Source organism: Mobula birostris, chromosome 7 (genome assembly GCF_030028105.1).
Source record: "Mobula birostris isolate sMobBir1 chromosome 7, sMobBir1.hap1, whole genome shotgun sequence".
NCBI lineage: Eukaryota > Metazoa > Chordata > Chondrichthyes > Myliobatiformes > Myliobatidae > Mobula > Mobula birostris.
Window position 1 is genome coordinate 189,189,020 of NC_092376.1, and position 576,716 is coordinate 189,765,735.

Consider the following 576,716-nt stretch of genomic DNA (forward strand, 5'->3'; position numbering starts at 1 on the left):
CATTCACGCACAAGATTCATATCACGGAGTTCTGTCTCCATTTACACACCAGCTTCTCGTCAGAGAGTTCTGCCTCCATTTACACACCAGCATCTCGTCAGAGAGTACTGCCTCCATTTACGCACCAGCGTCTCATCAGGGAGTTCTACCTCCGTTTGCACACCAGCTACTCATCAGAGAGTTCTGCCTCTATTCACACACCAGCTTCTCATCAGAGACTTCTATCTCCATTTACACACGCTTCTCATCAGAGAGTTCTACCTGCATTTACACACAAGCTTCTCCTCCGGAAGTTCTGCCTACGTTTACACACAGGATTCTTGTCATGGAGTTTTACCTCCATTTACACACCAGCTATTCATCAGAGAGTTCTGCCTCCATTCACACACCAGCTTCTCAGCAGAGAATTCTGCCTCGATTTACACATCAGGCGCTCATCAGGAATTTCTGCCTACATTTACACAACAGCTGTTCATCAGAGAGTTCTGCCTCCATTTCCACACCAGCGTCTCATCAGAGAGTTCTGCCACCGTTTACACACCAGGTTCTCATCAGAGTTATCTGCCGCCATTCAAACACCAGCTTCTGAGCAGCGTTCTCTAACTCCATTTACACACAAGCTTCTCGTCAGAGAGTTCTGCCTGCGATTACACACCAGCTTCTAGTCAGAGAGTTCTGCGTCAATTTATACACAAGCTTCACCTCCGGAAGTTCTGCCTCCGTTTACATACAAGCTTCTCATCAGAGAGTTCTATCTCCATTTACACACCAGCTTCTCATCAGGGAGTTCTACCTCCGTTTGCACCCCGGCTTCTCATCAGAAAGTTCTGTCTCCATTCACACTCCAGCTTCTCGTCAGTGAGTTCTGCTTCCGTTTACGTACTAGCTTCTTGTCAGAGAGTTCTGCGTCCATTTACACACCAGCTTCTCATCAGAGATTTCTGCCTCCATTTACACACCAGCTTCTAATCGCGGAGTTCTGCTTACATATGCACACCAGCTATATAAGTTAGTTCTGCCTCCGTTTACACCCCAGCTTCTTATCAGGGAGTTCTTCCTCCGTTTACACATCAGCTCTCGTCAGGGAGTACTACATCCATTTGCACTCCAACTTCTCATTAGAAAGTTCTGCCTGCATTAAGACACCAGCTTCTCATCAGGGTGTTCTTCTTCCTTTTACACACACTCTTCTCATCAGGGCGTTGTGCCTCCATTTCAACACAAGCTACTCATCAAGGAGTTCCTCCTCCATTTACACACCAGCTTCTAGTCAGAGAGTTCTGCGTCCATTTATACACAAGCTTCTCTTCAGAGAGATCTACCTCCATTTGCACACAAGCTGCTCATCAGAGACTTCAAACTCCATTTACACACCAGCGCATCAGAGAGTTCTACCTCCATTTACACACCAGCTTCTCATCGCGGAGTTCTACTTACATGTGCACACCAGCTATATAAGGGAGTTCTGCCTCCATTTGTGCAGCAGTTTCTCATCAGGGAGTTCTACCTCCATTCACGAACAAGATTCTCATCACGCAGTTCTGTCTCCATTTACACACCAGCTTCTCGTCAGAGAGTTCTGCCTCCGTTTACACACGCTTCTCATCGGAGAGTTCTACCTGCATTTACACACAAGCTTCTCCTCCGGAAGTTCTGCCTCCGTTTACACACAGGATTCTTGTCTTGGAGTTTTACCTCCATTTACACACCAGCTTCTCATCAGGGAGTTCTACCTCCGTTTGCACACCAGCATCTCATCAGAGATTTCTGACTCCATTCACACACCAGCTTCTAGGCAGCGTTTCCTACCTCCTTTTACACACCAGCGTCTCATCTGGGAGTTCTGCCTCCGTTTATACACAAGATTCTCATTAAGAGAGTTCTATCTCCATTTACACAGCAGCAGCTTCTCATCAGGGATCTCTTCCTCCATTTACACACCAGCTTCTCATCAGAGAGTTCTGCCTACATTTACACACTAGCTGCTCATCAGGGAGTTCTACCTCCGTTTACACACCAGCTTCTCATCAGAGTTCTGCCTACATTTACACACCAGCTGCTCATCAGGGAGTTCTACCTCCGTTTACACACCAGCTTCTTATCACGGAGTTCTGCCTCCATTCACACACCAGCTTCTCAGCAGAGAGTTCTGCCTCGATTTATACATCAGACTCTCATCAGTGATTTCTGCCTACATTTACAGATCAGTTTCTCATCAAAGAGTTCTGCCTCCATTTACATACCAGCGTCTCATCAGAGAGTTCTGCCTCCGTTTACAGACGAGCTTCTCATCAGAGAGTTCCATCGCCATTCAAACACCAGCTTCTCAGCAGCGTTTCCTATCTGCTTTTACACACAAGCTTCTCCTCAGGAAGTTTTGCCTCCGTTTACATAAAAGCTTCTCATCAGAGAGTTCTATCTCCATTTACACAGCAGCTTCCATCAGAGAGATCTGCCTCCGTTCACACACAAGCTTCTTGTCATGGATTTTTACCTCCGTTTGCACACCAGCTTCTCATCAGAGAGTTCTGCCTCCGTTTACATACTAGCTTCTTGTCAGAGAGTTCTGCGTCCATTTACACACCAGCTTCTCATCAGAGAGTTCTGCCTCCGTTAACACACCAGCTTCTCATTGGAGACTTCCAACTCCATTTGCGCACAAGCTTCTCATCAGAGAGTTCTGCCTCCGTTTACATACAAGCTTCTCATCAGAGAGTTCTATCTCCATTTACACAGCAGCTTCCATCAGAGAGTTCTGGCTCCGTTCACACACCAGCTACTTGTCATGGATTTTTACCGTCGTTTACAGACCAGTTTCTCATCAGAGAGTTCTGCATCCATTTACACACCAGCTACTCATCAGAGAGTTCTGCCTCTATTCACACACCAGCTTCTCATCAGAGACTTCTATCTCCATTTACACACGCTTCTCATCAGAGAGTTCTACCTGCATTTACACACAAGCTTCTCCTCCGGAAGTTCTGCCTACGTTTACACACAGGATTCTTGTCATGGAGTTTTATCTCCATTTACACACCAGCTATTCATCAGAGAGTTCTGCCTCCATTCACACACCAGCTTCTCATCAGAGAGTACTGCCTACATTTACACACTAGCTGCTCATCAGGGAGTTCTACCTCCGTTTACACACCAGCTTCTCATCAGAGTTCTGCCTACATTTACACACCAGCTGCTCATCAGGGAGTTCTACCTCGATTTATACATCAGACTCTCATCAGTGATTTCTGCCTACATTTACAGATCAGTTTCTCATCAAAGAGTTCTGCCTCCATTTACATACCAGCGTCTCATCAGAGAGTTCTACTTCCGTTTGCACTCCGGCTTCTCATCAGAGACTTCTATCTCCATTTACACACGCTTCTCATCAGAGAGTTCTACCTGCATTAAGACACCAGCTTCTCATCAGGGTGTTCTTCTTCCTTTTGCACACAAGCTTCTCATCAGGGCGTTGTGCCTCCATTCGCACACAAGCTTCTCATCAAGGAGTTCCTCCTCTATTTACACACCCGCTTCTCATCACAGAGTTCTGCCTCCATTTACACACCAGATTCTCATCGCGGAGTTCTACTTCCATATGCATACCAGCTATATAAGGGAGTTCTGCCTCCATTTACGCTCAATATTCTCATTAGGGAGTTCTGCCTCCATTTACACTCCAGCTTCTCATTAGTGAGTTCTGCCTCCATTTGCGCCGCAGCTCCTCATCAGGGAGTTCTACCTCCATTCACGCACAAGATTCATATCACGGAGTTCTGTCTCCATTTACACACCAGCTTCTCGCAGAGAGTTCTGCCTCCATTTACACAACAGACTCTCGTCATAGAGTTCTGCCTCCATTTACACACCAGCGTCTCATCAGAGAGTTGTGCCTCCGTTTACCCACAAGCATCTCCTCAGAGAGAACTACCTCCATTTGTACACATGCTTCTCATCAGAGACTTCTATCTCCATTTAAACACGCTTCTCATCAGAGAGTTCTACCTGCATTTACACACAAGCTTCTCCTCCCGAAGTTCTGCCTCCGGTTACACACAGGATTCTTGTCATGGAGTTTTATCTCCATTTACACACCAGCTTCTTATCAGGGAGTTCTACCTCCGTTTGCGCTCCAGCTACTCATCAGAGAGTTCTCCCTCTATTCACACACCAGCTCTCAGCAGAGAGTTCTGCCTCCATTCACACACAAGCTTCTCATCAGAGACTTCCAACACCATTTACACACAAGCTTCTCATCAGAGAGTTCTGCCTCCGTTTACATACTAGCTTCTTGTCAAAGAGTTTAGCGTCCATTTACACACCAGCGTCTCATCAGAGAATTCTGCTTCCGTTTACACACCAGGTTCTCATCAGTGAGTTCGGCCGCCATTCAAACACCAGCTTCTCAGCAGCGTTTCCTACCGCCTTTTACACACAAGCTTCTCGTCAGAGAGTTCTGCCTTTGTTTACATACTAGCTTCTTGTCAGAGAGTTCTGCGTCCATCTACACAGAAGCTTCACCTCCGGAAGTTCTGCCTCCGTTTACATACAAGCTTCTCGTCACAGAGTTCTATCTCCATTTACACACCAGCTTCTCATCAGGGAGTTCTACCTCCGTTTGCACCCCGGCTTCTCATCAGAAAGTTCTGTCTCCATTCACACTCCAGCTTCTCGTCAGTGAGTTCTGCCTCCGTTTACGTACTAGCTTCTTGTCAGAGAGTCCTGCGTCTATTTACACACCAGCTTCTCATCAGAGAGTTCTGCCTGCATTTACACACCAGCTTCTCATCGCGGAGTTCTACTTACAGATGCACACCAGCTATATAAGGGAGTTCTGCCTCCAATTGCGCCGCCGCTTCTCATCAGGGAGTTCTACCACCATTTACGCACAAGATTCATATCACGGAGTTCTGTCTCCATTTACACACCAGCTTCTCGTCAGAGAGTTCTGCCTCCATTTACACACCAGCATCTCGTCAGAGAGTACTGCCTCCATTTACGCACCAGCGTCTCATCAGGGAGTTCTACCTCCGTTTGCACACCAGCTACTCATCAGAGAGTTCTGCCTCTATTCACACACCAGCTTCTCATCAGAGACTTCTATCTCCATTTACACACGCTTCTCATCAGAGAGTTCTATCTCCATTTACACAGCAGCTTCCATCAGAGAGTTCTGGCTCCGTTCACACACCAGCTACTTGTCATGGATTTTTACCGTCGTTTACAGACCAGTTTCTCATCAGAGAGTTCTGCATCCATTTACACACCAGCGTCTCATCAGGGAGCTCTACCTCCGTTTGCACACCAGCTTCGCATCAGAGAGTTCTGCCTCCATTCACACACAAGCTTCTCATCAGAGACTTCCAACTCCATTTACACACAAGCTTCTCATCAGAGAGTTCTGCCTCCGTTTACATACTAGCTTCTTGTCAGAGAGTTCTGCGTCCATTTACACACCAGCTTCTCATCAGAGAGTTCTGCCTCCGTTTACACACCAGCTTCTCATCAGAGACTTCCAACTCCATTTTCACACAAACTTCTCATCAGAGAGTTCTGCCTCCGTTTACATTCTAGCTTCTTGTCAGAGAGTTTAGCGTCCATTTGCACACCAGCGTATCATCAGAGAGTTCTACCTCCGTTTACACACCAGGTTCTCATCAGAGAGTTCTGCCGATATTCAAACACCAGCTTCTCAGCAGCGTTTCCTACCGCCTTTTACACACAAGCTTCTCGTCAGAGAGTTCTGCCTCTGTTTACACACCAGCTTCTCGTCAGAGAGTTCTGCCTCCATTTACACACCAGCATCTCGTCAGAGAGTACTTCCTCCATTAACGCACCAGCGTCTCATCAGGGAGTTCTACCTCCGTTTGCACACCAGCTACTCATCAGAGAGTTCTGCCTCTATTCACACACCAGCTTCTCATCAGAGACTTCTATCTCCATTTACACACGCTTCTCATCAGAGAGTTCTACCTGCATTTACACACAAGCTTCACCTCCGGAAGTTCTCCCTACGTTTACACACAGGATTCTTGTCATGGAGTTTTATCTCCATTTACACACCAGCTATTCATCAGAGAGTTCTGCCTCCATTCACACACCATCTTCTCAGCAGAGAATTCTGCCTCGATTTACACATCAGGCGCTCATCAGGAATTTCTGCCTACATTTACACAACAGCTGTTCATCAGAGAGTTCTGCCTCCATTTCCACACCAGCGTCTCATCAGTGAGTTCTGCCACCGTTTACACACCAGGTTCTCATCAGAGTTATCTGCCGCCATTCAAACACCAGCTTCTGAGCAGCGTTCTCTAACTCCATTTACACACAAGCTTCTCGTCAGAGAGTTCTGCCTGCGATTACACACCAGCTTCTAGTCAGAGAGTTCTGCGTCAATTTATACACAAGCTTCACCTCCGGAAGTTCTGCCTCCGTTTACATACAAGCTTCTCATCAGAGAGTTCTATCTCCATTTACACACCAGCTTCTCATCAGGGAGTTCTACCTCCGTTTACGTACTAGCTTCTTGTCAGAGAGTTCTGCGTCCATTTACACACCAGCTTCTCATCAGAGATTTCTGCCTCCATTTACACACCAGCTTCTAATCGCGGAGTTCTGCTTACATGTGCACACCAGCTATATAAGTTAGTTCTGCCTCCGTTTACACCCCAGCTTCTTATCAGGGAGTTCTTCCTCCGTTTACACATCAGCTCTCGTCAGGGAGTACTACATCCATTTACACTCCAACTTCTCATTAGAATGTTCTGCCTGCATTAAGACACCAGCTTCTCATCAGGGTGTTCTTCTTCCTTTTACACACACGCTTCTCATCAGGGCGTTGTGCCTCCATTTCAACACAAGCTACTCATCAAGGAGTTCCTCCTCCATTTACACACCAGCTTCTGGTCAGAGAGTTCTGCGTCCATTTATACACCAGCTTCTCTTCAGAGAGATCTACCTCCATTTGCACACAAGCTGCTCATCAGAGACTTCAAACTCCATTTACACACCAGCGCATCAGAGAGTTCTGCCTCCATTTGCACACCAGCTTCTCATCGCGGAGTTCTACTTACATGTGCACACCAGCTATATAAGGGAGTTCTGCCTCCATTTGTGCAGCAGTTTCTCATCAGGGAGTTCTACCTCCATTCACGAACAAGATTCTCATCACGCAGTTCTGTCTCCATTTACACACCAGCTTCTCGTCAGAGAGTTCTGCCTCCGTTTACACACGCTTCTCATCGGAGAGTTCTACCTGCATTTACACACAAGCTTCTCCTCCGGAAGTTCTGCCTCCGTTTACACACAGGATTCTTGTCTTGGAGTTTTACCTCCATTTACACACCAGCTTCTCATCAGGGAGTTCTACCTCCGTTTGCACACCAGCATCTCATCAGAGATTTCTGACTCCATTCACACACCAGCTTCTAGGCAGCGTTTCCTACCTCCTTTTACACACCAGCGTCTCATCTGGGAGTTCTGCCTCCGTTTATACACAAGATTCTCATTAAGAGAGTTCTATCTCCATTTACACAGCAGCAGCTTCTCATCAGGGATCTCTTCCTCCATTTACACACCAGCTTCTCATCAAAGAGTACTGCCTACATTTACACACTAGCTGCTCATCAGGGAGTTCTACCTCCGTTTACACACCAGCTTCTCATCAGAGTTCTGCCTACATTTACACACCAGCTGCTCATCAGGGAGTTCTACCTCGATTTATACATCAGACTCTCATCAGTGATTTCTGCCTACATTTACAGATCAGTTTCTCATCAAAGAGTTCTGCCTCCATTTACATACCAGCGTCTCATCAGAGAGTTCTACTTCCGTTTGCACTCCGGCTTCTCATCAGAGACTTCTATCTCCATTTACACACGCTTCTCATCAGAGAGTTCTACCTGCATTAAGACACCAGCTTCTCATCAGGGTGTTCTTCTTCCTTTTGCACACAAGCTTCTCATCAGGGCGTTGTGCCTCCATTCGCACACAAGCTTCTCATCAAGGAGTTCCTCCTCTATTTACACACCCGCTTCTCATCACAGAGTTCTGCCTCCATTTACACACCAGATTCTCATCGCGGAGTTCTACTTCCATATGCATACCAGCTATATAAGGGAGTTCTGCCTCCATTTACGCTCAATATTCTCATTAGGGAGTTCTGCCTCCATTTACACTCCAGCTTCTCATTAGTGAGTTCTGCCTCCATTTGCGCCGCAGCTCCTCATCAGGGAGTTCTACCTCCATTCACGCACAAGATTCATATCACGGAGTTCTGTCTCCATTTACACACCAGCTTCTCGCAGAGAGTTCTGCCTCCATTTACACAACAGACTCTCGTCATAGAGTTCTGCCTCCATTTACACACCAGCGTCTCATCAGAGAGTTGTGCCTCCGTTTACCCACAAGCATCTCCTCAGAGAGAACTACCTCCATTTGTACACATGCTTCTCATCAGAGACTTCTATCTCCATTTAAACACGCTTCTCATCAGAGAGTTCTACCTGCATTTACACACAAGCTTCTCCTCCCGAAGTTCTGCCTCCGGTTACACACAGGATTCTTGTCATGGAGTTTTATCTCCATTTACACACCAGCTTCTTATCAGGGAGTTCTACCTCCGTTTGCGCTCCAGCTACTCATCAGAGAGTTCTCCCTCTATTCACACACCAGCTCTCAGCAGAGAGTTCTGCCTCCATTCACACACAAGCTTCTCATCAGAGACTTCCAACACCATTTACACACAAGCTTCTCATCAGAGAGTTCTGCCTCCGTTTACATACTAGCTTCTTGTCAAAGAGTTTAGCGTCCATTTACACACCAGCGTCTCATCAGAGAATTCTGCTTCCGTTTACACACCAGGTTCTCATCAGTGAGTTCGGCCGCCATTCAAACACCAGCTTCTCAGCAGCGTTTCCTACCGCCTTTTACACACAAGCTTCTCGTCAGAGAGTTCTGCCTTTGTTTACATACTAGCTTCTTGTCAGAGAGTTCTGCGTCCATCTACACAGAAGCTTCACCTCCGGAAGTTCTGCCTCCGTTTACATACAAGCTTCTCGTCACAGAGTTCTATCTCCATTTACACACCAGCTTCTCATCAGGGAGTTCTACCTCCGTTTACACACCGGCTTCTCATTAGAGAGTTCTGCCTCCATTCACACGCCAGCTTCTCGTCAATGAGTTCTTCCTTCGTTCATATACTAGCTTCTTGTCAGAGAGTCCTGCGTCTATTTACACACCAGCTTCTCATCAGAGTGTTCTGCCTGCCTTTACACACCAGCTTCTCATCGCGGAGTTCTACTTACAGATGCACACCAGCTATATAAGGGAGTTCTGCCTCCAATTGCGCCGCCGCTTCTCATCAGGGAGTTCTACCACCATTCACGCACAGGATTCATATCACGGAGTTCTGTCTCCATTTACACACCAGCTTCTCGTCAGAGAGTTCTACCTCCATTTACACACCAGCATCTCGTCAGAGAGTACTGCCTCCATTTACGCACCAGCGTCTCATCAGGGAGTTCTACCTCCGTTTGCACACCAGCTACTCATCAGAGAGTTCTGCCTCTATTCACACACCAGCTTCTCATCAGAGACTTCTATCTCCATTTACACACGCTTCTCATCAGAGAGTTCTACCTGCATTTACACACAAGCTTCTCCTCCGGAAGTTCTGCCTACGTTTACACACAGGATTCTTGTCATGGAGTTTTATCTCCATTTACACACCAGCTATTCATCAGAGAGTTCTGCCTCCATTCACACACCAGCTTCTCATCAGAGAGTACTGCCTACATTTACACACTAGCTGCTCATCAGGGAGTTCTACCTCCGTTTACACACCAGCTTCTCATCAGAGTTCTGCCTACATTTACACACCAGCTGCTCATCAGGGAGTTCTACCTCGATTTATACATCAGACTCTCATCAGTGATTTCTGCCTACATTTACAGATCAGTTTCTCATCAAAGAGTTCTGCCTCCATTTACATACCAGCGTCTCATCAGAGAGTTCTACTTCCGTTTGCACTCCGGCTTCTCATCAGAGACTTCTATCTCCATTTACACACGCTTCTCATCAGAGAGTTCTACCTGCATTAAGACACCAGCTTCTCATCAGGGTGTTCTTCTTCCTTTTGCACACAAGCTTCTCATCAGGGCGTTGTGCCTCCATTCGCACACAAGCTTCTCATCAAGGAGTTCCTCCTCTATTTACACACCCGCTTCTCATCACAGAGTTCTGCCTCCATTTACACACCAGATTCTCATCGCGGAGTTCTACTTCCATATGCATACCAGCTATATAAGGGAGTTCTGCCTCCATTTACGCTCAATATTCTCATTAGGGAGTTCTGCCTCCATTTGCACTCCAGCTTCTCATTAGTGAGTTCTGCCTCCATTTGCGCCGCAGCTCCTCATCAGGGAGTTCTACCTCCATTCACGCACAAGATTCATATCACGGAGTTCTGTCTCCATTTACACACCAGCTTCTCGCAGAGAGTTCTGCCTCCATTTACACAACAGACTCTCGTCATAGAGTTCTGCCTCCATTTACACACCAGCGTCTCATCAGAGAGTTGTGCCTCCGTTTACCCACAAGCATCTCCTCAGAGAGAACTACCTCCATTTGTACACATGCTTCTCATCAGAGACTTCTATCTCCATTTAAACACGCTTCTCATCAGAGAGTTCTACCTGCATTTACACACAAGCTTCTCCTCCCGAAGTTCTGCCTCCGGTTACACACAGGATTCTTGTCATGGAGTTTTATCTCCATTTACACACCAGCTTCTTATCAGGGAGTTCTACCTCCGTTTGCGCTCCAGCTACTCATCAGAGAGTTCTCCCTCTATTCACACACCAGCTCTCAGCAGAGAGTTCTGCCTCCATTCACACACAAGCTTCTCATCAGAGACTTCCAACACCATTTACACACAAGCTTCTCATCAGAGAGTTCTGCCTCCGTTTACATACTAGCTTCTTGTCAAAGAGTTTAGCGTCCATTTACACACCAGCGTCTCATCAGAGAATTCTGCTTCCGTTTACACACCAGGTTCTCATCAGTGAGTTCGGCCGCCATTCAAACACCAGCTTCTCAGCAGCGTTTCCTACCGCCTTTTACACACAAGCTTCTCGTCAGAGAGTTCTGCCTTTGTTTACATACTAGCTTCTTGTCAGAGAGTTCTGCGTCCATCTACACAGAAGCTTCACCTCCGGAAGTTCTGCCTCCGTTTACATACAAGCTTCTCGTCACAGAGTTCTATCTCCATTTACACACCAGCTTCTCATCAGGGAGTTCTACCTCCGTTTACACACCGGCTTCTCATTAGAGAGTTCTGCCTCCATTCACACGCCAGCTTCTCGTCAATGAGTTCTTCCTTCGTTCATATACTAGCTTCTTGTCAGAGAGTCCTGCGTCTATTTACACACCAGCTTCTCATCAGAGTGTTCTGCCTGCCTTTACACACCAGCTTCTCATCGCGGAGTTCTACTTACAGATGCACACCAGCTATATAAGGGAGTTCTGCCTCCAATTGCGCCGCCGCTTCTCATCAGGGAGTTCTACCACCATTCACGCACAGGATTCATATCACGGAGTTCTGTCTCCATTTACACACCAGCTTCTCGTCAGAGAGTTCTGCCTCCATTTACACACCAGCATCTCGTCAGAGAGTACTGCCTCCATTTACGCACCAGCGTCTCATCAGGGAGTTCTACCTCCGTTTGCACACCAGCTACTCATCAGAGAGTTCTGCCTCTATTCACACACCAGCTTCTCATCAGAGACTTCTATCTCCATTTACACACGCTTCTCATCAGAGAGTTCTACCTGCATTTACACAGAAGCTTCTCCTCCGGAAGTTCTGCCTACGTTTACACACAGGATTCTTGTCATGGAGTTTTATCTCCATTTACACACCAGCTATTCATCAGAGAGTTCTGCCTCCATTCACACACCAGCTTCTCATCAGAGAGTACTGCCTACATTTACACACTAGCTGCTCATCAGGGAGTTCTACCTCCGTTTACACACCAGCTTCTCATCAGAGTTCTGCCTACATTTACACACCAGCTGCTCATCAGGGAGTTCTACCTCGATTTATACATCAGACTCTCATCAGTGATTTCTGCCTACATTTACAGATCAGTTTCTCATCAAAGAGTTCTGCCTCCTTTTACATACCAGCGTCTCATCAGAGAGTTCTACTTCCGTTTGCACTCCGGCTTCTCATCAGAGACTTCTATCTCCATTTACACACGCTTCTCATCAGAGAGTTCTACCTGCATTAAGACACCAGCTTCTCATCAGGGTGTTCTTCTTCCTTTTGCACACAAGCTTCTCATCAGGGCGTTGTGCCTCCATTCGCACACAAGCTTCTCATCAAGGAGTTCCTCCTCTATTTACACACCCGCTTCTCATCACAGAGTTCTGCCTCCATTTACACACCAGATTCTCATCGCGGAGTTCTACTTCCATATGCATACCAGCTATATAAGGGAGTTCTGCCTCCATTTACGCTCAATATTCTCATTAGGGAGTTCTGCCTCCATTTACACTCCAGCTTCTCATTAGTGAGTTCTGCCTCCATTTGCGCCGCAGCTCCTCATCAGGGAGTTCTACCTCCATTCACGCACAAGATTCATATCACGGAGTTCTGTCTCCATTTACACACCAGCTTCTCGCAGAGAGTTCTGCCTCCATTTACACAACAGACTCTCGTCATAGAGTTCTGCCTCCATTTACACACCAGCGTCTCATCAGAGAGTTGTGCCTCCGTTTACCCACAAGCATCTCCTCAGAGAGAACTACCTCCATTTGTACACATGCTTCTCATCAGAGACTTCTATCTCCATTTAAACACGCTTCTCATCAGAGAGTTCTACCTGCATTTACACACAAGCTTCTCCTCCCGAAGTTCTGCCTCCGGTTACACACAGGATTCTTGTCATGGAGTTTTATCTCCATTTACACACCAGCTTCTTATCAGGGAGTTCTACCTCCGTTTGCGCTCCAGCTACTCATCAGAGAGTTCTCCCTCTATTCACACACCAGCTCTCAGCAGAGAGTTCTGCCTCCATTCACACACAAGCTTCTCATCAGAGACTTCCAACACCATTTACACACAAGCTTCTCATCAGAGAGTTCTGCCTCCGTTTACATACTAGCTTCTTGTCAAAGAGTTTAGCGTCCATTTACACACCAGCGTCTCATCAGAGAATTCTGCTTCCGTTTACACACCAGGTTCTCATCAGTGAGTTCGGCCGCCATTCAAACACCAGCTTCTCAGCAGCGTTTCCTACCGCCTTTTACACACAAGCTTCTCGTCAGAGAGTTCTGCCTTTGTTTACATACTAGCTTCTTGTCAGAGAGTTCTGCGTCCATCTACACAGAAGCTTCACCTCCGGAAGTTCTGCCTCCGTTTACATACAAGCTTCTCGTCACAGAGTTCTATCTCCATTTACACACCAGCTTCTCATCAGGGAGTTCTACCTCCGTTTACACACCGGCTTCTCATTAGAGAGTTCTGCCTCCATTCACACGCCAGCTTCTCGTCAATGAGTTCTTCCTTCGTTCATATACTAGCTTCTTGTCAGAGAGTCCTGCGTCTATTTACACACCAGCTTCTCATCAGAGTGTTCTGCCTGCCTTTACACACCAGCTTCTCATCGCGGAGTTCTACTTACAGATGCACACCAGCTATATAAGGGAGTTCTGCCTCCAATTGCGCCGCCGCTTCTCATCAGGGAGTTCTACCACCATTCACGCACAGGATTCATATCACGGAGTTCTGTCTCCATTTACACACCAGCTTCTCGTCAGAGAGTTCTGCCTCCATTTACACACCAGCATCTCGTCAGAGACTACTGCCTCCATTTACGCACCAGCGTCTCATCAGGGAGTTCTACCTCCGTTTGCACACCAGCTACTCATCAGAGAGTTCTGCCTCTATTCACACACCAGCTTCTCATCAGAGACTTCTATCTCCATTTACACACGCTTCTCATCAGAGAGTTCTACCTGCATTTACACACAAGCTTCTCCTCCGGAAGTTCTGCCTACGTTTACACACAGGATTCTTGTCATGGAGTTTTATCTCCATTTACACACCAGCTATTCATCAGAGAGTTCTGCCTCCATTCACACACCAGCTTCTCATCAGAGAGTACTGCCTACATTTACACACTAGCTGCTCATCAGGGAGTTCTACCTCCGTTTACACACCAGCTTCTCATCAGAGTTCTGCCTACATTTACACACCAGCTGCTCATCAGGGAGTTCTACCTCGATTTATACATCAGACTCTCATCAGTGATTTCTGCCTACATTTACAGATCAGTTTCTCATCAAAGAGTTCTGCCTCCATTTACATACCAGCGTCTCATCAGAGAGTTCTACTTCCGTTTGCACTCCGGCTTCTCATCAGAGACTTCTATCTCCATTTACACACGCTTCTCATCAGAGAGTTCTACCTGCATTAAGACACCAGCTTCTCATCAGGGTGTTCTTCTTCCTTTTGCACACAAGCTTCTCATCAGGGCGTTGTGCCTCCATTCGCACACAAGCTTCTCATCAAGGAGTTCCTCCTCTATTTACACACCCGCTTCTCATCACAGAGTTCTGCCTCCATTTACACACCAGATTCTCATCGCGGAGTTCTACTTCCATATGCATACCAGCTATATAAGGGAGTTCTGCCTCCATTTACGCTCAATATTCTCATTAGGGAGTTCTGCCTCCATTTACACTCCAGCTTCTCATTAGTGAGTTCTGCCTCCATTTGCGCCGCAGCTCCTCATCAGGGAGTTCTACCTCCATTCACGCACAAGATTCATATCACGGAGTTCTGTCTCCATTTACACACCAGCTTCTCGCAGAGAGTTCTGCCTCCATTTACACAACAGACTCTCGTCATAGAGTTCTGCCTCCATTTACACACCAGCGTCTCATCAGAGAGTTGTGCCTCCGTTTACCCACAAGCATCTCCTCAGAGAGAACTACCTCCATTTGTACACATGCTTCTCATCAGAGACTTCTATCTCCATTTAAACACGCTTCTCATCAGAGAGTTCTACCTGCATTTACACACAAGCTTCTCCTCCCGAAGTTCTGCCTCCGGTTACACACAGGATTCTTGTCATGGAGTTTTATCTCCATTTACACACCAGCTTCTTATCAGGGAGTTCTACCTCCGTTTGCGCTCCAGCTACTCATCAGAGAGTTCTCCCTCTATTCACACACCAGCTCTCAGCAGAGAGTTCTGCCTCCATTCACACACAAGCTTCTCATCAGAGACTTCCAACACCATTTACACACAAGCTTCTCATCAGAGAGTTCTGCCTCCGTTTACATACTAGCTTCTTGTCAAAGAGTTTAGCGTCCATTTACACACCAGCGTCTCATCAGAGAATTCTGCTTCCGTTTACACACCAGGTTCTCATCAGTGAGTTCGGCCGCCATTCAAACACCAGCTTCTCAGCAGCGTTTCCTACCGCCTTTTACACACAAGCTTCTCGTCAGAGAGTTCTGCCTTTGTTTACATACTAGCTTCTTGTCAGAGAGTTCTGCGTCCATCTACACAGAAGCTTCACCTCCGGAAGTTCTGCCTCCGTTTACATACAAGCTTCTCGTCACAGAGTTCTATCTCCATTTACACACCAGCTTCTCATCAGGGAGTTCTACCTCCGTTTGCACCCCGGCTTCTCATCAGAAAGTTCTGTCTCCATTCACACTCCAGCTTCTCGTCAGTGAGTTCTGCCTCCGTTTACGTACTAGCTTCTTGTCAGAGAGTCCTGCGTCTATTTACACACCAGCTTCTCATCAGAGAGTTCTGCCTGCATTTACACACCAGCTTCTCATCGCGGAGTTCTACTTACAGATGCACACCAGCTATATAAGGGAGTTCTGCCTCCAATTGCGCCGCCGCTTCTCATCAGGGAGTTCTACCACCATTTACGCACAAGATTCATATCACGGAGTTCTGTCTCCATTTACACACCAGCTTCTCATCAGAGATTTCTGCCTCCATTTACACACCAGCTTCTAATCGCGGAGTTCTGCTTACATGTGCACACCAGCTATATAAGTTAGTTCTGCCTCCGTTTACACCCCAGCTTCTTATCAGGGAGTTCTTCCTCCGTTTACACATCAGCTCTCGTCAGGGAGTACTACATCCATTTACACTCCAACTTCTCATTAGAATGTTCTGCCTGCATTAAGACACCAGCTTCTCATCAGGGTGTTCTTCTTCCTTTTACACACACTCTTCTCATCAGGGCGTTGTGCCTCCATTTCAACACAAGCTACTCATCAAGGAGTTCCTCCTCCATTTACACACCAGCTTCTAGTCAGAGAGTTCTGCGTCCATTTATACACAAGCTTCTCTTCAGAGAGATCTACCTCCATTTGCACACAAGCTGCTCATCAGAGACTTCAAACTCCATTTACACACCAGTGCATCAGAGAGTTCTGCCTCCATTTACACACCAGCTTCTCATCGCGGAGTTCTACTTACATGTGCACACCAGCTATATAAGGGAGTCTTGCCTCCATTTGTGCAGCAGTTTCTCATCAGGGAGTTCTACCTCCATTCACGAACAAGATTCTCATCACGCAGTTCTGTCTCCATTTACACACCAGCTTCTCGTCAGAGAGTTCTGCCTCCGTTTACACACGCTTCTCATCGGAGAGTTCTACCTGCATTTACACACAAGCTTCTCCTCCGGAAGTTCTGCCTCCGTTTACACACAGGATTCTTGTCTTGGAGTTTTACCTCCATTTACACACCAGCTTCTCATCAGGGAGTTCTACCTCCGTTTGCACACCAGCATCTCATCAGAGATTTCTGACTCCATTCACACACCAGCTTCTAGGCAGCGTTTCCTACCTCCTTTTACACACCAGCGTCTCATCTGGGAGTTCTGCCTCCGTTTATACACAAGATTCTCATTAAGAGAGTTCTATCTCCATTTACACAGCAGCAGCTTCTCATCAGGGATCTCTTCCTCCATTTACACACCAGCCTCTCATCAGAGAGTTCTGCCTACATTTACACACTAGCTGCTCATCAGGGAGTTCTACCTCCGTTTACACACCAGCTTCTCATCAGAGTTCTGCCTACATTTACACACCAGCTGCTCATCAGGGAGTTCTACCTCCGTTTACACACCAGCTTCTTATCACGGAGTTCTGCCTCCATTCACACACCAGCTTCTCAGCAGAGAGTTCTGCCTCGATTTATACATCAGACTCTCATCAGTGATTTCTGCCTACATTTACAGATCAGTTTCTCATCAAAGAGTTCTGCCTCCATTTACATACCAGCGTCTCATCAGAGAGTTCTGCCTCCGTTTACAGACGAGCTTCTCATCAGAGAGTTCCATCGCCATTCAAACACCAGCTTCTCAGCAGCGTTTCCTATCTGCTTTTACACACAAGCTTCTCCTCAGGAAGTTTTGCCTCCGTTTACATACAAGCTTCTCATCAGAGAGTTCTATCTCCATTTACACAGCAGCTTCCATCAGAGAGATCTGCCTCCGTTCACACACAAGCTTCTTGTCATGGATTTTTACCTCCGTTTGCACACCAGCTTCTCATCAGAGAGTTCTGCCTCCGTTTACATACTAGCTTCTTGTCAGAGAGTTCTGCGTCCATTTACACACCAGCTTCTCATCAGAGAGTTCTGCCTCCGTTAACACACCAGCTTCTCATTGGAGACTTCCAACTCCATTTGCGCACAAGCTTCTCATCAGAGAGTTCTGCCTCCGTTTACATACAAGCTTCTCATCAGAGAGTTCTATCTCCATTTACACAGCAGCTTCCATCAGAGAGTTCTGCCTCCGTTCACACACCAGCTACTTGTCATGGATTTTTACCTCCGTTTACAGACCAGTTTCTCATCAGAGAGTTCTATCTCCATTTACACACCAGCTTCTGATCAGGGAGTTCTACCTCCGTTTGCACACCGGCTTCTCATCAGAAAGTTCTGTCTCCATTCACACTCCAGCTTCTCGTCAGTGAGTTCCGCCTCCGTTTACGTACTAGCTTCTTGTCAGAGAGTTCTGCGTCCATTTACACACCAGCTTCTCATCAGAGATTTCTGCCTCCATTTACACACCAGCTTCTAATCGCGGAGTTCTGCTTACATGTGCACACCAGCTATATAAGTTAGTTCTGCCTCCGTTTACACCCCAGCTTCTTATCAGGGAGTTCTTCCTCCGTTTACACATCAGCTCTCGTCAGGGAGTACTACATCCATTTACACTCCAACTTCTCATTAGAATGTTCTGCCTGCATTAAGACACCAGCTTCTCATCAGGGTGTTCTTCTTCCTTTTACACACACTCTTCTCATCAGGGCGTTGTGCCTCCATTTCAACACAAGCTACTCATCAAGGAGTTCCTCCTCCATTTACACACCAGCTTCTAGTCAGAGAGTTCTGCGTCCATTTATACACAAGCTTCTCTTCAGAGAGATCTACCTCCATTTGCACACAAGCTGCTCATCAGAGACTTCAAACTCCATTTACACACCAGCGCATCAGAGAGTTCTGCCTCCATTTACACACCAGCTTCTCATCGCGGAGTTCTACTTACATGTGCAGACCAGCTATATAAGGGAGTTCTGCCTCCATTTGTGCAGCAGTTTCTCATCAGGGAGTTCTACTTCCATTCACGAACAAGATTCTCATCACGCAGTTCTGTCTCCATTTACACACCAGCTTCTCGTCAGAGAGTTCTGCCTCCGTTTACACACGCTTCTCATCGGAGAGTTCGACCTGCATTTACACACAAGCTTCTCCTCCGGAAGTTCTGCCTCCGTTTACACACAGGATTCTTGTCTTGGAGTTTTACCTCCATTTACACACCAGCTTCTCATCAGGGAGTTCTACCTCCGTTTGCACACCAGCATCTCATCAGAGATTTCTGACTCCATTCACACACCAGCTTCGAGGCAGCGTTTCCTACCTCCTTTTACACACCAGCGTCTCATCTGGGAGTTCTGCCTCCGTTTATACACAAGATTCTCATTAAGAGAGTTCTATCTCCATTTACACAGCAGCAGCTTCTCATCAGGGATCTCTTCCTCCATTTACACACCAGCCTCTCATCAGAGAGTTCTGCCTACATTTACACACCAGCTTCTCATCGCGGAGTTCTACTTACATGTGCACACCAGCTATATAAGGGAGTTCTGCCTCCATTTGTGCAGCAGTTTCTCATCAGGGAGTTCTACCTCCATTCACGAACAAGATTCTCATCAAGCAGTTCTGTCTCCATTTACACACCAGCTTCTCGTCAGAGAGTTCTGCCTCCGTTTACACACGCTTCTCATCGGAGAGTTCTACCTGCATTTACACACAAGCTTCTCCTCCGGAAGTTCTGCCTCCGTTTACACACAGGATTCTTGTCTTGGAGTTTTACCTCCATTTACACACCAGCTTCTCATCAGGGAGTTCTACCTCCGTTTATACACAAGATTCTCATTAAGAGAGTTCTATCTCCATTTACACAGCAGCAGCTTCTCATCAGGGATCTCTTCCTCCATTTACACACCAGCCTCTCATCAGAGAGTTCTGCCTACATTTACACACTAGCTGCTCATCAGGGAGTTCTACCTCCGTTTACACACCAGCTTCTCATCAGAGTTCTGCCTACATTTACACACCAGCTGCTCATCAGGGAGTTCTACCTCCGTTTACACACCAGCTTCTTATCACGGAGTTCTGCCTCCATTCACACACCAGCTTCTCAGCAGAGAGTTCTGCCTCGATTTATACATCAGACTCTCATCAGTGATTTCTGCCTACATTTACAGATCAGTTTCTCATCAAAGAGTTCTGCCTCCATTTACATACCAGCGTCTCATCAGAGAGTTCTGCCTCCGTTTACAGACGAGCTTCTCATCAGAGAGTTCCATCGCCATTCAAACACCAGCTTCTCAGCAGCGTTTCCTATCTGCTTTTACACACAAGCTTCTCCTCAGGAAGTTTTGCCTCCGTTTACATACAAGCTTCTCATCAGAGAGTTCTATCTCCATTTACACAGCAGCTTCCATCAGAGAGATCTGCCTCCGTTCACACACAAGCTTCTTGTCATGGATTTTTACCTCCGTTTGCACACCAGCTTCTCATCAGAGAGTTCTGCCTCCGTTTACATACTAGCTTCTTGTCAGAGAGTTCTGCGTCCATTTACACACCAGCTTCTCATCAGAGAGTTCTGCCTCCGTTAACACACCAGCTTCTCATTGGAGACTTCCAACTCCATTTGCGCACAAGCTTCTCATCAGAGAGTTCTGCCTCCGTTTACATACAAGCTTCTCATCAGAGAGTTCTATCTCCATTTACACAGCAGCTTCCATCAGAGAGTTCTGCCTCCGTTCACACACCAGCTACTTGTCATGGATTTTTACCTCCGTTTACAGACCAGTTTCTCATCAGAGAGTTCTGCATCCATTTACACACCAGCGTCTCATCAGGGAGCTCTACCTCCGTTTGCACACCAGCTTCGCATCAGAGAGTTCTGCCTCCATTCACACACAAGCTTCTCATCAGAGACTTCCAACTCCATTTACACACAAGCTTCTCATCAGAGAGTTCTGCCTCCGTTTACATACTAGCTTCTTGTCAGAGAGTTCTGCGTCCATTTACACACCAGCTTCTCATCAGAGAGTTCTGCCTCCGTTTACACACCAGCTTCTCATCAGAGACTTCCAACTCCATTTTCACACAAGCTTCTCATCAGAGAGTTCTGCCTCCGTTTACATTCTAGCTTCTTGTCAGAGAGTTTAGCGTCCATTTACACACCAGCGTATCATCAGAGAGTTCTACCTCCGTTTACACACCAGGTTCTCATCAGAGAGTTCTGCCGATATTCAAACACCAGCTTCTCAGCAGCGTTTCCTACCGCCTTTTACACACAAGCTTCTCGTCAGAGAGTTCTGCCTCTGTTTACATACTAGCTTCTTGTCAGGGAGTTCTGCGTCCATTTACACAGAAGCTTCACCTCCGGAAGTTCTGCCTCCGTTTACATACAAGCTTCTCATCAGAGAGTTCTATCTCCATTTACACACCAGCTTCTCATCAGGGAGTTCTACTTCCGTTTGCACTCCGGCTTCTCATCAAAGACTTCTATCTCCATTTACACACGCTTCTCATCAGAGAGTTCTACCTGCATTAAGACACCAGCTTCTCATCAGGGTGTTCTTCATCCTTTTGCACACAAGCTTCTCATCAGGGCGTTGTGCCTCCATTTGCACACAAGCTTCTCATCAAGGAGTTCCTCCTCCATTTACACACCCGCTTCTCATCACGGAGTTCTGCCTCCATTCACACACCAGCTTCTCAGCAGAGAGTTCTGCCTCGATTTATACATCAGACTCTCATCAGTGATTTCTGCCTACATTTACAGATCAGTTTCTCATCAAAGAGTTCTGCCTCCATTTACATACCAGCGTCTCATCAGAGAGTTCTACTTCCGTTTGCACTCCGGCTTCTCATCAGAGACTTCTATCTCCATTTACACACGCTTCTCATCAGAGAGTTCTACCTGCATTAAGACACCAGCTTCTCATCAGGGTGTTCTTCTTCCTTTTGCACACAAGCTTCTCATCAGGGCGTTGTGCCTCCATTTGCACACAAGCTTCTCATCAAGGAGTTCCTCCTCCATTTACACACCCGCTTCTCATCACAGAGTTCTGCCTCCATTTACACACCAGATTCTCATCGCGGAGTTCTACTTCCATATGCATACCAGCTATATAAGGGAGTTCTGCCTCCATTTACGCTCAATATTCTCATTAGGGAGTTCTGCCTCCATTTACACTCCAGCTTCTCATTAGTGAGTTCTGCCTCCATTTGCGCCGCAGCTCCTCATCAGGGAGTTCTACCTCCATTCACGCACAAGATTCATATCACGGAGTTCTGTCTCCATTTACACACCAGCTTCTCGCAGAGAGTTCTGCCTCCATTTACACAACAGACTCTCGTCATAGAGTTCTGCTTCCATTTACACACCAGCGTCTCATCAGAGAGTTGTGCCTCCGTTTACCCACAAGCATCTCCTCAGAGAGAACTACCTCCATTTGTACACATGCTTCTCATCAGAGACTTCTATCTCCATTTAAACACGCTTCTCATCAGAGAGTTCTACCTGCATTTACACACAAGCTTCTCCTCCCGAAGTTCTGCCTCCGGTTACACACAGGATTCTTGTCATGGAGTTTTATCTCCATTTACACACCAGCTTCTTATCAGGGAGTTCTACCTCCGTTTGCGCTCCAGCTACTCATCAGAGAGTTCTCCCTCTATTCACACACCAGCTCTCAGCAGAGAGTTCTGCCTCCATTCACACACAAGCTTCTCATCAGAGACTTCCAACACCATTTACACACAAGCTTCTCATCAGAGAGTTCTGCCTCCGTTTACATACTAGCTTCTTGTCAAAGAGTTTAGCGTCCATTTACACACCAGCGTCTCATCAGAGAATTCTGCTTCCGTTTACACACCAGGTTCTCATCAGTGAGTTCGGCCGCCATTCAAACACCAGCTTCTCAGCAGCGTTTCCTACCGCCTTTTACACACAATCTTCTCGTCAGAGAGTTCTGCCTTTGTTTACATACTAGCTTCTTGTCAGAGAGTTCTGCGTCCATCTATACAGAAGCTTCACCTCCGGAAGTTCTGCCTCCGTTTACATACAAGCTTCTCGTCACAGAGTTCTATCTCCATTTACACACCAGCTTCTCATCAGGGAGTTCTACCTCCGTTTACACACCGGCTTCTCATTAGAGAGTTCTGCCTCCATTCACACGCCAGCTTCTCGTCAATGAGTTCTTCCTTCGTTCATATACTAGCTTCTTGTCAGAGAGTCCTGCGTCTATTTACACACCAGCTTCTCATCAGAGTGTTCTGCCTGCCTTTACACACCAGCTTCTCATCGCGGAGTTCTACTTACAGATGCACACCAGCTATATAAGGGAGTTCTGCCTCCAATTGCGCCGCCGCTTCTCATCAGGGAGTTCTACCACCATTCACGCACAGGATTCATATCACGGAGTTCTGTCTCCATTTACACACCAGCTTCTCGTCAGAGAGTTCTGCCTCCATTTACACACCAGCATCTCGTCAGAGAGTACTGCCTCCATTTACGCACCAGCGTCTCATCAGGGAGTTCTACCTCCGTTTGCACACCAGCTACTCATCAGAGAGTTCTGCCTCTATTCACACACCAGCTTCTCATCAGAGACTTCTATCTCCATTTACACACGCTTCTCATCAGAGAGTTCTACCTGCATTTACACACAAGCTTCTCCTCCGGAAGTTCTGCCTACGTTTACACACAGGATTCTTGTCATGGAGTTTTATCTCCATTTACACACCAGCTATTCATCAGAGAGTTCTGCCTCCGTTTACACACCAGGTTCTCATCAGAGAGTTCTGCCGATATTCAAACACCAGCTTCTCAGCAGCGTTTCCTACCGCCTTTTACACACAAGCTTCTCGTCAGAGAGTTCTGCCTCTGTTTACATACTAGCTTCTTGTCAGGGAGTTCTGCGTCCATTTACACAGAAGCTTCACCTCCGGAAGTTCTGCCTCCGTTTACATACAAGCTTCTCATCAGAGAGTTCTATCTCCATTTACACACCAGCTTCTCATCAGGGAGTTCTACTTCCGTTTGCACTCCGGCTTCTCATCAAAGACTTCTATCTCCATTTACACACGCTTCTCATCAGAGAGTTCTACCTGCATTAAGACACCAGCTTCTCATCAGGGTGTTCTTCATCCTTTTGCACACAAGCTTCTCATCAGGGCGTTGTGCCTCCATTTGCACACAAGCTTCTCATCAAGGAGTTCCTCCTCCATTTACACACCCGCTTCTCATCACGGAGTTCTGCCTCCATTCACACACCAGCTTCTCAGCAGAGAGTTCTGCCTCGATTTATACATCAGACTCTCATCAGTGATTTCTGCCTACATTTACAGATCAGTTTCTCATCAAAGAGTTCTGCCTCCATTTACATACCAGCGTCTCATCAGAGAGTTCTACTTCCGTTTGCACTCCGGCTTCTCATCAGAGACTTCTATCTCCATTTACACACGCTTCTCATCAGATAGTTCTACCTGCATTAAGACACCAGCTTCTCATCAGGGTGTTCTTCTTCCTTTTGCACACAAGCTTCTCATCAGGGCGTTGTGCCTCCATTTGCACACAAGCTTCTCATCAAGGAGTTCCTCCTCCATTTACACACCCGCTTCTCATCACAGAGTTCTGCCTCCATTTACACACCAGATTCTCATCGCGGAGTTCTACTTCCATATGCATACCAGCTATATAAGGGAGTTCTGCCTCCATTTACGCTCAATATTCTCATTAGGGAGTTCTGCCTCCATTTACACTCCAGCTTCTCATTAGTGAGTTCTGCCTCCATTTGCGCCGCAGCTCCTCATCAGGGAGTTCTACCTCCATTCACGCACAAGATTCATATCACGGAGTTCTGTCTCCATTTACACACCAGCTTCTCGCAGAGAGTTCTGCCTCCATTTACACAACAGACTCTCGTCATAGAGTTCTGCCTCCATTTACACACCAGCGTCTCATCAGAGAGATGTGCCTCCGTTTACCCACAAGCATCTCCTCAGAGAGAACTACCTTCATTTGTACACATGCTTCTCATCAGAGACTTCTATCTCCATTTAAACACGCTTCTCATCAGAGAGTTCTACCTGCATTTACACACAAGCTTCTCCTCCCGAAGTTCTGCCTCCGGTTACACACAGGATTCTTGTCATGGAGTTTTATCTCCATTTACACACCAGCTTCTTATCAGGGAGTTCTACCTCCGTTTGCGCTCCAGCTACTCATCAGAGAGTACTCCCTCTATTCACACACCAGCTCTCAGCAGAGAGTTCTGCCTCCATTCACACACAAGCTTCTCATCAGAGACTTCCAACACCATTTACACACAAGCTTCTCATCAGAGAGTTCTGCCTCCGTTTACATACTAGCTTCTTGTCAAAGAGTTTAGCGTCCATTTACACACCAGCGTCTCATCAGAGAATTCTGCTTCCGTTTACACACCAGGTTCTCATCAGTGAGTTCGGCCGCCATTCAAACACCAGCTTCTCAGCAGCGTTTCCTACCGCCTTTTACACACAAGCTTCTCGTCAGAGAGTTCTGCCTTTGTTTACATACTAGCTTCTTGTCAGAGAGTTCTGCGTCCATCTACACAGAAGCTTCACCTCCGGAAGTTCTGCCTCCGTTTACATACAAGCTTCTCGTCACAGAGTTCTATCTCCATTTACACACCAGCTTCTCATCAGGGAGTTCTACCTCCGTTTACACACCGGCTTCTCATTAGAGAGTTCTGCCTCCATTCACACGCCAGAGTCTCGTCAATGAGTTCTTCCTTCGTTCATATACTAGCTTCTTGTCAGAGAGTCCTGCGTCTATTTACACACCAGCTTCTCATCAGAGTGTTCTGCCTGCCTTTACACACCAGCTTCTCATCGCGGAGTTCTACTTACAGATGCACACCAGCTATATAAGGGAGTTCTGCCTCCAATTGCGCCGCCGCTTCTCATCAGGGAGTTCTACCACCATTCACGCACAGGATTCATATCACGGAGTTCTGTCTCCATTTACACACCAGCTTCTCGTCAGAGAGTTCTGCCTCCATTTACACACCAGCATCTCGTCAGAGAGTACTGCCTCCATTTACGCACCAGCGTCTCATCAGGGAGTTCTACCTCCGTTTGCACACCAGCTACTCATCAGAGAGTTCTGCCTCTATTCACACACCAGCTTCTCATCAGAGACTTCTATCTCCATTTACACACGCTTCTCATCAGAGAGTTCTACCTGCATTTACACACAAGCTTCTCCTCCGGAAGTTCTGCCTACGTTTACACACAGGATTCTTGTCATGGAGTTTTATCTCCATTTACACACCAGCTATTCATCAGAGAGTTCTGCCTCCATTCACACACCAGCTTCTCAGCAGAGAATTCTGCCTCGATTTACACATCAGGCGCTCATCAGGAATTTCTGCCTACATTTACACAACAGCTGTTCATCAGAGACTTCTGCCTCCATTTCCACACCAGCGTCTCATCAGAGAGTTCTGCCACCGTTTACACACCAGGTTCTCATCAGAGTTATCTGCCGCCATTCAAACACCAGCTTCTGAGCAGCGTTCTCTAACTCCATTTACACACAAGCTTCTCGTCAGAGAGTTCTGCCTGCGATTACACACCAGCTTCTAGTCAGAGAGTTCTGCGTCAATTTATACACAAGCTTCACCTCCGGAAGTTCTGCCTCCGTTTACATACAAGCTTCTCATCAGAGAGTTCTATCTCCATTTACACACCAGCTTCTCATCAGGGAGTTCTACCTCCGTTTGCACACCGGCTTCTCATCAGAAAGTTCTGTCTCCATTCACACTCCAGCTTCTCGTCAGTGAGTTCTGCCTCCGTTTACGTACTAGCTTCTTGTCAGAGAGTTCTGCGTCCATTTACACACCAGCTTCTCATCAGAGATTTCTGCCTCCATTTACACACCAGCTTCTAATCGCGGAGTTCTGCTTACATGTGCACACCAGCTATATAAGGGAGTTCTGCCTCCATTTGTGCAGCAGTTTCTCATCAGGGAGTTCTACCTCCATTCACGAACAAGATTCTCATCACGCAGTTCTGTCTCCATTTACACACCAGCTTCTCGTCAGAGAGTTCTGCCTCCGTTTACACACGCTTCACATCGGAGAGTTCTACCTGCATTTACACACAAGCTTCTCCTCCGGAAGTTCTGCCTCCGTTTACACACAGGATTCTTGTCTTGGAGCTTTACCTCCATTTACACACCAGCTTCTCATCAGGGAGTTCTACCTCCGTTTGCACACCAGCATCTCATCAGAGATTTCTGACTCCATTCACACACCAGCTTCTAGGCAGCGTTTCCTACCTCCTTTTACACACCAGCGTCTCATCTGGGAGTTCTGCCTCCGTTTATACACAAGATTCTCATTAAGAGAGTTCTATCTCCATTTACACAGCAGCAGCTTCTCATCAGGGATCTCTTCCTCCATTTACACACCAGCCTCTCATCAGAGAGTTCTGCCTACATTTACACACTAGCTGCTCATCAGGGAGTTCTACCTCCGTTTACACACCAGCTTCTCATCAGAGTTCTGCCTACATTTACACACCAGCTGCTCATCAGGGAGTTCTACCTCCGTTTACACACCAGCTTCTTATCACGGAGTTCTGCCTCCATTCACACACCAGCTTCTCAGCAGAGAGTTCTGCCTCGATTTATACATCAGACTCTCATCAGTGATTTCTGCCTACATTTACAGATCAGTTTCTCATCAAAGAGTTCTGCCTCCATTTACATACCAGCGTCTCATCAGAGAGTTCTGCCTCCGTTTACAGACGAGCTTCTCATCAGAGAGTTCCATCGCCATTCAAACACCAGCTTCTCAGCAGCGTTTCCTATCTGCTTTTACACACAAGCTTCTCCTCAGGAAGTTTTGCCTCCGTTTACATACAAGCTTCTCATCAGAGAGTTCTATCTCCATTTACACAGCAGCTTCCATCAGAGAGATCTGCCTCCGTTCACACACAAGCTTCTTGTCATGGATTTTTACCTCCGTTTGCACACCAGCTTCTCATCAGAGAGTTCTGCCTCCGTTTACATACTAGCTTCTTGTCAGAGAGTTCTGCGTCCATTTACACACCAGCTTCTCATCAGAGAGTTCTGCCTCCGTTAACACACCAGCTTCTCATTGGAGACTTCCAACTCCATTTGCGCACAAGCTTCTCATCAGAGAGTTCTGCCTCCGTTTACATACAAGCTTCTCATCAGAGAGTTCTATCTCCATTTACACAGCAGCTTCCATCAGAGAGTTCTGCCTCCGTTCACACACCAGCTACTTGTCATGGATTTTTACCTCCGTTTACAGACCAGTTTCTCATCAGAGAGTTCTGCATCCATTTACACACCAGCGTCTCATCAGGGAGCTCTACCTCCGTTTGCACACCAGCTTCGCATCAGAGAGTTCTGCCTCCATTCACACACAAGCTTCTCATCAGAGACTTCCAACTCCATTTACACACAAGCTTCTCATCAGAGAGTTCTGCCTCCGTTTACATACTAGCTTCTTGTCAGAGAGTTCTGCGTCCATTTACACACCAGCTTCTCATCAGAGAGTTCTGCCTCCGTTTACACACCAGCTTCTCATCAGAGACTTCCAACTCCATTTTCACACAAGCTTCTCATCAGAGAGTTCTGCCTCCGTTTACATTCTAGCTTCTTGTCAGAGAGTTTAGCGTCCATTTACACACCAGCGTATCATCAGAGAGTTCTAACTCCGTTTACACACCAGGTTCTCATCAGAGAGTTCTGCCGATATTCAAACATCAGCTTCTCGGCAGCGTTTCCTACCGCCTTTTACACACAAGCTTCTCGTCAGAGAGTTCTGCCTCTGTTTACATACTAGCTTCTTGTCAGGGAGTTCTGCGTCCATTTACACAGAAGCTTCACCTCCGGAAGTTCTGCCTCCGTTTACATACAAGCTTCTCATCAGAGAGTTCTATCTCCATTTACACACCAGCTTCTCATCAGGGAGTTCTACTTCCGTTTGCACTCCGGCTTCTCATCAAAGACTTCTATCTCCATTTACACACGCTTCTCATCAGAGAGTTCTACCTGCATTAAGACACCAGCTTCTCATCAGGGTGTTCTTCTTCCTTTTGCACACAAGCTTCTCATCAGGGCGTTGTGCCTCCATTTGCACACAAGCTTCTCATCAAGGAGTTCCTCCTCCATTTACACACCCGCTTCTCATCACGGAGTTCTGCCTCCATTCACACACCAGCTTCTCAGCAGAGAGTTCTGCCTCGATTTATACATCAGACTCTCATCAGTGATTTCTGCCTACATTTACAGATCAGTTTCTCATCAAAGAGTTCTGCCTCCATTTACATACCAGCGTCTCATCAGAGAGTTCTACTTCCGTTTGCACTCCGGCTTCTCATCAGAGACTTCTATCTCCATTTACACACGCTTCTCATCAGAGAGTTCTACCTGCATTAAGACACCAGCTTCTCATCAGGGTGTTCTTCTTCCTTTTGCACACAAGCTTCTCATCAGGGCGTTGTGCCTCCATTTGCACACAAGCTTCTCATCAAGGAGTTCCTCCTCCATTTACACACCCGCTTCTCATCACAGAGTTCTGCCTCCATTTACACACCAGATTCTCATCGCGGAGTTCTACTTCCATATGCATACCAGCTATATAAGGGAGTTCTGCCTCCATTTACGCTCAATATTCACATTAGGGAGTTCTGCCTCCATTTACACTCCAGCTTCTCATTAGTGAGTTCTGCCTCCATTTGAGCCGCAGCTCCTCATCAGGGAGTTCTACCTCCATTCACGCACAAGATTCATATCACGGAGTTCTGTCTCCATTTACACACCAGCTTCTCGCAGAGAGTTCTGCCTCCATTTACACAACAGACTCTCGTCATAGAGTTCTGCCTCCATTTACACACCAGCGTCTCATCCAGAGAGTTGTGCCTCCGTTTACCCACAAGCATCTCCTCAGAGAGAACTACCTCCATTTGTACACATGCTTCTCATCAGAGACTTCTATCTCCATTTAAACACGCTTCTCATCAGAGAGTTCTACCTGCATTTACACACAAGCTTCTCCTCCGGAAGTTCTGCCTCCGGTTACACACAGGATTCTTGTCATATGTTTTATCTCGATTTACACACCAGCTTCTTATCAGGGAGTTCTACCTCCGTTTGCGCTCCAGCTACTCATCAGAGAGTTCTCCCTCTATTCACACACCAGCTCTCAGCAGAGAGTTCTGCCTCCATTCACACACAAGCTTCTCATCAGAGACTTCCAACACCATTTACACACAAGCTTCTCATCAGAGAGTTCTGCCTCCGTTTACATACTTGCTTCTTGTCAAAGAGTTTAGCGTCCATTTACACACCAGCGTCTCATCAGAGAATTCTGCTTCCGTTTACACACCAGGTTCTCATCAGTGAGTTCGGCCGCCATTCAAACACCAGCTTCTCAGCAGCGTTTCCTACCGCCTTTAACACACAAGCTTCTCGTCAGAGAGTTCTGCCTCTGTTTACATACTAGCTTCTTGTCAGAGAGTTCTGCGTCCATCTACACAGAAGCTTCACCTCCGGAAGTTCTGCCTCCGTTTACATACAAGCTTCTCATCAGAGAGTTCTATCTCCATTTACACAGCAGCTTCCATCAGAGAGATCTGCCTCCGTTCACACACAAGCTTCTTGTCATGGATTTTTACCTCCGTTTGCACACCAGCTTCTCATCAGAGAGTTCTGCCTCCGTTTACATACTAGCTTCTTGTCAGAGAGTTCTGCGTCCATTTACACACCAGCTTCTCATCAGAGAGTTCTGCCTCCGTTAACACACCAGCTTCTCATTGGAGACTTCCAACTCCATTTGCGCACAAGCTTCTCATCAGAGAGTTCTGCCTCCGTTTACATGCAAGCTTCTCATCAGAGAGTTCTATCTCCATTTACACAGCAGCTTCCATCAGAGAGTTCTGCCTCCGTTCACACACCAGCTACTTGTCATGGATTTTTACCTCCGTTTACAGACCAGTTTCTCATCAGAGAGTTCTACTTCCGTTTGCTCTCCGGCTTCTCATCAGAGACTTCTATCTCCATATACACTCCAGCTTCGCATCAGAGAGTTCTGCATCCATTCACACACAAGCTTCTCATCAGAGACTTCCAACTCCATTTACACACAAGCTTCTCATCAGAGAGTTCTGCCTCCGTTTACATACTAGCTTCTTGTCAGAGAGTTCTGCGTCCATTTACACACCAGCTTCTCATCAGAGAGTTCTGCCTCCGTTTACACACCAGCTTCTCATCAGAGACTTCCAACTCCATTTACACACAAGCTTCTCATCAGAGAGTTCTGCCTCCGTTTACATTCTAGCTTCTTGTCAGAGAGTTTAGCGTCCATTTACACACCAGGTTCTCATCAGAGAGTTCTGCCGATATTCAAACACCAGCTTCTCAGCAGCGTTTCCTACCGCCTTTTACACACAAGCTTCTCGTCAGAGAGTTCTGCCTCTGTTTACATACTAGCTTCTTGTCAGGGAGTTCTGCGTCCATTTACACAGAAGCTTCACCTCCGGAAGTTCTGCCTCCGTTTACATACAAGCTTCTCATCAGAGAGTTTGTATCTCCATTTACACACCAGCTTCTCATCAGGGAGTTCTACTTCCGTTTGCACTCCGGCTTCTCATCAGAGACTTCTATCTCCATTTACACACGCTTCTCATCAGAGAGTTCTACCTGCATTAAGACACCAGCTTCTCATCAGGGTGTTCTTCTTCCTTTTGCACACAAGCTTCTCATCAATGTGTTGCGCCTCCATTTGCACACAAGCTTCTCATCAAGGAGTTCCTCCTCCATTTACACACCCGCTTCTCATCACAGAGTTCTGCCTCCATTTACACACCAGATTCTCATCGCGGAGTTCTACTTCAATATGCATACCAGCTATATAAGGGAGTTCTGCCTCCATTTACGCTCAATATTCTCATTAGGGAGTTCTGCCTCCATTTACACTCCAGCTTCTCATTAGTGAGTTCTGCCTCCATTTGCGCCGCAGCTCCTCATCAGGGAGTTCTACCTCCATTCACGCACAAGATTCATATCACGGAGTTCTGTCTCCATTTACACACCAGCTTCTCGCAGAGAGTTCTGCCTCCTTTTACACAACAGAATCTCGTCATAGAGTTCTGCCTCCATTTACACACCAGCGTCTCATCAGAGAGTTGTGCCTCCGTTTACCCACAAGCATCTCCTCAGAGAGAACTACCTCCATTTGTACACAAGCTTCTCATCAGAGACTTCTATCTCCATTTAAACACGCTTCTCATCAGAGAGTTCTACCTGCATTTACACACAAGCTTCTCCTCCGGAAGTTCTGCCTCCGGTTACACACAGGATTCTTGTCATGGAGTTTTATCTCCATTTACACACCAGCTTCTTATCAGGGAGTTCTACCTCCGTTTGCGCTCCAGCTACTCATCAGAGAGTTCTCCCTCTATTCACACACCAGCTCTCAGCAGAGAGTTCTGCCTCCATTCACACACAAGCTTCTCATCAGAGACTTCCAACACCATTTACACACAAGCTTCTCATCAGAGAGTTCTGCCTCCGTTTACATACTTGCTTCTTGTCAAAGAGTTTAGCGTCCATTTACACACCAGCGTATCATCAGAGAGTTCTACTTCCGTTTACACACCAGGTTCTCATCAGAGAGTTCTGCCGATATTCAAACACCAGCTTCTCAGCAGCGTTTCCTACCGCCTTTTACACACAAGCTTCTCGTCAGAGAGTTCTGCCTCTGTTTACATACTAGCTTCTTGTCAGGGAGTTCTGCGTCCATTTACACAGAAGCTTCACCTCCGGAAGTTCTGCCTCCGTTTACATACAAGCTTCTCATCAGAGAGTTTGTATCTCCATTTACACACCAGCTTCTCATCAGGGAGTTCTACTTCCGTTTGCACTCCGGCTTCTCATCAGAGACTTCTATCTCCATTTACGCACGCTTCTCATCAGAGAGTTCTACCTGCATTAAGACACCAGCTTCTCATCAGGGTGTTCTTCTTCCTTTTGCACACAAGCTTCTCATCAGGGCGTTGTGCCTCCATTTGCACACAAGCTTCTCATCAAGGAGTTCCTCCTCCATTTACACACCCGCTTCTCATCACAGAGTTCTGCCTCCATTTACACACCAGATTCTCATCGCGGAGTTCTACTTCAATATGCATACCAGCTGTATAAGGGAGTTCTGCCTCCATTTACGCTCAATATTCTCATTAGGGAGTTCTGCCTCCATTTACACTCCAGCTTCTCATTAGTGAGTTCTGCCTCCATTTGCGCCGCAGCTCCTCATCAGGGAGTTCTACCTCCATTCACGCACAAGATGCATATCACGGAGTTCTGTCTCCATTTACACACCAGCTTTTAGCAGAGAGTTCTGCCTCCTTTTACACAACAGAATCTCGTCATAGAGTTCTGCCTCCATTTACACACCAGCGTATCAGAGAGTTGTGCCTCCGTTTACCCACAAGCATCTCCTCAGAGAGAACTACCTCCATTTGTACAGAAGCTTCTCATCAGAGACTTCTATCTCCATTTAAACACGCTTCTCATCAGAGAGTTCTGCCTGCATTTACACACAAGCTTCTCCTCCGGAAGTTCTGCCTCCGGTTACACACAGGATTCTTGTCATGGAGTTTTATCTCCATTTACACACCAGCTTCTTATCAGGGAGTTCTACCTCCGTTTGCGCTCCAGCTACTCATCAGAGAGTTCTCCCTCTATTCACACACCAGCTCTCAGCAGAGACTTCTGCCTCCATTCACACACAAGCTTCTCATCAGAGACTTCCAACACCATTTACACACAAGCTTCTCATCAGAGATTTCTGCCTCCGTTTACATACTTGCTTCTTGTCAAAGAGTTTAGCGTCCATTTACACACCAGCGTCTCATCAGAGAATTCTGCTTCCGTTTACACACCAGGTTCTCATCAGTGAGTTCGGCCGCCATTCAAACACCAGCTTCTCAGCAGCGTTTCCTACCGCCTTTAACACACAAGCTTCTCGTCAGAGAGTTCTGCCTCTGTTTACATACTAGCTTCTTGTCAGAGAGTTCTGCGTCCATCTACACAGAAGCTTCACCTCCGGAAGTTCTGCCTCCGTTTACATACAAGCTTCTCATCAGAGAGTTCTATCTCCATTTACACAGCAGCTTCCATCAGAGAGATCTGCCTCCGTTCACACACAAGCTTCTTGTCATGGATTTTTACCTCCGTTTGCACACCAGCTTCTCATCAGAGAGTTCTGCCTCCGTTTACATACTAGCTTCTTGTCAGAGAGTTCTGCGTCCATTTACACACCAGCTTCTCATCAGAGAGTTCTGCCTCCGTTAACACACCAGCTTCTCATTGGAGACTTCCAACTCCATTTGCGCACAAGCTTCTCATCAGAGAGTTCTGCCTCCGTTTACATGCAAGCTTCTCATCAGAGAGTTCTATCTCCATTTACACAGCAGCTTCCATCAGAGAGTTCTGCCTCCGTTCACACACCAGCTACTTGTCATGGATTTTTACCTCCGTTTACAGACCAGTTTCTCATCAGAGAGTTCTACTTCCGTTTGCTCTCCGGCTTCTCATCAGAGACTTCTATCTCCATATACACTCCAGCTTCGCATCAGAGAGTTCTGCATCCATTCACACACAAGCTTCTCATCAGAGACTTCCAACTCCATTTACACACAAGCTTCTCATCAGAGAGTTCTGCCTCCGTTTACATACTAGCTTCTTGTCAGAGAGTTCTGCGTCCATTTACACACCAGCTTCTCATCAGAGAGTTCTGCCTCCGTTTACACACCAGCTTCTCATCAGAGACTTCCAACTCCATTTACACACAAGCTTCTCATCAGAGAGTTCTGCCTCCGTTTACATTCTAGCTTCTTGTCAGAGAGTTTAGCGTCCATTTACACACCAGGTTCTCATCAGAGAGTTCTGCCGATATTCAAACACCAGCTTCTCAGCAGCGTTTCCTACCGCCTTTTACACACAAGCTTCTCGTCAGAGAGTTCTGCCTCTGTTTACATACTAGCTTCTTGTCAGGGAGTTCTGCGTCCATTTACACAGAAGCTTCACCTCCGGAAGTTCTGCCTCCGTTTACATACAAGCTTCTCATCAGAGAGTTTGTATCTCCATTTACACACCAGCTTCTCATCAGGGAGTTCTACTTCCGTTTGCACTCCGGCTTCTCATCAGAGACTTCTATCTCCATTTACACACGCTTCTCATCAGAGAGTTCTACCTGCATTAAGACACCAGCTTCTCATCAGGGTGTTCTTCTTCCTTTTGCACACAAGCTTCTCATCAATGTGTTGCGCCTCCATTTGCACACAAGCTTCTCATCAAGGAGTTCCTCCTCCATTTACACACCCGCTTCTCATCACAGAGTTCTGCCTCCATTTACACACCAGATTCTCATCGCGGAGTTCTACTTCAATATGCATACCAGCTATATAAGGGAGTTCTGCCTCCATTTACGCTCAATATTCTCATTAGGGAGTTCTGCCTCCATTTACACTCCAGCTTCTCATTAGTGAGTTCTGCCTCCATTTGCGCCGCAGCTCCTCATCAGGGAGTTCTACCTCCATTCACGCACAAGATTCATATCACGGAGTTCTGTCTCCATTTACACACCAGCTTCTCGCAGAGAGTTCTGCCTCCTTTTACACAACAGAATCTCGTCATAGAGTTCTGCCTCCATTTACACACCAGCGTCTCATCAGAGAGTTGTGCCTCCGTTTACCCACAAGCATCTCCTCAGAGAGAACTACCTCCATTTGTACACAAGCTTCTCATCAGAGACTTCTATCTCCATTTAAACACGCTTCTCATCAGAGAGTTCTACCTGCATTTACACACAAGCTTCTCCTCCGGAAGTTCTGCCTCCGGTTACACACAGGATTCTTGTCATGGAGTTTTATCTCCATTTACACACCAGCTTCTTATCAGGGAGTTCTACCTCCGTTTGCGCTCCAGCTACTCATCAGAGAGTTCTCCCTCTATTCACACACCAGCTCTCAGCAGAGAGTTCTGCCTCCATTCACACACAAGCTTCTCATCAGAGACTTCCAACACCATTTACACACAAGCTTCTCATCAGAGAGTTCTGCCTCCGTTTACATACTTGCTTCTTGTCAAAGAGTTTAGCGTCCATTTACACACCAGCGTATCATCAGAGAGTTCTACTTCCGTTTACACACCAGGTTCTCATCAGAGAGTTCTGCCGATATTCAAACACCAGCTTCTCAGCAGCGTTTCCTACCGCCTTTTACACACAAGCTTCTCGTCAGAGAGTTCTGCCTCTGTTTACATACTAGCTTCTTGTCAGGGAGTTCTGCGTCCATTTACACAGAAGCTTCACCTCCGGAAGTTCTGCCTCCGTTTACATACAAGCTTCTCATCAGAGAGTTTGTATCTCCATTTACACACCAGCTTCTCATCAGGGAGTTCTACTTCCGTTTGCACTCCGGCTTCTCATCAGAGACTTCTATCTCCATTTACGCACGCTTCTCATCAGAGAGTTCTACCTGCATTAAGACACCAGCTTCTCATCAGGGTGTTCTTCTTCCTTTTGCACACAAGCTTCTCATCAGGGCGTTGTGCCTCCATTTGCACACAAGCTTCTCATCAAGGAGTTCCTCCTCCATTTACACACCCGCTTCTCATCACAGAGTTCTGCCTCCATTTACACACCAGATTCTCATCGCGGAGTTCTACTTCAATATGCATACCAGCTGTATAAGGGAGTTCTGCCTCCATTTACGCTCAATATTCTCATTAGGGAGTTCTGCCTCCATTTACACTCCAGCTTCTCATTAGTGAGTTCTGCCTCCATTTGCGCCGCAGCTCCTCATCAGGGAGTTCTACCTCCATTCACGCACAAGATGCATATCACGGAGTTCTGTCTCCATTTACACACCAGCTTTTAGCAGAGAGTTCTGCCTCCTTTTACACAACAGAATCTCGTCATAGAGTTCTGCCTCCATTTACACACCAGCGTATCAGAGAGTTGTGCCTCCGTTTACCCACAAGCATCTCCTCAGAGAGAACTACCTCCATTTGTACAGAAGCTTCTCATCAGAGACTTCTATCTCCATTTAAACACGCTTCTCATCAGAGAGTTCTGCCTGCATTTACACACAAGCTTCTCCTCCGGAAGTTCTGCCTCCGGTTACACACAGGATTCTTGTCATGGAGTTTTATCTCCATTTACACACCAGCTTCTTATCAGGGAGTTCTACCTCCGTTTGCGCTCCAGCTACTCATCAGAGAGTTCTCCCTCTATTCACACACCAGCTCTCAGCAGAGACTTCTGCCTCCATTCACACACAAGCTTCTCATCAGAGACTTCCAACACCATTTACACACAAGCTTCTCATCAGAGATTTCTGCCTCCGTTTACATACTTGCTTCTTGTCAAAGAGTTTAGCGTCCATTTACACACCAGCGTCTCATCAGAGAATTCTGCTTCCGTTTACACACCAGGTTCTCATCAGTGAGTTCGGCCGCCATTCAAACACCAGCTTCTCAGCAGCGTTTCCTACCGCCTTTCACACACAAGCTTCTCGTCAGAGAGTTCTGCCTCTGTTTACATACTAGCTTCTTGTCAGAGAGTTCTGCGTCCATCTACACAGAAGCTTCACCTCCGGAAGTTCTGCCTCCGTTTACATACAAGCTTCTCATCAGAGAGTTCTATCTCCATTTACACAGCAGCTTCCATCAGAGAGATCTGCCTCCGTTCACACACAAGCTTCTTGTCATGGATTTTTACCTCCGTTTGCACACCAGCTTCTCATCAGAGAGTTCTGCCTCCGTTTACATACTAGCTTCTTGTCAGGGAGTTCTGCGTCCATTTACACACCAGCTTCTCATCAGGGAGTTCTGCCTCCGTTAACACACCAGCTTCTCATTGGAGACTTCCAACTCCATTTGCGCACAAGCTTCTCATCAGAGAGTTCTGCCTCCGTTTACATACTAGCTTCTTGTCAGAGAGTTCTGCGTCCATTTACACACCAGCTTCTCATCAGAGAGTTCTGCCTCCGTTAACACACCAGCTTCTCATTGGAGACTTCCAACTCCATTTGCGCACAAGCTTCTCATCAGAGAGTTCTGCCTCCGTTTACATGCAAGCTTCTCATCAGAGAGTTCTATCTCCATTTACACAGCAGCTTCCATCAGAGAGTTCTGCCTCCGTTCACACACCAGCTACTTGTCATGGATTTTTACCTCCGTTTACAGACCAGTTTCTCATCAGAGAGTTCTACTTCCGTTTGCTCTCCGGCTTCTCATCAGAGACTTCTATCTCCATTTACACACAAGCTTCTCATCAGAGACTTCCAACTCCATTTACACACAAGCTTCTCATCAGAGAGTTCTGCCTCCGTTTACATACTAGCTTCTTGTCAGAGAGTTCTGCGTCCATTTACACACCAGCTTCTCATCAGAGAGTTCTGCCTCCGTTTACACACCAGCTTCTCATCAGAGACTTCCAACTCCATTTACACACAAGCTTCTCATCAGAGAGTTCTGCCTCCGTTTACATTCAAGCTTCTTGTCAGAGAGTTTAGCGTCCATTTACACACCAGGTTCTCATCAGAGAGTTCTGCCGATATTCAAACACCAGCTTCTCAGCAGCGTTTCCTACCGCATTTTACACACAAGCTTCTCGTCAGAGAGTTCTGCCTCTGTTTACATACTAGCTTCTTGTCAGGGAGTTCTGCGTCCATTTACACAGAAGCTTCACCTCCGGAAGTTCTGCCTCCGTTTACATACAAGCTTCTCATCAGAGAGTTTGTATCTCCATTTACACACCAGCTTCTCATCAGGGAGTTCTACTTCCGTTTGCACTCCGGCTTCTCATCAGAGACTTCTATCTCCATTTACACACGCTTCTCATCAGAGAGTTCTACCTGCATTAAGACACCAGCTTCTCATCAGGGTGTTCTTCTTCCTTTTGCACACAAGCTTCTCATCAATGTGTTGCGCCTCCATTTGCACACAAGCTTCTCATCAAGGAGTTCCTCCTCCATTTACACACCCGCTTCTCATCACAGAGTTCTGCCTCCATTTACACACCAGATTCTCATCGCGGAGTTCTACTTCAATATGCATACCAGCTATATAAGGGAGTTCTGCCTCCATTTACGCTCAATATTCTCATTAGGGAGTTCTGCCTCCATTTACACTCCAGCTTCTCATTAGTGAGTTCTGCCTCCATTTGCGCCGCAGCTCCTCATCAGGGAGTTCTACCTCCATTCACGCACAAGATTCATATCACGGAGTTCTGTCTCCATTTACACACCAGCTTCTCGCAGAGAGTTCTGCCTCCTTTTACACAACAGAATCTCGTCATAGAGTTCTGCCTCCATTTACACACCAGCGTCTCATCAGAGAGTTGTGCCTCCGTTTACCCACAAGCATCTCCTCAGAGAGAACTACCTCCATTTGTACACAAGCTTCTCATCAGAGACTTCTATCTCCATTTAAACACGCTTCTCATCAGAGAGTTCTACCTGCATTTACACACAAGCTTCTCCTCCGGAAGTTCTGCCTCCGGTTACACACAGGATTCTTGTCATAGAGTTTTATCTCCATTTACACACCAGCTTCTTATCAGGGAGTTCTACCTCCGTTTGCGCTCCAGCTACTCATCAGAGAGTTCTCCCTCTATTCACACACCAGCTCTCAGCAGAGAGTTCTGCCTCCATTCACACACAAGCTTCTCATCAGAGACTTCCAACACCATTTACACACAAGCTTCTCATCAGAGAGTTCTGCCTCCGTTTACATACTAGCTTCCTGTCAAAGAGTTTAGCGTCCATTTACACACCAGCGTCTCATCAGAGAATTCTGCTTCCGTTTACACACCAGGTTCTCATCAGTGAGTTCGGCCGCCATTCAAACACCAGCTTCTCAGCAGCGTCTCCTACCGCCTTTTACACACAAGCTTCTCGTCAGAGAGTTCTGCCTCTGTTTACATACTAGCTTCTTGTCAGAGAGTTCTGCGTCCATCTACACAGAAGCTTCACCTCCGGAAGTTCTGCCTCCGTTTACATACAAGCTTCTCGTCACAGAGTTCTATCTCCATTTACACACCAGCTTCTCATCAGGGAGTTCTACCTCCGTTTGCACACCGGCTTCTCATTAGAGAGTTCTGCCTCCATTCACCACCAGCTTCTCGTCAATGAGTTCTTCCTTCGTTTATATACTAGCTTCTTGTCAGAGAGTCCTGCGTCTATTTACACACCAGCTTCTCATCAGAGAGTTCTGCCTGCATTTACACACCAGCTTCTCATCGCGGAGTTCTACTTACAGATGCACACCAGCTATATAAGGGAGTTCTGCCTCCAATTGCGCCGCCGCTTCTCATCAGGGAGTTCTACCACCATTCACGCACAAGATTCATATCACGGAGTTCTGTCTCCATTTACGCACCAGCTTCTCGTCAGAGAGTTCTGCCTCCATTTACACACCAGCATCTCGTCAGAGAGTACTGCCTCCATTTACGCACCAGCGTCTCATCAGGGAGTTCTACCTCCGTTTGCACACCAGCTACTCATCAGAGAGTTCTGCATCTTTTCACACACCAGCTTCTCATCAGAGACTTCTATCTCCATTTACACACGCTTCTCATCAGAGAGTTCTACCTGCATTTACACACAAGCTTCTCCTCCGGAAGTTCTGCCTACGTTTACACACAGGATTCTTGTCATGGAGTTTTATCTCCATTTACACACCAGCTATTCATCAGAGAGTTCTGCCTCCGTTTGCGCTCCAGCTACTCATCAGAGAGTTCTCCCTCTATTCACACACCAGCTCTCAGCAGAGAGTTCTGCCTCCATTCACACACAAGCTTCTCATCAGAGACTTCCAACACCATTTACACACAAGCTTCTCATCAGAGAGTTCTGCCTCCGTTTACATACTTGCTTCTTGTCAAAGAGTTTAGCGTCCATTTACACACCAGCGTCTCATCAGAGAATTCTGCTTCCGTTTACACACCAGGTTCTCATCAGTGAGTTCGGCCGCCATTCAAACACCAGCTTCTCAGCAGCGTTTCCTACCGCCTTTCACACACAAGCTTCTCGTCAGAGAGTTCTGCCTCTGTTTACATACTAGCTTCTTGTCAGAGAGTTCTGCGTCCATCTACACAGAAGCTTCACCTCCGGAAGTTCTGCCTCCGTTTACATACAAGCTTCTCATCAGAGAGTTCTATCTCCATTTACACAGCAGCTTCCATCAGAGAGATCTGCCTCCGTTCACACACAAGCTTCTTGTCATGGATTTTTACCTCCGTTTGCACACCAGCTTCTCATCAGAGAGTTCTGCCTCCGTTTACATACTAGCTTCTTGTCAGGGAGTTCTGCGTCCATTTACACACCAGCTTCTCATCAGAGAGTTCTGCCTCCGTTAACACACCAGCTTCTCATTGGAGACTTCCAACTCCATTTGCGCACAAGCTTCTCATCAGAGAGTTCTGCCTCCGTTTACATACTAGCTTCTTGTCAGAGAGTTCTGCGTCCATTTACACACCAGCTTCTCATCAGAGAGTTCTGCCTCCGTTAACACACCAGCTTCTCATTGGAGACTTCCAACTCCATTTGCGCACAAGCTTCTCATCAGAGAGTTCTGCCTCCGTTTACATGCAAGCTTCTCATCAGAGAGTTCTATCTCCATTTACACAGCAGCTTCCATCAGAGAGTTCTGCCTCCGTTCACACACCAGCTACTTGTCATGGATTTTTACCTCCGTTTACAGACCAGTTTCTCATCAGAGAGTTCTACTTCCGTTTGCTCTCCGGCTTCTCATCAGAGACTTCTATCTCCATTTACACACAAGCTTCTCATCAGAGACTTCCAACTCCATTTACACACAAGCTTCTCATCAGAGAGTTCTGCCTCCGTTTACATACTAGCTTCTTGTCAGAGAGTTCTGCGTCCATTTACACACCAGCTTCTCATCAGAGAGTTCTGCCTCCGTTTACACACCAGCTTCTCATCAGAGACTTCCAACTCCATTTACACACAAGCTTCTCATCAGAGAGTTCTGCCTCCGTTTACATTCAAGCTTCTTGTCAGAGAGTTTAGCGTCCATTTACACACCAGGTTCTCATCAGAGAGTTCTGCCGATATTCAAACACCAGCTTCTCAGCAGCGTTTCCTACCGCATTTTACACACAAGCTTCTCGTCAGAGAGTTCTGCCTCTGTTTACATACTAGCTTCTTGTCAGGGAGTTCTGCGTCCATTTACACAGAAGCTTCACCTCCGGAAGTTCTGCCTCCGTTTACATACAAGCTTCTCATCAGAGAGTTTGTATCTCCATTTACACACCAGCTTCTCATCAGGGAGTTCTACTTCCGTTTGCACTCCGGCTTCTCATCAGAGACTTCTATCTCCATTTACACACGCTTCTCATCAGAGAGTTCTACCTGCATTAAGACACCAGCTTCTCATCAGGGTGTTCTTCTTCCTTTTGCACACAAGCTTCTCATCAATGTGTTGCGCCTCCATTTGCACACAAGCTTCTCATCAAGGAGTTCCTCCTCCATTTACACACCCGCTTCTCATCACAGAGTTCTGCCTCCATTTACACACCAGATTCTCATCGCGGAGTTCTACTTCAATATGCATACCAGCTATATAAGGGAGTTCTGCCTCCATTTACGCTCAATATTCTCATTAGGGAGTTCTGCCTCCATTTACACTCCAGCTTCTCATTAGTGAGTTCTGCCTCCATTTGCGCCGCAGCTCCTCATCAGGGAGTTCTACCTCCATTCACGCACAAGATTCATATCACGGAGTTCTGTCTCCATTTACACACCAGCTTCTCGCAGAGAGTTCTGCCTCCTTTTACACAACAGAATCTCGTCATAGAGTTCTGCCTCCATTTACACACCAGCGTCTCATCAGAGAGTTGTGCCTCCGTTTACCCACAAGCATCTCCTCAGAGAGAACTACCTCCATTTGTACACAAGCTTCTCATCAGAGACTTCTATCTCCATTTAAACACGCTTCTCATCAGAGAGTTCTACCTGCATTTACACACAAGCTTCTCCTCCGGAAGTTCTGCCTCCGGTTACACACAGGATTCTTGTCATAGAGTTTTATCTCCATTTACACACCAGCTTCTTATCAGGGAGTTCTACCTCCGTTTGCGCTCCAGCTACTCATCAGAGAGTTCTCCCTCTATTCACACACCAGCTCTCAGCAGAGAGTTCTGCCTCCATTCACACACAAGCTTCTCATCAGAGACTTCCAACACCATTTACACACAAGCTTCTCATCAGAGAGTTCTGCCTCCGTTTACATACTAGCTTCCTGTCAAAGAGTTTAGCGTCCATTTACACACCAGCGTCTCATCAGAGAATTCTGCTTCCGTTTACACACCAGGTTCTCATCAGTGAGTTCGGCCGCCATTCAAACACCAGCTTCTCAGCAGCGTCTCCTACCGCCTTTTACACACAAGCTTCTCGTCAGAGAGTTCTGCCTCTGTTTACATACTAGCTTCTTGTCAGAGAGTTCTGCGTCCATCTACACAGAAGCTTCACCTCCGGAAGTTCTGCCTCCGTTTACATACAAGCTTCTCGTCACAGAGTTCTATCTCCATTTACACACCAGCTTCTCATCAGGGAGTTCTACCTCCGTTTGCACACCGGCTTCTCATTAGAGAGTTCTGCCTCCATTCACCACCAGCTTCTCGTCAATGAGTTCTTCCTTCGTTTATATACTAGCTTCTTGTCAGAGAGTCCTGCGTCTATTTACACACCAGCTTCTCATCAGAGAGTTCTGCCTGCATTTACACACCAGCTTCTCATCGCGGAGTTCTACTTACAGATGCACACCAGCTATATAAGGGAGTTCTGCCTCCAATTGCGCCGCCGCTTCTCATCAGGGAGTTCTACCACCATTCACGCACAAGATTCATATCACGGAGTTCTGTCTCCATTTACGCACCAGCTTCTCGTCAGAGAGTTCTGCCTCCATTTACACACCAGCATCTCGTCAGAGAGTACTGCCTCCATTTACGCACCAGCGTCTCATCAGGGAGTTCTACCTCCGTTTGCACACCAGCTACTCATCAGAGAGTTCTGCATCTTTTCACACACCAGCTTCTCATCAGAGACTTCTATCTCCATTTACACACGCTTCTCATCAGAGAGTTCTACCTGCATTTACACACAAGCTTCTCCTCCGGAAGTTCTGCCTACGTTTACACACAGGATTCTTGTCATGGAGTTTTATCTCCATTTACACACCAGCTATTCATCAGAGAGTTCTGCCTCCGTTTGCGCTCCAGCTACTCATCAGAGAGTTCTCCCTCTATTCACACACCAGCTCTCAGCAGAGAGTTCTGCCTCCATTCACACACAAGCTTCTCATCAGAGACTTCCAACACCATTTACACACAAGCTTCTCATCAGAGAGTTCTGCCTCCGTTTACATACTTGCTTCTTGTCAAAGAGTTTAGCGTCCATTTACACACCAGCGTATCATCAGAGAGTTCTACTTCCGTTTACACACCAGGTTCTCATCAGAGAGTTCTGCCGATATTCAAACACCAGCTTCTCAGCAGCGTTTCCTACCGCCTTTTACACACAAGCTTCTCGTCAGAGAGTTCTGCCTCTGTTTACGTACTAGCTTCTTGTCAGGGAGTTCTGCGTCCATTTACACAGAAGCTTCACCTCCGGAAGTTCTGCCTCCGTTTACATACAAGCTTCTCATCAGAGAGTTTGTATCTCCATTTACACACCAGCTTCTCATCAGGGAGTTCTACTTCCGTTTGCACTCCGGCTTCTCATCAGAGACTTCTATCTCCATTTACACACGCTTCTCATCAGAGAGTTCTACCTGCATTAAGACACCAGCTTCTCATCAGGGTGTTCTTCTTCCTTTTGCACACAAGCTTCTCATCAATGTGTTGCGCCTCCATTTGCACACAAGCTTCTCATCAAGGAGTTCCTCCTCCATTTACACACCCGCTTCTCATCACAGAGTTCTGCCTCCATTTACACACCAGATTCTCATCGCGGAGTTCTACTTCAATATGCATACCAGCTATATAAGGGAGTTCTGCCTCCATTTACGCTCAATATTCTCATTAGGGAGTTCTGCCTCCATTTACACTCCAGCTTCTCATTAGTGAGTTCTGCCTCCATTTGCGCCGCAGCTCCTCATCAGGGAGTTCTACCTCCATTCACGCACAAGATTCATATCACGGAGTTCTGTCTCCATTTACACACCAGCTTCTCGCAGAGAGTTCTGCCTCCTTTTACACAACAGAATCTCGTCATAGAGTTCTGCCTCCATTTACACACCAGCGTCTCATCAGAGAGTTGTGCCTCCGTTTACCCACAAGCATCTCCTCAGAGAGAACTACCTCCATTTGTACACAAGCTTCTCATCAGAGACTTCTATCTCCATTTAAACACGCTTCTCATCAGAGAGTTCTACCTGCATTTACACACAAGCTTCTCCTCCGGAAGTTCTGCCTCCGGTTACACACAGGATTCTTGTCATAGAGTTTTATCTCCATTTACACACCAGCTTCTTATCAGGGAGTTCTACCTCCGTTTGCGCTCCAGCTACTCATCAGAGAGTTCTCCCTCTATTCACACACCAGCTCTCAGCAGAGAGTTCTGCCTCCATTCACACACAAGCTTCTCATCAGAGACTTCCAACACCATTTACACACAAGCTTCTCATCAGAGAGTTCTGCCTCCGTTTACATACTAGCTTCCTGTCAAAGAGTTTAGCGTCCATTTACACACCAGCGTCTCATCAGAGAATTCTGCTTCCGTTTACACACCAGGTTCTCATCAGTGAGTTCGGCCGCCATTCAAACACCAGCTTCTCAGCAGCGTCTCCTACCGCCTTTTACACACAAGCTTCTCGTCAGAGAGTTCTGCCTCTGTTTACATACTAGCTTCTTGTCAGAGAGTTCTGCGTCCATCTACACAGAAGCTTCACCTCCGGAAGTTCTGCCTCCGTTTACATACAAGCTTCTCGTCACAGAGTTCTATCTCCATTTACACACCAGCTTCTCATCAGGGAGTTCTACCTCCGTTTGCACACCGGCTTCTCATTAGAGAGTTCTGCCTCCATTCACCACCAGCTTCTCGTCAATGAGTTCTTCCTTCGTTTATATACTAGCTTCTTGTCAGAGAGTCCTGCGTCTATTTACACACCAGCTTCTCATCAGAGAGTTCTGCCTGCATTTACACACCAGCTTCTCATCGCGGAGTTCTACTTACAGATGCACACCAGCTATATAAGGGAGTTCTGCCTCCAATTGCGCCGCCGCTTCTCATCAGGGAGTTCTACCACCATTCACGCACAAGATTCATATCACGGAGTTCTGTCTCCATTTACGCACCAGCTTCTCGTCAGAGAGTTCTGCCTCCATTTACACACCAGCATCTCGTCAGAGAGTACTGCCTCCATTTACGCACCAGCGTCTCATCAGGGAGTTCTACCTCCGTTTGCACACCAGCTACTCATCAGAGAGTTCTGCATCTTTTCACACACCAGCTTCTCATCAGAGACTTCTATCTCCATTTACACACGCTTCTCATCAGAGAGTTCTACCTGCATTTACACACAAGCTTCTCCTCCGGAAGTTCTGCCTACGTTTACACACAGGATTCTTGTCATGGAGTTTTATCTCCATTTACACACCAGCTATTCATCAGAGAGTTCTGCCTCCGTTTGCGCTCCAGCTACTCATCAGAGAGTTCTCCCTCTATTCACACACCAGCTCTCAGCAGAGAGTTCTGCCTCCATTCACACACAAGCTTCTCATCAGAGACTTCCAACACCATTTACACACAAGCTTCTCATCAGAGAGTTCTGCCTCCGTTTACATACTTGCTTCTTGTCAAAGAGTTTAGCGTCCATTTACACACCAGCGTATCATCAGAGAGTTCTACTTCCGTTTACACACCAGGTTCTCATCAGAGAGTTCTGCCGATATTCAAACACCAGCTTCTCAGCAGCGTTTCCTACCGCCTTTTACACACAAGCTTCTCGTCAGAGAGTTCTGCCTCTGTTTACGTACTAGCTTCTTGTCAGGGAGTTCTGCGTCCATTTACACAGAAGCTTCACCTCCGGAAGTTCTGCCTCCGTTTACATACAAGCTTCTCATCAGAGAGTTTGTATCTCCATTTACACACCAGCTTCTCATCAGGGAGTTCTACTTCCGTTTGCACTCCGGCTTCTCATCAGAGACTTCTATCTCCATTTACACACGCTTCTCATCAGAGAGTTCTACCTGCATTAAGACACCAGCTTCTCATCAGGGTGTTCTTCTTCCTTTTGCACACAAGCTTCTCATCAGGGCGTTGTGCCTCCATTTGCACACAAGCTTCTCATCAAGGAGTTCCTCCTCCATTTACACACCCGCTTCTCATCACAGAGTTCTGCCTCCATTTACACACCAGATTCTCATCGCGGAGTTCTACTTCAATATGCATACCAGCTGTATAAGGGAGTTCTGCCTCCATTTACGCTCAATATTCTCATTAGGGAGTTCTGCCTCCATTTACACTCCAGCTTCTCATTAGTGAGTTCTGCCTCCATTTGCGCCGCAGCTCCTCATCAGGGAGTTCTACCTCCATTTACGCACAAGATTCATATCACGGAGTTCTGTCTCCATTTACACACCAGCTTCTCGCAGAGAGTTCTGCCTCCTTTTACACAACAGAATCTCGTCATAGAGTTCTGCCTCCATTTACACACCAGCGTCTCATCAGAGAGTTGTGCCTCCGTTTACCCACAAGCATCTCCTCAGAGAGAACTACCTCCATTTGTACACAAGCTTCTCATCAGAGACTTCTATCTCCATTTAAACACGCTTCTCATCAGAGAGTTCTACCTGCATTTACACACAAGCTTCTCCTCCGGAAGTTCTGCCTCCGGTTACACACAGGATTCTTGTCATAGAGTTTTATCTCCATTTACACACCAGCTTCTTATCAGGGAGTTCTACCTCCGTTTGCGCTCCAGCTACTCATCAGAGAGTTCTCCCTCTATTCACACACCAGCTCTCAGCAGAGAGTTCTGCCTCCATTCACACACAAGCTTCTCATCAGAGACTTCCAACACCATTTACACACAAGCTTCTCATCAGAGAGTTCTGCCTCCGTTTACATACTAGCTTCCTGTCAAAGAGTTTAGCGTCCATTTACACACCAGCGTCTCATCAGAGAATTCTGCTTCCGTTTACACACCAGGTTCTCATCAGTGAGTTCGGCCGCCATTCAAACACCAGCTTCTCAGCAGCGTCTCCTACCGCCTTTTACACACAAGCTTCTCGTCAGAGAGTTCTGCCTCTGTTTACATACTAGCTTCTTGTCAGAGAGTTCTGCGTCCATCTACACAGAAGCTTCACCTCCGGAAGTTCTGCCTCCGTTTACATACAAGCTTCTCGTCACAGAGTTCTATCTCCATTTACACACCAGCTTCTCATCAGGGAGTTCTACCTCCGTTTGCACACCGGCTTCTCATTAGAGAGTTCTGCCTCCATTCACCACCAGCTTCTCGTCAATGAGTTCTTCCTTCGTTTATATACTAGCTTCTTGTCAGAGAGTCCTGCGTCTATTTACACACCAGCTTCTCATCAGAGAGTTCTGCCTGCATTTACACACCAGCTTCTCATCGCGGAGTTCTACTTACAGATGCACACCAGCTATATAAGGGAGTTCTGCCTCCAATTGCGCCGCCGCTTCTCATCAGGGAGTTCTACCACCATTCACGCACAAGATTCATATCACGGAGTTCTGTCTCCATTTACGCACCAGCTTCTCGTCAGAGAGTTCTGCCTCCATTTACACACCAGCATCTCGTCAGAGAGTACTGCCTCCATTTACGCACCAGCGTCTCATCAGGGAGTTCTACCTCCGTTTGCACACCAGCTACTCATCAGAGAGTTCTGCATCTTTTCACACACCAGCTTCTCATCAGAGACTTCTATCTCCATTTACACACGCTTCTCATCAGAGAGTTCTACCTGCATTTACACACAAGCTTCTCCTCCGGAAGTTCTGCCTACGTTTACACACAGGATTCTTGTCATGGAGTTTTATCTCCATTTACACACCAGCTATTCATCAGAGAGTTCTGCCTCCGTTTGCGCTCCAGCTACTCATCAGAGAGTTCTCCCTCTATTCACACACCAGCTCTCAGCAGAGAGTTCTGCCTCCATTCACACACAAGCTTCTCATCAGAGACTTCCAACACCATTTACACACAAGCTTCTCATCAGAGAGTTCTGCCTCCGTTTACATACTTGCTTCTTGTCAAAGAGTTTAGCGTCCATTTACACACCAGCGTATCATCAGAGAGTTCTACTTCCGTTTACACACCAGGTTCTCATCAGAGAGTTCTGCCGATGTTCAAACACCAGCTTCTCAGCAGCGTTTCCTACCGCCTTTTACACACAAGCTTCTCGTCAGAGAGTTCTGCCTCTGTTTACGTACTAGCTTCTTGTCAGGGAGTTCTGCGTCCATTTACACAGAAGCTTCACCTCCGGAAGTTCTGCCTCCGTTTACATACAAGCTTCTCATCAGAGAGTTTGTATCTCCATTTACACACCAGCTTCTCATCAGGGAGTTCTACTTCCGTTTGCACTCCGGCTTCTCATCAGAGACTTCTATCTCCATTTACACACGCTTCTCATCAGAGAGTTCTACCTGCATTAAGACACCAGCTTCTCATCAGGGTGTTCTTCTTCCTTTTGCACACAAGCTTCTCATCAGGGCGTTGTGCCTCCATTTGCACACAAGCTTCTCATCAAGGAGTTCCTCCTCCATTTACACACCCGCTTCTCATCACAGAGTTCTGCCTCCATTTACACACCAGATTCTCATCGCGGAGTTCTACTTCAATATGCATACCAGCTGTATAAGGGAGTTCTGCCTCCATTTACGCTCAATATTCTCATTAGGGAGTTCTGCCTCCATTTACACTCCAGCTTCTCATTAGTGAGTTCTGCCTCCATTTGCGCCGCAGCTCCTCATCAGGGAGTTCTACCTCCATTCACGCACAAGATTCATATCACGGAGTTCTGTCTCCATTTACACACCAGCTTCTCGCAGAGAGTTCTGCCTCCTTTTACACAACAGAATCTCGTCATAGAGTTCTGCCTCCATTTACACACCAGCGTCTCATCAGAGAGTTGTGCCTCCGTTTACCCACAAGCATCTCCTCAGAGAGAACTACCTCCATTTGTACACAAGCTTCTCATCAGAGACTTCTATCTCCATTTAAACACGCTTCTCATCAGAGAGTTCTACCTGCATTTACACACAAGCTTCTCCTCCGGAAGTTCTGCCTCCGGTTACACACAGGATTCTTGTCATAGAGTTTTATCTCCATTTACACACCAGCTTCTTATCAGGGAGTTCTACCTCCGTTTGCGCTCCAGCTACTCATCAGAGAGTTCTCCCTCTATTCACACACCAGCTCTCAGCAGAGAGTTCTGCCTCCATTCACACACAAGCTTCTCATCAGAGACTTCCAACACCATTTACACACAAGCTTCTCATCAGAGAGTTCTGCCTCCGTTTACATACTAGCTTCCTGTCAAAGAGTTTAGCGTCCATTTACACACCAGCGTCTCATCAGAGAATTCTGCTTCCGTTTACACACCAGGTTCTCATCAGTGAGTTCGGCCGCCATTCAAACACCAGCTTCTCAGCAGCGTCTCCTACCGCCTTTTACACACAAGCTTCTCGTCAGAGAGTTCTGCCTCTGTTTACATACTAGCTTCTTGTCAGAGAGTTCTGCGTCCATCTACACAGAAGCTTCACCTCCGGAAGTTCTGCCTCCGTTTACATACAAGCTTCTCGTCACAGAGTTCTATCTCCATTTACACACCAGCTTCTCATCAGGGAGTTCTACCTCCGTTTGCACACCGGCTTCTCATTAGAGAGTTCTGCCTCCATTCACCACCAGCTTCTCGTCAATGAGTTCTTCCTTCGTTTATATACTAGCTTCTTGTCAGAGAGTCCTGCGTCTATTTACACACCAGCTTCTCATCAGAGAGTTCTGCCTGCATTTACACACCAGCTTCTCATCGCGGAGTTCTACTTACAGATGCACACCAGCTATATAAGGGAGTTCTGCCTCCAATTGCGCCGCCGCTTCTCATCAGGGAGTTCTACCACCATTCACGCACAAGATTCATATCACGGAGTTCTGTCTCCATTTACGCACCAGCTTCTCGTCAGAGAGTTCTGCCTCCATTTACACACCAGCATCTCGTCAGAGAGTACTGCCTCCATTTACGCACCAGCGTCTCATCAGGGAGTTCTACCTCCGTTTGCACACCAGCTACTCATCAGAGAGTTCTGCATCTTTTCACACACCAGCTTCTCATCAGAGACTTCTATCTCCATTTACACACGCTTCTCATCAGAGAGTTCTACCTGCATTTACACACAAGCTTCTCCTCCGGAAGTTCTGCCTACGTTTACACACAGGATTCTTGTCATGGAGTTTTATCTCCATTTACACACCAGCTATTCATCAGAGAGTTCTGCCTCCGTTTGCGCTCCAGCTACTCATCAGAGAGTTCTCCCTCTATTCACACACCAGCTCTCAGCAGAGAGTTCTGCCTCCATTCACACACAAGCTTCTCATCAGAGACTTCCAACACCATTTACACACAAGCTTCTCATCAGAGAGTTCTGCCTCCGTTTACATACTTGCTTCTTGTCAAAGAGTTTAGCGTCCATTTACACACCAGCGTATCATCAGAGAGTTCTACTTCCGTTTACACACCAGGTTCTCATCAGAGAGTTCTGCCGATATTCAAACACCAGCTTCTCAGCAGCGTTTCCTACCGCCTTTTACACACAAGCTTCTCGTCAGAGAGTTCTGCCTCTGTTTACGTACTAGCTTCTTGTCAGGGAGTTCTGCGTCCATTTACACAGAAGCTTCACCTCCGGAAGTTCTGCCTCCGTTTACATACAAGCTTCTCATCAGAGAGTTTGTATCTCCATTTACACACCAGCTTCTCATCAGGGAGTTCTACTTCCGTTTGCACTCCGGCTTCTCATCAGAGACTTCTATCTCCATTTACACACGCTTCTCATCAGAGAGTTCTACCTGCATTAAGACACCAGCTTCTCATCAGGGTGTTCTTCTTCCTTTTGCACACAAGCTTCTCATCAGGGCGTTGTGCCTCCATTTGCACACAAGCTTCTCATCAAGGAGTTCCTCCTCCATTTACACACCCGCTTCTCATCACAGAGTTCTGCCTCCATTTACACACCAGATTCTCATCGCGGAGTTCTACTTCAATATGCATACCAGCTGTATAAGGGAGTTCTGCCTCCATTTACGCTCAATATTCTCATTAGGGAGTTCTGCCTCCATTTACACTCCAGCTTCTCATTAGTGAGTTCTGCCTCCATTTGCGCCGCAGCTCCTCATCAGGGAGTTCTACCTCCATTCACGCACAAGATTCATATCACGGAGTTCTGTCTCCATTTACACACCAGCTTCTCGCAGAGAGTTCTGCCTCCTTTTACACAACAGAATCTCGTCATAGAGTTCTGCCTCCATTTACACACCAGCGTCTCATCAGAGAGTTGTGCCTCCGTTTACCCACAAGCATCTCCTCAGAGAGAACTACCTCCATTTGTACACAAGCTTCTCATCAGAGACTTCTATCTCCATTTAAACACGCTTCTCATCAGAGAGTTCTACCTGCATTTACACACAAGCTTCTCCTCCGGAAGTTCTGCCTCCGGTTACACACAGGATTCTTGTCATAGAGTTTTATCTCCATTTACACACCAGCTTCTTATCAGGGAGTTCTACCTCCGTTTGCGCTCCAGCTACTCATCAGAGAGTTCTCCCTCTATTCACACACCAGCTCTCAGCAGAGAGTTCTGCCTCCATTCACACACAAGCTTCTCATCAGAGACTTCCAACACCATTTACACACAAGCTTCTCATCAGAGAGTTCTGCCTCCGTTTACATACTAGCTTCCTGTCAAAGAGTTTAGCGTCCATTTACACACCAGCGTCTCATCAGAGAATTCTGCTTCCGTTTACACACCAGGTTCTCATCAGTGAGTTCGGCCGCCATTCAAACACCAGCTTCTCAGCAGCGTCTCCTACCGCCTTTTACACACAAGCTTCTCGTCAGAGAGTTCTGCCTCTGTTTACATACTAGCTTCTTGTCAGAGAGTTCTGCGTCCATCTACACAGAAGCTTCACCTCCGGAAGTTCTGCCTCCGTTTACATACAAGCTTCTCGTCACAGAGTTCTATCTCCATTTACACACCAGCTTCTCATCAGGGAGTTCTACCTCCGTTTGCACACCGGCTTCTCATTAGAGAGTTCTGCCTCCATTCACCACCAGCTTCTCGTCAATGAGTTCTTCCTTCGTTTATATACTAGCTTCTTGTCAGAGAGTCCTGCGTCTATTTACACACCAGCTTCTCATCAGAGAGTTCTGCCTGCATTTACACACCAGCTTCTCATCGCGGAGTTCTACTTACAGATGCACACCAGCTATATAAGGGAGTTCTGCCTCCAATTGCGCCGCCGCTTCTCATCAGGGAGTTCTACCACCATTCACGCACAAGATTCATATCACGGAGTTCTGTCTCCATTTACGCACCAGCTTCTCGTCAGAGAGTTCTGCCTCCATTTACACACCAGCATCTCGTCAGAGAGTACTGCCTCCATTTACGCACCAGCGTCTCATCAGGGAGTTCTACCTCCGTTTGCACACCAGCTACTCATCAGAGAGTTCTGCATCTATTCACACACCAGCTTCTCATCAGAGACTTCTATCTCCATTTACACACGCTTCTCATCAGAGAGTTCTACCTGCATTTACACACAAGCTTCTCCTCCGGAAGTTCTGCCTACGTTTACACACAGGATTCTTGTCATGGAGTTTTATCTCCATTTACACACCAGCTATTCATCAGAGAGTTCTGCCTCCGTTTGCGCTCCAGCTACTCATCAGAGAGTTCTCCCTCTATTCACACACCAGCTCTCAGCAGAGAGTTCTGCCTCCATTCACACACAAGCTTCTCATCAGAGACTTCCAACACCATTTACACACAAGCTTCTCATCAGAGAGTTCTGCCTCCGTTTACATACTTGCTTCTTGTCAAAGAGTTTAGCGTCCATTTACACACCAGCGTATCATCAGAGAGTTCTACTTCCGTTTACACACCAGGTTCTCATCAGAGAGTTCTGCCGATATTCAAACACCAGCTTCTCAGCAGCGTTTCCTACCGCCTTTTACACACAAGCTTCTCGTCAGAGAGTTCTGCCTCTGTTTACGTACTAGCTTCTTGTCAGGGAGTTCTGCGTCCATTTACACAGAAGCTTCACCTCCGGAAGTTCTGCCTCCGTTTACATACAAGCTTCTCATCAGAGAGTTTGTATCTCCATTTACACACCAGCTTCTCATCAGGGAGTTCTACTTCCGTTTGCACTCCGGCTTCTCATCAGAGACTTCTATCTCCATTTACACACGCTTCTCATCAGAGAGTTCTACCTGCATTAAGACACCAGCTTCTCATCAGGGTGTTCTTCTTCCTTTTGCACACAAGCTTCTCATCAATGTGTTGCGCCTCCATTTGCACACAAGCTTCTCATCAAGGAGTTCCTCCTCCATTTACACACCCGCTTCTCATCACAGAGTTCTGCCTCCATTTACACACCAGATTCTCATCGCGGAGTTCTACTTCAATATGCATACCAGCTATATAAGGGAGTTCTGCCTCCATTTACGCTCAATATTCTCATTAGGGAGTTCTGCCTCCATTTACACTCCAGCTTCTCATTAGTGAGTTCTGCCTCCATTTGCGCCGCAGCTCCTCATCAGGGAGTTCTACCTCCATTCACGCACAAGATTCATATCACGGAGTTCTGTCTCCATTTACACACCAGCTTCTCGCAGAGAGTTCTGCCTCCTTTTACACAACAGAATCTCGTCATAGAGTTCTGCCTCCATTTACACACCAGCGTCTCATCAGAGAGTTGTGCCTCCGTTTACCCACAAGCATCTCCTCAGAGAGAACTACCTCCATTTGTACACAAGCTTCTCATCAGAGACTTCTATCTCCATTTAAACACGCTTCTCATCAGAGAGTTCTACCTGCATTTACACACAAGCTACTCCTCCGGAAGTTCTGCCTCCGGTTACACACAGGATTCTTGTCATAGAGTTTTATCTCCATTTACACACCAGCTTCTTATCAGGGAGTTCTACCTCCGTTTCCGCTCCAGCTACTCATCAGAGAGTTCTCCCTCTATTCACACACCAGCTCTCAGCAGAGAGTTCTGCCTCCATTCACACACAAGCTTCTCATCAGAGACTTCCAACACCATTTACACACAAGCTTCTCAACAGAGAGTTCTGCCTCCGTTTACATACTAGCTTCCTGTCAAAGAGTTTAGCGTCCATTTACACACCAGCGTCTCATCAGAGAATTCTGCTTCCGTTTACACACCAGGTTCTCATCAGTGAGTTCGGCCGCCATTCAAACACCAGCTTCTCAGCAGCGTCTCCTACCGCCTTTTACACACAAGCTTCTCGTCAGAGAGTTCTGCCTCTGTTTACATACTAGCTTCTTGTCAGAGAGTTCTGCGTCCATCTACACAGAAGCTTCACCTCCGGAAGTTCTGCCTCCGTTTACATACAAGCTTCTCGTCACAGAGTTCTATCTCCATTTACACACCAGCTTCTCATCAGGGAGTTCTACCTCCGTTTGCACACCGGCTTCTCATTAGAGAGTTCTGCCTCCATTCACCACCAGCTTCTCGTCAATGAGTTCTTCCTTCGTTTATATACTAGCTTCTTGTCAGAGAGTCCTGCGTCTATTTACACACCAGCTTCTCATCAGAGAGTTCTGCCTGCATTTACACACCAGCTTCTCATCGCGGAGTTCTACTTACAGATGCACACCAGCTATATAAGGGAGTTCTGCCTCCAATTGCGCCGCCGCTTCTCATCAGGGAGTTCTACCACCATTCACGCACAAGATTCATATCACGGAGTTCTGTCTCCATTTACGCACCAGCTTCTCGTCAGAGAGTTCTGCCTCCATTTACACACCAGCATCTCGTCAGAGAGTACTGCCTCCATTTACGCACCAGCGTCTCATCAGGGAGTTCTACCTCCGTTTGCACACCAGCTACTCATCAGAGAGTTCTGCATCTATTCACACACCAGCTTCTCATCAGAGACTTCTATCTCCATTTACACACGCTTCTCATCAGAGAGTTCTACCTGCATTTACACACAAGCTTCTCCTCCGGAAGTTCTGCCTACGTTTACACACAGGATTCTTGTCATGGAGTTTTATCTCCATTTACACACCAGCTATTCATCAGAGAGTTCTGCCTCCGTTTGCGCTCCAGCTACTCATCAGAGAGTTCTCCCTCTATTCACACACCAGCTCTCAGCAGAGAGTTCTGCCTCCATTCACACACAAGCTTCTCATCAGAGACTTCCAACACCATTTACACACAAGCTTCTCATCAGAGAGTTCTGCCTCCGTTTACATACTTGCTTCTTGTCAAAGAGTTTAGCGTCCATTTACACACCAGCGTCTCATCAGAGAATTCTGCTTCCGTTTACACACCAGGTTCTCATCAGTGAGTTCGGCCGCCATTCAAACACCAGCTTCTCAGCAGCGTCTCCTACCGCCTTTTACACACAAGCTTCTCGTCAGAGAGTTCTGCCTCTGTTTACATACTAGCTTCTTGTCAGAGAGTTCTGCGTCCATCTACACAGAAGCTTCACCTCCGGAAGTTCTGCCTCCGTTTACATACAAGCTTCTCGTCACAGAGTTCTATCTCCATTTACACACCAGCTTCTCATCAGGGAGTTCTACCTCCGTTTGCACTCCGGCTTCTCATCAAAGACTTCTATCTCCATTTACACACGCTTCTCATCAGAGAGTTCTACCTGCATTAAGACACCAGCTTCTCATCAGGGTGTTCTTCATCCTTTTGCACACAAGCTTCTCATCAGGGCGTTGTGCCTCCATTTGCACACAAGCTTCTCATCAAGGAGTTCCTCCTCCATTTACACACCCGCTTCTCATCACGGAGTTCTGCCTCCATTCACACACCAGCTTCTCAGCAGAGAGTTCTGCCTCGATTTATACATCAGACTCTCATCAGTGATTTCTGCCTACATTTACAGATCAGTTTCTCATCAAAGAGTTCTGCCTCCATTTACATACCAGCGTCTCATCAGAGAGTTCTACTTCCGTTTGCACTCCGGCTTCTCATCAGAGACTTCTATCTCCATTTACACACGCTTCTCATCAGAGAGTTCTACCTGCATTAAGACACCAGCTTCTCATCAGGGTGTTCTTCTTCCTTTTGCACACAAGCTTCTCATCAGGGCGTTGTGCCTCCATTTGCACACAAGCTTCTCATCAAGGAGTTCCTCCTCCATTTACACACCCGCTTCTCATCACAGAGTTCTGCCTCCATTTACACACCAGATTCTCATCGCGGAGTTCTACTTCCATATGCATACCAGCTATATAAGGGAGTTCTGCCTCCATTTACGCTCAATATTCTCATTAGGGAGTTCTGCCTCCATTTACACTCCAGCTTCTCATTAGTGAGTTCTGCCTCCATTTGCGCCGCAGCTCCTCATCAGGGAGTTCTACCTCCATTCACGCACAAGATTCATATCACGGAGTTCTGTCTCCATTTACACACCAGCTTCTCGCAGAGAGTTCTGCCTCCATTTACACAACAGACTCTCGTCATAGAGTTCTGCTTCCATTTACACACCAGCGTCTCATCAGAGAGTTGTGCCTCCGTTTACCCACAAGCATCTCCTCAGAGAGAACTACCTCCATTTGTACACATGCTTCTCATCAGAGACTTCTATCTCCATTTAAACACGCTTCTCATCAGAGAGTTCTACCTGCATTTACACACAAGCTTCTCCTCCCGAAGTTCTGCCTCCGGTTACACACAGGATTCTTGTCATGGAGTTTTATCTCCATTTACACACCAGCTTCTTATCAGGGAGTTCTACCTCCGTTTGCGCTCCAGCTACTCATCAGAGAGTTCTCCCTCTATTCACACACCAGCTCTCAGCAGAGAGTTCTGCCTCCATTCACACACAAGCTTCTCATCAGAGACTTCCAACACCATTTACACACAAGCTTCTCATCAGAGAGTTCTGCCTCCGTTTACATACTAGCTTCTTGTCGAAGAGTTTAGCGTCCATTTACACACCAGCGTCTCATCAGAGAATTCTGCTTCCGTTTACACACCAGGTTCTCATCAGTGAGTTCGGCCGCCATTCAAACACCAGCTTCTCAGCAGCGTTTCCTACCGCCTTTTACACACAATCTTCTCGTCAGAGAGTTCTGCCTTTGTTTACATACTAGCTTCTTGTCAGAGAGTTCTGCGTCCATCTATACAGAAGCTTCACCTCCGGAAGTTCTGCCTCCGTTTACATACAAGCTTCTCGTCACAGAGTTCTATCTCCATTTACACACCAGCTTCTCATCAGGGAGTTCTACCTCCGTTTACACACCGGCTTCTCATTAGAGAGTTCTGCCTCCATTCACACGCCAGCTTCTCGTCAATGAGTTCTTCCTTCGTTCATATACTAGCTTCTTGTCAGAGAGTCCTGCGTCTATTTACACACCAGCTTCTCATCAGAGTGTTCTGCCTGCCTTTACACACCAGCTTCTCATCGCGGAGTTCTACTTACAGATGCACACCAGCTATATAAGGGAGTTCTGCCTCCAATTGCGCCGCCGCTTCTCATCAGGGAGTTCTACCACCATTCACGCACAGGATTCATATCACGGAGTTCTGTCTCCATTTACACACCAGCTTCTCGTCAGAGAGTTCTGCCTCCATTTACACACCAGCATCTCGTCAGAGAGTACTGCCTCCATTTACGCACCAGCGTCTCATCAGGGAGTTCTACCTCCGTTTGCACACCAGCTACTCATCAGAGAGTTCTGCCTCTATTCACACACCAGCTTCTCATCAGAGACTTCTATCTCCATTTACACACGCTTCTCATCAGAGAGTTCTACCTGCATTTACACACAAGCTTCTCCTCCGGAAGTTCTGCCTACGTTTACACACAGGATTCTTGTCATGGAGTTTTATCTCCATTTACACACCAGCTATTCATCAGAGAGTTCTGCCTCCGTTTACACACCAGGTTCTCATCAGAGAGTTCTGCCGATATTCAAACACCAGCTTCTCAGCAGCGTTTCCTACCGCCTTTTACACACAAGCTTCTCGTCAGAGAGTTCTGCCTCTGTTTACATACAAGCTTCTCATCAGAGAGTTCTATCTCCATTTACACACCAGCTTCTCATCAGGGAGTTCTACTTCCGTTTGCACTCCGGCTTCTCATCAAAGACTTCTATCTCCATTTACACACGCTTCTCATCAGAGAGTTCTACCTGCATTAAGACACCAGCTTCTCATCAGGGTGTTCTTCATCCTTTTGCACACAAGCTTCTCATCAGGGCGTTGTGCCTCCATTTGCACACAAGCTTCTCATCAAGGAGTTCCTCCTCCATTTACACACCCGCTTCTCATCACGGAGTTCTGCCTCCATTCACACACCAGCTTCTCAGCAGAGAGTTCTGCCTCGATTTATACATCAGACTCTCATCAGTGATTTCTGCCTACATTTACAGATCAGTTTCTCATCAAAGAGTTCTGCCTCCATTTACATACCAGCGTCTCATCAGAGAGTTCTACTTCCGTTTGCACTCCGGCTTCTCATCAGAGACTTCTATCTCCATTTACACACGCTTCTCATCAGATAGTTCTACCTGCATTAAGACACCAGCTTCTCATCAGGGTGTTCTTCTTCCTTTTGCACACAAGCTTCTCATCAGGGCGTTGTGCCTCCATTTGCACACAAGCTTCTCATCAAGGAGTTCCTCCTCCATTTACACACCCGCTTCTCATCACAGAGTTCTGCCTCCATTTACACACCAGATTCTCATCGCGGAGTTCTACTTCCATATGCATACCAGCTATATAAGGGAGTTCTGCCTCCATTTACGCTCAATATTCTCATTAGGGAGTTCTGCCTCCATTTACACTCCAGCTTCTCATTAGTGAGTTCTGCCTCCATTTGCGCCGCAGCTCCTCATCAGGGAGTTCTACCTCCATTCACGCACAAGATTCATATCACGGAGTTCTGTCTCCATTTACACACCAGCTTCTCGCAGAGAGTTCTGCCTCCATTTACACAACAGACTCTCGTCATAGAGTTCTGCCTCCATTTACACACCAGCGTCTCATCAGAGAGATGTGCCTCCGTTTACCCACAAGCATCTCCTCAGAGAGAACTACCTTCATTTGTACACATGCTTCTCATCAGAGACTTCTATCTCCATTTAAACACGCTTCTCATCAGAGAGTTCTACCTGCATTTACACACAAGCTTCTCCTCCCGAAGTTCTGCCTCCGGTTACACACAGGATTCTTGTCATGGAGTTTTATCTCCATTTACACACCAGCTTCTTATCAGGGAGTTCTACCTCCGTTTGCGCTCCAGCTACTCATCAGAGAGTACTCCCTCTATTCACACACCAGCTCTCAGCAGAGAGTTCTGCCTCCATTCACACACAAGCTTCTCATCAGAGACTTCCAACACCATTTACACACAAGCTTCTCATCAGAGAGTTCTGCCTCCGTTTACATACTAGCTTCTTGTCAAAGAGTTTAGCGTCCATTTACACACCAGCGTCTCATCAGAGAATTCTGCTTCCGTTTACACACCAGGTTCTCATCAGTGAGTTCGGCCGCCATTCAAACACCAGCTTCTCAGCAGCGTTTCCTACCGCCTTTTACACACAAGCTTCTCGTCAGAGAGTTCTGCCTTTGTTTACATACTAGCTTCTTGTCAGAGAGTTCTGCGTCCATCTACACAGAAGCTTCACCTCCGGAAGTTCTGCCTCCGTTTACATACAAGCTTCTCGTCACAGAGTTCTATCTCCATTTACACACCAGCTTCTCATCAGGGAGTTCTACCTCCGTTTACACACCGGCTTCTCATTAGAGAGTTCTGCCTCCATTCACACGCCAGAGTCTCGTCAATGAGTTCTTCCTTCGTTCATATACTAGCTTCTTGTCAGAGAGTCCTGCGTCTATTTACACACCAGCTTCTCATCAGAGTGTTCTGCCTGCCTTTACACACCAGCTTCTCATCGCGGAGTTCTACTTACAGATGCACACCAGCTATATAAGGGAGTTCTGCCTCCAATTGCGCCGCCGCTTCTCATCAGGGAGTTCTACCACCATTCACGCACAGGATTCATATCACGGAGTTCTGTCTCCATTTACACACCAGCTTCTCGTCAGAGAGTTCTGCCTCCATTTACACACCAGCATCTCGTCAGAGAGTACTGCCTCCATTTACGCACCAGCGTCTCATCAGGGAGTTCTACCTCCGTTTGCACACCAGCTACTCATCAGAGAGTTCTGCCTCTATTCACACACCAGCTTCTCATCAGAGACTTCTATCTCCATTTACACACGCTTCTCATCAGAGAGTTCTACCTGCATTTACACACAAGCTTCTCCTCCGGAAGTTCTGCCTACGTTTACACACAGGATTCTTGTCATGGAGTTTTATCTCCATTTACACACCAGCTATTCATCAGAGAGTTCTGCCTCCATTCACACACCAGCTTCTCAGCAGAGAATTCTGCCTCGATTTACACATCAGGCGCTCATCAGGAATTTCTGCCTACATTTACACAACAGCTGTTCATCAGAGACTTCTGCCTCCATTTCCACACCAGCGTCTCATCAGAGAGTTCTGCCACCGTTTACACACCAGGTTCTCATCAGAGTTATCTGCCGCCATTCAAACACCAGCTTCTGAGCAGCGTTCTCTAACTCCATTTACACACAAGCTTCTCGTCAGAGAGTTCTGCCTGCGATTACACACCAGCTTCTAGTCAGAGAGTTCTGCGTCAATTTATACACAAGCTTCACCTCCGGAAGTTCTGCCTCCGTTTACATACAAGCTTCTCATCAGAGAGTTCTATCTCCATTTACACACCAGCTTCTCATCAGGGAGTTCTACCTCCGTTTGCACACCGGCTTCTCATCAGAAAGTTCTGTCTCCATTCACACTCCAGCTTCTCGTCAGTGAGTTCTGCCTCCGTTTACGTACTAGCTTCTTGTCAGAGAGTTCTGCGTCCATTTACACACCAGCTTCTCATCAGAGATTTCTGCCTCCATTTACACACCAGCTTCTAATCGCGGAGTTCTGCTTACATGTGCACACCAGCTATATAAGGGAGTTCTGCCTCCATTTGTGCAGCAGTTTCTCATCAGGGAGTTCTACCTCCATTCACGAACAAGATTCTCATCACGCAGTTCTGTCTCCATTTACACACCAGCTTCTCGTCAGAGAGTTCTGCCTCCGTTTACACACGCTTCACATCGGAGAGTTCTACCTGCATTTACACACAAGCTTCTCCTCCGGAAGTTCTGCCTCCGTTTACACACAGGATTCTTGTCTTGGAGCTTTACCTCCATTTACACACCAGCTTCTCATCAGGGAGTTCTACCTCCGTTTGCACACCAGCATCTCATCAGAGATTTCTGACTCCATTCACACACCAGCTTCTAGGCAGCGTTTCCTACCTCCTTTTACACACCAGCGTCTCATCTGGGAGTTCTGCCTCCGTTTATACACAAGATTCTCATTAAGAGAGTTCTATCTCCATTTACACAGCAGCAGCTTCTCATCAGGGATCTCTTCCTCCATTTACACACCAGCCTCTCATCAGAGAGTTCTGCCTACATTTACACACTAGCTGCTCATCAGGGAGTTCTACCTCCGTTTACACACCAGCTTCTCATCAGAGTTCTGCCTACATTTACACACCAGCTGCTCATCAGGGAGTTCTACCTCCGTTTACACACCAGCTTCTTATCACGGAGTTCTGCCTCCATTCACACACCAGCTTCTCAGCAGAGAGTTCTGCCTCGATTTATACATCAGACTCTCATCAGTGATTTCTGCCTACATTTACAGATCAGTTTCTCATCAAAGAGTTCTGCCTCCATTTACATACCAGCGTCTCATCAGAGAGTTCTGCCTCCGTTTACAGACGAGCTTCTCATCAGAGAGTTCCATCGCCATTCAAACACCAGCTTCTCAGCAGCGTTTCCTATCTGCTTTTACACACAAGCTTCTCCTCAGGAAGTTTTGCCTCCGTTTACATACAAGCTTCTCATCAGAGAGTTCTATCTCCATTTACACAGCAGCTTCCATCAGAGAGATCTGCCTCCGTTTACATACTAGCTTCTTGTCAGAGAGTTCTGCGTCCATTTACACACCAGCTTCTCATCAGAGAGTTCTGCCTCCGTTTACATACTAGCTTCTTGTCAGAGAGTTCTGCGTCCATTTACACACCAGCTTCTCATCAGAGAGTTCTGCCTCCGTTAACACACCAGCTTCTCATTGGAGACTTCCAACTCCATTTGCGCACAAGCTTCTCATCAGAGAGTTCTGCCTCCGTTTACATACAAGCTTCTCATCAGAGAGTTCTATCTCCATTTACACAGCAGCTTCCATCAGAGAGTTCTGCCTCCGTTCACACACCAGCTACTTGTCATGGATTTTTACCTCCGTTTACAGACCAGTTTCTCATCAGAGAGTTCTGCATCCATTTACACACCAGCGTCTCATCAGGGAGCTCTACCTCCGTTTGCACACCAGCTTCGCATCAGAGAGTTCTGCCTCCATTCACACACAAGCTTCTCATCAGAGACTTCCAACTCCATTTTCACACAAGCTTCTCATCAGAGAGTTCTGCCTCCGTTTACATTCTAGCTTCTTGTCAGAGAGTTTAGCGTCCATTTACACACCAGCGTATCATCAGAGAGTTCTAACTCCGTTTACACACCAGGTTCTCATCAGAGAGTTCTGCCGATATTCAAACATCAGCTTCTCGGCAGCGTTTCCTACCGCCTTTTACACACAAGCTTCTCGTCAGAGAGTTCTGCCTCTGTTTACATACTAGCTTCTTGTCAGGGAGTTCTGCGTCCATTTACACAGAAGCTTCACCTCCGGAAGTTCTGCCTCCGTTTACATACAAGCTTCTCATCAGAGAGTTCTATCTCCATTTACACACCAGCTTCTCATCAGGGAGTTCTACTTCCGTTTGCACTCCGGCTTCTCATCAAAGACTTCTATCTCCATTTACACACGCTTCTCATCAGAGAGTTCTACCTGCATTAAGACACCAGCTTCTCATCAGGGTGTTCTTCTTCCTTTTGCACACAAGCTTCTCATCAGGGCGTTGTGCCTCCATTTGCACACAAGCTTCTCATCAAGGAGTTCCTCCTCCATTTACACACCCGCTTCTCATCACGGAGTTCTGCCTCCATTCACACACCAGCTTCTCAGCAGAGAGTTCTGCCTCGATTTATACATCAGACTCTCATCAGTGATTTCTGCCTACATTTACAGATCAGTTTCTCATCAAAGAGTTCTGCCTCCATTTACATACCAGCGTCTCATCAGAGAGTTCTACTTCCGTTTGCACTCCGGCTTCTCATCAGAGACTTCTATCTCCATTTACACACGCTTCTCATCAGAGAGTTCTACCTGCATTAAGACACCAGCTTCTCATCAGGGTGTTCTTCTTCCTTTTGCACACAAGCTTCTCATCAGGGCGTTGTGCCTCCATTTGCACACAAGCTTCTCATCAAGGAGTTCCTCCTCCATTTACACACCCGCTTCTCATCACAGAGTTCTGCCTCCATTTACACACCAGATTCTCATCGCGGAGTTCTACTTCCATATGCATACCAGCTATATAAGGGAGTTCTGCCTCCATTTACGCTCAATATTCTCATTAGGGAGTTCTGCCTCCATTTACACTCCAGCTTCTCATTAGTGAGTTCTGCCTCCATTTGCGCCGCAGCTCCTCATCAGGGAGTTCTACCTCCATTCACGCACAAGATTCATATCACGGAGTTCTGTCTCCATTTACACACCAGCTTCTCGCAGAGAGTTCTGCCTCCATTTACACAACAGACTCTCGTCATAGAGTTCTGCCTCCATTTACACACCAGCGTCTCATCCAGAGAGTTGTGCCTCCGTTTACCCACAAGCATCTCCTCAGAGAGAACTACCTCCATTTGTACACATGCTTCTCATCAGAGACTTCTATCTCCATTTAAACACGCTTCTCATCAGAGAGTTCTACCTGCATTTACACACAAGCTTCTCCTCCGGAAGTTCTGCCTCCGGTTACACACAGGATTCTTGTCATATGTTTTATCTCGATTTACACACCAGCTTCTTATCAGGGAGTTCTACCTCCGTTTGCGCTCCAGCTACTCATCAGAGAGTTCTGCCTCTATTCACACACCAGCTTCTCATCAGAGACTTCTATCTCCATTTACACACGCTTCTCATCAGAGAGTTCTACCTGCATTTACACACAAGCTTCTCCTCCGGAAGTTCTGCCTACGTTTACACACAGGATTCTTGTCATGGAGTTTTATCTCCATTTACACACCAGCTATTCATCAGAGAGTTCTGCCTCCGTTTACACACCAGGTTCTCATCAGAGAGTTCTGCCGATATTCAAACACCAGCTTCTCAGCAGCGTTTCCTACCGCCTTTTACACACAAGCTTCTCGTCAGAGAGTTCTGCCTCTGTTTACATACAAGCTTCTCATCAGAGAGTTCTATCTCCATTTACACACCAGCTTCTCATCAGGGAGTTCTACTTCCGTTTGCACTCCGGCTTCTCATCAAAGACTTCTATCTCCATTTACACACGCTTCTCATCAGAGAGTTCTACCTGCATTAAGACACCAGCTTCTCATCAGGGTGTTCTTCATCCTTTTGCACACAAGCTTCTCATCAGGGCGTTGTGCCTCCATTTGCACACAAGCTTCTCATCAAGGAGTTCCTCCTCCATTTACACACCCGCTTCTCATCACGGAGTTCTGCCTCCATTCACACACCAGCTTCTCAGCAGAGAGTTCTGCCTCGATTTATACATCAGACTCTCATCAGTGATTTCTGCCTACATTTACAGATCAGTTTCTCATCAAAGAGTTCTGCCTCCATTTACATACCAGCGTCTCATCAGAGAGTTCTACTTCCGTTTGCACTCCGGCTTCTCATCAGAGACTTCTATCTCCATTTACACACGCTTCTCATCAGATAGTTCTACCTGCATTAAGACACCAGCTTCTCATCAGGGTGTTCTTCTTCCTTTTGCACACAAGCTTCTCATCAGGGCGTTGTGCCTCCATTTGCACACAAGCTTCTCATCAAGGAGTTCCTCCTCCATTTACACACCCGCTTCTCATCACAGAGTTCTGCCTCCATTTACACACCAGATTCTCATCGCGGAGTTCTACTTCCATATGCATACCAGCTATATAAGGGAGTTCTGCCTCCATTTACGCTCAATATTCTCATTAGGGAGTTCTGCCTCCATTTACACTCCAGCTTCTCATTAGTGAGTTCTGCCTCCATTTGCGCCGCAGCTCCTCATCAGGGAGTTCTACCTCCATTCACGCACAAGATTCATATCACGGAGTTCTGTCTCCATTTACACACCAGCTTCTCGCAGAGAGTTCTGCCTCCATTTACACAACAGACTCTCGTCATAGAGTTCTGCCTCCATTTACACACCAGCGTCTCATCAGAGAGATGTGCCTCCGTTTACCCACAAGCATCTCCTCAGAGAGAACTACCTTCATTTGTACACATGCTTCTCATCAGAGACTTCTATCTCCATTTAAACACGCTTCTCATCAGAGAGTTCTACCTGCATTTACACACAAGCTTCTCCTCCCGAAGTTCTGCCTCCGGTTACACACAGGATTCTTGTCATGGAGTTTTATCTCCATTTACACACCAGCTTCTTATCAGGGAGTTCTACCTCCGTTTGCGCTCCAGCTACTCATCAGAGAGTACTCCCTCTATTCACACACCAGCTCTCAGCAGAGAGTTCTGCCTCCATTCACACACAAGCTTCTCATCAGAGACTTCCAACACCATTTACACACAAGCTTCTCATCAGAGAGTTCTGCCTCCGTTTACATACTAGCTTCTTGTCAAAGAGTTTAGCGTCCATTTACACACCAGCGTCTCATCAGAGAATTCTGCTTCCGTTTACACACCAGGTTCTCATCAGTGAGTTCGGCCGCCATTCAAACACCAGCTTCTCAGCAGCGTTTCCTACCGCCTTTTACACACAAGCTTCTCGTCAGAGAGTTCTGCCTTTGTTTACATACTAGCTTCTTGTCAGAGAGTTCTGCGTCCATCTACACAGAAGCTTCACCTCCGGAAGTTCTGCCTCCGTTTACATACAAGCTTCTCGTCACAGAGTTCTATCTCCATTTACACACCAGCTTCTCATCAGGGAGTTCTACCTCCGTTTACACACCGGCTTCTCATTAGAGAGTTCTGCCTCCATTCACACGCCAGAGTCTCGTCAATGAGTTCTTCCTTCGTTCATATACTAGCTTCTTGTCAGAGAGTCCTGCGTCTATTTACACACCAGCTTCTCATCAGAGTGTTCTGCCTGCCTTTACACACCAGCTTCTCATCGCGGAGTTCTACTTACAGATGCACACCAGCTATATAAGGGAGTTCTGCCTCCAATTGCGCCGCCGCTTCTCATCAGGGAGTTCTACCACCATTCACGCACAGGATTCATATCACGGAGTTCTGTCTCCATTTACACACCAGCTTCTCGTCAGAGAGTTCTGCCTCCATTTACACACCAGCATCTCGTCAGAGAGTACTGCCTCCATTTACGCACCAGCGTCTCATCAGGGAGTTCTACCTCCGTTTGCACACCAGCTACTCATCAGAGAGTTCTGCCTCTATTCACACACCAGCTTCTCATCAGAGACTTCTATCTCCATTTACACACGCTTCTCATCAGAGAGTTCTACCTGCATTTACACACAAGCTTCTCCTCCGGAAGTTCTGCCTACGTTTACACACAGGATTCTTGTCATGGAGTTTTATCTCCATTTACACACCAGCTATTCATCAGAGAGTTCTGCCTCCATTCACACACCAGCTTCTCAGCAGAGAATTCTGCCTCGATTTACACATCAGGCGCTCATCAGGAATTTCTGCCTACATTTACACAACAGCTGTTCATCAGAGACTTCTGCCTCCATTTCCACACCAGCGTCTCATCAGAGAGTTCTGCCACCGTTTACACACCAGGTTCTCATCAGAGTTATCTGCCGCCATTCAAACACCAGCTTCTGAGCAGCGTTCTCTAACTCCATTTACACACAAGCTTCTCGTCAGAGAGTTCTGCCTGCGATTACACACCAGCTTCTAGTCAGAGAGTTCTGCGTCAATTTATACACAAGCTTCACCTCCGGAAGTTCTGCCTCCGTTTACATACAAGCTTCTCATCAGAGAGTTCTATCTCCATTTACACACCAGCTTCTCATCAGGGAGTTCTACCTCCGTTTGCACACCGGCTTCTCATCAGAAAGTTCTGTCTCCATTCACACTCCAGCTTCTCGTCAGTGAGTTCTGCCTCCGTTTACGTACTAGCTTCTTGTCAGAGAGTTCTGCGTCCATTTACACACCAGCTTCTCATCAGAGATTTCTGCCTCCATTTACACACCAGCTTCTAATCGCGGAGTTCTGCTTACATGTGCACACCAGCTATATAAGGGAGTTCTGCCTCCATTTGTGCAGCAGTTTCTCATCAGGGAGTTCTACCTCCATTCACGAACAAGATTCTCATCACGCAGTTCTGTCTCCATTTACACACCAGCTTCTCGTCAGAGAGTTCTGCCTCCGTTTACACACGCTTCACATCGGAGAGTTCTACCTGCATTTACACACAAGCTTCTCCTCCGGAAGTTCTGCCTCCGTTTACACACAGGATTCTTGTCTTGGAGCTTTACCTCCATTTACACACCAGCTTCTCATCAGGGAGTTCTACCTCCGTTTGCACACCAGCATCTCATCAGAGATTTCTGACTCCATTCACACACCAGCTTCTAGGCAGCGTTTCCTACCTCCTTTTACACACCAGCGTCTCATCTGGGAGTTCTGCCTCCGTTTATACACAAGATTCTCATTAAGAGAGTTCTATCTCCATTTACACAGCAGCAGCTTCTCATCAGGGATCTCTTCCTCCATTTACACACCAGCCTCTCATCAGAGAGTTCTGCCTACATTTACACACTAGCTGCTCATCAGGGAGTTCTACCTCCGTTTACACACCAGCTTCTCATCAGAGTTCTGCCTACATTTACACACCAGCTGCTCATCAGGGAGTTCTACCTCCGTTTACACACCAGCTTCTTATCACGGAGTTCTGCCTCCATTCACACACCAGCTTCTCAGCAGAGAGTTCTGCCTCGATTTATACATCAGACTCTCATCAGTGATTTCTGCCTACATTTACAGATCAGTTTCTCATCAAAGAGTTCTGCCTCCATTTACATACCAGCGTCTCATCAGAGAGTTCTGCCTCCGTTTACAGACGAGCTTCTCATCAGAGAGTTCCATCGCCATTCAAACACCAGCTTCTCAGCAGCGTTTCCTATCTGCTTTTACACACAAGCTTCTCCTCAGGAAGTTTTGCCTCCGTTTACATACAAGCTTCTCATCAGAGAGTTCTATCTCCATTTACACAGCAGCTTCCATCAGAGAGATCTGCCTCCGTTCACACACAAGCTTCTTGTCATGGATTTTTACCTCCGTTTGCACACCAGCTTCTCATCAGAGAGTTCTGCCTCCGTTTACATACTAGCTTCTTGTCAGAGAGTTCTGCGTCCATTTACACACCAGCTTCTCATCAGAGAGTTCTGCCTCCGTTAACACACCAGCTTCTCATTGGAGACTTCCAACTCCATTTGCGCACAAGCTTCTCATCAGAGAGTTCTGCCTCCGTTTACATACAAGCTTCTCATCAGAGAGTTCTATCTCCATTTACACAGCAGCTTCCATCAGAGAGTTCTGCCTCCGTTCACACACCAGCTACTTGTCATGGATTTTTACCTCCGTTTACAGACCAGTTTCTCATCAGAGAGTTCTGCATCCATTTACACACCAGCGTCTCATCAGGGAGCTCTACCTCCGTTTGCACACCAGCTTCGCATCAGAGAGTTCTGCCTCCATTCACACACAAGCTTCTCATCAGAGACTTCCAACTCCATTTTCACACAAGCTTCTCATCAGAGAGTTCTGCCTCCGTTTACATTCTAGCTTCTTGTCAGAGAGTTTAGCGTCCATTTACACACCAGCGTATCATCAGAGAGTTCTAACTCCGTTTACACACCAGGTTCTCATCAGAGAGTTCTGCCGATATTCAAACATCAGCTTCTCGGCAGCGTTTCCTACCGCCTTTTACACACAAGCTTCTCGTCAGAGAGTTCTGCCTCTGTTTACATACTAGCTTCTTGTCAGGGAGTTCTGCGTCCATTTACACAGAAGCTTCACCTCCGGAAGTTCTGCCTCCGTTTACATACAAGCTTCTCATCAGAGAGTTCTATCTCCATTTACACACCAGCTTCTCATCAGGGAGTTCTACTTCCGTTTGCACTCCGGCTTCTCATCAAAGACTTCTATCTCCATTTACACACGCTTCTCATCAGAGAGTTCTACCTGCATTAAGACACCAGCTTCTCATCAGGGTGTTCTTCTTCCTTTTGCACACAAGCTTCTCATCAGGGCGTTGTGCCTCCATTTGCACACAAGCTTCTCATCAAGGAGTTCCTCCTCCATTTACACACCCGCTTCTCATCACGGAGTTCTGCCTCCATTCACACACCAGCTTCTCAGCAGAGAGTTCTGCCTCGATTTATACATCAGACTCTCATCAGTGATTTCTGCCTACATTTACAGATCAGTTTCTCATCAAAGAGTTCTGCCTCCATTTACATACCAGCGTCTCATCAGAGAGTTCTACTTCCGTTTGCACTCCGGCTTCTCATCAGAGACTTCTATCTCCATTTACACACGCTTCTCATCAGAGAGTTCTACCTGCATTAAGACACCAGCTTCTCATCAGGGTGTTCTTCTTCCTTTTGCACACAAGCTTCTCATCAGGGCGTTGTGCCTCCATTTGCACACAAGCTTCTCATCAAGGAGTTCCTCCTCCATTTACACACCCGCTTCTCATCACAGAGTTCTGCCTCCATTTACACACCAGATTCTCATCGCGGAGTTCTACTTCCATATGCATACCAGCTATATAAGGGAGTTCTGCCTCCATTTACGCTCAATATTCACATTAGGGAGTTCTGCCTCCATTTACACTCCAGCTTCTCATTAGTGAGTTCTGCCTCCATTTGCGCCGCAGCTCCTCATCAGGGAGTTCTACCTCCATTCACGCACAAGATTCATATCACGGAGTTCTGTCTCCATTTACACACCAGCTTCTCGCAGAGAGTTCTGCCTCCATTTACACAACAGACTCTCGTCATAGAGTTCTGCCTCCATTTACACACCAGCGTCTCATCCAGAGAGTTGTGCCTCCGTTTACCCACAAGCATCTCCTCAGAGAGAACTACCTCCATTTGTACACATGCTTCTCATCAGAGACTTCTATCTCCATTTAAACACGCTTCTCATCAGAGAGTTCTACCTGCATTTACACACAAGCTTCTCCTCCGGAAGTTCTGCCTCCGGTTACACACAGGATTCTTGTCATATGTTTTATCTCGATTTACACACCAGCTTCTTATCAGGGAGTTCTACCTCCGTTTGCGCTCCAGCTACTCATCAGAGAGTTCTCCCTCTATTCACACACCAGCTCTCAGCAGAGAGTTCTGCCTCCATTCACACACAAGCTTCTCATCAGAGACTTCCAACACCATTTACACACAAGCTTCTCATCAGAGAGTTCTGCCTCCGTTTACATACTTGCTTCTTGTCAAAGAGTTTAGCGTCCATTTACACACCAGCGTCTCATCAGAGAATTCTGCTTCCGTTTACACACCAGGTTCTCATCAGTGAGTTCGGCCGCCATTCAAACACCAGCTTCTCAGCAGCGTTTCCTACCGCCTTTAACACACAAGCTTCTCGTCAGAGAGTTCTGCCTCTGTTTACATACTAGCTTCTTGTCAGAGAGTTCTGCGTCCATCTACACAGAAGCTTCACCTCCGGAAGTTCTGCCTCCGTTTACATACAAGCTTCTCATCAGAGAGTTCTATCTCCATTTACACAGCAGCTTCCATCAGAGAGATCTGCCTCCGTTCACACACAAGCTTCTTGTCATGGATTTTTACCTCCGTTTGCACACCAGCTTCTCATCAGAGAGTTCTGCCTCCGTTTACATACTAGCTTCTTGTCAGAGAGTTCTGCGTCCATTTACACACCAGCTTCTCATCAGAGAGTTCTGCCTCCGTTAACACACCAGCTTCTCATTGGAGACTTCCAACTCCATTTGCGCACAAGCTTCTCATCAGAGAGTTCTGCCTCCGTTTACATGCAAGCTTCTCATCAGAAAGTTCTATCTCCATTTACACAGCAGCTTCCATCAGAGAGTTCTGCCTCCGTTCACACACCAGCTACTTGTCATGGATTTTTACCTCCGTTTACAGACCAGTTTCTCATCAGAGAGTTCTACTTCCGTTTGCTCTCCGGCTTCTCATCAGAGACTTCTATCTCCATATACACTCCAGCTTCGCATCAGAGAGTTCTGCATCCATTCACACACAAGCTTCTCATCAGAGACTTCCAACTCCATTTACACACAAGCTTCTCATCAGAGAGTTCTGCCTCCGTTTACATACTAGCTTCTTGTCAGAGAGTTCTGCGTCCATTTACACACCAGCTTCTCATCAGAGAGTTCTGCCTCCGTTTACACACCAGCTTCTCATCAGAGACTTCCAACTCCATTTACACACAAGCTTCTCATCAGAGAGTTCTGCCTCCGTTTACATTCTAGCTTCTTGTCAGAGAGTTTAGCGTCCATTTACACACCAGGTTCTCATCAGAGAGTTCTGCCGATATTCAAACACCAGCTTCTCAGCAGCGTTTCCTACCGCCTTTTACACACAAGCTTCTCGTCAGAGAGTTCTGCCTTTGTTTACATACTAGCTTCTTGTCAGGGAGTTCTGCGTCCATTTACACAGAAGCTTCACCTCCGGAAGTTCTGCCTCCGTTTACATACAAGCTTCTCATCAGAGAGTTTGTATCTCCATTTACACACCAGCTTCTCATCAGGGAGTTCTACTTCCGTTTGCACTCCGGCTTCTCATCAGAGACTTCTATCTCCATTTACACACGCTTCTCATCAGAGAGTTCTACCTGCATTAAGACACCAGCTTCTCATCAGGGTGTTCTTCTTCCTTTTGCACACAAGCTTCTCATCAATGTGTTGCGCCTCCATTTGCACACAAGCTTCTCATCAAGGAGTTCCTCCTCCATTTACACACCCGCTTCTCATCACAGAGTTCTGCCTCCATTTACACACCAGATTCTCATCGCGGAGTTCTACTTCAATATGCATACCAGCTATATAAGGGAGTTCTGCCTCCATTTACGCTCAATATTCTCATTAGGGAGTTCTGCCTCCATTTACACTCCAGCTTCTCATTAGTGAGTTCTGCCTCCATTTGCGCCGCAGCTCCTCATCAGGGAGTTCTACCTCCATTCACGCACAAGATTCATATCACGGAGTTCTGTCTCCATTTACACACCAGCTTCTCGCAGAGAGTTCTGCCTCCTTTTACACAACAGAATCTCGTCATAGAGTTCTGCCTCCATTTACACACCAGCGTCTCATCAGAGAGTTGTGCCTCCGTTTACCCACAAGCATCTCCTCAGAGAGAACTACCTCCATTTGTACACAAGCTTCTCATCAGAGACTTCTATCTCCATTTAAACACGCTTCTCATCAGAGAGTTCTACCTGCATTTACACACAAGCTTCTCCTCCGGAAGTTCTGCCTCCGGTTACACACAGGATTCTTGTCATGGAGTTTTATCTCCATTTACACACCAGCTTCTTATCAGGGAGTTCTACCTCCGTTTGCGCTCCAGCTACTCATCAGAGAGTTCTCCCTCTATTCACACACCAGCTCTCAGCAGAGAGTTCTGCCTCCATTCACACACAAGCTTCTCATCAGAGACTTCCAACACCATTTACACACAAGCTTCTCATCAGAGAGTTCTGCCTCCGTTTACATACTTGCTTCTTGTCAAAGAGTTTAGCGTCCATTTACACACCAGCGTATCATCAGAGAGTTCTACTTCCGTTTACACACCAGGTTCTCATCAGAGAGTTCTGCCGATATTCAAACACCAGCTTCTCAGCAGTGTTTCCTACCGCCTTTTACACACAAGCTTCTCGTCAGAGAGTTCTGCCTCTGTTTACATACTAGCTTCTTGTCAGGGAGTTCTGCGTCCATTTACACAGAAGCTTCACCTCCGGAAGTTCTGCCTCCGTTTACATACAAGCTTCTCATCAGAGAGTTTGTATCTCCATTTACACACCAGCTTCTCATCAGGGAGTTCTACTTCCGTTTGCACTCCGGCTTCTCATCAGAGACTTCTATCTCCATTTACGCACGCTTCTCATCAGAGAGTTCTACCTGCATTAAGACACCAGCTTCTCATCAGGGTGTTCTTCTTCCTTTTGCACACAAGCTTCTCATCAGGGCGTTGTGCCTCCATTTGCACACAAGCTTCTCATCAAGGAGTTCCTCCTCCATTTACACACCCGCTTCTCATCACAGAGTTCTGCCTCCATTTACACACCAGATTCTCATCGCGGAGTTCTACTTCAATATGCATACCAGCTGTATAAGGGAGTTCTGCCTCCATTTACGCTCAATATTCTCATTAGGGAGTTCTGCCTCCATTTACACTCCAGCTTCTCATTAGTGAGTTCTGCCTCCATTTGCGCCGCAGCTCCTCATCAGGGAGTTCTACCTCCATTCACGCACAAGATGCATATCACGGAGTTCTGTCTCCATTTACACACCAGCTTTTAGCAGAGAGTTCTGCCTCCTTTTACACAACAGAATCTCGTCATAGAGTTCTGCCTCCATTTACACACCAGCGTATCAGAGAGTTGTGCCTCCGTTTACCCACAAGCATCTCCTCAGAGAGAACTACCTCCATTTGTACAGAAGCTTCTCATCAGAGACTTCTATCTCCATTTAAACACGCTTCTCATCAGAGAGTTCTGCCTGCATTTACACACAAGCTTCTCCTCCGGAAGTTCTGCCTCCGGTTACACACAGGATTCTTGTCATGGAGTTTTATCTCCATTTACACACCAGCTTCTTATCAGGGAGTTCTACCTCCGTTTGCGCTCCAGCTACTCATCAGAGAGTTCTCCCTCTATTCACACACCAGCTCTCAGCAGAGAGTTCTGCCTCCATTCACACACAAGCTTCTCATCAGAGACTTCCAACACCATTTACACACAAGCTTCTCATCAGAGATTTCTGCCTCCGTTTACATACTTGCTTCTTGTCAAAGAGTTTAGCGTCCATTTACACACCAGCGTCTCATCAGAGAATTCTGCTTCCGTTTACACACCAGGTTCTCATCAGTGAGTTCGGCCGCCATTCAAACACCAGCTTCTCAGCAGCGTTTCCTACCGCCTTTCACACACAAGCTTCTCGTCAGAGAGTTCTGCCTCTGTTTACATACTAGCTTCTTGTCAGAGAGTTCTGCGTCCATCTACACAGAAGCTTCACCTCCGGAAGTTCTGCCTCCGTTTACATACAAGCTTCTCATCAGAGAGTTCTATCTCCATTTACACAGCAGCTTCCATCAGAGAGATCTGCCTCCGTTCACACACAAGCTTCTTGTCATGGATTTTTACCTCCGTTTGCACACCAGCTTCTCATCAGAGAGTTCTGCCTCCGTTTACATACTAGCTTCTTGTCAGGGAGTTCTGCGTCCATTTACACACCAGCTTCTCATCAGAGAGTTCTGCCTCCGTTAACACACCAGCTTCTCATTGGAGACTTCCAACTCCATTTGCGCACAAGCTTCTCATCAGAGAGTTCTGCCTCCGTTTACATACTAGCTTCTTGTCAGAGAGTTCTGCGTCCATTTACACACCAGCTTCTCATCAGAGAGTTCTGCCTCCGTTAACACACCAGCTTCTCATTGGAGACTTCCAACTCCATTTGCGCACAAGCTTCTCATCAGAGAGTTCTGCCTCCGTTTACATGCAAGCTTCTCATCAGAGAGTTCTATCTCCATTTACACAGCAGCTTCCATCAGAGAGTTCTGCCTCCGTTCACACACCAGCTACTTGTCATGGATTTTTACCTCCGTTTACAGACCAGTTTCTCATCAGAGAGTTCTACTTCCGTTTGCTCTCCGGCTTCTCATCAGAGACTTCTATCTCCATTTACACACAAGCTTCTCATCAGAGACTTCCAACTCCATTTACACACAAGCTTCTCATCAGAGAGTTCTGCCTCCGTTTACATACTAGCTTCTTGTCAGAGAGTTCTGCGTCCATTTACACACCAGCTTCTCATCAGAGAGTTCTGCCTCCGTTTACACACCAGCTTCTCATCAGAGACTTCCAACTCCATTTACACACAAGCTTCTCATCAGAGAGTTCTGCCTCCGTTTACATTCAAGCTTCTTGTCAGAGAGTTTAGCGTCCATTTACACACCAGGTTCTCATCAGAGAGTTCTGCCGATATTCAAACACCAGCTTCTCAGCAGCGTTTCCTACCGCATTTTACACACAAGCTTCTCGTCAGAGAGTTCTGCCTCTGTTTACATACTAGCTTCTTGTCAGGGAGTTCTGCGTCCATTTACACAGAAGCTTCACCTCCGGAAGTTCTGCCTCCGTTTACATACAAGCTTCTCATCAGAGAGTTTGTATCTCCATTTACACACCAGCTTCTCATCAGGGAGTTCTACTTCCGTTTGCACTCCGGCTTCTCATCAGAGACTTCTATCTCCATTTACACACGCTTCTCATCAGAGAGTTCTACCTGCATTAAGACACCAGCTTCTCATCAGGGTGTTCTTCTTCCTTTTGCACACAAGCTTCTCATCAATGTGTTGCGCCTCCATTTGCACACAAGCTTCTCATCAAGGAGTTCCTCCTCCATTTACACACCCGCTTCTCATCACAGAGTTCTGCCTCCATTTACACACCAGATTCTCATCGCGGAGTTCTACTTCAATATGCATACCAGCTATATAAGGGAGTTCTGCCTCCATTTACGCTCAATATTCTCATTAGGGAGTTCTGCCTCCATTTACACTCCAGCTTCTCATTAGTGAGTTCTGCCTCCATTTGCGCCGCAGCTCCTCATCAGGGAGTTCTACCTCCATTCACGCACAAGATTCATATCACGGAGTTCTGTCTCCATTTACACACCAGCTTCTCGCAGAGAGTTCTGCCTCCTTTTACACAACAGAATCTCGTCATAGAGTTCTGCCTCCATTTACACACCAGCGTCTCATCAGAGAGTTGTGCCTCCGTTTACCCACAAGCATCTCCTCAGAGAGAACTACCTCCATTTGTACACAAGCTTCTCATCAGAGACTTCTATCTCCATTTAAACACGCTTCTCATCAGAGAGTTCTACCTGCATTTACACACAAGCTTCTCCTCCGGAAGTTCTGCCTCCGGTTACACACAGGATTCTTGTCATAGAGTTTTATCTCCATTTACACACCAGCTTCTTATCAGGGAGTTCTACCTCCGTTTGCGCTCCAGCTACTCATCAGAGAGTTCTCCCTCTATTCACACACCAGCTCTCAGCAGAGAGTTCTGCCTCCATTCACACACAAGCTTCTCATCAGAGACTTCCAACACCATTTACACACAAGCTTCTCATCAGAGAGTTCTGCCTCCGTTTACATACTAGCTTCCTGTCAAAGAGTTTAGCGTCCATTTACACACCAGCGTCTCATCAGAGAATTCTGCTTCCGTTTACACACCAGGTTCTCATCAGTGAGTTCGGCCGCCATTCAAACACCAGCTTCTCAGCAGCGTCTCCTACCGCCTTTTACACACAAGCTTCTCGTCAGAGAGTTCTGCCTCTGTTTACATACTAGCTTCTTGTCAGAGAGTTCTGCGTCCATCTACACAGAAGCTTCACCTCCGGAAGTTCTGCCTCCGTTTACATACAAGCTTCTCGTCACAGAGTTCTATCTCCATTTACACACCAGCTTCTCATCAGGGAGTTCTACCTCCGTTTGCACACCGGCTTCTCATTAGAGAGTTCTGCCTCCATTCACCACCAGCTTCTCGTCAATGAGTTCTTCCTTCGTTTATATACTAGCTTCTTGTCAGAGAGTCCTGCGTCTATTTACACACCAGCTTCTCATCAGAGAGTTCTGCCTGCATTTACACACCAGCTTCTCATCGCGGAGTTCTACTTACAGATGCACACCAGCTATATAAGGGAGTTCTGCCTCCAATTGCGCCGCCGCTTCTCATCAGGGAGTTCTACCACCATTCACGCACAAGATTCATATCACGGAGTTCTGTCTCCATTTACGCACCAGCTTCTCGTCAGAGAGTTCTGCCTCCATTTACACACCAGCATCTCGTCAGAGAGTACTGCCTCCATTTACGCACCAGCGTCTCATCAGGGAGTTCTACCTCCGTTTGCACACCAGCTACTCATCAGAGAGTTCTGCATCTTTTCACACACCAGCTTCTCATCAGAGACTTCTATCTCCATTTACACACGCTTCTCATCAGAGAGTTCTACCTGCATTTACACACAAGCTTCTCCTCCGGAAGTTCTGCCTACGTTTACACACAGGATTCTTGTCATGGAGTTTTATCTCCATTTACACACCAGCTATTCATCAGAGAGTTCTGCCTCCGTTTGCGCTCCAGCTACTCATCAGAGAGTTCTCCCTCTATTCACACACCAGCTCTCAGCAGAGAGTTCTGCCTCCATTCACACACAAGCTTCTCATCAGAGACTTCCAACACCATTTACACACAAGCTTCTCATCAGAGAGTTCTGCCTCCGTTTACATACTTGCTTCTTGTCAAAGAGTTTAGCGTCCATTTACACACCAGCGTCTCATCAGAGAATTCTGCTTCCGTTTACACACCAGGTTCTCATCAGTGAGTTCGGCCGCCATTCAAACACCAGCTTCTCAGCAGCGTTTCCTACCGCCTTTCACACACAAGCTTCTCGTCAGAGAGTTCTGCCTCTGTTTACATACTAGCTTCTTGTCAGAGAGTTCTGCGTCCATCTACACAGAAGCTTCACCTCCGGAAGTTCTGCCTCCGTTTACATACAAGCTTCTCATCAGAGAGTTCTATCTCCATTTACACAGCAGCTTCCATCAGAGAGATCTGCCTCCGTTCACACACAAGCTTCTTGTCATGGATTTTTACCTCCGTTTGCACACCAGCTTCTCATCAGAGAGTTCTGCCTCCGTTTACATACTAGCTTCTTGTCAGGGAGTTCTGCGTCCATTTACACACCAGCTTCTCATCAGAGAGTTCTGCCTCCGTTAACACACCAGCTTCTCATTGGAGACTTCCAACTCCATTTGCGCACAAGCTTCTCATCAGAGAGTTCTGCCTCCGTTTACATACTAGCTTCTTGTCAGAGAGTTCTGCGTCCATTTACACACCAGCTTCTCATCAGAGAGTTCTGCCTCCGTTAACACACCAGCTTCTCATTGGAGACTTCCAACTCCATTTGCGCACAAGCTTCTCATCAGAGAGTTCTGCCTCCGTTTACATGCAAGCTTCTCATCAGAGAGTTCTATCTCCATTTACACAGCAGCTTCCATCAGAGAGTTCTGCCTCCGTTCACACACCAGCTACTTGTCATGGATTTTTACCTCCGTTTACAGACCAGTTTCTCATCAGAGAGTTCTACTTCCGTTTGCTCTCCGGCTTCTCATCAGAGACTTCTATCTCCATTTACACACAAGCTTCTCATCAGAGACTTCCAACTCCATTTACACACAAGCTTCTCATCAGAGAGTTCTGCCTCCGTTTACATACTAGCTTCTTGTCAGAGAGTTCTGCGTCCATTTACACACCAGCTTCTCATCAGAGAGTTCTGCCTCCGTTTACACACCAGCTTCTCATCAGAGACTTCCAACTCCATTTACACACAAGCTTCTCATCAGAGAGTTCTGCCTCCGTTTACATTCAAGCTTCTTGTCAGAGAGTTTAGCGTCCATTTACACACCAGGTTCTCATCAGAGAGTTCTGCCGATATTCAAACACCAGCTTCTCAGCAGCGTTTCCTACCGCATTTTACACACAAGCTTCTCGTCAGAGAGTTCTGCCTCTGTTTACATACTAGCTTCTTGTCAGGGAGTTCTGCGTCCATTTACACAGAAGCTTCACCTCCGGAAGTTCTGCCTCCGTTTACATACAAGCTTCTCATCAGAGAGTTTGTATCTCCATTTACACACCAGCTTCTCATCAGGGAGTTCTACTTCCGTTTGCACTCCGGCTTCTCATCAGAGACTTCTATCTCCATTTACACACGCTTCTCATCAGAGAGTTCTACCTGCATTAAGACACCAGCTTCTCATCAGGGTGTTCTTCTTCCTTTTGCACACAAGCTTCTCATCAATGTGTTGCGCCTCCATTTGCACACAAGCTTCTCATCAAGGAGTTCCTCCTCCATTTACACACCCGCTTCTCATCACAGAGTTCTGCCTCCATTTACACACCAGATTCTCATCGCGGAGTTCTACTTCAATATGCATACCAGCTATATAAGGGAGTTCTGCCTCCATTTACGCTCAATATTCTCATTAGGGAGTTCTGCCTCCATTTACACTCCAGCTTCTCATTAGTGAGTTCTGCCTCCATTTGCGCCGCAGCTCCTCATCAGGGAGTTCTACCTCCATTCACGCACAAGATTCATATCACGGAGTTCTGTCTCCATTTACACACCAGCTTCTCGCAGAGAGTTCTGCCTCCTTTTACACAACAGAATCTCGTCATAGAGTTCTGCCTCCATTTACACACCAGCGTCTCATCAGAGAGTTGTGCCTCCGTTTACCCACAAGCATCTCCTCAGAGAGAACTACCTCCATTTGTACACAAGCTTCTCATCAGAGACTTCTATCTCCATTTAAACACGCTTCTCATCAGAGAGTTCTACCTGCATTTACACACAAGCTTCTCCTCCGGAAGTTCTGCCTCCGGTTACACACAGGATTCTTGTCATAGAGTTTTATCTCCATTTACACACCAGCTTCTTATCAGGGAGTTCTACCTCCGTTTGCGCTCCAGCTACTCATCAGAGAGTTCTCCCTCTATTCACACACCAGCTCTCAGCAGAGAGTTCTGCCTCCATTCACACACAAGCTTCTCATCAGAGACTTCCAACACCATTTACACACAAGCTTCTCATCAGAGAGTTCTGCCTCCGTTTACATACTAGCTTCCTGTCAAAGAGTTTAGCGTCCATTTACACACCAGCGTCTCATCAGAGAATTCTGCTTCCGTTTACACACCAGGTTCTCATCAGTGAGTTCGGCCGCCATTCAAACACCAGCTTCTCAGCAGCGTCTCCTACCGCCTTTTACACACAAGCTTCTCGTCAGAGAGTTCTGCCTCTGTTTACATACTAGCTTCTTGTCAGAGAGTTCTGCGTCCATCTACACAGAAGCTTCACCTCCGGAAGTTCTGCCTCCGTTTACATACAAGCTTCTCGTCACAGAGTTCTATCTCCATTTACACACCAGCTTCTCATCAGGGAGTTCTACCTCCGTTTGCACACCGGCTTCTCATTAGAGAGTTCTGCCTCCATTCACCACCAGCTTCTCGTCAATGAGTTCTTCCTTCGTTTATATACTAGCTTCTTGTCAGAGAGTCCTGCGTCTATTTACACACCAGCTTCTCATCAGAGAGTTCTGCCTGCATTTACACACCAGCTTCTCATCGCGGAGTTCTACTTACAGATGCACACCAGCTATATAAGGGAGTTCTGCCTCCAATTGCGCCGCCGCTTCTCATCAGGGAGTTCTACCACCATTCACGCACAAGATTCATATCACGGAGTTCTGTCTCCATTTACGCACCAGCTTCTCGTCAGAGAGTTCTGCCTCCATTTACACACCAGCATCTCGTCAGAGAGTACTGCCTCCATTTACGCACCAGCGTCTCATCAGGGAGTTCTACCTCCGTTTGCACACCAGCTACTCATCAGAGAGTTCTGCATCTTTTCACACACCAGCTTCTCATCAGAGACTTCTATCTCCATTTACACACGCTTCTCATCAGAGAGTTCTACCTGCATTTACACACAAGCTTCTCCTCCGGAAGTTCTGCCTACGTTTACACACAGGATTCTTGTCATGGAGTTTTATCTCCATTTACACACCAGCTATTCATCAGAGAGTTCTGCCTCCGTTTGCGCTCCAGCTACTCATCAGAGAGTTCTCCCTCTATTCACACACCAGCTCTCAGCAGAGAGTTCTGCCTCCATTCACACACAAGCTTCTCATCAGAGACTTCCAACACCATTTACACACAAGCTTCTCATCAGAGAGTTCTGCCTCCGTTTACATACTTGCTTCTTGTCAAAGAGTTTAGCGTCCATTTACACACCAGCGTATCATCAGAGAGTTCTACTTCCGTTTACACACCAGGTTCTCATCAGAGAGTTCTGCCGATATTCAAACACCAGCTTCTCAGCAGCGTTTCCTACCGCCTTTTACACACAAGCTTCTCGTCAGAGAGTTCTGCCTTTGTTTACGTACTAGCTTCTTGTCAGGGAGTTCTGCGTCCATTTACACAGAAGCTTCACCTCCGGAAGTTCTGCCTCCGTTTACATACAAGCTTCTCATCAGAGAGTTTGTATCTCCATTTACACACCAGCTTCTCATCAGGGAGTTCTACTTCCGTTTGCACTCCGGCTTCTCATCAGAGACTTCTATCTCCATTTACACACGCTTCTCATCAGAGAGTTCTACCTGCATTAAGACACCAGCTTCTCATCAGGGTGTTCTTCTTCCTTTTGCACACAAGCTTCTCATCAATGTGTTGCGCCTCCATTTGCACACAAGCTTCTCATCAAGGAGTTCCTCCTCCATTTACACACCCGCTTCTCATCACAGAGTTCTGCCTCCATTTACACACCAGATTCTCATCGCGGAGTTCTACTTCAATATGCATACCAGCTATATAAGGGAGTTCTGCCTCCATTTACGCTCAATATTCTCATTAGGGAGTTCTGCCTCCATTTACACTCCAGCTTCTCATTAGTGAGTTCTGCCTCCATTTGCGCCGCAGCTCCTCATCAGGGAGTTCTACCTCCATTCACGCACAAGATTCATATCACGGAGTTCTGTCTCCATTTACACACCAGCTTCTCGCAGAGAGTTCTGCCTCCTTTTACACAACAGAATCTCGTCATAGAGTTCTGCCTCCATTTACACACCAGCGTCTCATCAGAGAGTTGTGCCTCCGTTTACCCACAAGCATCTCCTCAGAGAGAACTACCTCCATTTGTACACAAGCTTCTCATCAGAGACTTCTATCTCCATTTAAACACGCTTCTCATCAGAGAGTTCTACCTGCATTTACACACAAGCTTCTCCTCCGGAAGTTCTGCCTCCGGTTACACACAGGATTCTTGTCATGGAGTTTTATCTCCATTTACACACCAGCTTCTTATCAGGGAGTTCTACCTCCGTTTGCGCTCCAGCTACTCATCAGAGAGTTCTCCCTCTATTCACACACCAGCTCTCAGCAGAGAGTTCTGCCTCCATTCACACACAAGCTTCTCATCAGAGACTTCCAACACCATTTACACACAAGCTTCTCATCAGAGAGTTCTGCCTCCGTTTACATACTTGCTTCTTGTCAAAGAGTTTAGCGTCCATTTACACACCAGCGTATCATCAGAGAGTTCTACTTCCGTTTACACACCAGGTTCTCATCAGAGAGTTCTGCCGATATTCAAACACCAGCTTCTCAGCAGTGTTTCCTACCGCCTTTTACACACAAGCTTCTCGTCAGAGAGTTCTGCCTCTGTTTACATACTAGCTTCTTGTCAGGGAGTTCTGCGTCCATTTACACAGAAGCTTCACCTCCGGAAGTTCTGCCTCCGTTTACATACAAGCTTCTCATCAGAGAGTTTGTATCTCCATTTACACACCAGCTTCTCATCAGGGAGTTCTACTTCCGTTTGCACTCCGGCTTCTCATCAGAGACTTCTATCTCCATTTACGCACGCTTCTCATCAGAGAGTTCTACCTGCATTAAGACACCAGCTTCTCATCAGGGTGTTCTTCTTCCTTTTGCACACAAGCTTCTCATCAGGGCGTTGTGCCTCCATTTGCACACAAGCTTCTCATCAAGGAGTTCCTCCTCCATTTACACACCCGCTTCTCATCACAGAGTTCTGCCTCCATTTACACACCAGATTCTCATCGCGGAGTTCTACTTCAATATGCATACCAGCTGTATAAGGGAGTTCTGCCTCCATTTACGCTCAATATTCTCATTAGGGAGTTCTGCCTCCATTTACACTCCAGCTTCTCATTAGTGAGTTCTGCCTCCATTTGCGCCGCAGCTCCTCATCAGGGAGTTCTACCTCCATTCACGCACAAGATGCATATCACGGAGTTCTGTCTCCATTTACACACCAGCTTTTAGCAGAGAGTTCTGCCTCCTTTTACACAACAGAATCTCGTCATAGAGTTCTGCCTCCATTTACACACCAGCGTATCAGAGAGTTGTGCCTCCGTTTACCCACAAGCATCTCCTCAGAGAGAACTACCTCCATTTGTACAGAAGCTTCTCATCAGAGACTTCTATCTCCATTTAAACACGCTTCTCATCAGAGAGTTCTGCCTGCATTTACACACAAGCTTCTCCTCCGGAAGTTCTGCCTCCGGTTACACACAGGATTCTTGTCATGGAGTTTTATCTCCATTTACACACCAGCTTCTTATCAGGGAGTTCTACCTCCGTTTGCGCTCCAGCTACTCATCAGAGAGTTCTCCCTCTATTCACACACCAGCTCTCAGCAGAGAGTTCTGCCTCCATTCACACACAAGCTTCTCATCAGAGACTTCCAACACCATTTACACACAAGCTTCTCATCAGAGATTTCTGCCTCCGTTTACATACTTGCTTCTTGTCAAAGAGTTTAGCGTCCATTTACACACCAGCGTCTCATCAGAGAATTCTGCTTCCGTTTACACACCAGGTTCTCATCAGTGAGTTCGGCCGCCATTCAAACACCAGCTTCTCAGCAGCGTTTCCTACCGCCTTTCACACACAAGCTTCTCGTCAGAGAGTTCTGCCTCTGTTTACATACTAGCTTCTTGTCAGAGAGTTCTGCGTCCATCTACACAGAAGCTTCACCTCCGGAAGTTCTGCCTCCGTTTACATACAAGCTTCTCATCAGAGAGTTCTATCTCCATTTACACAGCAGCTTCCATCAGAGAGATCTGCCTCCGTTCACACACAAGCTTCTTGTCATGGATTTTTACCTCCGTTTGCACACCAGCTTCTCATCAGAGAGTTCTGCCTCCGTTTACATACTAGCTTCTTGTCAGGGAGTTCTGCGTCCATTTACACACCAGCTTCTCATCAGAGAGTTCTGCCTCCGTTAACACACCAGCTTCTCATTGGAGACTTCCAACTCCATTTGCGCACAAGCTTCTCATCAGAGAGTTCTGCCTCCGTTTACATACTAGCTTCTTGTCAGAGAGTTCTGCGTCCATTTACACACCAGCTTCTCATCAGAGAGTTCTGCCTCCGTTAACACACCAGCTTCTCATTGGAGACTTCCAACTCCATTTGCGCACAAGCTTCTCATCAGAGAGTTCTGCCTCCGTTTACATGCAAGCTTCTCATCAGAGAGTTCTATCTCCATTTACACAGCAGCTTCCATCAGAGAGTTCTGCCTCCGTTCACACACCAGCTACTTGTCATGGATTTTTACCTCCGTTTACAGACCAGTTTCTCATCAGAGAGTTCTACTTCCGTTTGCTCTCCGGCTTCTCATCAGAGACTTCTATCTCCATTTACACACAAGCTTCTCATCAGAGACTTCCAACTCCATTTACACACAAGCTTCTCATCAGAGAGTTCTGCCTCCGTTTACATACTAGCTTCTTGTCAGAGAGTTCTGCGTCCATTTACACACCAGCTTCTCATCAGAGAGTTCTGCCTCCGTTTACACACCAGCTTCTCATCAGAGACTTCCAACTCCATTTACACACAAGCTTCTCATCAGAGAGTTCTGCCTCCGTTTACATTCAAGCTTCTTGTCAGAGAGTTTAGCGTCCATTTACACACCAGGTTCTCATCAGAGAGTTCTGCCGATATTCAAACACCAGCTTCTCAGCAGCGTTTCCTACCGCATTTTACACACAAGCTTCTCGTCAGAGAGTTCTGCCTCTGTTTACATACTAGCTTCTTGTCAGGGAGTTCTGCGTCCATTTACACAGAAGCTTCACCTCCGGAAGTTCTGCCTCCGTTTACATACAAGCTTCTCATCAGAGAGTTTGTATCTCCATTTACACACCAGCTTCTCATCAGGGAGTTCTACTTCCGTTTGCACTCCGGCTTCTCATCAGAGACTTCTATCTCCATTTACACACGCTTCTCATCAGAGAGTTCTACCTGCATTAAGACACCAGCTTCTCATCAGGGTGTTCTTCTTCCTTTTGCACACAAGCTTCTCATCAATGTGTTGCGCCTCCATTTGCACACAAGCTTCTCATCAAGGAGTTCCTCCTCCATTTACACACCCGCTTCTCATCACAGAGTTCTGCCTCCATTTACACACCAGATTCTCATCGCGGAGTTCTACTTCAATATGCATACCAGCTATATAAGGGAGTTCTGCCTCCATTTACGCTCAATATTCTCATTAGGGAGTTCTGCCTCCATTTACACTCCAGCTTCTCATTAGTGAGTTCTGCCTCCATTTGCGCCGCAGCTCCTCATCAGGGAGTTCTACCTCCATTCACGCACAAGATTCATATCACGGAGTTCTGTCTCCATTTACACACCAGCTTCTCGCAGAGAGTTCTGCCTCCTTTTACACAACAGAATCTCGTCATAGAGTTCTGCCTCCATTTACACACCAGCGTCTCATCAGAGAGTTGTGCCTCCGTTTACCCACAAGCATCTCCTCAGAGAGAACTACCTCCATTTGTACACAAGCTTCTCATCAGAGACTTCTATCTCCATTTAAACACGCTTCTCATCAGAGAGTTCTACCTGCATTTACACACAAGCTTCTCCTCCGGAAGTTCTGCCTCCGGTTACACACAGGATTCTTGTCATAGAGTTTTATCTCCATTTACACACCAGCTTCTTATCAGGGAGTTCTACCTCCGTTTGCGCTCCAGCTACTCATCAGAGAGTTCTCCCTCTATTCACACACCAGCTCTCAGCAGAGAGTTCTGCCTCCATTCACACACAAGCTTCTCATCAGAGACTTCCAACACCATTTACACACAAGCTTCTCATCAGAGAGTTCTGCCTCCGTTTACATACTAGCTTCCTGTCAAAGAGTTTAGCGTCCATTTACACACCAGCGTCTCATCAGAGAATTCTGCTTCCGTTTACACACCAGGTTCTCATCAGTGAGTTCGGCCGCCATTCAAACACCAGCTTCTCAGCAGCGTCTCCTACCGCCTTTTACACACAAGCTTCTCGTCAGAGAGTTCTGCCTCTGTTTACATACTAGCTTCTTGTCAGAGAGTTCTGCGTCCATCTACACAGAAGCTTCACCTCCGGAAGTTCTGCCTCCGTTTACATACAAGCTTCTCGTCACAGAGTTCTATCTCCATTTACACACCAGCTTCTCATCAGGGAGTTCTACCTCCGTTTGCACACCGGCTTCTCATTAGAGAGTTCTGCCTCCATTCACCACCAGCTTCTCGTCAATGAGTTCTTCCTTCGTTTATATACTAGCTTCTTGTCAGAGAGTCCTGCGTCTATTTACACACCAGCTTCTCATCAGAGAGTTCTGCCTGCATTTACACACCAGCTTCTCATCGCGGAGTTCTACTTACAGATGCACACCAGCTATATAAGGGAGTTCTGCCTCCAATTGCGCCGCCGCTTCTCATCAGGGAGTTCTACCACCATTCACGCACAAGATTCATATCACGGAGTTCTGTCTCCATTTACGCACCAGCTTCTCGTCAGAGAGTTCTGCCTCCATTTACACACCAGCATCTCGTCAGAGAGTACTGCCTCCATTTACGCACCAGCGTCTCATCAGGGAGTTCTACCTCCGTTTGCACACCAGCTACTCATCAGAGAGTTCTGCATCTTTTCACACACCAGCTTCTCATCAGAGACTTCTATCTCCATTTACACACGCTTCTCATCAGAGAGTTCTACCTGCATTTACACACAAGCTTCTCCTCCGGAAGTTCTGCCTACGTTTACACACAGGATTCTTGTCATGGAGTTTTATCTCCATTTACACACCAGCTATTCATCAGAGAGTTCTGCCTCCGTTTGCGCTCCAGCTACTCATCAGAGAGTTCTCCCTCTATTCACACACCAGCTCTCAGCAGAGAGTTCTGCCTCCATTCACACACAAGCTTCTCATCAGAGACTTCCAACACCATTTACACACAAGCTTCTCATCAGAGAGTTCTGCCTCCGTTTACATACTTGCTTCTTGTCAAAGAGTTTAGCGTCCATTTACACACCAGCGTCTCATCAGAGAATTCTGCTTCCGTTTACACACCAGGTTCTCATCAGTGAGTTCGGCCGCCATTCAAACACCAGCTTCTCAGCAGCGTTTCCTACCGCCTTTCACACACAAGCTTCTCGTCAGAGAGTTCTGCCTCTGTTTACATACTAGCTTCTTGTCAGAGAGTTCTGCGTCCATCTACACAGAAGCTTCACCTCCGGAAGTTCTGCCTCCGTTTACATACAAGCTTCTCATCAGAGAGTTCTATCTCCATTTACACAGCAGCTTCCATCAGAGAGATCTGCCTCCGTTCACACACAAGCTTCTTGTCATGGATTTTTACCTCCGTTTGCACACCAGCTTCTCATCAGAGAGTTCTGCCTCCGTTTACATACTAGCTTCTTGTCAGGGAGTTCTGCGTCCATTTACACACCAGCTTCTCATCAGAGAGTTCTGCCTCCGTTAACACACCAGCTTCTCATTGGAGACTTCCAACTCCATTTGCGCACAAGCTTCTCATCAGAGAGTTCTGCCTCCGTTTACATACTAGCTTCTTGTCAGAGAGTTCTGCGTCCATTTACACACCAGCTTCTCATCAGAGAGTTCTGCCTCCGTTAACACACCAGCTTCTCATTGGAGACTTCCAACTCCATTTGCGCACAAGCTTCTCATCAGAGAGTTCTGCCTCCGTTTACATGCAAGCTTCTCATCAGAGAGTTCTATCTCCATTTACACAGCAGCTTCCATCAGAGAGTTCTGCCTCCGTTCACACACCAGCTACTTGTCATGGATTTTTACCTCCGTTTACAGACCAGTTTCTCATCAGAGAGTTCTACTTCCGTTTGCTCTCCGGCTTCTCATCAGAGACTTCTATCTCCATTTACACACAAGCTTCTCATCAGAGACTTCCAACTCCATTTACACACAAGCTTCTCATCAGAGAGTTCTGCCTCCGTTTACATACTAGCTTCTTGTCAGAGAGTTCTGCGTCCATTTACACACCAGCTTCTCATCAGAGAGTTCTGCCTCCGTTTACACACCAGCTTCTCATCAGAGACTTCCAACTCCATTTACACACAAGCTTCTCATCAGAGAGTTCTGCCTCCGTTTACATTCAAGCTTCTTGTCAGAGAGTTTAGCGTCCATTTACACACCAGGTTCTCATCAGAGAGTTCTGCCGATATTCAAACACCAGCTTCTCAGCAGCGTTTCCTACCGCATTTTACACACAAGCTTCTCGTCAGAGAGTTCTGCCTCTGTTTACATACTAGCTTCTTGTCAGGGAGTTCTGCGTCCATTTACACAGAAGCTTCACCTCCGGAAGTTCTGCCTCCGTTTACATACAAGCTTCTCATCAGAGAGTTTGTATCTCCATTTACACACCAGCTTCTCATCAGGGAGTTCTACTTCCGTTTGCACTCCGGCTTCTCATCAGAGACTTCTATCTCCATTTACACACGCTTCTCATCAGAGAGTTCTACCTGCATTAAGACACCAGCTTCTCATCAGGGTGTTCTTCTTCCTTTTGCACACAAGCTTCTCATCAATGTGTTGCGCCTCCATTTGCACACAAGCTTCTCATCAAGGAGTTCCTCCTCCATTTACACACCCGCTTCTCATCACAGAGTTCTGCCTCCATTTACACACCAGATTCTCATCGCGGAGTTCTACTTCAATATGCATACCAGCTATATAAGGGAGTTCTGCCTCCATTTACGCTCAATATTCTCATTAGGGAGTTCTGCCTCCATTTACACTCTAGCTTCTCATTAGTGAGTTCTGCCTCCATTTGCGCCGCAGCTCCTCATCAGGGAGTTCTACCTCCATTCACGCACAAGATTCATATCACGGAGTTCTGTCTCCATTTACACACCAGCTTCTCGCAGAGAGTTCTGCCTCCTTTTACACAACAGAATCTCGTCATAGAGTTCTGCCTCCATTTACACACCAGCGTCTCATCAGAGAGTTGTGCCTCCGTTTACCCACAAGCATCTCCTCAGAGAGAACTACCTCCATTTGTACACAAGCTTCTCATCAGAGACTTCTATCTCCATTTAAACACGCTTCTCATCAGAGAGTTCTACCTGCATTTACACACAAGCTTCTCCTCCGGAAGTTCTGCCTCCGGTTACACACAGGATTCTTGTCATAGAGTTTTATCTCCATTTACACACCAGCTTCTTATCAGGGAGTTCTACCTCCGTTTGCGCTCCAGCTACTCATCAGAGAGTTCTCCCTCTATTCACACACCAGCTCTCAGCAGAGAGTTCTGCCTCCATTCACACACAAGCTTCTCATCAGAGACTTCCAACACCATTTACACACAAGCTTCTCATCAGAGAGTTCTGCCTCCGTTTACATACTAGCTTCCTGTCAAAGAGTTTAGCGTCCATTTACACACCAGCGTCTCATCAGAGAATTCTGCTTCCGTTTACACACCAGGTTCTCATCAGTGAGTTCGGCCGCCATTCAAACACCAGCTTCTCAGCAGCGTCTCCTACCGCCTTTTACACACAAGCTTCTCGTCAGAGAGTTCTGCCTCTGTTTACATACTAGCTTCTTGTCAGAGAGTTCTGCGTCCATCTACACAGAAGCTTCACCTCCGGAAGTTCTGCCTCCGTTTACATACAAGCTTCTCGTCACAGAGTTCTATCTCCATTTACACACCAGCTTCTCATCAGGGAGTTCTACCTCCGTTTGCACACCGGCTTCTCATTAGAGAGTTCTGCCTCCATTCACCACCAGCTTCTCGTCAATGAGTTCTTCCTTCGTTTATATACTAGCTTCTTGTCAGAGAGTCCTGCGTCTATTTACACACCAGCTTCTCATCAGAGAGTTCTGCCTGCATTTACACACCAGCTTCTCATCGCGGAGTTCTACTTACAGATGCACACCAGCTATATAAGGGAGTTCTGCCTCCAATTGCGCCGCCGCTTCTCATCAGGGAGTTCTACCACCATTCACGCACAAGATTCATATCACGGAGTTCTGTCTCCATTTACGCACCAGCTTCTCGTCAGAGAGTTCTGCCTCCATTTACACACCAGCATCTCGTCAGAGAGTACTGCCTCCATTTACGCACCAGCGTCTCATCAGGGAGTTCTACCTCCGTTTGCACACCAGCTACTCATCAGAGAGTTCTGCATCTTTTCACACACCAGCTTCTCATCAGAGACTTCTATCTCCATTTACACACGCTTCTCATCAGAGAGTTCTACCTGCATTTACACACAAGCTTCTCCTCCGGAAGTTCTGCCTACGTTTACACACAGGATTCTTGTCATGGAGTTTTATCTCCATTTACACACCAGCTATTCATCAGAGAGTTCTGCCTCCGTTTGCGCTCCAGCTACTCATCAGAGAGTTCTCCCTCTATTCACACACCAGCTCTCAGCAGAGAGTTCTGCCTCCATTCACACACAAGCTTCTCATCAGAGACTTCCAACACCATTTACACACAAGCTTCTCATCAGAGAGTTCTGCCTCCGTTTACATACTTGCTTCTTGTCAAAGAGTTTAGCGTCCATTTACACACCAGCGTATCATCAGAGAGTTCTACTTCCGTTTACACACCAGGTTCTCATCAGAGAGTTCTGCCGATATTCAAACACCAGCTTCTCAGCAGCGTTTCCTACCGCCTTTTACACACAAGCTTCTCGTCAGAGAGTTCTGCCTCTGTTTACGTACTAGCTTCTTGTCAGGGAGTTCTGCGTCCATTTACACAGAAGCTTCACCTCCGGAAGTTCTGCCTCCGTTTACATACAAGCTTCTCATCAGAGAGTTTGTATCTCCATTTACACACCAGCTTCTCATCAGGGAGTTCTACTTCCGTTTGCACTCCGGCTTCTCATCAGAGACTTCTATCTCCATTTACACACGCTTCTCATCAGAGAGTTCTACCTGCATTAAGACACCAGCTTCTCATCAGGGTGTTCTTCTTCCTTTTGCACACAAGCTTCTCATCAATGTGTTGCGCCTCCATTTGCACACAAGCTTCTCATCAAGGAGTTCCTCCTCCATTTACACACCCGCTTCTCATCACAGAGTTCTGCCTCCATTTACACACCAGATTCTCATCGCGGAGTTCTACTTCAATATGCATACCAGCTATATAAGGGAGTTCTGCCTCCATTTACGCTCAATATTCTCATTAGGGAGTTCTGCCTCCATTTACACTCCAGCTTCTCATTAGTGAGTTCTGCCTCCATTTGCGCCGCAGCTCCTCATCAGGGAGTTCTACCTCCATTCACGCACAAGATTCATATCACGGAGTTCTGTCTCCATTTACACACCAGCTTCTCGCAGAGAGTTCTGCCTCCTTTTACACAACAGAATCTCGTCATAGAGTTCTGCCTCCATTTACACACCAGCGTCTCATCAGAGAGTTGTGCCTCCGTTTACCCACAAGCATCTCCTCAGAGAGAACTACCTCCATTTGTACACAAGCTTCTCATCAGAGACTTCTATCTCCATTTAAACACGCTTCTCATCAGAGAGTTCTACCTGCATTTACACACAAGCTTCTCCTCCGGAAGTTCTGCCTCCGGTTACACACAGGATTCTTGTCATAGAGTTTTATCTCCATTTACACACCAGCTTCTTATCAGGGAGTTCTACCTCCGTTTGCGCTCCAGCTACTCATCAGAGAGTTCTCCCTCTATTCACACACCAGCTCTCAGCAGAGAGTTCTGCCTCCATTCACACACAAGCTTCTCATCAGAGACTTCCAACACCATTTACACACAAGCTTCTCATCAGAGAGTTCTGCCTCCGTTTACATACTAGCTTCCTGTCAAAGAGTTTAGCGTCCATTTACACACCAGCGTCTCATCAGAGAATTCTGCTTCCGTTTACACACCAGGTTCTCATCAGTGAGTTCGGCCGCCATTCAAACACCAGCTTCTCAGCAGCGTCTCCTACCGCCTTTTACACACAAGCTTCTCGTCAGAGAGTTCTGCCTCTGTTTACATACTAGCTTCTTGTCAGAGAGTTCTGCGTCCATCTACACAGAAGCTTCACCTCCGGAAGTTCTGCCTCCGTTTACATACAAGCTTCTCGTCACAGAGTTCTATCTCCATTTACACACCAGCTTCTCATCAGGGAGTTCTACCTCCGTTTGCACACCGGCTTCTCATTAGAGAGTTCTGCCTCCATTCACCACCAGCTTCTCGTCAATGAGTTCTTCCTTCGTTTATATACTAGCTTCTTGTCAGAGAGTCCTGCGTCTATTTACACACCAGCTTCTCATCAGAGAGTTCTGCCTGCATTTACACACCAGCTTCTCATCGCGGAGTTCTACTTACAGATGCACACCAGCTATATAAGGGAGTTCTGCCTCCAATTGCGCCGCCGCTTCTCATCAGGGAGTTCTACCACCATTCACGCACAAGATTCATATCACGGAGTTCTGTCTCCATTTACGCACCAGCTTCTCGTCAGAGAGTTCTGCCTCCATTTACACACCAGCATCTCGTCAGAGAGTACTGCCTCCATTTACGCACCAGCGTCTCATCAGGGAGTTCTACCTCCGTTTGCACACCAGCTACTCATCAGAGAGTTCTGCATCTTTTCACACACCAGCTTCTCATCAGAGACTTCTATCTCCATTTACACACGCTTCTCATCAGAGAGTTCTACCTGCATTTACACACAAGCTTCTCCTCCGGAAGTTCTGCCTACGTTTACACACAGGATTCTTGTCATGGAGTTTTATCTCCATTTACACACCAGCTATTCATCAGAGAGTTCTGCCTCCGTTTGCGCTCCAGCTACTCATCAGAGAGTTCTCCCTCTATTCACACACCAGCTCTCAGCAGAGAGTTCTGCCTCCATTCACACACAAGCTTCTCATCAGAGACTTCCAACACCATTTACACACAAGCTTCTCATCAGAGAGTTCTGCCTCCGTTTACATACTTGCTTCTTGTCAAAGAGTTTAGCGTCCATTTACACACCAGCGTATCATCAGAGAGTTCTACTTCCGTTTACACACCAGGTTCTCATCAGAGAGTTCTGCCGATATTCAAACACCAGCTTCTCAGCAGCGTTTCCTACCGCCTTTTACACACAAGCTTCTCGTCAGAGAGTTCTGCCTCTGTTTACGTACTAGCTTCTTGTCAGGGAGTTCTGCGTCCATTTACACAGAAGCTTCACCTCCGGAAGTTCTGCCTCCGTTTACATACAAGCTTCTCATCAGAGAGTTTGTATCTCCATTTACACACCAGCTTCTCATCAGGGAGTTCTACTTCCGTTTGCACTCCGGCTTCTCATCAGAGACTTCTATCTCCATTTACACACGCTTCTCATCAGAGAGTTCTACCTGCATTAAGACACCAGCTTCTCATCAGGGTGTTCTTCTTCCTTTTGCACACAAGCTTCTCATCAGGGCGTTGTGCCTCCATTTGCACACAAGCTTCTCATCAAGGAGTTCCTCCTCCATTTACACACCCGCTTCTCATCACAGAGTTCTGCCTCCATTTACACACCAGATTCTCATCGCGGAGTTCTACTTCAATATGCATACCAGCTGTATAAGGGAGTTCTGCCTCCATTTACGCTCAATATTCTCATTAGGGAGTTCTGCCTCCATTTACACTCCAGCTTCTCATTAGTGAGTTCTGCCTCCATTTGCGCCGCAGCTCCTCATCAGGGAGTTCTACCTCCATTCACGCACAAGATTCATATCACGGAGTTCTGTCTCCATTTACACACCAGCTTTTCGCAGAGAGTTCTGCCTCCTTTTACACAACAGAATCTCGTCATAGAGTTCTGCCTCCATTTACACACCAGCGTCTCATCAGAGAGTTGTGCCTCCGTTTACCCACAAGCATCTCCTCAGAGAGAACTACCTCCATTTGTACACAAGCTTCTCATCAGAGACTTCTATCTCCATTTAAACACGCTTCTCATCAGAGAGTTCTACCTGCATTTACACACAAGCTTCTCCTCCGGAAGTTCTGCCTCCGGTTACACACAGGATTCTTGTCATGGAGTTTTATCTCCATTTACACACCAGCTTCTTATCAGGGAGTTCTACCTCCGTTTGCGCTCCAGCTACTCATCAGAGAGTTCTCCCTCTATTCACACACCAGCTCTCAGCAGAGAGTTCTGCCTCCATTCACACACAAGCTTCTCATCAGAGACTTCCAACACCATTTACACACAAGCTTCTCATCAGAGAGTTCTGCCTCCGTTTACATACTAGCTTCCTGTCAAAGAGTTTAGCGTCCATTTACACACCAGCGTCTCATCAGAGAATTCTGCTTCCGTTTACACACCAGGTTCTCATCAGTGAGTTCGGCCGCCATTCAAACACCAGCTTCTCAGCAGCGTCTCCTACCGCCTTTTACACACAAGCTTCTCGTCAGAGAGTTCTGCCTCTGTTTACATACTAGCTTCTTGTCAGAGAGTTCTGCGTCCATCTACACAGAAGCTTCACCTCCGGAAGTTCTGCCTCCGTTTACATACAAGCTTCTCGTCACAGAGTTCTATCTCCATTTACACACCAGCTTCTCATCAGGGAGTTCTACCTCCGTTTGCACACCGGCTTCTCATTAGAGAGTTCTGCCTCCATTCACCACCAGCTTCTCGTCAATGAGTTCTTCCTTCGTTTATATACTAGCTTCTTGTCAGAGAGTCCTGCGTCTATTTACACACCAGCTTCTCATCAGAGAGTTCTGCCTGCATTTACACACCAGCTTCTCATCGCGGAGTTCTACTTACAGATGCACACCAGCTATATAAGGGAGTTCTGCCTCCAATTGCGCCGCCGCTTCTCATCAGGGAGTTCTACCACCATTTACGCACAAGATTCATATCACGGAGTTCTGTCTCCATTTACACACCAGCTTCTCGTCAGAGAGTTCTGCCTCCATTTACACACCAGCATCTCGTCAGAGAGTACTGCCTCCATTTACGCACCAGCGTCTCATCAGGGAGTTCTACCTCCGTTTGCGCTCCAGCTACTCATCAGAGAGTTCTCCCTCTATTCACACACCAGCTCTCAGCAGAGAGTTCTGCCTCCATTCACACACAAGCTTCTCATCAGAGACTTCCAACACCATTTACACACAAGCTTCTCATCAGAGAGTTCTGCCTCCGTTTACATACTTGCTTCTTGTCAAAGAGTTTAGCGTCCATTTACACACCAGCGTATCATCAGAGAGTTCTACTTCCGTTTACACACCAGGTTCTCATCAGAGAGTTCTGCCGATATACAAACACCAGCTTCTCAGCAGCGTTTCCTACCGCCTTTTACACACAAGCTTCTCGTCAGAGAGTTCTGCCTCTGTTTACGTACTAGCTTCTTGTCAGGGAGTTCTGCGTCCATTTACACAGAAGCTTCACCTCCGGAAGTTCTGCCTCCGTTTACATACAAGCTTCTCATCAGAGAGTTTGTATCTCCATTTACACACCAGCTTCTCATCAGGGAGTTCTACTTCCGTTTGCACTCCGGCTTCTCATCAGAGACTTCTATCTCCATTTACACACGCTTCTCATCAGAGAGTTCTACCTGCATTAAGACACCAGCTTCTCATCAGGGTGTTCTTCTTCCTTTTGCACACAAGCTTCTCATCAATGTGTTGCGCCTCCATTTGCACACAAGCTTCTCATCAAGGAGTTCCTCCTCCATTTACACACCCGCTTCTCATCACAGAGTTCTGCCTCCATTTACACACCAGATTCTCATCGCGGAGTTCTACTTCAATATGCATACCAGCTATGTAAGGGAGTTCTGCCTCCATTTACGCTCAATATTCTCATTAGGGAGTTCTGCCTCCATTTACACTCCAGTTTCTCATTAGTGAGTTCTGCCTCCATTTGCGCCGCAGCTCCTCATCAGGGAGTTCTACCTCCATTCACGCACAAGATTCATATCACGGAGTTCTGTCTCCATTTACACACCAGCTTCTCGCAGAGAGTTCTGCCTCCTTTTACACAACAGAATCTCGTCATAGAGTTCTGCCTCCATTTACACACCAGCGTCTCATCAGAGAGTTGTGCCTCCGTTTACCCACAAGCATCTCCTCAGAGAGAACTACCTCCATTTGTACACAAGCTTCTCATCAGAGACTTCTATCTCCATTTAAACACGCTTCTCATCAGAGAGTTCTACCTGCATTTACACACAAGCTACTCCTCCGGAAGTTCTGCCTCCGGTTACACACAGGATTCTTGTCATAGAGTTTTATCTCCATTTACACACCAGCTTCTTATCAGGGAGTTCTACCTCCGTTTGCGCTCCAGCTACTCATCAGAGAGTTCTCCCTCTATTCACACACCAGCTCTCAGCAGAGAGTTCTGCCTCCATTCACACACAAGCTTCTCATCAGAGACTTCCAACACCATTTACACACAAGCTTCTCAACAGAGAGTTCTGCCTCCGTTTACATACTAGCTTCCTGTCAAAGAGTTTAGCGTCCATTTACACACCAGCGTCTCATCAGAGAATTCTGCTTCCGTTTACACACCAGGTTCTCATCAGTGAGTTCGGCCGCCATTCAAACACCAGCTTCTCAGCAGCGTCTCCTACCGCCTTTTACACACAAGCTTCTCGTCAGAGAGTTCTGCCTCTGTTTACATACTAGCTTCTTGTCAGAGAGTTCTGCGTCCATCTACACAGAAGCTTCACCTCCGGAAGTTCTGCCTCCGTTTACATACAAGCTTCTCGTCACAGAGTTCTATCTCCATTTACACACCAGCTTCTCATCAGGGAGTTCTACCTCCGTTTGCACACCGGCTTCTCATTAGAGAGTTCTGCCTCCATTCACCACCAGCTTCTCGTCAATGAGTTCTTCCTTCGTTTATATACTAGCTTCTTGTCAGAGAGTCCTGCGTCTATTTACACACCAGCTTCTCATCAGAGAGTTCTGCCTGCATTTACACACCAGCTTCTCATCGCGGAGTTCTACTTACAGATGCACACCAGCTATATAAGGGAGTTCTGCCTCCAATTGCGCCGCCGCTTCTCATCAGGGAGTTCTACCACCATTCACGCACAAGATTCATATCACGGAGTTCTGTCTCCATTTACGCACCAGCTTCTCGTCAGAGAGTTCTGCCTCCATTTACACACCAGCATCTCGTCAGAGAGTACTGCCTCCATTTACGCACCAGCGTCTCATCAGGGAGTTCTACCTCCGTTTGCACACCAGCTACTCATCAGAGAGTTCTGCATCTATTCACACACCAGCTTCTCATCAGAGACTTCTATCTCCATTTACACACGCTTCTCATCAGAGAGTTCTACCTGCATTTACACACAAGCTTCTCCTCCGGAAGTTCTGCCTACGTTTACACACAGGATTCTTGTCATGGAGTTTTATCTCCATTTACACACCAGCTATTCATCAGAGAGTTCTGCCTCCGTTTGCGCTCCAGCTACTCATCAGAGAGTTCTCCCTCTATTCACACACCAGCTCTCAGCAGAGAGTTCTGCCTCCATTCACACACAAGCTTCTCATCAGAGACTTCCAACACCATTTACACACAAGCTTCTCATCAGAGAGTTCTGCCTCCGTTTACATACTTGCTTCTTGTCAAAGAGTTTAGCGTCCATTTACACACCAGCGTATCATCAGAGAGTTCTACTTCCGTTTACACACCAGGTTCTCATCAGAGAGTTCTGCCGATATTCAAACACCAGCTTCTCAGCAGCGTTTCCTACCGCCTTTTACACACAAGCTTCTCGTCAGAGAGTTCTGCCTCTGTTTACGTACTAGCTTCTTGTCAGGGAGTTCTGCGTCCATTTACACAGAAGCTTCACCTCCGGAAGTTCTGCCTCCGTTTACATACAAGCTTCTCATCAGAGAGTTTGTATCTCCATTTACACACCAGCTTCTCATCAGGGAGTTCTACTTCCGTTTGCACTCCGGCTTCTCATCAGAGACTTCTATCTCCATTTACACACGCTTCTCATCAGAGAGTTCTACCTGCATTAAGACACCAGCTTCTCATCAGGGTGTTCTTCTTCCTTTTGCACACAAGCTTCTCATCAGGGCGTTGTGCCTCCATTTGCACACAAGCTTCTCATCAAGGAGTTCCTCCTCCATTTACACACCCGCTTCTCATCACAGAGTTCTGCCTCCATTTACACACCAGATTCTCATCGCGGAGTTCTACTTCAATATGCATACCAGCTGTATAAGGGAGTTCTGCCTCCATTTACGCTCAATATTCTCATTAGGGAGTTCTGCCTCCATTTACACTCCAGCTTCTCATTAGTGAGTTCTGCCTCCATTTGCGCCGCAGCTCCTCATCAGGGAGTTCTACCTCCATTCACGCACAAGATTCATATCACGGAGTTCTGTCTCCATTTACACACCAGCTTTTCGCAGAGAGTTCTGCCTCCTTTTACACAACAGAATCTCGTCATAGAGTTCTGCCTCCATTTACACACCAGCGTCTCATCAGAGAGTTGTGCCTCCGTTTACCCACAAGCATCTCCTCAGAGAGAACTACCTCCATTTGTACACAAGCTTCTCATCAGAGACTTCTATCTCCATTTAAACACGCTTCTCATCAGAGAGTTCTACCTGCATTTACACACAAGCTTCTCCTCCGGAAGTTCTGCCTCCGGTTACACACAGGATTCTTGTCATGGAGTTTTATCTCCATTTACACACCAGCTTCTTATCAGGGAGTTCTACCTCCGTTTGCGCTCCAGCTACTCATCAGAGAGTTCTCCCTCTATTCACACACCAGCTCTCAGCAGAGAGTTCTGCCTCCATTCACACACAAGCTTCTCATCAGAGACTTCCAACACCATTTACACACAAGCTTCTCATCAGAGAATTCTGCTTCCGTTTACACACCAGGTTCTCATCAGTGAGTTCGGCCGCCATTCAAACACCAGCTTCTCAGCAGCGTCTCCTACCGCCTTTTACACACAAGCTTCTCGTCAGAGAGTTCTGCCTCTGTTTACATACTAGCTTCTTGTCAGAGAGTTCTGCGTCCATCTACACAGAAGCTTCACCTCCGGAAGTTCTGCCTCCGTTTACATACAAGCTTCTCGTCACAGAGTTCTATCTCCATTTACACACCAGCTTCTCATCAGGGAGTTCTACCTCCGTTTGCACACCGGCTTCTCATTAGAGAGTTCTGCCTCCATTCACCACCAGCTTCTCGTCAATGAGTTCTTCCTTCGTTTATATACTAGCTTCTTGTCAGAGAGTCCTGCGTCTATTTACACACCAGCTTCTCATCAGAGAGTTCTGCCTGCATTTACACACCAGCTTCTCATCGCGGAGTTCTACTTACAGATGCACACCAGCTATATAAGGGAGTTCTGCCTCCAATTGCGCCGCCGCTTCTCATCAGGGAGTTCTACCACCATTTACGCACAAGATTCATATCACGGAGTTCTGTCTCCATTTACACACCAGCTTCTCGTCAGAGAGTTCTGCCTCCATTTACACACCAGCATCTCGTCAGAGAGTACTGCCTCCATTTACGCACCAGCGTCTCATCAGGGAGTTCTACCTCCGTTTGCACACCAGCTACTCATCAGAGAGTTCTGCCTCTATTCACACACCAGCTTCTCATCAGAGACTTCTATCTCCATTTACACACGCTTCTCATCAGAGAGTTCTACCTGCATTTACACACAAGCTTCTCCTCCGGAAGTTCTGCCTACGTTTACACGCAGGATTCTTGTCATGGAGTTTTATCTCCATTTACACACCAGCTATTCATCAGAGAGTTCTGCCTCCATTCACACACCAGCTTCTCAGCAGAGAATTCTGCCTCGATTTACACATCAGGCGCTCATCAGAAAGTTCTGTCTCCATTCACACTCCAGCTTCTCGTCAGTGAGTTCTGCCTCCGTTTACGTACTAGCTTCTTGTCAGACAGTTCTGCGTCCATTTACACACCAGCTTCTCATCAGAGATTTCTGCCTCCATTTACACACCAGCTTCTAATCGCGGAGTTCTGCTTACATGTGCACACCAGCTATATAAGTTAGTTCTGCCTCCGTTTACACCCCAGCTTCTTATCAGGGAGTTCTTCCTCCGTTTACACATCAGCTCTCGTCAGGGAGTACTACATCCATTTACACTCCAACTTCTCATTAGAATGTTCTGCCTGCATTAAGACACCAGCTTCCCATCAGGGTGTTCTTCTTCCTTTTACACACACTCTTCTCATCAGGGCGTTGTGCCTCCATTTCAACACAAGCTACTCATCAAGGAGTTCCTCCTCCATTTACACACCAGCTTCTAGTCAGAGAGTTCTGCGTCCATTTATACACAAGCTTCTCTTCAGAGAGATCTACCTCCATTTGCACACAAGCTGCTCATCAGAGACTTCAAACTCCATTTACACACCAGCGCATCAGAGAGTTCTGCCTCCATTTACACACCAGCTTCTCATCGCGGAGTTCTACTTACATGTGCACACCAGCTATATAAGGGAGTTCTGCCTCCATTTGTGCAGCAGTTTCTCATCAGGGAGTTCAACCTCCATTCACGAACAAGATTCTCATCACGCAGTTCTGTCTCCATTTACACACCAGCTTCTCGTCAGTGAGATCTGCCTCCGTTTACACACGCTTCTCATCGGAGAGTTCTACCTGCATTTACACACAAGCTTCTCCTCCGGAAGTTCTGCCTCCGTTTACACACAGGATTCTTGTCTTGGAGATTTACCTCCATTTACACACCAGCTTCTCATCAGGGTGTTCTTCTTCCTTTTGCACACAAGCTTCTCATCAGGGCGTTGTGCCTCCATTTGCACACAAGCTTCTCATCAAGGAGTTCCTCCTCCATTTACACACCCGCTTCTCATCACAGAGTTCTGCCTCCATTTACACACCAGATTCTCATCGCGGAGTTCTACTTCAATATGCATACCAGCTGTATAAGGGAGTTCTGCCTCCATTTACGCTCAATATTCTCATTAGGGAGTTCTGCCTCCATTTACACTCCAGCTTCTCATTAGTGAGTTCTGCCTCCATTTGCGCCGCAGCTCCTCATCAGGGAGTTCTACCTCCATTCACGCACAAGATTCATATCACGGAGTTCTGTCTCCATTTACACACCAGCTTTTCGCAGAGAGTTCTGCCTCCTTTTACACAACAGAATCTCGTCATAGAGTTCTGCCTCCATTTACACACCAGCGTCTCATCAGAGAGTTGTGCCTCCGTTTACCCACAAGCATCTCCTCAGAGAGAACTACCTCCATTTGTACACAAGCTTCTCATCAGAGACTTCTATCTCCATTTAAACACGCTTCTCATCAGAGAGTTCTACCTGCATTTACACACAAGCTTCTCCTCCGGAAGTTCTGCCTCCGGTTACACACAGGATTCTTGTCATGGAGTTTTATCTCCATTTACACACCAGCTTCTTATCAGGGAGTTCTACCTCCGTTTGCGCTCCAGCTACTCATCAGAGAGTTCTCCCTCTATTCACACACCAGCTCTCAGCAGAGAGTTCTGCCTCCATTCACACACAAGCTTCTCATCAGAGACTTCCAACACCATTTACACACAAGCTTCTCATCAGAGAGTTCTGCCTCCGTTTACATACTAGCTTCCTGTCAAAGAGTTTAGCGTCCATTTACACACCAGCGTCTCATCAGAGAATTCTGCTTCCGTTTACACACCAGGTTCTCATCAGTGAGTTCGGCCGCCATTCAAACACCAGCTTCTCAGCAGCGTCTCCTACCGCCTTTTACACACAAGCTTCTCGTCAGAGAGTTCTGCCTCTGTTTACATACTAGCTTCTTGTCAGAGAGTTCTGCGTCCATCTACACAGAAGCTTCACCTCCGGAAGTTCTGCCTCCGTTTACATACAAGCTTCTCGTCACAGAGTTCTATCTCCATTTACACACCAGCTTCTCATCAGGGAGTTCTACCTCCGTTTGCACACCGGCTTCTCATTAGAGAGTTCTGCCTCCATTCACCACCAGCTTCTCGTCAATGAGTTCTTCCTTCGTTTATATACTAGCTTCTTGTCAGAGAGTCCTGCGTCTATTTACACACCAGCTTCTCATCAGAGAGTTCTGCCTGCATTTACACACCAGCTTCTCATCGCGGAGTTCTACTTACAGATGCACACCAGCTATATAAGGGAGTTCTGCCTCCAATTGCGCCGCCGCTTCTCATCAGGGAGTTCTACCACCATTTACGCACAAGATTCATATCACGGAGTTCTGTCTCCATTTACACACCAGCTTCTCGTCAGAGAGTTCTGCCTCCATTTACACACCAGCATCTCGTCAGAGAGTACTGCCTCCATTTACGCACCAGCGTCTCATCAGGGAGTTCTACCTCCGTTTGCACACCAGCTACTCATCAGAGAGTTCTGCCTCTATTCACACACCAGCTTCTCATCAGAGACTTCTATCTCCATTTACACACGCTTCTCATCAGAGAGTTCTACCTGCATTTACACACAAGCTTCTCCTCCGGAAGTTCTGCCTACGTTTACACGCAGGATTCTTGTCATGGAGTTTTATCTCCATTTACACACCAGCTATTCATCAGAGAGTTCTGCCTCCATTCACACACCAGCTTCTCAGCAGAGAATTCTGCCTCGATTTACACATCAGGCGCTCATCAGAAAGTTCTGTCTCCATTCACACTCCAGCTTCTCGTCAGTGAGTTCTGCCTCCGTTTACGTACTAGCTTCTTGTCAGACAGTTCTGCGTCCATTTACACACCAGCTTCTCATCAGAGATTTCTGCCTCCATTTACACACCAGCTTCTAATCGCGGAGTTCTGCTTACATGTGCACACCAGCTATATAAGTTAGTTCTGCCTCCGTTTACACCCCAGCTTCTTATCAGGGAGTTCTTCCTCCGTTTACACATCAGCTCTCGTCAGGGAGTACTACATCCATTTACACTCCAACTTCTCATTAGAATGTTCTGCCTGCATTAAGACACCAGCTTCTCATCAGGGTGTTCTTCTTCCTTTTACACACACTCTTCTCATCAGGGCGTTGTGCCTCCATTTCAACACAAGCTACTCATCAAGGAGTTCCTCCTCCATTTACACACCAGCTTCTAGTCAGAGAGTTCTGCGTCCATTTATACACAAGCTTCTCTTCAGAGAGATCTACCTCCATTTGCACACAAGCTGCTCATCAGAGACTTCAAACTCCATTTACACACCAGCGCATCAGAGAGTTCTGCCTCCATTTACACACCAGCTTCTCATCGCGGAGTTCTACTTACATGTGCACACCAGCTATATAAGGGAGTTCTGCCTCCATTTGTGCAGCAGTTTCTCATCAGGGAGTTCTACCTCCATTCACGAACAAGATTCTCATCACGCAGTTCTCTCTCCATTTGCACACCAGCTTCTCGTCAGTGAGATCTGCCTCCGTTTACACACGCTTCTCATCGGAGAGTTCTACCTGCATTTACACACAAGCTTCTCCTCCGGAAGTTCTGCCTCCGTTTACACACAGGATTCTTGTCTTGGAGTTTTACCTCCATTTACACACCAGCTTCTCATCAGGGAGTTCTACCTCCGTTTGCACACCAGCATCTCATCAGAGATTTCTGACTCCATTCACACACCAGCTTCTAGGCAGCGTTTCCTACCTCCTTTTACACAACAGCGTCTCATCTGGGAGTTCTGCCTCCGTTTATACACAAGATTCTCATTAAGAGAGTTCTATCTCCATTTACACAGCAGCAGCTTCTCATCAGGGATCTCTTCCTCCATTTACACACCAGCTTCTCATCAGAGAGTACTGCCCACATTTACACACTAGCTGCTCATCAGGGAGTTCTACCTCCGTTTACACACCAGCTTCTCATCAGAGTTCTGCCTACATTTACACACCAGCTGCTCATCAGGGAGTTCTACCTCCGTTTACACACCAGCTTCTCATCACGGAGTTCTGCCTCCATTCACACACCAGCTTCTCAGCAGAGAGTTCTGCCTCGATTTATACATCAGACTCTCATCAGTGATTTCTGCCTACATTTACAGATCAGTTTCTCATCAAAGAGTTCTGCCTCCATTTACATACCAGCGTCTCATCAGAGAGTTCTACTTCCGTTTGCACTCCGGCTTCTCATCAGAGACTTCTATCTCCATTTACACACGCTTCTCATCAGAGAGTTCTACCTGCATTAAGACACCAGCTTCTCATCAGGGTGTTCTTCTTCCTTTTGCACACAAGCTTCTCATCAGGGCGTTGTGCCTCCATTCGCACACAAGCTTCTCATCAAGGAGTTCCTCCTCTATTTACACACCCGCTTCTCATCACAGAGTTCTGCCTCCATTTACACACCAGATTCTCATCGCGGAGTTCTACTTCCATATGCATACCAGCTATATAAGGGAGTTCTGCCTCCATTTACGCTCAATATTCTCATTAGGGAGTTCTGCCTCCATTTACACTCCAGCTTCTCATTAGTGAGTTCTGCCTCCATTTGCGCCGCAGCTCCTCATCAGGGAGTTCTACCTCCATTCACGCACAAGATTCATATCACGGAGTTCTGTCTCCATTTACACACCAACTTCTAGCAGAGAGTTCTGCCTCCATTTACACAACAGACTCTCGTCATAGAGTTCTGCCTCCATTTACACACCAGCGTCTCATCAGAGAGTTGTGCCTCCGTTTACCCACAAGCATCTCCTCAGAGAGAACTACCTCCATTTGTACACAAGCTTCTCATCAGAGACTTCTATCTCCATTTAAACACGCTTCTCTTCAGAGAGTTCTACCTGCATTTACACACAAGCTTCTCCTCCCGAAGTTCTGCCTCCGGTTACACACAGGATTCTTGTCATGGAGTTTTATCTCCATTTACACACCAGCTTCTTATCAGGGAGCTCTACCTCCGTTTGCGCTCCAGCTACTCATCAGAGAGTTCTCCCTCTATTCACACACCAGCTCTCAGCAGAGAGTTCTGCCTCCATTCACACACAAGCTTCTCATCAGAGACTTCCAACACCATTTACACACAAGCTTCTCATCAGAGAGTTCTGCCTCCGTTTACATACTAGCTTCTTGTCAAAGAGTTTAGCGTCCATTTACACACCAGCGTCTCATCAGAGAATTCTGCTTCCGTTTACACACCAGGTTCTCATCAGTGAGTTCGGCCGCTATTCAAACACCAGCTTCTCAGCAGCGTTTCCTACCGCCTTTTACACACAAGCTTCTCGTCAGAGAGTTCTGCCTTTGTTTACATACTAGCTTCTTGTCAGAGAGTTCTGCGTCCATCTACACAGAAGCTTCACCTCCGGAAGTTCTGCCTCCGTTTACATACAAGCTTCTCGTCACAGAGTTCTATCTCCATTTACACACCAGCTTCTCATCAGGGAGTTCTACCTCCGTTTGCACACCGGCTTCTCATTAGAGAGTTCTGCCTCCATTCACACACCAGCTTCTCGTCAATGAGTTCTTCCTTCGTTCATATACTAGCTTCTTGTCAGAGAGTCCTGCGTCTATTTACACACCAGCTTCTCATCAGAGTGTTCTGCCTGCCTTTACACACCAGCTTCTCATCGCGGAGTTCTACTTACAGATGCACACCAGCTATATAAGGGAGTTCTGCCTCCAATTGCGCCGCCGCTTCTCATCAGGGAGTTCTACCTCCATTCACGCACAAGATTCATATCACGGAGTTCTGTCTCCATTTACACACCAGCTTCTCGTCAGAGAGTTCTGCCTCCATTTACACACCAACATCTCGTCAGAGAGTACTGCCTCCATTTACGCACCAGCGTCTCATCAGGGAGTTCTACCTCCGTTTGCACACCAGCTACTCATCAGAGAGTTCTGCCTCTATTCACACACCAGCTTCTCATCAGAGACTTCTATCTCCATTTACACACGATTCTCATCAGAGAGTTCTACCTGCATTTACACACAAGCTTCTCCTCCGGAAGTTCTGCCTACGTTTACACACAGGATTCTTGTCATGGAGTTTTACCTCCATTTACACACCAGCTATTCATCAGAGAGTTCTGCCTCCATTCACACACCAGCTTCTCAGCAGAGAATTCTGCCTCGATTTACACATCAGGCGCTCATCAGGAATTTCTGCCTACATTTACACAACAGCTGTTCATCAGAGAGTTCTGCCTCCATTTCCACACCAGCGTCTCATCAGAGAGTTCTGCCACCGTTTACACACCAGGTTCTCATCAGAGTTATCTGCCGCCATTCAAACACCAGCTTCTGAGCAGCGTTCTCTAACTCCATTTACACACAAGCTTCTCGTCAGAGAGTTCTGCCTGCGATTACACACCAGCTTCTAGTCAGAGAGTTCTGCGTCAATTTATACACAAGCTTCACCTCCGGAAGTTCTGCCTCCGTTTACATACAAGCTTCTCATCAGAGAGTTCTATCTCCATTTACACACCAGCTTCTCATCAGGGAGTTCTACCTCCGTTTGCACCCCGGCTTCTCATCAGAAAGTTCTGTCTCCATTCACACTCCAGCTTCTCGTCAGTGAGTTCTGCCTCCGTTTACGTACTAGCTTCTTGTCAGAGAGTCCTGCGTCTATTTACACACCAGCTTCTCATCAGAGAGTTCTGCCTGCATTTACACACCAGCTTCTCATCGCGGCGTTCTACTTACAGATGCACACCAGCTATATAAGGGAGTTCTGCCTCCAATTGCGCCGCCGCTTCTCATCAGGGAGTTCTACCACCATTTACGCACAAGATTCATATCACGGAGTTCTGTCTCCATTTACACACCAGCTTCTCGTCAGAGAGTTCTGCCTCCATTTACACACCAGCATCTCGTCAGAGAGTACTGCCTCCATTTACGCACCAGCGTCTCATCAGGGAGTTCTACCTCCGTTTGCACACCAGCTACTCATCAGAGAGTTCTGCCTCTATTCACACACCAGCTTCTCATCAGAGACTTCTATCTCCATTTACACACGCTTCTCATCAGAGAGTTCTACCTGCATTTACACACAAGCTTCTCCTCCGGAAGTTCTGCCTACGTTTACACGCAGGATTCTTGTCATGGAGTTTTATCTCCATTTACACACCAGCTATTCATCAGAGAGTTCTGCCTCCATTCACACACCAGCTTCTCAGCAGAGAATTCTGCCTCGATTTACACATCAGGCGCTCATCAGAAAGTTCTGTCTCCATTCACACTCCAGCTTCTCGTCAGTGAGTTCTGCCTCCGTTTACGTACTAGCTTCTTGTCAGACAGTTCTGCGTCCATTTACACACCAGCTTCTCATCAGAGATTTCTGCCTCCATTTACACACCAGCTTCTAATCGCGGAGTTCTGCTTACATGTGCACACCAGCTATATAAGTTAGTTCTGCCTCCGTTTACACCCCAGCTTCTTATCAGGGAGTTCTTCCTCCGTTTACACATCAGCTCTCGTCAGGGAGTACTACATCCATTTACACTCCAACTTCTCATTAGAATGTTCTGCCTGCATTAAGACACCAGCTTCTCATCAGGGTGTTCTTCTTCCTTTTACACACACTCTTCTCATCAGGGCGTTGTGCCTCCATTTCAACACAAGCTACTCATCAAGGAGTTCCTCCTCCATTTACACACCAGCTTCTAGTCAGAGAGTTCTGCGTCCATTTATACACAAGCTTCTCTTCAGAGAGATCTACCTCCATTTGCACACAAGCTGCTCATCAGAGACTTCAAACTCCATTTACACACCAGCGCATCAGAGAGTTCTGCCTCCATTTACACACCAGCTTCTCATCGCGGAGTTCTACTTACATGTGCACACCAGCTATATAAGGGAGTTCTGCCTCCATTTGTGCAGCAGTTTCTCATCAGGGAGTTCTACCTCCATTCACGAACAAGATTCTCATCACGCAGTTCTGTCTCCATTTACACACCAGCTTCTCGTCAGTGAGATCTGCCTCCGTTTACACACGCTTCTCATCGGAGAGTTCTACCTGCATTTACACACAAGCTTCTCCTCCGGAAGTTCTGCCTCCGTTCACACACAGGATTCTTGTCTTGGAGTTTTACCTCCATTTACACACCAGCTTCTCATCAGGGAGTTCTACCTCCGTTTGCACACCAGCATCTCATCAGAGATTTCTGACTCCATTCACACACCAGCTTCTAGGCAGCGTTTCCTACCTCCTTTTACACAACAGCGTCTCATCTGGGAGTTCTGCCTCCGTTTATACACAAGATTCTCATTAAGAGAGTTCTATCTCCATTTACACAGCAGCAGCTTCTCATCAGGGATCTCTTCCTCCATTTACACACCAGCTTCTCATCAGAGAGTACTGCCCACATTTACACACTAGCTGCTCATCAGGGAGTTCTACCTCCGTTTACACACCAGCTTCTCATCAGAGTTCTGCCTACATTTACACACCAGCTGCTCATCAGGGAGTTCTACCTCCGTTTACACACCAGCTTCTCATCACGGAGTTCTGCCTCCATTCACACACCAGCTTCTCAGCAGAGAGTTCTGCCTCGATTTATACATCAGACTCTCATCAGTGATTTCTGCCTACATTTACAGATCAGTTTCTCATCAAAGAGTTCTGCCTCCATTTACATACCAGCGTCTCATCAGAGAGTTCTACTTCCGTTTGCACTCCGGCTTCTCATCAGAGACTTCTATCTCCATTTACACACGCTTCTCATCAGAGAGTTCTACCTGCATTAAGACACCAGCTTCTCATCAGGGTGTTCTTCTTCCTTTTGCACACAAGCTTCTCATCAGGGCGTTGTGCCTCCATTCGCACACAAGCTTCTCATCAAGGAGTTCCTCCTCTATTTACACACCCGCTTCTCATCACAGAGTTCTGCCTCCATTTACACACCAGATTCTCATCGCGGAGTTCTACTTCCATATGCATACCAGCTATATAAGGGAGTTCTGCCTCCATTTACGCTCAATATTCTCATTAGGGAGTTCTGCCTCCATTTACACTCCAGCTTCTCATTAGTGAGTTCTGCCTCCATTTGCGCCGCAGCTCCTCATCAGGGAGTTCTACCTCCATTCACGCACAAGATTCATATCACGGAGTTCTGTCTCCATTTACACACCAGCTTCTCGCAGAGAGTTCTGCCTCCATTTACACAACACACTCTCGTCATAGAGTTCTGCCTCCATTTACACACCAGCGTCTCATCAGAGAGTTGTGCCTCCGTTTACCCACAAGCATCTCCTCAGAGAGAACTACCTCCATTTGTACACAAGCTTCTCATCAGAGACTTCTATCTCCATTTAAACACGCTTCTCTTCAGAGAGTTCTACCTGCATTTACACACAAGCTTCTCCTCCCGAAGTTCTGCCTCCGGTTACACACAGGATTCTTGTCATGGAGTTTTATCTCCATTTACACACCAGCTTCTTATCAGGGAGCTCTACCTCCGTTTGCGCTCCAGCTACTCATCAGAGAGTTCTCCCTCTATTCACACACCAGCTCTCAGCAGAGAGTTCTGCCTCCATTCACACACAAGCTTCTCATCAGAGACTTCCAACACCATTTACACACAAGCTTCTCATCAGAGAGTTCTGCCTCCGTTTACATACTAGCTTCTTGTCAAAGAGTTTAGCGTCCATTTACACACCAGCGTCTCATCAGAGAATTCTGCTTCCGTTTACACACCAGGTTCTCATCAGTGAGTTCGGCCGCCATTCAAACACCAGCTTCTCAGCAGCGTTTCCTACCGCCTTTTACACACAAGCTTCTCGTCAGAGAGTTCTGCCTTTGTTTACATACTAGCTTCTTGTCAGAGAGTTCTGCGTCCATCTACACAGAAGCTTCACCTCCGGAAGTTCTGCCTCCGTTTACATACAAGCTTCTCGTCACAGAGTTCTATCTCCATTTACACACCAGCTTCTCATCAGGGAGTTCTACCTCCGTTTGCACACCGGCTTCTCATTAGAGAGTTCTGCCTCCATTCACACACCAGCTTCTCGTCAATGAGTTCTTCCTTCGTTCATATACTAGCTTCTTGTCAGAGAGTCCTGCGTCTATTTACACACCAGCTTCTCATCAGAGTGTTCTGCCTGCCTTTACACACCAGCTTCTCATCGCGGAGTTCTACTTACAGATGCACACCAGCTATATAAGGGAGTTCTGCCTCCAATTGCGCCGCCGCTTCTCATCAGGGAGTTCTACCTCCATTCACGCACAAGATTCATATCACGGAGTTCTGTCTCCATTTACACACCAGCTTCTCGTCAGAGAGTTCTGCCTCCATTTACACACCAGCACTCGTCAGAGAGTACTGCCTCCATTTACGCACCAGCGTCTCATCAGGGAGTTCTACCTCCGTTTGCACACCAGCTACTCATCAGAGAGTTCTGCCTCTATTCACACACCAGCTTCTCATCAGAGACTTCTATCTCCATTTACACACGATTCTCATCAGAGAGTTCTACCTGCATTTACACACAAGCTTCTCCTCCGGAAGTTCTGCCTACGTTTACACACAGGATTCTTGTCATGGAGTTTTACCTCCATTTACACACCAGCTATTCATCAGAGAGTTCTGCCTCCATTCACACACCAGCTTCTCAGCAGAGAATTCTGCCTCGATTTACACATCAGGCGCTCATCAGGAATTTCTGCCTACATTTACACAACAGCTGTTCATCAGAGAGTTCTGCCTCCATTTCCACACCAGCGTCTCATCAGAGAGTTCTGCCACCGTTTACACACCAGGTTCTCATCAGAGTTATCTGCCGCCATTCAAACACCAGCTTCTGAGCAGCGTTCTCTAACTCCATTTACACACAAGCTTCTAGTCAGAGAGTTCTGCCTGCGATTACACACCAGCTTCTAGTCAGAGAGTTCTGCGTCAATTTATACACAAGCTTCACCTCCGGAAGTTCTGCCTCCGTTTACATACAAGCTTCTCATCAGAGAGTTCTATCTCCATTTACACACCAGCTTCTCATCAGGGAGTTCTACCTCCGTTTGCACCCCGGCTTCTCATCAGAAAGTTCTGTCTCCATTCACACTCCAGCTTCTCGTCAGTGAGTTCTGCCTCCGTTTACGTACTAGCTTCTTGTCAGAGAGTCCTGCGTCTATTTACACACCAGCTTCTCATCAGAGAGTTCTGCCTGCATTTACACACCAGCTTCTCATCGCGGAGTTCTACTTACAGATGCACACCAGCTATATAAGGGAGTTCTGCCTCCAATTGCGCCGCCGCTTCTCATCAGGGAGTTCTACCACCATTTACGCACAAGATTCATATCACGGAGTTCTGTCTCCATTTACACACCAGCTACTCGTCAGAGAGTTCTGCCTCCATTTACACACCAGCATCTCGTCAGAGAGTACTGCCTCCATTTACGCACCAGCGTCTCATCAGGGAGTTCTACCTCCGTTTGCACACCAGCTACTCATCAGAGAGTTCTGCCTCTATTCACACACCAGCTTCTCATCAGAGACTTCTATCTCCATTTACACACGCTTCTCATCAGAGAGTTCTACCTGCATTTACACACAAGCTTCTCCTCCGGAAGTTCTGCCTACGTTTACACGCAGGATTCTTGTCATGGAGTTTTATCTCCATTTACACACCAGCTATTCATCAGAGAGTTCTGCCTCCATTCACACACCAGCTTCTCAGCAGAGAATTCTGCCTCGATTTACACATCAGGCGCTCATCAGAAAGTTCTGTCTCCATTCACACTCCAGCTTCTCGTCAGTGAGTTCTGCCTCCGTTTACGTACTAGCTTCTTGTCAGACAGTTCTGCGTCCATTTACACACCAGCTTCTCATCAGAGATTTCTGCCTCCATTTACACACCAGCTTCTAATCGCGGAGTTCTGCTTACATGTGCACACCAGCTATATAAGTTAGTTCTGCCTCCGTTTACACCCCAGCTTCTTATCAGGGAGTTCTTCCTCCGTTTACACATCAGCTCTCGTCAGGGAGTACTACATCCATTTACACTCCAACTTCTCATTAGAATGTTCTGCCTGCATTAAGACACCAGCTTCTCATCAGGGTGTTCTTCTTCCTTTTACACACACTCTTCTCATCAGGGCGTTGTGCCTCCATTTCAACACAAGCTACTCATCAAGGAGTTCCTCCTCCATTTACACACCAGCTTCTAGTCAGAGAGTTCTGCGTCCATTTATACACAAGCTTCTCTTCAGAGAGATCTACCTCCATTTGCACACAAGCTGCTCATCAGAGACTTCAAACTCCATTTACACACCAGCGCATCAGAGAGTTCTGCCTCCATTTACACACCAGCTTCTCATCGCGGAGTTCTACTTACATGTGCACACCAGCTATATAAGGGAGTTCTGCCTCCATTTGTGCAGCAGTTTCTCATCAGGGAGTTCTACCTCCATTCACGAACAAGATTCTCATCACGCAGTTCTGTCTCCATTTACACACCAGCTTCTCGTCAGTGAGATCTGCCTCCGTTTACACACGCTTCTCATCGGAGAGTTCTACCTGCATTTACACACAAGCTTCTCCTCCGGAAGTTCTGCCTCCGTTTACACACAGGATTCTTGTCTTGGAGTTTTACCTCCATTTACACACCAGCTTCTCATCAGGGAGTTCTACCTCCGTTTGCACACCAGCATCTCATCAGGGTGTTCTTCTTCCTTTTGCACACAAGCTTCTCATCAGGGCGTTGTGCCTCCATTCGCACACAAGCTTCTCATCAAGGAGTTCTACCTCCGTTTGCACACCAGCATCTCATCAGAGATTTCTGACTCCATTCACACACCAGCTTCTAGGCAGCGTTTCCTACCTCCTTTTACACAACAGCGTCTCATCTGGGAGTTCTGCCTCCGTTTATACACAAGATTCTCATTAAGAGAGTTCTATCTCCATTTACACAGCAGCAGCTTCTCATCAGGGATCTCTTCCTCCATTTACACACCAGCTTCTCATCAGAGAGTACTGCCCACATTTACACACTAGCTGCTCATCAGGGAGTTCTACCTCCGTTTACACACCAGCTTCTCATCAGAGTTCTGCCTACATTTACACACCAGCTGCTCATCAGGGAGTTCTACCTCCGTTTACACACCAGCTTCTCATCACGGAGTTCTGCCTCCATTCACACACCAGCTTCTCAGCAGAGAGTTCTGCCTCGATTTATACATCAGACTCTCATCAGTGATTTCTGCCTACATTTACAGATCAGTTTCTCATCAAAGAGTTCTGCCTCCATTTACATACCAGCGTCTCATCAGAGAGTTCTACTTCCGTTTGCACTCCGGCTTCTCATCAGAGACTTCTATCTCCATTTACACACGCTTCTCATCAGAGAGTTCTACCTGCATTAAGACACCAGCTTCTCATCAGGGTGTTCTTCTTCCTTTTGCACACAAGCTTCTCATCAGGGCGTTGTGCCTCCATTCGCACACAAGCTTCTCATCAAGGAGTTCCTCCTCTATTTACACACCCGCTTCTCATCACAGAGTTCTGCCTCCATTTACACACCAGATTCTCATCGCGGAGTTCTACTTCCATATGCATACCAGCTATATAAGGGAGTTCTGCCTCCATTTACGCTCAATATTCTCATTAGGGAGTTCTGCCTCCATTTACACTCCAGCTTCTCATTAGTGAGTTCTGCCTCCATTTGCGCCGCAGCTCCTCATCAGGGAGTTCTACCTCCATTCACGCACAAGATTCATATCACGGAGTTCTGTCTCCATTTACACACCAGCTTCTCGCAGAGAGTTCTGCCTCCATTTACACAACAGACTCTCGTCATAGAGTTCTGCCTCCATTTACACACCAGCGTCTCATCAGAGAGTTGTGCCTCCGTTTACCCACAAGCATCTCCTCAGAGAGAACTACCTCCATTTGTACACAAGCTTCTCATCAGAGACTTCTATCTCCATTTAAACACGCTTCTCTTCAGAGAGTTCTACCTGCATTTACACACAAGCTTCTCCTCCCGAAGTTCTGCCTCCGGTTACACACAGGATTCTTGTCATGGAGTTTTATCTCCATTTACACACCAGCTTCTTATCAGGGAGCTCTACCTCCGTTTGCGCTCCAGCTACTCATCAGAGAGTTCTCCCTCTATTCACACACCAGCTCTCAGCAGAGAGTTCTGCCTCCATTCACACACAAGCTTCTCATCAGAGACTTCCAACACCATTTACACACAAGCTTCTCATCAGAGAGTTCTGCCTCCGTTTACATACTAGCTTCTTGTCAAAGAGTTTAGCGTCCATTTACACACCAGCGTCTCATCAGAGAATTCTGCTTCCGTTTACACACCAGGTTCTCATCAGTGAGTTCGGCCGCCATTCAAACACCAGCTTCTCAGCAGCGTTTCCTACCGCCTTTTACACACAAGCTTCTCGTCAGAGAGTTCTGCCTTTGTTTACATACTAGCTTCTTGTCAGAGAGTTCTGCGTCCATCTACACAGAAGCTTCACCTCCGGAAGTTCTGCCTCCGTTTACATACAAGCTTCTCGTCACAGAGTTCTATCTCCATTTACACACCAGCTTCTCATCAGGGAGTTCTACCTCCGTTTGCACACCGGCTTCTCATTAGAGAGTTCTGCCTCCATTCACACACCAGCTTCTCGTCAATGAGTTCTTCCTTCGTTCATATACTAGCTTCTTGTCAGAGAGTCCTGCGTCTATTTACACACCAGCTTCTCATCAGAGTGTTCTGCCTGCCTTTACACACCAGCTTCTCATCGCGGAGTTCTACTTACAGATGCACACCAGCTATATAAGGGAGTTCTGCCTCCAATTGCGCCGCCGCTTCTCATCAGGGAGTTCTACCTCCATTCACGCACAAGATTCATATCACGGAGTTCTGTCTCCATTTACACACCAGCGTCTCATCAGAGAGTTGTGCCTCCGTTTACCCACAAGCATCTCCTCAGAGAGAACTACCTCCATTTGTACACAAGCTTCTCATCAGAGACTTCTATCTCCATTTAAACACGCTTCTCTTCAGAGAGTTCTACCTGCATTTACACACAAGCTTCTCCTCCCGAAGTTCTGCCTCCGGTTACACACAGGATTCTTGTCATGGAGTTTTATCTCCATTTACACACCAGCTTCTTATCAGGGAGCTCTACCTCCGTTTGCGCTCCAGCTACTCATCAGAGAGTTCTCCCTCTATTCACACACCAGCTCTCAGCAGAGAGTTCTGCCTCCATTCACACTCAAGCTTCTCATCAGAGACTTCCAACACCATTTACACACAAGCTTCTCATCAGAGAGTTCTGCCTCCGTTTACATACTAGCTTCTTGTCAAAGAGTTTAGCGTCCATTTACACACCAGCGTCTCATCAGAGAATTCTGCTTCCGTTTACACACCAGGTTCTCATCAGTGAGTTCGGCCGCCATTCAAACACCAGCTTCTCAGCAGCGTTTCCTACCGCCTTTTACACACAAGCTTCTCGTCAGAGAGTTCTGCCTTTGTTTACATACTAGCTTCTTGTCAGAGAGTTCTGCGTCCATCTACACAGAAGCTTCACCTCCGGAAGTTCTGCCTCCGTTTACATACAAGCTTCTCGTCACAGAGTTCTATCTCCATTTACACACCAGCTTCTCATCAGGGAGTTCTACCTCCGTTTGCACACCGGCTTCTCATTAGAGAGTTCTGCCTCCATTCACACACCAGCTTCTCGTCAATGAGTTCTTCCTTCGTTCATATACTAGCTTCTTGTCAGAGAGTCCTGCGTCTATTTACACACCAGCTTCTCATCAGAGTGTTCTGCCTGCCTTTACACACCAGCTTCTCATCGCGGAGTTCTACTTACAGATGCACACCAGCTATATAAGGGAGTTCTGCCTCCAATTGCGCCGCCGCTTCTCATCAGGGAGTTCTACCTCCATTCACGCACAAGATTCATATCACGGAGTTCTGTCTCCATTTACACACCAGCTTCTCGTCAGAGAGTTCTGCCTCCATTTACACACCAGCATCTCGTCAGAGAGTACTGCCTCCATTTACGCACCAGCGTCTCATCAGGGAGTTCTACCTCCGTTTGCACACCAGCTACTCATCAGAGAGTTCTGCCTCTATTCACACACCAGCTTCTCATCAGAGACTTCTATCTCCATTTACACACGCTTCTCATCAGAGAGTTCTACCTGCATTTACACACAAGCTTCTCCTCCGGAAGTTCTGCCTACGTTTACACACAGGATTCTTGTCATGGAGTTTTATCTCCATTTACACACCAGCTATTCATCAGAGAGTTCTGCCTCCATTCACACACCAGCTTCTCAGCAGAGAATTCTGCCTAGATTTACACATCAGGCGCTCATCAGGAATTTCTGCCTACATTTACACAACAGCTGTTCATCAGAGAGTTCTGCCTCCATTTCCACACCAGCGTCTCATCAGAGAGTTCTGCCACCCTTTACACACCAGGTTCTCATCAGAGTTTTCTGCCGCCATTCAAACACCAGCTTCTGAGCAGCGTTCTCTAACTCCATTTACACACAAGCTTCTCGTCAGAGAGTTCTGCCTGCGATTACACACCAGCTTCTAGTCAGAGAGTTCTGCGTCAATTTATACACAAGCTTCACCTCCGGAAGTTCTGCCTCCGTTTACATACAAGCTTCTCATCAGAGAGTTCTATCTCCATTTACACACCAGCTTCTCATCAGGGAGTTCTACCTCCGTTTGCACCCCGGCTTCTCATCAGAAAGTTCTGTCTCCATTCACACTCCAGCTTCTCGTCAGTGAGTTCTGCCTCCGTTTACGTACTAGCTTCTTGTCAGAGAGTCCTGCGTCTATTTACACACCAGCTTCTCATCAGAGAGTTCTGCCTGCATTTACACACCAGCTTCTCATCGCGGAGTTCTACTTACAGATGCACACCAGCTATATAAGGGAGTTCTGCCTCCAATTGCGCCGCCGCTTCTCATCAGGGAGTTCTACCACCATTTACGCACAAGATTCATATCACGGAGTTCTGTCTCCATTTACACACCAGCTACTCGTCAGAGAGTTCTGCCTCCATTTACACACCAGCATCTCGTCAGAGATTACTGCCTCCATTTACGCACCAGCGTCTCATCAGGGAGTTCCACCTCCGTTTGCACACCAGCTACTCATCAGAGAGTTCTGCCTCTATTCACACACCAGCTTCTCATCAGAGACTTCTATCTCCATTTACACACGCTTCTCATCAGAGAGTTCTACCTGCATTTACACACAAGCTTCTCCTCCGGAAGTTCTGCCTACGTTTACACGCAGGATTCTTGTCATGGAGTTTTATCTCCATTTACACACCAGCTATTCATCAGAGAGTTCTGCCTCCATTCACACACCAGCTTCTCAGCAGAGAATTCTGCCTCGATTTACACATCAGGCGCTCATCAGAAAGTTCTATCTCCATTCACACTCCAGCTTCTCGTCAGTGAGTTCTGCCTCCGTTTACGTACTAGCTTCTTGTCAGACAGTTCTGCGTCCATTTACACACCAGCTTCTCATCAGAGATTTCTGCCTCCATTTACACACCAGCTTCTAATCGCGGAGTTCTGCTTGCATGTGCACATCAGCTATATAAGTTAGTTCTGCCTCCGTTTACACCCCAGCTTCTTATCAGGGAGTTCTTCCTCCGTTTACACATCAGCTCTCGTCAGGGAGTACTACATCCATTTACACTCCAACTTCTCATTAGAATGTTCTGCCTGCATTAAGACACCAGCTTCTCATCAGGGTGTTCTTCTTCCTTTTACACACACTCTTCTCATCAGGGCGTTGTGCCTCCATTTGCACACAAGCTACTCATCAAGGAGTTCCTCCTCCATTTACACACCAGCTTCTAGTCAGAGAGTTCTGCGTCCATTTATACACAAGCTTCTCTTCAGAGAGATCTACCTCCATTTGCACACAAGCTGCTCATCAGAGACTTCAAACTCCATTTACACACCAGCGCATCAGAGAGTTCTGCCTCCATTTACACACCAGCTTCTCATCGCGGAGTTCTACTTACATGTGCACACCAGCTATATAAGGGAGTTCTGCCTCCATTTGTGCAGCAGTTTCTCATCAGGGAGTTCTACCTCCATTCACGAACAAGATTCTCATCACGCAGTTCTGTCTCCATTTACACACCAGCTTCTCGTCAGTGAGATCTGCCTCCGTTTACACACGCTTCTCATCGGAGAGTTCTACCTGCATTTACACACAAGCTTCTCCTCCGGAAGTTCTGCCTCCGTTTACACACAGGATTCTTGTCTTGGAGTTTTACCTCCATTTACACACCAGCTTCTCATCAGGGAGTTCTACCTCCGTTTGCACACCAGCATCTCATCAGAGATTTCTGACTCCATTCACACACCAGCTTCTAGGCAGCGTTTCCTACCTCCTTTTACACAACAGCGTCTCATCTGGGAGTTCTGCCTCCGTTTATACACAAGATTTTCATTAAGAGAGTTCTATCTCCATTTACACAGCAGCAGCTTCTCATCAGGGATCTCTTCCTCCATTTACACACCAGCTTCTCATCAGAGAGTACTGCCCACATTTACACACTAGCTGCTCATCAGGGAGTTCTACCTCCGTTTACACACCAGCTTCTCATCAGAGTTCTGCCTACATTTACACACCAGCTGCTCATCAGGGAGTTCTACCTCCGTTTACACACCAGCTTCTCATCACGGAGTTCTGCCTCCATTCACACACCAGCTTCTCAGCAGAGAGTTCTGCCTCGATTTATACATCAGACTCTCATCAGTGATTTCTGCCTACATTTACAGATCAGTTTCTCATCAAAGAGTTCTGCCTCCATTTACATACCAGCGTCTCATCAGAGAGTTCTACTTCCGTTTGCACTCCGGCTTCTCATCAGAGACTTCTATCTCCATTTACACACGCTTCTCATCAGAGAGTTCTACCTGCATTAAGACACCAGCTTCTCATCAGGGTGTTCTTCTTCCTTTTGCACACAAGCTTCTCATCAGGGCGTTGTGCCTCCATTCGCACACAAGCTTCTCATCAAGCAGTTCCTCCTCTATTTACACACCCGCTTCTCATCACAGAGTTCTGCCTCCATTTACACACCAGATTCTCATCGCGGAGTTCTACTTCCATATGCATACCAGCTATATAAGGGAGTTCTGCCTCCATTTACGCTCAATATTCTCATTAGGGAGTTCTGCCTCCATTTGCGCCGCAGCTCCTCATCAGGGAGTTCTACCTCCATTCACGCACAAGATTCATATCACGGAGTTCTGTCTCCATTTACACACCAGCTTCTCGCAGAGAGTTCTGCCTCCATTTACACAACAGACTCTCGTCATAGAGTTCTGCCTCCATTTACACACCAGCGTCTCATCAGAGAGTTGTGCCTCCGTTTACCCACAAGCATCTCCTCAGAGAGAACTACCTCCATTTGTACACAAGCTTCTCATCAGAGACTTCTATCTCCATTTAAACACGCTTCTCTTCAGAGAGTTCTACCTGCATTTACACACAAGCTTCTCCTCCCGAAGTTCTGCCTCCGGTTACACACAGGATTCTTGTCATGGAGTTTTATCTCCATTTACACACCAGCTTCTTATCAGGGAGCTCTACCTCCGTTTGCGCTCCAGCTACTCATCAGAGAGTTCTCCCTCTATTCACACACCAGCTCTCAGCAGAGAGTTCTGCCTCCATTCACACACAAGCTTCTCATCAGAGACTTCCAACACCATTTACACACAAGCTTCTCATCAGAGAGTTCTGCCTCCGTTTACATACTAGCTTCTTGTCAAAGAGTTTAGCGTCCATTTACACACCAGCGTCTCATCAGAGAATTCTGCTTCCGTTTACACACCAGGTTCTCATCAGTGAGTTCGGCCGCCATTCAAACACCAGCTTCTCAGCAGCGTTTCCTACCGCCTTTTACACACAAGCTTCTCGTCAGAGAGTTCTGCCTTTGTTTACATACTAGCTTCTTGTCAGAGAGTTCTGCGTCCATCTACACAGAAGCTTCACCTCCGGAAGTTCTGCCTCCGTTTACATACAAGCTTCTCGTCACAGAGTTCTATCTCCATTTACACACCAGCTTCTCATCAGGGAGTTCTACCTCCGTTTGCACACCGGCTTCTCATTAGAGAGTTCTGCCTCCATTCACACACCAGCTTCTCGTCAATGAGTTCTTCCTTCGTTCATATACTAGCTTCTTGTCAGAGAGTCCTGCGTCTATTTACACACCAGCTTCTCATCAGAGTGTTCTGCCTGCCTTTACACACCAGCTTCTCATCGCGGAGTTCTACTTACAGATGCACACCAGCTATATAAGGGAGTTCTGCCTCCAATTGCGCCGCCGCTTCTCATCAGGGAGTTCTACCTCCATTCACGCACAAGATTCATATCACGGAGTTCTGTCTCCATTTACACACCAGCTTCTCGTCAGAGAGTTCTGCCTCCATTTACACACCAGCATCTCGTCAGAGAGTACTGCCTCCATTTACGCACCAGCGTCTCATCAGGGAGTTCTACCTCCGTTTGCACACCAGCTACTCATCAGAGAGTTCTGCCTCTATTCACACACCAGCTTCTCATCAGTGACTTCTATCTCCATTTACACACGCTTCTCATCAGAGAGTTCTACCTGCATTTACACACAAGCTTCTCCTCCGGAAGTTCTGCCTACGTTTACACACAGGATTCTTGTCATGGAGTTTTACCTCCATTTACACACCAGCTATTCATCAGAGAGTTCTGCCTCCATTCACACACCAGCTTCTCAGCAGAGAATTCTGCCTCGATTTACACATCAGGCGCTCATCAGGAATTTCTGCCTACATTTACACAACAGCTGTTCATCAGAGAGTTCTGCCTCCATTTCCACACCAGCGTCTCATCAGAGAGTTCTGCCACCGTTTACACACCAGGTTCTCATCAGAGTTATCTGCCGCCATTCAAACACCAGCTTCTGAGCAGCGTTCTCTAACTCCATTTACACACAAGCTTCTCGTCAGAGAGTTCTGCCTGCGATTACACACCAGCTTCTAGTCAGAGAGTTCTGCGTCAATTTATACACAAGCTTCACCTCCGGAAGTTCTGCCTCCGTTTACATACAAGCTTCTCATCAGAGAGTTCTATCTCCATTTACACACCAGCTTCTCATCAGGGAGTTCTACCTCCGTTTGCACCCCGGCTTCTCATCAGAAAGTTCTGTCTCCATTCACACTCCAGCTTCTCGTCAGTGAGTTCTGCCTCCGTTTACGTACTAGCTTCTTGTCAGAGAGTTCTGCGTCCATTTACACACCAGCTTCTCATCAGAGATTTCTGCCTCCATTTACACACCAGCTTCTAATCGCGGAGTTCTGCTTACATATGCACACCAGCTATATAAGTTAGTTCTGCCTCCGTTTACACCCCAGCTTCTTATCAGGGAGTTCTTCCTCCGTTTACACATCAGCTCTCGTCAGGGAGTACTACATCCATTTGCACTCCAACTTCTCATTAGAAAGTTCTGCCTGCATTAAGACACCAGCTTCTCATCAGGGTGTTCTTCTTCCTTTTACACACACTCTTCTCATCAGGGCGTTGTGCCTCCATTTCAACACAAGCTACTCATCAAGGAGTTCCTCCTCCATTTACACACCAGCTTCTAGTCAGAGAGTTCTGCGTCCATTTATACACAAGCTTCTCTTCAGAGAGATCTACCTCCATTTGCACACAAGCTGCTCATCAGAGACTTCAAACTCCATTTACACACCAGCGCATCAGAGAGTTCTGCCTCCATTTACACACCAGCTTCTCATCGCGGAGTTCTACTTACATGTGCACACCAGCTATATAAGGGAGTTCTGTCTCCATTTGTGCAGCAGTTTCTCATCAGGGAGTTCTACCTCCATTCACGAACAAGATTCTCATCACGCAGTTCTGTCTGCATTTACACACCAGCTTCTCGTCAGAGAGTTCTGCCTCCGTTTACACACGCTTCTCATCGGAGAGTTCTACCTGCATTTACACACAAGCTTCTCCTCCGGAAGTTCTGCCTCCGTTTACACACAGGATTCTTGTCTTGGAGTTTTACCTCCATTTACACACCAGCTTCTCATCAGGGAGTTCTACCTCCGTTTGCACACCAGCATCTCATCAGAGATTTCTGACTCCATTCACACACCAGCTTCTAGGCAGCGTTTCCTACCTCCTTTTACACAACAGCGTCTCATCTGGGAGTTCTGCCTCCGTTTATACACAAGATTCTCATTAAGAGAGTTCTATCTCCATTTACACAGCAGCAGCTTCTCATCAGGGATCTCTTCCTCCATTTACACACCAGCTTCTCATCAGAGAGTTCTGCCTACATTTACACACTAGCTGCTCATCAGGGAGTTCTACCTCCGTTTACACACCAGCTTCTCATCAGAGTTCTGCCTACATTTACATACCAGCTGCTCATCAGGGAGTTCTACCTCCGTTGACACACCAGCTTCTTATCACGGAGTTCTGCCTCCATTCACACACCAGCTTCTCAGCAGAGAGTTCTGCCTCGATTTATACATCAGACTCTCATCAGTGATTTCTGCCTACATTTACAGATCAGTTTCTCATCAAAGAGTTCTGCCTCCATTTACATACCAGCGTCTCATCAGAGAGTTCTGCCTCCGTTTACAGACGAGCTTCTCATCAGAGAGTTCCATCGCCATTCAAACACCAGCTTCTCAGCAGCGTTTCCTATCTGCTTTTACACACAAGCTTCTCCTCAGGAAGTTTTGCCTCCGTTTACATAAAAGCTTCTCATCAGAGAGTTCTATCTCCATTTACACAGCAGCTTCCATCAGAGAGATCTGCCTCCGTTCACACACAAGCTTCTTGTCATGGATTTCTACCTCCGTTTGCACACCAGCTTCTCATCAGAGAGTTCTGCCTCCGTTTACATACTAGCTTCTTGTCAGAGAGTTCTGCGTCCATTTACACACCAGCTTCTCATCAGAGAGTTCTGCCTCCGTTAACACACCAGCTTCTCATTGGAGACTTCCAACTCCATTTGCGCACAAGCTTCTCATCAGAGAGTTCTGCCTCCGTTTACATACAAGCTTCTCATCAGAGAGTTCTATCTCCATTTACACAGCAGCAGCTTCTCATCAGGGATCTCTTCCTCCATTTACACACCAGCTTCTCATCAGAGAGTTCTGCCTACATTTACACACCAGCTGCTCATCAGGGAGTTCTACCTCCGTTTACACACCAGCTTCTTATCACGGAGTTCTGCCTCCATTCACACACCAGCTTCTCAGCAGAGAGTTCTGCCTCGATTTATACATCAGACTCTCATCAGTGATTTCTGCCTACATTTACAGATCAGTTTCTCATCAAAGAGTTCTGCCTCCATTTACATACCAGCGTCTCATCAGAGAGTTCTGCCTACATTTACACACTAGCTGCTCATCAGGGAGTTCTACCTCCGTTTACACACCAGCTTCTCATCAGAGTTCTGCCTACATTTACACACCAGCTGCTCATCAGGGAGTTCTACCTCCGTTTACACACCAGCTTCTTATCACGGAGTTCTGCCTCCATTCACACACCAGCTTCTCAGCAGAGAGTTCTGCCTCGATTTATACATCAGACTCTCATCAGTGATTTCTGCCTACATTTACAGATCAGTTTCTCATCAAAGAGTTCTGCCTCCATTTACATACCAGCGTCTCATCAGAGAGTTCTGCCTCCGTTTACAGACGAGCTTCTCATCAGAGAGTTCCATCGCCATTCAAACACCAGCTTCTCAGCAGCGTTTCCTATCTGCTTTTACACACAAGCTTCTCCTCAGGAAGTTTTGCCTCCGTTTACATAAAAGCTTCTCATCAGAGAGTTCTATCTCCATTTACACAGCAGCTTCCATCAGAGAGATCTGCCTCCGTTCACACACAAGCTTCTTGTCATGGATTTTTACCTCCGTTTGCACACCAGCTTCTCATCAGAGAGTACTGCCTCCGTTTACATACTAGCTTCTTGTCAGAGAGTTCTGCGTCCATTTACACACCAGCTTCTCATCAGAGAGTTCTGCCTCCGTTAACACACCAGCTTCTCATTGGAGACTTCCAACTCCATTTGCGCACAAGCTTCTCATCAGAGAGTTCTGCCTCCGTTTACATACAAGCTTCTCATCAGAGAGTTCTATCTCCATTTACACAGCAGCTTCCATCAGAGAGTTCTGGCTCCGTTCACACACCAGCTACTTGTCATGGATTTTTACCGTCGTTTACAGACCAGTTTCTCATCAGAGAGTTCTGCATCCATTTACACACCAGCGTCTCATCAGGGAGCTCTACCTCCGTTTGCACACCAGCTTCGCATCAGAGAGTTCTGCCTCCATTCACACACAAGCTTCTCATCAGAGACTTCCAACTCCATTTACACACAAGCTTCTCATCAGAGAGTTCTGCCTCCGTTTACATACTAGCTTCTTGTCAGAGAGTTCTGCGTCCATTTACACACCAGCTTCTCATCAGAGAGTTCTGCCTCCGTTTACACACCAGCTTCTCATCAGAGACTTCCAACTCCATTTTCACACAAGCTTCTCATCAGAGAGTTCTGCCTCCGTTTACATTCTAGCTTCTTGTCAGAGAGTTTAGCGTCTATTTACACACCAGCGTATCATCAGAGAGTTCTACTTCCGTTTACACACCAGGTTCTCATCAGAGAGTTCTGCCGATATTCAAACACCAGCTTCTCAGCAGCGTTTCCTACCGCCTTTTACACACAAGCTTCTCGTCAGAGAGTTCTGCCTCTGTTTACATACTAGCTTATTGTCAGGGAGTTCTGCGTCCATTTACACAGAAGCTTCACCTCCGGAAGTTCTGCCTCCGTTTACATACAAGCTTCTCATCAGAGAGTTCTATCTCCATTTACACACCAGCTTCTCATCAGGGAGTTCTACTTCCGTTTGCACTCCGGCTTCTCATCAGAGACTTCTATCTCCATTTACACACGCTTCTCATCAGAGAGTTCTACCTGCATTAAGACACCAGCTTCTCATCAGGGTGGTCTTCTTCCTTTTGCACACAAGCTTCTCATCAGGGCGTTGTGCCTCCATTCGCACACAAGCTTCTCATCAAGGAGTTCCTCCTCTATTTACACACCCGCTTCTCATCACAGAGTTCTGCCTCCATTTACACACCAGATTCTCATCGCGGAGTTCTACTTCCATATGCATACCAGCTATATAAGGGAGTTCTGCCTCCATTTACGCTCAATATTCTCATTAGGGAGTTCTGCCTCCATTTACACTCCAGCTTCTCATTAGTGAGTTCTGCCTCCATTTGCGCCGCAGCTCCTCATCAGGGAGCTCTACCTCCATTCACGCACAAGATTCATATCACGGAGTTCTGTCTCCATTTACACACCAGCTTCTCGCAGAGAGTTCTGCCTCCATTTACACAACAGACTCTCGTCATAGAGTTCTGCCTCCATTTACACACCAGCGTCTCATCAGAGAGTTGTGCCTCCGTTTACCCACAAGCATCTCCTCAGAGAGAACTACCTCCATTTGTACACAAGCTTCTCATCAGAGACTTCTATCTCCATTTTCAACACGCTTCTCATCAGAGAGTTTTCCTGCATTTACACACAAGCTTCTCCTCCCGAAGTTCAGCCTCCGGTTACACACAGGATTCTTGTCATGGAGTTTTATCTCCATTTACACACCAGCTTCTTATCAGGGAGTTCTACCTCCGTTTGCGCTCCAGCTACTCATCAGAGAGTTCTCCCTCTATTCACACACCAGCTCTCAGCAGAGAGTTCTGCCTCCATTCACACACAAGCTTCTCATCAGAGACTTCCAACACCATTTACACACAAGCTTCTCATCAGAGAGTTCTGCCTCCGTTTACATACTAGCTTCTTGTCAAAGAGTTTAGCGTCCATTTACACACCAGCGTCTCATCAGAGAATTCTGCTTCCGTTTACACACCAGGTTCTCATCAGTGAGTTCGGCCGCCATTCAAACACCAGCTTCTCAGCAGCGTTTCCTACCGCCTTTTACACACAAGCTTCTCGTCAGAGAGTTCTGCCTTTGTTTACATACTAGCTTCTTGTCAGAGAGTTCTGCGTCCATCTACACAGAAGCTTCACCTCCGGAAGTTCTGCCTCCGTTTACATACAAGCTTCTCGTCACAGAGTTCTATCTCCATTTACACACCAGCTTCTCATCAGGGAGTTCTACCTCCGTTTGCACACCGGCTTCTCATTAGAGAGTTCTGCCTCCATTCACACACCAGCTTCTCGTCAATGAGTTCTTCCTTCGTTCAGATACTAGCTTCTTGTCAGAGAGTCCTGCGTCTATTTACACACCAGCTTCTCATCAGAGTGTTCTGCCTGCCTTTACACACCAGCTTCTGATCGCGGAGTTCTACTTACAGATGCACACCAGCTATATAAGGGAGTTCTGCCTCCAATTGCGCCGCCGCTTCTCATCAGGGAGTTCTACCTCCATTCACGCACAAGATTCATATCACGGAGTTCTGTCTCCATTTACACACCAGCTTCTCGTCAGAGAGTTCTGCCTCCATTTACACACCAGCATCTCGTCAGAGAGTACTGCCTCCATTTACACACCAGCGTCTCATCAGGGAGTTCTACCTCCGTTTGCACACCAGCTACTCATCAGAGAGTTCTGCCTCTATTCACACACCAGCTTCTCATCAGAGACTTCTATCTCCATTTACACACGCTTCTCATCAGAGAGTTCTACCTGCATTTACACACAAGCTTCTCCTCCGGAAGTTCTGCCTACGTTTACACACAGGATTCTTGTCATGGAGTTTTACCTCCATTTACACACCAGCTATTCATCAGAGAGTTCTGCCTCCATTCACACACCAGCTTCTCAGCAGAGAATTCTGCCTCGATTTACACATCAGGCGCTCATCAGGAATTTCTGCCTACATTTACACAACAGCTGTTCATCAGAGAGTTCTGCCACCATTTCCACACCAGCGTCTCATCAGAGAGTTCTGCCACCGTTTACACACCAGGTTCTCATCAGAGTTATCTGCCGCCATTCAAACACCAGCTTCTGAGCAGCGTTCTCTAACTCCATTTACACACAAGCTTCTCGTCAGAGAGTTCTGCCTGCGATTACACACCAGCTTCTAGTCAGAGAGTTCTGCGTCAATTTATACACAAGCTTCACCTCCGGAAGTTCTGCCTCCGTTTACATACAAGCTTCTCATCAGAGAGTTCTATCTCCATTTACACACCAGCTTCTCATCAGGGAGTTCTACCTCCGTTTGCACCCCGGCTTCTCATCAGAAAGTTCTGTCTCCATTCACACTCCAGCTTCTCGTCAGTGAGTTCTGCCTCCGTTTACGTACTAGCTTCTTGTCAGAGAGTTCTGCGTCCATTTACACACCAGCTTCTCATCAGAGATTTCTGCCTCCATTTACACACCAGCTTCTAATCGCGGAGTTCTGCTTACATATGCACACCAGCTATATAAGTTAGTTCTGCCTCCGTTTACACCCCAGCTTCTTATCAGGGAGTTCTTCCTCCGTTTACACATCAGCTCTCGTCAGGGAGTACTACATCCATTTGCACTCCAACTTCTCATTAGAAAGTTCTGCCTGCATTAAGACACCAGCTTCTCATCAGGGTGTTCTTCTTCCTTTTACACACACTCTTCTCATCAGGGCGTTGTGCCTCCATTTGCACACAAGCTACTCATCAAGGAGTTCCTCCTCCATTTACACACCAGCTTCTAGTCAGAGAGTTCTGCGTCCATTTATACACAAGCTTCTCTTCAGAGAGATCTACCTCCATTTGCACACAAGCTGCTCATCAGAGACTTCAAACTCCATTTACACACCAGCGCATCAGAGAGTTCTGCCTCCATTTACACACCAGCTTCTCATCGCGGAGTTCTACTTACATGTGCACACCAGCTATATAAGGGAGTTCTGCCTCCATTTGTGCAGCAGTTTCTCATCAGGGAGTTCTACCTCCATTCACGAACAAGATTCTCATCACGCAATTCTGTCTCCATTTACACACCAGCTTCTCGTCAGAGAGTTCTGCCTCCGTTTACACACGCTTCTCATCGGAGAGTTCTACCTGCATTTACACACAAGCTTCTCCTCCGGAAGTTCTGCCTCCGTTTGCACACCAGCATCTCATCAGAGATTTCTGACTCCATTCACACACCAGCTTCTAGGCAGCGTTTCCTACCTCCTTTTACACACCAGCGTCTCATCTGGGAGTTCTGCCTCCGTTTATACACAAGATTCTCATTAAGAGAGTTCTATCTCCATTTACACAGCAGCAGCTTCTCATCAGGGATCTCTTCCTCCATTTACACACCAGCCTCTCATCAGAGAGTTCTGCCTACATTTACACACTAGCTGCTCATCAGGGAGTTCTACCTCCGCTTACACACCAGCTTCTCATCAGAGTTCTGCCTACATTTACACACCAGCTGCTCATCAGGGAGTTCTACCTCCGTTTACACACCAGCTTCTTATCACGGAGTTCTGCCTCCATTCACACACCAGCTTCTCAGCAGAGAATTCTGCCTCGATTTATACATCAGACTCTCATCAGTGATTTCTGCCTACATTTACAGATCAGTTTCTCATCAAAGAGTTCTGCCTCCATTTACATACCAGCGTCTCATCAGAGAGTTCTGCCTCCGTTTACAGACGAGCTTCTCATCAGAGAGTTCCATCGCCATTCAAACACCAGCTTCTCAGCAGCGTTTCCTATCTGCTTTTACACACAAGCTTCTCCTCAGGAAGTTTTGCCTCCGTTTACATACAAGCTTCTCATCAGAGAGTTCTATCTCCATTTACACAGCAGCTTCCATCAGAGAGATCTGCCTCCGTTCACACACAAGCTTCTTGTCATGGATTTTTACCTCCGTTTGCACACCAGCTTCTCATCAGAGAGTTCTGCCTCCGTTTACATACTAGCTTCTTGTCAGAGAGTTCTGCGTCCATTTACACACCAGCTTCTCATCAGAGAGTTCTGCCTCCGTTAACACACCAGCTTCTCATTGGAGACTTCCAACTCCATTTGCGCACAAGCTTCTCATCAGAGAGTTCTGCCTCCGTTTACATACAAGCTTCTCATCAGAGAGTTCTATCTCCATTTACACAGCAGCTTCCATCAGAGAGTTCTGCCTCCGTTCACACACCAGCTACTTGTCATGGATTTTTACCTCCGTTTACAGACCAGTTTCTCATCAGAGAGTTCTGCATCCATTTACACACCAGCGTCTCATCAGGGAGCTCTACCTCCGTTTGCACACCAGCTTCGCATCAGAGAGTTCTGCCTCCATTCACACACAAGCTTCTCATCAGAGACTTCCAACTCCATTTACACACAAGCTTCTCATCAGAGAGTTCTGCCTCCGTTTACATACTAGCTTCTTGTCAGAGAGTTCTGCGTCCATTTACACACCAGCTTCTCATCAGAGAGTTCTGCCTCCGTTTACACACCAGCTTCTCATCAGAGACTTCCAACTCCATTTTCACACAAGCTTCTCATCAGAGAGTTCTGCCTCCGTTTACATTCTAGCTTCTTGTCAGAGAGTTTAGCGTCCATTTACACACCAGCGTATCATCAGAGAGTTCTAACTCCGTTTACACACCAGGTTCTCATCAGAGAGTTCTGCCGATATTCAAACACCAGCTTCTCGGCAGCGTTTCCTACCGCCTTTTACACACAAGCTTCTCGTCAGAGAGTTCTGCCTCTGTTTACATACTAGCTTCTTGTCAGGGAGTTCTGCGTCCATTTACACAGAAGCTTCACCTCCGGAAGTTCTGCCTCCGTTTACATACAAGCTTCTCATCAGAGAGTTCTATCTCCATTTACACACCAGCTTCTCATCAGGGAGTTCTACTTCCGTTTGCACTCCGGCTTCTCATCAAAGACTTCTATCTCCATTTACACACGCTTCTCATCAGAGAGTTCTACCTGCATTAAGACACCAGCTTCTCATCAGGGTGTTCTTCTTCCTTTTGCACACAAGCTTCTCATCAGGGCGTTGTGCCTCCATTTGCACACAAGCTTCTCATCAAGGAGTTCCTCCTCCATTTACACACCCGCTTCTCATCACAGAGTTCTGCCTCCATTTACACACCAGATTCTCATCGCGGAGTTCTACTTCCATATGCATACCAGCTATATAAGGGATTTCTGCCTCTATTTACGCTCAATATTCTCATTAGGGAGTTCTGCCTCCATTTACACTCCAGCTTCTCATTAGTGAGTTCTGCCTCCATTTGCGCCGCAGCTCCTCATCAGGGAGTTCTACCTCCATTCACGCACAAGATTCATATCACGGAGTTCTGTCTCCATTTACACACCAGCTTCTCGCAGAGAGTTCTGCCTCCATTTACACATCAGAATCTCGTCATGGAGTTCTGCCTCCATTTACACACCAGCGTCTCATCAGAGAGTTGTGCCTCCGTTTACCCACAAGCATCTCCTCAGAGAGAACTACCTCCATTTGTACACAAGCTTCTCATCAGAGACTTCTATCTCCATTTAAACACGCTTCTCATCAGAGAGTTCTACCTGCATTTACACACAAGCTTCTCCTCCCGAAGTTCTGCCTCCGGTTAAACACAGGATTCTTGTCATGGAGTTTTATCTCCATTTACACACCAGCGTCTCATCAGGGAGTTCAACCTCCGTTTGCACACCAGCTTCGCATCAGAGAGTTCTGCCTCCATTCACACACAGGCTTCTCATCAGAGACTTCCAACACCATTTACACACAAGCTTCTCATCAGAGAGTTCTCCCTCCGTTTACATACTAGCTTCTTGTCAGAGAGTTCTGCGTCCATTTACACACCAGCTTCTCATCAGAGAGTTCTGCCTCCATTTGCACACCAGCTTCTAATCGCGGAGTTCTGCTTACATATGCACACCAGCTATATAAGTTAGTTCTGCCTCCGTTTACACCCCAGCTTCTTATCAGGGAGTTCTTCCTCCGTTTACACATCAGCTCTCGTCAGGGAGTACTACATCCATTTGCACTCCAACTTCTCATTAGAAAGTTCTGCCTGCATTAAGACACCAGCTTCTCATCAGGGTGTTCTTCTTCCTTTTACACACACTCTTCTCATCAGGGCGTTGTGCCTCCATTTGCACACAAGCTACTCATCAAGGAGTTCCTCCTCCATTTACACACCAGCTTCTAGTCAGAGAGTTCTGCGTCCATTTATACACAAGCTTCTCGTCAGAGAGATCTACCTCCATTTGCACACAAACTGCTCATCAGAGACTTCTAACTCCATTTACACACCAGCGCATCAGAGAGTTCTGCCTCCATTTACACACCAGCTGCTCATCGCGGAGTTCTATTTACATATGCACACCGGCTATATAAAGGAGTTCTGCCTGCATTTGCGCCGCAGCTTCTCATCAGGTAGTTCTACCTCCATTCACGCACAAGATTCATATCACGGTGTTCTGTCTCCATTTACACACCAGCGTCTCGTCAGAGAGTTCTGCCTCCATTTACACACCAGCGTCTCATCAGAGAATTCTGCCTCCATTTAAACACCAGCGTCTAATCAGAGAGTTCTGTCGCCGTTTACGCACCAGCTTCTCATCAGAGAGTTTTGCCGCCATTTAAACACCAGCTTCTCAACAGCGTTTCCTACCTCCCTTTAGACACAAGCTTCTCGTCAGAGTTCTGCCTCCGATTACACACCAGCTACTAGTCAGAGAGTTCTGCGTCCATTTATGCACAAGCTTCTCGTCAGAGAGATCTACCTCCATTTGCACGCAAGCTGCTCATCAGAGACTTCTAACTCCATTTACACACCAGCGCATCAGAGAGTTCTGCCTCCGTTTACACACCAGCTTCTCACCGCGGAGTTCTACTTACATGTGCACACCAGCTATATAAGGGAGTTCTGCCTCCACTTGCACAGCAGCTTCTCATCAGGGAGTTCTACCTCCATTCACGAACAAGATTCTCATCACGGAGTTCTGTCTCCATTTGCACACCAGCTTCTCGTCATAGAGTTCTGCCTCCGTTTACACACGCTTCTCATCGGAGAGTTCTACCTGCATTTACACACAAGCTTCTCCTCCGGAAGTTCTGCCTCCGTTAACACACAGGATTTTTGTCTTGTAGTTTTACCTCCATTTACACACCAGCTTCTCATCAGGGAGTTCTACCTCCGTTTGCACACCAGCTTCTCATCAGAGATTTCTGACTCCATTCACACACCAGCTTCTAGGCAGCGTTTCCTACCACCTTTTACACACCAGCGTCTCATCTGGGAGTTCTCCCTCCGTTTATACACATGATTCTCATTGAGACAGTTCTATCTCCATTTACACAGCAGCTTCTCTTCAGGGATCTCTTCCTCCATTTGCACACAAGCTGCTCATCAGAGACTTCTAACACCATTTACACACAAGCATCTCATCAGAGAGTTCTACCTGCATTTACAAAGAAGCTTCTCCACCGGAAGTTCTGCCTCCATTTACACTCCAGCTTCTCATCAGAGAGTTCTACCTACATTTACACACTAGTTGCTCATCAGGGAGTTCTACCTCCGTTTGCACACCGGCGTCTCATCAGAGAGTTCTGCCTCCATTCACACAACAGTTTCTCAGCAGAGAGTTCTGCCTCGATTTATACATCAGGCTCTCATCAGGGATTTCTGCCTACATTTACAGATCAGCTTTTCATCAAAGAATTCTGCCTCCTTTTACACACCAGCGTCTCATCAGAGAATTCTGCCTCCGTTTACAGACCAGCTTCTCATCAGAGAGTTCCATCGCCATTCAAACACCAGCTTCTCAGCAGCGTTTCCTATCTGCTTTTACACACAAGCTTCTCCTCAGGAAGTTCTGCCTCCGTTTACATACAAGCTTCTCATCAGAGAGTTCTATCTCCATGTACACAGCAGCTTCCATCAGAGAGTTCTGCCTCCGTTCACACACCAGCTTCTTGTCATGGATTTTTACCTCCGTTTACACACCAGCGTCTCATCAGGGAGTTCTACCTCCGTTTGCACACCAGCTTCGCATCAGAGAGTTCTGCCTCCATTCACACACAAGTTTCTCATCAGAGACTTCCAACTCAATTTACACACAAGCTTCTCATCAGAGAGTTCTGCCTCCGTTTACATTCTAGCTTCTTGTCAGAGAGTTCTGCGTCCATTTACACACAAGCTTCTCATCAGAGAGTTCTGCCTCCGTTTACATACTAGCTTCTTGTCAGAGAGTTTAGCGTCCATTTACACACCAGCGTATCATCAGAGAGTTCTGCTTCCGTTTTCACACCAGGTTCTCATCAGAGAGTTCTGCCGCCTTTCAAACACCAGCTTCTCAGCAGCGTTTCCTACCGCCTTTTACACACAAGCTTCTCGTCAGAGAGTTCTGCCTCTGTTTACATCGTAGCTTCTTGTCAGAGAGTTCTGCGTCCATCTACACAGAAGCTTCACCTCCGGAAGTTCTGCCTCCGTTTACATACAAGCTTCTCATCAGAGAGTTCTTCCTCCGTTTACACACCAGCTTCTCATTAGAGACTTCTGCCTGCATTAACACACCAGCTTCTCATCATGGTGTTTTTCTTCCTTTTACACACCAGACTCTTATCAGGGCGTTCTGCCTCCATTTGCACACAAGCCTCTCATCAGGGAGTTCCTCTTCCTTTCACACACCAGCTTCTCATCAGAGAGTTCTGCCTCCATTTACGCAGCAGCTTCTCATCAGGGAGTTCTACCTCCATTCAGGCTCAAGATTCTCATCACGGAGTTCTGTCTCCATTTACACATCAGCTTCTCATCAGAGAGTTCTGACTCCGTTTACACTCCAGCTTCTCATCAGAGAGTTTTGTCGCCATTTAACACCAGCTTCTCAGCAGCGTTTCCTACCTCCCTTTACTCACAAGCTTCTCGTTAGAGAGTTCTGCCTCCGATTACACACCAGTTTCTAGTCAGAGAGTTCTGCGTCCATTTATACACAAGCTTCTCCTCAGAGAGATCAAGCTCCATTTGCACACAAGCTGCTCATCAGAGACTTCTAACTCCATTTACACACCAGCTTCTCATCAGAGAGTTCTGCATCCGTTTACACACCAGCTTCTCATCGCGTAGTTCTACTTACATATGCACACCTGCTATATAAGGGAGTTCTGCCTCCATTTGCGCCGCAGCTTCTCATCAGGGAGTTCTACCTCCATTCACGCACAAGATTCTCATCACGGAGTTCTGTCTCCATTTCCACACAAGATTCTCTTCAGGGAGATCTACTTTCATTTGCACGCAAGCTTCTCATCAGAGACTTCTAACTCCATTTACACACAAGCTTCTCATCAGAGAGTTCTGCCTCCATTTACACACCAGCTTGTCATTAGAGAGTTTTGCCTCCATTAAGTCACCAGATTCTCCTCAGGGCAATCTTTCTCCATTTGACCAGAAGCTTCTCATCAGGGAGTTCCTCCTCCATTTACACACCAGCTTCTCAACACGGAGATCTGCCTCCATTTACGCAGCAGCTTCTCATCAGGGATTTCTGCCTCCATTTACACACTAGTTTCTCGTCACGGAGCTCTACCTCCATTTACACACCAGCTTCTCATCAGGGCGTTCTGACTACATTTGCACAGAAGCTTCTCGTCAGAGAGTTCTGTCTCCGTTTACTCACCAGCTTCTCGACCAAGAGTTCTACATCAATTTACATATCCGTTTCTCAACAGGAAGCTCCGCCACCGTGTACACACCAGCTTCTGATCAGAGAGTTCTGCCGCCAATTACTATCAAGCTTCTCAGCAGAGTCCTACCTCCTTTTACACACAAGCTTCTCGTCAGAGAGTTCTGCGTCCATTTACACACAAGCTTCTCCTCAGAGAGATCTACCTCCACTTACACACGCTTCTCATCAGAGTGCTCTTCCTCCGTTTACACAGAAGCTACTTGTCCGGGAGTACTACCTCAATTTAGACTCCAGCTTCTCATTATAGAGTTCTGCCAGCATTTACACACCGGCTTCTCATCAGAGAGTTCTGCCTCCATTTACACACCAGCTTCTCATCAGGGAGATCTGCCTCCATTTACCCAGTAGATTTTCATCAGAGATTTCTGCCTGGATTTACACACCAGCGTCTCATCAGAGAGTTCTGCCTCCGTTTAAACACCAGCTTCTCATCTGAGAGTTCTGTCTCCATTTAAACGCCAGCGTCTCAACAGAGAGTTCTCCCTCCGTTTACACACAAGTTTCTCATCGGAGAGTTCTGCCGCCATTTAAACACCAGCTTCTCAGTAGCGTTCTCTACCTCCTTTTACACACAAGCTTCTCGTCAGAGAGTTCTCCCTCCGTTTACACACCAGCTTCTCATCAGAGAGTTCTGCCGCCATTTAAACACCAGCTTCTCAGTAGCGTTTCCTACCTCCTTTTACACACAAGCTTCTCGTCAGAGAGTTCTGCATCCGATTTCACACCAGCTACTAGTCAGAGAGTTCTGCGTCCATTTATACACAAGCTTCTCCTCAGAGAGATCTACCTTCATTTGCACACAAGCTGCTCATCAGAGACTTCTAACTCCATTTACACACCAGCTTCTCATCAGAGGGTTCTGCCTCCATTTACACACCAGCTTCTCATCGCGGAGTTCTGCTTACATATGCATACCAGCTGTACAAGGGAGTTATGCCTCCTTTGCTCAGCAGCTTCTCATCAGGGAGTTCTGCCTCCATTCACGAACAAGATACTCATCACGGAGTTCTGTCTCCATTTACACACCAGCTTCTCGTCAGAGCGTTCTGCCTCCATCTACACACCAGCGTCTCATCAGAGAGTTCTGCCTCCGTTTACGCACCGGTTTCTCATCAGAGAGTTCAGCGTCCATTTACACACCAGCTTCTCATCAGAGAGTTCTGCCTCCATTTACACACCAGCTTCTCATCGCGGAGTTCTGCTTACATATGCACACCAGCTATATAAGTGAGTTCTGCCTCCGTTTACACCCCAGCTTCTCATCAGGGAGTTCTTCCTCTGTTTACATATCAGCTCTCGTCAGGGAGTACTACATCCGTTTACACTCCAACTTCTCATTAGAGAGTTCTGCCGGCATTAGGACACCAGCTTCTCATCAGAGAGTTCTTCTTCCTTTTGCCCTCAAGCTTCTCATCAGGGCGTCATGCCTCCATTTGCACACAAGCTTCTCATCAAGGAGTTCCTCCTCCATTTACACACCAGCTTCTCATCAGGGAGTTCTACCTCCGTTTGCACACCAGCTTCTCATCAGAGATTTCTGACTCCATTCACACACCAGCTTCTAGGCAGCGTTTCCTATCACCTTTTATACACCAGCGTCTCATCTGGGAGTTCTGCCTCCGTTTATACACAAGATTTTCATTGAGACAGTTCTATCTCCATTTACACAGCAGCTTCTCTTCAGGGATCTCTTCCTCCATTTGCACACAAGCTGCTCATCAGAGACTTCTAACACCATTTACACACAAGCATCTCAACAGAGAGTTCTACCTGCATTTACAAAGAAGCTTCTCCACCGGAAGTTCTGCCTCCATTTACACTCCAGCTTCTCATCAGAGAGTTCTACCTATATTTACACACTAGTTGCTCATCAGGGAGTTCTACCTCGATTTATACATCAGGCTCTCATCAGGGATTTCTGCCTACATTTACAGATCAGCTTCTCATCAAAGAGTTCTGCCTCCATTTACATACCAGCGTCTCATCAGAGAATTCTGCCTCCGTTTACAGACCAGCTTCTCATCAGAGAGTTCCATCGCCATTCAAACACCAGCTTCTCAGCAGCGTTTCCTATCTGCTTTTACACACAAGCTTCTCCTCAGGAAGTTCTGCCTCCGTTTACATACAAGCTTCTCATCAGAGAGTTCTATCTCCATGTACACAGCAGCTTCCATCAGAGAGTACTGCCTCCGTTCACACACCAGCTTCTTGTCATGGATTTTTACCTCCGTTTACACACCAGCGTCTCATCAGGGAGTTCTACCTCCGTTTGCACACCAGCTTCGCATCAGAGAGTTCTGCCTCCATTCACACACAAGCTTCTCATCAGAGACTTCCAGCTCCATTTACACTCCAGCTTCTCCTCAGAGAATCCGACCTCTATTACCACACAAGCTTCTCATCAGAGAGTTTTGCCTCCGTTTACACACCAGCTTCTCATCAGAGAGTTCTTCCTCCGTTTACACACCAGCTTATTCTCAGGGAGTACTACCTCCATTTACACTCCAGCTTCTCATTAGAGAGTTCTGCCTGCATTAAGACACCAGCTTCTCATCAGGGTGTTCTTCTTCCTTTTACACACCAGCTTCTCATCAGGGCATTGGGCCTCCATTTGCACACAAGCTTCTCATCAGAGAGTTCCTCCTCCATTAACACACCAGCTTCTCATCAGAGAATTTTGCCTCCATTTACACACCAGCTTCTCATCGCGGACTTCTACTTACATATGAACACCAGCTATGTCAGGGAGTTCTGCCTCCATTTACGCACAAGATTCTCATTAGAGAGTTCTGCCTGCATTAAGACACCTGCTTCTCATCAGAGTGTTCTCCTTCCTTTTACACACCAGCTTCTCATCAGGGCGTTCTGCCTACATTTCCACACAAGCTTCTCATCAGCGAGTTCCTTTTCATTTCACACACCAGCTTCTCATCAGGGCGTTCTGCCTCCATTTGCACACAATCTTCTCATCAGTGAGTTTCTCCTCCATTTACACACCAGCTGCTCATCAGAGACTTCTAACTCCATTTACACACAAGCTTCTCATCAGAGAGTTCGTCCTCCGTTTACACATCAGCTTCACGTCAAGGAGTACTACCACCATTTACACTCTAGCTTCTCATTAGAGAGTTCTGCCTGCATTAAGACACCAACTTCTCATCAGGATATTCATTTTCCTTTTGCACACCAGCTTCTGATCAGAGAATTGTGCCTCCATTTGCACAGAAAATTCACATCAGGGAGTCCCACTTCCTTTTACACACCAGCTTCTCATCAGGGCGTTCTGCCTCCATTTGCACTCAAGCTTCTCATCAGGGTGTTCCTCCTCCATTTACACACCAGCATCTCATCAGAGAGTTCTGCCTCCATTTACACACCAGCTTCTCATCAGAGAGTTCTGCCTCCATTTACACACCAGCTTCTCATCGCGGAGTTCAACTTACATATGCACACCACTATATAAGGGAGTTCTGCCTCCATTTACGCAGCAGCTTCTCATAAGGGAGTTCTGCCTCCATTCACGCACAAGATTCTCGTCAGGGAGTTCTGTCTCCATTTACACACCAGCTTCTCGTCAGGGAGTACTACCTCCATGTGCACTGCAGCTTCTCATTAGAGAGTTCTGCCTGCATTTACACACCAGCTTCTCATCAGGGAGATCTGCCTCCATTTGCACACCGGCTTATCATCAGAATGTTCTGCCTCCGTTTACACATAGGCTTCTTGTCATGGAGTTTTACTTCCATTTACACTCCAGCTTCTCATCAGGGAGTTCTACCTCCGTTTGCACACAGGCCTCTCATGAGAGAGTTCTGCCTCCATTCACACACCAGCTTATCAGCAGAGAGTTCTGCCTCGATTTAGACATCAGGCTCTCATCAGGAATTTCTGCCTACACTTACAGACCAGCTTGTCATCAGAGAGTTCTGCTCACTTTTACATACCAGCTTCTCATCAGAGACTTCGACCTCCATTTACACAACAGATTCTCATCAGGGAGGTCTACCTCCATTTACACACCAACTTCTCATCAGGGGGTTCTTCCAGCATTTGCCCAGAAGCTTCTCATCGGGAAGCTCCTCCTCTATTTACACACCAGCTTCTCATCAGAGATTTCTACCTCCATATAAACACCAGCTTCTCGTCAGGGATCTCTTCCTCCTTTTACACAGAAGCTTCTCGTCAGAGAGTTCTGCCTCCGTTTACACACCAGCTTCTCGTCCGAGGGTTCTACATCAATTTAAATATCAGCTTCTCAACAGGAAGCTCTGCCACCGTATACACACTAGGTTCTTATCAGATAGGTCTGCCGCCAATTACAATCAAGCTTCTCAGCAGAGAGTCCTACCTCCTTTTACACACAAGCTTCTCGTCAGAGAGTTCTGCCTTCGTTTACACACCAGCTTCTTGTCAGAGAGCTGTGCGTCCATTTACACACAAGCTTCTCCTCAGAGAATCCGACCTCCATTACCACACAGGCTTCTCAGCAGAGAGTTTTGCCTCCGTTTACACACAAGCTTCTCATCAGAGAGTTCTTCCTCCGTTTACGCACCAGCTTCTCGTCAGGGAGTATTACCTCCATTTACACTCCAGCTTCTCATTAGAGAGTTCGGCCTGCATTAAGACACCAGCTTCTCATCAGAGTGTTCATCTTCCTTTTACACACCAGCTTCTCATCAGGGCGTTGTACATCCATTTGCACACAAGCTTCTCATCAGGGAGTTCCGCTTCCTTTTACACACCAGCTTCTCATCAGAGAATTCTGTCTCCATTTACACACCAGCTTCTCATCGCGGAGTTCTACTTACATATGCACACCAGCTATGTAAGGGTGTTCTTCCTCCATTTACGCAGCAGCTTCTCATCAGGGAGTTCTGCCTCCATTCACGCACAAGATTCTCCTTAGGGAGTTCTGTCTCCACCTACACATCAGCTTCTCGTCAGAGAGTTCTGCCTCCGTTTACACACCAGCTTCTCATCAGAGAGTTCTGCCGCCATTTAAACACCAGCTTCTCAGCAGCGTTTCCTACCTCCTTTTAGGCACAAGCTTCTAGTCAGAGAGTTCTGCCTCCGTTTACATACAAGCTTCTTGTCAGAGAGTTCCGCGTCCATTTACACTCAAGCTTCTCCTCCGAGAGATCTACCTCCATTTACACACAAGTTTTTCATCAGAGAGTTCTACCTGCATTTACATACAAGCTTCTCCTCCGGAAGTTCTGCCTCCGTTTACATTCAAGTTTCTCATCTGAGAGTTCTGCCTCCGTTTGTACAGAAGCTGTTCATCAGAGAGTTCTATCACCATTTACACTGCAGCTTCTCATCAGGGATCTCTTCCTCCTTTTACACACAAGCTTCTCATCAGAGAGTTCTGCCACCATTTACACACAAGCTTCTCAGCAGAGACCTACCTCCATTACACAGCAGCTTCTCAAAAGGGAGTTCTGCCTCCATTCACGCACAAGATTCTCATCAGTGAGTTCTGTCTCCATTTACACACCAGCTTCCCGTCAGGGAATTCTACCTCTATTCACACACAAGCATCTCATCAGAGTGATTTGCCTCCGTTTACACACCAGCTTCCTTTCAGAGAGTTCTACTTCAATTTACACACAGTCTTCTCATCAGGGAGTTCTGCCTCCATTTACACACTGGTTTCCCCTCAGGGAGCTCTATCTCCATTTACACAACAGGTTCTCATCAGGGATTTGTACCTCCATTAACGCACAATCTACTCAACAGGGAGGTCTACCTCCATTAACACACCAGCTTCTCATCATGGCGTTCTGCCTGCATTTGCACAGAAGCTTCTCATCGGGGAGCTCCTCCTCCATTTACACACCAGCTTCTCGTCACAGATTTCTACCTCCATTTACACACCAGCTTCTCGTCTGGGACCTCTTCCTCCTTTTACACAGAAGTTTCTTATCAGAGAGTTCTGACTCCGTTTACACACCAGCTTCTCGGCCGAGGGTTCTACATCAATTTACATACCAGCTTCTCAACAGGAAGTTCTGCCACCGTATATACACTAGCTTCTTATCAGAGAGGTCTGCCGCCAATTACAATCAAGCTTCTCAGCAGAGAGTCCTATATCCTTTTACACACAATCTTCTCGTTAGGGATTTCTGCATTCGTTTACACACCAGCTTCTTGTCAGAGAGCTCTGCGTCCATTTACACAAAAGCTTCTCCTCAGAGAATCCGAACTCTATTACCACACAAGCTTCTCATCAGAGAGTTTTGCCTCCGTTTACACACCAGCTTATCCTCAGGGAGTACTACCTCCATTTACACTCCAGCTTCTCATTAGAGAGTTCGGCCTGCATTAAGACACCAGCTTCTCATCAGAGTGTTCATCTTCCTTTTACACACCAGCTTCTCATCAGGGCGTTGTACATCCATTTGCACACAAGCTTCTCATCAGGGAGTTCCGCTTCCTTTTACACACCAGCTTCTCATCAGAGAATTCTGTCTCCATTTACACACCAGCTTCTCATCGCGGAGTTCTACTTACATATGCACACCAGCTATGTAAGGGAGTTCTTCCTCCATTTACGCAGCAGCTTCTCATCAGGGAGTTCTGCCTCCATTCACGCACAAGATTCTCCTTAGGGAGTTCTGTCTCCACCTACACATCAGCTTCTCGTCAGAGAGTTCTGCCTCCGTTTACACACCAGCTTCTCATCAGAGAGTTCTGCCGCCATTTAAACACCAGCTTCTCAGCAGCGTTTCCTACCTCCTTTTAGGCACAAGCTTCTAGTCAGAGAGTTCTGCCTCCGTTTACATACAAGCTTCTTGTCAGAGAGTTCCGCGTCCATTTACACTCAAGCTTCTCCTCCGAGAGATCTACCTCCATTTACACACAAGTTTTTCATCAGAGAGTTCTACCTGCATTTACATACAAGCTTCTCCTCCGGAAGTTCTGCCTCCGTTTACATTCAAGTTTCTCATCTGAGAGTTCTGCCTCCGTTTGTACAGAAGCTGTTCATCAGAGAGTTCTATCACCATTTACACAGCAGCTTCTCTTCAGGGATCTCTTCCTCCATTTGCACACAAGCTGCTCATCAGAGACTTCTAACACCATTTACACACAAGCATCTCAACAGAGAGTTCTACCTGCATTTACAAAGAAGCTTCTCCACCGGAAGTTCTGCCTCCATTTACACTCCAGCTTCTCATCAGAGAGTTCTACCTATATTTACACACTAGTTGCTAATCAGGGAGTTCTACCTCGATTTATACATCAGGCTCTCATCAGGGATTTCTGCCTACATTTACAGATCAGCTTCTCATCAAAGAGTTCTGCCTCCATTTACATACCAGCGTCTCATCAGAGAATTCTGCCTCCGTTTACAGACCAGCTTCTCATCAGAGAGTTCCATCGCCATTCAAACACCAGCTTCTCAGCAGCGTTTCCTATCTGCTTTTACACACAAGCTTCTCCTCAGGAAGTTCTGCCTCCGTTTACATACAAGCTTCTCATCAGAGAGTTCTATCTCCATGTACACAGCAGCTTCCATCAGAGAGTACTGCCTCCGTTCACACACCAGCTTCTTGTCATGGATTTTTACCTCCGTTTACACACCAGCGTCTCATCAGGGAGTTCTACCTCCGTTTGCACACCAGCTTCGCATCAGAGAGTTCTGCCTCCATTCACACACAAGCTTCTCATCAGAGACTTCCAGCTCCATTTACACTCCAGCTTCTCCTCAGAGAATCCGACCTCTATTACCACACAAGCTTCTCATCAGAGAGTTTTGCCTCCGTTTACACACCAGCTTCTCATCAGAGAGTTCTTCCTCCGTTTACACACCAGCTTATTCTCAGGGAGTACTACCTCCATTTACACTCCAGCTTCTCATTAGAGAGTTCTGCCTGCATTAAGACACCAGCTTCTCATCAGGGTGTTCTTCTTCCTTTTACACACCAGCTTCTCATCAGGGCATTGGGCCTCCATTTGCACACAAGCTTCTCATCAGTGAGTTCCTCTTCCTTTTACACACCAGCTTCTCATCAGGGCGTTGTGCATCCATTTGCACACAAGCTTCTCATCAGAGAGTTCCTCCTCCATTAACACACCAGCTTCTCATCAGAGAATTTTGCCTCCATTTACACACCAGCTTCTCATCGCGGACTTCTACTTACATATGAACACCAGCTATGTCAGGGAGTTCTGCCTCCATTTACGCACAAGATTCTCATTAGAGAGTTCTGCCTGCATTAAGACACCTGCTTCTCATCAGAGTGTTCTCCTTCCTTTTACACACCAGCTTCTCATCAGGGCGTTCTGCCTACATTTCCACACAAGCTTCTCATCAGCGAGTTCCTTTTCATTTCACACACCAGCTTCTCATCAGGGCGTTCTGCCTCCATTTGCACACAATCTTCTCATCAGTGAGTTTCTCCTCCATTTACACACCAGCTGCTCATCAGAGACTTCTAACTCCATTTACACACAAGCTTCTCATCAGAGAGTTCGTCCTCCGTTTACACATCAGCTTCACGTCAAGGAGTACTACCTCCATTTACACTCTAGCTTCTCATTAGAGAGTTCTGCCTGCATTAAGACACCAACTTCTCATCAGGATATTCATTTTCCTTTTGCACACCAGCTTCTGATCAGAGAATTGTGCCTCCATTTGCACAGAAAATTCACATCAGGGAGTCCCACTTCCTTTTACACACCAGCTTCTCATCAGGGCGTTCTGCCTCCATTTGCACTCAAGCTTCTCATCAGGGTGTTCCTCCTCCATTTACACACCAGCATCTCATCAGAGAGTTCTGCCTCCATTTACACACCAGCTTCTCATCAGAGAGTTCTGCCTCCATTTACACACCAGCTTCTCATCGCGGAGTTCAACTTACATATGCACACCACTATATAAGGGAGTTCTGCCTCCATTTACGCAGCAGCTTCTCATAAGGGAGTTCTGCCTCCATTCACGCACAAGATTCTCGTCAGGGAGTTCTGTCTCCATTTACACACCAGCTTCTCGTCAGGGAGTACTACCTCCATGTGCACTGCAGCTTCTCATTAGAGAGTTCTGCCTGCATTTACACACCAGCTTCTCATCAGGGAGATCTGCCTCCATTTGCACACCGGCTTATCATCAGAATGTTCTGCCTCCGTTTACACATAGGCTTCTTGTCATGGAGTTTTACCTCCATTTACACTCCAGCTTCTCATCAGGGAGTTCTACCTCCGTTTGCACACAGGCCTCTCATGAGAGAGTTCTGCCTCCATTCACACACCAGCTTATCAGCAGAGAGTTCTGCCTCGATTTAGACATCAGGCTCTCATCAGGAATTTCTGCCTACACTTACAGACCAGCTTGTCATCAGAGAGTTCTGCTCACTTTTACATACCAGCTTCTCATCAGAGACTTCGACCTCCATTTACACAACAGATTCTCATCAGGGAGGTCTACCTCCATTTACAAACCAACTTCTCATCAGGGGGTTCTTCCAGCATTTGCCCAGAAGCTTCTCATCGGGAAGCTCCTCCTCTATTTACACACCAGCTTCTCATCAGAGATTTCTACCTCCATATAAACACCAGCTTCTCGTCAGGGATCTCTTCCTCCTTTTACACAGAAGCTTCTCGTCAGACAGTTCTGCCTCCGTTTACACACCAGCTTCTCGTCCGAGGGTTCTACATCAATTTAAATATCAGCTTCTCAACAGGAAGCTCTGCCACCGTATACACACTAGGTTCTTATCAGATAGGTCTGCCGCCAATTACAATCAAGCTTCTCAGCAGAGAGTCCTACCTCCTTTTACACACAAGCTTCTCGTCAGAGAGTTCTGCCTTCGTTTACACACCAGCTTCTTGTCAGAGAGCTGTGCGTCCATTTACACACAAGCTTCTCCTCAGAGAATCCGACCTCCATTACCACACAGGCTTCTCAGCAGAGAGTTTTGCCTCCGTTTACACACAAGCTTCTCATCAGAGAGTTCTTCCTCCGTTTACGCACCAGCTTCTCGTCAGGGAGTATTACCTCCATTTACACTCCAGCTTCTCATTAGAGAGTTCGGCCTGCATTAAGACACCAGCTTCTCATCAGAGTGTTCATCTTCCTTTTACACACCAGCTTCTCATCAGGGCGTTGTACATCCATTTGCACACAAGCTTCTCATCAGGGAGTTCCGCTTCCTTTTACACACCAGCTTCTCATCAGAGAATTCTGTCTCCATTTACACACCAGCTTCTCATCGCGGAGTTCTACTTACATATGCACACCAGCTATGTAAGGGAGTTCTTCCTCCATTTACGCAGCAGCTTCTCATCAGGGAGTTCTGCCTCCATTCACGCACAAGATTCTCCTTAGGGAGTTCTGTCTCCACCTACACATCAGCTTCTCGTCAGAGAGTTCTGCCTCCGTTTACACACCAGCTTCTCATCAGAGAGTTCTGCCGCCATTTAAACACCAGCTTCTCAGCAGCGTTTCCTACCTCCTTTTAGGCACAAGCTTCTAGTCAGAGAGTTCTGCCTCCGTTTACATACAAGCTTCTTGTCAGAGAGTTCCGCGTCCATTTACACTCAAGCTTCTCCTCCGAGAGATCTACCTCCATTTACACACAAGTTTTTCATCAGAGAGTTCTACCTGCATTTACATACAAGCTTCTCCTCCGGAAGTTCTGCCTCCGTATACATTCAAGTTTCTCATCTGAGAGTTCTGCCTCCGTTTGTACAGAAGCTGTTCATCAGAGAGTTCTATCACCATTTACACTGCAGCTTCTCATCAGGGATCTCTTCCTCCTTTTACACACAAGCTTCTCATCAGAGAGTTCTGCCACCATTTACACACAAGCTTCTCAGCAGAGACCTACCTCCATTACACAGCAGCTTCTCAAAAGGGAGTTCTGCCTCCATTCACGCACAAGATTCTCATCAGTGAGTTCTGTCTCCATTTACACACCAGCTTCCCGTCAGGGAATTCTACCTCTATTCACACACAAGCATCTCATCAGAGTGATTTGCCTCCGTTTACACACCAGCTTCCTTTCAGAGAGTTCTACTTCAATTTACACACAGTCTTCTCATCAGGGAGTTCTGCCTCCATTTACACACTGGTTTCCCCTCAGGGAACTCTATCTCCATTTACACAACAGGTTCTCATCAGGGATTTGTACCTCCATTAACGCACAATCTACTCAACAGGGAGGTCTACCTCCATTAACACACCAGCTTCTCATCATGGCGTTCTGCCTGCATTTGCACAGAAGCTTCTCATCGGGGAGCTCCTCCTCCATTTACACACCAGCTTCTCGTCACAGATTTCTACCTCCATTTACACACCAGCTTCTCGTCTGGGACCTCTTCCTCCTTTTACACAGAAGTTTCTTATCAGAGAGTTCTGACTCCGTTTACACACCAGCTTCTCGGCCGAGGGTTCTACATCAATTTACATACCAGCTTCTCAACAGGAAGTTCTGCCACCGTATATACACTAGCTTCTTATCAGAGAGGTCTGCCGCCAATTACAATCAAGCTTCTCAGCAGAGAGTCCTATATCCTTTTACACACAATCTTCTCGTTAGGGATTTCTGCATTCGTTTACACACCAGCTTCTTGTCAGAGAGCTCTGCGTCCATTTACACAAAAGCTTCTCCTCAGAGAATCCGAACTCTATTACCACACAAGCTTCTCATCAGAGAGTTTTGCCTCCGTTTACACACCAGCTTATCCTCAGGGAGTACTACCTCCATTTACACTCCAGCTTCTCATTAGAGAGTTCGGCCTGCATTAAGACACCAGCTTCTCATCAGAGTGTTCATCTTCCTTTTACACACCAGCTTCTCATCAGGGCGTTGTACATCCATTTGCACACAAGCTTCTCATCAGGGAGTTCCGCTTCCTTTTACACACCAGCTTCTCATCAGAGAATTCTGTCTCCATTTACACACCAGCTTCTCATCGCGGAGTTCTACTTACATATGCACACCAGCTATGTAAGGGAGTTCTTCCTCCATTTACGCAGCAGCTTCTCATCAGGGAGTTCTGCCTCCATTCACGCACAAGATTCTCCTTAGGGAGTTCTGTCTCCACCTACACATCAGCTTCTCGTCAGAGAGTTCTGCCTCCGTTTACACACCAGCTTCTCATCAGAGAGTTCTGCCGCCATTTAAACACCAGCTTCTCAGCAGCGTTTCCTACCTCCTTTTAGGCACAAGCTTCTAGTCAGAGAGTTCTGCCTCCGTTTACATACAAGCTTCTTGTCAGAGAGTTCCGCGTCCATTTACACTCAAGCTTCTCCTCCGAGAGATCTACCTCCATTTACACACAAGTTTTTCATCAGAGAGTTCTACCTGCATTTACATACAAGCTTCTCCTCCGGAAGTTCTGCCTCCGTTTACATTCAAGTTTCTCATCTGAGAGTTCTGCCTCCGTTTGTACAGAAGCTGTTCATCAGAGAGTTCTATCACCATTTACACTGCAGCTTCTCATCAGGGATCTCTTCCTCCTTTTACACACAAGCTTCTCATCAGAGAGTTCTGCCACCATTTACACACAAGCTTCTCAGCAGAGACCTACCTCCATTACACAGCAGCTTCTCAAAAGGGAGTTCTGCCTCCATTCACGCACAAGATTCTCATCAGTGAGTTCTGTCTCCATTTACACACCAGCTTCCCGTCAGGGAATTCTACCTCTATTCACACACAAGCATCTCATCAGAGTGATTTGCCTCCGTTTACACACCAGCTTCCTTTCAGAGAGTTCTACTTCAATTTACACACAGTCTTCTCATCAGGGAGTTCTGCCTCCATTTACACACGGGTTTCCCCTCAGGGAGCTCTATCTCCATTTACACAACAGGTTCTCATCAGGGATTTGTACCTCCATTAACGCACAATCTACTCAACAGGGAGGTCTACCTCCATTAACACACCAGCTTCTCATCATGGCGTTCTGCCTGCATTTGCACAGAAGCTTCTCATCGGGGAGCTCCTCCTCCATTTACACACCAGCTTCTCGTCACAGATTTCTACCTCCATTTACACACCAGCTTCTCGTCTGGGACCTCTTCCTCCTTTTACACAGAAGTTTCTTATCAGAGAGTTCTGACTCCGTTTACACACCAGCTTCTCGGCCGAGGGTTCTACATCAATTTACATACCAGCTTCTCAACAGGAAGTTCTGCCACCGTATATACACTAGCTTCTTATCAGAGAGGTCTGCCGCCAATTACAATCAAGCTTCTCAGCAGAGAGTCCTATATCCTTTTACACACAATCTTCTCGTTAGGGATTTCTGCATTCGTTTACACACCAGCTTCTTGTCAGAGAGCTCTGCGTCCATTTACACAAAAGCTTCTCCTCAGAGAATCCGAACTCTATTACCACACAAGCTTCTCATCAGAGAGTTTTGCCTCCGTTTACACACCAGCTTATCCTCAGGGAGTACTACCTCCATTTACACTCCAGCTTCTCATTAGAGAGTTCTGCCTGCATTAAGACACCAGCTTCTCATCAGGGTGTTCTTGTTCCTTTTACACACCAGCTTCTCATCAGGGCGTTGGGCCTCCATTTGCACACAAGCTTCTCATCAGGGCGTTCCTCTTCCTTTTACACACCAGCTTCTCATCAGAGATTTCTACCTCCATATAAACACCAGCTTCTCGTCAGGGATCTCTTCCTCCTTTTACACAGAAGCTTCTCGTCAGAGAGTTCTGCCTCCGTTTACACACCAGCTTCTCGTCCGAGGGTTCTGCATCAATTTAAATATCAGCTTCTCAACAGGAAGCTCTGCCACCGTATACACACTAGGTTCTTATCAGATAGGTCTGCCGCCAATTACAATCAAGCTTCTCAGCAGAGAGTCCTACCTCCTTTTACACACAAGCTTCTCGTCAGAGAGTTCTGCCTTCGTTTACACACCAGCTTCTTGTCAGAGAGCTGTGTGTCCATTTAGCCACAAGCTTCTCCTCAGAGAATCCGACCTCCATTACCACACAGGCTTCTCAGCAGAGAGCTTTGCCTCCGTTTACACACAAGCTTCTCGTCAGAGAGTTCTGCCTTCGTTTACACACCAGCTTCTTGTCAGAGAGCTGTGCGTCCATTTACACACAAGCTTCTCCTCAGAGAATCCGACCTCTATTACCACACAGGCTTCTCAGCAGAGAGTTTTGCCTCCGTTTACACACAAGCTTCTCATCAGAGAGTTCCTCTTCCTTTTACACACCAGCTTCTCATCAGGGCGTTGTGCATCCTTTTGCACACAAGCTTCTCATCAGGGAGTTCCTCCTCCATTAACACACCAGCTTCTCATCAGAGAATTCTGCCTCCATTTACACACCAGCTTCTCATCGCGGACTTCTACTTACATATGAATACCAGCTATGTCAGGGAGTTCTGCCTCCATTTACGCACAAGATTCTCATTAGAGAGTTCTGCCTGCATTAAGACACCAGCTTCTCATCAGAGAGTTCTCCTTCCTTTTACAGACCAGCTTCTCATCAGGACGTTCTGCCTACATTTCCACACAAGCTTCTCATCAGCGAGTTTCTTTTCATTTTACACACCAGCTTCTCATCAGGGCGTTCTGCCTCCATTTGCACACAATCTTCTCATCAGTGAGTTTCTCCTCCATTTACACACCAGCTGCTCATCAGAGACTTGTAACTCCATTTACACACAAGCTTCTCATCAGAGAGTTCGTCCTCCGTTTACACATCAGCTTCACGTCAAGGAGTACTACCTCCATTTACACTCTAGCCTCTCATTAGAGAGTTCTGCGTGCATTAAGACACCAACCTCTCATCAGGATATTCATTTTCCTTTTGCACACCAGCTTCTGATCAGAGAATTGTGCCTCCATTTGCACAGAAAATTCACATCAGAGAGTCCCACTTCCTTTTACACACCAGCTTCTCATCAGGGCGTTCTGTCTCCATTTGCACTCAAGCTTCTCATCAGGGTGCGCCTCCTCCATTTACACACCAGCATCTCATCAGAGAGTCCTGCCTCCATTTACACACCAGCTTCTCATCAGAGAGTTCTGCCTCCATTTACACACCAGCTTCTCATCGCGGAGTTCAACTTACATATGCACACCACTATATAAGGGATTTCTGCCTCCATTTACGCAGCAGCTTCTCATCAGGGAGTTCTGCCTCCATTCACGCAGAAGATTCTCGTCAGGGAGTTCTGTCTCCATTTACACACCAGCTTCTCGTCAGGGAGTACTACCTCCATGTACACTGCAGCTTCTCATTAGAGAGTTCTGCCTGCATTTACACACCAGCTTCTCATCAGGGAGATCTGCCTCCATTTGCTACCGGCTTATCATCAGAATGGCCTGCCTCCGTTTACACATAGGCTTCTTGTCATGGAGTTTTACCTCCATTTACACTCCAGCTTCTCATCAGGGTGTTCTACCTCCGTTTGCACACCGGCCTCTCATCAGAGAGTTCTGCCTCCATTCACACACCAGCTTCTCAGCAGAGAGTTCTGCCTCGATTTACACATCAGGCTCTCATCAGGAATTTCTCCCTACACTTACAGACCAGCTTGTCATCAGAGAGTTCTGCTCACTTTTACATACCACCGTCTCATCAGAGAGTTCTACCTCTATTTACACACAGTCTTCTCATCAGGGAGTTCTGTCTCCATTTACACACTAGTTTCTCGTCAGGGAGCTCTACCTCCATTTACACAACAGATTCTCATCAGGGAGGTCTACCTCCATTTACACACCAGCTTCTCATCAGGGGGTTCTGCCAGCATTTGCCCAGAAGCTTCTCATCGGGAAGCTCCTCCTCTATTTACACACCAGCTTCTCATCCGAGATTTCTACCTCCATATAAACACCAGCTTCTCGTCAGGGATCTCTTCCTCCTTTTACACAGAAGCTTCTCGTCAGAGAGTTCTGCCTCCGTTTACACACCAGCTTCTCGTCCGAGGGTTCTACATCAATTTAAATATCAGCTTCTCAACAGGAAGCTCTGCCACCGTATACACACTAGGTTCTTATCAGATAGGTCTGCCGCCAATTACAATCAAGCTTCTCAGCAGAGAGTCCTACCTCCTTTTACACACAAGCTTCTCGTCAGAGAGTTCTGCCTTCGTTTACACACCAGCTTCTTGTCAGAGAGCTGTGCGTCCATATACACACAAGCTTCTCCTCAGAGAATCCGACCTCCATTACCACACAGGCTTCTCAGCAGAGAGTTTTGCCTCCGTTTACACACAAGCTTCTCATCAGAGAGTTCTTCCTCCGTTTACGCACCAGCTTCTCGTCAGGGAGTACTACCTCCATTTACACTCCAGCTTCTCATTAGAGAGTTCGGCCTGCATTAAGACACCAGCTTCTCATCAGCGTGTTCATCTTCCTTTTACACACCAGCTTCTCATCAGGGCGTTGTGCATCCATTTGCACACAAGCTTCTCATCAGGGAGTTCCTCTTCCTTTTACACACCAGCTTCTCATCAAAGAATTCTGCCTCCATTTACACACCAGCTTCTCATCGCGGACTTCTACTTACATATGCACACCAGCTATATAAGGGAGTTCTGCCTCCATTTACGCAGCAGCTTCTCATCAGGGAGTTCTGCCTCCATTCACGCACAAGATTCTCATCACGGAGTTCTGTCTCCATTTACACACCAGCGTCTCATCAAGTTCTCCCTCAGTTTACACACCAGCTTCTCATCAGAGAGATCTGCCACCATTTAAACACCAGCTTCTCAGCATCGTTTCCTACCTCCTTTTACACACAAGCTTTTCGTCAGAGAGTTCTGCCTCCGATTAAACACCATCTTCTAGTCAGAGAATTCTGCGTCCATTTATACACAAGCTTCTCCTCAGAGAGATCTACCTCCATTTGCACGCAAGCTTTTCGTCAGAGGTTTCTAACTCAATTTACACACAAGTTTCTCATCAGAGAGTTCTTCCTCCGTTTACACACCAGCTTATCCTCAGGGAGTACTACCTCCATTTATACTCCAGCTTCTCATTAGAGAGTTCTGCCTGCATTAAGACACCAGCTTCTCATCAGGGTGTTCTTCTTCCTTTTACACACCAGCTTCTCATCAGGGCGTTGGGCCTCCATTTGCACACAAGCTTCTCATCAGGGAGTTCCTCTTCCTTTTACACACCAGCTTCTCATCAGGGCGTTGTGCATCCATTTGCACACAAGCTTCTCATCAGGGAGTTCCTCCTCCGTTAACACACCAGCTTCTCATCAGAGAATTCTGCCTCCATTTACACACCAGCTTCTCATCGCGGACTTCTACTTACATATGCACACCAGCTATATAAGGGAGTTCTGCCTCCATTTACGCAGCAGCTTCTCATCAGGGAGTTCTGCCTCCATTCACGCACAAGATTCTCATTAGAGAGTTCGGCCTGCATTAAGACACCAGCTTCTCATCAGAGTGTTCTTCTTCCTTTTACACACCAGCTTCTCATCAGGGCGTTTTGCCTACATTTGCACACAAGCTTCTCATCAGCGAGTTCCTTTTCCTTTTACACACCAGCTTCTCATCAGGGCGTTCTGCCTCCATTTGCACACAAGCTTCTCATCAGGGAGTTTCTCCTCCATTTACACACCAGCTGCTCATCAGAGACACTGCCTCCATTTACACACCAGCTTCTCATCTGAGCGTTATGCCTGCATTTGCACAGAAGCTTCTCATCGGGGAGCTCCTCCTCCATTTACACACCAGCTTCTCGTCAGGGATCTCTTCCTCCGTTTACACAGAAGCTTCTCGTCAGAGAATTCTGCCTCCGTTTACGCACCAGCTTCTCGTCCGAGGGTTCTACATCAATTTACATGCCAGCTTCTCAACAGGAAGCTCTGCCAGCGTATACACACTAGCTTCTTATCAGAGAGTTCTGCCGCCAATTACAATCAAGCTTCTCAGCAGAGAGTCCTACCTCCTTTTGCACACAAGCTTCTCGTCAGAGAGTTCTTCCGCCGTTTACACACCAGCTTCTCGTCAGGGAGTACTACCTCCATATACACTCCAGCTTCTCATAAGAGTTCTGCCTGCATTAAGACACCATCTTCTCATCAGGTTGTTCTTCTGCCTTTTACACACCAGCTTCTGATCATGGAGTTGTGCCTCCATTTGCACACAAGCTTCTCATCAGGGAGTTCCACTTCCTTTTACACAGCAGCTTCTTATCAGGGCGTTCTGCCTCCATTTGCACACAAGCTCCTCGTCAGGGAGTTCCGCCTCCATTTACAAACCTTCTTCTCATCAGAGAGTTCTGCCTCCATTTACACACCAGCTTCTCCTCGCGGAGTTCTACTTTCATATGCACACCAGCTATATAAAGGAGTTCTGCCTCCATTCACGCACAAGATTCTCATCACGGAGTTCTGTCTCCATTTACACACCAGCGTCTCATCAAGTTCTGCCTCAGTTTACACACCAGCTTCTCATCAGAGAGTTCTGCTTCCGATTAAACACCATCTTCTAGTCAGAGAATTTTGCGTCCATTTATACACAAGCTTCTCCTCAGAGAGATCTACCTCCATTTGCACGCAAGCTTTTCGTCAGAGGTTTCTAACTCAATTTATACACAAGCTTCTCAACAGAGAATTCTGCCTTCATTTACACACCAGCTGCTGATCCGGGAGTTCTACCTTCGTTTACACACCAGCTTCTCATCAGCGAGTTCTGCGGACACTAACACACCAGCTTCTCATCAGGGAGATCTGCCTCCATTTGCACACCAACGGCTCATGAGAGAGTTCGGCCTCCGTTTACACACAGGCTTCTTGTCATGAAGTTTTATCTTCATTTACACAGCAGCTTCTCATCAGAGACTTCTTACTCCATTTACACACAAGCTTCTCATCAGAGAGTTCATCCTCCGTTTACACACCAGCTTCACGTCAGGGAGTACTACCACCATTTACACTCCACCTTCTCATTAGAGAGTTCTGCCTGCATTAAGACACCAGCTTCTTATCAGGATATTCTTCTTCCTTTTACACACCAGCTTCTGATCAGAGAATTGTGCCTCCATTTGCACACAAGCATCACATCAGGGAGTTCCACTTCCTTTTACACACCAGCTTCTCATCAGGGCGTTCTGCCTCTATTTGCACTCAAGCTTCTCATCAGGGTGTTCCTCCTCCATTTACACTCCAGCTTCTCATCAGGGAGTTCTACCTCCGTTTGCACACCGGCCTCTCATGAGAGAGTTCTGCCTCCATTCACACACCAGCTTATCAGCAGAGAGTTCTGCCTCGATTTAGACATCAGGCTCTCATCAGGAATTTCTGCCTACACTTACAGACCAGCTTGTCATCAGAGAGTTCTGCTCACTTTTACATACCAGCTTCTCATCAGAGACTTCTACCTCTATTTACACACAGTCTTCTCATCAGGGAGTTCTGTCTCCATTTACACACTAGTTTCTCATCAGGGAGCTCTACCTCCATTTACACAACAGATTCTCATCAGGGAGGTCTACCTCCATTTACACACCAGCTTCTCATCAGGGGGTTCTGCCAGCATTTGCCCAGAAGCTTCTCATCGGGAAGCTCCTCCTCTATTTACACACCAGCTTCTCATCCGAGATTTCTACCTCCATATAAACACCAGCTTCTCGTCAGGGATCTCTTCCTCCTTTTACACAGAAGCTTCTCGTCAGAGAGTTCTGCCTCCGTTTACACACCAGCTTCTCGTCCGAGGGTTCTACATCAATTTAAATATCAGCTTCTCAACAGGAAGCTCTGCCACCGTATACACACTAGGTTCTTATCAGATAGGTCTGCCGCCAATTACAATCAAGCTTCTCAGCAGAGAGTCCTACCTCCTTTTACACACAAGCTTCTCGTCAGAGAGTTCTGCCTTCGTTTACACACCAGCTTCTTGTCAGAGAGCTGTGCGTCCATTTACACACAAGCTTCTCCTCAGAGAATCCGACCTCCATTACCACACAGGCTTCTCAGCAGAGAGTTTTGCCTCCGTTTACACACAAGCTTCTCATCAGAGAGTTCTTCCTCCGTTTACGCACCAGCTTCTCGTCAGGGAGTATTACCTACATTTACACTCCAGCTTCTCATTAGAGAGTTCGGCCTGCATTAAGACACCAGCTTCTCATCAGAGTGTTCATCTTCCTTTTACACACCAGCTTCTCATCAGGGCGTTGGGCCTCCATTTGCACACAAGCTTCTCATCAGGGAGTTCCTCTTCCTTTTACACACCAGCTTCTCATCAGGGCGTTGTGCATCCATTTGCACACAAGCTTCTCATCAGGGAGTTCCCCCTCCATTAACACACCAGCTTCTCATCAGAGAATTCTGCCTCCATTTACACACCAGCTTCTCATCGCGGACTTCTACTTACATATGCACACCAGCTATATAAGGGAGTTCTGCCTCCATTTACGCAGCAGCTTCTCATCAGGGAGTTCTGCCTCCATTCACGCACAAGATTCTCATTAGAGAGTTCGGCCTGCATTAAGACACCAGCTTCTCATCAGAGTGTTCTTCTTCCTTTTACACACCAGCTTCTCATCAGGGCGTTCTGCCTACATTTGCACACAAGCTTCTCATCAGCGAGTTCCTTTTCCTTTTACACACCAGCTTCTCATCAGGGCGTTCTGCCTCCATTTGCACACAAGCTTCTCATCAGGGAGTTTCTCCTCCATTTACACACCAGCTGCTCATCAGAGACACTGCCTCCATTTACACACCAGCTTCTCATCTGAGCGTTATGCCTGCATTTGCACAGAAGCTTCTCATCGGGGAGCTCCTCCTCCATTTACACACCAGCTTCTCGTCAGGGATCTCTTCCTCCGTTTACACAGAAGCTTCTCGTCAGAGAATTCTGCCTCCGTTTACGCACCAGCTTCTCGTCCGAGGTTTCTACATCAATTTACATGCCAGCTTCTCAACAGGAAGCTCTGCCAGCGTATACACACTAGCTTCTTATCAGAGAGTTCTGCCGCCAATTACAATCAAGCTTCTCAGCAGAGAGTCCTACCTCCTTTTGCACACAAGCTTCTCGTCAGAGAGTTCTTCCGCCGTTTACACACCAGCTTCTCGTCAGGGAGTACTACCTCCATATACACTCCAGCTTCTCATAAGAGTTCTGCCTGCATTAAGACACCATCTTCTCATCAGGTTGTTCTTCTGCCTTTTACACACCAGCTTCTGATCATGGAGTTGTGCCTCCATTTGCACACAAGCTTCTCATCAGGGAGTTCCACTTCCTTTTACACAGCAGCTTCTTATCAGGGCGTTCTGCCTCCATTTGCACACAAGCTTCTCGTCAGGGAGTTCCGCCTCCATTTACAAACCTTCTTCTCATCAGAGAGTTCTGCCTCCATTTACACACCAGCTTCTCCTCGCGGAGTTCTACTTTCATATGCACACCAGCTATATAAAGGAGTTCTGCCTCCATTCACGCACAAGATTCTCATCACGGAGTTCCGTCTCCATTTACACACCAGCGTCTCATCAAGTTCTGCCTCAGTTTACACACCAGCTTCTCATCAAAGAGATCTGCCACCATTTAAACACCAGCTTCTCAGCAGCGTTTCCTACCTCCTTTTACACACAAGCTTCTCGTCAGAGAGTTCTGCTTCCGATTAAACACCATCTTCTAGTCAGAGAATTTTGCGTCCATTTATACACAAGCTTCTCCTCAGAGAGATCTACCTCCATTTGCACGCAAGCTTTTCGTCAGAGGTTTCTAACTCAATTTATACACAAGCTTCTCAACAGAGAATTCTGCCTTCATTTACACACCAGCTGCTGATCCGGGAGTTCTACCTTCGTTTACACACCAGCTTCTCATCAGCGAGTTCTGCGGACACTAACACACCAGCTTCTCATCAGGGAGATCTGCCTCCATTTGCACACCAACGGCTCATGAGAGAGTTCGGCCTCCGTTTACACACAGGCTTCTTGTCATGAAGTTTTATCTTCATTTACACAGCAGCTTCTCATCAGAGACTTCTAACTCCATTTACGCACAAGCTTCTCATCAGAGAGTTCATCCTCCGTTTACACACCAGCTTCACGTCAGGGAGTACTACCACCATTTACACTCCACCTTCTCATTAGAGAGTTCTGCCTGCATTAAGACACCAGCTTCTCATCAGGATATTCTTTTTCCTTTTACACACCAGTTTCTGATCAGAGAATTGTGCCTCCATTTGCACACAAGCATCACATCAGGGAGTTCCACTTCCTTTTACACACCAGCTTCTCATCAGGGCGTTCTGCCTCCATTTGCACTCAAGCTTCTCATCAGGGTGTTCCTCCTCCATTTACACACCAGCTTCTCATCAGAGAGTTCTGCCTCCATTTACACACCAGCTTCTCATCAGAGAGTTCTGCCTCCATTTGCACACCAGCTTCTCATCGCGGAGTTCAACTTACATATGCAGACCACTATATAAAGGAGTTCTGCCTCCATTTACGCAGCAGCTTCTCATCAGGGAGTTCTGCCTCCATTCACGCACAAGATTCTTATCAGGGAGTTCTGTCTCCATTTACACACCAGTTTCTCGTCAGAGAGTTCTGCCTCCATTTATACACTAGTGTTTCATCAGAGAGTTCTGTCTCCGTTTACACACCAGCATCTCGTCAGGGAGTACTATCTCCATGTACACTGCAGCTTCTCATTAGAGAGATCTGCCTCCATTTGCACACCGGCTTCTCATCAGAATGTTCTGCCTCCGTTTACACATAGGCTTCTTGTCATGGAGTTTTACCTCCATTTACACTCCAGCTACTCATCAGGGATCTCTTCCTCCTTTTACACACAAGCTTCTCATCAGAGAGTTCTTCCTCCGTTTACGCACCAGCTTCTCGTCAGGGAGTATTACCTCCATTTACACTCCAGCTTCTCATTAGAGAGTTCGGCCTGCATTAAGACACCAACTTCTCATCAGAGTGTTCATCTTCCTTTTACACACCAGCTTCTCTTCAGGGCGTTGTGCATCCATTTGCACACAAGCTTCTCATCAGGGAGTTCCGCTTCCTTTTACACACCAGCTTCTCATCAGAGAATTCTGTCTCCATTTACACACCAGCTTCTCATCGCGGAGTTCTACTTGCATATGCACACCAGCTATGTAAGGGAGTTCTTCCTCCATTTACGCAGCAGCTTCTCATCAGGGAGTTCTGCCTCCATTCACGCTCAAGATTCTCATTAGGGAGTTCTGTCTCCACCTACACATCAGCTTCTCGTCAGAGAGTTCTGCCTCCGTTTACACACCAGCTTCTCATCAGAGAGTTCTGCCGCCATTTAAACAATAGCTTCTCAGCAGCGTTTCCTACCTCCCTTAGACACAAGCTTCTCGTCAGAGAGTTCTGCCTCCGTTTACATACAAGCTTCTTGTCAGAGAGTTCCGCGTCCATTTACACTCAAGCTTCTCCTCCGAGAGATCTACCTCCATTTACACACAAGTTTTTCATCAGAGAGTTCTACCTGCATTTACATACAAGCTTCTCCTCCGGAAGTTCTGCCTCCGTTTACATTCAAGATTCTCATCTGAGAGTTCTGCCTCCGTTTGTACAGAAGCTATTCATCAGAGAGTTCTATCTGCATTTACACTGCAGCTTCTCATCAGGGATCTCTTCCTCCTTTTACACACAAGCTTCTCATCAGAGAGTTCTTCCTCCGTTTACGCACCAGCTTCTCGTCAGGGAGTATTACCTCCATTTACACTCCAGCTTTTCATTAGAGAGTTCGGCCTGCATTAAGACACCAGCTTCTCATCAGAGTGTTCATCTTCCTTTTACACACCAGCTTCTCATCAGGGCGTTGTGCATCCATTTGCACACAAGCTTCTCATCAGGGAGTTCCGCTTCCTTTTACACACCAGCTTCTCATCAGAGAATTCTGTCTCCATTTACACACCAGCTTCTCATCGCGGAGTTCTACTTGCATATGCACACCAGCTATGTAAGGGAGTTCTTCCTCCTTTTACGCAGCAGCTTCTCATCAGGGAGTTCTGCCTCCATTCACGCACAAGATTCTCATTAGGGAGTTCTGTCTCCACCTACACATCAGCTTCTCGTCAGAGAGTTCTGCCTCCGTTTACACACCAGCTTCTCATCAGAGAGTTCTGCCGCCATTTAAACACCAGCTTCTCAGCAGCGTTTCCTACCTCCCTTAGACACAAGCTTCTCGTCAGAGAGTTCTGCCTCCGTTTACATACAAGCTTCTTGTCAGAGAGTTCCGCGTCCATTTACACTCAAGCTTCTCCTCCGAGAGATCTACCTCCATTTACACACAAGTTTTTCATCAGAGAGTTCTACCTGCATTTACATACAAGCTTCTCCTCCGGAAGTTCTGCCTCCGTTTACATTCAAGATTCTCATCTGAGAGTTCTGCCTCCGTTTGTACAGAAGCTATTCATCAGAGAGTTCTATCTCCATTTACACTGCAGCTTCTCATCAGGGATCTCTTCCTCCTTTTACACACAAGCTTCTCATCAGAGAGTTCTGCCACCATTTACACACAAGCTTCTCAGCAGAGTCCTACCTCCATTACACCGCAGCTTCTCAAAAGGGAGTTCTGCCTCCATTCACGCACAAGATTCTCATCAGTGAGTTCTGTCTCCATTTACACACCAGCTTCCCGTCAGGGAATTCTACCTCTATTCACACACAAGCATCTCCTCAGAGTGATTTGCCTACGTTTACACACCAGCTTCCTTTCAGAGAGTTCTTCTTCAATTTACACACAGTCTTCTCATCAGGGAGTTCTGCCTCCATTTACACACTGGTTTCCCCTCAGGGAGCTCTATCTCCATTTACACAACAGGTTCTCATCAGGGGTTTGTACCTCCATTAACACACAATCTACTTAACAGGGAGGTCTACCTCCATTTACACACCAGATTCTCATCATGGCGTTCTGCCTGCATTTGCACAGAAGCTTCTCATCGGGGAGCTCCTCCTCCATTTACACACCAGCTTCTCGTCACAGATTTCTACCTCCATTTACACACCAGCTTCTCGTCTGGGACCTCTTCCTCCTTTTACACAGAAGTTTCTTATCAGAGAGTTCTGACTCCGTTTACACACCAGCTTCTCGTCCGAGGGTTCTACATCAATTTACATACCAGCTTCTCAACAGGAAGTTCTGCCACCGTATATACACTAGCTTCTTATCAGAGAGGTCTGCCGCCAATTACAATCAAGCTTCTCAGTATATATCCTTTTACACACAATCTTCTCGTTAGGGAGTTCTGCATTCGTTTACACACCAGCTTCTTGTCGGAGAGCTCTGCGTCCATTTACACACAAGCTTCTCCTCAGAGAATCCGAACTCTATTACCACACAAGCTTCTCATCAGAGAGTTTTGCCTCCGTTTACACACCAGCTTATCCTCAGGGAGTACTACCTCCATTTACACTCCAGCTTCTCATTAGAGAGTTCTGCCTGCATTAAGACACCAGCTTCTCATCAGAGTGTTCTTCTTCCTTTTACACACCAGCTTCTCATCAGGGCGTTCTGCCTACATTTGCACTCAATCTTCTCATCAGGGTGTTCCTCCTCCATTTACACACCAGCTTCTCATCAGAGAGTTCTGCCTCCATTTACACACCAGCTTCTCATCAGAGAGTTCAGCCTCCATTTAAACACCAGCTTTTCATCGCGAAGTTCAACTTACATATGCACACCACTATATAAGGGAGTTCTGCCTCCATTTACGCAGCAGCTTCTCATCAGGGAGCTCTGCCTCCATTCACGCACAAGATTCTCGTCAGGGAGTTCTGTCTCCATTTACACACCAGCTTCTCATCAGGGCGTTCTGCCTCCATTTGCACTCAAGCTTCTCATCAGGGTGTTCCTCCTCCATTTACACACCAGCTTCTCATCAGAGAGTTCTGCCTCCATTTACACACCAGCTTCTCATCAGAGAGTTCTGCCTCCATTTACACACCAGCTTCTCATCGCGGAGTTCAACTTACATATGCACACCACTATATAAGGGAGTTCTGCCTCCATTTACGCAGCAGCTTCTCATCAGGGAGTTCTGCCTCCATTCACGCACAAGATTCTCGTTAGGGAGTTCTGTCTCCGTTTACACACCAGCTTCTCGTCAGGGAGTACTACCTCCATGTACACTGCAGCTTCTCATTAGAGAGTTCTGCCTGCATTTACACACCAGCTTCTCATCAGGGAGATCTGCCTTCATTTGCACACCGGCTTCTCATCAGCATGTTCTGCCTCCGTTTACACATAGGCTTCTTGTCATGGAGTTTTACCTCCATTTACACTCCAGCTTCTCATCAGGGAGTTCTACCTCCATTTGCACACCGGCCTCTCATGAGAGAGTTCTGCCTCCATTCACACACCAGCTTCTCAGCAGAGAGTTCTGCCTCGATTTAGACATCAGGCTCTCATCAGGAATTTCTGCCTACATTTACAGACCAGCTTGTCATCAGAGAGTTCTGCTCACTTTTACATACCAGCGTCTCATCAGAGAGTTCTACCTCTATTTACACACAGTCTTCTCATCAGGGAGTTCTGTCTCCATTTACACACTAGTTTCTCGTCTGGGAGCTCTACCTCCATTTACACAACAGATTCTCATCAGGGAGGTCTACCTCCATTTACACACCAGCTTCTCATCAGGGGGTTCTGCCAGCATTTGCCCAGAAGCTTCTCATCGGGAAGCTCCTCCTCTATTTACACACCAGCTTCTCATCCGAGATTTCTACCTCCATATAAACACCAGCTTCTCGTCAGGGATCTCTTCCTCCTTTTACACAGAAGCTTCTCGTCAGAGAATTCTGCCTCCGTTTACACTCCAGCTTCTCGTCCGAGGGTTCTACATCAATTTAAATATCAGCTTCTCAACAGGAAGCTCTGCCACCGTATACACACTAGGTTCTTATCAGATAGGTCTGCCGCCAATTACAATCAAGCTTCTCAGCAGGGAGTCCTACCTCCTTTTACACACAAGCTTCTCGTCAGAGAGTTCTGCCTTCGTTTACACACCAGCTTCTTGTCAGAGAGCTGTGCGTCCATTTACACACAAGCTTCTCCTCAGAGAATCCGACCTCTATTACCACACAGGCTTCTCAGCAGAGAGTTTTGCCTCCGTTTACACACAAGCTTCTCGTCAGAGAGTTCTGCCTTCGTTTACACACCAGCTTCTTGTCAGACAGCTGTGCGTCCATTTACACACAAGCTTCTCCTCAGAGAATCCGACCTCTATTACCACACAGGCTTCTCAGCAGAGAGTTTTGCCTCCGTTTACACACAAGCTTCTCGTCAGAGAGTTCTGCCTTCGTTTACACACCAGCTTCTTGTCAGAGAGCTGTGCGTCCATTTACACACAAGCTTCTCCTCAGAGAATCCGACCTCTATTACCACACAGGCTTCTCAGCAGAGAGTTTTGCCTCCGTTTACACACCAGCTTCTCGCCAGGGAGTACTACCTCCATTTGCACTCCAGCTTCTCATTAGAGAGTTCGGCCTGCATTAAGACACCAGCTTCTCATCAGAGTGTTCATCTTACTTTCTCACACCAGCTTCTCATCAGGGCGTTGGGCCTCCATTTGCACGCAAGCTTCTCATCAGGGAGTTCCTCTTCCTTTTACACACCAGCTTCTCATCAGGGCGTTGTGCATCCATTTGCACACAAGCTTCTCATCAGCGAGTTCCTCCTCCATTAACACACCAGCTTCTCATCAGAGAATTCTCCCTCCATTTACACACCAGCTTCTCATCGCGGAGTTCTACTTCCATATGCACACCAGCTATGTTAGGGAGTTCTGCCTCCATTTACGCAGCAGCTTCTCATCAGGGAGTTCTGCCTCCATTCACGCACAAGATTCTCATTAGGGAGTTCTGTCTCCACTTTCGCATCAGCTTCTCGTCAGAGAGTTCTGCCTCCGTTTACACACCAGCTTCTCATCAGAGAGTTCTGCCGCCATTTAAACCCCAGCTTCTCAGCAGCGTTTCCTACCTCCTTTTAGACACAAGCTTCTCGTCAGAGAGTTCTGCCTCCGTTTACACACCAGCTTCTCATCAGAGAGTTCTGCCGCCATTTAAACCCCAGCTTCTCAGCAGCGTTTCCTACCTCCTTTTAGACACAAGCTTCTCGTCAGTGATTTCTGCCTCCGTTTACATACAAGCTTCTTGTCAGAGAGTGCCGCGTCCATTTACACTCAAGCTTCTCCTCCGAGAGATCTACCTCCATTTACACACAAGTTTTTCATCAGAGAGTTCTACCTGCATTTACATACAATCTTCTCCTCCGGAAGTTCTGCCTCCGTTTACATTCAAGATTCTCAGCTGAGAGTTCTGCCTCCGTTTGTACAGAAGCTATTCATCAGAGAGTTCTATCTCCATTTACACTGCAGCTTCTCATCAGGGATCTCTTCCTCCTTTTACACGGAAGTTTCTCATCAGAGAGTTCTGACTCCATTCACGCACAAGATTCTCATCAGTGAGTTCTGTCTCCATTTACACACCAGCTTCCCGTCAGGGAATTCTACCTCTATTCACACACAAGCATCTCATCAGAGTGATTTGCCTCCGTTTACACACCAGCTTCCTTTCAGAGAGTTCTTCTTCAATTTACACACAGTCTTCTCATCAGGGAGTTCTGCCTCCATTTACACACTGGTTTCCCCTCAGGGAGTTCTATCTCCATTTACACAACAGGTTCTCATCAGGGATTTGTACCTCCATTAACACACAATCTACTCAACAGGGAGGTCTACCTCCATTTACACACCAGCTTCTCATCATGGCGTTCTGCCTGCATTTGCACAGAAGCTTCTCATCGGGGAGCTCCTCCTCCATTTACACACAAGCTTCTCGTCACAGATTTCTACCTCCATTTACACACCAGCTTCTCGTCTGGGACCTCTTCCTCCTTTTACACAGAAGTTTCTCATCAGAGAGTTCTGACTCCGTTTACACACCAGCTTCTCGTCCGAGGGTTCTACATCAATTTACATACCAGCTTCTCAACAGGAAGTTCTGCCACCGTATATACACTAGCTTCTTATCAGAGAGGTCTGCCGCCAATTATAATCAAGCTTCTCAGCAGAGAGTCCTATATCCTTTTACACACAATCTTCTCGTTGGGGAGTTCTGCATTCGTTTACACACCAGCTTCTTGTCAGAGAGCTCTGCGTCCATTTACACACAAGCTTCTCCTCAGAGAATCCGAACTCTATTACCACACAAGCTTCTCATCAGAGAGTTTTGCCTCCGTTTACACACCAGCTTCTCATCAGAGAGTTCTTCCTCCGTTTGCACACCAGCTTATCCTCACGGAGTACTACCTCCATTTACACTCCAGCTTCTCATTAGAGAGTTCTGTCTGCATTAAGACACCAGCTTCTCATGAGGGTGTTCTTCTTCCTTTTACACACCAGCTTCTCATCAGGGCGTCGGGCCTCCATTTGCACACAAGCTTCTCATCAGGGCGTTGGGCCTCCATTTGCACACAAGCTTCTCATCAGGGAGTTCCTCCTCCATTAACACACCAGCTTCTCATCAGAGAATTCTGCCTCCATTTACACACCAGCTTCTCATCGCGGACTTCTACTTACATATGAAAACCAGCTATGTCAGGGAGTTCTGCCTCCATTTACGCACAAGATTCTCATTAGAGAGTTCTGCCTGCATTAAGACACCAGCTTCTCATCAGAGTGTTCTTCTTCCTTTTACACTCCAGCTTCTCATCAGGGCGTTCTGCCTGCATTTGCACAGAAGCTTCTCATCGGGGAGCTCCTCCTCCATTTACACACCAGCTTCTCGTCTGGGATCTCTTCCTCCTTTTACACAGAAGCTTCTCGTCAGAGAGTTCTGCCTCCGTTTACGCACCAGCTTCTCGTCCGAGGGTTCCACATCATTTTACATACCAGCTTCTCAACAGGAAGCTCTGCCAGCGTATACACACTAGCTTCTTATCAGAGAGTTCTGCCACCAATTACAATCAAGCTTCTCAGCAGAGAGTCCTACCTCCTTTTGCACACAAGCTTCTCATCAGGGCGTTGGGCCTACATTTGCACACAAGCTTCTCATCAGGGAGTTCCTCCTCCATTAACACACCAGCTTCTCATCAGAGAATTCTGCCTCCATTTACACACCAGCTTCTCATCAGGGAGTTCCTCCTCCATTAACACACCAGCTTCTCATCAGAGAATTCTGCCTCCATTTAAACACCAGCTTCTCATCGCGGAGTTCTACTTCCATATGCACACCAGCTATGTAAGGGAGTTCTGCCTCCATTTACGCAGCAGCTTCTCATCAGGGAGTTCTGCCTCCATTCACGCACAAGATTCTCATTAGGGAGTTCTGTCTCCACTTACACATCAGCTTCTCGTCAGAGAGTTCTGCCTCCGTTTACACACCAGTTTCTCATCAGAGAGTTCTGCCGCCATTTAAACACCAACTTCTCAGTAGCGTTTCCTACCTCCTTTTTGACACAAGCTTCTCGTCAGAGAGTTCTGCCTCCGTTTCCATACAAGCTTCTTGTCAGAGAGTTCTGCGTCCATTTACACTCAAGCTTCTCCTCCGAGAGATCTACCTCCATTTACACACAAGTTTTTCATCAGAGAGTTCTACCTGCATTTACATACAAGCTTCTCCTCCGGAAGTTCTGCCTACGTTTACACACAGGATTCTCATCAGAGAGTTCGTCCTCCGTTTACACACCAGCTTCACGTCAGGGAGTACTACCACCATTTACACTCCACCTTCTCATTAGAGAGTTCTGCCTGCATTAAGACACCAGCTTCTTATCAGGATATTCTTCTTCCTTTTACACACCAGCTTCTGATCAGAGAATTGTGCCTCCATTTGCACACAAGCATCACATCAGGGAGTTCCACTTCCTTTTACACACCAGCTTCTCATCAGGGCGTTCTGCCTCTATTTGCACTCAAGCTTCTCATCAGGGTGTTCCTCCTCCATTTACACTCCAGCTTCTCATCAGGGAGTTCTACCTCCGTTTGCACACCGGCCTCTCATGAGAGAGTTCTGCCTCCATTCACACACCAGCTTATCAGCAGAGAGTTCTGCCTCGATTTAGACATCAGGCTCTCATCAGGAATTTCTGCCTACACTTACAGACCAGCTTGTCATCAGAGAGTTCTGCTCACTTTTACATACCAGCTTCTCATCAGAGACTTCTACCTCTATTTACACACAGTCTTCTCATCAGGGAGTTCTGTCTCCATTTACACACTAGTTTCTCGTCAGGGAGCTCTACCTCCATTTACACAACAGATTCTCATCAGGGAGGTCTACCTCCATTTACACACCAGCTTCTCATCAGGGGGTTCTGCCAGCATTTGCCCAGAAGCTTCTCATTGGGAAGCTCCTCCTCTATTTACACACCAGCTTCTCATCCGAGATTTCTACCTCCATATAAACACCAGCTTCTCGTCAGGGATCTCTTCCTCCTTTTACACAGAAGCTTCTCGTCAGAGAGTTCTGCCTCCGTTTACACACCAGCTTCTCGTCCGAGGGTTCTACATCAATTTAAATATCAGCTTCTCAACAGGAAGCTCTGCCACCGTATACACACTAGGTTCTTATCAGATAGGTCTGCCGCCAATTACAATCAAGCTTCTCAGCAGAGAGTCCTACCTCCTTTTACACACAAGCTTCTCGTCAGAGAGTTCTGCCTTCGTTTACACACCAGCTTCTTGTCAGAGAGCTGTGCGTCCATTTACACACAAGCTTCTCCTCAGAGAATCCGACCTCCATTACCACACAGGCTTCTCAGCAGAGAGTTTTGCCTCCGTTTACACACAAGCTTCTCATCAGAGAGTTCTTCCTCCGTTTACGCACCAGCTTCTCGTCAGGGAGTATTACCTCCATTTACACTCCAGCTTCTCATTAGAGAGTTCGGCCTGCATTAAGACACCAGCTTCTCATCAGCGTGTTCATCTTCCTTTTACACACCAGCTTCTCATCAGGGCGTTGGGCCTCCATTTGCACACAAGCTTCTCATCAGGGAGTTCCTCTTCCTTTTAAACACCAGCTTCTCATCAGGGCGTTGTGCATCCATTTGCACACAAGCTTCTCATCAGGGAGTTCCTCCTCCATTAACACACCAGCTTCTCATCAGAGAATTCTGCCTCCATTTACACACCAGCTTCTCATCGCGGACTTCTACTTACATATGCACACCAGCTATATAAGGGAGTTCTGCCTCCATTTACGCAGCAGCTTCTCATCAGGGAGTTCTGCCTCCATTCACGCACAAGATTCTCATTAGAGAGTTCTGCCTGCATTTAGACACCAGCTTCTCATCAGAGTGTTCTTCTTCCTTTTACACACCAGCTTCTCATCGGGGCGTTCTGCCTACATTTGCACACAAGCTTCTCATCAGGGAGTTTCTCCTCCATTTACACACCAGCTGCTCATCAGAGACACTGCCTCCATTTACACACCAGCTTCTCATCTGAGCGTTATGCCTGCATTTGCACAGAAGCTTCTCATCGGGGAGCTCCTCCTCCATTTACACCCCAGCTTCTCGTCAGGGATCTCTTCCTCCGTTTACACAGAAGCTTCTCGTCAGAGAATTCTGCCTCCGTTTACGCACCAGCTTCTCGTCCGAGGTTTCTACATCAATTTACATGCCAGCTTCTCAACAGGAAGCTCTGCCAGCGTATACACACTAGCTTCTTATCAGAGAGTTCTGCCGCCAATTACAATCAAGCTTCTCAGCAGAGAGTCCTACCTCCTTTTGCACACAAGCTTCTCGTCAGAGAGTTCTTCCGCCGTTTACACACCAGCTTCTCGTCAGGGAGTACTACCTCCATATACACTCCAGCTTCTCATAAGAGTTCTGCCTGCATTAAGACACCATCTTCTCATCAGGTTGTTCTTCTGCCTTTTACACACCAGCTTCTGATCATGGAGTTGTGCCTCCATTTGCACACAAGCTTCTCATCAGGGAGTTCCACTTCCTTTTACACAGCAGCTTCTTATCAGGGCGTTCTGCCTCCATTTGCACACAAGCTTCTCGTCAGGGAGTTCCGCCTCCATTTACAAACCTTCTTCTCATCAGAGAGTTCTGCCTCCATTTACACACCAGCTTCTCCTCGCGGAGTTCTACTTTCATATGCACACCAGCTATATAAAGGAGTTCTGCCTCCATTCACGGACAAGATTCTCATCACGGAGTTCTGTCTCCATTTACACACCAGCGTCTCATCAAGTTCTGCCTCAGTTTACACACCAGCTTCTCATCAGAGAGATCTGCCACCATTTAAACACCAGCTTCTCAGCAGCGTTTCCTACCTCCTTTTACACACAAGCTTCTCGTCAGAGAGTTCTGCTTCCGATTAAACACCATCTTCTAGTCAGAGAATTTTGCGTCCATTTATACACAAGCTTCTCCTCAGAGAGATCTACCTCCATTTGCACGCAAGCTTTTCGTCAGAGGTTTCTAACTCAATTTATACACAAGCTTCTCAACAGAGAATTCTGCCTTCATTTACACACCAGCTGCTGATCCGGGAGTTCTACCTTCGTTTACACACCAGCTTCTCATCAGCGAGTTCTGCGGACACTAACACACCAGCTTCTCATCAGGGAGATCTGCCTCCATTTGCACACCAACGGCTCATGAGAGAGTTCGGCCTCCGTTTACACACAGGCTTCTTGTCATGAAGTTTTATCTTCATTTACACAGCAGCTTCTCATCAGAGACTTCTAACTCCATTTACACACAAGCTTCTCATCAGAGAGTTCGTCCTCCGTTTACACACCAGCTTCACGTCTGGGAGTACTACCACCATTTACACTCCACCTTCTCATTAGAGAGTTCTGCCTGCATTAAGACACCAGCTTCTCATCAGGATATTCTTCTTCCTTTTACACACCAGCTTCTGATCAGAGAATTGTGCCTCCATTTGCACACAAGCATCACATCAGGGAGTTCCACTTCCTTTTACACACCAGCTTCTCATCAGGGCGTTCTGCCTCCATTTACACACCAGCTTCTCATCAGAGAGTTCTGCCTCCATTTACACACCAGCTTCTCATCGCGGAGTTCAACTTACATATGCACACCACTATATAAAGGAGTTCTGCCTCCATTTACGCAGCAGCTTCTCATCAGGGAGTTCTGCCTCCATTCACGCACAAGATTCTTATCAGGGAGTTCTGTCTCCATTTACACACCACTTTCTCGTCAGAGAGTTCTGCCTCCATTTACACACTAGCGTTTCATCAGAGAGTTCTGCTTCCGTTTACACACCAGCATCTCGTCAGGGAGTACTATCTCCATGTACACTGCAGCTTCTCATTAGAGAGATCTGCCTCCATTTGCACACCGGCTTCTCATCAGAATGTTCTGCCTCCGTTTACACATAGGCTTCTTGTCATGGAGTTTTACCTCCATTTACACTCCAGCTACTCATCAGGGATCTCTTCCTCCTTTTACACACAAGCTTCTCATCAGAGAGTTCTTCCTCCGTTTACGCACCAGCTTCTCGTCAGGGAGTATTACCTCCATTTACACTCCAGCTTCTCATTAGAGAGTTCGGCCTGCATTAAGACACCAACTTCTCATCAGAGTGTTCATCTTCCTTTTACACACCAGCTTCTCATCAGGGCGTTGTGCATCCATTTGCACACAAGCTTCTCATCAGGGAGTTCCGCTTCCTTTTACACACCAGCTTCTCATCAGAGAATTCTGTCTCCATTTACACACCAGCTTCTCATCGCGGAGTTCTACTTGCATATGCACACCAGCTATGTAAGGGAGTTCTTCCTCCATTTACGCAGCAGCTTCTCATCAGGGAGTTCTGCCTCCATTCACGCACAAGATTCTCATTAGGGAGTTCTGTCTCCACCTACACATCAGCTTCTCGTCAGAGACTTCTGCCTCCGTTTACACACCAGCTTCTCATCAGAGAGTTCTGCCGCCATTTAAACAATAGCTTCTCAGCAGCGTTTCCTACCTCCCTTAGACACAAGCTTCTCGTCAGAGAGTTCTGCCTCCGTTTACATACAAGCTTCTTGTCAGAGAGTTCCGCGTCCATTTACACTCAAGCTTCTCCTCCGAGAGATCTACCTCCATTTACACACAAGTTTTTCATCAGAGAGTTCTACCTGCATTTACATACAAGCTTCTCCTCCGGAAGTTCTGCCTCCGTTTACATTCAAGATTCTCATCTGAGAGTTCTGCCTCCGTTTGTACAGAAGCTATTCATCAGAGAGTTCTATCTCCATTTACACTGCAGCTTCTCATCAGGGATCTCTTCCTCCTTTTACACACAAGCTTCTCATCAGAGAGTTCTTCCTCCGTTTACGCACCAGCTTCTCGTCAGGGAGTATTACCTCCATTTACACTCCAGCTTTTCATTAGAGAGTTCGGCCTGCATTAAGACACCAGCTTCTCATCAGAGTGTTCATCTTCCTTTTACACACCAGCTTCTCATCAGGGCGTTGTGCATCCATTTGCACACAAGCTTCTCATCAGGGAGTTCCGCTTCCTTTTACACACCAGCTTCTCATCAGAGAATTCTGTCTCCATTTACACACCAGCTTCTCATCGCGGAGTTCTACTTGCATATGCACACCAGCTATGTAAGGGAGTTCTTCCTCCATTTACGCAGCAGCTTCTCATCAGGGAGTTCTGCCTCCATTCACGCACAAGATTCTCATCAGTGAGTTCTGTCTCCATTTACACACCAGCTTCCAGTCAGGGAATTCTACCTCTATTCACACACAAGCATCTCATCAGAGTGATTTGCCTCCGTTTACACACCAGCTTCCTTTCAGAGAGTTCTTCTTCAATTTACACACAGTCTTCTCATCAGGGAGTTCTGCCTCCATTTACACACTGGTTTCCCCTCAGGGAGCTCTATCTCCATTTACACAACAGGTTCTCATCAGGGGTTTGTACCTCCATTAACACACAATCTACTCAACAGGGAGGTCTACCTCCATTTACACACCAGATTCTCATCATGGCGTTCTGCCTGCATTTGCACAGAAGCTTCTCATCGGGGAGCTCCTCCTCCATTTACACACAAGCTTCTCGTCACAGATTTCTACCTCCATTTACACACCAGCTTCTCGTCTGGGACCTCTTCCTCCTTTTACACAGAAGTTTCTTATCAGAGAGTTCTGACTCCGTTTACACACCAGCTTCTCGTCCGAGGGTTCTACATCAATTTACATACCAGCTTCTCAACAGGAAGTTCTGCCACCGTATATACACTAGCTTCTTATCAGAGAGGTCTGCCGCCAATTACAATCAAGCTTCTCAGCAGAGAGTCCTATATCCTTTTACACACAATCTTCTCGTTAGGGAGTTCTGCATTCGTTTACACACCAGCTTCTTGTCAGAGAGCTCTGCGTCCATTTACACACAAGCTTCTCCTCAGAGAATCCGAACTCTATTACCACACAAGCTTCTCATCAGAGAGTTTTGCCTCCGTTTACACACCAGCTTATCCTCAGGGAGTACTACCGCCATTTACACTCCAGCTTCTCATTAGAGAGTTCTGCCTGCATTAAGACACCAGCTTCTCATCAGAGTGTTCTTCTTCCTTTTACACACCAGCTTCTCATCAGGGCGTTCTGCCTACATTTGCACTCAATCTTCTCATCAGGGTGTTCCTCCTCCATTTACACACCAGCTTCTCATCAGAGAGTTCTGTCTCCATTTACACACCAGCTTCTCATCAGAGAGTTCAGCCTCCATTTAAACACCAGCTTTTCATCGCGAAGTTCAACTTACATATGCACACCACTATATAAGGGAGTTCTGCCTCCATTTACGCAGCAGCTTCTCATCAGGGAGCTCTGCCTCCATTCACGCACAAGATTCTCGTCAGGGAGTTCTGTCTCCATTTACACACCAGCTTCTCATCAGGGCGTTCTGCCTCCATTTGCACTCAAGCTTCTCATCAGGGTGTTCCTCCTCCATTTACACACCAGCTTCTCATCAGAGAGTTCTACCTCCATTTGCACACCGGCCTCTCATGAGAGAGTTCTGCCTCCATTCACACACCAGCTTCTCAGCAGAGAGTTCTGCCTCGATTTAGACATCAGGCTCTCATCAGGAATTTCTGCCTACACTTACAGACCAGCTTGTCATCAGAGAGTTCTGCTCACTTTTACATACCAGCGTCTCATCAGAGAGTTCTACCTCTATTTACACACAGTCTTCTCATCAGGGAGTTCTGTCTCCATTTACACACTAGTTTCTCGTCTGGGAGCTCTACCTCCATTTACACAACAGATTCTCATCAGGGAGGTCTACCTCCATTTACACACCAGCTTCTCATCAGGGGGTTCTGCCAGCATTTGCCCAGAAGCTTCTCATCGGGAAGCTCCTCCTCTATTTACACACCAGCTTCTCATCCGAGATTTCTACCTCCATATAAACACCAGCTTCTCGTCAGGGATCTCTTCCTCCTTTTACACAGAAGCTTCTCGTCAGAGAGTTCTGCCTCCGTTTACACACCAGCTTCTCGTCCGAGGGTTCTACATCAATTTAAATATCAGCTTCTCAACAGGAAGCTCTGCCACCGTATACACACTAGGTTCTTATCAGATAGGTCTGCCGCCAATTACAATCAAGCTTCTCAGCAGAGAGTCCTACCTCCTTTTACACACAAGCTTCTCGTCAGAGAGTTCTGCCTTCGTTTACACACCAGCTTCTTGTCAGAGAGCTGTGCGTCCATTTACACACAAGCTTCTCCTCAGAGAATCCGACCTCTATTACCACACAGGCTTCTCAGCAGAGAGTTTTGCCTCCGTTTACACACAAGCTTCTCGTCAGAGAGTTCTGCCTTCGTTTACACACCAGCTTCTTGTCAGACAGCTGTGCGTCCATTTACACACAAGCTTCTCCTCAGAGAATCCGACCTCTATTACCACACAGGCTTCTCAGCAGAGAGTTTTGCCTCCGTTTACACACAAGCTTCTCGTCAGAGAGTTCTGCCTTCGTTTACACACCAGCTTCTTGTCAGAGAGCTGTGCGTCCATTTACACACAAGCTTCTCCTCAGAGAATCCGACCTCTATTACCACACAGGCTTCTCAGCAGAGAGTTTTGCCTCCGTTTACACACCAGCTTCTCGCCAGGGAGTACTACCTCCATTTGCACTCCAGCTTCTCATTAGAGAGTTCGGCCTGCATTAAGACACCAGCTTCTCATCAGAGTGTTCATCTTACTTTCTCACACCAGCTTCTCATCAGGGCGTTGGGCCTCCATTTGCACGCAAGCTTCTCATCAGGGAGTTCCTCTTCCTTTTACACACCAGCTTCTCATCAGGGCGTTGTGCATCCATTTGCACACAAGCTTCTCATCAGCGAGTTCCTCCTCCATTAACACACCAGCTTCTCATCAGAGAATTCTCCCTCCATTTACACACCAGCTTCTCATCGCGGAGTTCTACTTCCATATGCACACCAGCTATGTTAGGGAGTTCTGCCTCCATTTACGCAGCAGCTTCTCATCAGGGAGTTCTGCCTCCATTCACGCACAAGATTCTCATTAGGGAGTTCTGTCTCCACTTTCGCATCAGCTTCTCGTCAGAGAGTTCTGCCTCCGTTTACACACCAGCTTCTCATCAGAGAGTTCTGCCGCCATTTAAACCCCAGCTTCTCAGCAGCGTTTCCTACCTCCTTTTAGACACAAGCTTCTCGTCAGAGAGTTCTGCCTCCGTTTACACACCAGCTTCTCATCAGAGAGTTCTGCCGCCATTTAAACCCCAGCTTCTCAGCAGCGTTTCCTACCTCCTTTTAGACACAAGCTTCTCGTCAGTGATTTCTGCCTCCGTTTACATACAAGCTTCTTGTCAGAGAGTGCCGCGTCCATTTACACTCAAGCTTCTCCTCCGAGAGATCTACCTCCATTTACACACAAGTTTTTCATCAGAGAGTTCTACCTGCATTTACATACAATCTTCTCCTCCGGAAGTTCTGCCTCCGTTTACATTCAAGATTCTCAGCTGAGAGTTCTGCCTCCGTTTGTACAGAAGCTATTCATCAGAGAGTTCTATCTCCATTTACACTGCAGCTTCTCATCAGGGATCTCTTCCTCCTTTTACACGGAAGTTTCTCATCAGAGAGTTCTGACTCCATTCACGCACAAGATTCTCATCAGTGAGTTCTGTCTCCATTTACACACCAGCTTCCCGTCAGGGAATTCTACCTCTATTCACACACAAGCATCTCATCAGAGTGATTTGCCTCCGTTTACACACCAGCTTCCTTTCAGAGAGTTCTTCTTCAATTTACACACAGTCTTCTCATCAGGGAGTTCTGCCTCCATTTACACACTGGTTTCCCCTCAGGGAGTTCTATCTCCATTTACACAACAGGTTCTCATCAGGGATTTGTACCTCCATTAACACACAATCTACTCAACAGGGAGGTCTACCTCCATTTACACACCAGCTTCTCATCATGGCGTTCTGCCTGCATTTGCACAGAAGCTTCTCATCGGGGAGCTCCTCCTCCATTTACACACAAGCTTCTCGTCACAGATTTCTACCTCCATTTACACACCAGCTTCTCGTCTGGGACCTCTTCCTCCTTTTACACAGAAGTTTCTCATCAGAGAGTTCTGACTCCGTTTACACACCAGCTTCTCGTCCGAGGGTTCTACATCAATTTACATACCAGCTTCTCAACAGGAAGTTCTGCCACCGTATATACACTAGCTTCTTATCAGAGAGGTCTGCCGCCAATTATAATCAAGCTTCTCAGCAGAGAGTCCTATATCCTTTTACACACAATCTTCTCGTTAGGGAGTTCTGCATTCGTTTACACACCAGCTTCTTGTCAGAGAGCTCTGCGTCCATTTACACACAAGCTTCTCCTCAGAGAATCCGAACTCTATTACCACACAAGCTTCTCATCAGAGAGTTTATCTCCGTTTACACACCAGCTTCTCATCAGAGAGTTCTTCCTCCGTTTGCACACCAGCTTATCCTCACGGAGTACTACCTCCATTTACACTCCAGCTTCTCATTAGAGAGTTCTGTCTGCATTAAGACACCAGCTTCTCATGAGGGTGTTCTTCTTCCTTTTACACACCAGCTTCTCATCAGGGCGTTGGGCCTCCATTTGCACACAAGCTTCTCATCAGGGCGTTGGGCCTCCATTTGCACACAAGCTTCTCATCAGGGAGTTCCTCCTCCATTAACACACCAGCTTCTCATCAGAGAATTCTGCCTCCATTTACACACCAGCTTCTCATCGCGGACTTCTACTTACATATGAAAACCAGCTATGTCAGGGAGTTCTGCCTCCATTTACGCACAAGATTCTCATTAGAGAGTTCTGCCTGCATTAAGACACCAGCTTCTCATCAGAGTGTTCTTCTTCCTTTTACACTCCAGCTTCTCATCAGGGCGTTCTGCCTGCATTTGCACAGAAGCTTCTCATCGGGGAGCTCCTCCTCCATTTACACACCAGCTTCTCGTCTGGGATCTCTTCCTCCTTTTACACAGAAGCTTCTCGTCAGAGAGTTCTGCCTCCGTTTACGCACCAGCTTCTCGTCCGAGGGTTCCACATCATTTTACATACCAGCTTCTCAACAGGAAGCTCTGCCAGCGTATACACACTAGCTTCTTATCAGAGAGTTCTGCCACCAATTACAATCAAGCTTCTCAGCAGAGAGTCCTACCTCCTTTTGCACACAAGCTTCTCATCAGGGCGTTGGGCCTACATTTGCACACAAGCTTCTCATCAGGGAGTTCCTCCTCCATTAACACACCAGCTTCTCTTCAGAGAATTCTGCCTCCATTTACACACCAGCTTCTCATCAGGGAGTTCCTCCTCCATTAACACACCAGCTTCTCATCAGAGAATTCTGCCTCCATTTAAACACCAGCTTCTCATCGCGGAGTTCTACTTCCATATGCACACCAGCTATGTAAGGGAGTTCTGCCTCCATTTACGCAGCAGCTTCTCATCAGGGAGTTCTGCCTCCATTCACGCACAAGATTCTCATTAGGGAGTTCTGTCTCCACTTACACATCAGCTTCTCGTCAGAGAGTTCTGCCTCCGTTTACACACCAGTTTCTCATCAGAGAGTTCTGCCGCCATTTAAACACCAACTTCTCAGTAGCGTTTCCTACCTCCTTTTTGACACAAGCTTCTCGTCAGAGAGTTCTGCCTCGTTTCCATACAAGCTTCTTGTCAGAGAGTTCTGCGTCCATTTACACTCAAGCTTCTCCTCCGAGAGATCTACCTCCATTTACACACAAGTTTTTCATCAGAGAGTTCTACCTGCATTTACATACAAGCTTCTCCTCCGGAAGTTCTGCCTACGTTTACACACAGGATTCTCATCAGAGAGTTCGTCCTCCGTTTACACACCAGCTTCACGTCAGGGAGTACTACCACCATTTACACTCCACCTTCTCATTAGAGAGTTCTGCCTGCATTAAGACACCAGCTTCTTATCAGGATATTCTTCTTCCTTTTACACACCAGCTTCTGATCAGAGAATTGTGCCTCCATTTGCACACAAGCATCACATCAGGGAGTTCCACTTCCTTTTACACACCAGCTTCTCATCAGGGCGTTCTGCCTCTATTTGCACTCAAGCTTCTCATCAGGGTGTTCCTCCTCCATTTACACTCCAGCTTCTCATCAGGGAGTTCTACCTCCGTTTGCACACCGGCCTCTCATGAGAGAGTTCTGCCTCCATTCACACACCAGCTTATCAGCAGAGAGTTCTGCCTCGATTTAGACATCAGGCTCTCATCAGGAATTTCTGCCTACACTTACAGACCAGCTTGTCATCAGAGAGTTCTGCTCACTTTTACATACCAGCTTCTCATCAGAGACTTCTACCTCTATTTACACACAGTCTTCTCATCAGGGAGTTCTGTCTCCATTTACACACTAGTTTCTCGTCAGGGAGCTCTACCTCCATTTACACAACAGATTCTCATCAGGGAGGTCTACCTCCATTTACACACCAGCTTCTCATCAGGGGGTTCTGCCAGCATTTGCCCAGAAGCTTCTCATCGGGAAGCTCCTCCTCTATTTACACACCAGCTTCTCATCCGAGATTTCTACCTCCATATAAACACCAGCTTCTCGTCAGGGATCTCTTCCTCCTTTTACACAGAAGCTTCTCGTCAGAGAGTTCTGCCTCCGTTTACACACCAGCTTCTCGTCCGAGGGTTCTACATCAATTTAAATATCAGCTTCTCAACAGGAAGCTCTGCCACCGTATACACACTAGGTTCTTATCAGATAGGTCTGCCGCCAATTACAATCAAGCTTCTCAGCAGAGAGTCCTACCTCCTTTTACACACAAGCTTCTCGTCAGAGAGTTCTGCCTTCGTTTACACACCAGCTTCTTGTCAGAGAGCTGTGCGTCCATTTACACACAAGCTTCTCCTCAGAGAATCCGACCTCCATTACCACACAGGCTTCTCAGCAGAGAGTTTTGCCTCCGTTTACACACAAGCTTCTCATCAGAGAGTTCTTCCTCCGTTTACGCACCAGCTTCTCGTCAGGGAGTATTACCTCCATTTACACTCCAGCTTCTCATTAGAGAGTTCGGCCTGCATTAAGACACCAGCTTCTCATCAGCGTGTTCATCTTCCTTTTACACACCAGCTTCTCATCAGGGCGTTGGGCCTCCATTTGCACACAAGCTTCTCATCAGGGAGTTCCTCTTCCTTTTAAACACCAGCTTCTCATCAGGGCGTTGTGCATCCATTTGCACACAAGCTTCTCATCAGGGAGTTCCTCCTCCATTAACACACCAGCTTCTCATCAGAGAATTCTGCCTCCATTTACACACCAGCTTCTCATCGCGGACTTCTACTTACATATGCACACCAGCTATATAAGGGAGTTCTGCCTCCATTTACGCAGCAGCTTCTCAACAGGGAGTTCTGCCTCCATTCACGCACAAGATTCTCATTAGAGAGTTCTGCCTGCATTTAGACACCAGCTTCTCATCAGAGTGTTCTTCTTCCTTTTACACACCAGCTTCTCATCGGGGCGTTCTGCCTACATTTGCACACAAGCTTCTCATCAGCGAGTTCCTTTTCCTTTTACACACCAGCTTCTCATCAGGGCGTTCTGCCTACATTTGCACTCAATCTTCTCATCAGGGTGTTCCTCCTCCATTTACACACCAGCTTCTCATCAGAGAGTTCTGCCTCCATTTACACACCAGCTTCTCATCAGAGAGTTCAGCCTCCATTTAAACACCAGCTTTTCATCGCGAAGTTCAACTTACATATGCACACCACTATATAAGGGAGTTCTGCCTCCATTTACGCAGCAGCTTCTCATCAGGGAGCTCTGCCTCCATTCACGCACAAGATTCTCGTCAGGGAGTTCTGTCTCCATTTACACACCAGCTTCTCATCAGGGCGTTCTGCCTCCATTTGCACTCAAGCTTCTCATCAGGGTGTTCCTCCTCCATTTACACACCAGCTTCTCATCAGAGAGTTCTGCCTCCATTTACACACCAGCTTCTCATCAGAGAGTTCTGCCTCCATTTACACACCAGCTTCTCATCGCGGAGTTCAACTTACATATGCACACCACTATATAAGGGAGTTCTGCCTCCATTTACGCAGCAGCTTCTCATCAGGGAGTTCTGCCTCCATTCACGCACAAGATTCTCGTTGGGAGTTCTGTCTCCATTTACACTCCAGCTTCTCATCAGGGAGTTCTACCTCCATTTGCACACCGGCCTCTCATGAGAGAGTTCTGCCTCCATTCACACACCAGCTTCTCAGCAGAGAGTTCTGCCTCGATTTAGAAATCAGGCTCTCATCAGGAATTTCTGCCTACATTTACAGACCAGCTTGTCATCAGAGAGTTCTGCTCACTTTTACATACCAGCGTCTCATCAGAGAGTTCTACCTCTATTTACACACAGTCTTCTCATCAGGGAGTTCTGTCTCCATTTACACACTAGTTTCTCGTCTGGGAGCTCTACCTCCATTTACACAACAGATTCTCATCAGGGAGGTCTACCTCCATTTACACACCAGCTTCTCATCCGAGATTTCTACCTCCATATAAACACCAGCTTCTCGTCAGGGATCTCTTCCTCCTTTTACACAGAAGCTTCTCGTCAGAGAATTCTGCCTCCGTTTACACACCAGCTTCTCGTCCGAGGGTTCTACATCAATTTAAATATCAGCTTCTCAACAGGAAGCTCTGCCACCGTATACACACTAGGTTCTTATCAGATAGGTCTGCCGCCAATTACAATCAAGCTTCTCAGCAGGGAGTCCTACCTCCTTTTACACACAAGCTTCTCGTCAGAGAGTTCTGCCTTCGTTTACACACCAGCTTCTTGTCAGAGAGCTGTGCGTCCATTTACACACAAGCTTCTCCTCAGAGAATCCGACCTCTATTACCACACAGGCTTCTCAGCAGAGAGTTTTGCCTCCGTTTACACACAAGCTTCTCGTCAGAGAGTTCTGCCTTCGTTTACACACCAGCTTCTTGTCAGAGAGCTGTGCGTCCATTTACACACAAGCTTCTCCTCAGAGAATCCGACCTCCATTACCACACAGGCTTCTCAGCAGAGAGTTTTGCCTCCGTTTACACACAAGCTTCTCATCAGAGAGTTCTTCCTCCGTTTACGCACCAGCTTCTCGTCAGGGAGTATTACCTCCATTTACACTCCAGCTTCTCATTAGAGAGTTCGGCCTGCATTAAGACACCAGCTTCTCATCAGCGTGTTCATCTTCCTTTTACACACCAGCTTCTCATCAGGGCGTTGGGCCTCCATTTGCACACAAGCTTCTCATCAGGGAGTTCCTCTTCCTTTTAAACACCAGCTTCTCATCAGGGCGTTGTGCATCCATTTGCACACAAGCTTCTCATCAGGGAGTTCCTCCTCCATTAACACACCAGCTTCTCATCAGAGAATTCTGCCTCCATTTACACACCAGCTTCTCATCGCGGACTTCTACTTACATATGCACACCAGCTATATAAGGGAGTTCTGCCTCCATTTACGCAGCAGCTTCTCATCAGGGAGTTCTGCCTCCATTCACGCACAAGATTCTCATTAGAGAGTTCTGCCTGCATTTAGACACCAGCTTCTCATCAGAGTGTTCTTCTTCCTTTTACACACCAGCTTCTCATCGGGGCGTTCTGCCTACATTTGCACACAAGCTTCTCATCAGCGAGTTCCTTTTCCTTTTACACACCAGCTTCTCATCAGGGCGTTCTGCCTCCATTTGCACACAAGCTTCTCATCAGGGAGTTTCTCCTCCATTTACACACCAGCTGCTCATCAGAGACACTGCCTCCATTTACACACCAGCTTCTCATCTGAGCGTTATGCCTGCATTTGCACAGAAGCTTCTCATCGGGGAGCTCCTCCTCCATTTACACCCCAGCTTCTCGTCAGGGATCTCTTCCTCCGTTTACACAGAAGCTTCTCGTCAGAGAATTCTGCCTCCGTTTACGCACCAGCTTCTCGTCCGAGGTTTCTACATCAATTTACATGCCAGCTTCTCAACAGGAAGCTCTGCCAGCGTATACACACTAGCTTCTTATCAGAGAGTTCTGCCGCCAATTACAATCAAGCTTCTCAGCAGAGAGTCCTACCTCCTTTTGCACACAAGCTTCTCGTCAGAGAGTTCTTCCGCCGTTTACACACCAGCTTCTCGTCAGGGAGTACTACCTCCATATACACTCCAGCTTCTCATAAGAGTTCTGCCTGCATTAAGACACCATCTTCTCATCAGGTTGTTCTTCTGCCTTTTACACACCAGCTTCTGATCATGGAGTTGTGCCTCCATTTGCACACAAGCTTCTCATCAGGGAGTTCCACTTCCTTTTACACAGCAGCTTCTTATCAGGGCGTTCTGCCTCCATTTGCACACAAGCTTCTCGTCAGGGAGTTCCGCCTCCATTTACAAACCTTCTTCTCATCAGAGAGTTCTGCCTCCATTTACACACCAGCTTCTCCTCGCGGAGTTCTACTTTCATATGCACACCAGCTATATAAAGGAGTTCTGCCTCCATTCACGGACAAGATTCTCATCACGGAGTTCTGTCTCCATTTACACACCAGCGTCTCATCAAGTTCTGCCTCAGTTTACACACCAGCTTCTCATCAGAGAGATCTGCCACCATTTAAACACCAGCTTCTCAGCAGCGTTTCCTACCTCCTTTTACACACAAGCTTCTCGTCAGAGAGTTCTGCTTCCGATTAAACACCATCTTCTAGTCAGAGAATTTTGCGTCCATTTATACACAAGCTTCTCCTCAGAGAGATCTACCTCCATTTGCACGCAAGCTTTTCGTCAGAGGTTTCTAACTCAATTTATACACAAGCTTCTCAACAGAGAATTCTGCCTTCATTTACACACCAGCTGCTGATCCGGGAGTTCTACCTTCGTTTACACACCAGCTTCTCATCAGCGAGTTCTGCGGACACTAACACACCAGCTTCTCATCAGGGAGATCTGCCTCCATTTGCACACCAACGGCTCATGAGAGAGTTCGGCCTCCGTTTACACACAGGCTTCTTGTCATGAAGTTTTATCTTCATTTACACAGCAGCTTCTCATCAGAGACTTCTAACTCCATTTACACACAAGCTTCTCATCAGAGAGTTCGTCCTCCGTTTACACACCAGCTTCACGTCTGGGAGTACTACCACCATTTACACTCCACCTTCTCATTAGAGAGTTCTGCCTGCATTAAGACACCAGCTTCTCATCAGGATATTCTTCTTCCTTTTACACACCAGCTTCTGATCAGAGAATTGTGCCTCCATTTGCACACAAGCATCACATCAGGGAGTTCCACTTCCTTTTACACACCAGCTTCTCATCAGGGCGTTCTGCCTCCATTTGCACTCAAGCTTCTCATCAGGGTGTTCCTCCTCCATTTACACACCAGCTTCTCATCAGAGAGTTCTGCCTCCATTTACACACCAGCTTCTCATCAGAGAGTTCTGCCTCCATTTACACACCAGCTTCTCATCGCGGAGTTCAACTTACATATGCACACCACTATATAAAGGAGTTCTGCCTCCATTTACGCAGCAGCTTCTCATCAGGGAGTTCTGCCTCCATTCACGCACAAGATTCTTATCAGGGAGTTCTGTCTCCATTTACACACCAGTTTCTCGTCAGAGAGTTCTGCCTCCATTTACACACTAGCGTTTCATCAGAGAGTTCTGCTTCCGTTTACACACCAGCATCTCGTCAGGGAGTACTATCTCCATGTACACTGCAGCTTCTCATTAGAGAGATCTGCCTCCATTTGCACACCGGCTTCTCATCAGAATGTTCTGCCTCCGTTTACACATAGGCTTCTTGTCATGGAGTTTTACCTCCATTTACACTCCAGCTACTCATCAGGGATCTCTTCCTCCTTTTACACACAAGCTTCTCATCAGAGAGTTCTTCCTCCGTTTACGCACCAGCTTCTCGTCAGGGAGTATTACCTCCATTTACACTCCAGCTTCTCATTAGAGAGTTCGGCCTGCATTAAGACACCAACTTCTCATCAGAGTGTTCATCTTCCTTTTACACACCAGCTTCTCATCAGGGCGTTGTGCATCCATTTGCACACAAGCTTCTCATCAGGGAGTTCCGCTTCCTTTTACACACCAGCTTCTCATCAGAGAATTCTGTCTCCATTTACACACCAGCTTCTCATCGCGGAGTTCTACTTGCATATGCACACCAGCTATGTAAGGGAGTTCTTCCTCCATTTACGCAGCAGCTTCTCATCAGGGAGTTCTGCCTCCATTCACGCACAAGATTCTCATTAGGGAGTTCTGTCTCCACCTACACATCAGCTTCTCGTCAGAGACTTCTGCCTCCGTTTACACACCAGCTTCTCATCAGAGAGTTCTGCCGCCATTTAAACAATAGCTTCTCAGCAGCGTTTCCTACCTCCCTTAGACACAAGCTTCTCGTCAGAGAGTTCTGCCTCCGTTTACATACAAGCTTCTTGTCAGAGAGTTCCGCGTCCATTTACACTCAAGCTTCTCCTCCGAGAGATCTACCTCCATTTACACACAAGTTTTTCATCAGAGAGTTCTACCTGCATTTACATACAAGCTTCTCCTCCGGAAGTTCTGCCTCCGTTTACATTCAAGATTCTCATCTGAGAGTTCTGCCTCCGTTTGTACAGAAGCTATTCATCAGAGAGTTCTATCTCCATTTACACTGCAGCTTCTCATCAGGGATCTCTTCCTCCTTTTACACACAAGCTTCTCATCAGAGAGTTCTTCCTCCGTTTACGCACCAGCTTCTCGTCAGGGAGTATTACCTCCATTTACACTCCAGCTTTTCATTAGAGAGTTCGGCCTGCATTAAGACACCAGCTTCTCATCAGAGTGTTCATCTTCCTTTTACACACCAGCTTCTCATCAGGGCGTTGTGCATCCATTTGCACACAAGCTTCTCATCAGGGAGTTCCGCTTCCTTTTACACACCAGCTTCACATCAGAGAATTCTGTCTCCATTTACACACCAGCTTCTCATCGCGGAGTTCTACTTGCATATGCACACCAGCTATGTAAGGGAGTTCTTCCTCCATTTACGCAGCAGCTTCTCATCAGGGAGTTCTGCCTCCATTCACGCACAAGATTCTCATTAGGGAGTTCTGTCTCCACCTGCACATCAACTTCTCGTCAGAGAGTTCTGCCTCCGTTTACACACCAGCTTCTCATCAGAGAGTTCTGCCGCCATTTAAACACCAGCTTCTGAGCAGCGTTTCCTACCTCCCTTAGACACAAGCTTCTCGTCAGACAGTTCTGCCTCCGTTTACATACAAGCTTCTTGTCAGAGAGTTCCGCGTCCATTTACACTCAAGCTTCTCCTCCGAGAGATCTACCTCCATTTACACACAAGTTTTTCATCAGAGAGTTCTACCTGCATTTACATACAAGCTTCTCCTCCGGAAGTTCTGCCTCCGTTTACATTCAAGATTCTCATCTGAGAGTTCTGCCTCCGTTTGTACAGAAGCTATTCATCAGAGAGTTCTATCTCCATTTACACTGCAGCTTCTCATCAGGGATCTCTTCCTCCTTTTACACACAAGCTTCTCCTCAGAGAATCCGACCTCTATTACCACACAGGCTTCTCAGCAGAGAGTTTTGCCTCCGTTTACACACAAGCTTCTCGTCAGAGAGTTCTGCCTTCGTTTACACACCAGCTTCTTGTCAGAGAGCTGTGCGTCCATTTACACACAAGCTTCTCCTCAGAGAATCCGACCTCTATTACCACACAGGCTTCTCAGCAGAGAGTTTTGCCTCCGTTTACACACCAGCTTCTCGCCAGGGAGTACTACCTCCATTTGCACTCCAGCTTCTCATTAGTGAGTTCGGCCTGCATTAAGACACCAGCTTCTCATCAGAGTGTTCATCTTCCTTTTTCACACCATCTTCTCATCAGGGCGTTGGGCCTCCATTTGCACGCAAGCTTCTCATCAGGGAGTTCCTCTTCCTTTTACACACCAGCTTCTCATCAGGGCGTTGTGCATCCATTTGCACACAAGCTTCTCATCAGCGAGTTCCTCCTCCATTAACACACCAGCTTCTCATCAGAGAATTCTCCCTCCATTTACACACCAGCTTCTCATCGCGGAGTTCTACTTCCATATGCACACCAGCTATGTTAGGGAGTTCTGCCTCCATTTACGCAGCAGCTTCTCATCAGGGAGTTCTGCCTCCATTCACGCACAAGATTCTCATTAGGGAGTTCTGTCTCCACTTTCGCATCAGCTTCTCGTCAGAGAGTTCTGCCTCCGTTTACACACCAGCTTCTCATCAGAGAGTTCTGCCGCCATTTAAACCCCAGCTTCTCAGCAGCGTTTCCTACCTCCTTTTAGACACAAGCTTCTCGTCAGAGAGTTCTGCCTCCGTTTACACACCAGCTTCTCATCAGAGAGTTCTGCCGCCATTTAAACCCCAGCTTCTCAGCAGCGTTTCCTACCTCCTTTTAGACACAAGCTTCTCGTCAGAGATTTCTGCCTCCGTTTACATACAAGCTTCTTGTCAGAGAGTTCCGCGTCCATTTACACTCAAGCTTCTCCTCCGAGAGATCTACCTCCATTTACACACAAGTTTTTCATCAGAGAGTTCTACCTGCATTTACATACAATCTTCTCCTCCGGAAGTTCTGCCTCCGTTTACATTCAAGATTCTCATCTGAGAGTTCTGCCTCCGTTTGTACAGAAGCTATTCATCAGAGAGTTCTATCTCCATTTACACTGCAGCTTCTCATCAGGGATCTCTTCCTCCTTTTACACACAAGCTTCTCATCAGAGAGTTCTTCCTCCTTTTACACACAAGCTTCTCATCAGAGAGTTCTGCCTCCATTCACGCACAAGATTCTCATCAGTGAGTTCTGTCTCCATTTACACACCAGCTTCCCGTCAGGGAATTCTACCTCTATTCACACACAAGCATCTCATCAGAGTGATTTGCCTCCGTTTACACACCAGCTTCCTTTCAGAGAGTTCTTCTTCAATTTACACACAGTCTTCTCATCAGGGAGTTCTGTCTCCATTTACACACTGGTTTCCCCTCAGGGAGTTCTATCTCCATTTACACAACAGGTTCTCATCAGGGATTTGTACCTCCATTAACACACAATCTACTCAACAGGGAGGTCTACCTCCATTTACACACCAGCTTCTCATCATGGCGTTCTGCCTGCATTTGCACAGAAGCTTCTCATCGGGGAGCTCCTCCTCCATTTACACACAAGCTTCTCGTCACAGATTTCTACCTCCATTTACACACCAGCTTCTCGTCTGGGACCTCTTCCTCCTTTTACACAGAAGTTTCTCATCAGAGAGTTCTGACTCCGTTTACACACCAGCTTCTCGTCCGAGGGTTCTACATCAATTTACATACCAGCTTCTCAACAGGAAGTTCTGCCACCGTATATACACTAGCTTCTTATCAGAGAGGTCTGCCGCCAATTACAATCAAGCTTCTCAGCAGAGAGTCCTATATCCTTTTACACACAATCTTCTCGTTAGGGAGTTCTGCATTCGTTTACACACCAGCTTCTTGTCAGAGAACTCTGCGTCCATTTACACACAAGCTTCTCCTCAGAGAATCCGAACTCTATTACCACACAAGCTTCTCATCAGAGAGTTTTGCCTCCGTTTACACACCAGCTTCTCATTAGAGAGTTCTGCCTGCATTAAGACACCAGCTTCTCATGAGGGTGTTCTTCTTCCTTTTACACACCAGCTTCTCATCAGGGCGTTGGGCCTCCATTTGCACACAAGCTTCTCATCAGGGAGTTCCTCCTCCATTAACACACCAGCTTCTCATCAGAGAATTCTGCCTCCATTTACACACCAGCTTCTCATCGCGGACTTCTACTTACATATGAAAACCAGCTATGTCAGGGAGTTCTGCCTCCATTTACGCACAAGATTCTCATTAGAGAGTTCTGCCTGCATTAAGACACCAGCTTCTCATCAGGGCGTTCTGCCTGCATTTGCACAGAAGCTTCTCATCGGGGAGCTCCTCCTCCATTTACACACCAGCTTCTCGTCTGGGATCTCTTCCTCCTTTTACACAGAAGCTTCTCGTCAGAGAGTTCTGCCTCCGTTTACGCACCAGCTTCTCGTCCGAGGGTTCCACATCATTTTACATACCAGCTTCTCAACAGGAAGCTCTGCCAGCGTATACACACTAGCTTCTTATCAGAGAGTTCTGCCACCAATTACAATCAAGCTTCTCAGCAGAGAGTCCTACCTCCTTTTGCACACAAGCTTCTCATCAGGGCGTTGGGCCTACATTTGCACACAAGCTTCTCATCAGGGAGTTCCTCCTCCATTAACACACCAGCTTCTCATCAGAGAATTCTGCCTCCATTTACACACCAGCTTCTCATCAGGGAGTTCCTCCTCCATTAACACACCAGCTTCTCATCAGAGAATTCTGTCTCCATTTACATACCAGCTTCTCATCGCGGAATTCTACTTCCATATGCACACCAGCTATGTAAGGGAGTTCTGCCTCCATTTACGCAGCAGCTTCTCATCAGGGAGTTCTGCCTCCATTCACGCACAAGATTCTCATTAGGGAGTTCTGTCTCCACTTACACATCAGCTTCTCGTCAGAGAGTTCTGCCTCCGTTTACACACCAGTTTCTCATCAGAGAGTTCTGCCGCCATTTAAACACCAACTTCTCAGTAGCGTTTCCTACCTCCTTTTTGACACAAGCTTCTCGTCAGAGAGTTCTGCCTCCGTTTCCATACAAGCTTCTTGTCAGAGAGTTCTGCGTCCATTTACACTCAAGCTTCTCCTCCGAGAGATCTACCTCCATTTACACACAAGTTTTTCATCAGAGAGTTCTACCTGCATTTACATACAAGCTTCTCCTCCGGAAGTTCTGCCTCCGTTTACATTCAAGATTCTCATCTGAGAGTTCTGCCTCCGTTTGTACAGAAGCTATTCATCAGAGAGTTCTATCTCCATTTACACTGCAGCTTCTCATCAGGGATCTCTTCCTCCTTTTACACACAAGCTTCTCATCAGAGAGTTCTGCCACCATTTACACACAAGCTTCTCAGCAGAGTCCTACCTCCATTACACAGCAGCTTCTCAAAAGGGAGTTCTGCCTCCATTCACGCACAAGATTCTCATCAGTGAGCTCTGTCTCCATTTACACACCAGCTTCCCGTCAGGGAATTCTACCTCCATTCACACACAAGCATCTCATCAGAGTGATTTGCCTCCGTTTACACACCAGCTTCCTTTCAGAGAGTTCTACTTCAATTTACACACAGTCTTCTCATCAGGGAGTTCTGCCTCCATTTACACACTGGTTTCCCCTCAGGGAGCTCTACCTCCATTTACACAACAGGTTCTCATCAGGGATTTGTACCTCCATTAACACACAATCTACTCAACAGGGAGGTCTACCTCCATTTACACACCAGCTTCTCATCATGGCGTTCTGCCTGCATTTGCACAGAAGCTTCTCATCGGGGAGCTCCTCGTCCATTTACACACCAGCTTCTCGTCACAGATTTCTACCTCCATTTACACACCAGCTTCTCGTCTGGGACCTCTTCCTCCTTTTACACAGCAGCTTCTCATCAGAGACTTCTAACTCCATTTACACACAAGCTTCTCATCAGACAGTTCGTCCTCCGTTTACACACCAGCTTCACGTCAAGGAGTACTACCTCCATTTACACTCTAGCTTCTCATTAGAGAGTTCTGCCTGCATTAAGACACCAGCTTCTCATCAGGATATTCTTCTTCCTTTTGCACACCATCTTCTGATCAGAGAATTGTGCCTCCATTTGCACACAAACTTCACATCAGGGAGTCCCACTTCCTTTTACACACCAGCTTCTCATCAGGAAGTTCTGCCTCCATTTGCACTCAAGCTTCTCATCAGTGTGTTCCTCCACCATTTACACACCAGCTTCTCGTCACAGATTTCTACCTCCATTTACACACCAGCTTCTCATCAGAGAGTTCTGCCTCCATTTACACACCAGCTTTTCATCGCGGAGTTCAACTTACATATGCACACCACCATATAAGGGAGTTCTGCCTCCATTTACACACAAGCTTCTCATCAGAGAGTTCGTCCTCCGTTTACACACCAGCTTCACGTCAAGGAGTACTACCTCCATTTACACTCTAGCTTCTCATTAGAGTGTTCTGCCTGCATTAAGACACCAGCTTCTCATCAGGATATTCTTCTTCCTTTTGCACACCAGCTTCTGATCAGAGAATTGTGCCTCCATTTGCACACAAACTAATCATCAGGGAGTCCCACTTCCTTTTACACACCAGCTTCTCATCAGGGCGTTCTGCCTCCATTTGCACTCAAGCTTCTCATCAGTGTGTTCCTCCTCCATTTAGACACCAGCTTCTCATCAGAGAGTTCTGCCTCCATTTTCACACCAGCTTTTCATCGCGGAGTTCAACTTACATATGCACACCACTATATAAGGGAGTTCTGCCTCCATTTACGCAGCAGCTTCTCATCAGGGAGCTCTGCCTCCATTCACGCACAAGATTCTCGTCAGGGAGTTCTGTCTCCATATACACACCAGCTTCTCATCAGAGAGTTCTGCCGCCATTTAAACACCAGCTTCTCAGCAGCGTTTCCTACCTCCTTTTAAACACAAGCTTCTCGTCACAGAGTTCTGCCTCCGTTAACATACCAGCTTCTTATCAGAGAGTTCCGCGTCCATTTACACACAAGCTTCTCCTCAGAGAGATCTACCTGCATTTACGCACAAGCTGCTCATCAGAGACTTCTAACTCCATTTACACACAGGCCTCTCATCAGAGAGTACTACATGCATTTAAACAGAAGCTCTTCCTCCGGAAGTTCTGCCTCCGTTTGCACACAAGCTTCTCATCAGAGAGTTCTAGCTGCATTTACACAGAAGCTCTTCCTCCGGAAGTTCTGCCTCCGTTTGCACACAAGCTTCTCATCAGAGAGTTCTTCTTCTGTTTACACACCAGCTACTCGTCAGGGATTACCTCCTTTATTTACACGCCAGCTTCTCATTAGAGAGTTCTGCCTGCATTAAGACACCAGCTTCTCATCAGAATGTTCTTCTTCCTTTTACACACCAGCTTCTCATCAGGGCGTTCTGCCTACATTTGCACACAAGCTTCTCATCAGCGATTTCTTTTTCCTTTTACACACCAGCTTCTCATCAGGGCGTTCTGCCTCCATTTGCACACAATCTTCTCATCAGGGAGTTCCTCCTCCATTTACACACCAGCTTCTCATCAGAGAGTTCTGCCTCCATTTACACACCAGCTTCTCATCGCGGAGTTCTACTTACATATGCACACCAGCTATATAAGGGAGTTCTGCCTCCATTTACATACCAGCTTCTCATCAGGGCGTTCTGCCTGCATTTGCACTGAAGCTTCTCATCGGTCAGCTCCTCCTCCATTTACACACCAGCTTCTCGGCAGGGATCTCTTCCTCCTTTTACACAGAAGCTTCTCGTCAGAGAGTTCTGCCTCCGTTTCCGCACCAGCTTCTCGTCCAAGGGTTTTACATCAATTTACATACCAGCTTCTCAACAGGAAGCTCTGCCACCGTATACACACTAGCTTCTTATCAGAGAATTCTGCCGCAAATTACAATCAAGCTTCTCAGGAGAGAGTCCTACCTCTTTTTACACACAAGCTTCTCGTCAGAGAGTTCTGCCTCCGTTTACATACTAGCTTCTTGTCAGAGAGTTCCGCGTCCATTTACACTCAAGCTTCTCCTCAGAGAGATCTACCTGCTTTTACGCACAAGCTGCTCATCTGAGACTTCTAACTCCATTTAAACACAAGCTTCTCATCAGAGAGTTCTACCTGCATTTACACAGAAGCTTCTCCTCCGGAAGTTTTGCCCCCGTTTGCACACAAGCTTCTCATCAGAGAGTTCTTCTTCCGTTTACACACCAGTTTCTCGTCAGGGTGTACTACCTCCATTTACACTCCAGCTTCTCATTAGAGAGTTCTGCCTGCATTAAGACACCAGCTTCTCATCAGAGTGCTCTTCTTCCTTTTACACACCAGTTTCTCATCAGTGCGTTGTGCCTCCATTTGCACACAAGCTTCTCATCAGGGAGTTCCTCCTCCATTAACACTCCAGCTTCTCATCGCGGAGTTCTACTTACATATGCACACCAGCTATGTAAGGGAGTTCTGCCTCCATTCACGAACAAGATTCTCATTAGGGAGTTCTGTCTCCATTTACACATCAGATTCTCGTCAGAGAGTTCTGCCTCCGTTTACACACCAGCTTCTCATCAGAGAGTTCTGCCGCCATTTAAACACCAGCTTCTCAGCAGCGTTTCCTACCTCCTTTTACACACAAGCTTCTCGTCAGAGAGTTCTGCCTCGGTTTACATAGAAGCTTCTTGTCAGAGAGTTCCGCGTCCATTTACACACAAGCTTCTCCTCAGAGAGATCTACCTGCATCTACACACAAGCTCTTCCTCCGGAAGTTCTGCCTCCGTTTGCACACAAGCTTCTCATCAGAGAGTTCTTCTTCCGTTTATACACCAGCTTCTCTTCAGGGAGTACTATCTCCATTTACACTCCAGTTTCTCATTAGAGAGTTCTGCCTGCATTAAGGCACCAGCTTCTCATCAGAGTGTTCTTCTTCCTTTTACACACCAGCTTCTCATCAGGGCATTCTGCATACATTTGCACACAAGCTTCTCATCAGCGAGTTCCTTTTCCTTTTATACACCAGCTTCTCAACAGGGCGATCTGCCTCCATTAGCACACCAGCTTCTCATCAGAGAGTTCCGCTTCCATTTACACACCAGCTTCTCATCTGGGATCTCTTCCTCCGTTTACACAGAAGCTTCTCGTCAGAGAGTTCTGCCTCCGTTTACGCACCAGCTTCTCGTCCGAGGGTTCTACATCAACTTACATACCAGCTTCTCAACAGGAAGCTCTGCCAGCGTATACGCACTAGTTTCTTATCAGGGAGTTCTGCCGCCAATTACAATCAACATTCTCAGCAGAGAGTCCTACCTCCTTTTACACACCAGCTTCTTGTCAGAGAGTTCCGCGTCCATTTACAGTCCAGCTTCTCCTTAGAGAGATCTACCTGCATTTACGCACAAGCTACTCATCAGAGACCTCTAACTCCATTTACACACAAGCTTCTCATCAGAGAGTTCTACCTGGATTTACACAGAAGCTTCTCCTCCGGAAGTTCTGCCTCCGTTTGCACACAAGCTTCTCATCAGAGAGTTCTTCTTCCGTTTACACACCAGCTACTCGTCAGGGAGTACCTCCTCCATGTACACGCCGGCTTCTCATTAGAGAGTTCTGCCTGCATTAAGACACCAGCTTCTCATCAGAGTGTTCTTCTTCCTTTTACACACCAGCTTCTCATTAGGGCGTTCTGCCTCCATTTGCACACAATCTTCTCATCAGGGAGTTCCTCCTCCATTTACACACCAGCTTCTCATCGCGGGGTTCTACTTACATATGCACACCAGCTATATAAGGGAGTTCTGATTCCATTTACATACCAGCTTCTCATCAGGGCGTTCTGCCTGCATTTGCACAGAAGCTTCTCATCGGTCAGCTCCTCCTCCATTTACACACCAGCTTCTCGGCAGGGACCTCTTCCTCCTTTTACACAGAAGTTTCTCATCAGAGAGTTCTGACTCCGTTTACACACCAGCTTCTCGCCCGAGGGTTCTACATCAATTTACATACCAGCTTCTCAACAGGAAGCTGTGCCACCGTACACACACTAGCTTCTTATCAGAGAGTTCTGCCGCCAATTACAATCAAGCTTCTCAGCAGAGAGTCCTACCTCTTTTTACACACAAGCTTCTCGTCAGAGAGTTCTGCCTCCGTTTACATACTAGCTTCTTGTCAGAGAGTTCCGCGTCCATTTACACTCAAGCTTCTCCTCAGAGAGTTCTACCTGCTTTTACGCACAAGCTGCTCATCAGAGACTTCTAACTCCATTTACACACAAGCTTCTCATCAGAGAGTTCTACCTGCATTTACACAGAAGCTTCTTCTCCGGAAGTTCTGCCTCCGTTTGCACGCAAGCTTCTCATCAGAGAGTTCTTCTTCCGTTTACACACCAGCTTCTCGTCAGGGAGTACTATCTCCATTTACACTCCAGCTTCTTATTAGAGAGTTCTGCCTGCATTAAGACAGCAGCTTCTCATCAGAGTGTTCTTCTTCCTTTTACACACCAGCTTCTCATCAGGGCGTTCTGCCTCCATTTGCACACAAACTTCTCATCAGGGAGTTCCTCCTCCATTTACACACCAGCTTCTCATCAGAGAGTTCTGCCTCCATTTACACACCAGTTTCTCATCGCGGAGTTCTGCTTACATATGCACACCAGTTATATAAGGGAGTTCTGCCTCCATTTACACACCAGCTTCTCATCTGGGCGTTCTGCCTCCATTTGCACACAAGCTTCTCATCAGGGAGTTCCTCCTCCATTTACACACCAGCTTCTCATCAGAGAGTTCTGCGTCCATTTACACACCAGTTTCTCATCGCGGAGTTCTACTTACATATGCACACCAGCTATATAAGGGAGTTCTGCCTCCATTTACACACCAGCTTCTCATCTGGGCGTTCTGCCTGCATTTGCACAGAAGCTTCTCATCGGGGAGCTCTTCCTCCATTTACACACCAGCTTCTCGTCAGGGATCTCTTCCTCCTTTTACACATGAACTTCTCATCAGAGAGTTTTGCCTCCGTTTACACACAAGCTTCTCATCAGAGAGATCTTCCTCCGTTTACAGACCAGCTTCTCGTCAGGGAGTACTACCTCCATTTACACTCCAGCTTCTCATCAGAGAGTTCTTCTTCCTTTTACACACCAGCTTCTCATCAGGGCGTTGTGCCTCCATTTGCACACAAGCTTCTCATCAGGGAGTTCCTCCTCCTTTAACACACCAGCTTCTCATCGCGGAGTTCTACTTACATATGCACACCAGCTATATAAGGGAGTTCTGCCTCCATTTACGCAGCAGCTTCTTATCAGGGAGTTCTGCCTCCATTCACGCTCAAGATTCTCATTGGGGAGTTCTGTTTCCATTTACACATCAGCTTCTCGTCAGAGAGTTCTGCCTCCGTTTACACACCAGCTTCTCATCAGAGAGTTCTGCCGCCATTTAAACACCAGCTTCTCAGCAGCGTTTCCTACCTCCTTTTACACACAAGCTTCTCGTCAGTGAGTTCTGCCTCCGTTTACATACAAGCTTCTTGTCAGAGAGTTCCGCGTCCATTTACACACAAGCTTCTCTTCAGAGAGATCTACCTGCATTTACGCACAAGCTGCTCATCAGAGACTTCTAACTCCGTTTGCACACAAGCTTCTCATCAGAGAGTTCTTCTTCCGTTTACACACCAGCTTCTCGTCAGGGAGTACTATCTCCATTTACACTCCAGCTTCTCATTAGAGAGTTCTGCCTGCATTAAGACACCAGCTTCTCATCAGAGTGTTCTTCTTCCTTTTACACACCAGCTTCACATCAGGGCGTTCTGCCTACATTTGCACACAAGCTTCTCATCAGCGAGTTCCTTTTCCTTTTACACACCAGCTTCTCATCAGGGTGTTCTGCCTCCGTTTGCACACCAGCTTCTCATCACAGAGTTCCGCCTCCATTTACACACCAGCTTCTCATCGCGGGGTTCTAATTACATATGCACACCAGCTATATAAGGGAGTTCTGCCTCCATTTACACACTAGCTTCTCATCTGGGCGTTCTGCCTGCATTTGCACAGAAGCTTCTCATCGGGGAGCTCCTCCTCCATTTACACACCAGCTTCTCGTCAGGGATCTCTTCCTCCTTTTACACAGAAGCTTCTCGTCAGAGAGTTCTGCCTCCGTTTACGCACCAGCTTCTCGTCCGAGGGTTCTACATCAATTTACATACCAGCTTCTCAACAGGAAGCTCTGCCAGCGTATACACACTAGTTTCTTATCAGAGTGTTCTGCCGCCAATTACAATCAAGCTTCTCAGCAGAGAGTCCTACCTCCTTTTACACACAAGCTTCTCGTCAGAGAGTTCTGCCTTCGTTTACACTCCAGCTTCTTGTCAGAGAATTCCGCGTCCATTTACAGTCAAGCTTCTCCTCAGAGAGATCCACCTGCATTTACGCACAAGCTGCTCATCAGAGAGTTCTACCTGCATTTACACAGAAGCTTCTCCTCCGGAAGTTCTGCCTCCGGTTGCACACAAGCTTCTCATCAGAGAGTTCTTCTTCCGTTTACACACCAGATTCTCGTCAGCGAGTACTACCTGCATTTACACTCCGGCTTCTCATTAGAGAGTTCTGCCTGCATTAAGACACCAGCTTCTCATCAGAGTGTTCTTCTTTCTTTTACACACCAGCTTCTCATCAGAGAGTTCTGCCTCCATTTACACTCCAGCTTCTCATCGCGGAGTTCTAATTACATATGCACACCAGTTATATAAGGGGGTTCTGTCTCCATTTACACACCAGCTTCTCATCAGGGCGTTCTGCCTGCATTTGCACAGAAGTTTCTCATCGGGGAGCTCCTCCTCCACTTACACACCAGCTTCTCGGCAGGGATCTCTTCCTCCTTTTACACAGAAGCTTCTCGTCAGAGAGTTCTGCCTCCGTTTCCGCACCAGCTTCCCGTCCGAGGGTTCTACATCAATTTACATACCAGCTTCTCAACAGGAAGCTCTGCCACCGTATACACACTAGCTTCTTATCAGAGAGTTCTGCCGCCAATTACAATCATCTTCTCAGCAGAGAGTCCTACCTCTTTTTACACACCAGCTTCTTGTCAGAGAGCTCTGCGTCCTTTACACACAAGCCTCTCCTCAGAGAATCAGACCTCCATTACCACACAAGCCTCTCATCAAACAGTTTTGCCTCCGTTTACACACAAGCTTCTCATGAGAGAGTTCTTCCTCCGTTTACACACCAGCTTCTCATCAGGGCGTTCTGCCTCCATTTGCACACAAGCGTACAATCAGGGAGTTCCTCCTCAATTTGCAAACCAGCTTCTCATCAGAGATTTCTGCTTCCATTGTCACACCAGCTTCTCAGCAGAGAGTTCTGCCTCGCTTTACACATCAGGCTCTCATCAGGGATTTCTGCCTACATTTACAAACCAGCTTCTCATCAGAGAGTTCTGCCTCCATTTACACACAAGCTGCTGATACGGGAGATCTATCTCCGTTTGCACACCAGCTTCTCATCAGAGAGTTCTGCCAACATTTACACACAAGCTTCTCATCAGGGAGATCTGCCTCCATTTGCACACTAACGTCTCATCAGAGAGTTCGGCCTCCGTTTACACACAGGCTTCTTGTCATGGAGTTTTACCTCCATTTACACACCAGCTTCTCATCAGGGAGTTCTACCTCCGTTTGCACACCGGCTTCTCATCAGAGAGTTCTGCCTCCATTTACATACCAGCGTCACATCAGAGACTCCTGCCTCCGTTTACACACCAGCGTCTCATCAGAGAGTTCTGCCGCCATTCAAACACCAGCTTCTCAGCAGCGTTTCCTATCTCCTTTTACACACAAGCTTCTGCTCAGGGAGTTCTGCCTCCGTTTACATACTAGCATCTTGTCAGAGAGTTCTGAGTCCACTTACACACAAGCTTCTCCTCAGAGATATCTACTTCCATTTGTACACAAACTTCTCATCAGAGTCTTCTAACTCCATTTACACACAAGCTTCTCATCAGAGATTTCTACCCACATTTACATACAAGCTTCTCCTCCGGAAGTTCTGCCTCCGTTTATACACTAGCTACTCATCAGAGAGTTCTATCTCCATTTACACAGCAGCTTCTCATCAGGGATCTCTTCCTCCTTTTACACACAAGCTTCTCATCAGAGAGATCTGCCTCCGTTTACGCACCAGCTTCTCGTCCGAGAGTTCTACATCAATTTACACACTAGCTTCTCATCAGGTAGTTCTGCCACCATTTACACACAAGCTTCTCAGCAGAGAGTCCTACCTCCTTTTACACACAAGCTTCTCGTCAGGAAGTTCTGCCTTCGTTTACACAAACGCTTCTAGTCAGAGATTTCTGCTTCCATTTATACTCAAGCTTCTCCTCAGAGAGTTATACCTCCATTTGCACACAATCATCTCATCAGGGAGTTCCTCCTCCATTTACACACCAGCTTCTCATCAGAGTTCTGCCTGCATTTACACACCAGCTTCTCATCAGAGAGTTCCGCCGCCATTCAAACACCAGCTTCTCAGCAGCGTTTCCTATCTCATTTTACACACAAGCTTCTCGTCAGGGAGCTCTGCCACCATTTAAACACCAGCTTCTCAGCAGCGTTTCCTACCTCCTTTTACACACAAGCTTTTCGTCGGAGAGTTCTGCCTCCGATTACACACCAGCTTCTAGTCAGGGAGTTCTGCGTCTATTTACACACAAGCTTTTCCTCAGAGAGATCTACCTGCATTTACACACAAGCTTCTCCTCCGGAAATTCTGCCTCCGTTTACATACAAGCTTCTCATCAGAGAGTTCTATCTCCATCTACACAGCAGCTTCTCATCAGAGAGTTCTGCCTCCGTTTACACACAGGCTTCTTGTCATGGATTTTTACCCCCATTTACACATCAGCTTCACATCAGGGAGTTCTACCTCCGCTTGCACACCAGCTTCTCATCAGAGAGTTCTGCCTCCATTAACACACCAGCTTCTCATCACGGAGTTCTGCTTCCATTCACACGCCAGCTTCTCAGCAGAGAGTTCTGCCTCGCTTTACACATCAGGCTCTCATCAGGGATTTCTGCCTACATTTACAGACCAGCTTCTCATCAGAGAGTTCTGACTCCATTTACACACCAGCTGCTGATCCGGGAGTTCTACCTCCGTTTACACACCAGCTTCTCATCAGAGAGTTCTGCCTACATTTACACACTAGCTTCTTGTCAGGGAGTTCTGCGTCCATTTACACACAAGCTTCTCCTCAGAGGGATCTACCTGCATTTACACACAAGCTTCTCCTCCGGGAGTTCTTCGTCCGTTTACATACAAATTTCTCATCAGAGAGTTCTATCTCCATTTACACAGCAGCTTCTCATCATGGATCTCTTCCTCCGTTTGCACGCCAGCTTCTCGTCAGAGAGTTCTCCCTCCGTTTACACACGAGCTTCTCAACAGGGAGTTCTTCCATTTATACACAAGCTTGTCATCAAAGAGCTCTCCTTCCGTTTGCACACAAACTTCAGATCAGGGTGTTCTTCCTCCTTTTCCACACAAACTTCTCGTCAGAGAGTTCTCGCTCTGTTTACACACCAGCTTCTCGACAAGATCTTTTACCTCCATTTACACGTACACTTTTCATCAGGGAGAACTTCCTACTTTTACACACCAGCTTGCCATCAGGGTTTTCTTCCTCCTTTTCCATACCAGATTCCCATCAACGAGTTCTGCAGCCATTTACACACCAGTTCCCCGACAGGGAGTTCTGCCTCAGTTTACACACCAGCTTCTCATCAGAGAGTTTTGCCTCCATTTACACACCAGCTACTCTCCAGAGAGTTCTGCCTCCATTAACACACCCGCTTCCCGACGGGGAGTTCTGTCTCCATTTACACAACAGATTCTCTTCAGATAGTTCTTCCTCCATTCACACACCAGCTACTCACCAGAGAGTTCTGCCTCCATTTTCACACCAGCTTAACATCAGCGAGTTCTTCCTCCGTTTGCGCACCAGCTTCTCATCAGAGAGTTTTGCCTCCATTTACAAACCAGCTTCTGATTAAGGAGATCTTCCTCCAGTTACTAACAGCTGCTCATCAGAGAGTTTTGTCCCCATTTACATTCCAGCTTCTCATCAGAGCGTTCTGCCTCCATTTACACACCAGCTTCTCATCAGAGAGCACTACCTCCCTTTACATACCAGCTTCTCATCAGGGAGTTATACCTCCATTTACACACCAGCTTCTCATCAGAGAGTTCTGTCTCCATTTACACATCAGATTCTCGTCAGAGAGTTCTGCCTCCGTTTACACACCAGCTTCTCATCAGAGAGTTCTGCCGCCATTTAAACACCAGCTTCTCAGCAGCGTTTCCTACCTCCTTTTACACACAAGCTTCTCGTCAGAGAGTTCTGCCTCGGTTTACATAGAAGCTTCTTGTCAGAGAGTTCCGCGTCCATTTACACACAAGCTTCTCCTCAGAGAGATCTACCTGCATCTACACACAAGCTCTTCCTCCGGAAGTTCTGCCTCCGTTTGCACACAAGCTTCTCATCAGAGAGTTCTTCTTCCGTTTATACACCAGCTTCTCTTCAGGGAGTACTATCTCCATTTACACTCCAGATTCTCATTAGAGAGTTCTGCCTGCATTAAGGCACCAGCTTCTCATCAGAGTGTTCTTCTTCCTTTTACACACCAGCTTCTCATCAGGGCATTCTGCATACATTTGCACACAAGCTTCTCATCAGCGAGTTCCTTTTCCTTTTACACACCAGCTTCTCAACAGGGCGATCTGCCTCCATTTGCACACCAGCTTCTCATCAGAGAGTTCCGCTTCCATTTACACACCAGCTTCTCATCTGGGATCTCTTCCTCCGTTTACACAGAAGCTTCTCGCCAGAGAGTTCTGCCTCCGTTTACGCACCAGCTTCTCGTCCGAGGGTTCTACATCAACTTACATACCAGCTTCTCAACAGGAAGCTCTGCCAGCGTATACACACTAGTTTCTTATCAGGGAGTTCTGCCGCCAATTACAATCAACATTCTCAGCAGAGAGTCCTACCTCCTTTTACACACCAGCTTCTTGTCAGAGAGTTCCGCGTCCATTTACAGTCAAGCTTCTCCTTAGAGAGATCTACCTGCATTTACGCACAAGCTACTCATCAGAGACTTCTAACTCCATTTACACACAAGCTTCTCATCAGAGAGTTCTACCTGCATTTACACAGAAGCTTCTCAGCAGAGAGTCCTACCTCCTTTTACACACAAGCTTCTCGTCAGGAAGTTCTGCCTTCGTTTACACAAACGCTTCTAGTCAGAGATTTCTGCTTCCATTTATACTCAAGCTTCTCCTCAGAGAGTTATACCTCCATTTGCACACAATCATCTCATCAGGGAGTTCCTCCTCCATTTACACACCAGCTTCTCATCAGAGTTCTGCCTGCATTTACACACCAGCTTCTCATCAGAGAGTTCTGCCTCCCTTTACATACCAGCTTCTCATCAGGAAGTTATACCTCCATTTACACACCAGCTTCTCATCAGAGAGTTCTGCCTCCATTTACACACGAACTTCTCATCAGAGAGTTCTGCCTCCCTTTACATACCAGCTTCTCATCAGGGAGTTATACCTCCATTTACACACCAGCTTCTCATCAGGGAGTTATCCCTCCATTTACACACCAGCTTCTCATCAGGGAGTTATCCCTCCATTTACACACCAGCGTCTCATCAGGGAGTTATACCTCCATTTACACACCAGCTTCTCTTCGCCGAGTTCTACCTACAAATGCACATCAACTGTGTAAGGTAGTTCTGCCTCCATTTATACACAGCTTCTCATCAGTGAGTACTTCCTCTGTTTAAACAGCAGCTTCTCATCAAGGAGTTCAACCTCCGTTTACACACAGCTTCTCATCAGAGAGCTCTTCCTACGATTACACACAAGCTTGTCATCAAGGATTTCTTCCTCCTTTTACAAACCAGATTTTCATCAACGAGTTCTACCTCCATTTACACAACAGCTTCCCGACAGGGAGTTCTACCAACATTTACACATGAGCTTCCCGACAGGGAGTTCTACCTCCATTTTCACAACAGCTTCACATCAGAGAGTTTTGCCTCCATTTACACACAGCTTCTCATCAGTGAGTCCTTCCTCTTCTGACACCGCAGCTTATTATCAGGGAGTTCTACCTCCATTAACACACAAGCTTCCCATCAGTTAGTTCTTCCTCCATTTACACACCAGAGAGGTCTCATCAGAGAGGTCTACCTCCGTTTACACGCCAGATTCTCAATGGGAACTTCTACCTCCATTTACACATGCTTCTTATCTGGTAGCTCTTTCCTTTTTACACATAAGCTTCTCATCAGAGAGTTCTCCCTCCATTTACACACCAGCTTCTCTTCAGGGCGTTGTGCCTCCATTTGCACACAAGCTTCTCATCAGGGAGTTCCTCTTCCTTTTACACACCAGCTTCTCATCAGGGCGTTCTGCCTCCATTTGCACACAAGCTTCTCATCAAGGAGTTCCTCCTCCATGTGCACACAAGCTTCTCATCAGGGAGTTCCTCTTCCTTTTACACACCAGCTTCTCATCAGGGCGTTCTGCCTCCATTTTCACACAAGCTTCTCATCAGGGAGTTATACCTCCATTTACACACCAGCTTCTCATCAGGGAGTTATACCTCCATTTACACACTAGCTTCTCTTCGCCGAGTTCTACCTACAAATGCACACCAACTGTTTAAGGGAGTTCTGCCTCCATTTATACACAGCTTCTCATCAGTGAGTACTTCCTCTGTTTAAACGGCAGCTTCTCATCAAGGAGTTCAACCTCCGTTTACACACAGCTTCTCATCAGAGAGCTCTTCCTACGCTTACACACAAGCTTGTCATCAAGGTTTCCTTCCTCCTTTTACAAACCAGATTTTCATCAACGAGTTCTACCTCCATTTACACAACAGCTTCCCGACAGGGAGTTCTACCACCATTTACACATGAGCTTCCCGACAGGGAGTTCTACCTCCATTTTCACAACAGCTTCACATCAGAGAGTTTTGCCTCCATTTACACACAGCTTCTCATCAGTGAGTCCTTCCTCTTCTGACACCGCAGCTTATCATCAGGGAGTTCTACCTCCATTAACACACAAGCTTCCCATCAGTTAGTTCTTCCTCCATTTACACACCAGAGAGGTCTCATCAGAGAGGTCTACCTCCGTTTACACGCCAGCTTCTCAATGGGAACTTCTACCTCCATTTACACACCGGCTTCTCATCTGGTAGCTATTTCCTTTTTACACATAAGCTTCTCATCAGAGAGTTCTCCCTCCATTTACACACCAGCTTCTCTTCAGGGCGTTGTGCCTCCATTTGCACACAAGCTTCTCATCAGGGAGTTCCTCTTCCTTTTACACACCAGCTTCTCATCAGGGCGTTCTGCCTCCATTTGCACACAAGCTTCTCATCAGGAAGTTCCTCCTCCATTTACACACCAGCTTCTCATCAGGGAGTTCTGCCTCCATTTACACACCAGCTTCTCATCGCGGAGTTCTACTTACATAAGCACACCAGCTATATAAGGGAGTTCTGCCTGCATGTGCGTAGCAGCTTCTCATCAGGGAGTTCTGCCTCCATTCACGAACAAGATTCTCATCAGGGAGTTCTGTCTCCATTTACACACCAGCTTCTCGTCAGAGAGTTTCGCCGACATTTAAACACCAGCTTCTCAGCAACGTTCCCTACCTCCTTTTACACATAAGCTTCTCGTCAGAGAGTTCTGCCTCCGTTTACATACTAGCTTCTTGTCAGGGAGTTCTGCGTCCATTTACACACAAGCTTCTCCTCTGGGAGTTCTTCGTCCGTTTACATACAAATTTCTCATCAGAGAGTTCTATCTCCATTTACACAGCAGCTTCTCATCAGGGATCTCTTCCTCTGTTTGCACGCCAGCTTCTCGTCAGAGAGTTCTCCCTCCGTTTACACACGAGCTTCTCAACAGGGAGTTCTTCCATTTATGCACAAGCTTGTCATCAAAGAGCTCTCCTTCCGTTTGCACACAAACTTCAGATCAGGGCATTCTTCCTCCTTTTCCACACAAACTTCTCGTCAGAGAGTTCTCGCTCTGTTTACACACCAGCTTCTCGACAGGATCTTTTACCTCCATTTACACACAAACCTTTCATCAGGGAGATCTTCCTACATTTACACACCAGCTTGCCATCAGGGTTTTCTTCCTCCTTTTACATACCAGATTCCCATCAACGAGTTCTGCCGCCATTTACACACCAGTTCCCCGACAGGGAGTTCTGCCTCAGTTTACACACCAGCTTCTCATCAGAGAGTTTTGCCTCCATTTACACACCAGCTACTCTCCAGAGAGTTCTGCCTGCATTAACATACCCGCTTCCCGACGGGGAGTTCTGTCTCCATTTACACAACAGATTCTCTTCAGATAGTTCTTCCTCCATTCACACACCAGCTACTCATCAGAGAGTTCTGCCTCCATTTTCACACCAGCTTAACATCAGCGAGTTCTTCCTCCGTTTGCACACCAGCTTCTCGTCAGAGAGTTTTATCTCCATTTACAAACCAGCTTCTGATTAGGGAGATCTCCCTCCAGTTACTAACAGCTGCTCATCAGAGAGTTTTTCCCCCATTTACACACCAGCTTCTCATCAGAGAATTCTGCCTCTATTTACATACCAGCTTCTCATCAGGGAGTTTTACCTCCATTTACACACTAGCTTCTCTTCGCCGAGTTCTACCTACAAATGCACACCAGCTGTGTAAGGGAGTTCTGCCTCCATTTATACACAGCTTCTCATCAGAGAGCTCTTCCTACGATTACACACAAGCTTACCATCAAGGTTTTCTTCCTCCTTTTACAAACCAGATTTTCATCAACGAGTTCTACCTCCATTTACACAACAGCTTCACATCAGAGAGTTTTGCCTCCATTTACACACAGCTTCTCATTAGTGAGTCCTTCCTCTTTTGACACCGCAGCTTATCATCAGGGAGTTCTACCTCCATTAACACACAAGCTTCCCATCAGTGAGTTCTTCCTCCATTTACACACCAGAGAGGTCTCATCAGAGAGGTCTACCTCCGTTTACACACCAGCTTCTCAATGGGAACTTCTACCTCCATTTACACACCAGCTTTTCTATAGGAACTTCTACCTCCATTTGCACACCAGCTTCTCATCTGGTAGCTCTTTCCTTTTTACACATAAGCTTCTCATCAGAGAGTTCTCCCTCCATTTACACACCAGCTTCTCATCAGGGAGCTATTCCTCCATTTACTCTCCAGCTTCTCATCGCGGTGTTCTACCTACATATGCACACCAGCTTTTTAAGGGAGTTCTGCCTCCATTTACACTCACGTTCTCATCAGTGAGTTCTTCCTCTGTTTACAAACCAGCTTCTCATCGCGGAGTTCTACCTACATATGCATACCAGCTATTTAAGGGAGTTCTGCCTCCGTTTACCTACAAGCTTCAAATCTGTGAGTTCTACCTCCATTTATACAATAGCTTCTCATCAGAGAGTTCTGCCTCCGTTTAAACGTCAGCTTCTCCTCAGATACCTCTGCCTCCATTTACACACCAGCTTCTCATTGGAAACTTCCACCTTCATTTGCACACCGGCTTCTCATCAGAGAGTTTTGCCTCCATTACCCACCAACTTCTCATCAGTGAGTTCTGCCTCCATTTGCACCCCAGCTTCTCATCAGGGAGTCTTGCCTCCGTTTACACAGCAGCTTCTCATCGCGGAGTTCTACCTACATTTACACACCAGCTTCGCATCGCGGAGTTCTACTTGCATTTACACACCAGCTTCTCATCGCGGAGTTCTACCTACATTTACACACCAGCTTCTCATCGCAGAGTTCTACCTACATATGAACACCAGTTTTTTAAGGGAGTTCTGCCTCCGTTTACACACCAGCTTGCCATCAAGGTTTTCTTCCGCATTTTGCATACCAGATTCTCATCAACGAGCTCTGCCTCTTTATACACACAAGCTTCCCGACAGTGAGTTCCTCCTCCATTTACACACCAGCTTCTCATCAGCGAGTTCCGCCGCCATTCAAACACCAGCTTCTCAGCAGCGTTTCCTATCTCATTTTACACAGATGCTTCTCGTCAAGGAGCTCTGCCACCATTTAAACACCAGCTTCTCAGCAGCGTTTTCTACCTCCTTTTACACACAAGCTTCTCTTCAGAGAGTTCTGCCTCCGATTACACACCAGCTTCTTGTCAGGGAGTTCTGCGCCCATTTCCACACAAGCTTCTCCTCAGAGAGATCTACCTGCATTTACACACAAGCTTCTCCTCCAGAAATTCTGCCTCCGTTTACATACAAGCTTCCTATCAGGGATTTCTGCCTACATTTACAGACCAGCTTCTCATCAGAGAGTTCTGCCTCCATTTACACACCAGCTGCTGATCCGGGAGTTCTACCTCCGTTTACACAGCAGCTTCTCATCAGGGAGATCTGCCTCCATTTGCACACCAACGTCTCATCAGAGAGTTCGGCCCCCGTTTACACACAGGCTTCTTGTCATGGAGTTTTACCTCCATTTACACACCAGCTTCTCATAGGGAGTTTTACCTCCATTTGCACACCGGCTTCTCATCAGAGCGTTCTGCCTCGATTTACACATCAGGCTCTCATCAGGGATTTCTGCCTTCATTTGCACACCAGCTTCTCATCAGAGAGCTCTGCCTCCATTTACATACCAGCGTATCATCAGAGACTTCTGCCTCCGTTTACACAACAGTTTCTCATCACAGAGTTCCGCCGCCATTCAAACATCAGCTTCTCAGCAGCATTTCCTATCTCCTTTTACACACAAGCTTCTCGTCAGGGAGTTCTGCCTCCGTTTACATACTAGCTTCTTGTCAGAGAGTTCTGCGTCCATTTATACACAAGCTTCTTCTCAGAGAGATCTACTTCCATTTGTACACAAGCTTCTCATCAGAGATTTCTACCTGCATTTACATACAAGCTTCTCCTCCGGAAGTTCTGGCTCCGTTTACACTCAAACTTTTCATCTGAGAGTTCTGCCTCCTTTTATACACAAGCTACTCATCAGAGAGTTCTATCTCCATTTGCACAGCAGCTTCTCATCAGGGATCTCTTCCTCCGTTTACACACAAGCTTCTCATCAGAGAGTTCTGCCTCCGTTTACGCACCAGCTTCTCGTCCGAGAGGTCTACATCAATTTCACACCAGCTTCTCATCAGGAAGTTCTGCCACCATATACACACCAGCTTCTCATCAGAGAATTCTGCCTCCATTTACACACAAGCGTCCCAGCGGAGAGTCCTACCTCCTTTTACACACAAGCTTCTCGTCAGAGAGTTCTGCCTTCGTTTACACAAACGCTTCTAGTCAGAGATTTCTGCACCCATTTATACACAAGCTTCTCCTCAGAGAGTTCTACCTCCATTTGCAGACAATCTTCTCATCAGAGAGTTCTGCCTGCATTTACACACCAGCTTCTCATCAGAGAGTTCTGCCTCCATTTACACACCAGCTTGTCATTAGAGAGTTCTGCCTCCATTAAGACACCAGCTTCTCCTCAGGGCATTCTTTCTCCATTTGCACAGAAGCTTCTCATCAGGGAGTTCCTCCTCCATTTACACAGCAGCTTCTCTACAGGGAGTTCTGCCTCCAGTCACGCACAAGATTCTTATCAGGGAGTTCTGTCTCCATTTACACACCAGCTTCTCGTCAGGGAACTCTACCTCCATTCACACACAAGCATCTCAACAGAGTGATCTGCCTCCGTTTACACACCAGCTTCTTATCAGAGAGTTCTACCTCCATTTACACATAAGCTTCTCATCAGGGAGTTGTACCTCCATTAACACGCAATCTACTCATCAGGGAGGTCTACCTCCATTTACACACCAGCTTTTCATCAGGGCGTTCTGCCTGAATTTGCACAGACGCTTCTCATCGGGGAGCTCCTCCTCCATTTACACACCAGCTTCTCGTCAGGGATCTCTTCCTCCTTTTACAAAGAAGCTTCTCGTCAGAGAGTTCTGCCTCCGTTTACGTACCAGTTTCTCGTCCGAGGGTTCTATATCAATTTACATACCAGCTTCTCACAGGAAGCTCTGCCACCATATACACACTAGCTTCTTATCAGAGAGTTCTACCGCCAATTACAATCAAGCTTATCAGCAGAGAGTCCTACCTCCTTTTACACACAAGCTTCTCGTCAGAGAGTTCTGCCTTCGTTTACACACCAGCTTCCTGTCAGAGAGCTCTGCGTCATTTACACACAAGCTTCTCCTCAGAGAATCCGACTTCCATTACCACACAAGCTTCTCATCAAAGAGTTTTGCCTCCGTTTACACACAAGCTTCTCATCAGGGAGTTCTCCCTCCATTTACACACCAGCTTCTCATCAGGGAGTTAAACCTCCATTTACACACTACCTTCTCATCGCGGAGTTCTACCTACATATGCACACCAGCTTTTTAAGGGAGTTCTGCCTCCATTTACAGACAGCTTCTCATCAGTGAGTTCTTCTTCTGTTTAAACAACAGCTTCTCATCGGGGACTCATCCTCATTTTACACACCAGCTTCTGGACAGAGTGTTCTGCCCTCGTTTACAGACCAGCTTCTCATCAGGGAGTTCTCCCTCCATAAACACAACAGCTCCTCATCAGGGAGTTATGACTCCGTTCACACACCAGCTTCTCATCGCAGTGACCTACCTAAATATGCACACCAGCTTTTTAAGGGAGATATGCATCCGTCTACACAAAGCTTATCTGAGAGTTCTTCCTCTGTTTACACACCAGCTTGCCATCAAGGTTTTTTTCCTCCATTTACATACCAGATTGTCATCAGCGAGTTCTGTCTCCATTGACACACGGGCATCCCTACAGGGAGTTCTACCTCCATTAACACACCAGCTTCTCATCAGGGAGTTCTACCACCATTTAGACACCAGTTCTCATCAGAGAGTTCTTCCTCCATTTACACACAAGATTCTCATAATTGAGTTCTCCCTCCATTTACGCACCAGCTTCTCATCGCGGAGTTCTACCTACATTTGCACATCAGCTTTTCAAGGGAGTTCTGCCTCCGTTTACACACAGCTTCTCATCAGAGTGTGTTGCCTCCATTTACCCACCAGCTTCTCATCAGAGAGTTCAGCCTCCATTTACACACCAGTTTCTCATTGGGAAATTCTACCTCCATTTACACACCAGCTTCTCATCTGGGAGCTCTTCCTCCTTTTACACACAAGCTGCTCGTCAGAAAGTTCTGCCTCAGTTTACACACCAGCTTCTCCTGAGAGACTTATCTGTCCATTTACACACCAGCTTCTCATTAGGAATTTCCACCTCCAGTTGCACTCAAACTTCTCAGCCGGGAGCTCATCCTCCATTTACACACTGGCTTTTTGTCAAAGTGTTTTGCCTCCATTTACAGCCCATTTACAGCTTCTCATCACGGCGTTCTGCCTCCATTTGCACACGAGCGTCTCATCAGGGAGTTCCTCCACCATTTGCACACCGGCTTCTCATCAGGGAGTTCTGCCTCCATTCACGCACAAGATTCTCATCAGGGAGTTCTGTCTCCATTTACACAACAGCTTCTCGTCAGAGAGTGCTGCCTCCATTTACACACCAGCGTCTCATCAGAGAGTTCTGTCTCCGTTTACACACCAGCTTCTCATCAGAGAGTTCAGCCGCCATTTAAACACCAGCTTCTCAGCAGCGTTTCCTACCTCCTTTCACACACAAGCTTCTCATCAGAGAGTTCGTCTTCCGTTTACACACCAGCTTCTCGTCAGGGAGTACTGCCTCCATTTACACTCCAGCTTCTCATTAGAGAGTTCTGCCTGCATTAAGACACCAGCTTCTCATCAGAGTGTTCTTCTTCCTTTTACACACCAGCTTCTCATCAGGGCGTTGTGCCTCCATTTGCACACAAGCTTCTCATCAGGGCGTTCTGCCTCCATTTACACACCAGCTTCTCATCGCGGAGTTCTAAATACATATGCACACCAGCTATATAAGGGAGTTCTGCCTGCATTTGCGTAGCAGCTTCTCATCAGGGAGTTCTGCCTCCATTCACGAACAAGATTCTCATCAGGGAGTTCTGTCTTCATTTACACACCAGCTTCTCGTCAGAGAGTTTCGCCGACATTTAAACACCAGCTTCTCAGCAACGTTTCCTACCTCCTTTTACATATAAGTTTCCAGTCAGAGAGTTCTGCCTCCGTTTACATACTAGCTTCTTGTTAGGGAGTTCTGCGTCCATTTACACACAAGCTTCTCCTCAGAGAGATCTACCTGCATTTACACACAAGCTTCTCCTCCGGGAGTTCGTCCGTTTACATACAAATTTCTCATCAGAGAGTTCGATCTCCGTTTACACAGCAGTTTCTCATCAGAGAGTTCTGCCTCCGTTTACACACAGGCTTCTTGTCGTGGATTTTTACCTCCATTTACACACCAGCTTCTCCTCAGGGCATTCTTTATCCATGTGCACAGAAGCTTCTCATCAGGGAGTTCCTCTTCCATTTACACAGCAGCTTCTGAACAGGGTGTTCTGTCTCCATTTACACACCAGCTTCTCGTCAGGGAGTTCTACCTCCGTTTGCACATTGGCTTCTCATCAGAGAGTTCTGCCTGCATTCACACACCAGCTTCTCAGCAGAGAGCTCTGCCTCGATTTACACATCAGGCTCTCACCAGGGATTTCTGCCTACATTTACAGACCAGCTTCCCATCAGAGAGTTCTGCCTCCATTTACATACCAGCGTCTCATCAGAGACTCCTGCCTCCGTTTACACACCAGCTTCTCATCAGAGAGTTCCGCCGCCATTCAAACACCAGCTTCTCAGCAGCGTTTCCTATCTCCTTTTACACACAAGCTTCTCGTCAGGGTGTTCTGCCTCCGTTTACATACTAGCTTCTTGTCAGAGAGTTCTGCGTCCATTTACACACAAGCTTCTCCTCCGGAAGTTCTGCATCCGTTTGCACTCAGGCTTCTCATCTGAGAGTTCTGCCCCCGTTTATACACAAGCTACTCATCAGAGAGTTCTATATCCATTTACACAGCAGCTTCTCATCAGGGATCTCTTCCTCCGTTTGCACGCCAGCTTCTCGTCAGAGAGTTCTCCCTCCGTTTACACACGAGCTTCTCAACAGGGAGTTCTTCCATTTATACACAAACTTTTCATCAAAGAGCTCTCCTTCCGTTTGCACACAAACTTCAGATCAGAGTGCTCTTCCTCCTTTTCCACACAAGCTTCTCGTCAGAGATTTCTCGCTCTGTTTACGCACCAGCTTCTCGACAGGATCTTTAACCTCCATTTACACACAAACTTTTCATCAGGGAGATCTTCCTATTATTTACACATCAGCTTGCCATCAGGGTTTTCTTCCTCCTTTTACATACCAGATTTTCATCAACGAGTTCTGCAGCCATTTACACACCAGTTCCCCGACAGGGAGTTCTGCCTCAGTTTACACACCAGCTTCTCATCAGAGAGTTTTGCCTCCATTAACACACCCGCTTCCCGACGGGGAGTTCTGTCTCCATTTACACAACAGTTTCTCTTCAGATAGTTCTTCCTCCATTCACACACCAGCTACTCACCAGAGAGTTCTGCCTCCATTTTCACACCAGCTTAACATCAACGAGTTCTTCCTCCGTTTGCACACCAGCTTCTCGTCAGAGAGTTTTGCCTCCATTTACAAACCAGCTTCTGATCAAGGAGATCTGTCTCCAGTTACTAACAGCTGCTCTTCAGAGAGTTTTGCCTCCATTTACACACCAGCTTCTCATCAGAGCTTTCTACCTCCCTTTACATACCAGCTTCTCATCGGGGAGTTATACCTCCATTTACACACCAGCTTCTCATCAGGGAGTTATACCTCCATTTACACACTAGCTTCTCTTCGCCGAGTTCTACCTACAAATGCACACCAGCTGTGTAAGGGAGTTCTGCCTCCATTTATACACAGCTTCTCATCAGTGAGTACTTCCTCTGTTTAAACAGCAGCTTCTCATCAAGGAGCTCAACATCCGTTTACACACAGCTTCTCATCAGAGAGTTCTTCCTACGATTACACACAAGCTTGCCATCAAGGTTTTCTACCTCTTTTTACAAACCAGATTTTCATCAACGAGTCCTACCTCCATTTACACAACAGCTTCCCGACAGGGAGATCTACCTCTATTTTCACAACAGTTTCACATCAGAGAGTTTTGCCTCCATTTACACACAGCTTCTCATCAGTGAGTCCTTCCTCTGTTTACACAGCAGCTTATCATCAGTGAGTTCTACCTCCATTAACACACAAGCTTACCATCAGTGAGTTCTTCCTCCATTTACACACCAGAGAGGTCTCATCAGAGAGGTCTACCTCCGTTTACACACCAGCTTCTCAATGGGAACTTCTACCTCCATTTATACACCAGCTTCTCTATGGGAACTACCTCCATTTACACATCAGCTTCTCATCTGGTAGCTCTTTCCTTTTTACACATAAGCTTCTCATCAGAGAGTTCTCCCTCCATTTACACACCAGCTTCTCATCAAGGAGCTATACCTCCATTTACTCTCCAGCTTCTCATCGCGGTGTTCTACCTACATATGCACACCAGCTATTTAAGGGAGTTCTGCCTCCGTTTACCTACAAGCTTCATATCAGTGAGTTCTACCTCCATTTATACAATAGCTTCTCATCAGAGAGTTCTGCCTCCGTTTAAACACCAGCTTCTCCTCAGATATTTCTGCCTCTATTTACACCCCAGCTTCTCATTGGAAACTTCCACCTCCATTTGCACACCAGCTTCTCATCAGAGAGTTTTGCCTCCATTACCCACCAGCTTCTCATCAGTGAGTTCTGCCTCCATTTACACCCCAGCTTGTCATCAGGGAGTCTTGCCTCCATTTCAACACAAGCTGCTCATCAGAGAGTTTTGCCTCCATTTACACACCAGCTTCTCATCAGAGAGTTCTACCTCCCTTTACATACCAGCTTCTCATCAGGGAGTTATACGTCCTTTTACACACCCGCTTCTAGTCAGAGAGTTTTGTCACCGGTTAGACACCAGCTTCTCATCAGGGAGTTCTCCATCCATTTAGACACCAGCTTCTCATCAGGGAGTTATGCCTCCGTTTACAAACAGCTTCTCATCTGGGAGCTCTTCCTCTCTTTACACAGCAGCTTTTAATATGGGAGTTCTTCCTCCATTTACACACCAGCTTCTCATCATTGAGATCTACCTCCATTTACACACTAGCTTCTCATCGCGGAGTTCTACCTAAATTTACACACCAGATTCTCATCGCGGAGTTCTACCTACATATGCACACCAGTTTTTTAAGGGAGTTCTGCCTCCGTTTACACACCAGTTTGCCATCAAGGTTTTCTTCCTCATTTTGCATACCAGATTCTCATCAACGAGTTCTGCCTCTTTAAACACACAAGCTTCCCGACAGTGAGTTCTGCCTCCATTTACACACCAGCTTCTCATCATTGAGTTCTACCACTATTTACACACCAGTTCTCATCAGGGAGTTCTTCCTCCATTAACATACCAGCTTCTCATCATTGCGTTCTACCTCCATTTACGAACCAGCCTCTCATGATTGAGTTGTTCCTCCTTTTACACAGCAACTTCTCATCACGGAGTTCGACCTCAATTTACGCCCCAGCTTCTCATCAGAGAGGTCTGCCTCCATTTACACACCAGCTTCTCATTGAGAACTTCTACCTCCAATTACACAGCAGCTTCTCATCTTGTAGTACTTTCCCTTTTACACATAAGCTTCTCGTCAGAGAGTTCTGTCTCCGTTTACACACCAGCTTCTCCTCAGAGAATTTTGCCTCCATTTACACACAAGCTTCTCATTGGGATGTTCCACATCCATTTGCACACAAGCTTCTCATCCGGGAGCCCATCCCCCTTTTACACACCGGCTTCTAGTCAGAGAGTTCTGCCCCCGTTTACACACCAGCTTCTCATCAGGGAGTTCTGTCTCCATTTACACACCAGCTTCTCATTGACAACGTCTACCTCCAATTACACACCAGTTTCTCATCTTGTAGCACTTTCCCTTTTACACATAAGCTTCTCGTCAGAGAGTTCTGTCTCCGTTTACACTCAAGCTTCTCATTGGGATGTTCCACCTCCATTTGCACACAAGCTTCTCATCCGGGAGCTCATCCTTCTTTTACACACCAGCTTCTAGTCAGAGAGTTCTGCCTCCGTTTACACACCAGCTTCTCATCAGGCAGTTCTTCCTGCATTTACACACCATCTACTCATCCGAGAGTTCTGCCTCCATTAACACACCAGCTTCCCGACGGGGAGTTCTGCCTCTATTTACACAGCAGCTTCTCATCAGGGTGTTGTTCCTCCTTTTCCAAACAAGCTTCTCGTCAGAGAGATCTCCCTCCGATAACATACCAGCTTCTCGACAGGGAGTTGAACCTACATTTACACACAAACATTTCATCAGTGATTCTTCCACTATTTACACACCAGCTTGCCATCAGGGTATTCTTCCTCCTTTTACATACCAGATTCACATCAACAAGTTTTGCCGCCATTTTACACAAGCTTCCCGACAGGGAGTTCTGCCTCGCTTCACACACCAGCTTCTCATCATTGAGTTCTATTAACATTTATACACCAGTTCTCATCAGAGAGTTCTACCACCATTTGCACACAAGCTTCTCATCAGGGATCTCTGCCTCCATATACACACCAGCTTCTCATCAGGGAGTTCTTCCTCCATTTACACACAAGCTTCTCATCATTGCGTTCTACCTCCATTTACACACCAGCTTCTCATCAGAGAATTTTGCTTCCATTTACCCACCAGCTTCTAATCAGAGAGTTCTGCCTGCATTTACACCCCCGCTTCTCATCAGGGAGTCTTGCCTCCATTTAAACACAAGCTGCTCATCAGAGAGTTTTGCCTCCATTTACACACCAGCTTCTCATCAGAGATTTCGACCTCCCTTTACATACCAGTTTCTCATCAAGGAGTTATACGTCCTTTTACACACCAGCTTCTAGTCAGAGAGTTTTGCCACCGTTTACACACAAGCTTCTCATCAGGGAGTTCTACCTCCATTTAGACACCAGCTTCTCATCAGGGAGTTCTGTCTCCGTTTACAAACAGCTTCTCATCTGGGAGCTCTTCCTCCCTTTACACTGCAGCTTTTAATATGGGAGTTCTTCCTCCATTTACACACCAGCTTCTCATCGCGGAGTTCTACCTAAATTTACACACCAGCTTCTCATCGCGGAGTTCTACCTACATTTACACACCAGCTTCTCATCGCGGAGTACTACCTACATATGCACACCAGTGTTTTAAGGGAGTTCTGCCTCCGTTTACACACCAGCTTGCCATCAAGATTTTCTTCCTCATTTTGCATACCAGATTCTCATCAAAGACTTCTGCCTCTTTATACACACAAGCTTCCCGACAGTGAGTTCTGCCTCCATGTACACACCAGCTTCTCATCATTGAGTTCTACCACTATTTACACACCAGTTCTCATCAGAGAGTTCTACCACCATTACCGCACCAGCTTCTCATCAGAGAGGTCTGCCACCGTTTACCTACCAGCTTCAAATCAGGGAGTTCTACCTCCATTTAAACACAAGCTCCTCATCAGGGAGTTCTTCCTCCATTAACACACCAGCTTCTCATCATTGAGTTCTACCTCCATTTACAAACCAGCTTCTCATCATTGAGTTCTACCTCCTTTTACACAGCAACTTCTCATCACGGAGTTCGACCTCAATTTACGCCCCAGCTTCTCATCAGAGAGGTCTGCCTCCATTTATACACCAGTTTCTCATTGAGAACTTCTACCTCCAATTACACACCAGCTTCTCATCAGAGAGTTCTTCCTCCATTTACACACAAGATTCTCATAATTGAGTTCTCCCTCCATTTACACATCAGCTTCTCATCGCGGAGTTCTACCTACATGTGCACATGAGCTTTTCAAGGTAGTTCTGCCTCCGTTTGCACACAGCTTCTCATCAATGTGTTCTACCTCCGTATACACACCAGCTTCCGGACAGGGAGTTCTGCCTCCATTTACACGCCAGCTTCTCATCATTGAGTTCTACCACCATTTACCCACCAGCTTCTCATCAGAGAGTTCTGCCTCCATGTACACACCAGCTTCTCATTGGGAATTTCTACCTCCATTTACACACCAGCTTCTCATCTGGGAGCTCTTCCTCCTTTTACACACAAGCTGCTCGTCAGAGAGATCTGCCTCATTTTACACACCAGCTTCTCCTGAGAGACTTATGTGTTCATTTACACACCAGCTTCCCATTGGGAAGTTGCACCTCCCGTTGCACACAAACTTCTCAGCCGGGAGCTCATCCTCCACTTACACACTAGCTTTTCATCAAAGTGTTTTGCCTCCATTTACACACCAATTTCTCATCAGAGACGTCTCTCTCCGGTTACCTACCAGCTTCACATCAGGGAGTTCTTCCTCCATTTACACACCAGCTTCTCATCAGGGAGTATTGCCTCCATTTACACACCAGCTTCTCATTGGGAACGACTACCTCCACCTCTACACCAGCTTCTCATCTGGTTTCTCTTTCCCCATTTACACATAAGCTTCTCGTCAGAGAGTTCTGTCTCACTTTACACACAAGCTTCCCCTCAGAGATTTCAGCCTCCATTTACACACCAGCTTCTCATTGGGAAGTCCCATCTCCATTTGCACAACAGCTTCTCATCCGGGAGCTCATCCTCCTTTTACACACCAGCTTCTCGACATAGAGTTCTGTCTCCATTTACACACCAGCTTCTCATTGCGGAGTTCTGCCTACATCAGCACATCAGCTACTTAAGGGAGTTTTGCCTCCGTTCACACACAGCTTCTCATCAGTGAGTTCTTCCTCCGCTTACACACCAGCTTGCCATCATGGTTTTCTTCCTCCTTTTACATACAAACTCTCATCCACGAGTTCTGCCTGACAGGGAGTTCTGCCTCCATTTACACACCAGCTTCTCATCATTGAGTGCTACCACCATTTACACACCAGTTCTCATCAGAGAGGTCTGCCTCCATTTACACTCAAGCTTCTCATTGGGAACTTCTACCTCCATTTACACACCAGCTTCTCATCTGGTAGCTCTTTCCCTTTTACACATAAGCTTCTCCTCAGAAATTTCTGCCTCCATTTACACCCCAGCTTCTCATTGGGATGTTCCACCTCCATTTGCACACAAGCTTCTCATCCGGGAACTCATCCTCCTTTTACTCACCAGCTTCTAGTCAGAGAGTTCTGCCTCCGTTTGCACACCATCTTCTCATCAGGGAGTTCTCCCGCCAGCTAAACACCAGATTCTCATCAGGGAGTTATACCTCCATTTGCACAGCAGCTTCTCATCGCGGAGTTCTACCTACATATGCACACCAGCTTTTTAAGAGAGTTCTGCCTCCATTTACAGACAGCTTCTCATCAGTGAGTCCTTCCTCTGTTTACACAACAGATTCTCATCGGGGAACTCATCCTCCTTTTACACACCAGCTTCTTGACAGAGTGTTCTGCCTCCGTTTACTCACCAGCTTCTCATCAGTGTGCTCTGTCTCCATTTACACACAAGCTTCTCATTGGGAAAATCTACCTCCATTTACACCCCATCTTCTCATCTGGGAGCTCTTCCTCCATTTCCACACTAGTTTTTCATCAAAGAGTTTTGCCTCCTTTTACACACCAACTTCTCATCAGAGACGTCTCTTCCGTTTACCTACCAGCTTCACATCAGGGAGTTCTGCCTCCATTTACACACCAGCTTCTCATCAGGGAGTTTTCCCTTCAGTTACACACCAGATTCTCATCAGGGAGTTATACATCCATTTACACACCAGCTTCTCATCAGAGAGTTCTCCGTCCATTTGCACACCATCTTCTCATTGGGATGTTCCACCTCCATTTGCACCACAGCTTCTCATCCGGGAGCTCATCCTGCTTTTAAACACCAGCTTCTAGTCAGAGAGTTCTGCGTCCGTTTGTACACCATCTTCTCATCAGGGAGTTCTCACGCCAGTTAAACACCAGATTCTCATCAGGGAGTTATACCTCCATTTGCACAGCAGCTTCTCATCGCGGAGTTCTACCTACATATGCACACCAGATTTTTAAGGGAGTTCTGCCTCCGTTTACACACCAGTTTGCCATCAAGGTTTTCTTCCTCATTTTGCATACCAGATTCTCATCAACGAGTTCTGCCTCTTTAAACACACAAGCTTCCCGACAGTGAGTTCTGCCTCCATTTACACACCAGCTTCTCATCATTGAGTTCTACCACTATTTACACACCAGTTCTCATCAGGGAGTTCTTCCTCCATTAACATACCAGCTTCTCATCATTGCGTTCTACCTCCATTTACGAACCAGCCTCTCATGATTGAGTTGTTCCTCCTTTTACACAGCAACTTCTCATCACGGAGTTCGACCTCAATTTACGCCCCAGCTTCTCATCAGAGAGGTCTGCCTCCATTTACACACCAGCTTCTCATTGAGAACTTCTACCTCCAATTACACAGCAGCTTCTCATCTTGTAGTACTTTCCCTTTTACACATAAGCTTCTCGTCAGAGAGTTCTGTCTCCGTTTACACACCAGCTTCTCCTCAGAGAATTTTGCCTCCATTTACACACAAGCTTCTCATTGGGATGTTCCACATCCATTTGCACACAAGCTTCTCATCCGGGAGCCCATCCCCCTTTTACACACCGGCTTCTAGTCAGAGAGTTCTGCCCCCGTTTACACACCAGCTTCTCATCAGGGAGTTCTGTCTCCATTTACACACCAGCTTCTCATTGACAACGTCTACCTCCAATTACACACCAGTTTCTCATCTTGTAGCACTTTCCCTTTTACACATAAGCTTCTCGTCAGAGAGTTCTGTCTCCGTTTACACTCAAGCTTCTCATTGGGATGTTCCACCTCCATTTGCACACAAGCTTCTCATCCGGGAGCTCATCCTTCTTTTACACACCAGCTTCTAGTCAGAGAGTTCTGCCTCCGTTTACACACCAGCTTCTCATCAGGCAGTTCTTCCTGCATTTACACACCATCTACTCATCCGAGAGTTCTGCCTCCATTAACACACCAGCTTCCCGACGGGGAGTTCTGCCTCTATTTACACAGCAGCTTCTCATCAGGGTGTTGTTCCTCCTTTTCCAAACAAGCTTCTCGTCAGAGAGATCTCCCTCCGATAACATACCAGCTTCTCGACAGGGAGTTGAACCTACATTTACACACAAACATTTCATCAGTGATTCTTCCACCATTTACACACCAGCTTGCCATCAGGGTATTCTTCCTCCTTTTACATACCAGATTCACATCAACAAGTTTTGCCGCCATTTTACACAAGCTTCCCGACAGGGAGTTCTGCCTCGCTTCACACACCAGCTTCTCATCATTGAGTTCTATTAACATTTATACACCAGTTCTCATCAGAGAGTTCTACCACCATTTGCACACAAGCTTCTCATCAGGGATCTCTGCCTCCATATACACACCAGCTTCTCATCAGGGAGTTCTTCCTCCATTTACACACAAGCTTCTCATCATTGCGTTCTACCTCCATTTACACACCAGCTTCTCATCAGAGAATTTTGCTTCCATTTACCCACCAGCTTCTAATCAGAGAGTTCTGCCTGCATTTACACCCCCGCTTCTCATCAGGGAGTCTTGCCTCCATTTAAACACAAGCTGCTCATCAGAGAGTTTTGCCTCCATTTACACACCAGCTTCTCATCAGAGATTTCGACCTCCCTTTACATACCAGTTTCTCATCAAGGAGTTATACGTCCTTTTACACACCAGCTTCTAGTCAGAGAGTTTTGCCACCGTTTACACACAAGCTTCTCATCAGGGAGTTCTACCTCCATTTAGACACCAGCTTCTCATCAGGGAGTTCTGTCTCCGTTTACAAACAGCTTCTCATCTGGGAGCTCTTCCTCCCTTTACACTGCAGCTTTTAATATGGGAGTTCTTCCTCCATTTACACACCAGCTTCTCATCGCGGAGTTCTACCTAAATTTACACACCAGCTTCTCATCGCGGAGTTCTACCTACATTTACACACCAGCTTCTCATCGCGGAGTACTACCTACATATGCACACCAGTGTTTTAAGGGAGTTCTGCCTCCGTTTACACACCAGCTTGCCATCAAGGTTTTCTTCCTCATTTTGCATACCAGATTCTCATCAAAGACTTCTGCCTCTTTATACACACAAGCTTCCCGACAGTGAGTTCTGCCTCCATGTACACACCAGCTTCTCATCATTGAGTTCTACCACTATTTACACACCAGTTCTCATCAGAGAGTTCTACCACCATTACCGCACCAGCTTCTCATCAGAGAGGTCTGCCACCGTTTACCTACCAGCTTCAAATCAGGGAGTTCTACCTCCATTTAAACACAAGCTCCTCATCAGGGAGTTCTTCCTCCATTAACACACCAGCTTCTCATCATTGAGTTCTACCTCCATTTACAAACCAGCTTCTCATCATTGAGTTCTACCTCCTTTTACACAGCAACTTCTCATCACGGAGTTCGACCTCAATTTACGCCCCAGCTTCTCATCAGAGAGGTCTGCCTCCATTTATACACCAGTTTCTCATTGAGAACTTCTACCTCCAATTACACACCAGCTTCTCATCTTGTAGTGAGAAACTGAACATCAGGGAGTTCTAACACCATTTACACACCAGTTCTCATCAGAGAGTTCTTCCTCCATTTACACACAAGATTCTCATAATTGAGTTCTCCCTCCATTTACACATCAGCTTCTCATCGCGGAGTTCTACCTACATGTGCACATGAGCTTTTCAAGGTAGTTCTGCCTCCGTTTGCACACAGCTTCTCATCAATGTGTTCTACCTCCGTATACACACCAGCTTCCGGACAGGGAGTTCTGCCTCCATTTACACGCCAGCTTCTCATCATTGAGTTCTACCACCATTTACCCACCAGCTTCTCATCAGAGAGTTCTGCCTCCATGTACACACCAGCTTCTCATTGGGAATTTCTACCTCCATTTACACACCAGCTTCTCATCTGGGAGCTCTTCCTCCTTTTACACACAAGCTGCTCGTCAGAGAGATCTGCCTCATTTTACACACCAGCTTCTCCTGAGAGACTTATGTGTTCATTTACACACCAGCTTCCCATTGGGAAGTTGCACCTCCCGTTGCACACAAACTTCTCAGCCGGGAGCTCATCCTCCACTTACACACTAGCTTTTCATCAAAGTGTTTTGCCTCCATTTACACACCAATTTCTCATCAGAGACGTCTCTCTCCGGTTACCTACCAGCTTCACATCAGGGAGTTCTTCCTCCATTTACACACCAGCTTCTCATCAGGGAGTATTGCCTCCATTTACACACCAGCTTCTCATTGGGAACGACTACCTCCACCTCTACACCAGCTTCTCATCTGGTTTCTCTTTCCCCATTTACACATAAGCTTCTCGTCAGAGAGTTCTGTCTCACTTTACACACAAGCTTCCCCTCAGAGATTTCAGCCTCCATTTACACACCAGCTTCTCATTGGGAAGTCCCATCTCCATTTGCACAACAGCTTCTCATCCGGGAGCTCATCCTCCTTTTACACACCAGCTTCTCGACATAGAGTTCTGTCTCCATTTACACACCAGCTTCTCATTGCGGAGTTCTGCCTACATCAGCACATCAGCTACTTAAGGGAGTTTTGCCTCCGTTCACACACAGCTTCTCATCAGTGAGTTCTTCCTCCGCTTACACACCAGCTTGCCATCATGGTTTTCTTCCTCCTTTTACATACAAACTCTCATCCACGAGTTCTGCCTGACAGGGAGTTCTGCCTCCATTTACACACCAGCTTCTCATCATTGAGTGCTACCACCATTTACACACCAGTTCTCATCAGAGAGGTCTGCCTCCATTTACACTCAAGCTTCTCATTGGGAACTTCTACCTCCATTTACACACCAGCTTCTCATCTGGTAGCTCTTTCCCTTTTACACATAAGCTTCTCCTCAGAAATTTCTGCCTCCATTTACACCCCAGCTTCTCATTGGGATGTTCCACCTCCATTTGCACACAAGCTTCTCATCCGGGAACTCATCCTCCTTTTACTCACCAGCTTCTAGTCAGAGAGTTCTGCCTCCGTTTGCACACCATCTTCTCATCAGGGAGTTCTCCCGCCAGCTAAACACCAGATTCTCATCAGGGAGTTATACCTCCATTTGCACAGCAGCTTCTCATCGCGGAGTTCTACCTACATATGCACACCAGCTTTTTAAGAGAGTTCTGCCTCCATTTACAGACAGCTTCTCATCAGTGAGTCCTTCCTCTGTTTACACAACAGATTCTCATCGGGGAACTCATCCTCCTTTTACACACCAGCTTCTTGACAGAGTGTTCTGCCTCCGTTTACTCACCAGCTTCTCATCAGTGTGCTCTGTCTCCATTTACACACAAGCTTCTCATTGGGAAAATCTACCTCCATTTACACCCCATCTTCTCATCTGGGAGCTCTTCCTCCATTTCCACACTAGTTTTTCATCAAAGAGTTTTGCCTCCTTTTACACACCAACTTCTCATCAGAGACGTCTCTTCCGTTTACCTACCAGCTTCACATCAGGGAGTTCTGCCTCCATTTACACACCAGCTTCTCATCAGGGAGTTTTCCCTTCAGTTACACACCAGATTCTCATCAGGGAGTTATACATCCATTTACACACCAGCTTCTCATCAGAGAGTTCTCCGTCCATTTGCACACCATCTTCTCATTGGGATGTTCCACCTCCATTTGCACCACAGCTTCTCATCCGGGAGCTCATCCTGCTTTTAAACACCAGCTTCTAGTCAGAGAGTTCTGCGTCCGTTTGTACACCATCTTCTCATCAGGGAGTTCTCACGCCAGTTAAACACCAGATTCTCATCAGGGAGTTATACCTCCATTTGCACAGCAGCTTCTCATCGCGGAGTTCTACCTACATATGCACACCAGATTTTTAAGGGAGTTCTGCCTCCGTTTACACACCAGTTTGCCATCAAGGTTTTCTTCCTCATTTTGCATACCAGATTCTCATCAACGAGTTCTGCCTCTTTAAACACACAAGCTTCCCGACAGTGAGTTCTGCCTCCATTTACACACCAGCTTCTCATCATTGAGTTCTACCACTATTTACACACCAGTTCTCATCAGGGAGTTCTTCCTCCATTAACATACCAGCTTCTCATCATTGCGTTCTACCTCCATTTACGAACCAGCCTCTCATGATTGAGTTGTTCCTCCTTTTACACAGCAACTTCTCATCACGGAGTTCGACCTCAATTTACGCCCCAGCTTCTCATCAGAGAGGTCTGCCTCCATTTACACACCAGCTTCTCATTGAGAACTTCTACCTCCAATTACACAGCAGCTTCTCATCTTGTAGTACTTTCCCTTTTACACATAAGCTTCTCGTCAGAGAGTTCTGTCTCCGTTTACACACCAGCTTCTCCTCAGAGAATTTTGCCTCCATTTACACACAAGCTTCTCATTGGGATGTTCCACATCCATTTGCACACAAGCTTCTCATCCGGGAGCCCATCCCCCTTTTACACACCGGCTTCTAGTCAGAGAGTTCTGCCCCCGTTTACACACCAGCTTCTCATCAGGGAGTTCTGTCTCCATTTACACACCAGCTTCTCATTGACAACGTCTACCTCCAATTACACACCAGTTTCTCATCTTGTAGCACTTTCCCTTTTACACATAAGCTTCTCGTCAGAGAGTTCTGTCTCCGTTTACACTCAAGCTTCTCATTGGGATGTTCCACCTCCATTTGCACACAAGCTTCTCATCCGGGAGCTCATCCTTCTTTTACACACCAGCTTCTAGTCAGAGAGTTCTGCCTCCGTTTACACACCAGCTTCTCATCAGGCAGTTCTTCCTGCATTTACACACCATCTACTCATCCGAGAGTTCTGCCTCCATTAACACACCAGCTTCCCGACGGGGAGTTCTGCCTCTATTTACACAGCAGCTTCTCATCAGGGTGTTGTTCCTCCTTTTCCAAACAAGCTTCTCGTCAGAGAGATCTCCCTCCGATAACATACCAGCTTCTCGACAGGGAGTTGAACCTACATTTACACACAAACATTTCATCAGTGATTCTTCCACCATTTACACACCAGCTTGCCATCAGGGTATTCTTCCTCCTTTTACATACCAGATTCACATCAACAAGTTTTGCCGCCATTTTACACAAGCTTCCCGACAGGGAGTTCTGCCTCGCTTCACACACCAGCTTCTCATCATTGAGTTCTATTAACATTTATACACCAGTTCTCATCAGAGAGTTCTACCACCATTTGCACACAAGCTTCTCATCAGGGATCTCTGCCTCCATATACACACCAGCTTCTCATCAGGGAGTTCTTCCTCCATTTACACACAAGCTTCTCATCATTGCGTTCTACCTCCATTTACACACCAGCTTCTCATCAGAGAATTTTGCTTCCATTTACCCACCAGCTTCTAATCAGAGAGTTCTGCCTGCATTTACACCCCCGCTTCTCATCAGGGAGTCTTGCCTCCATTTAAACACAAGCTGCTCATCAGAGAGTTTTGCCTCCATTTACACACCAGCTTCTCATCAGAGATTTCGACCTCCCTTTACATACCAGTTTCTCATCAAGGAGTTATACGTCCTTTTACACACCAGCTTCTAGTCAGAGAGTTTTGCCACCGTTTACACACAAGCTTCTCATCAGGGAGTTCTACCTCCATTTAGACACCAGCTTCTCATCAGGGAGTTCTGTCTCCGTTTACAAACAGCTTCTCATCTGGGAGCTCTTCCTCCCTTTACACTGCAGCTTTTAATATGGGAGTTCTTCCTCCATTTACACACCAGCTTCTCATCGCGGAGTTCTACCTAAATTTACACACCAGCTTCTCATCGCGGAGTTCTACCTACATTTACACACCAGCTTCTCATCGCGGAGTACTACCTACATATGCACACCAGTGTTTTAAGGGAGTTCTGCCTCCGTTTACACACCAGCTTGCCATCAAGGTTTTCTTCCTCATTTTGCATACCAGATTCTCATCAAAGACTTCTGCCTCTTTATACACACAAGCTTCCCGACAGTGAGTTCTGCCTCCATGTACACACCAGCTTCTCATCATTGAGTTCTACCACTATTTACACACCAGTTCTCATCAGAGAGTTCTACCACCATTACCGCACCAGCTTCTCATCAGAGAGGTCTGCCACCGTTTACCTACCAGCTTCAAATCAGGGAGTTCTACCTCCATTTAAACACAAGCTCCTCATCAGGGAGTTCTTCCTCCATTAACACACCAGCTTCTCATCATTGAGTTCTACCTCCATTTACAAACCAGCTTCTCATCATTGAGTTCTACCTCCTTTTACACAGCAACTTCTCATCACGGAGTTCGACCTCAATTTACGCCCCAGCTTCTCATCAGAGAGGTCTGCCTCCATTTATACACCAGTTTCTCATTGAGAACTTCTACCTCCAATTACACACCAGCTTCTCATCTTGTAGTGAGAAACTGAACATCAGGGAGTTCTAACACCATTTACACACCAGTTCTCATCAGAGAGTTCTTCCTCCATTTACACACAAGATTCTCATAATTGAGTTCTCCCTCCATTTACACATCAGCTTCTCATCGCGGAGTTCTACCTACATGTGCACATGAGCTTTTCAAGGTAGTTCTGCCTCCGTTTGCACACAGCTTCTCATCAATGTGTTCTACCTCCGTATACACACCAGCTTCCGGACAGGGAGTTCTGCCTCCATTTACACGCCAGCTTCTCATCATTGAGTTCTACCACCATTTACCCACCAGCTTCTCATCAGAGAGTTCTGCCTCCATGTACACACCAGCTTCTCATTGGGAATTTCTACCTCCATTTACACACCAGCTTCTCATCTGGGAGCTCTTCCTCCTTTTACACACAAGCTGCTCGTCAGAGAGATCTGCCTCATTTTACACACCAGCTTCTCCTGAGAGACTTATGTGTTCATTTACACACCAGCTTCCCATTGGGAAGTTGCACCTCCCGTTGCACACAAACTTCTCAGCCGGGAGCTCATCCTCCACTTACACACTAGCTTTTCATCAAAGTGTTTTGCCTCCATTTACACACCAATTTCTCATCAGAGACGTCTCTCTCCGGTTACCTACCAGCTTCACATCAGGGAGTTCTTCCTCCATTTACACACCAGCTTCTCATCAGGGAGTATTGCCTCCATTTACACACCAGCTTCTCATTGGGAACGACTACCTCCACCTCTACACCAGCTTCTCATCTGGTTTCTCTTTCCCCATTTACACATAAGCTTCTCGTCAGAGAGTTCTGTCTCACTTTACACACAAGCTTCCCCTCAGAGATTTCAGCCTCCATTTACACACCAGCTTCTCATTGGGAAGTCCCATCTCCATTTGCACAACAGCTTCTCATCCGGGAGCTCATCCTCCTTTTACACACCAGCTTCTCGACATAGAGTTCTGTCTCCATTTACACACCAGCTTCTCATTGCGGAGTTCTGCCTACATCAGCACATCAGCTACTTAAGGGAGTTTTGCCTCCGTTCACACACAGCTTCTCATCAGTGAGTTCTTCCTCCGCTTACACACCAGCTTGCCATCATGGTTTTCTTCCTCCTTTTACATACAAACTCTCATCCACGAGTTCTGCCTGACAGGGAGTTCTGCCTCCATTTACACACCAGCTTCTCATCATTGAGTGCTACCACCATTTACACACCAGTTCTCATCAGAGAGGTCTGCCTCCATTTACACTCAAGCTTCTCATTGGGAACTTCTACCTCCATTTACACACCAGCTTCTCATCTGGTAGCTCTTTCCCTTTTACACATAAGCTTCTCCTCAGAAATTTCTGCCTCCATTTACACCCCAGCTTCTCATTGGGATGTTCCACCTCCATTTGCACACAAGCTTCTCATCCGGGAACTCATCCTCCTTTTACTCACCAGCTTCTAGTCAGAGAGTTCTGCCTCCGTTTGCACACCATCTTCTCATCAGGGAGTTCTCCCGCCAGCTAAACACCAGATTCTCATCAGGGAGTTATACCTCCATTTGCACAGCAGCTTCTCATCGCGGAGTTCTACCTACATATGCACACCAGCTTTTTAAGAGAGTTCTGCCTCCATTTACAGACAGCTTCTCATCAGTGAGTCCTTCCTCTGTTTACACAACAGATTCTCATCGGGGAACTCATCCTCCTTTTACACACCAGCTTCTTGACAGAGTGTTCTGCCTCCGTTTACTCACCAGCTTCTCATCAGTGTGCTCTGTCTCCATTTACACACAAGCTTCTCATTGGGAAAATCTACCTCCATTTACACCCCATCTTCTCATCTGGGAGCTCTTCCTCCATTTCCACACTAGTTTTTCATCAAAGAGTTTTGCCTCCTTTTACACACCAACTTCTCATCAGAGACGTCTCTTCCGTTTACCTACCAGCTTCACATCAGGGAGTTCTGCCTCCATTTACACACCAGCTTCTCATCAGGGAGTTTTCCCTTCAGTTACACACCAGATTCTCATCAGGGAGTTATACATCCATTTACACACCAGCTTCTCATCAGAGAGTTCTCCGTCCATTTGCACACCATCTTCTCATTGGGATGTTCCACCTCCATTTGCACCACAGCTTCTCATCCGGGAGCTCATCCTGCTTTTAAACACCAGCTTCTAGTCAGAGAGTTCTGCGTCCGTTTGTACACCATCTTCTCATCAGGGAGTTCTCACGCCAGTTAAACACCAGATTCTCATCAGGGAGTTATACCTCCATTTGCACAGCAGCTTCTCATCGCGGAGTTCTACCTACATATGCACACCAGATTTTTAAGGGAGTTCAGTCTCCATTTACACACAGGTTCTCATCAGTGAGTTCTTCCTCTGTTTACACAGCAGCTTCTCATTGGGAATTTCCATCTCCATTTGCACAACAGCTTCTCATCCGAGAGCTCAACCTCCTTTTACACACCAGCTTCACGACAGAGAATTCTGCCTCCGTTTACACACCAGATTCTGATAATTGGGTTTTCCCTCCAGTTACACACCAGCTTCTCATCACGGAGTTCTACCTACATATGCACACGAGATTTTTAAGGGAGTTCTTCCTCCGTTTACACAAAAGCTTGCCAGCAAGGTTTTCTTCCTCCTTTTGCATACCAGATTCTCATCAACGAGTTCTGCCTCCGTTTACACACCAGCTTCCCGACAGTGAGTTCTGCCTCCATTTACACACCAGCTTCTCATCATTGAGTTCTGCCACCGTTTACACACCAATTCTCATCAGGGAGGTCTGCCACAATTACCGCACGAGCTTCTCATCAGAGAAGTCTGCCTCCGTTTACCTACCAGCTTCAAATCAGGGAGTTATACTTTCATTTACACACCAGCTTCTCATCAGGAGTTCTGCCTTCGTTTACAAACAGCATCTCATCAGAGAGTGCTACCTCCATTTACACACAAGATTCTCATCATTGAGTTCTACCTCCATATACACACCAGCTTCTCATCTGGTAGCTCTTCCTCCATTACCACACTAGCTTTTCATCAAAGAGATAAGCTTCTCGTTAGAGAGTTCTGTCTCCGTTTACACACCAGCTTCTCCTCAGAGTCTTCTGCCTCCATTTACACACCAGCTTCTCATTGGGATGTTCCACCTCCATTTGCACACAAGCTTCTCATCCGGGAGCTCATCCTCTTTTTACACACCAGCTTCTTGACAGAGTGTTCTGCCTCCATTTACACACCAGCTTCTCATCAGGGAGTTCACCCTCCATTTACACACCAGCTTCTCGTCAGGGAGTTATACGTCCGTTTACACGCCAGCTTCTCATCAGGGAGTTCTCCCTCCATTTACACACCAGCTTCTCATCAGGGAGTTAAACCTCCATTTACACACTACCTTCTCATCGCGGAGTTCTACCTACATATGCACACCAGCTTTTTAAGGGAGTTCTGCCTCCATTTACAGACAGCTTCTCATCAGTGAGTTCTTCTTCTGTTTAAACAACAGCTTCTCATCGGGGACTCATCCTCATTTTACACACCAGCTTCTCGACAGAGTGTTCTGCCCCCGTTTACAGCCCAGCTTCTCATCAGGGAGTTCTCCCTCCATAAACACAACAGCTCCTCATCAGGGAGTTATGACTCCGTTCACACACCAGCTTCTCATCGCAGTGACCTACCTAAATATGCACACCAGCTTTTTAAGGGAGATATGCCTCCGTCAACACAGAGCTTATCTGAGAGTTCTTCCTCTGTTTACACACCAGCTTGCCATCAAGGTTTTTTTCCTCCATTTACATACCAGATTGTCATCAGCGAGTTCTGTCTCCATTGACACACGGGCATCCCTACAGGGAGTTCTACCTCCATTAACACACCAGCTTCTCATCAGGGAGTTCTACCATCCTTTACACACCAGTTCTCATCAGAGAGTTCTTCCTCCATTTACACACAAGATTCTCATAATTGAGTTCTCCCTCCATTTACACACCAGCTTCTCATCAGAGAGTTCAGCCTCCATTTACACACCAGCTTCTCATCTGGGAGCTCTTCCTCCTTTTACACACAAGGTGCTCGTCAGAAAGTTCTGCCTCAGTTTACACACCAGCTTCTCCTGAGAGACGTATCTGTCCATTTACACACCAGCTTCTCATTAGGAATTTCCACCTCCAGTTGCACACAAACTTCTCAGCCGGGAGCTCATCCTCCATTTACACACTGGCTTTTCGTCAAAGTGTTTTGCCTCCATTTACACACCAATTTCTCATCAGAGACGTCTCTCTCCGTTTACCTACCAGTTCACATCAGGGAGTTCGTCTTCCATTTACGCACCAGCTTCTCATCAGGGAGTTCTGTCTCCATTTGCACACCAGCTTCTCATTGGAAACGTCTACCTCCATCTGTACACCAGCTTCTCATCTGGTTTCTCATTCCCAGTTAAACATAAGCTTCTCGTCAGAGAGTTCTGTCTCACTTTACACACAAGCTTCCCCTCAGAGATGTCAGCCTCCATTTACACACCAGCTTCTCATTGGGATGTTCCATCTCTATTTGCACAACAGCTTCTCATCCGGGAGCTCATCCTCCTTTTACACACCAGCTTCTCAACAGACAGTTCTGCCTCCATTTACACACCAGCTTCTCATTGCGGAGTTCTACCTACATCAGCACATCAGCTTCTTAAGGGAGTTTTGCCTCCGTTTACACACAGCTTCTCATCAGTGAGTTCTTCCTCCGCTTACACACCAGCTTGCCATCATGGTTTTCTTCCTCCTTTTACATACCAGACTCTCATCCACGAGTTCTGCCTGACAGGGAGTTCCGCCTCCATTTACACACCAGCTTCTGATCATTGAGTGCTACCAGCATTTACACACAGGTTTTCATCAGAGAGTTCTTCCTCTATTTACACTCCAGCTTCTCATCATTGAGTTCTACCTCCATTTACACACAAGTTCTCATCAGAGAGGTCTGCCTCCATTTACGCACAAGCTTCTCATTGGGAACTTCTACCTCCATTTACACACCAGCTTCTCATCTGGTAGCTCTTTCCCTTTTGCTCATAAGCTTCTCCTCAGGGACTTCTGCCTCGATTTACACACCAGCTTCGCATTGGGATGTTCCACCTCCATTTACACACAAGCTTCTCATCCGGGAGCTCATCCTCCTTTTAAACACCAGCTTCTAGTCAAAGAGTTCTGCTTCCGTTTACTCACCAGCTTCTCATCAGGGAGTTATAACTCCACTTACACACCAGCTTCTCATCGCGGAGTTCTACCACCATATGCACAGCAGCTTTTTAAGGGAGTTCGGTCTCCATTTGCACACAGCTTCTCATCAGTGAGTTCTTCATCTGTTTACACAGCAGCTTCTTATCATTGAGTTCTACCTCCGTTTACACACCAGCTTATCATCATTGAGTTCTACCTCCATTTGCACTCCAGCTTCTCATCAGTGAGTTCTGCCTCCATTTACATACCAGCTTCTTATTGGAAATTTCTACCTCCATTTACACACAAGATTCTCATCAGGGACTTCTACCACCATTTACACACCAGTTCTCATCAGAGAGTTCTTCCTTCATTTACACACCAGATTCTCATAATTGAGTTCTCCCTCCATTTGCACACAAGCTTCTCATCGCGAGTTCTACCTATATATGCATACCAGCTTTTCAAGGAAGTTCTGCCTCCGTTTACACACAGCTTCTCATCAGTGTGTTCTACCTCCGCTTACACACCAGTTTACCATCAAGGTTTTCTTCCTCCTTTTGCACACCAGATTCTCATCAACGAGTTCTGCCTCCATTTACACACCAGCTTCCCGACAGGGAATTCGGCCTCCATTTACACACCAGCTTCCCATCATTGAGTCCTACATCCATTTACACACTAGCTTCTCATCAGAGTGAGTTGCCTCCATTTACTCACTAGTCTCTCATCAGAGAGTTCTGCCTCCATTTACACGCAAGCTTCTCATTGGGAAATTCTACCTCCATTTACACACCATCTTCTCATCTGGGTGCTCTTCCTCTATTTCCACACTAGCTTTTGATCAAAGAGTTTTGTCTCCATTTACACACCAACTTCTCATCAACTTCACATCAGTGAGTTCTTTCTCCATTTACACACCAGCTTCTCATCAGGGAGTTCAGCCTCCATTTACACACCAGCTTCTCATTGGGATGTTCCATCTCTATTTGCACAACAGCTTCTCATCCGGGAGCTCATCCTCCTTTTACACACCAGCTTCTCGACAGACAGTTCTGCCTCCATTTACACACCAGCTTCTCATTGCGGAGTTCTACCTACATCAGCACATCAGCTTCTTAAGGGAGTTTTGCCTCCGTTTACACACAGCTTCTCATCAGTGAGTTCTTCCTCCGCTTACACACCAGCTTGCCATCATGGTTTTCTTCCTCCTTTTACATACCAGACTCTCATCCACGAGTTCTGCCTGACAGGGAGTTCCGCCTCCATTTACACACCAGCTTCTCATCATTGAGTTCTACCACCATTTGCACGCCAGTTATCATCAGAGAGTTTTTCCAACATTTATACACCAGCTTCTCATCATTGAGTTCTACCTCCATTTACACACTAGCTTCTCATCAGAGTGTGTTGCCTCCATTTACACACCAGCATCTCATCAGAGAGTTCTCCCTCCATTTACACACAAGCTTCTCATTGGGAAATTCTATCTCCATTTACACACCAGCTTCTCATTTCGGAGCTCTTCCTCCTTTTACACGCAAGCTTCTCATCAGTGAGTTCTTCCTCCGTTTATACACCAGCTTCTCCTCAGAGACTTCTGCTTCAATTTACACACCAGCTCCTCTTTGGGAAGTTCCACCTCCAGTTGCACACAAGCTTTTCATCCGGGAACTAATCCTCCATTTACATACTAGCTTTTCATCAAAGAGTTTTGCCTCCATTTACACACAAAATTCTCATCAGAGACGTCTCTCTCCGTTTACCTACCAGCCTCACATCAGGTAGTTCTTCCTCCATTTACACACCAGCTTCTCATCAGGGAGTTCTGTCTCCATTTGCACACCAGCTTCTCATTGGGAACTTCTACCTCCATTTATTCACCAGCTTCTCATCTGGTGGCACTTTCTCCATTTACACAAAAGCTTCCAGTCAGAGAGTTCTGCCTCCGTTTGCACACCATCTTCTCATCAGGGAGTTCTCCCGCCAGTTAAACACCAGATTCTCATCAGGGAGTTATACCTCCATTTGCACAGCAGCTTCTCATCGCGGAGTTCTACCTACATATGCACACCAGCTTTTTAAGGGAGTTCTGTCTCCATTTATACACAGCTTCTCATCAGTGAGTTCTTCCTCTCTTTACACACCAGCTTCTCATCAGGGAGTTCTCCCTCCATTTGCACACCATCTTCTCATCCGGGAGCTCATCCTCCATTTACACACCAGCTTCTCATCAGGGAGTTCTGCCTCCGTTTACAAACAGCTTCTCATCAGAGAGTTGTTCCTCTGTTTACACAGCAACTTCTCATCACGGAGTGCGACCCCAAGTTACACAGCAGCTTCTGATCAGAGAGGTCTGCCTCCATTCAAACGCCAGCTTCTCATTGGGAACTTCTACCTCCATTTACACACCAGCTTCTCATCTGGTAGCTCTTTCCCTTTTACACACAAGCTTCTCGTCAGAGAGTTCTGTCTCCGTTTACACACCAGCTTCTCCTCAGAGACTTCTGCCACAATTTACACACCAGTTTCTCATTGGGATGTTCCACCTCCATTTGCACACAAGCTTCTTATCCGGGAGCTCATCCTCCTTTTACACATAAGCTTCTAGTCTGAGAGTTCTGCCTCCGTTTACACACCAGCTTCTCATCGCGGAGTTCTACCTACATATGCACACCAGCTTTTTAAGGGAGTTCTGCCTCCATTTACAGACAGCTTCTCATCAGTGAGTTCTTCCTCTGTTTACACAACAGCTTCTCATCGGGGAACTCATCCTCTTTTTACACACCAGCTTCTTGACAGAGTGTTCTGCCTCCGTTTACACACCAGCTTCTCATCAGGGAGTTCACCCTCCATTTACACACCAGCTTCTCGTCAGGGAGTTATACCTCCGTTTACACGCCAGCTTCTCATCAGGGAGTTAAACCTCCATTTACACACTACCTTCTCATCGCGGAGTTCTACCTACATATGCACACCAGCTTTTTAAGGGAGTTCTGCCTCCATTTACAGACAGCTTCTCATCAGTGAGTTCCTCTGTTTAAACAACAGCTTCTCATCGGGGACTCATCCTCCTTTTACACACTAGCTTCTCGACAGAGTGCTCTGCCCCCGTTTACAGACCAGCTTCTCATCAGGGAGTTCTCCCTCCATAAACACAACAGCTTCTCATCAGGGAGTTCTTCCTCCATTTACACCCCATCTTCTCATCAGGGAGTTCTGCTTCCATTTGCACACCAGCTTCTCATTGGGAACGTCTACCTCCATCTGTACACCAGCTTCTCATCTGGTTTCTCTTTCCCCATTTAAATATAAGCTTCTCGTCAGAGAGTTCTGTCTCACTTTACACACAAGCTTCCCCTCAGAGATGTCAGCCTCCATTTACACACCAGCTTCTCATTGGGAAGTTCCATCTCTATTTGCACAACAGTTTCTCATCCGGGAGCTCATCCTCCTTTTACACACCAGTTGATCGACAGACAGTTCTGCCTCCATTTACACACCAGCTTCTCATTGCGGAGTTCTACCTGCATCAGCACATCAGATTTAAGGGAGTTCTGTCTCCGTTTACACAGAGCTTCTCATCTGAGTGTTATCCTCCGTTTACACACCAGCTTGCCATCAAGGTTTTCTTCCTCCTTTTGCACACCTGATTCTCATCAACGAGTTCTGCCTCCATTTACACACCAGCTTCCCGACAGGGAGTTCTGCCTCCATTTACACACCAGCTTCTCATCATTGAGTTCTACCTCCATTTACACACCAGCTTCTCATCATTGAGTTCTACCACCATTCACACGCCAGTTCTCATCAGAGTTTTTCTAACATTTACACACACCAGCTTCTCATCATTGAGTTCTACCTCCATTTACCCACCAGCATCTCATCAGAGAGTTCTGCCTCCATTTACACGCAAGCTTCTCATTGGGAAATTCTACCTCCATTTACACACCAGCTTCTCATCTCGGAGCTCTTCCTCCTTTTACACACAAACTGCTCGTCAGAGAGTTCTGCCTTCGTTTACACACCAGCTTCTCCTCAGAGACATCTGCGTCCATTTACACACCAGCTTCTCATTGGGAACTTCTACGTCCATTTACTCAGCAGCTTCTCATCTGGGAGCCCTTTCCCTTTTACACATAACCTTCTCGTCAGGGAGTTCTGTCTCCGTTTACACACCAGCTTCTCATTGGGAAGTTCCATTTCCATTTCCACACCAGCTTCTCATCCGGGAGCTCATCCTCATTTTACACACCAGCTTCTAGTCAGAGAGTTCATCCTCCGTTTACACACCAGCTTCTCATCAGGGAGTTCTCCCTCCATTTACACACCAGCTTTTCATCAGTGAGTTATACCTCCATTTACACACCAGCTTCTCATCGCGGAGTTGTACCTATATTTGCCCACCAGCTTTTTATTGGACTTTTGTCACCATTTACACAGCAGCTTCTCATCAGGGAGTTCTGCCTCCATTTGCACACCAGCTACTCAGTGGGAAGTTCCATTTCCATTTGCACACCAGGTTCTCATCAGGGAGATCATTCTCCATTTACACACCAGCTTTTCATCAGGGAGTTATACCTCCATTAACACACCAGCTTCTCATCGCGGTGTTCTACCTACATATGCACACCAGCTTTTTAAGGGAGTTCTGTCTCCATTTACACACTGCTTCTCATCAGTGAGTTCTTCCTCTGCTTACACACCAGCTTCTCATCAGGGAGTTTTCCCTCCATTTGCACACCATCTTCTCATCCGGGAGCTCATCCTCCATTTACACACCAGCTTCTCATCAGGGAGTTCTGCCTCCGTTTACAAACAGCTTCTCATCAGAGAGTTGTTCCTCTGTTTACACAGCAACTTCTCATCACGGAGTGCGACCCCAAGTTACACAGCAGCTTCTGATCAGAGAGGTCTGCCTCCATTCAAACGCCAGCTTCGCATTGGGAACTTCTACCTCCATTTACACACCAGCTTCTCATCTGGTAGCTCTTTCCCTTTTACACACAAGCTTCTCGTCAGAGAGTTCTGTCTCCGTTTACACACCAGCTTCTCATCCGGGAGCTCATCCTCCATTTACACACCAGCTTCTCATCGCGGAGTTCTACCTACATATGCACACCAGCTTTTTAAGGGAGTTCTGCCTCCGTTTACACAGAGCTTCTCATCTGAGAGTTCTTCACCCGTTTACACACCAGCTTGCCATCAAGGGTTTTTTCCTCCTTTTGCACACCTGATTCTCATCAACGAGTTCTGCCTCCATTTACACACCATCTTCCCGACAGGAAGTTCTGCATCCATTTACACACCAGCTTCTCATCATTGAGTTCTACCTCCATTTACGCACTAGCTTCTCATCAGAGTGTGTTTCTTCCATTTACCCACCAGCATCTCATCAGAGAGTTCTGCCTCCATTTACACACCAGCTTCTCATCTCGGAGCTCTTCCTCCTTTACACACAAGCTGCTCGTCATAGAGTTCTGCCTCCGTTTACACACCAGCTTCTCCTCAGAGACTTCTGCCGCAATTTACACACCAGCTTCTCATTGGGATGTTCCACCTCCATTTGCACACAAGCTTCTCATCCGGGAGCTCATCCTCCTTTTAAACACCAGCTTCTAGTCAGAGAGTTCTTCCTCTGTTTACACACCAGCTTCTCATCAGGGAGTTATACCTCCATATACACAACAGCTCCTGATCAGGGAGTTATAACTCCGTTTACACACCAGCTTCTCATCGCAGTGTTCCACTTCTCATCCGGGAGCTCGTCCTCCATTGACACACTAGCTTTTCATCAAAGATTTTGGCTCCATTTACACACCAATTTCTAATCAGAGACGTCTCTCTCCGTTTACCTACCAGTTTCACATCAGGGAGTTCTTCCTCCATTTACACACCAGATTCTCATCAGGGAGTTCTGCCTCCATTTGCACACCAGCTTTTCATTGGGAACGTCTACCTCCATCTATACACCAGCTTCTCATCTGGTAGTTCTTTCTCCATTTACACATAAGCTTCTAGTCAGAGAGCTCTGTCTCCGTTTACACACAAGCTTCCCCTCAGAGACGTGAGCCTCCATTTACACACCAGCTTCTCATTGGGAAGTTCCATCTCTATTTGCACAACAGCTTCTCATCCGGGAGCTCATTCTCGTTTTGCACACCAGCTTGCCATCATGGTTTTCTTCCTCCTTTTCCATACCAGACTCTCATCCACGAGTTCTGCCTGACAGGCAGTTCTGCCTCCATTTACACACCAGCTTCTCATCATTAAGTGCTACCACCATTTACACACCAGTTCTCATCAGAGAGTCCTTCCTCCATTTACACACAAGCTTCTCATCATTGAGTTCTACCTCCATTTACACACCAGTTCTCATCAGAGACTTCTGCCTCCATTTACACACCAGCTTCTCATTGGGATGTTGCACCTCCATTTGCACACAAGATTCTCATCCGGAAGCTCATCCTCCTTTTACACACCAGCTTCTAGTCAGAGAGTTCTGCCTCCGTTTGCACACCAGCTTCTCATCAGGGAGCTCTCCCTCCAGGTAAACAACAGATTCTCATAAGGGAGTTATACCTCTATTTGCACACCAGCTTCTCATCGCGGAGTTCTACCTACATATGCACACCAGCTTTTTACAAGAGTTCAGTGACTTCTTCCTCCGTTTACACAGCAGCTTCTCATCAGGGAGTTCTGCCTCCATTTACACACCAGCTTCTCATTGGGAAGTTCCATCTCCATTTGCACAACAGCTTCTCGTCCGGGAGCTCATCCTCCACTTACACCCCAGTTCTCATCAGAGTGTACTACCACCATTTCCGCACCAGCTTCTCATCAGAGAGGTCTGCCTCCGTTTACCTACCAGCGTCAAATCAAGGAGTACAACCTCCATTTACACACCCGCTTCTCATCAGGGAGCTCTGCCTCCGTTTACAAACAGCATCTAATCAGAGAATAGTTCCTCCCTTTACACAGCAGCTTCTAATCAGAGAGTTTCGCCTCTATTTACCCACCAGCTTCTCAGCAGAGAGCTCTGCCTCCATTTACACACAAGCTTCTCATTGGTAAATTCTGCCTCCATTTATACACCAGCTTCTCATCTGGTAGCTCTTTCCCTTTTAAACATAAACTTCTCGTCAGAGAGTTCTTTCTCCGTTTACACACCAGCTTCTCATCGGGATGTTCCACCCTCATTTGCACACAAGCTTCTCATCCGGGAACTCATCCTCCTTTTACACACCAGCTTCTAGTCAGAGAGTTCTGCCTCCGTTTGTACACCATCTTCTCATTAGTGAGTTCTCCCGCCAGTTAAACACCAGATTCTCATCAGGGAGTTATACCTCCATTTGCACAGCAGATTCTCATCGCGGAGTTCTACCTACATATGCACACCAGCTTTTTAAGGGAGTTCTGTCTCCATTTACACACAGGTTCTCATCAGTGAGTTCTTCCTCCGTTTACACAACAGCTTGCCATCAAGGTTTTCTTCCTCCATTTACATACCAGATTCTCATCAACGAGTTCTGCCTCCATTGACACACGAGCTTCCTGATAGGGAGTTCTGCCTCCATTGACACGCCAGCTTCTCATCATTGAGTGCTAGCACAATTTACACACCAGTTCTCATCAGAGAGTTCTTCCTCCATTTATACACCAGCTTCTCATCATTGAGTTCTAACTCCATTTACACACCAGCTTCTCATCGCGGAGTTCTACCTACATATGCACACCAGCTTTTTAAGGGAGCTCTGTCTCCATTTACACACAGGTTCTCATCAGCGTGTTCTACCTCCGTTTACACAACAGCTTGCCATCGAGGATTTCTCCCTCCTTTTGCATACCAGATTCTCATCAACGGGTTCTGCCTCCATTTACAGACCAGCTTCCTGACAGGGAGTTCTGCCTCCATTTACAGACCAGCTTCTCATCATTGAGTTCTACTTCCACTTACACTCAAGCCTCTCATCAGAGTGTGTTGTCTCCATTTACCCACCAGCTTCGCATCAGAGAGTTCTGCTTTCATTTACACACAAGCTTCACTTTGGGGAATTCTAACTCCATTTACACACCAGCTTCTCATCAGGGTGCTCTTCCTCCTTTTACACACAAGCTTCTCTTCAGAGAATTCTGCCTCCGTTTACACACCAGCTTCTCCTCAGAGACTTCTGCATCCATTGACACACCAGCTTCTCATTCGGAAGTTCCACCTAGAGTTGCATACAAGCTTCTCATCCGGGAGCTCATCCTCCATTTACACTCTAGTTTTTCATCAAAAAGATTTGCCTCTATTTACACACCAACTTCTCATCAGAGACGTTTGTCTCCGTTTACCTACCAGCTTCACATCAGGGACTTCTTCCTCCATTTACACACCAGCTTCTCATGAGGGAGTTCTGCATCCATTTGCACACCAGCTACTCATTGGGAATTTCTCTCTCCATTTCTACACCAGCTTCTCACCTGGTAGATCTTTCCCTTTTCACACATAAGCTTCTCGTCAGAGACTTCTGTCTCCCTTTACACACAAGCTTCTCCTCAAAGACTTCTGCATCCATTTACACACCAGCTTCTTATTGGGAAGTTCCATCTCCATTTGCACAACAGCTTCTCATCCGGGAGCTGATCCTCCTTTTACACACCAGCTTCTCGACAGAGAGTTCTGCCTCCGTTTACACACCAGCTTCTCATCAGGGATTTATACCTCCATTTACACACCAGCTTCTCATTGCGGAGTTCTACCTGCTTATGCACATCAGCTTCTTAAGGGAGTTCTGCCTCCGTTTACACACAGCTTCTCATCAGTGAGTTGTTTCTCCGTTTACACAACAGCTTGCCACCAAGGTTTTCTTCCTCCATTTACATACTAGATTCTCATCAACGAGTTCTGCCTCCATTGACACACGAGCTTCCCGACAGGGAGTTCTGCCTCCATTTACACACCAGCTTCTCATCATTGAGTTCTATCTCCATTTACAGACCAGCTTCTCATCATTGAGTTCTACCTCCATTTACACACAAGCTTATCATCAGAGTGTTTTGCCTCCATTTACCCACCAGCTTCTCATCAGAGAGTTCTGCCTTCATTTACACACAAGTTTCTCACCAGGGAGGTATACCTCCATTTACACACCAGCTTCTCATCGCGGGCTTCTACCTACATATGCACACCAGCTTTTTAAGGGAGTTCTGCCTCCGTTTACACAGAGCATCCTCCATTTACACCCCAGTTCTCATCAGAGAGTTCTACCACCATTTCCACATCAGCTTCTCATCAGAGAGGTCTGCCTCTGTTTACCTACCAGCTTAAAATCAGGCGTTCTACCTGCATTTACACACCCGCTTCTCATCAAGGAGTTCTGCCTCCGTTTACAAACAACATCTCATCAGAGATTTGGTCCTCCCTTTACATAGCAGCTTCTCATCAGGGAGTTCTTCCTCCATTTACACACCAGCTTCTCATCATTCAGTTCTACCTCCATTTACACACGAGCTTCTCATCAGAGAGTTCTGTCTCCATTTACACACAAGCTTCTCATTGGGAAATTCTACCTCCATTTACACACCAGCTTCTCATTTGGAAGTTCCACCTCCATTTGCATAGCATCTTCTCATCCAGGAGCTCATCCTCTATTTACACACCAGCTTCTCATCAGGGAGTTCTGCCTCCGTTTACAAACAGTTTCTCATCAGAGAGTTGTTCCTCCTTTTACACAGCAGCTTCTCATCACGGAGTTAGTCCTACTTTTATACACCAGCTTCTCGACAGAGTGTTCTGCCTCCGTTTGCACCCCAGCTACTCAGCAGGAAGTTCTCCCTCTATTTACACACCAGCTTCTCATCAGAGAGTTATAGCTCCAATTACACACCAGGTTCTCATCGCGGTGTTCGTCCTACATATTCACAGCAGCTTCTTAACGGAGTTCGGCCTCCGTTTACACACATCTTCTCATCAGTGAGTTCTTCTTCCGTTTACACACTAGCTTGCCATCGAGTTTTTCTTCCTCCTTTTGCATACGAGACTCTCATCAACGAGTTCTACCTCCATTTCCACACCAGCCTCCCTACAGGGAGTTCTGCCTCCATTTACACACCAGCTTCTCATCATTGTGTTCTCCCTCCATTTATACACCAGCTTCTCGTCGCGGAGTTCTACCTACATAAGCACACCAGCTTTTAAGGGAGTTCTGCCTCCGTTTACACACAGCTTCTCATCAGTAAGTTCTTCCTCCGTTTACACACCAGCTTTTCAACATTGAGTTCTACCTCCATTTACACACCAGCTTCTCATCATTGAGTTCTACATACATTTACACACCAGCTTCTCATCAGAGAGTTTTGCCTCCATTTACCCACCAGCTTCTAATCAGAGACTTCTGCCTCCATTTACACACCAGCTTCTCATTGGGAAGTTCCACCGCCATTTGCACACCATCTTCTCATCCGGCAGCTCATCCTCCATTTACACAACAGCTTCTCATCAAACAATTGTTCGTCCTTTTACGCAGCAGCTTCTCATCAAGGAGTTCGACCTTCATTTACACACCAGCTTCTTATCTGGTAGCTCTTTCTCTTTTACACATAAGCTTCTCATCAGGGAGTTCTGCCTCCGTTTACCCACCAGCTTCACATCAGTGAATTCTACCTCCATTTACACACAAGCTTCTCATCAGAGAGTTCTGCCTCCATTTACACACCAGCTTCTCATTGGGAACTTCTACCTCAATTTACTCACCAGCTTCTCATCTGGTAGCTCTTTCAATTTTACACATAAGCTGCACGTCAGAGAGTTCTGTCTCCGTTTACAAACAAGCTTTTCATTGGGATGTTCCACCCTCATTTGCACACAAGCTTCTCATCCGGGAGCTCAACCTCCTTTTACACACCAGCTTCTAGCCATAGAGTTCTGCCTCCGTTTACATACCAGCTTCTCATCAGGGAGTTTTCCCTCCATTTACACACCAGCTTCTCATCAGGGAGTTCTGCCTCCATTTGCACACCAGATTCTCATCGCGGAATTCTACCTACATATACATACCAGCTTTTTAAGGGAGTTCTGCCTCCATTTACAGACAGCTTCTCGTCAGTGAGTTCTTCCCCTGTTTACACAGCAGCTTCTCATCAGGGAGTTCTGCCTCCATTTACACACCAGCTTCTCATTGGGAATTACCATCTCCATTTGTACACAACTTCTCATCCGGAAGCTCATACTCCTTTTACACACCAGCTTCTCGACAGAGTCTTCTGTCTCCGTTTGCACACCAGCTTCTCATCAGGGAGTTCTTCCTCCATTTACACACCAGTTCTCATCAGAGAGTTATAGCTCCATTTACAAACCAGCTTCTCATTATTGAGTTCTTCTTCTTTTACATACCAGTTCTCATCAGAGAGTTCTTTCTCCATTTACACACCAGCTTCTCATCATTGTGTTCTCCCTCCATTTACACACCGCTTCTCATCGCGGAATTCTACCTACATATGCACACCAGCTTTTTAAGGGAGTTCTGCCTCCGTTTACACACAGCTTCTCATCAGTGAGTCCTTCCTCCGTTTACACACAAGCTTGCCATCAAGGTTTTCTTCCTCCATTTGCATACCAGATTCTCATCAACGAGTTCTGCCTCCATTTACACACAAGATTCCCGACAGTGAGTTCTGCCTCCATTCACACACCAGCTTCTTATCAGAGAGTTCTACCACCATTCCCGCACCAGCTTCTCATCAGAGAGGCTTGCCTCCGCTTACCTACCAGCTTCAAATCAGGGAGTCCTACCTCCGTTTACGCACCAGCTTCTCATCAGGGAGTTCTCCCTCCGTTTACAAACAGCATCTCATCAGAGAGTTGTTCTGCCCTTTACACAGCAGCTTCTCATCAGGGAGCTCTTCCTCCATTTACACACATGCTTCTCATCAGGGAGTTGTGTCTCCATTTACACACCAGCTACTCATTCGGAACTTTTACCTCCATTTACACACCAGCTTCGCATCTGGAAGCTCTTTCCCTTTTACACATAAGCTTCACGTCAGAGAGTTCTTTCTCCGTTTACACCCCAGCTTCTCATTGGGATGTTCCACCCTCATTTGCACACAAGCTTCTCATCCGAGAGCTCAACCTCCTTTTACAAACCAGCTTCTAGTCATAGAGTTCTGCCTCCGCTTACACACCAGCTTCTCATCAGGGAGATCTCCCTCCATTTACACACCAGCTTCTCATCAGGGATTCATACCTCTATTTACACACCAGATTCTCATCGCGGAGTTATACCTACATATGCACACCAGATGTTTAAGGGAGTTCTGCCTCGGTTTACACACAGCATCTCATCAGTGAGTTCTTCCTCTGTTTACACACAACCTTGCCATCAGGTTTTCTTCCTCCTTTTGCATAACAGATTCTTATCAACGAGTTCTGCCTCCATTTACACACTAGTTCTCAGCAGAGAGTCCTACCACCATTCCCGCACCAGCTTCTCATCAGAGAGGTCTTCCGCCGTTAACCTACAAGCTTCAAATCAGGGAGTTCTACCTCCATTTACACACCAGCTTCTCATCAGTGAGTGCTTCCTCTGTTTACACACAAGCTTGCCATCAAGGTTGTCTTCCTCCTTTTGCGTACCAGATTCTCCTCAACGAGTTCTGCCTCCATTTAAACACCAGTTCTCAGCAGAGAGTTCTACCACCATTCCCGCACCAGCTTCTCATCAGAGAGGTCTGCCTCCGTTTACCTACCACCTTCAAATCAGGGAGTTCTACCAACATTTACACACCAGCTTCTCATCAGGGAGTTCTGCATCCGTTTACAAATAGCATCTCATCAGAGAGTTGTTCTTCCCTTTACACAGTAGCTTCTCATCAGGGAGTTCTTCCTCCATTTACACACCAGCTTCTCATCATTGAGTTCTACCTCCATTTACACACCAGCTTCAAATCAGAGAGTTTTGCCTCCATTTACCCACCAGCTTCTAATCAGAGAGTTCTGCCTCCACTTAAACGGCAGCTTCTCATTATGAAATTCTACCTCCATTTGCACACCAGCTTCTCAACTAGGAGCTCTTCCTCCTTTTGCACACAAGCTTCTCATCAGAGAGTTCTGCCTGCGTTTACACACCGGTTTCTCCTCAGAGACTCCTGCCTCCATTTACACACCAGCTTCTCACTGGGATGTCCCACCTCCATTTGCACACCAGTTTCTCATTGGGAACTTCTACCTCCATTTGCATACCAGCTTCTCATCTGGTATCTCTTTCCCTTTAACACATAAGCTTCTCATCAGAGAGTTCTGCCTCCGTTTTCACACCAGCTTCTCATCAGGGAGTACTCCCCCCATTTACACACCAGTTCTCAGCAGAGAGTTCTACCACCATTCCCGCACCAGCTTCTCATCAGAGGTGTGCCTCCGTTTACCTGCCAGCTTCAAATCAGGGAGTTCTACCTCCATTTACACACCAGCTTCATATCAGGGAGTTCTGCCTCCGTTTACAAACAGCATCTCATCAGAGAGTGGGTCCGCCCTTTACACAGCAGCTTCTCATCAGGGAGTTCTTCCTCCATTTACACACCAGCTTCTCATCATTGAGTTCTACCTCCATTTACACACTAACTTCAAATCAGGGAGTTCTACCTCCATTTACACACCAGCTTCTCATCAAGGAGTTCTGCCTCCGTTTACAAACAGCATTACACACCAGCTTCTCATCATTGAGTTCTACCTCCACTTACACACCAGCTTCTCATCAGGGAGTTATACCTCCAGTTACACACCAGCTTCTCATCGCGGTGTTCTACCTACATATGCACACCAGCTTTTTAAGGGAGTTCTGCCTCCGTTTACACACAGACTCTCATCAGTGAGTGCTTCCTCCGTTTACACGGACGCTTGCCATCAAGGTTTTCTTCCTCCTTTTGCATACCAGATTCTCCTCAACGAGTTCTGCCTCCATTTACACACCGGTTCTCAGCAGAGAGTTCTACCACTATTCCCGCACCAGCTTCTCATCAGAGAGGTCTGCCTCCGTTAACCTACAAGCTTCAAATCAGGGAGTTCTACCTCAGTTTACACACAGCTTCTCATCAGTGAGTGCTTCCTCCGTTTACACACAAGCTTCTCATCATTGAGTTCTACCTCCATTTACACACCAGCTTCAAATCAGAGAGCTTTGCCTCCATTTACCCACCATCTTCTAATCAGAGAGTTCTGCCTCCATTTAACCGCCAGCTTCTCATTGGGATGTTCCACCTCCATTTGCACACCATCTTCTCATACGGGAGCTCATCCTCTATCTACACATCAGCTTCTCATCAGGGAGTTCTGCCTCCGTTTACAAACAGCTTTTCATCAGAGACGTTTTCCTCCTTTTACACAGCATCTTCTCATCAGAGAGGTCTGCATCCGTTTACACTCCAGCTTCTCCTCAGAGACTTCTGCCTCCATTTACACGCCAGCTTCTCATTGGGATGTTCCAGCTCCATTTACACACAAGCTTCTCATTGGGAACGTCTATATCCATTTACACACAAGCTTCTCATCTGGTAGCTCTTTCCTTTTTACACATAAGCTTCTCGTCAGAGAGTTCTTTCTCCGTTCTCACACCAGCTTCTCATTGGGATGTTCCACCCTCATTTGCACACAAGCTTCTCATCCGGGACCTTATTCTCTTTTTACACACCAGCTTTTAGTCAGAGAGCTCACCCTCCATTTACGCACCAGCTTCTCATCAGGGATTTATACCTCCATTTACACACCAGCTTCTCATTGGGAAGTTCCATCTCCATTTGCACACCAGCTTCACATCCGGAAGCTCATCCTCCTTTTACACACCAGCTTCTCGAAAGAGTGTTCTGCCTCCGTTTGCACACCAGCTTCTCATCAGGGAGTTCTACCTCCATCTACACACCAGCTTCTCATCTGGTAGCACCTTCCCTTTTACACATAAGCTTCTCGTCAGAGAGTTCTTTCTCCGTTTACAAACAAGCTTCTCATTGTGATGTTCCACCCTCATTTTCACACAAGCTTCTCATCCTGGAGCTCATCCTCCTTTTACACACCAGCTTCTAGTTAGAGAGTTCACCTTCCATTTACACACCAGCTTCTCATCAGGAATTTATACCTCCATTTACACACCAGCTTCTCATTGGGAAGTTCCACCTCCATTTGCACACCATCTTCTCATACGGGAGCTCATCCTCTATCTACACATCAGCTTCTCATCAGGGAGTTCTGCCTCCGTTTACAAACAGCTTCTCATCAGAGAGTTTTTCCTCCTTTTACACAGCATCTTCTCATCATGGATTTCGACCCCCATTTACACACCAGCTTCTCATCCGAGAGGTCTGCCTCCGTTTACACTCCAGCTGCTCCTCAGAGACTTCTGCCTCCATTTACACACCAGCTTCTCATTGGGAACGTCTACCTCCATTTACACACCAGCTTCTCATTTGGTAGCTCTTTCCCTTTTACACATAAGCTTCTCGTCAGAGAGTTCACCCTCCATTTACACACCTGCTTCTCATCAGGCTGTTCTGCCTCCATTTACACACCAGCTTCTCATTGGGAAGTTCCATCTCCATTTGCACACCAGCTTCTCATCCGGAAGCTCATCCCCCTTTTAAACACCAGCTTCTCGAAAGAGTGTTCTTCCTCCATTTGCACACCAGCTTCTCATCAGGGAATTCTCCCTCCATTTACACACCAGCTTCTCATCGCGGTGTTCTACCTACATATGCTTTCTAAGGGAGTTCTGCCTCGGTTTACACACAGCATCTCATCAGTGAGTTCTTCCTCCACTTACACACCAGTTCTCAGCAGAGAGTTTTACCACCATTCCCGCACCAGCTTCTCATCACAGAGGTCTGCCTCCGTTTACCTACCAGCTTCAAATCAGGGAGTTCTACCTCCATTTACACACCAGCTTCTCATCAGTGAGTGCTTCCTCCGTTTACGCACACGCTTGCCATCAAGGTTTTCTTTCTCCTTTGGCGTACCAGATTCTCTTCAAAGAGTTCTGCCTCCATTTACACGCCAGTTCTCAGCAGAGAGTTCTACCACCATTCCCACTCAGCTTCTCATCAGAGAGGTCTGCCTCCGCTTACCTACCAGCTTCAAATCAGGGAGTTCTACCTCCATTTACACACCAGCTTCTTATCAGAGAGTTCTGCCTCCGTTTACAAACAGCATCTCATCAGGGAGTTGTTCCTCCCTTTACACAGCAGCTTCTCATCAGGGAGTTCTTCCTCCATTTACACACAAGCTTCTCATCATTGAGCTCTACCTCCATTCACACACCAGCTTCAAATCAGAGAGTTTTGCCTCCGTTTACCCACCAGCTTCTCATCAGGGAGTTATACCTCCTTTTACACACCAGCTTCTCATCGCGGTTTTCTACCTACATATGTACACCAGCTTTTTAAGGGAGTTATGCCTCCGTTTACAAACAGCTTCTCATCAAACAGTTTTTCCCCCTTTTACACAGCATCTTCTCATCATGGATTCGACCTCCATTTACACACGGGCTTCTCATCAGAGAGGTCTGCCTCCGTTTACACTCCAGCTTCTTTTCAGGGACTTCTGCCTCCATTTACACACCAGCTTCTCAGTGGGATGTTCCACCTCCAACTACACAACAGCTTCTCATTGGGAACTTCTACCTCCATTTACACACCAGCCTCTCATCTGGTAGCTCTTTCCCTTTTACACATAAGATTCTCGTCAGAGAGTTCTTTCTCAGTTTACACACCAGCTTCTCATTGGGATGTTCCACCCTCATTTGCACACAAGCTTCTCATCCGGGAGCTCATCCTTCTTTTACACACCAGCTTCTAGTCAGAGAGTTCACCCTCCATTTACACACCAGCTTCACATCAGGCTGTTCTGTCTCCCTTTACACACCAGCTTCTCATTGGGAAGTTCCATCTCCATTTGCACACCAGCTTCTCATACGGAAGCTCATCCTCCTTTTACACACTAGCTTCTCGAAAGAGTGTTCTGCCTCCATTTGCACACCAGCTTCTCATCAGTGAGTTCTCCCTCCATTTACACACCAGCTTCTCATCAGGGAGTTATAGCTCCATTTGCAGACCAGCTTCTCATCGCGGAGTTCTGCCTACATGTGCACACCAGCTTTTCAAGGGAATTCTGCCTCCGTTTATACACAGCTTCTCATCTGGGAGCTCATCCTCCATTTAAACCCCAGTTCTCATGAGAGAGATCTACCAACATTTCCGCACCAGCTTCTCATCAGAGAGGTCTGCCTCCGTTTACACACCAACTTCTCATCAGAGTGATCTGCCTCCATTTTCACACAAGCATCTCATTGGGAAATTCTACCTCCATTTGTGCAACATCTTCTCATCCTGGAGCTCACACTCCATTTACACACCAGCTTCCCATCAGGGAGTCCTGCCTCCGTTTACAAACAGCTTCTCATCAGAGAGTTGTTCCTCCTTTTTCACGGAAGCTTCTCATCACGGCGTTCGACCTCCATTTACGCACCACCTTCTCATCAGAGTGGTCTGCTTCCGTTTACCTTCCAGCTTCGCATCAGGTAGTTCTGCCTCCATTTACACACAAGCTGATCATTTGGAACTTCTACCTCCATTTACACACCAGCTTCTCATCTTGTAGCTCTTTCCCTTTGCCACATAAGCTTCTCAACAGAGTGTTCTGCCTCCGTTTGCACACCAGCTTCTCGTCAGGTTCTCCCGCCATTTACACACCAGCTTCTCATCAGGGAGTTATAGGTCCATTTACACACCAGCTTCTCATCGCGGAGTTCGACCTATATATTCACAACAGCTTCTTAAGGGAGTTCTGCCTCCGTTAACACACAGCTTCTCATCAGTGAATCCTTCTTCCGTTCACACACTAGCTTGCCATCGAGGTTTTCTTCCTCCTTTTGCATACATAATTTTTCATCAATGAGTTCTGCCTCCATTTGCACACAAGCTTCTCATCCGGGAGCTCATCCTCCATTTACACACCAGCTTCTCATCAGAGAGTTCTGCCTCTGTTTACAAACAGCTTCTCATCAGAGAGTTGTTTCTCTTTTTACACAGCAGCTTCTCAACACGGATTTCGAACTCGATTTATTCACCGGCTTCTCATCAGAGAGGTCTGCCTCTGTTTACCTACAAGCTTCACATCAGGGAGTTCTACCTCCATTTACACACAAGCTTCTCATCAGGGAGTTCTGCCTCAATTTAAACACCAGCTTCTCATTGGGAACTTCTACCTCCATTTACACAGCAGCTTCTCATTGGGATGTTCCACCTCCAATTGCACACAAGCTTCTCATCCGGGAGCTCACCCTATTTTTACACACCAGCTTCTCATCAGGGACTTATAGCTCCATTTACACACCATCTTCTCATCGCGGAGTTCTACCTACATATGCACTCCAGCTTCTTAAGGGAGTTCTACCTCCGTTTGCACACAGCTTCTCATCATTGAGTTCTACCTCCGTTTATACACCAGCTTGCCATCAAGATTTTCTTCCTCCTTTTGCATACCAGATTCTCTTCAAAGAGTTCTGCCTCCATTTACACACCAGCTTCTCATCTGGTAGCTCCTTCACTTTTACACATAAGCTTCTCGTCAGAAAGTTCTGTCTCCGATTACACACAAGCTTCTCCTCAGAGACGTCTGCCTCCATTTACGCACAAGCTTCTCATTGGGATGTTCCACCTCCATTTGCACACCAGCTTCTCATCAAAGATGTCTGCCTCCATTTACACACCAGCTTCTCATTGGGAACTTCTTCCTCCATTTACACAGCAGCTTCTCATAAGGTAGCTCTTTCCCTTTTACACATAAGCTTCTCATCAGAGAGCTCTGTCTCCGTTTACACACCAGCTTCTCATTGGGATGTTCCACCTCCATTTGCACACAAGCTTCTCATCCGGGAGCTCATCCTCATTTTACACACCAGCTTCTAGTCAGAGAGTTCTGCCTCCGTTTGCACACCAGCTTCTCATCAGGGAGTTATACCTCCATTTACACACCAGTTCTCATCTGGTAGCTCTTTCCCTTTTACACATAAGCTTCTCATCAGAAAGTTCTGTCTCCGATTACACACAAGCTGTTCCTCAGAGACTTCTACCACCATTTACACACCAGCTTCTCATCAGAGAGTTCTCGCTCCATTTACACACCAGCTTCTCATCAGGGTGTTTTACCTCCATCTACACACCAGCTTCTCATAGCGGACTTCTACCTACATATGCACACCAGTTTTTTAAGGGAGTTCTGCATCAATTTACACACAGCTTCTCATCACTGAGTTTTTCCTCTGTTTACACAGCATCTTCTCATCAGGGAGTTCTGCCTCCATTTACATACCAGCTTCTCAGTGGGAAGTTCCATCTCCATTTGCACACAAGCTTCTCATCCGGGAGCTCATCCTCCTTTTACACACCAACATCTCGATAGAGAGATCTGCCTCCGTTTACACACCAGCTTCTCATCAGGGAATTCTACCTCCATTTACACACATGCTACTCATCAGAGAGTTCTGCCTCCTTTTAGCAGAAAGCTTCACATCAGGGAGCTCCACCTCCTTTTACACACCAGCTTCTCGTCAGGGAGTTCTGCCTCTGTTTACACAGCAGCTTCTCATCAGGGTGTTCTACCTCCATTTACACAGCAGCATCTTGTCAGAGATATCTCCCTCCATTTACACACAATCTTCTCGTCAGGGAGTTTACCTCCATTTACACACCAGCTTCTGATCAGGGAGCTCTTATTCCATTTACACACAAGCTTCCCATCAGGGAATTCTTCCTCCGTTTACATACCAGATTCTCATCAACGAGTTCTGCCTCCAGTTAAACACCAGCTTCCCGACAGGCAGTTCTCCCTCTATTTGCACACCATTTTCACGTTACGGAGTTCTTCCTCCATTTACACACCTGCTACTCATCAGAGAGTTCTGCGTCCTTTTAGCAGAAAGCTTCACATCAGGGAGCTCTACCTCCTTTTACACACCAGCTTCTAGTCAGAGAATTCTGCCTCTGTTTACACAGCAGCTTCTCATCATGGTGTTCTACCTCCATTTACACACATGCTACTCATCAGAGAGTTCTGCCTCCTTTAACAGAAAGCTTCACATCAGGGAGCTCTACCTCATTTTACACACCAGCTTCTCGTCAGAGAGTTCTGCCTCTGTTTACACAGCAGCTCCTCATCAGGGTGCTCTACCTCCATTAACACAACAGCTTCACCTCAGGGATTACATTTACACACAGACATCTTGTCAGAGAGTTCTCACTCCTTTTACACACCAGCTTCTCATCAGGGTGCTCTTCCGCCATTTGCACACCAGCCACCCATCAGGGAATTCTTCCTCCGTTAACACACCAGATTCTCATCAACGAGTTCCGCCAGCATTTACACACCAGCTTCTCATCGGAGAGTTCCTCAATCGTTTACACACCTACTACTCATCAGAGAGTTCTGCCTCCGTTTACACACCAGCTTCTGATCGGGGTTTTCTACCTCTATTTACACACTAGCTTCACATCAGGGAGTTCTACCTCCATTTAAACACTAGATTCTTGGCAGAGAGATCTGCCTCCATTTACACACCAGCTTCTCATCAGAGAGTTCTACCAACATTTACCCACCAGCTTCTCATCAGAGATTTCTTCCTCCGTTTACATACCAGATTCTCATCAACGAGTACTGCATCCGTTTACACACTAGCTTCTAATCAGGGAGTTGTTCCTCCATTATGGACACCAGCTTCTCACCAGAGAGATCTGCATCCATTTACACACCAGCTTCTCATCAGAGAGTTCTACCGCTACTTACACACTAGCTTCTCATCAGGGAGTTTTACCTCCACATACACACCAGCTTCCTGTCAGAGAGCTCTCCCTCTGTCTACACATCAGCTTCTCGACAGGGAGTTTTATCTCCATTTACACACCAGCTTCTCATCAGTGAGTTCTGCCTTCACTTTCACACCAGCTTCTCATCAGGGAGCTCTTCCTCCTTTTACAAACCAGCTTCTCGTCAGCGTGTTCTACCCATATTTACACACAAGCTTCTCAGCAGGGAGTTCTACCTCCTTTTACACACCGGCTTCTCATCAGGGTGGTCTGCCTCCATTTACTCATTAGCTTCTCAATTTGAAGTTCTTCATCCATTCACACCTACTACTCATCAGAGAGTTCTGCTTCCGTTTACACACCAGCTTCTGATCAGGGTTTTCTACCTCTATTAACACACTAGCTTCACATCAGGGAGTTCTACCTCTATCTACACACCAGCTTCTCATCAGAGATTTCTTCCTCCGTTTACATACCAGATTCGCATCAACGAGTACTGCCTCCGTTTACACACCAGCTTCTAATCAGGGAGTCGTTCCTCCATTATGGACACCAGCTTCTCACCAGAGAGTTCTACCTCCATCTACACACCAGCTTCTCATCGGGAAGTTCTTAATCCGTTTACATTCCATATTTTCATCAGCGATTTCTGCCTCCATTTACACACTAGACTCTTGGCAGAGAGTTCTGCCTCCATTTACACACCAGTTTCTCATCACGAAGTTCTTCCTCCATTTTCACACCAGCTACTCTTTGGAGAGTTCTGTCTCCATTTACACACCAGCTTCTCATCAGAGAGTTCTACCAACATTTACCCACCAGCTTCTCATCAGGAAGTTCTGCCTCCGTTTAAACTCCAGTTCTCATCAGAGATTTCTTCCTCCGTTTACATACCAGATTCTCATCAACGAGTACTGCCTCCGTTTACACACTAGCTTCTAATCAGGGAGTCGTTCCTCCATTATGGACACCAGCTTCTCACCAGAGAGATCTGCCTCCATTTACACACCAGCTTCTCATCTGGGAGTTCTACCTACACTTACAAACAAGCTTCTCATTAGAGAGTTCTACCGCCACTTACACACTAGCTTCTCATCAGGGAGCTTTTTTTCTCGATTCACACACCATCTTCTCGTAAGGGTGTTCTTCCTCTCTTTACACACAAGCTTCTCATCAGGGAGCTCTTCCTTCGTTTACACACCGGCTTCTCATAGGGGAGTTCTATCTCTATTACACACCAGCTTCTCATCAGGGAAGTCGGCCTCCAATTACATACAAGCTTCTCATCAGAGTGTTCTGCCTCCATTTACTCATCAGCTTCTGATTGTGAAGTTCTTCCTCCATTCACACAACAGCTTTTCATCCGAGAGCTCTTCCTCCTTTTACACACTAGATTATCGTCAGAGAGTTCTGCCTCCGTTTACACAGCAGCTTCTCATCAGGGAGTTTTACCTCCACTTACACACCAGCTTCCTGTCAGAGAGCTCTCCCTCTGTCTACACACCAGCTTCTCGACAGGGTGTTTTATCTCCATTTACACACCAGCTTCTCATCAGTGAGTTCTGCCTTCACTTTCACACCAGTTTCTCATCAGGGAGCTCTTCCTCCTTCTACACACCAGCTTCTCGTCAGCGTGTTCTACCCATATTTACACAACAGCTTCTCATCAGGGAGTTCTACCTCCATATATACACCAGTTTTTTAAGAGAGTTCTGCCTTTGTTTACACAGCAGCTTCTCATCAGGGACTTTTACCTCCACTTACACACCAGCTTCCTGTCAGAGAACCCTCCCTCCGTTTACACACCAGCTTCTCGACAGGGAAGTTTTATCTCCATTTACACACCAGCTTTTCATCAGGGAGTTCTTCCTTCACTTTCACACCAGCTTCTCATCTGAGAGTTCTTCCTCCGTTTACACAGCAGCATCTCATCAGGGGGTTCTACCTCCATTTACACACCAGCTTCTGATCAGGGAGTTCTACCTCCATATACACACCAGCTTTTTAAGGGATTTCTGCCTCTGTTTACACAGCAGCTTCTCAGCATGGTGTTCCACTTTAATTTACACACCAGCATCTTGTCAGAGAATACTCCCTCCATTTACACACAAGCTTCTCGTCAGGGAGTTTACCTCCATTTACACACCAGCTTTTCATCAGGGAGCTCTTACTCCAGTTACACACAAGCTTCCCATCAGGGAATTCTTCCTCCGTTTACATACCAGATTGTCATCAACGAGTTCCGCCTCCTTTCAAACACCAGCTTCCCGACAGGTTGTTCTGCCTCTATTTGCACACCAGCTTCACATTACGGAGTTCTTCCTCCATTTACACACCTGCTACTCACCAGAGTGTTCTGCCTTCTTTTAGCATAAAGCTTCACATCAGGGAGCTCTACCTTCTTTTAGACGCCAGCTTCTCATCAGAGAGATCGGCCTCCGTTTACACACCAGCTTCCCGACAGGCAGTTCTGCCTCTATTTGCACACCAGCTTCACATTACGGAGTTCTTCCTCCATTTACACACCTGCTACTCATCAGAGAGTTCTGCCTCCTTTTAGCAGAAAACTTCACATCAGGGAGCTCTACGTCCTTTTAGACGCCAGCTTCTCATCAGAGAGTTCTGCCTCCATTTACACATCAGCTTCTTATCAGGGAGTTCGACCTCCACTTACACACCAGCTTCTCATCAGGGAGCTCTTTCTCGATTTACAAACCATCTGCTCGTAAGGGGGTTCTACCTCCAGCTTCTCCTCAGAGACTTCTACCTCCATTTACAAACCAGCTTCTCATTACGAAGTTCCACCTACATTTGCACACCAGCTTATCATCCGGGAGCTCATCCGCCTTTTACACACCAACTTCTCGTATGAGAGTTCTGCCTCCGTTTACACACCAGCTTCTCATCAAGCAGTTCTTCCTCCATTTACACACCAGCTACTCATCAGAGAGTTCTGCCTCCATTAACACACTAGCTTCCCGACGGGGAGTTCTGCCTCCATTTACACAGCAGCTTCTCATCAGGGAGTTCTTCCTCCATTTACACACCAGCTACTCATCAGAGAGTTCTGCCTCCTTTAACACACTAGCTTCCCGACGGGGAGTTCTGCCTCCATTTACACAGCAGCTTCTCATCAGGGAGTTCTTCCTCCATTTACACACCAGCTACTCATCAGAGAGTTCTACCTCCATTTTCATACCAGCTTTTCATCAGGGAGCTCCAGCTCCATTTACACGCAAGCTTCTCATCAGAGAATTCTTCCTCCGTTTGCACACGAGCTTCTCCACAGGGTGTTCTTCCATTCACACACCAGTTTCTCATCAAAGAGTCCTTCCTCCGTTTGCACACAGGCTTCAGATCAGGGTGTTCAACCTCCATTTACAGTCCAGCTTCTCATCAAGTAGATCTTCCTCCATTTACAGACCAGCTTCTTGCCAGGGAGTTCTACTCAATTTACACACCAGCTTCTCATCAGAGAGTTCTGCCTTGATTTACACGACAGCTTCTCATTGGTATGCTCCACCACCATTTACACACCAGCTTCTCATCCGCGAGCTCTTCCGCCTTTTCCCAACCAGCTTCCCGTCAGGGAATTCTACCTCCGTTTACACACAACTTCTCATCTGAGAGTTCTTCCTCCGTTTACACAGCAGCATCTCATTAGGGAGTTCTACCTCCATTTGCACACCAGCTTCTCATCAGGGAGGTCTGCCTCCATTTACACACCAGCTTCTCATCGCGGAGTTATTACTCCATTTACATACCAGCTTCTCATCGCGGAGTTCTACCTACATATGCACACGAGCTTCTTAAGGGAGTTCTGCCTCCGTTTACACAGAGCTTCTCATCAGCGAGTTCTTCTACGGTTTACACATCAACTTGCCATCAAGGTTTTCTTCCTCCTTTTACATACCAGTTTCTCATCAACGAGTTCTGCCTCCATTCACACACAAGTTTCCCGGCAGGGAGTTCTGCCTCCAATTACACACCAGCTTCTCATCATTGAGTTCTATCATCATTTACACACCAGTTCTCATCAGAGAGTTCTGCCTCTAATTACACACCAGCTTCTCATCAGAGTGTTTTGCCTCCATTAACCCACCCGCTTCTCATCAGAGAGTTCTGCCTCCAATTACACACCAGCTTCTCATCAGGTAGTTATACCTCCATTTACACACCAGATTATCATCGTGGAGTTCTACCTACATATGCACACCAGCTTTATAAGGGAGTTCTGCCTCCATTTACACACCAGCGTCTCATCCGGAAGCTCATCCTCCTTTTACACACCAGCTTCTCGACAGAGTGTTCTGCCTCCGTTTGCACACCAGCTTCTCATCAGGGAGCTCTCTCTCCATTTACACACCAGCTTCTCATCAAGGAGTTATTACTCCATTTACACACCAGCTTCTCATCGCGCAGTTCTACCTACATATGGCACGCCAGCTCTATAAGGGAGTTCTGCCTCCATTTACACACCAGCTTCTCAGTGGGAAGTTCCATCTCCATTTGCACACCAGCGTCTCATCCGGAAGCACATCCTCCTTTTACACACCAGCTTCTCGACAGAGTGTTCTGCCTCCGTTTGCACACCAGCTTCTCATCAGGGAGCTCTCCCTCCATTTGCACACCAGCTTCTCATCAGGGAGCTCTCCCTCCATTTACACACCAACTTCACATCATGGAGTTATTACTCCATTTACACTCCAGCTTCTCATCGCGGAGTCCTACCTACATATGCACACCAGCTTTATAAGGGAGCTCTGCCTCCATTTACACACCAGCTTCTCAGTGGGAAGTTCCATCTCCATTTGCACACCAACTTCTCAGCCGGGAGCTCATCCTCCTTATACAGACCAGTTTCTCGACAGAGAGTTCTGCCTCCGATAACACACCAGCTTCTCATCGCGGAGTTCTACCTGCATATGCACACCAGCTTCTTAAGGGAGTTCTGCCTCCGTTTACACACAGCCTCTCATCAGTGAGTTCTTCCTCCGTTTACACAGAAGCTTGCCTTCAAGGTTTCCTTCCGTCATTTGCATACCATAATCTCATCAACGAGTTCTGACTCCATTGACACACCAGCTTCTCATCATTGAGTTAGACCTCCATTTACATACCAGCTTCTCATCAGGCTGTTCTGCCTTCATTTACACACCAGCTTCTCATTGGGAAATTATACCTCCATTTGCACACCATCTTCTCACCCGGGAGCTCATCCTCCATTTACACACCAGCCTCTCATCAGGGAGTTCTGCCTCTGTTTACAAACAGCTTCTCATCAGTGAGTTGTTCCTCCATTTACACACCAGCTACTCATCAGAGAGTTCTACCTCCATTTTCACACCAGCTTTTCATCAGGGAGCTCTATCTCCATTTACACGCAAGCTTCTCATCAGTGAGTTCTTCTTCCGTTTGCACACGAGCTTCTCCACAGGGTGTTCTTCCATTCACACACCAGTTTCTCATCAAAGTGTCCTTCCTCCGTTTGCACACAGGCTTCAGATCAGGGTGTTCAACCTCCATTTACACACCAGCTTCTCATCAAGTAGATATTCCTCCATTTACAGACCAGCTTCTTGCCAGGGAGTTCTACTCAATTTACATACCAGCTTCTCATCAGAGAGTTCTGCCTTGATTTACACGACAGCTTCTCATTGGTATGCTCCACCACCATTTACACACCAACTTCTCATCCGCGAGCTCTTCCGCCTTTTCCACACCAGCTTCCCGTCAGGGAATTCTACCTCCGTTTACACACAACTTCTCATGTGAGAGTTCTTCCTCCGTTTACACAACAGCATCTCATTAGGGAGTTCTACCTCCATTTGCACACCAGCTTCTCATCAGGGAGGTCTGTCTCCATTTACACACCAGCTTCTCATCGCGGAGTTATTACTCAATTTACATACCAGCTTCTCATCGCGGAGTTCTACCTACATATGCACACGAGCTTCTTAAGGGAGTTCTGCCTCCGTTTACACAGAGCTTCTCATCAGCGAGTTCTTCTACGGTTTACACATCAACTTGCCATCGAGGTTTTCTTCCTCCTTTTACATACCAGTTTCTCATCAACGAGTTCTGCCTCCATTCACACACAAGCTTCTCATCATTGAGATCTATCATCATTTACACACCAGTTCTCATCATAGAGTTCTGCCTCTAATTACACACCAGCTTCTCACCAGAGTGTTTTGCCTCCATTAACCCACCCGCTTCTCATCAGAGAGTTCTGCCTCCAATTACACACCAGCTTCTCATCAGGTAGTTATACCTCCATTTACATACCGGATTCTCATCGCGGAGTTCTACCTACATATGCACACCAGCTTTATAAGGGAGTTCTGCCTCCATTTACACACCAGCGTCTCATCCGGAAGCTCATCCTCCTTTTACACACCAGCTTCTCGACAGAGTGTTCTGCCTCCGTTTGCACACCAGTTTCTCATCAGGGAGCTCTCTCTCTCCATTTACACACCAGCTTCTCATCGCGGAGTTCTACCTACATATGCACGCCAGCTCTATAAGGGAGTTCTGCCTCCATTTACACACCAGCTTCTCAGTGGGAAGTTCCATCTCCATTTGCACACCAGCGTCTCATCCGGAAGTTCATCCTCCTTTTACACACCAGCTTCTCGACAGAGTGTTCTGCCTCCGTTTGCACACCAGCTTCTCATCAGGGAGCTCTCCCTGAATTTACACACCAGATTCACATCATGGAGTTATTACTCCATTTACACTCCAGCTTCTCATTGCGGAGTTCTACCTACATATGCACACCAGCTTTATAAGGGAGCTCTGCCTCCATTTACACACCAGCGTCTCATCCGGAAGCTCATCCTCCTTTTACACACCAGCTTCTCGACAGAGTGTTCTGCCTCCGTTTGCACACCAGTTTCTCATCAGGGAGCTCTCTCTCTCCATTTACACACCAGCTTCTCATCGCGGAGTTCTACCTACATATGCACGCCAGCTCTATAAGGGAGTTCTGCCTCCATTTACACACCAGCTTCTCAGTGGGAAGTTCCATCTCCATTTGCACACCAGCGTCTCATCCGGAAGTTCATCCTCCTTTTACACACCAGCTTCTCGACAGAGTGTTCTGCCTCCGTTTGCACACCAGCTTCTCATCAGGGAGCTCTCCCTGAATTTACACACCAGATTCACATCATGGAGTTATTACTCCATTTACACTCCAGCTTCTCATTGCGGAGTTCTACCTACATATGCACACCAGCTTTATAAGGGAGCTCTGCCTCCATTTACACACCAGCTTCTCAGTGGGAAGTTCCATCTCCATTTGCACAACAACTTCTCAGCCGGGAGCTCATCCTCCTTATACAGACCAATTTCTCGACAGAGAGTTCTGCCTCCGATAACACACCAGCTTTTCATCAGGGTGTTATAGCTCCTTTTACACACCAGCTTCTCATCGCGGAGTTCTACCTGCATATGCACACCAGCTTCTTAAGGGAGTTCTGCCTCCGTTTACACACAGCCTCTCATCAGTGAGTTCTTCCTCCGTTTACACAGAAGCTTGCCACCAAGGTTTCCTTCCGCCATTTGCATACCATAATCTCATCAACGAGTTCTGACTCCATTGACACACCAGCTTCTCATCATTGAGTTAGACCTCCATTTACATACCAGCTTCGCATCAGGCTGTTCTGCCTTCATTTACACACCAGCTTCTCATTGGGAAATTACACCTCCATTTGCACACCATCTTCTCACCCGGGAGCTCATCCTCCATTTACACACCAGCCTCTCATCAGGGAGTTCTGCCTCTGTTTACAAACAGATTCTCATCAGTGAGTTGTTCCTCCTTTTACACAGCAACTTCTCATCACCGCGTTCGACCTCCATTTACACACCAGCTTCTCATCAGAGATGCCGCCTCCATTTACACACCAGCTTCTCATTGGGAACTTCTTCCTCCATTTACACACCAGCTTCTCATCTGGTAGCTCCTTCCCTTTTACACATAAGCTTCTCGTCAGAAAGTTCTGTCTCCGATTACACACAAGCTTCTCCTCAGAGACGGCTGCCTCCATTTACACACAAGCTTCTCATTGGGATGTTCCACCTCCATTTGCACACCAGCTTCTCATCAGAGATGTCTGCCTCCATTTACACACAAGCTTCTCATTGGGAACTTCTTCGTCCATTTACACAGCAGCTTCTCATAAGGTAGCTCTTTCCCTTTTACACATAAGCTTCTCATCAGAGAGTTCTGTCTCCGTTTACACACCAGCTTCTCATTGGGATGTTCCACCTCCATTTGCACACAAGCTTCTCATCCGGGAGCTCAACCCTATTTTACACACCAGCTTCTAGTCAGAGAGTTCTGTCTCCGTTTGCACACCAGCTTCTCATCAGGGAGTTATACTTCCATTTACACACCAGTTCTCATCTGGTAGCTCTTTCCCTTTTACACATAAGCTTCTCATCAGAAAGTTCTGTCTCCGATTACACACAAGCTTCTCCTCAGAGACTTCTACCACCATTTCCACACCAGCTTCTCATCAGAGAGTTCTCGCTCCATTTACACACAAGCTTCTCATCAGGGAGTTTTACCTCCATCTACACACTAGCTTCTCATAGCGGACTTCTACCTACATATGCACACCAGCTTTTTAAGGGAGTTCTGCCTCCATTTACACACTGGCTTCTCCTCATTGATTTCTACCACCATTTACACACCAGTTCTCATCAGAGAGTTTTCCTCCATTTACACACTAGCTTCTCATCATTGAGTTCTACCTCCAATTACACACCAGATTCTCATCAGAGTGTTTTGCCTCCATTTACCAACAAACTTCTCGTCAGAGAGTTCTGCCTCCGTTTACACACCAGCTTCTCATCAGAGAGTTCTGCAGCCAGTTACACACCAGCTTCTCATCGGAGAGTTCTGCCTCCATTTACAGACCAGCTTCCCATCTGGGAGCTCTTCCCAATTTTAAACACAAGCTTCTCCTCAGAGAGATCTGCCTCCATTTACACACTAGATGCTCCTCAGAGACTTCTGTTTCCACTTACACACCAGCTTCTCATTGGGAAGTTCCACCTCCATTTACACACCAGCTTCTCATCGGAGAGTTCTACCTACATATGCACACCAGCTTTTTAAGGGAGTTCTGCCTCCATTTACACACTGGCTTCTCCTCATTGATTTCTACCACCATTTACACACCAGTTCTCATCAGAGAGTTTTCCTCCATTTACACACTAGCTTCTCATCATTGAGTTCTACCTCCAATTACACACCAGATTCTCATCAGAGTGTTTTGCCTCCATTTACCAACAAACTTCTCGTCAGAGAGTTCTGCCTCCGTTTACACACCAGCTTCTCATCAGAGAGTTCTGCAGCCAGTTACACACCAGCTTCTCATCAGAGAGTTCTGCAGCCAGTTACACACCAGCTTCTCATTGGGAAGTTAACATCCAGTTGCACGCAAGCATCTCATCCGGGAGCTCATCCACCATTTACACCCCAGTTCTCATCAGAGAGTTCTACCACCATTTCCGCACCAGCTTCTCATCAGAGAGTTCTCGCTCCATTTACACACCAGCTTTTCATCAGGGAGTTATAGCTCCTTTTACACACCAGATTCTCATCTCGGAGTTTTACCTGCATATGCACACCAGCTTCGTAAGGGGGTTCTGCCACCGTTTACACACAGCTTCTGATCAATGAGTTCTTCTTCCGTTTTCACACCAACTTGCAATCAAGGTTTTCTTTCTCCTTTTACATACCAGTTTCTCATCAACGCGTTCTGCCTCCATTTACACACCAGCTTCCCGACAGGGAGTTCTGCCTCCAATTACACACCAGCTTCTCATCATTCAGTTCTACCATCATTTACACACCAGTTCTCATCAGAGAGTTCTTCCTCCATTTACACATCCCCTAATCTGAGGAAAGACACCCTTGCCATAGAGGGAGTACAAAGAAGGTTCACCAGATTGATTCCTGGGATGGCAGGACTTTCATATGAAGAAAGACTGGATGAACTGGGCTTGTACTCATTGGAATTTAGATGATTGAGGGGGAATCTGATTGAAACGTATAAAATCCTAAAGGTATTGGACAGGCTAGATGCAGGAAGATTGTTCCCAATGTTCGGGAAGTCCAGAACGAGGGGTCACAGTTTGAGGATAAAGGGGAAGCCTTTTAGGACCGAGATTAGGAAAAACTTCTTCACAGAGAGAGTGGTGAATCTGTGGAATTCTCTGCCACAGGAAGCAGTTGAGGCCAGTACATTGGCTATATTTAAGAGGGAGTTAGATATGGCCCTTGTGGCTACGGGGATCAGGGGGTATGGAGGGAAGGCTGGAGCGGGGTTCTGAGTTGGATGATCAGCCATGATCATAATAAATGGCGGTGCAGGCTCGAAGGGCCGAATGGCCTACTCCTGCACCTATTTTCTATGTTTTCTATGTTGTTCCTCCGTTTACACAGCAGCTTCTCATCAGGGAGTTCTACCTCCACTTACACACCAGCTTCTCATCAGAGAGGTCTGCCTCCGTTTACCTACCAGCTTCACATCAGGGAGTTCTGCGTTCCTTTACAAACAGCTTCTCATCAGGGAGTTCTGCCTCCGTTTACACACAAGCTTCTCATCACGGATTTCGATCTCCATTTACACACCAGCTACTCATCAGAGAGGTCTGCCGCCGTTTACCTACAAGCTTCACATCATGGATTTCTGTCTCCATTTACACACCAGCTTCTCATTGGGAACTTCTACCTCCATTTACTCAGCAGCTTCTCATCTGGGAGCCCTTTCCCTTTTACACATAAGCTTCTCGTCAGGGAGTTCTGTCTCCATTTACACACCAGCTTCTCATCAGTGAGTTCTACCCACATTTGCACACCAGCTTTTTATTGGAGTTTTGTCTCCATTTACACAGCAGCTTCTCATCAGGGAGTTCTGCCTCCATTTACACACCAGCTTCTCAGTGGGAAGTTCCATTTCCATTTGCACACCAGCTTCTCATCCGGGAGCTCATCCTCATTTTACACACCAGCTTCTAGTCAGAGAGCTCTGCCTCCGTTTACACACCAGCTTCTCATCAGGGATTTCTCCCTCCATTTACACATCAGCTTCTCATCAGTGAGTTATACCTCCATTTACACTCCAGCTTCTCATCGCGGAGTTCTACCTACATTTCCACACCAGCTTTATATTGGAGTTTCGTCTCCATTTACACAGCAGCTTCTCATCAGGGAGTTCTGCCTCCATTTACACACCAGCTTCTCAGTGGGAAGTTCCATTTCCATTTGCACACCAGCTTCTCATCCGGGAGCTCATACTCCATTTACACACCAGCTTTTCATCAGGGAGTTATACCTCCATTTACACACCAGCTTCTCATCGCGGTGTTGTACCTACATATGCACACCAGCTTTTTAAGGGAGTTCTGTTTCCGTTTACACACCAGCTTGCCATTGACGTTTTCTTCCTCCTTTTGCATACAAGCTTCTCATCAATGAGTTCTGCCTCCATTTACACACCAGCTTCTCATCATTGAGTTCTACAATCATCTACACACCAGTTCTCACCTGAGAGTTCTTTCTCCATTTACACACCAGTTTCTCATCAGGGATTTACACCTCCATTTACACACCAGCTTTTCATCGCGGTGTTCTACCTACATATGCACACCAGCTTTTTAAGGGAGTTCTGTCTCCGTTTACACACAGATTCTCATCAGTGAGTTCTTCCCCCGTTTACACAGCAACTTGCCGTCGAGGTTTTCTTCCTCCTTTTGCATACAAGATTCTCATCAACGAGTTCTGCCTGCATTTACACACCAGCCTCCCTACAGGAAGTTCTGCCTCCATTTACACACCAGCTTCTCATCATTGAGTTCTACCACTATTTACACACCAGTTCTCATCAGAGAGTTCTTGCTCTATTTACACACCAGTTTCTCATTATTGAGTTCTACATTTACACACCAGCTTCTCATCGGAGTGTTTTGCCTCCATTTACCCACCCGCTACTCATCAGAGAGTTCTGCCTCCATTTACACACCAGCTTCTCATTCGGGAGCTCATCCTCCATTTACACCCCAGTTCTGATCAGAGAGTTCTACCACCATTTCCGCACCAGCTTCTCATCAGAGAGGTTTACCTCCGTTTACCTACCAGCTTCAAATCAGGGAGTTTGCACTCCATTTACACACGAGCTTCTCATCAGGGAGTACTTCCTCCGTTTACGAACAGCATCTCATCAGAGAGTTGACCTTTTCAGAATGGCAGGCGCTGACTATTTGGGTACCGCAAGGCTCAGTGCTGGGACCCCAGTTGTTTATAATATATATTAATGACTTGGATGAGGGAATTAAATGCAGCATCTCCAAGTTTGCAGATGACATGAAGCTGGGTGGCAGTGTTAGCTGTGAGGAGGATGCTAAGAGGATGCAGGGTGACTTGGATAGGTTGGGTGAGTGGGCAAATTCATGGCAGATGCAATTTAATGTGGATAAATGTGAAGTTATCCACTTTGGTAGCAAAAATAGGAAAACAGATTATTATCTTAATGGTGGCCGATTAGGAAAAGGGGAAGTGCAACGAGACCTGGGTGTCATTATACACCAGTCATTGAAAGTGGGCATGCAGGTACAGCAGATGGTGAAAAAGGCGAATGGTATGCTGGCATTTATAGCGAAAGGATTTGAGTACAGGAGCAGGGAGGTACTACTGCAGTTTTACAAGGCCTTGGTGAGACCACAGTTGGAGTATTATGTGCAGTTTTGGTCCCCTAATCTGAGGAAAGACACCCTTGCCATAGAGGGAGTACAAAGAAGGTTCACCAGATTGATTCCTGGGATGGCAGGACTTTCATATGAAGAAAGACTGGATGAACTGGGCTTGTATTCATTGGAATTTAGAAGATTGAGGGGGGATCTGATTGAAACGTATAAAATCCTAAAGGTATTGGACAGGCTAGATGCAGGAAGATTGTTCCCGATGTTGGGGAAGTCCAGAACGAGGGGTCACAGTTTGAGGATAAAGGGGAAGCCTTATAGGACCGAGATTAGGAAAAACTTCTTCACACAGAGAGTGGTGAATCTGTGGAATTCTCTGCCACAGGAAGCAGTTGAGGCCAGTACATTGGCTATATTTAAGAGGGAGTTAGATATGGCCCTTGTGGCTACGGGAATCAGGAGGTATGGAGGGAAGGCTGGGGCAGGGTTCTGAGTTGGATGATCAGCCATGATCATAATAAATGGCGGTGCAGGCTCGAAGGGCCGAATGGCCTACTCTGCACCTATTTTCTATGTTTTCCATGTTGTTCCTCCGTTTACACAGCGGCTTCTCATCAGGGAGTTCTACCTCCACTTACACACCAGCTTCTCATCAGAGAGTTTTGCCTCCATTTACACACCAGCTTCTCATCAGAGAGGTCTGCCTCCGTTTACCTACCAGCTTCACATCAGGAAGTTCTGCGTTCCTTTACGAACAGCTTCTCATCAGGGAGTTCTGCCTCCGTTTACACACAAGCTTCTCATCACGGATTTCAACCTCCATTTACACACCAACTACTCATCAGAGAGGTCTGCCTCCGTTTACCTACAAGCTTCACATCAGGGAGTTCTACTTCCTTTTACACACAAGCTTATCATTGGGAACTTCTACCTCCATTTACACACCAGCTTCTCATACGGGAGCTCATCCTCATTTTACACACCAGCTTCTAGTCAGAGAGTTCTGCCTCCGTTTACACACCAGCTTCTCATCAGGGAGTTCTCCCTCCATTTACACACCAGCTTCTCATCAGTGAGTTATACCCCCATTTACACTCCAGCTTCTCATCGCGGAGTTCTACCTACATTTCCACACCAGCTTTTTATTGGAGTTTTGTCTCCATTTACACACCAGCTTCTCAGTGGGAAGTTCCATTTCCAGTTGCCACCAGCTTCTCATCCGGGAGCTCATACTCCATTTACACACCAGCTTTTCATCAGGGAATTATACCTCCATTTACATATCCGCTTCTCATCGCGGTGTTCTACCTACATATGCACACCAGCTTTTTAAGGGAGTTCTGTTTCCATTTACACACAGTTTCTCATCAGTGAGTTCTTCCTCCGTTTACACACCAGCTTGCCATTGAGGTTTTCTTCCTCCTTTTTCTTACAAGCTTCTCATCAACGAGTTCTGCCTCCATTTACACACCAGCCTCCCTACAGTGACTTCTACCTCCATTTACACATCAGCTTCTCATCATTGAGTTCTACCTCCATTTACACATCAGCTTCACATCTGGGAGCTCTTCCTCCTTTTACACACAAGCTTCTCGTCAGAGAGTTCTGCCTCCATTTACACACCAGCTTCTCATTGGGAAGTTCCACCTCCATTTGCACACCATCTTCTCACCCGGGAGCTCATCTTCCATTTACACACCAGCTTCTCATCAGGGAGTTCTGTTTCCATTTACACACAGTTTCTCATCAGTGAGTTCTTCCTCCGTTTACGCACCAGCCTCCCTACAGTGACTTGCCATTGAGGTTTTCTTCCTCCTTTTGCTTACAAGCTTCTCATCAACGAGTTCTGCCTCCATTTACACATCAGCTTCTCATCTGGGAGCTCTTCCTCCTTTTACACACAAGCTTCTCGTCAGAGAGTTCTGCCTGCGTTTACACACCAGCTTCTCCTCAGAGACTTCTGCCTCCATTTACACACCAGCTTCTCATTGGGAAGTTCCACCTCCATTTGCACACCATCTTCTCACCCGGGAGCTCATCTTCCATTTACACACCAGCTTCTCATCAGGGAGTTCTGTTTCCGTTTACACACAGTTTCTCATCAGTGAGTTCTTCCTCCGTTTACACACCAGCCTCCCTACAGTGACTTGCCATTGAGGTTTTCTTCCTCCTTTTGCTTACAAGCTTCTCATCAACGAGTTCTGCCTCCATTTGCACACCATCTTCTCACCCGGGAGTTCATCTCCCATTTACCCACCAGCTTCTCATCAGGGAGTTCTGCCTCCGTTTCCAAACAGATTCTCATCAGTGAGTTGTTCCTCCTTTTACACAGCAACTTCTCATCACCGCGTTCGACCTCCATTTACACACCAGCTTCTCACCAGGGATGTCTGTCTCCATTTACACACCAGCTTCTCATCTAGTAGCTCTTTCCCTTTTACACATAAGCTTCTCGTCAGAAAGTTCTGTCTACGATTACAGACAAGTTTCTCCTCAGAGACTTCTACCACCATTTCTGCACCAGCTTCTCATCATAGAGTTCTTGCTCCATTTACACACCAGCTTCTCATCAGGGAGTTATACCTCCATTTACACACCAGCTTCTCATAGCGGAGTTCTACCTACATATGCACACCAGCTTTTTAAGGGAGATCTGCATCAATTTACACACAGCTTCTCATCACTGAGTTTTTACTATATTTACACAGCAGTTTCTCATCAGGGAGTTCTACCTCCATAACACAACAGCTTCTCAGTGGGAAATTCCATCTCCATTTGTACACCAGCTTCTCATCCAGGAGCTCATCCTCATTTTACACACCAGCTTCTCGACAGAGAGTTCTGCCTCCGTTTACACACCAGCTTCTCATCAGGGAGTTCTCCCTCCATGTACACACCAGCTTTTCATCAGGGAGTTATAGCTCCTTTTACACACCAGCTTCTCATCTCGGAGTTCTACCTGCATATGCACACCAGCTTCTTAAGGGAGTTCTGCCTCCGTTTACACACAGCTTCTCATCAATGAGTTCTTCTGCCGTTTACACACAAACTTGCAATCAAGGTTTTCTTTCTCCTTTTACATACCAGTTTCTGATCAACGAGTTCTGTCTCCATTTACACAACAGCTTCCCGACAGGGAGTTCTGCCTCCAATTACACAACAGCTTCTCATCATTCAGTTCTACTATCATATCAACACCAGTTCTCATCAGAGAGTTCTGCCTCCATTTACACATCAGTTTCTCATCAGGGAGTTATATCTCCATTAACACACCAGCTTCTCAGCGCGGTGTTCTACCTACATAAGCACACCAGCTTTTTAAGGGAGTTCTGTCTCCGTTTACACACAGTTTCTCATCAGTGAGCTCTTCCTCCGTTTACACACAGATTCTCATCAGTGAGCTCTTCCTCCGTTTACACACAGATTCTCATCAATGAGCTCTTCCTCCGTTTACACACAGATTCTCATCAGTGAGCTCTTCCTCCGTTTACACACAGATTCTCATCAGTGAGCTCTTCCACCGTTTACACACAGATTCTCATCAGTCAGCTCTTCCTCCGTTTACACACAGATTCTCATCAGTCAGCTCTTCCTCCGTTTACACACAGATTCTCATCAGTGAGCTCTTCCTCCGTTTACACACAGATTCTCATCAGTCAGCTCTTCCTCCGTTTACACACAGATTCTCATCAGTCAGCTCTTCCTCCGTTTACACACAGATTCTCATCAGTGAGCTCTTCCTCCGTTTACACACAGATTCTCATCAGTCAGCTCTTCCTCCGTTTACACACAGATTCTCATCAGTCAGCTCTTCCTCCGTTTACACACAGATTCTCATCAGTGAGCTCTTCCTCCGATTACACACAGATTCTCATCAGTGAGCTCTTCCTCCGTTTACACACAGATTCTCATCAGTCAGCTCTTCCTCCGTTTACACACAGATTCTCATCAGTGAGCTCTTCCTCCGTTTACACACAGATTCTCATCAGTGAGCTCTTCCTCCGTTTACACACAGATTCTCATCAGTCAGCTCTTCCTCCGTTTACACACAGATTCTCATCAGTCAGCTCTTCCTCCGTTTACAGACAGATTCTCATCAGTGAGCTCTTCCTCCATTTACGCACAGATTCTCATCAGTCAGCTCTTCCTCCGTTTACGCACAGATTCTCATCAGTGAGCTCTTCCTCCGTTTACGCACAGATTCTCATCAGTGAGCTCTTCCTCCGTTTACGCACAGATTCTCATCAGTGAGCTCTTCCTCCGTTTACGCACAGATTCTCATCAGTGAGCTCTTCCTCCATTTACGCACAGATTCTCATCAGTGAGCTCTTCCTCCGTTTACGCACAGATTCTCATCAGTCAGCTCTTCCTCCGTTTACGCACAGATTCTCATCAGTGAGCTCTTCCTCCGTTTACGCACAGATTCTCATCAGTCAGCTCTTCCTCCGTTTACGCACAGATTCTCATCAGTGAGCTCTTCCTCCGTTTACGCACAGATTCTCATCAGTCAGCTCTTCCTCCGTTTAAACACAGATTCTCATCAGTCAGCTCTTCCTCCGTTTACACACAGATTCTCATCAGTGAGCTCTTCCTCCGTTTACACACAGATTGTCATCAGTCAGCTCTTCCTCCGTTTACACACAGATTCTCATCAGTCAGCTCTTCCTCCGTTTACACACAGATTCTCATCAGTGAGCTCTTCCTCCGATTACACACAGATTCTCATCAGTGAGCTCTTCCTCCGTTTACACACAGATTCTCATCAGTGAGCTCTTCCTCCGTTTACACACAGATTCTCATCAGTGAGCTCTTCCTCCGTTTACACACAGATTCTCATCAGTGAGCTCTTCCTCCGTTTACACACAGATTCTCATCAGTGAGCTCTTCCTCCGTTTACACACAGATTCTCATCAGTGAGCTCTTCTCCGTTTACACACAGATTCTCATCAGTGAGCTCTTCCACCGTTTACACACAGATTCTCATCAGTCAGCTCTTCCTCCGTTTACACACAGATTCTCATCAGTCAGCTCTTCCTCCGTTTACACACAGATTCTCATCAGTGAGCTCTTCCTCCGTTTACACACAGATTCTCATCAGTCAGCTCTTCCTCCGTTTCACACAGATTCTCATCAGTCAGCTCTTCCTCCGTTTACACACAGATTCTCATCAGTGAGCTCTTCCTCCGATTACACACAGATTCTCATCAGTGAGCTCTTCCACCGTTTACACACAGATTCTCATCAGTGAGCTCTTCCTCCGTTTACACACAGATTCTCATCAGTCAGCTCTTCCTCCGTTTACACACAGATTCTCATCAGTGAGCTCTTCCTCCGTTTAAACACAGATTCTCATCAGTCAGCTCTTCCTCCGTTTCACACAGATTCTCATCAGTCAGCTCTTCCTCCGTTTACACACAGATTCTCATCAGTGAGCTCTTCCTCCGATTACACACAGATTCTCATCAGTGAGCTCTTCCTCCGTTTACACACAGATTCTCATCAGTCAGCTCTTCCTCCGTTTACACACAGATTCTCATCAGTGAGCTCTTCCTCCGTTTACACACAGATTCTCATCAGTGAGCTCTTCCTCCGTTTACACACAGATTCTCATCAGTGAGCTCTTCCTCCGTTTACACACAGATTCTCATCAGTGAGCTCTTCCTCCGTTTACAGACAGATTCTCATCAGTGAGCTCTTCCTCCGTTTACACACAGATTCTCATCAGTCAGCTCTTCCTCCGTTTACAGACAGATTCTCATCAGTGAGCTCTTCCTCCGTTTACGCACAGATTCTCATCAGTGAGCTCTTCCTCCGTTTACGCACAGATTCTCATCAGTGAGCTCTTCCTCCGTTTACGCACAGATTCTCATCAGTGAGCTCTTCCTCCGTTTACGCACAGATTCTCATCAGTGAGCTCTTCCTCCGTTTACGCACAGATTCTCATCAGTGAGCTCTTCCTCCGTTTACGCACAGATTCTCATCAGTGAGCTCTTCCTCCGTTTACGCACAGATTCTCATCAGTCAGCTCTTCCTCCGTTTACGCACAGATTCTCATCAGTGAGCTCTTCCTCCGTTTACGCACAGATTCTCATCAGTCAGCTCTTCCTCCGTTTACGCACAGATTCTCATCAGTGAGCTCTTCCTCCGTTTACGCACAGATTCTCATCAGTCAGCTCTTCCTCCGTTTACACACAGATGCTCATCAGTCAGCTCTTCCTCCGTTTACGCACAGATTCTCATCAGTCAGCTCTTCTTCCGATTACGCACAGATTCTCATCAGTGAGCTCTTCCTCCGTTTACGCACAGATTCTCATCAGTGAGCTCTTCCTCCGTTTACGCACAGATTCTCATCAGTGAGCTCTTCCTCCGTTTACGCACAGATTCTCATCAGTGAGCTCTTCCTCCGTTTACGCACAGATTCTCATCAGTGAGCTCTTCCTCCATTTACGCACAGATTCTCATCAGTGAGCTCTTCCTCCGTTTACGCACAGATTCTCATCAGTGAGCTCTTCCTCCGTTTACGCACAGATTCTCATCAGTGAGCTCTTCCTCCGTTTACACACAGATTCTCATCAGTGAGCTCTTCCTCCGTTTACACACAGATTCTCATCAGTCAGCTCTTCCTCCGTTTACACACAGATTCTCATCAGTGAGCTCTTCCTCCGTTTACACACAGATTCTCATCAGGCAGCTCTTCCTCCGTTTACACACAGATTCTCATCAGTGAGCTCTTCCTCCGTTTACACACAGATTCTCATCAGTGAGCTCTTCCTTCGTTTACACACAGATTCTCAACAGTCAGCTCTTCCTCCGTTTACACACAGATTCTCATCAGTGAGCTCTTCCTCCGTTTACACACAGATTCTCAACAGTCAGCTCTTCCTCCGTTTACACACAGATTCTCATCAGTGAGCTCTTCCTCCGTTTACACACAGATTCTCAACAGTCAGCTCTTCCTCCGTTTACACACAGATTCTCATCAGTCAGCTCTTCCTCCGTTTACACACAGATTCTCATCAGTCAGTTCTTCCTCCGTTTACACACAGATTCTCATCAGTCAGCTCTTCCTCCGTTTACACACAGATTCTCATCAGTCAGTTCTTCCTCCGTTTACACACAGATTCTCATCAGTCAGTTCTTCCTCCGTTTACACACAGATTCTCATCAGTCAGCTCTTCCTCCGTTTACACACAGATTCTCATCAGTCAGCTCTTCCTCCGTTTAGACACAGATTCTCATCAGTCAGCTCTTCCTCCGTTTACACACAGATTCTAATCAGTCAGCTCTTCCTCCGTTTACACACAGATTCTCATCAGTCAGCTCTTCCTCCGTTTACACACAGATTCTCATCAGTGAGCTCTTCCTCCGTTTACACACAGATTCTCATCAGTCAGCTCTTCCTCCGTTTACGCACAGATTCTCATCAGTGAGCTCTTCCTCCGTTTACACACAGATTCTCATCAGTCAGCTCTTCCTCCGATTACGCACAGATTCTCATCAGTGAGCTCTTCCTCCGTTTACGCACAGATTCTCATCAGTCAGCTCTTCCTCCGTTTACGCACAGATTCTCATCAGTGAGCTCTTCCTCCGTTTACGCACAGATTCTCATCAGTCAGCTCTTCGTCCGTTTACGCACAGATTCTCATCAGTGAGCTCTTCCTCCGTTTACGCACAGATTCTCATCAGTCAGCTCTTCCTCCGTTTACGCACAGATTCTCATCAGTGAGCTCTTCCTCCGTTTACGCACAGATTCTCATCAGTGAGCTCTTCCTCCGTTTACGCACAGATTCTCATCAGTGAGCTCTTCCTCCGTTTACGCACAGATTCTCATCAGTGAGCTCTTCCTCCGTTTACACACAGATTCTCATCAGTCAGCTCTTCCTCCGTTTACACACAGATTCTCATCAGTGAGCTCTTCCTCCGTTTACACACAGATTCTCATCAGTGAGCTCTTCCTCCGTTTACACACAGATTCTCATCAGTCAGCTCTTCCTCCGTTTACACACAGATTCTCATCAGTGAGCTCTTCCTCCGTTTACACACAGATTCTCATCAGTCAGCTCTTCCTCCGTTTCACACAGATTCTCATCAGTCAGCTCTTCCTCCGTTTACACACAGATTCTCATCAGTGAGCTCTTCCTCCGATTACACACAGATTCTCATCAGTGAGCTCTTCCTCCGTTTACACACAGATTCTCATCAGTCAGCTCTTCCTCCGTTTACACACAGATTCTCATCAGTGAGCTCTTCCTCCGTTTACACACAGATTCTCATCAGTGAGCTCTTCCTCCGTTTACACACAGATTCTCATCAGTCAGCTCTTCCTCCGTTTACACACAGATTCTCATCAGTGAGCTCTTCCTCCGTTTACACACAGATTCTCATCAGTGAGCTCTTCCTCCGTTTACAGACAGATTCTCATCAGTGAGCTCTTCCTCCGTTTACACACAGATTCTCATCAGTCAGCTCTTCCTCCGTTTACAGACAGATTCTCATCAGTGAGCTCTTCCTCCGTTTACGCACAGATTCTCATCAGTGAGCTCTTCCTCCGTTTACGCACAGATTCTCATCAGTGAGCTCTTCCTCCGTTTACGCACAGATTCTCATCAGTGAGCTCTTCCTCCGTTTACGCACAGATTCTCATCAGTCAGCTCTTCCTCCGTTTACACACAGATTCTCATCAGTGAGCTCTTCCTCCGTTTACACACAGATTCTCATCAGGCAGCTCTTCCTCCGTTTACACACAGATTCTCATCAGTGAGCTCTTCCTCCGTTTACACACAGATTCTCATCAGTGAGCTCTTCCTTCGTTTACACACAGATTCTCAACAGTCAGCTCTTCCTCCGTTTACACACAGATTCTCATCAGTGAGCTCTTCCTCCGTTTACACACAGATTCTCAACAGTCAGCTCTTCCTCCGTTTACACACAGATTCTCATCAGTGAGCTCTTCCTCCGTTTACACACAGATTCTCAACAGTCAGCTCTTCCTCCGTTTACACACAGATTCTCATCAGTCAGCTCTTCCTCCGTTTACACACAGATTCTCATCAGTCAGTTCTTCCTCCGTTTACACACAGATTCTCATCAGTCAGCTCTTCCTCCGTTTACACACAGATTCTCATCAGTCAGTTCTTCCTCCGTTTACACACAGATTCTCATCAGTCAGTTCTTCCTCCGTTTACACACAGATTCTCATCAGTCAGCTCTTCCTCCGTTTACACACAGATTCTCATCAGTCAGCTCTTCCTCCGTTTAGACACAGATTCTCATCAGTCAGCTCTTCCTCCGTTTACACACAGATTCTAATCAGTCAGCTCTTCCTCCGTTTACACACAGATTCTCATCAGTCAGCTCTTCCTCCGTTTACACACAGATTCTCATCAGTGAGCTCTTCCTCCGTTTACACACAGATTCTCATCAGTCAGCTCTTCCTCCGTTTACGCACAGATTCTCATCAGTGAGCTCTTCCTCCGTTTACGCACAGATTCTCATCAGTCAGCTCTTCCTCCGATTACGCACAGATTCTCATCAGTGAGCTCTTCCTCCGTTTACGCACAGATTCTCATCAGTCAGCTCTTCCTCCGTTTACGCACAGATTCTCATCAGTGAGCTCTTCCTCCGTTTACGCACAGATTCTCATCAGTCAGCTCTTCGTCCGTTTACGCACAGATTCTCATCAGTGAGCTCTTCCTCCGTTTACGCACAGATTCTCATCAGTCAGCTCTTCCTCCGTTTACGCACAGATTCTCATCAGTGAGCTCTTCCTCCGTTTACGCACAGATTCTCATCAGTGAGCTCTTCCTCCGTTTACGCACAGATTCTCATCAGTGAGCTCTTCCTCCGTTTACGCACAGATTCTCATCAGTGAGCTCTTCCTCCGTTTACACACAGATTCTCATCAGTGAGCTCTTCCTCCGTTTACACACAGATTCTCATCAGTCAGCTCTTCCTCCGTTTACACACAGATTCTCATCAGTCAGCTCTTCCTCCGTTTACACACAGATTCTCATCAGTGAGCTCTTCCTCCGTTTACACACAGATTCTCATCAGTGAGCTCTTCCTCCGTTTACACACAGATTCTCATCAGTCAGCTCTTCCTCCGTTTACACACAGATTCTCATCAGTGAGCTCTTCCTCCGTTTACACACAGATTCTCATCAGTCAGCTCTTCCTCCGTTTCACACAGATTCTCATCAGTCAGCTCTTCCTCCGTTTACACACAGATTCTCATCAGTGAGCTCTTCCTCCGATTACACACAGATTCTCATCAGTGAGCTCTTCCTCCGTTTACACACAGATTCTCATCAGTCAGCTCTTCCTCCGTTTACACACAGATTCTCATCAGTGAGCTCTTCCTCCGTTTACACACAGATTCTCATCAGTGAGCTCTTCCTCCGTTTACACACAGATTCTCATCAGTCAGCTCTTCCTCCGTTTACACACAGATTCTCATCAGTGAGCTCTTCCTCCGTTTACACACAGATTCTCATCAGTGAGCTCTTCCTCCGTTTACAGACAGATTCTCATCAGTGAGCTCTTCCTCCGTTTACACACAGATTCTCATCAGTGAGCTCTTCCTCCGTTTACAGACAGATTCTCATCAGTGAGCTCTTCCTCCGTTTACGCACAGATTCTCATCAGTGAGCTCTTCCTCCGTTTACGCACAGATTCTCATCAGTGAGCTCTTCCTCCGTTTACGCACAGATTCTCATCAGTGAGCTCTTCCTCCGTTTACGCACAGATTCTCATCAGTGAGCTCTTCCTCCATTTACGCACAGATTCTCATCAGTGAGCTCTTCCTCCGTTTACGCACAGATTCTCATCAGTGAGCTCTTCCTCCGTTTACGCACAGATTCTCATCAGTCAGCTCTTCCTCCGTTTACGCACAGATTCTCATCAGTCAGCTCTTCCTCCGTTTACGCACAGATTCTCATCAGTGAGCTCTTCCTCCGTTTACGCACAGATTCTCATCAGTCAGCTCTTCCTCCGTTTACACACAGATGCTCATCAGTCAGCTCTTCCTCCGTTTACGCACAGATTCTCATCAGTGAGCTCTTCCTCCGATTACGCACAGATTCTCATCAGTGAGCTCTTCCTCCGTTTACGCACAGATTCTCATCAGTGAGCTCTTCCTCCGTTTACGCACAGATTCTCATCAGTGAGCTCTTCCTCCGTTTACGCACAGATTCTCATCAGTGAGCTCTTCCTCCGTTTACGCACAGATTCTCATCAGTGAGCTCTTCCTCCATTTACGCACAGATTCTCATCAGTGAGCTCTTCCTCCGTTTACGCACAGATTCTCATCAGTCAGCTCTTCCTCCGTTTACGCACAGATTCTCATCAGTGAGCTCTTCCTCCGTTTACGCACAGATTCTCATCAGTCAGCTCTTCCTCCGTTTACACACAGATTCTCATCAGTGAGCTCTTCCTCCGTTTACACACAGATTCTCATCAGGCAGCTCTTCCTCCGTTTACACACAGATTCTCATCAGTGAGCTCTTCCTCCGTTTACACACAGATTCTCATCAGGCAGCTCTTCCTCCGTTTACACACAGATTCTCATCAGGCAGCTCTTCCTCCGTTTACACACAGATTCTCATCAGTGAGCTCTTCCTCCGTTTACACACAGATTCTCATCAGTGAGCTCTTCCTCCGTTTACACACAGATTCTCAACAGTCAGTTCTTCCTCCGTTTACACACAGATTCTCATCAGTGAGCTCTTCCTCCGTTTACACACAGATTCTCAACAGTCAGCTCTTCCTCCGTTTACACACAGATTCTCATCAGTGAGCTCTTCCTCCGTTTACACACAGATTCTCAACAGTCAGCTCTTCCTCCGTTTACACACAGATTCTCATCAGTCAGCTCTTCCTCCGTTTACACACAGATTCTCATCAGTCAGTTCTTCCTCCGTTTACACACAGATTCTCATCAGTCAGTTCTTCCTCCGTTTACACACAGATTCTCATCAGTCAGTTCTTCCTCCGTTTACACACAGATTCTCATCAGTCAGTTCTTCCTCCGTTTACACACAGATTCTCATCAGTCAGCTCTTCCTCCGTTTACACACAGATTCTCATCAGTCAGTTCTTCCTCCGTTTACACACAGATTCTCATCAGTCAGCTCTTCCTCCGTTTACACACAGATTCTCATCAGTCAGCTCTTCCTCCGTTTAGACACAGATTCTCATCAGTCAGCTCTTCCTCCGTTTACACACAGATTCTCATCAGTGAGCTCTTCCTCCGTTTACACACAGATTCTCATCAGTCAGCTCTTCCTCCGTTTACACACAGATTCTCATCAGTGAGCTCTTCCTCCGTTTACACACAGATTCTCATCAGTGAGCTCTTCCTCCGTTTACACACAGATTCTCATCAGTCAGCTCTTCCTCCGTTTACACACAGATTCTCATCAGTGAGCTCTTCCTCCGTTTACACACAGATTCTCATCAGTCAGCTCTTCCTCCGTTTACACACAGATTCTCATCAGTCAGCTCTTCCACCGTTTACACACAGATTCTCATCAGTCAGCTCTTCCTCCGTTTACACACAGATTCTCATCAGTCAGCTCTTCCTCCGTTTACACACAGATTCTAATCAGTGAGCTCTTCCTCCGTTTACACACAGATTCTCATCAGTCAGCTCTTCCTCCGTTTACACACAGATTCTCATCAGTGAGCTCTTCCTCCGTTTACACACAGATTCTCATCAGTCAGCTCTTCCTCCGTTTACGCACAGATTCTCATCAGTGAGCTCTTCCTCCGTTTACGCACAGATTCTCATCAGTCAGCTCTTCCTCCGATTACGCACAGATTCTCATCAGTGAGCTCTTCCTCCGTTTACGCACAGATTCTCATCAGTCAGCTCTTCCTCCGTTTACGCACAGATTCTCATCAGTGAGCTCTTCCTCCGTTTACGCACAGATTCTCATCAGTCAGCTCTTCGTCCGTTTACGCACAGATTCTCATCAGTGAGCTCTTCCTCCGTTTACGCACAGATTCTCATCAGTCAGCTCTTCGTCCGTTTACGCACAGATTCTCATCAGTGAGCTCTTCCTCCGTTTACGCACAGATTCTCATCAGTGAGCTCTTCCTCCGTTTACGCACAGATTCTCATCAGTGAGCTCTTCCTCCGTTTACACACAGATTCTCATCAGTGAGCTCTTCCTCCGTTTACACACAGATTCTCAACAGTGAGCTCTTCCTCCGTTTACACACAGATTCTCATCAGTGAGCTCTTCCTCCGTTTACACACAGATTCTCATCAGTGAGCTCTTCTTCCGTTTACACACAGATTCTCAACAGTCAGCTCTTCCTCCGTTTACACACAGATTCTCATCAGTCAGCTCTTCCTCCGTTTACACACAGATTCTCATCAGTCAGCTCTTCCTCCGTTTACACACAGATTCTCATCAGTCAGCTCTTCCTCCGTTTACACACAGATTCTCATCAGTGAGCTCTTCCTCCGTTTACACACAGATTCTCATCAGTCAGCTCTTCCTCCGTTTACACACAGATTCTCATCAGTGAGCTCTTCCTCCGTTTACACACAGATTCTCATCAGTGAGCTCTTCCTCCGTTTACACACAGATTCTCATCAGTCAGCTCTTCCTCCGTTTACACACAGATTCTCATCAGTGAGCTCTTCCTCCGTTTACACACAGATTCTCATCAGTGAGCTCTTCCTCCGTTTACACACAGATTCTCATCAGGGAGCTCTTCCTCCGTTTACACACAGATTCTCATCAGTGAGCTCTTCCTCCGTTTACACACAGATTCTCATCAGGGAGCTCTTCCTCCGTTTACACACAGATTCTCATCAGTGAGCTCTTCCTCCGTTTACACACAGATTCTCATCAGTGAGCTCTTCCTCCGTTTACACACAGATTCTCATCAGTGAGCTCTTCCTCCGTTTACACACAGATTCTCATCAGTGAGCTCTTCCTCCGTTTACACACAGATTCTCATCAGTGAGCTCTTCCTCCGTTTACACACAGATTCTCATCAGTGAGCTCTTCCTCCGTTTACACACAGATTCTCATCAGTGAGCTCTTCCTCCGTTTACACACAGATTCTCATCAGTGAGCTCCTCCTCCGTTTACACACAGATTCTCATCAGTGAGCTCTTCCTCCGTTTACACACAGATTCTCATCAGTGAGCTCCTCCTCCGTTTACACACAGATTCTCATCAGTGAGCTCTTCCTCCGTTTACACACAGATTCTCATCAGTGAGCTCCTCCTCCGTTTACACACAGATTCTCATCAGTGAGCTCTTCCTCCGTTTACACACAGATTCTCATCAGTGAGCTCCTCCTCCGTTTACACACAGATTCTCATCAGTGAGCTCTTCCTCCGTTTACACACAAGCTTGCATCGAGGTTTTCTTCCTCTATTTGCATAGAAGATTCTCATCAACGAGTGCTGCCTGCATTTATACTCAGGCCTCACTGCAGGAGGTTCTGCCTCCATTTACACACCAGCTTCTCATCAGAGTGTTTTGCCTCCATTTACCCACTCGCCTCTCATCAGAGAGTTCTGCCTCCATTTACACACCAGCCACCCTACAGGGAGTTCTGCCTCCATTTACACACCAGCTTCCCATCATTGAGTTCCACCACTATTTACACCCCAGTTCTCATCAGAGAGTTCTTCCTCCATTTCCGCACCAGCTTCTCTTCATTGAGTTCTACCTCCATCTACACACCAGTTTCTCATCAGGGAATTCTTCCTCCATTTACACACAAGCTTCACATCAGAGAATTTTGCCTCCATTTACCCACCAGCTTCTCATCAGAGAGTTCTGCCTCCATTTACACACAAGCTTCTCATTGGGAAATTCTACCTCCATTTACACACCAGCTTCTCATCTGGGAGCTCTTCCTCCTTTAACACACAATTTTCTCGCTTAGAGTTCTGCCTCCGTTTACACACTAGCTTCTCCTCAGAGACTTCTGCTTCCATTTACACACCAGCTTCTCATTGGGAATTTCCACCTCCATTTGCACACCACCTTCTCATCCGGGAGCTCATCCTCCATTTACCCACCAGCTTCTCATCAGAGAGTTCTACCTCCTTTTACACACCAGCTCATCATTGGGAACTTCTAACTCCATTTACACACCAGCTTCTCATCTGGTAGCTCTTTCCCTTTTACACATAAGCTTCTAGTCAGAGAGTTCTGTCTCCATTTACATGCTAGCTTCTCATTGGGATGTTCCTCCTCCATTTGCACACAAGCTTCTCATCCGGGAGCTCACCCGCCTTTTACATACCAGCTTCTCATCAGGGAGTTATAGCTCCATTTACACACCAGCTTCTCATCGCAGAGTTCTACCTACATATGCACACCAGCTTCTTAAGGGAGGTCTGCCTCCGTTTACACACAGCTTCTCATCAGGGAGTTCTTCTTCCGTTTACACACCAACTTGCCATCAAGGTTTTCTTCCTCCTTTTACATACCAGTTTCTCATCAACGAATTCTGCCTACATTTACACACCAGCTTCTCATCATTGAGCTCTACCATCATTTGCACACCAGTTCTTACCTGAGAGTTCTTCCTCCATTTACACTCCAGTTTCTCATCAGGGATTTACAACTCCATTTACCCACCCGCTTCTCATCAAAGAGTTCCACCTCTATTTACACACCAGTTCTCATCAGAAAGTTCTACCTCCATTTACATTCCAGCTTCTCATCATTGAGTTCTACCTCTATTTACACACCAACTTCTCATCAGAGTGTTTTGCCTCCATTTACCCACTCGCTTCTCATCAGAATGTTCTGCCTCCATTTACACAACAGCCTCCCTGCAGGGAGTTCTGCCTCCATGTACACACCAGCTTCTCATCATTGAGTTCTACCTCCATTTACACACCAGCTTCTCATCAGAGAGTTCTGCCTCCATTTACACACAAGCTTCTCATTGGGAAATTCTACCTTCATTTACACACCAGCTTCTCATTTGGGAGCTCTTCCTCCTTTAACACACAAGTTTCTCGCAGAGAGTTCTACCTCCGTTTACACACCAGCTTATCCTCAGAGACTTCTACTTCCATTTACACACCAGCTTCTCATCAGAGAGTTCTGCCTCCATTTACACACAAGCTTCTCATTGGGAAATTCTACCTTCATTTACACACCAGCTTCTCATTTGGGAGCTCTTCCTCCTTTAACACACAAGTTTCTCGCAGAGAGTTCTACCTCCGTTTACACACCAGCTTATCCTCAGAGACTTCTACTTCCATTTACACACCAGCTTCTCATCAGAGAGTTCTGCCTCCATTTACACACAAGCTTCTCATTGGGAAATTCTACCTTCATTTACACACCGGCTTCTCATTTGGGAGCTCTTCCTCCTTTAACACACAAGTTTCTCGCAGAGAGTTCTACCTCCGTTTACACAGCAGCTTATCCTCAGAGACTTCTACTTCCATTTACACACCAGCTTCTCATTGGGAAGTTCCACCTCCATTTGCACACCACCTCCTCATCCGGGAGCTCAACCTCCATTTACACACCAGCTTCTCATCAGAGAGGTCTCCCTCCGTTTACCTACAAGTTTCACATCGGGGAGTTCTACCTCCTTTTACACACCAGCTTCTCATTGGGAACTTCTGCCTCCATTTACACACCAGCTTCTCATCATTGAGTTCTACCATCATCTACACACCAGTTCTCACCTGAGAGTTCTTTCTCCATTTACACACCAGCTTCTCATCATTGGGTTCTACCACTATTTACACACCATTTCTCATCAGAGATTTCTTCCTCCATTTATACACCATCTTCTCATCATTGAGATCTACCTCCATTTACACACCAGCTTCTCATCAGAGTTTTTTGCCTCCATTTACCCACCCACTTCTCATCAGAGAGTTCTGCCTCCATTTACACACCAGCTTCTCATCTGGAACCCTTCCTCCTTTTACACACAAGCTTCTCGTCAGAGAGATCTGCCTCCGTTTACACACCAGATTCTCCTCAGAGACTTCTGCTTCCATTTACACACCAGCTTCTCATTGGGAAGTTCCACCTCCATTTGCACACAAGCTTCTCATCCGGGAGCTCATCCTCCATTTACACCCAAGTTCTCATCAGAGAGTTCTACCACCATTTCCGCACCAGCTTCTCATCAGAGCTGTCTACCTCTGTTTACCTACAAGCTTCAAATCAGGAAGTTCTACTTGAATTTACACGCCAGCTTCTCATCGGGGAGTACTGCCTCCGTTTACGAACAGCGTCTCATCAGAGAGTTGTTCCTCCGTTTACACAGCAGCTTCTCATTAGGGAGTTCTACCTCCATTTGCACACAAGCTTCTCATCCGGAAGCTCTGCCTCCTTTTACACACCAGCTTCTAGTCAGAGAGTTCTGCCTCCGTTTACACACCAGCTTCTCATCAGGGAGTTATACGTCCATTTACACACCAGCTTCTCATTGCGGAGTTCTATCAACATTTGCACACCAGCTTTTTAAGGGAGTCCTGCTTCCATTTACATACAGCTTCTCATCAGTGAGTTCTTCCTCTGTTTACACAGCAGCTTCTCATCAGGGAGTTCTGCCTCCATTTACACATCAGCTTCTCATCTGGGAGCTCTTCCTCCTTTCCTACACAAGCTTCTTGTCAGAGAGATCTGCCTCCTTTTACACACCAGATTCTCCTCAGAGACTTCTGCGTCCATTTACACATCAGCTTCTCATCTGGGAGCTCTTCCTCCTTTTCCACACAAGCTTCTCGTCAGAGAGATCTGCCTCCGTTTACACACCAGATTCTCCTCAGAGACTTCTGCGTCCATTTACACACCAGCTTCTCATCAGTGAGTTCTACCTCCGTTTACATATCAGATTCTCATCAACGTGTTCTGCCTCCATTTACACACGATCTTCTCATCAGGGAGATCTTCCTTCATTTTCACACCAGCTTCTGATCAGAGTGTTCTGCCTTCGTTTGCACACCAGCTTCTCATCAGGGAGTTCTACCTCCATTTACACACCAGCTTCTCATCGGGGAGCTCTACCTCCATATACACACCAGCTTTTAAGGGACTTCTGCCTCCATTTACACACAGCATCTCATCAGAGAGTTCTGCCTCCATTTATACACCAGCTTTTCATCAAATACGCCTACCTCCATTTACACACCAGCTTCACATCAGGGAATTCTGCCTCTGTTCACACAGCAGCTTCTTATCATGGTGTTCTACCTCCATTTACACACATGCTACTCATCAGAGATTTCTGCTTCCTTTTAGCAGAAGGCTTCACATCAGGGAGCTCTACCTCCTTTTACACACCAGCTTCTCGTCAGAGAGTTCTGCCTCTGTTTGCACAGCAGCTTCTCATCAGGGTGCTCTACCTCCATTTACACAGCAGCATCTTGTCAGAGAATTCCCCCTCCATTTACACACAAGCTTCTCATCAGGGAGTTTACCTCCATTTACACACCAGCTTCTCATCAGGGAGCTCTTACTCCATTTACACACAAGTTTCCCATCAGTGAATTCTTCCTTCGTTTACATACCAGATTTTCATCAACGAGTTCTGCCTCCAGTTAAACACCAGCTTCCCGACAGGCAGTTCTGCCTCTATTTGCACACCAGCTTCACGTTACAAAGTACTTCCTCCATTTTCACACCTGCTACTCATCAGAGAGTTCTGCCTCCTTGTAGCAGAAAGCTTCACATCAGGGAGCTCTACCGCCTTTTACACACCAGCTTCTCGTCAGAGAGTTCTGCCTCCTTGTAGCAGAAAGCTTCACATCAGGGAGCTCTGCCGCCTTTTACACAGCAGCTTCTCATCAGGGTGTTCTACCTCCATTAACACACCAGCTTCACATCAGGGATTACATTTACACACAGACATCTTGTCAGAGAGTTCTCACTCCGTTTACACACCAGCTTCTCATCAGGGTGCTCTTCCGCCATTTGCACACCAGCCACCCATCAGGGAATTCTTCCTCCGTTAACACACCAGATTCTCATCAACGAGTTCCGCCAGCATTTACACACCAGCTTCTCATCGGGGAGTTCCTCAATCGTTTACACACCTACTACTCATCAGAGCGTTCTGCCTCCGTTTACACACCAGCTTCTGATCAGGGTTTTCTACCTCTATTTACACACTAGCTTCACATCAGGGAGTTCTACCTCCATTTACACACCAGCTTCTCATCGGGATGTTCTTAATCCGTTTACATTCCATATTTTCATCACCGATTTCTGCCTCCATTTACACACTAGTTTCTTGGCAGAGAGTTCTGCCTCCATTTGCACACCAGTTTCTCATCATTGAGTTATTCCTCCATTTTCACACCAGCTACTCATTAGAGAGTTCTGTCTCCATTTACACACCAGCTTCTCATCAGGGAATTCTACCAACATTTACCCACCAGCTTCTCATCAGGAAGTTCTACCTCCGTTTAAACTCCAGCTTCTCATCAGAGATTTCTTCCTCCGTTTACATACCAGCTTCTCACTAGAGAGATCTGCCTCCATTTACACACCAGCTTCTCATCTGGGAGTTCTACCGCCACTTACACACCAGCTTCTCCTGAGGGAGCTCTTTCTCAATTTACACACCATCTTCTCGTAAGGGTGTTCTTCCTCCCTTTACACAGCAGCTTCTCATCAGGCAGTTCTACCTCCATTTACACACAATCTTCTCATCAGGGAGCTGTTCCTCCGTTTACACGCTGGCTTCTCATAGGTGAGTTCTATCTCCATTTACACCCCAGTTCTCATCAGAGAGTTCTACCACCATTTCCGCACCAGCTTCTCATCAGAGAAGTCTGCCTCTGTTTACCTACCAGCTTCAAATCAGGGAGTTTGCACTCCATTTACACACGAGCTTCTCATCAGGGAGTACTTCCTCCGTTTACGAGCAGCATCTCATCAGAGAGTTGACCTTTTCAGAATGGCAGGCGCTGACTATTTGGGTACCGCAAGGCACAGTGCTGGGACCCCAGTTGTTTACAATATATATTAATGACTTGGATGAGGGAATTAAATGCAGCATCTCCAAGTTTGCGGATGACACGAAGCTGGGTGGCAGTGTTAGCTGTGAGGAGGATGCTAAGAGGATGCAGAGTGACTTGGACAGGTTGGGTGAGTGGGCAAATTCATGGCAGATGCAATTTAATGTGGATAAATGTGAAGTTATCCGCTTTGGTAGCAAAAATAGGAAAACAGATTATTATCTGAATGGTGGCCGATTAGGAAAAGGGGCGGTGCAACGAGACCTGGGTGTCATTATACACCAGTCATTGAAAGTGGGCATGCAGGTACAGCAGGCGGTGAAAAAGGCGAATGGTATGCTGGCATTTATAGCGAGAGGATTCGAGTACAGGAGCTCTTTCCCTTTTACACATAAGCTTCTCGTCAGAGAGTTCTGTCTCCGTTTACACACCAGCTTCTCATTGGGATGTTCCACCTCCATTTGCACACAAGCTTCTCATCCGGGAGCTCATCCTCCTTTTACACACCAGCTTCTAGTCAGAGAGTTCTGCCTCCGTTTACACACCAGCTTCTCATCAGGGAGTTATACCTCCATTTACACACCAGCTTCTCATCAGGGAGTTATACGTCCATTTACACACCAGCTTCTCATTGCGGAGTTCTACCAACATTTGCACACCAGCTTTTTAAGGGAGTCCTGCCTCCATTTACATACAGCTTCTCATCAGTGAGTTCTTCCTCTGTTTACACAGCAGCTTCTCATCAGGGAGTTCTGCCTCCATTTACACACCAGCTTCTCATCTGGGAGCACTTCCTCCTTTTCTACACAAGCTTCTCGTCAGAGAGATCTACCTCCGTTTACACACCAGATTCTCCTCAGAGACTTCTGCGTCCATTTACACACCAGCTTCTCATCAATGAGTTCTACCTCCGTTTACATATCAGATTCTCATCAACGTGTTCTGTCTCCATTTACACACTATCTTCTCATCAGGGAGATCTTCCTTCATTTTCACACCAGCTTCTGATCAGAGTGTTCTGCCTTCGTTTACACACCAGCTTCTCATCAGGGAGTTCTACCTCCATTTACACACCAGCTTCTCATCGGGGAGCTCTACCTTCATATACGCACCAGCTTTTTAAGGGACTTCTGCCTCTGTTTACACACAGCATCTCATCAGAGAGTTCTCCCTCCATTTGTACACCAGCTTTTCATCAAATACGTCTACCTCCATTTAAACACCAGCTTCTCATCGGGAAGTTCTACCTCCGTTTAAACTCCAGCTTCTCATCAGAGATTTCTTCCTCCGTTTACATACCAGCTTCTCACCAGAGAGATCTGCCTCCATTTACACACCAGCTTCTCATCCGGGAGTTCTACCTCCACTTACACACAAGCTTCGCATCAGAGAGTTCTACCGCCACTTACACACCAGCTTCTCCTGAGGGAGCTCTTTCTCAATTTACACACCATCTTCTCGTAAGGGTGTTCTTCCTCCCTTTACACACCAGCTTCTCATCAGGCAGTTCTACCTCCATTTACACACAATCTTCTCATCAGGAAGCTGTTCCTCCGTTTACACGCCGGCTTCTCATAGGTGAGTTCTATCTCTATTTACACACCAGCTTCTCATCAGAGAGTTCTGCTTCCGTTTTCACTCCAGCTTCTCAACAGCGAATTCTTCCTCCATTTACATACAAGCTTCTCATCATTGTATTCTACCTCCATTTACACACAGGCTTCTCATCAAGAAGTTCTTCCTCGGTTTACACACCAGCTTCTCGTCAGCGAGTTCTACCCACATTTACATACAATCGTCTCATCAGGGAGTTCTACCTCCTTTTACACACAACTTCTCATCTGAGAGTTCTTCCTCCATTTACACATCAGCTTCTCATTAGGGAGTTCTACCTCCATTTACACACCAGCTTCTCATCAGGGAGGTCTGCCTCCATTTACATACAAGCTTCTCATCAAAGTGTTCTGCCTCCATTTACTGATCAGCTTCTCATTGTGAAGTTCTTCATCCATTCACACAACAGCTTTTCATCCGAGAGCTCTTCCTCCTTTTACACACTAGATTATCGTCAGAGAGTTCTGCCTCCGTTTACACAGCAGCTTCTCATCAGGGAGTTTTACCTTCACTTACACACCAGCTTCCAGTCAGAGAGCTCTCCCTCTGTTTACACACCAGCTTTTCGACAGGGAGTTTTATCTCCATTTACACACCAGTTTCTCATCAGGGAGTTCTGCCTTCACTTTCACACCAGCTTCTTATCAGAGAGATCTGCCTCTGTTTACACACGATCTTCTCATCAGGGAGATCTTCCTTCATTTTCACACCAGCTTCTCATCAGAGAGTTCTGCCTCCGTTTACACACAAGGTTCTCAGCAGGGAGTTCTACCTCCTTTTACACACCAGCTTCTCATCAGGGAGGTCTGCCTCCATTTACATACAAGCTTCTCATCAAAGTGTTCTGCCTCCATTTACTGATCAGCTTCTCATTGTGAAGTTCTTCATCCATTCACACAACAGCTTTTCATCCAAGAGCTCTTCCTCCTTTTACACACTATCTTCTCGTCAGAGAGTTCTGCCTCCGTTTACACAGCAGCTTCTCATCAGGGAGTTTTACCTCCACTTACACACCAGCTTCCTGTCAGAGAGCTCTCCCTCCATTTACACACCAGCTTCTCGACAGGGAGATCTTCCTTCACTTTCACACCAGCTTTTCATCAGAGAGATCTGCCTCGGTTTACACACCAGCTTCTCATCAGGGAGTTCTACCTCCGTTTACATATCAGATTCTCTTCAACGTGTTCTGCCTCCATTTACACACGATCTTCTCATCAGGGAGATCTTCCTTAATTTTCACACCAGCTTCTCATCAGAGAGTTCTGCCTCCGTTTACACACCAACTTCTCATCAGGGAGTTCTACCTCCATTTACACACCAGCCTCCCATCGGGGAGACCTACCTCCATATAGACACCAGCTTTTTAAGGGAGTTCTGCCTCTGTTTACACAGCAGCTTCTCATCATGGTGTTCTCCCTCAATTTACACACCAGCATCTTGTCAGAGAATTCTCCCTCCATTTACACACAAGCTTCTCGTCAGGGAGTTTACCTCCATTTACACGCTCTTCCTCCCTTAACACACCAGCTTCGCGTCAGAGAGTTCCGCCTCCGTTTACACTCCAGCTTCTCATCAGGGAATTCTTCCTCCGTTTACATACCAGATTGTCATCAACGAGTTCTGCCTCCTTTCAAACACCAGCTTCCTGACAGGCAGTTCTGCCTCTATTTGCACACCAGCTTCACATTAAGGAGTTCTTCCTCCATTTACACACCTGCTACTCATCAGAGTGTTCTGCCTCCTTTTAGCAGAAAGCTTCACATCAGGGAGCCCTACCTCCTTTTAGACGACAGCTTCTCGTCAGAGAGTTCTGCCTCCGTTTACACACCAGCTTCTCATCAGGGTGTTCTACCTCCATTTATACTCCAGCTTCTGATCAGAGAGTTCTTCCTCCGTTTATACCCCAGCTTCGCGTCAGGCAGCTCATCATTTACACACCAGCTTCCCATCGGGGAGTTCTTCATCCGTTTGCATAGCAGATTCTCATCATTGAGTTCTTCCTCCATTTGCACACCTGCTACTCATTAAAGAATTCTGTCTCCATTTACACACCAGTTTCTCATCAGGGAGTTCTACCTCCATTTACACACCAGCTTCTCAGCAGAGAGTTCTGACTCCACTTATACACTAGCTTCACCTCAGGGAGTTTTTCCTCCATTATGCACCACAGCTTCTCACCAGAGACTTCTGCCTCCATTTACACACCAGCTTCTTATCAGAGAGTTCTAGCTCCACTTACACACCAGCTTCTCATCAGGGAGCTCTTTCTCGATTTACAAACCATCTGCTCGTAAGGGGGTTCTACCTCCAGCTTCCCCTCAGAGACTTCTGCCACCATTTGCACACCAGCTTATCATCCGGGAGCTCATCCGCCTTTTACACACCAACTTCTCGTCAGAGAGTTCTGCCTCCGTTTACACACCAGCTTTTCATCAGGGAGCTCTGACTCCATTTACACACAAGCTTCCCATCAGGGAATTCTTCTTCCGTTTACATACCAGATTCTCATCAACGAGTTCTGCCTCCATTTAAACTCTAGCTTCCCGACAGGCAGTTCTGCCTCTATTTGCACACCAGCCTCACATTACAGAGTTCTTCCTCCATTTACACACCTGCTTCTCATCAGAGAATTCTGCCTCCTTTTAGCAGAAAGCTTCACATCAGGGAGCTCTACCTCCTTTTAGACGACAGCTTCTCAACAGAGTTCTGCCTCCGTTTACACACCAGCTTCTCATCAGGGAGTTCTTCCTCCATTTACACACCAGCTTCTCATCAGGGTGTTCCACCTCCATTTATACTCCAGCTTCTGATCAGAGAGTTCTTCCTCCGTTTATACCCCAGTTTCGCGTCAGGCAGCACATCATTTACACACCAGCTTCCCATCGGGGAGTTCTTCATCCGTTTGCATAGCAGATTCTCATCATTGAGTTCTTCCTCCATTTGCACACCTGCTACTCATTAAAGAATTCTGTCTCCATTTACACTCCAGCTTCTCATCAGGGATTTCTACCTCCATTTACACACCAGCCTCTCATCATTGAGTTCTACCTCCATTTAAACACTAGCTTGTCAGCAGAGAGTTCTTCCTCCATTTACACAGCAGCTTATCGTCAGAGAGTTCTACCTCCATTTACACACCAGCTTCTTATCAGAGAGTTCTAGCTCCACTTACACACCAGCTTCTCATCAGAGAGCTCTTTCTCGATTTACAAACCATCTGCTCGTAAGGGTGTTCTACCTCCAGATTCTCCTCAGAGAGTTCGGCCTCCATTTACACACCAGCTTCTCATCGGGGAGTTCTACCTACATATGCACACCAGCTTTTTAAGGGAGTTCTGCCTCCGTTTACACACAGCTTCTCATCAGAGTGTTCTTCCTCCGTTTTCACCGCAGCTTCTCATCAGCGATTCTGCCTCCACTAACACACCAGCTTCTCATCAGGGAGTTCTACCTCCATTTACACACCAGCTTCTCAGCAGAGAGTTCTGACTCCACTTATACACTAGCTTCACCTCAGGGAGTTTTTCCTCCATTATGCACCACAGCTTCTCACCAGAGACATCTGCCTCCATTTACACACCAGCTTCTTATCAGAGAGTTCCAGCTCCACTTACACACCAGCTTCTCATCAGGGAGCTCTTTCTCGATTTACAAACCATCTGCTCGTAAGGGTGTTCTACCTCCAGATTCTCCTCAGAGAGTTCGGCCTCCGTTTACACACCAGCTTCTCATCAGGGAGTTCTACCTCCATATACACACCAGCTTCTCATCGGGGAGTTCTACCTACATATGCACACCAGCTTTTTAAGGGAGTTCTGCCTCCGTTTACACACAGCTTCTCATCAGAGTGTTCTTCCTCCGTTTTCACCGCAGCTTCTCATCAGCGATTCTGCCTCCACTAACACACCAGCTTCTCATCAGGGAGTTCTACCTCCATTTACACACCAGCTTCTCAGCAGAGAGTTCTGACTCCACTTATACACTAGCTTCACCTCAGGGAGTTTTTCCTCCATTATGCACCACAGCTTCTCACCAGAGACTTCTGCCCCCATTTACACACCAGCTTCTTATCAGAGAGTTCTAGCTCCACTTACACACCAGCTTCTCATCAGGGAGCTCTTTCTCGATTTACAAACCTTCTGCTCGTAAGGGTGTTCTACCTCCAGATTCTCCTCAGAGAGTTCGGCCTCCGTTTACACACCAGCTTCTCATCAGGGAGTTCTACCTCCATATACACACCAGCTTCTCATCGGGGAGTTCTACCTACATATGCACACCAGCTTTTTAAGGGAGTTCTGCCTCCGTTTACACACAGCCTCTCATCAGAGTGTTCTTCCTCCGTTTTCACCGCAGCTTCTCATCAGCGATTCTGCCTCCACTAACACACCAGCTTCTCATCAGGGAGTTCTACCTCCATTTACACACCAGCTTCTCATCAGGCAGTTCTTCCTCCATTTACACACCAGCTACTCATCAGAGAGTTCTGCCTCCATTAACACACCAGCTTCCCGACGGGGAGTTCTGCCTCCATTTACACACCAGCTACTCATCAGAGAGTTCTGCCTCCATTTTCACACCAGCTTCTCATCAGGGAGCTCTACTGCCATTTACATGCAAGCTTCTCATCAGAGAGTTCTTCCTCCATTTGCACATGAGCTTCTCCGCAGGGTGTTCTTCCATTCAGACACCAGTTTCTCATCAAAGAGACTTCCTCCGTTTGCGCACAATCTTCAGATCAGGGTGTTCTACCTCCATTTATAAACCAGCTTCTCATCAGAGAGTTATTCCTCCGTTTGCACACGAGCTTCTCCACAGGGTGTTCTTCCATTCACACACCAGTTTCTCATCAAAGAGTCCTTCCTCCGTTTACACACCAGCTTCTCATCAGGGAGTTCTGCCTCCTCTTACACACCAGCTTCTCATCAGGGAGTTCTACCTCCATTTACACACCAGCTTCTTATCAGGCAGTTCTTCCTCCATTTACACACCAGCTACGCATGAGAGAGTTCTGCCTCCATTAACACACCAGCTTCCCGACGGGGCGTACTGCCTCCATTTACACACCAGTTTCTCATCAGGGAGTTCTTCCTCCATTTACACACCAGTTTCTCATCAGAGAGTTCTGCCTCCATTTTCACACCAGCTTCTCATCAGGGAGCTCTATCTCCATTTACACACCAGCTTCTCGTCAGCGAGTTCTACCCACATTTAAACACAAGCGTCTCATCAGGGAGTTCTCCTCCGTTTACACACAACTTCTCATCTGAGAGTTCTTCCTCTGTTTACACAGCAGCTTCTCATCAGGGAGTTTTACCTCCACTTACACACCAGCTTCCTGTCAGAGAGCTCTCCCTCTATATACACATCAGCTTCTTGACAGGGAGTTCATCCTCCATTTATACACCAGCTTCCCATCGGGGAGTTCTTCATTCGTTTAAATAGCAGATTCTCATCATTGAGTTCTTCCTCTATTTACACACCAGCTACTCATTAGAGAGTTCTGTCTCCATTTACACACCAGCTACTCATTAGAGAGTTCTGTCTCCATTTACACACCAGCTACTCATTAGAGAGTTCTGTCTCCATTTACACTCCAGCTTCTCTTCAGGAAGTTCTACATCGATTTACACAGCAGCTTCTCAGCAGAGAGTTCTGACTCCGTTTATACACTAGCTTCACCTCAGTGAATTTTACCTCCACTTACACACCATATACACAACGGCTTTTTAAGGGAGTTCTGCCTCTGTTTACACACCAGCTTCTCATCAGGGAGTTCTACCTCCATTTACACACCAGCTTCTCATCGGGGAGTTCTACCTCCATATACACACCAGCTTTTTAAGGGAGTTCTGCCTCCATTTTCACACCAGCTTCTCATCAGGGAGCTCTACCTCCATTTACACGCAAGCTTCTCATCAGAGAGTTCTTCCTCCTTTTGCACACGAGCTTCTCCGCAGGGTGCTCTTCCATTCAGACAACAGTTTCTCATCAAAGAGTCCTTCCTCCGTTTGCACACAAGCTTCAGATCAGGGTGTTCTACCTCCATTTACACACCAGCTTCTCATCAGAGAGTTATTCCTCCGTTTGCACACAAGCTTCTCCACAGGGTGTTCTTCCATTCACACACCAGTTTCTCATCAAAGAGTCCTTCCTCCGTTTACACACCAGCTTCACATCGGGGAGTTCTACCTCCGTTTACACCGCAGTTTCTCATCAGGGAGTTCTGCCTCCACTTACACACCAGCTTCTCATCAGAGAGGTCTGCTTCGTTTACATACCAGCTTCTCATCAGGGAGTTCTACCTCCATTTACACACCAGATTCTCATCAGGGAGCTCTACCTCCATTTGCACATGAGCTTCTCATCAAAGAGTCCTCCCTCCGTTTGCACACAGGCTTCAGATCAGGGTGTTCTACCTCCATTTACACACCAGATTCTCATCAAGGAGTTCTTCCTCCATTTACACACCAGCTTCTCATCAAGGAGTTCTTCCTCCGTTTGCACACGAGCTTCTCCGCAGGGTGTTCTTCCATTCACACACCAGTTTCTCATCAAAGAGTTCATCCTCCGTTTGCACACAAGCTTCAGATCAGTGTGTTCTGCCTCCACTTACACACCAGCTTCTCATCAGGCAGTTCTTCCTCCATTTACACACCAGCTACTCATGAGAGAGTTCTGCCTCCATTAACACACCAGCTTCCCGACGGGGCGTTCTGCCTCCATTTACACACCAGTTTCTCATCAGGGAGTTCTGCCTCCATTTACACACCAGTTTCTCATCAGGGAGTTCTTCCTCCATTTACACACCAGTTTCTCATCAGAGAGTTCTGCCTCCATTTTCACACCAGCTTCTCATCAGGGAGCCCTACCTCCATTTACACACCAGCTTCTCATCAGAGAGTTCTTCCTCTATTTGCACACGAGCTTCTCCACAGGGTGTCCTTCCATTCAGACACCAGTTTCTCATCAAAGAGTCCTTCCTCCGTTTACACACCAGCTTCGCATCGGGGAGTTCTACCTCCGTTTACACCGCAGTTTCTCATCAGGGAGTTCTGCCTCCACTTACACACCAGTTTCTCATCAAAGAGTCCTCCCTCCGTTTGCACACAGGCTTCAGATCAGGGTGTTCTACCTCCATTTACACACCAGCTTCTCATCAAGGAGTTCTTCCTCCATTTACACACCAGCTTCTCATCAAGGAGTTCTTCCTCCGTTTGCACACGAGCTTCTCCGCAGGGTGTTCTTCCATTCACACACCAGTTTCTCATCAAAGAGTTCATCCTCCGTTTGCACACAAGCTTCAGATCAGTGTGTTCTGCCTCCACTTACACACCAGCTTCTCATCAGGCAGTTCTTCCTCCATTTACACACCAGCTACTCATGAGAGAGTTCTGCCTCCATTAACACACCAGCTTCCCGACGGAGCGTTCTGCCTCCATTTACACACCAGTTTCTCATCAGGGAGTTCTGCCTCCATTTACACACCAGTTTCTCATCAGGGAGTTCTTCCTCCATTTACACACCAGTTTCTCATCAGAGAGTTCTGCCTCCATTTTCACACCAGCTTCTCATCAGGGAGCTCTACCTCCATTTACACACCAGCTTCTCATCAGAGAGTTCTTCCTCTATTTGCACACGAGCTTCTCCACAGGGCGTCCTTCCATTCAGACACCAGTTTCTCATCAAAGAGTCCTTCCTCCGTTTACACACCAGCTTCGCATCGGGGAGTTCTACCTCCGTTTACACCGCAGTTTCTCATCAGCGAGTTCTGCCTCCACTTACACACCAGCTTCTCATCAGAGAGGTCTGCTTTGTTTACATACCAGCTTCTCATCAGGGAGTTCTACCTCCATTTACACACCTGCTTCTCATCGGGCAGTTCTTCCTCCATTTACACACCAGCTACTCATCAGAGAGTTCTGCCTCCATTTTCACACCAGATTCTCATCAGGGAGCTCTACCTCCATTTACACACCAGCTTCTCATCAGAGAGTTCTTCCTCCATTTGCACATGAGCTTCTTCACTGGGTGTTCTTCCATTCACACACCTGTTTCTCATCAAAGAGTCATTCCTCCGTTTGCACACAAGCTTCAGATCAGGGTGTTCAACCTCCATTTACACACCAGCTTCTCATCAAGGAGTTCTTCCTCCATTTACAGACCAGCTTCTTGTCAGGGAGTTCTACTCAATTTACTTGGAAGCTTCTCATCAGAGATTTCTGCCTTGATTTACACGACAGCTTCTCATTGGGATGTTCTACCACCATTTACACACCAGCTTCTCATCCGCGAGCTCTTCCTCTTTTTCCACACCAGCTTCTCATCAGAGAGTTCTTCCTCCGTTTACACACCAGCTTATCGTCAGCGAGTTCTACCCACATTTAAACACAAGCGTCTCATCAGGGAGTTCTCCTCCGTTTACACACAACTTCTCATCTGAGAGTTCTTCCTCTGTTTACACAGCAGCATCTCATCAGGGAGTTTTACCTCCACTTACACACCAGCTTCCTGTCAGAGAGCTCTCCCTCTGTATACACATGAGCTTCTTGACAGGGAGTTCATCCTCCATTTATACACCAGCTTCCCATCGGGGAGTTCTTCATTCGTTTAAATAGCAGATTCTCATCATTGAGTTCTTCCTCTATTTACACACCAGCTACTCATTAGAGAGTTCTGTCTCCATTTACACACCAGCTACTCATTAGAGAGTTCTGTCTCCATTTACACTCCAGCTTCTCTTCAGGAAGTTCTACATCGATTTACACAGCAGCTTCTCAGCAGAGAGTTCTGACTCCGTTTATTCCCTAGCTTCACCTCAGGGAATTTTACCTCCACTTACACACCATATACACAACAGCTTTTTAAGGGAGTTCTGCCTCTGTTTACACACCAGCTTCTCATCAGGGAGTTCTACCTCCATTTACACACCAGCTTCTCATCGGGGAGTTCTACCTCCATATACACACCAGCTTTTTAAGGGAGTTCTGCCTCCATTTTCACACCAGCTTCTCATCAGGGAGCTCTACCTCCATTTACACGCAAGCTTCTCATCAGAGAGTTCTTCCTCCTTTTGCACACGAGCTTCTCCGCAGGGTGCTCTTCCATTCAGACAACAGTTTCTCATCAAAGAGTCCTTCCTCCGTTTGCACACAAGCTTCAGATCAGGGTGTTCTACCTCCATTTACACACCAGCTTCTCATCAGAGAGTTATTCCTCCGTTTGCACACAAGCTTCTCCACAGGGTGTTCTTCCATTCACACACCAGTTTCTCATCAAAGAGTCCTTCCTCCGTTTACACACCAGCTTCACATCGGGGAGTTCTACCTCCGTTTACACCGCAGTTTCTCATCAGGCAGTTCTGCCTCCACTTACACACCAGCTTCTCATCAGAGAGGTCTGCTTCGTTTACATACCAGCTTCTCATCAGGGAGTTCTACCTCCATTTACACACCAGCTTCTCATCAGAGAGTTCTGCCTCCATTTTCACACCAGATTCTCATCAGGGAGCTCTACCTCCATTTGCACATGAGCTTCTCATCAGAGAGTTCTTCCTCCGTTTGCACACAAGCTTCTCCGCAGGGTGTTCTTCCATTCAGACACCAGTTTCTCATCAAAGAGTCCTCCCTCCGTTTGCACACAGGCTTCAGATCAGGGTGTTCTACCTCCATTTACACACCAGCTTCTCATCAAGGAGTTCTTCCTCCATTTACACACCAGCTTCTCATCAAGGAGTTCTTCCTCCGTTTGCACACGAGCTTCTCCGCAGGGTGTTCTTCCATTCACACACCAGTTTCTCATCAAAGAGTTCATCCTCCGTTTGCACACAAGCTTCAGATCAGTGTGTTCTGCCTCCACTTACACACCAGCTTCTCATCAGGCAGTTCTTCCTCCATTTACACACCAGCTACTCATGAGAGAGTTCTGCCTCCATTAACACACCAGCTTCCCGACGGGGCGTTCTGCCTCCATTTACACACCAGTTTCTCATCAGGGAGTTCTGCCTCCATTTACACACCAGTTTCTCATCAGGGAGTTCTTCCTCCATTTACACACCAGTTTCTCATCAGAGAGTTCTGCCTCCATTTTCACACCAGCTTCTCATCAGGGAGCTCTACCTCCATTTACACACCAGCTTCTCATCAGAGAGTTCTTCCTCTATTTGCACACGAGCTTCTCCACAGGGTGTCCTTCCATTCAGACACCAGTTTCTCATCAAAGAGTCCTTCCTCCATTTACACACCAACTACTCATCAGAGAGTTCTGCCTCCATTTTCACACCAGATTCTCATCAGGGAGCTCTACCTCCATTTACACACCAGCTTCTCATCAGAGAGTTCTTCCTCCATTTGCACATGAGCTTCTTCACTGGGTGTTCTTCCATTCACACATCTGTTTCTCATCAAAGAGTCATTCCTCCGTTTGCACACAAGCTTCAGATCAGGGTGTTCAACCTCCATTGACACACCAGCTTCTCATCAAGGAGTTCTTCCTCCATTTACAGACCAGCTTCTTGTCAGGGAGTTCTACTCAATTTACTTGGAAGCTTCTCATCAGAGATTTCTGCCTTGATTTACACGACAGCTTCTCATTGGGATGTTCTACCACCATTTACACACCAGCTTCTCATCCGCGAGCTCTTCCTCTTTTTTCCACACCAGCTTCTCATCAGAGAGTTCTTCCTCCGTTTACACACCAGCTTATCGTCAGCGAGTTCTACCCACATTTAAACACAAGCGTCTCATCAGGGAGTTCTCCTCCGTTTACACACAACTTCTCATCTGAGAGTTCTTCCTCTGTTTACACAGCAGCATCTCATCAGGGAGTTTTACCTCCACTTACACACCAGCTTCCTGTCAGAGAGCTCTCCCTCTGTATACACATGAGCTTCTTGACAGGGAGTTCATCCTCCATTTATACACCAGCTTCCCATCGGGGAGTTCTTCATTCGTTTAAATAGCAGATTCTCATCATTGAGTTCTTCCTCTATTTACACACCAGCTACTCATTAGAGAGTTCTGTCTCCATTTACACACCAGCTACTCATAAGAGAGTTCTGTCTCCATTTACACTCCAGCTTCTCTTCAGGAAGTTCTACATCGATTTACACAGCAGCTTCTCAGCAGAGAGTTCTGACTCCGTTTATTCACTAGCTTCACCTCAGGGAATTTTACCTCCACTTACACACCATATACACAACAGCTTTTTAAGGGAGTTCTGCCTCTGTTTACACACCAGCTTCTCATCAGGGAGTTCTACCTCCATTTACACACCAGCTTCTCATCGGGGAGTTCTACCTCCATATACACACCAGCTTTTTAAGGGAGTTCTGCCTCCATTTTCACACCAGCTTCTCATCAGGGAGCTCTACCTCCATTTACACGCAAGCTTCTCATCAGAGAGTTCTTCCTCCTTTTGCACACGAGCTTCTCCGCAGGGTGCTCTTCCATTCAGACAACAGTTTCTCATCAAAGAGTCCTTCCTCCGTTTGCACACAAGCTTCAGATCAGGGTGTTCTACCTCCATTTACACACCAGCTTCTCATCAGAGAGTTATTCCTCCGTTTGCACACAAGCTTCTCCACAGGGTGTTCTTCCATTCACACACCAGTTTCTCATCAAAGAGTCCTTCCTCCGTTTACACACCAGCTTCACATCGGGGAGTTCTACCTCCGTTTACACCGCAGTTTCTCATCAGGCAGTTCTGCCTCCACTTACACACCAGCTTCTCATCAGAGAGGTCTGCTTCGTTTACATACCAGCTTCTCATCAGGGAGTTCTACCTCCATTTACACACCAGATTCTCATCAGGGAGCTCTACCTCCATTTGCACATGAGCTTCTCATCAAAGAGTCCTCCCTCCGTTTGCACACAGGCTTCAGATCAGGGTGTTCTACCTCCATTTACACACCAGCTTCTCATCAAGGAGTTCTTCCTCCATTTACACACCAGCTTCTCATCAAGGAGTTCTTCCTCCGTTTGCACACGAGCTTCTCCGCAGGGTGTTCTTCCATTCACACACCAGTTTCTCATCAAAGAGTTCATCCTCCGTTTGCACACAAGCTTCAGATCAGTGTGTTCTGCCTCCACTTACACACCAGCTTCTCATCAGGCAGTTCTTCCTCCATTTACACACCAGCTACTCATGAGAGAGTTCTGCCTCCATTAACACACCAGCTTCCCGACGGGGCGTTCTGCCTCCATTTACACACCAGTTTCTCATCAGGGAGTTCTGCCTCCATTTACACACCAGTTTCTCATCAGGGAGTTCTTCCTCCATTTACACACCAGTTTCTCATCAGAGAGTTCTGCCTCCATTTTCACACCAGCTTCTCATCAGGGAGCCCTACCTCCATTTACACACCAGCTTCTCATCAGAGAGTTCTTCCTCTATTTGCACACGAGCTTCTCCACAGGGTGTCCTTCCATTCAGACACCAGTTTCTCATCAAAGAGTCCTTCCTCCGTTTACACACCAGCTTCGCATCGGGGAGTTCTACCTCCGTTTACACCGCAGTTTCTCATCAGGGAGTTCTGCCTCCACTTACACACCAGTTTCTCATCAAAGAGTCCTCCCTCCGTTTGCACACAGGCTTCAGATCAGGGTGTTCTACCTCCATTTACACACCAGCTTCTCATCAAGGAGTTCTTCCTCCATTTACACACCAGCTTCTCATCAAGGAGTTCTTCCTCCGTTTGCACACGAGCTTCTCCGCAGGGTGTTCTTCCATTCACACACCAGTTTCTCATCAAAGAGTTCATCCTCCGTTTGCACACAAGCTTCAGATCAGTGTGTTCTGCCTCCACTTACACACCAGCTTCTCATCAGGCAGTTCTTCCTCCATTTACACACCAGCTACTCATGAGAGAGTTCTGCCTCCATTAACACACCAGCTTCCCGACGGAGCGTTCTGCCTCCATTTACACACCAGTTTCTCATCAGGGAGTTCTGCCTCCATTTACACACCAGTTTCTCATCAGGGAGTTCTTCCTCCATTTACACACCAGTTTCTCATCAGAGAGTTCTGCCTCCATTTTCACACCAGCTTCTCATCAGGGAGCTCTACCTCCATTTACACACCAGCTTCTCATCAGAGAGTTCTTCCTCTATTTGCACACGAGCTTCTCCACAGGGCGTCCTTCCATTCAGACACCAGTTTCTCATCAAAGAGTCCTTCCTCCGTTTTCACACCAGCTTCGCATCGGGGAGTTCTACCTCCGTTTACACCGCAGTTTCTCATCAGCGAGTTCTGCCTCCACTTACACACCAGCTTCTCATCAGAGAGGTCTGCTTTGTTTACATACCAGCTTCTCATCAGGGAGTTCTACCTCCATTTACACACCTGCTTCTCATCGGGCAGTTCTTCCTCCATTTACACACCAGCTACTCATCAGAGAGTTCTGCCTCCATTTTCACACCAGATTCTCATCAGGGAGCTCTACCTCCATTTACACACCAGCTTCTCATCAGAGAGTTCTTCCTCCATTTGCACATGAGCTTCTTCACTGGGTGTTCTTCCATTCACACACCTGTTTCTCATCAAAGAGTCATTCCTCCGTTTGCACACAAGCTTCAGATCAGGGTGTTCAACCTCCATTTACACACCAGCTTCTCATCAAGGAGTTCTTCCTCCATTTACAGACCAGCTTCTTGTCAGGGAGTTCTACTCAATTTACTTGGAAGCTTCTCATCAGAGATTTCTGCCTTGATTTACACGACAGCTTCTCATTGGGATGTTCTACCACCATTTACACACCAGCTTCTCATCCGCGAGCTCTTCCTCTTTTTCCACACCAGCTTCTCATCAGAGAGTTCTTCCTCCGTTTACACACCAGCTTATCGTCAGCGAGTTCTACCCACATTTAAACACAAGCGTCTCATCAGGGAGTTCTCCTCCGTTTACACACAACTTCTCATCTGAGAGTTCTTCCTCTGTTTACACAGCAGCATCTCATCAGGGAGTTTTACCTCCACTTACACACCAGCTTCCTGTCAGAGAGCTCTCCCTCTGTATACACATGAGCTTCTTGACAGGGAGTTCATCCTCCATTTATACACCAGCTTCCCATCGGGGAGTTCTTCATTCGTTTAAATAGCAGATTCTCATCATTGAGTTCTTCCTCTATTTACACACCAGCTACTCATTAGAGAGTTCTGTCTCCATTTACACACCAGCTACTCATTAGAGAGTTCTGTCTCCATTTACACTCCAGCTTCTCTTCAGGAAGTTCTACATCGATTTACACAGCAGCTTCTCAGCAGAGAGTTCTGACTCCGTTTATTCCCTAGCTTCACCTCAGGGAATTTTACCTCCACTTACACACCATATACACAACAGCTTTTTAAGGGAGTTCTGCCTCTGTTTACACACCAGCTTCTCATCAGGGAGTTCTACCTCCATTTACACACCAGCTTCTCATCGGGGAGTTCTACCTCCATATACACACCAGCTTTTTAAGGGAGTTCTGCCTCCATTTTCACACCAGCTTCTCATCAGGGAGCTCTACCTCCATTTACACGCAAGCTTCTCATCAGAGAGTTCTTCCTCCTTTTGCACACGAGCTTCTCCGCAGGGTGCTCTTCCATTCAGACAACAGTTTCTCATCAAAGAGTCCTTCCTCCGTTTGCACACAAGCTTCAGATCAGGGTGTTCTACCTCCATTTACACACCAGCTTCTCATCAGAGAGTTATTCCTCCGTTTGCACACAAGCTTCTCCACAGGGTGTTCTTCCATTCACACACCAGTTTCTCATCAAAGAGTCCTTCCTCCGTTTACACACCAGCTTCACATCGGGGAGTTCTACCTCCGTTTACACCGCAGTTTCTCATCAGGCAGTTCTGCCTCCACTTACACACCAGCTTCTCATCAGAGAGGTCTGCTTCGTTTACATACCAGCTTCTCATCAGGGAGTTCTACCTCCATTTACACACCAGCTTCTCATCAGAGAGTTCTGCCTCCATTTTCACACCAGATTCTCATCAGGGAGCTCTACCTCCATTTGCACATGAGCTTCTCATCAGAGAGTTCTTCCTCCGTTTGCACACAAGCTTCTCCGCAGGGTGTTCTTCCATTCAGACACCAGTTTCTCATCAAAGAGTCCTCCCTCCGTTTGCACACAGGCTTCAGATCAGGGTGTTCTACCTCCATTTACACACCAGCTTCTCATCAAGGAGTTCTTCCTCCATTTACACACCAGCTTCTCATCAAGGAGTTCTTCCTCCGTTTGCACACGAGCTTCTCCGCAGGGTGTTCTTCCATTCACACACCAGTTTCTCATCAAAGAGTTCATCCTCCGTTTGCGCACAAGCTTCAGATCAGTGTGTTCTGCCTCCACTTACACACCAGCTTCTCATCAGGCAGTTCTTCCTCCATTTACACACCAGCTACTCATGAGAGAGTTCTGCCTCCATTAACACACCAGCTTCCCGACGGGGCGTTCTGCCTCCATTTACACACCAGTTTCTCATCAGGGAGTTCTGCCTCCATTTACACACCAGTTTCTCATCAGGGAGTTCTTCCTCCATTTACACACCAGTTTCTCATCAGAGAGTTCTGCCTCCATTTTCACACCAGCTTCTCATCAGGGAGCTCTACCTCCATTTACACACCAGCTTCTCATCAGAGAGTTCTTCCTCTATTTGCACACGAGCTTCTCCACAGGGTGTCCTTCCATTCAGACACCAGTTTCTCATCAAAGAGTCCTTCCTCCATTTACACACCAACTACTCATCAGAGAGTTCTGCCTCCATTTTCACACCAGATTCTCATCAGGGAGCTCTACCTCCATTTACACACCAGCTTCTCATCAGAGAGTTCTTCCTCCATTTGCACATGAGCTTCTTCACTGGGTGTTCTTCCATTCACACATCTGTTTCTCATCAAAGAGTCATTCCTCCGTTTGCACACAAGCTTCAGATCAGGGTGTTCAACCTCCATTGACACACCAGCTTCTCATCAAGGAGTTCTTCCTCCATTTACAGACCAGCTTCTTGTCAGGGAGTTCTACTCAATTTACTTGGAAGCTTCTCATCAGAGATTTCTGCCTTGATTTACACGACAGCTTCTCATTGGGATGTTCTACCACCATTTACACACCAGCTTCTCATCCGCGAGCTCTTCCTCTTTTTTCCACACCAGCTTCTCATCAGAGAGTTCTTCCTCCGTTTACACACCAGCTTATCGTCAGCGAGTTCTACCCACATTTAAACACAAGCGTCTCATCAGGGAGTTCTCCTCCGTTTACACACAACTTCTCATCTGAGAGTTCTTCCTCTGTTTACACAGCAGCATCTCATCAGGGAGTTTTACCTCCACTTACACACCAGCTTCCTGTCAGAGAGCTCTCCCTCTGTATACACATGAGCTTCTTGACAGGGAGTTCATCCTCCATTTATACACCAGCTTCCCATCGGGGAGTTCTTCATTCGTTTAAATAGCAGATTCTCATCATTGAGTTCTTCCTCTATTTACACACCAGCTACTCATTAGAGAGTTCTGTCTCCATTTACACACCAGCTACTCATTAGAGAGTTCTGTCTCCATTTACACTCCAGCTTCTCTTCAGGAAGTTCTACATCGATTTACACAGCAGCTTCTCAGCAGAGAGTTCTGACTCCGTTTATTCACTAGCTTCACCTCAGGGAATTTTACCTCCACTTACACACCATATACACAACAGCTTTTTAAGGGAGTTCTGCCTCTGTTTACACACCAGCTTCTCATCAGGGAGTTCTACCTCCATTTACACACCAGCTTCTCATCGGGGAGTTCTACCTCCATATACACACCAGCTTTTTAAGGGAGTTCTGCCTCCATTTTCACACCAGCTTCTCATCAGGGAGCTCTACCTCCATTTACACGCAAGCTTCTCATCAGAGAGTTCTTCCTCCTTTTGCACACGAGCTTCTCCGCAGGGTGCTCTTCCATTCAGACAACAGTTTCTCATCAAAGAGTCCTTCCTCCGTTTGCACACAAGCTTCAGATCAGGGTGTTCTACCTCCATTTACACACCAGCTTCTCATCAGAGAGTTATTCCTCCGTTTGCACACAAGCTTCTCCACAGGGTGTTCTTCCATTCACACACCAGTTTCTCATCAAAGAGTCCTTCCTCCGTTTACACACCAGCTTCACATCGGGGAGTTCTACCTCCGTTTACACCGCAGTTTCTCATCAGGCAGTTCTGCCTCCACTTACACACCAGCTTCTCATCAGAGAGGTCTGCTTCGTTTACATACCAGCTTCTCATCAGGGAGTTCTACCTCCATTTACACACCAGCTTCTCATCAGAGAGTTCTGCCTCCATTTTCACACCAGATTCTCATCAGGGAGCTCTACCTCCATTTGCACATGAGCTTCTCATCAGAGAGTTCTAGCTCCGTTTGCACACAAGCTTCTCCGCAGGGTGTTCTTCCATTCAGACACCAGTTTCTCATCAAAGAGTCCTCCCTCCGTTTGCACACAGGCTTCAGATCAGGGTGTTCTACCTCCATTTACACACCAGCTTCTCATCAAGGAGTTCTTCCTCCATTTACACACCAGCTTCTCATCAAGGAGTTCTTCCTCCGTTTGCACACGAGCTTCTCCGCAGGGTGTTCTTCCATTCACACACCAGTTTCTCATCAAAGAGTTCATCCTCCGTTTGCACACAAGCTTCAGATCAGTGTGTTCTGCCTCCACTTACACACCAGCTTCTCATCAGGCAGTTCTTCCTCCATTTACACACCAGCTACTCATGAGAGAGTTCTGCCTCCATTAACACACCAGCTTCCCGACGGGGCGTTCTGCCTCCATTTACACACCAGTTTCTCATCAGGGAGTTCTGCCTCCATTTACACACCAGTTTCTCATCAGGGAGTTCTTCCTCCATTTACACACCAGTTTCTCATCAGAGAGTTCTGCCTCCATTTTCACACCAGCTTCTCATCAGGGAGCTCTACCTCCATTTACACACCAGCTTCTCATCAGAGAGTTCTTCCTCTATTTGCACACGAGCTTCTCCACAGGGTGTCCTTCCATTCAGACACCAGTTTCTCATCAAAGAGTCCTTCCTCCATTTACACACCAACTACTCATCAGAGAGTTCTGCCTCCATTTTCACACCAGATTCTCATCAGGGAGCTCTACCTCCATTTACACACCAGCTTCTCATCAGAGAGTTCTTCCTCCATTTGCACATGAGCTTCTTCACTGGGTGTTCTTCCATTCACACATCTGTTTCTCATCAAAGAGTCATTCCTCCGTTTGCACACAAGCTTCAGATCAGGGTGTTCAACCTCCATTGACACACCAGCTTCTCATCAAGGAGTTCTTCCTCCATTTACAGACCAGCTTCTTGTCAGGGAGCTCTACTCAATTTACTTGGAAGCTTCTCATCAGAGATTTCTGCCTTGATTTACACGACAGCTTCTCATTGGGATGTTCTACCACCATTTACACACCAGCTTCTCATCCGCGAGCTCTTCCTCTTTTTCCACACCAGCTTCTCATCAGAGAGTTCTTCCTCCGTTTACACACCAGCTTATCGTCAGCGAGTTCTACCCACATTTAAACACAAGCGTCTCATCAGGGAGTTCTCCTCCGTTTACACACAACTTCTCATCTGAGAGTTCTTCCTCTGTTTACACAGCAGCATCTCATCAGGGAGTTTTACCTCCACTTACACACCAGCTTCCTTTCAGAGAGCTCTCCCTCTGTATACACATGAGCTTCTTGACAGGGAGTTCATCCTCCATTTATACACCAGCTTCCCATCGGGGAGTTCTTCATTCGTTTAAATAGCAGATTCTCATCATTGAGTTCTTCCTCTATTTACACACCAGCTACTCATTAGAGAGTTCTGTCTCCATTTACACACCAGCTACTCATTAGAGAGTTCTGTCTCCATTTACACTCCAGCTTCTCTTCAGGAAGTTCTACATCGATTTACACAGCAGCTTCTCAGCAGAGAGTTCTGACTCCGTTTATTCACTAGCTTCACCTCAGGGAATTTTACCTCCACTTACACACCATATACACAACAGCTTTTTAAGGGAGTTCTGCCTCTGTTTACACACCAGCTTCTCATCAGGGAGTTCTACCTCCAATTACACACCAGCTTCTCATCGGGGAGTTCTACCTCCATATACACACCAGCTTTTTAAGGGAGTTCTGCCTCCATTTTCACACCAGCTTCTCATCAGGGAGCTCTACCTCCATTTACACGCAAGCTTCTCATCAGAGAGTTCTTCCTCCTTTTGCACACGAGCTTCTCCGCAGGGTGCTCTTCCATTCAGACAACAGTTTCTCATCAAAGAGTCCTTCCTCCGTTTGCACACAAGCTTCAGATCAGGGTGTTCTACCTCCATTTACACACCAGCTTCTCATCAGAGAGTTATTCCTCCGTTTGCACACAAGCTTCTCCACAGGGTGTTCTTCCATTCACACACCAGTTTCTCATCAAAGAGTCCTTCCTCCGTTTACACACCAGCTTCACATCGGGGAGTTCTACCTCCGTTTACACCGCAGTTTCTCATCAGGCAGTTCTGCCTCCACTTACACACCAGCTTCTCATCAGAGAGGTCTGCTTCGTTTACATACCAGCTTCTCATCAGGGAGTTCTACCTCCATTTACACACCAGCTTCTCATCAGAGAGTTCTGCCTCCATTTTCGCACCAGATTCTCATCAGGGAGCTCTACCTCCATTTGCACATGAGCTTCTCATCAGAGAGATCTTCCTCCGTTTGCACACAAGCTTCTCCGCAGGGTGTTCTTCCATTCAGACACCAGTTTCTCATCAAAGAGTCCTCCCTCCGTTTGCACACAGGCTTCAGATCAGGGTGGTCTACCTCCATTTACACACCAGCTTCTCATCAAGGAGTTCTTCCTCCATTTACAAACCAGCTTCTCATCAAGGAGTTCTTCCTCCGTTTGCACACGAGCTTCTCCGCAGGGTGTTCTTCCATTCACACACCAGTTTCTCATCAAAGAGTTCATCCTCCGTTTGCACACAAGCTTCAGATCAGTGTGTTCTGCCTCCACTTACACACCAGCTTCTCATCAGGCAGTTCTTCCTCCATTTACACACCAACTACTCATGAGAGAGTTCTGCCTCCATTAACACACCAGCTTCCCGACGGGGCGTTCTGCCTCCATTTACACACCAGTTTCTCATCAGGGAGTTCTGCCTCCATTTACACACCAGTTTCTCATCAGGGAGTTCTTCCTCCATTTACACACCAGTTTCTCATCAGAGAGTTCTGCCTCCATTTTCACACCAGCTTCTCATCAGGGAGCTCTACCTCCATTTACACACCAGCTTCTCATCAGAGAGTTCTTCCTCTATTTGCACACGAGCTTCTCCACAGGGTGTCCTTCCATTCAGACACCAGTTTCTCACCAAAGAGTCCTTCCTCCGTTTACACACCAGCTTCGCATCGGGGAGTTCTACCTCCGTTTACACCGCAGTTTCTCATCAGGGAGTTCTGCCTCCACTTACACACCAGCTTCTCATCAGAGAGGTCTGCTTTGTTTACATACCAGCTTCTCATCAGGGAGTTCTACCTCCATTTACACACCTGCTTCTCATCGGGCAGTTCTTCCTCCATTTACACACCAGCTACTCATCAGAGAGTTCTGCCTCCATTTTCACACCAGATTCTCATCAGGGAGCTCTACCTCCATTTACACACCAGCTTCTCATCAGAGAGTTCTTCCTCCGTTTACACACCAGCTTATCGTCAGCGAGTTCTACCCACTTTTAAACACAAGCGTCTCATCAGGGAGTTCTCCTCCGTTTGCACATGAGCTTCTTCACTGGGTGTTCTTCCATTCACACATCTGTTTCTCATCAAAGAGTCATTCCTCCGTTTGCACACAAGCTTCAGATCAGGGTGTTCAACCTCCATTTACACACCAGCTTCTCATCAAGGAGTTCTTCCTCCATTTACAGACCAGCTTCTTGTCAGGGAGTTCTACTCAATTTACTTGGAAGCTTCTCATCAGAGATTTCTGCCTTGATTTACACGACAGCTTCTCATTGGGATGTTCTACCACCATTTACACACCAGCTTCTCATCCGCGAGCTCTTCCTCTTTTTCCACACCAGCTTCTCATCAGAGAGTTCTGCCTCCGTTTACACACCAGCTTATCGTCAGCGAGTTCTACCCACATTTAAACACAAGCGTCTCATCAGGGAGTTCTCCTCCGTTTACACACAACTTCTCATCTGAGAGTTCTTCCTCTGTTTACACAGCAGCATCTCATCAGGGAGTTTTACCTCCACTTACACACCAGCTTCCTGTCAGAGAGCTCTCCCTCTGTATACACATGAGCTTCTTGACAGGGAGTTCATCCTCCATTTATACACCAGCTTCCCATCGGAGAGTTCTTCATTCGTTTAAATAGCAGATTCTCATCATTGAGTTCTTCCTCTATTTACACACCAGCTACTCATTAGAGAGTTCTGTCTCCATTTACACACCAGCTACTCATTAGAGAGTTCTGTCTCCATTTACACTCCAGCTTCTCTTCAGGAAGTTCTACATCGATTTACACAGCAGCTTCTCAGCAGAGAGTTCTGACTCCGTTTATTCACTAGCTTCACCTCAGGGAATTTTACCTCCACTTACACACCATATACACAACAGCTTTTTAAGGGAGTTCTGCCTCTGTTTACACACCAGCTTCTCATCAGGGAGTTCTACCTCCATTTACACACCAGCTTCTCATCGGGGAGTTCTACCTCCATATACACACCAGCTTTTTAAGGGAGTTCTGCCTCCATTTTCACACCAGCTTCTCATCAGGGAGCTCTACCTCCATTTACACGCAAGCTTCTCATCAGAGAGTTCTTCCTCCTTTTGCACACGAGCTTCTCCGCAGGGTGCTCTTCCATTCAGACAACAGTTTCTCATCAAAGAGTCCTTCCTCCGTTTGCACACAATCTTCAGATCAGGGTGTTCTACCTACATTTACACACCAGCTTCTCATCAGAGAGTTATTCCTCCGTTTGCACACGAGCTTCTCCACAGGGTGTTCTTCCATTCACACACCAGTTTCTCATCAAAGAGTCCTTCCTCCGTTTATACAGCAGCTTGGCATCGGGGAGTTCTACCTCCGTTTACACCGCAGTTTCTCATCAGGGAGTTCTGCCTCCACTTACACACCAGCTTCTCATCAGAGAGGTCTGCTTCGTTTACATACCAGCTTCTCATCAGGGAGTTCTACCTCCATTTACACACCAGCTTCTCATCGGGCAGTTCTTCCTCCATTTACACACCAGCTACTCATCAGAGAGTTCTGCCTCCATTTTCACACCAGATTCTCATCAGGGAGCTCTACCTCCATTTGCACACGAGCTTCTCATCAGAGAGTTCTTCCTCCGTTTGCACACGAGCTTCTCCGCAGGGTGTTCTTCCATTCAGACACCAGTTTCTCATCAAAGAGTCCTCCCTCCGTTTGCACACAAGCTTCAGATCAGGGTGTTCTACCTCCATTTACACACCAGCTTCTCATCAAGGAGTTCTTCCTCCGTTTGCACACGAGCTTCTCCGCAGGGTGTTCTTCTTCCATTCACACACCAGTTTCTCATCAAAGAGTTCATCCTCCGTTTGCACACAAGCTTCAGATCAGTGTGTTCTGCCTCCACTTACACACCAGCTTCTCATCAAGGAGTTCTTCCTCCGTTTACAGACCAGCTTCTTGTCAGGGAGTTCTACTCAATTTACACACCAGCTACTCATCAGAGAGTTCTGCCTTGATTTACATGACAGCTTCTCATTGGGATGTTCTACCACCATTTACACACCAGCTTCTCATCAGAGAGTTCTGCCTCCATTTTCACACCAGCTTCTCATCAGGGAGCTCTACCTCCATTTACACACCAGCTTCTCATCAGAGAGTTCTTCCTCTATTTGCACACGAGCTTCTCCACAGGGTGTCCTTCCATTCAGACACCAGTTTCTCATCAAAGAGTCCTTCCTCCATTTACACACCAACTACTCATCAGAGAGTTCTGCCTCCATTTTCACACCAGATTCTCATCAGGGAGCTCTACCTCCATTTACACACCAGCTTCTCATCAGAGAGTTCTTCCTCCATTTGCACATGAGCTTCTTCACTGGGTGTTCTTCCATTCACACATCTGTTTCTCATCAAAGAGTCATTCCTCCGTTTGCACACAAGCTTCAGATCAGGGTGTTCAACCTCCATTGACACACCAGCTTCTCATCAAGGAGTTCTTCCTCCATTTACAGACCAGCTTCTTGTCAGGGAGTTCTACTCAATTTACTTGGAAGCTTCTCATCAGAGATTTCTGCCTTGATTTACACGACAGCTTCTCATTGGGATGTTCTACCACCATTTACACACCAGCTTCTCATCCGCGAGCTCTTCCTCTTTTTCCACACCAGCTTCTCATCAGAGAGTTCTTCCTCCGTTTACACACCAGCTTATCGTCAGCGAGTTCTACCCACATTTAAACACAAGCGTCTCATCAGGGAGTTCTCCTCCGTTTACACACAACTTCTCATCTGAGAGTTCTTCCTCTGTTTACACAGCAGCATCTCATCAGGGAGTTTTACCTCCACTTACACACCAGCTTCCTGTCAGAGAGCTCTCCCTCTGTATACACATGAGCTTCTTGACAGGGAGTTCATCCTCCATTTATACACCAGCTTCCCATCGGGGAGTTCTTCATTCGTTTAAATAGCAGATTCTCATCATTGAGTTCTTCCTCTATTTACACACCAGCTACTCATTAGAGAGTTCTGTCTCCATTTACACACCAGCTACTCATTAGAGAGTTCTGTCTCCATTTACACTCCAGCTTCTCTTCAGGAAGTTCTACATCGATTTACACAGCAGCTTCTCAGCAGAGAGTTCTGACTCCGTTTATTCACTAGCTTCACCTCAGGGAATTTTACCTCCACTTACACACCATATACACAACAGCTTTTTAAGGGAGTTCTGCCTCTGTTTACACACCAGCTTCTCATCAGGGAGTTCTACCTCCAATTACACACCAGCTTCTCATCGGGGAGTTCTACCTCCATATACACACCAGCTTTTTAAGGGAGTTCTGCCTCCATTTTCACACCAGCTTCTCATCAGGGAGCTCTACCTCCATTTACACGCAAGCTTCTCATCAGAGAGTTCTTCCTCCTTTTGCACACGAGCTTCTCCGCAGGGTGCTCTTCCATTCAGACAACAGTTTCTCATCAAAGAGTCCTTCCTCCGTTTGCACACAAGCTTCAGATCAGGGTGTTCTACCTCCATTTACACACCAGCTTCTCATCAGAGAGTTATTCCTCCGTTTGCACACAAGCTTCTCCACAGGGTGTTCTTCCATTCACACACCAGTTTCTCATCAAAGAGTCCTTCCTCCGTTTACACACCAGCTTCACATCGGGGAGTTCTACCTCCGTTTACACCGCAGTTTCTCATCAGGCAGTTCTGCCTCCACTTACACACCAGCTTCTCATCAGAGAGGTCTGCTTCGTTTACATACCAGCTTCTCATCAGGGAGTTCTACCTCCATTTACACACCAGCTTCTCATCAGAGAGTTCTGCCTCCATTTTCACACCAGATTCTCATCAGGGAGCTCTACCTCCATTTGCACATGAGCTTCTCATCAGAGAGATCTTCCTCCGTTTGCACACAAGCTTCTCCGCAGGGTGTTCTTCCATTCAGACACCAGTTTCTCATCAAAGAGTCCTCCCTCCGTTTGCACACAGGCTTCAGATCAGGGTGGTCTACCTCCATTTACACACCAGCTTCTCATCAAGGAGTTCTTCCTCCATTTACAAACCAGCTTCTCATCAAGGAGTTCTTCCTCCGTTTGCACACGAGCTTCTCCGCAGGGTGTTCTTCCATTCACACACCAGTTTCTCATCAAAGAGTTCATCCTCCGTTTGCACACAAGCTTCAGATCAGTGTGTTCTGCCTCCACTTACACACCAGCTTCTCATCAGGCAGTTCTTCCTCCATTTACACACCAGCTACTCATGAGAGAGTTCTGCCTCCATTAACACACCAGCTTCCCGACGGGGCGTTCTGCCTCCATTTACACACCAGTTTCTCATCAGGGAGTTCTGCCTCCATTTACACACCAGTTTCTCATCAGGGAGTTCTTCCTCCATTTACACACCAGTTTCTCATCAGAGAGTTCTGCCTCCATTTTCACACCAGCTTCTCATCAGGGAGCTCTACCTCCATTTACACACCAGCTTCTCATCAGAGAGTTCTTCCTCTATTTGCACACGAGCTTCTCCACAGGGTGTCCTTCCATTCAGACACCAGTTTCTCACCAAAGAGTCCTTCCTCCGTTTACACACCAGCTTCGCATCGGGGAGTTCTACCTCCGTTTACACCGCAGTTTCTCATCAGGGAGTTCTGCCTCCACTTACACACCAGCTTCTCATCAGAGAGGTCTGCTTTGTTTACATACCAGCTTCTCATTAGGGAGTTCTACCTCCATTTACACACCTGCTTCTCATCGGGCAGTTCTTCCTCCATTTACACACCAGCTACTCATCAGAGAGTTCTGCCTCCATTTTCACACCAGATTCTCATCAGGTAGCTCTACCTCCATTTACACACCAGCTTCTCATCAGAGAGTTCTTCCTCCGTTTACACACCAGCTTATCGTCAGCGAGTTCTACCCACATTTAAACACAAGCGTCTCATCAGGGAGTTCTCCTCCGTTTGCACATGAGCTTCTTCACTGGGTGTTCTTCCATTCACACATCTGTTTCTCATCAAAGGGTCATTCCTCCGTTTGCACACAAGCTTCAGATCAGGGTGTTCAACCTCCATTTACACACCAGCTTCTCATCAAGGAGTTCTTCCTCCATTTACAGACCAGCTTCTTGTCAGGGAGTTCTACTCAATTTACTTGGAAGCTTCTCATCAGAGATTTCTGCCTTGATTTACACGACAGCTTCTCATTGGGATGTTCTACCACCATTTACACACCAGCTTCTCATCCGCGAGCTCTTCCTCTTTTTCCACACCAGCTTCTCATCAGAGAGTTCTGCCTCCGTTTACACACCAGCTTATCGTCAGCGAGTTCTACCCACATTTAAACACAAGCGTCTCATCAGGGAGTTCTCCTCCGTTTACACACAACTTCTCATCTGAGAGTTCTTCCTCTGTTTACACAGCAGCATCTCATCAGGGAGTTTTACCTCCACTTACACACCAGCTTCCTGTCAGAGAGCTCTCCCTCTGTATACACATGAGCTTCTTGACAGGGAGTTCATCCTCCATTTATACACCAGCTTCCCATCGGAGAGTTCTTCATTCGTTTAAATAGCAGATTCTCATCATTGAGTTCTTCCTCTATTTACACACCAGCTACTCATTAGAGAGTTCTGTCTCCATTTACACACCAGCTACTCATTAGAGAGTTCTGTCTCCATTTACACTCCAGCTTCTCTTCAGGAAGTTCTACATCGATTTACACAGCAGCTTCTCAGCAGAGAGTTCTGACTCCGTTTATTCACTAGCTTCACCTCAGGGAATTTTACCTCCACTTACACACCATATACACAACAGCTTTTTAAGGGAGTTCTGCCTCTGTTTACACACCAGCTTCTCATCAGGGAGTTCTACCTCCATTTACACACCAGCTTCTCATCGGGGAGTTCTACCTCCATATACACACCAGCTTTTTAAGGGAGTTCTGCCTCCATTTTCACACCAGCTTCTCATCAGGGAGCTCTACCTCCATTTACACGCAAGCTTCTCATCAGAGAGTTCTTCCTCCTTTTGCACACGAGCTTCTCCGCAGGGTGCTCTTCCATTCAGACAACAGTTTCTCATCAAAGAGTCCTTCCTCCGTTTGCACACAATCTTCAGATCAGGGTGTTCTACCTACATTTACACACCAGCTTCTCATCAGAGAGTTATTCCTCCGTTTGCACACGAGCTTCTCCACAGGGTGTTCTTCCATTCACACACCAGTTTCTCATCAAAGAGTCCTTCCTCCGTTTATACAGCAGCTTGGCATCGGGGAGTTCTACCTCCGTTTACACCGCAGTTTCTCATCAGGGAGTTCTGCCTCCACTTACACACCAGCTTCTCATCAGAGAGGTCTGCTTCGTTTACATACCAGCTTCTCATCAGGGAGTTCTTCCTCCATTTACAGACCAGCTTCTTGTCAGGGAGTTCTACTCAATTTACTTGGAAGCTTCTCATCAGAGATTTCTGCCTTGATTTACACGACAGCTTCTCATTGGGATGTTCTACCACCATTTACACACCAGCTTCTCATCCGCGAGCTCTTCCTCTTTTTCCACACCAGCTTCTCATCAGAGAGTTCTGCCTCCGTTTACACACCAGCTTATCGTCAGCGAGTTCTACCCACATTTAAACACAAGCGTCTCATCAGGGAGTTCTCCTCCGTTTACACACAACTTCTCATCTGAGAGTTCTTCCTCTGTTTACACAGCAGCATCTCATCAGGGAGTTTTACCTCCACTTACACACCAGCTTCCTGTCAGAGAGCTCTCCCTCTGTATACACATGAGCTTCTTGACAGGGAGTTCATCCTCCATTTATACACCAGCTTCCCATCGGGGAGTTCTTCATTCGTTTAAATAGCAGATTCTCATCATTGAGTTCTTCCTCTATTTAAACACCAGCTACTCATTAGAGAGTTCTGTCTCCATTTACACACCAGCTACTCATTAGAGAGTTCTGTCTCCATTTACACTCCAGCTTCTCTTCAGGAAGTTCTACATCGATTTACACAGCAGCTTCTCAGCAGAGATTTCTGACTCCGTTTATTCACTAGCTTCACCTCAGGGAATTTTACCTCCACTTGCACACCATATACACAACAGCTTTTTAAGGGAGTTCTGCCTCTGTTTACACACCAGCTTCTCATCAGGGAGTTCTACCTCCATTTACACACCAGCTTCTCATCGGGGAGTTATTCCTCCGTTTGCACACAAGCTTCTCCACAGGGTGTTCTTCCATTCACACACCAGTTTCTCATCAAAGAGTCCTTCCTCCGTTTACACACCAGCTTCACATCGGGGAGTTCTACCTCCGTTTACACCGCAGTTTCTCATCAGGCAGTTCTGCCTCCACTTACACACCAGCTTCTCATCAGAGAGGTCTGCTTCGTTTACATACCAGCTTCTCATCAGGGAGTTCTACCTCCATTTACACACCAGCTTCTCATCAGAGAGTTCTGCCTCCATTTTCACACCAGATTCTCATCAGGGAGCTCTACCTCCATTTGCACATGAGCTTCTCATCAGAGAGTTCTTCCTCCGTTTGCACACAAGCTTCTCCGCAGGGTGTTCTTCCATTCAGACACCAGTTTCTCATCAAAGAGTCCTCCCTCCGTTTGCACACAGGCTTCAGATCAGGGTGTTCTACCTCCATTTACACACCAGCTTCTCATCAAGGAGTTCTTCCTCCATTTACACACCAGCTTCTCATCACGGAGTTCTTCCTCCGTTTGCACACGAGCTTCTCCGCAGGGTGTTCTTCCATTCACACACCAGTTTCTCATCAAAGAGTTCATCCTCCGTTTGCACACAAGCTTCAGATCAGTGTGTTCTGCCTCCACTTACACACCAGCTTCTCATCAGGCAGTTCTTCCTCCATTTACACACCAGCTACTCATGAGAGAGTTCTGCCTCCATTAACACACCAGCTTCCCGACGGGGCGTTCTGCCTCCATTTACACACCAGTTTCTCATCAGGGAGTTCTTCCTCCATTTACACACCAGTTTCTCATCAGAGAGTTCTGCCTCCATTTTCACACCAGCTTCTCATCAGGGAGCTCTACCTCCATTTACACACCAGCTTCTCATCAGAGAGTTCTTCCTCTATTTGCACACGAGCTTCTCCACAGGGTGTCCTTCCATTCAGACACCAGTTTCTCACCAAAGAGTCCTTCCTCCGTTTACACACCAGCTTCGCATCGGGGAGTTCTACCTCCGTTTACACCGCAGTTTCTCATCAGGGAGTTCTGCCTCCACTTACACACCAGCTTCTCATCAGAGAGGTCTGCTTTGTTTACATACCAGCTTCTCATCAGGGAGTTCTACCTCCATTTACACACCAGCTTCACATCGGGGAGTTCTACCTCCGTTTACACCGCAGTTTCTCATCAGGCAGTTCTGCCTCCACTTACACACCAGCTTCTCATCAGGGAGTTCTACCTCCATTTACACACCAGCTTCTCATCAGAGAGTTCTGCCTCCATTTTCACACCAGATTCTCATCAGGGAGCTCTACCTCCATTTGCACATGAGCTTCTCATCAGAGAGTTCTTCCTCCGTTTGCACACAAGCTTCTCCGCAGGGTGTTCTTCCATTCAGACACCAGTTTCTCATCAAAGAGTCCTCCCTCCGTTTGCACACAGGCTTCAGATCAGGGTGTTCTACCTCCATTTACACACCAGCCTCTCATCAAGGAGTTCTTCCTCCATTTACACACCAGCTTCTCATCAAGGAGTTCTTCCTCCGTTTGCACACGAGCTTCTCCGCAGGGTGTTCTTCCATTCACACACCAGTTTCTCATCAAAGAGTTCATCCTCCGTTTGCACACAAGCTTCAGATCAGTGTGTTCTGCCTCCACTTACACACCAGCTTCTCATCAGGCAGTTCTTCCTCCATTTACACACCAGCTACTCATGAGAGAGTTCTGCCTCCATTAACACACCAGCTTCCCGACGGGGCGTTCTGCCTCCATTTACACACCAGTTTCTCATCAGGGAGTTCTGCCTCCATTTACACACCAGTTTCTCATCAGGGAGTTCTTCCTCCATTTACACACCAGTTTCTCATCAGAGAGTTCTGCCTCCATTTTCACACCAGCTTCTCATCAGGGAGCTCTACCTCCATTTACACACCAGCTTCTCATCAGAGAGTTCTTCCTCTATTTGCACACGAGCTTCTCCACAGGGTGTCCTTCCATTCAGACACCAGTTTCTCACCAAAGAGTCCTTCCTCCGTTTACACACCAGCTTCGCATCGGGGAGTTCTACCTCCGTTTACACCGCAGTTTCTCATCAGGGAGTTCTGCCTCCACTTACACACCAGCTTCTCATCAGAGAGGTCTGCTTTGTTTACATACCAGCTTCTCATCAGGGAGTTCTACCTCCATTTACACACCTGCTTCTCATCGGGCAGTTCTTCCTCCATTTACACACCAGCTACGCATCAGAGAGTTCTGCCTCCATTTTCACACCAGATTCTCATCAGGGAGCTCTACCTCTATTTACACACCAGCTTCTCATCAGAGAGTTCTTCCTCCGTTTGCACACCAGCTTATCGTCAGCGAGTTCTACCCACATTTAAACACAAGCGTCTCATCAGGGAGTTCTCCTCCGTTTGCACATGAGCTTCTTCACTGGGTGTTCTTCCATTCACACATCTGTTTCTCATCAAAGAGTCATTCCTCCGTTTGCACACAAGCTTCAGATCAGGGTGTTCAACCTCCATTTACACACCAGCTTCTCATCAAGGAGTTCTTCCTCCATTTACAGACCAGCTTCTTGTCAGGGAGTTCTACTCAATTTACTTGGAAGCTTCTCATCAGAGATTTCTGCCTTGATTTACACGACAGCTTCTCATTGGGATGTTCTACCACCATTTACACACCAGCTTCTCATCCGCGAGCTCTTCCTCTTTTTCCACACCAGCTTCTCATCAGAGAGTTCTGCCTCCGTTTACACACCAGCTTATCGTCAGCGAGTTCTACCCACATTTAAACACAAGCGTCTCATCAGGGAGTTCTCCTCCGTTTACACACAACTTCTCATCTGAGAGTTCTTCCTCTGTTTACACAGCAGCATCTCATCAGGGAGTTTTACCTCCACTTACACACCAGCTTCCTGTCAGAGAGCTCTCCCTCTGTATACACATGAGCTTCTTGACAGGGAGTTCATCCTCCATTTATACACCAGCTTCCCATCGGAGAGTTCTTCATTCGTTTAAATAGCAGATTCTCATCATTGAGTTCTTCCTCTATTTACACACCAGCTACTCATTAGAGAGTTCTGTCTCCATTTACACACCAGCTACTCATTAGAGAGTTCTGTCTCCATTTACACTCCAGCTTCTCTTCAGGAAGTTCTACATCGATTTACACAGCAGCTTCTCAGCAGAGAGTTCTGACTCCGTTTATTCACTAGCTTCACCTCAGGGAATTTTACCTCCACTTACACACCATATACACAACAGCTTTTTAAGGGAGTTCTGCCTCTGTTTACACACCAGCTTCTCATCAGGGAGTTCTACCTCCATTTACACACCAGCTTCTCATCGGGGAGTTCTACCTCCATATACACACCAGCTTTTTAAGGGAGTTCTGCCTCCATTTTCACACCAGCTTCTCATCAGGGAGCTCTACCTCCATTTACACGCAAGCTTCTCATCAGAGAGTTCTTCCTCCTTTTGCACACGAGCTTCTCCGCAGGGTGCTCTTCCATTCAGACAACAGTTTCTCATCAAAGAGTCCTTCCTCCGTTTGCACACAATCTTCAGATCAGGGTGTTCTACCTACATTTACACACCAGCTTCTCATCAGAGAGTTATTCCTCCGTTTGCACACGAGCTTCTCCACAGGGTGTTCTTCCATTCACACACCAGTTTCTCATCAAAGAGTCCTTCCTCCGTTTATACAGCAGCTTGGCATCGGGGAGTTCTACCTCCGTTTACACCGCAGTTTCTCATCAGGGAGTTCTGCCTCCACTTACACACCAGCTTCTCATCAGAGAGGTCTGCTTCGTTTACATACCAGCTTCTCATCAGGGAGTTCTACCTCCATTTACACACCAGCTTCTCATCGGGCAGTTCTTCCTCATTTACACACCAGCTACTCATCAGAGAGTTCTGCCTCCATTTTCACACCAGATTCTCATCAGGGAGCTCTACCTCCATTTGCACACGAGCTTCTCATCAGAGAGTTCTTCCTCCGTTTGCACACGAGCTTCTCCGCAGGGTGTTCTTCCATTCAGACACCAGTTTCTCATCAAAGAGTCCTCCCTCCGTTTGCACACAAGCTTCAGATCAGGGTGTTCTACCTCCATTTACACACCAGCTTCTCATCAAGGAGTTCTTCCTCCGTTTGCACACGAGCTTCTCCGCAGGGTGTTCTTCTTCCATTCACACACCAGTTTCTCATCAAAGAGTTCATCCTCCGTTTGCACACAAGCTTCAGATCAGTGTGTTCTGCCTCCACTTACACACCAGCTTCTCATCAAGGAGTTCTTCCTCCGTTTACAGACCAGCTTCTTGTCAGGGAGTTCTACTCAATTTACACACCAGCTACTCATCAGAGAGTTCTGCCTTGATTTACATGACAGCTTCTCATTGGGATGTTCTACCACCATTTACACACCAGCTTCTCATCAGAGAGTTCTGCCTCCATTTTCACACCAGCTTCTCATCAGGGAGCTCTACCTCCATTTACACACCAGCTTCTCATCAGAGAGTTCTTCCTCTATTTGCACACGAGCTTCTCCACAGGGTGTCCTTCCATTCAGACACCAGTTTCTCATCAAAGAGTCCTTCCTCCATTTACACACCAACTACTCATCAGAGAGTTCTGCCTCCATTTTCACACCAGATTCTCATCAGGGAGCTCTACCTCCATTTACACACCAGCTTCTCATCAGAGAGTTCTTCCTCCATTTGCACATGAGCTTCTTCACTGGGTGTTCTTCCATTCACACATCTGTTTCTCATCAAAGAGTCATTCCTCCGTTTGCACACAAGCTTCAGATCAGGGTGTTCAACCTCCATTGACACACCAGCTTCTCATCAAGGAGTTCTTCCTCCATTTACAGACCAGCTTCTTGTCAGGGAGTTCTACTCAATTTACTTGGAAGCTTCTCATCAGAGATTTCTGCCTTGATTTACACGACAGCTTCTCATTGGGATGTTCTACCACCATTTACACACCAGCTTCTCATCCGCGAGCTCTTCCTCTTTTTCCACACCAGCTTCTCATCAGAGAGTTCTGCCTCCGTTTACACACCAGCTTATCGTCAGCGAGTTCTACCCACATTTAAACACAAGCGTCTCATCAGGGAGTTCTCCTCCGTTTACACACAACTTCTCATCTGAGAGTTCTTCCTCTGTTTACACAGCAGCATTTCATCAGGGAGTTTTACCTCCACTTACACACCAGCTTCCTGTCAGAGAGCTCTCCCTCTGTATACACATGAGCTTCTTGACAGGGAGTTCATCCTCCATTTATACACCAGCTTCCCATCGGGGAGTTCTTCATTCGTTTAAATAGCAGATTCTCATCATTGAGTTCTTCCTCTATTTAAACACCAGCTACTCATTAGAGAGTTCTGTCTCCATTTACACACCAGCTACTCATTAGAGAGTTCTGTCTCCATTTACACTCCAGCTTCTCTTCAGGAAGTTCTACATCGATTTACACAGCAGCTTCTCAGCAGAGATTTCTGACTCCGTTTATTCACTAGCTTCACCTCAGGGAATTTTACCTCCACTTACACACCATATACACAACAGCTTTTTAAGGGAGTTCTGCCTCTGTTTACACACCAGCTTCTCATCAGGGAGTTCTACCTCCATTTACACACCAGCTTCTCATCGGGGAGTTATTCCTCCGTTTGCACACAAGCTTCTCCACAGGGTGTTCTTCCATTCACACACCAGTTTCTCATCAAAGAGTCCTTCCTCCGTTTACACACCAGCTTCACATCGGGGAGTTCTACCTCCGTTTACACCGCAGTTTCTCATCAGGCAGTTCTGCCTCCACTTACACACCAGCTTCTCATCAGAGAGGTCTGCTTCGTTTACATACCAGCTTCTCATCAGGGAGTTCTACCTCCATTTACACACCAGCTTCTCATCAGAGAGTTCTGCCTCCATTTTCGCACCAGATTCTCATCAGGGAGCTCTACCTCCATTTGCACATGAGCTTCTCATCAGAGAGTTCTTCCTCCGTTTGCACACAAGCTTCTCCGCAGGGTGTTCTTCCATTCAGACACCAGTTTCTCATCAAAGAGTCCTGCCTCCGTTTGCACACAGGCTTCAGATCAGGGTGTTCTACCTCCATTTACACACCAGCTTCTCATCAAGGAGTTCTTCCTCCATTTACACACCAGCTTCTCATCAAGGAGTTCTTCCTCCGTTTGCACACGAGCTTCTCCGCAGGGTGTTCTTCCATTCACACACCAGTTTCTCATCAAAGAGTTCATCCTCCGTTTGCACACAAGCTTCAGATCAGTGTGTTCTGCCTCCACTTACACACCAGCTTCTCATCAGGCAGTTCTTCCTCCATTTACACACCAGCTACTCATGAGAGAGTTCTGCCTCCATTAACACACCAGCTTCCCGACGGGGCGTTCTGCCTCCATTTACACACCAGTTTCTCATCAGGGAGTTCTTCCTCCATTTACACACCAGTTTCTCATCAGAGAGTTCTGCCTCCATTTTCACACCAGCTTCTCATCAGGGAGCTCTACCTCCATTTACACACCAGCTTCTCATCAGAGAGTTCTTCCTCTATTTGCACACGAGCTTCTCCACAGGGTGTCCTTCCTTTCAGACACCAGTTTCTCACCAAAGAGTCCTTCCTCCGTTTACACACCAGCTTCGCATCGGGGAGTTCTACCTCCGTTTACACCGCAGTTTCTCATCAGGGAGTTCTGCCTCCACTTACACACCAGCTTCTCATCAGAGAGGTCTGCTTTGTTTACATACCAGCTTCTCATCAGGGAGTTCTACCTCCATTTACACACCAGCTTCACATCGGGGAGTTCTACCTCCGTTTACACCGCAGTTTCTCATCAGGCAGTTCTGCCTCCACTTACACACCAGCTTCTCATCAGAGAGGTCTGCTTCGTTTACATACCAGCTTCTCATCAGGGAGTTCTACCTCCATTTACACACCAGCTTCTCATCAGAGAGTTCTGCCTCCATTTTCACACCAGATTCTCATCAGGGAGCTCTACCTCCATTTGCACATGAGCTTCTCATCAGAGAGTTCTTCCTCCGTTTGCACACAAGCTTCTCCGCAGGGTGTTCTTCCATTCAGACACCAGTTTCTCATCAAAGAGTCCTCCCTCCGTTTGCACACAGGCTTCAGATCAGGGTGTTCTACCTCCATTTACACACCAGCTTCTCATCAAGGAGTTCTTCCTCCATTTACACACCAGCTTCTCATCAAGGAGTTCTTCCTCCGTTTGCACACGAGCTTCTCCGCAGGGTGTTCTTCCATTCACACACCAGTTTCTCATCAAAGAGTTCATCCTCCGTTTGCACACAAGCTTCAGATCAGTGTGTTCTGCCTCCACTTACACACCAGCTTCTCATCAGGCAGTTCTTCCTCCATTTACACACCAGCTACTCATGAGAGAGTTCTGCCTCCATTAACACACCAGCTTCCCGACGGGGCGTTCTGCCTCCATTTACACACCAGTTTCTCATCAGGGAGTTCTGCCTCCATTTACACACCAGTTTCTCATCAGGGAGTTCTTCCTCCATTTACACACCAGTTTCTCATCAGAGAGTTCTGCCTCCATTTTCACACCAGCTTCTCATCAGGGAGCTCTACCTCCATTTACACACCAGCTTCTCATCAGAGAGTTCTTCCTCTATTTGCACACGAGCTTCTCCACAGGGTGTCCTTCCATTCAGACACCAGTTTCTCACCAAAGAGTCCTTCCTCCGTTTACACACCAGCTTCGCATCGGGGAGTTCTACCTCCGTTTACACCGCAGTTTCTCATCAGGGAGTTCTGCCTCCACTTACACACCAGCTTCTCATCAGAGAGGTCTGCTTTGTTTACATACCAGCTTCTCATCAGGGAGTTCTACCTCCATTTACACACCTGCTTCTCATCGGGCAGTTCTTCCTCCATTTACACACCAGCTACTCATCAGAGAGTTCTGCCTCCATTTTCACACCAGATTCTCATCAGGGAGCTCTACCTCCATTTACACACCAGCTTCTCATCAGAGAGTTCTTCCTCCGTTTGCACACCAGCTTATCGTCAGCGAGTTCTACCCACATTTAAACACAAGCGTCTCATCAGGGAGTTCTCCTCCGTTTGCACATGAGCTTCTTCACTGGGTGTTCTTCCATTCACACATCTGTTTCTCATCAAAGAGTCATTCCTCCGTTTGCACACAAGCTTCAGATCAGGGTGTTCAACCTCCATTTACACACCAGCTTCTCATCAAGGAGTTCTTCCTCCATTTACAGACCAGCTTCTTGTCAGGGAGTTCTACTCAATTTACTTGGAAGCTTCTCATCAGAGATTTCTGCCTTGATTTACACGACAGCTTCTCATTGGGATGTTCTACCACCATTTACACACCAGCTTCTCATCCGCGAGCTCTTCCTCTTTTTCCACACCAGCTTCTCATCAGAGAGTTCTGCCTCCGTTTACACACCAGCTTATCGTCAGCGAGTTCTACCCACATTTAAACACAAGCGTCTCATCAGGGAGTTCTCCTCCGTTTACACACAACTTCTCATCTGAGAGTTCTTCCTCTGTTTACACAGCAGCATCTCATCAGGGAGTTTTACCTCCACTTACACACCAGCTTCCTGTCAGAGAGCTCTCCCTCTGTATACACATGAGCTTCTTGACAGGGAGTTCATCCTCCATTTATACACCAGCTTCCCATCGGAGAGTTCTTCATTCGTTTAAATAGCAGATTCTCATCATTGAGTTCTTCCTCTATTTACACACCAGCTACTCATTAGAGAGTTCTGTCTCCATTTACACACCAGCTACTCATTAGAGAGTTCTGTCTCCATTTACACTCCAGCTTCTCTTCAGGAAGTTCTACATCGATTTACACAGCAGCTTCTCAGCAGAGAGTTCTGACTCCGTTTATTCACTAGCTTCACCTCAGGGAATTTTACCTCCACTTACACACCATATACACAACAGCTTTTTAAGGGAGTTCTGCCTCTGTTTACACACCAGCTTCTCATCAGGGAGTTCTACCTCCATTTACACACCAGCTTCTCATCGGGGAGTTCTACCTCCATATACACACCAGCTTTTTAAGGGAGTTCTGCCTCCATTTTCACACCAGCTTCTCATCAGGGAGCTCTACCTCCATTTACACGCAAGCTTCTCATCAGAGAGTTCTTCCTCCTTTTGCACACGAGCTTCTCCGCAGGGTGCTCTTCCATTCAGACAACAGTTTCTCATCAAAGAGTCCTTCCTCCGTTTGCACACAATCTTCAGATCAGGGTGTTCTACCTACATTTACACACCAGCTTCTCATCAGAGAGTTATTCCTCCGTTTGCACACGAGCTTCTCCACAGGGTGTTCTTCCATTCACACACCAGTTTCTCATCAAAGAGTCCTTCCTCCGTTTATACAGCAGCTTGGCATCGGGGAGTTCTACCTCCGTTTACACCGCAGTTTCTCATCAGGGAGTTCTGCCTCCACTTACACACCAGCTTCTCATCAGAGAGGTCTGCTTCGTTTACATACCAGCTTCTCATCAGGGAGTTCTACCTCCATTTACACACCAGCTTCTCATCGGGCAGTTCTTCCTCCATTTACACACCAGCTACTCATCAGAGAGTTCTGCCTCCATTTTCACACCAGATTCTCATCAGGGAGCTCTACCTCCATTTGCACACGAGCTTCTCATCAGAGAGTTCTTCCTCCGTTTGCACACGAGCTTCACCGCAGGGTGTTCTTCCATTCAGACACCAGTTTCTCATCAAAGAGTCCTCCCTCCGTTTGCACACAAGCTTCAGATCAGGGTGTTCTACCTCCATTTACACACCAGCTTCTCATCAAGGAGTTCTTCCTCCGTTTGCACACGAGCTTCTCCGCAGGGTGTTCTTCTTCCATTCACACACCAGTTTCTCATCAAAGAGTTCATCCTCCGTTTGCACACAAGCTTCAGATCAGTGTGTTCTGCCTCCACTTACACACCAGCTTCTCATCAAGGAGTTCTTCCTCCGTTTACAGACCAGCTTCTTGTCAGGGAGTTCTACTCAATTTACACACCAGCTACTCATCAGAGAGTTCTGCCTTGATTTACATGACAGCTTCTCATTGGGATGTTCTACCACCATTTACACACCAGCTTCTCATCAGGGAGCTCTACCTCCATTTACACACCAGCTTCTCATCAGAGAGTTCTTCCTCTATTTGCACACGAGCTTCTCCACAGGGTGTCCTTCCATTCAGACACCAGTTTCTCATCAAAGAGTCCTTCCTCCATTTACACACCAACTACTCATCAGAGAGTTCTTCCTCCATTTGCACATGAGCTTCTTCACTGGGTGTTCTTCCATTCACACATCTGTTTCTCATCAAAGAGTCATTCCTCCGTTTGCACACAAGCTTCAGATCAGGGTGTTCAACCTCCATTGACACACCAGCTTCTCATCAAGGAGTTCTTCCTCCATTTACAGACCAGCTTCTTGTCAGGGAGTTCTACTCAATTTACTTGGAAGCTTCTCATCAGAGATTTCTGCCTTGATTTACACGACAGCTTCTCATTGGGATGTTCTACCACCATTTACACACCAGCTTCTCATCCGCGAGCTCTTCCTCTTTTTCCACACCAGCTTCTCATCAGAGAGTTCTGCCTCCGTTTACACACCAGCTTATCGTCAGCGAGTTCTACCCACATTTAAACACAAGCGTCTCATCAGGGAGTTCTCCTCCGTTTACACACAACTTCTCATCTGAGAGTTCTTCCTCTGTTTACACAGCAGCATCTCATCAGGGAGTTTTACCTCCACTTACACACCAGCTTCCTGTCAGAGAGCTCTCCCTCTGTATACACATGAGCTTCTTGACAGGGAGTTCATCCTCCATTTATACACCAGCTTCCCATCGGAGAGTTCTTCATTCGTTTAAATAGCAGATTCTCATCATTGAGTTCTTCCTCTATTTAAACACCAGCTACTCATTAGAGAGTTCTGTCTCCATTTACACACCAGCTACTCATTAGAGAGTTCTGTCTCCATTTACACTCCAGCTTCTCTTCAGGAAGTTCTACATCGATTTACACAGCAGCTTCTCAGCAGAGAATTCTGACTCCGTTTATTCACTAGCTTCACCTCAGGGAATTTTACCTCCACTTACACACCATATACACAACAGCTTTTTAAGGGAGTTCTGCCTCTGTTTACACACCAGCTTCTCATCAGGGAGTTCTACCTCCATTTACACACCAGCTTCTCATCGGGGAGTTCTACCTCCATATACACACCAGCTTTTTACGGGAGTTCTGCCTCCATTTTCACACCAGCTTCTCATCAGGGAGCTCTACCTCCATTTACACGCAAGCTTCTCATCAGAGAGTTCTTCCTCCTTTTGCACACGAGCTTCTCCGCAGGGTGCTCTTCCATTCAGACAACAGTTTCTCATCAAAGAGTCCTTCCTCCGTTTGCACACAAGCTTCAGATCAGGGTGTTCTACCTCCATTTACACACCAGCTTCTCATCAGAGAGTTATTCCTCCGTTTGCACACAAGCTTCTCCACAGGGTGTTCTTCCATTCACACACCAGTTTCTTATCAAAGAGTCCTTCCTCCGTTTACACACCAGCTTCACATCGGGGAGTTCTACCTCCGTTTACACCGCAGTTTCTCATCAGGCAGTTCTGCCTCCACTTACACACCAGCTTCTCATCAGAGAGGTCTGCTTCGTTTACATACCAGCTTCTCATCAGGGAGTTCTACCTCCATTTACACACCAGCTTCTCATCAGAGAGTTCTGCCTCCATTTTCACACCAGATTCTCATCAGGGAGCTCTACCTCCATTTGCACATGAGCTTCTCATCAGAGAGTTCTTCCTCCGTTTGCACACAAGCTTCTCCGCAGGGTGTTCTTCCATTCAGACACCAGTTTCTCATCAAAGAGTCCTCCCTCCGTTTGCACACAGGCTTCAGATCAGGGAGTTCTACCTCCATTTACACACCAGCTTCTCATCAAGGAGTTCTTCCTCCATTTACACACCAGCTTCTCATCAAGGAGTTCTTCCTCCGTTTGCACACGAGCTTCTCCGCAGGGTGTTCTTCCATTCACACACCAGTTTCTCATCAAAGAGTTCATCCTCCGTTTGCACACAAGCTTCAGATCAGTGTGTTCTGCCTCCACTTACACACCAGCTTCTCATCAGGCAGTTCTTCCTCCATTTACACACCAGCTACTCATGAGAGAGTTCTGCCTCCATTAACACACCAGCTTCCCGACGGGGCGTTCTGCCTCCATTTACACACCAGTTTCTCATCAGGGAGTTCTGCCTCCATTTACACACCAGTTTCTCATCAGGGAGTTCTTCCTCCATTTACACACCAGTTTCTCATCAGAGAGTTCTGCCTCCATTTTCACACCAGCTTCTCATCAGGGAGCTCTACCTCCATTTACACACCAGCTTCTCATCAGAGAGTTCTTCCTCTATTTGCACACGAGCTTCTCCACAGGGTGTCCTTCCATTCAGACACCAGTTTCTCACCAAAGAGTCCTTCCTCCGTTTACACACCAGCTTCGCATCGGGGAGTTCTACCTCCGTTTACACCGCAGTTTCTCATCAGGGAGTTCTGCCTCCACTTACACACCAGCTTCTCATCAGAGAGGTCTGCTTTGTTTACATACCAGCTTCTCATCAGGGAGTTCTACCTCCATTTACACACCTGCTTCTCATCGGGCAGTTCTTCCTCCATTTACACACCAGCTACTCATCAGAGAGTTCTGCCTCCATTTTCACACCAGATTCTCATCAGGGAGCTCTACCTCCATTTACACACCAGCTTCTCATCAGAGAGTTCTTCCTCCGTTTACACACCAGCTTCTCATCAGAGAGTTATTCCTCCGTTTGCACACAAGCTTCTCCACAGGGTGTTCTTCCATTCAGACACCAGTTTCTCATCAAAGAGTCCTCCCTCCGTTTGCACACAAGCTTCAGATCAGGGTGTTCTACCTCCATTTACACACCAGCTTCTCATCAAGGAGTTCTTCCTCCGTTTGCACACGAGCTTCTCCGCAGGGTGTTCTTCTTCCATTCACACACCAGTTTCTCATCAAAGAGTTCATCCTCCGTTTGCACACAAGCTTCAGATCAGTGTGTTCTGCCTCCACTTACACACCAGCTTCTCATCAAGGAGTTCTTCCTCCGTTTACAGACCAGCTTCTTGTCAGGGAGTTCTACTCAATTTACACACCAGCTACTCATCAGAGAGTTCTGCCTTGATTTACATGACAGCTTCTCATTGGGATGTTCTACCACCATTTACACACCAGCTTCTCATCAGAGAGTTCTGCCTCCATTTTCACACCAGCTTCTCATCAGGGAGCTCTACCTCCATTTACACACCAGCTTCTCATCAGAGAGTTCTTCCTCTATTTGCACACGAGCTTCTCCACAGGGTGTCCTTCCATTCAGACACCAGTTTCTCATCAAAGAGTCCTTCCTCCATTTACACACCAACTACTCATCAGAGAGTTCTGCCTCCATTTTCACACCAGATTCTCATCAGGGAGCTCTACCTCCATTTACACACCAGCTTCTCATCAGAGAGTTCTTCCTCCATTTGCACATGAGCTTCTTCACTGGGTGTTCTTCCATTCACACATCTGTTTCTCATCAAAGAGTCATTCCTCCGTTTGCACACAAGCTTCAGATCAGGGTGTTCAACCTCCATTGACACACCAGCTTCTCATCAAGGAGTTCTTCCTCCATTTACAGACCAGCTTCTTGTCAGGGAGTTCTACTCAATTTACTTGGAAGCTTCTCATCAGAGATTTCTGCCTTGATTTACACGACAGCTTCTCATTGGGATGTTCTACCACCATTTACACACCAGCTTCTCATCCGCGAGCTCTTCCTCTTTTTCCACACCAGCTTCTCATCAGAGAGTTCTTCCTCCGTTTACACACCAGCTTATCGTCAGCGAGTTCTACCCACATTTAAACACAAGCGTCTCATCAGGGAGTTCTCCTCCGTTTACACACAACTTCTCATCTGAGAGTTCTTCCTCTGTTTACACAGCAGCATCTCATCAGGGAGTTTTACCACCACTTACACACCAGCTTCCTGTCAGAGAGCTCTCCCTCTGTATACACATGAGCTTCTTGACAGGGAGTTCATCCTCCATTTATACACCAGCTTCCCATCGGGGAGTTCTTCATTCGTTTAAATAGCAGATTCTCATCATTGAGTTCTTCCTCTATTTACACACCAGCTACTCATTAGAGAGTTCTGTCTCCATTTACACACCAGCTACTCATTAGAGAGTTCTGTCTCCATTTACACTCCAGCTTCTATTCAGGAAGTTCTACATCGATTTACACAGCAGCTTCTCAGCAGAGAGTTCTGACTCCGTTTATTCACTAGCTTCACCTCAGGGAATTTTACCTCCACTTACACACCATATACACAACAGCTTTTTAAGGGAGTTCTGCCTCTGTTTACACACCAGCTTCTCATCAGGGAGTTCTACCTCCATTTACACACCAGCTTCTCATCGGGGAGTTCTACCTCCATATACACACCAGCTTTTTAAGGGAGTTCTGCCTCCATTTTCACACCAGCTTCTCATCAGGGAGCTCTACCTCCATTTACACGCAAGCTTCTCATCAGAGAGTTCTTCCTCCTTTTGCACACGAGCTTCTCCGCAGGGTGCTCTTCCATTCAGACAACAGTTTCTCATCAAAGAGTCCTTCGTCCGTTTGCACACAAGCTTCAGATCAGGGTGTTCTACCTCCATTTACACACCAGCTTCTCATCAGAGAGTTATTCCTCCGTTTGCACACAAGCTTCTCCACAGGGTGTTCTTCCATTCACACACCAGTTTCTCATCAAAGAGTCCTTCCTCCGTTTACACACCAGCTTCACATCGGGGAGTTCTACCTCCGTTTACACCGCAGTTTCTCATCAGGCAGTTCTGCCTCCACTTACACACCAGCTTCTCATCAGAGAGGTCTGCTTCGTTTACATACCAGCTTCTCATCAGGGAGTTCTACCTCCATTTACACACCAGCTTCTCATCAGAGAGTTCTGCCTCCATTTTCACACCAGATTCTCATCAGGGAGCTCTACCTCCATTTGCACATGAGCTTCTCATCAGAGAGTTCTTCCTCCGTTTCCACACAAGCTTCTCCGCAGGGTGTTCTTCCATTCAGACACCAGTTTCTCATCAAAGAGTCCTCCCTCCGTTTGCACACAGGCTTCAGATCAGGGTGTTCTACCTCCATTTACACACCAGCTTCTCATCAAGGAGTTCTTCCTCCATTTACACACCAGTTTCTCATCAAAGAGTCCTCCCTCCGTTTGCACACAGGCTTCAGATCAGGGTGTTCTACCTCCATTTACACACCAGCTTCTCATCAAGGAGTTCTTCCTCCATTTACACACCAGCTTCTCATCAAGGAGTTCTTCCTCCGTTTGCACACGAGCTTCTCCGCAGGGTGTTCTTCCATTCACACACCAGTTTCTCATCAAAGAGTTCATCCTCCGTTTGCACACAAGCTTCAGATCAGTGTGTTCTGCCTCCACTTACACACCAGCTTCTCATCAGGCAGTTCTTCCTCCATTTACACACCAGCTACTCATGAGAGAGTTCTGCCTCCATTAACACACCAGCTTCCCGACGAGGCGTTCTGCCTCCATTTACACACCAGTTTCTCATCAGGGAGTTCTGCCTCCATTTACACACCAGTTTCTCATCAGGGAGTTCTTCCTCCATTTACACACCAGTTTCTCATCAGAGAGTTCTGCCTCCATTTTCACACCAGCTTCTCATCAGGGAGCTCTACCTCCATTTACACACCAGCTTCTCATCAGAGAGTTCTTCCTCTATTTGCACACGAGCTTCTCCACAGGGTGTCCTTCCATTCAGACACCAGTTTCTCACCAAAGAGTCCTTCCTCCGTTTACACACCAGCTTCGCATCGGGGAGTTCTACCTCCGTTTACACCGCAGTTTCTCATCAGGGAGTTCTGCCTCCACTTACACACCAGCTTCTCATCAGAGAGGTCTGCTTTGTTTACATACCAGCTTCTCATCAGGGAGTTCTACCTCCATTTACACACCTGCTTCTCATCGGGCAGTTCTTCCTCCATTTACACACCAGCTACTCATCAGAGAGTTCTGCCTCCATTTTCACACCAGATTCTCATCAGGGAGCTCTACCTCCATTTACACACCAGCTTCTCATCAGAGAGTTCTTCCTCCATTTGCACATGAGCTTCTTCACTGGGTGTTCTTCCATTCACACATCTGTTTCTCATCAAAGAGTCATTCCTCCGTTTGCACACAAGCTTCAGATCAGGGTGTTCAACCTCCATTGACACACCAGCTTCTCATCAAGGAGTTCTTCCTCCATTTACAGACCAGCTTCTTGTCAGGGAGTTCTACTCAATTTACTTGGAAGCTTCTCATCAGAGATTTCTGCCTTGATTTACACGACAGCTTCTCATTGGGATGTTCTACCACCATTTACACACCAGCTTCTCATCCGCGAGCTCTTCCTCTTTTTCCACACCAGCTTCTCATCAGAGAGTTCTGCCTCCGTTTACACACCAGCTTATCGTCAGCGAGTTCTACCCACATTTAAACACAAGCGTCTCATCAGGGAGTTCTCCTCCGTTTACACACAACTTCTCATCTGAGAGTTCTTCCTCTGTTTACACAGCAGCATCTCATCAGGGAGTTTTACCTCCACTTACACACCAGCTTCCTGTCAGAGAGCTCTCCCTCTGTATACACATGAGCTTCTTGACAGGGAGTTCATCCTCCATTTATACACCAGCTTCCCATCGGAGAGTTCTTCATTCGTTTAAATAGCAGATTCTCATCATTGAGTTCTTCCTCTATTTACACACCAGCTACTCATTAGAGAGTTCTGTCTCCATTTACACACCAGCTACTCATTAGAGAGTTCTGTCTCCATTTACACTCCAGCTTCTCTTCAGGAAGTTCTACATCGATTTACACAGCAGCTTCTCAGCAGAGAGTTCTGACTCCGTTTATTCACTAGCTTCACCTCAGGGAATTTTACCTCCACTTACACACCATATACACAACAGCTTTTTAAGGGAGTTCTGCCTCTGTTTACACACCAGCTTCTCATCAGGGAGTTCTACCTCCATTTACACACCAGCTTCTCATCGGGGAGTTCTACCTCCATATACACACCAGCTTTTTAAGGGAGTTCTGCCTCCATTTTCACACCAGCTTCTCATCAGGGAGCTCTACCTCCATTTACACGCAAGCTTCTCATCAGAGAGTTCTTCCTCCTTTTGCACACGAGCTTCTCCGCAGGGTGCTCTTCCATTCAGACAACAGTTTCTCATCAAAGAGTCCTTCCTCCGTTTGCACACAATCTTCAGATCAGGGTGTTCTACCTACATTTACACACCAGCTTCTCATCAGAGAGTTATTCCTCCGTTTGCACACGAGCTTCTCCACAGGGTGTTCTTCCATTCACACACCAGTTTCTCATCAAAGAGTCCTTCCTCCGTTTATACAGCAGCTTGGCATCGGGGAGTTCTACCTCCATTTACACACCAGCTTCTCATCAGAGAGTTCTGCCTCCATTTTCACACCAGATTCTCATCAGGGAGCTCTACCTCCATTTGCACATGAGCTTCTCATCAGAGAGTTCTTCCTCCGTTTGCACACAAGCTTCTCCGCAGGGTGTTCTTCCATTCAGACACCAGTTTCTCATCAAAGAGTCCTCCCTCCGTTTGCACACAGGCTTCAGATCAGGGTGTTCTACCTCCATTTACACACCAGCTTCTCATCAAGGAGTTCTTCCTCCATTTACACACCAGCTTCTCATCAAGGAGTTCTTCCTCCGTTTGCACACGAGCTTCTCCGCAGGGTGTTCTTCCATTCACACACCAGTTTCTCATCAAAGAGTTCATCCTCCGTTTGCACACAAGCTTCAGATCAGTGTGTTCTGCCTCCACTTACACACCAGCTTCTCATCAGGCAGTTCTTCCTCCATTTACACACCAGCTACTCATGAGAGAGTTCTGCCTCCATTAACACACCAGCTTCCCGACGGGGCGTTCTGCCTCCATTTACACACCAGTTTCTCATCAGGGAGTTCTGCCTCCATTTACACACCAGTTTCTCATCAGGGAGTTCTTCCTCCATTTACACACCAGTTTCTCATCAGAGAGTTCTGCCTCCATTTTCACACCAGCTTCTCATCAGGGAGCTCTACCTCCATTTACACACCAGCTTCTCATCAGAGAGTTCTTCCTCTATTTGCACACGAGCTTCTCCACAGGGTGTCCTTCCATTCAGACACCAGTTTCTCACCAAAGAGTCCTTCCTCCGTTTACACACCAGCTTCGCATCGGGGAGTTCTACCTCCGTTTACACCGCAGTTTCTCATCAGGGAGTTCTGCCTCCACTTACACACCAGCTTCTCATCAGAGAGGTCTGCTTTGTTTACATACCAGCTTCTCATCAGGGAGTTCTACCTCCATTTACACACCTGCTTCTCATCGGGCAGTTCTTCCTCCATTTACACACCAGCTACTCATCAGAGAGTTCTGCCTCCATTTTCACACCAGATTCTCATCAGGGAGCTCTACCTCCATTTACACACCAGCTTCTCATCAGAGAGTTCTTCCTCCGTTTACACACCAGCTTCTCATCAGAGAGTTATTCCTCCGTTTGCACACAAGCTTCTCCACAGGGTGTTCTTCCATTCAGACACCAGTTTCTCATCAAAGAGTCCTCCCTCCGTTTGCACACAAGCTTCAGATCAGGGTGTTCTACCTCCATTTACACACCAGCTTCTCATCAAGGAGTTCTTCCTCCGTTTGCACACGAGCTTCTCCGCAGGGTGTTCTTCTTCCATTCACACACCAGTTTCTCATCAAAGAGTTCATCCTCCGTTTGCACACAAGCTTCAGATCAGTGTGTTCTGCCTCCACTTACACACCAGCTTCTCATCAAGGAGTTCTTCCTCCGTTTACAGACCAGCTTCTTGTCAGGGAGTTCTACTCAATTTACACACCAGCTACTCATCAGAGAGTTCTGCCTTGATTTACATGACAGCTTCTCATTGGGATGTTCTACCACCATTTACACACCAGCTTCTCATCAGAGAGTTCTGCCTCCATTTTCACACCAGCTTCTCATCAGGGAGCTCTACCTCCATTTACACACCAGCTTCTCATCAGAGAGTTCTTCCTCTATTTGCACACGAGCTTCTCCACAGGGTGTCCTTCCATTCAGACACCAGTTTCTCATCAAAGAGTCCTTCCTCCATTTACACACCAACTACTCATCAGAGAGTTCTGCCTCCATTTTCACACCAGATTCTCATCAGGGAGCTCTACCTCCATTTACACACCAGCTTCTCATCAGAGAGTTCTTCCTCCATTTGCACATGAGCTTCTTCACTGGGTGTTCTTCCATTCACACATCTGTTTCTCATCAAAGAGTCATTCCTCCGTTTGCACACAAGCTTCAGATCAGGGTGTTCAACCTCCATTGACACACCAGCTTCTCATCAAGGAGTTCTTCCTCCATTTACAGACCAGCTTCTTGTCAGGGAGTTCTACTCAATTTACTTGGAAGCTTCTCATCAGAGATTTCTGCCTTGATTTACACGACAGCTTCTCATTGGGATGTTCTACCACCATTTACACACCAGCTTCTCATCCGCGAGCTCTTCCTCTTTTTCCACACCAGCTTCTCATCAGAGAGTTCTTCCTCCGTTTACACACCAGCTTATCGTCAGCGAGTTCTACCCACATTTAAACACAAGCGTCTCATCAGGGAGTTCTCCTCCGTTTACACACAACTTCTCATCTGAGAGTTCTTCCTCTGTTTACACAGCAGCATCTCATCAGGGAGTTTTACCACCACTTACACACCAGCTTCCTGTCAGAGAGCTCTCCCTCTGTATACACATGAGCTTCTTGACAGGGAGTTCATCCTCCATTTATACACCAGCTTCCCATCGGGGAGTTCTTCATTCGTTTAAATAGCAGATTCTCATCATTGAGTTCTTCCTCTATTTACACACCAGCTACTCATTAGAGAGTTCTGTCTCCATTTACACACCAGCTACTCATTAGAGAGTTCTGTCTCCATTTACACTCCAGCTTCTATTCAGGAAGTTCTACATCGATTTACACAGCAGCTTCTCAGCAGAGAGTTCTGACTCCGTTTATTCACTAGCTTCACCTCAGGGAATTTTACCTCCACTTACACACCATATACACAACAGCTTTTTAAGGGAGTTCTGCCTCTGTTTACACACCAGCTTCTCATCAGGGAGTTCTACCTCCATTTACACACCAGCTTCTCATCGGGGAGTTCTACCTCCATATACACACCAGCTTTTTAAGGGAGTTCTGCCTCCATTTTCACACCAGCTTCTCATCAGGGAGCTCTACCTCCATTTACACGCAAGCTTCTCATCAGAGAGTTCTTCCTCCTTTTGCACACGAGCTTCTCCGCAGGGTGCTCTTCCATTCAGACAACAGTTTCTCATCAAAGAGTCCTTCGTCCGTTTGCACACAAGCTTCAGATCAGGGTGTTCTACCTCCATTTACACACCAGCTTCTCATCAGAGAGTTATTCCTCCGTTTGCACACAAGCTTCTCCACAGGGTGTTCTTCCATTCACACACCAGTTTCTCATCAAAGAGTCCTTCCTCCGTTTACACACCAGCTTCACATCGGGGAGTTCTACCTCCGTTTACACCGCAGTTTCTCATCAGGCAGTTCTGCCTCCACTTACACACCAGCTTCTCATCAGAGAGGTCTGCTTCGTTTACATACCAGCTTCTCATCAGGGAGTTCTACCTCCATTTACACACCAGCTTCTCATCAGAGAGTTCTGCCTCCATTTTCACACCAGATTCTCATCAGGGAGCTCTACCTCCATTTGCACATGAGCTTCTCATCAGAGAGTTCTTCCTCCGTTTCCACACAAGCTTCTCCGCAGGGTGTTCTTCCATTCAGACACCAGTTTCTCATCAAAGAGTCCTCCCTCCGTTTGCACACAGGCTTCAGATCAGGGTGTTCTACCTCCATTTACACACCAGCTTCTCATCAAGGAGTTCTTCCTCCATTTACACACCAGTTTCTCATCAAAGAGTCCTCCCTCCGTTTGCACACAGGCTTCAGATCAGGGTGTTCTACCTCCATTTACACACCAGCTTCTCATCAAGGAGTTCTTCCTCCATTTACACACCAGCTTCTCATCAAGGAGTTCTTCCTCCGTTTGCACACGAGCTTCTCCGCAGGGTGTTCTTCCATTCACACACCAGTTTCTCATCAAAGAGTTCATCCTCCGTTTGCACACAAGCTTCAGATCAGTGTGTTCTGCCTCCACTTACACACCAGCTTCTCATCAGGCAGTTCTTCCTCCATTTACACACCAGCTACTCATGAGAGAGTTCTGCCTCCATTAACACACCAGCTTCCCGACGAGGCGTTCTGCCTCCATTTACACACCAGTTTCTCATCAGGGAGTTCTGCCTCCATTTACACACCAGTTTCTCATCAGGGAGTTCTTCCTCCATTTACACACCAGTTTCTCATCAGAGAGTTCTGCCTCCATTTTCACACCAGCTTCTCATCAGGGAGCTCTACCTCCATTTACACACCAGCTTCTCATCAGAGAGTTCTTCCTCTATTTGCACACGAGCTTCTCCACAGGGTGTCCTTCCATTCAGACACCAGTTTCTCACCAAAGAGTCCTTCCTCCGTTTACACACCAGCTTCGCATCGGGGAGTTCTACCTCCGTTTACACCGCAGTTTCTCATCAGGGAGTTCTGCCTCCACTTACACACCAGCTTCTCATCAGAGAGGTCTGCTTTGTTTACATACCAGCTTCTCATCAGGGAGTTCTACCTCCATTTACACACCTGCTTCTCATCGGGCAGTTCTTCCTCCATTTACACACCAGCTACTCATCAGAGAGTTCTGCCTCCATTTTCACACCAGATTCTCATCAGGGAGCTCTACCTCCATTTACACACCAGCTTCTCATCAGAGAGTTCTTCCTCCATTTGCACATGAGCTTCTTCACTGGGTGTTCTTCCATTCACACATCTGTTTCTCATCAAAGAGTCATTCCTCCGTTTGCACACAAGCTTCAGATCAGGGTGTTCAACCTCCATTGACACACCAGCTTCTCATCAAGGAGTTCTTCCTCCATTTACAGACCAGCTTCTTGTCAGGGAGTTCTACTCAATTTACTTGGAAGCTTCTCATCAGAGATTTCTGCCTTGATTTACACGACAGCTTCTCATTGGGATGTTCTACCACCATTTACACACCAGCTTCTCATCCGCGAGCTCTTCCTCTTTTTCCACACCAGCTTCTCATCAGAGAGTTCTGCCTCCGTTTACACACCAGCTTATCGTCAGCGAGTTCTACCCACATTTAAACACAAGCGTCTCATCAGGGAGTTCTCCTCCGTTTACACACAACTTCTCATCTGAGAGTTCTTCCTCTGTTTACACAGCAGCATCTCATCAGGGAGTTTTACCTCCACTTACACACCAGCTTCCTGTCAGAGAGCTCTCCCTCTGTATACACATGAGCTTCTTGACAGGGAGTTCATCCTCCATTTATACACCAGCTTCCCATCGGAGAGTTCTTCATTCGTTTAAATAGCAGATTCTCATCATTGAGTTCTTCCTCTATTTACACACCAGCTACTCATTAGAGAGTTCTGTCTCCATTTACACACCAGCTACTCATTAGAGAGTTCTGTCTCCATTTACACTCCAGCTTCTCTTCAGGAAGTTCTACATCGATTTACACAGCAGCTTCTCAGCAGAGAGTTCTGACTCCGTTTATTCACTAGCTTCACCTCAGGGAATTTTACCTCCACTTACACACCATATACACAACAGCTTTTTAAGGGAGTTCTGCCTCTGTTTACACACCAGCTTCTCATCAGGGAGTTCTACCTCCATTTACACACCAGCTTCTCATCGGGGAGTTCTACCTCCATATACACACCAGCTTTTTAAGGGAGTTCTGCCTCCATTTTCACACCAGCTTCTCATCAGGGAGCTCTACCTCCATTTACACGCAAGCTTCTCATCAGAGAGTTCTTCCTCCTTTTGCACACGAGCTTCTCCGCAGGGTGCTCTTCCATTCAGACAACAGTTTCTCATCAAAGAGTCCTTCCTCCGTTTGCACACAATCTTCAGATCAGGGTGTTCTACCTACATTTACACACCAGCTTCTCATCAGAGAGTTATTCCTCCGTTTGCACACGAGCTTCTCCACAGGGTGTTCTTCCATTCACACACCAGTTTCTCATCAAAGAGTCCTTCCTCCGTTTATACAGCAGCTTGGCATCGGGGAGTTCTACCTCCGTTTACACCGCAGTTTCTCATCAGGGAGTTCTGCCTCCACTTACACACCAGCTTCTCATCAGAGAGGTCTGCTTCGTTTACATACCAGCTTCTCATCAGGGAGTTCTACCTCCATTTACACACCAGCTTCTCATCGTGCAGTTCTTCCTCCATTTACACACCAGCTACTCATCAGAGAGTTCTGCCTCCATTTTCACACCAGATTCTCATCAGGGAGCTCTACCTCCATTTGCACACGAGCTTCTCCGCAGGGTGTTCTTCCATTCAGACACCAGTTTCTCATCAAAGAGTCCTCCCTCCGTTTGCACACAAGCTTCAGATCAGAGTGTTCTACCTCCATTTACACACCAGCTTCTCATCAAGGAGTTCTTCCTCCGTTTGCACACGAGCTTCTCCGCAGGGTGTTCTTCTTCCATTCACACACCAGTTTCTCATCAAAGAGTTCATCCTCCGTTTGCACACAAGCTTCAGATCAGTGTGTTCTGCCTCCACTTACACACCAGCTTCTCATCAAGGAGTTCTTCCTCCGTTTACAGACCAGCTTCTTGTCAGGGAGTTCTACTCAATTTACACACCAGCTACTCATCAGAGAGTTCTGCCTTGATTTACATGACAGCTTCTCATTGGGATGTTCTACCACCATTTACACACCAGCTTCTCATCCGCGAGCTCTTCCTCCTTTTCCACACCAGCTTCTCGTCAGAGAGTTCTACCCACATTTAAACACAAGCGTCTCATCAGGGAGTTCTTCCTCCGTTTATACAGCAGCTTCTCATCAGGGAGTTTTACCTCCACTTACACACCAGCTTCCTGTCAGAACGCTCTCCCTCCGTATACACACCAGCTTCTTGACAGGGAGTTTTATCTCCATTTACACACAAGCTTCTCAGCAGGAAGTTCTTCCTTCACTTTCACACCAGCTTCTCATCAGAGAGATCTGCCTCCATTTACACACCAGCTTCTCATCAGGGAGCTCTTCCTCCATTTACACATCAGCTTCTCGTCAGCGTGTTCTACCCACATTTACACACAAGCTTCTCAGCAGGGAGATCTACCTCCTTTTCAACACAACTTCTCATCTGAGAGTTCTTGCTCCGTTTACACAGCAGCTTTTCATCAGGGAGTTCTACCTCCATTTACACACCAGTTTCTCCATCAGGGAGGTCTGCCTCCATTTACATACAAGCTTCTCATCAGAGTGTTCTGCCTCCATTTACTAATCAGCTTCTGATTGTGAAGTTCTTCCTCCATTCACACAAAAGCTTTTCATCCAAGAGCTCTTCCTCCTTTTACACACTAGCTTCTCGTCAGAGAGTTCTGCCTCCGTTTACACAGCAGCTTCTCATCAGGGAGTTTTACCTCCACTTACACACCAGCTTCCTGCCCGAGAGCTCTCCCTCCGTTTACACACCAGCTTCTCGTCAGCGTGTTCTACCCACATATACACACAAGCTTCTCAGCAGGGAGTTCTACCTCATTTTACACACAACTTCTCATCTGACAGTTCTTCCTCCGTTTACACAGCAGCTTCTCATCATGGTGTTCTACCTCCATTTACACACCAGAATCTTGTCAGAGAATTATCACTCCATTCATACACAAGCTTCTCGTCAGGGAGTTTACCTCCATTTATACTCCAGCTTCTGATCAGAGAGTTCTTCCTCCGTTTACACCCCAGCTTCGCGTCAGGCAGCTCATCCTCCATTTACACACCAGCTTCCCATCGGGGTGGTCTGCCTCCATTTACATACAAGCTTCTCTTCAGAGTGTTCTGCCTCCATTTACCAATCAGCTCCTCATTGTGAAGTTCTTCCTCCATTCACACAACAGCTTTTCATTCGACAGCTCTTCCTCCTTTTACACACTAGCTTCTCATCAGGGATTTTACCTCCACTTACACACCAGCTTCCTGCCCGAGAGCTCTTCCTCCGTTTACACACCAGCTTCTCATCAGGGAGTTCTTCCTCCATTTACACACCAGCTTATCGTCAGAGAGTTCTACCTCCGTTTACACAGCAGCTTCTCATCAGGGAATTTTACCTCCACTTACGCACCAGTTTCCTGCCCGAGAGCTCTCTCTCCGTTTACACACCAGCTTCTCGACAGGGAGTTTTATTTCCATTTACACACCAGCTTCTCATCAGGGAGCTCTTCCTCTGTTTACACACCAGCTTCTCGTCAGCATGTTCTACCCACATTTACACACAAGCTTCTCATCAGGGAGTACTACCTCCTTTTACACATAACTTCTCATCTGACAGTTCTTCCTCCGTTTACACAGCAGCTTCCCATCAGCGAGTTCTACCTCCATTTCCACACCAGCTTCTCATCGGGGAGATCTACCTCCATATGCACACCAGCTATTTAAGGGAGTTCTGCCTCTGTTTACACAGCAGCTTATCATCATGGTGTTCTACCTCCATTTACACACCAGCATCTTGTCAGAGAATTCTCCCTCCATCTAAACACAAGCTTCTCGTCAGGGAGTTTACCTCCATTTAAACACCAGCTTCCCGACAGGTAGTTCTGCCTCTATTTTCATACCAGCTTCACATTACGGAGTTCTTCCTCCATTTACACACCTGCTACTCATCAGAGGGTTCTGCTTCCTTTTAGCAGAAAGCTTCACATCAGGGAGCTCTACCGCCTTTAACACACCAGCTTCTCGTCAGAGAGTTCTGCCCCTGTTTACACAGCAGCTTCTCATCAGGGTGTTCTACCTCCATTTACACACCAGCATCTTGTCAGAGAATTCTCCCTCCATTTACACACAAGCTTCTCGTCAGGGAGTTTACTTCCATTTACACGCCAGCTTTTCATCAGGGAGCTCTTACTCCATTTACACACAATCTTCCCATCAGGGAATTCTTCTTCCATTCACACACCAGTTTCTCATCAAAGAGTCCTTCCTCCATTTACACACCAGCTTCGCATCGGGGTGTTCTACCTCCGTTTACACCGGAGCTTCTCTTCAGGAAGTTCTGCCTCCACTTACACACCAGCTTCTCATCAGAGAGGTCTGCTTCATTTACATACCAGCTTCTCATCAGGGAGTTCTACCTCCATTTACACACCAGCTTCTCATCGGGCAGTTCTTCCTCCATTTACACACCAGCTACTCATCAAAGAGTTCTGCCTCCATTTTCACACTAGCTTCACCTCAGGGAGTGTTTCCTCCATTATGTACACCAGTTTCTCAACAGAGACTTCTGCCTCCATTTACAGACCAGCTTCTTATCAGGGAGTTCTACCTTCACTTACACACCAGCTTCTCATCAGGGAGCTCTTTCTCGATATACAAACCATCTGCTCGTAAGGGGGTTCTACCTCCAGCTTCTCCTCAGAGACTTCTGCCACCATTTGCACACCAGCTTATCATCTGGGAGCTCATCCGCCTTTTACACACCAACTTCTCGTCAGAGAGTTCTGCCTCCGTTTACACACCAGCTTTTCATCAGGGAGCTCTGACTCCATTTACACACAAGCTTCCCATCAGGGAATTCTTCTTCCGTTTACATACCAGATTCTCATCAATGAGTTCTGCCTCCATTTAAACTCTAGCTTCCCGACAGGCAGTTCTGCCTCTATTTGCACACCAGCTTCACATTACAGAGTTCTTCCTCCATTTACACACCTGCTTCTCATCAGAGAATTCTGCCTCCTTTTAGCAGAAAGCTTCACATCAGGGAGCTCTACCTCCTTTTAGACGACAGCTTCTCATCAGAGTTCTGCCTCCGTTTACACACCAGCTTCTCATCAGGGAGTTCTTCCTCCATTTACACACCAGCTTCTCATCAGGGTGTTCCACCTCCATTTATACTCCAGCTTCTGATCAGAGAGTTCTTCCTCCGTTTATACCCCAGCTTCGCGTCAGGCAGCTCATCACTTACACACCAGCTTCCCACCGGGGAGTTCTTCATCCGTTTGCATAGCAGATTCTCATCATTGAGTTCTTCCTCCATTTGCACACCTGCTACTCATTAAAGAATTCTGTCTCCATTTACACACCAGTTTCTCATCAGGGATTTCTACCTCCATTTACACACCAGCCTCTCATCATTGAGTTCTACCTCCATTTAAACACTAGCTTGTCAGCAGAGAGTTCTTCCTCCATTTACACAGCAGCTTATCGTCAGAGAGTTCTACCTCCATTTACAAACCAGCTTCTCATCAGGGAGGTCTGCCTCCATTTACATACAAGCTTCTCTTCAGAGTGTTCTGCCTCCATTTACTAATCAGCTTCTCATTCTCAAGTTCTTCCTCCATTCACACAACAGCTTTTCATCCGAGAGCTCTTCCTCCTTTTACACACTAGATTATCGTCAGAGAGTTCTGCCTTCGTTTACACAGCAGCTTCTCATCAGGGAATTTTACCTCCACTTACGCACCAGTTTCCTGCCCGAGAGCTCTCTCTCCGTTTACACACCAGCTTCTCGACAGGGAGTTTTATCTCCATTTACACACGAGCTTCTCATCAGGGAGCTCTTCCTCCGTTTACACACCAGCTTCTCGTCAGCGTGTTCTACCCACATTTACACACCAGCTTCTCATCAGGGAGCTCTTCCTCCGTTTACACACCAGTTCATCAGCGTGTTCTACCCACATTTACACACAAGCTTCTCAGCAGGGAGTTCTACCTCCTTTTACACACAACTTCTCATCTGTCAGTTCTTCCTCCGTTTACACAGCAGCTTCTCATCAGGGAGTTCTACCTCCATTTCCACACCAGCTTCTCATCGGGGAGCTCTACCTCCATATGCACACCAGCTTTTTAAGGGAGTTCTGCCTCTGTTAACACAGCAGCTTATCATCATGGTGTTCTACCTCCATTTACACACCAGCATCTTGTCAGAGAATTCTCTCTCCATTTACACACAAGCTTCTCGTCAGGGAGTTTACCTCCATTTACACAGCAGCTTTTCATCAGCAAGCTCTGACTCCATTTACACACGAGCTTCCCATCAGGGAACTCTTCTTCCGTTTACATACCGGATTCTCATCAACGAGTTCTGCCTCCTTTTAAACACCAGCTTCCTGACAGGCAGTTCTTCCTCTATTTGCACACCAGCTTCACGTTACGGAGTTCTTCCTCCATTTACACACCTGCTAGTCATCAGAGTGTTCTGCCTCCTTTTAGCAGAAAGCTTCACATCAGGGAGCTCTACCTCCTTTTAGACGCCAGCTTCTCGTCAGAGAGTTCTGCCTCCGTTTACACACCAGCTTCTTGTCAGGGAGTTCTTCCTCCGTTTGCACACAAGCTTCTCCGCAGGGTGTTCTTCTTCCATTCACACACCAGTTTCTCATCAAAGAGTTCATCCTCCGTTTGCACACAAACTTCAGATCAGGGTGTTCTACCTCCATTTACACACCAGCTTCTCATCAAGGAGTTCTTCCTCCATTTACAGACCAGCTTCCTGTCAGGGAGTTCTACTCAATTTACACACCAGCTTCTCATCAGAGAGTTCTGCCTTGAGTTACACGACAGCTTCTCATTGGGATGTTCTACCACCATTTACACACCAGCCTCTCATCCGCGAGCTCTTCCTCCTTTTCCACACCAGCTTCTCGTCAGAGAGTTCTTCCTCTGTTTACACAGCAGCTTCTCATCAGGTAGTTCTTCCACCATTTACACACCAGCTTCTTGTCAGAGAGTTCTCCCTCCATATACACACACGCTTCTCGAAAGGGAATTTTATCTCCATTTACACACAAACTTTTCATCAGTGAGCTCTTCCTCCATTTACACACCAGTTTGCCATCAGGGTTTTCCTCCTCCTTTTACATACCAGATTCTCATCAACGAGTTCTGCCTCCATTGACACACCAGCTTCTCATCAGGGAGTTCTACCTCCATTTACACACCAACTTCTCATCGGGGAGTTCTACCTACATATGCACACCAGCTTTTTAAGGGAGATCTGCCCCCATTTACACACCAGCTTCTCATCAGTGAGATCTTCCTCTGTTTACACAGCAGCTTCTCATCAGGGAGTTCTACCTCCATTTACACACCAGCTTCTCATCATGCAGCGCTTCCTCCATTTACACACAAGCTTCCCATCGGGGAGTTCTTAATCCGTTTACATACCATATTTTCATCATCTATTTATGCCTCCATTTACACACCAGCTTCTCATCATTGAGTTCTTCCTCCATTTTCACACCAGCTACTCATTACAGAGTTCTGCCTCCATTTACACACCAGCTTCTCATCAGGGACTTTTACCAACATTTACCCACCAGCTTCTCATCAGGAAGTTCTGCCTCCGTTTAAACTCCAGCTTCTCATCAGAGATTTCTTCCTCCGTTTACATACCAGATTCTCATCAGCAAGTACTGCCTCTCTTTACACATCAGTTTCTCATCCGGGAGGTCTACCTCCACTTACACACAAGCTTCTCATCAGAGAGTTCTACCGCCACTTACACACCAGCTTCTCATCAGGGAGCTCTTTCTCGATTTACACACCATCTTCTCGTAAGTGTATTCTTCCTCCCTTTACACACCAGCTTCTCATCAGGGAGTTCTACCTCCATTTACACACAAGATTCTCATCAGAGAGTTCTGCCTCCACTTACACATAAGTTTATCATTGGGAGGTTCTACCTCCATTTGCACACCAGCTTCCTATCAGGAAGTTTCACCTCCGTTTGCACACCAGCATCTCATCAGGGAGTTCTACGTCCATTTACGCTACAGCTTCTCATCAAGGAGCTCTTCCTCCTTTAACACACCAGCTTCGCGTCAGAGAGTTCCGCCTCCGTTTACATATCAGATTCTCATCAACGTGTTCTGCCTCCATTTACACACGATCTTCTCATCAGGGCCATCTTCCTTCATTTTCACACCAGCTTCTCATCAGAGAGTTCTGCCTCCGTTTACACACCAGCTTCTCATCAGGGAGTTCTACGTCCATTTACACACCAGCTTCTCTCGGGGAGATCTACCTCCATATACACACCAGCTTCATATCAGGGAATTCTGCCTCTGTTTACACAGCAGCTTCTCATCATGGTGTTCTACCTCCATTTACACACATGCTACTCATCAGAGAGTTCTGCCTCCTTTTAGCAGAAAGCTTCACATCAGGGAGCTCTACCTCCTTTTACACACCAGCTTCTCGTCAGGGAGTTCTGCCTCTGTTTACACAGCAGCTTCTCATCAGGGTGTTCTACCTCCATTTACACACCAGCATCTTGTCAGAGAATTCTCCCTCCATTTACACACAATCTTCTCATCAGGGAGTTTACCTCCATTTACACACCAGCTTCTCATCAGGGAGCTCTTATTCCATTTACACACAAGCTTCCCATCAGGGAATTCTTCCTCCATTTACATACCAGATTCTCATCAACGAGTTCTGCCTCCAGTTAAACACCAGCTTCCCGACAGGCAGTTCTGTCTCTATTTGCACACCATTTTCATGTTACGGAGTTCTTCCTCCATTTACACACCTGCTACTCATCAGAGAGTTCTGCTTCCTTTTAGCAGAAAGCTGCACATCAGGGAGCTCTACCTCCTTTTACACACCAGCTTCTAGTCAGAGAGTTCTGCCTCTGTTTGCACAGCAGCTTCTCATCGGGCTGTTCTACCTCCATTTACTTACCAGCTTCTCATCAGGGAGTTCTACCTCCATTTACACACAGACATCTTGTCAGAGAGTTCTTCCTCCACTTACACACCAGCTTCTCATCACAGAGGTCTGCCACCGTTTACATACCAGCTTCTCATCAGGGAGTTCTACCTCCATTTACACACCATCTTCTCATCAGGGAGTTCTTCCTTCATTTTCCCACCAACTTCTCATCAGAGAGTTCTGCCTCTGTTTACACACCAGCTTCTCATCAGGGTGTTCTACCTCCATTTACACACCAGCTTCTCATCGGGGAACTCTACCTCCATATACACACCACCTTTTTAAGGGAGTTCTGTCTCCATTTACACACCAGCTTCTCATCAGAGAGTTCTTCCTCTGTTTACACCCCAGCTTCTCGTCAGGCAGCTCTTCATCCATTTACACACCAGCTTCCCATTGGGGACTTCTTAATCCGTTTACATAGCAAATTCTCATCAACGAGTTCTGCCTCCATTTACACACTAGATTCTCGGCCGAGAGTTCTCCCTCCATTTGCACACCAGCTTCTCATCATTGAGTTCTTCCTCCATTTACACACCAGCTACTTATTAGAGAGTTCTGCCTCCATTTACAAACCAGCTTCTCATCAGGAAGTTCTGCTTCTGTTTAAACACCAGCTTCTCATCAGAGATTTGTTCCTCCGTTTACATACCAGAATCTCATCAACGAGTAATGCCTCCGTTTACACACCAGCTTCTCGACAGAGAGTTCTACCGCCGTTTACACACCATCTTCTCATCAGGGAGTTCTTCCTCCATTTACACACCAGCTTCTCGTCAGGGAGTTCTACTTTGGTTTACACACCAGGCTCTACTCAGGGAGTTCTTCCTCCACTTACATACTATGCTGCAGTTCAACCTTGAGCTTCAGATTATCTTGGCTCTGGAATATATTCCCCATAGGTTAAATTGTTTACCAATAATTCCAAAAAAAAGATCAGGACGTTTACTGTGTTGATGTCCGATGATGGTTTGAGAAAGATCAAGAAAAATGTTGAGACAAGTATGTAGCATTTTTGATGTCTATCTTCATTGAGGTAGGTTCTATAGGCCAAAATGAATAGTATTATATCTTGCATGCCATCTTGGTACAAATATGAATGGAGACAAATTTTTGTGCGTAGTCAAATTTATGGAAGGTTTTCCTGATTGTTGAAGTTAAAGGATTAAGTGAGATTGAAGACTATTTACACTGGCTGGTGCCATTTCATGCGTTCTTCTTGGAGTTATCACATGATGAAATCCTGTCCACTCTGCCCGTTGACGGACAGATATGTATTCGCGGGGCACCTCCTTGGCAATTGAAACAACAAAGTGAGGAGAACTCTGGAGTTGGCTTTTTATGAGTGGACAACAAGCAGGCAAGAAGTCCTTTTTGAAGTTAACACTGTCGATGTTTCCTGTCTTGACTGTGGTCACAATTATAGCATCTCTAATGTACGCTGATATATCCCCTTCTTCACAGATGTGGACAATGTGAATAGATTTGTTACTAAGTTTTTGGATTTCAGTGAAGATTTTTTCTGCTCCTGATGTCTTTGTATTTTTGAGATTCGGTATGGCCTTTGGGACTGACAGGACTAAATAGTTTGCTGTGGAATGTCATGGACAAAATCAAGTCAAGTCCTTCCAATGCTACCCACTTTGTGTTTAACCCTGATCCCTGTTCCTGGCTCTCAGTGAAATGATACCTTGGATGTTTTATCATAGCTAAGCTAACTTTTACTGCATTGAAGAAGACATACCAGTCAGATACTAAGCCTCTGATGCTTGGTGTGTTCTTTATGTCTTGGGTTTTCTGCAGGATTTTGGTCATTTAGAGCTTTTTTTCCCATTGAATAAAAGAGAAGCTTTCTAGGAAAGCCTTATATTTATAGTTAAAAATCTCCTTGATCTACCTGTCATTCTCATCAAACCAGTTCTGGCTCTTCTTGGGAAGAAACCAAGAGTCTCTCCACTTGCACCAATTATGGCAAACATATATGGTCAGTATATAAGCTGGGTGTTAACAAGTTAATTATAAGGTTGTCTGTGAAGAGCTGCCTTTGTGAGGACTGATACCTTTGACATATTTTTGAAGTACTTTGTTGACAGTAATATCTGCATGAGGCCATGGTCATCAGTATTTGTCATGGTACAGGGGATGGCAACATCTTTGCAGTCCATCACCCAGATGATGATGTAATGTAACAGATGCTAGCTTGGATCAGGCATGTGCACAACCCTGTTGGAGACAGAATTACCTATTACATCCTTCCTGATCACAGCTTGCTAAAAGGCTCATTCTTTGTCTGTCATGGTCTGATCCATGAAGTCCGCATTCCGGTTCACGGTCTGGTCCATGGACTCAGGGCTCCAGGTCTTCCAGATGTCCCTTGTTTTGATTGAGATAATCATAGGCACCCGATTCCCATCTTGAAGCTTGGAATATAAGAAGCCTTAGGGTTAAGTGTGGGCTACTGGTTCGTCTTGTCAAGACTCCCTGCTGGTGGAAGGCTAGAATGGCCACTTACCATCTTTAGGCCGTGTTGGCGTACCATCGTTTCATGGAGCCCGGCTGTCGGCTGTTGGAGCCATCTTTGCGGTATGGATTCAGCTGTTTCCTGGGCCAGCTGAGTGGCTGCCAGCCACTCTGAGCTAGGTAGCCAGCTGAGGTTGCTGGCCGAACTGAGACTCAGAGCTACCCTAATGTAGAGATGGAACTGTCTGTTGTTCTTTGGCGTTTGTCTTGTCTTGTCCTCACCTCTGTGGGGTAAGTCAGGCTGTTCTGCTGTTGCCCTGTCGGGGGCCTGACTTGTCTTGTCTTTGCCTCTGTTAGGTAAGTCTGGCCGTTCTGCCGTTACCTGACCAATGGACCTGTCCCTGCCTTCGAGCCCAGCCACATCCTGTCCTGAAGCCATGTCATGTCCTTGCCTAGTACTGGGGTCCGAGCCCAGAACAAGAACAAGGTTCTGGGTCCTTGTCCGGTCTCTGGCTTGGAGTCCAAGCGCAGGCTCCTAGTTCATAGTTCCTTGTCCGGGTTCCCTGTCTTGTCCATGTCCTAGCCCAAGTCTGTGTTCCTGTCCCTGTTCCTTGTCTTTATCCTGTCACGTCCCTACTCTAGTCAAGTCCTGTTCCTTGTACTTCAGTGTCTGTGTCTTGCATTTGGGTCCGTTCCCAACGCCCCCAGTTATGACATTGTCATTGAAATAGACCAGAAAAACTGGGTGTTTTGCACTTGGAAGATGTCCAAAATGGTTAAAGCAGTGATTTTAAGAAAGAGTTGGAAGGCAGCTACAGAAACAATTTACTTTTATTTGGGCAGCGCAGTGAATCACACCACCAAGGACAGCTCTGACCTCTGCACTGTGTGTGTGGAGTTTGACCATGTCTGTTTCCCCATGTTCTCCAACTTACTCCCACAAATATGTGAAGGTTTTAAAGTTTATTGTCTTAATTGTCTGCTGTAAATTGCCCCTAGTGTGTAAGTAAGGTGAGTGGCAGAATTTGTGGGGCTAGGGTAGGCTATGGAATTGGGAGTTGATAAGAATAAAATGGGGTTAATGAAGCACTAGTGTAAATGAGTCAACAGGCATGCTTCTATGCTCTATCAGTATGAATCTCTGTGACTTCAGTGTTCCAAGATGTACTGTCTGGGTGTTTCATAACATTATTAACAAACAATTTGATGCTGTAAGAGAATGTTGGGATAAGCTCCAGTCAAGATGACAGCAAGCTGCAATTACTGTTGAGATCACAGTAAACAGTACTGTTGGCCATTTTTTAGGTTTGTAGATGTGGGTTCGGGGAGTTGGGGATCAGGTTAGGGTTTAGGGACAGGAATGTGAGGAGTTAGAGATCAGACAGTTAGAGGTTAGAAACATAGAAACATAGAAAACCTACAGCACAATACAGGCCCTTCGGCCTACAAAGCTGTGCTGAACATGTCCCTATCTTAGAATTAACTAGGTTTTACCCATAGCCCTCTATTTTTCTAAGCTCCATGTAGCCATCCAGGAATCACTTAGAAGACCTTATTGTTTCTGCCATTAAAGACCAGCGATGTGGATGTGTGGTGAAGGACATCCATGGTCAGATGTCAGTGTGGTAGACCAGCGAGGATGATGGCAGATGACCACCCTCCCCACAATCAGGTCAGCAAGTCTTTGGCAGGTTCCAGGATCAGAGTTCCATGTGAGTGGAAAGCATGAAAGCCTGTGACCCCCTAGGTTCAGGAATTATCAAGACTGGCTTTTCATCAGTGAGTCTGGAGTTTGGGGTTCACATCCAAGATCTTCATTCATTATCGCTGGTGATTTCTGGGGTTGATACTGAATTTGAATTGGCTTTAGTTCTTATATCCTTCACTTACATGAGGAGTAAAAAATCTTTACAGTGAGAGTCTCTATCTAAGTGTGCAATGTGCAATAGATAGTAATTAATAATAAATAGTATTTACAACAGGACAGTCAATATAACAAAGAAATACAGTTGTATCAGTATGAATTAATCAGTCTGATGGCCTGGTGGAAGAAGCTATCCCAGAGCCTGTTGGCCCATTTCCCGGATGGTAGCAGCTGGAACAGTTTGTGGTTGGGGTGACTCAGGTCCCCAATGATCCTTTGGGCCCTTTTTACGCATCTGTCTCTGCAAATGTCCTGAACCGTGGAAAGTTCACATCTACTGATGCGCTGGGCTGTCCGCACCACTCTCTACAGGGTCCTGCAATTGAGGGAAGTACAGTTCCCATACCAGGCAGTGATTCAGCCAGTCAGCATGCTCTCAATTGTGCCCCTATAGAAAGCCCACACCAAACTTCTTCAACTCTCTGAGGTGAAAGTTGTGCTTTTTTCACCACACAGTTGGTATGCACAGACCACCTGAGATCCTCGGTGATGGGTATACCAAGGATCTTAAAACTGTTCAGCCTCTCAACCCAGATCCATTGATGTCAATATGGATGTCTTCATTCCTCCTGTAGTCCACAACCAGCTCCTTTGTTTTTGCAACATTGAGGGAAAGGTTGTTTTCTTGACACCACTGTGTCAGAGAGATGACCTCATCCCTGTAAGCTGCCTGGTTATTATTTGAGGTAAGGCCAAGCAGTGTAGTATCATCAGCAAATTTAATTAGCATATTGGAGCTGTGGGTGGCGACACAGTCATGGATAAACAGAGAGTAAAGGAGGGGGCTTAGGACACAGTCCTGAGGGGCTCCTGTATTGAAGGTCAGAGGGGCAGAGGTGAGGGAGCCCACTCTTACCATCTGCCGGTGATCTGACAGGAAGTGTAGGATCCAGATGCACAAGGCAGGGTGAAGGCTGAGGTCTCTGAGCTTCTTGTCAAGCCTGGAGGGAACTATAGTGTTGAATGCTGAACTGTAGTTTAAGAACAGCATTCTCACATCAGTATCCTTCTTCTCCAGATGTGTAGGGATGTGTAAGGCTGTGGCTATTACGTCAGCTGTCGATCGGTTGTGTCGGTAGGCGAATTGTAGGGGGTCCAGTGTGAGTGGTAGCAAGCTGCAGATGTAGTCCTTGACCAGCTTCTCAAAGCATTTGCTTATTATTGAGGTGAGTGCGACAGGACGCCATTTGTTCAGACGTGTTACCTTGATTGATAGATAGTCCAGAAGTTAAGGTCCAATAGATGGGGCCCTTAGTGTACAAGTGCACTGGAGAAGTTGAAGACCCAGTGTTCGCAAATCCATGAGTCATAAGGAAGCTGAAGGACAGAGACAGCTTGTTCTGGGGTTAGAGGATTGTGTGAGGGCATGGGTGGATTGGACGGAGGAACAGTATTTGTTGTTATGCACCATGTTGTCTTGCCAAGCACGATGCACCTGCTATTTTGGTGCCCAAATGTGTGGTGACATTTCCATTGTTAGGTTGTGTTGGTTAATGCAGCCAACTCATCTTTCTTTATGTTTCGATGTACGCGTGATAAATAAGTGAATCTGAATCTGACTGAAGAAGCAATTTAGGAATTTCGTAAGGGAGGAGACAGTGTCAATATTTAGGCAGACAATTCCAGAAAATCATGTCAGAGCTATGAATTCAATGGAAATGTTTAACCCAGGCAACCTGTTCATATTCTATACCTTCACTGTATGGTGCGGGTCAGTTTTGACCCGGCCCAAGAATCCCCTCATAACAAGTGTCTATACCAAACTTCGAACCACAGATCTATTTAGAATGTATAAATAGCCTATTTGACATTAATAAATGGGTGATTAATCCTTAACTAATGTTTCAGAGCTCTAAAATCCATTTCAATAGATACGGGTCAAATTTGACCCGGAACAACCTCAATGTACAAAAATTTGTAGCACCTGTACACAAGTATAAAATTGTTAAATATTTTCATTTTTGCACATTCTGGGTCACTTTAGGAAAGTAATCAAATTTCGGCTAAAAAATAGCATTTAGGGTGTTTTTACTGCTGTCAAATGTCAAAACAGGTCAAATTTGACCAGGACAGTATGTAAGGGTTAAGAGGGTGGAACTAATGAAGCTCAGACAACTTCAAGGTTTGTAATGTTGGATGAAAATACAGAGATCAGAGGGGACAATAACACAAATTGACCTGCCTGCATTTCCATGGTCTTGATGCAGATTTCATGTGCGCTGATGACACACCTTTGGGGGAACAGGATGGAAAGCATAATGAATTTCCAGTGGTAACTTAGCTTTACAATTGTGTTGACATCCCCAGAACTGCAATAGTAGCCTGTGGCAAGAAGAAAGCCTTTGAGGGTGGGGTGGAATTGGAGAGGATTGTCAGGTTTGAAAGACATATTGAAAAAGCTTTTAAATGTTTATGATATTCAGAGACATTTAAGAACTGTTAACAGGGCTATTTCTAATTTTAAAATGCACAGCAAATAAGATGTATTTTAAGTGTAATTAATTATAAACACAATGACAGGAAATGTAGAGGAGGTTTGACCCAAAAGGAGAACAACAGAGACAATTTAGCAGTGAGCAATAACTTCAATGAGAGACCACAAAATAACGAGCCACAAAACAAGAGAAAACAGAAACTAAACTCAACAAGATAAACTTCAGGCAGTGAGAGTGAAAGCTAGGGACAACTGATTGAAGTTGGCTGGTTTGATAAGTGAACAAGGTTAAATAGACTGCAGGTGATGAGTCTGGAATGAGGGCAGGTGAATCCTACCAGCTGGGTGAGGAGAAGGTGCAGGCCAGGAGGTGTCAGCAGAAGCAGGGGAGCAGGACTGACAAGGGCCACCCCTCCCCCACCCCACCAGCCTGTCTCCAATGGCCCAGGATGATCTGCATGTGTCCAGTGGAACTCACCCATGATGTAGCTATACTGCACATCCTTCCCAGTCAACCAAGTACTGCACGCCCCATCCACGGTGACATTAATCTAGCAACTGGTAAACTGTGAGCACTGCCTCACCTTCACTATCCTAGGTTCTAGAGGTGCAGTCTCAGGTGTGTTGTGTGGTCCATATACGATGGGCTTGAGGAAGGTAGTTGTGATCCTGTGGGATGGTGACAGCTGGAGATGGTAAGTGACTGTGTTGATGTGATGGATGATCTTGAAGGGACCAATGAACCGGGGAGAGAGCTTGTGGGAGTCCATGCACAGGAGCAGATCTCAGGCGGACAGCGAGACACAGTCCACTGGCTAGAGTAGTCTGGCTGGGTGCCAATGACAGTTGGCCTGGCAACAGTAGGCATGGTTGGTGGCTAGGATGGCACTCATCCAAGTATTCCAGCAGTGGCAAACCAGGGCCCTGGCGGACAGGACCTCCACTGTGCACTCCTCTCAGGAACAACAGCGGTTGGTGGCCATGAAGTATTTCAAAGGATAACATACCCGTGGCAGAAGAGGTGTGTAGATTGTGGGACAGCTCAGTCCAGAACAGATGGAAGGGTCAGAAGCAACAAAGCATTGCAGAAACTCCACTTGCTGACTAACTCTTTCTGACTGTTGGTATGTAGATGATAGCCAAAGGACAAACTCATTGAGTTTTAGAGGAGGAGGCAGTAGGCTCACCAGAAGCGGTAAACTAATTGTGGACTCTGGTCCGACAAGTTGTCCTGAGGGAAGCCATGGAGGTGAGCTACATGTTGGAGAACCAAGCCTGGTGTCTCAGTGGCTAGAGGGAGCATGGGGAGGACAATACAGTAGGTCACCTAGTAGAACTGGTCATGATCACAGTGGCCTCATGGAAGGTGGCAAACTCGTGATGCTGATGTGGGACCACAGACGTTGGGGGACAGGTAGATGCCACAGTAGCCCAGAGGCCTGATGGTTGGAGGAATTGGGCCAGGTTTTATTTTTCATTTTTTTTCTTGCATATTTTGAGGAATAGAGAGCATGTCTGTAGGGTTAGTACTTTGCTCTGGGTGTCGGATGTGGGAATCCTGGGAATATTCCAGTCTCCCAGATGACCACATCTGTGCCAGGTGTACGGAGATGCAGCTCCTGACAGACTATGTTAGGGATCTGGAGCTGCGGCTTGATGACCTACAGCTTATTAGGGAAAGTGAGCAGGAGATAGATATGGGCTACAGGGAGTTAATCACTCCAAGGCTGCAAATGGATGACTATCAGGAAAGAGATGTCTCGAATCGGGTGCAGAGTATTCTGAAGGGAGAGGGTGAACAGCCAGAAGTCTTGGTACACATTGGTACCAATGACATAGGTAGAAAAAGAGAGGAGGCCCTGAAGAGAGAATTCAGGGAATTGCACAGGAAGTCTAAAAGCAGGAACTCCAGGGTAGTAATCTCAGGATTGCTGCCTGTGCCACGTGCTAACGAGCACAAGAATAGCATGATCAGGTATATTAATTTATGGCTGAGAGACTGGTGTAGGGGCAGGGCTTCGGGTTTCTGGATCATTCGTCCCTCTTCTGGGGGAGGTACAACATGTACCAAAAGGATGGGTTACACCTGAACCCAAAGGAGTCCAGTATCCTAACATGTAGGTTTAATAGGGCTGTTAGGGAGAGCTTAAACTAATTTGGAAGGCTGATAGGAACTGGGGTGATAGGACTGAGGAAGGAGAAAACAGAAATAAATCAAAGATAGCGTGCAACAGAGATGATAGAAAGGACAGGCAGGAGATGAGGTATAATCACAGCCAGTGGGATGAGTTACCTGGCAATAGAGGCCTGATGCAGTTAAAACAGAAAGCAACAAATACTGGACTGAAAGTGTTATATTTGAATACATGTAGCATAAGAAATAAAATAGGCAATCTTGAAATTCAGCTACAGATTGGCAAGTATAACATTGTGGCCATCTATGAAACTTGGCTAAAGAATGGCTGCCATTGGGAGCTGAACGTCCAAGGATATACAGTGTATCAAAAAGATAGGTTAGTAGGCAGAGGGGGTGGTGTGGCCTCGTGTATAAGAAATAATATTAAATCATTAAAAAGGGTTGACGTGGGCTCAGAAGGTGTAGAGTCTCTATGGGTTGAGTTAAGAAATGGCAAGTGTTAAAGGGCCCTAATGCAGTTGTATACAGGCCTCCAATTAGCAGCCAGGATGTGGATTACAAATTACAGCAGGAGATAGAAAAGGTGTGTCAGAAGGGCAATGTCATGATAATCGTTGGGATTTTATCATGAAAGTGGATTGGGAAAACCAGGCCAGTACTGAATCTTGAGGGAGAATTTGTAGAATATCTAAGGGATGGCTTTTTAAAACAGCTTGTTGTTGAGCCCAGCAGGGGATCAGCTGTGCTGGATTGGGTGATGTGCAATGATCCGGAGATGATAAGTGAGCTTAAGGTTAAGGAACCCTTAGGGAACAGTGATCACAATATGATCGAGTTCACTTTGAAATTTGAGCAGTATTTCAGTGGAATAAAGTGAAACTATAATGACATGAAAGGAGAATTGGCCAAAGTTGACTGGAAAGGGACACTAACAGGAAGGAAAGCAGAGCAGCAATGACTGGAGTTTCTGTGAAAAATGAGGGAATTGCAAGACAGACATATTCTAAATAAGAAGAAATTTTCGAATGGAAGGTGGACACTACCGTGGCTGAGAAGTGAAGTCAGAGCCAAAGTAAAAGCAAAAGAGAGGGCATAAGGAAGCTAAAGCTAGTGGGAAGATAGAGGATTGGGAAGCTTTCAAAAACTTACAGAAGGAAACTAAGAAGCTCATTAGAAAGGAAAAGATGAATTATGAAATGAAGCTGGTGACTAATATCAAAGATACTAAAAGCTTTTTTAAGTATATCAAGGATAAAAGAGTTGAGAGTAGATATAGAATTAGATTATGATTAGATTATGAGGACACTTAGTCCTTGTTTATTGTCATTTAGAAATGCATGCATTAAAAATGATACAATATTCCTCCAGAATGATATCACAAGAAAACACAAGACAAACCAAGACTAAAACTGACAAAACCTCATAATTATAACATATAGTTACAACAGTGCAAAATAACACCATAATTTGATAAAGAGCAGACCATGGGCATGGTAAAAAAAAAAAAAGTCTCAAAGTCCTGATAGCCTCATCATCTCATGCAGGCAGCAGAAGGGAGAAATTCTCCCTGCCATGAACCTCCAAGCGCCGCAAACTTGCGATGCAGCACCATTGGAAGCACCCGACCGCAGCGGACTCTGAGTCCATCCAAAAACTTCGAGCCTCCGACCAGCCCCTCCAACACAGCCTCTCCAAGCTCCATCCTCTGCCGAGCGTTTTGACGCTGCCCCGGCCGCCGAGGACTCGGGTCCATCCCCTCTGGAGATTCTGGAACACACAGTAGCAGCAGCAGCGAAGTAGGCATTTCAGAAGTTTCACCAGATGTTCCTCTGTGCTCTCACATCTGTCTCCATCAAATCAGATTTATGCACGGTACCCTACTTGGCAAATAACAGACATCACCACCGGATTGGCCGCTGTGAGCTCCACTCGACCAATAGAAAATGACGCTAGAGATATTGTAATGAGAGGCACAGAGATGGCAGAGGAACTGAATGCGTAGTTTGCCTCTTCCTACACAGTGGAAGACATCTGCAGTAAACTGGACATTCAAGAGTGTCAGGGAAGTGAAGTAGGTGCAGTGAAAATTACAACTGAGAAAGGTGCTCAGGAAGCTTAATGGTCTGAGGGTAGACAAATCTCCTGGACCTGATGGAATGCACCCTTGAGTTCTGAACGAAGTAGTTGGAGAGATTGCGGAGGCATTAACAATGATTTTTCAAGAATCGATAGATTCTGGCTTTGTATCGGGCGACTGGAAAATTGCAAATGTTACTCCGCTATTTAGGAAGGGTGGGAGGCAGCAGAAAGGAAACTATAGACCAGTTAGCCTGACATCAGTGGTTGGGAAGTTGTTGGAATCAATTGTTAGAGATGAGATTACAGTGTACCTGGAGGCGTATGACACGATAGGACAAAACCAGCATGGTTTCCTGAAAGGAAAATCCTGCCTGACTAACCTACTGCAATTTTTGAGGAAATTACAAGCAGGGTAGACAAAGGAGATGCAGTAGATGTGGTATACTTGGATTTTCAGAAGACCATTGACAAGGTGCCGCACATGAGGCTGCGTAGCAAGATAAGAGCCCATGAAATTACAGGGAAGTTATGAGTATGGGTGGAGCATTGGGTGATCGGAAGAAAACAGAGTGGGAATAAAGGGATTCTATTCTGGCTGGCTGCCAGTTAGCAGTGGATTTCCACAGGGGACGGTGTTACGGCCACTGTTTTTTATGATGTATGTCAATGATTTGGACTATGGTATTAATGGATTTGTGGCTAAATTTGCCGATGATACAAAGATGGGTGGAGGAGCGGGTAGTGTTGAGGAAACAAAGAGCCTGCAGAGAGACTGAGATAGTTTAGGGGAATGGACAAAGAAGTGGCAAATGGAATACAATGTTGGAAATTATATGGTCATGCACTTTGATGGAAGAAATAAATGGACAGGCTATTATTTAGATGGGGAGAGAATTCAAAATGCAGGGATGCAAAGGGACATAGGAGTCCTTGTGCAGGATACCCTAAAATTTAAACTCCAGTTTGGATCAGTGGTGAAGAAGGCGAATGCAATATTGGCATTCATTTCTAGTGGTATAGAATATAAGAGCAGGGATGTGATGTTGAGGCTCTATAAGGCACTCATGAGACCATACTTAGAGTACTGAGTGCAGTTTTGGGCTCCTTAATTTAGAAAGGATATACTGACATTAGAGAGGATTCAGAGAACATTCACAAGGATGACTCCAGGAATGAAAGGGTTACCGTATGAGGGAATGTCTGGCAGCTCTTGAACTATATTCCCTGGAGTTCAGGAGAATGAGGGTGGATCTCATAGAAACATTCCGAATGTTAAAAGGCCTGAACAGAGTAGATATGGTAAAGTAATTTCCCATGGTAGGGGAGTCTAGGACAAGAGGGTACAACTTCAGGATTGGAGGACGAACATTTAAAACAGAAGTGGAGAAATTCTTTCAGTCAAAGGCTGGTAAATCTGTGGAATTTGTTGCCATGAGCGGCTGTGGAGGCCAAGTCATTGAGTGCATTTAAGGCAGAGATAGATAGGTTCTTGATTAACCAGGGCATCAAAGGATACGGAGAGAAGACAGGGGAGTGGACATGACTGGAAGAATTGGATCAGCCCATAATTGAATGGCAGAGCAGACTCGATGAGCCAAATGGCTTACTTCTGCTCCTATATCTTATACACCATCCACATGTTACATACCTCATGGATATCTTGTGACCGTCTTATGACCATGATGTAATTAAGTATCTTATGAGCATGAGGTAATGATCATGTGATGGTGGGGTGATGTAATTTTCCCGCCAGTGTGAGGTCACATGATGACATGTTCACCACGGGTATAAAAGGAAGACCCTGGGGTGACGCAGTTAGTTTTTCTAGTTAAGTTTTAAGTTTAGTTCATTATTTAATTTGTCCGATACTCTGTTATGCTGCATATTCATCTTATGATGCAGTTTTGTTTTAAAGTGGAGTTCTACTTTCTATTGTAAGTAGTATTGGAGAGTGAAGACCTTATCGAAATACAGAAACTCGCAGAGTAGAGTAAAGCTGATATCGTTCAGCGGTTTTGGAGAGGATCGACCTTTATTGAATCTTTGTTCAAGAAAAGTGACCTGAATCTGAGATATCCTCTGCTAAAGCAGGAAGGATCACGCAGTCTATTCTCCAGAGGAAAAGGTCAGTTCCTTTAAACTGTTTTACTTCCATCATTGTGAATCCTGCAGGCAAGGCAGTTTCCAGCTGGGATCAGCAGTAATGTCACGTCCTCGAGGAATTCTTTACTTCAGAAAAGTCTCTCCTAATTGACTGTATAAATCTCTTGGACTTTCAAATTTACCACTTTAAGAACTGTTTTAGCATTCACCCTTTTAAGAGCTGTTCCAGAGTGGCCGTGTAGCAGTTAACTTCCAGTTAAATTAGTTGTTTGAATGTTTTTCGCTATTGTTGAGCAGAATTTAATAAATGTTTGTTTGTCTTTTATAAAACCTGACTCAATTGATATTCATTGTTGCCGGTCACTTGACACCACAACACCATCAAACTTCACTTCATCTTCAAACTACTAACCCATCCTTCTACTTCTTATTCAAGTTATTTATAACCACCACAAAGAGGGTACCAGAATAGATCTCTGAAGGACGTCACAAATCATCAACCTTCAGATTGAGTATGTGCAATCTATTACCACCCTCTGCCATCTATGACCATGGCAATTCTGAATCCACCCAGCCAAGTTTTCCCTAGATCCCATGCCTCCTAACTTACCAAACGGAACTTATTAAAAGCCTTACTAATTTAGATTTTCAAAAATAAAACAACCTGAGGTGTTTTATGTTTAATGAAACTGGCAACACATTTTATTAAACTACAAAACTTAAACACAAAAGCACGATAAAGATCTTTACATAGCCATGTCATCACATCAGACCAGACTCTTAAAGCAAAACTTATGTTATCATACACAGCCCATACCCCTCCCCCTCAGAATTCACTAAATCCGACTGGAACTCGGACCTTGTGTCCCATGGGTCGAGGAACTCGAGCTCATCCAGAGGTGCATAGACATATGTTGTGCACCAGGGGTATGGCAGCAAAATACTGTAAACCTTGGAGGGCCAGTTTAAGGCAATCTACTGAAATACGTTCATGTACCCCTCTTATCTATGATAAATGTCTTTTCTTCCCATTCCGAAATGCAGAACAGCGCCTAAGGGGATATTGGTGTGCACCATGGCAGACAAAAACAAATGGGGCAGGACGTAGATGAACGGGAACCCAAGAGTGCTGTATGCCATGACAGGAGGTAGGAATAGATGAAATTAAATTGAATTTACTGAGGAGGGTAGAACACTGTTGAGGGGTAACCACATGGTCATGACATCAGGAATGAAATCACCTGGCACTCATAATGGCTGCCCACATACCAACTCTGCCACAGACAACTGCAGGTCCTCCTTTGGAGCTGCTCTGAGCCCCAGTAGGACCCATGGGAGATGATCATGCCAACACTCGTCAGTCAGGGGAGCCCTCAGATCAGCCTTTAAGGAGTAATGAAATCACTCGCATAGACCATTGGACTGTGGGTGATATGCTGTGATGTGATGTAGCCTAATGAAGAGATTCTGGGTCATCACAGCCCAGAGGTTTGAAATGAATTGGGGACCATGGTCAGAGGAAATATCAGATGGTGTGCCAAACCGAGCAACCCAGGAACTGATGACTGCCCGAGCTACCACTGTGACCGTCATTAAGGATAGAGGGCTGACATCTGCCACCTGGTGCTACGTGCTACGGCCCACCATGGTAAACTGCTGGAGGGGGAGGAGGACCAACAACATCGACACAAACTTTAGTGCAACTAGTTTCTGTGAAGCCTTCCAGCCCAGATGCAAGAGGCCATGTATGGAGTTGAAAACAGTCTGTCTCCAGTTTGTGGGCACAATGGGGTGACTGTGACCAGCTGAGACATCTCACAGGAGAGAAGCCTCAGCTTCCTTGAACTTACTGTCAGCCAACTGCAGGCTCATGACTGCTGTTTGGTAAGCCTGGACCTCTGGGTCAGTAACTTGGTCAGCTGCCACGCCAATATAGTCAACACCTCTGTGTATGGCCTTAATGGCTGGCTGTGAGAGGCAATCAGCCACAACATTATTTTTCCCCTTGCTATGTTGTATATCAGTTGTGATCTCTGAGATGAAGAAGGTGAGCAGCCACCACACATCTTCGACCAGTTGTTCATACACAGCACCCACAGTGCAGTCTGAGGCATCAGTAGTAATTGCTATGGTTGCATTCGAGAGTGGCTGCACCAGTAGGGTCTCGTTAGGAAGACCTCGTTTGATATCATCATATGCCCTGGTCATGTCTGCCCACCAGTCAAGCATTTGATCAGGGGTATTGTGATTAAGCACACTGCATAGAGGGAGCATCAGTTCAGCAGCTCGCGGAATGAAGCAATGATAGACATTCACTATCCCTAAAAACTCTTGTAGTGTTTTTATAGTATGGGGTAGTGGGACTATAGCCACTACTTTTTATGGGAGGAGTTTCACACCTTCTACAGAGATGTGATGGCTGAGAAAGTCAATGGTTGACAACCCAAACTGCCATATAGCAGGGTTAATATTCAACCCATGTTGGCTTAAGTGCTGTAAAAGTGTGCAGAGATGAGATACGTGCTCGGATTTAGATGCACTGATGATAGGTACGTCATCCAGGTAAGCAAAGAGAAAATCTAAATCTTCTAATACAGAGGGCCAGGCGGCATCTCTAGGAAGAGGTACAGTCGACGTTTCGGGCCGAGACCCTTCGTTAGTCCTGACGAAGGGTCTCGGCCTGAAACGTCGACTGTACCTCTTACCAGAGATGCTGCCTGGCCTGCTGCATTCACTAGCAACTTTTATGTGTGTTGCTTGAAATTCCAGCATCTGCAGATTTCCTCGTGTTTGCGTCTTCTAATACAGAGTTCATCAGCCATTGGAAAGTCTGTGTTGCATTTTATAGTCCAAGCAGCATGTGCAGAAACTCAAAAAAAGCAAATGAGGTTATCACAGCTGTTTTGGGAATGTCCTCTGAGCACACTGACACCTGATGGTAACCCCTGACTAGATCGACTTGGTAAATAATTAACTTTCCATTTAACATGCCCAAAAGTCTTGACTGTGTTGGACTGGGTGGTGATTGACGGGTGGTTGTGGTGATTGACGGGTGGTGGCGGTGATTGGCGGGTGATGGTGATTGACAGGTGGTGGCGGTGATTGGCGGGTGGTGACTTACTGGGGGAGCAGGGTAACGACCCAAAGACCTTGACATCCACAAGCCAGGTAGTAGTTAAGATCGACCAACAGTCCTTGGGCACACAGGCAATCTGCACTGAGCAGAGGTTCCGCCACTTTCGCTAGGATGAAATCTCATGTGTAACATAGCTCACTGAAGCAGAGCATTCCCTGTCATGTCCCGCAAGTGTGGATCTTGCTGTTGGCAGCCCCCAACAGGTTTCGTTGCTCTTTGCCTTCTCATCAATGTGCAATGCTGGCAGCACACTCACCTGAGCACCCGTGTGGCACAGAAAGTGTCACCCTGAAAGGGTGTCCATCATGAATTGTAGACAGCCTTGGCAGCTAGAACCACGGTGTTCACAGATCTCTGATGTCCTGATGTGCTGGCTTACTGAGGTAGAGAAAGGAGGAGGAATGATGCGCTGCTGCCTAGCTGAGTGCAGACTATCAGCCATTTTGCATGCTCCCTCTAATCCATCACAGGTGCATTACTGAGGGCGATGCAAACTTAATCAGGCACTTGCTGCATGAAGGGATCTTTAAAAATAAAATAAGGATGATGATTTCCCAGGAGAGACAGCATGTGGTCTGTTAGTTCCGACAGCTTAGCATCACCAAGGCCGGACAAGGAGAGCGACTGAGAAGCATGTTTAGACTCTGAGAGTCCAAAAGTCCGTTAAAGGTGAGTTTTCAGCGATCGGTATTTATCATGTTCAGGTGGGTGTTCAAGTAGACTCACCACTCTTGCAGCCATGGAATTGCTGAGCGTTGCTACCAATTGGAAGTTGGTATCATTGGTGGTGATTTCTCACAGACTGAACTGGGTTTCAGTTTGTACAAGCCAAGCAATGGCATTTTGCTTCCAAATCTCTGACAGTTTCAAAGTGTCTGCTTTGGCTGACATGTTCAATGACCCTGAAATTATCCTAGAGCATCAGGGTGACCAGTTTAGGGTTTTGTGAATAAAATGATGTGAGGCGTTTTAAGTTTAATGAAACCTGCAACACATTTTTTTGAACTCCAAAACTTAAACACAAATGTCTTGCACTAAAAATCTTTGCATGGTCACGTCATCATGTCAAACCTGTATCTTAAAGTGAAACCCCAACTCAATGTTGGTGATTGTGAATTATGTACATTTCTCCCAATTACGTTATCCTACACTAAAACTTGTATACACTACATCCACTACTCTACCTTCAGCAATGTGCTTTGAAACATCCTGAAAGTATTCCGTCAGGCTCCTGAGGCACGACCTACCCCTCACAAAGCCACGGTGACCTTCCGTGACAACTTTTGTTGCTATCCTTAACTGCATCAATATTTATGTCATCTGCAATTAGTAAATGTAAACCACTGACATTTTCATCCAAATTAGTAATATATTAGAAAAAACAGAGGTTCAATTACTGCTCCTCGAGAAGCACCAATGGTCGCACGTCTCCAGTCAGTGTAAGAGCCTTCCACAACTGTGATCTGTGTTCTGTTACAAAGGTTATGGGAGAAAGCAGAAATAATGGATGATCAACTATGGCCATCTTGTATGGTGTAGTAGGGCCTCTACTATTTTCTGTTCCAGTATAACTGGGTTGTTACTCTGCCTTTCAATCAACGTTAGATGACAAGCTACCTGTCATTACTCTTCACCTCTGGTTTAGTTATAACTTATATATCTACTGAGCAGACTTCTGTCGATGGACATGCAGACTACAACTCTGTATGTCAGCACCGGTTGACAATAAATTGTCAAGCCATGGCACTAGATAACAACAGGACATTTTCTTAGATTCTATTTAAAAGTCAGTGGGAGGAAACTATAATCTTCTTGTAATGGGTCCTTTTCTTACCTGTATGTGTCTGACACAAAGACTTTGGTGTTTAATATGAGGAAGTAATGAAATTTAATGAACACACACTTCACAGTGCCAAAATTAGACCTCATTGAAGTGGTGCATTCTATAATTTGGAATATGTTCTAAGGTATTACAGGGCCAATTTTGCCAATATTCCCATTACTAAGAATTTCATTAGTAACTTTGCCAAATATAAGTTATGTTGTATATGAATGACAGCTTTAAGGCATCATAACTTTAATGGAAGTTTTAGACAGATGGAGGAAAATGAGAGCTCAGTGTTGAAGTTGCTATAGGAAATAAACAAAAACTGTGATCTTCCAGAATCACAAATTAGCATATTTTGGATTGTGCTAAATAATTATCCTTTAATCATTGCTAATTAATATATTGCACTTAAAAATGATCTACTCATGTGCTCATCTTTGGTGTACTGCAAACATTTTAATTAAATTGACAAAAGAGCAAATAAAATGAAGTGCCTGTTTCTGTAAATTTGCCTCAGTAATAGGTTACCATAATTCACTAGTTGCTAAACAAAACAAAAAATGAGGTGCTTTCAGAAAGCTTGAACTCTGTTCAAATCTTTAAGATCTTCCTTTTTATGCAAGAATCAATATGCAATGTCTGCTGCGTTTTGAATTGCATTGTGTGCTTCCAATATCAAATCCTTGTGTAGTTAGCACTGAAAAGTTTAAGAAAGACAAATTAAACATTTGCCATAAAAAATAGTTATTGAATTCTGCCTGCTTTACAAAGTATGGTTACTGTCTGGCATTGGCTGCCAAAGGAGGTAGTGGTGTCAGATACAATTACTACATTTAAGAGGCATTTAGGAGATATTTAAATAGCAAGGCATAGCAAGATTTGGTCTTAATGCAGGCAAATGGGATGAGTGATTGGCAGAAAGGTCATTGGGGAGGTAATGGGCTGAAGTGTCTGTTTCCCTGTTGTACTACTCTAAGACTCTTTCTCAGGGATCCATTTGCTGATCAAAAAACAATAAAACAAAATTGTTTAAACGGGGAATCTTCTTCAATTTTCAAGATCTATCCTTATGCAAGGTGGAAGGTCCCGATGGAGTACCTGGTAAGGCTCTGAAAACCTGTGCCAACCAACTGGTGGGAATATTCATGGACATTTTCAACCTCTCACTGCTACAGGCAAAAGTTCCCACTTGCTTCAAAAAGGCAACAATTATACCACTGCCTAAGAAGAATAATGTGAACACGAGAAATTCTGCAGATGCTGGAAATTCAAGCAACACACATCAAAGTTTCTGGTGAATGCAGCAGGTCAGGCAGCATCTCTAGGAAGAGGTACAGTCGATGTTTTGGGCCGAGACCCTTCGTCAGGACTAACTGAAAGAAGAGCTAGTAAGAGATTTGAAAGTGGGAGGGAGAGGAGGAGATCCAAAATGATAGGAGAAGACAGGAGGGGGAGGGATGGAGCCAAGAGCTGGACAATTGATTGGCAAAAGGGATATGAGAGGATCATGGGACAGGAGGCCTAGGGAGAAAGAAAAGGGGGAGGGGGGGGAAAAACCCAGAGGATGGGCAAGGGGTATAGTGAGAGGGACAGAGGGAGAAAAAGGAGAGAGAGAAAAAGAATGTGTGTATATAAATAAATAACGGATGGGGTACAAGGGGGAGGTGGGGCATTAGCGAAAGTTTGAGAAGTCAATCTTCATGCCATCAGGTTGGAGGATACCCAGACGGAATATAAGGTGTTGTTCCTCCAGCCTGAGTGTGGCTTCATCTTTACAGTAGAGGAGGCCGTAGATAGACATGTCAGAATGGGAATGGGATGTGGAATTGAAATGTGTGGCCACTGGGAGATCCTGCTTTCTCTGGCGGACAGAGCATAGGTGTTCAGCGAAACTATCTCCCAGTCTGTGTCGGGTCTCGCCAATATATAGAAGGCCACATCGGGAGCACCGGCCACAGTATATCACCCCAACCGACTCTCAAGTGAAGTGTCGCCTCACCTGGAAGGACTGTCTGGGGCCCTGAATGGTGGTAAGGGAGGAAGTGTAAGTATAGTGGTGATACCTGGTCCCAATATATCAATGCAGTTATAAAGAAGGCAAGACAGCGACTATACTTCATTAGGAATTTGAAGAGATTTAGTATGTCAAAAATGCACTCAAAAACTTCTATAGATGTACTGTGGAGAGCATCCTGACAGGCTACATCACAGTCTGGTATAGGGGGGCTACTGCACAGGACCGAAAGAAGCTGCAGAGGGTTGGAAATTTAATCGGTTCCATCTTGGGTACCAGCCTACAAAGTACGCAGGATATCTTCAAGGAGCGTGTCTGAGAAAGGCAGCGTCCATTATTAAGGACCTCCAGCACCCAGGGCATGCCCTTTTCTCACTGTTACCATCAGGTAGGAGGTACAGAAGCCTGAAGGCACACACTCAGCGATTCAGGAACAGCTTCTTCCCCTCTGCCATCCAATTCCCAAATGGACATTGAACCTGTGAACACTTCCTCAAATTTTAAATATATATTATTTCTGTTTTTTGCACAACTTTTATCTATCCAGTATACATATACTGTAATTGATTGATTATTTATTATTATGATTTTTTTTTAAATTTTTTTTTTCTTCTTCTCTATTAGGTACTGCATTGAACTGCTGCTGTTAAGCTAACAGATTTCATGACATATGCCAGTGATCATAAACCTGATTCTGAATCTGAATCAAGATAGAGCAAAATGTGTAAGTGAATTGGAGTAATTTAGCCAATGTTTTAAGAAGTTATGATGATGCAAACAAAGCAAATCCTGAATAAACTGAAATAAGTTGTGTTTATTTGGTGGCTATGTAGAACTGACCTCAGACAAAATCTGAATGCATATTCTCTCATTTAGAGATTCTAAAGCTTCATTGCATGTGAAAGTAAAGGTCTACGAAGGATTGCCTTAGACTGGTGTCTTTTTCTGTGCTGTTTTAACAAATGGGTTTTCTTTGAGCAATAGTTTGGTCTATTCTACCACTGGGGGTGGCAGTTTGGGTGGTAAATATTAGAAAATGTTCAATAAATCAACAGATTATCCCAAGGACACAAAGAGAGCAATCTGTGGCTGGGAGCATTTGACAGATAGTTTGAAGAAAGCAGATGATTGCCCTATCCTCGTTTCAGGTCTCCATGCGGTGCCCTGAGGCATTTCACTGTTATTGGTGTATATTGATGTTACGGTTACCGCTGAGTGGCTAGCAGTGACAGATGTCTATAATTACAGCCAGAGCTGGCAGGATTTAGAAGCTTGGCAATGTAGAACAATTAGCTCTTGCCTGGTGCACCCCAGAGTATTGTTGAAATTGCTGGTGTAATGTAGCACAATTGGTGGATGCTGTGTCTGTTGCCCTGAGGACAATTAAAGAAATACAATACAACCACCATTGTCACAAGCCATAGTCTAATCATTTCCCAGATTTTTTAATAGAGATTGGTAAATGTTTCATCTTCTCTTCCATGCTTTAACTACTGATTTCTTCTCTTACCTGTTTTTTAATCAAGATTCCACATCGTACGGATGAACCGCCAAAGTCTCAGAAGTATTACTGTCACCTTTGTTAGCTAGGCTTACAGAAGTGGAACACAGGACAGATTTAGATAAAATGTACATTGTACCTGCACTGAGTTTACTCTCGAGAATAGTAATCTGAAATGGGAATGCACAGAGCATGTTTGTGTAGAGCTGCTGCATTGGCCACAGTACCACTGAAAACTATTATGGAATGATTTGATACTGGCAGTCACCAATTGCCCTACCATACTACATTCTATATGTGTTAAATTAAGATGTACAGACAGAAAAGTAAAAAAAAACATTTGAACCAAATGATTAACATTGGTCCTTAAACTCCACACTGGTCTCCTTCCAGAGTTGTCAAGGTTCACATTTCTACCTTTTTCCTCTATTGCCTCCTCACTCATTTATGTATCAAGCCTCTTTTTAAATGCAAGATATCTATCTCTTGGACTCATTGGTGTGGGAGCAAGTCTTTTTAAATTTTTCATTTAATTTGAAAGTGACTATGATATATTCTTGCTCTGAATTCAATCTCAGGGACAGTTAGTTTCATGAACTTTTATTCAATTGAAAAGAATAATAATTTTCAGCTCTCTTATTTGTCTTCCCTTTTCCGGAGTAAAGAACCCCAGCTTGTTATTTTTCCCATTGTTTGTTTCTATTCAGCTCTAATAATATCCTTTTAAATTATTTGTGTTGCTTGAGGTGATACAATATCCCTCTGGTATAGATACTAAATATATACAGTATAAAGAACTCTAAGTATGGTCCAGCCAGGATTTTTCAAACTCAAAAAAACTGTGGAAACTGAAAATTAGAAATAACAACAGAAACTGCTGGAAAAACTCAAGTCAAACAACGTCCATGGAAAGCGAAACAGCTAATGTTTCAGTTCTTGGAGCTTTCATCAGAAATGAGACCAAAAAGAAACAAGTCACTCCAGGAAGCAGAGAAGGTTGGCTTGGAACAAAGGGAAGCAATGAATTGGAACAAAGAGAGTTTCTCTCACAGGATAAAATAATGAGATTGTTGGAGTAAGGTTAAATACTAGTCAAGATTTTTTATTGCTTTAACACCACTTCCGGCTTTTGCTTTTGTTTTACTCCAATATTTTGAATTTTTTTATGATCTAATTTTTTTCATGTTACTGCTTTATGTTTCAAGTTCGAGTTTCATTGTTATTCAAACATGCACATATATACAGCTAAGCAAAACATGGTACACACAGAACATATAGCTACAATCTGGCACATACAGTCACAAAAAATATGAGCACAATTTCCTGAGTGGCACACCCTGAAGACCAATGGTGCAGAGGATGTTATCCTGGAGTCACATTTGTGCAAGAACCAGCACACAACAGCTCTTCACCTTGCACTGGGTCTCACAAAGGCAATGCAGCTTGTGTTTCAGGGCATGAAAGCCTGTCTACGGGGCCAGCCCCCAAACCGGCATATCCACCTCACCACTGTTCTCTCCCACACCACTTCCAGCACTTCCTCCCCTGACAGCCTGAGGCCTCTGCCAACGAACTAATGAATCAGACTTACAGTATTCCATATTACCATTGTCCAACCAACACACATCAAAGTTGCTGGTGAATGCAGCAGGCCAGGCAGCATCTCTAGGAAGAGGTGCAGTCGACGATTCAGGCCGAGACCCTTCGTCAGGACTAACTGAAGGAAGAGTGAGTAAGGGATTTGAAAGTTGGAGGGCGAGGGGGAGATCCAAAATGATAGGAGAAGACAGGAGGGGGAGGGATAGAGCCAAGAGCTGGACAGGTGATAGGCAAAAGGGGATACGAGAGGATCATGGGACAGGAGGCCCGGGGAGAAAGACAAGGGGGGTGGGACCCAGAGGATGGGCAAGAGGTATATTCAGAGGGACAGAGGGAGAAAAAGGAGAGTGAGAGAAAGAATGTGTGCATAAAAATGAGTAACAGATGGGATACGAGGGGGAGGTGGGGCCTTAGCGGAAGTTAGAGAAGTCGATGTTCATGCCATCAGGTTGGAGGCTACCCAGACGGAATATAAGGTGTTGTTCCTCCAACCTGAGTGTGGCTTCATCTTTACAGTAGAGGAGGCCATGGATGGACATGTCAGAATGGGAATGGGATGTGGAATTAAAATGTGTGGCCACTGGGAGATCCTGCTTTCTCTGGCGGACAGAGCGTAGATGTTCAGCAAAGCGGTCTCCCAGCCTGCGTCGGGTCTCGCCAATATATAAAAGGCCACATCGGGAGCACCGGACACAGTATATCACCCCAGTCGACTCACAGGTGAAGTGTTGCCTCACCTGGAAGGACTGTTTGGGGCCCTGAATGGTGGTAAGGGAGGAAGTGTAAGGGCATGTGTAGCACTTGTTCCGCTTACACGGATAAGTGCCAGGAGTGAGATCAGTGGGGAGGGATGGGGGGGACGAATGGACAAGGGAGTTGTGTAGGGGGCGATCCCTGCGGAATGCAGAGAGAGGGGAGGAGGGAAAGATGTGCTTAGTGGTGGGATCCCGTTGGAGGTGGCGGAAGTTACGGAGAATAATATGTTGGACCCGGAGGCTGGTGGGGTGGTAGGTGAGGACCAGGGGAACCCTATTCCTAGTGGGGTGGCGAGAGGATGGAGTGAGAGCAGATGTACGTGAAATGGGGGAGGTGCGTTTAAGAGCAGAGTTGATAGTGGAGGAAGGGAAGCCCCTTTCTTTAAAAAAGGAAGACATCTCCCTCGTCCTAGAATGAAAAGCCTCATCCTGAGAGCAGATGCGGCGGAGACGTAGGAATTGCGAGAAGGGGATGGCGTTTTTGCAAGAGACAGGGTGAGAAGAGGAATAGTCCAGATAGCTGTGAGAGTCAGTAGGCTTATAGTAGACAACAGTGGATAAGCTGTCTCCAGAGACAGAGACAGAAAGATCTGCATACCTCGACACTGTTTTATCACCCCTTGTTCAATCCCTTCCTACCTATGTTCGTGACACTTCTCACACTCTTAAACTTTTCGATGATTTTAAGTTCCCTGGCCCCCACCGCTTTATTTTCACCATGGATGTCAAATCTCTATATACTTCCATCCCCCATCAGGAAGGTCTCATAGCTCTACGCTTCTTTTTGGATTCCAGACCTAATCAGTTCCCCTCTACCACCACTCTGCTCCGTCTAGCGGAATTAGTCCTTACTCTTAATAATTTCTCCTTTGGCTCCTCCCACTTCCTCCAAACTAAAGGTGTAGCTATGGGCACCCGTATGGGTCCTAGCTATGCCTGCCTTTTTGTTGGGTTTGTGGAACAATTTATGTTCCGTGCCTATTCTGGTATCTGTCCCCCACTTTTCCTTTGCTACATCGATGACTGCATTGGCGCTGCTTCCTGCACGCATACAGAACTCGTTGACTTTATTAACTTTGCCTCCAACTTTCACCCTGCCCTCAAGTTTACCTGGTCCATTTCCGACACCTCCCTCCTCTTTCTAGATCTTTCTGTCTCTGTCTCTGGAGACAGCTTATCCACTGATGTCTACTATAAGCCTACTGACTCTCACAGCTATCTGGACTATTCCTCTTCTCACCCTGTCTCTTGCAAAAACGCCATCCCCTTCTCGCAATTCCTACGTCTCCGCCGCATCTGCTCTCAGGATGAGGCTTTTCATTCTAGGACGAGGGAGATGTCTTCCTTTTTTAAAGAAAGGGGCTTCCCTTCCTCCACTATCAATTCTGCTCTTAAACGCATCTCCCCCATTTCACATACATCTGCTCTCACTGCATCCTCTCGCCACCCCACTAGGAATAGGGTTCCCCTGGTCCTCACCTACCACCCCACCAGCCTCCGGGTCCAACATATTATTCTCCGTAACTTCCGCCACCTCCAACGGGATCCCACCACTAAGCACATCTTTCCCTCCCCGCCTCTCTCTGCATTCCGCTGGGATCGCTCCCTACACAACTCCCTTGTCCATTCGTCCCCCCCATCCCTCCCCACTGATCTCCCTCCTGGCACTTATCCGTGTAAGCAGAACAAGTGCTACACATGCCCTTACACTTCCTGCCTTACCACCATTCAGGGCCCCAAACAGTCCTTCCAGGTGAGGCAACACTTCACCTGTGAGTCGACTGGGGTGATATACTGCGTCCAGTGCTCCCGATGTGGCCTTTTATATATTGGCGAGACTCGACGCAGACTGGGAGACCGCTTTGCTGAACACCTACGCTCTGTTCGCCAGAGAAAGCAGGATCTCCCAGTGGCCACACATTTTAATTCCACATCCCATTCCCATTCTGACATGTCCATCCACGGCCTCCTCTACTGTAAAGATGAAGCCACACTCAGGTTGGAGGAACAACACCTTATATTCCGTCTGGGTAGCTTCCAACCTGATGGCATGAACATCGACTTCTCTAACTTCCGCTAAGGCCCCACCTCCCCCTCGTATCCCATCTGTTACTCATTTTTATGCACACATTCTTTCTCTCTCTCTCCTTTTTCTCCCTCTGTCCCTCTGAATATACCTCTTGCCCATCCTCTGGGTCCCACCCCCCTGTCTTTCTTCCCAGACCTCCTGTCCCATGATCCTCTCGTATCCCCTTTTGCCAATCACCTGTCCAGCTCTTGGCTCCATCCCTCCCCCTCCTGTCTTCTCCTATCATTTTGGATCTCCCCCTCGCCCTCCAACTTTCAAATCCCTTACTCACTCTTCCTTCAGTTAGTCCTGACGAAGGGTCTCGGCCTGAAACGTCGACTGCACCTCTTCCTACAGATGCTGCCTGGCCTGCTGCGTTCACCAGCAACTTTGATGTGTGTTGCTTGAATTTCCAGCATCTGCAGAATTCCTGTTGTTACCATTGTCCAACAGGGTCTTGTGATCACATTTAAGAAAAACCCTTGCACCATGTGTTGATCCTGGTGAGGCCGCTAAGACTAAGTGCTCTAGTATCTTACCAGAAATTTCTAAATTCTATGGTTATCCCTTACTTGGGGTGGCACACTTCCAGAGCAGTTACCATAACAGTGTTACACAAACAGTGATCTGGGTTCAGTCCTCCACTGTTTGTCAGGAGTTTGTGCATCACCTCATTTTTGTGATTTGAGTTTTATTTTCTGTTACATGTCTGTTGAATGGCCCTGGTTTGGTTTCTCAAGTCACCTTCCTCCACATCAATATCCACAGCCTTCACCTACAAATTTGATATCTGCATGTTAACCACTTTACCAACTATGAATGATATTTTCTGTGTGGACAAAATGGGCAGCAGTTGGGTTTTCTTTCTGAATTTTGACTGTAGATCAATTGTAATGGTAGAATGTCATCAGTCATGTTTCTGTTATTCCCCCTGTTGGTACAAGAACATGACAATGGGACTATTGGAGGTTGGCAAAGAGGATGAGCTGATTTCCATGTTGCATAAATTTCTGACTTCTGTAAATAAGCCTTTCACCCTCTTAATCCTACTCTGCCCTTCAGTAAGATAATAGCTAACGTGATCTTGGCCTTTGCTCTATGCTCTGACTGTTCCCCATAATCCTGATTCCCCAGGCTTCCACTGGAGTAGCAACTTCCAGATCTCTGAGAGGAGAAATTTCTCATCTTTGTCTTAAGCAGGAGACCCTCCGCACAATTGCCCATCTGTACCAATCCCATTTGCCTACATTAGGCCCATATCCTTCTATCTTTTCTGTTTTCCTCAAAGTACTTATGTATGGAATAATCTGTGTGCCAAATAGGCTTAGTAGAATCAATTATAGATTCCACTCCTGCATCCGTCCTTCTGAAATGAAGAACTCCAGTGAGTTTAGTCGGGCAAATACAAGGCAAAGTCCTTGAAAGTGTTGCTGAGCAGAGAGATCTTAGGATCCAAGTTCATACAAAGCAAGTGGCTACAACGGTCGATAAGGTGGTTGGGAAGGCTTGTAGAATACCTGCTTTTATCAGTTGAGGCACTGAGTTCAAAAGTCAGGAGGTTACTTTGCAACTTTATAAAACTCTGGTTTGGCCACATCTGGAGTATTGCATACAGTTCTGGTCACCCCACAATAGGAAAGATATTGAGGCCTTGGAGACGGTGCAGAAGAGGTTTACTAGGATGAGGGGAGATCTAATAGAGGTTTACAAGATTATGAGAAACGTACGTGGAGTAGACAGAAAGTATCTGTTTTCCAGGGTTAAAATGACTAATACCAGAGGGCATGCATTGAAGGTGAAAGGGGGTAGGCTCAAGGAGGATGTGAGGAGTAAGTCTGTTATTCAGGCAGTTGTGGTGCTACCTCCTATAGTGGTAGATGCAAGTACATTTGTACATTAAAGGCTTTTAAGAGATGTATGGATAGGCAAACGGTTGTGGGATAGATGGGTGGTGTAGGTAGGAAGGATCAGTGTTTGGGTGTTTTTATTTGCTTTTTAGCAGGATCATTGTGGGCCGAATGGCCTGTTCCTGAGCTGAACACTTCTATGTTCTATGGTCCAAGATAATTACTTCATTCCAGGAGTCAAACTAGTGAACAACACCCAGGTGTAATACAACAAATTTCTTCAGCTACTCTCCAGTTAAGCAGTACTTTACATGTCTATACTTCCTACCAAAGTCGATAATCATATTTTTCACTGCCTTATACTCCAGCCACCAAATGTTTACCTACTTACTTTACTACAAGATACTGGGGAACTCAGCAGGTCAGGCAGCATCTAAGGAGAGAAATAAACAGTCAATGTTCCAGGCCAAGAGCCTTCATCTGAATCTCAGTTGAAATGTCAACTGTTATTTCCCTCCATAGATTCTGCCTAACCTGCTAAGTTTCTTCAACATTTTGTGTGTGTTGTTGAAGTTTTCCAGCATCTACTGAATCTCAAATGTCTATTTAACAATCTATATCCCAGTAAAATTTCTTTCATGTCCAGCTCTCAATTAATTTGATATTATTGGCAAATTTGGCAATAAAACAGTTAGTCACTTTATTTAAACCATTAGTGTGGATCATGAATAGTTGAGACCCTGCAATGATCCAGGATGTTAGCTTCCCAAATATAAATGACCCTTTTATTTGGCTCGCAATCATGTTAGTTAGCCTAACCTTCATTCATACTTGTGTAATAACCTTTATATCAAGCCTTGTCCTATCCAATGTTCAGTAAATACTGGAATTATATTGAAGCATTAAAGAAAGGACGTTTTAATGAGTTGGAAAGGGAAATTGCATGAAGAACTCAAAAGTCAGCAGCATTGGAAGCAATTATCAATTATGCAAACGAATCCTGTATGGTTTTGCATTTGTCGCACCATTAGTAATTCAGCAAAGTTGAATAATGCTTTCAACAAGAAAGGATCTTGCAGATTTAAATGTTCACTTTACGTCAACTGCCAGGGAATTGTTGACTGAGTTTGAATGCTTAAGGACAGATTTCCTTATGCAAGTGTAAAAGATTATTATGGCTCTTTCAAGTTTCACTTTGCAGTTTCATATCAGTTTTACGCATTGAAGATCTGTTATTTAACTCTGAATTTTTGCATAATTACCCATTTAGCAATGACATGCATAGGAAGACATGGGGTTGACTTATGCAGCAACCTTAGAGGTATTCTTAGGCAGGTCTTAAATTACAAAGGAAGACCTTACGTTTAGCATCCTACTAGTGATAAAGGTAGTATAGAATTTCTCAGCTCAACCCCAGTAACCTGAGTTCAATTGTGATCTACTGAATTATATTTGCGCAGTTTGCATGGGTGCTCTGCTGTCCTCCCACATCCACGTTGTACTGGGAGCTTAACTAGCTACTGTAAAGCAGTTGATTGGAAAATCGGGGCATATGAGAGAGAATATGTTATATGGAAATAAGTGCAGGAATGAGATTAATAGATTTATTTTAAGACCTTGGGCTATCTTAAGGGCGCAGCCTTGATGTACCCATTGGTCTCCTTCTGTGTCATCAGTATACAGTGCCTGATTTATTAAGAAATCTCAAACTCTTCACATTTCAATCTCTTTTTTTTATTTGCATTAGTGGTTATAATGATGAACTGGCAGATTAGACTCGATGGGCTAAGTGGCCTAGTTCAACTCCTATGCCTTATGGTCTTATTACAGTTCTCTCTCTATACTGGATTGGTAGCTGAGAGAGCCGACTATGGAAGGACTGGAGGTGGATTTGAACGAACAAGATTCTGATTGCTAACAAATCAATCAGCACAAAACAGAAATAAAAGTCTGAGAATTCAAAATGTAGGAGCTGAAGGCGTAGAGCAGGTCTGCCAACATCCAGCAGTAAAGAGCTCAACTCAGATTCTATGCAGAATTGTCCGGAATCAATATTAGCATAATTTATTTCCCTTTAATAAGGCACCCTTGCACTGCATTTCCAGGATTTTCCATTTTTTTTTACAAACCTGAAATATCACATACACCATACATGTATTTTTACGCATGTCCTTCCAAACACTAAAGAATTAATACCACTCTGCCTGTTTGGTTAAAAATCATAACTGCTTCAAGAAGACCTAGAGCATTAGGTGAAAATAACCTGAAAGGGATAACTCATTCAGCACAGAGATGAGAAGAAACTCCCTTAATCTGGGTGCAAAAATTCATGGAGAGGCTACAGATAGAACATAGAACATATTGTACAACAGAGACCCTTCAGATGGAGTGACTTACTCCAAGATAAATCTACCCCTTTGATCCCACATAGCCTTCCTTCTTTCTTTAGTCCACATGCCTATTGAAGACTCTTTTACATCTTCCTAATGAATCAACCTCTAACACAATAGTGTGTTCCATGCACTTATTCACTCTGGGTAAAAACCTACCTCTGACTTCTCCCCTTTCTTCCAACCACATGAAAATATATACCCTGAGAAAAAAGCACTGGCTGTCCACTCATCATCTTGTACACTTTTATCAAGTCGCCAATCATCCTTTTCACTTCAAAAAGAAAAGCTCTTGTTCCCTCATAAAACATGCTCTCTAATCCAGGCGGCATCCTAATAAATCTCCTCTGTACTATCTCTGAATATTCCACATCCTTCTTATAATGAGGTGACTAGAACTGAACACAATACTCCAAATGTGGTCAAACTAGAGTTTTATAGAGCTGCAACATTATCTCGCAGCTCCTGAGCTTCATCCCCCGACTGCTGAAGGCCAACACACCTTACGCCTTCTTAGCCACTCTATCAACTTGCATGACAACTTTGAAGGACCTATCGACTTGGACTCCAAGAACTCTGATCCCAAGACCCCAAGGTCACACTGCTAAGAACCCTGCCATTAACCTTGTAGTCTGCCTTCAAATTCGACCTCAGAAATTTATCACTTCACATTTTTCTGGATTGAACTCCACCTGCCACTTCTCAGTCCAGCACTGCATTCTGTCAATGTTCCTTTGTAACCTACAACATCCTTAACATGTTCCATAACACCACCAATGTACGTTTCATTTGCAAACTTACTAACCCACGCTTCTACTTCCTCATCTAAGTCATTTAACAAAATCATGAAAAGCAGTGGTTCCAGAACAGATCCTTGCAGAGCACCACTGGTCACCGACTGCTGCAGTAAGTGTCAATCTTACCTGTTCATTGAAAGCCACTCTCATGTGCTAGCTCAAGGATGGCTCATTTAAGGAGCTCTGCACCCTTTCCACTAGCTGCCATGGCAACAGCTGATGACATCATAGAGCATAAATCTAGCATGCTGAAAGCAACACACATAAAAGTTGCTGGTGAATGCAGCAGGCCAGGCAGCATCTCTAGGAAGAGGTGCAGTCGACGTTTGCGTTCACCAGCAACTTTTATGTGTGTTGCTTGAATTTCCAGCATCTGCAGAATTCCTGTTGTATGCTGAAAGCACCCAGTCCTTTGTTTGGAGGACTCACTGATGGACTAGGTTGCAGAAACACTTCGTCTTCCTCTCAGAGTCCCTCACGGTTAGATCCACCGACATCACGCCGGTGTTCTTCTCTGACCACTGCTTTCTGCGAGCCACCTGCCTCTTAAGGGAGGACCAGAAGGCAGGCAGGGGGACGTGGAAGCTAAACATAAAGCTGCTGACCCCAGAGAACATCGAGGAACTAGAGAGCGAGTATACAGGTTGGAGAACCTTGAAAGCCTTCTTTGATTCCCCGGTTCACTGGTGGGAAACTACCAAGGAGAACATCAAGAGGTTCTTCATCCGCAAGGGTATCCAGAAAGCAAGGCAGGAGCAGAGGGAACTGCGTAAACTCCAGACAGAGTTGCAGCAACTCTTCCTTCTGCAGTCGAAGGGGGTGGATCTCAGGGAGGAGTTGTGAGAGGTGAAGGGGCGGCAGGCCCAGCACCTCACCGCCAAATCCTCCAAGATCATCTTCCGATCAAGGGTCCAAACCGTGGAGCAGGACGAGACGTGCTCACGCTTCTTCTTCCAAAAGGTACACAGGGAGAGCTCTGTGATCCACAACCTTAAGGAAGAGGATGGCTCAGTCGCGTCCTCGCAGACAGACATACTGAGGATCTGCAAGTCCTTCTACTCCGGTCTGTACGATGAAAAAGCTACAGAATCCACAGCCTCCCGCGGCTTCCTGTTGTCTATAATACAGGTCTTAGACGACGGCAAGCAGGAGAATCTGGATCAGCCTCTGACCCTGGACGAGCTGACAGGCTCCGTCCGTTCCTTTGGGTCGAATAGGACTCCCGGAGTTGACAGCCTACTGGCTGAGTTGTACTCGGCTCTGTGGAACTGGATGGGCCCAGACCTGCTGGAAGTGTACAACGTTATGCTTCTAGCCGGCAGCATATCAGAGTCCATGAGGAAGGGCATCATCACCTTCATCTACAAGCAGAAGGGGGAAAGGGAGGACATTAAGAATTGGAGACCCATCTCTCTCCTGAATGTGGATTACAAGATTCTGTCCAAAGCTATTGCCAACAGGGTCAGGTCGGCTCTGGGACAAGTGATCCACCCAAACCAAACCTGTGCTGTACCAGGCAGGAAGATCTCAGACAGCCTCGCGCTGCTGAGGGACACCATCGCCTATGTGCAGGACAGGGGGGTGGATGCCTGCCTGGTCAGCTTGGACCAGGAGAAAGCCTTCGACAGGATATCGCACACGTACATGGCAGACATGCTCTTCAAAATGGGATTTTGGGAGGGAATCTGGAATTAGATCAGACTGCTCTACACAGACATCTGTAGTGCAGTCCAGGTCAACAGGTGGGAAACAGACAGTTTCCCATCAGGTCTGGAGTCAGGCAGGGCTGCCCCTTGTCCCATGTCTTATTTGTGTGCTGCATTGAATCCTTTGCCGAAGCCATCAGGAGGAATGATGGCATAAGAGGGGTGACGCTACCAGGCAGTGGAGGGTCGCGAGTGAAAACCTCCCTGTACATGGACGACGTCACTGGCAGAAGCGGACTGCCATGGTGAAACAGAAACTGGGACTGTGGGGAGGGTGCTCCCTATCCATAATGGGCAAGAACCTGGTCATCAGGTGTGAGGTGCTTTCAGGGCTGCTGTACTTGGCGCAGGTGTGGCCTGTCCCCTGCTCCTACAGCTTGGGAATCACCCGAGCCGTCTTCAGATTCGTCTGGGGATCCAAGATGGAGCGGGTCAGACTGACTGTCATGCACAATTCCCTGGACAATGGGGCAAAAACGTCCCCAATGTCACCCTCACCCTGATGGCCAGTTTTGTGTGTGGCTGCATCAGGCTGTGCTGGATTCTAGATACGTGGGCACAAAGTACCACTATGTGTCCAAGTTCTACCTGTCACCCTGGCTGCGAAGGATGGGTCTGGCCCCTTTCCCACGCAACACCCCTGTCAGCTGGTCGTTCCCTCCATACCTGTCCTTCATAGAAAAGTTCTTCAAGGCCAACGCATTTGACCACAAGGCCATTAGACAGTGGTTGGCACGTACTGTCCTGCAGGCACTGCAGGAGAAGGACGTGATGGACACAGTGGGGTGGTTCCCTGAACAGACTGTCCAGTATATCTGGCAAATTGCCTCATTGTCAGACCTCACCAACAGGCACAAAGACCTCACCTGACTGGCGGTGAGAGGGGCCCTCCCAGTCAGGTCCCTTCTGTGCGCCCGGAACGGCACCTCCACACCCCGTTGACCATGGGAGGACTGTAATGGGGTGGAGTTGGTGGCTCACCTCTTTGCATACAGTGGGTTCGCGAAGAAAGTGTGGAGGAGAATGGAAGGGACAGTGTTAAGATTCATGCCCAGCTGCTGCGTTACCGAGGACTCCATGATCTACGGGCTGTTCCCGGGGACACACACGGAGACAAACATCCAGTGTTGCTGACAGATCATCAATTCGGTGAAAGATGCTCTTTGGTCTGCCCGAAACTTGGTGGTCTACCAGCACATGGAGATGTCCATGACTGAATGCTGCCGACTGGCTCATTCTCACCTGCAGGAGTACGTGCTGAGGGATGCATTCAAGCTTGGTGCAGCCACCGCAAAGGCCCGGTGGGTAAGGAGCACAGTTTAAAGTTCATCACATGTGGGAGTGGGAGTGGGAGGGGTCGAGTGGGGAGGAGAATACCCCTCATCAGCGGTGTGGATAGATGAATCAACATGGTGCCCCAGGAGTGGCTGGAGTTGTAACTTTGGAAAAGGAATTAGAGCCAACGCCTGTTTTTATTGTTAATAATTTTATTCTAAATAAGTCTTAATTCTTGACTAAGGTTTGAGAGTAAACGAACAATTTATTGTAAACATCTTTTATTTGAATATGGACTGAGAGTCAATGCATAATTTTATTGTAAATAACTTTATTTATTGAATAAGGACTCAGAGTCAACAATTTTTTTTATATAAATAACTTTATTTTGTAATATTTCTGAATAAAGTATCTTTGGGAAAAAAAAACATGTTACAGTGAGACAGGGCCCAAGCACACACTTTATATAAGTATTTGTAACTGGGTGTAACTTGAAGAGTTTATCAAATGTTTGTTCTGTAATTAAATACTTACTTACCAGTAGAGAGTCTCTTCTGCCCCTCTCGCAAACCCACAAACCTGATTTCACACAACAATTGGAGCTATGAGCAGAATTCAGTGATGTTTAAAGGCAAAAATAAGAGAGGGGACAACATACCACCCCATTTGAGAAGCACCAGATCCCAGGGTGTACCAAAAACAATGCAGGATTTAGGAGTCTCCCCAAACTACTGATGGCCAATGGTATGTATGCTAGTGGACTGGTCACCCAAGGAGTGAAAATGGGAAAGCATATTTTATCTGTACTTAATGAGGTAGGGTTCCCTGACAGGAAGGGGAGCCAGTGAAGTGCTTTCTGGCTTCAGACAGCCATGGTAAAGCAGCAATATCAGATAATCTCAGAGAATGAGAACAAGATAGATGTTCTGAGAAATGAAGTGGAAGTGCTAAACTAGCGATGCATTACCATGGGGGAGGCTGCTCGGTTATCACTGACTCAGGCTAATTAGAGGATAGGAGTGCAGAGATGGCTAGAAAAGGTGCCTCAGTTTGAGGCCGACCACAGTGCTAACTAGCAACAAGACCCCGAGTCTCAGTGTTGCAGGGAAGCAACCCCAACATTTGGATGGGAATGGGGACATTTGGTTAGATAGTGAGGATAGAGAAGAAAGGTTAGAATAATATCACAGGGTTTTCCCTCTAAGTAAATTACTTCCCCACTATGCAGCTAGTCCTGTACACAGCAGACCAGGTCATGTAGCCCCAGACCTGCAAAGAGAGCTGTCAGCCCATAGTCCCTCCAGGCTATCAAACAAGATGAGAAAGAGCAGTAAGCTGGAGGGAAGGAAGAGTGAGAGTGAGGGACCTGGGTATTACCAAGATGACGACCATTAGAGTGTTCTTCGCTAAGCAAGTTGTGGAGCTGTTAGAAAGGTATCAGCAGAAACCAGAGGAGCCTCTACCCACATGATTGCTATGGATCTGGGGTGCAGGAGGTGCTGGAGTAAGTTTACCCAACGGGGAGGTAGGAATCCTGAGTGGCAGTCATCCCACCATGTGATTAACAGCACCCTGAAAGTGGCAGCTCCCTCCCACAGGGCTGATGAATGACAGGTCCAATATCCCTCACTCTTCAATTACAACTTGAAGCCCCAGGAAGAGTAGAGCACAGTGGAAGAAGGGACGAGAGGGATCTATCATGACAGCACTCACCCACTGGATGGTCATAGTATAAACTCGACCAGGGTGGATATTCATTTAAAGCAGCAGTTCACAGTGCGTATACACAAATCTATGCAGCAAGTTAAACACCTTCTCAAAAATCACCTGAGATGGAAGCTTTCTTCAGGGTTTATAATGAGATCTTACTTGTGAAACTGCAGAAAGTTAAGAAAAATACGTATTAAATTTAATATAAAATCATCAAAGGCCCGAGTTGAGGGACAGGCCAGTTCAGCTCACTGCTCAGCTCCGTGCTGAACTATTTGCTTGTGTTAATTGCTTGCATGATTTTTTTTTCTCTCTGCACAATGGGTGTTTGATGGTCTTCTTTTTAAAAATTTTTTCTGGGTTTCTTTGTTTTGTGGCTGCTTATTAGAATATGAATCTGAAGGCTTTTCATGTATGCAAACTTTGATAATAAATGTACTTTGAACTTTGATATACTGCCAGTCAATTATTCTCACAATCGGTGTTAACCAACATAGTACACACACTCACACTTCATTACTATGCCATGCAAAGAAGAGTAAACTCATGGCACAATGATAACAAGCAATAAACATAATGCTTCTTTCTACTAAATGTTCACCAATATTAACAAAAACTTAAGGCTCACAGATATTGCTGTTTCAAGGGCAAATAAAGAAAGAACAGAGAGGAAAGCCTTTCCACCTTGCACTTCAAATCGAATCCAGATTAATCTGCGCAGGAAATGATATAAAAAAACAGCTTATGTACAGGAGGTGATGTTCATACAAAACAAACTGCACTTAGGAGGCCCGAACACTCCACGGGTGGCATCCATAGGATGCCAGATTTAACTACTGAAACTAATCATTTCACTTAGTCCTTGGTAAAAGAAGAACAGTCTCAGAGATTGATCTTGAAAACAGACTTTAAACATTCTCACTTCAAAAACGTCAGCCTTGATGATATCCCTGGCAGGGATCAGTAAGAAATATTGGGCCAATTAACCATAAGGAGAAAGTAAGCTGAAGCTTGGACTCCTCTCCTGGCATCAGCTGGGTTGAGATCAGTTGGAATAGTTCCATTGGTTCTTCTGAGTTGATTGTCTAATATGTTGTACATAACATAGAGTCTGCCTGTTTCATTAAAATCTTCCTCCTGATCTGCTTTTTTGTATCCGTGTTACCATCAAGGTGTCTCATAGAATATTCCCAATCGGGTGATTTAGCACATCCTGTTTCTGTCTCCCACCCACACTGAATTTATAGATAATCCCTCCACAATGTCTTCCCTTTCTGCAACCACGAATTAGCAAGATTAGTAATATCATTTTCCCAATTGTTTTACCTCTCACTTTGCCCTTTTTGAAACATCAAAACCCAAAATACCCTGCAGTTATTTCTGCTCTTGTCACAGCCAAGTATCTGTAATGGCCACAATGTCATAGTTTCACAGACTGACCCATCCTCCAGGTTTATCAACCTTGTTCCTGATACTCCCTGTATTAGACACAGTTCAACCCATCCAACTGACTGTGGCCAGTCTTTCCTTCAGTCTCTCTACACGTTGCATCTACCTTGACTCCAACTGCTGCATCATCTGAGCTATCATTCTGGTTCCCATTCCCTGCAACTTAGTTTAAATCCTCTCCTACAGCTTGAGCAAACCGGCCTGCAAGGATATTTGTCATTTCATCTTTTCCTTAACCTTGCTGGTGCATGGTGTAGGCAGCACTCCAGAAATTACAGCCCTTGAGATCCTCAGTCATTAAAGGTATTTCAGAGAGACTCCAAAGATTTTTGGACATTAAGGAGTTAAGGAATACATAATGCTTGAAGCTGTCATTAAGGAAGAAATAGCAAAACATTTAGAAAAGAGTGGTTCCATTCGACAGACGCAGCATGAATTCAGAAAGGGCAGGTCCGGTTTGACAAACTTACTGGAGTTCTTTGAGGATATAATGAGTACAGTGGATAGAGGGTAACAGGTGGATGTTGTATACTTGGATTTCCAGAAGGCGCTTGATAAGGTGCCGCACAAGAGACTTATAAATAAGATATGGATGCACGGAGTCAGAGGAAGTGTATTGGCATGGATAGTGGATTATTTAACCAATAGAAGGCAGAGAGTTGATATAATTGGGTGTTTCTCAGGTTGACAGTCACTAAGGAAGACATCAGCAGTATACCGGACACTCAAGGGTGGCAGGGTAGAGAAGTGTGCGCAGTCACAATTACAACAGAGAAAGTACTCCGGAAGCTGAATAGTCTAAAGGTAGATAAATCTCCCGGACTAGATGGAATGCACCCACGTGTTCTGAAGGAAGTAGCTGTGGAGATTGCGGACGCATTAGCGATGATCTTTCAAAAGTTGATAGATTCTGGCATGGTTCCGGAGGACTGGAAGATTGCAAATGTCGCTCCGTTATTTAAGAAGGGGGCAAGGAAGCAAAAAGGAAATTATAGACCTGCTAGCTTGATATCGGTGGTTGGGAAGTTGTTGGAGTCGATTGTCAAGGATGAGGTTACAGAGCACCTGGAGGCATATGATAAGATAGGTAGAACTCAGCATGGATTTCTTAAAGGAAAATCCTGCCTGATAAACTAATTACAATTTTTTGAGGAAATTACCAGTAGACAAGGGAGATGCAGTGGATGTTGTGTATTTGGATTTTCAGAAGGCCTTTCACAAGTGCTACTTAACAAGATAAGAGCCCATGGAATTACGGGAAAGTTACATATGTGGATGGCTGATTGGCAAGAAACAGGGAGTGAGAATAAAGGGATCCTATTCTGGTTGGCTGCTGGTTACCAGTGGTGTTCCACAGGGATCAGTGTTGGGGCCGCTTCTTTTTACATTGTACATCAACGATTTGGATTATGGAATAGATGGCTTTGTGGCTAAGTTTGCTGACGATACGAAGATAGGTGGAGGTGTTGGTAGTGCTGAGGAAATGAAGAGTCTGCAAAGAGACTTGAATAGATTGGAAGAATGGGCAAAGAAGTGGCAAATGAAGTACAATGTTGGAAAGTGTATGGTTATGCACTTTGGCAGAAGTAATAAATGGGCAGATTATTATTTAAGTGGGGAAAGAATTCAAAGTTCTGAGATGCAATGGGACTTGGGAGTCTTCGTACAGGATACCTGTAAGGTTAACCTCCAAGTTGAGTCGGTAGTGAAGAAGGCCAATGCAATGTTGGCATTCATTTCTAGAGGAATAGAGTATATAGGAGCATGGATGTAATGTTGAGGCTCTATAAGGTGCTGGTGAGACATCACTTGGAGTACTGTGGGCAGTTTTGGTCTCCTTATTTAAGAAAGGATGTGCTGACGTTGGAGAGGGTACAGAGAAGATTCACTAGAATGATTCCGGAAATGAGAGGGTTAACATAAGAGGAACGTTTGTCCACTCTTGGACTGTATTCCTTGGAGTTTAGAAGAATGAGGGGAGACCTTATAGAAACATTTCGAATGTTGAAAGGCATGGTCAGAGTGGACGTGGCCAAGTTGTTTCCCATGATGGGGGAGTGTACTACCAGAGGGCATGACTTAAGGATTGAAGGGCGCCCATTCAGAACAGAAATGCGAAGAAATTTTTTTAGTCAGAGGGTGGTGAATCTATGGAATTTGTTGCTACGGGCAGCAGTGGAAGCCAAGTCATTGGGTGTATTTAAGGCAGAGATTGATAGCTATCTGTGTAGCCAGGGCATCAAAGGTTATGGTGAGAAGGTGGGGGAGTGGGACTAAATGGGAGAATGGATCAGCTCATGATAAAATGGCGGAGTGGACTAGATGGGCCGAATGGCCAACTTCCGCTCCTTTGTCTTATGGTCTTATGGTCTTATGGGTGCCACAGGGGTCGGTGCTGGGCCCGCAGCTGTTTACCATTTACATTGACGATTTGGAAGAGGGGACTGAGTGTAGCGTAGCAAAATTTGATGATGACACTAAACCGAGTGGAAAAGCAAATTGTACAAGGATGTGGAGAGTCTGCAGATGGATATAGATAGGTTAAGTGAGAGGGCCAAGGTCTGGCAGATGGAATACAATGTAAGTAAATGCGAGATCATCCACTTTGGAAGGAATAATTGAAGAGCAGATTATTATTTAAATGGTGAAAGATTGCTGCATGCTGTTGTGCAGAGGGATTTGGGAGTGCTTGTGCATGAATCACAAACAGTTGGCTTGCAGGTGCAACAGGTTATTAAGAAGGCAAAAGGAATGTTGGCCTTCGTTGCTAGAGGGATTGAATTCAAGAGCAGGGAGGTCTTGCTGCAACTAAACAGGGTACTGGTGAGGCTGCACCTGGAGTACTGTGTGCAGTTCTGGTCTGCATACTTGAGGAAGGATATACTGGCTTTGGAGGCAGTGCAGAGGAGGTTCACCAGGTTGATTCCAGAGATGAAGGGGTTAACCTATGAGGAGAGATTGAGTCGCCTGGGACTATACTCTCTGGAAATCAGAATGAGAGGGGATCTTATAGAAACATAATTCTGAAAGGGATAGATAAGATAGAAGTAGAAAAGTTGTTTCCATTGCTAGGCAAGACTAGAACAAGGGGAGATTGCCTCAAGATGCAGGGGAGAAGATTTAGGATGGAGATGAAGAGGAACTGTTTTTCTCAGAGAGTGGTGAATCTGTGGAATTCTCTGCCCAGGGAAGCAGTTGAGGCTTCTTCAATAAATATATTTAAGATAGTTAGATAGATTTTTACATTGTAGGTGAATTAAGGGTTTGTGGGGAAAAGGCAGGTGGATGGAGCTGAGTTATGGAGGATCAGCCATGATCTTATTGAATGGCAGGGCAGGCTCGATGGGCCAGATGGCCTACTCCTGCTCCTATTTCTTATGTTCTCATATTTATAAAGTCTTAACAAAGTAAACGATTAGCTATGATATTACTGGATGGCTTATTTCTCCTTGTACTACTTTTGATTTTGTCTTTTTTCATAATAGGGGACAGCAAAATAAAATTAAACATTTTCTATCCTGATTTAAAAAGAATCATGTCTCACCCTTAAATTAATTATGTTAAGCACCTTGAAGGAAATGAATACACTGAACATGTCAGAAGGTACCCATAATGTAAAATATGCACTGCAACCTCGTTATTTGATATACTTATTTTAATCTATTAGCTGTGCCCAGTGAAGTCTGTGTTAGAATTTGTTTGCATCTATTCACGTTTATTTAACGGGCAACTATTTCTACATGGTATGTGTCTGAATTAATCCTATTAAATATGTGAAATAAATGTTTTCAATTTGACTAAATTAAAAATTGCCGCATTTAATACACAAACATTGTTGTTATTGTTAACAAGTGCCTCAATTTACTGTTCAATGGGGCATATAAATGGAGTTAGGAGCTAATAATCATTTCTGTCACTCAAGTTTGGTGTATGGAGCCCCAGCAGTACTGGAGAGCCCATGGGATGAAACGTACGACATGGCATTTGAAGGATGATCAGCGTGCAGGGATGATAAAAGGATTGTGAATAGTTACAAGGATAATTGCTGTTTAAAAGGTTGGTTTTTTTTTGCTGTTTTCTTATATATTTTGCTTATTGTAGTAAGAATGCTCTCTGGTATAGACTGTACATTTAAATCAAGATGTACAATCAAGACCCTGATGGGAGTTATATAAAGGCTTCTGAACAGTAGTCATGATGTGGGCTACAAATTACAACAGAAGATGGAAAAGGCATGTCAAAAGGGCAATGTCACAATAGCACTGGGAGATTTCAATATGCAGGTAGATTGGATAAATTGGGTTGGTGCTGATTTTGGATCCCAAGAGAGAGAACGTGTAGGCTTTTTAAAGCAGCTTGTGTTGAGCCCACTATGGGATCAGCTATTCCAGATTGGGTGCTGTGTAATGAACTGGATTTGATCAGAGAGCTTAAGGTAAAGGACCCCCTAGGAAACAGGGTTCATAATATGATAGAATTCACCCTGAAACTTGAAAGGGAAAAGATGAAGTCAGATGTATCAGTATGTAATACCCTGGTTAAGATTTCTACTGTCATGCTGTAGGTATTTGATTTTAGCAGCTTCTACTGGTAGAATGTTTTAGTTTTGGCTAAAGATAAGGAGCAATGATGTTCAACATACGAATGCTGTATCAGCCAATCAGGATAGTGGAATTGGGAGATGGTTCTAGAAACAGCTGGATGGAAAGAGATTTGTGATGGGAACTGGCGGGGTTCAAGGTCTGTTTTGGCAGGAGCTGCAGAGTTGATAGGAAGATGATGGCTGATAATGCTATGGGAAGGAGCATTCCATTTGCACAAAGTGCTTTGTGCAGATGAATGGCTCCAAGGAGGAAAGGCCAATACTCCCAGTAGAAAGTCTATTTGTTCGAGATCGATTTCGAGCAAAATTCGGAATGTGGTGTGTGCTTTCATGCAAACCGTGGGTCCAGCATGTGAATAAAAAGGACAACTTCAAGATTAGCTCCAACTTTATGTGCACATTTGGACTGGGTAAACTGAAATGGGATTTTTTTCCTACTAACTCTTCCATAAAGCTGAAATTTGTAAATATACTTCCTTTATAATTTTTTACAATGTACAATCTTGCTGACCAACAATTGTGTATGGATATTATTTACACAGCATTAGCTCAAATTGAGGTTTCTTTAATCGGAACATCATGACATACCTGTTTGGCTGAATCCCAGATCATTCCAAACATAGACTTATATTGTTCATGAAATGTGGACTTCTCATCACTGAGTCACGTGGCTGTTAGCAGAGCTGGCTAACAAACCAAGTTTGTACACAAGCCTGGTGAGGGAGCTTCAAATATTACAGTGGAGTAAATGGAATTGAGGAGGCATGAGAGAGAATTTGTCCAAAGTTGATCGGAAGAGGACGCTAGCGGTGATTATGGCAGAGCAGTAATGGTTGGTGTTTCTGGGAGAAATTCAGAAGGCACAGGATAGATACATCTGAAAGAAGAAGTACTCTTAAGGTAGAATGATAGAACTGTCAAGAAAGTCAGAGCCAACATAAAAGCAAAAGTGAGAGCATATAATAGAGTAAAAATTAGTGAGAAGTCAGTGGATTGGGAAACTTCTAAAAACCAACAGAAGGCAACTAAAAAAGCTATAAGGAGGGAAAAGATGAAATATAAAGGTAAGCCAGCCAAAAAATATCAAAGAGGATACTAAAAAAATTTCCAGATATATAAAGAGCAAAAGAGAGGTGAGAGTAGATATTGGACAAGTAGAAAATTACGCTGGATAGGTAGTAATGGGTGACAAGAAAATGGCGGTTGAACTGAATAAGTATTATGCATTCACCTTCACTGTGGAAGACAGCAGAAATATGCCAGAATTGAAGTGTCATAGGGGCTGAAGCGGGTATAGTTGTTATTTCTAAGGAGAAGGCATTGAGGAAGCTGAAAGGTCTGGAAGTAAATATGGACCAGAATGACTACACTCCAGGGTTCTGAAAGAGGTGGCTGCAGAGATCATTAAAATTAATTTTGACATGATTCTGGAGGAGCTTTGAAAATTGCAAATATCACACAACTCTTCAAGAAGGGAAGGAGGCAGAAGGAAGGAAATTATAGGCCAATTACCCTGATCTTAGTAGTCAAAAAAATATTGGAATTGACTGTTACCAATGTGGTCTCAGGGTACTTGGATGCACATGATAAAATAGGCCAAAGTCAGCATAGTTTCCTTAAGGGAAGATCTTGCCTGACAAATTTGTTAGAATCCTTTCAGGAAATAACAATCAGGATACATAAAGGAGAGTCAGTAGATGTTGTGTAATTGGATTTTCAGAAGGCCTTTGACAAGGTGCTGCCCATGAGGCTGCTTAACAATATAAGAGGCCAGGGTAGTACAGGAGTGGTACTAGCATGGTTAGTTCATTGAGGGATTGGCACATGGAAAAGGGTGGGAATAAAGGGATCCCTTTCATAATGCTACCAGTGATGAGTGGTTTCCATAAGGGTCTGTGTTGGGACTGCTTTTTTTTTACATTGTACGTGAATGTTTAGGATGACAGAATTAGACCATAGCAACATAGAAAATCTACAGCACAATACAGGCTCTTCGGCCCACAAAGCTATGCCGAACATGCCTTTACCTTGGAGATTACCTAGGGTTACCCATAGCCCTCTATTTTCCTAAGCTCCATGTACCTATCCAGGAGTCTCTTGTATCCAGCTCCACCACCATTGCCAGCAACCCACTCCATGCACTCACCACTCTCTGCGTAAAAAACTTACCCTTGACATCTCCTCTGTACCTACTCCCCAGCACCTTAAACTGTGCCCTCTTGTGCGAGCCATTTCAGCCCTGGGAAAAAGCCTCTGACTATCATGGAGCTTAGAAAAATAGAAGGCTATGGGTAACCCTAGGTAATTTCTAAGGTAAGGACATGTTTGGCACAGCTTTGTGGGCCGAAGGGCCTGTATTGTGCTGTAGGTTTTCTATGTTCTATGTTCTATCCACATGATCAATGCTTCTCATCTTCTTATAAACGTTTATCAGGTCACTTCTCATCCTCTTTCGCTCCAAGGAGAACAGGCCAAGTTCACTCAACCCATCCTCATAATCCAGGCAACATCTTTGTAAATCTCCTCTGCACCATTTCTATGGTTTCCACATCCTTCCTGTAATGAGGCAACCAGGACTGAGCACAGTACTCCAAGTGGGGTCTGACCAGGGTCCTATATAGCTGTGACATTACCTCTCGGCTCTTAAATTCAATGCCACGATTGATGAAGGCCAATGCACCGTAGACCTTCTTAACCATAGAATCAACCTGTGCAGTAGCTTTGAGTGTCCTATGGACTCGGACCCCAAGATCCCTCTGATCCTTCACACTGCCAAGAGTCTTAACATTAATACTATATTCTGCCATCATATTTCACCTACCAAAATGAACCACTTCCCACTTAAACATGAGGAAATCTGCAGATGCTGGAATTTCAAGCAACACACATAAAAGTTGCTGGTGAACGCAGAAGGCCAGGCAGCATCTCTAGGAAGAGGTACAGTCGACGTTTCAGGCTGAGACACTTCATCAGGACTAACTGAAAGAAGAGCTAGTAAGAGATTTGAAAGTGGGAGGGGAAGGGGGAGATCCGAAATGATAGAAGACAGGAGGGGCAGGAATGGAGCCAAGAGCTGGACAGGTGATTGGCAAAAGGGATATGAGAGGATCATGGGACAGGAGGCCGAGGGAGAAAGAAAGGGGGAGGGGGGAGAAAAACAGAGGTTGGGCAAGAGGTATAGTGAGAGGGACAGAGGGAGAAAAAGGAGAGAGAGAAAAAGAATATGTGTATATAAATAAATAACGAATGGGGTATGAGGGGGAGGTGGGGCATTAGTGGAAGTTTGAGAAGTCAATGTTCATGCCATCAGGTTGGAGGCTACCCAGACGGAATATAAGGTGTTGTTCTTCCAGCCTGAGTGTGGCTTCATCTTTACAGTAGAGCAGGCCATGGATAGACATATCGGAATGGGCTTTACAGTAGAGGAGACCGTGAGGCCTTGTCCTCACTTACCACCCCACCAGCCTTCGGGTTCAACATATATTTCTCCAAAACTTCTGCCACCTCCAACAGGATCCCACCACTAAGCACATTGTTCCCTCCCCCCCATCTGCTTTTCGCAGGGATCGCTCCCTATGCAACTCCCTTGTCCATTCGTTCCCCCCTTCCATCCCTCTCCACTGATCTCCCCTCCTTGCACTTATTCTTGTAAGCGGAACAAGTGTTACACATGCCCTTACACTTCCTCACTCACTACCATTCAGTGCCCCAGACAGTCCTTTCAGGTGGGGCGACATTTCACCTGTGAGTTGGCAGGGGTGATATACTGCGTCTGGTGCTCCCGATGTGGCCTTCTATATATTGGCGAGACCCGACGCAGACTGGGAGATTGATTCGCTGAACAACTATGCTCTGTCCACCAGAGAAAGCAGGATCTCCCAGTGGCCACACATTTTAATTCCACGTTCCATTCCCATTCTGATATGTCTATCCACGGCCTCCTCTACTGTAAAGATGAAGCCACACTCAGGTTGGAGGAACAACACCTGATATTCCATCTGGGTAGCCTCCAACCTGATGGCATGAACATCGACTTCTCAAACTTCTGCTAATGTCCCACCTCCCTCTCATACCCCATCCGTTATTTATTCATATACACACATTCTTTTTCTCTCTCTCCTTTTTCTCCCTCTGTCCCTCTCCCCTTGCCCATCCTCTGGGTTTCCCCCCTCCTCCTTTTCTTTCTCCCTTGGCCTCCTGTCCCATGATCCTCTCATATCAATTTTGCCAATCAACTGTTCAGCTCTTGGCTCCATCCCTCCCCCTCCTGTCTTCTCCTATCATTTCGGATCTCCCCCTTCCCCTCCCACTTTCAGATCTCTTATTAGCTCTTCTTTCAGCTAGTCCTGACGAAGGGTCTTGGCCCGAAACATCGACTGTACCTCTTCCTAGAGATGCTGCCTGGCCTGCTGAGTTCACCAGCAACTTTTATGTGTGTCACTTCCCACTTATCTGGGTTGAAAACCATCTGCCACTTAGACCAGTTTTGCATCCTATCAATGTTCCGCTTTAACCTCTGACAGCCCTCCACACCCCCAACCTTTGTGTCATCAGCAAATTTACTAACCCACCCCTCCACTTCCTCATTCAGGTCATTTATAAAAATCACGAAGAGAAGAGGTCCCAGAACAGATCCCTGAGGCACACCACTGGTCACTTACCTCCATGCAGAATATGACCCATCTACAACCACTCTTTGCCTTCAATGGCAAATTGATGGCTTTATGGTGAAATTTGAAGACGATATGAAGATAGGTGGAAGGACAGGTAGTGTTGAGGAAGCACAGAGGCTGAAGATGAAAAAACATATTAGGAGAGTGGGCAAATAGGTAGCAGATGGAATATACTGTTGGGAAGAGTATGGTCATGCACTTTGTTATAAGGAATAAAACCATAGACTTTTTTCTAAGGAGGGAGAAAATTCAAAAATCCAAGGTGCAAAAGGATTTGGGAGACCTTTCACAAGATTCTCTAAAGGTTAATTTGCAGTTTGAGTCAGTGGTGAGGAAGCCAAATGCAATGTTAGCATTCATTTCAAGAGGACTAGAATATAAAATCAAGGATGTCATGCTGAGGCTTTATAAGGCTCAAGTGAGGCCTCAGTTGGTGTATTGTGTGCTGGTTTGGACTTGTTATTTAAGAAAGGATGTGCTGACATTAGAGAGGGTTCAGAGGAGGATCACCAGAATGATTCTGGGAATGAAAGGTTTATTGTATGAGGAGCAGTTGATAGCTCTGGGCCTTTACTTTCAAGAACTTAGGAGAATGGCGGGGGTGGGGGGGGGGGGAGTGGAGAGAAGAATATTATTGAAACATAATATATGTTGAAAGGCCTAATTAGAGTGGATGTGGAATGGATGTTTCCTATGGTACTGTGGTAGGTGAGTCTATCACCAAACGGCTTCGCCTCAGAATAGAGAGACATCCATTTAGACCAGATATGAGGGGGAATTTCTTCAGCCAGATGGTAGCGACTGTGTGGAGTTCATTGCCATAGGTAACACTAGACACTAGACATTAGAATACTACAGCACAGTACAGGCCCTTCGGCCCTCGATATTGTGCCAGCCCATATATTCCTTACAAAAAAGTACTAAACCCACACTACCCCATAGCCCTCTATTTTTCTTTCATCCATGTGCCTGTCCAAGAGGCTCTTAAACGCCCCTAATGTTTTAGCCTCCACCATCATCCCTGGCAAGGCATTCCAGGCACCCACAACCCTCTGTGTAAAAAAATTACTCCTGTTGTCTCCCCTAAACTTCCCTCCCTTAACTTTGTACATATGCCCTCTGGTGTTTGTTATTCGTGCCCTGGGAAACAGGTACTGGCTATCCACCCTATCTATGCCTCTCATAATCTTGTAGACCTCTATCAAGTCCCCTCTCATCCTTCTACACTCCAAAGAGAAAAGTCCCAGCTCTGCTAACCTTGCCTCATAAGCCTTGTTTTGCAATCCAGGCAACATCCCGGTAAATTTCCTCTGCACCCTCTCCATAGCTTCAACATCCTTCCTATAATGAGGTGACCAGAACTGAACACAATACTCTGAGTGTGGTCTCACCAGAGATTTGTAGAGTTGCAATATGACCTCTCTACTCTTGAACTCAATCCCCCTATTAATGAAGCCTAGCGTCCCAAAGGCCTTCTTAACTATCCTATCAATCTGTGCAGCGACCTTGAGGGATGTATGGATTTGAACCCCAAGGTCCCTCTGTTCATCCACACTCTTCAGTAACCGACCATTAAACCTCCTGGTTTGTCCATCCAAAATGCATCACCTCACACTTATCCGGATTGAATTCCATCTGCCACTTTTCTACCCAACTCTGCATCCTGTCCAAATCCTCTTGTAACCTTTGACAACCTACAGCTCCATCCACAACTCCTCCAAGCTTCATGCTGTCCGCAAACTTACTCACGTATCCTTCCGCCCCTTCATCCAGATCATTTATAAACATCACAAAGAGCAGGGGTCCCAGGACAGATCCTTGTGGCACTCCACTAGTCACAGACCTCCAGGCAGAATACTTTCCTTCCACTAGCACCCTCTGCTTTCTTCGTTTAAGCCAATTTTTTATCCAAACAACCAAGGGTCCATTGATCCCATGCCTCATGACTTTCTGGATGAGTCTCTCGTGGGGGACCTTGTCAAATGCCTTGCTAAAATCCATGTAGACCACATCTACTGCCCTCCCTCATCAATTTCTTTTATTACCTCTTCAGAAAACTCAATTAGGCTCGTGAAACATGACCTTCCCTTCACAAAGCCATGTTGACTATTCTTGAGTAGACTGTACTTCTCCAAGTGCTCATAGATCCTATTCTTAGTTTGCAGACCACCAATGTAAGACTCACTGGGATATAGATCCCAGGATTCTCCCTATTACCTTTTTTAAACAAGGGAACTGCATTTGCCATTCTCCAATCCTCCGGCACCTCCCCTGCAGCCAAAGAGGATTCAAAGATCATAGCTACTGCTCCAACGATCTCTTCTCTCACTTCCCACAGCAACCTGGGGTATGTCTCGTCTGGTCCTGGGGACATATCAATCTTGATGTTTTTAAGAAGATCCAACACTTCTTCCTTAATCTCCACATTGTCCAGCACAAAGACCTGCTCTATTTCGACCTCACCCTGATCAAGGTCCTTTTCACTTGTAAATACTGTACTCATTTAGGACCTCCCCAACCTCCTCTGCCTCCAGGCACATGTTGCCTTCTTTATCCTTTAGTGGCCCCACCTTCATTCTTGTCATCCTTCTGTTCTTCACATACGCATAGAACGCCTTGGGGTTCTCCTTAATCCTACATGTCAAGGCCTTCCCATGCCCCCTTTGAATTCTCCTAATTCCTTTCTTAAATTCCTTCCTGGCTATGCTATATTTCTCGTGAGCCCCTCCTGTTTCCTGCTTCTGAAATCTAACATATGCTTCCTTCTTCCTTTTGACGAGTTGCCTCACATGTTTTGTCAGCCACAGTTCCCTTTTCTTATCATTTTTTCCTTGTCTCAGTGGGACAAACCTATCCTGAACCCAGCACAAGTGGTCCCTAAACTTCCTCCACATTACTTCTATGTTTTCACCCTTGAACATCTGTTTCCAATTTACTCTAGCTAGTTCCTGCCTCATCCCTTCATAGTTAGCCCTTCCCCAGTTAAGCACTTTCCCATTTTGATAGGTATATGGACAGGAAAGGAATGGAGGGTTATGGGCTGAGTGCAGGTAGATGGGACTAGGTGAGAGTAAGTGTTTGGCACGGCCTAGAAGGGCCGAGATGGCCTGTTTCTGTGCTGTAATTGTTATATGGTTATATGGTCTGTTTCCATAGCTATGCTGAAGCTAAGGGAGTTGTGGTCACTCTCACCAAAATGCTCCCCCACCAAGAGGTCTGCCACCTGACCAGGTTCATTATCCAGAACTAGATCCAGTATGGCCTCTCCTCTCGTGGGCCGGTCCACATACTGTGTCCGGAATCCTTCTTGAACACACCTGACAAATTCAGCCCCATCTATCCCCCTTGCAGTCAGGAGGTGCCAGTCAATATGAGGGAAGTAGAAATCACCTATAACTACAACCCTGTATTTCCTGCACCATTCTAAAATCTGTCTGTTTATCTGCTCCTCGGTGTCCCGAGGGCTATTTGGGGCCTTATAGACTACTCCCAGCACAGTGATTGATCCCTTCCTAATTCTGACTTCCACCCACACCGACTCAGTGGACACTCCCTCTGCAACGTCCTCCCTTTCTATAGCCGTGACACTATCCCTGACCAGTAATGCTACTCCCCCACCCCTTTTCTACCTCCCATCCTATTCCTTTTAAAACACCTAAACCCCGGTACCTGCATCAGCCAATCCTGCCCTTCCTCCAGCTAAATTTCAGTAATGGCCACAACATCGTAGTTCCACGTACTAATCCATGCTCTAAATTCATCCCCTTTATTCCTAATCCTCCTAGCGTTGAAATAGACACATTTCAACCCCTCTAACGGGCTACATTTCCAACTGCATTTACAATTACATTTACATACACTACAACTGTAGAGGCTAGATCATTGGGTGTATTTCAGGCAGAGGTTGATAGGTTCTTAATTTGTCAGGGTGTGAAAGGTTATGGGGAGAAGGCCGGAGAATGGGATTGAGAGGGAAATTGATCAGCTATAATGAAATGGCGGAGTAGACTTGATAGATCAAATAGTCAAATTCTGCTCCAGTCTTATGATCTTATAGTCATATGAATGAGAGAATTAAGGACGTGCATTTTCAGTCCATGAGCCAGTAGGGTTGGTCGGAACCATCTGAGGGGAATAATGCTTATAGTGATTTTCGGCAAGGTACACATCTCTAGGGTTAGAAAATACGTGATAATATTGCACCAATAGTAGCTTTATTACTTCAAATTAGTAATCACTTCTTTCTGTATATATTCCATATTAACATCAGTACAGCAGAAAACGTTACCCCACTGTCCAAAAGGTAAAAAACCTCATTTGGAGAGATTGCTGGAGTTTTATCAATGTCATGATATTTTCCAGATTGTTGCATCAAATCAAAACAACCTTAAGCTTTTGAATTAGCTATAGAATTACAATACAATAATTCAAATGTGGGGTTCCACACAGCCATAACCTAGGCCCCATTTGGTTGTAAAATGAATATGTTTAATCAAACAACACACATCAAAGTTGCTGGTGAACGCAGCAGGCCAGGCAGCATCTCTAGGAAGAGGTACAGTCGACGTTTCAGGCCGAGACCCTTCGTCAGGACTAACTGAAGGAAGAGTGAGTAAGAGATTTGAAAGTGGGAGGGGGAGGAGGAGATCCAAAATGATAGGAGAAGACAGGAGGGGGAGGGATGGAGCCAAGAGCAGGACAGGTGATTGGCAAAGGGGATATGAGAGGATCATAGGACAGGAGGTCCGGGGAGAAAGTCAAGGGGGGGGGGAACCCAGAGGATGAGCAAGGGGCATAGTCAGAGGGACAGAGGGAGAAAAAGGAGAGTGAGAGAAAGAATGTGTGTATAAAAATAAACAACGGATCGGGTACGAGGGGGAGGTGGGGCATTAGCGGAAATGAGAGAAGTTGATGTTCATGCCATCAGGTTGGAGGCTACCCAGACGGAATATAAGGTGTTGTTCCTCCAACCTGTGGCTTCATCTTTACAGTAGAGGAGGCCGTGGATAGACATGTCAGAATGGGAATGGGATGTGGAATTAAAATGTGTGGCCACTGGGAAATCCTGCTTTCTCTGGCGGACAGAGCATAGGTGTTCAGAAAGGCGGTCTCCCAGTCTGCGTCAGGTCTCGCCAATATATAGAAGGCCACATTGGGAGCACCAGACGCAGTATATCAGCCCAGCCGACTCACAGATGAAGTGTCGTCTCACCTGGAAGGACAGTCTTGGGCCCTGAATGGTGGTAAGGGAGGAAGTGTAAGGGCATGTGTAGCACTTGTTCCGCTTACAAGGATAAGTGCCAGGAGGGAGATTAGTGGGGAGGGATGGGGGGGACGAATTGACAAGGGAGTCGCGTAGGGAATGATCCCTGCGGAAAGCAGAGAGAGGCGGGGAGGGAAAGATATGCTTAGCGGTGGGATCCCATTGGAGGTGGCTGAAGTTACGCAGCATAATATGTTGGACCCGGAGGCTGGTGGGGTGGTAGGTGAGGACCAGGGAAACCCTATTCCTAGTGGGGTGGCGGGAGGATGGAGTGAGAGCAGATGTGTGTGAAATGGGGAATATGCATTTGAGAGCAGAGACGATAGTGGAGGAAGGGAAGCCCCTTTCTTTAAAAAAGGAAGACATCTCCCTCGTCCTGGAATGAAAATCCTCATCCTGAGAGCAGATGCGGCGGAGACGGAGGAATTGCGAGAAGGGGTTGGCATTTTTGCAAGAGACAGGGTGAGAAGAGGAATAGTCCAGATAGCTGTGAGCGTCAGTAGGCTTACAGTAGACATCAGTGGATAAGCTGTCTCCAGAGACAGAGGCAGAAAGATCTAGAAAGGAGAGGGTGGTGTCGGAAATGGACCAGGTAAACTTGAGGGCAGGGTGAAAGCTGGAGGCAAAGTTAATAAAGTCAACGAGCTCAGCATGCGTGCAGGAAGCAGTGCCAATGCAGTCATAGATGTAGCGAAGGAAAAGTGGGAGACAGATACCAGAATAGGCACGGAACATAGATTGTTCCACAAAGCCAACAAAAAGACAGGCATAGCTAGGACCCATACGGGTGCCCATAGCTACACCTTTAGTTTGGAGGAAGTGGGAGGAGCCAAAGGAGAAATTATTAAGAGTGAGGACTAATTCCGCTAGACGGAGCAGAGTGGTGGTAGAGGGGAACTGATTAGGTCTGGAATCCAAAAAGAAGCGTAGAGCTATGAGACCTTCCTGATGGGGGATGGAAGTATATAGAGATTTGACATCCATGGTGAAAATAAAGCGGTGGGGGCCAGGGAACTTAAAATCATTGAAGAGTTTAAGAGCGTGAGAAGTGTCACGAACATAGGTAGGAAGGGATTGAACAAGGGGGGATAAAACCGTGTCGAGGTATGCTGAAACGAGTTCAGTGTGGCAGAAGCAAGCTGAGACAATAGGTCTGCCAAGACAGGCAGGTTTGTGGATCTTGGGTAGGAGGTAGAAACGGGAAGTTCGAGGTGTGGGAACTATAAGGTTGGTAGCAGTGGATGGGAGATCCCCTGAGCAGATAAAGTCGGTGATGGTGTGGGAGACAATGGCCTGATGCTCCTTAGTGGGGTCACGATCGAGGGGTAAATAAGAAGAGGTATCTGCGAGTTGTCGCTGTGCCTCGGCAAGGTAGAGGTCAGTACGCCAGACTACAACAGCACCCCCTTATCGGCGGGTTTAATAATAAGGTTAGGATTAGTGCGGAGGGAGTGGAGAGCAGAGCGTTCGGAAGGAGTGAGGTTGGAATGAGGACAAGGTGCGGTGAAGTCGAGACAGTTGATGTCCTGTCGGCAGTTAGCGATAAAGAGATCAAGAGCAAGCAGAAGACCAGAGCGGGGTGTCCATGAAGAAGAGGAGGGTTGAAGACGGGAGAAGGGGTCATCGGTGGGGGTGGAAGAGTCATTGCCGAAGAAGTAGGCTTGGAGACGGAGACGGCGGAAGAAAAGTCCCGCATCATGGCGAACATGGAACTCGCTGAGGTGTGGGCGAAGGGGGACAAAGGTGAGGCCCTTACTGAGGACAGAGCATTCTGCCTCTGACAGTTGAAGGTCGGAGGGGATGGTAAAGACCCGGCACGGATGAGAGCTAGGATCAGAGGGGGGAGGGGGGAGGCTGTGGGTGTCAATGGAGAGGGGAGGGTTGGGGTGAGAGGAAGATGGAGCCTCTGAGGACCCAGGAGCTGACGATGGGATCTGAAGGAGACGGGATTGCAGAGTATTAGTGGGGGAAGGGGAGACGGAAGTCACAATAGCAGCACATAAAGACCCGGCCTCGAGTTCAAGGCTGGAGTCGCAGTTGGTGGTTGCACAATCACTGTGAAGGTGTCCATGGTTGTTGCTGGAGTCCGCGTTTTGAATATGCCCTGAGGTGCAGGAGCCGGTGAGATCAATGGCAGAGGCAATCTGAAGTTCATGCCTGCTAGCGTCGGGGCCGGCGGGCTCTGGAGTCCGTAGATGTAGGATCTTGTGATCTTTGCCTAACATGACAAAGTCAAAAAAACGGCGATTACAGGCGTGGATCTGACGGAGGATGAAATAGCGAGTGGGACCATTACAGAATCCTAAAGCCAACTGGAGTAAGTTGGCGACGGAGGCACGTTCCAAGAAAGGATATATGGCTGTGATAGCGAGTCTGAGTGAAAATGTGGTCGAAAAGTTGAAGAGCCGAAGAAATTACAGATGGGGAGAAGTGAGAGATGGTTTCACTGAACTCCCGTCAAAGAGAGGATCTAAACTTCTTCGGTGTAGGCATCACCGGAACAGGCTTCGCAGTAGTGAATTTAAACGCAAACAACAGGAATTCTGCAGATGCTTTCCATACTTTCATAACCTATTAATAATCATAATAATTTTCCAAGTCTTCCACGTTTTCCACATCTTCATCTGAACTTCCCACACTCTCTGAGGTGGATGCCTGGTTCTCACAGTCTGCCAGTCTACACCTGTCAGTACACCTGAGGCCATTTGCAACACACATACACCTTGGGAGTGAAGTGAATATTTTTTTCGGACAGTTACAGGCCAGAAGATCCAAGACGGCATCGGGTGTTGGCTGGGCTTCCATCCAGTGCATCACCAACTGTTCAGCTTCCTCTTCTCTCTCCATCTTCCATCCTCTGCCAACAGGGCTTGCCACTTGTGGGTCCTTCTCCAAACACCTTCTCCATATACCAGCCTGGTAGTTGGCTTGCTGTGCATGTTTTGTTAAGCAGTCCTTGCATGGTGGGAGTTGACGACTTTCACCTTTTTTGGCACAGAAAAGGTGATACCTGATCTCGTTGACCTTGGTGGTCGATGCTTCTGGGGCACACAGGAGACATGTAAATGCCTCCAGTTTGTCCATCAGTTCTGGGGAGATGTCCCATTCCTGACCCAACTCTAAGAATGCGTCCTGAGTTTCTCTGTTGCTGGTCGGAAGTTTTAGGGCATTTGTCTTCCCTTTACCTGCAAAAGCGCTTACAGTGTCACATCCTGTATATGTGTGCAACCCGATGACAGCCCTACAAACCTCTGTGCCAACAGTGGCAGCAACCTTCCTGATGTCTATAAGCCCTGTACGGGTTCCAGTGCCACACTTCTGGAACAATGGGGCCTCAATCTTGTCACAAAATGCTAAAGACATGATAAAGACATCTGTGTCTTCTGAGCAGATCACTACAGATTGGTATCCCTCGCTTGTGGTATGGGCAGCATGGAGAAGTAGGTGGGCATCTGCTTCTTCTTGTTGACACTGAAGAGCTGACACCTCCTCACTGTCTTGAGATGTGATTCTGTAACATTTGTCATTCACAGTTGCATACAGAATCTTCACCTGTAGCTTTGCTCTGTACTCCGCCTTCCTCCATTCATGGACTATGATGCTAATGAGACTATTTTTGTTACTGGCTTTGGTCAGGAATCTCCTCCATTGCCTCACCATCTGTGTGCCTGTGATACCTTGCAACTCATGACCAGTCTCTTCACCCCTTAGAGATCTTTCACTATTCTTCAATAGAGTTCTCCTTGTATGTGTCGAACACAACATCTATTCTGCTACTCTGACTGCCTTCCCTCAGAGCCATACCCAGATCTGTTGTGGCAACATCCCTGAAAGTAACTTGATCACCTTTCACTCTTTGGACGAAGTTCATTCCATCAACCACTGTAGTAGAGTTTCCTGGGAGTTGCTCTTGTATTGCTACATTTTTCTGCAAGATTGTGGCTAAAGTAACTTTATTTGTCTTTCTCAGCAATCCTTCTGGTGTGGACAGGGCCCAGGGCAATGGTCCAAGGGGTGAGAAAGGATATCCTCCATACGTAGACTGTGCCCTTGTGCCATCACTATGATGCGTCCAAACAAAGACCTGTCTGCTTTGAAGATAATCGCCCTCCCATTTGATTTCACTTCTCTCTTCTTACATATATCACTGAATGTTTTCAGCTTATTGGTTTTCATTGGGTCATGGAATTTCTTTGCTGGTGGGTCTTCCTCTAGTCTCTCATCCTTGAAGGTTGCATAGCATCGCTCACCAATCTCATATGCCTTCATCAGGTCGGAGGCAATGTCCTTGGGGGCTGCCCTTGCCGTAGAGATGCTAATGAGGTCCTGCTTCTCTGCAAATGGGTTGACCCATTCATGTATGATGCTAACCACTGCTGAAACTGCTTCCTCATCTTTCTGGATTCTTGGCCGCTGTAGCTCCGCATGACAAAGCTCTGATTTGTTGCCTTACGCTATCTCCCTTAACTGTCCCCCTTAACTGTCCCAGGAATGCCTGTGGTACTCAGCTGTTATGTAGTCATGCTTGATAGCTCCAGCATTCAGGCTGAACTGTGATGTGCCTCCAGGAGTCCATGTGTCTTTGTTCACCGTGGCTTCGATAGCCTGGTCCACAGGGATCTGCCCAAAGGGGCTGTTACTTGACAGCTGCTCTGAGAATTGGCCTGCCTTGAAGGCCTCATACACAGAAGGATTCTTCTCTGGGAAGTTCATCATCTGAGCAAAGTAAGGGGACAGGTACCTGGCATGATTCATCTCATCATAGGCAAAGCACCATGGGATCATGGTTCTTACAGCATGGAGGTGCAACTCCCAGTCCCCCTCTCGAGAGGCGCGCAGAAGCCCAAGTACTACGGTCTCTACCATGCCAATGTATGATATCCAGAATGGAGATAGCTCTCCATTGTTGTGACACAGGTGTTCCAGAAAGTCCGTCCTCAGGGTTATCAGCTCAGCTAAGAGTGGACTTTGCAGCAGATTGTTCAACTTCTGTTGGTTCAAGTCACTGGCCATGTCGTTCACATGGTCTAAGAATGATTTGATCATCCCACTCTTCTCTGGAACGTTGTCCTCAACCCACGGTGTGAACTTTAACCATGTGCATCTCATCAGTGCTTCATTGATGTACTTGTGGACCCTAACAGCAAGATTGTAGTGTTTACCATTAAGGACTCCATTGATGGACCCCTCTGCGACTATTCCAGCCTTTATGCATATGTCCTTTAGACCAGAATCCTGAAATTGCTTTCCTGGGATGGCTAAAGCATTACATATGGTATGGAATGTCCCCATCCTGAGAATAATGTTGGACAAGTGCTCTTTGTGTCTCCAGGCAATTTCATTGGCTTTTGCATAGAGTGCTTGATCCATGACTACCACAATTGTTTCTAGATGAAGTTCCTTCCTGATTAGCTCTGATTGGTTCAGGATTTCAAAGACTGTGGTCAACTCTGTGACTGGTGAATTGACGGTTGGCAGATACCCAACAATATCTTGTGAGATTGGTTCTTGGTCCCTGGTGCTGATATTAAAACCAGTCCAGCTTGGGATTGTCTGATTCTCTGGATCTGTTTGCCTTGCAAATGTCTACACCAGGGTCTTCTTACAGGCAAGAAGAGCAGCTTCCTTGGTTTCCTGGACAAAGTGTTCCCTGGTTGGGAGAGGCTGTGGGCCCACACGTGCACCTGCTACATATACTTCCAGTTCTTGGTCCTCAATGGTGACTGATCTCTGCTTCAGTTTCTCAATGTGTGGAAGCTCAGTTCTTGGCAGATGTGGTCCATAGACATTGGCCTGTACAACTATGCCACTAACTCTATGTGATGTATCCTTTCCAGTGAGAGTATCCTCAAGTCTATCAATATTGTCCCATGCAAGATTGGTGAAGACATGAGGCTTAATGGATGAAGAAAGCTACCACTGCTGCAATACTATCACATATTTTCCAGCACTAGGGGTGTATACCTTGCCAAAAATCCGTATAAGAATTATTCCCCCCAGATGGTACCAGTGGCCCAAATTTGGGGTCTTGGCTCACAGACTATTTTGACTTTGTTACTATAGTCCATAACGCACGAGTTTATTTTGCGAACAATTGAGTGATATAGGCTATAGGTTAATTGCTATTGCTTTTGGAAGCTAATGATCAGTAATTTCCCTTGTGTGTCAACACATTGTCAATTATGTTTAATAAATTCTAGGATGACTAGTGGAGTGCCGTAAGGATCTGTCCTGGGACCCCTGCTCTTTGTGATGTTTATAAATGACCTGGATGAAGGGGCGGAAGGATACGTAAGTAAGTTTGCGGACAGCACGAAGCTTGGAGGAGTTGTGGATGGAGCTGTAGGTTGTCGAAGATTACAAGAGGATATAGACAGGATGCAGAGTTGGGCAGAAAAGTGGCAGGTGGAGCTCAATCCGGATAAGTCATGTGGTGATGCATTTTGGAAGGACAAACCAGAAGGCTGAGTACAGGGTCAATGGTCAGTTACTTAACAGTGTGGATGAACAGAGGGACCTTGGGGTTCAAATCCAAACATCCCTCAAGGTCGCTGCACAGGTTGACAGGATAGTTAAGAAGGCCTATGGGATGCTAGGCTTCATTAATAGGGGGATTGAGTTCAAGAGTAGAGAGGTCATGTTGCAACTCTACAAATCTCTGGTGAGACCACACCTAGAGTATTATGTTCAATTCTGGTCGCCTCATTATAGGAAGGATGTGGAAGCTATGGAGAGGTTGCAGAGGAGATTTACCAGGATGTTGCCTGGATTGGAAAACAAGTCTTATGAGGCAAGGTTAGCAGAGCTGTGACTTTTGTCTTTGGAGTGTAGAAGGATAAGAGGGGACTTGATAGAGGTCTACAAGATTATGAGAGGCATAGATAGGGTGGATAGCCAGTACCTGTTTCCCAGGGCACGAATAGCAAACACCAGAGGACATATGTACAAAGTTAAGGGGAGACATCAGGGGTAAGTTTTTTACACAGAGGGTTGTGGGTGCCTGGAATGACTTGCCAGGAATGGTGCTGGAGGCTAAAACATTAGGGGTATTTAAGAGCCTCCTGGACAGGCACATGGATGAAAGAAAAAGAAGGTTACGGGGTAGTGTGGGTTTAGTACTTTTTTTTAAAGAAATATATGGGTCAGCACAACATCAAGGGCCGAAAAGCCTGTACTGTGCTGTTGTATTCTAGTGTCTAGTATCTAATATAAGTTAAGAAGAATATGTTTAAATGGAAAAGCAAACTACAGTACCTGCATTGGAAACAATAAATACATTGAAGTGCTAAGTTTACATTGGAGAAAAGAAGTGCTTGAAACTTAGGGTTGGGACTTCTTACAAACTGTTAATCAAAAGTTGCCTTTTCTCCAAGTTAACTTGATATGTTTTGTAACTCCAAAACGTAATATCAACTGCGAGAAATAGAAAAGGATGCATGGATCAAGCTTCAAAAGAAGGCAGTTGTCATGTTACAGAGAACTTCCGTTCCTCGATCTATGTCCATAATGAAGCTTTTGACAAGGTGGAATAATGCTGCAGTACCAGCTTTGATCAGCTTTATTGAGGCCAATGGAAACTGACAGTCACTTGGGCTAAGCTTACTTCAGGTGGAGCCACGCACTTCTAACTTGAGTGCAAAAAAATCTGTCTTTCCACCTGTGCTGTAAGTCATTGACGTGGCTATCCCTCGAGGTCGAAGATGATGGTCTTCGTTCTGTTAATCTATTTATGAACTCTTAAGTGGCTTATGAGTCCAATCTTGGCTTTGAAAGTTTGTCCACATTCAGGACAGGTAGTTCCAGGTGGCAGATCGGGCTTTGGTTGTTGCTACCTCTTTCCATTTTCTTCTCTTTTCTTCTAATTCTGCACATCTGTTGGCTTCGAAAGTTGCTGTTCCTTCTCGGATGATGGCTTGCCAGAGTTTCCTGTTCTTGGCATTGGTTTCCCAATTGTTGATGTTGATGTTACATTTCTTCATGTTGGCTTTTAAGATGTCTTTGAATCTCTTCTGTTGTCTGCCTCTTTTACATTTGCCTTCTTTAAGCTGGGAGTAGAAGATTTGTTTCGGCAGATGTTCATCTTTCATCCGAACAACATGACTGCTCCATCTTAGTTGGTTCTTGATGACGTAGGCTTCAATGCTTGTTGTTTTTGCTTCATTTAGCACACTGACGTTGGTTCTTCTATCTTCCCAGCTGATATTTAAGATGTTTCGAAGACAGCGTTGATGGAACTTTTCCACTGCCTTCAGATGTCGTTGGTATGTTGTTCAGGTTTCTGATGCATACAGGAGCGTTGGGATCACTGCTTTGTACACTAACATTTTGGTGTCTGTTCGGATGTCACGATCATGAAAGACCCTTGTTCAGAGACGTCCAAAAGCTGTTCCAGCGCATTTAAGACGATATTGGATCTAGTCATTATGATTCTCCGTGAATTGTCACTTTGTCGCAGTGGAGAAGCTTGTGTGGTCCTGAGATCCCAAGAACGAAGCCGTCTGGAGCTATGCTCATGGTAGGGTCACCCATGGCAGTAAGGTCGAGGGTGAGGTCCCAACAAAGAACAGTTCAACCAAGACCTCAGTGGTGGAACAGGTGGATGAAGTTACTTCGAACTCAACGGCTGTGAAGGCAGATGAAGGCTGCAACAAATCCATCAGCTCCAGTCATCATGGTTTCCATGCCATTGGAATCAGTTGGTTGATTTGTGAAGTATTGTGTTCTTCTTGGAGTGCAACATCAAGTACACGTTAACTAAATACACGCACAGGCGTCTTCACTCTGTGGGCCACTTCTTCAAGTCTTTCGGCGATCGGGGGAGGCCAGGAGCAGGCAGTGTGATGGCTGGAAGCTCCAAGTCAAGAACCGGCACGAAAGCGGTGAATACTTGATTCAGTCGCTCAACTTTTGAACAGAAGCAGGAAAGTTGTTCAGCAGCAGTATTCACGTCTGAGTAGCCCTATTTAGGATCCACTCTGCTCACCCTGAACTGGGAAGGGGCTAGAAAAGATGCCCTAAAAATAGTCTGCTTCGTCCATCCTGTCTGGAAAGCCGCGTCCAAAGGGATTACCATCATGCGGTTGAAAAGCATCAAGAAGTGAAACTATGAAATTTGGAACCTGGAATATACGAACTCTGATGGATAACCCAAACTCAGACCGACCAGAGCGGAGAACTGCCTTTGTTGACCGGGAACTGCAACTTTGACATTGTTGCTCTGAGTGAGACCCGCAGAGCTGGAGGAGGGCAACTAAAGGAAGAGCAAGGTCAATACACCTTTTTCTGAAAAGGACTTGATCCTGAACAACCGAGGATCCATGGAGTAGGTTTTGCCATCCGAAACAGCCTACTTCAGAAGCTGACAGAGCAACCACTGGGAATCAACAAACGGTTTATGACTCTGCGAATCCAACTTGTCAAGAACTAACACGCCACCATCATCAGCGCCTATGCTCCATCTCTGGATGCTGAAGATGAAGTAAACGTGAATTTCTACGCCCAACTTGACCACGTCCTTTCCTCTGTTTCCAACAACGACAAGATCATTCTCTTGGGGGACTTCAATGCCAGAGTCGGGAAAGATTATAGGCTCCGGACTGGAATAATAGGCAAGGAAGGAGTTGGCAAGGTCAATGCCAATGGAACACTCCTCCTCACCAAATGTGCTATGTTGTAATTAATTATGGCTGGGATGGCTGGATTACGTATTCCAAGCAGAAGCAGAAATTTAGAAGCTTCTGCCTTCACCATGGGATTGCTAATGAGAAGATCCTTAAGCAAACCATTCTGTGACATGTGCAGATATCCTGGTTTTACTGTCTAAAGCAAGCCATGTGCTTGCAATCATGTTATCCACTGAGTACATTGTTCTGTAGCCAACAACAACACTGTTTGCAATGCAAAGGGACAAAATTCAGATGTAGTGACATATAAGAAATCTAGCATATCTGCTGATAACCGTTATCAGTGAAGTCAGGTCAAGGCTTCTACAGTCACCACAGAATTCAAGTCAAGGCCTGCAGGCAAACCAGAAAGCAGAGTGTGTACCACTGGGACAGTCCTCCTTTAATTTTACCCTCTAATTCCGCATAAGTATTTATCAGAACTTCCAACAGGGTTGATTTTGTAAATAGTTGTACCATGACTAACCAAGGTTAATCAAATTTTGAATGGGAAATCATCATGATAATATTTAATTAAATAATATAAAACCATGGTACCACAAATCTGTGAGTTTCACATCAAGTTCAAGTTCCAGTCAGTTAAAATGAATATTTCTGACTTCGTTCTTAAGTGATAAGAAAAGTCAGAATTTTCTGAGTTCCTTGTTGAGAGTATCATAACAGCCTTTAGTTACAGGTCAGCATTGAGTTTAGCCTGGCCATGTTCCTCATACATCTTTAAAGAAAGAACAGCTTTAAATATTTATTACACTCCATCTATACTCAATTTTGCCAAAGTAGTTTCCACTGCACATTAAGATAATAGCAAAGGAAAAAATACATCTTTTTCTCAGAGTGATTTAGTCCTTCTACTCATTACCTTGCCGATCCCAATTTCAATCTCTTCAGCATTGTCAGTTTGCCCTCATCCACCCAGATTTTGGAATTATCAACAGAAATTCTACTGTCCAGCAATTCTCCAAAATGACTTGGAGATACTTACAACAAAACTAATGTTGAAATCAGGTTGTTGAGTAAGAAGCAAACATAAACATGCATTCTTTTTAGATCAGGTACCAGGTAATGTTCTGGATAAAAATTTTAGCCTAACCTCAAAAGTGAAACTCGCATTTGGGCTTCTGAGTAGCAAATTTCAACATTTCAATAAATCCATAAATAATTTTACACTATTGTCAGTCACTTGTTCTAGCTTGTATGAAGAAATCATGAATACAGGTACCTCTGCCCTCAACTGTTCACAAAAGTGAACACAGGTCAATAAATGAACTGCAGATTTATTCTTTGCTAAAGTTTTTTCACTAATTACCTTCTTCCTTTCACAGGTTTATGTCGAATATCTGAAGTTTTGAGTCTTACTGTTAAGATCAGAGTTCTTGAAGCATTTGGGGCAAAAATCTAAGTATGTTTAAATATGGCCTCTCTCAGCTTGTTGAGTTAAATTCCAGGAAAGGCATGTAAACAACCTGTTTTGTGACAATTAAAAATGAAATAGTTTTCTGAGACAGATGATCTTTTACTTATGTGGAATTTGCTACCACAGGAAATAGTTACTGTTAGATAATGTTGGATATGCACAAAATAGGAGAAAAGAAAAGGCTAACGTGATAGAAGTAGATGAAGAATGATGAAGGAGGCTCATATGGACACATTTCTGGCCAGTGAATTCTTCCCTCAATGCACTTTAAGGGATAGATAAATAAATCATTTCATATTCATTACAGTAGTTTTAAAGCGCTTTGTGAAAAGCCACACACTATTCACATCTGCACTAAATGGTTTTATTTTGGCTTAACTATTTAGTTTTTTTGGAGTTACTGTGTAAATAAAGTTTTTTGTCCTCTATACGTGACAAGTATTCAAGAGAAGAAATCACTTCCTGATCTAATTTAGAACCTTCTCAACTCTTCACTCTGAGCATCTAGGGTAGACACTTCAGCTTAGTAAACTAATCCATTGATGAGGTTCCTTCCATTTAAGATCAGGAGTTTCTGTCTGCATGTGGTAATGCTAAATAATGTTCATACTTTGACTGAAAAAATAGAAACTGGCATTGTTGTTCTAAAGTTCAGATCTCAACTCTTAACAAGAGGGAGTCTAGCTTCTTTCACTTGGCATTCAATACCATTGCTAAGATCCCAAAGAAATTAATGCATAAAAATACACAGAAATAACAACAGAATAGACAGGAATTGATGATGCTACAGGCTATTGCAAGTGCAGGTTTTAATTTTCTCAAGAAGCAGCTGCTAGATGCTTTTGTAGATGGTGCTTGAAGGTGTGAAAAACTAAAAGGAAAATATTATTTAGAGGATGATGAATGTAAAAAGCCAGTGGTATGAATTCCAAAAACTGTCCTAGTAGCTGTCAAAACAAAATGGAAAGCTGAACATGAAAGATTGAATGAAGGAAACATCATACACACAAGAGATTCTACAGGTGCTTGAAATCCAGAGCAACACACTAAACGCTGGAGGAACTCAGCAGGTCAGGCAGTCCTGATGAAGAGACTCAACCCAAAACATCGAGTTTGTTTCCCCCCATAGATGCTGCTTGAAACAAACAGCATTATTGTGATCCCTTGGTATAAGCTTGGCTATAAGCCAAAAAGCCGAGGATCTGTTTGTCGCTAATGAAGAGAGTTCAAGATGTTGACATGGGCAGCTCACAAGAAGGCGTTTGAATTGTACTTCATACTTGAGAGAAATCCTTGATCTCTTTTGAAATGAACACTGCAGGTTTGGATTAGCTTCTTAAGTAATTCGCACAATCTACGGCAATGACATGTGATATCCTTGACTTCAAACAATAAATTATTGGAAATATTGCAAAGGTGGAGATTGACCATGATGAAACAGAATCAGGGGCCTCTTTATCAGGTACATCTGTATATCTGCTCTCAGTAATGCAAACATCTAATGAGCAAATCATTTGGCAGCAACTCAATGCATAAAGTCATATAGGCATGGTCAAGAGGTTCAGTGGTTGTTCAGACCAAACATCAGAATGAGGAAGAAAGGTGATCTAGGAGACTTTGACTGTGGAATGATTGTTGGTGCAAGACATGGTGGTTTGAACACCCCAGAACTGCAGACCTCCGAGGATTTTCATGCACAACAGTCTCACAGATTTCACAGAGAATGGTGTGAAAAAGTAAAGAAAAACATACAGTGAGTGGCAGTTCTGTAGGCAAAAATGTCTTGTTAATGAGAAAGGTCAGTGGAGAATGGTCAGATTGGTTTAAGCTGACAGGAAGTCGATGGTAATTCAAATAACCAGGTGTTACAACAGTGGTGTGCAGAAAAACATCTCTGAATGCATAACATATCAAAACTTGAAGTGATGAGGTGCAGAGGCAGAAGACCACAAACATACACTCAGTAGCCACTTTATTAGGCACAGTTCATGGTGCCACTGATTTGAGTTCAGTCCCTATCTCATGTACTGTCTAGGTGGAATTTACATACTCTAGGTACCCCAGTATCCTTTCAAATGCCAAAGATGTTTGTATTGGTAGTTTGATTGTCCACTGCAAACTGCTACGAGTATATAGACAAGTGGTAGACTCTGAGAGGAGGTGAACAAAATGTAGCAATAATTAAAATTAGATTAATATGGGGTTGGTATACAGGGTGGTTGATGGTTGGTGTAGACTTGGTGGACTATCAATAGTTCTCTATGACTCTTAGGTTTGAGGTGAACAAGGCGAGTTTTAAATGGGATTTGAGGGGAAAGTTATTAATCAGAATGGGGAAGGAAGGTGATCTAGCAGGAAATTTGCTGTGAGGTGAAGTGGTAGAATCTTACGCCGTTGCTAAGTTTAAGAGACATCAGACAGGCACATGAATTGGCAAGGATTAGAAGGATATAGGCATAATGTGGTTATATGGCACAGGCATAAGCAGGCAGAATGGTTGACATAGATATTGTGGGTCACTTCTGTGCTTTTGAACTTTAACCCTCCATGTCCTGAAGCAAGTCAAGGAGTTTTGCCAATATGGAAAACAGCCACATTGTAGATCAAAAATAATCACATAATATAATCTATTAAGAACTTAAATATTAGTTGCTAGAAGTAGGCTTTAGGCTAAAACTCAACAAGAGGATCTGGACTTAATATCAAAAAAGGCAGCTGAAGTTGTCACTTGAAATGTCAGAACTTTGTGCCTTGACATTGCACTATAACCTTGAGGAGGTTGGTTCTGCTCAATAAATTTGCAATCAATAAGTAATTTCATAGAATCTACATAGCCAAGGATGTTTAACAAAATACAGGTCACAACAATAGGCACTTTGAAAGAACAATACTGCACAATCTTTCGGAAAAGCAAAAGGGTTAGAAGATCCATAAGAGAGAAATGTTGATATTCCCATCAAAAATACTAATCTGAACAGGACTTACCATCATACAGATGACACCAGAATCTGTAGTAGACAATGTGAACAAAAGTTAAAGGCAAGTTCAAAATTATCTGAATAATACTCTCATTGAAGTTCCCGATGGTGAACACATATTCCTTTTGGGACATTTTCACATTAATGACTGCAGTTTTGAAAAATATTGTGTTACAGGTAATCAGTAAAAATGATGAAATATCCTAGAAGTATGTGCAGACTGTGGGAAGTATACAGCTATTACTAACTTACAGTTTTAATTTCAATGACAAAGTTAATCTAAACAATTCAAATCAGGCCATAGGTATCATGTTAGGTTCATAGCCACCAGGAGATGACAATTTTACATCATCACTAGTACAAGTACCTACTGCCACTGAGAATGTCACACATTGATATAATAAGCCAGGTGAAGTAGATACTTAAGAAATTTCTTCTCTGTAGCAAAAAATTTCTTCTCTGTAGCAATGTGCAAAAAAAAAGAACAAATCATGCAAATGATAAAAAGTAAGCAAATAATATTCAGAACTAAATTTCATGAAAGTGAGTTCACAGATGCCAGTCCAGCAGCCTGGAGCTCATTAGTTGCAGAGTTGTAGGCTGCAGCCTCAGTTCTGTGCAGAGGTGAGTGAACTTCATCAAGCAGTGAGCTGAACACTGGCCCTTCTCATGCTTCCGGCCTTGACACCCTGACTTCAAACTGGCTCAGCGCTTAAATCGTCCAAACCTCAGTTCATTCCTTGCTCTCGGGCCCTGGCTCCAACACCTCGATTCGGTCTACACCCATCCTTTCCAATCTGGCCTAGTGTTTCAGTTGGTCAAACATCAGCTTGATCATCCCTCTCGAGCCCAGCTCGGCTTGTCTTGAATGCCCACCTTGGTTCTACTCTGACCACTCCAGCAATGACCAAACATTGGTTCCTCACGCTCAGGGCCAGGCCCCTCTGCCACCTCAGCTTGGCTTGCCTTGAATGGTCTCACCTTGGTTCTGCTCTAACCACTCCAGCAATGACCAAACATTAGCTCGTTCCTCGCTCTCGGGGCCAGGCCCTGCCACCTCAGCTCGGCATGTCTTGACCAAGCAATGACCAAACATTAGCTTGTTCCTTGCTCTCGGGGCCAGGCCCCTCTGCCATGATTCGGCCCATCCTGCTTCCCCAACCGAGGAAATCTGTTCTATCAAGGCCTTCCAACATTCGATAGGTTTCAATGAAATCTCCCCTTATTCTTCTGAATTCCAGTGAGTACAGGCCCAGAACCATCAAATGCTCCTCATATGATAAGCCTTTCAATCCTGGAATAATTTTCGTAAATCTCCTTTGAACCCTTTCCAATGTCAGCACATGCTTTCTTAGATAAAGAGACCAAACTGCTCACAATACTCCAAATGAGGCCTCAGCACAGCTTATTACATCTGCACTGTACCACCCAGCTACAAATAGCTTGGTAGAAAGTTTTGTCCAGTCTAAAGAATGCACTGTGAGCAATGTCAGCAGAACACACCACACAGACACTGAATCAGAAGCTCACCAATTTTCTCCCTGCATATTGCAATGCAGCTCACTCCACAACCAACAACTCACCAGCTATGCTGTTCCTGGGTCATCCCTTGCATTCGTGCTCAGATCTCCTCAAACCCACTCTCAGAAGGAGGATGAAAGACAAACAGCGGAGACATATTGAGGGCTCCTTGAACGAGGAGTTTGATGTATTACTCCTGGACAAGCAATCCTGGTGAAGGACTACAGAGGTAATCAAAAATGGATGCTGGGAAATATTAAGAACAGAACTGAACCACTCTCCTGCACAGTGGAAATTGCATCTGATGGCATCTGGGGATGGCATATTGATCAGTTGAGGAGAGGAGAGTTAATTGTTGGAGAGGAAAGGTGTCCAGAGCTGTCAGAACTACTTCCTGCAGTCCTAAAGTCAAATCCCACAACCATCACAGAAGAGGCCCCAGAACCTGAGATTGCTTCACAGCTACATATTTAAAATTTCTGTTATATTTGAGTAATAGTATTTGATTAAGTATTCATTGTTGTTTAGATAATTAATTATAGTTTACATGTAAAACAACGTGCATGGCAAATGTCACCATGCCAGCATGTCATATGTGTGCACCTTGCTAAAGTAAAGAATGAAATAAGAAATATTGTTCCTGCTCTTCATTTTTATTTTAATTAATTTATGTTTTGGAGTTTGAAAAGATAACACCAACAATAAGAATGTTGATGAATTGATTCACTTAACAAAGCCAAACAGCCTTGAACATGAAGTAAATCTCAACCGGAAATGTGTCTGGATACTCTGACATACTAGGTGCAGTGAATGTTGGCTTAATCATTGTAAAGATTTCCAACAGTTTTCAGAAAAATGAAACATTAGGAGGATAAATGAAGGTATCCAGAACTGCTCATAACAGCACCTTCAAAGGCCACGTAAGATGAAATCATCACAGGCTGAAACAACAGATGGGCCACAATATGGAATTCAGCCTTTGGCTACACTCCATATAAAATGATTCCACGCTTACATTACTGGATGTTACTGAAGGGCTGAACAAGACTTTGAACCATAGAAGAACTGCATTACGTTGCAGATATCATTGCAGACTATGAACTACTGAACACAGCTGGCATTCCAGCTGAAATTTTCAAGTGTCAGGGGCTACACGGTTTATTCTTTCTCAGCAGGAAGGAAATCACAGATGACTTTCAAATATGTTGCAGCGATGTCATGAAAGCACTCAGATCTCACCATAGCAACTGGAAAGAAATAACTGTGAAAGAAGGAGATGACATCAGACAATTCATTCATGAAAGTGACTATGCTAACAGACCGTGTGGAAACATAATGTATTGACTCTCCCAAAGAATGCACGAGTAAAGTTTATTTACAGCAACCAAAAAATGTCAATTCTAATGAAAGGTCTGGACCTGAAATGTCAAGTGTCCTTTTTCCCCGAGGACCTGCTGAGGTCCTCCAGTGGTGCTCCAGATTACCAGCATCTGCAGTCGCTTTTATGCCCATTTCTTTGACTCCTCAAAGTTGCTCTGCAAATACCAGCCTGATTTAGAAATACATCAACTTTCCTTTTCTGTCACTAGGTCAAAATTCTGGAGCTCTCTCCCTAACATCATTACAGTCACCTCAAGGACTGTGGCAGTTCATGAAATTAGCTCACCACTGCCATCTCAAGGGCAATTAGGGCTGGGAAATTAGATGATGGCTCAGCCTGCAAAATGCACACCCTTCGAATTAAAAAAAAGTTTAGTCATGAATATTACTACTTGCACAACCAATAATGCACATTATACAATATATTTTGAGAGAGACCAACATTAAATTGTAATTTTCCTTTCCATTGCACTCAAGCTGTAAACATCACAGTTTCACCACAGGAGTCTTTTCTTCCTTATCAGCAACCGCTTGACATACACCAGCTCATTTCAATTCATAGGAATCCCACATTCTGAGATGTGATTCTATACAGATTTCCATTTGTTTAATTAATAATATTGGCATTCAAACCAGGTATGATTTAATGGGCAAGAGTTTCCTCAGAATAGAAGAATCAGTATCAGAAACAGGTTTATTATCACTGGCACGTGACGTGAAATTTGTTCACTTAGCAGCAGCAGTTCAATGCAATACATCATCTAGCAGAGAGAGAGAAAAAAAATAAATAAAATAAAACATAATAATAAATAAACAAGTAAATCAATTGCATATATTGAATAAATTATTAAAAAAAACATGCAAAAACAGAAATACTGTATATTAAAAAAGCGAGGTAGTGTCCAAGGATTCAAGGTCCATTTAGGAATCGGATAGCAGAGGGGAAGAAGCTGTTCCTGAATCGCTGAGTGTGTGCCTTCAGACTTCTGTATCTCCTACCTGATGGAAACAGTGAGAAAAGGGCATGCCCTGGGTGCTGGAGGGTCCTTAATAATGGATGCTGCCTTTCTGAGACACAACTCCCTAAAAATGTCCTGGGTACTTTGTAGGCTAGTGCCCAAGATGGAGCTGACTAGATTTACAACCTTCTGCAACTTCTTTTGGTCCTGTGCAGTAGCCCATCCATACCAGACAGTGATGCAGCCTGTCAGAATGCTCTCCATGGGTCAACTATAGAAGTCTTTGAGTGTATTTGTTGACATGCTGAAGCACCTTCAATTACTCCAAAAGACTGAGGTCTGGTAAAATACTGAAAGGCTTTTATTCGCTGCACAATACGACCTCCACAGTGAGTGTCTGCCCCCGGACTGAGGGGGAGGGGCAAGGCGAACACCTTTATACAGGACACTGTGGGAGGAGCCACAGGGGCAGTCAGCAGAGGGGCGTGTCCAGACAGGTAACCCAGTTACAACATATATACATGGTTTACCACATTCGCCCCTCCTTTTTTTTAAAAAGAGTCCCGCGGGGTGAAGTGACTGACAATATTTACAAGAAGTATATTTACAGGTTAAGTCTATCAGGCGGTCGGGTCCGTCGCTGTGATCTATGTAGCACCGGCGGTGATTGCACTGGCGATGGCGGTTGTGCTGGCTCCGGCCTGACTTCAGGTGCCAGCACGTTAGGCGTCGGTAATCCCTCGTGCGTGTGCGTCGCGCCTGGTATGGGAGTGTCGTGTGGTGTCTGTATAGGGTTTGGGGTGCACGGTGTCTCGTAGGTACATACATTGGTGGGTACGGGGTCAATAGTCACCACGGAGTGTTCAGGGTAGGGGCCCGGAGCTCCTGCGGCTGCCAGATCGTGGATGGAGACCGTGTCCTCCCGCCCATCAGGTAAAACCACGTAGGCATACTGAGGGTTCGCATGAAGTAAGTGAACCCTCTCGACTATCGGGGAGTATTTATTGCTCCTCACATGTTACCGGAGCAGTACTGGCCCCGGAGACGTCAGCCAAGATGGTAGGGTGGTTCCAGTGGTCGATATTCTGGGAAAAGAAAAGAGCCGCTCATGAGGGGTGGCATTGGTGGCCGTGCATAACAGGGAGCGGATGGAGTGGAGTGCCTCGGGAAGGACCTCCTGCCAGCGGGAGACCGGCAGTCCCTTTGACCTGAGGGCTAAGAGTGTGGCTTTCCACACTGTGCCATTCTCCTTCTCCACCTGCCCATTCCCCGGGGGTTATAGCTCGTGGTCCTACTAGTTGCAATTCCCCTAGCCAGTAGGTATTGGCGCAGCTCGTCACTCATAAACGAGGACCCTCTGTCACTGTGGATATAGCATGGGTATCCGAACAGAGTGAAGAGCTTGCGCAGGGCTTTTATAACTGACGTGGTAGTGGTGTCGGGGCAGGGGATGGCGAAGGGGAACCGCGAGTACTCGTCAATTACGTTAAGAAAGTACACATTGCGGTCGGTGGAGGGAAGGGGGCCCATAAAATCAACAGTCAGTCGCTCAAAAGGGTGGGTGGTCTTGATGAGTGGTGCCTTTTCGGGTTGGTAGAAGTGCGGTTTGCACTCTGCGCAGACTTGGCAGTCCCTGGTCATCATCCTGATCTCCTCAAGGGAGTAAGGCAGGTTCCGGGCTTTCACGAAGTGGAAAAGCCGGGTGACTCCCGGGTGGCAAAGGTCTACATGTAGGGCGTACAGCCGGTCGACCTGCGCGCTGGCACATGTTCCCCGGGATAGGGCATCGGAGGGCTCGTTGATCTTCCCAGGCCTGTACATGATGTCATAGTTGTAGGTGGAGGTTCGATTCTCCACCTCAGAATTTTATCATTTTTGATTTTGCTCCGCTGCTAATTATTAAACATGAATGCGACTGAGCGCTGGTCAGTTAGCAGGGTGAACCTTTTGCCGGCAAGATAGTGCCTCCAGTGCCTTATAGCTTTCACTATGGCCTGGGCCTCTTTCTCTACTGCAGAGTGCCGAATTTCAGGGCCTTGAAGGGTACGGGAGAAGAACGCCACTGGTCTTCCTGCCTGGTTGAGGGTAGCAGCCAGCGCAAAGTCGGAGGCGTCACTCTCTACTTGGAAGGGAATGGCCTCATCCACCGCATGCATTGTTGCTTTGGCAATGTCCCCTTTTATGCGGTTGAAGGCCGTGTGGGCCTCGGCTGAGAGGGGGAATGTGGTGGACTTGACCAGGGGGCGGACCTTGTCTGCATAGTTAGAGACCCATTGGGCGTAATATGAAAAGAAGCCCAGGCACCTTTTGAGGGCTGTGAGGGTACTGGGAAGAGGGAGTTCCAACAAGGGGCGCATATGGTCGGGGTCAGGGCCAATGACTCCATTCTCCACGACACACCCAAGGATAGCAAGTCGGGTGGTCCCAAATACACACTTGTCCTTGTTATAGGTGAGGTTGAAAGATTTGGCCGCTTGGAGAAATTTTTGGAGGTTGTTGTCGTGATCCTGCTGGTCGTGACCGCAGATGGTGATGTTATCCAGATATGGGAACGTGGCCTTCAGGTGGCACTGGTCCACCATCCAGTCCATTGCCCTCTGGAAGACAGATACACCATTCATGACACCAAAGAGGATGCGCAGGAAGTGATAAAGCCTGCCGTCCGCCTCGAAGGCGGTGTAAGGGTGCTCCTCCCGGTGGATGGGGAGCTGATGGTAAGCGGATTTTAGGTCTATGGCCGAGTAGACCTTGTACTGTGCTATCTGATTGACCATATCCGCGATGCGGGGTAGAGGGTACACGTCGAGCTGCGTGAACCTATTGATGGTCTGGCTATAGTACACGACCATCCTATTCTTCTCCCCGTTCTGAATAATGACCACCTGCGCCCTCCAAGGACTTGTGCTTCCCTCAATGACCCCCTCCCTGAGCAGCTGCTGCACCTCCGACTTAATGAAAGCTCTGTCCCCCGCGCTGTACCTCCTGCTTTTAGTTGCCACAGGTTTACAGTCGGGGTTCAGGTTGGCGAACAGCGGTGAGGGAGGGATCCTGAGGGTGGAGAGGCCGCAAGTGGCGTCGGTAATGCGGCAGTTGGCATGATGTTGGGTGGGATGCGCGGGTCGGTGTGTGTGTGTGTGTGTGTGCGTGTGTGTGTGTGTGTGTGTGTGTGTGTGTGTGTGTGTGTAGTCAGTAGCGGGGTACGTGACATATCTCTACAAAACTGGGGATTTACGACAGTGATTGGTGGGAGGGGCCCATCATACTTCATTGTCACGCTTTTCAGGTGGCTCTGGAAGTCGAGCCCCAATAGCACAGGGGCACACAGTTGAGGCAAGAGCAGTAACTTAAAGTCCCGATATTCTGTGCCCTGCACCACTAGTGTCACTACACAACCCCCCCGGATGTCTGTTGTATGTGACCTGGAGGCCATGGTGGCCCTCCGACTTACCGGCCGTATCATGAGTCCACAATGCTGCACCGTGGCCGGGTGGATAAAACTCTCTGTGCTGCCTGTGTCAAACAGGCAGCTTGTCCTGTGCCCCTCCACCAGGATGTCCATCATTGACCTTGCGAGCTGGTGGGGTGCGCTTTGGTCGAGGGTCACGGAAGCCAGGGTGGGGTCGCTGTCTTGGTCCGGCGTGGTGGGGTGCCCCGTGAGCACCCGTTGGTCGTAGGCGGTGGGAGGTGGCGCCGACCAAGATGGCCGCCCCCATGTCTCACACGTGGTGGCGGTGTGCAGGGAAGATGGCGGCCCCCACCCCTTGCACACGGCGCTGCTCGATCCCGCTCGCGGTTTTGACTTACAGACCTTGGCGAAGTGGCCCTTCTTTCCGCAGCTGGAGCAGGTAGCTTGTCAGGCCGGGCAGCGTTTCCGGGGGTGCTTCTCCAGTCTGCAGAAGTAGCACTTCGCGGACTCATGACTGGCGGCAGCCGAGGTCGATTCGCCGGCAGGTTGCGGGGTCTGCGGCAGCCACGAGGCCATCGGGGGATCGCGTGCCTAGAGAGCCTCGGAGTTATGCAGAGCGGCCTCCAACGTATCGGCCAGCTCCATCGCCGAATTTAGGGTAAGATCGGCTTTTTCCAGCAGCCGCTGGCGCACGTACACTGACCTGGTCCCCGTGACGAAGGCGTCTCTCACTAGGAGTTCTGCATGCTGCGCCGCCGTCAGCTCCTGGCAATTGCAGGCTCGCACGAGCGTCCGTAGGGCCCAGACAAACTCAACACTCGATTCCCCGGACCGTTGTTGCTGTGTCGCTAAACGGTGCCGAGCATAGACGCTGTTTATCGGCCGCAGGTATTGTCCTTTGAGTGCGTTCATTGCACCATCGTAGTTCGGCTGGTCTCTGATCAGCGAATAAACCTGTGGACTGACCCTGGAGAGTAGAACTCTGCGCTTCGCTACGGGGTCGGTCGCTTTCATCTCCTCTAGATACGCTTCAAAGCAGGCCAGCCAGAGTTCGAAAGCGTTTCCAGCTTCAGGTGTTTGCGGATTGAGGTCTAATTTGTCTGGTCTCAGTGCCTGTTCCATGTTTTAAAATGTACAGCAAATAAAATTGAAGCACCTTCAATTACTCCAAAAGACTGAGGTTCGGTAAAATACTGAAAGGCTTTTATTTGCTGTACAATACGACCTTCACGGTGAGTGTCTGCCCCCGGACTGAGGGGGAGGGGCAAGGCAAACACCTTTATACAGGACCCTGTGGGAGGAGCCGCAGGGGCAGTCAGCAGAGGTGTGTGTCCAGACAGGTAACCCAGTTACAACATATATACATGGTTTACCACACATGCCAAATCTCTTCATACTCCTAACAAAGTATAGCCGCTGTCTTGTCTTCTTTATGACTACATCGATATGTTGGCACCAGGTTAGATCCTCAGAGATCTTGATCCAGAATGAGGGGTCACAGTTTGAGGATAAAGGGAAGCCTTTTAGGACTGAGATTATGAAAAACTTCTTCACACAGAGAGTGGTGAATCTGTGGAATTCTCTGCCACAGGAAACAGTTGAGGGCAGTTCATTGGCTATATTTAAGAGGGAGTGAGATATGGCCCTTGTGGCTAAAGGGATCAGGGGTTATGGAGGGAAGGCTGGTACAGGGTTCTGAGTTGGATGATCAGCCATGATCATAATGAATGGCGGTGCAGGCTCGAAGGGCTGAATGGCCTACTACTGCACCTATTTTCTATGTTTCTATGTTTGACACAGAAGAACTTGAAGTTGCTCACTCTCCACTTCTGATCCCTCTATGAGGATTGGTATGTGTTTCTTCGTCTTGAGGAGGTGACCAGGCATATAGATGAGGGTAGTGCAGTGGATGTGATCTATATGGATTTTAGTAAGGCATTTGATAAGGTTCCACATGGTAGGCTTATTCAGAAAGTCAGAAGGCATGGGATCCAGGGAAGTTTGGCCAGGTGGATTCAGAATTGGCTTGCCTGCAGAAGGCAGAGGATTGTGGTGGAGGGAGTACATTTGGATTGGAGGGCTGTGACTAGTGGTGTCCCACAAGGATCGGTTCTGGGACCTCTACTTTTCGTGATTTTTATTAATGACCTGGATGTGGGGGTAGAAGGGTGGATTGGCAAGCTTGCAGATGACACAAATGTTGGTGGTGTTGTAGATAGTGTAGAGGATTGTCGAAGATTGCAGAGAGACATTGATAGGTTGCAGAAGTGGGCTGAGAAGTGGCAGATGAAGTTCAACCCAGAGAAGTTTGAGGTGGTACAGTTTGAAAGGACTAATTCCAAGGCAGAGTACAAAGTAAATGGCAGGATACTTGGTAGTGTGGAGGAGCAGAGGGATCTCGGGGTACATGTCCATAGATCCCTGAAAGTTACCTCATAGGTAGATAGGGTAGTTAAGAAAGCTTATGGGGTGTTAGCTTTCATAAGTTGAGGGATAGAGTTTAACAGTCGCGAGGTAATGATGCAGCTCTATAAAATTCCGGTTAGGCCACACTTGGAATATTGTGTCCAGTTCTGGTCGCCTCACTATAGGAAGGATGTGGAAGCATTGGAAAGGGTACAGAGGAAATTTACCAGGATGCTGCCTGGTTTAGAGAGTATGGATTATGATCAGAGATTAAGGGAGCTAGGGCTTTACTCTTTGGAGAAAAAGAGGATGAGAGGAGACATGATAGAGGTATACAAGATATTAAGAGGAATAGATAGAGTGGATAGCCAGCGCCTCTTCCCCAGGGCACCACTGTTCAATACAAGAAGACATGGCTTTAAGGTAAGGGGTGGGAAGTTCAAGGGGGATATTAGAGGAAGGTTTTTTACTCAGAGAGTGGTTGGTGCGTGGAATGCACTGCCTGAGTCAGTGGTGGAGGCAGATACACTAGTGAAATGTAAGAGACTACCAGACAGGTATGTGGAGGAATTTAAGGTGAGGGGTTATATGGGAGGCAGGGTCTGAGGGTCGGCACAACAATATGGGCCGAAGGGCCTGTACTGTGCTGTACTATTCTATGTTCTATGTCTTACCCTTCCTGAAGTCCACAAACAGCTCTTACGTCATACTGATGTTGAGTGCCAGGTTGTTGCTGTGGCACCACTCCACTAGTTGGAATATCTCACTCCTGTACACCCTCTCGTCACCACCAAAGATTCTACCAACAATGGTTGTATCATCAGCAAATTTGTACATGATATTTGAGCTATGCCTAGTGTTACGTACCCTGTAACTGGGTTGCCAAACCAGCAGAAATGGACCACTAGTTGGAGTCTGGATTACTAGGAATTAATAAAGTTTTATTAAAGAAACAAGTAACACAGTACTCTAATCATAAGGATATAAATGCAACAGGTTAGCAATGATAATACACACGTGTACACAGAACTAAGGTAATAGGAATCAAACCAAGCTCTATCGCAGTCTTGGGGTAAAATTATCAGTCTTAAGTGACGCAGAGTTCAGTTCAGCTCAGTACAGTGCGCAGTAATCGCTGTTGTGCCATTGGAGGGGGGGGGAAGATGCAAATTTGATTCAGACAGACCATTGATGTTCTTCGCAGTTGGTTTTGGGCGGACCCTTTTATGTCTCCTATCCCGCTGTGGTCACCGACTGTGACCCCTCCGTTCCGGATACAACCGTTCTTCCGCGGTGAACCCAGCACCCAGGCAAGGGCGGACACACACACCAGGTTCCCACCGATTGTAACTTTACACCCTGTGAGTCTGTGGTCGGTTCCCATGAACCGGACCTCCAAACTCTCACCATCTTGTGGGGGTACACCGCTCTTCCAGGGTCATGTTATCTTGTGATCTCGTGGTGTCCCGTGCCTTAGCAAACATGTTCTTTTTATCCTTCTGTTGGGGTATCACCTGTCCATCAAACTTCAAACAGTTCAGGTTCAAAGCAACTGGTCTGTCATTATTCTGAATTGTGTTTCTTATCCGTTATCTCTCTCTCCCCTCTCATTAACATTTTGAACCCCACCATCCCCAAGAACCTTCTCAGGGCTCTCTTGTCTGTCGGGGTGGGGACTTCAGAGATAGTCTGCACCTTAGCCTGCATCGGTGCCAGCTGCCCCTGTCCTACCACATACCCCAGATAAATGACCTTAGCGTGGCCGAATTCATTTTTTGCGAGGTTCACTGTCAGGCTGGCTTCAAGCAGCCATTTAAACAGTTCCTCTACTGCCACAATGTGCTCCTTTCACGTGTCACTCCAGACGACTAAATCGTCAATATACGCTTCTGCGTTCTTTAGCCCTTTTGTCACTGAATTAATCATCCTATAGGGGTGTTACTTACTAAGCTGACTTGATGTGACAACAACATCATGTACTGTCCCTTTGCATCGCCTCGGGACATCCGGACATACATCTGCGTGCCGGTTAATTAGCTTTATCAGTGGCTCGCTCTGTTTGGGGGTTAAGTGAGAGACCTTATCAGCAAAGTTGGCCAAGACAATAGAGTTCTCCAATCTGGTCAGCACCATACTTACCTTTTCAAAATGGGTTTTCCCCTTATCAGATGGCACCCTAGCCTCATTAATTTTCGTGATAACACCAACTAGGTCTGTTCGCTTATCGTGGCAAGCTGTTAACTTATCAATAGACTGTAACTGTGTGGGCTCACGTCTACAATACTCAATAATATCCTCCCTCATGTTCGGCCAGTAAAACTCTTTCATAATTCTATCGACTGTCTTGCTCACCTCAAAATGTCCACCGAGGGGTATCATGTGGACCAGGTTAAAAATCTCATCCCTATAAATTTTCGGCACTACCACCTGGTGCACCACCCCCCATTCCTCATATGCAGGCACAGTACTTGGTCTCCATTTCCTCATTAGTACTCCCTCCTTCACATAATAGCCCACTGGCTCCCTTTTTAATCCTGCTTCGGAGAGAGCTGTCTCCGTCAAAACCATTAGCTCCTCGTCTCATTCCTGTGCCTGTATAAATTCCTTCCTTGCTAATGATAAGTCTACCTCAACTCCCTCACTTCCTTCCTTTACACTATGCTCCTTCTTCTCACTTTCTAACCCCTCCTGGTACAAGGCTGGTATAAACGTCTCAGCTAAATCTACATTCGTTTTGGCAGTCTTTCTGGACATGTGCCATGTGCCGAGTCACTGCGCAAACAGGATAAACCTGTGAGTCAATGGGTGGGTCTTCAATCCTGGCAGGTTTGCTTGTTAGTTTTACTGCTGGGTACACCTCTCTGCCGGCGAGGTCATTACTACCGATGGAAGACGTGTAGTTGGGCCTCACCCCTATCATGACTGGTCTGGAGACCAAGTCGCTTTTTAGGTGTATCTGGTGCAAAGGTACGGCTTCAGTCCCCTTCCCAATGCCTTTTATCACATTGACCTCCCCAGTCTCGGTCTCTGAACTAAAGTCTAAAACACTCCTTAAGATCAGTGACTGATAAGCTCCAGTGTCTCTCCAGATTCGTACTGGAACTGGGTTTGACCACTCCTTCACCGACACCAATCCGGCCGAAATAAACTTCTCGCACCCTTCCTGAACTCTGTCAGACCTCTTCTCCCCTAGCAGTTTGTTTGCCGGCTCAATACAGCCAGTCAGAGTCGTCGTTTTTCCTTTCGCCGTCTCCTTCTTTGGGGCAAAGCACCTGAATACAAAGTGACCAGCTTTCCCACAATTATAGCACACGACCCCAGGAGACTTCCTACCAAACTGCTTCTTGTCTTCCTTATCCTTCTCACTAGTGCCTGGCTTACTTTCTGGCTTTTCCGGCGGACTCTCTCCACCCTCTCAACTACCCTTGTGGTAGCTTTTGCTCCGGGTAAACTTCACTTTGTGTGTTAACCCGTACTCATCCGCTAACTTAGCAGTTGCTGCTAAGGTTTCTGCCTCTTTCTCATCTAGATAGGGCCTCATACCTTCAGGGACACAACCTTTAAACTGCTCAATCAGTATAGCTGTAGCAGTCTGTCATCATCCCCATTGACCCCTTTCGAGGTGCACCAATGCTCACAATACATCTGCATCTCACGGGCAAATTCTAAATACGTGCGGCCCCACTGCTTCCTCACATTCCGGAATCTCTGCCGGTATGCCTCCGGGACCAACTCATAAATCCTGAGTATCGCCTCTTTCACCACATCATACCTCTGGGCATCTTCTGCGGACAAGGCCGAGTAAGCTTTCTGAGCTCTGAAGCAAAACAGCCCACTTATCCCTCGTCCAATCCTGACTTGCAGCGAACTTTTTCAAAATGTAGAAAGTACCGATCAACATCGGCCTCTTCAAATGGGGGAACCAACCTAACCTCCTGAGTCACCCTGAACCCTCCACCTTGGTTCAGCATGGGGCCCTGCGCTAGCATCATCCTTAACTTCTCCAGCTCAAATTCCTTTTCCTTCTGCTTCTCCCTCTCTTGTCGTTCTAACTGCCTCTCTCTCTCTTGCTGTTCTAACTGTTTCTCTTCTTGTTCTAGCTGCTTTACCTGGAACTCGTGCTCGAGTCTCAATTTTTCCATCTGCAGCTGTACTGCTTCTCCACCAGGTTTGCCCATTGATACCATCGCCAGCTCCCCTTGGGGAAACACACCTTTAGATGCATAATGCTCAATGATAGCTCTGTGCATCTCCGCTCTCCTCATTGTCGACTTCCCCTTAAAAAGATTCAACCGTTTGGCCATAGTTGCCAATTCTGATTTCCTGGCATCCTCTAATGCCTCCAAGGTTGGTGCCTTTAGAAATTCCTCAATCTCCATTTCTGCTGTTTGCCCTTTCTTTCTTTCGGGAATTTTAACCCAATCAATTTACCCAGTCCCAAATTTGCCGTTCAAAATTGCAGACGAGATCCCCACTTATGTTACGTACCCTGTAACTGGGTTGCCAAACCAGCAGAAATGGACCACTAGTTGGAGTCTGGATTACTAGGAATTAATAAAGTTTTATTAAAGAAACAAGTAACACAGTACTCTAATCGTAAGGATATAAATGCAACAGGTTAGCAATGATAATACACACGTGTACACAGAACTAGGGTAATAGGAATCAAACCAAGCTCTATCGCAGTCTAGGGGTAAAATGATCAGTTTTAAGTGACGCAGAGTTCAGTTCAGCTTAGTACAGTTCGCAGTAATCGCTGTTGTGCCGTTGGAGAGAGAGAGAGAGGGGAGGGAGGATGCCAATTTGATTCAGGCAGACCTTTGATGTTCTTCGCAATTGGTTTTGGGCGGACCCTTTTATGTCTTCTATCCCGCTGATGTCACCAACTGTGACCCCTCTGTTCCGGATACAACCGTTCTTCCACGGTGAACCCGGCACCCAGGCAAGGGCGGACACACACACCAGGTTCCCACCGATCGTAACTTTACACCCTGTGAGTCTATGGTTGGTTCCTGTGAACCAGACCTCCAAACTTCCACCAATTTGTGGGGGCACACCACTCTTCCAGGGTCTCGTTATCTCGTGATCTCGTGGTGTCCCGTGCCTTAGTGAATCTGTTCCTTTTATCCCCCTGCTGGGGTATCACCTGTCCAGCAAACTTCAAACAGTTCATGTTCAAAGCAACTGGTCTGTCATTATTCTGAATTGTGTTTCTTTTCCGTTATCTCTCTCTCCTCTCTCATTAACATTTTGAATGTTTCTCCATTGTCTCCCTTATCTCTCTCATTAGCATCAATCGTCTGATAACTTGGTTTGTCATCACACTAGCCACACAGTCATGCGTATACAGAGAGTAGAGCAGTGGCTAAGCACACACCCCTGAGGTACGCCAGTGTTGATCGTCAGTGAGGAGGATATGTTATCACCAAACCACACAGACTATGGTCTTCCAGTTAGGAAGTCAAGGATCCATTTGCAGAGGGAGGTACAGAGGCTCAGGTTCTGTAACTTCTCAGTCAGGACTGTGGGAATGATGGTATTAAATGCTGAGCTATAGGCGATGAACCGCATCCTGACGTAGGTGTTTGTGTTGTTTAGATGGTCTAAAGCCATGTGGAGAGCCATGGAGATTGTGTCTGCCGTTGACCTATTGTGATGATAGGCAAATTGCAATGGGTCCAGGTCCTTGCTGAGGCAGGAGTTCAGTCCAGTCATAACCAGCCTCTTAAAGCATTTCATCACTGTCAACGTGAGTACTACTGGGCAACAGTCATTAAGGCAGCTCACATTATTCTTCTTAGGCACTGGTATACCGTTGCCTTTTTGAAGCAAGTGGGAACTTCTGCCCGTAGCAGTGAGAGGTTGAAAATGTCTTTGAATACTCCCGCTAGTTGGTTGGCACAGGTTTTCAGAGCCTCACCAGGTACTCCGTCAGGACCTTCTGCCTTGCAAGGGTTCACTCTCTTTTAAGACAATCTAACATCACCCTCTGAGACAAAGATCACAGGGTCATCGGGTGCAACAGGGATCTTCACAGCTGTAGTTGTGTTCTCCCTTTCAAAGCAGACATTGAAGGTATTGAGTTCATCTGGTAGTGAAGCATCGCTGCAAGTCAATACATTGAGCCCATGTGTAATTCTTTTTCAATCTAATCAGACTTTGGTATCCAGTATATTCAAAACAACTGAATGCTATTAAAATTAAATATAATAAATATAAAAGTGAAATGTTATAGGATGCTAAGTATACTACAAGTTAGCATAAAGGTAAAAAAATGTTAGATATCTAAAACACTAAGACACTTAAAGGTCTCAAGAGGTTGAGAATACAAGAGAAGGATATGATGTTGAGGCTTTATGAGGCACTGGTGAGGCCTCACCTTGATTATTTTGAACAGTTTTGGGACCCTCATCTTAGAAAAGATGTGCTGCCATTGGAGAGGACCAGAGGAGGTTCACAAAGACGTTTCTGGGAATGAAAGGGTTATCATACAAGGAATGTTTGATGGCTCTGGGTCTGTACTCAATGGAATAGGATGAGAGGGGATCTCATTGAATCCTTTCAAATGTTGAAAAGCCTAGACAGAGTAAATATGGAAAGGATGTTTCTCATGGTGGAAGAGTCTAGGACAGGAGGGAGCAGCCTCAGGATAGAGGGGCGCCCTTTCAAATCAGAGATGCGGAGAAATTTCTTTAGCCAAAGGGTGGTGAATTTGTGAAATTTGTTGCTACATGCAGCTGATGGTGCCAGGTTGTTGGGTGTATTTAAAGCAGAGATTATTTAAAGCAGAGATTGATAGGTTCTCGTTAGGTCATGGCATCAAAGGATATGGGGAGAGGGCCGGGGACTGGGGTTGAGGAGGAGAATAAAAAAAGATCAGCCATGATTGAACGACGGAGCAGACTTAATGGGTCAGATGGACTAATTCTGCTCCTACGTCTTATGGTCTTATGGTCTTAAAATCTTTGATATAGTTATATGGGTTTAAATTAACTCAGTTAAATCAGAAATATATAAATAGCATTGATGATTTATTCTGGCCCCCGCCCCACCAGAAGTTACTCAAGCCGCTAAACTTGCATGCAGTCTCTTTTTCCCTCAGTTCACCATGGACCAGGTTCCGTGGAAACAGTAAACACTGGGAAAATTCTGCAGTGTAGAGGGCCTGGGTGTACACTGTCGTTAAGTGTTGGGCACTGTGTATGCTCATTGTCAGTGTAGAGGGACTGGGTGTACACTGTCATTAAGTGTTGGGCACTGTGTTTGTGTATTATCAGTGTAGAGGGTCCGGGTGTACACAGTCGATAAGTATTGGACACTGCGTATGTTTATTGTCGGTGTAGACATTCTGGGTGTACACTGTCGGTAAGTGTTGGGCACTCTGCATGTTTAGTGTCAGTGTAGAGGATCTGGGTGTACACTGTCATTAAGTATTGGGCACTGTGTATGTTCATTGTCAGTGTAGAGGGTCTGGGTATACAGTGTCATTAAGTATTGGGCACTGTGCATGTTCATTGTCAGTGTAGAGGGTCTGGGTATACACTGTCGTTAAGTGTTGGGCACTGCGTATGTTTAGTGTCAGTGTAGAGGATCTAGGTGTACACTGTCATTGTGTTGGGCACTGTGTATGTTTATCATCAGTGTAGAGGGTCTGGGTGTACACTGTCGTTAAGTGTTGGACACTGAGTATGTTTATTGTCTATTTTGCTCTGCCGGTTCGGGCACTCAGTTTAGATTAGTATCTGTAACAAAGTTTAACTTGCAGGGTTTACTGAATGTTCAGTGTCTGCATTGTCTTGCAAATAAATAGATAACCTACTTACTGATAGGGTGTCTCTTCTGTCCCCACTCACTGAACCCGTGAACCTGATTTCACAGCCTCTCATCTTTTTATACTAGCTATCTCGTTTCTTTCTTTCTAGTCCAATTGAAAAGTCTCAAGCTGAAATGTCAACTGTCCATTTCCCTCCATTGCTGCTGCCTAACCTGCTGATTTCCTGCAGCACTTTGTGTGTTGCAACCTGAGCGGCTGCATCACTATGAAGAGTTTTATTCTGCTGCTTACATACAACTATTTTCACCAGCAGATTGCATGTGAATAAGAATATAAATTACCTGAAACTTAACCTCTTTGTGGCTCATTAAATGGAATTATTGAATTGGCAGATCCAATGGAAGACACAATGAAATGTTAACTCTGTCGTTCTGCTTTATAGATGCTGTATGACCTACTGAGTATTTGCAGCATTTCTGTTTTCATTGTTGTCTAGTTCTGCAGCAAGTTTCCCAATATAATGATTGGGTATTCATGCTCTACCCCTCGACTCTGAGGATTCCATTGTTGGAAGCATCATTGGAATGAAGCAGTCTGGAACCTTTCATTCAGGTATGGGAGTCCCAAACTTCAGAGTAGCAGTGAAAATTGTTCGGTCCTGTTCAGAACTGATAGTGTTTTTGTACATTTTTTATTCAGTATCTTTCCTGTTTTGTCCTTTGGTCAGTTTAAAAAAGTGGGGTTAAATATTGATTGGTGACTGTGCTACTTAAGCAGATCTGTAACCGCAATGATGAGATATTTCTGGGAATCAGTACCTTCATTAGATGCATTAGTATCAATATAGAGCAAGCAATAACAAATTTTCAAACTGGCAATGTAACACGATGAATTTTTCAGAATTTTTTTATGACTCTAATAGAACCACCATCCCTTGCAGTGATAATATAATTTGCGTGCAACTGCTCTCTGAAATGATTAAAAAGACATTAAAGCATGTTTTCATTAAATATAAGATGCAGCACATAGGTCCAGTATAGATTATTTTTGTCAGAGGATCCACAAGAGGAGACTTCAAACACTGACAAAGCAAGTACAGAACACAAAGTATCACAAAAGATGATCCTAATTTTATCTCCTTCTCCATAAAAGCTATAAAATGCCTTAATCAATAAGTTTACCCGAAATGAAGCTCATTGGTGTTGTTAATCCATCTCCTTTAGATTTTGTGGGATATGTTTCTTCAATAATAATGTTAGATTAAAGTAGGTTACATGGTCAACACAACATTGTGGGCCAAAGGGCCTGTAATGTGCTGTAGGCTTCAATGTTCTATGTCCTGGATGACAGTGCGCAGTTGAACCAGACAAAAAGATGGTCCCATGACTGATCCTCAGTATGTACAAAGCTAGCTGTTCTCTGGGTGGCAGAACACAGCCCATAAATCCCAGCAGTGTTCTCCAATTCTGGTTGCAATCCAATGAATGCTGTATTTTTGTGGAAGTCAGCTACAATCAGGATTGTATCAGTTGTAATGCATTCCATAGTTCATCAGCTTGTCAACACTTATAAAATTTTTAAAACTGCTAACTTGTGCAAGTGTCTGCGAGAAACGTGGCGTCCTTGTAACTCCACTGTGAACAAAATGAAAGGGGAATTACAAATCAATACTGATTAATCTACAGCCTTTCCCAAAGAGAATTTTTCTGTAAATACTTTAGGTATTTTTCCCTCATTGACATAATTATATGTTGGATGCCAAAAAATTCATCCGTCTATTTAGCACCAACTAAATATTCACAGATACAGTTATATTTTATCCAGATTCAAGGATCAATTATGAAAATGTATTGGCTGTAAACGGATGATTTTGTATTAGTTTCAGTATAAAGTTCAGAAAGGGCCTAAGTGCATTACTTCCTTCCCAAGATGAAATTATGCCCAATGTGTGGCCTTTACTACGGAGCCTCTCTGTTGAAAGTCCTCTATAGCTACTTAGATCAACTCTTTATGGCCTTCTATTATGTCCTAGGCTCAGTTATGGTTGTTTCTGCACTAAGTCAGCACAACCAAAATCAGGATCAGGATCAGAAACAGAATCAGGTTTGGTGTTGTTTTTACAGAAAAACAGCACAAGCAGAGAAAGGAGATCAATAACCACCAGACACTGGCTACTTAAACAACTTTTCATAGGGCCATTTAAAATCACAGTGTAAACACTCATTACAGAGACACCTCTCAGTGCGCTGTTTTAATTTTGAGTAACTCATCCAATTCACTGAAATATGTTGTTGGAGAAATCTAATTTAAAATAACAGATCTTTTGGAATGGTAGCCTTAATAAGTTTATGAGGTTTACACAGTTACAGGGAAGTTGTTAGACTTACACATCATTAGCTGAAGGCACTTCATTGCATGTGAAGAGGGAACTGCATTTATTGAAACAAAAGCAAAGGCGATGCAAATACTCAGCCAGTCATACTTTTAATTTTAACTGAGCACCAAATGGTAAAGAGTCTAGAAAATTTTACACATTAATTTCTTTAAAACTAAAGTATCTGTTCTGAATTTATTTCTTACTGGGGAAAGAGAGTGAGTTTTGAATTAAAACAAAACAGAAAGAAATGGCCAGAAATATTCCATTCTGTGAATTACAGTAGCTTTAAGTTTTGGAGTCACTGGGGTGTGATCTTAACCGAGTTATGCTTTCCACAGATGCTACCTAAACTCCTGAGCATTTACAGCAGTATATTTTGTTCTAATTCTTATTCTTTCTCTTTTTTACCTCAGTAATGGATATATTTATTTTCTTTGTAGAATTAACAATGAGAAATGCTGGCAGCAATGAGCAGGAATGAGCCTGAAGAGTTTAAAATACTGTGGATTCTCAATGCTGGATATCTGCTGGATTTGCTTTTTGTTGTGCAGCTGTGAAGCAGAAATAGGTACTGATACAGTATCAATACAATATGCTTCACATTGCAGGTGCCACCCTGTTTTGTTGCAGAAAATGTTTGAGGGAAAAGAATGCTTTCACCCAATGTTAAAAAAAAGTGAGATGTTTTTTAAAGCAGTGTAAAATGTCAGCAATGATGAAATTGCAGTAATAAGGAGTGGTAAAATAAATCTTCTTACCTCAATAAAGAAACAAACATCCCAAAGAGAAGTAACAGGAAAGAAGTAAAAGGTAAAAAGTATATGAAAAGTGAAAATATCTCCACTGTTCCAAGGCAGTATGTTTAAGGATTCAATCCAACAAACCCACCATCCAGCATGACCTTCAGAGTAATTTATAGCCATAAAGAAGTGAAAAAGATTTCATCTTTTAAGGTCGCAGACTAGTTATTTGACCCAGCCTGTAATTTGGTCCCTGTAATGGGTTTTGGTGGAATATATTCTGAATAGTGTTTAATTGGATGATGTTCAGCATCTAAAATCCTCTTACATAGCACCTGTTTCCCATTGTTTGCAGAATCAATCACAACACAAATCCCCGCAGAACACCTCCAGTCACCGGCAGCTGAACAGAAAAGGCTCCCTTTATTCCCACTCTTTGCCTCCTGCCAATCAGCCATTGCTTTACCCATGCTAGAATACTTCCTGTATTAACATGGGCTTGTAGCTTGTTAAACAGCCTCATGTGTGGCACCTTTTCAAAGCCCTTCTTAAAATTAAAGTACACAACATCAACCGATTCTCCTCTGTCTATCCTGCCTGTTATTTATTCAAAGAATTCCAACAGATTTGTCAGGCAAGATCTTCCCTTAAGGAAACCATGCTGACTATAGCCTATTTTATCATCTGCCTCCAGGTACCCCAAATCCACATCATTAAGATTCGGCTCCATCATCATACCATCCACTGAAGTCAGACTAACTTAGGAACATAGAAACATAGAAAACCTACAGCACAATACAGGCCCTTCAGCCCATAATGCTGTGTCGAACATGTACTTTCTTAGAAATTACCTAAGGTTACCCATAGCCCTCTACTTTTCCAAGCTCATGTACCTATGCAGGAGTCTCTTAAAAGAACCTATCGTATCCGTCTCCACTACTGTCGCCGGCAGCCCATTCCACGCACTCACCACTCTGCGTAAAAAACCTGCCATCTCCTCTGTACTTACTTCCAAGCACCTTAAAACTGTTCCCTCTCGTGTCAGCCATTTCAGCCCTGGCAAAAAGCCTCTGACTATCCACACGATCAATGCCTCTCATCATCTTATACACCTCTATCAGGTCACATCTCATCTTCCACAGCTCCGAGAAGAAAAGGTCAAATTCATTCAACCTATTCTCATAAGGCATGCTCCCCAATTCAGGCAATATCCTTGTAAATCCCCTCTGCACCGTTTCTATAGTCTCTACATCCTTCCTGTAGTGAAGTGACCAGAAATGAGCAGAGTACTCCAAGTGGGACCTGACCAGGGTCCTATATAACTGTAACATTAACTCTCAGCTCCGAAACTCAATCCCACAGTTGATGAAGACGAATGCACCATATCCCTTCTTAACCAAAGAGTCAACCTGTACAGCAGCTTTGACTGTCTTCAGGACTTGGACCCCAAGATCCCTCCGATCCTCCACACTGCCAAGAGTCTCACCATTAATACTATTTTCTGCCATCATATTTGACCTACCAAAATGAACCACCTCACACTTACCTGGTTTGAACTCCATCTGTCACTTCTCAGCCCAGTTTTGCATCCTATCAATGTCCCACTGTAACCTCTGACAGCCCTCCACACTATCCACAACACCCCTAACCTTTGCGTTATCAATCAGCAAATTTACTATCCTATCCTTCCACTTCCTCATCCAGGTCATTTATGAAAATCATGAAGAGTAGGAATCCCAGAACAGATCCTTGAGGCACAGCAGTGGTCACCGACCTCCATGTAGAATACGACCTGTCTACAACCACTCTTTGCCTTCCCTGGGCAAGCCAATTCTGGATCCACAAAGAAGGTCCCCTTAGAGCCCATACTTCCTTTCTTTCTCAGTAAGGTTTATATGGGGGACCTTATCAAATACCTTGCTGAAATCCATATACACTACATCTATTGCTCTACCTTCATCAATGTGTTCAGACAGATCCTCAAAAAACTTAATCAGGCTCGTAAGGCATGACCTGCCTTTCACAAATCCATGCTGACTATTCCTAATCATATTATGCCTCTCCAAATGTTCATAAATCCTGCCTCTCAGGATCTTTTCCATCAACTTACCAACCACTGAAGTAAGACTCACTGGTCTACACCTCCTGGGCTATCTCTACTCCCTTTCTTGAATAAGGGAACAACATCTGCAACCCTCCAATCCTCTGGAACCTCTCCCATTCCCATTGATGATGCAAAGATCAATGCCAGAGGCTCAGCAATCTTCTCCCTCGCCTCCCACAGCCCTGGGGTATATTTCCTCCGGTCCCAGAGACTTATCCAACTTGTTGCTTTCCAAAAGCTCCTGCACATCCTCTTTCTTAATGTCTACATGTTCAATCTTTTCAATCTACTGTAAGTCATCCCTACAATCACCAAGATCCTTTTCTATAGTGAATACTGAAGCAAGGTATCTCTGCTATCTTCACCGGTTCCATACAAACTTCTCCATTGTCACACTTGATTGTCCTATTCTCTCACATCTTATCCTCTTGCTCTTCACATACTTGTAAAATGCCTTGGGGTTTTCCTCAATCGTGTCCACCACAGCCTTCTCATGACCCCTTCTGGCTCTCCTAATTTCATTCTTAAGCTCCTTCTTGCTCGCCTAATAATCTTCTAAATTTCTATCATTACCTAGTTTTTTCATAAGCGTTTCTTTTCTTCTTGACTGGATTTTCAACAGCCTTTGTACATCATGGTTCCAGTACCCTACCATCCTTTTGCTCTCTCATTGGAATGTACTTATGCAGAACTCCATGCAAATATCCCCTAAACATTTACTACGTTTCTGCCGTATATTTCCCTGAGAACATCTGTTCCCAATTTATGTTTCCAAGTTCCTGTCTGATAGCTTCATATTTCTCCTTACACTCCAATTAAGCACTTTCCTAACTTGTCTGTTTCTATCCCTCTCCAATGCTATGGTAAAGGAGATGGAATTATGATCACTATCTCCAAAATGCTCTCCCAGTGAGAGACCTGACACCTTACCAGATTTATTTCCCAATACCAGACCAAGTACAGTCTCTCCTCTTGTAGTTTTATCTACATATTGTGTCAGGAAGCCTTCCTGAATATACCCAACAAACTCCACCCCATCTAAACCCCTTGCTCTAGGGAGATGCCAATCAACATTTCGGATCAGAAACATTCCAGACCCTGGCACCTTGGAGGCAAGCCAGCATTTGCATTTCTTTCCTGTGTTCACAGAATCGCCTAATGAAGGCCAATGCACTGTATGCTTTCTTAACCACAGAGTCAACCTGCACAGCAGCTTTGAGTGTCCTATGGGCTTGGAACCCAAGATCCCTCTGATCCGCCACACTGCCAAGAGTCTTAGCATTAATACTATATTCTGCCATCATATTTGACTTACCAAAATGGACGACCTCACACTTATCTGAGTTTATCTGCCACTTCTTAGACCAGTTTTGCATCCTGTCAATGTCCCTCTGTAATCTGGTAATCCTCCACACTATCCACAACACCCCCAACCCTGCATTGGCCTTCATCAATTGTGGGATTGAGTTTAGGAGCCAAGAGGTAATGTTGCAGCTATATAGAACCCTGGTCAGACCCCACTTGGAGTACTGTGCTCAGTTCTGGTCGCCTCACTACAGGAAGGATGTGAAAACCATAGAAAGGGTGCAGAGCAGATTTAGATAGATAGATAGATAGATATACTTTATTGATCCCGAGGGAAATTGGGTTTCGTTACAGCTGCACCAACCAAGAATAGAGCATAAATACAGCAATACAAAAACCACAAACAATCAAACAGCAATATGCAAACTATGCCAAATGGAAATAAGTCCAGGACCAGCCTATTGGCTCAGGGTGTCTGACCCTCCACGGGAGGAGCTGCAAAGTTTAATGGCCACAGGCAGGAACAACCTCCCATGACGCCCAGTGTTGTATCTCGGTGGAACTTGGCCTGAGTCCAACAGCAAAAAGTTCAATATCCGGTCTACAAGGATGTTGACTGGATTGGGGAGCATGCCTTATGAGCATAGGTTGAGTGAACTCAGCCTTTTTTTCCTTGGAGCAACTGAGGATGAGAAGTGACCTGATAGAGGTGTATAAGATGATGAGAGGCATTGATCATGTGGATAGTCAGATGCTTTTTCCCAGGGCTGAAATAGCTGGCATGAGAGGGACTGACTCAAAATATTTATTCAGTTCATCTACTATTTCATTGTCCCCCATTACTACATCTCCAGCAGCATTTTCCAGTCATCTGATATCCACTCTCGCCTCTCTTTTACTCTTTATGTACCTGAAGAAACTTTTGATATCCTCTTTAATATTAAAGCGGATATCACAATTTTTTCAGGTACATAAGGAGTAAAAGAGTAATAGACAGGCTAGCTTACTTTTGTATTCCATCTCTACCTTCTTAATGAATTTTTAGTTGCCTTCTGTTGGTTTTTAAAAGCTTCCCAATTCTTTAACTTCCAACTATTTTTTGGTCTATTATATGCCCTCTCTTTGGCTTTTGTGTTGGCTTTGACTTCTCTTGTCAGACATGGTTGTGTCATTTTTCATTTTGAATACTTATTCCTCTTTGGAATGTAGGTGCTGGGAAGTAAGTACAGAGGTGATATCAGGGGTAAGTTTTTTTACTCAGAGAGTGGTGAGCATGTGCAATGGGCTGCCAGCAACGGTGGTGGAGGCGGATACGATAGGGTCTTTTAAGAGACTTTTGGATAGGTACATGGGGCTTAGAAAAATAGAGAGCTATAGGTAAGCCTAGTAATTTCTAAGGTAGGGACATGTTCGGCACAACTTTGTGGGCCTAAGGGCTTGTATTGTGCTGTAGGTTTTCTATGTTCTGTGCTTTCCGAATTGCTTTTGGAAATTCCAGCCATTGCTGCTCTGCTGTCATCCCTGCCAGTGTTCTTTTCCAATCAATTCTGGCCAACTCCTCTATCATGCCTCTGTTATTCCTTTTACTCCACTGTAATACTGATATAGCTGACTTTAGCCTCCCTTTCTCAAATTTCAGGGTGAATTGGATCATATTATGATTAATTTCCCCAAAGGGTTGCTTTTACCTCTAATCAATTCTGATTCATTGCACAACACCTAATCCAGAGTAACTGATTCCCTAGTGGGCTCAGCCACAAGCTGCTCTAAAAAGCCATCTCTTAGCACTATAGAAAATCCCCCTCCTGGAATCCTGCACCAATCTGATTTTCCCAAACCACCTGCATATTGAAGTCCCCCATGACTATTGTAACAGTGCCCTTTTGCCATCCATTTTCTATCTGAATACCAACCTAAATACCGACTGCCCCATCCTCAGCCCACTCTGGTTCCCACATCCTGATAAATTAGTTCAAACCCTCCACAACAAATCAGGCAAACCTGCCTGCAATGATATTAGTCCCTTTTGTGTTCCAGTGTACCTCATTCTTTTTAAACAGATCATACATTCTGAAGAGAGATTCAGACATCTGAAACCCTGCCCAGTTCCTCAGTCACTGTACTATCATCCAATTCCTGCATGTTACTGGGATTAATCCAGCGGTTAGATGTCCAGTTCTACAGACTTGATTCAATGAGACAGATAGTTTGAAGTGGGTATATTATAATACTAAAAGTATAACAGGCCAAGGTGATGAACTTAGATTATGGATCAGTACATGGAACTTTGATGTTGCGGCTATAAGAGACTGGGTTGAGTGAGGGACAGGAATGGGTACAATATCCAGGGTTTCAATGTTTTAGAAAAGATAGAAAATGAGCTAAAAGAGGTGGGGGAGTTCCAATACAAATCAGGAAAAATATCACGGCTGCACTCAGAGGGGACATAATGGTGGATTGTCCACTGAGTCTATATGGGTAGAACTCATAAAGAGGAAGGTTGCAACCACTCTGATAGGATTGTACTGCAGACCCACAAATAGCCATCGGGACATTGAGAATCAGATACGCAGGCAGATTAAGGAAAGGTGTATGCCATGGGGGACATCAACTTCCCTAATATAAATTTCCCTTCTGAGTGCAAGAGAGTTAAACGGGGAAGAATGTGTTGGAGGGTTTCCAGGAGGGTTTCTTAAATCAATTTGCAGATAGTCCAGCAGGAGGTGAGGATGTAATGGACCTAGTGTTGGGTAATGAGCATGACCAGGTGACCAACCTTTCAGTGGGTGAACAGTTAGGGAATAGTGACCACAACTGCTTAAGTTGTAAGATAATTATAGATAAGGATAAGTATGGACTTTGTGGGAGAGTATTAATTTGGAGCAAGGCAAATTATAAGAACATTAGGCAGGAACAAGGGTAAAATAATTTGCAACAGCTATTTTTGGGCAGGCCGATGGTGTTTAAAGAGGAACTGCACAGAATACAGGACAGGTACTATGTTCCAGTAAGAAGGAAGGACAAGAATGGCAAGGTAGGAGAACCTTGGATGTCGAGAGCAGCAATGAATTTAACTAAGAACAAAAGGAGAAGAATGTAAAACTTAGGAAGCTGAAATCTCTGCCCCTTCCCTCTTCAGTCCTGACGAAGGGTTCCAGGCCGAAACTTTGACTGATCATTTCCATGGATGCTGCTCGACCTGCTGAGTTCTTCTTGCGTGTTGTGAGTGTTGCTTACCACACAAGGATAAAAAGGAGAACATTTGTTTGGATGTGGAGGATATGGGTGAGGTCCTTAATGAGTACTTTAAAGAGAAGGATGTGGACGGTAGGGAGATCAATGCTGAGCATATTGATTTACTCTGGCATTTCAAGGTAGAGGAGGAGGTAATGTTGAGTCTCCCAAAGAGCATTGTGGTGGTAGGTCCCCAGGGCCTGGTCGGATAGACACCAAGTTATTCAGAGAGGAAAGAGAAGATATTTGTGGGGCCTTGGCCAATATTGACATGTCCTCTCGAGCCGCAGTGAAGTCCCGGGGAATTGGCATGTAGCTAATGTTGTTCCATTATTCAAAAAAGCAGCAAGGAATAATCCTGGAAAGTGAGCCTCAAGTCAGTGGTAGGGAAGTTACTGGAGAGAATCTAAGGGGTAGGATTTATGAGTATTTCAAAAAACACGGCCTAATTAGGAAGAGCCAGCATGGCTTTGTGCAGGGTAGTTTTTTTTACCAACTTGATTGAGTTTTTTGACAAGGTGATGAGGATGATAGGTGAAGGTAGAGCTGTGGATGTTGTCTACATCCATTTTAACATGGCATTTGGTAATGTCCTTCATGGGAGACTCATCTAAAGCATAGGATCTAAGGTGAATTCACCATAGAAAATAAAGGATAATGATCAAAAGACATTCTAGCTTGAGGTCTGTGATTAGTGCTGTTCCACAGGGATCTGTACTGGGATCTCTGATGTTTGTGATGTTTCTTAATAACCTGGATGAAAACGTGGATGGATGGGTTAGTAAATTTGCAGATGATACAAAGTTTGGTTGTGTTATGGATAGCATAGTTCACAGACAAAGAACACAATGAGATATAGATCACTTGCAGATATGGGCGGAGAAATGGCGGATGAAGTTCAATCTAGGTAAGTGTTAAGTTTTGCACTTTGGTATGTCACTGTTATGAGCAGAAGGATCTTGGAGTTCAATTTCATGTGTTCCAGAAGGTGGGTATTCAGCTTCAAAGAGTGCTTAAGATGATATTTGGCATGCTTATCTTTATTAGTCGAGGTTTTGATTTCAAAAGTCAGGAAGCTATGCTCCAGCTTACTAAAACTCTAGTTAGGCTGAATCTGGAGTATTGTATACAGTTCTGATTATCTCATTGTAAGAAGGATATTGAGGCTTTGGATATTGATGCAGAAGAGATTTATCCAGAAGTTGCCTGGATTAAAGTGTATGTGTGATAATGAGAGGCTAGACAAACTTCTACCCCTGGGACAAGAAGTACATGTAAACCCTAAGCCTGACCTGGACCCTAAGCATACTAAGGGGACACGGGGAACCGAAAGACCAGCAGTGGAAAAGATTAGACTGGACCCCACCCCTGAATATGATACAGACTCTGAAGATGAAGAAATGGGGGTGTGGTATATGTTGCCCTTCACAAACTCCCCAATAATTGATGAAGAGATTCCCAACCCTCCTCACACTGAGACAGATGAAGAGGGGAGAACTAGCAGTGGATAGTCAGGTTTGTGGTTAGAAAATAACGGGAGGCTGGACTCCAAAGTATGAGGGTGAGCTCAGCCAAGTGACAAGGGGACCTAAGTTGTCAGGAGGCACAAATATTTGACAGGCAGACAGGAAAGAGCCCAGGGAGCGTCTGAAACTGAAGAAGTAGATTATGGGGTAAGGGGGTCCCAAAGAGTCAGGAGACCCCCAGACAGACGGGCCTATGTTGCACCTGGGGAGCAGAGTGTGGCACCTATCCCTTTGGTGAGCTCTGTCACTGCCAATTACACCTGGGTTGGACTTTGTGCTTTGTATGAAGGGGTGACACATTATCTCAATGTCATGAGGACATGACTATTTTCGTGGGGAAAGATTGTAACACCGTGGGAAGTTTTCACTGCTAATCTAATGGTCTTTCTGTAGAAGCAGTGTTTGGGTTACGGTGAGAGATGATGGATGCTTTAGAATGTGAGCTGGGTTTTTTGTTCAGTGTGAGATGAAGAGAGAAGACACTGGAGAGAACCAGTCGTAGGATATGACCCGGAGGGGAGATCGTGATTCGATGGAGCCAGGCGCCGAGATTGACTGAGGATCGGTGAATTGAGCTCCAGCTGGTGCGCATTTGACTGTTTAAGCATAATGGGCCCTTTTTGTTTTTTCTTTCGTTTCTTCACTAAACCTTTAGTTAAGATTCATAAATATAATTCCTTTAATTGTATGCAGTGTGCTGTCTGCTATTTCCTGGCGCTGAGTTGTAACATTACACAGCATCCACACGAATTGGATTTGGGGTGGGAGACTCGTCTCAATCTCACGGGTTTGGCAGGAATGGGGTGTGTCTTCCCTCAACTCACGCAGCCAAGGAAACCAGGGAGGGTTTCATATATTTGTAATCAATTTGCAATCTCTTTGTTGGCATCTGTTTTCACTTTGACACAAGTTTTTTACTGTTGATCAGTGTTAAAAAAGCCAAATTAAATTCACTGTGATTTAATATCGTAAAACAATAAAACATGAAAACTTCCGGGGAGAGGGGGAATACTCTTTATAGGCACCGTACCTCGACATATTCTCTTTCTTACACTGCAAAGAAATAAAAGTGCTTAGTACTTCTCTCACTTCTGTCTCCCACTATAGCCAGATTTTGCTAAGTAAATGCATCGATCATTTTGCAATATACATGAGGCATCCTCAGTAATTACTTTCAAAAATGTGGAAATTCATATACTAATGATCTTCCCAAGTTGGAGCTAACTTCATTTCATACCGTAACATTGGATTGACTTGATTGTCACATATCATCACACCCTGGGGATGAAAGATCTCTTATCTAAACATATTAGAGCAGCAATCTAGTCTTGTTTCCTTACAAACCATGCTATTTGTATTGGGATCAAAATAAAACAGCACTATGGAGCTGAAAGGGCATTACAATATTTGCATTTTTATGTCCGTAATTTGGCAGAATTGTACATGGTACAGTAAGAAAATAAAAATGTGGTATTTAGCACAAAGTCCAACCCTAGTCTATTCACAGACAGATTCCTAGCTTCTTCAAACTCATAATTTACCTGCAGCCATTAACTAAGGGGAACACATTCTTGCCTCACTTATACATTCACATCTGTATATTGATCAATTGCTCTTTAGAACTTGTACTAACATAAGGAATTTGACATAATGAAGTTTTACAGGTAGCTTAATGTTTCAGTTGTGATCTTTCACCAGAAGTGAACGTGTTTTGGTGGATTTTCTAAAAAGGCCCTTTCTCCTCCAGAACTAATTGACCTACCTATATCCAAAATATTCTTTTAATTTCCATTGTCCAAAGTGCATGCATTTTTTTCTTTTTTGCTATAATCTCAAATATGACAAATTCCTTGATAACTTCAACCTTGTCAGAATTTGTTATCTGATTATTTGCTAAAACTGTTAGAAATGAAGCAAGGAATTGGGATGTACGGCCAGGTTTTTTGATTCTTCAACACCAAAAAAGGGCCTGACTGTTCCATTCTTAACACCTATGCGCTTTGACTGATCTGTTGTCATCCCACTCATCCAAAATGACAGTTTTCACAATTTGGAGAAAATGCTTGTGAACAAGCAATCAACCTTGACTCAAACCTACAGTGGTCATCTCAAACAGTTCTCCAGTTATTTAGTTCGATGAAAGGGGAGGGGGGGAGGTGAAATGATTTATAATAATTAAATATATATATTTAAAATTATATGAAGCTATATAAACATATATATATATATATATATAAATTATACACACATATGTGTGATGGTGTTTATATACAATAAATATCTAAAAAGTAAATGACATGAAGCAAGTTTTTGTTTCTAATATTGTACTATTATTAAAGTGAAGTTTTAAACCTTTTGTCCCCTGAGGCAGGCAGTGAAAGCTCCAGAAAGTAATACCCACCCACTTTTATGCTGGAATTTAATATGCAACTTTATATTGGAAAATAATCGCACTTGTCTACCAAAATTCACTGTGCAATATTTCTGTTTGTATGGATAATGCAATAATGGCACTGGGTGCTATTTATCACTTGCAAATTCTGAGGTTTTCAGGATTCTTTTTATTATTTTAATATATTTCTTAGGTATTAAATCAGAAAAATGATGAATTACACTTGTCTTGGTTGTGTAACTGTTTCCCCCGAAAATACAATACACAACCCAGTTCTGGCGGTTACTTTGACTGTTTATGATGTGTATGTTATTTCTCTCTGGGACATATTGTGAATGATTTTGAAATAATATTGCCAATGTAATTTTCATCACTGTCTTCAGGGTGATATGTACTGTTCAGCTTGCCCAACCATCAGTGTTGCCCGAGTAATTGTCCAATATTCCACAATTACGGGTACATTTTAGTGGGAAAAAGAACGACAAATAGGAAAATGCATGTGTCAGTTATCCACAGATTGACTATGGACAGTGTATTCAGGAAAATGGAACAGTTTCCATTTCAGTCACACCTTTATATTCCCATGCCAACAACAGTACAGGTAGAATTGTAGAAGTTTACTTTGCAAAGACACTTCATTCTATTAAATCTTTGCAGGATACATTTAGATGGAAATTTTCCTCCAAATTCCCAGGAAAGGTCCAAGATGGATTTGATGCAGAAAGATCTGTACCAATCCCAGAGCTAGTACATTCCCAGGATTATTGTAAATAAAAGCTTTCTATGTTGACGTATTAATATTTTCAGTGCAAGCCTATTAGTATGGGTACAGCGGTGGTGCATCATTTCCCCGACCAGTGATCTGAGTTCAGATACTAACGTGGCAGCTCATAGAGACATAGAACACTACAGCATAGAAGCAGACCCTTTGGCCCATCTAGTCCATGCCAAACCATTATTCTGCCCGGTCCCATTGACCTGCACCCAGACCATTGCCTCCATACCCTGCCCCATCCATGTACCGATCCAAATTTCTCTACAATGTTGAAATCAAAATTGCATCCATAACTTCCACTAGCACCTTGTTCCACACCCTCACCATCCTGAGTGAAGATGTTCCCCCTCATTGTTCACCTTAACGCATGGTCTCTAGTCTCACCCACGCAGTGGAAGAAGTCTACTTATATTTACTCTATCTATCGTTATCATCGTCGTTAGGTCACATCTGGAATTTCCAGTTGGCAGACGATTTCCCTCCACGCCGTTCTGTCCCGGCACTTGTCCACAACATCCCTAGTCTTGTCCAGCTTGGTCCAATCCTTGATGTTATCCAGCCACGTTGTCCTTTGCCTTCCTCTTCCTTTCTTTCCCTCCAACTTTCCATATAGCAAGTCCGACAAGATGTTATCTCTCCACGTAACGTGTCTACAATAAGCAACTCCTAACTTCATAATTTTCTCCAGCAATATCCGTGGTCTATTAACTTCGGAAAAAACCCTCTCATTTGAAACTTTTTCTACCCAGCTGATCTTCAACATTCGTCGATAGCACCACATTTCAAAAGCATTAATTCGTTTCATGTTATCCTTCTTCAGGGTTCATGTTTCTGATCCATACCTCAGCACTGACCATACATAACACTTGAGGAAGTGGATTCTACTTTGGATGTCTACCTTCCGATTGCATAGTAGATCTTTCAGCTTCATGAACTGGGACTTGGCCTTACCTATTCTCCTTCTGATCTCAACTTCACATCTTCTGTCATCTGTCAGACAACTGCCAAGATAATTAAACTTTCGCACCTGTTCAATGTCTTGTCCATTCACTTCTAACGATACTATCATGAATGAGTCTTTAGCGTTTGTTTTGCTTACCACCATCGATTTTGTTTTCTTAGGGTTGATTTTAAGTCTGTAGTCAAGGATTTTCTCATTCACTTTGTTCAGCATAATTCACATCGGCAGTCAGCTAACAACGCAGTGTCGCCCGCATACCTGATGTTATCCACCTTCCGGCCTCTGATTGGAATACCTGTCTCCTGATGGTCGCATTCCCGAAAAATCCATTCTCCGTAGAGGTTGAGCAAGTCCGGCGATCCAACACAGCCTTGCCTTATGCCTCATTTAATACAAGCCCATGGTGATAGCTCCTTTTCTACCCTGACCACTGCTTTCTGTTTCCAATACAAGTTCCTTATTATCTGCACATTCTCCCATCCGAGACCGTACTTGTTCAGCACCTCTATTACTTTCTCGTGACTTACTTTATCAAAAGCCTTTTCATAGTCAATAAAGCATAAGTAGATGGTCTTTTATGCCTCAATACATCTCTCCATGATGTTCTTCATCACAAATATTCCTTCCATGGCTCCAGAGCCTTTACGAAAAACAAACTGCGTTTCTCCAATTTCATCGCTGATTATACCTTTCATTCTACCAAACACTATTTTCAACAGTAGCTTGACGCAGTGAGACATTATGCTTATCGTCCTGTGTTTGTTACATTTTATCATCCTTGGCTTTTTTGGTAAGGCAATAAATACAAATTTGAGAAAGTCCTCTGGAAGACTCTATCTATACCCTTCATAATTTTGAATACCTCGATCAAATCTCCCCTCAGTCTTCTACATTATAGGTAATAGAGTCCTTAACTATTCAATCTTTCCCTATTACTCAGATTCTCAAGTCCCAGCAACATCTTTGGTGTAAATTTTTTCTCTGAACTTTTTCAATTTTATTTACGTTGTTCCCTGTAGGTAAGTGACTGCACACAATATTCCAAATTAGACCTCACCAAATGTTTATACAATTTCAACGTAACATCCCAATTCCTGTACTCAGTCCATTTTTCTGAAGGATAATGTGCCAAAAGTTTTTTGTTTATGATCTTATCTACCTGTGATGGCACTTACATGGAATTGTGGATCTGTATTCCCAGATCCCTCTGTTCTACCACAGTCTACAGTGCCCTACGTTCACTGTGTAAGACTATCCTGGTCCAATGTGCAACACCTCACATTTTTCGACATTAAAATCCATCTGCATTTTTCACCTCATTTTTCAGCTTATCCAGGTCCCACTGCAATCTTTGATTATTTTTCTACACTATCACTTTGATAGCCCACTACACCCCCAATCTTGATGTCATCCGCAGATTTGCTGATCCAGTTAACCACATTATCATCCAGATTGTTGATATAGATGACAAACACCAATCAACCCAGCCCCAATTCCTGCAGCACTCAACTAGTCAAAGCGCTCCAGTCAGAGAGTCAACTATCTACTGCTGGCTTCTCTTGTGAAGCCAATATCTAATCCAATTTACTACCAAGTTGTGAAATTCTAATTCAGTTAATAATTTTGAATCTAAAAAAAATTAAGATTGTTCATTATAGAAAGCTGTTCTAAGTTCTATTACTAACTTAATTGGGTTTTTTGAAGAGGTGATGAGGGTGATTGATGAAGGTAGAGTTATAGATGTTATCTTCATGCATTTTAGTATTGCGTTTGACAAGCTCCCTCTTGGGAGTCTCAACCAGAAGATTAAGCTGCATAGGATCAATGGTGAATTGACTGTTTGAAATCAGAACTTGCGTGACCATAGAACGTAGTGGCCAAAGGGACTTACAAAGCTGGAGGTCTGTGATTTGCAATGTAGATAAATGTCCTGGATGAAAATATAGATTGGTGGATTAGTAAGTTTGCAGGTAATACAAAGATTGGTGGTGTTATGGATAGCACAGTTTACTGGCAAAGAATTCAGCAGGATTTGATTAGTTTCAGATATGGGCAGAAAAATGGCAGATGAAGTTTAACCCAGTCAAATGCGAAACATTGCACCTTCGTAGGTCAATTGTAAAGAGGCAGGGAAGACTCTTCACAGTATTGATGAGAAGAGGGATCTTGAAGTTCAAGTTCATAGCTCCCTGAAAGTGTCTCCAGGAGTATAATGGGCTGGGTTGATCAGACCCAAACTTTTCGAGTGTCCAGGAACTGTGGTAATAAGTGTAGAAGCACACCAAAATAACTTAAGCCTAATTCATTATCATAAAATAGAAAGCACAAATAAACCACTTTCACAACTGATGAAGGGTCTCAGCCTGAAATGTTGACTGTTTGCTCTCTTCCATAGATGCTGCCTGGCCTGCTGAGTTCCTCCAGCACTTTATGTGTGTTGCTTGGATTTCCAGCATCTGCTGATTTTTTTCGTATTTGTGATTTCACAACTAGTCACTTCTTGATTGTCACTGTTGCTGGGGCAACTCTAAATTCTAACTCACTCATGAAACCACCCCTGGGTCCGAGGCACCGACTGCAATTTCCGGTCTGGGCGAATTTCAACAAACCCAGAAAAGATACGTAATAAATACAAGCTTCACAAGCATAAAGGGACACACAGAAACAGACAAGCTCTTTGATCTTTTGTTCTCATGCCATCAGCCTGGTTTCTTTCATTCAGACAACATGTATTCATTAACACAGTGCCAGGCATATCCTTTTAAAACAATTAGACACTTTGATGGTCATTCTTCATCTATCAGTTCACCAATATTTTGGACATAGCATTCCTTTAGACTTATAAAGAACTTTAGTATTACATATAAGCAAAACGCAAAAAAGAATCCATCAAGCCAACTGATGGACACTAAGAAATAATCCATTAACATAGCTCTCAAAGTGACCAACAGACATTTAGTCATTACCTCCTTCTTACGAGCTATATCAGTGGGAAGGAATGATCCTCACTGCCTAGACCACTCCACAGATCCCTGTACCTCCAGATGACCAGAAGACTCATTCCACCAAGCAAGTGAAAACACTGGCATTTGAGGCTGGGGGCTGGACGTCACTGTGTCAACACAAATGAGTTTGTCAGCAGTGTTGTTCAATCTTGTCATCGTGAATCATCTTTGAAATGAGCATTGACATATAATGATAACATGCAACGATTGTTTCCAAACAACCTTCCATAACTCTGCTCCCTATAAAGGAGGACCTATAACAGTATAAGAGTACTGCTTCCATCAGGGTAACTAAACAACAAGTCCATTAGTAACAGCCCAAGAATTGGTGTAAATATGGACTTCTTCACTTTGACAGTATACACTGCTACAACCTCTACATATTGACTCGACCCATCAAAGCTTTCCTTCTGCAGAACTAGTTGGGTGAGAGTGTTAAAGGCAGCAGCCTTCCAACAACAATGACCCTTCTTCCATATCACAGAGCTGTTGGTGAACCAGCCATGTAGCTACTGAACCAGAGTCAGAAGGTCAAAAGGAACACCCCACACAACAGGTAAGGCTTCAAGTAGCTTCAGGCATGGGTGTATTTAACTATCACAATACAGTCATGAAAATGCGCCCTACTTGAGGCAGAGTTTTGGACATAACATTCCTTTAGACCTACAAAGAATATTAATATTACATATAAGTGATAAGCCCAAATGCAAAAAAAATCCATCAAGCCAACTTGTCAGACACTAAAAAAGAATCTATCAAGCTAGCTCTCAAAGTGACTAACAAACATTTAGTCATTAGTAGACATTCTCACTTGCGATTAACAAAGAATCCAGCTGCTATCAACCAACATTAGACATTAAGCATGTTTACCTTGTATATACACTCTACAAGCTGTAAGCTCAGAGAGAATTGAATTGTCATTCTGAACTGTTCAGATATTCAATCAATATTAAATGTACAAAATAGGGTGGTTAAGGAGGCATATGATATGCTTGTCCTTATTAGTAGAGGCACTGAGTTCAAAAGTCAGGAAGTTATAATGCAGTCTTATAAAACTCTAGTTTTGCCACATCTAGAGTATTGTGCACAGTTTTGGTCACCCCCTTAAAGGAAGGATATCGAGACATTTGGAAAGGGTGCAGAACATGTTCTGCTTCATGGATTAGAAGACGTGCTACAGGCACATGATTGTGAGGAAAATGGAAGAATATGGACATTGTTTAGGCAGAAAGGATTAGTTTAGTTGAGAATTTAATTACTAATTTACTTGGTTTGGACACGCTGTAACGGCCCGTTCGTGTACTGTACTGTTCTACAGTATGCTTGGTGTTGACCAAAACAATATCTATTTTCTAATGTTGTTTAGAAATATACTATACTTATCTCATCTTTCTACAAGAAATTTCAGACCTCACCTATTATGGTATACCATTAAAAATGCCTTCACTGATAACACTTAGGGGCAGTTAGGGACAGAAAATACACAGCTGCCTTTCCAGCCATATCCAAATGAAAACTGAATAAGTGAACAAAAAAGTGCATTTTATTCATATTCCTGAATGCCGGCTCATTAAGAATATTTGTTTGTTATTGCTATATGCCTTTCAATTAATATGTAGTACACATCTTCATTAGTAAGAGCATCTGATCATTATGGAACTGTTTCAGGTGCAGTTTATAAGTGCAACAATTTCTGTTTTGTCATTGCAAAGTATGAAGAGTAGTTTGCTGATGCTCCTTCTCTAGCATATCATGCACCAGAACATGAGGTGATGGAGAAGCAGAAGGAAATGGTGCAAGGAGAGGACGAGTTTGATAATAGTGACAGAAATGCATCAATATAGCTCATAGCCCATAGGTATATTTCTGAAATAGGCACTGTGAGTGGTGGGCATACAGGTCAAAGGTATGTACTGTATGTCACAGAGCAATTTACTAGGCACTAGAGATCTCCAAACAGGCAGCATGTGGAAAGAATGTGATACAAGGAATCATAGACAAGTAATGAGAGAGCTATGGATGGCGGTGAACCAAAATGCAAAGTTAGGTCTAGAATTAACTCAGATTCAGACTCCAAATAAACAAGATGACAAATGAAATCCAAAGGCGAAATCACAAACAGTAGTACAAGAAAAGGAACTCTTATGTTTGGCCACTGAGTGCTCAGCACGAGACTGTTAAGTACAGGCTTTCCATAAAGAAATGAGGTAGGCAATTATTGGCAGTTTGAGTCTTAAAGGAATAGTAGGAGCAAACCAAACTCCGGAGAATGGGAGCACCGAAACTTTGATTCCTGCTGTTCAATTGGAACCGTGAGAGAATTCCCACCGCCTCTCCACCCACTCCTGCAACCTGCTCATGACGACCCAGGGTGACCAGTGTGGTGCTGGTGGCTAATGAAAATCCACTATCACGGTAGGATCCAGGATGTCTCCCAACCGTCAGAGAAGACGGACCGCACTTCTTCCCATTCGCGGGTGTGGCTCTCAATTAGAGATCTCCCATGCAGGTTGAAAGCAGTAAATGGTCCATCCAAGATTTTCTGATGCATTAACCCAGATACCTATCGTTTCCAACTCCTAAGCACCATGCAGATTCAGCCCATATTTCGTATTTTTCACCTCAAGCTCTTGAGTGCCAACGCCTTGCCTCTGGTTCCCAAATCTCCACTGTCTCCCAGAATTGTTGAGGGATTGCCTGCCTACACAGTCCGGTAACTTTTGGACATCCGCATTGTTTGAGGTAAAGGCATTACCTTGTGGATTGGAAGGGATATGGCCCAAATGCCCCCTGGTCGACAAATGTGGTTTGCAGACAATCGTACTCTGCTGGGTTCATGAAGGCTCAATCGTACGGTAATGAGTGACCTATGGAAGGGGGTGAGCCCAAGAGCAGTGAAGGGGCTAGAATTAACTCAGACTCAGACGGGAAACAAACAGGACAACACAAACACAATCCAAAGGTGAAATCACAAACAGTAATACCGGAAATGAAACTCCTTCAATTGAGCTCCGAGTGCTCAGCACAAAGCCTTTAAGTACTGACTTTCCAAAAAGGAATAGGCAGGCAATAATTGTCAGTCTGAGTCTTAAAAGGACAGTGGCAGCAAACCATACTCCAGGGAACTGGAGCACCAAACCTTGGATGCCTGTTGCTTTTCAGTCAGGACCATGACAGGTACTGGGTTCCATTCATCACTACCGTCTCAGAAATCTTAATGAGGATCACTATTGGACGCTTATCTGATATGGCTGATTTCGACATACCATAAGACCAACAACATAGAAGCAGAACTAGGCCATTCAGTCCATTGAGTCTGCTCTGCCATTCCATCATGGCTGATCCCAGATCTCCCTCAACCACATACGCCTATCTTCTCACCATATCCTTTGATTCCCTGACCGATCAGAAAACGATAAACTTCCGCTTTAAATATTCCCATGGACTTGGCCTTGGCCTCCACCGTGATCTGTGGCAGAGCACTCCGCAAACTTACTACTTGCTGGCTTAAGAAAATCCTATTTACCTCTGTAATAGACCATAAGACAAAGGAGCAGAAGTCAGCCATTTGGCCCATCGAGTCTGCTCCGCAATTTTATCATGAGCTGATCCATTCTTCCATTTAGTCCCACTCCCCTGCCTTCTCACCATAACCTTTGATGCCCTGGCTACTCAGATACCTATCAATCTCTGCCTCAAATACACTCAATGACTTGGCCTCCACTGCTGCCTGTGGCAACAAATTCCATAGATTCACCACTCTCTGGCTAAAAAAATTTCTTCGTGTTTCTGTTCTGAATGGGCGCCCTTCAATCCTTAAGTCATGCCCTCTCATATTGGACTCCCCCATCATGGGAAACAACTTTGCCACATCCACTCTGTCCATGCCTTTCAACATTCGAAATGTTTCTATGAGGTCTCCACTCATTCTTCTAAACTCCAAGGAACACAGTCCAAGAGCGGACAAACGTCCCTTATATGTTAACCCTCTCATTCCCGGAATCATTCTAGTGAATCTTCTCTGAACCCTCTCCACATCCTTTCTTAAATAAGGAGACCAAAACTGCCCACAGCACTCCAAGTGAGGTCCCACCAGCGCCTAATAGAGCCTCAACATCACATCCCTGCTCGTATACTCTATTCCTCTAGAAATGAATGCCAACATTGCATTGGCCTTCTTCACCACCGACTCAACCTGGAGGTTAATCTGAAGGGTATCCTGTACAAGGACTCCCAAGTCCCGTTGCATCTCAGCACTTTGAATTCTTTCCCCATTTAAATAATAGTCTGCCCGTTTATTTCTTCTGCCAAAGTGCATAACCATACACTTTCCAACACTGTATTTCATTTGCCACTTCTCTGCCCATTCTTCCAATCTATCCAAGTCTCTCTGCAGACTCTCTGTTTCCGCAGCACTACCAGCCCCTCCAGCTATCTTCGTATCATCAGCAAACTTAGCCACAAAGCCATCTATTCCATAATCCAAATCGTTGATGTACAATGTAAAAAGAAGCGGCCCCAACACGGACCCCTGTGGAACACCACTGGTAACCGGCAGCCAACCAGAGTAGGATCCCTTTATTCCCACTCTCTGTTTCCTGCCAATCAGCCAACGCTCTATCCACGTATGTAACTTTCCTGTAATTCCATAGGCTCTTATCTTGTTAAGTAGCCTCACGTGTGGCACCTTGTCAAAGGCTTTCTGAAAATCCAAATATACAACATCTACTGCATCTCCCTTGTCTAGCCTACTTGTAATTTCCAATAATAAAGAGTTACCTCTCAATGTTGAGGCTGTGCCCTCTAGTTCCGAATTCCCCAACCATAGGAAACCACTTCTCTACATCCACCGTATCGGAAGATTTCAATGAAATCCCCCCGCATTCTTCTAAATTCCAGTGAGTAGAGGCCCAAAACTGCCAAAATTTCCTCATATGTTAACCCCTTCATTCCTGGAATCATCCTTGTGAACCTCCTCTGGACTCCCTCCAATGACAACACATTCTTTCTGAAATATGGGACCCAAAACTGTAGACAATACTGCATATCCGGCTAGACTAGTGTCTTATAGAGCCTCAGCATTAACTCCTTGCTTTTATGCTTTATTCTCCTTCAAATAAATGCCAACATTGCATTTGCCTTCTTTACCACAGACTCAACCTGTAAATTAACCTTCTTGGAGTTTTGCATGAGGACTCCTAAGCTCCTCTTCACCTCTGATGTTTGAACCTTCTCCCCATTCAGATAATAGTTGCACTATTGTTCCTTTTACCAAAATGCATTATCATATATTTCCTAACAATGTATTCCATCTGCCACTTTTTTGCCCATTCTTGCAATTTGTCTAAGTCCTTCTGTAATCACATTGCTTCATCAGCACTACCCACCTCTCTACCTATCTTCGTATCGTCCACAAACTTTGCCACAAAGCCATCAATTCAATTATCTAAATCATTGACAAACAAGTTGAAAGGTAACGGTCCCAATATTGACCCCTGAGGAACACCGCTATTATTAATAAAAGGCCCCGTTTATTCCCACTTGCTGTCAAAAAATTATATCTCTGCATGCATAGATCACCTGGGTTTTGCGCTTCCCAACTCATAGGTTTCCAGCCCCCTGGATCACTTGATTTACTGCTCATAGACAGCACAAAAGCTTTGTGTTACAGCGAATCTTGTTAACAAGATCTAACAAGATTGATAGTAAGCGTGGAGCATCACTGGCGGGCAAGGAAAATGAAGGAGTCCTTCTCCATGATCTGGAATAAAGTTATGAAGATCTGGCAGATCATGACCAGCATGAAGGTCAAGCACAGTTCTTGCAAGAGCTCAGTAACAATGAGTCTGTACTGATTCAGATAGAAATCAGATAGATTTGGCAAACAACCATATATAATATACTGTTGCTTCTATTCAGTTTCACCCTGGTCTAAAAGAAATCTATTTTCTGCCACTTGTGAACAGTTTGAAGGTCTTCAAAGTCATCTCTCTGGTAGTAGTAGTGCAATCACTTGAATTGAGTATGATGTTCTCCTTAGGGATTGTCTATTGGTGGGTCCTCAGGTGGCAGTAGAGGCTGATCCAGATCCACATATTCTGGTACAGTGTGGGTAAGAGTAAGCAGTGGCTGTGCTGAATGTTTGGGTCTTTTTGTTCTTCATTCTCTCCTTTCACAGCTGCTGCTTGTTCTCTGCAACACAACACAGGCCAATATCATGTAGTGTTTGCCTGGGCAGCCTTGTGTTAGAAGTATACACCAGAGAGTCTGGCAGTCTACCGTATCAAATGTCTAATCTATGAAAGCCCTTCACTGTCACTAAAGAGACAGTGATGAGCAAACTAGAGGGCCTGAAGGTAGATAAGTCCCCTGGTCCTGATGGGATGCATCCCAGGGTGCTGAAGGAATTGGCGGAGATTACAGTAGACGCATTGGTAATCATTTATCAAAACTCTCTAGACTCTGGGCAGGTCCCAGCGGATTGGAAGACAGCAAATGTCACACCACTTTTTAAAAATGGATATAGGCAAAAGACGGGCAACTATTGGCAAGGTAGCTTAACATCTGTAGTCGGGAAAATGCTTGAAGCTGTCATTAGGGAAGAAATAGCGAAACATTTAGAAAGTAGTGGCTCCATTAGACAGACGTAGCATGTATTCAGAAAGGGCAGGTCCTGTTTGACAAACTTACTGGAGTTCTTTGAGGACATAATGAGTGCAGTGGATAGAGGGGAATAGGTGGATGTCATATACTTGGATTTCCAGAAGGCGTTCGATAAGGTGCTGCTCAAGAGACTTATACTGTAAATAAGATATGGATGCATGGAGTCGGAGGAAGTGTATTGGCATGGATAGTGGATTGGTTAACCGATAGAAGGCAGAGAGTTGGTATAAATGGGTGTTTCTCCGGTTGGCAGTCTGTGGTGAGTGGGGTGCCGCAGGAGTCGGTGCTGGGCCCGCAACTGTTTACCATTTACATTGACGATTTGGAAGAGGGGACTGAGTGTAGCGTAGCAAAATTTGATGATGACACTAAATCGAGTGGAAAAGCAAATTGTACAGAGGATGTGGAGAGTCTGTAGAGGGATATAGATAGGTTAAGTGAGAGGGCCAAGGTCTGGCAGATGGAATACAATGTTGGTAAATGTGAGATCATCCACTTTGGAAGAAATAATAGAAGAGCAGATTATTATTTAAATGGTGAAAGATTGCTGCATGCTGTTGTGCAGAGGGATTTGGGAGTGCTTGTGCATGAATCGCAAACAGTTGGCTTGCAGGTACAACAGGTTATTAAGAAGGCAAATGGAATGTTGGCCTTCATTGCTAGAGGGATTGAATTCAAGAGCAGGGAGATCATGCTGCAACTATACAGGGTACTGGTGAGACCGCACCTGGAGTACTGTGTGCAGTTCTGGTCTGCATACTTGAGGAAGGATATACTGGCTTTGGAGGCAGTGCAGAGGAGGTTCACCAGGTTGATTCCAGAGATGAAGGGGTTAACCTATGAGTTGCCTGGGACTATACTCTCTGGAGTTCAGAAAAATGAGAGGGGATCTTATAGAAACATACAAAATATTAAAGGGGATAGATAAGATAGAAGTAGGAAAGTTGTTTCCATTGGTAGGTGCGACTAGAACTAGGGAACATTGCCTCAAGATCTAGGGAAGAGGATTTAGGATGGAGATGAGGGGAAACTGTTTTTCCCAGAGAGTGGCGAATCTGTGGAATTCTCTGCCCAGGGAAGCAGTTGAGGCTTCTTCACTAAATATATTTAAGTAAGGGAATTAAGGATTATGGAGAAAAGGCAGGTAGGTGGAGATGAGTCCATGGCCAGTTGAGCCATGATCTTATTGAATGGTGGAGCAGGCTTGACGGGCCAGGTGGCCAACTCCTGCTCCTATTTCTTATGTTCTTATGCAAGCTGAGTCAGGGGTTGGTTGTCTTTATTCACAGAATTTTTTCTGTAATTGGTATGCTGTGAAGATCATGTCTGCAGTATCTCTAGATCAGGGGTCCCCAACCTTTTTTGCACCGCGGACCGGTTTAATATTGACAATATTCTTGCGGACCGGCCAACCGGGGGGGGACGGGGGAGGGGTTAAACTCACCTCAACATGTCTTTTACAGTTAGGGTTACCAACTTTCTCACTCCCAAATAAGGGACAAAAGTAGCAGTCAAATCCTGGGACACTTTACCCCAGTAAAGACCACCATGACCGTGAAACCTTGCGCGGGCACCTGTGTGCGCATGCGTGCCATGTGCATGAGATGTGCGCATGCGCATACATGCCAATCTTTTCCCCCCACAAATCGGTTTTGGCTTAATCTTCCTGACTCTACTGTACATACATTATTTCTACCTTATATAGGCTGTGTAATCATATCATTCCTGCTTTTACTATATGTTAGTGTTATTTTCGGTTTTATGTGTTATTTGGTATGACTTGTTAGGTTATTTTTTGGGTCTGGGAACGCTCAAAATTTTTTCCCATATAAATTAATGGTAATTGCTTCTTCACTTCATGCCATTTCAGCATGAAAGGTTTCATAGGAATGCTTTACCTTAGCGGGGGAAATACAGGACAAGGGGCGGTCCTGTATGGGACAAACCAATTTAGCCTAATATAAGGAATGTCCCAGCAAATACGGGACAGTTGGCAACCCTACGTTCAAGTTCAACAGTGCGTGACAGGGAATGAGGAAAGGTACAGCTGACTCATATTGTTTCCTTACGGCCCGGTAGCACATGGTTTGCGGCCCGGTACCGGTCCGCAACCCAGTGGTTGGGGACTGCTGCTCTAGATGTTCTGAAACCACAGTGATTCAGGGAGCACTTCTTCAGATATTGGAAGGAGTTGGCTGACAAGGAGATGTGCAAGCATTTTGCCTGTTGTTGACAGGAGGGCAATACCCCTGTAATTGCCACTATCTACCTTGTCTCCCTTCTTGAATATGGTCACTATTAGAGCATCACTGAGTTCTGAGGCAGTTGTTCCTTTTCCCAGACCTTCAGGAATAGGGCATGTATGTGGTGCAGGTGTGCTGGTCCACCTTCCTTGAAGATCTCTGCTGGGATCTTGTCAAGGTCAGTGGCTGGTTGCTCTTAATGGCAATGTGGACCTCTTTCATACTGGGAGGATCCCCCATGTCTTCTCTCACAGGTCTCTGGAAGGGTTGGTTAGTTATCTCTGGTTCAGCAGTTCTGTTGCGGTTAAGAAGTTCTTGACAGTGCTCTCTCCATCAAACATTGATATCATAGAAACGTTTCCTTTGAAGTACTTCTCATGCTTTGAGTGCAAGGGATTTAATCCCCAGTCACTTGGATAACAGACTGCTTTGGTGGTACTGAATGTTATGAGAATCTGACAATCTCTAGATTTCCAGAGCTTTCTCAATCCATCAAGAATACTTTAGCTCTCTCACACTACTTTGAACGTTTGCTTTGACTCTGGAGTAAGGTTCTCTTTTAGCCTTGCTGTCAATGTCATTCTGCCAAGCACAAAAGGGTTTCATTTTTATGGAGAGAGATTGTTGAAGATGGTAGTTTTAAGCAAACCACAATGTTTTTCAATATCCTCTGGATATCCTGTTGGACGTTTTCTCCAAATGCAGCCTGAAGGTGCAGTGTCAAGCAAATTCTTAAGATTTTTTCTTGGCTTGATCTGCTTCTATGAACCTTCCTCTTTTTTGTGTATCTGTTGGATACAGTGGAGCAGATCAGGCTATGATCTAACCAGCAGCCATCTATGCCATTCATGGCCCTGGTGATACTCACATGACAGTGGGTTGGCTCCGACAATGACCTAGTCAATGAGATGTCACTGTTTAGATTGCAGGTCCTGCCGAGATGCCTTGAATTTGTTTCTCTGGCATAAGGGAGTGTTTGTGATGATAAGATTGTTTTCAGCACATATGATGAGAATTTGTTCTCCATCTGAGTTGATATTGCCAATGCCTTCTTTTCCTATAGCACACTTCCGAAGGTCCAAATTGACTCTGGCATTGAAGTCCTCTAGGAGAGTTATCTTAACCTCCTTGGGGATGTTCAGCAGTATTCCATCCAATCTTCTGTCCTTGGACTCACTTTACACTGCACGCTGTCGGAGCAGTGCTGCCAGGATAATCAAGGACACGACCCACCCAGTCAACACACTTTTCATCCCTCTTACCTCCGGGAGAAGGCTCAGGAGCTTGAAGACTCGTACGGCAAGATTTGGGAACAGCTTCTTTCCAACTGTGATAAGACTGCTGAATGGATCCTGACCCGGATCTGGGCCGTACCCTCCAAATATCTGGACCTGCCTCTCGGTTTTTTGCACTACCCTACTTTCCCTTTTCTATTTTCTATTTATGATTTATAATTTAAATTTTTACTATTTACTATCGATTTATACTCCAGGGAGTGTGAAGCGCAGAATCAAATATCGCTGTGATGATTGTACGCTCTAGTATCAATTGTTTGGCGACAATAAAGTAAAGTGTTGCATCTAGGCAAGTGTCTCTTTTTCATACTTGCATGAGTCCAGAGTTGGTGCATAAGCAAAGTTCAAAACATATATACCATAAATAACCAAAGATGAGATTAATCTTTTTGCAGGCACTCACGAAACAAAGACTCATTCATGATGGCTACCATCAGGTTATTGGCAAGCACCAAATGGATTGTCATGAAATGCTCACAGATCCCCAGGGTAATTTCAAAGAGTTGACTGACAATTTTTTTGTTTATTGGATCCTGGGCTAATCAGCTGCTTTCCCTTTCCAGAAGAAGATATAATCACCATTCTCCTTCAATTGTCCTTTATCCAGTAAGTTAGCCGCGTGTTCAATCACAGCAGCTTCTATGGGGTCAACAAAGGTAGTATTGTTCTTTTTTAACATATTTGTTATGATCACAAGATCCCTGCTAGATATCAAGAACTTAAAATACTGCAAGTCTACCCCATCAGTGAGTTGCTCACTGGGGAAGAAAATGAAAAATCTGCACATTGTGCTGTGACTGTGTTAAAGGAAACTTACAGTCTAGTAGCAAGTGACTGTCTTGGTCACTTTTCTTGTGATTGCAAGACACTTTTGGACATCATTAATGTGGAATGCTGCAAGTTGTAGTTACTGATTTATTGGTGGCAAGCAGGGGTGGAGCTGCGTGGCTTCGGTCGTAGCAAGGCCAAGGCCTCAAGCTGTGGTGTTGGTTGTTTACACGTGCCAGGAGAGAGATGTCAGAGCAGGTGAGCTCTACCGGGAGCCGTGTGGTGCAGCATCCAGGCTGGAGCCAGTATTTCTCCCCAGTATTTGCATGGCTGTATCTTACTGATATCTTTATGTGCTTGCTATCTGGTTTGTGCCATGTGTGCTGTGCAACTAGGCACCTTGGCCCTGGAGTAACACTGTGTCATTTGGTAATATTCAAGGGCTGTATGTATGGTTGAATGACAATTAAACCTGAGTTTAATAGTCCTGCCAGACTGTTTTCAGAATGAACAGTTAGGTCAGTTTGGCATCTCCTCAGTTCTCTGGCAATGATCGCAGTTTTCCTTTCAGATTGATCACAAGTTCCACTGTGTATCAGAGTGAACATATTCTATGCTCCAAAGGGTTTGCATTTTTGTTTCTGATTGCATATAATGATCCCTCTGGACACGGTAATCCAGTCAGGAGGTTTTAAGGCAGGCGACTTTTAGAGCATCTGTTCTAGCCCCTTCACTAAGTAATGTAAGCAGAGCGGATCCTGAATAGGGATGCTCAGTTGTGGGTACAGCTGCCAAAGGGCACTTTCTGCCTCAGTCCAAGAACCAAACACCAATGTGCCACCCTGCATATGGGGGCTTTCTGATCTCATGATCCTACCCCCTTCTCCACTCAATGATCTCCCTGGGACTTAATCCAGGATATTAGGATGGATTCCCTTGGTAGGGAATGCCTGTGCGTGACTTTGTTTAACACAGGGAGCTGGTGCACGGGCAGCTACCACACAGTCCTTGACAAATCGGGTCAAGGTCCAGTGGCGCTCAGTGCCAGATGACTGAGGACCCCTCACTGCTGCAACCTGCCTCCACCTTCCCTGCCATTGTGATGTATCATCATCTTTCACCAGCTCCACTGCTGAGGTCTTGGTTGGATCATTCTTTGTCTAGAACTTCTCCTTAACCTTACTGCCATGCATGACTCTACCAGCAGCTAAACATCAGACAGCATTGCCTTAAAAATCTTAAGAACTTACAAGTCACTCCACCACAACAAGATCCTCAGCGAGATAGCCCCCTGCAGAACAGCTTAATGCCCTTGAAAAGGGACGTGGCACTTGTGAACAGATTGCCATTCTGGATAGACACAGGTTGCAACCCATAAGCAGTTCCTGGGTCTCCAGTAACTCAGGAATGGTGCATGCAGCAAGCCTGCTCACACTGTGCATACAACTGTCCCTGAAAAGAGTAGATTTAGCAAGCTCACAAATCCAGTGATAGTGTCCAGCTAAAAAATTGGCCAAAACTGCTGTTCTCCCATTTTCCTAAGAAGTTACCATTGTGCTGTATCCACTTCACAAGATCATCAATTCACCCTTCACTATAGTCCGTCAAGCACATTCCATTCTCCATACTGCTAACCCATTCTACTTCTTTAGTGCAAAGTAAATTTATTATCAAAATAGATATATTTTACTTTGAGGCTCATTTATTGTGAGCATTTTGCAGAAAAAAAATGAAGTACAATAGAATTTAGGAAAACACTATACTTAAACAAAGACTCACAAGTAGCCAATGCAAAAGGAGATAAATAAGAAATAATACAGAGACCGTAAGTTGTAAAGACTCCTTGAAAGTCTGTAAATCATAGTACCAGTTCTGTAGTGGTGATTAAAGTATACATGCCACTGTAGGAGTCTGATAGTTGTAGGGTAATAACTTTTCCTGAACCTGGTGGTGTGGGATCCAAGGCTTCTGTACCTTCTCCCCACTGGTTATAGTGAGAACAGGGCATGGGAGTCTTCAATGATGGATGTTGCTTTCTTGTGACTGCACTCCATGTACTGTAAATGTATTAAATTGTCTCAAGCTGGTCCAGCTAGGGCAAGAGCTCCTGATGGTGCTGGACATTGACATACCCCAACTCAGAGAACGTTCATGTGTATTTCAATATGGGGAATCCTTGATTCATTAGTTGAAGTAGGGCTATCAGTAGTAATGAGCTCGACAGTTCCTTGCTCATGTTTGACCTGGTGCCACAAGATTATATGAGCGCTGGAGTCCATGTTCTGTACTCCAAGGTCTATTCTCTTTTATAACCTGTATATCACTGTGACACTTATTTGGTGGGTCTATCCATTGGTGACACAAGATGAGCCCAGGGAATATGATGAAGGAACCTGACATGTTTTCTTTAAAATACTTATAATTTTTTGAGTATTACTGTGTTAGACTTTTGCTTGACTAGTCTGTTAATTTAGCTAACAGACTCCTGAATCTTGTGAAAAGTTGTGTCAGGACTGGAACAACTGAGAAGCACGCTAGAGGCATTTAAGAGTCAACCACATAAAGAGGGTCTGAAGACACATGCAACCTACTGTTTCAGATTTGTAGTTTACCTCCACAGAAGGATATTAAAGAGGTAGGAGGGGTGCAGTGCAGATCTAATGATAATATTTGATGTGCAACAGAAGCTGAACAAACGGTGCTAAATGTGATCTGCCCAGTTCAATTTTGCAGTGTTGCATTTTCAGCAAGAGTCCAATCTGCTCCTGGTTAAATCTATTTTGGATCTGCATTTAATGAAACAATGTTATGCAATCTAAAGCAACACACGCAAAGCAATGGAGGAACTTAGCAGCTCAGGCAGCATCTGTGAAAAAGAATAAACGGTTAACATTTTGGGCCAAGACGCTTCTTCAGGACTAATGCGGAGGATAAAATATTGGAGAGGTAGTCTAATTTCTAGTCAAGAGTAGTATCATATGTGGTACAGACAGCCGAGCAGGTTCCAGCTATGGAAAATTCAGCCTTTATCATTGTCAATGGAATATCGTAACAAAGCAAAAAAGCAATGAGAAAAGCAGCCAAAGCATACTCTGAACCCAGGAAGTCCACTTTCTCAGTCTACAGGAGGCCATGTTGATGAAAAATTCACAATTCAACTTGTTGAGGTGGAGAAGGTGCCTCAAGTAATATAATCAAACCTCACATTGGATGCAACAGTAGCATAGCAGTTAGCGAGATGCTATTACATCTTGGGCTAATACATAATTCTGAATTCAATTCCAGTGCAATCTGTGTGTCCTCCCTGTGGAATGCGTGAGTTTTTCCTAGGTACTTTGATTTCCTTCCAAAGTCCAAGGGTGTACCAGGTAGTTTAATCGGCCATTGTAAATTGTCCTGTGATAAGGTTGGGGTTAGTCAGATCTGGCAGGGGTTTACTGAGGGCGTGGCTTGAAGGGCTGCAAGGACCCATGCCACACTGCATCGCTAAATAAACCAATAAACCATATTACCCTGAGAATAAGTGTAACATGGATGACAGAACCAAAATGCAATTCATCATAAAGCTCCTGAATAGACTATGCATGGCCTATCACCCAATTATTCAGAATCAGGTTTATTATCACTGGTGTGTGTCGTGAAATGTGTTAAATTAGTAGCAGCAGTTCAATGCAATGCATAATATAGAAGAAAAAAATAAAATAATAATTATTATAAATAAATAAGTAAATCAATTGCAGTACAGGTTTCCCCCGCCATCCGAAGGTACAGCGTTCCTATGAAGCAGTTCGTAAGCCGAAATGTCGTAAAGCGAAGAAGCAATTACCATTTATTTATATGGGAAAATTTTGTGAGCGTTCGCAGACCCAAAATAACCTACCAAATCATGCCAAATAACACATAAAACCTAAAATAACAGTAACATATAGTAACAGCAGGAATGATATGATAAATACACAGCCTATATAAAGTAGAAATACTTCTCTACAACGATTGCCTGCACAGATCTCCGTAGCGAAAATCTCACGCAAGCGCACTCGGCAGAAAATCTCACGCAAGTGCTGTTGGCATAAACGTGCTCTCCAGTAACCTTTAAACTATGAAGCTGCCAAATCTACCAAATAACACGTAAAAATACACAGCCTATATAAAGTAGAAATAATGTATGTACAGTGTAGTATCACTTACCGGAATTGGGAAAACAGTGCCGAGCACACTGATGATGGTGTGTTAGACTGAGTCATCGCAGGCTGGGTGGTGCAGTGGCCCCCAGCCTCCAGGCCACCGACCCGATATATTGCCGTGAAGAACGCAGCAGTAGCCAGGAGGCACACAGCACATTGTTAAGAAAAAAGCCAAAATAAACATGTTAATTAATTAGGTGCTGCCCGGCACGTAAATGTCGGTGCAGATCAGAGGCGATTTCCAATTGCGTCGCCTCTGATCTGGGCAGACAATTATGTGCTAGGTGACACCTAATTAATTAGTATGTTTATTTCGGCTTTTTTCTTAAAGATGTGCTGTGTGCCTCCTGGCTACCACTGCGTTCTTCGCGAATCGGTACAGTATCTGTCCGGGACCTGGGTGCTGGGGTGGTGGGACATGGGGGTGTCATCTCATCGTCAATCAGGGCAGGTAGCTCATCTTCTCCTATGACTGCCCGCCTCGATGTCAAAGGTCGAGGTACGTCGTCTGCTGTGGCTGATGTGGAAGGCTTGCTTGACTGCTGAGCCCCGCGCATTTTTCTATCATGCAGTTGTTTGTAAGCACTCAAACCATCCTGCAAATATCCCCTAAACCTACGTACCCTTTCAAAATTAAAGTCGTACTTTATCATTGCAGCGAAAATCTCTTGCAGTTGCTTCACTTTCTGCATTCAGTTTCGATTGTTATACTTTCCTCTTCCAATTGCATCAGCTCTTCATCTATCAGTTTTTGGTCATGGGATGCCAAAACCTCTTCAACATCATCTTCGTCAACTTCCACAAGCCAAACTTACTTTGTCCTTGCTTTGTTCACCACGATCGAAATGCTTAATTATGTCTAGTTTATGCTAAGTGTAACACCCTTACTCTTTCAGGCTTTTCCGACACCTTAGAACTCATCTTGCTAACAGCTGCTCAATGCAATGTGCTTAAGCAATGCCGTTCCGAATCCGGGGCAGAGCGGCTACTTGGGGGCGCGCTTCCTTTTATCGCGCGCTGATTTTTCGCGTGCTGATTTTTTATCGCACGCTGCCTTTCTTCGTAACAGTGAAAACACCTTCTGAAAGCGAAAACAGGGTACTAATGTAGGTCTTTCATAACAGTGAGGTTTCGTAAAGCAAACGTTTGAAAAGTGGAGGACACCTGTATATGTATATTGAACAGATTAAAAATCATGCAAAAACAGAAATAATATATATTAAAAAAGTAAGGTAGTATTCAAGGGTTCAATGACCATTTAGGAATTGGATGGCAGAGGGGAAGAAGCTGTTCCTGAATCTCTGAGTGTGTGCCTTCAGGTTTCTGTATCTCCTACCTGATGGCAACAGTGAGAAAAGGACATGCACTGGGTGCTGGGGGTCCTTAACAATGGACGCTGCCTTTCTGAGACACTGCTCCTTGAAGATGTCCCGGATACTTTCTAGGTTAGTAACCAAGATGAAGCCGACTAAATTTACAACCTTCTGCAGCTTCTTTCTGTCCTGTGCAGTAGCCCCTCCCCCATACCAGACAGTCCTGCGCCTATCAGAATGCTCTCCACAGTACATCTATAAAAGTTTTTGAGTCTATTTGTTGACATACCAAACCTCTTCAAACTCCTATTGATGTGTAGTCATAGTCTTGCCTTCTTTATAACTGTACTGATATGTTGGGACCAGGTTAGGTCCTCAGAAATCTTGACACCCAGGAACTTGAAGCTGTTCACTCTCCCCACTTCTGATCCCTCCATGAGGATTGGCATGTGTTCTTTCGTCTTACCCTTCCTGAAGACCACAATCAGCTCTTTCGTCTTACTGACATGGAGTGCCAGGTTGTTGCTGTGGCACCACTCCACTAGTTGGCATATCTCACTCCTGTACACCCTCTCATCACCATCTGAGATTCAACCAACAATGGTTGTATCATCAGCAAATTTACAGATGGTACTTGAGCTATGCCGAGCCACACAGTCATGGATATAGAGAGAGTAGAGCAGTGGGGTAAGCCCACACCCCAGAGGTGGACCAGTGTTGATCGTCAGTGAGGAGGAGATGTCATCACTAATGCGCATAGATTGTGGTCTTCTGGTTAGGAAGTTGAGGATCCAATTGCAGAGGGAGGTTGTCACACGGGGGGGGGGGGGGGGGCGCAGCGTTGGGAAATGGACCCAAATGCAAGACACAGACACTGAAGTACTAGGATCAGGACAAGGATGCAGGACCTGGGCTAGGACATGGACAAGAAGCAGGGAAACCGGACAAGGAACTATGGACTAGGAGCCTGGGCTTGAACCCCAAGCCAGAGACTGGGCAAGGACCCAAAACCTGGGTCTTGCATCGCGCTTGGGCCCCAGAACCAGGCAAGGGCATAATATGACTGCAGGACTGGAGGCTGGGGTCTAGAGGCTTGAGGCTTGGAGACAGGCTTGGGGTCTTGAGGCTTGAGGCTTGAGGCTTGGAGACAGCCTTGGGGTCTTGAGGCTTGAGGCTTGGAGACAGGCTTGGGGTCTTGAGGCTTGAGGCTTGGAGACAGGCTTGGGGTCTTGAGGCCTGAGGCTTGAGGCTTGGAGACAGGCTTGGGGTATTGAGGCTTGAGGCCTGGAGACAGGCTTGGGGTATTGAGGCTTGAGGCTTGGAGACAGGCTTGGGATCTTGAGGCCTGAAGCTTGAGGCTTGGAGACAGGCTTGGGGTCTTGAGGATTGAAGCTTGAGGCTTGGAAACAGGCTTGGGGTATTGAGGCTTGAGACTTGGAGACAGGCTTGGGGTCTTGGATCTTGAGGCTGAGGGCTGGGTTCTTGGGTCTTGGAATGCGGAGGCTGAAAACTCGGAGGCTGGAGCTTGGAGACAGACTGGGAACTGTACATCAACATGGAGCCGGGATTTATCCTTAGAAAAGCCGGGACTCATCTTTAACACGACACCAACATGAGATAGGACAGTACATAGACAAAGATCTGGGACTTACTTAGACAAGCTGGGACTCAACTTCATCTCGACACCAAGGTGGGACAGGACCATCTGTCGGGTAACGGCAGAACGGCCGGACTTACCCAGCAGAGGCAGAGACAAGACAAGACAAGACAAGACAAAACAAGACAGGTCTCCCCACAGGGCAATGGCAGAACGGCCTGACTTGCCCCACGGAGGCGAGGACAAGACAAGGCAGATCCCCCTGCAGGGCAATGGCAGAACGGCCTGACTTACCCCACGAAGGAGAGGACAAGAAGAGACAAACACTGAAGAACGACAGACAGTTCCATCTCTGCATTGGTGACTGAACAAGACAGTGGTGCAGGTGAGGTATCCTGGCAGAGAGTCAGGTGGGGTATCCAGGCAGAGTCTGGAAAACTACAGAAACTGGGGAAAACCAGAAACCCCGGAACAAGGAACCATGGACCAGACCATGAACCGGAACACGGACTTCACGGACTGGACCATGACAGAGGTACAGAGGCCCAAGTTCTGTAACTTCTCAATCAGGATTGTGGGAATGATGGTATTAAATGCTGAGCTATAGTCGATGAACAGCATCCTGATGTAGGTGCTTGTGTTGTCCAGGTGGTCTAAGGCCGTGTAATGAGCCACTGATATTACATCTGCTGTTGACCTATTGTGGCGACAGGCAAATTGCAATGGGTCCAGGTCCTTGCTGAGGCAGGAGTTCAGTCCAGTCATGACCAACCTCTCAAAGCACTTAATCACTGTCGATGTGAGTGCTACTGGGCGATAGTCATTAAGGCAGCTCACACTATTCTTCTTAGGCACTGGTATCTGAAATCCTGTATCGGAAATTCAGGTTTGGTACATCTGAAATCCTGTTTGCCCTCTACCCTGGACACCCATCAATTTGCCTATCGCACCAACAGATCAACAGAGGATGCCATCTCCACGGCACTCCACTCTGCCCTGACCCACCTGGACAGCCCCAACTCTTACATCAGAATGCTGTTCATTGACTTTAGTTCTGCATTCAATACTGTGATCCCCTCCAAGCTGATCACCAAACTTTGCCAGCTTGGTATCAACTCATCCCTCTGCAATTGGACATTAGACTTTCTGACTAACAGACCCCAATCAGTTAAGTTAGACAACCTCTCCTCCTCCACTCTCACCCTGAACACCAGCGTGCCTCAAGGTTGTGTGCTGAGCCCTCTTCTGTACTCCCTTTTCACCTATGACTGCGTTCCTGCACGTGGTTCTAACTCCAGAATCAAGTTTGCAGATGACACCGCGATGGTTGGTCTGATCAGAGGGGATGACGAGATGACCTCCAGGGATGAGGTCCAGCACCTGGTTGCATGGTGTGCCAACAACAATCTGGCCCTAAACACCCAGAAGACCAAGGAGATCATTGTGGACATCAGGCATGCCAGGAGTCACACTCATGTCCCCATCTACATCAACGGAGCTGTACTGAAGCGTGTATCGGCTTCGTATTCCTTGGTGTCTACATTTCTGAGGATCTCACCTGGTCCTTGAACTCCTCCATCCTGATCAAAAAGGCGCAGCAGCGCCTTTACTTCCTACGGAGCATCAAGAAAGCTCACCTCTGTCCCAGGATACTGACGGACTTTTACCACTGTACCATTTAGAGCATACTCACCAATTGCATCTCAGTGTGGTATGGCAATTGTCCCGTATCGGACCGCAAAGCACTCCAGCGTGTGGTGAAAACTGCCCAGTGGATTATCGGCAACCAATTGCCCACCATTGAGAACCACTACCATAAACTCTGCTTGGGCAGGGTGAAAAGCATTATCAGGGATGCATCTCACCCTAACCATGGACTTTTTTCTCTCCTCCCATCCGGTAGTCGTTACAGGAGCCTCGGTTCCTGCACCAGCAGGCACGGGAAGAGCTTCTTCCCTGAGGCTGTGACACTGCTGAAACTCACATCACAGCGCTAAGCAGTATTGCATCAGTATTGTACTGTCTCAGTACTTTTATATTTGTGTGCTGTAGCACTTTTTTATTCGCTGTATTTTGAACACTATTCTTTGCATTTCTGGTCAGATGCTAAATGCACTTCATTGGTTTTGTATCTGTACTCGGCACAATGACAATAAAGTTGAATCTAATCTAATCCAATCTAATCTATAATTGTTGCCTTTTTGAAGCAAGTAGGAACTTCCACCCTGTAGCAGTGAGAGGTTGAAAATGTCCTTGAATACTACCGGCAGTTGGTTGGCACAGGTTTTCAGAGCCTTACCAGGTACTCCATCGGGACCTTCTGCCTTGCGAGTGTTCACCCTCTTTAAAGACGGCCTAACATCAGCCTCAGGGACAACATCACAGGGTCATCAGGTGTAGCAGGGACCTTCATGGCTGTAGTTATATTCTCCCTTTCAAAGTGGGCATAGAAGGCGTTGAGTTCATCTGGTAGTGAAGCATTCACGCTATTGGGATTCACTTTGTAGGAAGTAATGCCTTACAGACCTTGCCAGAGTTGTTGTACATCTGATGTCACCTCCAACCTTATTCGAAATTGTCTATTTGCCCTTGAAATAGCCCCCTGCAAATCTTACCTGGTTTTCTGGTACAAACCTGGGTCGCCAGATTTGAATGCCACAACAACAGGAATTCTGCAGATGCTGGAAATTCAAGCAACACACATCAAAGTTGCTGGTGAACGCAGCAGGCCAGGCAGCATCTCTAAGACGAGGTACAGTCGACGTTTCAGGCCGAGACCCTTCATCAGGACTAACTGAAGGAAGAGTTAGTAAGAGATTTGAAAGTGGGAGGGGGAGGGATGGAGCCAAGAGCTGGACAGGTGATTGGCAAAGGGGATATGAGAGGATTATGGGAAAGGAGGTCCGGGGAAAAAGGCAGTGGGGGGGGGGAACCCAGCGGATGGGCAAAGGGTATAGTCAGAGGGACAGAGGGAGAAAAAGGAGAGTGAGAGAAAGAATGTGTGTATAAAAATAAATAACAGATGGGGTACGAGGGGGAGGTGGGGCATTAGCGGAAGTTAGAGAAGTCGATGCTCATGCCATCAGGTTGGAGGCTACCCAGATGGAATATAAATTGTTGTTCCTCCAACCTGAGTGTGGCTTCATCCCTACAGTAGAGGAGGCTGTGGATAGACATGTCAGAATGGGAATGGGATGTGGAATTAAAATGTGTGGCCACTGGGAGATCCTGCTTTCTCTGGCAGACAGAGCGTAGGTGTTCAGCAAAGCCGTCTCCCAGTCTGCGTTGGGTCTCGCCAATATATAGAAGACAACATCGGGAGCACCGGACACAGTTTATCACCCCAGCCGACTCTCAGGTGAAGTGTCGCCTCACCTGGAAGGACTGCTTGGGGCCCTGAATGGTGGTAAGGGAGGAAGTGTAAGGGCATGTGTAGCACTTGTTTCACTTACAAGGATAAGTGCCAGGAGGGAGATCAGTGGGGAGGGATTGGGGGGACGAATGGACAAGGGAGTCGCATAGGGAGCGATCCCTGTGGAAAGCAAGGGGGGGGAGGGAAAGATGTGCTTAGTGGTGGGATCCCGTTGGAGGTGGCGGAAGTTACGGAGAATAATATGTTGGTGGGGTGGTAGGTGAGGACCAGGGGAACCCTATTCCTAGTGGGGTGGCGGGAGGATGGAGTGAGAGCAGATGTACGTGAAATGGGGGAGATGTGTTTGAGAGCAGAGTTGATAGTGGAGGAAGGGAAGCCCCTTTCTTTAAAAAATGAAGACATCTCCCTCGTCCTGGAATGAAAAGCCTCATCCTGAGAGCAGATGCGGCGGAGACGGAGGAATTGTGAGAAGGAGATGGCATTTTTGCAAGAGACAAGGTCAGAAGGGGAATAGTCCAGATAGCTGTGAGAGTCAGTAGGACTTACAGTAGACATCGGTGGATAAGCTGTTTCCAAAGACAGAGACAGAAAGATCTAGAACGGGGAAGGAGGTGTCAGAAATGGACCAGGTAAACTTGAGGGCAGGATGAAAGTTGGAGGCAAAGTTAATAAAGTCAACGAGCTCAGCATGTGTGCAGGAAGCAGGGCCAATGCAATTGTCGATGTAGCAAAGGAAAAGTGGGGGACAGATACCAGAATAGGCACGGAACACAGAGCCAACAAAAAGGCAGGCATAGCTAGGACACATACGGGTGCCCATAGCTACACCTTTAGTTTGGAGGAAGTGGGAGGAGCCAAAAGAGAAATTATTAAGAGTAAGGACTAATTCCGCTAGACGGAGCAGAGTGGTGGAAGAGGGGAACTGATTAGGTCTGGAATCCAAAAAGAAGCGGAGAGCTTTGAGATGTTCCTGATGGGGGATGCAAGTATATAGGGACTGGACATCCATGGTGAAAATAAAGCGGTGGGGGCCAGGGAACTTAAAATCATCAAAAAGTTTAAGAGCCACTGATCTAGCCTTCAGCAGACAACGTACCTCCTGGTTCATCCACAGCTTGTGGTTTGGGAATGTACAGTAAGTCTTCGTAGGCACACACTCATCCACACAGGTTGTTTTTTGTAATTTATTTTTTATTGAAGTTCATCATCAAACATTTCCATAAGATGTATTTCAGATACTGTACATATACATATCATATAGTCATATTTGCCACAAATCTCCACATAATATTTATCTGAGGTGTATATTTATAGAAAGGAGAGGAAGAAAGAACAATCAAAGAAGAAAACTATGTACAAAGTAGGGGATCTTTTTTTTACAACATATTCATTGACTTGTGAGAATAAAATCAGGCCTATGAAGTGTTATGTGGTTAAACTATTTTTCCCAGTATGAATGAAATTGTTTCAACTTATGATTAACAGATGCTGTTATCTTCTCCATTTTGTAAACGTCCATTGTAATTTCCACCATACATTTAAAGTTGGGCTGTCCTGTGATAACCATTTCCTGGCAAGGGTCTTTTTACCAGCCACCAGCAGTATATTCATTAAATATTTGTCTCTTTTCAACCATTTTTGAGGTATATACCCAAAATATGTGGTCTTACTTTCTCGGGGTATTTCACATTTAAAGATGTCTTGTAGGGCATTGTGCATCCCACTCCAATAGTCTGTGATAATGGGGCATTCCCAGAAATTAGGATAATGGTTTGCATTTTGACTTCCACAATTTCTTCAACAGGGAGATTACTATCATAATGGGATTTCTGAGAGGGTGTAATAAAATATCTCATCAGGTTTTTCCACCCGAACTCCCTCCATTTCTGTGAACTGGTACACTTCCATTGATACCTCCATATTATTGTCCATTCTTCCTCAGATATTACCATCCCTCCTTCCTTCTCACACTTTGCTCCAATATATGAAGTCGAATATGTTTTAAGACTTGACAAACCCTTATACACGTTTGAAATTATTCTACTACCATTGTCTGAATTATATGCTTTTCTAAATAGCTCTATCAGACATGTAAACAAGAGGAATTCTGCAGATGCTGGAAATTCAAGCAACACACATCAAAGTTGCTGATGAACTCTCTTGGCTCTATCCCTCCCCCTTCTGTCTTCTCCTAACATTTTGGATCTCCCCCTCCCCCTCCCACTTTCAAATCTCTTACTAACTCTTCCTTCAGTTAGTCCTGACGAACGGTCTCGGCCCGAAACGTCGACTGTACCTCTTCCTAGAGATGCTGCCTGGCCTGCTGCGTTCACCAGCAACTTTGATGTGTGTTGCTATCAAACATGTACTTGTCTTGGTTACATTTTTAACCGTCCTATTAACATACTGTCGCATCTGTAAATATTGATAAAAGTCTTGTTTCTCTAATAAGTGTTTCTCTTTGAGCATTTCAAAACTGAACAGTGTTCCTTCTTTCATTATATTGCAAATAGCTGTTATTCCTTTATCTGTCCAGTCCTTAAATCTAGCATCCAGTTTATTCAGCATAAAATCGAGTCATATGCACACCATTTAAGAATTGCAATGTCTCTCTCTAGTTTATATTCTTTTATGATAGTTTTCCATATTTTAAGAGTCCATTTCACCCACAGGTTAGCAATAGTATTTATGTAACTTTGTAGGTTGTTATCATCCAAAATTGCCTGTATAGGGATGGAAAGTATCCTCTCCTCTATGTTTTTCCATTGAGCGTCAGATGATGATTGCACCACCAGCATATCACAGCTCTCAACTGTGCTGCAAAATAATAATCTCAAAGAGAAGGTAGGCCCCATCCCCACCTTTTCCTTGGCTAATTGCAAAGTTTTGAGATGAACTCTAGGCCTTTTAACTTGCCATACATATCTTGATAGCATCTTGTTCCACTCATTGAATTGATTTTGGTTAATCTCCATTGGTAGGGTCTGAAAAAGATATAGTAGTCTGGGCAGTATATTCATTTTAATAGATTCAGTTCTTGAACTGAGACCAAGAAAAGGAATTAGGTTCCATCTTGTTATAGAAACATAGAAACATAGAAAATAGGTGCAGGAGTAGGCCATTCAGTCCTTCGAGCCTGCACCGCCATTTATTATGATCATGGCTGATCATCCAACTCAGAACCCCACCCCAGCCTTCCTTCCATACCCCCTGACCCCCGTAGCCACAAGGGCCATATCTAACTCCCTCTTAAATATAGCCAATGAACTGGCTTCAACTGTTTCCTGTGGCAGAGAATTCCACAGATTCACCACTCTCTGTGTGAAGAAGTTTTTCCTAATCTCGGTCCTAAAAGGCTTCCCCTTTATCTTCAAACTGTGGCCCCTCGTTCTGGACTTCCCCAACATCGGGAACAATCTTCCTGCATCTAGCCTGTCCAATCCCCTTAGGATCTTATACGTTTCAATCAGATCCCCCCTCAATCTTCTAAATTCCAATGAGTACAAGCCCAGTTCATCCGGTCTTTCTTCATATGAAAGTCCTGCCATCCCAGGAACAAATCTGGTGAACCTTCTTTGTACTCCCTCTATGGCAAGGATGTCTTTCCTCAGATTAGGGGACCAAAACTGCACACAATACTCCAGGTGTGGTCTCACCAAGGCCTTGTACAACTGCAGTAGTACCTCCCTGCTCCTGTACTCGAATCCTCTCGCTATAAATGCCAGCATACCATTCGCCTTTTTCACCGCCTGCTGTATCTGCATGCCCACTTTCAATGACTGGTGTATAATGACACCCAGGTCTCGTTGCACCTCCCCTTTTCCTAATCGGCCACCATTCAGATAATAATCTGTTTTCCTATTTTTGCCACCAAAGTGGATAACTTCACATTTATCCACATTAAATTGCATCTGCCATGAATTTGCCCACTCACTCAACCTATCCAAGTCACCCTGCATCCTCTTAGCATCCTCCTCACAGCTAACACTGCCACCCAGCTTCGTGTCATCCGCAAACTTGGAGATGCTGCATTTAATTCCCTCATCCAAGTCATTAATATATATTGTAAACAACTGGGGTCCCAGCACTGAGCCTTGCGGTACCCCACTAGTCACCGCCTGCCATTCTGAAAAGGTCCCGTTTATTCCCACTCTTTGCTTCCTGTCTGCTAACCAACTCTCTACCCACACCAAAACCTTACCCCCAATACCGTGTGCTTTAAGTTTGCACACTAATCTCCTGTATGGGACCTTGTCAAAAGCCTTCTGAAAATCCAAATATACCACATCCACTGGTTCTCCCCTATCCACTCTACTAGTTACATCCTCAAAAAATTCTATGAGATTCCTCAGACATGATTTTCCTTTCACAAATCCATGCTGACTTTGTCCGATCATTTCACTGCTTTCCAAATGTGTTGTTATCACATCCTTGATAACTGACTCCAGCAGTTTCCCCACCACCGACGTTAGGCTAACCGGTCTATAATTCCCCGGTTTCTCTCTCCCTCCTTTTTTAAAAAGTGGAGTTACATTAGCCACCCTCCAATCCTCAGGAACTAGTCCAGAATTTAACGAGTTTTGAAAAATTATCACTAATGCATTCACTATTTCTTGGACTAATTCCTTAAGCACTCTGGGATGCAGACCATCTGGGCCTGGGGATTTATCTGCCTTCAATCCCTTCAATTTACCTAACACCACTTCCCTACTAACATGTATTTCGCTCAGTTCCTCCATCTCACTGGACCCTCTGTCCCCTACTATTTCTGGAAGATTATTTATGTCCTCCTTAGTGAAGACAGAACCAAAGTAATTATTCAATTGGTCTGCCATGTCCTTGCTCCCCATAATCAATTCACCTGTTTCTGTCTGCAGGGGACCTACATTTGTCTTTACCAGTCTTTTCCTTTTTACATATCTATAAAAGCTTTTACAGTCTGTTTTTATGTTCCCTGCCAGTTTTCTCTCAATCTTTTTTCCCCTTCCTAAGCCCTTTGTCCTCCTCTGCTGAACTCTGAATTTCTCCCAGTCCTCAGGTGAGCCACTTTCTCTGGCTAATTTGTATGCTTCTTCTTTGGAATTGATACTATCCCTAATTTCTCTTGTCAGCCACGGGTGCACTACCTTCCTTGATTTATTCTTTTGCCAAACTGGGATGAACAATTGTTGTAGTTCATCCATGCAACCTTTAAATGCTTGCCATTGCATATCCACCGTCAATCCTTTAAGTGTCATTTGCCAGTCTATCTTAGCTAATTCACGTCTCATACCTTCAAAGTTACCCCTCTTTAAGTTCAGAACCTTTGTTTCTGAATTAACTATGTCACTCTCCATCTTAATGAAGAATTCCACCATATTATGGTCACTCTTACCCAAGGGGCCTCTCACGACAAGATTGCTAATTAACCCTTCCTCATTGCTCAAAACCCAGTCCAGAATAGCCTGCTCTCTAGTTGGTTCCTCGACATGTTGGTTCAAAAAACCATCCCGCATATCTTCCTTATTTATATATATAGGCTGATAATTGCATCTTGATAATTTTGACAAATCTTTTGGCATAATGATGACCAAATATGTGACAGACTCTGTTTGCTATGCCCAAGGATATCTACTTTCAATTTCTCTTGGTGGGCTATAGTTATATGAAAGTAGTTGGGTTTTATCTATGTTGATCTTGTATCTTGATAATTGGCCATATTGTTCAAAGGATTGTATCAATTTAGGTAAAGAGGATGTTGGTTGCCCGAGATAGATCAAAATGTAATCCGCGTAACAGGCCAATTTATGTTCTGTCCCTTTAATAGTAATTCCCCTGGTATCTTCATTTTGTCTGATGTGTTGAGCTAATGGTTCCAGATATAATGCGAAGAGTAACGGTGACCATGCACAACCCTGTCTGGTGCCCCTTTCTAGGGTAAAACTATTAGATAAATATCCATTGATTTTAACCCTAGCAGTAGGATTGTCATATAATGCCAGTATAGTTTTAATAACTGTGTCATGTAGACCAAATCTATGTAAAACTCTGTAAAGAAAATTCCAATTAACCGAATCAAATGCCTTTTCAGCATCCACGCTTATCACTATTGCTTCAATTTCATTTTTTTATATGATCCATAATGTGAAGTGTCCTTCATATATTGTCTTGTGTTTGGTGTTGTTGTATAAAACCTGTCTAACCATTATGTATCAGTGTGGGCAGAAACTCTTCTAATCGTTTGGCCATGATGGAGGTAAATAATCTATAATCCACATTATGAACAGATATTGGTCTAAATGACCCACATTCCATTTTATCCTTGCCTTCTTTCGGTATAGCTGAGATTATCGCCTCCTTCCAGCTGGGTGGCATTTGTGCCTTTCTAAGGGTCCAGTTCAGTGTGGGAAGCAAAACAGGGATTAACTCATTTTTATATTCCTTATACCACTCTGCCATATATCCATCTGATCCTGGTGACTTGCTTAATTTAAGCCTACCAATTGCAGTTTTTAGTTCAGCTTCAGTTATATCCACAGTCACCGTTCTATTTTGTCCCTAATTCTATGAATTGTATTTTCTGCTATCTTTTTTCTTCGGTTTCCACGCCAGTATTTTCATAGATTTAGATCCACTTTCATAGCATCTCTGTTTCAGAAACATTAAATATTTTCTAATTTCTTGTGTAGCCAAACTATTAATTTCATTCCTAATTTTTTTTAAAATTTCCTCCAGTTTATCCTGTGCCAAACTCAATTTGTGTTTTTTTTCCTAGTTCCTTCAGCTTACTTTGTAATTCCTCTAATATTTTATTCCTTATTTTCTTATATGAAAATATCACTATAATTTTCCCTCTTAAGACAGTCTTCAGAGTATCCCATAGAATGGGAGGCGAAACCTCTCCATTATCATTGAATTATAAAAAGACCAATTTCTTTTTTAATTTGTTCCTTAAAATAGGATTCATTGAGTAGACTTGAATTTAGTTTCCAAATAGTATTCTTTGGTTGTAGGTCAAAATCAACAGATAAATATATAAGTGCATGGTCACTTACATCTATTGTCCCAATTCCACAGGTCTTTATTTCGTCTTTATCTTTTCCAAATTGTATGAAATAGTCTATTCTTGTATACACGGAATGGGGGACAGAATAATGAGTGCAATCCCTTCTGTCGGGGAAAAGATCCCTCCATGTATCAATTATATCAATTAGACCAACATTCTCAAAAAGAGTGTTAACTTTCTTATGTAAGGACTTTGTTTCATAAGTTTTTCTATTGGAAGAGTCCAACTTTGGTTGTAATTCTAAATTTAAGTCTTCCTCACATATCAAGAGACCTTCTGTTTCTGTTACCATAATATTAGTAACTTTCTGGAAGAAACTAATATCACTTCCTGGGGGTGTGTACATATTCAATAAAGTAGCTGGATTTCCGTCTATATTCCCCCTTACCAGAATATATCTGCCCTCCTTATCTCCCATTTTAAATACTCTCTCAAAATTTAGCTTGCTTGAGATGAGAATAGCAACCCCTCTTCTATGTCCTCATTTATATGAGGAGAAAAACAAATTAGTGAAGCCCATTGTCTTTAATTTTCCATTCTCACTTAAGTGAGTTTCCTGTAAATATACTACATGGGCTTGATCTGTTTTCACTTTTGATAGAATTTTACTGTGTTTGATTGAATTTAACAGCCCATTGACATTAAAAGAAATTAATTTTAATTTGTCCTTAGCCATGTGTACCTATCTGTTAGTATATCATTGAAATTTGCAGAATATAACTTAATTGATCTACTCCCTGAACAAATAAGAACCAAGAAACATGAATAATTTTTTTAAAAAAAGGTAACAAAGGTGTGATTCCAAGGCTGGGGTCTCTAGATGACCCTGGGTTGAGCTAGAAGAAACGTCTAGCTGTGGGGGATAGCCCCTCCTACCTGTGAGTTGAGGGCCCCTGCTGCAGTACCTATAAAAGTAAGTAAAAAAATCTATGTCCATGACACAGAAATGATATCCCTGTTTATTCCATATACATATTTCTCATTTAGGTGGGGAAAAATGAGTGAATGAATGAATAAAAAAAAATGAGTAATATATAATCCACATTATAATAAGTATTTCTTGAAATAGGTATATCACCAATCGACACAAGTTTTAATGAAGTCGGTAACAACTGCAGCATACTCATCCACATTCGAAGATGAATCCCTGAATACAGTCCAGACCACCGATCCAGAGCAGTCCTGTAAGCGCTCCTGTGCTTCCCTTGGCCATACCTTCTTGAGTCATACGGAGGTGGCTGGGAACGGACCCAAGTGCAAGACGCAGACACTAAAGTACTAGGGACAGGACTAGGATACAGGCTGAGGGCAAGGACATGGACATAAAAACCAGGAACCCGGAACAGGACTGGACAAGAAAGCTGGGAGCCCGGGTTTGGACTCCGAGCCAGAGACTGGACAAGGACCCAGTACCTGGGTCTTGCCTCTGGCTCCGACCCCAGAACTAACCAAGGACGAGGCTTGGCTGGCAGGCAGGACGAGGCCGGAGTCTCCAGGCCTGAGGCTAGGCAGGAGGCCGGAGTCTCCAGGCCTGAGGCTAGGCAGGAGGCCGGAGTCTCCAGGCCTGAGGCTAGGCAGGAGGCCGGAGTCTCCAGGCCTGAGGCTAGGCAGGAGGCCGGAGTCTCCAGGCCTGAGGCTAGGCAGGAGGCCGGAGTCTCCAGGCCTGAGGCTAGGCAGGAGGCCGGAGTCTCCAGGCCTGAGGCTAGGCAGGAGGTCGGAGTCTCCAGGCCTGAGGCTAGGCAGGAGGCCGGAGTCTCCAGGCCTGAGGCTAGGCAGGCTCCTCCTGGGCAGGGCACAGTTCACCTGGGCAGGGTGTGGATCACCACCCGACGGAGGCAAAGGACAGGAAGGGACAGAACCAACCACAGGTAACAGGAAGACGGCCTGGCGTACCTGGGCGGAGACAAGAGACAGGAAGGGAGCTAGGTACAGGGTGGCTCCAGGACAAGACTGCAGGCGAGACGAGACAAGGGTTACCAGCAAGACAAAGCAAGGCTTCAGGTAATACAAGGTGAGATGAGAACTTCAGGTGAGGCGAAAGTTACCAGCAAGACAAGGCAAGGCTTCTGGCAAAGTGAGGCGAGAAGGGAACTTCAGGCGAGGCAAGAGTTACTGGCAAGGCAGGGCAGGGCAGGGCTTCAGGCGAGGAAGCAGAAGGCAGAGGAAGGGATACAAGGAGTAAGGACAAGAACAATCCAGCAGCCATGCCCTGGTCTCTTTTGGTATTTATGCAGCCAGCCCCAACGAGCATCAGCTGCCTCAATTAGAGCTCAACAAGAACAGAAACAGGGTAGACAGGAAAACCTGGAGCAAGGGTTGATGGACTGGACCATGAACCAGAATACGGACTTCACGGACCGGACCATGACATCTTGGTCCTCACTACTGGTGATGAATTCCTGAATAGAGTCTAGTCCACCGATCCAGAGCAGTTCTGTAGGCACTCCTGTGCTTCCCTTGTCCAAACTTTCTTGGTATTGCCATTCAAATTAACTTTTCAAGATGTTGGACAGAACCTGCTCTATATTGGCACTGAGGCATTAATGACATCCAAGTTGTATTTCAACAACTGGTTAATCTTGCTTCATCGAAATCACTCAAATCTCTGATGTCTGCCATTTGAAAAGATGACATTCAGTGTTGTGAGAGCATCATAGAAAAAATAGAAAATGTAGAAAATAGGTGCAGGAGTATGCAACTCAGAACCCTGTACCTGCTTTCTCTCCATACTCACTTATCCCTTTAGCTATAAGGGCCATATCTAACTCCCTCTTAAATATAGCCAATGATCTGGCCTCAACTGTTTCCTGTGGCAGAGAATTCCACAGATTCATCACTCTTTGTGTGAAGAACTTTTTCTTCATCTCGGTACTAAAAGGCTTCCCCTTTATCCTTAAACTGTGACCCCTCATTCTGGACTTCCCCAACATCGGGAACAATCTTCCAGCCTTCTAGTCTGTCCAATCCCTTTAGAATTTTATATGATTCAATAAGATCCCTCCTCAATCTTCTAAATTTCAGCGAGTATAAGCCTAGTCGATCCAGTCTTTCTTCATATGAAATCATCATTTCAATTTTTCTCTTATTAGTAGCCCATCATACTGCCTTGGACGTACACCACTGGGGCAAAATACACAGATCAATTCCAACTGATCATGAAGATCCAAATCACCTTCTCAACTTGAGGCAACTTGCAGCATGCAAAATGGAGTGATATTACAAATGATACCACTTCTTCAGAATCACTGTGTCTAAATTCAGGTGATAGAATGAATTAATGTCATCTGTTGATCTTTCGAAATAAAGATGCATTGACTCTGCAGTGATTTTCCGAACAGAAGAATCACTAATTCAGATTTAAAATTCTACCACACCACTTTCATTTGTTGATGTGATTTAGGAAATTTGATACCAACTATATACATAATTAGCATTGTATTATGCCTTGTCATTTATCTTTCAACCCGAAATATCAACAATACTCTTTTCCATAGATGCTGCCTGGCCTGCTGAGTTCCTCCAGCATTTTGTGTCTGTTGCTTGGATTTTCAGCATCGGCAGATTTTCTCTTGTTTGTAACTGGATTCTTACAACTTACCTTGCTAGAATAAGCATCTTGATGAACAAGGCTTTGTGTTCAGGATCCGATCGCAACTTGGTTAAACTAGTAACAAAAGAATTCAAAGTGGAAAATCTGAAATATATGCAACCACATCTTAAGTTTATTTGTAGGTATTCATACACTGTTCAAACTACCAAGCTGATAGTTTTCGGTGGCTTTTATAGTTTAAAGGGGATTTAAGCCAGTGTAGACATGTTTTGATTATAGCCTTAACATTTCTAATACATATGCCATTTTGAAGAAGCTGGTGAAGATTGATACAGTGCAATTCACACTGCAGAATCATACAGGAAGTTTTTGTCGCAGAGCCATTTCAATGGACCTTATTTAACTATTTCACACCTGTCATTTTGTCATGAAAATTAAACTATCACAAATATGTCTGTCATATTTGTATTAGATTGACTCTAGCTTTGGAAGTACAGCCAGACTATTCATCTATCCCTTTCAGTTTTATAAAACTTGATCTCCACTGTCATTTGAAATTGTGAAATCTCAGCTACGCTCTTTAAAGGCTTTAGAGTATAGATCAAAAAGTCCTAATTATCAAAAACAGGTTGATCACTGACGTTTTCTATGAAATCTGTTGCTTTGTGGCAGCAGTACACTGAAAACTCATAAAATTATTATAAAGTTCAAAGTAAATTTATCAAAGTACAAATATTGCAAAAGAAGAATAGTGAAGCAGTGTTCATGAACTAATACACTAAAGCCATTGGTCATATTTGATGTTGGGTTCTTTGGTTAATTTTGTGCCCAGAGGTTTAGAAAAAAAGTCAACACACATTCCAGCATCACTGTGATCAAGACACAGGCATAATAGTTATTTATGTGAAGTACAAGAGAATTTATTTCAATGGTATTAGGAAACAAGATCCCCTTAGTATTGATACAAGTGTAAGTAATGACTAATTATCTATTCCTATGTTTCTACTTTGGATGTTCAATGTGAAGTCTTCCCTTTCTTGGGCTGGGATGAACATTGCCACCTTGGTGAAGCCAAGATGTTGCACAATCCTCTACAATATGCTGACTCACCTGCTGCTTGTTGACTTGAGTAAATTGGAAGGGCTATTTTGAAAGCTGACGATTTGTCACTGAAGATTGCCTCAGGCTTCTATATGGAAAAGGTGTTTACTCAGGACTTTTACAGCATTTTTTTTAACGTGACCTATTTGATTCTCCTTAAAATTAAATTTTTGAGTGTTTGTTGAAAATGAAACAATGCTAATATATCTTAAATATTATTTACGTCACACCCAAGGTACAGGTTTCAGAAAGATTGGTGACAATAAGGAAAAGTAAATGGAGTAAGCAGTCAGTGCAGTTTTCCCTGAGGCCATTCCACTCAGAAACAGGAACACCTCTTTGGATACTACTGAAGGGAATGTTGTTCTATAGGCTAGCAGCAGTAGTCATACCTCTGGTATGTGACTGGCTCTGAGGTTCAGAGAGAAAAGATGCATTCAAGCTGAAGATGGTGATAGGAGACTTGATAGTGAGGGGGACAGATAGGAAATTCTATAGCTGCAGAAGAGACACCAGGATGGTATGTTTCCTCCCAAGTGCCTGGGTTAAGGATGTCTCCAAGTGGCTGCAAAAAATTCTCGAGAGGGAGGGAAAACAGTCAGAGGTCTCTGTACATGTGGTACAAATGAGATAGGTTGAACAAGGGATGAGATCCTACAGAATGAGTATGGGGAGTGATGTAAGAAATTAAAATGAAGATCTCAAGGATAGTGATCTCTGAGTCCAAATATAACATAATAAGCTAGATGAGTGTGTGGCTGAGGAGTTGGTGCTGGAGCAGGAACAGGAATTCAGATTCCTGGATCATTGGGATTTCTTCTGGGGTAGTAGCAGCCTATACAAGAGGAACAGATTGTACTTAAACTGAATGAGGAGCAATATCCTAATGGAAAAATTTGCTTTGACCACTGGGGAGGAATTAAATGAGCAACCAAAGAGTGTAAACCACACAATCAGGGTAACCATGGTTACAATAAAAGAGCAGACAGTTTAAATTGAATCCACACTCAATGACCACTTTATTATGTACACCTGCTCATGAATGCAAATATCTAATCAGCCAATCATCTGGCGGCAGCTCAATGCATAAAAACACGCAGGCATAGCTCTTTTTTCCCAGGGCTAAAATGGGTAACATGAGAGGGCACAGTTTTAAGGTGCTTGGAAGTAGGTACAGAGGAGATAACAGAGGAAGGTTTTTAAGCAGAGAGTGGTGAGTGCGTGGAATGGGCTGCCGGCGATGGTAGTGGAGGCGGATACAACAGGGTCTTTTAAGAGACTCCCAGATAAGTAGATGGAACTTAGAAAAATAGAGGGCTATGGGTAACCCTAAGTAATTTCTAGAGTAAGAACATGTTCAGCACAGCTTTGTGGGCTGAAGGGCCTGTATTGTGCTGTAGGCTTTCTATGTTACTATGGTCAAGGGGTTCAGTTTTTTGTTCAGATTAACCATTAGAATGGTGAAGAAATCTGATATAAGTGACCTTGACCATGGAGAGATTGTTAGTGCCAGAGTGGTCTGAATATCTGGAAAATGCTTATCCCCTGGTGTTTTCACAAACAACAGTCTCTAGAGTTCACGGAGAATGGTGCAAAAAACAAAAAAAAATCCAGTGAGTATCAGTTCTGTAGACAAAAACACCTTGTTAATGAGAGAGGTCAGAGGAGAAATAGCCAGATTGGTTCAAACTGACAAGCATCAGGAACTCAAATGACCACACGTAACAACAATGGCATGCATAACAGCATCTCTGAATGCATAACATCTCAAACTTTGAAATTGGATGGGCTACAGCAGTAGAAGACCATGAACATATGCTCAGTTATAAGGAAGTCCCTAATAAAGCGGCCATTGAGTGTAGTTCAATGCATGTAGCTTTACAGGTAAGGCAGACAATCTGAGGACATGGATTGCCTCTGCAGACTGAGATCTTGTGGCTATAACAGGATTGTTGCTGTGAGAATGGGAGGAATGTTAGCTCATTGTTCGTGTCACTGGTATTTTAGGCGTGACACTGGAACAGTTAAGAGTGGAGGGGGTGTTACTTTTTTGATAAAGAGGACATAGCACTAGTGCTTAGTGAGGATATTCTTGAGGGATCATCTAACTAGGCCATTTGGGTGGAACTTGGAGATAAGTAGATGGTCACATTCATAAGGCAACATTATAGTCTCCCCACATTAGCCAGCAGGAACTGAAGGAAATGTGTCAAAAAATTGCATGCAGTTGTGAGAATAGCAGGATAGTGCTAGAGGGAGGTTTCAATTTTCCCAGTATTAACTAGACCAACCAGAGTGCAATGGCCTGGATGGGATGGACTTTGTGTGGTGCTTCCAAGACAGTTTACTCATGCAATGTTTAAAGCAACTTGCTCAGTAAGGAGCACTGGATCTCCTCTTAGGGAACATGTCAGACCAAGTAACTGAAGTGGCAATTGGGGAGTATTCTGGGTCCAGTGAGCACAATTATATTAGTTTTGAAATATTTATGAAAAAAGGAAGGTTCAGTCCTGAGGTTAAAGTACGAAAATGGAACAGAGCCAACTCTGACGGTATTATGCAGGGACTAGCTAAGGTTGACTCTGTTTAAAAACAAAAGAATAATTGGTAGGTGGTTGGCTTTTAGAAGAGTTGTATCAAGTCTGGAAGGATGACACATCCCTGTGAGAGTGAAGGATAGACAATACCTTGTTCATGGAACCCTGCTTGACAAGAGATATTGAGGCTCTGGCAGAGATAAAGAAGGAACTGTATATTGCGTTTAGGAAGTTGGGTACAAATGAATCCCTTAAATATAAAAAGTTTAAAACCAGTCTTAGGAGAAAGATCAGGAGTGCAAAAAGAGGGTATGAAATAGTCAAGGCAGGCGGGGTTAAAAATAATCCCAAAAGGTTATATTAGTTAGGTCCTCTTAAAGACTATCATGGACAGCTGTGGGTGGAGCCACGGAAGATAGCTGAGCTTTTAATGTCTTACGGATGACTTGAGGGTAACAAGTAGTGAAGATTGGGATCATATGCATATTTCAGGAAGGAGGAATTTACAGACTTAAAGCTCACTAAGAAAGGCAAAACCCCGCGACCTGAAAAATGCACCCTGGACCTTATGGAAGGCCAGGGAGCAAATTGTGGAGATATTTGCTTCATTGTTAGCCACTGCAAAATTCCAGGAGACTGGAGGGTGGTTAATGCTGTTCCATTGTTCAAGAGGTGTAAGGACAGACCAGGAAACTATAGGTCAGTGAGCCTGAATTCAGTTGTAGGGACTTCAGTTACTGGAGGGAATTCTGAGGGACAGGATCTACTACCACTTGGATAGTTAAGTGTTGATTAGCAATAGTCAGCGTGGTTTTCTGCATGAGAGGTTATATCTGACAAATCTACAGCAGTTTTTCAAAAAGCTGACTCAGGAGACAGATGAATATAAGGCAGTGGATAGTGTCTATATGGACATTAAAACCTTTGACAAAGTCATGCATGGCAGACTGTCTAGAGTGAAAGTGATGTATTCATGGAAAACAAAGGATATCAAATCAAATTATTCCTTTTCAGATCTTTTTATTGTTATATTAAACAGGAAAAATAACATGAGTACATTGAAGTAACACTTACAAAGTCTCAAAAAAGATATTATCTTAAGGATTGAAAAAAAAATTTGTAATAACAAAAAACCCTACTAAGCAGAAAAGTGAGAAAAAGAAGAACCCATTAGGTGTACAACCCAGAGTGATGCGTCATACAAAGAGTTTCTAAAAGTAAACATCAAACCGCCAACAAGAAAAGAAAATATACTAAAAAATTTACAATTAGATTGTGGAAAAATTATATCAATTAACTCAAATGGTAATAACGAGCAAATGAGCCCCATCGTTTCTCAAATTCAAATAAAGGTTCAAAGGTTCGACTTCTAATTTTCTCCAAACTGAGACATAGCATCACTTGAGAGAACCATTGTAACAAAGTGGGAGCTTCCACTTCAACAAAATGGCCCCCCCCTAGCTATCAATGTAATAAGTGCAATAACATATTGGTCAGACACAGAAATACCATGAATATTTTGAGGAATTATTCCAAAAAGCACAGTTAATTTATTAGGGTGTAAAATAATTTTAAGTGCTTTAGAAATTGTTGCAAAAACGGACTTCCAGAACTGTTCCAATATAGAACAAGACCAAAACATATGTGTCAGTATAGCTATCTCAGTTTTACATCTATCACAATGACTATCAACATTAGAAAAGATTTTAGAAAGTCTCTCCTTCGTCAAATGATAATGATGTACAATTTTAAATTGAATCAATGAATGGCTAGCACAAATTGAAGAAGAGTTAACCAACTTCAAAATCTGCATCCAATCCTCCATCATAAAAGTTAAATTAAGTTCCTTTTCCCAATCCTGTTTAATCTTAGATGAAGGACACTTATCCCATTGTAATAATAAATTATAAATTCTTCCAATAGAACCCTTAAACAAAGGATTCATACTCATAATAGTATCTAATGGGTCAGCCTCCAATATGTAAGGAAAATTACTTAAATATCTTTGTAAAAAATGTCTAACTTGAAGGTATTGCAGAAAGTGTGAGTATGAAAGAGAATATTTATCAATTAATTGTTCAAAAGACATCAATCTATCTTCTTTAAATAAATCCAAAAACGAATTAATACCTTTATTTTTCCAAAGTAAAAAAATTGAATCACTCAAAGAAGGCTTAAAAAAGTAATTTCGGTAAATTAAACTACAAAGTTTAAATTTTTTAAGAGTAAAAGAATTGCAGAACTGGAGCCAGATTTGTAAAGAATACTGAATCACAGGATATACATTTAAATTAACAACTTTAACTAATTGCATAGGTAAGGGAGCTCCTAATAATGAGGTTAAGAATCAAATTATTCCTAATGTGAGAAGAAAAAGATTCAGCTATAGAAACCAAAGAGTGAGGAATGGTATCTGATCATAAGGAGTATAGGTTGTGGAATCAAAGGATTCTAGTCATGGAAAAATTGTATGTGGGAAGAGAGTAATCCCATTGTGCATCTCATAGTAACAATGGGGAAAGGGATATTGTGGAATCAAAGTGATTTGCCCACCAGTACTGAAACATGGATAAAAAAGGATCCAGTCATACAGTACAGAGCAGAAGGTATGAAAGATGGGAGCTTCACTGTGTGGTTTTGGTCACTTATAAAAAAGATGTGGCTAATCTGGAAATAGTTTGAGATGTTGCTGGGCCAAAAGCACTAGAATTGATTCTACAGCCTGGATACTGCTTATCAAGTGTATTGATGTGGGTTCATGAGCACCATGAAAGCTGGTTCTGAGGTAGTGGCCAATGCCATCCTCATGCCATATATCTACAATTTTGAATCATACGAATGCAATGTAATGTAAATGCAATGTAAATGATGGGATCACACATACAACTTGCTGGAGGAACTCAGTGGGTCAGCATACATCTATGGAGTGTAATAAACAGTCACCGTCTTGGGCAGAGACCCTTCATCAGGACCAGATTGCAAGCGTCTGCCATCTCTCTTATGCTCATGTTGGCTCCTTTATGTGTGAGACACAGAACAATGCACAAGAGTGCAGATATACCTGATCCAGTACATAGGACTTGATGTTTGTTGCACTGTATCTTTTCTACACATTTAGTAAAATAGATTGTAAATGCTTATTTTTTAATTCTTTCTCAGTATTTTTGAATATACCTTTTGGTAGGAATAAAAAAAATTGAGGAATAAGCATTAGTTAAGGGAAAATTATTCCTATTGTTTTGTGGTGAAAGCAAATGCCTGGAATTGAGTTTGAGGCAATAATTGAATCCCAGATTTGTAATTGGCTTTATCAGAAGAGCTGAATTGAATTACTTCTTTGTAAATGACTACCAACTATCTATTACCCGCTTTTTAGTGCACAGTGTACAGAAATTCATTCCCTGTAACATTAAGACTATGATTGGACTTCTGGAGCTCAGCACAAAAGGAGGCAAGACAGCAGGAGCAGGAGCAGGATCAGCCACGAGATAAGCGTGCAAGCTTGCCCCACCATGTCATATGATTATGGCTGGCCTCAACCCCCTTTCTGTGCCATTTCTCTATTCCTTAATCTATAAAAAATCCATCCACCTCCACGGTAAATACTTCTAGTGATCTAGCTTCCACCATCCATCCCTGCTGTAAGTGCTTCTAGTGATCCATCTTACACCATCAATTCTATCAACCAGCTCATTGAAAAGAAGGTGACCCCTGCAGAACACCAATAGTCACAAGCTGCCAACCAGAAAAAGTACCCTTTATTTCCATTCTTTACCTCCTGCCAGTCTGCCAATCTTCTATCCATCCTAGTATCTTTCCTGTAATACCATGCACTCTTACCTTGTTAAGCAGCCTCATGTGTGGCATCTTGTCAAAGGACTTCTGAAAATCCAAGTGAACAACATCCAAAACTCTCTTTTGCTACGCTGCCCATTATTTCCTCAAAGAATTTCTTTAGATTTGATAAGCAAAATTTCCTTTTAAGGAAACCATGATGTCTCTTGTATCATGTGTCTCCAAGTATCCTAAAAGTTCATGCTCTAACATTTTGCCAACCACTGGAGTCAGGCTAACTGGCCTACAATTTCCTGTCTTCTGATTCCTCCCTTCTTAAAGAGTGAAGTGACATTTGCAATTTTCCAATCCTCTGGAACCATTCCAGAATGTAGTGATTTTTGAAATATCTCTGCTAATCCCTGCACAATCTCTTCAGCTATCTGTTTCTGAAACTTGGGGTGCAGTCCTCTGATCCAGGTGACTTATTTACCTTCAGACCTATCAGCTTCCCAAGCACCTTTTCCCTAGTAACATCAACTACACTCACTTCTACCCCCTCTGCTGTCTTCCACAGTGAAGACTTATTAAGATACTTATTAAAATACTTATTAAGTTCATCCAGCATTTCTTTGTTCCCTATTACTACCACAGTATCACTTCCAGCAATCCAATATCCACTATTTCGATATCCTCCTTTATATTACTGGCCAGTTTACCTTTATAATTCATTTTTTCCCTCCTTATTGCTCTTTGTTGCCTCCTGTTGATCTTTAAAAGCTTCCAAATCCTTTAACTTCCCACTAATTTTTGCAATATTATATGCTGTCTCCTTTGCTTTTATGTTGTCTCTTTTGCTTTTATGTTGTCTTTGACTTCCCCTGTCAGCTATGGTTGTCTCGTCCTCCCTTTAGACTGCTTAACCATATAACCATATAACAACTACAGCACAGAAAGAGGCCATCCCGGCCCTTCTAGTCCGTGCCGAACTCTTACTCTCACCTAGTCCCACCAACCTGCACTCAGCCCATAACCCTCTATTCCTTTCCTGTCCATATAGCTATCCAATTTAACTTTAAATGATAACATCAAACCTGCCTCAACCACTTCTGCTGGAAGCTCGTTCCACACAGCTACCACTCTCTGAGTAAAGAAGTTCCCCTTCATGTTATCCCTAAACTTTGGCCCTTTAACTCTCAACTCATGTCCTCTTGTTTGAATCTCCCCCACTCTCAATGGAAAAAGCCTATCCACGTCAACTCTATCTATCCCCCTCATAAGTTTAAATACCTCTATTAAGTCCCCCGTCAACCTTCTACGTTCCAAAGAATAAAGACACAACTTGTTCAACCTTTCTCTGCAACTTAGGTGATGAAACCCAGGTAACATTCTAGTAAAACTTCTCCATACTCTGTTGATTTTGTTGACATCTTTCCTATAATTCGGTGACCAGAACTGTACACAATACTCCAGATTTGGCCTTACCAATGCCTTATACAAATTCAACATTACATCCCAACTCCTATACTCAATGCTCTGATTTATAAAGGCCAGTATACCAAAAGCTTTCTTCACCACCCTATCCACATGAGATTCCACCTTCAGGGAACAGTGCACCATTATTCCTAGATCCCTCTGTTTCAATGCTTCTTCATTCTTCAATTCTTCAATGCCCTACCATTTACCATGTATATCCTATTTTGATTAGTCCTACCAAAATGTAGCACCTCACATTTATCAGCATTAAACTTCATCTGCCATCTTTCAGCCCACTCTTCTAACTGGCCTAAATCTCTCTGCAAGCTTTGAAAACCTACTTCATTAACCACAACTCCACCTATCTTAGTATCATCTGCATACTTACTAATCAAATTTACCACCCCATCATCCGGATCATTAATATATATGACAAGCAACATTGGACCCAGTACAGATCCCTGAGGCACACCACTGGACACCGGCCTCCAATCTGACAGTTATCCACCACTACTCTCTGGCGTCTCCCATCCAGCCACTGCTGAATCCATTTTACTACTTCCATATTAATACCTAATGATTGAACCTTCCTAACTAACCTTCTGTGTGGAACCTTGTCAAAGGCCTTACTGAAGTCCATATAGACAACATCCTCCGCTTTACCCTCGTCAACTTTCCTAGTAACCTCTTCAAAAAATTCAATAAGATTTGTCAAACATGACCTTCCACGCACAAATCCACGTTGACTGTTCCTAATCAGACCCTGTCTATCCAGATAATTATATGTACCATCTTTAAGCATACTTTCCATCAATTTACCCACCACTGATGTCAAACTCACAGGCCGATAATTGCCAGGTTTACTCTTAGAACCCTTTTTAAACAAAAGAACAACATGAGCAATATGCCAATCCTCCGGCACCATCCCCTTTTCTAATGACATTTGAAATATTTCTGTCAGAGCCCCTGATATTTCCACACTAACTTCCCTCAAGGTCCTAGGGAATATCCTGTCAGGACCCGGAGACTTATCCACTTTTACATTCCTTAAAAGCGCCAGTACATCCTCTTCTTTAATCATCATAGTTTCCATAACTACCCTACTTGTTGCCCTTACCTCACACAATTCAATAGCAGGAGGAGAGGAGAAGATGGCGGCGTGATGTAGCGTGCGCGACCGCTCCAAATTGATATTGTATTTGTGAAGTAGGATGCTGTGCACAATCCTGATTTGATGGAGACAGCTGTGAGGAGCACGGAGGAACATCTGGAGAAACTTCTGAAATGCCCGCTTCAGGACTGCTGCTACTGTGTGATATAGAACCTCAGGAGGGAAAGGCCCCAAATCCTCAGCTTTGCCTATTGCCTGTGGCCAGGGCCAGGGTCGAAGCATTCAGCAGAGATGGTGCTCAGTGCTCGATGTCGGAGGCTCGAAGTTTTTGGACAGACTCAAGAGTCAGCTGTGGTCGGGGTGCTTCCAGGGTGCTGCATCGGCAAGTTTGCCATGAGCTTCCAGCGTCGCAGGAAGAGAGTTTTTCTTCCTTCTACCATCTGCATGAGATAGTGGGACTTTCGAGAGACTTTGAGATTTTTTTTACCGTGCCCATGGTCTGTTCTTCTATCAAATTATGTCATTACTTTGTACTGTTGTAACTATATGTTATAATTATGTGGTTTTTGTCAGGTTTATTTGGTCTTGGTTTGTCTTATGTTTCTGTGATAGCATTGTGGAGGAACATTGTATCATTTCCTAATGCATGCATTACTAAATGACAATAAACGAGGACTGTGTGTCCTCATAATCTAATCCAATCTAATCCTTCTCTTTAGTGAAAACCGAAGAAAAGAAATTGTTCAATTCTCCCCCATCTCTTTTGACTCCTCACATAGCCGTCCACTCTGATTCCCTAAGGGACCAATTTTATCTCTCACTAGCCTTTTACTATTAATATAACTGTAGAAACCCTTTGGATTTATTTTCACCTTACTTGCCAAAGCAACCTCATTTTTTTTTTAGCTTTTCTAATTTCTTTCTTAAGATTCTTTTTACATTCCTTATATTCCTCGAGCACCTCATTTACTCCAAGCTGCCTATATTTATTGTAGATCTCTCTCTTTTTCCGAACCAAGTTTCCAATATCCCTTGAAAAACATGGCTCTCTCAAACTTTTAACCTTTCTTTTCAACCTAACAGGAACATAAAGATTCTGTACCCTCAATATTTCACCTTTAAATGACCTCCATTTCTCTATTGCATCCTTCCCATAAAACAAATTGTCCCAATCCACTCCTAAATCCTTTCGCATCTCCTCAAATTTAGCCTTTCTCCAATCAAAAATCTCAACCCTGAGTCCAGTCCTATCCTGCTCCATAATTATATGGAAACTAATGACATTGTGATCACTGGACCCAAAGTGCTCCCCAACATATACCTCCGTCACTTGACCTATCTCATTCCCTAACAGGAGATCCAACACTGCCCCTTCTCTAGTTTGTACCTCTATGTATTGCTGCAAAAACCATCTTGCACACATTTTACAAACTCCAAACCATCCAGCCCTTTTACAGAATGGGTTTCCCAGTCTATGTGTGGAAAATTAAAATCTCCCACAATCACAACCTTGTGCTTACTACAGATATCTGCTATCTCCTTACAAATTTGTTCCGCCCTTTCTCGCTCTCCATTAGGTGGTCTTTAATACACCCCTATAAGTGTTACTACACCTTTCCCATTCCTCAATTCCACCCAAATAGCCTCCCCAGATGAGTCCTCTAATTTATCCTGCCAGAGCACCGCTGTAATATTTTCTCTGACAAGCAATGCAACACCTGCCCTTTTTGCCCCTCCTATTCTATCACACCTGAAGCAACAAAATCCAAGAATATTTCGTTGCCAATCACACCCCTCCTGCAACCATGTTTCACTAATAGCTACAACATCATATTTCCAGATATCAATCCATGCTCATCCACCTTTCTTACAATGCTCTTAGCATTAAAATAATGCATTTAAGAAACTCTGCACCTTTTACTCTCTGTTTATCCCTAATGGTGCGAACAACTTTGTTATTTTTTTCTTCCTTCTCCCCTACATCTTCTGAGTGCTGAGTGCTCTCGTTCTCTGTCCCCTGCCTATCCTCCCTCACACACTGTCTGCTAGCTTTCTCTCTTTGTGAACTAACCTCCTCTCTCCTAGTCTCTTCAATTTGATCCCCCCCCCAACCATTCTAGTTTAAAGTCTCCCCAGTAGCCTTTGCAAATCTCCCCGCTGGGATATTGGTCCCCCTAGGATTCAAGTGCAACCTGTCCTTTTTGTACAGGCCACACCTGCGCCAAAAGAGGTCCCAATGATCCATAAAATTGAATCCTTGCCCCCTGCTCCAATCCCTCAGCCACGCATTTATCCTCCACCGCATTACATTCCTACTCTCACTGTCGCTCACACTCATACTTCCTCCTTTCCTCAATTAACAGGGAAAATTGAAAACCAAACCTTCTTTGCCTCGCCTGACTCCACCTAAGCCCGTTGAGCCAAAGCCCTGAAACTTTCACTCTGCTCCCAGCTCACTCCGCTGCCCGCAAAACGACGCTGCCTGCTGTATATGGCTGTGTTCCTTTTAAACCTTCCATGCTTCACTGCCTGACGTCACACGCCTGTGCAGTCTCGCCTCTCTTAACTCCGATGAGAAAAAGAAAAAATCAAGAAGGCTTCTGCTGCACTCCCGCTCCGATTCTCAGACTTCCTTTTCCAAATTAAACCCGAATCAGGATCTCTGACCTTTTAAATCTTCCGTCCTTCATTGCCCGATGTCACATGCCTGCGCAGTCCCGCCTCTCTTAACTCCGATGAGAAAAAGAAAAAATCAAAATGGCTTCTACCACAATCCCGCTGCAATTCTCAGACGTCCTTCTCCGAAGAAGACTTCTGCTTCTTCTTCTTTGGGATCTATCTATCTGCACCTTTTGAATTTCTCTCAGCCATTGCTGCTCTGCCATCATCCCTGCTCATGTCCCCTTCCAAATAACTACGGCCAGCTCCTCTCTCATGCATCTATAATTCCTTTTACTCCATTGTAATACTAATATATCTGAATTCAGCTTCTCCCTCTCAAATTGCAGAGTCAATTCTTTCGCATTGCCTCATAAGCGTTTCTTTACTTTAATCTCCTTAATCAAATCAGGTTGTTTACACAATACTCAATCCAACTTTGCCTTTTCCTCAGTAGACCCAACCACAAGCTGCTTTAAAAAGCTATTTCATAGGCATTCGCTGAATTATTTCTCCTGGGATCCAGCACAACCTGGATTTCACAATCTACCTGCATTCTGAAGTCTATCATGACCATCGTAATGTTGCCCTTTTCACATGACTTTCCCAAGTCCCATTATAATTGCCCCACATCTTGGACTGATTGGAGGTCTGTACACAACTCCCACCAGGGTTTTTCTTAACCTTGCAGTTTCGTAACTCTTAAAAACTACACATACAAAACACCTTCAGTCCTGTATTCATCACCCATTTTGTTTTGCCCCCATGTTATCAAAAGATAATTTCTTATCTCTTTCTAAACTTTTTTTCTCTTTTTGTTTAGTCTGGAGATTTTCCTAACCACTCCTGCACGTTCCTTCCTTTCAACCTTATCCTCACTTTTCCAAACTGCTGAACCCCTTCCCACTTCCTTTAGTTTAAAGCCCTAACCACAGCCTTCAAGTCAGAAGCAGAGAGAGTGTTACTAAGGAGAAGGTGCTTGGGATGCTGAAAGGTAGATAAGACACCTTATCTTGTTTAGCAAGCAGGCAGCTAAACAATGTATGATATTACAGGAAAAATACTAGCATGGAAAGAAGATTAGCTGAGTGGCAGAAATTGGAGAATGTGGAAAGAGGACTCTTTGCTTCAGGGTGACTGCTGGTGGTTTGTGGAGCTCCTCAGGGGTTACTGCTGTGTTTATCACTTTTCATGCAGTCTGTTAATGATCTGTATGATTGAATTAATGGCTTTGTGACCAGGTTTGTGGATGATATAAAGATGAGTTGTATGTGCAGGTATTGTTGTGGAAACAGGGAATTTGCAGAAAGATTTGGAGAAGATCAGGGTGGGAAAATTGTCAAATATCTATGAAGCATTCTAGTGATAGTCAACTATTTAAGCATAGGTCTTGGATATGGTCTGTACTCAAATTATGTTCAGGAACCATGGGATGAAACATATAAACAATAGAAACATAGAAGACCTACAGCACAATACAGGCCTTTTGGCCACAAAGCTGTGCCGAACATGTCCTTACCTTAGAAATTACCTGGGGTTACCCATAGACCTCTATTTTTCTGAGCTTCATATACCTGTCCAAGAGTCTCGTAAAAGACTATCGCTCTAATCCAGGCAACATCCTGGTAAACCTCTTTTGCACCCATTCCAAAACCTTGATATCCTTCCTATAATGGGGCAACCACTGCTGTATACAATACACCAGGTGCAGCCGAACTAGTTTTATAAAGCTGCATTTTAATTCCTGAACTCACTTCCTTCATGAATGAAGGCAAGCATGCCATTCTAGCAACCTGTGTAATCACTTTCAGGGAGCTGTGGACTTTCCTCTGCTCATCACCACATGTCTTACTAATGATTGAGTTTTTCACAAGGTGATGAAGGTGAAACAGTGGATGTTGTCTGCCTGGATTTTATTAAGGTATTTGTCAAGGTCCCTCATGGGAGGCTCATTCAGAAGATTAAGATGCATGAGATCCATGATGAATTGTCCATTTGGATTAAGAATCTTGCTTGCAACAGTGTACTGTCTCTTTGCATTTGATCTACCAAGCTGCAATACCTCACATTTATCTGGGTTAAACTCCATCAACCATTTCTCCACCCTGTTCTGCAACTGATCTACATCCCACTGTACTCTTTGCCAGCCTTCTGCGCTATCCACAACACCATCAATCTTCGTATCATCTGCAAAGTTACTGACCCACCCATCTACATTTTCATCCAGGTCAATTATAAACATCACAAACAGCAGAGGTCCCTGTACAGATCCCTGTGGAACACCACTAATCACTGACCTCTAGCTAGAATGTCCTTTCAATCACTATCCGCTATCTTCCTTGGGCAAGCCAGTTCTGAATTTAAGGAGCCAATTCACCATGGGTCCCATGCATAACCTTCTGGATGAGCCTCCCACGATGGACCTTATCAAATCGGATTTTATCACTGGATCGTATGCTATGACCGGTTCTCCCCAGCATCTTCTTTCTTCATCTCCTCTCGAACAAAAGCCCAAGACCAACCTTAGTATCCCTCACCAAGAAAAACCTCCTGCTAATTGGATGGCACACATTCCACATCATTCCTTATCTTCAACAGTAACCCAAACAAGCTGCTCTTACAGAACTGCCAAATGAGATACATACAGCATAATAGTAAAAATATGAATCAGGGCATTACACTCATAAATTCTATCCCTAAGAATACTCTTCAGTAAGTTTCATAACAATAACGTGAGACCCACCAGTCTATAATTTCAATGATTTTCCCAGAAATCTCTTCTCTTGCCTGTCTCAATAACCTGGGGTACAGCCCACCAGGCCTTCGGCACCTAGCCACCTTAATGCTCTGAAAGTGACCCAGCACTACCTCCTCCTTTATCTCAAAATGCCCGAGCATATCAATATGCTCAGCACTGATCTCCCTTTGTCCATGTCTGTTCCTTGGCAAAGGCTGATTAAGGACCTCATCCACACCCTCTTCATCCAAACAAATGTTTCCCCTTTATCCTTGAGTGGTCTTATCCTCTTGGTCTTCGTGTATGTTAAGAACGCCTTGGGATTCACCCTAATCATACTTGCCAAGAGCTTTCCATGGCTTCTCCTGGCTTTCCTAATTCCCTTCTTGAGTTCATTTCTGGCTTCTTTATAATTCTCAAAGGCTCGATTTGATTCTAGCTTTCTAAGATTTACATATCTTTCCTTTTCCTTCTTGACTAAATTCATCACCTTTCTTGATATCCAAGGTTCTCTTATCTTTCCATCCTTCTGTCCTTCCTTCTTACTGGAACATACCTGTCCTGTATTTTATACAGTTGGTCTTAAAACACCTTCCACATGTCAGATGAGGACTTACTGATAAACAACTGTTCCAATTAACTCTCCCTAGTTCTTGTCTAATATGCTCTCATAATTTGCCCTACTTCAACTTCAATTCATGTTTAATGGCCATTCAACCATATATGAATACAGCCAAATAAGACAATGTTACTAAGGGGTTAAGGTGCTAAAACACACACACCAGATGTTCACAGAAGAGTCCTTTCGTACCCACCCCCATGACACCATGGCTTGACACAGAAGTCCTTGTATATATAAGTCACCAAACTCATATAGAATACCAGTAAAATACAATGATGCAGGATATCCATGTAGATAGTCCAGACCCCACCAAAATCATCTGTCGACCCGTCCCGACGCCCGCTAGGCAAACCCACGGCTGTGAAGCCTCCTTCCTCACATATACAGGCACATACAGAATATTAGTAAAGACACAACCAGACAAATATATATGTATGTAGTCAGTGCAATCAAAATCTTCAGTCGACCACAGTTGCACTGCACTGCCCCGCCACTGGTAGAGTGCCACGGTTTGGATGCATCTCCAGCTCAGACCTCTAACTAGTTCCCTCCACCACCACTCTTCTCTGCTTGTCCTCTCTCTAAATGATTTCTTCTTTGGATCCTCCCACATCTTTCAAAAAAAGGGGTAGCTATGGGCACTCGCATGTGTCCCAGCTATGCTTGCCTGTTTGTCAGCTATGTGGAACAGTCTATGTTCCAAGCCTACACTGGTGACTGTCCTGCACTTTTCCTATGCTACATCAATGACTGCATTGGTGTTGCTTCCTGAACCCATGCTGAACTCATCGACTTAATCCACTATGTCTCCAACTTCCATCATGCCTTCAAATTCACTTGGCCCATTTCCAACATCCCCCCTCCCTTTCTCAATCTCACTGTCTCTACCTCCAGAGACAGCTTATCCCACTGATGTTTGTAATAGACAAACACAGACTCTCACAGCTACTTGGACTATACTTCATCCCACCCTGCTTCTTGTAAAAACTTCATCCCCTTCTCTCAATTCCTCTGTCTCCACTGCATCTGCTCTCAGGACAAGGCTTTTCATTCTAGAGCAGCGGTCCCCAACCACCGGGCTGCAAAGCATGTGCTACCAGGCTGCGAGGAAACGATATGATTTGGTGATATGAGTCAGCTACACCTTTCCTCATTCCCTGTCACGCACTGTTGAGCTTGAATGCATGCGAGGTCATTACCCGCGCGTCATCCATGTCAGCGTGGGAAGGAGATCAAGTCCTCGAACTTGCAAATGACGACAGGCTGAAAAGTATGTTTGACATAACATCTCTGCCGGCATTCCGGATCAAAGTCAAGGCTAAGTATCCTGAGATAGCCACGAAAGCACTGAAAACGTTGCTTCCATTTCCAACATATCTGCGAAGCAAGGTTTTCTGCAATGAATGCAATGAAAACTAAATTGCAGAATAGACTGGACATAAGGAATCCCCTTTGAGTATCGCTGTCTCCCATCACCCCTCGAAGGGATGGTCTTGTTGCAGGGAAACAAGCCCAGGGCTCCCACTGATTCAGCGATATTGGTGTGTTGCAATGATTTTATATGTTCATACGGGGAAAGTATGTGCTGTGTGTTTAATATCCAAACGTTACTTAAAATGTTATGATGCTATTGACTTATAAGTTACTTATTATTGACTTATCAGTATATTCATGCACTGTGTTACAGAAAACCTATAATAACACTAACATATAGTAAAAGCAGGAATGAAATGATAAATACACAGCCTATATAAAGTATAAATAATGTATGTACAGTGTAGTTTCACTGAACAGAATTGCCAAAAGCGATTTCTAGAAAAAAATCGGCATGTACATGTATGCGCAAGGCTTTATGGTAGTCTTTCTTGGGGTAAACACAACATATTTGACTGCTACTCTTCTCTATTGGCAACCCTCCCCTCCTTCCCCCACCCTCCTGGTCGGCCTGTTCGCAAGAATATTGTCAATATTAAACCGGTCCGCGATGCAAAAAAGTTTGGGGACCCCTGTTCGAGAACAAAGGAGATGTCCTCCTTTTTCAAAGAAGGGAGCTTCCCTTCCTCCACCATCAATGCTGTCCTCAACCGCATCTTTTCCATTTCACAAACGTCTGCTCTTACCCCATTCTCCCGCCACCCTACTAGGGATAGGGCTCCTCTTGTCCTCCCCTACCACCTCACCAACCTCCACGTCCAGCACATAATTCTCTGTAACTCCTGCCACCTCCTACGGGGATTCCACCACCAAGCACATCTCCAACAACCCCCCCACCGACTTTTTGCTTTCTGCACAAATCAATCCCTACACGGCTCCCTTGTCTATTCGTCCCTCACCACTGATTTCCCTCCTGGCACATATGCTTGCAAACAGAACAAGTGCTACCTACCCCTACACCTCCTCCCTCACTGCCATTCAGGGCCTAAAACAATCCTTCCAGGAGCAGCAACACTTCACCCCTATGAGTCAGCTGGAGACATTTACTGTGATCAGTGCTCCCGGTGTGGCTTCCTGTATATCCGAGAGACCCGACGTGGATTGGGAGACCGCTTCACTGAACATCTACAGTCCATCCGTCAGAACAAGGGGTTCTCCCAGTGACCACCGATTTTAATTCCACTTCCCAATCCTATTCCGCTATGTTCATCTATGGACTCCACCACTGTCGAAATGAGGCCACACTCAGGTTGGAGGAACAACTCCTTATATTCCATTTGTGTAGCCTGCAGCCTTTTTTCTTTAATTTATTCATTTACGGGATGTGGGCATCACCAGCTAATTATTGCCCATCCCTAGCTGCCCTTGAGAAGGTGGTGGTGAGTTGAAGTACTGCAGTCCCTGAGATGTACGTTCCACCCACAGTGCTGTAAGGGAGGCAATCCAAGATTTTGACCCAGCAACAATGAATAGTGATATGTTTTCAAGTCAGGTTGGTGAGTGACTTGGAGGGGGATTTCCAAGTGGTGGTGTTCCCAGGTATCTGTTGTTCTCATCCTTCTAGATGGTAGTGGTTGTGGGTCTGGAAGGTGCTGCCTTAGGAAATTTGGTGTGTTGTTGCAGTGCATCTTGTAGATAGTACACACAGCTGCAACTGTCCAACGTGAACCTAATGGCACGAACATCAATTTCTCAAACTTCCAGTAATGCCCCCACCCCCCTTCACCATTTCCCATCCCCTTTTCCCTCTCTCATCTCATCTCCTTGCCTGCTCATCACCTTCCTGTGGTGTTCCTCCCCCTTTTTTTTCTTCCATGGCCTTCTGTCTCTTTCACCAATCAACTTCCCAGCTCTTTACTTCATCCCCTCCCCCTTCCGGTTTCACCTCTCAACTGGTGTTTCTCTCTCCCCTCCCCCCACCTTTTAAATCTACTCCTCAGCGTTTTTTCTCCAGTCCTGCTGAAGGGCTTTGGCCTGAAACATCAATTGTACTCTTTTCCATAGATGTTGCCTGGCCTACTGAGTTCCTCTAGCATTTTGTGTGTGTTGCTTGTATTTCCAGCATCTGCAGATTTTCTCTTGATTGTGAGATGATCTTGCAGCGCAGTTGGAGATTAGTAGGGAAGATGCTGTGAATATCTCTAAGTTATGGCTGATAGATCATATTTGGGCACTTAGCATCCAAGGATACACATTGTATTGAAATGACAGGCAGAAGGGGGTGGGGTGGCTCTTTTTGTAAAAAATGAAATCATATCCATAGAAAGCAGTAACATAGGACTAGAGGATGTACAATCCTTATGGGTAGAGTTAAGAAACTGCAAAAGCAAAAAGCCCCTGATGGAAGATACTTATAGACCTCCAATCAGTAGCCAGGATGTAGGCTACAATTTACAATGACAGATAGAAAAGGCATGTAGAATGGGCAATGTTGGAATAATCACGGGGTATTTCAATACGCAGGTTCATTGGGAAAATCAGGTTGGTGCTGAGTCCCAAGAGAGGGAATTTGTAGAATGCCTGCAAGATGGATTTTTAGAGCAGCTTGTGGAACAGCAATTCTGGATTGGGTGTTATTTATGGACCCAGATTTGATTAGGGAGCTTAGGAGGCAGTAATCATAACCTGATAGAATTCACCCTGAAGTTAGAGAAGATGATAAAATCAGGTGTATCAGTATTACAGTGGAGTAAAGGGAATTACAGGGGCATGAAAGAGGAGCTGGACAAAGTTCATTGGAAAGGAACACTAGCAGGGATGTTGGCATAACAGCAATAACGGGAGATGCTGCGGGTCATTCAGAAGGTACAGGAAAGATACATCCCAAAGATGAAGAAGTATTCTAAAGTGAAGATGAGGTGACAGTTGCTGACAAGGTAAGTCAAAGACAGCATAAAAGCAAAAGAGAGGGCCTATAATATTGCAATATTAGTGGAAAGTTAGAGGATTAAGATGCTTTTAAAACCCAAAAGAAGGCAACTAAAAAGCCATAAAGACAGGAAAGATGACAACATAAAAGATGATCCAAAAAGCTTTATTTCAGATACAGTATAAGGATACATAAAGAGTGAAAGAGAGACAAGAGTGGATATTGGACGGCTATAAAATGATGCTATAGAACTAGTAATTAGGGACAAAGAAATGCTTATAAGTAGTTTGCATCAACCTTTACTGTGGCTGACACTAGCAGAATGCCAGAAACATACGAGTGTCAGGGAGCAGAAGTGACTATTGTTGCTATTACTAAGGAGAAGGTGCTTGGGAAGCTGAAATGTCTGAAGTCACCTGGACCAGATAGACTACACTGCAGGGTTCTGAAAGAAGCAGCTGAAGAGATTGTGGAGGCATTAGTAATGATCTTTTAAGAATCACTAGATTCTAGAATGGTTCCTGAGGACTGGAAAGCTGCAGATGTCATTCCACTCTTTAAGAAGGGAGGAAGCGGTTAGCCTGACTTCAGCAGTTGGAAAGATGTCTATTATTAATGAGACCTCTGTGGCTTCCTTAGCTGCATAAGTCTAGGGAATACACACTCCGGACCAGCCAAACCTGTGCAATTGAGATGGCTCTCCCACCATGCTGTGTAATTTGCTACCCTGTTACAAATTAGTGCCACAAAATAACGGACGGTACAATGCATAAGATTAAAGGAATTATATTTATGAATCTTAACTGAACTAAAGAGTTAGTAAAGAAAAGAAAGGAAAAAACAAAAAGGGTCCATTATAATTAAACTCAAATGTGCACAAACTGGAGCTCAACTCTTCCAAGAGTCACACATATTCAGCCATCCACAGTCAAAATCACCACCTTACTCCATTGAATCACAGTCCCCCACCGGGTTGAATCCTACGACTAGTTCTCTCTAGCATCTTCTCTCTTCACCTTCCACCGAACAAAGGACCCAGCTCACATTCCAAAGCACTTGTTATCTTAAACCATAAACTAAACACTGTTCTACAGAAAGACTATTATGTTAGCATTGAAAGCTAAACCTTTTCCCAGGTGTTACCCTCTCCCCCCACCAAAATAGTCATGTCCTCATGATGTTGAGATAATTTGTCACCCCTTCAACAAAGCACAAAGTTCAACCCACGTGTAAATGGCAGTGGCATAGCTCTCCAAGAGGATAGGTGCCACACTCTGTTCCCAGATGTGACATAGGCCATTTTGTCTGGGGGTCTCCTGACACTTTGGGACCATATTACCCCATCATCTACTTCTTCAGCTTCCCTGGACTCTTTCCTGTCTACCTGGGAAGGCTCCGCCTGTCAAATACTCGTGTCTCCTGACAACTCAGGTCCCCTCGTCACTTGGTTGAGCTCACCCTCATACTTTGGAGTCCAGCCTCCCGTTATTTTCTAACCACGAACCTGACTATCCACTGCTAGTTCTCCCCTCTTCATCTGTCTCAGTGTGAGAAGGGTTGGGAATCTCTTCATCAATTATTGGGGAGTTTGCGAAGGGCAACATATTACTGAAGTTTAGAAGAATGAGGGGGATCTCATTGAAACCTATCGAATATTGAAATGCCTAGACAGAGTGGATGTGCAGAGGTGATTTCTTCTTGTGGGGGAGTCTAGCAATAGAGAGCACAGCCTCAGAACTGAAGGACACCTATTTAGGACGTAGAAACATAGAAAACCTACAGCACGATACAGGCCCTTCGACCCACGATGCTGTACCGAATATGTACTTACTTCAGAAATTACCCAGGGTTATCCATAGCCCTCTATTTTTCTAAGCTCCGTGTTCCTATCCAGGAGACTCTTAAAAGATCCTATGATACTTGCCTCCACCACTATTGCCAGCAGTCCTTCCCATGCACTCACACTGCACAACAGAGATAGGAAATAATTCTTGAGACAGTGGGTGGCTAATCTGTGGAATTCATTGCTAAAGACAACTGTGTCATATTTAAGGCGGGGGTTGATATATTCCTGATTAATCAGGGAGTCAAATGTTACATGGAGAAGGCAGAAGGATGGGGTTGAGAAGAATAATAAATTAGCCATGATGAAATGGCAGAGCAGTCTCGATGGGCCAAATGGTCTAATTCTGCTCCAATGCTTATTTTACAATGGGCAGCATTAAAATTGTGCAAGTTGTTAAGTACAGTCTAGGAGTGGATTATTTAAGGGAAATGTGTTTTCCATGGTGCTGGGAGCAGCAGAGGTGGAAATTGTTATTAAAGGTGCCTCGGCACTGATTTCATCGTCAAGTCCAATGGCCAGGCTGTCTGCAAACAAAAACACATCCCTCATAAGCATCCCCATGTTTTACCTCTACCATCTTCACCATCCCATTTCATATTGGTTGATGTGAATCAAAGAACTATGAAATCAGGCGTTTGGAATAATCATCTAAAATATACTGACCCTCTGTTCAAAACGAAAATAATACCAGTCACAAGTGGGGCACATGAACCATACGTGCATAAAGCAGGTAATGTTAAGCTGAAGTTACTGTGAAATTTTAAGCAGAAGACAATCAATCAACATTAGCCAAAACTGGGTGACTGTCAATTTAGTTAAATACTAAAAAAATCTATAAGTTAAAACAACATTCAAGTTACACACATAAAAGTTGCTGGTGAACGCAGCAGGCCAGGCAGCATCTCTAGGAAGAGGTGCAGTCGACGTTTCAGGCTGAGACCCTTCGTCAGGACTAACTGAAGGAAGTTCACCAGCAACTTTGATGTGTGTTGCTTGAATTCCCAGCATCTGCAGAATTCCTGTTGTTGACAACATTCAAGTTGTCCGGGACAGCAATAGCAATACCTTTAAAACAATGTACAATATTAGCCAGAGGCGATAGTGGAGCAGCCAGGATGTCTCACACAAATGTTGTCCCCATTCCCCTTAACAGCTGTAGCCCTTTGATGTTGCAATTGGTTTTGGCAATATTGTAAAACACTCAGCAATGTTACTTAACTCTTCTCATCTCGTTTAACCTAGTTTGCAACTTATTTACAATAATACTTAATAACAGGCATCCTTAATTCTAGAGTTAATCCAGAATACTTTTGAAAATATTTGCACATGTGTTCCACATATTCATTAATATCATCGTCTTTTATATGACACTGTGTGTCCTTTGTCAACCTACAGTGAAAGGAAAACATTTTCTTAGATCTCTTACTAGACAGTTGAAGGTACGTACACATCAACATATTGTTCATCTTCTCTGTACCCCTCCCACAGTGCCATTGGGAATACCCACCTGTGCCAGGGCTCTGGCTGATGCCAGCCTCACTGAGTACTCCACAGTGCCGTTGGAAACACCCACCCGTGCCAGGGCTTTGGCTGATGCCAGCCTCACTGAGTACTCAAGAGGGGCCACTTGGCATGGATCTTAAGAAACCATACTTGGGAAAGGCCCTGACGTACCTCAGTGGTGTTCTGTGTGCTAAGCACAATAATGCTAAATATACCTCTTTTGAATTACTCTCATTACAATCTGCAGCAATGTACTTTAAAATCAACTTAAAGATCTACAGATTTCACCATCTTATAAAGTGTTCAAGTGGGCACGGAACCTTTAAGCAAATGAAAGTTCATCACCGTGGCTGGAAATGAGATGAGGCGGAGGGTGGGGAGGGCAAAGTCCAAGCCAGGATGAAACACAGAGTAATGACACCCATCTACCCAGCATCTCACTGGAGAACATAGTTGAGGATCTGAGGGCAAGATTGCTCTATAAAGAGGGAAATGAGAGATAGTTGTGTTTTACGTCTGAGCGAGATGTGGCTTTACCCCAGCATGCCAGAAACAGCGGTCAGATCCGAAAGCTTCTCAATCTACCGAATGGACTGAACTAATGATTTGGAAAAGGCAAAAGGAAGAGGTGTGTGTTTTTTGATTACTTCTTGCTTGTGCTATGATTTGGCGGTTTTGTCAAACTCGTGGTCCCCCAACCGTGAGCACCTATTCTATTTACCTAGGGAGACGTCCTCCACAATCCTGACCACAGTTTACATAACACCAATGGCTGACTATAATCAAGTGCTGGAGATACTGCATGATGCAGTCTCCAAACAAGAAGCAATCCATCCCACTACATTTAAATCATAGTCGGCAACTGCATTCAGGTTTGTTAGAAGTAAACCTTGGTCAATTACCACCAGCATATAATCTATAGAGGTCCCAACGTATTAGACCAGTGTTACTCTAGATAAGGAATGCCTGCCATTCCATGCCTATACCATATTTTGGTAATTTGGATCACTTGGCTGTCCTTTTCCTTCCTGGAGACAAGCAGAGGCTGACGAGCAAGGCTCCAGACATTAGAACAACAAAGAGGTGGCTGAGGGAAGCAGAGGAGAGGCTATGGGATTGCTTCCAGTCAGTGGACTGGGTTGTGTTCAACGACTTATCAGTGCATCTGAATGTATACACCATGGTTGTCACAGACTTTATTAAAACAAGTGTAAACAAATGTGTTCCACAAAATCATCAGGTCTTCCCCAAGCAGAAGCCCTGGATAAACCATGAGACACACAATCTGCTGAGGGCCAGATCAGAGACATTATAGTCTGATGAAAGTTACAAGAGGTCCAGGTACAATCTCTGGAAAGCTGTCTCTTTGCCGGTGGCAATTCCAGACTAAATTTGATTCAATAAAGGATGCTCGACAGTTGTGACAGGACTTGAATACTATCTCCTCTTATAAAGTAGAATCAGGTGACATAGTGACAACAGGGCTTCACGTCCAGATGAGTTCAATGGTTTCAATACTCACTTTCAACATCAAAACATGGAGGAAACATCACAAACTCCACCTGCCCCCGATGATTCATGATTTCATCTATATTTTGAGGGATCAATCTGATCCCTCAAACTTATTGAGACACTGGTTATTGTACTATGCATAACAAATGGAAAGCACTTTATCACTATTGCATGAACATAGAACATAGAATAGTATAGTATAGTACAGTACAGGCCCTTCGACCCACAATATTGTGCCAACCCTCAAACCCTACCTCCCATATAACCCACTACCTTGAATTCCTCCATATACCTGTCTAGCAGGCTCTTAAATTTCACTAGTGTATCTGCCTCCACCACTGACTCAGGCAGTACATTCCACGCACCAACCACTCTCTGAGGAAAAAACATTCCTCTAATATTCCCCTTGAACTTCCCACCCCTTAACGTAAAGCATGTCCTCTCGTACTGAGCAATGGTGCCCTGGGGAAGAGGTGCTGGCTATCCACTCTATCTATTCCTCTTAATATCTTGTATACCTCTATCATTTCTCCTCTCATCCTCCTTCTCTCCAAAGAGTAAAGCCCTAGCTCCCTTAACCTCTGATCATAATGCATACTCTCTAAACCAGGCAGCATCCTGGAAAATCTCCTCTGTACCCTTTCCAATGCTTCCACATCCTTCCTATAGTGAGGTGACCAGAACGGGACACAGTACTCCAAGTGTGGCCGAACCAGAGTTTTATAGAGCTGCATCATTACCCAATGACTCTTAAACTCTATCCCTCAACTTATAAACGCTAACACCCTATAAGCTTTCTTAACTACCCTATCTTCCTGTGAGGCAACTTTCAGGGATCTATGGACATGTACCCCTAGATCCCTCTGCTCCCCTACACTGCCAAGTATCCTGCCATTTACTTTGTACTCTGCCTTGGAGTTTGTCCTTCTAAAGTGTACCACCTCAGACTTCTCCGGGTCGAACTTCATCTGCCACTTCTCAGCCCACTTCTGCATCCTATCAATACTTCTCTGCAATCTTTGACAATCCTCTACACTATCCACAACATCACCAACCCTTGTGTCATCTGCAAACTTGCCAACCCACCCACCCATCCAGGTCGTTAATAAAAATCACGAAAAGTAGAGGTCCCAGAACCGATCCCTGTGGGACACCACCAGTCACAACCCTCCAATCTGAACGTACTCCCTCCACCACGACCCTCTGCCGTCTGCAGGCAAGCCTATTTTGAATCCACCTGTCCAAACGTCCCTGGATCCCATGCCTTCTGACTTTCTGAATAAGCCTACCGTGTGGAACCTTGTCAAATGCCTTACTAAAATCCATGTAGATCACATCCACTACACTACCCTCATCTATATGCCTGGTCACGTCCTCAAAGAACTCTATCAGGCTTGTTAGGCACAATCTGCCCTTCACAAAGTCATGCTGACTGTCCCTAATCAGACCATGATTCTCTAAATGCCCAGAGATCCTATCTCTAAGAATTTTTTCCAACAGCTTTCCCACCACAGACGTAAGGCTCACTGATCTATAATTACCCAGACGATCCCGACTACCTTTTTTTGAACAAGGGGACAACATTCACCTCCCTCCAATCCTCCGGTACCATTCCCGTGGACAACGATGACCTAAAGATCCTAGCCAGAGGCTCAGCAATCTCTTCCCTCACCTCATGGAGCAGCCTGGGGAATATTCTGTTATGCTCCGGGGACTTATCTGTCCTAATGTATTTTAACAACTCCAACACCTCCTCTCCCTTAATATCAACATGCTCCAGAACATCAAACACACTCATATTATCCCCACCTTCATCATTTCCCTCTCATTGGTGAATACAGAAGAGAAGTATTCATTGAGGACCTCGCTCACTTCCACAGCCTCCAGGCACATCTTCCCACCTTTATCTCTAATTGGTCCTACCTTCACTCCTGTCATCATTTTGTTCTTCACATAATTGAAGAATGCCTTGGGGTTTTCCTTTACCCTACTCACCAAGGCCTTCTCATGCCCCCTTCTTGCTCTTCGCAGCCCCTTCTTAAGCTCCTTTCTTGCTACCCTATATTCCTCAATAGACCCATCTGATCCTTGCTTCCTAAACCTCACTAGTCACCCATGGTTCCTTCACCCTACCATTCTTTATCTTCCTTACCAGGACAAATTTATCCCTAACATCCAGCAAGAGATCCCTAAACATCGACCACATGTCCATAGTACATTTCCCTGCAAAAACATCATTGCAATTCACACCCACAAGTTCTAGCCTCATTATTTGCTCTTCCCCAATTAACAATTTTCCTGTCCTCTGATTCTATCCTTTTCCATGATAATGTTAAAGGCCAGGGAGCGGTGGTCACTGTCCCCCAGATGCACACCCATTGAGAGATCTGTGACCTGACCCGGTTCGTTACCTAATACTATATCTAGTATGGCATTCCCCCTAGTCGGCCTGTCAACATACTATGACAGGAATCCATCCTGGACACATCTAAACCATTGGAACTAATCAGGTGCCGATCAATCTTTGGGAGGTTAATGTCACCCATGATAACAATCCTGTTATTTTTGCACCTTTCCAAAAACTGCCTCCCAATCTGCTCCTCTGTATCTCTGCTGCTACCAGGGGGCCTATAGAATACCGCCAATAGAGTAACTGCTCCCTTCCTGTTTCTGACTTCCACCCATACTGACTCAACAGAGGATCCTGCTACATTACCCACCCTTTCTGTAGCTGTAATAGTATCCTTGACCAGTAATGCCACACCTCCTCTCCTTTTCCCCCCTCTCTATCCCTTGTAAAGCACTAAAATCCAGCAATATTGAGAATCCATTCCTGCCCTGGTGCCAGCCAAGTCTCTGTAATGGTCACTGCATCATAATTCCATGTATGTATCCAAGCTCTCAGTTCATCACCTTTGTTTCTGATGCTTCTTGCATTGAAGTACATGCACTTTAGCCCTTCTACCTACTACCTTTATACCCTTTGTTCTGCTTCTCTTTCCTCAAAGCCTCTTTATATGTTAGATCTGGCTTTACTCCATGCCCTATACTTGCAGTTCTTGCATGACATGGAGGGATTTTACCAAGTCAAAGTAAGCCAAGTCCAGGAAGTGAACAGTTAGCAAAATACTAATGTAGTGAACTGAGCTTCCATTTCCTCAATGTTCCTGTAAATGTCAATGAACATTTAGAAAACCTACAGCACAGTACAGGCCCTTCAGCCCACAATGCTGTGCCGAACATGTCCTTACTTTAGAAATTACCTAGTGTTACCCATAGCCCTCTATTTTTCTAAGCTCCATGTGCCTATCCGGAAGTCTCTTAAAAGACCCTATCGTATCCGCCTCCACCACTGTCACAGGCAGCCCATTCCATGCACTCACCACTATCTGCGTAAAAAATTTACCCCTGACATCTCCTCTGTACCTACTTCCAAGCACCTTAAAACTGTGCCCTCTTGTGCTAGCCATTTCAGCCCTGGGGAATAGCCTCTGAGTTCTGTTTGGTGATCCACAGAGTTCAACTTTCATGACAGTCAAATGGAAAAGGACAAAAATACTCTTAGTCATACTTTTGGAGCTAAAGCTAATTGGACTTTATAAGGTTGTAAAATAAGTGCAAAAAATGCATTACAAAAATGATCAGAATCTAATTACAGAGTAACTGTGATCTCCCTTGCATTTTAACTGGAATATTTGTGGCGCCTGTCCTTGATGGCTGAAAGGATGACAAGTTGTCTCGGGTTTTATATTCACTAAACACTTTGCGGCTGGAGACGATTTGGATAAAAGCTCTCCAGGCCTTAAGGGAGAATAGATCAGTTATGCTCAAAGTTATAATTGGTAAACTCTTCTATTCACCCTGAAATATGTCACAATATGTAATTGAATATTTCATGATGTTTAGTGAAAATGTGCACAGCTTGCTGGATTGAAATAAGAAGCTTCATTTTGAGGCAAATTTCATTCTGTCTCTTTAACTGTATCAATTTCTACACTCCATTTATCTCCGCTCTCAAGCCCTCCAATAATTTTGTGTGTTTCATTAGAGTCACCTTTCATGCTTCTAAACTCTAGATACAGATGCCTTGGCTACTCGGTCTCTGCTTACAATGCAGACCTGATATCCAGTCTGGTAAATCGTCACTACTCCATCTATTGCAGGTATATTTCCAGTTTGTTGAATGCAATCATACCAACTGTGATCACATTAAATAAATAATTAAGACTTTATCTAAATAAATAGCCTAGACCTCTGTATTAAGAGTTTAGAATCATGAGGTGACTCCAATTTCTTTCAGTAAAACCCAACATATCATTTGCTTTCCCTACTGCCATGTACGTTTTCAGTGACTTACACTTTGAACAACATTTCCCAGTCTCTCACCTCACCACTGAGAAAATGCCAGGTCGTTCTGATTCTAGGACCAAAGTGCTTCCACAATGTTCTGAATCTGTCATGTTACCTGCCCCCCCATTTAGGTCATTTACAGCCTTTTGAAGCCTTTGAAAAAACTAATTTTCACTCCGTTTTCTTTCATAGAGTCATAGAAGACTACCAGCACATAAACAGAATCTTCAGCCCATTTAGTCAAACTATTAATCTGCCTAGTCCTGTTGACCTGCCCCAGAGAATAGCTGTCCATACCTCTCCCATTCATGTAACCATCCAAATTTCTCTTAAATACTGAAATCCAACCCACATCCACCACATCTGCTGGCAGTTCATTCTGCACTCTCATCATCCTCGAGGTGAAGAAGTGCCCCTTCATGTTTCCTTTCACCCTTAACCCAGGACCTCAAGTAGTAGTCTCACGCAGCCTCAGTGGAAAAAACTAAAGGACGGGACAGGACGCAGACTAGGAGTAGGGACAGGAACACAGACTAGGCTAGGGGAGCAGGACCAGGACGAGGGACTGGGAGCAAGGAGAATGGGCGTGGACTCCAAGCCAGAGACTGGACAAGGACCTAGAACCCAGGTCTTGACTCAGGCTTGGACCCGAAAACCAGGCGAAGACGAGTTGAGGTTTGGGTACCCGGAGACCAGGCGAAGACGTGACGAGGCATGGGCTCTTGGAGGCTAGATGAGGACATGACGGGGCAAGGGTAATTCGAGGCAACTCCTGGGCAGGATGCGGGACTCCATCCGACGGAGGCAAGAGACAGGAAGGGACAGTACCAACCGCAGGTAACGGCAAATGGCCTAGCTTACCTGATGGAGGCAAGGGACAGGAAGGGACAGGAAGAGAACCCGATAACCCAAAAATCTGAAGCCCTCCCTCCTGTACCACCTCCTTAGCCACGTGTTAAACTGTATGTTCTTCCTATTTCTGGCCTCACTAGCACGTGCACGTGGCATGGTTACCAATCCTGTGATCACAACCCTGGAGGTCCTTAACATCTTTCACTTGGCATCTAACTGCAGAACAGGACCCCAAAGGTAGTAATATCTGGGTTACTGCAAGTACCACATGTATGTACTCACAGGATTAGGATGTAAGTACAGATGAATGATTGGCTGGCTGAGGAAATGTGCAAGTAGCAAGCTTTTGGATCATTACAATCTCTTCTGGGGAAGGTATGACCTGTACACAAATGTCTGGGTTACACCTGAACCTGAAGGTGACCAATATCCTTGCGAGCAGGTTTGCTAGAGCTGTTGGGGAGGACTTGAACTAATTTGGCAAGGGGGATGGGAACCAGAGTATTAGGGCTGAGAGTGGGGCAATTGGTATACAAGGAGATGCAGTGTGTAGTGAGACTGTGAGGGAGGGCAGGCAGATGATAGGACAAAATTGCAGTCATTAGGATGAGTTAAAGTGTAACAAGGGAGCAAAATTGAAAAGGTTGATGAATACAGACAGGACTGAAAGTTCTAAGTAAGAATGCATACAGTATATGGAATCAGGTACTGTCGATGATCTTGTAGCTCAAATAGAAATGAGCAAGTATGATGTTTTGGCCATCACTGAAATGTAGCTGAAAGAAGATAATTTTTGGGAGCTTAAAATCCAAGGATACACCTTGGAAAGGCAGATACGCAGAGAGGATGGTGTGTCTCTGTTGTAAATTATGAAATCACATCCTAAGAAAGTGGTGACAAATGATTGAAAGACGTAGAATCCTTATGCATAGAGTTAAGAAATTGCAAGGGTAAAAAGACCCTGAAGGGAGTTATATGCAGTTATATCCCTGAGCAGCGACCAGGATAGGGGATATAAATTTTAACAGGGAATAGTAAAGGCATGTAATAAGGGCAATGTTGCAATACTCATGGAGGAATTCATGATGCAGGTTCATTGGGAAAATCAGGTCGGTGCTGGATTCCAAGAGAGGGAATTTGGAGAATGTCTATGAGATGGCTTTATAGAGCAGCTTGTGGTTGAGCCCACCAGGAGAAAGACAATTCCAGATTGTGTGTTGTGTAATGAATGCAGATTTGATTAGGGAGATTAAGGTAAAGGAACCCTTGGGAGGTAGTGATCATAATATGATAGAATTCAGCCTGCAGTTTGAGAGAGAGAAGATAAAGTCAGATGTATCAGTATTACAGTGGAGTAACAGCAATTACAGAGGCAGAAGAAAGGAGTTGGCCAATGTTGATTAGAAGGGGACACTAGAAGGGATGATGGCAGAACAGCATTAGCTGGACATTTTGGGGACAATTCGGAAGGCACGGGATAGATTCATCCCAAACATGAAGAAGTATTCTAAAAGAAGGATGAGGCAACCTTGGGTGACAAGGAAAGTCAAAGACAGCAAAAAAGCAAAAGAGAGGGCATTTAATAGAGAAAAAATTAGTGGGAAGTTAATGGGAAGCTTTTAAAAATAACAGGAAGCAATTAAAAGACCCATAAGGGGGAAAAAAGATAAAATATGAAGATAAGCTGGCCAAAAATATCAAAGACTTTTTTAAATATCAAAATATCAAAAGCTTTTTCGGATACATAAGATCATAAACCATAAGACATAGGAGCAAAATTAGGCCATCAGCCCATTGATTCTGCTCCATCATTCATTCCAGAGGAGGGGAGGAGAAGATGGCAGCGCGATGCAGCGCGCGCGGCCTCTCCGAAATGATATCGGTTTTTACTAAGTAGGTACCGTGCATAATCCTGATTTGATGGAAACAGACGTGAGAAGCACGGAGGAACATCTGGAGAAACTTCTGAAATGCCTGCTTCGCTGCTGCTGCTACTGTGCGATTGAGAATCTCCGGAGGAGTAGGCCCCAAATCCTCGGCTTTGCCTATTGCCTGTTCCTGGGGCTGGGGTGGAAGCGCTCGGCAGAGATGGTGTTCGATGCTTGGTGTCGGAGGGCTGGTCGAAGGCTCGAAGTTTTCGGACAGACTCAAGAGTCGGTTGTGGTCGGGTGCTTCCAGGGTGCTGCATCGGCAAGTTTGTGGCGCTGGAGGTTCATGGCAGGGAGAGTTTTCTTCCTTCTACCGTCTGCGTGAGATGATGGGACTTTCGAAGGACTTTGAGACTTTTTTTTACCGTGCTCATGGTCTGTTCTTTATCAAATTATGATATTGCTTTGCACTGTTGTAATTATATGTTATAATTACAGGTGTCCCCCGCTTTTCGAACGTTCGCTTTACGAAACCTCACTGTTACGAAAGACCTATATTAGTTCCTTTTTTTCGCTAGTTCCTTTTATCACTGTTATGAAAAAAGGCAGCGCACGATAAAAGTCAGCGCGCACCCCGAGCAGCCACTCTCCCCCGGATTCGGAACGGCATTCTCGCTGGCATTGCTGAAACACATGCCTGTGAGCAGCCGTTAGCAAGATAAGTTCTATGGTATCGGAAAAGCCTAAAAGAGCTGGTAAGGGTGTTATACTTAATGTAAAACTAGACATAATTAAGCGTTTCGATCGTGGTGAACGAAGTAAGGACAGAGTGAGTTTGGCTTGTGGAAGTTGACGAAGAAGATGTTGAAGAGGTTTTGGCATCCCATGACCAAGAACTGATAGATGAAGAGCTGATGCAGCTGTAAGAGGAAAGGATAACAATCAAAACCAAATGCAGTAGCGAACGGACCGAAAGTGAAGTCGTCCAGGAACTGAACGTGAAGCAACTGCATGAGATTTTCGCTACAATTATTGCAGAAAAGTACAAATTTAATTTTGAAAGGGTACATCAGTTTAGAGTATATTTGCAAGATGGTTTGAGTGCTTACAAAGAACTGTATGATAGAAAATTGTGCGAGGCTAGCAGTCAAGCATACTGTTGTTTTTCAAGCCTTCCACATCAGCCTCGACCTTCGATATTGAGGCAGGCAGACATAGAAGAAAATGACCTTCCTGCCCTGATTGATGATAAGATGACACCCCAGTGTCCCAACACCCAACCCCGGGCCATGGACAGATACCGATTCGCGGAGAATGCAGCGGTAGCCGCGATGCACTCAGCACATCTTTAAGAAAAAAGCTGAAATAAACAAGCTAAATGTCGGCCCTGATCAGAGGCTGTCAAAAGGGAGAACCTGGGGGATGTCTCCAGAGTTGTCTGTTGAAGCTTTGGGATATATTTCACTATACTGTTCAGTTTCAAAGTTGAAAACTTGGTACCAAGTAAGTTCAAGTTGAAAAATTATAGGCTAAGCTTAGGCAAGTTTCCATTATATCAAGGGAGTTTCATGAAGGAGATTAAAACTAAAATTAACAGATTTTTCTCTGATGTTTCTTTGGCTAAAACCCTAACATTTAATTGCTTTCATTGCACTCGGACTACCTCCAAAACAGCTGTAACAGTTCATGGTGGGGTTTCAACAACATTGTTCAAAATGCTTGTTTATTATGAACTTCAAATATCCTTTTTATGGGTCGGTTTCTGGAAACTGATAATTAACATACTTTTATTTATTTCTCACTGAGGAACAGGTGCAGTTATTTTATGAATATTATTGGGTTTACAAAATGCATTCTTGAATCTGTGTCATCATCCCACCTGCCCCTCCAGACAGCAGGGGCTGCTGCTGCCATCCATAACATTTCCATTTTGTTTTTTGCTTCAGGGGCTAGTGGTTTTATTGAAACATGTCATTTGTCCAAATTTTGTTTTAAATTTGAGTCTCAGCATTTGGTTGTTGCGCCCTGTTCTTCTCACTGCTGTTTTCTGTGAAGAGACTGGTGCTTTAACTTTCAAACTTCAAGATATTTTCGAAGTACCAAAATATAATCAGTTAAATCCAGTTTTAATCTGCACCATTAGATTAAAAATTAACAAATGCTACCAACCACAGAAAGATTTCTGCTTGTTCTTTTCCCCTGACACATCAGATTAATTTGATCCACTCTCTTAGTTTAATTATGCAATACCGTATTCATTTCTTACCTCCACATAATAGTTATTAGAGAGCCCAGAGAAGATTTACAAAACTAGTAAATGCAGACTACAGTCAGAAGGATATAGATTAGAGAGGAAAGCAGTGTTTCCTTTGTAGAAGAGAAGGTTGAGAGAAGATTTGATAGAATATTATAAGATAATGACAGATACAGACAGAGTGGAAAGCTGTTCCCTTTACCACAGGAGTTGATTGTGGGCTGTCACAGGTATAGAATAAAGAGGTAGAGAACTGAGAACGCCACAACAAAAATCTCTTTTACACAGCACGTGGTTGGAATCTGGAATGGACTGTCTGCAATTTTGGCGGAGGTAAGCTTCTCTGTGATCTCCAAGAAAAAATTAGATAGCCATGCAATCGAGAAAATGAAAAAAATGGTTGGAATGTGGAACTTGAAAGTTGCTGTAGTAGAGAGCAGAAGCAGAATGGGTGGGTTGAATGGCTTGTCTGTGTGTTGTAACCATTTTATGTTTATATGATTCTTCACATCAATCTTTGCTGATTGGAATAATCATAATGTAAATAGATGGGGATGATCAATGAAAGTGTTAGAATTTCTGGATTAGTTGGCCTTCTGGTTTTAATAATTCTTGTCTTTTAGCTTGCTAGAATAGGTCTTTATATCTGCCGCCTTTGAAGTTAAAACAATTGAACAGTCTTTTGTTTTCATGATGAAATGGTGGTGTGGGACTCACATGGTGATTTAAAACTGATCCTCTGCTACAAGCATTCCCAGTGATGATTCTCCAATATTGCAAATTTACACAGAGTAGTTTCTTGCTGATAACAATAGAAATAGTGATGGGCATTATATTATTAATAGATTTTCTGAAAATTGATATTTTTGCTTCAAATGCTTTATCTTTTTCAAGTCAGTTTACAAATGTTAGTTGTTTAAAACCGTTTCATTTACACATTGGTCAAGCATCAATTTCATATGGGTAAAACATCAGATAAATGGACAGAAATGCATTATCATTCAAAAGTATGCCATTGCTTTCAACTGTGAAGGGCAGAGCCATTCTATTGAAAGTCTAGTGATATCCTGAAATAGCCACTTAGCAGTTCAGCGCTGCTTTTTGAAAATGATCTGCTGCTATTGCCTATTATGAAAAAATATAATATTTCCCAGGTTATACTGTTCATTTGTGAACAGATTCCTGTCACAGTATGTGGACAGGCTGACCAGGGGGAATGCCATACTAGATCTAGTACTAGGTAATGATTCGGGTCAGGTCACAGATCTCTCACTGGGTGAGCATCTGGGGGACAGTGACCACCGCTCCCTGGCCTTTAGCATTATCATAGAAAAGGATAGAATCAGAGAGGACAGGAACATTTTTAATTGGGGAGAGGCAAATTATGAGGCTATAAGGCTAGAACTTGTGGGTGTGAATTGGGATGATGTTTTTGCAGGAAAATGTACTATGGACATGTGGTCGATGTTTAGAGATCTCTTGCGGGATGTAAGGGATAAATTTGTCCCGGTGAGGGAGATAAAGAATGGTAGGGTGAAGGAAACATGGGTGACAAGTGAGGTGGAAAATCTAGTCAGGTGGAAGAAGGCAGCATACATGAGGTTTAGGAAGCAAGGATCAGATGGGTCTATTGAGGAATATAGGGAAGCAAGAAAAGAGCTTAAGAAGGGGCTGAGAATAGCAAGAAGGGAGCATGAGAAGGTCTTGGCGAGTAGGGTAAAGGAAAACCCCAAGGCATTCTTCAGTTATGTGAAGAAAAAAAGGATGACAGGAGTGAAGGTAGGACCGATTAGAGATAAAGGTGGGAAGATGTGCCTGGAGGCTGTGGAAGTGAGCGAGGTCCTCAATGAATACTTCTCTTCGGTATTCACCAATGAGAGGGAACTTGATGATGGTGAGGACAATATGAGTGAGGTTGATGTTCTGGAGCTTGTTGATGTTAAGGGAGAGGAGGTGTTGGAGTTGTTAAAATGCATTAGGACAGATAAGTCCCCAGGGCCTGATGGAATATTCCCCAGGCTGCTCCACAAGGCGAGAGAAGAGATTGCTGAGCCTCTGGCTAGGATCTTTATGTTCTTGTTGTCCATGGGAATGGTACCAGAGGATTGGAGGGAGGCGAATGTTGTCCCCTTGTTCAAAAAAGGTAGTAGGGATAGTCCGGGTAATTAAAAACCAGTGAGCCTTACGTCTGTAGTGGGAAAGCTGTTGGAAAAGATTCTTAAAGATAAGGTCTATAGGCATTTAGAGAATCATGGTCTGATCAGGGGCAGTCAGCATGGCTTTGTGAAGGGCAGATCGTGTCTACCAAGCCTGATAGAGTTCTTTGAGGAAGTGACCAGGCATATAGATGAGGGTAGTGCAGTAGATGTGATCTATATGGATTTTAGTAAGGCATTTGACAAGGTTCCATGCGGTAGGCTTATTCAGAAAGTTAGAAGGCATGTGATCCAGGGAAGTTTGGCCAGGTGGAGTCAGAATTGGCTTGCCTGCAGAAGGCAGAGGGTGGTGGTAGAGGGAGTACATTCAGATTGGAGGATTGTGACTAGTAGTGTCCCACAAGGATCTGTTCTGGGACCTCTAGTTTTCGTGATTTTTATTAACAACCTGGATGTGGGGGTAAAAGAGTGGGTTGGCAAGTTTGCAGATGACAGAAAGGTTGGTGGTGTTCCAGATAGTGTAGAGGATTGTCAAAGATTGCAGAGAGACAGTGATAGGATGCAGGAGTGGGCTGAGAAGTGGCAGATGGAATTCAACCCAGAAAAGTGTGAGGTGGTACACTTTGGAAGGACAAACTCCAAGGCAGAGTACAAAGTAAACGGCAGGATACTTGGTAGTGTGCAGGAGCAGAGGGATCTCGGGGTGAATGTCCACAGATCCCTGAACATTGCCTCACAGGTGGATAGGGTAGTTAAGAAAGCTTATGGGGTGTTAGCTTTCATAAGTCGAGGGATACAGTTTAAGAGTCGTGATGTAATGATGCAGCTCTATAAAACTCTGGTTAGACCACACTTGGAGTACTGTGTCCAGTTCTGGTCACCTCAGTATAGGAAGGATGTGGAAGCATCGGAAAGGGTACAGAGGAGATTTACCAGGATACTGCCTGGTTTAGAAAGTATGCATTATGATTAGAGATTGGAGAGAAGGAGGATGAGAGGAGACATGATAGAGGTGTGCAAGATAATAAGAGGAATAGATAGAGTGGATAGCCAGCGCCTCTTCCCCAGGGCACCACTGCTCAATACAAGAGGACATGGCTTTAAGGTAAGGGGTGGGAAGTTCAAGGGGGATATTAGAGGAAGGTTTTTTACTCAGAGAGTGGTTGGTGCGTGGAATGCAGTGGCTGAGTCAGTGGTGAAGGCAGATACACTAGTGAAGTTTAAGAGACAATTAGACAGGTATATGGAGGAATTTAAGGTGGGGGCTTATATGGGAGGCAGGATTTGACAGTGGGCACAACATTGTGGGCTGAAGGGCCTGTACTGTGCTGTACTATTCTATGTTCTATGTTCTATGTTCTATTTGTGTTGGGCATTTAAGCAATTGGTCATTGTATTCTTTCAGAAAAGAAGAAGAAAAACAAAAAAAAAATTGCAAATCTATTAAATGGGTAGACTACCCATCACACCTGTTAAATGACCATCAAAAACACTTACCGTGTCATCCCACGCGCTCCCACACTCTCCCACGGAAGTCCAATCACCTGGCTGTACTGTACTCCCAGCATATAGGCAGAGACTAAAGACCCCAGCACCAGTAGTGAGGATCACGAATATATAGTCAAGGGAAGCAAAGAAGTGCTTATAGGGTTGCTTTGAGTCAGTGGACTGGATAATATTCAGAGATTCATCTTCGAATCTGAATGAATACACTACTGTTGTCATCGACTTCATCAAGACCTGCGTTGATCAGTGTGTGCCTCTGAAAACATACTGGACATACCCAAACTAAAATACATGGATGAACCAGGAGATTTGTAGTCTGCTAAGAGCTAAACCTGTGCTATTTTCTAACCGAAGATCCAGAACTATGCAAGATGTCCAGGTACGACCTGTGGAAGACTGTTTTAAGAGTGAATAAACAATTCCAATCAAAGTTAGACATGGAGTTGGTTGCACATCAGCTCCAGCAGGGTTTGCAGGCCACTCCTTCCTACATGGTGAAACCTAGCATCATGAATGGCAGTGGTACTTCACTCAACACCTTTTATGCATGCTTTGAAAGGGAGAGTAAAACTAAATCTGTATGAATCCCTGTGGTTTCTGGTGCCATTGTCATCTCTGACATGGAGTCCAATGTCAGAACATCCATTCAGAGGGTGGACCCTTGCAAGGCATCAGGCCCTGTTGGTGTACTTGGCAGAGCACTAAAACCTGTGGTAACCAATGGGTGGGAGTGCTCAAGTACATCTTCAATTCTCCCTGCTGCAGTCAGAGGTTTCTACCTGCTTCAAAAGGCAAACAATCATACCAGTGCCCAAGAAAACAAGAGTGAGCTGCCTCAATGATTGTTGCCCGGTTGCATTCACATCTACTGTGAAAAAGTGCTTTGAGAGTTTGGTCTTGGGCAGAATCCACTCCTGCCTAAGTAAAGACCTGCACCAGCTTCAAATTGCCTGTTGCCACGGTGGATGTAATCTTACTGGCTCTCTACTCGGCCTTGGATCACCTGCTGAGCGGAGCTACAAAAGTGCTAAAGAGCGGCTTCTCCGAGCCGGACTGCAGAAACAGATTAATTTCTATCTTAAATGCCTCTTTTTCCTTTTCAATGTGGATAGGGTTCTGTCAAAGTCCCTGAACTACAGCTGCACTCAAACTTTGTTTTTTTACGATGATAGTTCCTGCTCCTGGGGCTCACTGACCAGCCATTTTTCAATATCCCAAGGATGCGGCCTAGAAGACACAGACTACAGGCAGTTACAAAAGCAGTTGAGAAGCACGACCACAAAGGTAGTCATCTCGGGATTACTGCTTGTGCCATGCAATAGTGAATATAGCAATAGCGCGAGGTGGGGGATAAGTGCGTGGCTGAGAGATTGGAGCAGGGGGGCAAGGATTCAGATTTCTGGATCATTGGGACCTCCTTTGGGGCAGGAGTGATCTGTACAAAAAGGACGGGTTACACTTGAATCCCAGGGGACCAATATCCTGCCGGGGAGGTTTGCTAAGGCTATTGGGAAGACTTTAAATGAGAATTGCTGGAGAGTGGGAACCAAACTGAAGAGACGGAGGAAGAGGCGGTTGGCTCACAAATAGAGAAAGCTTGGAGACAGTACGAGAAGGAGGATAGACAGGTGATAGGGAAGGGATGCACTCAAACTGATGGTTTGAGATGTGTCTATTTTAATGCAAGAAGCACCATGAACAAAGAGGATGAGCTTAGAGCGTGGATCAGTACTTGAAGTTTTGATATTGTGGCCAATACAGAAACTTGGATGGCTCAGGGGCAGGAATGGTTACTTTAAGTGCCAGGCTTTAGATGTTTCAGAAAGGACAGAGAGGGAGGCAAAATAGGTAGAGGTGTGGCACTGTTGATCAGAGATAGTGTCACGGCTGTAGAAAAGGAGGAAGACATGGAGGGATTGTCTATGGAGTCTCTGTGGGTGGAAGTTAGGAACAGGAAGGGGTCAAGAACTCTACTGGGTGTTTTTTATAGACCACCCAATAGTAACAGGGATATCGAGGAGCAAATAGGGAGACAGATTCTGGAAAAGTGTAATAATAACAGGGTTGTCATGGTGGGAGATTCTAATTTCCCGAATATCAATTGGCATCTCCCTAGAGCGAGGAGGTTAGGTGGGGTGGAGTTTGTTAGGTGTGTTCAGGAAGGTTTCTTGACACAATATGTAGATAAGCCTACAAGAGGAGAGGCTGTACTTGATCTGGTACTGGAAAATGAACCTGGTCTGGTGTCAGATCTCTCAGTGGGAGAGCATTTTGGAGATAGTGATCATAATTCTGTCTCTTTTACCATAGAATTGGAGAGGGATAGGAACAGACAAGTTAGGAAAGTGCTTAATTGGAGTAAGGGGAAATATGAGGCTATCAGGCAGGAACTTAGAAACATAAATTGGAACCAGATGTTCTCAGGGAAATGTATGGAAGAAATGTGGCAAATGCTCAGGGGATATTTGTGTGGAGTTCTGCATAGGTATGTTCCAATGAGACAGGGAAAGGGTGGTAGAGTACAGGGACCGTGGTGTACCAAGGCTGTTGTAAATCTAAAGAAAAGAAGAGCTTACGAAATGTTCAAAAAGCTAAGTAGTGATAGAGATCTAGAAGATTATAAGGCTAGCAGGAAGGAGCTCAAGAAAGAAATTAGGAGAGCCAGAAGTGGCCATGAGAAGGCCTTGGCGGACAGGATTAAGGAAAACCCCAAGGCATTTTCCAAATATGTTAAGAGCAAGAGAATAAGACATGAGAGAATAGGACCAATCAAGTGTGATAGTGGAAAAGTGTGTATGGAACCGGAGGAGATAGCAGAGGTACTTAATGAATACTTTGCTTCAGTATTCACTACAGAAAAGGATCTTGGCAATTGTAGGGATGACTTACAGTGGACTAAAAAGTTTGAGCATGTAGATATTAAGAAAGAGGATGTGCAGGAGATTTTGGAAAGCATCAAGCTGGATAAGTTGCCAGGACCAGATGAGATGTACCCCAAGCTACTATGGGAGACAAGGGAGGAGATTGGTAAGCCTCTGGCGATGATCTTTGCATCATCAATGGGGACGGGAGAGGTTCCGGAGGATTGGAGAGTTGCAGATGTTGTTCCATTATTCAAGAAAGGGAGGAGGGATAGCCCAGGAAATTATAGAACAGTGAGTTCTTCAGTGTTGATGGAGAAGATCCTGAGAGGCAGGATTCATGAACATTTGGAAAGGCATAATATGACTAGGAGTAGTTGGCATGGCTTTGTGAAAGGCAGGTCATACCTTACGAGCCTGATTAAATTTTCTGAGGATGTGACGAAACTCATTGATGATGGTAGAGCAGTAGATGTACTGCATATGGATTTCAGCAAAAGGCATTTGACAAGGTACCCCATGCAAGGCTTATTGAGAAAGTAAGGAGGCATGGGATCCAAGGGGAAATTGCTTTGTGGATCTAGAACAGGCTTGCCAAAAAATGCAAAAAGTGGTTGTATATGGGTCATATTCTGCATGAAGGTCGGTTACTAGTGGTGTGCCTCAGGGATCCGTTCTGGAACCTCTACTCTTCCTGGTTTTTATAAATGACCTGGATGAAGAAGTGGAGGGATGGGTTAGTGAATTTGATGATACAAAGGTTAGAGGTGTTGTGGATAGTGTGAAGAGCTATCAGAGGTTACAGCGGGACATTGATAGGATGCAAAACTGGGCTGAGAATTGGCAGATGGAGTTCAACCCAGACAAGTGAGAGGTGGTTCATTTTGGTAGGTCAAATATGATGACAAAATATAGTATTAATAGTAAGACTCTTGGCAGTGTGGAAGATCAGAGGGATCTTGGGGTCCGAGTCCATAAAACACTCAAGGCTGCTGTGCAGGTTGACTCTGCGGTTAAGAAAGCATACGGTGCATTGGCCTTCATCAATCATCGGATTGAGTATAGGAGCCGAGAGGTACTGTTATAGCTGTATAGGACCCCGGTCAGACCCCACTGTGCTTAGTGCTCAATATAGGAAGGATGTGGAAACCATAGAAATGGTGCAGAGGAGATTTACAATGATGTTGCCTGGATTGAGGAGCATGCCTTATGAGAATAGGTTGAGCAAACTAGGCCTTTTATCCTTTGAGCGATGGAGGATGAGAGGTGACCTGATAGAGGTGTATAAGATGAGAGGCATTGATTGTGTGGATAGTCAGAGGCTTTTTCCCAGCACTGAAATGGCTAGCATGAGAGGACACAGTTTTAAGGTGCTGGGGAGTAGGTGCAGAGGAGATGTCAGGTGAATTTTTTATCGGAGTGGTGAGTCCGTGATGGGCTGCTGGTGACGGAGGTGGAGGTGGATACAATAGGGTCTTTTAAGAGACTCATAGACAGTTATATGGATTTCAGGAAAATAGAGGGCTATGGGCAACCCTCGATATAGTTTCTAAGGTAAGGACATGTTCAGCACAGCTTTGTGGACTGAAGGGCTTGTATAGTTTTATAGGTTTTCTATATTTCTAAGATGAGTACACCCTTAGGGAACTGACGTTCTGCAGCCCTGGGGATGAGCTGATTCTATGCCAATGTTGCTGACTGAAGTATTGCGGTAGAAAACAGAATATCATGAGCAGCAGATCAGCTCAGAGTTCTCTGTACACAACAAGTCACTATCTCTCTCTCTTTCTTATTGGTAGGGGAGAATTTGTTGCTGATTCTCAAGTTGGAGAACTCAGGGGGGAAGAAAAAGCATCGCAGCCGACTTTAACATCGTAAATCAGTGATTTTTTTTTCTTACTTGTCTCCCTTATCTCTGTGTGACACCACTCTGCCCGTTTATTGAGGAGAGACAGAGAGCCTGTGGCAGGTCGATTTGCCGAGTGAATGATCAGTTTTTGTTGTACTGCAGATCACAGTCTTTCTTGGGGGCTTTGCTATTGCTTGCTTGGTGGGTGGAGGGTTGCTGAAGGAAGGGGAGGAGAGGGAGGGCTGATGCTTTGCTGCTTGTGTGTGGGGGAATGGAGTGGGGAACATTTTTACTCTCACTGATTCGTTGGGTTACCCTTCTGTTTTTGTGGATGTCTGCAAAGAACAAGAATTTTAAGTTGTATATTGCATACATTTGTAGGCTTTTGCAAATAAAATAAAGGAGGTATTTTATGCTCATTGAAACCGTAACACATTTTGTTGAACTCCAAAACCTGAACATAAAAGCATGCCAAAACTCTTTATATAATAATGTCATCACGTCAGACCAGCCTCTTGAAGTTAAACGACAGCTCAACATTCGAGGTTGTGAATTATACACATTTTACCCAATTACATTAACCTGCACAGGCACCCACCCTCCCCAGAACTGAGAGCTTGTCTTGAGCTTGGATGAGCTGCCCGGCTCAGGTCCTGTGTTCCATGGGTTAAGGAACATAAGGCACTTCTGGCTCATTGTGAAACTGGGGGCATGGCTGTGGAATACTCAAAATCTTGGTGGGCCAGTTTGACGTGATCTACTAAAATACGTCACTCACAACACGCTGGAGGAACTCAGTAGGCTGGGCAGCATCTGTGGAAAAGATCGGTCGACGTTTCGGGCCGGAACCCTTTGTCAGGACTGAAGAGGGAAGGGGCAGAGGCCCTATAAAGAAGGTGGGGGGAGGGTGGGAAGGAGAAGTCTGGTAGGTTCCAGGTGAAAAACCGGTAAGGGGAAAGATAAAGAGGTGGGGGAGGGGAGGCAGGGAGGTGATAGGCAGGAAAGGTGAAGAAAGAACAGGGGAAAACACAATGGGTAGTAGAAGGAGGCGGAAACATTAGGGAGGTGATAGGCAGCTGGGGGAGGGGACAGAGTGACATAGGGATAAGGGAAAGGAGGGGGAGGGAATTACTGGAAGTTGGAGAATTCTATGTTCATACCAAGGGGCTGGAGACTACCTAGACGGTTCAGGTTTACCCCTCTTTATCTATGACAAAAGTCTTTTCTCCCTGTTCTGAAGTTCAGAATGGGCCATCATAAGGGGGCCTAAGGGGTTGCTGGTGTGTGTTGTGGTTGATGAAAACAAACAAGGCAGAATATAAGTTAACAGGAACCTAGGACTGCTGTACGCCATGATGCGGGATAGGAATAGGTGAAAAGGAATTGAATTTACCGAGTGGAGTGCAATGCTGTTGAGAGGCCGGGATACATTCCATGCCCTCCACCTCTTCAATAACTTCCAGTTCCCCGATCCCGACCGCTTCATTTTCACGATGGATGTCCAATCCTTATACACCTCCATTCCCCTCAAGAAGGCCTCAAAGCCCTCCGCTACTTTCTGGACAATAGACCTCACCAGTTCCCCACCACCACCACCCTCCTCCAGTTGGCAGAACTGGTACTCACACTTAATAACTTCTCTTTTGGCTCTTCCCACTTTCTTCAGACCAAGGGTGTAGCTATGGGCACTCGCATGGGCCCCAGCTACGCCTGCCTCTTCGTTGGTTATGTGGAATAGTCTGTGCTCCAAACCTATTCTGGTACTGCTCCCCAACTTTTCCTTTGCTACTTTGACGACTACATTGGTGCTGCTTCCTGAACCCATGCTGAGCTCGTCAATTTCATCAACTTTACTTCAAACTTCTAACCAGCCCTCAAGTTCACTTGGTCTATCTCAGACACTTCTCTCCCCTTTCTCAATCTCTCGGTCTCCATCTCTGGAGACAGACTGTCCACTGACATCTTCTACAAGCCCACTGACTCTCATAACGACCTCGACTATACTTCTTCTCACGCCGCCGCATGCAAAAATGCCATTCCCTATTCCCAGTTCCTCCGTCTCCACCACATCTGCTCCCAGGATGAGGCTTTCTGTTCCAGGACATCTCGAATGTCCTCTTTCTTTAAGGATCGTGGTTTCCTTTCTGCCATCATCAATGATGCCCTCACCCGCATCTCCTCCATTTCCCGCACTTCAACCCTCACCCCATCCTCCTGCAACCACAACAAGGACAGAGTTCCCCTTGTCCTTACCTACCACCCTACCAGCCTCCGGATCCAGCACATTATCCTCCGCAACTTCCGCCACCTTCAACAGGACCCCAACACTAAGCATGTCTTTCCCTTTCCACCCCCTACGCTTTCCGCAGGGATCGCTCACTCCGCAACTCCCTGATCCACACGTCCCTCTCCACGGACCTCCCACCTGGCACTTATCCCTGTAAATGTAAATGCTACACCTGTCCCTACACCTCCTCTCTCACCACCATTCAGGGCCCCAAACAGTCCCTCCAGGTGAGGCAACACATCACTTGTGAGTCTGTTGGGGTCATCTATTGCATCCCGTGTTCCCAGTGTGGCCTCCTTTACATTGGTGAAACACAATGAAGATTGGGGGACCGCTTCGTCGAGCACCTCCACTCTGTCTGCCACAACAGACAGGATCTCCCAGTAGTCACCCAACTCTGCTTCCCATTCCCATTTGGATATGTCCATACATGGCCTCCTCTACTTCCATGATGAGGCTTAACTGAGGTTGGAGGAGCAACACCTCATATACCGTCTAGGTAGTCTCCAGCCCCTTGGTATGAATATAGAATTCTCCACCTTCCGGTAATTCCCTAGCCCTCCCTTCCCCTATCCCAGTTTCACTCTGCCCCCTCCTCCAGCTTCCTACTCCCTCCCTCATGGTTCCGCCTCCTTCTACTACCCATTGTGTTTTTCCCTATTCCTCCTTCACCTTTCCTGCCTATCCCCTCCCTGCTTCCCCTCCCCCAACCCTTTATCTTTCCCCTTACTGGTTTTTCACCTGGAACCTACCAGTCTTCTCCTTCCCACCCTCTGCCCCTTCTTTCTTCAGTCCTGACGAAGGGTTCTGGCCGGAAACATTGACTGATCATTTCCACAGATGCTGCCTGACCTGCTGAGTTCCTCCAGCGTGTTGTGTTGCTTTGAACCCAGTATCAGCAGAGTATTTTGTGTTAAGAGGCCAACCAGGTGGTTGTGGTGTCACCTGGTATTGGTACCAGCTGTCCTTGTACCAACTCAGCTACGGGCAACTGCAGGTTCTCTTTTGGAGCAGCTCTGAGCCCCGGCAGGACCCATGGGAGACGATAATGCCAACACTTATCGGTCAGGGAAGCCCTCAGAGCAGCCTTATAAGGAACAATGAAGCTGCTGGTATAGGCCATTGGGATGCAAGGGATACACTGTGGTGTGATGTAGCCTAATGCTAGGTACTGGGCCATCACAGCCCAGAGGTCCGAAATGAATTGAGGATCAGGTACGGTGCCAGACCGAGCACCTCAGGCGCTGATGAAATACATACCATGTCTGCGGTCATCATTGATGCTAAAGAGACCACCTCTGGCCACCTGGTGGTACAGTCCACCATGGTAAGGAGCTGCATGAAACTGCAGGAGGGGAGAAGAAGGCCAACAAGGTCCACATTGACATGGTCAAACCATCACTCAGGGACCTCAAAGGTGCCAATGGTACATGAACATGATGGTTAATTTTTGCCCTCTGGCACTGCACACAAGCTTCAGCCGTGCTACACAGACTTTAGTGCAACCAGTTTCTGTGAGGCCTTCTTCAGTTTGCAGCCACGATGGAGCGAGGTCAACTGGTTCAGGCATCGCACAGGAGAGAAACACCAGCTCCCCCAAACTTAATATCAACTACAGGCCCATGACTGCTGTTTGGTAAGCCTGGACTTCTGGGTCAGTAAGTTGGTTGGCTGTCATGCCAGCATGCCAACATAGTCAACCCCTAAGTGTATGGCCTCAAAAGATGGCCGTGAGAGGCAATCAACCACAGCATTATTTTTCCCTTTGATATGTTGTACATCAGTTGTGAACTCGGATATGTAGGCCAGGTGGTGTTGCTGCCGTGTAGACCAGAGGTCTGATTTTTTTTTAATTAATAATTTTTTATTGCAACACCCACAAATTACATTCAATACAACCAATTGCCAATTACATTTTGACTGTTAACCCAGTCATCCCCCCACCTTCATCACCATCCCCCGTGCATCCCTCTCTCCTCTCCATCCCTCTCCCCTCCACCAACCAACTGAATAGTAGTGCATACCCAGACAAAGCATTCCTATTTTAACAAATAATCTTTTAAGTTAGATATCAAATTTGTCCACATTATGATTGTGTTTGGTCGTGCACCATTTACTCTTGCTGATGAAAGTTCCAGGTAAGAAATGTCAAAAAGCTCCGAAGCCACTGAGTATTTGCAATATCATGGGGAGGTTCCCAACGCTGGACTACAATCTTCTTAGCTTCAGTCAGGCCTGCCAGCCAGACTTTGCATGTTTTTTCCGTAAGGGAAAGGTAGGAGTCATTATTTAGAAGATGCACAGCGGGGTCCATTGGTAATTGTACCCCCGTTCGTTCTGTAAGAGTATTGATAACCTTCCCCCACAGTCCAAAAACCCCTGGACATTCCCATACAACATGTATAAAAGAGCCAAAGGTCCGTGTAGGCAAAATGAGCAATATGGGTCAGGACCCAGTCCCATTTGATGTCTGATTCTCAGTGTTCAAGTGTATATACCAATGATTTGGGTTTTTCGAAGCACCGGCAGCATTATCCCAAGTTGCATCTCAGTCTAAGTCTTGTCCCAATTCAGATATGTCCCTATCCCAGGCTTTCATTCCTGATGTGGGCATATATTTCTGGGAGTTTAATTTATCATAGATATATGACACTATCTGTCCTGGAGCACTCTGTATCCAACTTAAAATGGGATGGTGCTTTAAATCTGACCCCCAGGGAAAACCGTAGGCTTGACAAGTTGATCTTACTCTAAAGTAAAAGAAAAGAGAGTGTTTATCAATATTATATCGAGATATCAGTTCTTGAAAGCTAAGGATAGTACTTGCCCCATTAATATCTTGAAGAGTAGTAATACCTTTATCCTCCGAAGTTCTGTTAGTGAATGGTTTCCCCCCAGATAGAAAATGATTATTGTTCCATAATGGAGATGATTTGCACCAGACTCTTTTAAATTTTAGGAATTTTTCTGCTTCTCTAAACATTTGTAGTATATGGGTTAAAACTGGACCGTAATACAAATCACATTTTTTGGTAGACATACCTATAAGGAGAAAGTCTTTCAACCTTATTGGTGCTATTAGCTCCAGTTCTATATTCTTCCAGGATGAAACTTTATCCTCCTCCATCCAATAGCTAAGACTTTTTAATACAAATGCCCAGTGATACAATTTAAAATTTGGACACGCCAATCCCCCATCCGACTTTTTGAATTGTAGAGTTGACCACTTTATATTGGGTCGTTTACCGTTCCAAACATAGCATCGTAGTAAGGAGTCCAGTTTTTGCCAGTATCCTGCTGGAAATGCAAGTGGGATCATTGAGCTGATAAAATTAATGCAGGGTAAGATGTTCATTTTAATAACCGATATACAGGCTGGGACTGATGCTGGCAGGTGTCTCAATCTATTAATATCGTCTTCTATTTTTTTCAAAAATTAAAGAGTAATTTGTTTTAGCCACAGATGATAGGGAAGTATTAGCTTTAGTACCCAAGGAGAGGACTTCATTTGTAACCTTAATCTGGGGAAGGAGAGACACCTTACTTTTATCCATATTAATCAGCATCAATGCTGATTTTGAGAAATTAACTTGGTATCCTGAAAGAAATCCAAATTGCTCCAGTGTTTTTAAAACATAGGGGAGAGTTTGTTGAATATTTGCCATATAAACTAGCGTGTCGTCCGCGTAAAGTGATATCGAATGTGATGTTGTACCTATTGTAATAGGGGAGATCTGAGGAGTGTTTCTAATTAAATGTGCAAGTGGTTCAATAAATATAGTAAAAATTAAAGGAGACAAAGGGTCTGATATTTTGAGCATTGCATGCACAAGGCATTTGTCATCAACAAATGCTGTGAAATGGTGACGTTCTAGAAGAAAACAAAAATTGTGGACAGCCAGATAAAGGCCGAGAAGCTCATGGTCACAAATGCTGTACATCCTTTTGGGGGACAGAGCTGCCAACTGAAGAGGGTCGGCGGCTGCCATACACCTTCAACCAACTGTTCGTATTCAGCACCCACAGCATAGCTATGGGTGTATTAGGGAATGGGTGCGCTATAGGGTCTCATTAGGAAGACCTTGTTTGATATCATCAAATGCCCTGGTCATGTCCGCCGACCAGTCAAGCTAACTCTTCCTTCAGTTTGTCCTGACGAAGGGTCTCGGCCTGAAACGTCGACTGTACCTCTTCCTAGAGATGCTGCCTGGCCTGCTGCGTTCACCAGCAACTTTGATGTATGTTCCACAAATTCACCACACTTTGGCTAAAAAACTTTCTCTGTTTCTCTGTGCCCTACCCTGAGGCTGTGCCCTCTTGTCCTAGACTCTCTCACCATGGGAAACATCCTTTCCACATCTACTCTGTGTCGGCCTTTCAACATTCGGAAGGTTTCAATGAGATCCCCCCTCATCCTTACGAGTACAGACCCAGAGCCATCAAATGTCCCTTTCATTCCTGGAATCATCCTTGTGAACCTCCTCTGGTCCTCGCCAATGCCAGCACCTGTTTTCTAAGATGAGGGCCCAAAACTGTTCACAATACTCAAAATGAGGCCTCACCAGTGCTTTATAAAGCTTCAGCATCACATCCTTAGTCTTGTATTCTAGACCTCTTGAAATGAATGCTAACATGGCATTTGCCTTCCTCACCACCGACTCAACCTCCAAGTTAACCTTCAGCACAACAACTCTCAAATCTCTTTGCATCTCAGATTCCTGGATTTTCTCCCCATTTAGAAAATAGTCTACATATTTATTTTTACTACCAAAGTGCATGGCCATGCATTTTCCAACATTGTATTTCATTTGCCAGTTTCTTGCCCATTCCCCTAATACGTCTTAAGCCCTTCTGCATCCTACCTGTTTCTTCAACATTACTTGCCCCTTCATCAATCTGCGTATCAACAAACTTGGCAATGAAGTCATCTATTCCATCACCTAAATCATTTATATACATCATAAAAAGAAGTGGTCCCAACACCGACCCCTGCGAACACCACTAGTCGTTGGCAGCCAACCAGAAAAAGATCCTTTTATTTCCACTCACTGCCTGCTACCAATCAGTTAATGCTCTAACCATGTTAATAACTTTCCTGTAATACCATGGGCTCTTTACTTGGTAAGCAGCCTCATGTCTGGCACCTTGTCAATGGCCTTCTGAAAGTCCAAATATACAACATCCACTGCATTCCCTTTATCTATCCTACCTGTAATCTTCTCAAAGAATTTCAACAAGTTTGTCAGGATTTTCCCAGAAGGAAACCATGCTGACTTTGTACAACCTTGTCCTGTGTCATCAAGTACTCCATTACCTCATCCTTAACAATTGACTCTAACATCTTCCCAACCACTGAGGTCAGGCTAACTGGTCCATAATTTCCTTCTTTCTTAAAGAGTGGAGTGTTATTTGCAATTTTCTAGTCCTCTGGCACCAGGTCAGATTCCAATGATTTTTGAAAGATCATTTCTAATGCCACCACAATCTCAAATGCTACCTCTTTCAGAACTCTAGGGTGCAGTTCATCTGGTCCAGGTGACGTATGTACCTTTAAGTCTTTCAGTTTTTTGAGCATCTTCTGTCTTGTAATAGTAACTGCACCCACTTCTCTTCCTTCACACACCCTAAAGGTAAGGCATACTTAAAGGTTTTATGCTGAACACTCAGTGCTCAGTTGTAAGAGTACCATTTCAAGTACTGATGCTTGTGATTTTGCTTTTGGATTTTGTTTGTGTCATCTTGTTTATTTTGAGTCTGAGTCTGTGTTAATTCTGGTCTTTACTCTGCACTCGTGTTCACCACCATCCATAGCTCTCTTGTTACAGCACAATGAACCCAGTAGAGTACAAGTGACTGCAAACTGCATTGGCCACACAGGGAGCAATTCTAGATAAGTATGATGACATGTCTCACCTCTCTCTAGAAACTCTGCAACTTTAGTAGGCAAGTTCTGAGTTCAGCTGTTGTGGCTGCCAGTTCCAGGCATGTTCAAGCTGGAGACACCATCAATACTCAACAGGAATCACTGCACCTATCAGCTCCTGAGTGATACAAGGGTAATCCTGGCACAATAAGATTTCTGGCACAATGCTCCTTGGCCTTTGGTTACAGTCATCCAAGTTCTTGTCAGAATGCAGTATGGTAGCGTATAATATATCATCTCGTTCCTTTCTGAAAGAGCCCTTGTCTGGGCCACCACACACTGAGAGAAGGATTCACATGTCTGTGTCAGTGCAGAGATTTTTTCAAAGACTTTGGGGAGGGTGTTTTATCACCCTGCCAGAGGCAAGGATCTGTAATAAAGCTCCTTAACTTGCACCAGGGAATTGGTCTGTGGCCAATTTTTCCATCGGATTTTGTACCTTGGCCACAGTGAGCAGTTGGAATATGGAAGCACTAAATGTTTTATTCCATAAGGGATGGCGTGATCAGCTAAAGGATAGCCAGGCAGCCCAAGATCTGGTGGAGGATCTAGAGAGACTTATGGACCCGGCAATTTGACTCGATAACCGATTAATGGAAAGGAGATGGGATAGTCAAAAAGAATTATTCCAAAGAGACTCCCCCTCTCCCCACCCCCGACCACCCTAAATCCTCTCCTATTCCTCCTCAACAGTCATCGATCCCAGCCTCCAAGGAGCCTATGCATATAGGCCAGACCAGACTCTCTTGAGTTGAAAGAGAGGAGGGAGGTGCTGCATTTACAGTAGAGAGTCCAGACATTATCAGACCTCTTGTCCTAAGTTGTCGAGAAACTCCAGGGACCATCCAACACAGGGGGGGCTCAGATGGTTGCTAGCACCATTCCTGTTTCAGCTTCCTCCTGAATGATCACTTTCATGGGGAGACAAAATCATTCCATAGATGCCCTTATTGACTTCAGTGCAGCAGGGTATTCTGTGGATCTCAGATAGGCCAGAAGATTTAAAATCCCCTTTTCCCATCTCAAACAGCATCTCATTACCCTGGCTCTGGATAGGAGACATTTGGTTTCCAGACAGATCAACCACCATACAGCCTTACTCAAGCTCAAGATTAGCTAGCATGTGCAGTCAATTCAGCTCCATATCATTCAGTTGCCAGAAATACCACTTATTCTGGGTCATTCCCGGCTGTCATCCCACAACCCGAGAGACAATTGAACCACTTGTGTCATTCGTTTGCGGATGACACAAAGCTGGGCAGCAGTGTTAGCTGTGAGGAGGATGCTAGGAGGATGCGAAGAGGATGCAGGGTGAGTTGGATAGGTTAGGTGAGTGGGCAAATTTATGGCAGATGCAATTTAATGTGGATAAATGTGAGGTTATCCACTTTGGTGGCAAAAACAGGGAGATAGATTATTATCTGAATGGTGGCCGATTCGGAAAAGGGGAGGTGCAACGAGACCTGGGTGTCATTATACACCAGTCTTTGAAAGTGGGCATGCAGGTACAGCAGGCGGTGAAAAAGGCGAATGGTATGCTGGCATTCATAGCAAGAGGATTTGAGTACAGGAGCAGGGAGGTACTACTGCAAGGCCTTGGTGAGACCACACCTGGAGTATTGTGTGCAGTTTTGGTCCCCTAATCTGAGGAAAGACATTCTTGCCATAGAGGGAGTGCAAAGAAGGTTCACCAGATTGATTCCTGGGATGGCAGGACTGTCATATGATGAAAGACTGGATCAACTAGGCTTATACTCTCTGGAATTTAGAAGATTGAGGGGGGGATCTTATTGAAACATATAAAATCCTAAAGGGATTGGACAGGCTAGATGCAGGAAGATTGTTCCGATGTTGGGGAAGTCCAGAACGAGGGGTCACAGTTTGAGGATAAAGGGGAAGCCTTTTGGGACCGAGATTAGGAAAAACTTCTTCACACAGGGAGTGGTGAATCTGTGGAATTCTCTGCCACAGGAAACAGTTGAGGCCAGTTCATTGGCTATATTTAAGAGAGAGTTAGATATGGCCCTTGTGGCTAAAGGGATCAGGGGGTATGGGGGGAAGGCTGGTACAAGGTTCGGAGTTGGATGATCAGCCATGATCATACTGAATGGCGGTGCAGGCTCAAAGGGCTGAATGGCCTACTCCTGCACCTATTTTCTATGTCTATGCTGGGTCATTCCTGGCTGTCATCCCACAACCCGAGAGTCAATTGGACCACTTGTGTCATTCTGGGCAGATCAAACCAGTGTAAAAAGAGATACCTCCAAAAGGAGCCTGGTGCCTTCTGAGTTACTTCCCGAAATACCTCCTGAGTTTACTTTTGTGACTACTTCTGATATGCCTCTCAAAGGAGCTGATGAACATTTCACCTCCAACCCCAGTGCATCTGATTTGTCAAGAGTGCGTCCAGAGTATTCAGCCTTGCCAGAAGACTTCAACAAGAAACAGGCCACCACTTCAGAACGGCAACTGCCCCATCGATCTGCTAACGGGTACCTGTCCTCCTTGGGGATGGTCCCAGAGAGACCAAGAAGCTTGGCACCTGGGTTTATTCAGCTGTTCACACATCTCCCACTGGGTCCGAGAAGATGATTGGTGGACCAAGGCTCTGCATAAACTATAGAGGGCTAAATAAGATCACTGTTAAAAATTGGTTTGCTCTCCTTCTCAGGAACACAGCCTTTGAGATTCTCCAGGGATCTACAATAATATTATCAAATTGGACCTCCGTAGTGTCTAACAACTTAATCTGTATTTGTGAGGGAGACAAGTTAAAATGACATTCAACACACCTACGAGCCACTATGAATGCTGGGTCATGCCTCCAAATGCTCCAGCAGTATTTCAAACCTTCATTGATGACATGGAGATGCTACACTACTTCATTTTTATCTACCTTAATGATAAACTCCTTTTCTCCCGGTCCACTCAAGAACACATCCAGCACATCTACGATGGCTTCTCGAGAATTAACTATTCTGTAAGCTTGAGGAGAATGAATTCCATGTATCCACAATCTCCTTACAGGTTTCCCCTGCCATCCGAAGGTCGAGCGTTCCTATGAAATGGTTTGTAAGCCGAAATGTCGTAAAGCGAAGAAGCAATTACCATTTATTTATATGGGAAAATTTTGTGAGCGTTCGCAGACCCAAAATAACCTATCAAATCATGCCAAATAACACATAAAACCTAAAATAACAGTAACATATAGTAAAAGCAGGAAAGATGTGATTAATACATAGCCTATATAAAGTAGAAATACTTTTCCACAATCATTACTGCACTGTTTGCCAAAGCGAAAATGTCACGCAAGCGCAGTTGGCAAAACACTCTCTCCAGTAACCTTTAAGCTATGAAGCTGCCAAATCATACCAAATAACACGTAAAAATACACAGCCTATATAAAGTAGAAATATTGTATATACAGTGTAGTATCACTGACCGGAATTGGGAAGACAGCGCCAAGCACACTGATTACACTATGTTAGACTGAGTCATCGCAGGTTATGTGGTGCAGTGGCCCCCACCCTCCAGGCAGCTGACTGATACATTGCCGCGAGGCGGTAGCTGGGAGGCACACAGCACATCTTTAAGAAAAAAGCTGAAATAAACATGCTAATTAATTAGGTGCCGCCCAACACATAATTGTCGGCCCAGATCAGTGCCAATTTCCGATTTCGTTGTCTCTGATCTGGGTCGACAATTATGTGTGGGGCGGCACCTAATTAATTGGCATGTTTATTTCAGCTTTTTTCTTAAAGATGTGCTGTGTGCCTCCCGGCTACTGCTGCTTTCTCCGCGGATCGGTACTGTATCTGTCCGCGGCCTGGGTATTGGGGTGGTGGGACACTGGGGTATCATTTCATCATCGTCTGTTTCCATTAGACCAGGCGGCTCATCTTCTCCTATGACTGCCCGCCTCGATGTCGATGGTCGTGATTCATCGTCTGCTGTGTCTGATGTGGAAGGCTTGCTTGACTGCTGAGCCTCACGCATTTTTCTATCACACAGTTTTTTGTAAGGACTCAAACCATCTTGCAAATATCCCCTAAACCGACGTACCCTTTCAAAATTAAATTCGTACTTTCTCATTGCAGTGAAAATCTCAGACAGTAGCTTCACGTTCATTTCTACTGCATTCGGTTTCGATTGTTATACTTTCCTCTTCCAATTGCATCAGCTCTTCATCTGTCAGTTCTTGGTCATGGGATGCCAAAACCTATTCAACATCATGTTTGTCAGCTTCCACAAGTCAAACTCATTTTGTTCTTACTTCGTTCACCACGATCAAAACGCCTAATTATGTCTAGTTTTATGCTCAATGTAACAGCCTTACGAGCGCTTTCAGGTTTTTCCAATACCTCAGAACTCATCTTGCAAACGGCTGCTCACAGGCACGTGTTTAAGCAATGCCGTTCTGAATCCGAGGGAGAGTGGCTGCTCTGGGCGCGCGCTGCCTTTTCTCGCGCACTGCCTTACTTCGTAACAGTGAAAGCACCTTCTGAAAGCGAAAACAGGGTACTAATGTAGGTCTTTCGTAACAGTGAGGTTTCGTAAAGCGAACGTTCGAAAAGCGGGGGACACCTGTACTTGGGTTTGTTATATTTAATGGCCTTAAAAATGGACTCTGATAAGAACCAGGCCATGTGGAATTGGCCGAAACCTACCTCCATGAAACAACTCCAACAGTTTCTCGGTTTTACAAACTTTTACAGGTGGTTCATCTGCAATTTCAGTTCAGTGGTCACCAAGAAATCTATTGGCCCCTTCCGCTGGACACTGGAGAATGAGACAGCTTTTGTGGAGTTAAAACAAAGGTTCAAGTCCTCACCTATCCTAATTCCACCAGACCCGGACTTGCCTTTCATGATAGAGGTTGATATGCTAGACATGGGAGTAGGGACCATCTTATCCAACGACCTGCCTCAGACCACAAACTATATCCCTGTGCCTTTTGTTCAAGACATCACTATCCCTCGAAGACCAACTATGACATCGGGAATCAGGAATTATTTTCCAAACATCCGTATCTGGCATGGGCTGACCACAAAAACCTTGCCTACACCCAGGATGTGAAGAGGCCGAATTCCACCCAGGTTGAACTTCCTTATTACTTACCATCCAGAATCAAAAACTCAAAAAAAAAACAGACTCCCACTTTCAACAGGTTGAAGCACCTGATGGGGAAGAGAACCCTTCAGCTCTAATTCCCAGCTCTAGAGTGGTAGTACCCACCTGCTGGAACATAGACACAATAGTGCACCAAGCCCAAGAGCAACATGGGGCAGACACAGGTAATGGTCCTTCTAGATGTACTGTATCTTTGTTTCTGAGCCTGTTCATTCAGAGGTGCTCAACTGGGGACACACTTCGAATCTGGCTGGGCATCCAGCATTGGTTTCACCCTTGAATATGTCGAGATGTTAGTGATGGCCAGGCATGACAAAAGATTTCCAGGAATATTTCTTAGCATGTAATGTCTGCGCAGGAAATACAGAACCCTGAGAACAGCCTCAAGGTCTTCTACAGCCTCTCCCCATTCCTACTCACCAGTGGTCCCACAATCACTGGTCTTCCGGCATCTCGGAGTAGTACAGTAATCATAGTGGTCATAGGTCAGGTCTCCAGGGCCTGCTGCTTCATACCCCTTCCAAAACTACCATCGGCTTCAGAGACACCAATCTCATGTCTTCAGGATTCACCCTTTCCCCCAAGACATTATCTCTGACTGTGGCCTCCAGCTTGCCTCCAGGTTTTTAAGGCCTTTCTCATGAGCTCATTGGGGCCTCTGCCCGTCTGTTGTCCAGATTCTATCTGCAGGCCAATGGGCAAATGGAGAGGGTCAACCTGGACCTAGAGAAAATGTCCAGCTGTCTAGCCTCAGGAAACCCTACAAGCTGGAAGTGACAACCTGATCTGGGCAGACTTTGCACACAGTGCATTTCAGCATACGTCTATGAAGCTGTCCCCTTTGAATGTCAATTTGGATACCATCCTCCACTGTTACTGGAACAAGAAGTGGAGGTGCGGAGTCCATTAGCAGACCAACTGATCCAGAGATGTCTCCAGAAATGAGTTAAGAACATAGAACATAGAATAGTACAGCACAGTACAGGCCCTTCGGCCCACAATGTTGTGCCCACTGTCAAACCCTGCCTCCCATATAAGCCCCCACCTTAAATTCCTCCATATACCTGTCTAGTAGTCTCTTAAACTTCACCAGTGTATCTGCCTCCACCACTGACTCAGCCATTGCATTCCACGCACCAACCACTCTCTGAGTAAAAAACCTTCCTCTAATATCCCCCTTGAACTTCCCACCCCTTACCTTAAAGCCATGTCCTCTTGTATTGAGAAGTGGTGCCCTGGGGAAGAGGCGCTGGCTATCCACTTTATCTATTCCTCTTATTATTTTGTACACCTCGATCATGTCTCCTCTCATCCTCCTTCTCTCCAAAGAGTAAAGCCCTAGCTTTAAGGTGAGAGAGATGTTGTTGGCCAATTCACAGGACAATTCCATGCCAACTAATGGTGAAGACAGGGACAAGCACTTCTTCCCTGTCCGTGTGTCTGGCTTTCAACTGAAGATATCCCATGCATATTGAATCTGGTTTGGCCCCTTGTTACATCGATTCATTCAGAATCCTAGGATGTATCAACCCAGTTACCTATTATCTCCAACACTTGAACACCATGTGGATTTACCCCATATTCCATATATCCCGCCTCAAGAATGCCTCCATGAATGCCAGCCCCTTGGCTCTGGTTCTTAAATTTTCCCCGGCTCCCAGAGTTGTTGGTTGCAACCTCCTAAACAGTATGGTGACTTTTGGACAACCACATTGTTCAGGGTGAAGGTTGAAGCTCGTGGATTGGGAGGGATACAGCCCAGAAGAAAGAAGCTGGATTGTTTCATGGAACATTCTGGACCTTACCTTGATAGTGGACTTTCACCAGCACCATCCTGATTGCCCTGGGCTGTTAGGAGCTAGCTATAGGAGATGGTCTGTTATGGTACCAACTAAACAGTGTAATCATCCAAGTTTCGGTGCTGCAATTCCCCGGCATACGGTTAGCTGCCGCTGTCTCTTTGAGACTCTGACTGCCACAGTCTTTCATGGAATGTCTGTATTTGAAGGCCTTGTGATGAGCACTCAATACTCTATCATAGGAGTTACATTTCCAGTATTACTGTTTATGATTTCAACTTTGGATTTCATTTGTGACATTTGGCTTTCACATTACAACAGCAGCAGAAGAGCACAAACGTGCACTCAGCGGCCATTTCATTGGGTACAAGAGGTACATCTAAATGACAGTCATAAAACTACCTCATTATTATAGACCATTTCCACACACACAGAAGCAGATTCAGGTCACCCAGCCCACCAATTCTGTTCCACCCCCAGGTGCAACTTACAGTCGCTCCACATTGGACCCAATCCCCAGGCCCATAAAATATCAGGACTCTTCCATCCTCTCATACTGCTGTCCCACCCCCACGTACGGTACTACCACAGATCGGGACCCCCTCCCCGGGTCCACCGCCCTTGCCCTCTCTTCCTCGCTCCCCAGTCCCGTCTCTGCTCCCTCTCGACAGGCATTCTGATCAATATACTAATCAGACCATATGGAAAATTGATTCTTGAGGGAGGACTATCCCCTTTCTCCTTGGCTGCTCAGCCTTGCTGGAGTCAAAGTATAACCAGTGTGGAGTATACCAGTAGAGCCCTCAAGGTGAGAATTTTGTGCCAGGAGAACTTGGGATGTCTCATACCATTATCATTTGTGCATGCTCTACTATTAAGGAGAAATAGCATTATGTCAACCTATCAGATGCTCTTGAGATATTCTGTAAGCGTGTCCCTTTTGCTGAGAGATTCACCTCAGCAAAGAAGCAATAGCATGCCAGCCCTGGGCACTACATGGCTTTAGAATTGACTGGGTTATGTACCATGGCGGGATTCATTCTCGTCTGGCACTAACCATTTATGTCTAATACACTGTATGAGGAACAATACTCAGACCTCATTGTGCAAACAACTGAGAAGAACATTACCAACAAGGAATAACTTCCACCAGACATTGACTACTAGTTTCTATTGCAATATAGGATATTTTGCCAAAACAGATCTCAAGGTTTCACACACTAAACCTGCTAATCTGCCTCTTTATCAAAAAAAAGTGCAAGATCAGGGTGCAACAGCAATCCACCGTGACAATCCGCAATCTGGTGCAAAGTGCTCCTTTCACTGTTAAGAAGAATGATAGAAAATATTTACATCAATAACCTTGGCTGCCTGACAATATAAAGATGAATGTATTCTTTCTTGGGGTCAATTGCAACACACTTAGCAGTCACACTGAAAGGCTACCTCTGAGCCATTGCAGTCCATTATCTCTTCACATCTGCACTGAGTGTCCTGGGCTGTAGAAAATCAAGGCCTTGGAGATACTGAATCACAGTGAAAGAACTGCACATTTTCTTGGGTAAATGATATAGGATCTGTCATATAGTTGTTATAACAGTAATTTCCTTCCTGTGTGAATTTATGTATTTTGTGACAATTACTTTCACAATTCACCTTTGTGTGACTCTTCCAAGAAGGTTTTCTTAACTGACTTTCCTTATTGCACCAGCACTAAGCAGTTTCTCTGTGGTGAAGATGGAAGCAGCAAGTGACTATGATGATTAACCTTCAGACAGACCATCATGCCCAGGATTGGCTTAAGTTTTCATCATCTTAGCATGAGTTGCATTTAATTAGGTAAGCTAACTGAGACATTTGCCAGGGTACTATAACATGATGGGAATCTATATACTCTGACTGAGTATGGTGCTCAGTCAAATTCCAGATTCTAGCATCTGCAGTCTTTTGTGTTTAAATGTTCATTTTTGGCCCAGTTCTGAGCCAGTGTTCATTCTTGTTAGGAATAGGGTAGCATTCTGGCAGGCAGGTTTGCCACTGCAGCACGGGTGTGTTTAAACTAAGTAGTGTGGCGGGGGGGGGAGGGCACCAAATGGAAATATAAGAATGGAGTTAAAGAGAAAGTGAGAATAAGAAAAGTTAAGAAAGACAACAGAATCAACGGAGCAGAAAGCTCAAGAAGGGATCGTACAGTATGGCCAAGTGAAATAGGAACTGACATGGGAGGTGAGGGGTGTAATGAATTAAAAGTATTGTATATGGATGCACGGAGTATAAGAAATAAAGTGGATGAGCTTGAGGCACAGGTGGAAATTGGTAAGTGTGATGTTGTGGGAATAACAGAGACATGGCTTCAAGTGGGCAGGGCTGGGAAATGAATATTCAAGGGTATATGTCCTATCGAAAGGACAGACTGATGGGCAGAGGGGGTGGGGTGGCTCTGTTGGTGAGGAATGATATTCAGTCCATTGCGAGGGGGGACATAGAATCAGGAGACGTAGAGTCAGTATGGATAGAACTGAGAAATTCTAAGGGTAGAAAGACCCTAATGGGAGTTATCTACAGGCCTCCAAACAGTAGTCTGGATGTAGGGTGTAAGTTGAATCAAGAGTTAAAATTGACATGTCGCAAAGGTAATGCTACAGTTGTTATGGGGGATTTCAACATGCAGGTAGACTGGAAGAATCAGGTTGATACTGGACCCCGAGAAAGGGATTTTGTGCAGTCCCTCCAAGATGGATTCTTAGAACAGCTTGGAACCTACCAGACAGAAGGCAATTCTAGATTTAGTCTTGTGCAATGAACCGGATTTGATCAGGGACCTCGAGGTAAAGGAGCCATTAGGAGGTAGTGGCCATAGTATGATAAGTTTTAATCTACAAATTGAGAGGGAGAAGGGAAAATCGGAAGTGTCAGTATTACAGTTGAACAAAGGAAACTGTGGAGCTGTGAGGGAGGAGCTGGCCAAAGTTCAATGGAACAATACCCTAGCAGGGATGACAGTGGAACACTAATGGCAGGTATTTCTGGGAATAATGCAGAAGGTGCAGGATCAGTTCATTCTAAAGAGGAAGAAACATCCTAAAGGGAGGCCGTGGCTGACAAGAGAAGTAAAGGACAGTATAAAAATAAAAGAGAAGAAGTATAACATAGCAAAGATGAGTGAGAAGCCGGAGGATTGGGAAACTTTTAAAGAGCAACAGAAGATAATTAAAAAGGTAATACGTGGAGAAGAAATGAGGTACAAAGGTAAACTAGCCAAGAATATAAAGGAGGATAGTAAAAGCTTCTTTAGGTATGTGAAAAGGAAAAAAAAAATAGTTAAGACCAAAACTGGGCCCTTGAAGACAGAAACAGGTGTATTTATTATGGGGAACAAGGAAATGGCAGATGAGTTGAACAGGTACTTTGGATCTGTCTTCACTAGGGAAGACACAAACAATCTCCCAGATATAATAGTGGCCAAACGACCTAGGGTAATGGATGAACTGAAGGAAAATTATATTAGGCAGGAAATGGTGTTGGATAGACGGTTGGGTCTGAAGGCTGATAAATCTCCAGGACCTGATGGTCTGCATCCCAGGGTACTTAAGGAGGTGGCTTTAGAGATCGTGGACGCATTAGAAATCATTTCCCAATGTTCTATAGATTCAGGATCAGTTCCTGTGGATTGGAGGGTGGCTAATGTTGTCCCACTTTTCAAGAAAGGAGGGAGAGAGAAAACAGGGAATTATAGACTGGTTAGCCTGATGTCAGTGGTGGGAAAGATGCTGGAGTCAATTATAAAAGATGAAATTACAACAGATTTGGATAGCAGTAACGGGATAGGTCTGAGTCGGCATGGATTTAAGAAGGGGAAATCGTGCTTGACTAATTTTCTGGAATTTTTTGAGGATGTATCTATAAAAATGGACAAGGGAGAGCCAGTGGATGTGGTGTACCTGGACTTTCAGAAATCCTTTGATAAAGTCCCACATAGGAAATTAGTGGGCAAAATGAATGCACATGGTATTGGGGGCAGAGTACTGAGATGGATTGAAAATTGGCTTGCTGACAGGAAACAAAGAGTTGCGATTAGTGGGTCCCTTTCGGAATGGCAGGCGGTGACCAGCGGGGTACCGCAGGGTTTAGTGCTGGGACCGCAGCTGTTTACAATATACATTAATGATTTAGATGAGGGAATTAAAAGTAACATTAGCAAATTTGCAGATGACACAAAGCTGGGTGGCAGTGTGAAATGTGAGGAGGATGTTATGAGAATGCAGGGTGACTTGGACAGGCTGACTGAGTAGGCAGATGCATGGCAGATGCAGCTTAATGTGGATAAATGTGAGGTTATCCACTTTGGTGGTAAGAACAGGAAGGCAGATTATCTAAATGGAGTCAAGTTAGGAAAAGGGGAAGTACAGCAAGATCTAGGTGTTCTTGTATATCAGTCACTGAAAGCAAGCGTGCAAGTACCGCAGGCAGTGAAGAAAGCTAATGGCATGCTGGCCTTCATAACAAGGGGAATTGAGTATAGGAGCAAAGAGGTCCTTCTGCAGCTGTACAGGGCCCTGGTGAGACCACACCTGGAGTACTGTGTGCAGTTTTGGTCTCCAAGTTTGAGGAAGGACATTCTTGCTATTGAGAGAGTGCAGCGTAGGTTCACAAGGTTAATTCCCGGGATGGCGGGACTGTCATATGTCGAAAGATTGGAGCGACTGGGCTTGTATACTCTGGAATTTAGAAGGATGAGAGGGGATCTGATTGAAACATATAAGATTATTAAGGGATTGAACTTGCTGGAGGCAGGAAGCATGTTCCCGCTGATGCGCGAGTCCAGAACCAGAAGCCACAGTTTAAGAATAAGGGGTAGGCCATTTAGAACGGAGTTGAGGAAAAACTTTTCCACCCGGAGAGTGGTGGATATATGGAATGCTCTGCCCCAGAAGGCAGTGGAGGCAAAGTCTCTGGATGCTTTCAAGAAAGAGATGTATAGAGCTCTTAAAGATAGAGGGATCAAAGGTTATGGGGATAAGGCAGGAACTGGATATTGATTGTGGATGATCAGCCATGATCACAGTGAATGGCAGTGCTGATTCGAAGGGCCAAATGGCCTACTCCTGCCCCTGTTGTCTATTGTCTATTGTCTATTGAAATATGGATTCAAAACATCAAATGAAGCTAATCTCATATTGAAATTCTAATGTCCAGCAAAATGCTACCCACTTAGCAAACTAGAAATCAAAGCTTTCAGTTAGCATTATTGTAGCTTCTACAAAGTGCTTCTCTCCATAAAAGGACAAGAAAGATCCTATAAAATGGCACTGAGCTGTGACCTGTGACCTCCACTGAGGTGGCAGCTCAGTTTTAGTTGTTTCTCTTTGTGTTTATTAGGGTTCGTGAGGATGTTTTTGGGGACAAAGAGGGGAGGTATGGGTCAGGTTCAGATTTTAGGGACAGGGAATTAGAGGACAGGCCAGAGCCTTAACTGTTAAGATTCTGTTCCATATTCAAAGCACAGCAACTTGGATGAGGGACACCTGCAGACCAAGACAGGATGTATGGATTGACAGACCATTGTGGATGAAGGCTGATGACTCTCCCAACAGCAGAGAGTTGTTATGGAGTTGGAGTTTAATGAGAGCAGGAGCAAGGTCCAGTACACTCCTGAGTTTGCGAATCAGTGGGACCAAAATTCAAGGCCCACAAATCAAGGTCCTGTCATCAGCAGGTCCAGAGCTTGAGGCCTGCTGTTCAGTGATTGGTGTATCCTGGGTGAATGCTGAGAATTGAGGCCCGAGGGTCATATTGGAAGTCTGGAAGTCAAGGTCCATTGTCTGAAGCCTGGATCTGTGGATTTCTGCAAGTCCACTGAGGTAGTTGAAGGCCCAATATCTGCATGTCCTTGTCTGAATCCAGGTCTACTGAAGCCGAAGAATACGAGCTGACTTCGGGTTGGAGGATTGTACATGTGCATGTTGGGGAGAAATGGGGATTTGTTTTGCTGTTGCTGTTTTGTTGGATGCTGTGTTCTGTTCGGTTTAGTGTTGTTCTGTCAAGCATAGTGGGCATGCTATATTGACGCTGGAATATGTGGTGACGCTTTCCTACTGTCACCTAGCACACACTCGGGTCAATTGGTTGTTAATACAAATGATGCATTTCACTGTATGTTTCAACGTACTCATGACAAATAGAATCTTGAACCTCTTCTCTACACGCATGACTTTGTGGTTAGGCACAGTTCAAACGGCATTCATAACATCGGTAGCTGCTGTTGGCAGAAAGCCAAATGGTGACAAGGAGGCGTACAGGAACAGGATAGGTCGGCTGACTGAGTGATGTAGACAGAACAACCTTGCACTCAATGTCAACAAGACCAGAGAATTGATCATGGACTTCAGGAAGGGCAAGGCAGAAGAGCATACACCAATTCTCTTGGAGGGGTCAGCAGCAGAATTGGCAAACACCTTCAACTTCTTGGGCATTGCCATTTCAGAAGATCTATCCTGGGCCCAACATATTGATGCAATCACAAAGAAGGTACACCAGTGGCTATACTACATTAGGAGTTTGAGGAGATTTGGTATGTCACCAAAGACGCTATCAAATTTCTGTAAATGTACTGTAGAAAGCACTCAGACTAGTTTTATCAGCACTCATTGTGGAAGCTTCAATACACATGAATGAAAGAGGTTTCAGTGTGTTGTAGAATCAGCTAGCTCCATCATTGGAAACACCTCCCACACCATCAAGGACCGTTTCAAAAATCAGTGCCTCAAGAATGTGACATCCATCCCCACTTGGGACAGGCCTTCTGGTCATTGCTAGCATCAAAGAGAAGGTACAGGAGCCTGAAGACCCATACTCACCATTCCACCAACCATAAGTACTAACTTGCCATTCCCATTCTTTTCCTACTATTTATTTATTTATTTATTTATTTATTTAATAACTTACAGCAACTTTTTTATATTTTTACCAGTACTGATGCCACAGGACATGTTCACAACATACAGTAAGGCAGTGATAATAAATCTGATTCTATTAATGATTAGCTGTTGTTTTGTAGCCTTTCATTGAAATTTCCTCGTTGATACGTGACTGTCTTTTTCTTTGTTATCTTGTTATCAACAGTATTTTTGTTATGTGTGTTGGGTTGTCTTGTAGAAATGAACATGGCACATCCTTCAACAAAACAAAATGAAAAAACAATAAAGGGCCTTTAATCTGACAGATAATTGTGTCTCTTCCCACAGATGCTGTCTGATCTGCTAATTTTTTCAACTCTACTGTTTCTCTTTCAGATGTATGATATCTCTAATTTTAAAAAAATCCCATGTTCATGATCTTTTGTTTAAAAATGTGAAGACATTATGGGGCAAGTGCTGAAACCTCACCAGCTTTTATCAATTAGTTATGCAGAGTTCAGATTTAATAGTTTAGTTTAAATCATGAGTGAGTAAAAGATTAAATTCTCAAAGCTTTCTCATCAGCAATGACGCATGATAACTATTTTAATACAACTCTAAAGGTTGCTGTGTAGGCATCAGCTTCTGAGATCTGCCTCAACACAAGGATAGTTGGAGAATTAAACAAGTCACCCAAGAAGAGAGTGTTTTTGCATCATACAGCTGCCACTCAGAAAACACCCTTCTCTTCTTCCTCCTGCCTCTCCCTCTCCCCATTCTCTCTCTCCCTCCCTCTCCCTTTCTCTCTTTCTTTCTCTACTAACTACAGTTTCCATCCTAAATGTTCATCAAAAGATGCCCTGCAGGAAAATGGAGTTAGATGCTCTTTATTACACTTCATGTCTGTTGCCACATTTATCAGTAAAATTGGATTACCAGTTGGCAGCTGCAGGTAGACAAGGTTCCGCAGTGATTAAATATGCAGACTGGCTGCATTCATGGTGACAGACCTCTGCTTATTCCACTATAAGCACCATCTGTTTCATAAGTGCTCAGGCAATTTTGTATGGAAAGAATCATGGTGCCTTCATTTCAGCAAAAAAAAAAATACAGGCATACATGCATGGGATTAAGACATACATTTGACAAATGTCACCATCAATATATCATTATGAAATTTCCTAACTATTTGTCTGTAAAACAAATTTATGTTGTCCAGTGATTTTATTATAGCAAACATTAATAACAATATGTTTATGAGTAAAATGTAAAGAATATTAGTATTACTTTCCTTTCACATTTTCTCCAATTACTGGTTTTCAATGGCTTATTTGGAGGTCTTGGCACTAGGGTCCAAGAGGGGATGGTCTGATCTTGCCTATTCTCATCCACTCTATGAACTTGGTGTGTATGCCTAACCACTTTTATGAAATTCTGCTTTGTTGCAGGGTCAGTATCCTTGAATTGGTTGTCCATATTTACACCATTCATTTCGCCTGGCAACTGCTTGTCCATATCTTTTGCCATCTGCCACACATGAGCTCTGGCATTCTGCTTATAAGTCCTATGGATCTGAATTGCAACAATACAGGTATATAGCAGTTCCTCCTCCACAGTGACTACAGGAAGAGCTTCTGGAAATAACTGGCCTTGCTGCAGTGGTGAGAAGGAGAGGTGTTGATGGTCCATCCTTTTAGCAATGTCCGAGTCTGCCAATTTTTCTTGTCCTTCATTGAGGTGAAATGCGTATTGCTCAGGCACAGTGTAACAAATTAAAACACCAATGCCACTTACTTGCCTCTATGCTACAAAGCTGTTCACTCTTCTACATTTCCCTTCTACAAGGGAATTAAGGGTTATGGGGAAAAGGCAGGTAGATGGAGCTGAGTTTACAGACAGATCAGTCATGATCTTATTGAATGGCAGGGCAGGCTCAATGGGCCGGATGGCCTACTCCTGCTCCTATTTCTTACGTTCTTATGTACATAGATCAATTTTCCAAATTCTGGATCTTTTCACTCAGTTAATAACTATTTCTTGTTTTTGGTTATCCATCAAAATCTACCAAATTGGATTTTAACATATCTGAAGATAGAAAGTAGAATATTCTTATTGACTGCAAGAATTCTGTTGACTGCAAGACTATAGAGTTGCCAGCTTCAGCACTTAAAACTATTAATTTTAAAAAAAGAATGCATGCCATTTGGAAAGTTCACACTGTCTTCCAGGGATATGCTCTGTTCCTCACTCTACTATCAAAATGTTTAAATTTGATCTTGTTGTTACCAAAAAGGCTTCAATCAACACAGGTGATTATGTTGCCAACAATATAAAATGATGAACAGTAACCCTGATGAAGCATGGAAGAATAGTCATTTCAGTAGTTGAAAAGTAATCTACAGGAGATTATGACCTGCCCTCAGTGGTGAGACATACTCCTTTTAGATTATTTGCTCCCCAGCAGTATTGACTTTTCTGATCACAAACAAGAGAAAATCTGTAGATGCTGGAAATCCAAACAACACACACAAAATGCTTGAGGATCTCGGCAGACCAGGCAGCTTCTATCAGTTTGACAGGATTCATTTCCTGCAGGCCATAGTTGTTTTAGTCTATTGACCATATTGGAAGATTAACTAATTCATACTTGGCTAACCTCCACAAACTCAAGAGTAGAGTTTAAAAATAACAAGAGATCCGTAAGTACAGGTCTTGAATGTGACCGAAATGGTGGAGCCTGTGATTTGCAGTTTGGAGATTGTTTGGGAGTTTCAGTGCTCTGCAGTCTCCGAGAGGATTCTGGGTGCAAAAACCTCATGGTGAGCTGACGTTCAACTCCATTTCACTCATTAAAGGGACAAGGGAGATTGAAACATCAAGACAAATGTGGAAGGTTTGCACTGGTTGCCAGCATTTTGATCACTGGTGGGATCACTCTGATACCGAACAGGGGAGATAGCCTTTTGATCGCTGGTGGGATTGCTCTGCTACTGGTGAGGGGAGATTGCCTTTTGATCGCTGGTGGCATTGTTCTGCTACAGAGAGGGGAGATTGCCTTTTGTTCACTGGTGGGATCGCACTGCTACGGTGAGGGGAGACTGCCTGTTGATCACTGATGGGATCGCTCTGCTACAGTGAGGGGAGACTACCTGTTGATCACTAGTGGGATCGCTCTGTTACGGTGAGGGGAGACTGCCTGTTGATCACTGGTGGGATCACTCTGCTACGGAGAGGGAGATTGCCTTTTGATCACTGGTGGGATCGCTCTGCTACAGAGAGGGGAGACTGCCTGTTAACCACTGGTGGGATCACACTGCTATAGTGAGGAGAGACAGCCTTTTGATCGCTGGTGGGATTGCTCTGCTACGAAGAGGGGAGACTGCCTTTTGATCGCTGGTGGGATCGCTCTGCTGCCAGAGAGCGAAAGGCCTGCCACTATGCCAGAATGTTACCCAGGTTTTCTGTATTTTGGATATAGACTTGGACTATTGACTTTTTTTTCAGACTTACTTTTTTTATATTCTGCGTTTCCCGCCTGATCTTTCTAGGATTTTTGTGTGTGGGGGAGAAGAATTTGGAGGTTGATGTGTCTGTTCTATTTTGAGGGGGGTTTTGAGCGGGGAGGAGAGAAGGGATTTGGGATTGATTATGAAGCTGCTGTTCTTTTCTTTCTTTGTTCAGTGGCTATCTGGAGAAGAAAAATTTCAGAGTTGCATTCTTTGATAATCAATCAACCTTTGAACTTTTACAACTTTGATACCAAGAAGAGGTTGCAAGACATCTCCTACCCAGAATTATATTTTTCATAGGTGAGGACCAAGTACACCTTGATTAGTTTGCTGTTGATTAGTGTAATTCTCTGTCCTTCTACACCATATGCACATTTATGGTTATTAGTCGATAGTAGTTTGCAATTCCTATATCCAATAAGAATTCTGCACATGCAGTTCAAATCAATAAATTAACATATAAGCCATTTAGTTTTTCTACTATCAAGGCAAGCAAGAGCTTCAGGGAAGTGTTTAGTCATTTTTTTTTACTGTGACAGTACAATTATTCCAACAAAAGTGTTTGTTGAAAACGTGTCTTCAAATAAGGCAGGGAATTCAATATACTGTGAGCTTTACACATCAAAGTTGCTGGTGAACGCAGCAGGCCAGGCAGCATCTCTAGGAAGAGGTACAGTCGACGTTTCAGGCCGAGACCCTTCGTCGGAGCTTGTTTCTTTTGCCCACCTCATTTCCAGCACCAACTATTTTTAGCCTAATATCAACTCTTACCACAGAAGTGACACTGTGTTTTAAGGGAGTAACCTTGGAAATGTGACTCAGACACATATAGTGAATTCCAGTCCAGTTTCTTCTGTTGGTTCATCGATGTTGGCAGTTAACTCACTTGCAGTTGCTGTAGCTGTTGACCAGCGATCAATGTCTATTGACCTATGTTTATCAACAAGTAGTGATTTTATTTGGATTGCAATATCCTGTTCCACTTGTTTGGTGGTTCACGCTAGCTCACTATAGGTCACAACATCTTCACTCCATTTCAGTTTTGTCTGCTTCATCATTTTGGCAACATCTTGTTTCAAGCCATCCACACAAGTTGATTTCAAGGGACCGTATGCAGAGTCCTCAATATGACCTTCGTTTACGTCCAAAACTCCTGAATAATTTAATTATGTTCATTTTCTCAAACATCCTCAGAATTCTTTTGCTTGAAATCAACCACTTTCTTCCAATCAGTCCACATTGGGGTCTGTTCTTCCAACCATCTCTTAATAACATTCAACCATGTGGATATTTTGTTTCTCTTCTCCTATGCTGCTACCAACTCTGACTCAAAATTTGGATGCCATCATATGGGTGCAGTTTGTCTCTGTTCTTAATACACTGAAGCTCAGCCCAGGTCTTTAAAATGACCTTTTTAGAAGGTAGAACTTCCTTAGAACACTTATCGATCTTTTACTGATCTTTTCTGCTTCAGGTGGTTGATGTTAAACCACCTGCCTCCTTTCATAGGTTCGATCTCCAGCCTTATGTGTCTTCACTCCCTTGGTCTTCATTGGAGCAAGCCATGATCACAACCATCATCACTTGAGCCAAGGTCATGTCCAGGATGTAATTCCTTGGAATTCGAATGGTGGCACTGTCTCAGAGAACTGTACAAAATAGGGGGTGTTTCCCAAGAAGAAATGTCATTGGTAGGAACACTGACTTGAAGTCCCTGCTGAACTTTGTTTCAAAGCTCCATACACAGCACTTCAATTCAATTGTACTTAACATGTTGGGTGTATTTTGCTCATCCAATTAATGAAGGAATTTGCTTTTTAGATTTTTTTACTGTCTCTATCATACTGTTTTGTACTTCATCCACATTTCTTTTTATTTCCCTAACTGATCAGTTAGCTCCATTACTTGCTCAGTTAACTCACAGATTCAATTCTTAAACTGAACACAAGTTAGCTTAAACTATTCTAACAGAGCACATTCATGGCTCTTAACAGTGATACAATTGCCATCTCCTAGTTTGTCTGAGGTCATTATCCGAATTTATCTCATACTTTCACAAGATCAGCTGAGAGCCAGCAACCAAAAAATAGATTGTTCTGCATCCAAAGTTTCAATAGATTGCAACCAAAGTATTTTTCCATACCCCACTGGCTTGTACAAAGTTAATTTAAGCATGATATTAAATTCAGTGCAGTATCTGTTTTTCTTTTCAGAATAGCAATGTATAGTGGTCTCCTTACACTTAAACTTCCACTAGGCAGTGCACTAGTGTATTAGAAATATTCTCTCAGACAATTTGAAATTAAAGGAAGCTCTTACCTCCTTTTAAGTTTAGGCATGGAAAATTTCCACTTTGTTTGGGATTCATCCAAGTCCTTAAATCTTTGCAACCATCCTGCCAACTTTGCCAAATTGTTGGATTTTCTTTAACTTTTTTGATCTAATGTTCTTTCAGAGGAAGGCATAGAATGTGTTGCTTCATAATTGTGCTAAGTGCTTCATAAGTGCTAAGAGAACAAAGGAATTGGAAACAGTGAATTGAGTAGAAATGGCTGGAGAGAACAAGGGGAAGAAAGGATGGTGAGCCAGCATGCTCAGCTCTTCTTATACCATAGCTAAACAGGCATTCCTTCAAATTTGTAGTTAAGATTTAACCAATCAAGTAGCCCCATTTAAATAATGTGATACCAAAGAAGCTTCCAGAAAGAATTTGAACTATAACCATTAGAAAACACACTGAACAATTGGTTTCTATCCCTCCCTCCCCCCTCTCTCCCTCTCACTATTGAAATAGTGAGTTTGTGTTCATAGGTTCACTGTCCATTCATAAATCTGACGGTGGAGGGGAAGAAGCTGTTCCTGAAACATTGAGTGTGTGTCTTCAGACTCCTGCAGCTCCTCCCTGATGGTAACAGTAAGAAGAGGATATATGTCGGGTGTTGGGGATACTTGATGACGGATGCTGCCTTTTTGAAACATCACCTACTGAAGGTGTACTCGATGCTGGGAGCAGGGCTTCCCAACCTGGGGTTAATTAACCCTTTGATTAATGGTAGGGTCTGTGGCATAAAAAAAGACTGGGAACTGCTGCTGGGAGGATAATGCCCTATTTGTTGCTGGCTGAGTTTACAATTTTCTGCAGCTTTTCCAATCCTGTGCTCCATAATGCAACCCGTTAAAATGCTCCCCACAGTATGGTACAAAAATTTGTGAGTCTTTGATGACATACTAAGTCTCCTCAAACTCCAAATGAAATGTAGCTTCTGATTCAGAGTTAGTGTAGTGTGTTCTGTTGATATTGCTCGCAGTGTGTTCTTTGTACTCTGGACAAAACTTTCTGCCAAGCCATTTGTGAATGGCGTAGATGTAATGTGTCTTATTCCATTCATTTTTAGGATTGACTGAAACCAGTCCACTGTCACTCACTAAGTGTTCTGGAACTCCAGTCCTTGCAAAGGGACTTCTCAACACATCAACCGTGTGCGAGGCTTCAGTAAAGACTTTGTAGCTTCATCCACTGCTACCAAGAAACTTGTGCCATGAATGGTCCAGTAAAATCCTCATGAATCCTCTGCCGGGGCAATGCACGCCATTGCCCTGGGATGGAGAGATGATACTCTTGGCATCTTCTGAATGTATTGGCATCCCATGCAGTGCATGACAAGCTGCCCGATCTGCTGATCTATCCCAGGCCACCAGGCAAAGCTGTGAGCTAATGTTTTCATTTTGACTACACCTAATGACCAGCATGTAGCTCCTCCAAAACTTTAGCTCTCAACTTGAATGGTACAACAACTCTCAATCCCTAGATAAGGCAGCCTTCGTCAAAGGCAAATTCATCTCAGCCCCGATAAAAACAGAGGGAGCTGGAGTTTTTGCTGCACATTCCAGTAATTTTGGTGGCCACGTAGAGTTGAGACAGTGTGAGGTCTTTTCTGGTTTCCCTTTTGGACCTTTTCTGTCACAATAAGGGAGACTTTCAAATTGTGTTAGGGAGAATACATCAAGTGGAGTGCCTTTTTTTGTAAATATTTCTGTTATTTCCTTTTCCAAGAGTAAAATGGACAATCCATCGGCATTACCTGATTAGTCGTCCTCTTCAATTCGATCTTGTAGTTGTGTCCTCCAAGAAACAGAGCCCATCTCTGCATTTGTGTTGCTGCTGCGAGTGGAACACCCTTCCATGGACTGAAAATGGATTGAGCCAATCAGTAACAAAGGTAAACTCTCTCCCATACAAGTACTGGTTAAAATGTTTTCCTCAGCAAAGCAGACTCAAGACCTCAAGGCATAATTTTTCTCTGTAAGGGAACATGATGCAAAGGCTGATCACTCATTACATATATAGACATGTTCAAGTCCATCACTCTTTACATATATAGACATGACTGCATCTGTATCATAAAGTGAGGCGTTTCAGGCAAGCTTCTCTGGATGCTATGGAATATAATGTGTCAGTACTGTGTCTGATGTCACCATTTCTTTTACCTTTTGGAAAGCTACCTCATACTGCTTTGTCCATTGCGATTTCTTTCTGATCTGTAGTAATAAGTTCAAGGAGTGAAGCACAGTATCAAGGTTTGGCAGGAACCTGTTACAGTCATTGAAAACTCCTAAAAAGCACCACAGCTGCAACGCATTCTTTGACCTTGTGGCATCCACCATTGCTTGAATTTTTCTCAGCACATGTGCAAATCTTGTGTGTCAATTGTATGACGACAGTACATGATGTTTGGTTTGAAGAATTTACACTTGCCGCATCCTGCTCTGAGCCCATAATCTTCTAATCTTTTAAACACTGTCCTGATGTTTTGGCGGTATACCTTGTCATCCTCACCACTAACAATCATCTCATCCAGGTAACCCTGAGCGCCTGGGCAGCCTTGCAGCACCTGATCTATAGCTTTCTGCCAGAGTACAGGTACAAATGCTACCTCGAAAATTAGCCTATTATAGCCATAATCAGAGATTGATAGGTTCTTGATTGGACATGGCATCAAAGGTTACGGGGAGAAGAATCTGGGGTTGAGGAGGAGATGGAGAAAAGGGATCAGCTATGATTGAATGATGGAGCAGACTCGATGGGCCAGATGGCATATTTCTGCTCCTATGTCTTATGGTTTTATGGTCAATAAAGCCCTTTGTGAATGGTTATGGTGAGAAATACCTTGGTCTCTCCTCCCATTTCCATGTGCAAGTAGGTCTTAGCTAAGTACACTTTGCTAAACTGTTTCCCTTAAGAAAGGTTTGCAATGATATTCTCTAACCTGGGCAGATGGTATTGATCTACTTTTGGCATTGTGATGTCTGTCTGTTTAGGTACCATATCCGATGCGGACTTTGGTGACCGTGGTTTTCCATATAGATCTATCCTTCGTTTTTTGGATGACTTCCATTTCCTCAATGTGTAGCCATCTGGCTATGCTTTTGATGTACATAAGCCGAGGTCTTCCTCTAGGTTTGCTCCCCTCAATCTTTCCAGAGAGTATGAGTTTTTCTAGTTCATCTTTCCATATGATGTGTCCTAGGAATCTGAGTTGTCTTTCTCTTATTGTTGGTATGAGTGATCAGACTGCTTGGGCTCTTCTGAGAACTTCTTCATTTGATGTTTGTGTGTGGTCCATGATATTTTTAACATTCTCCCGTAGAACCATAATTCAGCTGCTTCTAGTCTCTTTTCCATTGCTGGAGAAATGGTCCAACATTCACTTCCATAAGTCAGGATAGAATAAATGTAGCACTGCAGTATTCTGTTCTTAGTGTGCATGCTCATCTTTCTGTCTGTTAATATGGTCTTTGTTTTTTTGGAAAGCTTCTTTTGCCATTGCTATTATATATTTGATATCTGTGTCACACCTGCCATTACTTGTTATTTGGCTGCCAAGATATTTGAATTTGTTGACTTGTTTGATGTTTGTATTTCCGATCTTGATCATACATTGTAGGATGTTTGTCTTTCTGGAGATGACTATGCTTTCTGTCTTCTTGGTGTTGATTGAGAGGCCTCTGTGATTACTTTCTGCTGCCACTTTAGTGAGTAGTTCTTGAAGTTTTGTGTTGATAGAGACCTTAAAATCACCACAGACCCTCACAGACCGATTCTTCTTGACTGCTGGGACCACTGGCATTGCCTATGCATTCCACTCAACCTTAACCCTAATCCTAACCTTGAAAAGAATTACTTCAGCTTCCATCTGATCTAACTCACCGGCTACTTTATCATGGATGGTATGAGGAAGCAGACAGGCATTGTCTTGGGTCTGGCATTTTAATTTAACACTATTTTGCCTTTTATATGGTTGAGTTTTCCATTACCATCCTTGAACACTGCTGTGGTATCATTTCTTAATTTGCCTTCAGCTGGTTTTATTAAGGGCTTGTGGCATGCAAATGGTGGAAGGATCTCCAATCAATTTGTAGTTGTCTTTGCCAATCACACCCCTGCAATGCTTGCCCTCCTGTTTTTTAAAACCACATATAAGCCCAATGTGGCTTGTGGGTTGTTGTATTTCATTATTATGAATATCATTCCCACAGAAGTTATCTTTTTTCCAGTGTAAGTTCTCAGTTGGATATCTGGCTTCAGTTCATTATCTTTGAAATGACTGAAACGACTGAACCAATTAAATTTTAATTAATTTTCCATTCATTTCTGATATAAGCCATATTGCTCATCTTTTGTTAATTTTCATGTTAGAAACCTCAATGCTACATAGTCCTGTGTCACTCTCATCATTTATCAGGTTTTTCATCAATAGCGTAAAAATGAATGCTCTTTTGAAACAACAACTTGACTTCTTTTTCCTTTTCTCTTCCCTGTGCAGTCCATTTATATTTGTCTGCTCTTTGTATGTGTCCTACCTTATTGCATTTTCTACAAGTTTCACCTTTAACTGTGCACTGGTCTGGTGTACATGAGCTCCTGCCACAGCAGTAACACGATTTGTTTGGCCAGACCAATTTCTGTAATTTTGTTTATGCTGACTTTCCTTCCCAATCAATTGCATCTCTGTCTCTCTACTACTATTACCATTGATACAGCAATATCAACTTCTCTTTTAATTATAAGTTAGAGTCATAGGATCATGGAGAAGTACAGCACAGAAACAGGCCCTTTGGCCCATCTAATCCATGCTAAAATCAGTTCAGCTGCCTACTCCCATTGATCTGCACTGTGGCCAGAGCACTCCATATCACTATCATCCTATACTTATCTAAACTTCTCAAATCAAACTTGCATGCACCACTTGGGCTGGCTGTTCATTCCACACTCTCACCACCCTCTGAGTGAAAAAAATTCCCCTCATGTTCCCCTTAAACTTCTCACCTTTCACCCTTAACCCATGACCTCTAATTGTAGACCCACCCAACCTCAGTTGAAAAAGCCTGCTTGCATTTACCCTATCTATTCCCCTCACAATTTTGTATATCTGTATCAAATTTCCTCTCAATCTTGTACTTTCTAAAGAAAACAGTCCCGACCTATTCAATCTTTCCTTATAACTGAGGTCCTCCAGACTCTGCAACATCCTTTTAAATTTCCTTTGCATTCTTTCAACCTTGTTTACATCTTTCCTGATTTATGAAGGCCGATACGCCAAAAGCTTTCTTTACAACCTAACTACCTGTGACACCATTTACAACAAATTATGGATCCAAGATGTATTCCAAGATCACTTTGTTCTATTACATTCCTCAGTGCCCTACCGTTCAATATGTAAGACCTACCCGACTGGTCCTACCAAAGTGCAAAACTTTGTACTTGTCTACATTAGTTTCCATCTGCTATATTTCAGACCATTTTTCCAGCTGATACAGATTCCTCTGCAACCCATGATAGCTTTCCTCATTGTCCACAACTCCCCCAATCTTGTTGTCATCCTTAAATTTGCTTCTCCAGTTAACCACAATATCATCCAGATCATTGATATTGATGACAAACAACAAAGGACACAGCACAGATCCTTGTGGTACTCCACTAGTCATAGGCCTCCAGGTAGAGAGGCAACCTTCTACGAGCACTCTCTGGCTTTTCCCACAAAGCCAATGCCTAATCTAATTTACTACCTCATCCTAAATGCTGTGTGCAACTGAATCTTTTTGACCAGCCTCCAATGCAGGACCTTGTCAAATTCCTTACTAAAGTCCATGCAGACAACATCCGCTGCCTTACCTTCATCCACTTTCCTGTAACTTCCTCGAAAAACTCCATAAGATTGGTTAGATATGACCTACCATGCATAAGGCCATGCTGACTATCCTTAATCAGTCCATATCTATCCAAATACTTCCAGTCCCTTAGAATACCTTCCAATAACTTTCCCACAATTGATGTTGGACTCACCAACCTATAATTTCCTGGTTTCTGTTTAGAGCCTTTTTCAAACAGTGGAACAATATTGGCTGCCCTCCAGTCTTCTGGTACCTCTTTTATCACTAAGGAAGTTTTAAATGTCTCTGCTAAGGCACTGGAAATTTCTGCACTTGCCTCCCATAGGGTCCGGTGGAACACCTTGTTAGGCCCTGGGGATATATCTGCCCGATTTGCCTCAGGATAACAAACAGCTCCTCCGCTGTAATTCGTGCATGGAGTTGCTGCTGCCTTGCCCCACTTCTAGCAGCTCTGTCTGTCTCCTGGGTAAATATAGTTGCAAAGAATTCATTTCAGATCTCCCCATCTGTTTGGGTTCCACACATTGATAACCATTCTAGTCTTCCAGAGGAGAAATTTTGTCCCTTGCAATCCTTTTCCTCTTAACATATCTATAGAATCCTTAAAGGTTCTCCTTCATCTTGTCTGCTAGAACAACTTTGTGCCTTCTTTTAGCCTTCCTGATTTCTTTTTAAGTGTTCTCTTGTGTTTCTTGTACTGCATAAGCACCTCATTTGTTCCTACTGCCTATACCTGATATAAACCTTCATTTTCCTCTTAACCAGGGCCTCAATATCTCCCTACACTTGTTATTTTTGCCTTTTATTCTAGCAGGTACATACAAGCTTTGTACTCCTAAAATTTCATTTTTGAAAGTCTCCCTCTTTCCAAGTACATCTTTGCCAGAAAGCACACATTCCACGTCATTTCTGATACCATGAAAATGGACCTTACTCCAATTTAGAATCTTAACCTGCAGACCAAACCTATCTTTTAGCGTATTTACTTTGAACCTAATGGAATTGTGGTCACTGGATGCAAATTGTTCCCCTGCACAAACTTTTTTCACCTGCCCTGTCTTTTACCCTAATTGCAGATCCATTATCTTATGCTCTTTCGTTGTAACTTCTATGTACTGATGAAGGAAACTTTCATGAATACACCTGACAAACTCTAACCCATCTAGTCCTTTTACAAACAGTATGGGATTCCAGGACAATATATGGAAAGTTAAAATCTCCTCCGATTTAAGTTGTGCTTCAGTTTGGAGACATTTTTGAACACTTTCCTGTAAGATTCCACAAATTGAATGATCTCTCAGTGCTTTATTAACAGAATTGAACTGACAATGCTCAATCTCCTCAATTCAGCCACATACACTGAAATGGGCATGCATTCCTTTTGATTCCACTTATGAAACCTAAAATGTTTTGCAATCAACACTGGTTTCAGTTCTAACTGTTCCTGCGTTACTTTCACAATACTGTATTAGCAAATATCAGTACCTCTAGTTGAACTCTGTCTTTTTGTGTGTTTCACGCTAGCTGTCAGTCTGTGGTTTTATATTGCCGTGTGCTTTTGCCCCGCTTGTGCTCTACTCCAGCCCCTGTATTACTGAGTACTCCGTCTCTCATCTGTTTCTCATTATTACCTGTATTGCTGCCTCCTGTGTCTCATTGTGCTCCATCCATCATCTGCCTCTCTGTTTATTGCTCAGTGTATTTCAGTCCCGTGTTTTCACCTGTTCGTTGCCAGATTGTGCCAGTGAATTTTCCTGAGCCTTTCCAGCATTCGTATCTGTACTCTGTCTGTCTGTCTGAATATTGACTCTCTGTTTCCCGATTCTGGTTTTTGGATTTCTCTGGATGTTTTGATCTCTGCCTGAACTTTGACGCCGACTTTGTTTGCACCTCAGGATTTGTTACTCAATTAATATCACTGTGTGCACAGTACTGGGTCTGCGACTGGATCTCTGCTCCAGCGCCCTGACAGCAAAGCTCATTTCAGCTGGTTTGGTTGGAACAGTTGAACTTGAGAGCAAACAGTATGCCTTTAATCCCAATGTACTCAGCAACATTGATATTCTTTTCTCATTTGCTTTAAAATACTGTTCAATTGGCTCAGCATACATGAGCAAACAAAGATGTCAATCTTTTCAATGTAGCCAGCCCTTTCTGCTCATTTTTAAAATGCTTAGTATCACCCAGTACTTACTCATTACAAATCCATGAATTCTTCCATTTCCTGACTTTCTTTTTAACCCAACCATGCCTGCATTGTGCTGTGCTTTTTTTTTTCCTGCTCAGCTGTTCCTTACTGTGCTTTTTATTAACTCTAACATCTTGCTGCACTTCAACAGGTCAGTAGACATTTTGGGTTCATTTAAGAATTATCTCATTGCCACTGTTATACTTTGTAGCTTTAAAACATTAAAATAATTCAAAAGCAAATAAAAGTTTCAAGTTTGTTCCTTACTATAAACGAGTTGCCACATATCACGTGGTAGTGACAGGATGCATGCAATTCATGTATTTTTACATATAAGTTATATAAACAATAAAGAATGCTTAAACAAACAACATATTTACAAGATTACTGAAATATTAAATACACAGCTTACTTGATGGTTGTACAACAGTGTTGGCTCCACTGGTTCCTCAGATAACATGTTGGTGTCATTGTTCAGAGACTTCATTAAGCTGGCCTGGTTGAAACACCCTGTCATAGGGAACGCATCCGGGTGCCTGCTGATCATGGTGCTCAGCTTCTCCAGTGTTTGCCTAATGTTGACCTGAGGTGGAATGTACACCACTACCAGGATGATGGAAGGAAACATACGGACAACATTTGACCACTAGTGTCATAAGGAGGTGGCTGGGAACGGACCCAAGTGCAAGACACAGACACTAGGATACAGGGTGAGAGCAAGGGCATGGACACGAAAACCGGGAACCCAGAACAGGACTGGACAAGAGAGCTAGGAGCCCGGGTTTGGACTCCGAGCCAGAGACTGGACATGGACACAGTACCTGGGTCTTGCCTCTGGCTCAGATCCCAGAACTAGGCAAGGACGAGGCCTGGCTGGCAGGCAGGATGAGGCTGGAGTCTTCAGGCTAGAGGCTACAGACTAGAGGTGAGGCTTGACAGGAGGCTGGAGTCTTCAGGTTTGAGGCTAGAGACGAGACGGGGCTTGGTAGGAGGCAGGAGGCTAGAGTCTTCAGACTTGAGGCTAGGCAGGAGGATGGAGTCTTCAGGCTTGATGCTAGGCAGGAGGCTGGAGAGTCTTGGCTTGGCAGGAGGCAGGAGGCTGGAGTCTTCAGGCTTGAGGCTAGAGACTTGGCTTGGCAGGAGGCAGGAGGCTGGAGTCTTCAGGCTAGAGGCTAGAGGCTAGAGACTAGAGGTGAGGCTTGACAGGAGGCTGGAGTTTTCAGGCTTGAGGCTGGAGACTTGAAGCGGGGCTTGGCAGGAGGCTGGAGTCTTCAGGCTTGAGGCTAGAGGCTAGAGACTTGGCTTGGCAGGAGGCAGGAGGCTGGAGTCTTCAGGCTTGAGGCTAGAGGCTAGAGACTTGGCTTGGCAGGAGGCAGGAGGCTGGAGTCTTCAGGCTTGAGGCTAGAGACTTGGCTTGGCAGGAGGCAGGAGGCTGGAGTCTTCAGGCTAGAGGCTAGAGGCTAGAGACTAGAGGTGAGGCTTGGCAGGAGGCTGGAGTCTTCAGGCTTGAGGCTAGAGGCTAGAGACTTGGCTTGGCAGGAGGCAGGAGGCTGGAGTCTTCAGGCTTGAGGCTAGGCAGGAGGCTGGAGACTTGGCTTGGCAGGAGGCAGGAGGCTGGAGTCTTCAGGCTTGATGCTAGGCAGGAGGCTGGAGACTTGGCTTGGCAGGAGGCTGGAGTCTTCAGGCTTGAGACTAGAGGCTAGAGACTTGAGGCGAGGCTTGGCAGGAGGCAGGAGGCCGGAGTCTTCAGGCTTGAGGCTAGGCAGGAGGCTGGAGTGTTCAGGCTTGAGGCTAGGCAGGAGGATGGAGTCTTCAGGCTTGATGCTAGGCAGGAGGCTGGAGACTTGGCTTGGCTGGAGGCAGGAGGCTGGAGTCTTCAGGCTTGAGGCTAGAGGCTAGAGACTTGAGGCAAGGCTTGGCAGGAGGCAGGAGGCTGGAGTCTTCAGGCTTGAGGCTAGGCAGGAGACTGGAGACTTGGCTTGGCAGGAGGCAGGAGGCTGGAGTCTTCAGGCTTGATGCTAGGCAGGAGGCTGGAGACTTGGCTTGGCAGGAGACTGGAGTCTTCAGGCTTGAGGCTAGAGGCTAGAGACTTGAGGCGAGGCTTGGCAGGAGGCAGGAGGCCGGAGTCTTCAGGCTTGAGGCTAGGCAGGAGGCTGGAGTGTTCAGGCTTGAGGCTAGGCAGGAGGATGGAGTCTTCAGGCTTGATGCTAGGCAGGAGGCTGGAGACTTGGCTTGGCTGGAGGCAGGAGGCTGGAGTCTTCAGGCTTGAGGCTAGAGGCTAGAGGCTAGAGACTAGAGGTGAGGCTTGACAGGAGGCTGGAGTCTTCAGCTTGAGGCTAGGCAGGAGACTGGAGTCCTCAGGCTTGGGGCTAGGCAGGAGGCTGGAGTCTTCAGGCCTGAGGCTAGGCAGGAGACTGGAGTCTTCAGGCTTGGGGCTAGGCAAGAGGCTGGAGTCTTCAGGCCTGAGGCTAGGCAGGAGGCTAGAGACTAGAGGTGGGGCTTGACAGGAGGCTGGAGTCTTCAGGCTTGAGGCTAGAGGCTAGAGACTTGGCTTGGCAGGAGACAGGAAGCTGGAGTCTTCAGGCTTGTGGCTAGAGGCTAGAGACTTGAGGCGAGGCTTGGCAGGAGGCAGGAGGCTTGAGGCTAGGCAGGAGGCTGGAGTTTTCATGCTTGAGGCTAGGCAGGAGAATGGAGTCTTTAGGCTTGATGCTAGGCAGGAGGATGGAGACTTGGCTTGGCAGGAGGCAGGAGGCTGGAGACTTTAGGCTTGAGGCTAGAGACTTGGCTTGCAAGGAGGCAGGAGGTGGAGTCTTCAAGCTTGAGGCTAGAGGCTAGAGACTAGAGGTGAGGCTTGACAGGAGGCTGGAGTCTTCAGGCTAGAGGCTAGAGACCCAAGGTGAGGCTTGGCAGGAGGCATGAGGCTGGAGTCATCAGGATTGAGGCTAGGCATGAGGCTGGAGTCTTCAGGCTTGAGGCTAGGCAGGAAGCTGGAGTCTTCAGGCTTGAGGCTAGAGGCTAGAGACTAGAGGTGAGGCTTGGCAGGAGGCAGGAGGCTGGAGTCTTCAGGCTTGAGGCTAGAGACTAGAGACTAGAGGCGAGGATTGGCAGGAGGCAGGAGGCTGGAGTCTTCAGGCTTGAGGTGAGGCTTGGCAGGAGGCAGGAGGCTGGAGTCCAGGCTTGAGGCTAGAGGCTAGAGACTAGAGGTGAGGCTTGGCAGGAGGCAGGAGGCTGGAGTCTTCAGGCTTGAGGCTAGAGACTAGAGACTAGAGGCGAGGATTGGCAGGAGGCAGGAGGCTGGAGTCTTCAGGCTTGAGGTGAGGCTTGGCAGGAGGCAGGAGGCTGGAGTCTTCAGGCTTGAGGCTAGAGGCTAGAGACTAGAGGTGAGGCTTGGCAGGAGGCAGGAGGCTGGAGTCTTCAGGCTTGAGTCTAGGCAGGAGGCTGGAGACTTCAGGCTTGAGGCTAAGCAGGAGGCTGGAGTCTGCAGGCTTGAGGCTAAGCAGGAGGCTGGAGTCTGCAGGCTTGAGGCTAGGCAAGAGGCTGGAGTCTATAGGCTTGAGGCTACAGGCTAGAGACTTGAGGCGAGGTTTGGCAGGAGGCTGGAGACTTGAGACCTGAGATGAGGCTTGGCAGGAGGCTGGAGACTTGAGAATTGAGGCCAGGCTTTTCTGGAGGCTGGAGACTTGAGACTTGAGGTGAGGCGAGGCTGGAGTCAGGAGACTTGAGGCGAGGTGAAACTGGGGGCTGGTGGCAGGACTGGAAGCTCCTCTTGGGCAGGACGCGGATCTCCACCTGACGGAGGCAAGGGAGAAGAATGGACAGAACCAACTGTAGGTAACAGCAATACAGCCTGGCTTACCCGACAGAGGCAGGGGACAGGAAGGGACAGAACCAACCGCAGGTAACGGCAGAACGGCCTGGCTTACCCAACTGGGGCAAGGGACAGGAAGTGAGCTAAGTACGGGGTGGCTCCAGGACAAGACAGCAAAACAAGGCAAGGCTTCAGGCAATGCAAGGCAAGACAAGAATTTCAGGTGAGGCGAGAGTTACCGGCAAGACAAGGCAGGACTTCAGGCGAGGAAACAGAAGGCAGAGGAAGGGATATAAGGAGTAAGGACAAGAACAATCCAGCAGCCACACCCTGGTCTCTGAAGGTATTTATGCAGCCAGACCCTACGAGCATCAGCTGCCTCAATTAGTGGTCAACAAGAACAGAAACAGGGTAGACAGGAAAACCTGGAGCAAGGGTCAATGGACCAGACCGTGAATCGGAATACAGACTTCATGGACGGGACCATGACAGCTAGATCTTTCAGGTTGTGTGAGCTGGAAAGAGACAGAACCACCACATCTGTACACCATGGTGAGTTAATCAGAAAGCATATTCCATCTCTATCTTTAAAAGACTGATTTGTCTTGTCTTTGTGGAGAATGATAAAGCCATTGGTGGGTGTTAACCACGTTTTTGTAAAACAATGTACACAGCAGTTTCTGATGTCCAATGTTGCTATGACATTTTTAGTTTTATTTTCCAGAGACTGTACATTCACTAGCAGAATAGTCGGGAGTGGGAGTCTGACTCCTTTGTGTTTCAATCATACCTATAGACTAACGCAGCTTCCCTGCTTTCGTTTTCATTAGTGGGACCTGCACTTGCAACTCGAGTCTGCTGTCCAGGCTTCTCAGATTTTGAATATCAATAGATTTTTTAAACATCTTAAAACAATGCTGCTGACTGAAATGCCCATGGCTGTGACTGTGGATTGCAGCAGCGGTCCTAAATATGATGATTCCCAGCATGCAAAGCATCCTGACTTATCAGTACCATTTTGGCTCAAGACAGGATAGGTACCAAGATGGCACCAAAGACAACAGCAGCAGTTGTAAAAGCAAACATATAGATGGTTCAGCAGGCCTGGGCCTGGGTCAGGAAATACAGCTGTCAAAGACTGGGAAAACAGTAGGTTTGGTGGCCTGTCTGTTGTGGTTTCTAGGACTCGATCTGTTACGCTGAGTGGGTGGGACCTGTTCAGATGGGAAAGGAAAAAAAGTGACCTCTGACTTTCAGACCATGAGTTCTGAGTGCACCATCACCTAAATCCCAATCCTTGCTGAAGCAGGGGCTGATGGATGAGGAAGGGCGGCAACTGTATCTCACTAGGAGTCATAAGTCATAAGCCATTACTTTTGGCTATATAATTTATGTACGTTATAGCTAGAACTAATACTATAGATTGGATGTTCTATGTTGGCATCTTGCATGTGGTTAATTTTGATACAGTCAGCATCGCTTGTGTCACAGACAGCCTATACCACAACAGTGATCAATAGTACTACTGTAAGTCATACTTAGATCATAAATATTAATTACCACTCAGTACTTAAAACTCATAGAATTGCAGAAGGTTTCATAGAGCCCCATTTTCTTAAGAATAACATTTAAGCTAAAATTTATGAAAATGCATTACGTCAGAAATGTTTTTCACTTATTAGAATTTCAGACAATATAAGTAAATGAACTTAAGTGTATATTGTTTCGAAAAGCTAAAAAATCTTTTGTTATTGGCAAAGTAAAGCACTTATCAGTAATCATCTGTACTACAAATAGCAACATGTTCTCCCAATTTAATCTATAAAACATGGTAATATTTAATTATTTAAATCCTTGATTTTCTACATTTATTCATTTGAAGCTTTTTTTTGCACTAAGCGCCAAATGTTACGAACCACACTTTAATGGAATAAATTTGCTTTGATCCCTGTAGCAGTCTCTAAATAATTTATCACAGGTTATTGCCTTAATTCAGGAGAGGAATTGAGCAATAAACGCAGATGAAAACACTACAGTTGAAACACCTAAGGGCCTGCTGACTCCTTTGACATGGGTCTTTTGTTGGAATTATTTAGAGGTTATTAAGATGTGTCACCAGAATTAAGAGCACACTGAAAAGCAGAGGACAGCCATCTTAATTCTAAAGACAAAACATAATGACCCTTAACCCCTATTGCTTCTTGGCTGCTGTAAATGCAAGCATCATAAACTCCCACACTGCAGTATCATCTTACCTCTGTTTTTCTTTTGGAAAAAAAATGTATATTGATACCATTCAGGCTGTGTACTCAGAATGCCTTTCTTTAAATGTTTATTTTTCATATTCACTGGAATATCTTTGTTCTTCTCTTTCAAAGGTGTTGAATCCTGCTGGCTTACACATGTTGTTTTCCAGTAGCTCAATCAGCAGATATTACTATTTATGAATCTGAACAACAGCAGTTACTTCAGCCGTGTAAAGTTTGGGAGTATCTTTACGCTGAGACCTCGCAAAATAACAGCTTCCATTTTTAATACCTTTAGCTGGGGCTCGTGAAGTATTAGGTTCACATGGTCTAGAACACTACAGCGCAGAAAGTAACCCATCAGCCCATCTAATCTGTGCTGGACTGTTAGTCTGCCTAGTCGCATAACACACAGCTAGACCATAGCCCTCTGTTACAAGAATCACCCCTTGTAATAGTGATCAGTGAGGCACAGAGAACCTGTATTTACCAACAAGTAACTTACATTGTTTCAACTAAAAAAGCATGTGGGTTCACTAACAATCTATAGGTGTGCACCCTATGAGAATTCCCTGACACTCCATGAACAGTCAATGAAGAGAAAAGATATTATCTGGGAAAGAAGTCTCCGCTGGCCAGGGGATCCTCATGGTCCCGATCTCCACGTGTCTGTGGGGTCCTCCTTATCTGCGATGGCTGGTCTCTGGTTGCTGGAGGGTTATCGCCCCTGCATATTTGGAGCTCCTGACTGTTATACTGTTCCTGACCAATTGAACCATTGGATCTCCATCCCATTGGCTGAAGGTCACCTGACCTCGCTGGGTCACCTTCTTACTGGTCGTTGTACAGGGCTACAACCAACATTGTTCCATGGCTCTGCCCACTCCAGTCTTGTGTACTTGTGTCTTTACTGGTCCAAACCAGTTAAATGAGGCAACCCAGACAGAGTCTAATGAGATTGCCTATTGCAGGTCTGGCATTTTACAAAGCAAGTAGCTACTCCTCTGAGAATGGTCTCAGATTTATTGCTCTGATTAGATTTTCCCAGAACAAGGATCAGTTTAGAGTCCATGCCCTTTACATAACAAATGGCTGCTTGTTTGAGAATGGTCTCAGGTTTAGGTCATTACCTGAAACTTTCTGTGTCCACAATCGGTTGCTCTGATTAGATTATCCAAGAACAAGAATCAGGTCAGAGTCCATAAAATGGAGGGAAACAAGAGAACTGGTTTGTCTGCTTCCCCTGCCCCTGATTAGACTGTAGTTTCTTCTGGCCAACACTTCCATAGCCCTCTGTTCCATCTATGTACCCAAACTTCTCTTAAATGTTTTACTGTTAGCTGGTTTACTCCCAGTACCCTCTGAGTGAAGAAGATGTTCCTTTTCCATATTTCACATTTTCAACCTTAAGCCTTTAGTTCTAGTCTCACCCAACTTCAGTGGAAAAAAATCTTGCTTGCATTTACCCTATCTATAACCCTCGTAATTTTGTACCTCTGTCAAGTACTCCCACATTCTCTTCTGCTCCAGGGAATGAAGATGAAACCTATTCAACCAATTCCAGTCCTAGCAATACCATTGTAAATTTTCTCTGTGCTTATTTACTTCTTTCCTGTAGGTAGGTGACCAAAACTGCACACAATATTCCAAATTTAACCTCACCAAGGTCTTATACAACTTCAACATAACATCCCAACTCCTATACTTAATATTTGGATTTACGAAGGCCAACGTGTCAAAGCTCTCTTTACAACTCTATCTCGCTGTGATGCCACTTTCAAGGAATTATGGATGTGTATTCCCAGATCCCTCAGTTCTGTCGCATCCCTCAGTGCTCTACTGCTCACTGTGCAAATCCTACACTAGTTTGCACAAAGTTCAACAACTCACATTTGTCTGCATTAAATTCACCTGCCATATTTCAGCCCATATTTCCAGCTGTTCCAGATCACACTACAAGCTTTGATAGCCTTCCTCGCCCTAATTCTGATGTGATCTGCATTTTTGCTGATCCAGTTTATGACACGAGAGTAAAGTTTGATCAAAGCGGCAGGGCCAGGTCCAACAGCAGAGAACGATTCCAGCACTGGGCTACATTTAGAAGGTCAGAGTGTTGGGGCCGGAGGTGAGGGATGGCCCCATTCAGCTGGCTGCTTGGCAAGGTTTACTTGTCTTTGCAGTGAACTGATGCTGTGGCACAGATATCATAGTGTGGACTCACTTTTGTGAAATTCAATTCAAAATGTTTTTCTTACTTCTATTGTTTGCACGATTTTTTTCTCTGCACACTGGGAGTTGGAGGGTCTTCTTTTGTTTTAATGGGTTTCTTTGTTTTGTGGCTGCCTGTAAAGAGACAAATCTCAAGATTGTATAAACTATACATGCTCTGATAATAAATGTATTTTTAACTTTGAACTTTTGAATGCATTATCATAAGAGTCATTAATATAAATGACAAACAATAGTGAAACCAACATGGGCTTGCCCACCCTAATTTGCCTCAAGACAGGAAGCACTTTCTCTTGTGTGATGCAGATACAGTCCATGACCTCCCTAGTCTTTTGCCATGGTTATATAGGCTCTGTGTCCATCTCCCAAGTAAATACAGGTGCAAAAAAATCCATCCAAGACCTCACTCATCTCTTTTGGCTCCATACATAGATGACCACGTTGACCTTCAGGTGGACCAACTTTATCCCTTGCTAACAACAGGAATTCTGTAGATGCTGGAAATTCAAGCAACACACATCAAAGTTGCTGGTGAACACAGCAGGCCTGGCAGCATCTCTAGGAAGAGGTACAGTCGACTTTTCAGGCCGAGACCCTTCGTCAGGACTAACTGAAGGAAGAGTTAACTGCCAGGCCTGCTGCGTTCACCAGCAACTTTGATGTGTGTTGCTTTATCCCTTGCTATCCTTTTGCTCTTAATATATCTGAGGAAACTCTTGAGATTCTCCTTCACCTTGTCTGGCACGTGCCTTCTGATTTCACTCTTGGATTTCTCATATTCCATAAATGTCTCATTTGTTCCCTGCTGCCCAGATCTGTTCTGCACCTCTTTCTTCTGAACTAAGTCCTCAATATCCCTTTAAAACTATGCCAAAAAACTGTTAGCCTTGCCTTTTATTTAAAGAAGAATATAAAAACTCTCAATATTGCACTTTTGAAGGCTTCCCACTTACTGAACACCCTTCATCAGAAAAAATAGACACATAGAAAACTGACAGCACAATACAGGCCCTTCGGCCCACAATGCTGTGCCGAACATGTACTTACCTTAGAAATTACTAGGCTTACCTACAGCCCTCTATTTTACTAAGCTCCATGTACCTATCCAAGAGTCTCTTAAAAGACCATATCGTATCCGCCTCCACCACCATTGCCGGCAGCCCATTCCACGCACTCACCACTCTCTGAGTAAAAACTTATCCCTGACATCTCCTCTCTACCTACTCCCCAGCACCTTAAACCCGTGTCCTCTTGTAGCAACCGTTTCAGCCCTGGGAAAAAGCCTCTGACTATCCACACGAACAATGCCTCTCATCATCTCATACACCTCTGTCAGGTCACCTCTCATCCTCTGTCGTTCCATGGAGAAAAAGCCAAGTTAACTCAGCCTATTCTCATAAGGCATGCCCCCCAATCCAGGCAACATCCTTGTAAATCTTCTCTGCACCCTTTCTATGGCTTCCGCATCCTTTCTGTATTGAGGTGACCAGAACTGAGCACAGTACTCCAAGTGGGGTCTGACCAGAGTCCTATATAGCTGTAACATTACCTCTCGGCTATTGAACTCAATCCCATGGTTGATGAAGGCCAATACATCATATGCCTTCTTAACCACAGAGTCAACCTGCGCAGCTGCTTTGAGCGTCCTATGGACTTGGACCCCAAGATCCCTCTGATCCTCCACACTGCCAAGAGACTTACCATTAATACTATTTTCTGACATCATATTTGACCTACCAAAATGAACCACTTCACACTTATCTGGGTTGAACTCCATCTGCCACTTCTCAGCCCAGTTTTGCATCCTATCAATGTCCTGCTGTAACCTCTGACAGCCCTCCACACTGTCCATAACACCTTCAACCTGTGTGTCGTCAGCAAATTTACTAACCCATCCCTCCACTTCCTCATCCAGGTCATTTATAAAAATCACGAAGAGAAGGGGTCCCAGAACAGATCCCTGAGGCACACCACTGGTCACGAACCTCCTGCAGAATATGACCCATCTTTATTTTTTATACTTTATTGTTGCCAAACAAATGATAGTAGAGCGTACAATCATCACAGCAATATTTGATTCTGTGCTTCGTGCTCCCTGAAGTACAAATCAATAGTAAATATTAAAAATTTAAATTATAAATCGTAAATAGAAAATAGAAAAGGGAAAATAAGGTAGTGCAAAAAAACCAAGAGGCTGGTCCAGATATTTTGAGGGTACAGCCCAGATCTGGGTCAGGATCCATTCAGCAGTCTTATCACAGTTGGAAAGAAGCTGTTCCCAAATCTGGCCGTACGAGTCTTCAAGCTCCTGAGCCTTCTCCCGGAGGGAAGAGGGACGAAAAGTGTGTTGACTGGGTGGGTCGTGTCTTTGATTATCCTGGCGGCACTGCTCCGACAGTGTGCAAAGTAAAGTGAGTCCGAGGATGGAAGATTGGTTTGTGCGATGTTCTGGGCCGTGTTCACGATCTTCTGCAGGTTCTTCTGGTCTTGGACAGGACAACTTCCATACCAGATTGTGATGCACCCTAGAAGAATGCTTTCTACGGTGCACCTATAAAAATTAGTGAGGGTTTTAGGGGACAAGCCAAATTTCTTTAGTTTTCTCAGGAAGTAAAGGCGCTGGTGGGCCTTCTTGGCAGTGAACTCTGCTTGGTTGGGCCAAGTCAGGTCATTTGTGATATTGACCTTGAGGAACTTAAAGCTTTTGACCTGTTCCACTTGCGCACCACCGATGTAAATTGGGTTGTGCGGTCCGCTACTCTTTCTGAAGTCAGCAACCAATTCCTTCGTCTTGCTGACGTTCAGGGATAGGTTATTGTCTTCGCACCAGGCCTCCAGGTTCTTAATTTCCTCTCTGTACTCAAACTCATCATTACCCGACATACAGCCTACAATTGTGGTGTCATCAGCAAACTTATATATTGAGTTTGATGGAAACTTGGCTACACAATCATGGGTGAATAGTGAGTACAGCAGGGGGCTGAGTACACAGCCTTGTGGGGCACCGGTGCTCAGAGTGATTGTAGAGGAGAGCTTGTCCCCTATTTTTACAGCCTGGGTCCTGTCTGTGAGGAAGTTGAAGATCCAGCTGCAGATCTGAGTGCTAAGGCCCAGGTTCTGGAGCTTAGGAATCAGTTTATTTGGAATGATGGTATTAAAGGCAGAGCTGTAGTCAATGAAAAGGAGCCTTATGTATGCGTCTTTATTCTCCAGGTGTTCTAAGGAGCTAGCTTGTTTGCACAGGCCCGGAGGACGCCATCTGGGCCCGTCGCCTTCCTTGGATTTATCTTCAGGAACGCCCTTCTAACGTCCTCCTCGGTGATGATGAATCTCAATGCCACCAGGTCCGGTTCATCCGGAGGGAGCGGGACGCTCCTCTTCTGTTTGAATCTTGCGTAGGATATGTTAAGTTCATCAGGAAGAGAAGCATCACAATTATTGATATTCCCAGCCTTTTCTTTGCGCACAGTGATCTCATTTAGACCCTGCCATAGCCTACCGACATTCTTCTGGTTAGCCTGGGCTTCCAACTTGGCTCGATATTGCCTCTTGGCACCCTTAATGGCTTTCTGGAGTTCATGCCTGGATTCCGTGTAGCGACTGGTATCCCCAGACCTAAAAGCCGCAGCTCCAGCCTTCAAAAGGGACTTGGCCTCATATTTCATCCAAGGTTTCTGGTTAGGGAATACCGGGATTGTCTTGCGAGACACATCTACAACTACTCTTTGCCTTTTGTGGGCAAGCCAGTTCTAGATCCAAAAAGCAAGGTCCCCTTGGATCCCATGCCTTGTTGCTTTCTCAATAAGCCTTATATGAGGTACCTTATCAAATGTCTTGCTGAATCCGTATACACTACATCTACTGCTCTACCTTCATCAACATGTTTAGTCACATCCTCAACAAATTCAATCAGGCTTGTAAGGTTTGACCTGCCTTTGACAAAACCATGCTGACTATTCCTAATCATATTATGCCTCACCAAATGTTCATAAATTTTGCCTCTCAAGATCTTCTCCATCAACTTACCAACCACTGAAGTAAGACTCACTGGTCTATAATTTATTGGGCTATCTCTACTCCCTTTCTTGAATAAGGGAACAACATCTGTAACCCTCCAATCTTTTGGAACCTCTCCGTCCCTATTGATGATGCAAAGATCATTGCCAGAGGCTCAGCAATCTCTTCCCTCACCACCCACAGTATCCTGGGGTATATCTCCTCTGGTCCCAGTGATGCTTTCCAAAAGCTCCAGCATATCCTCTTTCTTAATGTCTATCTGTTCAAGCTTTTTAGTCCACTGTAAATCATCCCTACAATTACCAAGATCCTTTTTCGTAGTGAATCCCGAATCAAAGTACTCATTAGGTACCTCTGCTATCTCCTCCAGTTCCATACACACCTTTCCACTGTCACACTTGATTGGTCCTTTTTTCTCTCATCTTATCCTAAAACAACCTATCCCAATCCGCACCTCCCAGATCCTTTCTGATGCCATCAAGATTGAACTTTTTCCAAGTTAGAATTTCAACCCAATAACCAGTCCTATCCTCCATAACTATCTTGAAACTGATGGAATTATGATTACTAGATCCAAAGTGTTCCCCTACACCTACTTCTGTCACCTACCTTGTCTCAAGCCCTAATTGTAGATCCAGTATTGTGTTCTTCCTCATTGAGATCTCATTAAAGAAACTTTCCGGAATACATTTGACAAACTCTATCCCATCCGGTACCCTTGCAGTATTGGAGTCCTAATCGATATGTGGAAATTTAAAATCACCTAATATCAGAAACTTATTTTTCTTGTAATAGTCTACTTCCTCTCTATATCCTACTCAGTGTTGGGTGGCCCATAATCTAATACTATTAATGTGTTTAACTTTTTCTTATTTCTCAGTTTCACCCATATATCCTCAGTGGACGAGCCCTCCAGTCTGCCCTGTCATGTCATTTTCCCTGATTAATAATGCCATCCATCCCCCTTTAATACTGCACCCTCTCACATGCCTAAAACAATGGAACACTGGAGCATCAAGCTGCCTGTCCAGTCCTTCCTGCAACCAAGTTTCACTGCTGTCTATAAAATGATAATTCAACGTGCTGATCCAGGTTCTAAGTTCTGTTCAGTTGTTTTACATAGAATACTGCTTGCACTGAAATAGATGCAAATCAGAACATCTGTCCTACTATGCTAAACTTTTCAATTCCTGTCTTTGTAGGTAGGCTTAATATCTACTTTCTCCACAACCAGTACACTATGTGCCCTGGTATTCTTTTTGCATGGTCCTGCAAAACTAGCTTAAACCCTCTGGAACATGAACAAATCTACCTATAAGTATATTGGTCCCTCTCCAGTTCAGGAGATGTTTTAAACTATCACATTTCTAGACAGGAAACAGACGAATATCAGTCAAAACAGGAGAGTAAGTTGCTAGGAGTTCATGTACACCAACACTTTCCATCTGGGACACATGAATCAATTGAGAGATGAAGCAGTTGTAGAAATTACAGTGCAGGGAGAAATATTGCACATCCTGTACCGGATGTAGATTTCCGAGTTTAACCTGTTTACCATCCTCACATTTGTATTCTCTTTTCCTATTTCCTTTCATAACAGCTTTCAAATCCAACTTCCTTTCACATGAACTGTTTCATTACGTGCTTAAGGTAAAACAGTTTATATTCCATTTACTGAATGACAAAAATCCATTTTCTATCCTTCCACAAGTATCTGTTAATCTTTAGAAGGAAGTTTTCTCTTTCAATAATTAGCAATTTAGCCAGCAGAGTTTCAAAATTTAATTTTAATTAGATCCACCCATAATCCTGCTAATCAAGTGAGAAGTTTTGCTTACTTCACTTCCTGTTCAGGTGCAAGTTCAAGTTGGACTGTATTGCCATCTGACTGTGTAATAAACTTCAACTTCAACTTCTGTGTTGGGTCTCACCAATATACAGGAGGCCACACCGGGAGGACACCTCACCTGTGAGTCTGTTGGCGTCATATACTGTGTCAGGTCCTCCTGGTATAGTCTCCGTAGTCTCCTCTATATCGGTGAGACCTGATGTAGATGGGGAGACCACTTCGCGGAGCACCTACTCTCCGTCTGTCAGAAAAAGCCAGATCTCCCAGTGGACACCAATTTTAATTCCACTTTCCATTCCCATTCTGATATGTCTATCCATGGCCTCCTCCACTGTTATAATGAGGCCACACTTAGGTTGGAGGAACAACACCTCATATTCCATTTGGGTAGCCTCCAACCTGATGGTATAAGCAATGATTACTCAAATTTCCGGTAATGACCCACCCCGCCTTCACCATTTCCCATCCCCTTTTCCCTCTTTCACATTATCTCCTTGCCCGCCCATCACCTCCCTCTGGTGCTCCTCCCCCCTTTTCTTTCTTCCATGGCCTCTCTCTTGTCATGGTCCGGATCGGGGTGCCTTTAAATTTACTTTGTTTATGTTATGATCCGGACCATTGACTCCTTGTTTCCCATTGGTTCCCTGTTTTCCCGTGTCCCTCGCCTTTGGTGATTGGAGGCAATTTACTCTTGACTGAACCGGTAGTTTATAGTCTCCGGCTTTCAGCCGTTCAGCGCAAGAGCGTCTGCAAAGTCACCAAAGGTTTGGTGTGCCGATGTCATCTAGCCGGAGCAAGCCTAGTCTCCGCCTGAAGCGAGTGTCAGTAATTCGCCTTTCCTCTCCGGAGCAACCCTGTCCAGTTACCTCACCGAAGCGAGCCTGCAAAGTTTCCTCATCAAGGTGGGTCCGTCAGTTAACCCGCCAGAGGGAATCAAGAACTGCTGTCTACTGTTCCCGGGCCGAGTCGAGAGCTCGCCACTACTTGGAGGCTCCAAGTCAAGTCCTGGCTCCGGGGGCATCCAAGTTCCTATTCAAGTACTGGCCCTAGTGGTCTGTGATTCCTGTCCTACCCCCCGTCTGAATCCCTTCTCTGCCCCTCTCGCCTCTAGCCCTCGTCTGCAGCCCTTGCCTGCACTTCGGTCACGTTCTATCGCTGGAGCTAGATATGTACTGTCTGGTGTTCTTTCGTGTTGGTCTTGTCTTGTCCTCGCCTCCGTGGGGTAAGTCAGGCCATCTTGCCGTTGCCCTGCAGGGGGTCATGTTTTGTCTTGTCTCATCCTTGCCTCCGTGGGGTAAGTCAGACCGTCTTGCCGTTGCCCCGCGGGGGGGGGGTGTCATGAGTCCCGGCCCTATGTCCCGTACTCAAGGAGGGGTCCCGGCTTTCTGTTCTGTGTATGTGTCCATGGTTCCATGTACCTGCTCTCCCGAGACCGAGGCTCTGTTTTCCCATGTTCCTCCTCTCCCTAGCCCATGTCATGTCCATGCCTGGTACTGGGGTCCAAGCCCGAGGCAAGACCCAGGTACTGGGTCCTTACACAGTCTCAGGCTCGGAGTCCATACCCTAGCCTCTTCATGTCTCCTCTTGTTCTGGGAGCCGATTCCGAGTCCTGGCCCAGACTCTTGTCCCAGCCTAGTTGTATTCCTGAATCCTTGTCCAGTTCGCTATTCCTGCTCCTGCCTTGCTCTCTTGGTATCGAACAATAAATTAAATTTAATTAACCTCACAAGATGTGTCTTGCATTTGGGTCTCCCTATGCCCCCCGATTGTGACGTGCCTCTTTTAACAATTTACTTCCCAGCCCTCTACTTCATATCCTCCCACTTCAGGTTTCACCTATCGCCTTGTGTTTCTCTCTTCACTCCCCGCATCTTTTAAATCTTATCCTCAGCTTTTTTTCTCCAGTCCTGCAGAAGGGTTTTGACCCAAAACTTTGATTGTTTAATCTTTTCCTAGATGCTGCCTGGCCTGCAAAGTTCCTCCAGCATTTTGTGTGTGTTACTACATCAGTCTTCACAGTGTAAGTCTCTAGCAGTATACCGGACATTCAAAAGTGTCACAGGGCAGAAGTGAATGTAGTTGCTATTACTAAGGAGAAGGTGCTTGGTAATCTGAAAGGTCTGAAGATAGATAAGTCACCGGAACCAGATGTACTACACCACATGATTCTGAAAGCCATACCTGAAGAGACTGTGGAGGTACTAGTCATGACCTGTCAAGAATCACTAGATTCTGGAATGGTTCTGGAGGACTAGAAAATTACAAATGCCAAGCACAGAAAGAAGGAAGAGTGGCTGAAAAAAAGAAACTATAGGCCAATTAGCCTGATTTCAGTGGTTGGGAAGATGTTAGATGTTGGGAAGGATGAGGTTTCAGGGTACTTGGAGGCACATGATAAAGTAGGCTAAATTTTCCTAAACAGGTAATCTTGACTGACAAATCTGTTGGAATTCTTTGAGGAAATAACAAGCAGGATAGACAAAGGAGAGTCAGTGGATATTGTATACATAGATTTTTGGAAGCCTTTGACAAGGTGCCACACATAAGGCACATTTAATGTGATATGAGTTCATATGATTACATGAAAGAGACTCAGACGGATAGAAGATTGGCTGACTGGCAGGAGGCAAAGAGTGGGAATAAGTGGGGCTTTTTCTGGTTGGCTGCCAATGACTAGTTGTGTTTCACAGGGGTCTATGTTGGGACTGATTCTATTCATGTCCTTTGTCAATGATTTTGTGAATGGCTTTGCGGCCAGGTTTGCAGACAATACAAAGATCAGTGGAGGGGCAACAGTGTTGAAGAGGCATGGAGCTTGCAGAGGGACTTAGACAGATTGGGAGAAATAGCAAAGGTGTGGAAAATGGAATATAGTGTAGGGAAGTGTATGCTCCTACACTTTGGAAGAAGGAATATAGGCATAAACTATTTTCTAAATGGGGAGAAAATTCAATAATCAGGGACATATGGGATTTAGGAGCTTTCATGCAGGATTCTCTAAAGGTTAATTCATGGTTGAGTTGGTGGTAAGGAAGGTAAATGCAATCTTAGCATTCATTTTGAGAGGACTAGAATATAAAAGCAGGGATGTTTTATAAGGCTGAGGCTGCATAAGGCATTGATCAGACAGCACTTGGAGTGTTATGAGCAGCTTTGGGCCCCTATTCTAAGAAAAGATGTAGATGGTGAAGGTTTGCCACTGCAGTATCATCGGCAAACTTGATGTGGTTTAGGCTAGATCTGGAGGTACAGTCTTGCGTACCAGCAGGCTGAGCACGCATTCCTGGGGGGGCACCAGTTCTCCACGTGATGGAGCTTGAGAAGTTGCTGCCAACTCGGACTGACCGCGGTTCTTCCATCAAGAGGTTCAAGATCCAGTTACATAGACGGGTGTTGAATCCCAGTGAGGACAGACAGCAGCTTCTGAGGTATGATCATGTCAACTGCCGAGCAGAAGTAGAGGTGTTATTTTCTGTGAGACAGGATGGAGTTCAGGCCCAAGGCTATGGCATCATCAGTGAACTGGTTTGAGTGCTAGGCAAACTTGAAAGGATCCAATGTAGCTGGAAGGTGGGATTTTATACAATCTATTACCAGCTGCTCAATAACCCTCATCACTGTTTAGTCACTTTGGCCAGTTGCCATGCTCCCTTGGCCACTGCAATGATGGTGGTTGCCTTGAAGCCTGCAGGAAGAGTGAAAGGTTTTGAAGAAATATTAAGACATTATGAATCTCTGTTAGCTGGGTCACATAGTCCCGCAGCATCTAAGCAGGTATGTTGTCTGGACCCCACAGCTTTACGTGGGTTTACTCTGGCTGGGATCCTCCTCGCCTCAGCTGCAGTCAGACAGGTGCTGTTCCTTGGGGGTATGGGGAGGGAGGGGTGGTTTCCACAATGTTCTCTCATTTATTCCTTGAAATTGTGCATAAGGGGAATTCTGCCTATCCGGAAGAGAGACAGCTCTGTCATTGATGTGAAGGGTGGACTTGTAATCTGTTTTGGTTTGTATACCTTGCCACATGCGCCACGTGTCCCTGATGTCACAGAGCTGTCTCTGAATTTTCTGTGAGTACACATACTTTACCTTCCTGATGGTATGGGAGAGCATGGCCTTTCCTGACCTTACAGTCATCCTATGCCCTGATCTGAAGGCAGAGTCCTGATCCCTAAGCAATGCACGACCCACAGCAGTCAGCCACATTTTATGATTTACCCTGGCAGTGTAGTGTTTAATCACGGTAACATTCTCATTTTCCTATGCAGCCAGTCATTGATCCCCATACTCATTATTGCTGACATATCTCTTTGAATATGCTCCAGTCCGTGCTTTCAAAACAGTCCTGCAGTGCGAGGTGGCACCTTCTGCCAAGGTCCTGATCTCCCTGTAAACTGGTTCGACTCAACGATCTACAGACAGATAGAATTGATACCCAGAGGCTTTTCCCAGGCTGGAAATAATGAATATAAGGGGCAAAATTTTAAAGTGATTGGGGAGTGTCAGAGGTGTGTTCTTTGCAGAGAGACTGATGGGTGAGTGGGACACTTTGCCAGAGGTGGTGGCACAGTAAGTACATTAGGGGCATTTCAGAAAATCTTAAATGGGCACAAGGATGATAGAAAAATGGAGGACCATGCAGGAGGGAAGGGTTAGCTTGAGCTTAGATTGATGTGGTGATTGGCACGACATCCTATTATGTTCTACGTTCCCTCTTTTGATCCTAATTGTAAGTTCTATTCTTTAACTCTTTACTCCAGGTTCAATGTTACTTCCTTTAATAGGTTCATTCTAACTTACCTCAATTTACTTCTTATCCAAAATACACAGAACAATGAATGCACATTAGCAAAATTCATCTTGTTCACAGTCAGCCACATATCTATTAGATTAGAGCTGCACCATCTGCTGCATTTTCATGCTCAGCCATTGAGGGAGTCAGAGGTGCAGAGACTAACTGAGCTACCAGCAGGTTCCTTGGGTGGCAGGGCAAGTTGTTACAATATATTTTGCCCATTTTAGTTAAATAAAACACTTTAATTTTAACTGCATGCAAAATATCAACAAAGTGCTCCTTATTTGTTATAAAGTACATAATTTTCTGGGTAGGGTATGTGTTATTAATTTGGGATTAATAACATCTGAAGTTTTTTTTTGTTGTCTGTTCATAGCAGGTGTAAAGTATTTACAGAGGAATGGAAGCAAGCTCAAAACTAGAACTAAGCATTGAAATTCATTTCTATAGCAGAGTTGAAGTAACCTCCAGCCACATCTTTTCCCATTGTTTCTTATCTTTCATTGCTATAGAGATTGGGTAACTCATTCCAGCTGATTATTTATACCACTAAACTGTATAATAACTTGCACTTTAGGTGCTTTCTCCCTTTAATATACTTTTGTCTCAGCTTCTCTGTGATATTTATTTGTTTGTCTTTAAGGGAAAGAGCAGCATAATCATAGCAGAACAAGCAGGGAGCATGCAAATTGAAACTGACTAAATTAGCTGGAGAATAATGGCTACTGATAGCGATAGCAGTAGCCTCTGTTTGCTTAGTATTTTCATTATCGTAAAAACCCTCCCAAATAAAATGAAAATTTAAGAGTTTTCCTACTCCACATTAAAATAAGGAAATTTGCTCATAGTTGGTCTTACTTTATGTCTTTTGGACATTTGCACTTAAAAATTATTTTTACAAATTCTTAGATTCAACTGACTGCATGTTTTTTTCTCTTTTGACCACCAGGTTTCTATTTTTCCTTTAAAAATGGGAAAGTATATAGAGGTTTAAATCTCAAAACTTTAACAAGATGCACACAGTATTTTGAAATGTCCATTTTGGTTGTAAGCTAATAATAATCTTTACATTTTAGGAGAAACAGCATTGATGATTATTGTTTGTCAACTTTTATGGAAACATTTATTGCCTATTTCCAGTGGCTCTGAGGGAAGTTAAAATTCAAAGTTCAAATTAAATTATATTATCAAAGTACATATATGTCACCATGAACCTGAGATTCATTTTCTTGTGTGCATACTAAGTAAGTCTAATAACCATAAAAGAATCATTGAAAGATCACATAGACAGGGTGGACAACCAGTGGGCAAAAGTCAACCTACTGTGCAAATACAAAAGAAATAAATGAAATAATAATAGAAAATAAATAAACAATAAATATTGAGAACATGAAACAAAGAGTCCCTGAAAGTGTGTCCATATGTTGTGGGAACAGTGAAGTAATGGGACAAGTGAAGTTGAGAGAAGCTGGTTGACATGAAGAATTCTGCAGATGCTGGAAATTCAAGCAACACACATCAAAGTTCCTGGTGAAC